This window comes from Musca domestica, unplaced genomic scaffold, assembly GCF_030504385.1.
Source record: "Musca domestica strain aabys unplaced genomic scaffold, Musca_domestica.polishedcontigs.V.1.1 62, whole genome shotgun sequence".
NCBI classification, from domain to species: Eukaryota; Metazoa; Arthropoda; class Insecta; order Diptera; family Muscidae; genus Musca; species Musca domestica.
In genome coordinates, this window is record NW_026712369.1 from 3,393,849 (window position 1) to 3,969,807 (window position 575,959).

The 575,959-nt window shown below is 33.2% G+C and overlaps 14 protein-coding genes and 1 long non-coding RNA gene across 21 annotated transcripts; 6 read left to right on the forward strand and 9 right to left on the reverse strand.

Moving 5' to 3' along the window:
• Positions 1 to 15,557: 15,557 nt before the first annotated feature.
• Positions 15,558 to 19,956, reverse strand: LOC101892102 (angiotensin-converting enzyme). The gene is made up of 6 exons (XM_005183161.4): positions 19,333 to 19,956; positions 18,880 to 19,261; positions 18,471 to 18,819; positions 16,339 to 16,691; positions 16,103 to 16,275; positions 15,558 to 16,000 (listed from the first exon to the last, which is right to left on the reverse strand). Exons 1-6 carry the CDS (start codon positions 19,946 to 19,948, stop codon positions 15,987 to 15,989), a joined length of 1,887 nt encoding a protein of 628 aa, XP_005183218.3. The 5' UTR covers positions 19,949 to 19,956; the 3' UTR covers positions 15,558 to 15,986.
• An 18,828-nt stretch (positions 19,957 to 38,784) lies between these two features.
• Positions 38,785 to 52,385, reverse strand: LOC101891754 (angiotensin-converting enzyme). The gene is made up of 8 exons (XM_005183159.3): positions 52,271 to 52,385; positions 41,039 to 41,093; positions 40,427 to 40,973; positions 40,002 to 40,365; positions 39,586 to 39,937; positions 39,172 to 39,527; positions 38,933 to 39,105; positions 38,785 to 38,854 (listed from the first exon to the last, which is right to left on the reverse strand). Exons 2-8 carry the CDS (start codon positions 41,075 to 41,077, stop codon positions 38,838 to 38,840), a joined length of 1,848 nt encoding a protein of 615 aa, XP_005183216.1. The 5' UTR covers positions 41,078 to 41,093; positions 52,271 to 52,385; the 3' UTR covers positions 38,785 to 38,837.
• A 6,851-nt stretch (positions 52,386 to 59,236) lies between these two features.
• LOC101891581 (angiotensin-converting enzyme-related protein) lies at positions 59,237 to 71,284 on the reverse strand. The gene is made up of 6 exons (XM_005183158.4): positions 71,127 to 71,284; positions 70,485 to 71,058; positions 66,406 to 67,118; positions 65,992 to 66,347; positions 62,630 to 62,802; positions 59,237 to 59,466 (listed from the first exon to the last, which is right to left on the reverse strand). Exons 1-6 carry the CDS (start codon positions 71,193 to 71,195, stop codon positions 59,429 to 59,431), a joined length of 1,923 nt encoding a protein of 640 aa, XP_005183215.1. The 5' UTR covers positions 71,196 to 71,284; the 3' UTR covers positions 59,237 to 59,428.
• A 5,433-nt stretch (positions 71,285 to 76,717) lies between these two features.
• LOC101891402 (uncharacterized) lies at positions 76,718 to 86,882 on the reverse strand. Its single transcript, XM_005183157.4, has 7 exons — positions 86,585 to 86,882; positions 85,749 to 86,516; positions 83,586 to 85,416; positions 81,309 to 83,326; positions 81,041 to 81,239; positions 78,147 to 78,343; positions 76,718 to 78,090 (listed from the first exon to the last, which is right to left on the reverse strand). Exons 2-7 carry the CDS (start codon positions 86,512 to 86,514, stop codon positions 77,546 to 77,548), a joined length of 5,556 nt encoding a protein of 1,851 aa, XP_005183214.1. The 5' UTR covers positions 86,515 to 86,516; positions 86,585 to 86,882; the 3' UTR covers positions 76,718 to 77,545.
• Positions 86,883 to 87,428: 546 nt separating this feature from the next.
• LOC101891228 (RNA-splicing ligase RtcB homolog) lies at positions 87,429 to 89,199 on the reverse strand. The gene has a single exon (XM_005183156.4). The coding sequence runs from the start codon at positions 89,061 to 89,063 to the stop codon at positions 87,543 to 87,545; it is 1,521 nt and encodes a 506-aa protein (XP_005183213.1). The 5' UTR covers positions 89,064 to 89,199; the 3' UTR covers positions 87,429 to 87,542.
• A 757-nt stretch (positions 89,200 to 89,956) lies between these two features.
• On the reverse strand, positions 89,957 to 91,701 carry LOC101891055 (RNA-splicing ligase RtcB homolog). The gene has a single exon (XM_005183155.4). It carries the CDS (start codon positions 91,603 to 91,605, stop codon positions 90,085 to 90,087), a length of 1,521 nt encoding a protein of 506 aa, XP_005183212.1. The 5' UTR covers positions 91,606 to 91,701; the 3' UTR covers positions 89,957 to 90,084.
• Positions 91,702 to 97,659: 5,958 nt separating this feature from the next.
• LOC101890538 (stathmin) lies at positions 97,660 to 478,216 on the reverse strand. Of its 7 annotated transcripts, none has more exons than XM_005183153.4 (8): positions 251,935 to 252,042; positions 250,580 to 251,312; positions 189,314 to 189,397; positions 104,873 to 105,042; positions 104,619 to 104,804; positions 104,410 to 104,556; positions 100,091 to 100,246; positions 97,660 to 98,056 (listed from the first exon to the last, which is right to left on the reverse strand). In XM_005183153.4, the coding sequence occupies exons 2-8, from the start codon at positions 250,653 to 250,655 to the stop codon at positions 97,964 to 97,966; spliced, it is 912 nt and encodes a 303-aa protein (XP_005183210.1). In that variant the 5' UTR covers positions 250,656 to 251,312; positions 251,935 to 252,042; the 3' UTR covers positions 97,660 to 97,963. The 7 variants fall into 7 exon arrangements, with proteins under 7 accessions (XP_005183210.1, XP_005183209.1, XP_058985505.1 ...); XM_005183152.4 differs by having other exon boundaries at positions 251,911 to 252,009; XM_059129522.1 differs by lacking the exon at positions 251,935 to 252,042 and adding an exon at positions 251,453 to 251,650.
• LOC101890369 (uncharacterized) lies at positions 263,405 to 264,323 on the forward strand. Its single transcript, XM_005183150.3, has 2 exons — positions 263,405 to 263,550; positions 263,620 to 264,323. The coding sequence occupies exons 1-2, from the start codon at positions 263,500 to 263,502 to the stop codon at positions 264,295 to 264,297; spliced, it is 729 nt and encodes a 242-aa protein (XP_005183207.1). The 5' UTR covers positions 263,405 to 263,499; the 3' UTR covers positions 264,298 to 264,323.
• Positions 478,217 to 525,910: 47,694 nt separating the features above from the next.
• On the forward strand, positions 525,911 to 529,373 carry LOC101899554 (prolactin regulatory element-binding protein). The gene is made up of 5 exons (XM_005189710.4): positions 525,911 to 526,471; positions 526,542 to 527,086; positions 527,152 to 527,566; positions 528,249 to 528,411; positions 528,478 to 529,373. Exons 1-5 carry the CDS (start codon positions 526,331 to 526,333, stop codon positions 528,561 to 528,563), a joined length of 1,350 nt encoding a protein of 449 aa, XP_005189767.1. The 5' UTR covers positions 525,911 to 526,330; the 3' UTR covers positions 528,564 to 529,373.
• A 2,059-nt stretch (positions 529,374 to 531,432) lies between these two features.
• On the reverse strand, positions 531,433 to 533,360 carry LOC101899714 (uncharacterized). Its single transcript, XM_005189711.4, has 3 exons — positions 532,878 to 533,360; positions 532,698 to 532,815; positions 531,433 to 532,155 (listed from the first exon to the last, which is right to left on the reverse strand). Exons 1-3 carry the CDS (start codon positions 533,267 to 533,269, stop codon positions 531,652 to 531,654), a joined length of 1,014 nt encoding a protein of 337 aa, XP_005189768.1. The 5' UTR covers positions 533,270 to 533,360; the 3' UTR covers positions 531,433 to 531,651.
• Positions 533,361 to 534,573: 1,213 nt separating this feature from the next.
• LOC101899382 (activating transcription factor 7-interacting protein 1) lies at positions 534,574 to 537,327 on the forward strand. Its single transcript, XM_005189709.4, has 3 exons — positions 534,574 to 535,207; positions 535,274 to 535,550; positions 535,826 to 537,327. Exons 1-3 carry the CDS (start codon positions 534,732 to 534,734, stop codon positions 536,603 to 536,605), a joined length of 1,533 nt encoding a protein of 510 aa, XP_005189766.1. The 5' UTR covers positions 534,574 to 534,731; the 3' UTR covers positions 536,606 to 537,327.
• A 6,747-nt stretch (positions 537,328 to 544,074) lies between these two features.
• On the forward strand, positions 544,075 to 550,918 carry LOC101898391 (uncharacterized). Its single transcript, XM_059129533.1, has 16 exons — positions 544,075 to 544,378; positions 546,847 to 547,021; positions 547,084 to 547,162; positions 547,223 to 547,282; positions 547,354 to 547,413; positions 547,482 to 547,541; positions 547,597 to 547,656; positions 547,737 to 547,796; positions 547,858 to 547,917; positions 547,981 to 548,040; positions 548,113 to 548,175; positions 548,247 to 548,395; positions 550,076 to 550,160; positions 550,225 to 550,263; positions 550,323 to 550,521; positions 550,580 to 550,918. The coding sequence occupies exons 1-16, from the start codon at positions 544,213 to 544,215 to the stop codon at positions 550,669 to 550,671; spliced, it is 1,467 nt and encodes a 488-aa protein (XP_058985516.1). The 5' UTR covers positions 544,075 to 544,212; the 3' UTR covers positions 550,672 to 550,918.
• A 2,776-nt stretch (positions 550,919 to 553,694) lies between these two features.
• On the forward strand, positions 553,695 to 573,154 carry LOC101898217 (venom dipeptidyl peptidase 4). The gene is made up of 6 exons (XM_005189551.4): positions 553,695 to 554,132; positions 568,745 to 568,839; positions 568,912 to 569,042; positions 569,100 to 569,885; positions 571,830 to 572,784; positions 572,846 to 573,154. Exons 1-6 carry the CDS (start codon positions 553,958 to 553,960, stop codon positions 572,960 to 572,962), a joined length of 2,259 nt encoding a protein of 752 aa, XP_005189608.1. The 5' UTR covers positions 553,695 to 553,957; the 3' UTR covers positions 572,963 to 573,154.
• A 255-nt stretch (positions 573,155 to 573,409) lies between these two features.
• On the forward strand, positions 573,410 to 573,705 carry LOC131805844 (uncharacterized). The gene is made up of 2 exons (XR_009343853.1): positions 573,410 to 573,488; positions 573,552 to 573,705. It is a non-coding gene; the product is annotated as an uncharacterized LOC131805844 (long non-coding RNA).
• A 671-nt stretch (positions 573,706 to 574,376) lies between these two features.
• On the reverse strand, positions 574,377 to 574,912 carry LOC131805840 (venom dipeptidyl peptidase 4-like). Its single transcript, XM_059129525.1, has 2 exons — positions 574,567 to 574,912; positions 574,377 to 574,504 (listed from the first exon to the last, which is right to left on the reverse strand). The coding sequence occupies exons 1-2, from the start codon at positions 574,750 to 574,752 to the stop codon at positions 574,421 to 574,423; spliced, it is 270 nt and encodes an 89-aa protein (XP_058985508.1). The 5' UTR covers positions 574,753 to 574,912; the 3' UTR covers positions 574,377 to 574,420.
• Between the last annotated feature and the right edge of the window lie 1,047 nt (positions 574,913 to 575,959).

The following is a 575,959-nucleotide window of genomic DNA, read 5'->3' on the forward strand; positions in this document are numbered from 1 at the left end:
CGAAAAAAAAACTTATATTTAAAAAAATTAAATTTTTTAAAAAACATTATTTTATTTTTAAGAAATATTCAGTCGTTGACATTTGTTCTATAATATTTTTAACAAATTTATTCTTCTTTGAGGAAATATATTAAAAAAAAAACTATTTAAAAAAGCATTCTGATGGATCTACATTTATATAGTAAAAATATATTTCAAAAAATCCACTTTTTAGTCTATGATAAAAAATGATTAAAAACAAAATTATTTAAATATTAATTTACAAATTAACTAATATTTAAATACATATAGAAAATATTTATTTATTAAATATTAATAATTACTTAAATTATTTAAATACATATTTGGTGTTATAAAAAAAAATATTATTTTTATTTATCAACGTTTTCGTCTTCTATGAAATAAATTAAAATCTTTCGGTTAATTTATTTCGGGGTTAAGAAATATTATTTAAAAAAATCCTGATTTTGATGGTCTATAAAAAAATAAATATTTAGAAAAAAAAATCTGAAGCTCTGAGAGGAAATATTAAAAAAATCTGTTGTTTTTAAAAACCATGTTTTAATGGCCTATGATTTTTTTTAATAATATTTCAAAAAAAAATATATTACAAAAAATTCCAACTGTATTATTTAAAAATATATATCATTTCTAATAAAATCCACATTATAAGGGTTTATGATTATTTTTTAGTCTATGAAAAAATTGTTTAAAAAAATATTAAATATTTATTATTAAATGAAATAGAAAAAATAGTAAAAAAAATTATTAATATTCATTAATTAAATATTAATTATTACAATATTAATTAAATTATTTAAATATATATTTGGCGTAAAAAACATTTTTTTTAACATTTCCACGTTTTGTGTCTTTGAAGAAATATTAATTTTAAACCAACCAAATTCTGATGCCTTTTAGAATATATTAAAAGAAATACTGTTGTTCTTATAATCTGCGTTTTAATGGTCTATGCTTTTTTGAAAATATTTAAATAATGTTATTATAAAAAAAAATCCAAGCGTATTTAAAAAAAAAACTATTATTTTTAAAAAGTTCCACATTAGAATGGTTTCAGACTTCTTAAAGAATATATATACTTTGTACTAAATAATTTTCTATGAAGCAACAATCCATTTGTGTTCTAGAAGGATTTTTTTTAAAGTCTTGAAGATTTGGATAAAACTGTAATGTTGTAAAAAAATAAAATAATTTTATATAATACTATTTTTTTAATCCATGCCTTTGATTTTTTTAACAATAATTTTAACAAATCCAGGTTGTGGTGGAACTAAAAAAGAATTGATTGTAAAAAATATGCTGTGATGGAATTTGAAATAAAATACATGTCTAAAAAAATTAAATAAACAATTATATACTATAACAATTATCTTCCAAAGGGTAAAGAACTCAAAATGAACTCCTCGTGCGGATTTTCAAACAATTCCATTGGAAAATGCGACTAAAATCATCAAAATACCACATTTTTTATTTTTTTATTTATTTATTTTTTTTTTTCTTGAGTCCATGTAGGAAGTTTTTAAAAAAAATCCACGTTCTTGAAAATATATTTTTTTAGTAATTTTGACAAAACCCAGTTGTATTGGAACCCAAAAAGAAATATTTTTTAAACAAATTATGTTGTCATGGTACTTGGAAAAAATACATATTTAAAAACTAAACAATATTAAAAAAATATTTTTAAACATTTTAAAATTCACATCTAGCAAAATCATTATTTTTTTTTAAATCCACATCTGCGAAAAAATATTTTTACAAATTTAAAAAAATCCACGTCTACCAAATTTTTTTTGAAATTCACGACAACGAAAAAATAATGTTTAAACCACGTCTACAAAAAAAAAATAATTAACGTTTGCGAAAAAGTTTTTTTTTTAAATCCAAGTCCACCATTTTTTTTAATCCACATCAGCAAAAAAAAATTACAAAGGGAATGACAAACTTAATATACCCTCCATACTATGTATTGTGGAGGGTATAAAAACCATGTCTACCACAATTTTTTGAGCCCACCTCTGCAAAAAGAAGTATTTTTTAAAAAAATACACGTCTTTTGAAATATATATATTTTTATAGTAATATTGACAAATCCACGTTGTAATGGAACTCAAACAAAACAAATTATGTTGCCTGGTACTTGAAAAGAATACATATTTAAAAAATTAAAAAATATTAAAAAAGATTTTTTTAAAAAATTTTTAAAATCCATGTCTAGCAAAACAAGTATTCTCTTTCTAATCCACATCGGCGAAAAAATATTTTTCAAAATTTTTAAAATTCACGTCTAGCAAAACAATTATTTTTTCAAATCCACATCTGCAAAAAAATATTTTTTAATTATTTAAAAAAAATCCACGTCTACCAGTTTTTTTTTTAATTCACATATACCAGATTTTTTTTTAAATTCACGTCAACGAAAAAATATTTTTTAATCCACGTCTACAAAAAAAATTTAACACACGTCTGCGATTTTTTTTATCCAAGTCCACCATTTTTTTAATCCACATCAGCAAAAAAACAATTTTTCTTAAGATCCACACCTGCGAAAAAATATTCTTTTTCTAAATCCACGTCAATGAAGAATTTTTTACAATAATTATGTTCTAATGTTCTCTGAAAAAAATTTCATTAACCTAAAAAAAAATCATTAACTTTTTCCAAAGAACATTAGGACATACATTTTTTTGAAAATATTTTTCCATAGACGTGGATTTAAAAAAAAATATTTTTTTCGTAGACGTGAATTAAAAAAAAATATTTTCTTGCAGATGTCGATTTAAAAAAAAATTGTGAGACGTGAATTTTTTAAATTTTTAAAAATATTTTTTTTTTCAAATACTCAATTTCTTTAACATTTTTTTTTTAAATACCATCACAATATCATTTTTTAATTTATTTTTTCAAATGCCATTGCAATGCGGATTTTTTTAAAATATTTCTTTTAAAATTTCCATAACAAGGGGTGTTACAAAAATTATTATAAATAATTGTTTTTCCAAAGACGTGGATTTAAAAAAAAATGCAAACTTGGGTTTGAAAAAAAATCGTAGACGTCGATTAAAAAAAGTACATTTCCTACGGATTTGAATTAAAAAAATCGTAGATGTGGTTAAAAAATATATGTTTTTGCGGACATGAATTAAAAAAATGGAAGACTTGGATTTTTTATTTTTTTTTTTAAATTATTTTTTGTGAGTGATTAAAAAAATACATTTTCCCGCGGATTTGAATTTAAAAAAATCGTAGATGTGGATTAAAAAAATATATTTTTTTTGCGGACATGAATTAAAAAAAAAATTGAAGACTTGGATTTTTTAATTTTTTTTTTTTTTTCAAATATTTTTTTTTTTTTTTTTTTGTAAGTGATTAAAAAATACATTTTCCCGCGGATTTGAATTTAAAAAAATCGTAGATGTGTATTATAAAAATATATTTTAGCGGACATGAATTAAAAAAATGGAAGACTTGGATTTTTTATTTTTTTTTTTTAAATTATTTTTTTTATTTATTCTTAAATTATTTTTTTTTTTTTAAAAGACATCTAAAGGTCGAAAAATTCCACAATTTTTTTTTTGGTTTTTTTAATATTATTTAATTTTTTAAACATGTATTTTTTATTTATATTTAAGTGATTCATATGTATAAACAATTTTTTGAAGCTAATGAAGTAATCAGGATTTCAATGTAGAACACAACACAAAAAGACTAATTTCTTAAATTACCGTCAAGACAATGATGCAGTACAGATCATGAGACCTTTCGTTGAGAACAACACATCCAGGTGAAACCGTAATTTATCATTTTGGAAATCTTTTGCCAAATGACTGCAACTTGATCTTGTTGATATTGATAATGATCAACAACAAGAGATTTTTTTTCAGAGCAAAATTCTATGAACTTATGTGTCATAATCTTAAACAACAAAAAAAATAAAAATAAAAAAATATTTAAAAAACATATTGACATCAAAAAATTATTTTTCAAGTTCATAACAAAGATTGTCATACAAAACATCATTAGCTTTAATGATAATCAAGTTGTTTCGAAATTATTCCCACAGTTTTGCATTCTTAACGATTTGTAATTTTGCATTCATGTCGTCATCGGAAATCTCAAATATTTCTGAATTAATCCCTTCGTTTTACACATTTACATAGAATATGCAAAAAGACTCTGAAGAGAGGGAGAGAGAGAGAGAGAGAGAGGAGAAAATCAACCTCTATCATTAAATATGCCATATGTCTGTGTTTTAATAGTCATTGTTGTTGTTGTTGCAGTATTTTTATTGCACCTCATTTTGATTTATAATGAAATCACTTGCCCTCATGTGCTCGTTGGCTTCATTATTCTCTCTGCGAAAAAAATGTAATTGTAATTTTTTTCTATAATTATTTGAAAACTGAATCATTAACATCGAGACTTATCGTGATTGCGCATTTTATCAACTGATATCGTCGTGACACACCCCTGTCACAGGCAATCGAAAATATTTTTTTTTAGATGATTTCTAATGATACACCCTATTTAATGGGGGGAGGCAAAATATTTCATGCATCAAAAGACTTAAGACACAAACCTGACAATGATGAGAGTAAAGAGTTAAGTGTTTGTGTCTTAAGTCTTTTGTTTTCTTTTGAGATATTAACAAATTAGGAAGATATAATATATGAAAACAAGTAAGCAAAAGCTATAGTTGTGCGGGGCCGACCATGTGATACCCTATATATACTTTTGGAATATTTCGCTTTTGAAATTATGTCACGGAGCACTGCCCAGATATTACCCTCAGCATTTTGAACAGAGACATTCGCCCAATCCAATGATTAACCAAAATGCTAGAATTATTCTTTGTCCATAACCCTCTTCTCAGGCGTGTCGATTGGCTTCAATTGTGTGATCAGGAATTTTTATACCCTACACCACAAGGTGGTCAGGGTATTATGTCTTTGTGCATTTGTTTGTAACAGGCAGAAGGAAACGAGATAGACCCATAGTTCCTTTTGATGATCTGCATAGAATCACATTCTGAGTCGATTTATGCATGTCCGTCCGTCCGTCCGTCTGTCCATGTATTTTTGTAAACAAAGTACAGGTCGCATTTATTGCCCGATCCAGATGAAATTTTGCAAAGATCTTTTGTTTGGCCCAAGGACGAACCCTATTGAAATTGGAGATAATCGGTCAAAATTTAGATATAGCTCCCATATATATCTTCGTCCGATTTGCCTTTTATTGTGCACCAAACGTGTAATATCAGCCCGAATTGTATGGAATTTTGCACATACACCCAAATTAGGCCTGAAAATATGTGTGCCAAATTTGATCAAAATCGGTTCAGATATAGCTATAGCTCCCATATATATTTTTCATCCGATTTGTTATTTTTGTCCACCGCCGCCGTAATATGCACTCTGTAACAACAATATTTGGGGAAATATATCAAATGCAGCTCAGAAATACCTTTGCTAAATTTTATCGAGATCGGTTCAGATTTGGATATAGCTCCCATATATAACTTCGTCCGATTTACCTTTTATTGTGCACCAAATGTCTAATATTTGTCCAAATGGGATGGAATTTGGCACTTACGACCGAATTGAGTCTAGAAGCTAGTATGTCAAATTTGGTGAAGATCGGTTCAGATATAGCTATAGCCTCCATATATATTATTCATCCGATTTGTTATATTTGTTACCCACAACCGTAATATGCACTCCGTAACAACGATATTCAGGGAAATATATCAAATAAAGCTCAAAAATATCTTTGCCAAATTTTATCGAGATCGGTTCAGATTTGGATATAGCTCCCATATATATCTTCATCCGATTTCAAATTAATTGTGCTCCAAATGGGCAATACAAGTCCGAATTTAAAAGATACAAATGCTTCGGAATATTTAGTCCTTTGAACTTTAAATTATAATTATAATCATAACGTGTATGATTGAATTCTCCCATAAAAACTTTTAATTGTTATGTGGAGCTCTACTTAATTAGCAAAGTGGTGTAGGGTATCATAAAGTCGGCCCCGCCCGACTTGAAGACTTTCTTTACTGGTTTTTTCTGTTTTTGGTCTATTTTAACCCCTAAACATATAGCTGACATCTTTGAAAATAATAGACCTAGCCCTTCTGAGCCTAACCCTACCCTTGTGAAAATATTCATGAGGATCGGACGATAATTGCAGACTGTATATAATAACTAAAATCAGTGTTGTAAGGTGAAAAAATATTACAAAATATATACTTCAATATGAAGTCAAATTGAAAAAAACCGCATGCGATAAAAAAAAAAGAAAAATAAAAATATGTCGCAAAATAGGTACTACAAAATCTATATTAACATCATTATTGGCATCTTTTTAAGCGTTTTTTTTTTAGATTTTATTCTTTTATGCCAGGAGGGCATTCAGAATTGACAAAATTTGTCAAAATCGGTCTAGCCATTCTTGAGATATAAGACTTCTAGCTAAACTTCCTCTTCCTTTGTATATATGTATTGTATATATATCTCGCAATATATATCCGATATATTTACCATCGGCATCTACGTAACGGTCAGGATTGACCTGTTCGTCTATTTGTGATTTCGCCGGGATTAAAAATATTCGCGGTTTAATGGGAAATTTGAAGTTTATTTAGCAGAAATGTTATGGTCTATTTCAACCACTAAATATTACCCGATGGCCACCAAAATTGGAAGGCTTCTGCCCAGCCTGAAGCTCTAGCCCCATGCTAACTTCCGTTATGATTGGTCTATAATTGTGACCTGTAGAGCATCTGTAAAATCAGGAAAATTTTCGGTCTTTGGTCCATTTCAACCCCTAGATATTATGTGATCATCTCCAAAAGAAATAGGGTCCTATTCTGACCCTAGCCCCACCTCCATTCTAAATTTCGTGAAGATCGAGCCATAATTGCGATCTGTAGAGTGATTAAAAATTAACATGGACAGACGGACAGACGGACGGACGGACATACATAGCTAGATCGACTCAGCTCGTCGAGACAGGAGGATCCATATATACTTTCCTATGTGGGAAACCAATATTTCGAGGTGTTACATAATTTTTGCCCCAATCGAACTTATAATACCCCTAACACATAATGTTGTAGGGTATAAATATAGGATATGAACTTTTATAAAATGAAAATATCTTAATTTGTAAAATATATAATAGATACGGCCAAAACTTGCCTCATTGAAATAGCGATTTTAGACTTTAGGTCTCTTTGATCCCAATCCATTTCAGGACATTTGGAGTCGATCTAGCGATGTCCGTCCGTCCTTCCGTCTGTCTTTCTTTTGGTTGGCGCGCACCATAACTCTCGAAGGGAGTATCTGGTTTGATTCAAACTTGGTACATCGTCATATTTCTATCAAACTTAGATCGAGTTGGGAGATGGGCAATATCGGTTCACTCCTTCTAGTATTTTACTGCACAGAACGAGAAAGGATAATCTGATTTTACTCAAACTTTGCAAATCCTAATATTTGCATCAGTGCTAGGTGAGGTGCGAGAGGGTATATATCATTTGAGACGGCCAAAACATGCCTCATCGAAATAGCGGTTTTAGACCCTAGGTCTCTTTGGACCAAATCCGTCTCAATCCGTTGGAGTCGATCTAGCGATGTCCGTCCCTACGTCTGACTGTCCGGCTGGCTGGTGCGCACCATAACACTTGATGGGAGTATCCGAATTGGCCCAAACTTGATACATCGGAATATTATTATCAAAGTTAGTCCAAGTTCGGAGATGGGCAATATCGGTCAACTCCTACTGGTACCTCCCCCACAAAACTTCGAAATTTTCAAAAAAAATATTTATTTAAAGAAGAAGAAAATATGATCCGATTTTGCTCCAACTTTGCAAAGCCTAATATTTGCATCAGTTCTCAGTCAGGTGCGAAAATGGACAATATCGGTCCACTCCATCAAGTACCTCCCCCACAAAGGTCAAAATTTTGAATAATTTAAACTCTCGTAATCTTATAATGTAAAAGTCAGATTGCCTTCAAACTTCACAAATCACAATAATTTTTTTAACCCAAGTTCTGGTGTCAATATGAAATACATCGGCCCACACCTTCTAGTACCTCCCCCACAAAATGTCGGAATTTTCAAAGAAAATATTTTATTGCACAGAAAGAGAAGCACTAATACGATTTTGCTCCAACTTTGCAAATGATAATATTTACATCAGTGTGGGGGAGGTACTAGAAGGATATCGATCCACTCCTTCTAGTACCTCCCCCACAATAGGTCAAAATTTTGAATAATTATAACTCTCATAAAATGTGATGTAAGTGTCCGATTGTCTTCAAATTTCACACCTACCAATATTTTTATTAACCCAAGGTCTGGTATGAAGGTGGAATACATCGGTCCACTCCTTCTGGTACCTCCCCCACAAAAGGTGGAAATTTTCAAAAAAAAAAAAAAAAAAATCTGCACAGACAGAGAAACGATAATACGATAATAAATTTTACTTATCACAATATTTTCATTAACCCAAAGTCTAGTATGAAAATGGGATATATCGGTCTACTCTTTCCGGTACCTCCCCCACAAAAGGTCGAAAATGTTCAAAAAAAAAAAAAAAACAAAAAAATATTTTCTGCACAGAAAGAGAAATGACAATCCGATTTTGCTCCAACTTTGCAAATCCTAATATTTGCATCAGTGCCACCTCAGGTGCGAAAATGGACAATATCGATCCACTCCTTCTAGTACCTCCCCCACAAAGGGTCAAAATGTTGAATAATTATAACTCTCATAAAATGTGATGTAAGTGTCCGATTGTCTTCAAATTTCACACCTACCAATATTTTTATTAACCCAAGGTCGGGAGATAAGGTGGAATAGATCGGTCCACTCCTTCTGGTACCTTGCCCACAAATCGTCGAAATTCTCAAAGAAAATATTTTATTGCACAAAAAGAGAAAGGATAATCAGATTTCGTTCCAACTTTGCAAATCCTAATATTTGCATCAGTGCCACCTCAGGTGCGAAAATGAACAATATCGGTTCACTCCATTCAGTACCTCCCCCACAGAAGGTCAACATTTCTCCGGGTTTCTTCAATTGAACACATCCCATTATTTCTACTAACACAAGATCTGCTGTGAAGATGGAATATATCGGTCTACACCTTCTGGTACCTCCCCCACAAAGTGTTAAATTTTTGAATATTCATGAAGCTCGTAATACGCGAAATTAACATCCGATTCCATTTAGACTTGGAACATTTCAATATTTCTATCAACACAAGATCTGTTATGAAGATGGTAGAGATCGGACGATTCCTTCTGGTACCTCCCCACAAAGGGTCAACATTTTGAATAACCAAAACGTTTATAAAATCCGAAATAAGCATCAGGTTCTCTTTATATTTCACACATCTCATTATTTCTAGTAACACAAGATCTGCTGTGAAGATGGAATATATCGGTCCATTCCAAAGTTTTGAATAACCAATATGAGCATAAAATCTGAAATAAGCATCCGATTCTCTTCATATTTCACACATCCCATTATTTATACTAAAACAATATCTGCTGTGAAGATGGGAGATAACGGTCCATTCCTTCTAGTAGATCCCCCACAAAGGGTCAAAATTTTGAATCAATGAAGCTCCTAAAACACAAAATTAGCATCCGATTCCATTCAGACTTGGCACATCTCAATATTTCTATCAACACAAGATCTGTTATAAATATGGTACAGATCGGACCATTTGTTCTTGTACCTCCCCCACAAAGGGTTAAGGTTTTGAAAAACAAAACGCTCATAGAAAGCGAAATAAGCATTCAGCTCCCTGCAAATTCCACACACACAAACATTTTTGCTAACACAAGACCCCTTGCTATATATCTGAGAAATTTCAGATTTCTAACACTATATATTTTCCCAATACCAAATTGTACCAAATATAGTACGATTTTGTACTTTTGCATGCACTTGTAGTACACATTCCCATACCCAGCTCTTAATCTACAAACCTACCACCAACAGACATTCTAATACAAAATTTCAAAATTCTAGCTTCATCCGTTTACCCATGACCAAATTGTACCAAATTTAGTACCGTTTAGTACACTTAAGAACAATATTTCATAACTACAATACATTATACAGACATGAAGTCTTATTTCAAAATTTCAGGATTCCATCCCTTTCGGTCTACCCAAAAATTTTAATTGTACCAATAGTGTACCATTTAGTACACATAAGCACGAATTTCCAAAAACGGCCTACATTCCTCAGTCCGAGAAGGCAATAGTAATCGTATTTCTCAATTTCAAATTTTCAGCTCTATTGGCTCACCCATATCGAAATTGTACCGCATTTAGTACCATTTGGTACTTTTCGTGCACATAAGTACACATTTTGAATACTCCGTCCACATTCCAACCCTTCACTCTGCCAGAAATGTTAAGTTAAAATTTCAGGATTCCAGCTACCTCCATTCGTTGCTACAAATTCAAATTGTACTAAATTTAGTACCGTTTAGTACATTTAAGTACAATATTTCATAACTACATACATCATACAATCCAATGAAGACTTATTTTCAAATTTCAGAATACCATCTTTTTCGGTCTACCTCAAAATTTAAATTGTACCAAATTGTGTACCATTTAGTACACATAAGTACGAATTTCCAAAAACGGCCTACATTCCTCTGTCCGAGAATGCAATAGTAATCTTATTTCTCAATTTCAAAATGTTAGCTCCATTGGCTCACCCATATCGAAATTGTACCGCATTTAGTACCATTTGGTACTTTTCGTGCACATAAGTACACATTTTGAATACTCCGTCCACATTCCAACCCTTCACTCTGCCAGAAATGTTAAGTTAAAATTTCAGGATTCCAGCTACCTCCATTCGTTGCTACAAATTCAAATCGTACTAAATTTAGTACCGTTTAGTACACTTAAGTACAATATTTCATAACTACAATGCATTATACAGTCTCATGAAGTCTTATTTTCAAATTTCAGGATACCATCTCTTTCGGTCTACCTCAAAATTTAAATTGTACCAAATTTAGTACCATTTAGTACACATAAAACGGACTACATACCTCAGTCCGAGAATACACTAGTAATCGTATTTCGCAATTTCAAAATTTCAGCTCCATTGGGTCACCCAAAACGAAATTGTACCGCATTTAGTACCATTTGGTACTTTTCGTGCACATAAGTACAAATTTCGAAAACTTCCTACATATTCCAATCCTACACTCTGCCTGAAATGTTAAGTTAAAATTTCAGGATTCCAGGTAACTCCATTCGTTGCTACAAATTCAAATTGTACTAAATTTGGTACCGTTTAGTACACTAAAGTACAATATTTCATAACTACATACAACCCAATGAAGTCTTATTTCCAAATTCCAGGACTCCATCTCTTTCGGTCTACCCCAAAATTTAAATTGTACCAAATTGTGTACCATTTAGTACACATAAGTACGAATTTCCAAAAACGGCCTACATACCTCAGTCCAAGAATGCAATACTAATCTCATTTCTCAATTTCAAAATTTCAGCTCTATTGGGTCACCCACATCGAAATTTTGCCACATTTAGTACCATTTGGTACTTTTCGTACACATAAGTACACATTTCGAAAACTTTCTCCATATTCCAACCCTACACTCTGCCTGAAATGTTAAGTTAAAATATCAGGATTCCAGCTACCTCCATTCGTTGCTACAAATTCAAATTGTACCAAATTTAGTACCGTTTAGTACACTTAAGTACAATGTGTATTTCATAACTACATACATCATACAGTCCACTGAAATTTTATTTCCAAATTTCAGAACTCCATCTCTTTCGGTCTACCCCAAATTTTGAATGGTACCAAATTTAGTACCATTTAGTACACATAAGCACGAATTTCAAAAAACGGCCTACATTCCTCAGTCCGAGAAGGCAATAGTAATCGTATTTCTCAATTTCAAATTTTCAGCTCTATTGGCTCACCCATATCGAAATTGTACCGCATTTAGTACCATTTGGTACTTTTCGTGCACATAAGTACACATTTTGAATACTCCGTCCACATTCCAACCCTTCACTCTGCCAGAAATGTTAAGTTAAAATTTCAGGATTCCAGCTACCTCCATTCGTTGCTACAAATTCAAATTGTACTAAATTTAGTACCGTTTAGTACACTTAAGTACAATGTGTATTTCATAACTACATAGATCATACAGTCCCATGAAGTTTTATTTTCAAATTTCACGATTCCATCTCTTTCGGTCTACCCCAAAATTTAAATTGTATCAAATTTAGTACCATTTAGTACACATAAGTACGAATATCCAAAAACGGCCTACATTCCTCTGTCCGAGAATGCAATAGTAATCTTATTTCTCAATTTCAAAATGTTAGCTCCATTGGGTCACCCACATCGAAATTTTGCCACATTTAGTACCATTTGGTACTTTTCGTGTACATAAGTACAAATTTCGAAAACTTCCTTCATATTCCAAACCTACATTCTGCCAGAAATATTAAGTTAAACTTTCAGGATTCCAGCTACCTCCATTCGTTGCTACAAATTCAAATTGTACTAAATTTAGTACCGTATAGTACTTTTCGAATACATGAGAACACAATTCCAAAACTACCTCCTACCTACCTCGACCCTATCCTCAGTTTTGTTTCCCAATCCCAATTTTGAAATGTTTAGTTCTAACCGTTCACATGATACGAAATGGTAGCAAATGTAGTACATTTTAGTACTTTTCGTACACTTATAGTGCGAATTTCCAAAAATCCTTTTGTACACCCATTCTACACTCCATCAGTGACCCTCAATTCAAGTTTATGAGTTCTAGCTCTGCTGCTGTCTTAAATACAAAGGGTACCATATTTAGTAACTTTTAATACTTTTCGTACCATTCTAATACGAATTTCCAAAATCCAAGCCTTATCAGAGCCCTTTGGTCCAAGAGTGACTCTCAGCCAAATTTTCAAGATTCTAGCTTCTGTCGCTTCGTCTGAACGTTGGCTGACCATCATTTAGTCAATTACGGTTGATATGAAAAAACTGCAACCAACTTCAGACTGCTGTCATTTCTAAGCCGCTCGTCCGACAGCTGTTAAAATTATTCCAGTGACAGTTCATTATATTGTTTACAAGCGTACAAAAGCATTTTGGTGAGAATTTTCCAAAAAAAAATTATTCGTGATGGAATTCAGGCGTGATAGAGTGATTTCTTTATATTTGGCTGGAAAACCACAAGTGGCTATCGTTAGAGCCCTCCAGCATTGAAAGTGAATAAATCTTTTGTGTCTCCTGCCATCCGACGTCAAGGAAATGGACGGAAGAAAACAGCAACATCAACAGAAATGGTTCGAAAATTAAAGAAGCGACTTGATCAAAACCCGCTTCGCAGTGGACGAAAAAAAATGGCAAAAATTGAAGAGCATTTGCCTTTCGGCAAATATTGAAAAATCGGGGAGCTCGGGGTAAAGCCATTGAAACTCCAAAAAGTGCAAGAACTTACACCGCAACAGAAAGAAAATAGACTCAAAAGAGCTCAAGAGTTGCTTCGTTTGGCCGAAATGGTGAACTGTCGAATTTGGTTTTCTCTCTCTCTCCGATGAGATAACATTCGTTGTCCAGCAGTTTGTAAACAAACAAAATTATCGTGTTTTACTTGCCAAAGAGGTCTGCTGAAAATGTGCACCTTCGGTTGGCCACCGGAACAGAACTCAAGCACCGGCCATGGTGATGGTGTGGGTCGCCATAACAGTCGATGGTCGCTCTCCGCTTGTATTAATCGTCGACCGTGGCATCAGAATAAATGCCGAATATTATGGCGAAAATATATTCTGGAGGGTGTATTAAAGCCTTGCAGACCTTGGACATTGGAAAACAGGACCCAGCACCATCGCACTCAGCACGCGCCACCCAAGCATGGTTACAAAATGAGGCACCTCGCTTCATTTCCAGCGCACAATGGCCACCGGATACCAATCTGTTGGACTATTGTGTCTGGAGTATTTCGGAAAGCAAGGTTGGCACTAAAAAATACCAAAGTGTCGATCACCTCAAGCAAACGCTTCGCCGATAATTTGCCAAAATACCGCTGAGCAATATTCGGGCAGCGGTGGTTTCGTTGGCCGTTTGAAGGCCATAATTCATGCCAAAGGTGACCATTTCGAACAAATCTAAACTTATTCTAAAATTTTATGCTATTTCCGACATTATTTGCTTTCATTCAATAAAATTTAAAAAAAAAAAAATGTAAAAATTATGGCGTTTGACTTATATCTCGCCCTGTATCTTCAACCGATTTAGGTTAATTGTGCACCAAATGGACAATATCAGTCCGAAAGACCTGAATTTTGGGAAATCCGACCGAATTCAGTCTAGGAAGAAGTACATCAAATTTGGTGAAAATCGGTTCAGATATGGCTATAGCTCCCACATATATGTTTCATCCGATTTGGGGTTTCAAGTCCCTCACATTCGTAATATGCACTCCATAGGAATGACAGTTGCTACCAGATGTCAGATACAGCCCAGAAATACCTCTGTCAAATTTTATCAAGGTTCAAATATGGATATAGCTCCCATATATAACTTTATCCGACTTCAGGTTTATTGTGCACCAAATGGCTAATATCAGCTCAAATGACCTGAATTTTGGCACATCAGTCCGAATTCAGTCTGGACAGCTATAGCTCTCATGTATATATTTCATCAACAATGAAGTTTGGTACCAGATACCTTATAGAGCTCGGAAGTACCTCTACCAATTTTAATACAGGTCGATTGAGATTTGGATATAGGTCCCATATATACCTTCCGATTTCGTGTTAATTGTGCACCAAATGGCCAATATCTGTCAAGAAGTCCTGAATTTTGGCACATCCGACCGAATTCAGTCTAGAAGCAAGTACATCAAATTTGGAGAAAAACGGTTCAGATATAGCTATAGCTCCCATATATATGTTTCATCCGATTTGGGGGTTTAAGTCACTCACATGCGTAATATGCTCTCCACAACAATGATATTTGATAGCGGACATCAGATACTGCTCGAAAATACCTCTACCAAATTTTATCAATATCGGTTCAAATTTTTATATACCTTCGATATACCTCTTTATCTGATTTTACGGTTACTGTTCACCATTTATGTAATATCCGCCCAAATTGAAAATATTTTTTTATATTCACCTGAATTTTAGCATTTGGTGAAACTCGGTCCGGTATATATCCTTATCGAAGTCGTATCATGCTTCAAATATTCAAATTGTGAATATTTCTGAAGCCATGATATGCATTCAAATAAGGTTCATGGGTGGTAAGATCTACCTCACATAAATTTCCAAAATATTTTTTTTTTTTTTGTTACGGGAGCTCAACTTAATACGCAAAGTGGTATAGGCTATCATTTAGTCCTCCCCGCCCGACTTTAGACCTTTCCTTACTGGTTTAGTTCTACTTTCATAACCTTTTTAAAGAAAAAATTGAATTTTGACGCACTCTGCAATTTACTTGGATCCCAGGAACACCGTTCTAAGACCTTCAGAAAGTTCTCTACAAAATATTCGGAACTTAACAGGAGATTGCATTTCGACTCCTAATGAAAAGATATAGAGTTGATAAAGGAATTGGCATTGCCTTTAATATTTTCCCAAAAATTGCCTTAACCAATTTTATATTTTTAATTTATTTTAAATTCTATTATTTTATATGGAATTTATTTTCAATATTTATTTTTTATTTATTTTGAATTTTTTATTTAATTTAATTACCTACATTTTTAATTACAACTATGAAAACAACAAGCAACTATACATTTTTTGCTAACGACTGAAACACCCAGTGTTTAATAATACCCATTGCAGCCTAAAACTATGCTACACATTTAATAAATTACATCACTAGTGTGCTATTGTGAATTATCTTCTGTTATGTCTTCAACACACATTAGGGTTGGCATTCTAAAAAGAAAAAAGAAACAAAAACAAAATATTAATCATAAAAACAACAACAACAACTACCACAAATAAATGGCAGAGAATAAAATGAATGAGAAAACTTACTCTCCGACTTCTCCCAGCCAATTTCATTGCTCTCCAAACGATTTTGTTCCACCAGCCAATCGTACAACGGGCGATAATACTCCAAGAGGCCAGATAAACTTAGCTCATCCGTATCGAGAATGGTTTTCAAAACCTGCTTGAAGGGAACTGAGGAGCCCAGGGCCATGGCTTGACTGCAAAACAATTTTAGAGGTATTTTAAAAAAATCAAAAAAAGAAATAACTTTTAAAGATTACCTTATTTTCTCTCCCACAATCCTCTGGCCCGTCAAATCACACAAATCCAAGGCCTTGTTGGGATCTCCTTGTTTATATTGCTTGGTGGCGGAACAAAAATGTTCTAGCAGCTGATATTGCAGGACAATACTTAATATTTGTGTGGTATATTGGTCATCGACTTCCATGAGGAGTTTGGCTGGCGCATCGAAGTCTTCATTGGTACGAACTACCGGAGGCTCTGCTCCCGTATAGTCTTCCGTTAAACGCCAATAGGCACAGTTGTCGTTGATGTTCATGCTTTTGTCCAACACGTCCAAGCGATAACGTTCCAAAATGTAGAAGACGGGTATCAAGAAGATAGTGCGAAGGCCCTGAAAAGAAAAAAGAGGATTTTTAAATAGAAATTTGAGGGACCCATACAGAGGCTTAAACGTGGATTTTTAAATAAAACTTTGAGGGACCCATAGAGAGGCTTAGACGTGGATTTTTAAATAGAAATTTGAGGAAGCCATAGAAAGGTTCAAACGTGGATTTTAAAAAGAATTTTGAGGGACCCATAGAGAGGCTTAAACGTGGATTTTTAAACAAAATTTTGGGGGACCCATTGCCAGGCTTAAACCTAGATTTTTAAATAAAATTTTGAGGGACCCATAGAGAGGTTTAAACGTGGATTTTTAAATAAAAATTTGAAGGACCCATAGCCAGACTTAAACGTGGATTTTTAAATAAAATTTTGAGGGACCCATCGCCAGGCTTAAACGAGGATTTTTAAATAGAATTTTGAAGAACCCATGTCAAACCTTAAACGTGGATTTTTAAATAAAATTTTGAGCGACCTATAGAGAGGCTTAAACGTAGATTTTTAAATAGAATTTTGAAGAACCCATGTCAAACCTTAAACGTGGATTTTTAAATAAAATTTTGAGCGACCTATAGAGAGGCTTAAACGTAGATTTTTAAATAGAATTTTCAGGGACCCATTTCAAGGCTTAAACGTGGATTTTTAAAAAAGAATTTTGAGGGACCCATTGAAAGGCTTAAACGTGGATTTTTAAATAAAATTTTGAGGGACCCATTGCCAGGTTTAAACGTGAATTTTTAAATAAAATTTTGAGGGACCCATTGCCAGGCTTAAACATGGATTTTTAAATAAAATTTTCAGGGACCCATTGCCAGGCTTAAACGTGGATTTTTAAATAAAATTTTGAGGGACCCATTGCCAGGCTTAAACATGGATTTTTAAATAAAATTTTCAGGGACCCATTGCCAGGCTTAAACGTGGATTTTTAAATAAAATTTTCAGGGACCCATTGCCAGGCTTAAACGTGGATTTTTAAATAAAATTTTGAGGGACCCATTGCCAGGCTTAAACATGGATTTTTAAATAAAATTTCAGGGACCCATTGCCAGGCTTAAACGTGGATTTTTAAATAAAATTTTGAGGGACCCATTGCCAGGTTTAAACGTGGATTTTTAAATAAAATTTTGAGGGACCCATTGCCAGGCTTAAACATGGATTTTTAAATAAAATTTTCAGGGACCCATTGCCAGGCTTAAACGTGGATTTTTAAATAAAATTTTGAGGGATCCATTGCCAGGTTTAAACGTGGATTTTTAAATAAAATTTTGAGGGACCCATTGCCAGGCTTAAACATGGATTTTTAAATAAAATTTTCAGGGACCCATTGCCAGGCTTAAACGTGGATTGTTAAAAAAAATATTTCAGGGACCCATTGCCAGGCTTAAACGTGGATTTTTAAATAAAATTTTCAGGGACCCATTGCCAGGCTTAAACGTGGATTTTTAAAAAAAAAATTTCAGGGACCCATTGCCAGGCTTAAACGTGGATTTTTAAATAAAATTTTCAGGGACCCATTGCCAGGCTTAAACGTGGATTTTTAAATAAAATTTTCAGGGACCCATTGCCAGGCTTAAACGTGGATTTTTAAAAAAAAAATTTCAGGGACCCATTGCCAGGCTTAAACGTGGATTTTTAAATAAAATTTTCAGGGACCCATTGCCAGGCTTAAACGTGGATTTTTAAATAAAATTTTCAGGGACCCATTGCCAGGCTTAAACGTGGATTTTTAAATAAAATTTTCAGGGAACCATTGCCAGGCTTAAACGTGGAATTTTTAAATGAAATTTACCTGAATATATAGCCGATTTATCCTGGCTTCATTACCAGTATACTCCTCACCAACCACCTTCATTTTCTTCAAATACCTAGGCGATGAAGCGGCCAAGGAGAAAAATTTCCCCAAAGTATCGCTGAAATTTGGCAATGGTTCTTCCTGGTACAGCGTTACCAAATTCTCATAGGACTTATAATAGTAAACATCCGATAGGGCCTCGAACATATTGAAGAAAGTCTCCTCGGTAGTCAAGGGACAATAGGAGAAATTCACATGATAGAGGCCATAGAATTTCCAGGCCTTGTGCCAGCAATGGTCATCGTCCAAATCGGCCTTGGGTTGGCAGCTTTCCGACCAAAATTTGCTAAAGGGGAGGAGATGTTTTAAAGGTTATCAGAATGGAGTTATCATTTTCAGTACTCACTCCTCCAGTTGAGGCATTCCCAGCGAACGGAAAAATTCCTTGGCATTCCAGAAATTCACCTGGGTATTTGTCATACCTCGCCGCAGCAAGTTCTCCGTAATATTTGGCATTGCCATTTGATTAAAGGGCAGATGCATTAGACCACTGGTATCACCATAGCGAAAGGCATTTCCAATAAATATTTCGGCCAAATGTTGGGGATAGGGTTTGTGGGGTTGAATTAATTCCGAACCATATTTCCGTCTCAATTGTCCACGAATATAGCCATGGAATTGTTCAAAGAATGGTTTCAATTCCCTCATGAATTTCTCTAAAATTTTCGACATTGAATCGCTGCTTTCCTCTAAATCTTTGTACCAAAAGTCAGAGGGTTTGTTGAAACCTAAGGAGAGAGAGGATAGAAGAGAGAGAGTTAAATTCAAAACCCAGATAGATTTTAAAATTTCAACTCACCATTCAGCTTCGCCGTCTTCCTATACAACTCCACAAACTTGTGGAAATCCTCACGGGCCGCCAGACCCGTTTTCCTCCTCCACTCCAGCCAATAGTATTCAATTTCCTCCACACTCTCGGTGCTGTGCAGAATTCGCTGAACATCTGGTATCAACATCAGATCACATTTCTCCCTATCCTCATAGGAACACAGCTTGGAATGACGATAAATTTCACTCATATTTGCTGTAACGGCATACAGAAGCTCCAAATCCTCCGGAGGCAGCACTTCATAACCCACTTCGGGTATTAGAGAAAGTTGTCGTTTTAAATCCTGATTATCCAATGTCAGACGTTTATATTTCTTCACCTTCACCGCTATGCTCTGAATGTAACGCATTATCTCTTTGGTGGCAATTTCCGATTGCAGCAGGGCTATCAAATCATTGGGTCCTTGGATTTCATTTTGCCAATTCGCCAGGACCTCTTTGTTGTAGAGTATGGCCAGACGATGATTGACTTCGTCCAGGAATTTCATCACCTCTGCTTCATTTTCGGCAATAGAAGAGCAGTGGGAATTCGGGAGCAATGAGATGAGCAGGCATAGTCTGAGTAGGTGAAGGAGAGAACGAGGCATTGTGGTGTAGGTGCTGAAAGAGAAGAGACAAACATTATCAGAGTGAGGGAGGGAGAGAGAGAGAGATGGATAGAGAGCGAGAATTGATAAAGAGCTTCAGGATGGGTTAATTGATGACGCAATCTGAAGCTAGAACCTTGAAATTGAAAATGAAGGTCACTGGTAGCAAGAGGCGAGAAATTGTTGAATTTTTAAAAATAGGACTTAAAATAGTACCAAAAGTACTAAAAGGCACTAAATTCTGTTCCTCTGTATTTAGCGAAAAAATAAATCTAGATTTCTGAAAATTTGGAATGAAGTTCGCTTTTAGGTTTTAAGAGGTGAGATGCGGTTGCAAATTAAAATGGTACCAAAAGTACAAAATGCTGTACCATACTATACAGCGAATAATAAAATTTAGAATTTCGAAAATTGGTATGGGTAACTTTTAGGGTTTTTGAGGCATATTTTTGAAATTCGTACTAAAATGGTTCTAAAAGTACTAAAAGGTACTCAATGTTGTACCATGAGTAGATCGATAATTCTAATAATTTATAATTGATATATTTTGGGTTTTAGAGGAGAGATTTGGTCTTCTTTTTTAGAAAATTCGTACTAAAATGGTACCAAAGTAAAAAAAGGTACTAAATGTTGTTGTACGGTTTTCAGGGATAGACAAAAAATATAAATTAAGAAAATTGAAATGTGGCTCACTTTTGAGGTTAAGAGGTGAAATACTGTCACATTTTTGAATAATTGGACTAAAATGATACCAAAAGTACAAAAAGGTACTAAATACAATTTCATGGAATTTAGAGATTGAATTTATAGAGACTCTTAAATTTGTGAAATATAAGTCATTCTGAGGTTTACAAGTGAAGTACGGCCACAGTTTTTGAAAGTGGTACTAACGGTACCAAAAGTACTAAACTGTACCATGGCATTTAGATTAAATCTAGAATTCTGCAATTGTAAAATCATCACTTTTGGGGTTAAAAGGAGGGATACGGTCGATTTTTTGGAAATCTCTTTATTAGAAATTCGTACTGAATTTGTACCAAAAATAGTAACAGGTACTAAATGCTGATCAATACTATTTAGGGAACGATAAAATCTAGAATTCTCAAATAAAAAATTCGGCAACATTAGGGGGACATAGGTCGATTTTTTTCAAGTTTGAACTAAAATTGTGCAAAACGTACTAAAAGGTACTAAATTCTATATTTACCGAACTAGTAAATGTAAATCCTAAAATTTTAAATGTAGACAACTTTTGGGACTTTAGAGAGGAAACGCTGTCGCATTTATAAAAATTTCAATTAAAATGGTACCAAAAGTACTAAATAGTAACAGAAGTACTAAAAGGTTCTAAATGGCGTTCTTCTGGTTTTGGCGAACGATTAATTCTAGAATTCTGGCTCAATTTTAGGGTTACAGGTAAATTTTCGTTGAATTTTCAGAAAATCGTACCGAAATTGGTACCAAAAGTGGTTAAAAGTACCAAATTCCGTGCTATGGTATTTATAAAAGGAGTAAATCTAGAATTCTACATTTTGGAATGTGGCTCAATTTTGGGTCTTAGAGATGAGATATGGTTATTTTTTTAGAAATTCTAACTAAAATGGTACCAAAAGTACTAAAATGTACTAAATGTGTTTTACAATATTTTTTAAAAAATAAAACAAATGCAGAATTTTGATATTTAGAATGTGAGTACATTTTGAGATTTAAATGTGGTGAGATAACCCTCATTTTTAGATATTCAAACTAAAATAGCACCAAAATGTACCAAATGTACTAAAGCTAGACTTTTGTGTGGGAGTGATGAGATAAGCCCTTTGTTTTCTCAAATTCAAGAAGAAATAGTGCTCATCGACGTGGATTAAGCTCCAATAATTTTTTTGAAATTCGTACTTTTTTACCACTGCCTCGGTAGTGGATTTTTTGAAGTTGGAATTTAAAGTTAACATGACCTACCCCTTGTTATTAAGCAATTCGTAATGGTTATAATGTAGGACTATGCATAAGGATGTAGCTTGATGTGGAGGCGTTAGATAAGCAGCATTTTGGAAAATTCGTATTGAAGGGGTACAAAATGTGCTAAAAGGTAAACAATTGTAAAAGCTTATAATGAAGATATCGATAAGACGTAGAACTTTAATGTTTTTCATACGGGTCGCCCTTGAGGCAGGTTTCTAGGAACTTATTACCTAAAAATATCTTAATACTTATTTTTCGTATTATTTTCATTCGTTCGATGGAATTTGGAAATTTCATACTTTGATGTTAAACCAGTAAGGAAAGCTCAAAAGTCGGGCGGGGCCGACTATATGATATCCTACACCTACACCCTACACTATGCATATTTAGTACAGCTCTCGTAATTTAAAGGTTTATATTGGGCATTTCTGAGCTCTATGAGATATCTGGTACAAAATATGATTATGGTAGAGTGTATATTCCGAAAGTTGGAGATTTAAACACCAAATCGGATGAAACATATATATGGGAGAAAATTTGAAATTATCGCTCATATGCTAAATTCGGTTGAAGTGCGAAAAACTATTTGCACTAATATTAGCCATTTGGTGCACAAGAAACCTAAAATCGGACGAAGATATATAGGGGAGCTATATCCAAATCTGATCCGATTTTGATAAAATTTGAATCAGTTATTGCTAGGCTGAATCTAATGTCTGGTACCAAATATCATTTTTATGGAGTGTATATTACGAATGTGAGAGACATAAACACCAAAATCGGATGAAACATATATATGGGAGCTATACCTATATCTGAACCGATTTCCACCAAATTTAAAGTACTTATTTCTATACTAAATTCGGTCGGATGTGCCAAAATTCACACCATTTGGACTGATATTAGCCATTTGGTACACAAGAAACCTTATATCGGAGTAAGATATATATATATATATCTGGAACGATTTTCACCAATTTCAATTGAGTTCGTCCTTGAGTCAAACAAATGTTATTTAGAAAATTGCATCTTAGTCCAATAATAAATGCGAACTGCATTTTGTTTACAAAAACGACCGACGGACGGACATGCATAATCGACTTTTTATACCCTACACCACAAGGTGGTCAGGGTATTATGTCTTTGTGCATTTGTTTGTAACAGGCAAAAGGAAACGAGATAGACCCATAGTTCCTTTTGATGATCTGCATAGAATCACATTCTGAGTCGATTTATGCATGCCCGTCCGTCCGTCTGTCCATGTATTTTTGTAAACAAAGTACAGGTCGCATTTATTGCCCGATCCAGATGAAACTTTGAACAGATCATTTGTTTGGCCCAAGGACAAACCCTATTGAAATTGGAGATAATCGGTCAAAATTTAGATATAGCTCCCATATATATCTTCGTCCGATTTACCTTTTATTGTGCACCAAACGTGTAATATCAGCCCGAATAGTATGGAATTTTGCATATACAACCAAATTAGGTCTGAAAATAAGTATGCCAGAATTGATCGAAATCGGTTCAGATATAGCCTTAGATAGCTCCCATATATATTGTTCATCCGATTTGTTATTTTTGTTCTCCGCAGCCGTAATATGCACTCTGTAGCAACAATATTTGGGGAAATATATCAAATACAGCTCAGAAATACATTTGCTAAATTTTATCGAGATCGGTTCAGATTTGGATATAGCTCCCATATATAACTTCGTCCGATTTACCTTTTATTGTGCACCAAACGTCTAATATTTGTCTAAATGGGATGGAATTTGGCACATACGACCGAATTTAGTCTAGAAGGTAGTATGCCATATTTGGTGAAGATCGGTTCAGATATAGCTATAGCTTCCATATATATTATTCATCCGATTTGTTATTTTAGTCCTCCGCAGCCGTAATATGCACTCCGTAACAACGATATTCAGGGAGATATTTCAAATACAGCTCAGAAATATCTTTGCCAAATTTTATCGAGATCGGTTCAGATTTGGATATAGCTCCCATATATATCTTTATCTGATTTCAAATTAATGTTGCACCAAATGGGCAATACAATTCCGAATTTAAAAGATACAAATGCTTCGTCATATTTCGTCCTTTGAATTTTAAATTATCGAATCGAATCGAATTCTCCCATAAAAACTTTTAATTGTTATGCGCAGCTCTACTAAATTAGCAAAGTGGTGTAGGGTATCATAAAGTCGGTCCTGCCCGAATTTAAGACTTTCTTTACTGGTTTATAAATAGAGTAGTGAATTTTCACCACTCAACTTATTTCCACAGAACAAAAATCCAGCCCCTGGTGACAATTCGTATTGGCCTCTGACCTACCACAAATATTACCAATACATTATTAGCATAATAATAACCCTCCATTGATACCAATATGTCTTGCATTTGATTTTACTATTTTTTTTTTTTTTGGTCTTTCCTCTTTTTTCGTCTTCTTTGCCTTGTTATGTTCTCTATTGTTTGTCGTTTCGAAACATATTTAATCTGCCATCATCGATTTAACATCTGTGCTGATTTGCATAATCGCATCGTTATAGTTTTGTATAGATTGTTATAGTTTTTTGTTCAACACTAAACAGATTTTGAAAAAATATGAGAAAAAAGATATTAACTAAGGTCAGGTCCATTCCAATAAGAAAATCTGGTTATTTTTGTCGATGTTGCCAGACACTGTGGGTCTAGAGGAAAATAAATTGGTGTCCGGTATTTTTCGTAAATAAAATTATTTTTTTTAAATCCAGGGTGTGAAGGGTGGTCGTGCTCAGGAAAAATACACCTACATAGAGATACAACAAGGGTTTGGTCAGGTCCGATCCAATAAAAAAATATGGTTATTTTTGTCGAAGTTGCCAGGCACTGTGGGTCTAGAGGAAAATAAATTGGTGTCCGGGATTTTTGGTAAATAAAAAAAATTATTTTTTTTTAAATCCACGATTATTTGGCAAAGAAAAAAAATATTTTAAATATTTTGAATAAAATATTTTTTTTCTTTGTCGAATAATCGTGGATTAAAGAAAAATATTTTTTTTATTTACCAAAAATCTCGGAAAAAAAATAAATTTTATTTACCAAAAATCCCGGACACCAATTTATTTTCCTCCAGACCCACAATATTTTATTTTTTCATATTTTATTCAAAATATTTTTTTTCAGAAAAATTCACGATTATGAGGCACTGAAAAAATATTTTTTTAAAAAGTCCACGATTGGTAAACTATGGAAAATATCCATTATTGGATTACGAAAAAGTATTTTTTATTAATTCCCATTTATTGAACCATGAAAAAGAGAAGGGAAGAGGGGTGGAGTGTGGTCGTGCTCAGGAAAAATACACCTACTTAGAGATACAACAAGGGTTTGGTCAGGTCCATTCCAATAAGAAAATCTGGTTATTTTTGTCGATGTTACCAGACACTGTGGGTCTAGAGGAAAAAAATTTGGTGTCCGAAATTTTTGATAAATAAAAAAATTATATTTTTTTAAATCCACGATTATTTGGCAAAAGAAAATATTTTTTTATTCGGAATATTTTTTTTCAGGAAAATTCACGATTATGAGGCACTGAAAATATTTTTTTTAAAAAGTCCACAATTGGTAAAATATGGAAAATATCCATTATTGGATTACGAAAAAATATTTTTCAATATTTCACGGTTATAGAATCCTGAAAAATGAGAAGGGAAGAGGTGTGGAGTGTGGTCGTGCTCAGGAAAAATACACCTACATAGAGATAAAATGACAAAAAACAGTTAGGAGAGGTCAAAAGTCGTGCGGGGTCGTCTATATGATACCCTACGCCCCGTATGCGTATTTAGTAGAGCTCCCATAACAAAGAAGTTTATATGGCGAATTTATGTGAAGTAGATCATACCAACTGTGAGCGAAATCGCAGTATAGTTCATGATATGACTTCGATTAGGATTATATAAGAAAATATTTATTGAAGCCAGACCGAGTTTCACCAAATGGCAAAATTCGGTTGAATATGAAACAAGTAAAAAAACATGAATTTCAGCCGGGCCGAACTTTTAATACCCTCCACTTTAGGGTAAAGGAAACATTAGAACCAATTATGACCCACAAATACCAAATTTTAGACAAATCCGTAAAAAAGTGTGGCAAAAGACATCAAAATACCGAATATCGGAAGGTACCGCTATATGGAGACTATAACAAAACGTGGACCTATACATGCAATGTTTCTTCACCGGAAATAGAACCCATTATGACCTACAACTACCAATTTTCAGAAAAATTCGTGAAAAAATGTGGCAGAAATCATCAAAATATCGAATATCGGGAGGTACCATTAAATGGGGGCTATACCAAAGCGTGGACCTATACATACAACGTTTCGCCAACGGAGCTAGAACCTATTATGACCCACAAATACCAATTTTTAGACAAATCCGTAAAAAAATGTGGCAAAAATCCTGAAAATACCGAATATCGGGAGGTACCATTATATGGGGGCTATACCAAAACGTGAACCTGTACATGCAATGTTTCTTCACCGGAAATAGAACCCATTATGACCTGCAAATACCAATTCTCAGAGAAATCCGTGAAAAAAAAATGTGGCAAAAGCCATCAAAATACCGAATATTGGGAGGTAGCGTTATATGGGGGCTATACCAAAACGTGGACCTATACATGCAATGTTTCGCCACCGGAAAAAGAACCCATTATGACCTACAAATACCAATTTTTAGACAAATCCGTAAAAAAAAATGTGGCAAAAATCATTAAAATACCGAATAGCGGGAGGTAGCGTTATGTGGGGGCTATACCAAAACGTGGACCTACACATACAATGCTTCGCCACACGAACTAGGAGACATTATGACCAACAAATACCAATTTCCAGACAAATCCATGAAAAAATGTGGCAAAAATCATCAAAATACCGAATATCGGGAGGTACCGTTATATGGAGACTATACCAAAACGTGCACCGATAAATCTCATTTTCAATACCAACCATCCTAGCTACAATACAAATTATTCTGCAAAATTTTGACGCTCTACGTCCAATAATGTGGCCTGTATCGTGATTTCAACAAAGAGACAGATAGGCCGGCAGACAGACAGACGGACATCGTTAAATCGACTTAGAATTTTATGCTGATTATGGGGTCTACGACGAATATTTAGGGATGTTACAAACAAAATATACCCTCCTTTCCAAGGTGGAGGGTATAAAGATCCATCCAATTTGACCTGATATTATTTAAATGGTGAGTAATAACCGTAAAATCGGATGAAGATGTATACCGAATCTGATAAAAAAAATCTAAGCCGATCTCCATAAAAATTGGCAGAAGTATTTTCGAGCAGTATCTGATGCCCGATATCAAATATCATTGCAGTGAAGGGCATATTACGCATGTGAGGGACTTTAAACCACAAATCGGACGAAACTTATATATGAGAGATATAGCTATATCTGAACCGATTTTCACCAAATTTGAAGTACTTGCTTCTAGACTGAACTCGGTCGGATGTACCAAAAATTAGGCCAGTTGGACTGATATTGGCCATTTAGTGCACAATTTACCCAAAATCGGCTGAAGATATATATTGGAGCTATATCTAAATTTCAACCGATTCTCATCAATTTTAATAGGGTTCGTCCTTGGTCCAAAAAAATATTGTTTGGAAAATTTCATCTCAATAAGATAATAAATGCGACCTGCATAATAAGAAAATAATTTCCCACACTTCATCTAATCCATAATTTCTTCAACGGAAATCCTTTTTTTCAAATCCGATATTGCAAAATTTGCTTAAATACAAACTAAAGTGGTATTTTATATTTTTTGCCGGTAACCCAAATGTCTTGGTAGCCAGCAAACACCAACAATTCTTTATGACAGATGAATTATCAACATTTGAAAATTTTTTTAAACATAACTTTTATTGGTCATAATTTAAGGGGACCGCATTCGAAAAACACAAAAAAAACTGGCGGCACAACACAACTTTAAAATTTAAAAAAAAAAACTTGTTAAATATTATTAACCATAGCGATTAGGTTAGACAAACCGCTTAAAATAAAAAATAAAAAAAAACAACAACAAACTATAATTAATTAAAATAGACATTCGGTATATTATTTTCTCAGGCGGTCAAATTTTTTTTGAAATGAACTCATAGACCATTAACTAAAAACCCGACTACTCACTGATATTACATACATATGTACACATATGTATGTAGCTGTTAACCTGACACATAAACATGTCTTGCATTATTGGCGTTACAAAGTTCGAGACCATTAACATGGATCATTAAATGTTCAGTTTTGGGGGCCATGCACAGAGCGGTGTGAGGAGATTCAAATTTAAAAAGAAAAAATTATTGGAATTTTCGAGGAGAATATTGAATATTGGATTTTTATAAAAATATTTTTTTTCATTGAACAGCAAACGTGGACTTTTATAAAAATATTTTTTTCATTGTCCAATAAACGTGGACTTTTATAAAAATATTTTTTTCATCAACCAAAAATCATAGATTTTTATAAAAATATTTTTTTCATGGACCATTAAACGTGGATTTTAATAAAAATATTTTTTTCATGGACCAATAAATGTGGATGTTTATAAAAAATATTTTTTTTTCATTGAACAATAAAGGTGGATTTTTATAAAAATATATTTTTTTTCATTAATCTATAAACGTGGATTTTTATCAAAATATTTTTTTCATGGACCAATAACCGTGGATTTTTATAAAAATATTTTTTTCATGGACCAATAAACGTGGATTTTTATAAAACTTATTTTTTATTGGACCAATAAATGTAATTTTTTTAAAAATATTTTTTTATGGAGCGATAAACGTGGATTTTTTTAAAAATATTTTTTTCATGGAGCAATAAACGTGGAGTTTTATAAAAATATTTTTTTTCATAGAACAATAAACGTGGATTTTTATAAAAATTATTTTTTATTGGACCAATAAATGTCAATTTTTATGAAAATAATTCTTTCGTGGACCAATAAATGTCAATTTTTATGAAAATAATTCTTTCGTGGACCAATAAACATGGATTTCTATAAAAATATTTTTTTCATGGACTAATAAACGTGGAATTTTATAAAAATATTTTTTTCATGGACCAATAAACGTGGATTTTTATAAAACTATTTTTTTTTTCATGGACCAATAAACGTGGATTTTTATAAAAATATATTTTTTTCATAGAACAATAAACGTGGATTTTTATAAAAATATTTTTTTCATGGGCCAATAAACGTGGATTTTTAAAAAAATATTTTTTTTTCATAGAACAATGAACATGGATTTTTATAAAAGTATTTTTTTTATTAACCAATAAACGTGAATTTTTATAAAAAAATATTTTTTTCATGGACCAATAAACGTGGATTTTTATGAAAATATCTTTTTCATGGACCAATAAACGTAGATTTTTATAAAAAATATTTTTTATGGACCAATAAACGTGGATTTTTATAAAAATATTTTTTTCACGGACCAAGAAACGTGGATTAATATGAAAATATTTTTTTTTCGTGGACCAATAGACGTGGATTAATATGAAAATATTTTTTTTCGTGGACCAATAGACGTGGATTTCTATAAAAATATTTTTTTCATAGAACAATAAATGTGGATTTTTATAAAAATATTTTTTTCTTGGACCAATAAACGTGGGTTTTTATAAAAATATTTTTTTCATGGAACAATTAACGTAGATTTTTATTAAAAAATTTTTTTCATAGACCAGTAAATGTGGGCTTCTTGAAAAAAATATTTTTTTCATAAACCAATAAATGTGGGCTTTTTTAAAAAAATATTTCTTTCCACGGACCATTAAACGTGGATTTTTATAAAAATATTTTTTTCATAGACCAATAAAAGTGGATTTTTATAAAAAAAAATTTATTGACCAATAAACGTGGATTTTTATATAAATATTTTTTTCATGGACCAATAGACGTGGATTTTTATAAAAATATTTTTTTCATGGACCAATAGACGTGGATTTTTATAAAAATATTTTTTTCATGGACCAATAGACGTGGATTTTTATAAAAATATTTTTTTCATGGACCAATAGACGTGGATTTTTATAAAAAAAAAAATTTCATGGTCTAATAGACGTGGACTTTCATAAAAAAAGGTTCATGGACCAATAAACGTGTATTTTTATAAAAATATTTTTTTCATGGACCAATATAAAAATATTTTTTTTTTTCATGGACCAATATAAAAATTTTTTTTTTTCATGGTCCAATAAACGTGGTTTTTTATAAAAATATTTTTTTCATGGAACAATTAACGTGGATTTTTATAAAAATATTTTTTTCATAGACCAATAAAAGTGGATTTTTATAAAAAAAAATTTATTGACCAATAAACGTGGATTTTTATATAAATATTTTTTTCATGGACCAATAGACGTGGATTTTTATAAAAATATTTTTTTCATGGACCAATAGACGTGGATTTTTATAAAAATATTTTTTTCATGGACCAATAGACGTGGATTTTTATAAAAAAAAAAATTTCATGGTCTAATAGACGTGGACTTTCATAAAAAAAGGTTCATGGACCAATAAACGTGTATTTTTATAAAAATATTTTTTTCATGGACCAATATAAAAATATTTTTTTTTTTCATGGACCAATATAAAAATATTTTTTTTTTCATGGACCAATAAACGTGGTTTTTTATAAAAATATTTTTTTCATGGAACAATTAACGTGGATTTTTATAAAAATATTTTTTTCATAGACCAATAAAAGTGGATTTTTATAAAAAAAAATTTATTGACCAATAAACGTGGATTTTTATATAAATATTTTTTTCATGGACCAATAGACGTGGATTTTTATAAAAATATTTTTTTCATGGACCAATAGACGTGGATTTTTATAAAAATATTTTTTTCATGGACCAATAGACGTGGATTTTTATAAAAATATTTTTTCATGGACCAATAGACGTGGATTTTTATAAAAATATTTTTTTCATGGACCAATAGACGTGGATTTTTATAAAAAAAAAATTTCATGGTCTAATAGACGTGGACTTTCATAAAAAAAGTTTCATGGTCTAATAGACGTGGACTTTCATAAAAAAAGTTTCATGGACCAATAAACGTGTATTTTTACAAAAAAATTTTTTTCATGGACCAATATAAAAATATTTTTTTTTTCATGGACCAATAAACGTGGGTTTTTATAAAAATATTTTTTTCATGGAACAATTAACGTAGATTTTTATTAAAATATTTTTTTCATAGACCAATAAATGTGGGCTTCTTGAAAAAAATATTTTTTTCATAAACCAATAAATGTGGGCTTTTTTAAAAAAATATTTCTTTCCACGGACCATTAAACGTGGATTTTTATAAAAATATTTTTTTCATAGACCAATAAAAGTGGATTTTTATAAAAAAAAATTTATTGACCAATAAACGTGGATTTTTATATAAATATTTTTTTCATGGACCAATAGACGTGGATTTTTATAAAAATATTTTTTCATGGACCAATAGACGTGGATTTTTATAAAAATATTTTTTTCATGGACCAATAGACGTGGATTTTTATAAAAATATTTTTTTCATGGACCAATAGACGTGGATTTTTATAAAAATATTTTTTTCATGGACCAATAGACGTGGATTTTTATAAAAAAAATTTCATGGTCTAATAGACGTGGACTTTCATAAAAAAAGTTTCATGGACCAATAAACGTGGATTTTTATAAAAATATTTTTTTTCAATAAACGTGGATTTTTATAAAAATATGTTTTTCATTGAACAATAAACGTGGATTTTTATAAAAATATTTTTTTCATTGAACAATAAACGTGGATTTTTACAAAAAATATTTTTTCATGGACCTATAAACGTATATTTTTATAAAAATATTTTTTCATGGATCAATAAATGTGGATATTTACAAAAATATTTTTTTCATGGAACAATAAACGTGGATTTTTATAAAAATATCTTTTCTATGGACCAATAAACGTGGAATTTCATAAAAATATTTTTCTCGTGGACCAATAAACGTGGATTTTTATAAAAATATTTTTTTCATGGACCAATAAACGTGGATTTTTATAAAAATATTTTTTTCATGGACCAATAAACGTGGATTTTTATAAAAATATTTTTTTCATGGACCAATAAACGTAGATTTTTATAAAATTATTTTTTTCACGGACCAATAAACGTGGATTTTTATAAAATTATTTTTCTTTTTCATGGTCCAAAAAATTGACATTTTTTAAAAACATATTTTTTATTGAACCAATAAACGTGGATTTTTATAAAAATATTTTTTCAGGGTCCAATAAACGTGGATGTTTTTAAAAATATTTTTTTCATGGACTAATAAACGTGGATTTGTATAAAAATATTTTTTCCATGAACCAATAAACGTGGATTTTTATAAAAATATTTTTTTCATGGACCAATAAATGTGGATTTGTATAAAAATATTTTTTCCATGAACCAATAAACGTGGATTTTTTTAAAAATTATGTATGGACCAATAAATGTCAATTTATATGAAAATATTTTTTTCATGGACCAATAAACGTGGATTTTTATAAAAAATATTTTTTCATGGACCTATAAACGTATATTTTTATAAAAATATTTTTTCATGGATCAATAAATGTGGATATTTACAAAAATATTTTTTCATGGAACAATAAACGTGGATTTTTATAAAAATATCTTTTCCATGGACCAATAAACGTGGAATTTCATAAAAATATTTTTCTCGTGGACCAATAAACGTAGATTTTTATAAAAATATTTTTTTCATGGACCAATAAACGTGGATTTTTATAAAAATACTTTTTTCATGGACCAATAAACGTGGATTTTTATAAAAATATTTTTTTCATGGACCAATAAACGTGGATTTTTATAAAAATATTTTTTTCATGGACCAATAAACGTGGATTTTTATAAAAATATTTTTTTCATGGACCAATAAACGTGGATTTTTATAAATGTGTTTTTTTTTCATGGACCTATAAACGTGGATTTTTTTATAAAAAATATATTTTCTTGGACCTATAAACGTGGATTTTTTTATAAAAATATTTTTTTCATGGACCAATAAACGTGGATTTTTATAAAAATATTTTTTTTCATGGACCAATAAACGTGGGTAATTTTATAAAAATATTTTTTTTTTGGACCAATAAACGTCGATATTATGAATATATTGATTTTTATAATTTTCCCGGTTTTTTTTAGGTTTTTTTTTCACAGATCATCAGACCACTATATTTGAAATTTTAAGACTTTTTTCATTTTCAAATGATTTCAAATAACTCTAATATTTCAATCACTTGCATCGTAATGCAAAACCACAAAGGGTTTCGAAACGCGAAAACACTTTTCCAAATTTCACTTTCAGTTGTCATCAAAGCCAAATTAATTTTTTTTCGCAAACCAATTGTTTTATTTCGCTTATCTAGGCTTAAACGCTTTGTTGACTTTCTAGGCCAATTAGATTCAAATGCTTTGTTGCTGTTGTTATTTTCTGTTTCTGCAAGTTGCTTAGCTTCATTGTCGGCCACTTTTTGTTGAGCCTGAGAATAAATTGTTTCTTTGCCAGGTTTTGTTTTTCCCTCGTTTTCTACACACCAATATACCGACGGCCAGTTAGCAATTACCTCTTCTTTGAAGCGTTTCTAAACCGCAACTGAAGACCATTTGGATGATGGTTTCGCTGTTTGGTCACACCAGCTGGTCTTCTTTGCCATTCAGTTTGGAAGTTGCATTATTTTTTTTTTTTTTGTTTTCAACATAACTCCCCTCTCCTTGGAGCGGAATGGTAGATGAGAGTTTGTATCTCTTTCTTTACAAGCCGGCTTTTTTGTGATATAACAACTTGTTTGGCTAAGAGATTAGTGTGAGTTCGAAAAAATCAGGTTTAAAAATGTCGTTGGCCGAAAGAGAACTCTTAAAATAGCAGTTCGTAAGAAGAGTATATTATAACCCAAAAAGTTTTATAAAATTCCGCGTTAAATGGGAAAAAAAAATATTTCTATAAAATTCCGCGTTTAATGGTAAAAAAATATGTTTAAAAAATATTTTTTATAAAAATCCACGTTTATTGGTTTATGAAAAAATTATATTTTTATAAAAATCCGCATTTGTTGCTTCTCGAAAATAATATTTTTATAAAAATACTCGTTTATTGGTTTATGAAAAAAAAAATATTTTTATAAATATTAAAATATTTTATTTATTGGTTCTCAAAAAAAAATTTATAAAAATCCACGTTTATTGGTCCATGAAAAAAATATTTTCATGTATAGTCACGTTTATTTATATTTTTAAAAAAATCACTTTTTTGGTTAATGAAAAAAATTATTTTTATAAAAATCCACGTTTATTAGTCCATGAAAAAAAATAAAGAAAATATTTTTATAAAAATCCAATTTTGTTGCTCCATAAAAAAATTTTATAAAAATCCACGTTTATTAATTCATAAAAAATAATAAAAAAAAAACAAATTTATTAATTCATAAAAAAAATTATAAGAATCCACCTTCATTAATTTATAAAAAATAATTTTATAAAAATCCACGTTCATTAATTTATAAAAAATAATTTTATAAAAATCCACGTTTATTAATTCATAAAAAAATAATTTAAAAAAAAAACAAATTTATTAATTCATAAAAAATATAAAAATCCACTTTCATTAATTTATAAAAAAAAATTATAAAAATCCACGTTCATTAATTTATAAAAAATAATTTTATAAAAATCCACTTTCATTAATTTATAAAAAATAATTTTATAAAAATCCACGTTTATTAATTCATGAAAAAAATATTTTTAAAAAATCCACGTTTATTAGTCCATGAAAAAAAAAATATTTTTAAAAAATCTACGTTTATTACTCCATGAAAAAAAAATATTTTTAAAAAATCCACGTTTATTTGTCCATGAAGAAATATTTTTATAAAAATCCACGTTTATTAGTCCATGAAAAAATATTTTTATAAAAATCCACGTTTATTGAACTAATAAAAAATATTTTTATGAAATTCTAACATTGTTATTCCTTAAAAAAAATATAAAAATCAACCGTGGTTGACCTATAAAAAAAATATTTTTATAAAAATCCAAAAAAAAATATTGGTCTATGAAAAAATATTTTTATAAAAATCCAAAAAAAAATATTGGTCTATGAAAAAATATTTTTATAAAAATCCACGTTCATTGATTCCTTGAAAAAGAAATATTTTTATAAAAATCCACGTTTATTGGTTCTACAAAAAATATTTTTTATAAAAATCCACATTTATTGGTTCTACAAAAAATATTTTTTATAAAAATCCATGTTTATTGGTTCTACAAAAAATATTTTTTATAAAAATCCATGTTTATTGGTTCTACAAAAAATATTTTTATAAAAATCCACGTTTATTGGTTCTACAAAAAATATTTTTTATAAAAATCCATGTTTATTGGTTCTACAAAAAATATTTTTATAAAAATCCACGTTTATTGGTTCTACAAAAAATATTTTTTATAAAAATCCACGTTTATTGGTTCTACAAAAAATATTTTTATAAAAATCCACGTTTATTGGTTCTACAAAAAATATTTTTATAAAAATCCACGTTTATTGGTTCTACAAAAAATATTTTTATAAAAATCCACGTTTATTGGTTCTACAAAAAATATTTTTATAAAAATCCACGTTTATTGGTTCTACAAAAACTATTTTTATAAAAATCCACGTTTATTGATCCATCAAAAAATATTGTTATAAAAATCCACGTTTATTGATCCATCAAAAAATATTGTTATAAAAATCCACGTTTATTGATCCATCAAAAAATATTTTTATAAAAATCCACGTTTATTGATCCATCAAAAAATATTTTTATAAAAATCCACGTTTATTGGTTCATGAAAAAATGTTTTTATAAAAATCCACGTTTATTGGTTCATAAAAAATATATATTTTTAAAAAATCTACGTTTATTAATTCATAAAAAAAATATTTTTATAAAAATCCACGTTTATTAATTCATAAAAAAAAATATTTTTATAAAAATCCACGTTTATTGATTCAAAAAAAAAATATTTTTATAAAAATCCACGTTTATTGGTCCATGAAAAACATATTTTTTATAAAAACTCAGGCTTATTGGTTCATGAAAAAAATATTTTTATAAAAATTCACGTTCATTGGTTCTTTAAAAAATATTTTTATAAAAATTCACGTTTATTGGTTCTTTAAAAAAATATTTTGATAAAAATCCACGTTTATTGGTTCTTTAAAAAAATATTTTTATAAAAATCCACGTTCATTGATTCTTTAAAACAAATCATTTTATAAAAATCCACGTTTATTGGTTCATGAAAAAAATATTTTTTTAAAAAACCACGTTTTTTGGTTCTTTAAAAAATATTTCTATAAAAATCCACGTTTATTGGTTCTTTAAAACACATATTTTTGTAAAAATCCACGTTTTTTGGTTCTTTAGAAAAAAATATTTTTATAAAAATCCACGTTTATTGGTTCCCGAAAAAAATATTTTTTATAAAAATTGACGTTTATTGGTTCATGAAAAAAATATTTTTAAAAAAATCCACGTTTATTGGTTCATGAAAAAAATATTTTTAAAAAAATCCACGTTTATTGGTCTTTTAAAAATATATTTTTATAGAAATCCACGTTTATTGGTTCTTTAAAAAAATATTTTCATAAAAATCCACGTTTATTAGTTCTTTAAAAAAATATTTTTATAAAAATCCACGTTCATTGGTTCTTTAAAAAAATATTTTTATAAAAATTCACGTTTATTGGTTCATGAAAAAAATATTTTTATAAAAATTCACGTTTATTGTTCAATGAAAACAATATTTTTATAAAAATCCACGTTTTTTGTTCAATGAAAACAATATTTTTATAGAAATCCACGTTTATTGTTCAATGAAAAAAATATTTTTATAAAAATCCACGTTTATTGTTCAATGAAAAAAATGTTTTTAAAAAAATCCACGTTTATTGTTCAATGAAAAAAAATATTTTTATAAAAATCCACGTTTATTGTTCCATGAAAAAAATATTTTTATAAAAATCCACGTTTATTGTTCAATGAAAAAAATATTTTTATAAAATTCCACAGTTATTGGTCCATGAAAAAAATACTTTAATAAAAATCCACGTTTATTTGTCCACGAAAACAAGTATTTTTATAAAAATCCACGTTCATTGATTCTTTGAAAAAAATTATTAAAAATCTACGTTTATTGGTCCACGAAAATAAGTATTTTTATAAAAATCCACGTTTATTATTTCTTTAAAAAATATTTTTATAAAAATCCACGTTTATTGTCTCTTTAAAAAATATTTTTATAAAAATCCACGTTTATTGTTTCTTTAAAAAATATTTTTATAAAATTTTTTTTTTTTGATAAAAATCCACGTTTATTGTCTCTTTAAAAAATATTTTTATAAAAATCCACGTTTATTGTTTCTTTAAAAAATATTTTTATAAAAATCCACGTTTATTGTTTCTTTAAAAAATATTTTTATCAAAATACACGTTTATTGGTTCTTTAAAAAATATTTTTATAAAAATCCACGTTTATTGGTTCTTTAAAAAAAATATTTTTATCAAAATCCACGTTCATTGGTTCTTTAAAAAAATATTTTTATAAAAACTCACGTTTATTGGTTCATGAAAAAAATATTTTTATCAAAATCCACGTTTATTAATTCATGAAGAAAATATTTTTATAAAAATCCACATTTATTGGTTCATGAAAAATTTTTTAATAAAAATCCACGTTTATTGGTCCACGAAAAAAAATATTTTCATAAAAATCCACGTTTATTGGTTTAAGAAAAAAATATTTTTATAAAAATCCACGTTTATTGGTTTAAGAAAAAAATATTTTTATAAAAATCCACGTTTATTGGTTTAAGAAAAAAATATTTTATATAAAAATCCACGTTTATTGGTTTAAGAAAAAATATTTTATATAAAAATCCACGTTTATTGGTTTAAGAAAAAAATATTTTTATAAAAATCCACGTTTATTGGTTTAAGAAAAAAATATTTTTATAAAAATCCACGTTTATTAATTCATAAAAAAAAAATAGTTTTATAAAAATCCACGTTTATTAATTCATGAAAACAAATAGTTGTTTAAAAATCCACATTTATTAATTCATGAAAAAAAATAGTTTTATAAAAATCGACGTTTATTGGTTTATGAAAAAAAATATTTTTATAAAAATCCACGTTTATTGGTCAATGAAAAAAAAATATTTTTATAAAAATCCACATTTATTGGTCAATGAAAAAAAAATATTTTTATAAAAATCCACGTTTATTGGTCAATGAAAAATAATATTTTTATAAAAATCCACGTTTATTGGTCAATGGAAAAAAATATTTTTATAAAAATCCACGTTTATTGGTCAATGAAAAAAAATATTTATTTAAAAATCCAATCTACTTGGTCCGTGAAAAACAATTTTTAAAAAAATCCATTTTTTAGTTAATGAGAAAAAATCTTTTTTTTATAAAAATCCACACTTTTTGGACCATTAAAATTATATATATATTTTAATAAATGTCTAAAATTATTATTTCAATGAGTTACAAATGGAATAACGAACTTGATATACTCTCCATACTATGTATAGTGGAGGGTATAAAAATCCAGAATTATTGGTCGATGAAAAACATATTTTCATAAAAATCCTCATAGGTTCTCCATATCCCTTTTCCTCTTAATTAAAAATCCATTTTATTTTTTTAAAATAAAATTTTTATTTTAATACTGTTTTTTTTTTTTTTCAAATAAAATTAATCAAAATTGGGGATTTGAATATAAAACTTAAGGAACGGAAATTAAGTGCCTGGACTTATGCTGAAACGCATTCTGAAAAACAAAAAGAGAAAAAGAAATAGCGATTAGTAATTCCCAAACTTAAACTCAAATTAGAGCTGGGCGACTTACTGTCCGATTTAGTCCAGCCAATTGGTACATTATTCTTAAGGTTCTCAGCTTCCAACCAGACGCGCAATGGTTCGAAATATTCGGCAATGGCCTTGCCGGTCATGGTGCGTTCACCGTTGAAGGCTTCCAATGCATCGGGCCAGGGTTTGGAGGCACCCAGGGACAACATGTTCCTATAAACGAAAAGTATGGGTTTAGAATAGGTTTTCATTTAAAGAAAATCCTGGAGGAAAACCTACTCGAAAAGTTTGCCAGCTTCCTTGCTGCCATAGATGTCACAGTTGTCCAAAGGATAGGCGGGATTGCCGGGCACATATTCACCAGCTGTAATACAGGCGGACTTGTAGAATTGGAATTGAATGATGAACGAAACCAAATATCTCAAATATTCAACATCGGCAGAGACATGGTATTTGGCGGGGGCATCGAAATCGTGTTCGGTACGAACTACTGGTGGTTCAATACCCGAGTATTCTTCACGCAACTTCCAGAAGGCACAGTTCCAGTCGGATTTTTCAACCTGGCCACGGAACAAGGCCCAACGGTATTTGTCCATGGTGAAGGCGAAGGGCAGGAAGACGATTTTGTCCAAAGCCTAAAGGGAGGAACGATTATTATCTATTCCAAAATTGTTTCCAGTTGCCCCCACTTACAGTCAAGAACAATTGATTGATGCGAGCCTCCTCATCACTGACATAGTTCTTCAAGAGACCAACACGTTCCAAATGCTTGGGTGTGGAGACGGACAAGGAGAGCACATCACCGACAGCTTCATGGAAACCAGGATTGGCACCGGTACGATAGACAAATGGCTGGTGTTGGTATTGCAGGAAATATTGGATGTGACCCAATTCATGGTGGACGGTAAAGAATTGATCCTGGGTGACACGGGTGCACTGCTTGATGCGTACATCATCGACCAAATAGAAATCCCAGGCAGAGGCATGGCACACCAAATCACGGCCATCGCTGGGCTTCTCCAAAATACTCTTGTCCCAGAAATCTCTGAAAAAAATTAAAAAAAAAAGGATAAATTCCGAATCCGAAATTCCTTCTCTTGACAACTTACTGTGGCAACTTCTTCAAACCCATGGACTGGAAGAAACCATCACCCATTTCGAACATTTTCAGGGGGGTATAACCCTGGGCAACCATTTCATCGCTAACATCTACCAATGGCTTGTTGGGGAAGGGCGAAACAATATCGGCAATGCTGGACCATTGTTGGGCCCACATGTTACCCAACAAATGCATGGGCAGGGGACCGGTTTTGGAGACAACCTCATCGCCATAGAATTGATTCAAACGATGGCGCACATAACCATGGATTTGTTCATACAGGGGTTTGATGTCCTCGAAAATGGCTTCCAATTGTTGTTCGAAGGTGTCATCCTCGTATTCATCCAACCACACTTCGGCACCATCAGTGAAATCTAAGAGAGAGAGAGAAATAATGAAAAGAGAGAAATTTCAAAAATCCTATCCCATACTCACTATTCAATTTAGCCGATTTGGTGTTCAATTCAATATATCTCTCAAACGATTTGCGGGTGGGGGTGCCAGCCTTATCATAGAACTGAACCCAATAATGTTTCAACTCCTCAGGATCACGGCTCTTGGTAATGATTTCCTCTACCTCGGGATCCAAAGACAAGTCGCATTTCTCACCATTCTTGTAGTCGCAAACACGGACCTTGGCAAAATTCGATTCCATCGACGAGAGAACATCCAAAAGTTCGGCATAATCTTCTTCGGGCAGGGCAGAGTAACCAGTCTTAGACAAGATTTTGAATTGACGTCTAACATCGGCCGAACCATAGGTACGCCAGTTGAATTTCTGAATATCCTTGGCAACTTCTTTCATGAATTTGGCATTCTCGGCGGAAATCTCATTACGTTTGCGTTCATTCTCATCCGTGATGTTGGAGGCATAGGCCCACGAGGCTTCCGTTTCGACATTGGTGTGCTTGGCCAATTCTTTGTTGATATTCGCCAAATATTCGGTGGCAATAATTTCCTCCTTAACGGCAGCGTGGCAAATCTGAAAACAGGAAAAAAAATGTCAGATTATTTTTTGGACAATAGAGGAGAAAATTCAAAACTTACCGCCAAACCGGCCACAAGGGTGACTAAGAGCAATTTCATTTTTAAACAAGGGGATCTGAAAGGAAATGAAAAAAAAATAAATATTTGAATTTTTTGGATTTCGGATGTAACAAAATTCAGGACTTTTTGACAGATATTGGTCATTTGGTGCACAAATAACTTGAAATCGGTTGAAGATACACTGGTGGCCAAAACTAAAGCAACTGAAATTACAAGGAGAATGAATGCCCTGTAACTTTTTCAAAAATTAAGAAAATGAGAAAGTTTTTCTTGTTTTAAATTAGGTACTTTATTCACTTTTTAAAAACCTAAAACATAAAACCAAAATTCATTTTTATATAAAAAATTATGTTTGGTAAAGTCAATTAACCCGATTTTGGCTTGGACAAAACAAAAGCAACTCTGTTGTACATTCATATAACCGCTGCAATTTCAGTGGTTTTTACTGTGATATTTATCGCTTTTTGCTTCCTTCGACAATTTCGCTTGTCATAAATCCTTTTTGAGAAGTTTTTTACAACAGTATATGTTTTTCTTTTCGTTTTTCAAGTACTGCCAAAAAAAAATTTAAAAATGGCTAGAAACAAATACTGTACCTGAATAAAACAGCAAATTATCAGTGATTATCAAAACAACATATCACAGAAAATGATTTCCGAGAAATATTTCATAAATATTTATGTGATTTCATAATTATGTCTGTGCACTAAGTCGGTTTTTTGAAACTGGATCAGTAGTAACAGTCCATAACGGATGAAGGCCGTGAAGAACTTCAGCCCATACTGATCCACAAATTGTGAGAGAAATAAAAAACAACTATTTAAGAGTTCAACAGGATTGGTGAGAGAGCAATCATTGGATATAAGCTCGAGATCAGTGCGTAGACGAGTAGTGGCAGCTGGTCTGCGTGCCCGTAAGACATCAAAAAACCATTTATATCTGAAAAAATCAAAAAGGCTTTCGGAAACGATAATATTAAGTGGAATCAAGCTCAATGGAAAAAACATTATTTCTGGGATGAGTCTACGTTTAATATTAAAGGCTCAGACGTGAAAAATTTTACGGTGAGAAGACCAAAAAATGAAGGACTCAAGCCGCAGTGTTGCAAAGGTACAGTGAAGCATGGGGGAGGGTCAAAAATGGCGTGGCGCTATTTTTCTTTCTATGGACTTGGGTCTATCCATAAAATAAAGGAAGTTGTGGATCCGTTTGTTTACAAAGATGTGTTGGACATCACGTTGTTCCCTTACGCTGAGTAAAATATTGGGCTGATTTGTGTGTTTCAGCATGACAATGATCCCAAACTTGTATCAAAACTTGTCAAATATTGGTTGCGGGAGTCAAAAATTCATGTTTTGTTATGACCGGCACAATCACCTGACCTAAACTCCTTAGAAAGCCTTTGGAGTATCGTAGATAGGAAGATCAAGAGAGATTCGGAAATAAATAAGCACAACATTTTCTAAAGAACTCGGGGTGCCTGGGAAAGCACACCCAAGGATCAAATTGAGCGTGTTATAGATTCAATGCCTCGTAGGTGTGCAGCTGCTATCAAAAATACTGGTTATGCTATCGACTACTAGCCAAAATTTAATTATTTTAAAATAAAAAATCAAAAGTTGCTTTAGTTTTGACCAAGCAAAAATTGGGTCATTTTAGTTTTCCACATATTATTTTTCGTTCAAACTTATTTTTGTATTTTTATTTTTAGTTTATTGAAAGAGAATTAAACCCCTCATTTAAAACTGGAAAAATAATTACGATTTGTTTATTTTTGTAAAAGTTACAGGACATTTATTGTCTTTGCGATTTAAGTTGCTTTAGTTTTGGCCACCAGTGTATATGTGGGAGCTATATCTAAATCTGAACCAATCTTGATAAAATTTGGTAGAGGTACTTTTGAAGTCCATGAGTTATCTGGTACCAAATATCATAGTTGTCGAATGCATATTACGCATGTGAGGGACTTAAAACACCGAATCGGATGAAACTTATATATGGGAGCTTAAGCTATATCTGAACCGATTTTCCGCAAATTCGATGTACTTCCTTCTAGACTGGATTCGGTTGAATTTAGCAAAATTCAGGTCATTTCGACTTATATTGGCCATTTGGTGTACAATTAACCCGAAATCGGACGAAGATATATATGAGAGCTATATTCAAAACTGAACCCATCTTGATAAAATTTGGCAGAGGTATTTTCGAGCAGTATTTGATGCCTGGTACCAAATATCATAGTTGTTGCCGTATGCATATTACGCAAGTGAGGGACTGAAAACCCCAAATCGGATGAAACTTATATATGGGAGCTATAGCTATATCTGAACCGATTCTCTCCAAATTTGATGTACTTGCTTCTAGACTAAATTCGGTGGGATGTACCAAAATTCAGGTCATTTAGACTGATATTGGCCATTTGGTGCATAATTAACCCGAAATCGGACGAAGATATATATGGGAGGTATATCCAAATTTTAACCGAACTTGATAAAATTTCCCAAATCGGATGAAACTTATATATGGGAGCTATAGCTATATCTTAACCGATTTTCACCAAATTTTATGTACTTGCTTCTAGACAGAATTCGGTTGGATGTACCAAAATTTAGGTCATTCGGACTGATATTGGCCATTTGGTGCACATTTAACTCAAAATCGGACGAAGATATATATGGGAGCTGCATCTAAATTTTAACCGATTTTAATAATTTTGCAGAGGTATTATTGGCCTCTATCTGATATCTGGTGCCAAATATCATTGCTGTCGAATGTGTATTACGCATGTGAGGAACCTAAAACCTCAAATCGGATGAAACTTATAAATGGGAGCTATAGCTATATCTGAACCGATTTTCACCAAATTTGATGTACTTGATTTTAGACTGAATTCGGTAGGATGTACCAAAATTCAGGTCATTTGGACTGATATTGGCCATTTGGTGCACAATTAACCCGAAATCGGACGAAGATATATATGGGAGCTATATCTAATTTTTAACCGATCTTGATAAAATTTGGTAGAGGTATTTTTGAGGTCCATGAGTTATCTGGCACCAAATATCATTATTGTCGAATGTATATTACGCCTGTGAGGAACCTAAACCCCAAATCGGATGAAACATATATATAGGAGCTATAGCTAAATCTGAACCGATTTTCACCAAATTTGATGTACTTGTTTCTAGACCGAATTCGGTCGGATGTGCCAAAATTCAGGCCATTCGGACTGATATTGGCCATTTGGTGCAAAATATACCCAAAATCGGTTGGAGATATATGTGGGAGCTATATCCAAATCTGAACCGATCTTGATAAAATGTGGCAGACGCATTTTCGAGCAGTATCTGATGTCTGGTACCAAATATCATTGTTGTCGAATGCATATTACGTAAATGAGGAACTTACAGACCAAATCGGATGAAACTTATATAAGGGAGCCTAAGCTATATCTGGCCCGATTTTCACCAAATTTGATGTACTTGCTTCTAGACTGAATTCGGTCGGATGTGCCAAAATTCAGGTCATTTCGACTTATATTGGCCATTTGGTGTACAATTAACCCGAAATCGGACAAAGATATATATGGGAGCTATATCTAAATTTTAACCGATCTTGATAAAATTTGGCAGAGGTATTTTCGAGCAGTATCTGATGTTTGGTACCAAATATCATTGTTGTCGAATGCATATTACGCCTTTGAGGGACTTACAGACCCCAAATCGGATGAAACTTATATAAGGGAGCCTGAGCTATATCTGACCCGATTTTTACCAAATTTGATGTACTTGCTTCTAGACCGAATTCAGTTGGGTGTGCCAAAATTCAGGCCATTTGAACGGATATTGGCCATTTGGTGCACAATTAACCCGAAATCTGACGAAGATATGTGTGGGAGCTATATCCAAATCTGAACCGATCTTGACAAAATTTGGCAGAGGTATTTTTGAGGTCCATGAGTTATCTGGTACCAAATATCATTCTTGTGGGGTGCATATTACTTATGTGAAGGACTAAAAACCCCAAATCGGATGAAACTTATATATGGGAGCTATAGCTATATCTGAACCGATTTTCACCAAATTTGATGTACTTGCTTCCAGACCGAATTCGGTTGGATGTGTCAAAATTCAGGCCATTTGAACTGATATTGGGCATTTGGTGCACAAATAACACGAAATCGGTCGATGATATATGTGGGAGCTATATCCAAATTTCAACCGATTCTCACCAATTTCAAAAGGGTTCATCCTTAGGCCAAACAAATATTTTTTGGAAAATTTCATCTCAATCGGATAATAAATGCAACCTGCATTTTGTTTACTGACATGCATGAATCGCCTCAGAAAGTGATTCTCTGAAGATCCTCAAAAGTAACTATGGGCTGTCTCGCTTCCTACTCCATGTTACAAACATGCTCATACACAAAGACATAATACCCTTACCACCATGTGGTGTAGGGTATAAACATTTCAAAACTGGTAGATTCTTACCGGTTCTGGAACTGAGCAAAAGTGGTTGAAAATTTACAACCTGAACTTTGAAATTTCTTAATCGCAACAAGCGTGCCAAACTTTCTCCCTTCCCCCTTTGATTACTAAAAAAAAGGAAAAGTGATCTTTATTGATTTACAAGACCCAAAATGTTCCGTCAATATTTTCTTTTTTTTTTTTCAATTTTCGATTAGATCTGAAATTGATTATTTCTGGTTAATTCCAGAATGCCATAAATCTTGGTAATCTATGACAAAATTACGCTTCCACGCCCCATTTATCGCGATCATTTAATTAAGTAATCTTATCTTAGAAGTGTGGGGAAAACTTGCTACCTACCATAAACAAATAACTACTGCATGGATAATGCTGTCGATTTATGACCATTTTGGAAAAATCACAACAACAATAATAAATATTTTAAATCAATGCCGGTGGGTTTTTATCTATTTTGCAAAAATTTATTGCAATCTTTGCAGAATTGATAACAAATTTCCTGGGAATTAAATTTGGCAAGTAATGGGAGAAATTTACGAAGGTCTTAGGTTCATAAGTCCTCCAAATTGGGGAAACGTGCCCTCTAAATTAATTATTTTTTAAAATTCGCTTTTTTTTAAAGTTCGCCATTAAATTCGAGGTTTATTTTCGAAACACTGTTAAAACTTACTTCCTCCTAAACGCTTTATTTCGTTTCGTCGACTCTTCCGACACCACATTGAAGAAATTTTAATCACGTATGCGACCACAGCAACGTGATTACAATAATTAATTAATGATACCCTCAATCCAAACAAATCGTCTTATGGCGGGTATTTTTAATGAAAATAAGTAGAATGCGTATTGAGGCAAAAAAAAAAATTAAAGTTTATACGAAAAGTTCAAGATCATTTTCAAAATGTCATTGGCCATTAAGGCAAGACTCTAAATGGAGACAAAATGAGGTTTAGAACATTTTAGGTATAGTCGATGAAAATAAAAACGACAATTAAAAAAGCATTTAAGTTCGGCACGGTCCTCTACCATTTGGAAAAAACTTGAAAAATTTCAAAAGATTCCGAAAAGGTGCTATACAAAGACCTGGACCTGTCACAGGCTGTAGTACCCATTAGTGACCCCAAATACGAAATTTGAAACATTTCCGGTGAATATTGTCGTTAAAATCATTAAAATATCGAATATAAGAAGTTACTGATATATGGAGCCTATACGGTGAATATTGCACCTAAAATCAAAAAACCGTCAAAAAAGACCTGGACCCGCGCCAAAAAATTTCTGGCATAGACTGTAGTTCCCATAACGAACTTTAAATACGAAATTTTAAACAACTCCGAGTGAATGATGTTGTTAAAATCATTAAAATACCGAACATAGAGAGGTACTGATATATGGAGGCTATACGAAGACCTGGACCTGCATACGCAATTTTCTGTCACAGGCTGTAGTACCCATTACAAATTTCAAATACGAAATTCGAAACAAATCGGGTGAATAATGACGCTAAAATCATCAAAAAAAAACGAATATCGGAAGGTACCGCTATATGGGGGATATACGAAGACCTGGACCTGCATAGTCAATTTTTTTTGTCACAGGCTGTAGTACGCATTACAAATTTTAAATACGAACTTTGAAACAAGTTCGAGTGAAAGATATGTTAATATCATTAAAATACCGAATAACTGGAGGTACGGTTATATCGGGGATATATGAAGAACTTGATCTGCATACGCAATTTTTTGTCACAGGCTGTAGTACCTATTAGGATCTTCAAATACGAAATTCGAAACAATTCGGGTAAATGATATCGCTTAAATCACCAAAATACCGAAAATCGAGAGGTACCTTTATATGGAGGCTATACGAAGACCTGGACCTGCACAGATAATTTTCTGTCATAGGCTGTAGTTTCCATTTCGAACTTCAAATACCAAATTTCAAACAATTTCTGTGAATATTGTACCTAAAATCGTCACAGATAATTTTGGACCTGCACAGATAATTTTCTGTCATAGGCTGTAGTTCCCATTTCGAACTTCAAATACCAAATTTCAAACAATTTCTGTGAATATTGTACCTAAAATCGTCAGAATACCAAATATCGGAAGGTACCTTTATATGGGGGCTATACGAAGATCTGGACCTGCATACGCAATTTTTTGCCATGGGCTATAGTACCCATTAGGAACTTCAAATACTAAATTTGAAACAATTTCGGCGAATAATGTTGCTAATATCATCAAAATACCGAATATAGGAAGGTAACGGTATATGGGGGCTATACGAAGACGTGGACCTGCATAGACAATTTTCTGTCGCAGGTTGTAGTACCTATTAGGAACTTCAAATACGAAATTTAAAACAATTCCGGTGAATATTGTAGCTAAAATAATCAAAATACCGAGTATCGCGAGATACCTTTATATGAGGCCTATACGAAGACCTAGATCTGCATTGACAATTTTCTGTCACAGGTTGTAGTACCCATTACAAACTCTAAATACGAAATTTCAAACAATTCTGGTGAATAATGTCGCTAAAATCAATACCGAAAATACCGAAAACGGGAGGTACGGTTTTATCTGGGCTATACGAAGACCTGGACCTGCATAGACAATTTTTGGCATAGACTGTATTACCTATTAGGAAGTTCAAATACCAAATTTCAAACAATTTCTGTGAATATTGTCGCTAATATCATCAAAATACCTAATTTCGGGAGGTACCTTTATATGGGGGCTATACGAAGATCTGGACCTGCATAGACAATTTTCTGGCATAGGCTGCACTATCCGTTACGAACTATGAATACGAAATTTGAAACAATTCGGATGAATGATGTCGCCAAAATCACTAAAATACCGAAAATCTTGAGGTACCTTTATATGGGGGCTATACGAAGACGCGGACCTGCATAAACAAATTTCTGGCTGCAGTAGATATAGCCCATCTTCGAACTTGTCCTGCATGCACACAAAAAACTGATCTGTGAAAAATTTTAACTTCATATCTCAATTCGTTTTGGCTCTCTTTGATTACAACAGAAGGACAGGACGGATAGGACTAAATCGTCTTAGAATATTATTCCAATCAAGAATATATATACTTTGTTAGGACTCTAATTAATATTTCGATGAGTTACAAATGGAATAATGAACTTAATATACCCTCCATACTATGTATGGTGGAGGGTATAAAAATAGATAAGGTATTCGTGCTATCCGCGGCATTTTGGATAAAATGGATAATTTATACACGTTATCTGAGTTATTAAGGATAATATTTAATGATAAATGGATAAAATGAGTGAAAAAAACTACGTTCTCCGAGATAGTTCAGGGAAACGGATAATGTATCTTTCTGGTTAAAAAGAATAATGCAACAACCTTTTCTGAAGTAGTTTTGGATAAAATGGATAATTTATCTATGTTATGCAAACGGATTATTTATCTACGTTATCCGAGCCATTTTGAATAAAAAATATTATGAATATACGTTATCCAAAGTATTTTGGATAAATTGGATAATGCATCTACGTTATCCGAGGTCACGGATAATGCATAATGGATAATCTATTCACGTTATCCAATCCATTTAGGATAAAATGGTTAACTTATCTACGTTTTCTGAGGCATTTTGGATAAAACGGATAATCTATCTGTGTTATCCAAGGCATTTTCGGATAAGATGAATTGTGGCAGTATGGATAGAGTGGATAATGTGTATACGTTATCCGAGATATTTTGGATGATATGGATAATGTATATACTTTATCCGAGGTGCTTTGGATAACATTGATAAGGTACATATGTTATCCGAGGCAGTTTGGATAACATGGATAATGTATATACGTTATCCGAGATATTTTGGATAATATGTATAATGAATATACATTATCCAAGGCAGTTTGGCAGTAATGTGAATATTGTTTTTGCATAATATGGATAATGGTTATATGTTATCCGAGTTAATTTGGATGATATGGATAATTTACACTCTTTATTCAAAACACTTTGGATAACATGGATAATGTATATATCTTATCCGAGGAATTTTGGATAAAGTGGATAATGTTTATAAGTTATCCGGCGCATTTTGGATAATGACTCTTTTTATCCGAAGCACTTTGGATAACAGGGATAATGTATTTAAGTTATCCGAGGCATTTTGGATAAAACGGATAATGTATCTAAGTTATCCAGCGCATTCTGAATAAAGTTAATAATATAAGGTATCCGAAGCCGATGGGATAACGTGGATAATGTTTATAAGTTATCCGAGGCACTTTCGATAACATGGATAATGTATATATGTTTTCCGACGCTGTTTGGATAAAGTGGATAATGTTTAAAGTTATTCGGGGATGATGGATAACATGGATAATGTATTTTCGTTATCCGAGACATTTTGGATAAATTGGATAATGTATCTAGATTATCCAGAGCATTCTGAATAAAGTTAATGCTATATATAAGTTATCAGAGGAAGTTGGAATAAAGTGGATAATTTTTATAAGTTATTCAAGGCACTTTGGATAACATGGACAATGTAAAAACCTTATCCGAGGCACTTTGGGTAACATGGATAATGTATTTATATTATCCAAGGCAGTTTGGATAAAGTGGATAATGATTATAGTTTATCCGCGGCATTTTGGATAAAACGGATAATGTATCGGGGATACCCAAGCTATTCTGAATAAAGTTTATAATATATATATACGTTATCCGAAGCAGTTGGATTAACGTGGATAATGTTTATAAGTTATCCAGTTCATTTTGGATAATATGGATAATTTATGCACTTTATCCGAGGCACTTTGGATAACATGGATAATGTTTTTAGGTTATCCGTGGCATTTTGGATAACACGGATAATGTATCTGAGTTATCCAAAGCTGTCAGAATAAATATAAAAATGTGTATAAGTTATACGAGGCCGATTGGATAACACGGATAATGTGTATACGTTATCCGACGTATTTTGAATGATATGGATAAAGTATATACTTTATCCGAGGCAGTTTGAATGAAAAAGATAATGAATACACCTTATCCGTGGCATTTTGGATAAAACGAATAACGCGTCTAGGTTATCCAGAGCATTCCGAATAAAGTTAATAATGTGTATACGTTATCTGAAGCAGTTTGGATAAAGTGGATAATGTTTTTACGTTATCCGAGGCAGTTTGGATAACATGGATAATGTATTTATGTTATCCAAGGCAGTTTGGATAAAGTGGATAATGGTTATAATTTATCCGCGGCATATGAATAATGAACACACTTTATCCGAGACACTTAAGATGACATGGATAATGTATTTATGCTATCCGAGGCAATTTGGATAAAGTGGATAATGTATTTATGCTATCCGAGGCAGTTTGGATAAAGTGGATAATGTTTATAAGTTATCCGGGACATTTTGGATTATATGGATAATGTACAAACTTTATCCGAGGCACTTTGGATAACATGGATAAAGTATATATGTTATCCGGTGGGTTATGCAAAGCATCCTGAATAAATTTGGCAATATAGATGTGTTATCCGTGGCAGTTGGGATAAAGTGGATAATGTTTATCCCTTATCCGAGGCATTTTGGATAAAAAGTGTGATGTATACACTTTATCCGAGGCATTTGGACACGTTTTTCGCAGTAATTTGTATTAAATGGATAATCCAAGGCAATTAGGATAAAACGGATAATGGATTTTTGATAAAATTGACAACTCTTATCAAGATTTTCAGGGTAAAATTGATATTAAAAATATTTGGATAAAATATCCTTGTTATCCGAGACATTTTGGATAATTTAGAATTTTTTACGTTATCCAAATAAATCTTATTTAGGCTTTTTGGATAAAATGGATAATTAAAAATTTTGGATAAAATATCCTCGTTATCCGAAATCCTTTGGATATTTTGGAATTTTTACGTTATCCAAATAATTTTTCTTAAAGTGAATAATGTACTCCTATTATCCGAATTCATTGGATAAGATGATGTATTTATATTATCTATGTATTTTGGGTTGGATAAAATGGACAGTTTTATTGTATCATGTTTTATTTTTTTGATACAACTGATTATCCACAGCAGCATTTTCAATAATAATTAATTTTAAATTTTCCAAAAATTTTCTTTTCATGGAGGTAATTATCCACTTTTCAAAAGCCTCTAACAAAATTTCAAATTTAATAACAAAATGTAATTGGTAATGTGTCATTATCCGTGAACTGTGATCCAATTATACGCTGTGACTTTTATTGGGAATCACCCCTCCCATCTGTAATTATTTTCAAATCGATTTCCATACAAAATCGTACACTGTGTCGCACACGCATGGCGAAATGGACGAATTGAAAAATATAAACAAAATGTACTTGACACCATGCATGCATTCGTTTATTTAGGTTTTGGAATGCTTCAAATGTCATCAACGGCAATGACAACAAAACTCAATTGTCAAGATGTAATTATGTCAAAGATCACAGATAGACAGACCGACACACAAACACACACACACACACACACATCACTCATTCTTTAAATATTTAGAAAAGGTCTCAAGAAGACAATGCAATTTTGTTTATCCACTTTGTTATTTAAACTTGGCACAGAAAGAAATAGGTTTATGAAAATTTATTTTTTTCGCTTTAATTGAATTGTGATTTCTGATTTAGAAATCCGAAATAAATTATCTTAATTAAAAAATTCTATTTGCCAATTATCACACTTACGCTTGACCGACACACACAACGGGACAAACAAACAAATCTACCGACAAAACTAAGTGTGCCCACCAAATGCGACACACAGCAACTGAATCTCTAATCGAAAAACTCAGCTTTATATATCAAACCGGCCCCAAATCCCCACCAGTGTTGCTGGGAGATTAGTACTTGACTCTCGCTCGCAATGCTCATTTGATCAAAAAAAAAAAAACAATAACAAACCGTTGAGATTAAAATGCACAACATCTACTGTTATTTTTTGTTGTTGTCGTTTCTTATTTGAGAGTTAACTCTCATAATTTAAAGAGAGTTATCTTCTCTGGGTTGTGTTCACAAGCCAACCAAGCCAAAGATATGTCTGGCGGGAGATTATTTATTACAGGTAATATAATAATGAATTTATGATCACAGTGGTCAAAATATCGCAAATTCTATGAAAAAAACCTAAAAATCTACGATTATAGAGTCTTTCAAAAACACCAGAATAGCTCGGATATGCACTAAAGTAAAATTATACTCCAAAATTCCACAGTTATAGCTTTCACTGTGAAATTAAAATTTCTTGACCTATTACAATTATTCTTAAAACTTAATTGAATTTAAACCTAATAATATAAAAAATTACACTGTGCGACATAATTATTTTCTCCAAAATTACGAAAAAAATATTAAAAATGATCAGTCGGTTTTTGTCCGCGGATGTATACCCTCAGCTATTGTCCATTTATTTAAACATATTTTGGCATACGTATTTATTACTCATCATGTTGAGATATGGTTCCGAAGGAGTTGGCCAATATTGTACAACTCCTCTCTGATATAAATATTACCACGTGCCATATTTGGACTATATCACTTGAGATATATGATAATTTTAAAAGAATTTTGAAATGTTCCTGAGGTGCCAGATATAGTGGCACGAAGTATTCCACTTCATTGAATACTAATAACAAGTAAAAAAGCTGTAAGTTCGGCCCTCCACCAATTGGTACAAATTTGGAAATTTTCAAAAAAATAAAAATCCATTAAAAATTCTTTTAAAATCTTAAAAATACCGAATATAGCCGTATATTAGAGTCTATACGACGACGTGGACCTGCATACGCAACTTTTGTCATAAGCCTGCGTAGACAATTTTCTGGCATAGGCTGTAGTATTCATTACAAACTTCAAATACAAAATTTGAAATAATTCCGGTAAATAATGTCGCTAAAATCATCAAAATACCGAATATCGGGAGGTACCTTTATATGGGAGCTATACGAAGACGTGGACCTGCACAGACAATTTTCTGTCATAGGTTGTAGTATTCATTACTTCAAATGCGAAATTTGAAACAATTCCGGTAAATAATGTCGCTAAAATGATTAAAATACCGAATATCAGGAGGTACCGTTATATGGGGCCTATACGAAGATGTGGACCTACATGGTCCATTTGCAATACCAAAAGTCCTGCAAACATAATACATATTTGAGTAAATTTTTATCACCATTCTTCATTTCGTTCGGAATCTAGAGTGATTTCCACAGAAGGACAGACGGATAGACGGACGGACATCGCTAAATCGACATAAAATTTTCTGCTGATCAAGAATATATATACTTTGTGGGGTCTAAAATGTATATTTCGAGGTGTTGCAAACGGAATGACAAACTTAATATACCCTTCATACTATGGTGGAGGGTATAAAAATATTGGCTCAGCAAAATATGAAGAAAATCGAACATTTATTTTCAATTTTATGCGAATAATTGTAAATATTTTTTTTGCGGGAGGAGGTATCATGGGGTCTTAGCAGAAAAATGCATTCATATCACATCGCTGACTTGTTTCGCAAGTTATGAGAGATTTATGTATTTAAAATTGTGATCGTTTGTGGGGGAGGTACTACAAGGGGTTAGCCGATATCTATCATCTTTGCACCATATCTTATGTCGGTCGAAATATTGAGATGTGTGAAGCTTGAAAAAAATCGCATTTTTAGGCGTTTTGTTATTAAAAATTTGATCCCTCTGTACAGGGAGAGGTACAAGAAGAAGTAGATGGATATATCTCATCTTCACACCAGATCTTGTGTTGATATAAATATTGGGATGTGTGAAAATTTAAGAGAGTCGAATGCTTTTTCACATTTTAAGAGAGATATAATTATTTAAAATTTTGACCCGTTGTGGGGGAGGTACCAGAAGGGCTCAACTGATATTTGCCATCTTCACAGCAGATCCTGTGTTAATAAAAATAATGACATCTGTGAAATATAAAGAAAAGCGGATGCTTATTTCGGATTTTTAATCGTTTTAGTTATTCAAAACATTGACACTTTGAGGGGAAGGCACCAGAAGAAATGGTGCCATCTCTACCATTTTTGTAACAGATCTCTTGTTGATAGATATTGGAATCGAATGTCAATTTCGTGTTTTTTGATCTTCATGGATATTCCAAATTTTGATCCTTTGTGGAGGGAGGTACCAGAAGGAATGGTCCGAGCTCTACCTTCTTTATAACAGATCTTGTGTTGATAGAAATATTGATATTTGTCAGGACTGAATGGAATCGGATGTCAATTTCGTGTTTTATGAGCTCCAAATTTTGAACCTTTGTGGAGGAGGTACCAGAAGAATTACACCGATACAGCCCATCTTAGTAGTTAGTAGAAATAATGAGATGTGCGAAATATGAAGAGAAACGGATGCTTATTTCCGAATTTTATAATCAATTTGGTTATTCAAAATTTTACACCGTTTTGGGGAAGGTACCAGGAGGAATGGCCCTATCTCTACCATTTTTATAACAGAGCTTGTGCTGATGTTGAATGGGATCGAATTTTAATTTCGCGTTTTGTGAGCTTCATGAATACTCAAAATTTTGACCCTTTGTGGGGGAGTTACTTGATGGTGTGGACCGATATTGTTCTTTTTCGCACCTGATCTAGCATTGATGCAAATATTAGGATTTGCAAAGTTGGGGCAAAATCGGAATATCCTTTCTCTTTCTGTGCAGAGAAGTATTTCGTTGGAAAATCTTGACCTTTTGTGGTGGAGGTAGCAGAAGGAGTGGACCGACATTGCCCATCTCTGAACTCGTTTTAAGTTTGACAAAAATATTACGATGTACCAAGTTTGGAACAAATCGGATAATCCCATCGAAAGTTATCGTGCGCACCAGCCAGACAGACAGACGGACAGACAATGATTTATACTCTTTCTAGCCCTTTGGCTACCAAATGAAAACGTATGTCCCGAAATTCACTCATTATTTGCACAATAAACCTGAGATCGGATTGAGGATATATATATATATATGGTAGCTATATCCAAGTCTTAGCCGATGCCGATAAAGTTTTGAATATGTATTTTCCGAGCTTTATAAGATATCTGATACCAAATTTCATTGTTGTCGAATGCATATTACGAATGTGAGGGACTTAAACACTAAATCGGATGAAACATATATGTGGGAGCTATAGCTATATCTGAACCGATTTTCACCAAAATTTGATGTACTTGCTTCTAGACTGAATTCGGACAAATGTGCCAAAATTCAATATATTTGGGCTGATTTTAGCCAATAAACCTTGAATCGGATTAAGGAGGTATTTCCGAGCTGTATCTGATATCCAGTTTCAAATATCATTGTTGTGGAGTACATATTACGCATGTGAGGGACTTTCAACCCCAAATCGGATGAAGCATATATATGGGAGCTATAGCTATATCGAAACCGATTTTCTCCAAATTTGATTTACTTGCTTCTAGACAGAATTCGGTGGGATGTACCAAAATTCAGGTCATTTGCACTTATATTGACCATTTGGTGCACAATTAACACGAAATCGGTTGAAGATATACATGGGAGCTATGTCTAAATCTGATCCGATCATCACCAATTTCAATAGGGTTCGTCCTTGGGCCTGTAGCTCAATCGGATAATAAATGCGACCTGCATTTTGTTCACAAGAATACATGGACGGAGGGACATATTGACATGCATAAATCGACTCAGAAAGTGATTCTCTGAAGTTCCCCAGAAGTAACTATGGGACTAGCTCGCTTCCTTCTCCATGTTACAAACAAATGCACAACAATATTATACCCTTACTATGGTGTAGAGTATAATAAAAATATCCACTATTTTCGATCCGTTGACCAAGAAGATAATTTCCTTAAAAATCCAACATTACGGTCCGCCAAAAAATATTTTTTCAAGAATATAGCTCTAATAGTCCTTCAAAAAAAAAAAAAAAAATAAAAACAATAAAAATCTGAAAGTATTTCTCTTAAAGTGCATTATAAATATTTCAAATACTAGCCAAAACCACATGTTTCCCTTAAGTTTATCGCAATTCGCTCATTTTGCTTTAAACGAATTCTTATCTCAATGACTTGAAAATCAAAAATTATGACTTTCAATTTGATCATTTCGGGTCATAAATTTCCCAGCTGACATAGTTCTAGAAACGCATTTGAACTTTAAAACTATAATGTGGGGTTTCAGTAACCAAACCAAAATGACCTGCAAGCCAAGTGATAAGAATTTGAAAAGAGGAGATTCCAATTCCACAAAGCTACTGAATACTGCAGATATGCCGATTCTAAATATACACTGTCTATGATCTACAAGGTACAATGACGCCTTTAAATTTATTTCAAAATGCTCCCGAATTTTTAATTAGAAAACCTATTCAGATTAGATTGATTTGCACGTTACACACTCACACACACGCTCAAGGTCGGCCGAAAAAAAGAGAAAAAGAAATCACCACACAGCGGCAAATGATAAACCAATTCAGTTTACTTTTTAAATATTTATTTATTCTGAAAACGATTAGCCCAACAAAAAAATATTCCAATGCATTAGCTTTTGATATTCTATCAGAATTTAAAAAAAAGATAAAACTGGTTTTGAAATTTCAAAATAAGAAGGTCTGTAATCCCGAAGACATCAAAACTCAAAGGCAATTTGTTTGGAAACAGATGAAAGGTGAGGCTGTCTCTTTGCTCAGATTAAAAACATTTGAAATGTAGAGCAGAAAGGTATTTGATTTTCAAATCCATTTGGAGATTGTAAATTGTGTGTGTTGACGTGTTGATAGTGATTCGGAGAAAGTTGTGGGAGATTTAGTGAAATATATGTAGGTATATAAGTCTATTAGCAGTCATTTAAGCTGATTAATAAAACAAATGAAGTATTCAATAAGGTTTCCGCTCAAATGGACAGAGTTGGGTAGATGAAATCGTCAATTATTATTTTTGTGGAACATGGCTCTGATAGTCGATGGAAAATAATGTTTAAAAAATCCACGCCTATGGCTCTGATAGTCGATGGAAAATAATGTTTAAAAAATCCACGCCTATGGCTCTGATAGTCGATGGAAAATAATGTTTAAAAAATCCACGCCTATGGCTCTGATAGTCGATGGAAAATAATGTTTAAAAAATCCACGCCTATGGCTCAGATAGTCGATGGAAAATAATGTTTAAAAAATCCACGCCTATGGCTCTGATAGTCGATGGAAAATAATGTTTAAAAAATCCACGCCTATGGCACTGATAGTCCATGGAAAATAATGTTTAAAAAATCCACGCCTATGGCACTGATAGTCCATGGAAAATAATGTTTAAAAAATCCACGCCTATGGCTCTGATAGTCCATGGAAAATAATGTTTAAAAAATCCACGCCTATGGCTTTGATAGTCCATGGAAAATAATGTTTAAAAAATCCACGCCTATGGCTTTGATAGTCCATGGAAAATAATGTTTAAAAAATCCACGCCTATGGCTTTGATAGTCCATGGAAAATAATGTTTAAAAAATCCACGCCTATGGCTTTGATAGTCCATGGAAAATAATGTTTAAAAAATCCACGCCTATGGCTTTGATAGTCCATGGAAAATAATGTTTAAAAAATCCACGCCTATGGCTTTGATAGTCCATGGAAAATAATGTTTAAAAAATCCACGCCTATGGCTTTGATAGTCCATGGAAAATAATGTTTAAAAAATCCACGCCTATGGCTTTGATAGTCCATGGAAAATAATGTTTAAAAAATCCACGCCTATGACTTTGATAGTCCATGGAAAATAATGTTAAAAAAAATCCACGCCTATGGCTCTGATAGTCCATGGAAAATAATGTTTAAAAAATCCACGCCTATGGCTCTGATAGTCCATGGAAAATAATGTTTAAAAAATCCACGCCTATGGCTCTGATAGTCCATGGAAAATAATGTTTAAAAAATCCACGCCTATGGCTCTGATAGTCCATGGAAAATAATGTTTAAAAAATCCACGCCTATGGCTCTGATAGTCCATGGAAAATAATCTTAAAAAAATCCACGCCTATGGCTCTGATAGTCGATGGAAAATAATGTTTAAAAAATCCACGCCTATGGCACTGATAGTCCATGGAAAATAATGTTTAAAAAATCCACGCCTATGGCATTGATAGTCCATGGAAAATAATGTTTAAAAAATCCACGCCTATGGCACTGATAGTCCATGGAAAATAATGTTTAAATAATCCACGCCTATGGCACTGATAGTCCATGGAAAATAATGTTTAAAAAATCCACGCCTATGGCACTGATAGTCCATGGAAAATAATGTTTAAATAATCCACGCCTATGGCTCTGATAGTCCATGGAAAATAATGTTTAAAAAATCCACGCCTATGGCTCCGATAGTCCATGGAAAATAATGTTGAAAAAATCCGCGCCTATGGCTCTGATAGTCCATGGAAAATAATGTTTAAAAAATCCACGCCTATGGATTTGATAGTCCATGGAATATAATGTTTAAAAAATCCACGACTATGGCTCTGATTATTCCAGCTTCAAAACTCATTTTTCATGGACTCATTGTCTCGATTTAAAATATCTCATCGTCATTACGTTCTTCCTTAGCACGTGGCACAGATGTTAACAAAATGCTACGTCAGTATATATTACCAAGTGAAATATAAACAAATTAATTATTCAGATTTTGTTTTTGATTTTTGTTTTGGATTACATGTAAAAAAATTGAATTGAGTATTGACATTAACACATCTTCACAATTGACATAATTTTTTCGTAAGTACATTTCAATAAATTCGAGTTTTTAAGTTATCCGGAAGTATTATTTATAGATTTTTGAACAGTTTGTCGCCTTGATGAGCAAGTAATTACACCACAGAAGCCTTGGAACAGGAATGAGACACTTCTAAAAATATACAAAGAAACAAAAACATGTGGTTGTATTAATAAATGTGTATCATTCAAAAGTTAATTTTAAAAAATAAATAATAAAAACTTCCACCATTTGGAAGGAGTCTACAAAATTTCTAAAAAAAAAACCCTTTGAAAAATGCTGCTAAAATACCGAATATAGGAATTTGCCATTATATTGGGGCCCATACGAAGACGTGAACCTGTATGTGCAATTTTTGTCATAGGCCATTACGATATTCGATATAGTTCCGGTGAATAATATAGCTCAAATCATTAAAATACCGAATATAGCGAGGCTCCGTTATATGGGGCCTATATGAAGACCTAGACCTGCATGAGCAATTTTCAGTCATAGGTTGTAGTACCCATTTGAAAATTCAAATACGAAATTTGATACAATTCTGGTGAATAATGTCGCTCAAATTATCAAAATACCGAATATAGCAAGATACCGTTATATGGAGGCTATACGAAGACCTAGACTTGCATAGGCAATTTTCTGTCCTTTTGGAAACATCAAACATGAAACCTCATTTCGCTCGGAGGCTAGAGTCCATACTATGGTAGAGGGTATAAAAAACTTATTCAAACTGTTGGAAGTTTTGTGAATTGTTGCCCTGAAGAGGCGTGGCATCTTTTATGGTTCTTTCCAAGATATATCTAATATGTTATATGTTGCAAACAGTTGATTTTCCGGGTTTCTTTTGTAACAGCGGCCATCCAAGATTTTTTAAAAATTGAAAAATTTAATAAAACAAGTAAAATATCCCATCCTTGAGTTATGACTGAAACTGACAAACTGTTGATCCTTTATGGGGGAGATTCCAAAGCAGTTGGCCTATTCGTATCTGACCTAAGATTGATATAAATATTACAATGTGCCAGATTTGGACTATATCGACTACTCCCTATACTTTATATGAGATACGTGCAAATTTTTGAAAAATGTGGAAGTATGCGTGAGGTAGCAGTATAGCGGACCGAAGTATTCCAATTTTATACTATATCTAATACAGATACAAATATTGGTATATGCAAAATTTGAACGAAATCGAAAATTTATATCCAATTTTATGGGAAATCATAAATTCTGATAAATTACATATTCATATCAGATTTTTGAAAATATTTAGATATAACATGTTGTAAGGAATCACCGACTTGTTTCGCAAGTTATAAAAGTACTGCAAATTGTGACCCTTTGTGGGTGAGGTACCCGAAGGAGTTTGCAGATATGTATCATCATCTTCACAACAGATACATATTTGGATGTGTGAAATTTGAAGAGAGTTGGAAGCTTTTTTTAGCGTTTTGTTTTTCAAAAATCTTGAATTCTTGTGGGGGAGGTACCAGAAGAAATGGTGCGATCTCTACCATCCTTATAAGAGATCTTGTATTGATGGAAATATTGAGATGTACCAAGTTTGAATGGATTCGGACCCTATGTGGGGGAGTTACCAGAAAGATTGGGCCAAAGTGTCCCATCTTTACACCAGACCTTGGATGTGTGTAATTTGAAGACAATCGGATGCTTATTTCAGATTTTATGATCCTTTTGGTTATTCAAAAATTTGACCCTTTGTGAGGGAGGTACTAGAAGAAATGATCCTCTCTGTACCATCTTTATAACAGATCTCGCCTTAATGGAAATATTGAGATGCACCAAGAGCTTCATCGATACTTAAAATTTTGACCCTATGTGGGGGAGGTACCAGAAGGATTGGACCAATGTGTCCCATTTTCACAGCAGACCTTGGGTTAATAAAAATATTGTGATGTGCGTAATTTAAAGACAATCGGGTGCTTATATCGGATTTTATGATCCTTTTGGTTACATACAATTTTGACCCTTTGTGAGGGAGGTACCAGAAGAAATGGACCGATCTCTACCATCTTTATAACTGATCTTGTGTTGATGGAAATATTGAGATGTACCAAGTCTGAATAGAATCGGATGTTAATTTCGTAGTTTATGAGCTTCATAAATATTCAAAATGTTGACACTTTGTGGGGACGGTACCAGAAGGAGTGGACCGATATATTCCATCTTCACACCAGACCTTTGGTTGATAAAAATATTATGTTTTGTGTAATTTGAAGAAAATCGGAGTCTTTTTTTTACATTTTATAAGAGTTATAATTATTCAAAATTTTGAGCCGTTGTGGGGGAGGTACTTGATGGAGTGGACCGACATTGTCCATTTTCTCACCTAACCTAGTACTGATGCAAATATTAGGATTTGCAAAGGTGGAGCAAAATCTGATCATCCTTTCTCTTTCTGTGCAGTAAATGATTTTCTTTGAAAATTTTGACATTTTGTGGGGGAGGGGCCAGAAGGAGTGGACCAATATTGCCCCTCTCCGTACTCGATCTAAGTTTGACAATAATATTTCGACGTACGAAGTTTGAATCAAATCAGATACTCCCTTCGAGAGTTATCGTGTGCACCGGCCAGCCAGACAGACGGACCCATGGACATCTCTAGATCGACTCCAAATGCCCTAAAACGAATTTCGTCCAAAGAGACCTAGGGTCTAAGACCGTTATCTCGATGGGACACGTTTTGACCGTATTAAATGATATATACCCTCCCTAGGCATATGGCTGAGGATATAAAATTTATAAAGGTAAAATTATTACTAAAATTATAGTAATTACCGAAATTTCAATTGAGCGACCAAAATAAAGTAGTCATCAAGACCTAATTGAAAAGTCATCATTTTGCGTTTTAATTTTCCCGATATTTGTCGGTAACTCAAAAAATGAGTTGGAGAATCGCACAAAAAATTTTTAGTGTTCGAATCTAATGAAATATCAGAGTAAATTCTCTTGCTATGAGGTATTCCCAATTTGAGCTACATTCCGAAAAAAACGTTTGATAAACCGATACTAGTAACTATAAAACTCTAAAGGTGCACGAGGGTACATAAAAAGCGTTACACCAAGGCTAGACACATTATTGTCAAATTATAAGGGGAAACTACGGATGGATTCGGGTGCGGCTCTGGCATCCCTTTATGATGTGTCATAAAATATACCATGCGAAGACTTCATGCTGCTTATGTACCCATACCTTAAAATGTTTAAAATTATCAATTATTAGACATCATACAAACGAAAAAAAAAATTAAAAATAATCCACATTTTTACTTACTATCGGTAAGACCCCATCCAATTTTGACTTTTTCTTTGCGATTTTCCTCCTTAAGCCACACACGCAGTGGTTCAAAGTATTCGAGCAAAGCGGCTGGATCCATGGTAGTATCACCGGTAAATTCTTTCAGGACCTCAGTCCAATGACGTGATGCACCAGCTGTTAAAAAGTGGCTGAAAAATAAAGCAATACACGATGTTAAATTTATGACTGTGAATTTTTAAAAATATTTTTTGAGGATCAAAATATCAGGATCAAAATTTATATAATTTTTGAAAAAAGAAAAATTAGAGATTTAAGAAATATAATTGTGTATTCGTTAATAATATTTTAATGTCCCACAAAGCTATAATTGTGATTCTTTTAAGAATAAGTTTCTACAGCCTTTAGAGCTATAATCAAGAGTTTGAAAAGATCTATAGAAAAAAATGTATACCCTACACCACATAGTGGTAAGGGTATTATGTATTTGTGCATTGGTTTGTAACATGGAGAAAGAAGCGAGATAAACCCCGTAGTTACATTTGAGAGTCTTCATAGAATCATTTTCTGAATCGATTTATGCATGTCTGTCCGTCCGTCCGTCTGTCCATGTATTTATGAGAACAAAATGCAGGTCGCATTTATTATCTGATTGGGACGAAATTTTCCAAAAAATATTTGTTTGGCCCAAGGACGAACCCCATTGGAACTGATGAGAATCGGTTAAAATTTAGACATAGATCCCATATAAATCTTCAACTGATTGGGAGTTAATTGTGCACCAAATTACCAATATAAGTCCAAAAAACCTGAATTTTGGTACATTCCACCGAATGCAGTGTAGAAGCAAGTACATCAAATTTGGTTCAGATATAGCTATAGCTTCCATATATATGTTTCATCCGATTTGGTGTTTAAGTCCCTCGCATTCGTAATATGCACTCGACAACAATGATATTTGGTACCAAATATCAGATACAGCTCTGAAAGAAGTGTATCAAGTTTTGTCAAGATCAGTTCACATTTGAATATAGCTCCATATATATTTCCTCAACCGATTTCGGGTTAACCAAATAGCCAATATCAGTCCAATTGACCTGCATTTTGTACATCCGACCGAATTCAGTCTAAAAGCAAGTACATTCAATTTGGTGGAAATTGGTTTAGATATAGCTATAACTCTCATATATATGTTTCATTCGATTTGGTGAATAAGTCCTTCACATTCGTAATATACATTCCACAAAAGTGATATTTGGTACCAGATATCTTATAGGGCTCGGAAATAACTTTGCCAAATTTTATCGAGAACGGCTAAGATGTGGATATAGCTCCCATATATATCAATAATCCCATTTCGGCTTATTTCTAAAAAAAAATCCACGTTTATTGGTGGCTCTTGAAAAAATATTTTTAAAAACTCCACATTTATTGGTGGCCCTTGAAAAAATATTTGTAAAAAATCCACGTTTTTGGTGGGCCTTAAAAAAATATTTGTAAAAAATCTACGTTTTTGGTAGCCATTCAAAAAATAATTTTAAAAAAATATTTAAAAAAAATCCACGTTTATTGTTGGAACCTGAATAAATATTTTTTAAAAAATACACGTTTATTGTTGGGCCTTGAATAAATATTTAAAAAAAATCCATGAAGAAATATTTTTAAAAAATTCCCGTTTATTGGTGACCCAAATTTTATCGAGATCGGCTAAGAATTGGATATAGCTCCCATACATATCTCTAATCCGAGTTCAGGTTTTTTGTACAAATAATGGCTAATATCAGCCCAAATTGAGTGAATTTCGGAACGTACGTTTCCATTTTGTGGAACTCGGCTTCGATAGATATTTTTTAATATAATCCTTCTCGAAGTGATATCATTCACTCTATAGCAATGTTATTTGGTATAAAAGATAAAAAAGTCTCCGTCAAATTTTGTGAAAATCGATTCAGAATTGGATATACCTCCCATATATTAGTTCCCTCTGAAACCAAACTAATCTACTCTGAAGTCAAATGTTGATAGGTAGTATCATCTGCTTCAAATAAATTTTTTTGTTACTGGAGCTCTACTAAATATGCATAGTGGTGTAGGGAATCATATAGTGCGCCCCGTCCAATTTTTTTACTTTTCCTTAGTGGTTTTATTTATAATTTCCCAAGTTCCTTCCGAAAAAATCCAAGGCCTACCATTTTATAAATTGAATCTATTAGAGATTTTATTTCTAGAACTATTTTTAAACGAGTCTGCAAATACCATGCTTTAAAAAGCCACTTTGATAGGGGCTTTTAAAAGATGCTATTTGAAGACTCGGTTAAGGATCTTTTTCAAAGTCTTCTAAACTCATACAAAGACATAGAAGTGTAAAGATAGGACAAGACAGGGTCAAGATATGGTAACCCTGTGAAAATAACTCTGTTGTTACGATATCGTGACAACATAGTTACCAATGTTAACTGGTTTAAACCGCTAAGGCAATGTGCAAATTTTCGGAAAGGTCCATGGAATAGAATTTCGAAACCAAAATTTTGGATTTTTCAAATTTTTATTTGTTATCTGTTTCTTTAATTTTGGTTTTTGCATTTTGTCTAGTCTTTACCATTTTAGGTCTTTGACTCATAGTCGTTTTAAAGGCTGGATTTTAAAAAGCTGGCAGCCTTTGGATTTATAAAACTTTAATAAATCTGAAATTATGGATTTTTTTATAGAATATTTGTCAGGGTCTACTACACCTATAATAGCGGATTATTTTAATTATTTTATTTCAATAAATACTGGTCCTTAAGTTTTTTTAAATATTTTTAAAGTCTCACAATTCCTAAAATCTTGGCTATTTTGGGGAACAGCGGACATTAACTAATGAAGTTTTTAAAGAGCAACGGAAAATATTGAAAATTAATTTCAGAGAATGTTTAAGAGCATTTGTAGCTCCATCTTATATATTGAAAATTAATATCAGAGAATTTTTAAGAGCATTTGTAGCTCCATCTGAATTTTTTGTAAAAATATTTTCTAAGGACTATTAGAGATAAAGCGGACATTAAAGGACTATTAGAGATAAAGCGGACATTAAATATTGAATTTAAAAAAAAAAATTTTTCAAGGCCTTCCGGACCTATAATCGTGATTTGTTTTAGGATTTTATTTTAAGGCCATCCAGACCTTTAATCCTTTTAAATTGTATTTTTAAGGAGTATCGGAATATATTGTCGAGTTATATCAGAGGATTTTTTTAAGGGCATTTTTACCTCCATTTTAGCTTCTAACCCTAAAATCTTGGACTATTAAAAAAATCCCCAAGGACTATCAGAAACATAATCCAGAATTTTTAACGAATATTATTTCAAAGATAATCCATCAAGTATTTTTGTTCCTCTTACCTGAAAGCACTTCCGGCTTCCTTGCTCTTATAAATATCACAATTATCCAAAGTTTGGTGGGCATCACCTTTAACATACTGTCCAGCCTTCGAACACATTGCCTTGTGGAACTGGAATTGGAATATGTGGGCGGCAAAGTAACGTAAATATTCAACATCGGCAGATACATGATATTTGGCCGGGGGATCAAAATCACTGTCGTTGCGAGAAATTGGCGGTTCAATACCCGAATACTCGGAACGCATTTGCCAAAAGGCACAATTCCAATTGTGTTCATCGATTTCATTGCGGAACACGGCATAACGATATTTGTCCATGGTATAGGCAAAGGGGAGGAAGACGATTTTCTTGAGAGACTGCAAAAAAAAGGATTTTTTTAAGTAAAATATTGGAAAAAATAGACATTTAACCTACAGTTCTAAACAATTCATTGATGCGACTCTCCTCATCCAATTCAGCTTGCGGAGCTAGGCCAATGGTGTTTAAATGCTTGGCCGATGATACGGACAGGGCAATAACATCACCCACAGCCTCATGAAAACCGGGATTGGGGGCACCTCTAAACACCGTTGGCTGTTTTTCATATTGCAAATAGTACTGGATGTGACCCAATTCATGATGGACCACATACAAATAGTGTGTATCAACTTCGGTGCACATCTTAATACGCACATCATTATCCTGATAGAAATCCCATGCGGATGCGTGACAAACAATTGTACGATCTTTAGGTTTCTCAATGACACTTAAATTCCAAAATGACTCGGGCAAGGCACTCATACCCAACGATTGGAAAAACTCATCACCCAATTCGAATAATTTCCGTACACTGTACTGTTGTTTCTCCATCTCAGCGGTGACATCCACGAATGGTTTATTCGGAAAGGGTTTAATCAAATCAATAATTTCATCCCACTGCTGACCCCACATGTTACCCAACAAATGCATTGGTATATTTCCATTGGGTGATACAATCTCTTCGCCATAATGTCGGGATAATCGCTGACGTACATAACCATGCAATTCGCGATAGAGGGGCAAGATGGCTTGAAAAACGTCGTCGAGATTTTTCTCAAAATCTGGATCCTCATACATGTGCACCCAATACTCAGCGGCGGAGGTGAAATCTGGAAGGGGAGAAAATAGAAAAAAAAACATTAGAAAAGGACTTTAGGAGGTGTGAAGGTCTTTTATTCTTAGCAGTCCTTCTAATTCCCCTTGGACCATTAAAACTATAATCCCCGGGTTTTAAGAATATTTTCTACTTTTTGAGACATAGTCGAGGACTTTTATAATAGACTCTCAGATCCATAATCGAGGATTTTTTAAAAATATTTTTTTATGAATTCTCAGAGCTATACTCGTGGGGTTTCTCTTAATATTTTTCGTGGACAACTAGAGCCATCATCCTGGATTTTTTAAAGTTTTTTATTAGAATATTAAAGCTAACCCGGCGGGGCCGAATATATGATACACCACTTTGCATATTTAGAAGAGCTACCGTAACAAAAGAATATTTTTGAAGTAGATCATACCATCTATCAACATTTGGCTTCAGAGTAGTTATAGTTTGGTTTCAGAGTGAGCTAATATATGGGAGGCATATGCAATTCTGAATCGATTCTCACTAAATTTGACGGGGATATTTTAATCTTTTATACCAAATAACATTGCTATAGAGTGTAGGATATGACTTCAAGAAGGATTATTTTAAAAACAATATATTTCAGATATATCAGTCATTATTTGCACAATATCTCTGAAATCGTGTTAAGGATATAATGGGAGCAATATACAAATCTGAACCGATCTCGATAAAATTTGGCAATAGTATTTCTGGGCTGTATCTGATATCTAGTACCAAATATCATTGTTGTCGAATATATATTACGAATGTTGGCGACTTAAACATTAAATCGGATGAAACATACATATGGTGGCTATAGCTATATCTGAAACGATTTTCTCCAAATTTAATGTACTTGCTTCTAGACTGAATTCGGTCGGATGTGCCAAAATTCAGGTAATTTGGTCTGATATTGGCCATTTGGTGCGCAATTAACCCGAAATCGGTTGAAGATATATATGGAAGCTATATCCAAATCTGAACCGATCTTGATAAAATTTAGCAAAGGTATTTCTGGGCTGTATCGGATATCTGGCAACAAATATCATTCTTGCGGAGTGAATATTACGAATGTGACCGACCTAAACACTAAATCGGATGAAACATATATATGAAAGCTATAGCTATATCTGAACCGATTTTCTCCAAATTTAATGTACTTGCTTCTAGATTGAATTCGGTCGGATGTGCCTAAATTCAGGTCATTTGGACTGATATCGGCCATTTGGTGCACAATTAACCGGAAATCGGTTTAAGATATATACGGGAGCTATATCCTAATTTTAACCGATCTTCATAAAATTTGGCAAAGGTATTTCCGAGCTCTATAAGATATCTGGTATCAAATATCATTGTTGTCGAATGCATATTACGAATGTGAGGGACTTAAACACCAAATCGGAGGAAACATATATATGGAAGCTATAGCTATATCTGAACCGATTTTCTCCAAATTTAATGTACTTGCTTCTAGACCGAATTCGATCGGATGTACCAAAATGCAGGACCTTTGGACTGATATTGGCCATTTGGTGCACAATTAACCGGAAATCGGTTGAAAATATATATGGGAGCTATGTCCAAATCTGAACCGATCTCAATAAAATTTGGCAGAGGCAGAGGTTGTGTCTGATATCTGGTACCAAAAATCATTCTTGTGGAGTGCATATTACGAATGGTACGGACTTAAACACCAAATCGGATGAAAAATATATATGGGAGCTATAGCTATAACTAAACAGATTTTCACCAACTTGTATGTACATGCTTCTAGACTAAATTCGGTCGGATGTACCAAAATTCAGATCATTTGGGCTGATATTGGCCATTTAGTGCACAATTAACCCGAAATTGGTTGAGGAGCTATATCTAAATTTGATCCGATTATCACCAATTTCAATAGAGATCGTTCTTGGGACAAACAAATATTGTTTGGAAAATTTCACAAGGATACATGGACGGGCAGGCGTACAGACTGGCATGCATATATCGACTCAGAAAGTGATTCTATGAAGATCCTCAAAAGTGTCTATGGGTCTATCTCGCTTCTTCTCCATGTTACAAACAAATTCACAAAGACATAATACATGTAGGGTATAAAAATATATGCTCATGGACTCGTAAAGCCATAATCGTCGATTTTTTCAAAGAAAATTTTCAATGGACTCTTAAGGTGAGAATACATAAAATGTTTTTTCAATGGCTTAAGTCATCGACTGGCTTCTCGGGAAAGGAACACAGAGGCTTAGGGCCTAAATTAAACTAAATCAACCTTAAACACCTTTGTTCCTCTGCGAAGAAGCCAGCCGATGACTTAAGTCAGTCAAAAAAGTATTTTATGTACTCTAACCTTTAGAGTTAAAATCGTGGATTTTTTCTAAGAAACTTTTTCATGGTCTTTCAGAGCCATAATCATGTTTTTTTTTTTTTTTTTTTAACAATTTTTCATGGACTCTTAGCTTTAATCGTGAGCGTTTTTTAAAGCATATTTTTAATGGACACTAATCCTCAATTTTGAATTTTACAAAGAATATTTCTTCAAGGATTCATCGAAGCAAAATCCTCTACGAGGAAACCAGTCCATGACTTAAGCCAGTTAAAAAAGCTTTTTATGTACTCTCACCTTTAGTGTTATAATCGTGGATTTTTTTCAAAGAAATTTTTTCAAGGACTTTTAGAGCCACAATCGTGGATTTTTTTGTGAATACTTTTTCATGGACTCTTAGCTTTTATCGTGAACGTTTTTAAAGCATATTTTTAATGGACACTAAATCTCAATCCTGATTTTTACAAAGAATATTTCTTCAGGGATTCTTCGAAGCATTTAAAAGTGTATTATATTCATGGACACTTAGAGCCAAAATCGATAATGGGTTAAAGTGTATTATATTCCTGTACACTTTGAGCCACAATCGTGTATTTTTTTAAAGATTATTTTTTCATGGGATCCTCAAGGCATAATCATGGATGTTAAAGACAAGTTTGTCATAGACACTTAGAGCAAAAAAAGTTGATTTCTTAAGGATATCTTTTCGTGGAATCCCCCTCAATTCATGAGTTAATTATCCTGTAAGATGGTATTATATCAATCCAATCAAACCGTATTAAGAGTGTCACATATATCCCCAAAGCTTCCTAAAGATTATACTACAATTCCGCTTTGAATCCCTTAATTGAATTAATTGAACTCGCGGATGTAATTCCTAGAAATATTGCAATATTTCATATGGCTGATATAACTTATCATTTTCCCTCTATTTTCGTATTGCCCTCTGGGTCAACAAACATCGAAATGTGTCGTATAACATCCATCAATCTAAGAGATAAGTGAATCATTACAATTAGAAAATTGATTAGAACTACTTACTATTCAATTTCGCCGCCTTGTTACTCAGCTCTATATATTTGGCGAAATTATCTCGCATTGGTGTGCCAGCCTTGTCGTACCATTCCTTCCAGTAATGGGCCAACTCTTTGGGATCACGACTATTCGAGAGGCGTTCCTGTACATGTGGCTCCAACGTGAGACTGCAATCCTTGGGATCCTTGTACGAACACACTTTGGTATTGGCATAATTCGATTGCATACTACTGACGGCATTTAACATGGTATTGAAATCTTCGGAACTTAGAATTTCCGCACCAATTTCACCGGCATATTCGGCCAACCGTTTCAGGCATGGATCGGGTAGTTCTTTATATTTTTTCGTTCGTACCAATTGGGATGCCTTGAGATTTTCCACTGCATTGCGGGCACTCACCGCAATCATATTCAGGCGATTTTCCTCGGTGACATTGGTGTTATAATCCCAGGCGGCCAAGAATTCTTCACGACGACGTTGTCTTAATAATTCTCCTTCTCTTTGGAAGAAATCACGTACTTCAGGAAAATCCCCCGAACATGTATCCGTCGAAGTCTCGGCATTGACAAGGTCAAATGGCTAATGGAAAAAACATAAAAATTAACATAATTTTCTCTCACATTTTTATTTAATGCCACCAAACTTACCATTGACCCAATGAGAAGAAGGGCAATAAACCCCAACCATATAGCCGGTACACACTTGCTGGACCTCATTGTTCCAACTGAAACATATGCAGCTGTTGAAGCTTAAATATAAACTGAATTCTATTTTGATTTGGAATCCTGACTGTTGTTAATAAAAACCTGTTCCTTATCGCCGCCGTTTTGCTGATCTGTGCAAAAAAAAAAAACCGGTGTCTTTCTTATCAGGTGGCGGATTGTTCGGCAGACTAAAAAAGAAAATAAAATAAAATCAAATGAAAACAAAACAAAACAAAGGTGACATGAGCATCTTTACCCCCCGCAAATTCCAACCATATGAAATGAGAGCGAGAAAAACGTGCAAAAAAGACTGCATGAAATGCATTTTGTATGTCATGCGCATTGCATATTTTGTGGGATGTGACATTTCAGATGCAGTGTCTATAACATAAGGTGTGTTCCTTAAATCCAATATTCTTTAAAAAAAATATATTCTTTTTAAAATAAAAATTGTGGGTCTATTTGTAAAAATCCAAGCCATTAGAAAATATTTTTATACCCTACAACACTATGTGTTGGGGGTATTATAAGTTTGATTGGGCCAAAAATTATGTAACACCTCGACATATTGATTTCCTACATAGGGAAGTATATATGGATCTTCCTATCTCGCCGAGCAGAGTCGATCTAGCTATGTATGTCCATCCGTCCGTCTGTCCGTCTGTCCATGTTAATTTGTAATCACTCTACAGGTCGCAATTATAGTCCGATCCTCACGAAATTGAAAATGGAGGTGGGGTTATGATCAGAATAGAACCCTATTTGATCGCGAGATAGAGCTTAGGGGTGGCTAGAAGTCTTCCAATTTTAATGGTCATCGGATAATATTTAGTGGGTGAAATAGACCATAACATTTGTGTTAAATAAAAGTAAAATTTTCCATTAAACCGCGAATATTTTTAATCCCGACGAAATCACAAACAGACGAACGGGTAAATTCTGACCGTTTCGTCGATGCCGATAGTTAATATATCGGATATATAGCGAAATATATACAATATGTATATACAAAGGAAGGGGATGTTAGCTATAATGCTTATATCTCAAGAATGGCTAGACCGATTTTGACAAATTATGTCAATTCAGAATGCCCTCTTGGCATAAAAGTATAAAATCTAAAAAAATCGCGCAAAAAGATGTCAGTACTGATGTTAATATAGGTTTTGTAGTATTTTGTGATATTTTTTTATTTTTTCATATTGTTATCGCATGCGATTTTTCCACATTGACTAAAAATATTGAAGTGTATATTTTGTAATATTTTTTTTAACTTACAACACATTTTGGCGTTATTATATACAGATTGCATTTATCGTCAGATCCTCACGAAAATTTTCATAAGGGTAGGGTTAGGCTCAGAAAATACCAACATTACTTACAGGCGATATCCGAAATACACAAAAGGCGAACTTCTGACTTTTTATGCTGATTTCGTTGATGAATATAGCCAAATATCGTAGACAAGCAAATCATATAGATGAGTCTTAATTTGGAGATACAGAGGGCCTCTTCCTTTTGGAGATGATCACAAAATATTTAGAGGTTCAAATGAACCAAAAACAGAAAAAATTTCCTGATCACACAATAGTAGTACAGAGAAGAATACTAGCATTTTGGCTGACCATTGGATTATATATAGCTGTAAAATGGACCACAACAACTAGCAGCACGACGGAGTGCGTAAATATTGGGCAAATGTCCCTGGTCAAAATGCTCTGGGTAATATATGGACAGTGCTCCGTGACATAATTTCAAAAGCGAAATCTTCCAAAATAGGTTTGGACATAAGAAGGCTTCTAACATATTGTTGTGTTGTAGGGTATCACATGGTTGGCCCCGCGCGACTGTAGCCTTTGCTTACTTGTTTATAAATACTGAAGAATGGCCATAGACAAATAGTCTAGGAAAGGTTAAAAAACGACCAAATTGTCTATTAATAAAAATTCTTTTAGACTTTAGAATTGATTATTGCAATATTCAAAAAACACGAATCAATGAATTATATACTTACGCCCTACTTATTTATTTTAGTTCCAAATCTCAAGCCTACGAGTATTTGACGTATTCAACTGCCTCCACAAAGGGTTAAAGTGAAAAACTCCCGATACAATCCCAGTCATCAATTCCGCCAACGCTAAACTCCACTCAAAACATGGAAAATAGTATCAGTCGGTTTTGCCGACAGATATATACCCCAGCCTTGAGCAATTATTTTTAAACTATTAACCCTTTATGGGGGAGTTTCCGAAGCAGTTGGCCAATATTGATAAATTCGTATCTGACCTAAGACTAATAAAAATATTAAAATGTGCAAGATTTGGACTATATCGACTACTTCCTATACTTTTTATGAGATGTGTGCAAATTTTTGGAAAATGTGGAAACATGTGGGAGGTAGCAGATATAGCGGACCAAAGTATTCCATTTTCATAATTCATTCAATATAGATATTGAAATATTTGTATGTGCAAAATTTGAAGGAAATCGAACATTTATATCCAATTTTATGCGAAATCATAAATTTCGATAAATTACATATTCATATCAGATTTCTGGTTAAGAGAAATATTTAGATTATTATCAAGTTGCATAGAATTCCTGATTTGGATCGCAAGTTATCACAGATATAAGTATTGAAAATTGTGACCCTTTGTGGGTTAAGGTACCAGAAGGGGTTTGTTCACAACAGATCTTGCGTTAACACAATATTTTAATGTGTGAAATTTGAAGAGGGTTGCATGCTTATTCCGCTTTCTTTGAGCGTTTTGTTTTTCAAAATCTTGAACCCTATGTGGGGGAGGTACCAGAAGAAATGGTGCGATCTCTACCATATTTGTAACATATCTTGTGTTGATAGAAACATTGAGATATGCCAAGTCTGAATGGAATCGGATGTTAATTTCGCGTTCTATGAGTTCAAAATGTTGACCCTTTGTGGGGGAGGTACAAAAAGGAGTGGACCGATAAATCTCAATTTTACACCAGATCTTGGGTTAATTAAAATATTATGATGTTTGAAATTTGAAGATAGCTGAATGCTTATTTCGGATTTTATGATCGTTTTGGTTATTCAAAATTTTGACCCTTTGTGGGGGAGTCACCAGAAGAAATGGTCCGATCTCTACCATTTTTATAACAGATCTTGTGTTGATAGAAATATTGAGAAGTGCCAAGTCTGAATGGAAACGGATGTAACTTTCGCGTCTTACGAGCTTCATTGATATTCAAAATTTTGACTCAAAAAGGAGTGGACGGATATAATTCATCTTCACAACATACCTTGGGTTAATAAAAATACTCTGAGGTGTAATTAGAAGGCAAACGAACTCTTACATCACATTTTATAAGAGTTAGAATTATTCAAAATTTTGACCCTTTGTGGGGGAAGCACTTGATGGAGTGAACAGAATTTTCGCACCTGATCTAGTACTGATGGAAATATTAGGATTTGCACAGTTAAAGCAAAATCGGATTATCCTTTCTCTTTCTGTGCAGTAAATTTCCACGTTTTGTGGGGGAGATACAAGAGGCAGTGGACCGATATATTCCATCTTAACACCACATTTTGGGTTAATAAAAAATTGGGAAATATTGGGATATTTGAGACAATTGGACTATTGCATCACATTTATAAAATTTATAAATCTCAAAATTTTAACCCTTTGTGGGGGAGGTACTTGATGGAGTGGACCGAGTGGTTCCTTTTTGCACCTGACCTAGAACTGATGCAGATATTAGAATTTGCAAAGTTGGAGCAAAATCTGATTATCCTTTCTCTCTCTCTCTCTCTCTGTGCAATAAAATATTTTCTTTTAAAATTTCGAACTTTTGTGGGGGAGATATCAGTAGAAATGGTCCGATATTGCCCATCTCCGAACTCGATCTAAGTTTGATAATACTCCCTTCGAGAGTTATCGTGCTCACCAACCGGACGGACGGACATAGCTAAATCGACTTCAAATATCCTGAAACGGATTTGGCCCAAAGAGACCTAGGCTCTAAAACCATTATTTCGATGAGGCACGATTTGGCCGTATAAAATTATATATACCTTCTGTAGCCATATTGTATAATTAATTCGTCAAAAATCCAAATTAATTCGTCAGAGGTTGAGAGGCCATTTAAGATTATTGTTTAAAAATCCACGAAGGAAGTCTTAAAAACAATGACAACTATACAGGGTGAGATAAAATAAATGTCATTGAATGAAAGCAAAAAATGTCGGAAAGCAAAAAATGTCGGAATAAGTTTACATTTGTTCGAATTGGTCACATTTGGAAGAATTATGGCCTTCAAACGGCCAATGAAACCATCACACGCTGCCCGAATGTTGCTCTGCGGTATTTTGGCCCAGACACAAGAGTCCAACGGATTGGTATCCGGAGACTTTGGTGGCCATTGTGCGCTGGAAATGAAGCGATTCTTGGGTGGGGCGTGCTGAGTCCTGTTGGAATGTCCAAGGTCTGCGCCAAAATTTTTGCGTGCCCAATGCTTTTATACAACCTCCAGAATATTCTCGCGATAATATTCGGCAATTTTTCTGATGCCACGGTCGATTAATACGAGCGGAGAGCGACCATCGGCCGTTATGGCGGCCCACACCATCACCATGGCCGGCGCTTGAGTTCTGGTGGCCAACCAAAGGTGCATTTTCAGCGGACCTCTTTAGCAAGTAAACACGATCATTTTGTTCGTTTACAAACTGGTGGACAATGAGTGTTTTCTCATCGGAGAGAAAGAAAACCAAATTCGGCAGTTCACCACTCGGCCAAGCGAAGCAACTCTTTAGCTCTTTTGAGTCTGTTTTCTTTCTGTTGCGGTGTAAGTTTTTGCACTTTTTTGAATTTAATGGCCTTACCCCGAGCTCATTTTTGAATATTTGCCGAATGGAATATTGCGATATGTTCACCTCACGAGCCATTTTTCGACCACTGCGACACAGTTTTCGATCAAGTCGCTCCTTTACTTTTCGAACCATTTCTGCTGATGTTGCTGTTTTCTTCGCTACGCTACCGGTAACGAGCGGTGGTACGAGACACAAATTTATTCAGATTTAAATGCTGGAGTGCTCTAATGATAGCCACTTGTTGTATTCCAGCCAAACATAAAGAAATCACACTATCACGCCTGAATTCCATTACGAATAACTTTCTGGAAAATTCACACCAAAATTCTTTTGTACGCTTGTAAACAATATAATGAACTGTCACTGGAATAATTTTAACAGCTGTCGGACGAGTGGCTTAGAAATGACAGCAGTATGAAATTGGTTGCAGTTTTTTCATCTCAGCCTGTATTTTTTAAAAAACTACAATTATGGAAATGAAAGATCATGAAAAATATTCTTTAAAAATTTCACTTCATTTGGAGTAAAAGGACATTAAAATGAATTCGTCAAAAGTCCGCGATGTAAAATATTATTTAAAGATCCACGAAAGTCTTGAAAGCAATGGCAAATATATTTCATAAATATATAATATATTTGAAAGTCCCTTAAAATCCACACTGATACAATCCTCCAAAAAATCCATTAATTTAAATATTTTTAATTTATTTTTCGTAAATTTAAAATATTACAAGAGTTTTATTTCCTTTATAATTTTGTTGTGTTCGTTTAATACTAAAAAAAAGAGAACAAATATTTAAAAATTAAAAACATTAAAGTGTCTCAGACACATATGTATGTATGTATGTAGTAAGTTGTTGGGATTTTGTTTAAAGATTTAAATGTTTTCTTTTTTGTTTTTTTTTCTAAAAATACATATATATTTGATGGGCGTGTGGGTGTAATAATATTTAGAAATATGCGTTTATGTTTTAATATAAAGTTAAAGCGAAACTTGAATTTTTAATATATTACAAAAGTTGAATTCTTAATTTCAAGTTATTGTTGTTGGGTTCTTCATGAAAGCTAAAATATATAAAATGGGTTTCCTAGATTAAAAAACAATATATGCACGTACGTAATCAATTTTGTTTCTTCGCCTTTGCAGTGATTCTAGTGATTCAAAATTAAAACAACTCAAATTCAATACTAATAAATAGCAACTACAAACTATATAGTAATGTAAAATAACAAAGGTTTTTTTTTAAATTAGAAAAAATTTTATAATAATAAAAGAAAAGAAAAAAAAAAAACAAATGTGTTTAACAACTCTTAAAGAAAATGGGGGCTGAAATTGAACGGGGAAGCGTTAATATTTTGTTTTTAAAAAACTAATATAGACTTCAAATAAAACAAAAAAAAAACCTGAATTCATTATAACTTGAAAATAACAAAATTCCTCTCGCTCTATAGAATTTAAAAACTATAAACTAAAATAATTTAATTAAAAATCGAAAACAGCATTACAGTGTGTTTTTTAAAAACGTTGTTGCCAGGCCAAACCAGCAGCTAATTTTAAAACACTATTTGACAAAGTATCCAAGTTGAGGGTATCCCCACTAAGCTCAATTAATTGTGATCGCTCGCGACTAAAGAAACGTTGTTTTGCGCCGCATTGTGGCACCAGTGCCACCAAACGTGGATTATTGCAACATATCCAAATTTCATCATTCCTATCGTTTGTTACAACAATATGTTCTCCGGTATTGATGGCATTTTTCACCTGCCTAAATGTGTTTGGTAATGGTTGTTGTTGCAGAATACGATACGTCGGCTGGCTATGCGATATTGTACAGGCCAGGGTTAATAGTTCAGGTGGCGTTTTTACATTGCCATTTGGATTAAGATCACGAAATTGATAAAAGATAATCATATTATTCTCTTCAATATCCTGACTCGGAAAATGGACAGATCCTAAATGTTTACCCAATGGGATTTCGAGATCATAATTCATTAGAACATCCCCGCTGCGATGATCCCAAATGGTTATTTGACTATCGCCCAAGCCGAGAAGTTTATCATCTGGAAAATAATAGGAAATTTTTTATTTTTTTTAACATTTAAATGATCCCACCCACCTTTCATACACTCCAAATAACGTATTGTGTGACGCATACTTTTAAATTCTCTAATACTAGCCAGGGTATCCAACTGCGGTGTTATGGAGTATTTACACAGGCCGGAACGTGTTTTACCCAAAAGATTTTCCTGAGGCCATGTTATGATGAAATAGCGTGAGTCCACCAAAGTTGTATAGTTGACACTTTTGACATCACTGTAAAAAAAAGAAATTTAGAAAAAAACAATAAGGAAAAGTCGGGTGAAGCCGACTATATGATACCCTACACCACTAGGCATATTTAGTACAGCTCTCGTAAAAAAATAAAGAATTAATTTGAAGTAGATCATACCCCCTATCAACAATTGGCTTTAGAGCAGTTATAGTTTGGTTCCAGAAGGAACTAATGAAGGGTGAGGTGAAAAAACAGCAACCAACTTCAGACTGCTGTCATTTCTTAGCCACTCGTCCGACAGCTGTTAAAATTATTCCAGTGACAGCACATTATATTGTTTATAAGCGTACAAAATAATTTTGGTGAGAATTTTACAGAAAAAAAGCTATTCGTGATGGAATTCAATCGTGATAGTGTGATTTCTTTATATTTAGCTGGAAAACCACAGGTGACTATCGTTAGAGCACTCCAACATTTCGGCAAAATGTGAATACATCTTTTGTGTCTCGTATCATCACTCGTTACCGTGATACTGGTAGCGTAGCTCGACGCCAAGAAAATTGACGGAAGAAAACAGCAACATCAGCAGAAATGGTTCGAAAAGTAAAGAAGCGACTTCATCGAAACCCGCGTCGCAGTGGCCGAAAAATGGATGGTAAGCTGAACATATCGAAATATTCCATTCGGCAAATATTGGAAAATGAGCTCGGGGTAAAACCATTGAAATTCCAAAAAGTGCAAGAACTTACACCATAACAGAAAGAAGATAGACTCAAAAGAGCCAACAAGTTACTTCGCTTGGTCGAAAATGGTAAATTGTCGAATTTGGTTTTCTCTCTCTCCGATGAGAAAACATTCGTTGTCCAGCAGTTTTTAGACAAACAAAATGATCGTCTTTACTTGCCAAAGAGGTCAGCTGAAAATGTGCACCTTCGGTTGGCCACCAGAATTCAGGCGCCGGCCATGGTGTTGGTGTGGGCCGCCATAACAGCCGATGGTCGCTCTCCGCTCGTATTTATCGACCGTGGCATCAGAATAAATGCAGAATATTATCACGAAAATATTCTGGATGTTGTATTAAAGCCTTGGGCACGCAAACTTTTTGGCCGCAGACCTTGGATATTTCAGCAGGACTCAGCACCATTCCACTCAGCACACGCCACTCAAGAATAGTTAAAAAATGAGGTTCCTCGCTTCGTTTCCAGCGCACAATGGCCACCAAAATCTCCGGATACCAATCCGTTGTACTATTATGTCTGGAATACTTTGGAAAGCAAGGTTGGCACTTAAAAATACCAAAGTGTCGATCAACTCAAGCAAGCGCTTCACCGGGAATGGGCCAAAATACCCAAAGCAACATTCGGGCAGCGTGTGGGTCATTGGTCGTTTGAAAGCCATAATGCTATTTCCGACATTTTTTGCCTTCATTCAATAAAATTTAAAAAAAAATGTAAAAATTATGGCGTTTGACTTGTTTGCTGTTATTTTATCTCGCCCTGTATGAGGAAGCTATACCCAAATCTGAATCGATCTCGATAAAATTTCACAGAGGTATTTCAGGGCTATGTCTGATATCTGGTACCAAATATCATTGTTGTCGAATGCATATTACGAATGTAAGGGACTTAAAACCCCAAATCAGATGAAACATATATATGGGAGCTATAACTATATCTGAACCGATTTTCTACAAATTTTATGTACTTGCTTTTAGACTGAATTCGGTCGGATGTACCAAAATTCAGGTAATTTGGACTTATATTGACCATTTGGTGCACAATTTACCCGAAATCGGTTGAAAATATATATGGGAGCTATATCCAAATCTGAACCGATCTTGATAAAATTTCACAGAGGTATTTTCGAGCAGTATCTGATGTTCGGTACCAAATATCATTCTTGTGGAATGCATAGTACGCATGTGAAGGACTTAAACCCCCAAATCGGATGAAACATATATATATAGCTATAGCTTAATCTGAACCGATTTTCTCCAACTTTGATGTACTTGCTTCTAGAGTGAATTCGGTCGGATATGTAAGAATTCAGGTCATTTGGACTGATAATTGCATTTGGTGCACAATTAACCCGAAATCGGTTGAAAATATATATGGGAGATATATCGAAATCTGAGCCGACCTTGATAAAATTTGACAGAGGTATTTTCGAGCAGTATATGTCCGTTACCAAATATCATTCTTGTGGAGTGCATATTACGCATGTGAGGGACTTAAACGCCCAAATCGGATGAAACATATATATGGGAGCTGTAGCAATATCTGAACCGATTTTCATTAAATTTGATGTACTTGCTTCTAGATTGAATTCGGTGGGATGTACCAAAATTCAGGTCATTAGGACTGATATTGGCTATATGGTGCACAATTAACCCGAAATCGGTTGATGATATACATGGAAGGTAAATCTAAATCTTATTCGATTATCACCAATTTCAATAGGGTTCGTCCTTGGGCCAAACAAATATTGTTTGGAAAATTTCATCTCAATCGGATAATAAATGCGACCTGCATTTTTTTCACAAGAATACATGTAGGGACGGACAAACGGACTGACATGCCTAAATCGAATCAGAAAGTGATTCTAGGAAGATCCTCAAAAGTAACTATGGGTCTATCTCGGTTCCTTCTCCATGTTACAAACAAATACACAAAGACATAATACCCCTACTTCCAGGTGGTGTAGGGTATAAAAATGAAATCCTTAATGTCCACTCTTACCTTTGTATGTTATCCAATTGTATGGAATTGCTCTTGGCAATCATTTCCTCATCATGATAGTAGTAGATATTAATGTAAATGGATAATAGATTACATTCACGATGATTTTTGGGTAGGGGGCGGGCCCGCATCTCCACATAAATGGGTGTGGAATTGTGTAGACAAATACGATTGCCAAAGGGTACAACAATTTCAAAATCTAATGAAGAAAAAAAAGAAGGTTTTATTAAATTACTACCAAATATTCCCCATTGTTTGCCAGACCTACCATGTGTCAATCGCTTTAATTCTCCCAACAGCAGCCAGTCACTTTCGCCATTTGAAGTGGGGGAAAATTTGAAATTTTTATAAATTTCTTCAATTTTGGGCGAATTTGACGACATATACGGCGAATTATGGTTGTAAACTGGTGTGGTTAGGGCATTTGCCAGTTTTGGACATTTCCAAAAACTTATTAAACGTTCCTGTACAACAATGAGTACCTCAACTTCATAGTAAATATATAAAACTGCACCGTATTCGTGTTTGATTGGATTACGCATTTGATGGGTAGCTGTTGGAAAGCCATAGAGATAGGTAACACCTCCAGCACCAGTGGTTAGAGGCTCACATTGTGTCCAGTTGTCCTTAGTTTCAACTGGTGTGGTCGATGCCAAGGTAATGGGTGAAGAGGATGGAATGATAATCGCCGTTTGACCAAGTCTTTCATCATACGAATTTGTTGTTGAGGATACAACAACGTTTTCGTTTTCTTGAAAGTTCGAAGAAGAGGGATGGGTGACTGGTGTGGGATGGGCCATCACATTTAAAACTTCACGATCTTCATGGGAAGTTGTGGCCGGGGATAGTGGCTTAACTGCTGAGGGTGGTGGTGTTATAGAAGTTGACGCCGTTTTATATTCCTTTGGTTGTAGATTTTGGGGTTTGGCGATTAATTTAAGACCTAATTTAGATCTCAAGTTTTTACCTCCCGTACCATTTCCACCTCCACGTGCCCGGCCCAGAAAAGACATACGCCGCTTGGAACGTTGCAATAATGCTGTGGCCTTTGCCATAAGACGGGTTCGAGCCGAATTTTGGTTACACAATATTTCCAAATCACTTGTTTCCGTTTGGGCATTGCAAAAACTTTTGGTAACATTTTCACGTTTCTCTTTTTTGTTGGCTTCCTTGGTTTTATTTCCAGAGTGATTGGCAAGAGATTTTTTCAATGACACTTCCTCATCCTTGATTTTCTTGGTGGCGACATGCTTATCTTTTTTCGATGTAGATTTAATGAAGATGATTTTTCTAGCCCTCAGCTCACGTTTTGGTGTGCTACGTAGGCTAAATGTCTTAGATCTACGCATCTTAAGCATACTTCTGTTGTTGTTGTTATTCTTGTTTTTCTTTGTGATATTATTGACGACTTTTAAATTTTCATTTGAATTGTTGTTGACCACCAATTGTGTTTTGATTTCCACCTTTGAAATGCCTTTTTTGAGCGGTGAAGTACTGGGAGTTGTTTCATTTGTTGCATCTTTTTTGTCTGAAGAGTTTGTCCCCTTGTCCTTGGTACTCTCCAATGTTTGTACTATAAAAATACTGGGTTTGGTTTTACGCGACTCCACCAAGGCCGCTTGCAATTTATGTTTCATAAACAGTGAAATGGTGGGTGTTAATGCTCCATCGTGGCCATCATCAATACTGTTATTACTGCAGCTACAGAGGTCAATTGAAGCTTCTGGTTTAAACAGATCTTTGGTTTTGAAACATTCATTGACCATCGATGGACTAGGATTCTCAATTTTAATGGAATTGCTATGCTTCTCCTCGGCAATATTGGGATCACTTGTTGCCTGATTGGAACGCTGAGATCTTAATGCTTTATTGTACTTGTTAAGCCATTTAGGAGATGAAAGTTCTTTAGATCTCCCACCAATATTCAATTCATCTGAAGTTGTTATATTTTCAGTCTTAATATCCTTTGTGTTTATGGAATATTTCTCATTTTTCTTCAAGTCATGAGTATCCGCAAGAGCAAGTATCTTTTTCTTGGCTTGGCGCATTAATGATTCTCGTGGTGGCAAAGAATTGTCCTCAATTGATTTACTTTCCAATTCCGATACTTTTTCTAGGGTATTTGTTGTGTTTGCTATATGACACAGAATTTTTATTTGTGGCTCATTTTGAGTGGTGTTGACTATTGGCGGCATTGATGACTGGGATTTTATGGGGAGTTTTTTACTTAAACCCTTTGTGGAGGCAGTTGAATGCGTCAAAGACTCAGAGGCTTGAGAATTGGAACTGAAATAGAAAGGTGAAGGGTTAGGATTTTATTAATGGATTTTAAGAAAATATTTGGTCTGTTCCAGAATTGCAAGAATGTAAAACTTTTTACTACGATAACCGATTTTTCTTTTATGGAATCGGAAAAATTGCAAAGCTTGCAGATTCTTGCATGCATGTTCTAAAACAATTTTAAAGTGCGAAAAAAAAAAAAGAATTTTTTCAAGCTACCAAATCAAGGATTGTGGGGTTTTTAAAAAAGGTATTTGCAACTTACCATTTCGACTTAAGTGATTCAGCTTCATTACGCTCTGCCTTCTTTTGCTCTTTGACTTGTTGACGTTTATGTTTCAACGACTTTTGTGGGGTTTCTTCTTTGGCATTCTTTTCTTTGCGTTCCTGCTGCTGTTGGCGCAGTACACGCATAGATCGTCTTGCCATATTACATTGGGCCAATTCAGCCACGGCATTGGCCATGGCTGTGGCTGTTGACATTCCCGTTAAACCCAAATAATTACAAAATTCATGCTGTTCATGATATACTCCTTCATCGAGATCATTTTCCTGATCCTGATTATTGGTAGTGGCGGCATGATTCTCCTCCTCATGCAGCTCCAGCTTGGCCTCAATTTTCACTTTGTTTTCAATTTCTTTTTTTGAATTTATTTGAGATTCCAATGATAGTTTAAGAGGCTTAGCAATCGAATTGAATTTATTGTTCAATACATTAAAATCCTCTGTGGGCTGAAGAGGAGGATTGGGAGAATATTTTGATGGCAATGTAGGTGTCTTAAATAATTGCTGACCATTTTTTGGCTCAATTTCTAGGAGTTTTACATCAGCCTCAAATTTATTTTCTTCCTTTATGACATCGTCGGGAAGTTTTGCTATTGGCTTATCGATTTCTCTGTTAAGCCGGTTTAACCGAAAAAACGAATCAATCTTTTCACTTGATGCCAATGAACTTAATTTTTTCATTTCTTTGGGGTTTTGTATGGCCTTCGTTCTCTGGACATTGTTGTGGGGGTTCGGTGGACCTTTCATCAATTGCATATGTGTAGGTACATCTTGGCTATTCGCTTCTTCAGAACTACTGGGGCACAATAGTTTTTCATGTATGTGCACTTGGGGGCCACAACCTCCGCCACCGCCTCCTCCACCACCAATTCCTCCTTTGGGAAAACGTTTATGCGCAGTTGTGGCAATTTTTTTGGAGTTTTGAAAACAATCATTATCCGATGAAGATGTTGCTGGAGGAGAGGTAGAATTCTGATTTCTTTTATTATTGGAATCTTTGACAAAACGTTGAGACTTTTTTATTTCCCCCATCTCTGGATTTGTAACCACATTTGGTTTACAACGCCTTTGTTGAAGTTGTTGTTGGGCCACAGCCGATGTGGATGGTCTCTCATCAGCGTGTTTAAGATTTTTATTAGATTCACTAGTACTACTGCTAGCGCTGGATGCACTTGTGGCTGTTGTTTCATCTTGTTGCTTTAGTGAGGAATGCCCAGCATCCGCACCGCCGGCACCAAGTCTTTTATTCTTCTGGGCCATATTCATATTATCGATTATCATTTGACGAAATATACCAAAGTCATATTGTTTGTTCGGAGCTTGTCGTTTATTTTTCTGTTTGGTCAGCTCAAGCTTTCGTTGTTCCTCTAAACGTTTGAATTCCTCATCGAAGAGAGCAACATCTTCCACATCGCTGTAGTCGTCTTCACAGCACCAACCTTGGATTTTCTCAGCCAATGTCATTTGTGGATTACAGGCGGTTATCATGGCCAGCTGGCGCTCAAATGAGTCGGCCGGTAAGGTATTTTTCAGCAAAGGTGGCCTTGGAGGATATTTACCACCACCGCCACCTCCACGGTTTTGTTGGGGGTTAGATGGTGAGCTAACGGGAAATTCACTTGTCGATTCGGTTGAACATTTGTTGGCCGAGGCATTTGCAGCAACGCATTTGTAATTTTGCCGTTGATTGAAATTCAATTGGAATTTTGTATTGATTTGTTGACGCTTCTGTTTTTGAGATATTGTTGTGGAATCGGAATTGATTTCAACAATTTGATCCGGTGGTGTTTTCAAATGGGAGGGTGATACAGCTGAAATAAAAATTGAGTTTTAGTCAGATTTGCAAATAAAAAATTTAAATTAGAGGGAGTAAAAGAAAAATAGGGAGGAGAAATGGGTTAATTAAAGATGGGGAAAATGGAGTAAAAAAGGAAACGTTAAAAGGAGTACATGCACTCAAGTGTAAAGAGATTAAGTTGAATGTTTTTCTATAGCTTCGAAAATCGCAGAAGCGTGATTGTTATTTGAGAAAATATTGATGCACTTGACTGTTGTCCAAGGTGGTGTAAATGGGCTGGTCTGAACTTTTTTTTCGAAGAAAAGAATGAAATATTTTAATCTTAAAAACCATAATACCACTCACCTTCACCAGATAATCCATCATCCTGCCGCCTCTTACGTTTACTCGGCGTATGTGGATTATAATCTATGGCATTACAATTGTCACCCTTTTTAGGTGTTTCTTCCAAATTTGATTTGAACATTATTTGACCATCAACTTCCTCGACATCTTCATCATCAACTTCAATGGCTTCAACAACACCTTCAGAGTCCTCACGATACTGATGATCAACCTCTGCGGACAAATGACGTTTCAAGTTTTCACGACTAGATACATAAACATCTACTTCATCTTTTGGTTCATTTTCAATGGGATTTTCTAAAGGAACTACTTCTTCTTCGTCGTCGAAACCTTTAAAATCTTCCATGTCATCTGAACTTATGCTGGTGGCTGCCACAACATCACGCTCAGCCTCATTGTGCAATGTTGTGGGATGTGGTGCTTCAACATCATCATTGCAGGAAATTGTGGGTATGTGTTGATGCTGTTGCACCTCCGGGCTAGTGTTGTGACCACCATCTTCACTTGTTTGCATGCAATCCTGTGTGACATTTTGTATGGGACTGTGACTAGTGGTTGCCTCTGGCATTGTTATTGAAGCATTATTGGACGGCAGCTGATGGTGATGATGGCTTTGCTGCAACTCTTGTGTCTGCTGCTGTGGATGCTGATGGTAATGTGATCCAACTGTTGGTGGCGTAGTGGGGGTTATGTAGTCACTGCAATTTTCTTCTATTGGAACTGTGTTGGTGGCGTAGACAAACTCATTTGCCAGCATACGAGGCATTTCTGAAAGAAAATGCCAATATCAAATTGTTTAAATACAATTCGTTACTTCACGACTCTTATCAATTTACCTAAAAATCAGTATCTCTGCCGTCTTCCAGATTGTTGTACTTGGGAATCTCCTTCTATGTTCGTTGGTGGTGGCGCCTTTTTCTTTACAATCCAATAGAATTTCTTAATGCTTTTCTTATTGTACAGTTTTATCTTTTTCGATTTCCAACAACAATTTCAATATTTTCTAATTAATTTTTTGTCTGAAAAACTCCTAATTTTTGTAATTTTTATATGGTTTTTTTAGATTTAGCCACAGAAAAACAGAAAATGTCTTAATATTTTTCTCTTGTTGTTAGTTTAGTTGTTGTAAAATATTACTTGACAACAGGGTGATTCGTATAAAATGAAAATTGCTTGAGTAGTTAATTGAAGTGGAACAGATAAAAAGCGTCGGCGAAAAAGCGACGCTAGAGCATTTTTCTGTAAAAATATCATTGGAGAGAAGGCCATCTGACAAATAATATTTACTATGGTTCAAAAGGCCACAACAAATCACCAAACCTGGATTTAAAAGACAAATTTTTAGACCGAAAGATTTATGTATAATTCGTATTTTTTAAAAATGTTTTATTGCAACCCAACAGTATTATAAGGTCCCAAACGTCCTACAACATAATTTGCTATGCCATAAAAATTATAACCTTGGTCTTTTAAAAAATATTTTGCATATCCCAATATTATTTATCATACACAAGTGGAAGATAGTAAGATGTTCTTATTAGAACCTCAAGTGTACATGAACATCATGATTCAACATTCCAACAATGATTAAGGACAGTAAATCAGAAATCGAATAATCTTAATTAACAATTGAAGCTAGTTTTAGTTTATTTTCAATTCTTTGAATTTTTTTATTTATTTGTGAAATTCCTTAATTTTTTACAATTACAATACAACTTTGTAATTTTCCTCTTGAGTATACAAATATTTGAGAAATAAATTCCTTATTTTTTTGGTCCTCTGGTTCCCCTCCTCTCAACCCTTGATAACAGCAATGGGCCTTAGTTTAATGCATTTTTTACTAATACCAGCAGCATGACATGTATCGACAACATCCGTTACATCTTTGTACGACTCTGGAGCTTCTTCCATAACCAACTTGGGTGAAGCTACACGTATGGCAATACCCAAATCCTCTAGTTTTTCCAAAACATCTTTATAGTCAAGATTTCGCCTTGATTTGGCTCGAGACAAAGCACGACCGGCCCCATGGCATGTAGAACCGAATGTCTCTTGCATACCCTTTTCGGTACCAGTCAAAACATATGAGCACGTACCCATGGTACCACCTACCAAAACTGGCTGACCGGTCAGTTGAAAATCTACAGGAATAAGAGGATGATGGGGAGGGAAGGCGCGAGTAGAACCTTTGCGATGCACCAACAACTTCTTCTCTTTGCCATCAACAATGTGATTTTCAATTTTGGCAATATTGTGCGACACATCATAGATAACGTGCATGTCCAAGTCGTCGGGTGTGGTTTGGAATTGTTTGGCAAATGCTTGGCGCGTCAAAAATGTCATAGAACTTCGGTTGACCCAGGCAAAATTGGCAGCAGCTGCCATGGCTTTGAGATAATCTTGACCCTCGGGAGAGTTGATACGAGCACAGGCCAGCTGGCGATCGTTGGTTTCAATGTTATCTCGTTTCATGGCCTTTTCCATTTGTACCAATGCATCAGTGGCCACTTGATGGCCAAAGCCTCTGGAGCCGGAGTGAATCATAACACATACCTGACCCTTTTCCTCGATGCCCATTTTGGAGGCACTCCACTTGTCATAGATTTCATCGACAATTTGTATTTCAGCATAATGATTACCAGCCCCCAAAGTTCCCAGCTGTGGCAAACCTCGTTTCTTGGCTCTCATGCTTACTTTGGAGGGATCTGCATTCAACATGCGACCATATTCTTCACAATGTTCCTTATCCTCAGCCCAGACATAGCCTTCACGTAAACTCCAGTCCATACCCATCTCCAAAGCTTCTTCCAAATCATGGGCATTCATGGGAATAATACCTTTAGAGCCCACACCCACGGGAATATGATCAAACAGACTTTGGGCCAATTGTTCCTTGACGGGTTGGACATCTTTTTCAAAAAGGTTGGTTCTCAGCAAACGTACACCACAATTGATGTCAAAACCCACACCGCCAGGGCTAACAATTGAATTGGGATCATCCATATCAAAGGCAGCCATATTACCGATGGCAAAACCATAGCCAGAGTGGATGTCAGGCAAACCAATTGAACGCCCCACAATGCCGGGCAGGGCAGCAACATTTGCAATTTGTTTAACACCTGGCAGGAAACCACCCACGGCCCCTGGCCGACAGGCATTCTTCAATTCTTCCAACATCAGCCTTTCCAACTTTGCATTGACATAGAAACATCCTTCCACATTCATGTTGGGTTGGAAGCCCTTCTTGATACGCCAACAGCAGTCGCTGATCTTCTCCAGATATTTCAGCTCTTCTACGTAAGGTCGAACTACCATTTTGTGTGAATTTGTTGCGACTGTTGTAAATCGATTATTAATAGATTTAACAGATATTTTTTGTAAAATCCACAATATTTTTCTAGAATTTCATCCAAATAGTTCGGATGCCGGCGTTCAAGTACAAATACATATATAGAACATGCAAACTATTTGACATTTGCCAATAGGTGGGATTACAGGGTGTTTCATTTCATTGAGCAGAATATCCATTGACAGAGAAACAGTGTTGCCAGTGGAGAGAAAACAGTATCTAGTAAAGGGCATTTGACTACAAATATTCTTTTAAATGAAATAGTGTAATGAGGGGTTTGGACATAAAATTTCTTAGATAATTCGGTTGCCGGCGTTCAATTACAAATACATATATACAACATGCATACTATTTGGCATTTGTCAATAGGTAGGATTACAGGGTGTTTCATTTCATTGAGAGGAATAAGCATTGTCTGAGAGACAGTGTTGCCAGTGGGGAGAAAACAGCATCTGGTAATGGGTATTGCGACGACAAATATTCTTTTAAAGGAAATAGGGTAATGAGGGACTTGGGCATAACATTTCTTATTTCTTTCATTCCAAAGAACATTAAATCATGGATTATTAAGACCATTTCTGTATACACCATTGAAATTTCTAAGCTAAATTTTATTTCATTCGACAAACGAGTCCATAGTGGAAGTGGCAACATTGGGAGTTTGTCAAGTTTGTCAAATTAATATATATAAAATGTTTCCAGCTGCAGATATTTAAAAAAAGTGTTTTATATAGGTGCCTCATAAGTACTATTTATAACCGTGGGTATTAACATCTAACTGGTTAACAATAAATTATTGTCAATTTCACAACAGCAACAAATGCCTTGAAGAATGAATCATAAATAGTTCTATTATCAGTCTAAAACAAATTTTTATTTACTTATTATTTGTAGATTTTGTACAATTGCATTACATATTAGTAATTTACTTAATTAGTATACATACATATATTCCGATAAATACAATACCCTTCCGTCCACTTCCCCTCAACCTTTGATCACAGCAATGGGTCTAAGTTTAATACATTTCTTACTAATACCGGCAGCATGGCATGTATCAACAACATCGTTAACATCTTTGTATGCTTCGGGAGCCTCCTCCATAACAAGCTTGGGAGAAGCCACACGAATAGCAATACCCAAATTTTCTAGTTTCTCCAAAACCTCTTTATAGTCCAAATTGAGTCTTGATTTGGCTCGGGACAAAGCTCTACCGGCACCGTGACAGGTGGAACCGAATGTCTCTTGCATACCCTTTTCGGTACCAGTCAAGACATAAGAACATGTTCCCATAGTGCCGCCCACTAAAACAGGCTGTCCAGTTGATTGATAATCTGCAGGGATGAGGGGGTGATTGGGTGGGAAGGCGCGAGTGGAGCCTTTGCGATGTACCAACAACTTCTTTTCTTTGCCATCAACAATGTGATTTTCAATTTTGGCAATGTTGTGCGATACATCGTAGATAACATGCATATCCAAATCTTCGGGGGTCGTTTCAAATTGTTTGGCAAATGCTTGGCGGGTAAGGTATGTCATGGAACTACGATTTACCCAGGCAAAATTGGCAGCAGCTGCCATGGCCTTGAGATAATCTTGGCCCTCGGGAGAATTGATACGAGCGCAGGCCAGCTGGCGATCGTTAGTTTCAATGTTATCCCGTTTCATGGCCTTTTCCATTTCGACCAATGCATCAGTGGCCACTTGATGGCCAAAACCTCTGGAGCCGGAGTGGATCATGATGCATACCTGACCCTTTTCCTTAATACCCATTTTAGAAGCGGCAAACTTATCATAAATTTCATCCACAATTTGAATTTCCGCATAGTGATTGCCAGCCCCCAATGTTCCCAGCTGTGGCAAACCTCGTTTTTTGGCTCTCAAACTGACTTTAGAGGGATCTGCACCCGACATGCAACCCTGTTCTTCACAATGTTCTTTATCTTCAGTCCAGGCATAGCCTTTACGCAAACTCCAATCCATACCCGTTTTTAAAGCATCTTCCAAATCAGCAGCATTCATGGGTAAAATACCCTTGGACCCAACTCCCACGGGAATGTGATCAAACAGACTTTGGGCCAGTTGTTCCTTTACGGGTTGTACATCTTTTTCAAAAAGATTGGTTCTCAGCAAACGTACACCACAATTAATGTCGAAACCCACACCGCCAGGACTAACCACTGAATTGGGATCATCCATATCAAAGGCTGCCAGATTTCCAATAGCAAAACCATAGCCAGAGTGGATATCAGGCAAACCAATTGAACGTCCAACAATACCAGGCAGGGCAGCAACATTTGCAATTTGTTTAACACCAGGCAGGAAACCACCCACAGCTCCAGGCTGACAGGCGTTCTCCAATTCCTCGAACATCAACTTTTCCAACCTTTCGTTTACATAGAAACATCCTTCGACGTTCATGTTGGGTTGGAAACCTTTCTTGATTCGCCAACAGCAATCGCCGATCTTTTCAAGATATTTTAACTCTTCATCGTAGGTTCGAACAACCATTTTGTACGACTTTTCTTATACTGAAGTTGTAAATCGCCTTTCGATGAATTTATTTTGTAATATTTCACCATGTCTTCTGAAATTTCATTCCAATATCAGGATTTGCCCGTCTAATTGTGAAGTACTAACACACTTACATATATAAGATGCATTTAATTTCACAATTAAACATTTTGATGTTTACAGGGTGTTTCACATAAATTTGTTTTGTTAGCAAAGTAACGGTGTTGCCAGATAATTTCTATAGGGAGGTCAAACGGTAAATTGTACAAGGAAAGGAAAGCAGCTGCTAAATACAATTTCCGGTTTTTTGGAATCAAAATACCCATTGTGCAGGAATGAAGACATATAAAGTTGATGCAAATAAGGATGATGTAACACTTCATTAGTCCTACTTCCATCATATATCCTTATAAAGTCTTAGAATCATGTAGTGCCGATTGATTACATTTAAAAAATGCAATAGCCCTGTTGGGGACTACAATTGGATAATAGTTCCTTGTTGATACCCATGGTACAATAAAAGGGTAGAACGCTTCTTAAAACTATAGAAATACAGTTCTGATGCTATACCCGCTTCCTATCGGAAATATTCGATTGTCAATGAAATTCAAAAAACTATAAAAACTATAATTCTTAGTCCTAAAGCAAGGTAATTTTCCGTATTCGTTGTTATTATATTCAATACAAGTAAGTTAAACATAATTTTTGAAAATGTGTGTTTTCAAGCGCTGATCGATCTTGTATTACTTTCCACCAAAAAATGTCCATATGATTGTCGCTTCAAATTGTTGTACTTTCTGTTACCTTATGTTAATATACCACGTTACTTACCTTTAATTTTTGTTTCCAAAATAAAACAAGAAATTCAAATATATCTTAGCCTTCTTATTACAAATGTTTATTTTCTTTTTTCACTTTTATTTTTTTGGTATATATATTTGTTGTAGATATTTTCATTATATCATTAAATGGGGGTACACATTCATTTAATATATTTTTCACATTTATTTATCATTTTTATTTATTTATTAATTTAATATCAGACGATTGAACTTATAATGTGTTTACATATCTGAATCCTAGTGAGTTTCCACTTTAAAAACATACCTAAACATCATGAAGAATACAGGTAGTCGCATCGACACAGCTGCTGGGACAATTGAATGTCAAACCAAATTTGCAATTAGAAATTTTGAATGAAAAATTATTCAAATTCGTAAAAATTGTTGAAAAAATTATATCATAACAATCTCCGTTTGACGTCGTATAAAAAAACATATAAAAATCTACTTATTTTTGAAATAAAAACATTTTAAAAATGTTGACATATCAATGTCGCCAAGAGTTGATACATCTACCTTTATTCTTCTATCATGCTCCGAATGGTGTTGTGTAAGAAAACTCATAAAAATCTCCTTATTTAAAAAAAAAACATTTAAAAATTTTTGACATATCAATGTTCCTAAGCATTGATACATCTACCTGTGTTCTTCTACCATGGTCATATCTCAAAACCAGTCGATTTCTTTGAATGTACACGCAATAGGATTGATTGGAGAAATCCACTGGAAGTCGTATGTGTAAACATGCTTTAAATGAATTATTGTATAAACACCCAGTAACAGGGTGTTGATATTTGCGAATAAGTCCTGTACGTCGATTGCATTTCATGTGTCTTATATCAAACACTGAAAGTTTTATTGAAATAATATTTCATATTCTATTCCAAAAAAAAAAACAAAAAAAATTATTCTCTCCATCCACAATGTCTGACATAAGAGTTACCATGTTCTTTCTCATGTAACAGGGTGTTTACTATTTGTTTGATTTTACATCATACGTTACTCACGCATTGCATTTGATGTATGCATCTCAAATTGTTTAACAGGGTGTCTCATACAATTTGAAATAATAACTAAAAGTGGCAGCGTTAAAGGACATTATGATTTTATTTTAATGATAGTCTTTTGGAGTTTTTTTTTATCTGTTCAATGGTTATTATTACAGAGTTTTATGTTGAGAGGAGGGAAAGGGGACTTTTTTATTAGAAAATTGTTTCTTTTTGTTATTAATTAATGGAGAAAAGGCAAAGTGATAGCAGGTTTGTTTTGGGTATTTTGTTTTTTTCTGGAGGAGAAGAATAAAGCTTATATTTTGGGTTTGTTCTTTTTTTGGGAATATTATTATATGTGGCGTTTTGTTTTATGTTTGTAGATTTGGTGGAATGCAAAAGCGTTTTTTGAATACATTGTATTTAATTTAACAATTATATTGTATTTTTTCTGCTAGAATTTCTTTGGTAAGTGAGAAAACTTTACGTATGTATTAATTAAGCTAGTTATATTGTTCAAGCAAATTATAACATTGAAAAACAAAAAAAAAAAAAAAATAATTAGGCACAGTAAAAAATAGCTCATAATAAACTCCAATAAGGGCTTATTTCTAAAGGTGAGAATATAAAAAACTCTTTTGTCGACTGGATTAAGACATCGGCTGGTTTCTTCGTAGAGGAATAAGGGAGTTTTAGGTTGACTTAGTTCGATTTTGCTTCTTTGTTCTTTTCCGAAGTAGCCAGCTGATGATTTAAGTCAGTCTGGAAAGCGTTTTATGTATTCTCACCTTTAAGGCCACTTTTTTGTATGGAATTACCATGAAGTAACAATGCGTTAAAAGAAAGTAGCATCAAAGAGTGTCAGTGAAATTGTTTTTAATGTGATTTTTTTTATATGTATAAGTTGAATTTTTATTATATAAAAATGTTTTTTTTTTATTTTTTATATAAATTTCAATTATTATAATATTCAATTCGTTTAAATTTTTTGTATACCTTTTATGTTAAATATCCATGTATATTATTTTTTTTTTTTTATCAATATAAGGTTAAATAGACAAAATACAATTTTTATATATTTATATATTTTTTAATAATAAATCACGTTTAGGTTTGGGCCAGTGCAGCCCTTAGATTTTTTACTTGATATCGGGATATTTTCGCGAAAATCCCAAAACTAATTTCTCGCGTCGCTGCTTTACACATAACGAACTATCATGTAACTACGTTCTTCTCTTAGAAGTTTCCGATCGAATCTTGGAATGTTGTTCGAAATCAAATTCATCCAATATTTATAAAAAGATTTGGAAAGAGTTCATATATGAGAAATTGTCAACCTCTATAACATAGTTTGAATTTCTATATAATTTGATTGACATCCGCTACCATATTGAACACGTCCAATTCCCTTTCGTTGAGGAGTTTTCCATATAAAGAATTCGTGAAAATCTCTCTGGACGGTTGAATATCGCTAATTTTTTCATTGAAATCTGTCCTCACATATTGGGATAATGGGATTTGGGAGAGTGACACACATAAACGACGTTTTTAGCGTTACAATCAAGTCTGTAATTTACACAGCTCTATGAGATTTTCTAAAAATGAAAACATATAAGAAGCTTCGCATTGCTTATTAACATAAAATTATATGGGACAACGACGGCAGAAATAATGTGTGGCACTGAAAATGGTGAAGATCTCTCAGGACTGTTCGAATTCGGCAAATTTTTCAGTAAAATTTGACCTCTAATATTTCAAGTGACTATCAGAGCATCGCTGACATATCATCGGGATTTATAAACGTGACACACATTAAGAGCGTTTTTAGTGTCAGAAGCTACCGTTACCGTTGACCTGCATAGACAATTTTCTGACATAGACTGTAGTTCCCATTACGAACTCTAAAAACTAAATTTGAGACAACTCCGGTGAATAATGTCGTTAAAATCGTCAAAATACCGAATAGGGATGGTGCCCTTGCATGGGGCTATACGATATCGTGGACCGAAACGGAAACTGTGTTCAAATAAAAAAATTGTACAACTGGTACAAAATGGTACCATATTGCAAGTTCTGGAATACAGAAATTAATACCAATAAAACAATATATTTCCCTTAAACACTTGTTGTCCACATTCAGACTAGAGTACCCTTTTCCATGTGAACGCATTATTCTCTTTCATTTGAATATCGTATTTTTCTACGGAAAAATTACAGAAAATGTATTTTAGGTTTATAATATGTTTTGGAAATATATTTAAAAGGTATGTATAAGTGGTACAATACAGTACAATTTTCCAAGTTAATATAGTACCCTATTGCAAGTTCAGGAACACAGCTATTGTTTTATTTCCGTTAAATTCCAAAATCAGACTAGAGTACCCTTATTCATTTGAACGCATTATTCTCTTTCATTTGAATGCCTAATTTTTCTACGGGAAAATTACTAGAACTGTTTTGACGTTTATAATATGTAATGGGAATATATTTAAATATTGGAAGTTAATATACTGCCATATCGCAATACAACTACTGTTTTATTTCCCTTAAACATTTGTTGGCCAAAATCGGACTAGAGAACCCTTTTTTATGTGAACGCATTATTTTCTTTAATTTGAGTACCGTATTTTTCTGAGGAAAATATACTGAAACTCTTTTTTGCGTTTATAATCCGTATTGGGAATATATTTAAAGGTATGAACAAGTGGTACAATACAGTAGAATATTGCAAGTTAATATAGTGCCCTATTGCAAGGAATACAACTATTGTTTTATTTCCGTTAAATATCTGTTGACCAAAATCAGACTAGAGTACCCTTTTTCATTTAAACGCAATATCCTTCTTCTTGAATACAGTATTATCTACTGAAAAATTACTGAAACTGTTTTTTAGTTAAAGGCATTGTTTAATACGAATAATTAACTAAACTAAGGTATTATATTAAAAACAAAATAATAACATTCGTTAGGCCTGGCTACCTTTTCCATCCAGCCCATGTGTTTTTCTCACTGTGTTCTCAAAATGTGTATAAGAAATAAAACCCATTTTTTTTTTGTATTTAAATAATGTTTTTTTTATTGATTTTTTTGAAGCATTTTATAGTTTTATTAAAAAAAGAACTTACATGACACACGACCATACAATATTAATAAATGAAAATTAAAGGGAAAATTATATTCTGTTGTTGTTATTATTTATAGAACTTACACATTTAAGTTGTTGTTGAATACAAAAAAAATAATGTTATTTTTGTTTAATAAAAGAAAAAATACATATGTGAAAATAAGAATAATAATAAAAATGATATATAAATAAATGATCTCTCCTTAAAAAGCAGCCAGGCCAAAGGTTTATATTCAATACAATTTTGTTTCATTTGTTTTTTTTTGGGGGGAAATAATACTTAAAATTCTCATTTTTTATGTAATTATATTAATAAAAAACTGGGAATAACTGAAGTTGAAAAGACGAGAGAAATGAAAAACAACAAACACAAGAATCTGATTAATCGTTTACACAGCTTAACGACGATGGTGGTTTTTTTTTGTTTGTTTATGTTTTTTCTTTGCCTATTACGTTTTTGTTTATCTAAATAAAGCATTGATGTATTCTCTGAATTACCCTGTTGTTGTGGGGACAGTTGTTGAACAATACGTTTTGCATTAACACAGGGTAACTCTATACAAAAATGGTGTTGTGTCAGTGTGTGTGTGTGTGTTGAGGAGTGTTGTGTTTAATGTTCGCTGAATTGCAATCAATTCTTGTTCTCAATAAAATTTTTAATTTTTTGTTAATTTTGCAAAAGAATACTAAGTAATTTTTTTCCGTAAATATGAAATTAAGTGCAAAACTAGTTATTACAAATATTTTGGGGCGAACATTATATGTATTTGTGTTGGAATTTAAATATCAACGCTTTATGTTTTGATATCAAAAGCGTACAATTGTTTTTTTTTTTGTTTGTTTGTTGTTAAATATCAGCTGTTTGTTTACTTATTATTATAATGAGTTGGTTTTTTGTTTTTGTAATAATAATAGGTTAATGAAAAATATAATTAGTATTTGTTTTGTTGTTCATTTTCTTTTGTGTTTTTTGTTGTTGTTTGTAATAATTTAATAGTAAAGAGAGAGAGGGGGATTATATGCGTCTTTCCATTGGTTGTTATGTTTTAAATTTTCTTTGTTGAGTATATAGTTTTATTTGTTGTTATTAAACTGATTTCTTTGTTTTGTTTTTTAGCAGTTAATGATTTTTGAAAACTTATTTTGTTTTTATTGTGTTGTTTTTGCTTTGGAAAATCATTTTGATTTTCCAAAAACTTCTCTAAATTTTGAAGTTGTTGTTGAAGTTGTTATTATTTGAAGCGCAGTTTTTTCTCTTATAGTGCTGTGTTAGTTTTATTGTTTTTTTAATTTATTATTCATTCTTCGTTACTTTCTTCTTCATTTGAGTAGTTTTTTCTTTATTAATTAGTTGCCGTTGTTGTTGCTGATGCTGATGCTGCCGCTGCTATTGTAGTCTTCTAGCCAGATGAGGCAATGGGTGCTGCATTATCTTCGCTCAATGGCTGTTGGGCTGCGGCCTTGTTTTGACGTACCAACTCAGCTCGGCGCTCCTAATATTTTGTGCGTTTGGGGGGATAGAAAAATAATTCAAAAATTTTATTAATTACAAAATAGTTTGAGAAGAGAAATTTATTTGTTTGCAAAAATATGAAATCTGTTGACAGCAGTATGTTCGGACGGGCCCAACTTTGAATACCCTCCACGAATTCGGAAATTTTCAAAAAATAAAATTCGTCAAAAATTCTCTTCAAATCTTAAAAATATCGAATATAGGAAGTCGAAACTTGAAAAAAATACGGCGAAAATGTCGCTAAAATTATTAAAATACCGAATATAGGGAGGTACCGTTATATGGGGGCTACACGAAGACCTGGACCGGCATAGACAATTTTCTGTCACAGGGTGTAGTAACTTTTAGGAACTTCAAATACGAAATTAGAGACAATTCCGTTGAATAATGTTGCTAAAATCATCAAAAAATCGAATATCGGAAGGTACCGTTATATGGGGGCTATGCGATATCGGGAACCTATATAGAAAATACTCTTCCAGGGGGTAAAGTACTCAGAAGGAACTAACTGTGTGGATTTTCAGACAATTCCATTGAAAAATCTGGCTACAATCATCAAAATACGGAATATAGGGAGGTACCGTTGTATGGGGGCTATACGAAAACCTAGGGTAGCACAGACAATTTTCTGTCACAGGCTGTAGTATCCATTACGAACTTCAAATACAAAATTAGAAACAATTCCGTTGAATATTATCGCTAAAATCATCAAAATACTGAATATAGAGAGGTACCGTTGTATGGGGGCTATACGATATCGTGGACCGATATAACCCATCTTCAAACGTGACCTGCCTGCAGACAAAAGGCTGATCTGTGCAAAATTTTAGCTTCTTATATTACTTACTTTCGACTCTAGTGTGATTAAAACAGACGGGAGGATGGACAGGACTAAATCGTCTTAGACGATTACGCTGATCAAGAATATATATACTCTGCAGGGTCTAAAATTATTATTTCGATGAGTTACATACGGAATGACGAACTTAATATACCCTCCATACGATGTATGGTGGAGAGGGTATAAAACAATTAAGATGGCTGATATTGCCAGTCCTCATATACCACTACCCTTTTTATTATGCTTTAAGGACAATATTGGGAGTTCGATAATGGGGAAAAATACGCGACCAGCCTTTTTTGACAATAATCCCAACATATCCATTGCAACTGAATTCTTTGGTTTGAAAGAAACGTAATTCTTTTCCTCCAAACAGGTTTTAAATTGTTTTCCTAACCCGACTCGAAAAGATCGATTATTTTTGTTTTCATGAATCCTTTTTAGTCTAAATACATATTTTTTACGTGTCACCCTGTTTTATGGTTTATCTTTTAGGCCATGGTAGAATTAAGAAAGGATCCTCATTTCAAAACAATACATGTGACATCTCACAAAGACATCAGAGATAGGAACCGGGTTTTATGCAGTTTGGCAAGGTAAATTACAGAAATTGCAGAGCTGGATATGTTTTTTTGAAATGAGGTTACCTTCTTAATTCCTACATGGCCTAGAAGATAAACTATAACAACAGGGTGACATGTAATAATATATAATTAGACCTAAAAACATTTATTAAAAATTTAATAATTTTTATTTAAAATCATTGTTGGAATATTTTTCTCAGGAGACAAAAATGTTACATTATTGTGTCAGCCTGTATTTCATTATCTCTTTTTATTTATATTTTTTTTTTTTAAACTGTCACCCCATGATTTCCAATGGCATTTTTGACAAATTATATAACAAACCCTATCAACAGATTTCATTTACACACACGCATATACACAAAAATAACACAGGCATATGAATGACAAATTGACAGCGCGATGACTTAAGGTTATGATGTTTTTTTCTTCAAATTTTTTTCAATAAATTACAAAAACAAAAATAACAAAAAGCCATGATTTTTTAAATAAATTAAAAAATTCTCAACAAAACTTATAACAAAGCATGTTTTGTATATGACACAACTATTTATAGAAAAATACAAAAAAGAATGAAAATGAAACCTACGAGCTTTTGAACTTTTTCAATTTTCTTTTGTAACTCCTTTTCACGATTTTGTTCAGCGGTAAATAATTTATTTTCAATAATGCGGGCCTTCTCCTCGATTTTTTGTGATTCCAATTGATCAATTTGATTTTTGATTTCGGCAATTTTGACAGTGTTCTATATATAGAAAAAATAAACGAATTTTTGTTTGTTAAATGGAGAAAAAAGTTTTTAGAGAAAAGCAAAAATGAAACATAAAATGAAATATACATATACAAATAAAATGAGAATGTAATGAAATGAATGAATAATTTTATTCAATATATAATTTACACAATAATGTCATGATGAAGAAAAAAAAACTATAAGGTGAATTATGTATATGAAATGGGAATTTTATGGCAATATAGATTGTGTTTCAAGCGTAAGACTGTGCGAGGTAATGGTAAATGTAATTAAAACTAAAACAGAACGAGCATTGAGGACAAAAATACAATTACTGGTCTCATATTGACCATTTCTCGATGATAATTCCAGTGAATCTGAAGTTTATGTCGCCAGAGCTATGTTTTTGAACGTTCAAGAATTTACTTTTATTCATACTATCTTTTTTAAAGTACGAAAACCCATCAAATGCATAGCAATTGAGTTTCTCATCATTTCTAATAACATTATTAATTTATATGAGTCACCCTGTTTTGCTACAATATGTGTCTTCTCACTTTTGGTAACAATTAATACAAGTTTACTATTGCTTTGTCCCAGAACTGTGTGAACATCTTTAGTACGATAGCCGAATTTTGATTTATGATATCGAAAAAATGTAAAACTAAAAGATTATTGCATATTTTGGAACAGAACATATGTCTTCTTACTTTTCTTTCTACTTCGCAAGAAATAGAAATTTCCCTCTCTCAAAAAAATTTACTGAGAAAGACATACAAACAAACTCCTAAAGTAATGGGGTTGCTCAACACCATTATCAAATTAAGTGAGTCACCCTGTTTTAATGCAATGAATGATAGCATATGTTATGTTTACACTGTAAACGTTATACTAAATCAATCGATATCTGTTCTTAATAAAAATGTTATTCAAATTTTATGGAATGAGACCAAGAAACAGTTCATTTCTATAGAAAACTATAAATATTTGGTCAATATTGGCAAGTTTTCGCACAAAACAATGTCTAAAGATAAATAGAAAGGTCTATTAATAATGGAACACAGAATGTTTGTTGCGAGTTTACCCTATTTTCGCATAAATGGAAAATGGTATTCATATCTCTAGATAATACTGAGCAACTATTTACTGAAAAGTTATAAAAGGTATGCAAAAAAACTCCTAATGCAATGGGGTTGATAAATAACATTGTCAAATTATATGAGTCGCCCTGTTGTAATGTAATGAATGATAGCATATGCTATGTTTACACTGTATACGTTATACTAAATCAATAAATATCTGTTCTTAATAAAAAATTTTAATTAGATTTCTTGGAATGAGACCACAAAAAAGGTAATTTCTATAGAAAACTATAAATATTTGGTCAGGATTGACTAGTTTTCGGGCAAAACATTGTCTGAAGATAATTAACAAGGTATATTGACAAGGGGCACAGTAAGGCCAGCTGCAGTTTTCTTTTGTTGTCAGCTGTTTTCCAGAGCTGCGGAGGAAAAAAACATCAAATCCGATGAACAATATATATGGGAGCTATAGCTATATCTAAACCGATTTCGATCAAATTTGACCTACGTATTTCCAGGCTTAATTTGGTCCGATATGCCAAATTCCATACCATTTGGACTAATATTACACGTTTTGTGCAAAATAAAAAGCGAATCGGACGAAGATATATATGGGAGCTATATCTAAATTTTCGAGTGATTTCAATAGGGTTCGTGCTTGGGTTAAATAAATGACTTGTGCAAAATTTCATCTGAATCGGGCAAAAAATACGACCTGCACTTTGTTTACAAAAATACAAGGACAGACGGACATGCATAAGTCGACTCAGAATGTGATTCTATGCAGATCATGTCTCGTTTCCGTTTTGCCTGTTACAAACAAATGCAAAAAGGCATAATACCCTAACCACTTTGTGGTGTGGCCGGGTCGAACTTATAATACCATCCACCATCTGGAAGGACCTTAAAAAAATTAAAAAAAAAACATTCGTCGAAAAATACGAAATCGAGGACGTGCATAATTTTCTGTCATAGGTTGAAGTACCCAATACGAACCTAACATATGAAATTGGAAACAATTCCGGTGAGTAATGTCTCCAAAATCATCAAAATACCGAATATCAGGTGGTATCCATATATGGTGGCTATACGAAGACGAGGGTCTGCAAAGGTATTTTTCTGTCACAGGCTGTACTACCGATTACGAAGTGCAAATGCGCAATTTGAAACAATTCCCGTGTATAATGTCTCTAAAATCATCAAAATAGGGAGGGGTACCCATATATGAGGGCTATACGAAATCGAGGACCTGCATACACAATTTTCTGTCATGGGTTGAAGCATCCAATTCGAATTTCAAATACGAAATTTGAAACGATTCCGTTGAGTAATGTCTCTAAAATAATCGAAATTCCGAATATCGGAAGGTATCGTTATATGGTGGCTATGCAAAGATGTGGGCATGCATTCGCAATTTTTTTGTTATAGGTTGAAGTAGCCATTACGAATTTTAAATACGAAATTTACGGTGAACAATGTCTCGAAAATCATTCCAATACCGAATATCGGAGGGTACCGTAATATGGGATCTATACGATATCGTGGACCGATATAGCCCATTTATGATCTGTGCAAAATTTTAGCTTCCTATCTTTATTCGTCTTGACTTTAGCATGATTACAACAGACGGATGGATGGACAGGGCTAAATCGTCTTAGAATTTAACGCAGATAAAGAATATATGTGCTTTGTTGGGTCTGACATGAGTATTTTAAAGAGTTACAAACGGAGCGACAGTAAATAAAACATCCATAGCATGGTACAATAATGCAGGTAGATGCTTCAACGCTTGGAAACGTTGATATGTCAAAATTTATTCAATTTTTCAAATTTTTTTCTTTTTCAAAAATATCAAGATTGTATATGTTTTCTTATACAAGGACAATCGGAGGTTGTTTTGAGATGTATTATTCCAACAATGTTTACAAATTTTAATAATTTTTCATTCAAAATTTTCAATTCCAAAATAGGTTTGACAGTTCATTGTGCCAGCAGCTATGTCGATGAGACTATCTGCATTCTTGCACCATGGAGAATGGCAGAAGAATACAGGTAGATGCATCAACGCTTGGGAGCATTGATATGTCAAAAATATTTAAATGTTTTTTCAAATATAAGTAGATTTTCATATACTTTCATATACTACGCCATTCGGAGGCTATTATAATTCGCGTTTTTCAACAATTTTTACAAATTTAAATAATTTTTCATTCAACATTTTCAATTCCAAAATTGGTTTGACAGTTCATTGTCCAAGCAGCTGTGTCGACGCGTCTACCTATATTCTTCTACCATGCCATGGAGGGTATAAAAATATCTAATAAATAATCTTGAATAGCATAAATGAGCTCATATGGCAAAGCAAACGTTTGAGTCACCCTGTTCAGCAATAGATCACTGTCAATGAAGGCACTAACAGAGTCACCCTGTTTTACTGGAATAAATGTTAACTTATGTCATGTTCCCACCACATACTTTACACGAAATCAATTAATTTTTGTTTTCAATAAAATTTTATAACATTTTATGTCTTAAAATGAATATCTCAGGCTGGAAATACATAAAGCGCATATTTGGCTGGTTTAAGTCATCGGCTGGCTTCTTCGTAGATGAACAAAGGAGTTTTAGGTTGACCTAGTTCGATTTTGGCCCTAGGTTCTTTTGTTCATTTCCGAAGAAGCCAGCCGATGACTTAAGCCAGCCAAATAAGCGCTTTATGTATTCCCAGCTTCAGGGCCTCTGATGGCAACTTCATATATAATTTTGAATTGTTTTGTTGTCTACTGGAAAATTACATTTACCATGTTCTGCTTGTACTCTATGGGAGGGTGTGCAAAATAAGGTGCCTTGTTTAAATAATAATAATAATAAAAATAAAGAAATAAAATGAAGTATGGTTGGCTTCAAATTAATAAAAATTATGGATATTTACAACGAATATTTTAATTAAAAAAACTCAGATGAGTAATAAATGTTATAAACAATGAAAAAATGGAATGGTGCTATTTTGGTGGTGCCTAACTTAAGTTTCTTCTTCTTCTGTTAATTCAAAAAAATTCTAGGGGAAGTAAAATCAAGTTGTTGCAAACTTACATGTTCCTTTAGGCGTTCCAACATTTTCTTGATATTTTCATCGCGCAAAGTTTGAGCGGTCTTGAGTTTTTCTTCAATGGCAATTTTTTCAATGTATTTTTGTTGTTCCAATTGTTCGCGAGTCTTTTCGATTTCTTGAGAGTGAATCTGAAAAAAAGATACATAAAATATTATAAAAAAATATTTTCAAGTATGAAATTTCAACTAACCTTCAATTTTTCTTTCAAATCACTAATAATGGCTTCACGCTTCTCAACATGCTGTTCCATTTTCGATTCCAATTGTTCCTTGGTTTGATTGATGAACTCATTGGTGATCTCATCCTTTTTGCGTGTGGCTTCTTCAATCTTGGCCAATTTGTAAGTTAAATCGGCCATTTTCTTTTGTTCCAAAGACTAAAAATTTTATAAAAAAAAATAATTTTAGAAATATTTTGTCTAATTTTTTTAAAATTCCAACTTACAATACGTCTTTCTTCAGCGGCCTTCAATTTCTGCTCAATTTCTTCGGCTGAGACATTTTTGCCAGGTGTTACTGGCTTCTTGGGAATGGTTACATTGGGTGCTGGCTCAGCCAGAATTACCTCGTAACTCAAACCGCCGCGTGACTTTTCCTGGCAGCGAATCTCAGTGGCTGGAATAGAAGAAAAGGAACAAAGATTAATTATTAAATAATAATACAGCAAAGAAGGAGCGGCTTTTCAAGGCCTTAAAAAAAGCCGGTATATACTAGATTTTATAAAAAAATGGAAAATTTTATAATTTTTTCACAAACTCGTTATTCCAAATTGCTTTATTTATAAAAAAACAACAATTTTTATTCTCAACAAATATTTAAAACATATTTTTTGTTAATTCAGTTCTGTTTTTGTTTTTTTTTTAGTTGGGCGCCACACAGCAATTTTACGATTCATTTCCACAACATTAATTTAACACAAAAATGGATGTGTGGTACATTTGTTTCAAGAGTCGAAAAGGGCATTTAACAAAAATAAATCATGAATATGTTGTTGAAGGTCTGCTCTTGTAGGGCCATTAATCACTGCTTGACCAAATGTTTTAAACGAAAATGGAGACATGAAAAGTTTGTTTACATAAATAACTTGGAAAGAAATGAATAATTTGGTCAAACACTTGAACATTTTACAAGGAAATTTCGAAGCAGGGAGAAAGAGTAAAAATCCATTGTGGCTTCGGAAAGTACTTGATTTAAAAGATGAGGCAATTTTAAGGTTAGTGTTGCAAATAATGACATTTATATGAAACACACGCGTTTTATTGGGTCTAAGGTTCTCTTAAATGATTTGAAACATTTGAAAATCCGCCTTCACCCTGGGAAGGATGAAGGGGCCCGCAAAATAGTATTGTTAAAAGAAGGCTGGACCATTGTTAAATCACTGAGAAAAAATGACAGCGTAAATAAAAAATCTTGTCACGTCGTACTTTAATTTGCTCTTTTCCAGAACCTGCAAGATTCTACTAATATTGCAAATTTTTGCGATATCAAAAAGGAAAATCGGTTATTCTAGTAAAACATTTACATTTCTGCGTTCCGGAACAGAGTGATTATTCAAATCGACCTTTAACAGTTTATATTTTTAATATAATGTAACACCCTGTTAGTGCTATCAACTTGTAATGGATGACACTTCTCGTATTAGACTTGCATACTTATATAATCAATCCAATCAATTCTCGATCTCAATAAAAATTAATTCAGATGTACGACGAGTTAAAACTATTAATGAAATACCTGTGGTAGAATTAAGAAGGTAAGGTCATTCGATCATATTGTAAAAATTTATATTTATAAATCCATTGTATACACAAAAAACAGCGATGAGAACCTGTTTTTATTCAGTGAAATTTGACAAGGTAATTTACAGAAAATGCAGAGATGTATAGACTTATTTGAAATTACTTTACCTCGTTAATTTTACCATGGAAAATCGGTTATAGTAATAAAACATTTACTTTTTTGCCTTTCCGGAACAGATTTATTATTTAAATCGATCTTTAACAGTTATATTTTTAATATAATGTAACACCCTGTTAGTGCTATCAACTTTTAATGGATGTCACTTCTCGTATTAAACTTAAACTTGTATACTTATATAATCAAACCAATAAATTCTTGTTTTCAATAAAATTAATTTGGTTGTAGGACGAGTTAAAACTATTAATGAAATACCCATGGTAGAATTAAGAAGGTAAGGTCATGCGATCATATGTTCACAATTTTTTAAATTATTAAAAAAAGTGTATGTTTATAAATCCATTGCATACAAAAAAACAGAGATGGGAACCTGTTTTTATTCAGTGAAATTTGACAAGGTAACTTCCAAAAAATGCAGAAATGGATAGACTTATTTGAAATGTCTTTACCTCGTTATTTTTACCATGGAAAATCGGTTATAGTAATAAAAAATTTACATTTTTGCCGTTCCGAAACAGAGTGATTATTTGCATCGACATTTTACAGTTTTTATTTGTAACATAAATTAACACCCTGTTAGAGCTATCAACTTATAATGGATGACACTTCTCGTATTAAACTTGTGTGCCTACATAATCTAAGCAATCAATTCTTGTTCTCAATAAAATTGAATTCAGATGTACGACGCCTTTAAACTATTAATTACTTATCCTATTTTAATCCTCACAAATAATCAACGTCTATATTTTGTTTTTTTATACACTACCCAGTATGGAGGGTATATTAAATAAATGATAATAAAATAAAATTGAATGAAAGCAAAAAATGTAGGAAATAGCATGAAAGTTTGAAATAAGTTTAGATTTGTTCGAATTGGTCACCTTTGACACGAATTATAGCCTTCAAATGGCCAATGAAACCGTCACACGCTGCCCGAATGTTGCTCTGTGGTATTTTGCCACATTCCCGGCGAAGCGCTTGCTTGAGGTGATCGACACTTTGGTATTTTTTAGTGCCAACCTTGCTTTCCAAAATACTCCAGACACAATAGTCCAACGGATTGGTATCCGAAGATTTTGGTGGCCATTGTGCGCTGAAAATGAAGCGAGGAACCTCATTTTGGAACCATTTTGTGGTGAAATGGCACTATCCCGCTTGAATTCCATCACGAACAACTTTTTTTCTCGAAATTTCTCACCAAAATGCTTTTGTACGCTTGTAAACAGTATAATGAACTGTCACTGGAGTAATTTTAAAAGCTGTCGGACGAGTGGCTTAGATATGACAGCAGTCTGAAGTTGGTTGCAGTTTTTTCATCTGTATATTAGAATCATCCTGCTTTTCTGCCATCATAACGATCAACGTCTAACAATTAGCCAATTGTTTAGTGCTGCTTTAGTGCTTACAATTAAAAATGAATGGTATTCCATTTTATTAACGAGCAACTCATAATTATGTACTAATCCTACCAACGGTATGAGACTCTTCATGTATGTGTTATCATCTCAAAGTGAGTTCCGTTTGCGGTATAACTACTATTTTTCATTCAATTATTGTTCCTAATAAATATGTTACTAATACATTGGAAACACACTGTTTTATTTCACTCACAACGACCAACACCTAGTTAGGGTTAACAACTCAAAGTAAATGGCATTCCGTTTTTATTAACGAGTAACCCTTGATTATGAACATACACCACTAACGGCATACGAATATTTGTATAAATGTTATCATTTCAAAGTGAATGTAGTATAACTACATTAACTCAACCATCAACGGCATAAGATGTATGTTATCATTTCAAAGTGAGTGTAGTATTACTAACTTCCTTTTCATAAACTCGACCATCAACGGCATATGATTCGTGGCATAAATGTCATCAGTCCAAAGTGAGTGTAGTATAATTCGCTTCCTTTTCATAAAATCCAATCAATTCTTGTTCTCAATAAATATTTTGGTTAAATATATTAGAATCACCCAGTTTTTCTGTCCTCATAACGGTCAACACCAATTAATCAACAAACCAACTCAAAATGAATGACGTTCCTTCTTATTTACGATCAATACCCAATAACGGCATGAGACTCTTTGTGTAGATGTTACCATCTCAACGTGAGTGCCGTTTGCAATATAACTAGCTTCCTTTTCATAAACATCAATTATTTATTGTTCTCAATAAATATTAAACTTCAATATATTATTAGAATGTTTTTCCATTCTATCACGTATATCATCATTAACACGAAAAAGCTTTTACTAATTGTTTGGGATAAAAAGTTTACGGAATTATAAAATATTTCTCATTTAGAATTTCTTTTTCTTTGTTTCCAAACAACTATATAATGACCTAAAAATTCTACAATAACAGCAAAAAAAAAAAAAAAAAAAAAAAAAAAAACAGAAATAATAAAAAAAACTTGTGAATAGTGAGAATAGAATCATTCAAATGTATATTATGTATAGAAATTATTTAGTTTTATGGTCATGTTTAAAAAGTTTTCTTCTTCTTGCCACGCTCAACAGAGTGTGAAGGTATTTCGTAATACCGAGTATTATGGGAAAAAGTTTTGTATTTATTATAAATGTTAATGAGTTGAAATGTTGTTCATTTTTTATTTCTTTTTTTGCTTTCTCTGCCATAGAATATTAGCGAAGTGCACAAAATTGCAACTAACATTCATATTAAGCCATAAGGACAATGGAGGGAGAAAAAAAAATGTTAGTTGGAGTATAAATAATGCAGGGCTGTGGGACCTGTAATTGTTGGGTTAAGACAAAGTTTGATACTAAATTAAAAGTTAGTTTGACATTATGGGTATTGAGGGTGTAAAATTTGTTAAATCAATGAGATTTTTTTGAGGATTAGAATACTTCTCAAGAAGATTTTTTGCAGGAACCAATAACCCAGCAATCTTGGATTATTTAAATAATTTAGTCTCAGAGACTAAACAAACAATAGTCTAGAAATTTTTAACCATTTTTTTGTGACCAACTAACTAATGCTCGTGTTTTTTTTATAAATTTTCAAAATATTTTTTTCAAGAATCATCCAATTAATCACGGTGAACTTTTTTTATTTTAATTTCATATACCCTAATTGAAACCAGAATCGCCACCTAGAAATGTTTTCTAATTCTGTTCACGTTTGACCTCCGTACCACCACACACACACACTCAATGTCTACTATGCTCTACATAATCTGGCGAATTTTTCCACGAATATAAAAAAGTCATTTTAATTAATGCTGTGCTAGCTGATTTTAATTCTAAGGTAATAAGTCAAAGGCCAGCTGAATTAGTTCAGCTAAAATCCAAGCGCGTGAAGGGAGGGTCATTAACATAATAACATGAAATATGTGGTCCTTCGACCATAAAACATATGTATGTGATTATAATTAGAGTGTTTTACACTTGCCTACACCTCCGGGGAAAAATTCAAAATGCTGGAAAATTTAAAAAATTATAAAACTCAGCATTGGGATGTAAAATCACAAAAAAACAACTATTAAAATTGCTTGCTCATTCGTTTCTTTTTTTCAGTTTTTAAAAATGTTTGAAGAAGTCATCTAGTCATAATTGTTGTTTGTGTGTGGACTAAAATGAAAAAAAAAAAAAAAAAAAAAAAAATGTGAAAAATGCGTATCCTTTTTTGTAAATCCACCCAACCAACAAATAAGAACAACAGCCGGGGTCGTACAAGCGGAAATTGTAATTAAAACGAATTTTACATTGTTGAAGAGTGCACTTGTAAAGGAAAAAACAGCCACTTATGTGGCAGAAAAAGAAGAAGAAAAAACGCATGGTACTTGTGCCTACATATGTGGCACAAAGCAAGTAAGATTTGCAAACTGCAAAAAGAAGAAGCAGGAGGAGTGCAGCAACAATAACAAGGGCAGAAGTAGCGTAGAAAATGCTGACATTCACTTAATAAAAAAATAAGCACACATCATAACCATATATTAAACCAAGCATGCAATCACTCATCAGTCAAACAAAAAAGAAGAAGGAGAAAAGAGTATCAGATCAGTGATGCCAATTTCCCACGTTTTTTGCAAATAAACGATTACCTCAACTAATTATTATGAGAATCGCCCTGTAATTTGTTTTCTTTTTTTAACATTTAAGTAATCTCTGAATCACCCTATTCTACGTTTCATTGAATAATTGCTCTTAAATAAGACAATGCCAGCTGGCTTTTGCAGAGAGGATATGAGAGAGATTTTAATATTTTTAGTTCCCCTCTCACTTTTATAAAACATATCCCTCTTTTAATTAAATCTGCAACGACTAATACCAAAGTCAACAACAAGAGACATTCGTGACATGACATTCATTCTCAGTAACAAACAACACCTAATAATGAACTAACACAAATCAATTCAAACACACTAATCAATTCAAACCAATCCATTCATGTTCTCAATAAATATTTTATTCAATATATAAGAATCACCCAATTTGCAACGAGACGTCTTCATTTTTATTAACGATCAACAAAATTGATGGCATGCAGTTCTTTGTGTAAGTGTTATCATCTCAACGTGAGTGTTGTTTGCAATATAACAAGCATGGTAGAAGAATATAGGGAGACGCGTCGACACAGCTGCTGGAACAATGAACTGTCAAACCAATTTTGTAATTGAAAATGTTGAATGAAAAACTATTTAAATTTGTACAAATTTTTGAAAACATGCATATCATAACAACCTCCGATTGGCGTGGTATAAGAAAACTTATAAAAATCTATTTTTTTTAAAATAGTTAAAAACTGTTAGACATATCAATGTCCCCAATCGTTGATGCATCTAGCAACTCAAAGTAAATGGCGTTCCGTCTTATTTACGATCAACCACTATTATTAACCTATACAACGACATGCAATTCCTTGTGTATATGTTATCATCTCAGAGTGAGTGCCAATGTGAATGGTGTTCTTTCTTATAAAAGATCAACAACTATTAATTAACTAACACTTTCAAGGGCATGTGACTCTGTGTATAAATGTTATCATCTCAAAGTGAGTGCCGTTTACGGTATAACTTGCTTTCTTTTTATTAACACAAATCTATTATTGTTCTCAATAAAAATTTTACTTCAATATATAAGAATCACCCTTTCACCCAAACCAATTTTGGGAATGCCAATTTTTGAATGAAAAATTATTGAAATTTGTAAAAATTGGTGAAAATGGCATATCCTAAAAACCTCTGATTGGCGATTTTTTTTCTCAAAATTACTATATTGGGGAAAATCTACAAACTATGAAATTTTTGAAATATTGGGGGTTTTGCACAAAATTGAATCCATGATACAGGGATAATATTGCTTTTTGGGTTCTATAAGCTTCGTGGATATTTCAAACTTTGACTCTTTGTTGGGGAGGTATCAGAAGGAGTGAACCGATATATTCCATCTTAACACCAGATCTTGGGTTAATAAAAATATTTGGATGTGTGTAATTTGAAAAGAACCGGATGTTTATTTCGGATTTTATGATCGTTTTGGTTATTAAAAATTTTGACCCTTTGTGGGGGAGATACCAGAAAGAATCGTCCGATCTCTACTATCTTTATAACAGATCTTGTGCTGATGGAAACATTGAGATGTACCAAGTCCGAATGAAATTGGACATTAATTTCGCGTTTTATGAACTTCGTGGATATTAAAAATGTTGACCCTTGGTGGGGGAGGTACTTGATGGATTGGAACGATATTTTCCAGCTTCCCACCTGACATAGCACTGATGCAAATATTAAGATTTGCAAAGTTGGAGCAAAATCGGATCGTCCTTTCTATTTCTGTGCGGAAGGATATTTTCTTTGTATATATCGAGTTATTGTGAGGGAGGTACCAGAAGGAAAGGAACCATATTGTACATCTCCGTTCTACACGATCTACGTTTGATAATAATATTACGATGGACCATGTTTTGACCAAATCGGATACTCGCTTTGTTATAATTATAGTTAAAGTTATCGTTCGCACCAGCCAGACGGACGGACGGACATCGCTAGATCGACTCTAAATGTCCTTAAACGGATTTGGTTTAAAGAGACCCAGGGTCTTGACGAAGGAATTCGAAATCCTAGAAAAAAAGTTCTAACACTTCAAGACAATTTATTTTTAATTCGAAAAAATTGAGAATTTCTACCTAAGGTAAGAGATGATGAGACGTGGAAATGAAAATTCCTTAAAAATCCACGAAGGAGTTGACTGATGTCGCCCATTTCTGAACTCAATCTAAGTTTGATAATAATATTACGATGTACCAAGTTTGGATCAAATCCCCAGGCAGCCAGACAGACAGAAAGACATCGGCAGATCGACTCCAAATGTTCTGAAACAGATTTAGTCCAAAGAGACCTAGGGTCCAAAACCGTTATTTCGGCTGAGGGTATAAATAGTTTTAAATACCTTTCATGTCATTAGTAGGGAGTTTTTAAAATCGCCACATTAGCCACACTGAAATAATCGACAATAAAAACATCTTCTGCTTGATTGTCGTTCGTTATGTCTTTAACATATTTCGTACGTCATCGTTAAGAGAATGAATAGCAATGGAATTGGAAAAAATGCTTACAAAAAACAACCTACTAATGGTTTAAGAGGATTTTTTAAAAGAGAAAGCAAAAGGCTCTTGAAGAGTATGACAGGCATGAAGGATAAAGTAAATCGTATAAAGAAAGTAAGTAATAAGATATAAAAAAAATTAAATGAAATGCAAAAGAGAAGAAATTATAAATTGCAGGGTGGAAGAAATAAAATACAGATGCACTTCTCTGTAGAGCACATGGCCTTATAATGATTTATTTTTCCATAAAAAAAAAGGAAAGAAAGTCCAAAGGTCGGGCGGGCCGACTTTATGATACCCTACACCACTTTGCTAATTTAGTAGAATTGTATCTTTTAAATTCGGACTTGTATTGCCCATTTGGTGCAAAAATAATTTGAAATCGGATAAAGATATATATGGGAGCTATATCCCAATCTGAACCGATCTTGATAAAATTTGGAAAAGATATTTCTGAGCTGTATTTGATATATTTCCCTGAATATCGTTGTTACGGCGCGCATATTACGGCTGTGGATAACAAATACAACAAATCGGATGAACAATATATACGGGAGCTATAGCTATATCTGAACCGATCTACACCAAATTTGGCATACTAGCTTCTAGACTCAATTTGGTTGTATGTGCCAAATTTCATCCCATTTGAACAAATATTAGACGTTTGGTGCACAATAAAAGGTAAATCGGACGAAGTTATATATGGGAGCTATATCCAAATCTGAACCGATCTCGATAAAATTTGGCAAAGATATTGCTGAGCTGTATTTGATATATTTCCCCAAATATTGTTGTTACAGAGTGCATATTACGGCTGCGGAGGACAAAAATAACAAATCGGATGAACAATATATATGGGAGCTATAGCTATATATCTGAACCGATTTCGATCAAATTTGGCATACTTATTTTCAGGCCTAATTTGGTCGTATGTGCAAAATTCCACACTATTCGGGCTGATATTACACGTTTGGTGCACAATACAAGGCAAATCGGACGAAGGTATATGTGGGAGCTATATCTAAATTTTTACCGATTATCTCCAATTTCAATAGGCCAAAAAAATGTTGTTTGAAAAATTTCATCTCAATCGGATAATAAATGCGATCTGCATTTTGTTCACAAGAATACATGGACAGACGGACGGACGGACGGGCGGACAGACGGACTGACATGCATAAATCAACTCAGAAAGTGATTCTATGAAGAAAATATTTACCGAAAAATTTGTATTTCTCTACTTCATTTAAAAAGGCATCACAGTATTTACCATAAACGCCTAAATGTATGCAAAAGTTTGGCTAACTTCATTCGTTTCGAAGATGCCACACTAATTGAAAACATTTGAGAAAAGAAGATATTTAATATTCCTAAAAGCTTTCTTAATTTGAAATTTAGTTGAATTAGGAAAGAGAACTTAGCAAAGTATTGCCAGCAGATGATAAAGAGAAGAAGCATTGGAAACTTTGTTGGTATAAAGGTGTTGTCTTTGGCAAAACTCTTTTTGTCTGGATATTTTTGGTTGCTTTCATAGTTTCATAACTGCAACGTGGTTTGATGTAGGTGTAGACGCCAGGTGAGTAACATGGCAAACATGGAAAGAAAGCTCTCAGAATTTTAAAAACTATATCATTTATCATAGCATACTTTGAGGAGCTATGAAATTTCTTTGCAAATTTGTTTCTTTGAAATGTGATAGCTTGTAGGTATCGTCGCAACTTCCAAATATTTTAACATTTCGTGGAATTGATTTCGCTTGGACTTCTAGACTTTCTCGGAAATATTCCACCGGAATCTACATCAAAAAATATATAAAAGCCATTCAAAGTCTCCATTTATTTAATAGCTGTTTGTGGTCTAATTATTACATTTAATTACTGGGAAATTCCATTGAAATTTCAACAAAAATCATAATTCTTTAATGCCAGTTACACTAAACACCACTTTTGAAATTTAAATTAATGAATTCAAATCATGCCACAAATGAAGGTTAATATTTTCATAATATTAAAACAGAGCGACTAAAAGTATGCAATAAATTTTGACGAGTTAAAACGAAATAGCAATAGAATGAAAACTAATATGTAATTATTTTTAATAATGTCTCCATGTGAGCACATTTGGAAAGTTTTCGCATTTCCATGGCAATGACCGCGGAGGTGTTTTTTTTCTAAGAGAAGCAGACATTTTCAGGTAAGCAATGTCAGGTCATTATAATGACATGTTGGCAGACATCATCGTGGTTGAATTTCAGGGACATTGCCGTAGGGTACAAATTGGCCAGCCAGATATTGGGTTGGTAGAGAACATGAAATATGGAAGCGAAGTGTTGCAATATATTATTGAGGAGAGGATTTGTTCTATTAGTGAATATTGAGAGCAAATTTAGAATAAACAAGTAAAAAAGCAACTAAGTTCGGCTCGGCCTTCTACCATTCGTAAGGAACTTAAGGAAAATTTTCAAAAAAAAAAAAAAAAGCAAAAATTCCGTCGAAAAAATTCCGCAATACGAAGACGTGGTGCTCGATAAGTAATTTTTTCCGCCATAGGCTGTAGTACCGATTCCGAACTTCAAATGCGAAATTTGAAATAATTCCGGTGAATAATGTCTCTAATACCATCAAAATGCGGAATAAGAGGAGGTACCGTTGTATGGGGGCTATACTAGGACGTGGAGCTGCCTAGGCAATTTTCCGCCATAGGTTGTTGTACCCATTACAAACTGCAAATTCGAAAAATGACGCAATTCCGGTTAATAATGTTGCGAAAATCCTGGAAATACCGAATATCTCGGGGTAGCGTTATGTGGTTGCTATACTAAAACGTAGACCTATATAGAAAAATTCTCTTCCAGGTGGGTAAAGTACACACAAAGAACTCCTTGTATAGAATTTTAAACAATGCCATTGAAAAATGTGCCTAATATATGCTCCATACTATGTATGGTGGAGGGTATAAAAATCCACTCGATTTCAGATATCAATTCTATAGCGTATACGTCACGTAAATTGTATTCATAATTCCAATGGATATTATTCGACGTATACCATAGACAAATTAGGTATAGACTAAAAAGTTGTCTGTAATCTCTGAAAAAAGTGCTTCAATAGATGTCGTTCATGCTGTGAGAGAGGTTCAGTAGACTCACTCAATTCTCTTATTATACAAAATATTAAATATTTTTATGATTCCTTATTATTTATCAATAAAAAACGAAACAGTGGCTTTGTTTACTTTTACATTATCCAAATATGTCCTGAAATATAAAAATATAGAACTTAAATAGCAGAAAAATGAATATATTGTTTTCGAAGTCGAGTGACTTCACTAGCCCTGAGTGACTTGACTTGTCCAAGATCAATCATAGTGACATCTGCCGGAAGGGGTAATTTTAAAACTTTTTAGTCTATAGCTTTATGCGTGGACATTTGACATTTGAGAAGAGAGAATTTCAACAAGATGTGAAGAGAGGGTAAAATTTACCACCACCACCTTCAGATATATTTGGAATCACTCTGTCTTAATTCATTTATAATGATCAGTACCTTATAATCAGCCAATGAAGAATAGTGCTAACAAATCAATGTGAATGACAAAGCAGCTCCTAATAATAAACTAACACTAATCAACAATCCACCACCAATACATTCTTGTTCTCAATAAATATTTTACTTCAATGTATAAAAATCACTTAATTTTCAACCAATGAACAACACACGACACCTTCCTTTTTATTAACTATCAACAGCTTATTATCTAACGCATTGATGGCATGCAACCCTTTGAGTAAGGGTTATCATCTCAAAGTGAGTGGTGTTTAGAATACAACTAGTTAGTGCTAGCAACACACAATGAATGGCGTTCCTTGTCATTAACGACCAAAAACTAATTATATAACACTTTCAACAGCATGTGACTCTTTTGTTTAAATGTTGTCATCCTAAAATGAGTGCTGCTTGCCGTATAACTAGTTAGTGCTAGCAACTCACAGTAAATGGCGTTCCTTCTTCTAATTTACGAGCAAAAACTAAATATCTAACACTTTCAACTGCATGTGACTCTTTTGTTCAAATGTTGTCATCCTCAAGTGAGTGCTGCTTGCCATATAACTAGTTAGCGCTAGCAACTCACAGTAAATGACGTTTCTTCTTCTAATTTACGACCAAAAACTAATTTTCTAACACTTTCAACGGTATGTGACTCTTTGTATAAATGTCATCATCCCAAAGTGAGTGCAGTTTGCGGTATAGCTACACTTTTCCGTTTACACAAATCAATTACTGTTCTCAAGAAATATTTTGCTAATAGGTTAGAGTCACCCTGTTTTTAGTTCACTTACAACGATCAACACACACACACACCTAATAATCAACCAATGAAACATGCGACGCCCTGAGTAAAGCTATCATCTCAAAGTGAATGATATTCTGCTTTATTTACGAGCAATCCTTAAGAATGAAATGTTTGACACTCTATGGAGTAGGTTCCGAATGAGTGGGCCAATATTGTCCATACCGTATTGGATCTAAATAAATATGATATAAATATTGCGACGTGCCAGGTTTATACTATATTGGTTACTTACTTCACTTTATATAAGACATGTGATACCTTTTAGGAAATGTTAAAAGTGCGTGAGGTAGCAGATGTAGTCGACCGAATCATTCCATTTTCATACTTCATCTAATACAGATAAAAATATTGGTATGGGCAAAATTACAAGAAAATCTAACATTTATATCCAATTTTATGCGAAATCATATATTTCATATTCATCTCGGGTTCCAGGTTGTCAGATTTCTACCATCTTTATAACAAATTTTGTGTTGATGGAAATATTGAGATGTACCAAGTCTGAATGGAATCCGATGTTAATTTCGGGTTTTATGAGCTTCATGGATTCATTCATAAAGAGTGGATCAATATATTCTATCTTCACACCAGACCTTGGTTTAGTAAAAGTATTGTGATGTGTCATCAGAATAAATGTCGAATATTATCGCGAAAATATTCTGGAGAGTGTATTAATGCCTTGGGCACGCAAACATTTTGGCCGCAGACCTTGGACATTCCAACAGGACTCAGCACCATCGCACTCAGCACCCAAGAATGTTTACAAAATGAGGTTCCTTGCTTCATTTCAAGCGCACAATGACCACCAAAATCTACGGATACCAATCCATTGGACTATTGTGTTTGGAGTATTTTGGAAAGCAAGGTTGGCACTAAAAAGTACCAAAGTGTCGGTCACCTCAAGCAAGCGCTTCGCCGGAAATGGGCCAAAATACCACAGAGCAACATTCGGCCAGCGTGTGACGGTTTCATTTCATCCGTCTGAAGGCCATAATTCGTTCAAAAGTTGACCAATTCGAACAAATCTAATTCACTATTTTTTATGATTTTAGCGACATTATTCACCGGAGTTGTTTCAAATTTCGTATTTAGAATTCGTAATGGGTACTACAGCCTATGACAAAAAATTGCGTATGCAGGCCCACGTATCCGTATCGTCTCCATATAACGGTTCCTTCCAATATTCGGTATTTTGATGATTTTTCACCGGATTTTTTTCCAAGTTTCGTATTTGAATATTGTAAAGGTTCACGTCTTCGTAGACCCCAATATAATGGCTCGGTATTTTATAGATTTTTAACGGAATTTTTTCAAGTATTTTACTTTTTTTTAATAAATTCCAAAAGATGGAGGGTATTGAAAGTTCGGCTAGGACGAACATACTGCTTTTATACTTGTTTTTTCTCAATGCGAAATATTTGTAAAAAAATTAAAAATTATTAATTTCGTTGTACGTGGTTCATGGAGAGCCTTAAAAAATAAAAAAAACAAACATATTTGGATAGACATTTTTTATTTAAAGAGTTTCGAAATTGACAACGTATTTGAATGAGTCACAACTTTAGGATCAGGATAATTGGATATATATTAGAAAGATACCAAAACTTCCAGAACAGAACAGGACAAGTCATAAGAATAAGGATTTCATAGCTCCAAAATTATTTAATTTTTTTTTTTGAATTTTAGAAAATCTCACAAAATGGAAAGAAAAATAATGGAAATAATAAACTGTAGTAGAATTCCGATATAGTCAGAAATTTAAACTCACTTTTAATCCAGGACAGTTGAAATTCAAGGGAAAATAAAAGAAATTCAAGCTTCCAAAAAAAAAAAAAAAAATACCAGAGCAAAAATTTATTTTTTTTCCCAATTCGAGAAATTTTTTAAAAAATTGAAAAATTATTAACAAATTATTAATTTTATTATATGTGGTTCCACGTGGTTTCCACGAGCTTACAACTTATATAAGGGCTATAAAAATGTAAAAACAAAAAAAAATGTTTGGATAGACAGTTTTTCAGAGGTTTTGAAATTGACAACGTGCTTGAAGGAGTCGCATTTTTTGGGATCAGGATAATTGGTTATCTACATAATTAGAAAGATATCAAAACTTCCAGAATAGGAGAGCTGAGATGGGTGTGGACATAAAATACGATTAAGGTTTCCAAAGCACAAAAATTATTTTATTTTATTTTTAATTTCAGAAAATCACAAAAATTCTGAAAAATCATCCGGACAACGTATTTAGGTGAGTCATAACAATTCTGCAGTGGAATTCAGACATAATCAGAAATTTGACCTCACTTTCAGTCTAGGACGATAGAAATGGGTTTTGTGACAAGAGAAAAAATTAAATGTTTTTTGGAAAATTTTTTCTACAATTCGAGATAATTTAAAAAAAAAAATTAAAAATTATTAAAAACAATAATTTCATTATAAGTGGTTCCACGTGGTTTCCATGAGCTTCAAACTTATATGAGGGCCATGAAAATTAAAAAAAAAAAAAATTGGATACCCACTTTTTGTTCCTGAAATTTTAAAATTGACAACGTCAATAGAGTCACAACTCTAGGATCAGGATTATAGGATGTATAGATATAGATAAAAATCAAAACTTCCAGAACAGGACAGTAGAGATGGGTGTGAACAAGCCATAGGATTAAGGATTCCATGGCACATTTTTTTGAGATCAATCAATTTCTGAAAATTTCTAAAAAATGTGAAAAAAATAAAATAATCTGTTTAAATGAGTCACAGCAATTCTGTAGTGGGATCCCGACATAATCAGAAATTTAAGCTCACTTCCAATCCAGGACGATAGAAAAGGGGTTTGTAACAAGAGAAGAAACTCAGGCTTCCAAAAAATTCAAAACAAAAAATTAAATGTTTTTTTGGAAAATTTTTTCTTCAATTCGAGATATTTTTAAAAAAGAAAAAATATTAAAAAATTATTAATTTCATTATACGTGGTTCCACGTGGTTTCCATGAGCCTCAAACTTATATAAGGCCATGAAAATTGAAAAAAGAAATGGAGAGGCATTTTTTGTCCCAGTAGCTCGATATTGACAACGTGTTTGAGTGAGTCACAACTTTAGGATCAGGATAATTGGATATAGATATAGATAATTAGAAATATATCAAAACTTCCAAAACAGGACAGTGGGGATGGGTGTGAACAAGCCATAGGATTAAGGATTCCATGGCACATTTTTTTTAGATCAGCCAATTTTAGAACATCTCAAAAATTCTGAGAAAAATAATGTATTTAAGTGAATCAGAATTTTGTAGTGAAATTCAGACAAAATCAGATATTTAAGATAAGGGACTGCATAGCACATTTGTTTTTTTTAGATCAATCAATTTCAGAAAATCTCAAAAATTCTGAAAAAAAAAATGGACAACGTGTTTAAGTGAGTCACAGCAATTCTGTTGTGGAATTTCGACATAATCAGATCTTTAACCTCACTTCCAGTCCAGGACAGGTGAAATGGTTTTTTTGACAAGAGAAGAAACTCAGGCTTCCAAAAAATTCAGAACAAAAAATTGAATGTTTTTTTTAATTTTTTTTTTTCTCAATTCAAAATATTTTCAATTATTTTTAATACGTGGTTCTACGTGTTTTCTATGAGCCTCAAATTTATATAGGGGCTATGGAAATTAAAAAAATATATTTGAGTAGGTATTATTTTTCCCTGAAGTTTCGAAATTGACAACGTGCTTGAGTGAGTCACATTTCTAGGATTAGTATAATTGGATATCTAGATAATTATATAGATATCAAAACTTATATAATATAATCCGAATAAATTAGAAAGTTAACCTCACTTCCAATCCAGGACAGCTGTAATGGGTTTCTGATAACAGAAGAAATTCAAGCTTCCAAGAAATCAATCAATTTCAGAAAATCTCAAAAATTCTGAAAAAAAAAATGGACAACGTGTTTAAGTGAGTCACAGCAATTCTGTTGTGGAATTTCGACATAATCAGATCTTTAACCTCACTTCCAGTCCAGGACAGTAGAAATGGGTTTTCTGACAAGAGAAGAAAAAAATTCAAAACAAAAAACTATATGTTTTTTTTTATTTTTAATTTATTTTCAATTCGAAATATCTTCAATTATTTTCAATACGCGGTTCTACGTGTTTTCCAAGAAAAATTCAAAATAAAAATTAAATGTTGGAAAAAATTAAAAATTATTAAAAAACTATTAATTTCATTATACGTGGGTCCACGTGGCTTCCATGAGATTCAAACCTAATACGTATATGAAAATGTTGAAAAAATGAATAGGCATTTTTTGTTTCAGGACAATCGAAATAGGTTTAGATGAAACCGAAGCTTCCAAGAAAAATTTAGAAAAAAATTTAATTTTTTTTCAATTCGATTTTTTTTTCTGAAAAAAAAATATTGGAAAATAATTTATTTTATTTTAAAACTTACAGTTATTAATGGCAACCATTTTTTTTTGAGTCGAACGGCTGGTTGGTTTTGTTTTAAAAAATCGAAGGCTTGTTTGGTTTTTTTTTTGTTTTACAAAAAAGGCACTGGTTTTGAGTTTTTTTTTTCAGTTTAATTTAAACTGTGGCTTAATTCAAAATAGCAGTAGAACACTTATTTTCTGTAGTTCGGTATTAAAAAAATATATTTTCTTTTATTTATAAAAATTCCCTTAGTTCTGTGTGTGTTTTGTAATAGACAGTTGGCCGGATAATGTTCTTTTATTTTTGCTTCCTCTGCTGTGGTTGATTAGAGACAGAGAGCCGAGCAAAGGCAACAGCGAGCTGGGAGACACGATGACTTGAAGCAGAAAACGGTAACCATGCGACTGTTGCAATCGAACTGAACTGCACGGTAACGGCAAATACGGCAAGAAAACGAATGAAACGTGTCTGGCTGTGTGGCTGGTTTGTCACAACAACAATAAAAGCAACTACAAACACGATCGAACTCTAAACGACGACCTTATGTATAAGTATGTATATATGGCCAATACATTTACTATGTATGTGGAACAACAACAGAATTTACTACAAAAATCCACGACAAACGACGACTTGATGTCTAGCTATCAAAAAAAAAAAAAAAGTAGCCGAGTAATCGAAAAAATTTACAATAACAAGGATTCCGGCACTCAACCACACAGACACTCTTTCGCCGAGCAACCAAACGAAAAAGGCTTACTAATAGCCTCCCCTCTCTCCCCTGCTTCGGGCCAACAACAAACATCAATTTGGCAGCCAAACATACATAATAAAACTCAAATAATAGCAACAGCAGCACCAGCAAATAGACGAAGAAGAAGAAGACCACCCAAAAGTATTGCATATTTTTTGGCTGAGTTCCATATACCATTACTCGAACGAAAAAAGCCACACGACGACGATGCATTGCCAGCAGAAACACGTTTTTGATGGCATCGTTGCAGGGTTGGAAATTGACGAAAACTACCGAAGAGGTATATTTTTTTTGGGGTTAAAAGTGTATTTTTCATCGCACATATAAATATATATACAACTAGCAGGGATGGAAAGACATAATTAACAAACAGTAGTGACATATCACTTAATGTCCCAAAAAAAAAAAGTATTTTTATGTTGCCTACTTTTTGGCCGCGTTCCATGAAGCATTACGTGAGAACAAAAACAATGCAAGGTAATAATGTTATGAGAAAAAAATGCAGGGATGGGAGTGCTTAATTTAATTTTTTTAACAATTTTTAAAAAACTTAATACTTGAAGTGCTTTGAAAAAATTTTTTAAACATCTTCGGCTTGAAGTTCTTTGAAAAAAACATGCTGGAATTAATCTACGATTAAAAGAGCTTTATTAAATATTTCATATTTTATAAAAAAATCCAAAAATAAGTGATATCTGGATTCCATTATCATTCTGGTTGTCCAAAAACTAAGCTTAAAAATTCAATATATACTAAAAAAACACTTTGGAGGTTATGGAAAAATATTTTTTAAATATCTTCGATCCGAAGTTATTTGAAAAAAGAATATATATATATTCTGGAAATAAACTACAATTTGAAAAAAAATTAAAAAATGCTCTTTGACATATTTTTTTGTCAATTTTTCTGTGTGAAATATGAAAAAAAAATGTTTTAAAAAATCCAAAAATAAGGCTACAGTGACGCCACACAGTGTAATGCAGGGATGGAAAGACATAATTACCGAACAGTTGTGACTAATAACTTCATATCCCAAAAAAAAAGTATTTTTATGTTGCATACTTTTTGGCTATGCTCCAAGAAACATTACGCGAGCGCAACAACAATACAATGGCAAGGGATGGGAATGCTGAATTTTAAAATTATTATGAATTTTCGTTATCCTGATGATCTGTAAAAAGCATTCCTCAAGCATCCAATACACACATTTGAAAAAAAATTACGCTAATGAGCTTTGATTAAAATATTATTTAGCTATCTTCGATCCGAAGTTCTTTAAAAAATATTCTGGAAACAATTCACGATTTAAGAAGTTATCAAATTCAATTCAAGATGGAAATACATAATTAAATACATAATGCAGGGATGGAAATACATAATTAAGAAACAGTTGTGGCATATCACTCCAAGGCCAAAAAAGTATTTTTATGTTGCATACCTTTTGGCTACTTTCCAAATCAATAATTTCATGCAAAATATTGAAAGGATGGAAATCCTGAATTTTTATTTTTTATTCATTTAATTATGCTGGTGGTCCTTGAAAAACATTTTTTAAAAATTCTGTATGAAAATAATTGCCACCGGAAGGATTTTGAAGAAAAAAATTGCATATATTCGATCCGAAAATCTTTGAGAAGAATATGCTGGTGGACTCAATCTCCGATTTGAAGAAAATCCAAAAGTAGGCTACAGTGACGCCACACTGTATAATGCAGGGATGGAAAGTCATAATTAACTAACATTTATGCGAAATCACTTAACGTTCCAACAAAAGTATTTTTATGCTGCATACTTTTTGGCTGCCTTCCATGAGGAATTATTCGAACAACAACACCGTCTCAGCAACGTTGCTGAATGTTTGAATTTTTATGGATTTTATTATGCTGATACTCTTCGTAACGCTCTCATGGAAAAAATCGGAACATTAATTAAAAAATACCACATAACAAGTAAAAAAGCTGTAAGTTCCGCCGGGCCAACTTTAAATACCCACCTCCACCTATTTGGAAAGAATCTAGAAATTTTCAAAAAAATAAAATCCCTTAAAAATCTGTCAAATCTTAAAAATACCGAATATAGCCGCTATATGGGGGTACATACGAAGAAGTAGACCTGCGTGGTCAACTTGTCATAAGCCTACAATATTCAAATACGAAACTTGGAAAAAAATCCGGTGATTAATCTAGCTAAAATCATCAAAATACCGAATATCGGGACTACACGATAGACAATTTTCTGTCACAGGCTGTAGTACCTATTAGGAACTTCAAATACGAAATTTCAAAAAATTTCGGTGAATATTGTACCTAAAATCGTGAAAATTCCGAATATAGGGAGGTACTGATATATGAGGCCTATACGAAGGCCTGGACCTTCATAGACAATTTTCTGGCATAGACCTTAGTTCCCAGTACGAACCTTAAATACCAAATACAATTCCGGTGAATAATGTAGCTAAAATCATCAAAATAACGAATATCGGAAGGTGTCATTATATGGGGGCTATACGAAGACGTGGATCTATATAGACATTTCTTTTCCAGGGGGTAAAGTGCTTAGAAAGAACGTCTAGCAAGGATTTTTAATCAATTTCATTCAAAATATAGTTCAAATCAAAAAAATCCTGAATATAGGGAGGGATATACGATATTGAGGGGGTAAAGCACTCAGAAGGAACTCCTTTGCGGATTTTCAGATAATTTGATTAAAAACTTTGGCTGCAATCATCAAAATAGCGAATATCGGGAGGTACCGTCATATAGGGGATATACCATATCGTAGACCTATATAGAAACAACTCTTCCAGGGGGTAAAGAACTCAGAAAGAACTCCTTGTGTAGAGTTTCAGACAATTCCATTGAAATATGTGGCAAAAATCATCATAACACCGAATATCGGAGGATATCGTTATATGCTAGATATACGATATCGTGGACCGATATAGCCCATCTTCGAACTTGCCTGCAGGCAAAATTCTGATCTGTGCAAAATTTTAACTCCGTATCTTTCTTTGGTTTGACTCTAGCGTGGTTACAATAGACGGACGGACGGAAGGAAAAGGCTAAATCGTCTTAGAATTTTACGCTGATCAAGAATATATATACTTTGTTGACTCTAAAATTATTATTTCGATGAGTTACAAACGGAATGACAAACTTAATATACCCTCCATACTATGTATGGCGAAGGGTATAAAAATATTTTAAATATCTAATATCCATAGAAGAATACAGTCTTCTCCATAACAATAAGACATCATGATATTTGTCGATCTATAGAGGACTTCTTGGTCATTTTCGATCTAAGAAGACCCCAAGGCCTGTTATTGAATGATTCGTGTTGACGACTTCATGTACCTTATGGTTTTCTTCTATTTACCGAAGACTCCATGGTATCTTTGTGTTTATTGAAAAACTCATCATCATGGAAAAATTTTAAAAAATTAAAAATTTTTTTTTTAATATTCGAAAGTCATGAAATATTTTTTTTGTTTTTCAAAATTATACATTTGCCAGCAATTCATTGTCAAAATTTTTATTCAAAAATCCTTTCTATGCAGTTACATTTGACAAAGTAAATTACAGGAAAGGCAGAGCTGGGAATTGTTATTTGAAAAGACTTAATCTTCTTGATTCTACTATGAATCCAACATTTTCCATTAAAATAAGACCAGAGGGCCTTTGTCGACCTTTAAAGGACTTCTTGGTCATTTTCGATCTAAGAAGACCTCATGGGCATCTATTGAATGAATCGTGTTCACAGCTCAAAGGTTTCGTATATGTATAATATCTTATGGTCATTCCCTATTTAAAAAGCTTATCTTCTCTATAGAAGACTTCATGCATCTTCTAGTATTCCTCTTCATATTTGATATTTCCAATTACAAATAAAATGATTTGAATTACAAGTAAAATAATTCGAATTTCAAATGAAATAATTTGAATTATAAATGGAATAGTTTGAATTTCAAATGTTATAATTCGAATTTCAAATGGAATTGTACGAATTACAAATGAAATGTTCAAATTACAATTGAAATGCTTCGAATTATAAACGGAATTCTCGAGTTTTTAATGAAATTTCACGAAAAAAAAAACAAAATAATTGTTTCGAATTACAGTTAAAATTTTTCGAATTATACCCAAAAAAGGTATAATTGTTATGTCTTTATGAAAGAAATTATGGTCTTCTCCAGCTTTTTCAGGGTATAAATTATAAATATAAATTACAGAAGACCCTTTATTCTTCTTTGATCTATAGCCTTTTTCTATAAAAGACTTCATGGCATTTTCGATCTATAGAAAATGTTATGTTTTATTATCGATCTATAGAAGACTTGTTAGTCATCTTCGATTTAGAGAGACCTTTCTAGAGAAAACTACAGTTTACCATCTCTGAGTAAAGGCAAAACAAAAAAAAAAAACGTGAGAGCAACTTTGGTCATTCGTTGTTGTAGCAGAGTTCGTTTGCTCATCGCCGCAACAACAACAACAAAGTCATACGAAGTTATGTGGAGTTCGATAGAGTAACATAGTCATCATTGTCCTTCGTCCGTAGAAAAATAAAAACAAAAACAACTACAACAAATGTGTTATAATTTTGATGTTGTTATTTTTTATTGCAAAAGCTGGTCGTAAAACATTTGCACATTCCTACGAACCAAGGGTGGGTAAGTGAGTGTGGTGAAGAGGTGGCTTCATATGGGCTTGTTCTGTTTGTTGTTTTTGTGTCGTCGTCGTATCGAATCCATATAGGTGTGTATGGATCCAACCCTTTTTTTTGGTGTGTTCTTGTCATGGCATGGTCAAGCATGATTGATCATGACTACAAACAGATGTTTTGCCGTTGCAGTTGTTGGAGTTATTGTCCATTTGCCGCTGAAGTCGTTGAATGGTGGTCGGTCATGGCAAGGGTTTCGTGGAGTAGAGAGCTGAATCACACAGCTGGAAGAGCATTTGCAGGGAATTAAAATTGAAGAACGGAAATTGAAATGGAATTTAATAGACTGTTTAGGGGGAAGAGCGGTGAAGGGTGCACCGTCTAAGTGGTCATGACAAAATTATTTACTTATTTATCTGAAGTTAGGATAGTGTGGGTTCACCACACCCTATATACAGGCCTGAGGATGATGAGAATTTTTCTATAGAAAAATCCATCCTCAGTCCTGAGGATGATGAGAATTTTTCTATAGAAAAATCCATCCTCAGTCCTGAGGATGATGAGAATTTTTCTATAGAAAAATCCATCTTCAGGCCAGAGGATGAAAATTTTTCTATAGAAAAATCCATCCTCAGTCCTGAGGATGATGAAAATTTTTCTATAGAAAAATCCATCCTCAGTCCTGAGGATGATGAAAATTTTTCTATAGAAAAATCCATCCTCAGTCCTGAGGATGATGAAAATTTTTCTATAGAAAAATCCATCCTCATGGCTGAGGATGAACATTTTTCTATAGAAAAATCCATCCTCAGGGCTGAGGATGAAAATTTTTCTATGGAAAAATCCATCCTCAGGGCTGAGGATGAAAATTTTTCTATGGAAAAATCCATCCTCAGTCCTGAGGATGATGAAAATTTTTCTATAGAAAAATCCATCCTCAGGGCTGAGGATGAAAATTTTTCTATAGAAAAATCCATCCTCAGGGCTGAGGATGAAAATTTTTCTATAGAAAAATCCATCTTCAGGGCTGAGGATGAAAATTTTTCTATAGAAAAATCCATCCCCAGGGCTGAGGATGAAAATTTTTCTATAGAAAAATCCATCCCCAGGGCTGAGGATGAAAATTTTTCTATAGAAAAATCCATCCCCAGGGCTGAGGATGAAAATTTTTCTATAGAAAAATCCATCCCCAGGGCTGAGGATGAAAATTTTTCTATAGAAAAATCCATCCTCAGGGCTGAGAATGAAAATTTTTCTATAGAAAAATCCATCCTCAGGGCTGAGGATGAAAACTTTTCAATAGGAAAAAATTCATCCCCAGGTTTGAGGATGAAAAATTTTCTATGGAAAAATCCATCCTCAGTCCAGAAGATGAAAAGTTTTCTATAGAAAAATCAATTTTCAGACCTGAGGTTGACAATTTTGCAATGGAAAAATCCATCTTCAGTCCTGAGGATACATTTCTTCCTTAGAGAAAATCTACTTATAAAACACCCTCATGTGTATGAGTTATAACATATGTCATACGCACCATAAACCCCCTCTCTCTTACTCTCTCTCTCGAAACATGTCAATTTTATCACAGATTTCCGAATTTGATTACAATACCCAAATAGCCAGTCTTTGCTTTAACCCAAAATGTCCTGTTTCTTTATCTCTTAATTGCACTTTATTATATTATATTTTCCTTTATGTCCAAGAGTAAAAAAAGTTCTCTTTTCGGCCCTGGACAGGCAGAAAATAAAGCAGCAAAAATTATAATTTCCGTTGTCGAGCAATTTCCGTACATCCGTTAGATAATAAAATATCTGCTATATTCGTTCCATATAAATACTACCACGCAGTGGATTTCTGCACTTACACACATAGACACACTCATATATAAATATTGAAAGAAAAAAACTCTAATATGATTTCCATATGTACATACATACATATGTAGATCCATATTTGCAGACAACGTCCTTCTAGTTTGCTATGCGAACCAACCTTCCAACAAACAAACAAGTCGTCAAACATTGACAGAACATGCTACGGAAATTCATTCATTCATTCAAACACATGCATAAACATTTTGTCTGTAGGCCTGTGAAAATGAATTGGAATTTTTCACACACACATATGTGCATACATATGTATGTGAATATATGTGCATATGTATGTGTAAAATATTTGCAATGCCTTTACTCGCATAAATCTGGTTCACATGGCAAAATATTTTTGATGGTATAGAAAAGAGCAGAGGGAGAGGGGGTTGGCTCTTAAAGGGTTAACAAAAATTGCCATGGCAACATGAAATGAATGAGGGACAAATATAAGTAATATAAAACGATTTAAACTATTGATTAAACAATGAAGAGGGTCAGAGCTATAACCAAAAAAAATGAAAAAATAAAAAAAAAATAAATAAATAAAAAAGTGAAATAAAAATATATATATTAAACGTAAATTAAAACCTTTTTTTTAAATATACCAATATTTGACGTTATTTCTAATATCCATAGAAGAACACAATTCTTCTTCTTTAAAATAAGACCACATGGTTTTTGTCGACCTATAGAAGACTTCTTGGACATCTCATGGCCTTCTTCTAAAGGTGACTTCAAATTCTTCCACGAATTCAGCTTTAAAAAATATGTTTTTTTAATCCGCGATTTGGAAGTCTTCCAGAGCATTAAAATGTGGATCAAAAAAAAAAAAATAATAATAATAATAATAATAATAATAATAATAATAATAATAATAATAATAATAATAATAATAATAATAACAATAATCTTGAAATAAATAAATAAACAAAATAAAAAAAAATAAAATAATAAAAAAATAAATAAAATAAAAAAATAATAATAATAGTAATAGTAATGATATTAATAATCTTGAAATAAATAAATAAATAAATAAATACATAAAATAAAAATATATATATTAAACGTAAATTAAAACAAACTTTTTAATTATTCGAACATTTGATGTTATTTACTAGTATACATAGAAAACTACAGCCTTCTCCATTAAAATAAGACCACATGGCCTTTGTCGATCTATATAAGACTTCTTGGTCATCTTCGATCTAAGAAGACCTTATGGCCTTATTCTCAAAGACATAGAAGTATAAAGATTGGACAAGACAGAGTCAAAATAAATATTCGTAATGGATATTACAGACTAAGGCAGAAAATTGTCTGTGCAGGTCCACGTCTTCGTATAGCCCCCATATAACGGTGCCTTCCGATATTCGACATTTTGATGATTTTAGCGACATTATTCTCCTGAAATGTTTCAAATTTGGTATTTGAAGTTTGTAATAGATGCTAAAGCTCATGACTGAATATTGTCTGTGCAGGTCCACGTTTTGAAATATCCCCCATATAATGGTACCTCCGGATATTCCATATTTTGATGATTTTAGCGACATTATTCGCCGGAAATGTTTCAAATTATAGCCCCCATATACCAGTACCTTCCGATATTTGGTATTTTGATGATTTTAGCTACATTATTCACCGGCATTGTTTCCGATTTGGTATTTGAAGTTTGTAATGGATACTGCAGCCTATGACAGAAAATTGTCTGGGCAGGTCCACATCGTCGTATAGCCCTCATATAACGGTACTTCCCGATATTCGGTATTTTGATGATTTTAGCGACATTATTTACCGGATTTTTATTCAAGTTTCGTATTTGAAAATTGTAATGGCCTATGACAAAAGTTGCCTATGCAGGTCCACGTCGTCGTATAGACACTAATATAACGGCTACATTCGGTATTTTTAAGATTTTAATAGAATTTTTAACGGATTTTATTTAATAAAAAAATTTATTTTTTAAATATTTAATTTTAATTTTTTTGAAAAATATTTTTTTTTATTTTTTTAAATATAATTTAATCTTCTTCTAATGTAATTTAAAATTTTTTAAAAACATAATTTGGAATTTTTTAAAAAATATATAAAAATTGCCAAATTCCTTACAAATAGTGAAGGGTATTCAGAGTTCTGCCCGGCTGAACTTATAGCTTCTTTATTTGTTTAATATAATATTTTTTTAATATTATTTTCATTTAATTTTTTTAAATATTTAATTTTTATTTTTTAAATATTTAATTTTAATTTTTTTGAAAAATAATTTTTTTATTTTTTTAAATAAAATTTAATCTTCTTTTAATGTAATTTAAATTTTTTTAAAAACATAATTTTTAAAAATAAAATTTAATTTTTAATTAATTTATTTTTTTTAATTTAATTTTTTTAAATATGTATTTTTTTTAAATATTTAAATTTTATTGTTTTTTTAATTTTTATTTTTTAAATATAATTTAATCTTTTTTTAATTTATTTTAATTTTTTTAAAAATATAATTTGAAATTTTTAAAAAAAATATCATTTGAAAAGTTTTTAAAAGTAAAATTTCATTTTTAATTAATTTTGTTTTAAATTAATTTTTTTTTAAATATTTAATTTTTATTTTATAAATATTTAATTTTTATTTTTTAAAATATAATTTAATCTTTCTTTAATTTAATTTAATTTTTTTTTTTTAAATATAATATGGAATTTTTTAAAAAAATATAATTAGATTTTTTTTAAATAAAATTTCATTTTTAATTAATTTAATTTTTTTAAATTTAATTTTTTTTAAATTTAATTTTTTTTAAATTTAATTTTTTTTAATTTAATTTTTTTAAATATTAAATTTTTATTTTATAAATATTTAATAATAATAATAATAATAATAATAATAATAATAATAATAATAATAATAATAATAATAATAATAATAATAATAATAATAATAATAATAATAATAATAATAATAATAATAATAATAATAACAATAATCTTGAAATAAATAAATAAACAAAATAAAAATAAATAAAATAATAAAAAAATAAATAAAATAAAAATAAAAAAATAATAATAATAGTAATAGTAATGATATTAATAATCTTGAAATAAATAAATAAATAAATAAATACATAAAATAAAAATATATATATTAAACGTAAATTAAAACAAACTTTTTAATTATTCGAACATTTGATGTTATTTACTAGTATACATAGAAAACCACAGCCTTCTCCATTAAAATAAGACCACATGGCCTTTGTCGATCTATATAAGACTTCTTGGTCATCTTCGATCTAAGAAGACCTTATGGCCTTATTCTCAAAGACATAGAAGTATAAAGATTGGACAAGACAGAGTCAAAATAAATATTCGTAATGGATATTACAGACTAAGGCAGAAAATTGTCTGTGCAGGTCCACGTCTTCGTATAGCCCCCATATAACGGTGCCTTCCGATATTCGACATTTTGATGATTTTAGCGACATTATTCTCCTGAAATGTTTCAAATTTGGTATTTGAAGTTTGTAATAGATGCTAAAGCTCATGACTGAATATTGTCTGTGCAGGTCCACGTTTTGAAATATCCCCCATATAATGGTACCTCCGGATATTCCATATTTTGATGATTTTAGCGACATTATTCGCCGGAAATGTTTCAAATTATAGCCCCCATATACCAGTACCTCCCGATATTTGGTATTTTGATGATTTTAGCTACATTATTCACCGGCATTGTTTCCGATTTGGTATTTGAAGTTTGTAATGGATACTGCAGCCTATGACAGAAAATTGTCTGGGCAGGTCCACATCGTCGTATAGCCCTCATATAACGGTACTTCCCGATATTCGGTATTTTGATGATTTTAGCGACATTATTTACCGGATTTTTATTCAAGTTTCGTATTTGAAAATTGTAATGGCCTATGACAAAAGTTGCCTATGCAGGTCCACGTCGTCGTATAGACCCTAATATAACGGCTACATTCGGTATTTTTAAGATTTTAATAGAATTTTTAACGGATTTTATTTAATAAAAAAATTTATTTTTTAAATATTTAATTTTAATTTTTTTGAAAAATATTTTTTTTTATTTTTTTAAATATAATTTAATCTTCTTCTAATGTAATTTAAAATTTTTTAAAAACATAATTTGGAATTTTTTAAAAAATATATAAAAATTTGCCAAATTCCTTACAAATAGTGAAGGGTATTCAGAGTTCTGCCCGGCTGAACTTATAGCTTCTTTATTTGTTTAATATAATATTTTTTTAATATTATTTTCATTTAATTTTTTAAATATTTAATTTTTATTTTTTAAATATTTAATTTTAATTTTTTTGAAAAATAATTTTTTTATTTTTTTAAATAAAATTTAATCTTCTTTTAATGTAATTTAAAATTTTTTAAAAACATAATTTTTAAAAATAAAATTTAATTTTTAATTAATTTATTTTTTTTAATTTAATTTTTTTAAATATGTATTTTTTTAAATATTTAAATTTTATTTTTTTTTTAATTTTTATTTTTTAAATATAATTTAATCTTTTTTTAATTTATTTTAATTTTTTTAAAAATATAATTTGAAATTTTTAAAAAAAATATCATTTGAAAAGTTTTTAAAAGTAAAATTTCATTTTTAATTAATTTTGTTTTAAATTTATTTTTTTTTAAATATTTAATTTTTATTTTATAAATATTTAATTTTTATTTTTTAAAATATAATTTAATCTTTCTTTAATTTAATTTAATTTTTTTTTTAAAAATATAATATGGAATTTTTTAAAAAAATATAATTTGATTTTTTTTAAATAAAATTTCATTTTTAATTAATTTAATTTTTTTAAATTTAATTTTTTTTAAATTTAATTTTTTTTAATTTAATTTTTTTAAATATTAAATTTTTATTTTATAAATATTTAATTTTTATTTTTTTTTTTTTGAAAAATAAAATTTTTCTTTCTTTAAATATAATTTAATATTTTTTTAATTTAATTTAACATTTTTTAAAAATATAACTTAGAATTTAAAAAAAATATAACTTGAAATTTTTTTAAAAATAAAATTTCATTTTTAATTAATTTATTTTTTTTTAAATATTTATTTTTTTTAAATATTTTTTTTAATATTTAATTTTTATTTTTTTGAAAAATAAAATTTTTAGTTTTTTTAAATATAATTTATTTTTTTTATCTAATTTTAAATTTTGTTTTTAAAATATAATTTGGATTTTTTAGATATATATATAATTTGAAAGTTTTTTAAATATGAAATTTCATTTTTAATTAATTTAATTTTTTTAAATATTTAATTTATATTTTTTTGAAAAATATATTTTTTGTAAATATAATTTGATTTTTTTAATATATATTGGATTTTTTTTAAAATATAATTTGACATTTTCTAAAAATAAAATTTTATTTTTTTAATATAAATTAATTTTTTTTAAATAAAATTTAAATTGAAAAAAAATAATTATTTCATATATATATTTTTTAAATTTCTATTTGAATTTGTTTCAAATACTTCACTTTTCTTTGACGTTTGAGTGATATATTAAGTATACGCATGCATATGAAATGGGTTCTCCATGGCGTATGATTAATGCCCATAATCATACGCCATGGTTCCATTGCCCATTTCAGCTACATAAAATTATGTTTTCTTTCATCTTATCCACACTTTGAACTATTTCATACGAATGCCTCTCATAACCCGCAAGAAAAACGTAGGAAAAAATATCCTTCAGAATTAGCAAATAAAAGTCCTTGCCAACTAAGCGTTGTCGTTACGACCGACGTTGGTACTTGCCAAACATGTCATGAACAATTTGAGTAAATTTATAGTTTCAACGACCAAATCAAATATGGCATGATAACTACTAGACCCCAGGCGGGGCAGGGGTGGGGGTATGGGTACATGGCTGAACTGGGTTGGGCCTTACTAGCCACCACATGAAGAGCTAACCCTACTAGCCTAGCCGACAATCAGTTGTCCCTGACTACCAAAACGGAATGCCACTAAATAATGGGTCGTCGTCGGTCGGCGACATCAATAGAAGAAAATAATAGAAAAAAAGGAAAAAACGATGAAGAACAACTAGAAAATAAACAGGCGAGAAAAATACTATGAAGAAGGCTAGAAACAGTCATAAACGATAATGGCAACAATAAAAGACCAAGACGATGACGAAGAAGGAAGGAAAGGAAGAAAAACGGTGGCAGATTGAGAAAAACACACAGCTGGAAAAATTGTTGCTATTGCAGCTGGTGAATCATAGCCTCCACCGAACGAGAATCAGACACAGACAAACGGGCACACACCCAAAAACCCGGCTTCTAACCATGCCATCATCAAAATCAGCTGTGTATAACGGTATAATGCAGACATTCCGGGCTTCCTTTTTTATTTGTGTTTTCTTTTTTTTGTTTTTGTAGAGTTATTGGCAATTTTGTTTTGAGGCAATTTCTCTGGGTTTGAAAGCTTCTCAAAAACACATAGAAGTAACAAATAATGGATACTTACGGCGAATTTAGTTTTTTTTTGTAAAAAAATTGAAGAGATGTTGAAAAACACTTACCTAAAAAGAGAGAAAGAGAAGAAAAAAAAGTAATGATTAATTATAATAGTTTAAATTTAATAGTGTTTTCTTTTTTAAGATTTTTTTCAAGGAAAAACTTTCTCTGTAGAATTTCGATGAAAAATCGCAAAAGTAATAATCACAGAAAAATTATTCGGAATTGAAAAATGCATTTGTCAGAGTAATGGATAAAAGTTTTTGATAAATGTACGATCTTAAGGACAGCCAACGCAGTGCGGATGATTGTCAAAGGATAAGATATTTAAAGCAAAACCCAAGAAATAAAAAATATGAATTTAAAAAATAAACGTGGATGCAATTTATTTCGAGGACCTTCTGACCAATGAGCTTAAATCTTTTTACAAATATTTTCAAGGACCTTCCAGACAAAAAACCTTTCAAAAACATGGAATGTTTAAATAAAATGTTTAAATGACCTTTCAAACAATAAAATTTGATTAAAAAAAATTAAATATTTTTTGAATACAATTTTTAAAGTACATTTAAAGTAAAATTTGTAAAGGATCTTTCAGAGAGTAAACATGGTTTTTTAAATTTAATGTTTAAAGGATTTTTATATACAATTTTTAAAGGACCTTTCGAACGTGTTTCTTTAAAAAAAATGATAATAATCGAGAATTAATTTAATAAAATTTTTAAGGACCTTTCCCACAATTAATGATAATTTTTTAAATAAAAAATTTAAAGTACATTGCAAGGATAAAAATCGAGGATTTTTTAAAAAAAACGTGGATTTTTTGAATATAATTCTTAAAGGACAATTAATGATAATTTTTTAAATAAAAATTTTACAGGACATTTCAAGGATAATAATAGAGTGTTTTTAAAAAAATATATTCTTAAAGAACCTTTCACAAAATGAGCGTGGATTTTTTGAATATAATTTTTAAAGAACATTTCAAGGATAATAATCGATGATTTATTACATATAATTTTTGAAGGATCTTTCACACAACAAAACTTGATTTTTTAAATAAAATTTTTAAGGGACATTTCAAGGATAATAGCCGAGAATTTTTTTAATAAAGATTTTAAAGGCTATTTCAAGATAATAATTGGGTATTTTTTAAATAAAAATGTTAAAGGACATTTTCGAACAATAATGTAGGATTTTTTTAAATTTTTTTTTTTAAATTTTTTTCAAAGGACCTTTTATAAAATATACCTGGATTTTTTAAATATTTTTTTAGGTCCTTTTATAAAATAAACTTGGATTTTTTAAATAAATTTTTTTCTAGGACCTTTTATAAAATAAACGTGGATTTTCTTAATAATTTTTTTCAAGGATTTTTGATAAAATGCATGTTTTTTTTAATAAAAATTTTTCAAGGACCTTTGATAAAATAAACCTGTATTTTTTAAATATTTTTTTTCAAGGACCATTGATAAAATAAAAGTGGATTTTCTCAATAAAGTGTTTCAAGGATCCCCCCTTCAAATTTTTAAACAAATATTTTCAAGGACTTTTGATAAAATAGACATGGATTATCAAAAAAAAAAAATAGGACCTTCCAGACAATAAACGAGGATTTTTTAAATTATTTTTTTTTTCAAAAACCTTTGATAAAATAGACGTGGATTATTTAAAAATAAAAATTTTCAAGGACATTTACTAAAATACACGTAAATTATTTTAAAAAAATTAAGGACCTTCCAGACAATAAAAGGGGATTTTTTAAACACATATTTTCAAGGATCTTCCTGTTAATGAACTCTGACAATAAGCGGGGATTTTATAAATAAAATATTTTAAAGGACCTATCACACAATAAACGTGATTTTGTTTTTAAATAAAAAATAAAAGCACATTTCAAGGACAATAATTTTAAAGACAATTTTAAAGGACCAAAGGAACTACAAAGCTTGAATTTCTCAGAAAATTGTTTAAGAACCACAAACTTGGATTTCCTAGAAAATTGTTTAAGGACCAAAAGGTCTACAAAATTTGTATTTCTCAGAAAAAGTTGTTAAGGGAAAATAAAATATTGTTTAAGGAATAAAAAGGATTTGGATTTTTAAGAAAAAAAAATCTGCATTTTTAAGAAAATTGTTTTTAAAAAACAAATTGATGATTATTAGGAAAATTTTTCTAAGGACAAAGAGGGAAACTTGTGGGGTTTTGAAATATTTCAGCAATATTTTTAAGGGTAACAGAGATACAGAGAAAAAATTTTCAAGGACTAAGACATTATGAAAACTAGGATTTTTGAAAAAGTTTGTTCAATGACTCATTGTTCCTAAGAAGTGGATTTAAAAGAAATTTTTTTTCAAGGACCAACAGGACTAAAAAAATTTGCTAAAAATAATTTTTCAAAGACCCAACAGGACTACAGAACTTGGGTTTTTAAGAATATAATAAATTCAGGTCTATAAAATTTGGATTTCAAGGAAAATTTCGGCAAGGACCAACAGAGCTACAAATTGTGGATTTAAAAGAATATTTACCAAAATAATTTTTAAATAATGTATTGGGGAATACATGACTTGGATTGTTGGAATATATTTTTCAAATGAACATCCAACCAAAAAACACGGATTTTGAAAGATTTTTGTTCGAAGACAATGTGGCGTATACGTATTGACATGAATCATACGTCATCAAGTACTACTATAGTTATTACTTTAGTACATCGCAGGTTAATTCCGTTCCCTTTAAATAAATTAGGAAGAAACTACAAAACATTTCGTTTTATATTCCTCCCATATGCGCCTTGCGTTATGCTTTGGTTTTGTAATTATGGTTGTCAGAATGAGAAAAAAAAAAAACGGTATTTCCGCTTGGTTCATTATTTCTTTGCTACTGTTAGCTTTGTATTCCGAGTCCTTTCAGTGGGTTTCCGGTTTGAGTCCTTTCAGTGGGATATTTGTATATGTATGTGTTGCACCCCAACGGATGTATGTCAATAATAAGTCGCCACATTAGTGGCTATTCCACAATTGCTGTTGCCACTGCAAAGAGGATGATGAGTGATCCTCTCGGCACGGATGGGGGTTATACGTGTAGAAGTGGTAGTTTTCCATTGGACCTAGATTTTTCTATTAGTTTGCTATTTTTCCTTTGGAGAAATGAAAATGCAACATATTTAAATAAACAACAACAAAAAATGTGGATGATAATTTAAAAAATCGCCGTTGTGTAAATGATTAAAAATAGTAATTTCTTCCCGTAACAAAATGAGTTGGGGGATGTTGTTCAACAATCCTGTCTTATGTTATATTGTGGTTTTTAAAGTTTTCGCCTTTTTCATAAACAACAAACCAGAAATAGCAATCTGTGGTTGCCATCTTTATTAAGCCATCAGAAGGACGAACAACCGTTGTTATCCTTACATTTTAATCACAACTCTAGTTGTTGCCCTGCCTGCCTGCCGGCTTTCCTCATTGCTGATTCTTATCGGACAAATATTTAACCACAAGATTCGCAACACATCCTTCGTCCTCCGTCTCAGCCTCGGCCTCTCATCATCGCCATTGCCATGTGTACAACAATATCCGTGAATTTTAATTCAGCTTAATTACAAATATTTAAAGTGGATTAAGAGACTTGATGCCCGCCGTGTTTGCTTAGCGTGGATACATTCAAGCTGGCAATTTAATGAAGTAATTTTAATATACCAGCATAGCAGGACTAAGAGGAAGGAGATTTTGAAGAAATTCGGGAGACAAGGAGATAGAGAGAGAGAGAGAGAAAGAGAGAGTGAGAGAAATAGGGAGTAGAAGCGAAATAAACATAAGACAAGAGGAAGGATATGCTTCCAAGGACCACTAGGCCAAAGGACATTTTTCAAAATATTTTTTTAGGCCCAACCGATCAATAAATATGGATTTTTTAAGAATATTTTTCAAGGACCAAAAGATTTTTTTCTAGGACAAAGATACCTCTGAATGTGAATTTAATTAAAAACCCTAATTAAAATTGTTGGCTTTTTCAAAAATCATCAGATCGGCAATGAAAGATATATTTAAGAATAATTCACAAGGACCCATCGTCCACTAAATTTGAATTTTTCAGAATAATTTTCATAAGCCAATAGGCCACAAATCGTTTATTTTCAAGAATATTTTTGAAGGAAGAATAGTCCGCTGAACTTGGATTTTTTAAAGAATATTCTTAAGGAACCTCAGACCAACAAACGAGTCTTTAAAAAAACAAATTGTTTAAGGATCCTAAGGAGACAAACAAACGTTTTTAAGAACCCTCGGACCAACAATCTTGGATTTTTTTCATTTTATTGGTCTTAAAGGTGGATTTTTTAAGAATATTTTGTGAGGACCCTTAGACGTGAATTTTAAAGGATATTTTTTGAGCACCCTCAGGCCCATGAACGTCTTTTGTTTAAACATATTTTATCAAGGGCCAATAGGCCCTTAAACGTGGATTTCTAAAAAAATATTCTTTTAAGGACCCATAGACCAGCAAATGATGATATTTTTAAGAATATTTTTTAAAGACCCTCTGACCAATAAACGAAGATTTTTTTTAGAAAATATTCTTTAAATGATCCCCAGAACAATAAACGAGGATTTTTAAAGAATATTGTTTGAGAAGCCATAGGTCCCTGAACGTGGATTTTTCAAATAATGAGACCTGTATATTTTAAAGAATATTCTATAAAGGGCCCTCATACCAACAAACGAGGTTATTTTAATGAATATCTTTTAAAGGACACTCGGGCGTGGATTTTTTAAAGAAAAAAAATTTAAGAAACCTCAGACCAACAAATGAAGGTTTTTTAAATATTTTTTCAGGACCTTTCGCCCAATAAACGTGGATTTTTTAAATAATTTTTTTTTAAGGAAACTCAGACCAACGCGCCTGGATTTTTCAAAGAATATTCCTTTATGGACCCTAAGGAAAGGAATATTCCTTCAAGGACCCTCAGACAAACAAACGAGGATTTTTTAAAGAATATTTTTCAAGGACAATCAGACCAACAAACAATGACTTTTGAGGACTATTGTTTTAGGACCCTGAGACCAACAAATGAGGATTTTTAAAAGAATACCTTTTAAGGACCCTCTGACCGACAAACGAGAATTTTTAAAAGAATATCTTTTAAAGACCCTCAGACCAACAAACATGGGTTTCTCAAAGAATATTTTTTGGGACTTTAAAACCAAAAACGTGAATTATTTTGTGGAATATTTTTTAAGGAATAACAAACGAGGATTTTTTAAAGAACAATTTTTTTAAGGATAAACGAATAAACGAAGATTTTTTAAGCTTTTATAACAACACCCAGACAAATAAACGAGGCTTTTTAAAAATTTTTTTAATGACCCTCAGACTAACAAACGTGGATTCTTTAAAAAACCGTCAGACCAATGAACATGGATTTTTTATAGGATATTTGTAAAGGACCGTCAGACCAATAAACGGGGATGTTTAAGGACTCCTAGACCAAAAGGATATTTTTTAAGGGTCCTCGAATGAACAAGCCAGGATTTTTAACGAATATTTGTTTAATTGGAAGGTCCTTGAGGGACATTTTGTAAAAATCCTTTTTTTAATAATCCCTATTGGTGTTTGAGAAAATCCACGAATATTGATTAGAAGGTCCTTGAAAAAAATCTGTTAAAAAAAATCAAGTTTTCTTGGATAAAGGATCTTTAAAAAAATTGTTTAGAAGACACTTCAAATGGTCGGATGACTGGATATTCCTTAAAATATCATTTCTAAGGGAGGTCCTTGCTAACAATTATTTAAAAGCAATTCTTCAAAATATCTAGGTATTGCGGTAACAATGTCTTTGAAAAAATATCTACGTTTGCTGGTTAAAAGGCTCTTAAGTAACAGCCTAAAACTTTCCACGTAAATATTCACATTTGTTGATTAAAGGTCCTTGAAAAATTATCTACATTTCCATTGGTTGGAAGATCCTTGAGAAAAGTGTCTCTAAAATCCACTTTTTTCCTTTGAAAAAATTATTAAAAATTTCCAGGTATATCGACGTTTGTTAATTGGAATGTCCTTGAGGAATTTTGTTAAATACTCCCATTTTTATGCTCTATTGGACCTAAAAAAATTCATTTCAAATCAACACTTCTTGGTCCTTGAAAATATGGTCTGTTAGTTCTTATATTGGTAGGAAGGTCCTTAAAAAAATCATTAAAATATCGACATTTGTGGATTGGAAGATCCTTGACGACAAATATTTAAATACACAAATTTATGGTCTGTTGGTACTTGAAAAAAAATCTTCAAAACCATATTTGAAAGGCCTTGTAGTCCTTAAAATATAATCTATTAAACCAATTTTTTGTTAGATGCTCTTTGGAAAAAGGCTTCTAAAAATCTAATTTTATTGGTAATTTTTTTCTTAAAAAATAATTTTTAAAAAATCAGATTTATTGCTTTAACGATCCTTGAAAAAATATTTATTTTTTAAAAACGAATGGTCTAAAAAATTTTTTATTAAATTTTTATTTTTTAACTGCAATATTAAGTAAATAATATGCCTAAACTATTGCATACTTTTAGGCAAACTGTATTTTATAGAAAAAATATAACGACATCTGAACGTCATTTTCGCCAACTCAACTGGAAAATTATGTTATTAGCCAACTTAAAAAAAAAATTACCATATTTACCATAAAAATCAATAAAACAGAACATTAACCTTTTCGACACGCATACACACACACAGCCGATGTTACACAACCCCTAAAAGTATGCACTTGCAATGCAATTTACATTTATATAAGCATGCTAGCAAAGCAAATATAAGTAGGCTTTTCTCCGACACACACGTGTGTGATGGAAAAAAAATATAAAGCCGCACCTGATTACCAAGGTGATAACTTTTATAGAGAATGTTCCCCACCGCCCTCCTCCCCATATATAGGCACATTGGTACATGTATGTATGTATGCCCTGGCAGACACATAAAAACCTAAGACCAAGTCCTGTCTTTTTTCCAAGTCTGAAAACTATAAATCTTGAGGTAGCAAAGAAAAAACTTACAACATTATATGCAAATAGCAAATAGAAAAAAAAACACCTGGCGGTAGAACCCAAGACATAACATGGCATATAGAATTATGTGTAAGTACCTAAAAGTATGCTTCATGCCCAAGCAAACTATAACAATTGCAAAGGTAAATTGCAAAAGAAGCCGGAAGAGAAATGAGAGAGAGAGAGAGAGAGGGAGAGGGAGGAAAACCACCAGAGAAGGATGGGAGGGGGCGGGTTGCTTTGATAACATCTTAGTAAAGTTTAAACGAACATGTGCTGTGTAAACTATTCCAATGCAAATATGACTTCTAGACACGACAACGTGGCAAGAAAAATATTTAGATGTGGGAATACTTTAAGAACATTGAAGCTAATGGGAATACGAAACTTTAATCTAGAAAGAAGAGAATATCCTTAAAGAAAATGTTGACAGATCCACTTTGTCTGGCCCCGTTGGTCCTTGTAGAAATAATCCTTAGTAAATCCACATTTATTGGATGGATGGTCCTGGGGAAAAAATCTACATTTATTGTTCTGAAAAAATTTGTTTAAAAAATCTATGTTAGTTTTTTGAAGGGTCATTGAAAAAAAAAAAATTTAAAAAATTAAAAGCCAATCCTCGGAAAAAAAATTGTAAAAAATATTTAAGTATTGGTCCTTGAAAAATCTGTGTAACAAATCCATGTTCGTTGATTTATTTGGCCTTAGAAAAGATTCTTTAAAATACAGGGGTATATTGCTTGTAAGGTCCTTAAAAATATGTCCTTCGAAAAAGTTCTTAAACAACTTTTTCAAAAATATCACGTTCTTTTGTTGGAAGGTCCTTGAATCCTTGAATCAAATGTTAAAAATCGGTGATTGCTGTTCTTTGGAACAGCCAAGCCTGTTGGCCCTGGTAGTCCTTAAATCATTTATTAAATTCAAAAATTATTGGTCCTGGAGGTTTTTTGAAAGTTATTAAGACAATCCAAGAGTGTAGCTCTGGCCCTGGTAGTTCTCGAAAACGTTTTTAAAAATCAAAAACGATTATTCAACCTGGAGGTCTCCTTTATAAAGTTATCAAGATAATCCAAGAGAGTAGGTCATTTGGTCCTTAACACAGTTGTTTCATTGTTGATCCTTTAAAAAATATGTGTATTTTAAAATATCTATTGGTCGATCTTTGAAAAAGGCATTAAAATACAAGACTGTCAGGTCGTTGAAAAATTGGGAAAAATTTGATTTTTGCATTTTGGTCTCTGAAAAAATATGTCCTTAAAAAAATTTATAAAAATTCAAAATAGTTGCTCCAGTGGATCCTTGAATTTAATGTTAAAAATCGAAAACCCCTTGGAAAAAAATTCAAATTTAATAAATTTTTAGGTTTTTGTCTTTTCAAAATTCCTTAAAAAAACTATATTAAAATCCTAGATAGTTGGTCCTGTGGATTCTTGCATCAAATGTTAAAAATCGATTATTGTTGTTTTCAAAAAAAAAAAAAAAAAAAAAAAAAAAAAATTCAAACAATTTTTTTCTGGTGTTCATTTATCAAATATTTTAGAAATTCAAAGAGTGTAGCTCAATGGTCCTTAAAAAAGGTGTTTTTTAAAGTATTCGTGTTTCTTGCTCTCTTGATCCTCTAAAAAATATGTTTTAGAATATATGAACATTTTTTTATTTTTTTTTTTGTTTTAAGATCTATTGGTCCTTCAAAAATATTCTTTAAAAAATCTACAATATCACCGATGTCTATGCTCTTCAAAAATCTATGATGATCCTTTGAAAAGTTATTCTCTAAAAAATCGGCATTTGGTAGTCTATTGGTCCTTGAAATTAAAAATATTCTTTAAAAAATTTACGATATCTATCTTCTTTAAAAAAATACGATGGTCCTTTAAAGAGCTATTCTTCAAAAAATCCACATTTGGTGGTATTTTGGTCCTTGAAAAATTTTAACAAAAAAAAAAAAAAAAAAAATAAATAAATAAATAAATAAATAAATTCTTAAAATTTTTATTCTTAAAAAATAAATAAATTACGTTCAGTTGACGGTTGGTCCTTGTAAAAAAATTATCTAAATTTAGTGTTGACCCTTTAAAAAAACTCAAAACTCTATTGGTCCTTGAAAAATTGTGTTCAAGAATTCCAAATTTATTGCTTGGATGATCATTTTGAAAAATTCACAATAATCGGGCCTATCTTTGGAAAAATTATTTAAAAAATCCACGTCTTGGGGGTCTAAGGTCCTTGGAAAAAAATTATTTAAAAAATCCACGTCTTGGGGGTTTAAGGTCCTTGGAAAAAAAAATTATTTAAAAAATCCACGTCTTGGGGGTTTAAGGTCCTTGGAAAAAAAAATTATTTAAAAAATCCACGTCTTGGGGGTCTAAGGTCCTTGGAAAAAAATTATTTAAAAAATCCACGTCTTGGGGGTCTAAGGTCCTTCGAATAAAAATTATTTAAAAAATCCACGTCTTGGGGGTCTAAGGTCCTTGGAAAAAAAATTATTAAAAAAATCCACGTCTTGGGGATCTAAGGTCCTTGGAAAAAAAAATTATTAAAAAAATCCACGTCTTGGGGGTCAAAGGTCCTGGGAAAAAAAAATTATTTAAAAAATCCACGTCTTGGGGGTCAAAGGTCCTTGGAAAAAAATCCACGTCTTGGGGGTCTAAGGTCCTTCGAATAAAAATTATTTAAAAAATCCACGTCTTGGGGGTCTAAGGTCCTTGGAAAAAAAATTCTTTAAAAAATCCACGTCTTGGGGGTCTAAGGTCCTTCGAATAAAAATTATTTAAAAAATCCACGTCTTGGGGGTCTAAGGTCCTTGGAAAAAAATTATTTAAAAAATCCACGTCTTGAGGGTCTAAGGTCCTTGGAAAAAAATTATTTAAAAAATCCACGTCTTGGGGGTCTAAGGTCCTTGGAAAAAAATTATTTAAAAAATCCACGTCTTGGGGGTCTAAGGTCCTTGGAAAAAAATTATTTAAAAAATCCACGTCTTGGGGGTCTAAGGTCCTTGGAAAAAAATTATTTAAAAAATCCACGTCTTGGGGGTCTAAGGTCCTTGGAAAAAAATTATTTAAAAAATCCACGTCTTGGGGGTCTAAGGTCCTTGGAAAAAAATTATTTAAAAAATCCACGTTTTGGGGGTCTAAGGTCCTTGGAAAAAAAATTATTTAAAAAATCCACGTCTTGGGGGTCTAAGGTCCTTGGAAAAAAAATTATTTAAAAAATCCACGTCTTGGGGATCTAAGGTCCTGGGAAAAAAAAAAATTATTTAAAAAATCCACGTCTTGGGGGTCAAAGGTCCTGGGAAAAAAAAATTATTTAAAAAATCCACGTCTTGGGGGTCAAAGGTCCTTGGAAAAAAATCCACGTCTTGGGGGTCTAAGGTCCTTCGAATAAAAATTATTTAAAAAATCCACGTCTTGGGGGTCTAAGGTCCTTCGAATAAAAATTATTTAAAAAATCCACGTCTTGGGGGTCTAAGGTCCTTGGAAAAAACATTATTTAAAAAATCCACGTCTAGAGGGTCTCTAAGGTCCTTAGAAAAAACCTTAAAAAATTAAGGGTTCTAAAATCCTTATTAAAATTCTTTCACTCAATTTCAAATAAAAAGAATTTTTTGCTCACCAAAGCACAAACTATAAGAAGGCATTTAAAGGCCACAAAGAAGAAAAAAAATGCAATTTTCAAAATAAATGCCTTAACCCCTTTTTCCAATGAACGACAATAATTACCTCTGGGTAGCTTGGAAGGGATGGAGAATGCCATTTTCTTGCCACCCCTCAATATTAATATTAGAAATTATTATTATTCTCCCCCGCATATACATAAGAGACACCAATGCACACACATACAAACTGTAATATAAAAGGTTAATGAGTTTTTCATTGAAAGGACACGAGGCAGGCATCGCAAAAGAAAGGGGACGATTGGAAACGATAGACATGATTCGATTTAATGATATGTCAAGAATATAAGTTAGGGGGTGGGGGTTTTTGGTGGTTTTCTTTGTAGTTATCCTTAAACGAAAGATTGTGTTGGATAACGCTGGCTGTGTGACTTGATGACAACGATGTCCTTTCGCCCCATGACATTTTCCAATAAGATAATTATTAGCTGATCTCGGAGATTTTTTTTTCGTTATTAAGAAGTATGGCTTATTAAGCATGTGGCTGCGGCAAAAATAGCTGACTTTGTATTGATATTTTGGGGGGTGAGGTGGGTGGTAAGGAGCAGTTATGATGGAATTTAATTAGATTGGCGAAGCCGATGAAAGAGATAAGGGACATGCTTGCCGGGCGAATAATAATTTATTCGAAAAGCAAACAAAAAAAAAAAAAAAAAAATGGGCGGGTCCGACTATATGATACCCTACACCAAAGGTATACAAATTTGGCAAAGGTATTTCCCAGCTCTACAAGAAAGCTGGTACCATATATCACTGTCGACGAATGTATATTACGAATGTGAGGGACTTGAAGACCAATTCGGATGAAACATATATGTGGGAGCTATGGCTATATATGGACCGATTTTCACCAAATTTGATGTATTTGCTTCCAGACTGAATGCGGTCGGATGTGCCAAAAATCAATTCATTTGGACAAATATTGGTCATTTGATGCACAATTAATCCGAAATCAGTTGAAGTTATACTATATTGGACCTATATCCAAATCTGAACCGATCTTCATAAAATTTGGCAGAGGTATTTCTGGGCTGTATCTGATATTTGGTACCAAATATCATTGTTGTCGAATGCATATTACGAATCTGAGAGACTCAAAACCCCTAATCGGATAAAACACATAAATGGGAGCTATAGCTATATCTGCACCCTTTTTCACCAAATTTTATGTACTCGCTTCTGGGCTTGCTTCGGTCGGATGTGCCAAAATTTAGGTCATTTCGACTTATATTGGGCATTTGGCGCACAATTAACCCGAAATCGCTTGAAGATATATATGTGAGCTATATCCAAATCTGATCCGATTTCGATAAAATTTGGCGGAGGTATTTCTGGGCTGTATCTGATGTCTGGTACCAAAGATCATTATTGTGGAGTGCATAGTACGAATGTGAGGAACTTAAAATCTTAAATCGGATGAAACATATATATGTCAGCTATATCTGGACCGATTTTCTTCGAATTCGATGTACTTGCTTGTGGGTTGAATTTGGTCGGATGTGCCAAAAATCAGGTCATTTGGACTGATATTGGCTATTTGGTGCACAATTAACCCGAAATCGGTTGAAGAGATATATATATATATATATATATATATATATATATATATATATATATATATATATATATATATATATATATATATATATATATATATATATATATGGGAGCTATATCCAAAGTTGATCCGATTTCGATAAAATTTGGCAGAGTTATTTTCGAGCAACATCTGATGTCCGGTACCAAATATTATTCTTCTGGAGTGTATATTACGCATTTGAGGGACTTAAACCCCCAAATCGGATGAAACATATATATGGGAGCTATAGCTATATCTGAACCGATTTTCTCTAAATTTGATGTACATGCTTCTGGGCTGAATTCGGTTGGGTGTGCCAAAAATCAGGTCATTTGGACTGATAATGGGCATTTGGTGCACAATTAATCTGAAATCGGATAAAGATGTATATGGGAGCTATATCTAAATTTGGACCGATTCTCACCAATTTCGACGGGGTTAGTCCTTGGGTCAAACAAATGATTTGTGGAAAATTTTATCTCAATCGGATAATAAATGCGACCTACATTTTATTCACAAAAATATGTGGACAGGCGGACTGACATGCATAGATCGACTCAAAAAGCGATTCTATGAATATCCACAAAAGTAACTATGGGTCTATGGGTTACAAACAAATGCACAAAGCCATAATACCCTTAACACTATGTGCTGTAGGTTATAAACAAATAATAATTTTTTTCACGAAATTGTGTAATTTTGTGGGGACAACATGGCGTATGAGTGCTGACACCAGTCATACGCCCCAAGGTACCATTTGTATTAAATGCCTTGAATTTCCTTAAATATTTATATTTTAAATTATTTTCTTGAATTGTTTGCCCCCTTCCTCACATTTATTGGGTCTTTGACAAAAAGTTCGCAACATTTCCCCAACATGTTCTTCAAATTAACTCCGAATGGAATGAGCGGAATTGTTTTAATTTATTTTTATTGTGACGTGTTTTTTTTTTGTTTTTTGTTGTTTCTGCAAAGATTCAAAATGAATGTAATTTGAGTTTTTTTAATCAAGTTAAATTCATTGTATTTCCTTGTTTCCATTCCGATTTCAAAGTTTTTTTTTTGAATTTTATTTTGTGCCTCACTTATTTCACGTCTGTCACTAACACAGCCATGGGTGAAAAAAATGTATGTTTGGATGAATGTTTCTCCTGTATTCTGCCGGTTTCTTTTCTGTCCTGAAAAAAATTAAAAAATAAAAACAAAACTTCACAACAAACTGCTAAAGGATGTATGGGCTTCATCTAAAAGCCATGACAATATGATACTCCTTTTTTTCGCCCTCTTCGACTTCACTCTTCTTGTATGGCCATGGAACACCAACTGAGATGGCACAGATGTTATTTCAAACCATTGGAATTTCTATGGCTTTACTCCACCATCCGACCATGATGTTGTTGTTGCTAGAAAATGTTTTGAAGATTAAAAATGAAATATGCAAGCGACCAGGTACTACCAGGTGTTTGGTTACTTTACCATCCATCCAATGGCAGGGTGGCTGGTAGACAGCTGAGCTAAACCCATGCGACTTCATATATTTCCTAGCAGCTTCATGTACTTAGTTTTTAATGTTTGATTTTCAGATGGGAAAATATTGTTGGCAACAGGAACTTAATAATTTCCGCAAGGTAATGGAGAGGAGTTGAAAAAAAAGTAAAAGATTTTTCAGAATTTTAAATTTAAGTGGAATAGTTTGGAATTTTTAAGAATCAAAAGATTAAAAAAATATTTTTTTTTTTATTTTATTAAAAATGTTTCAAGGACTAACAGAGAAAAAAAAACGTAATTTTTATTAAATGTTTTCAAGGACCTTTTAACCGCTCAGAGTGCATTTTTTTCAGCTGACTGAACAAACAGATGGATGTTTCAAATACATTCCTTTCAAAGACCAGGTATTCACATAAAATGGATTTTTTAAGGTGGACCAAAAAACTTTTTTTTTTACTTTTTCCAATGACCCAATATATTTTTTTTAAGAATTTTTTAAGAATTTGTCGATCCAATTTAAAAAAAAAACTTGAATTTTCGTCAATAGATTCTGAAAGAGCAACAAAATTGAATTTTTATGGATTTTAAAGAAACAGAAGAGCTACTTTATTGTGTTGATAAAAATTTCAAGGCTTATCAAGGGTAAAAAATCTCTGATTTTCAAAGTTTTATAATAACACCCACAGGATTTTCCATGGACCAACCATCTTGAATTTTTACTGATTTTTTTTTTTGGGGAACGATAGAGCTTACGAACCCATAATTTTGGGTTTTCTGTCAAGGACTAAAAATAGTTGATTTATTTTATTTATACGTTTATTTTATTTTTTATCCAAATTCTCCAAATCCTGTTTTTTTTTTAAGAATTTGTCGATCCAAAGTTAAAAAAAAACTTGAATTTTTGTCAATAAATTTTCAAGACCAATAATATTGATTTTTTTGAGATTTTTTAGAACCAAGGATAAAAAAATCGTTAATTTTTAAAGTTTTAATATAAAACCCACAGGATTTTTCAAGGACCAACCTTATAGGATTTTTTCAAGGAACGATAGAGCTCACTTCCGTGAATAAAAGAAATTGGGGACCAAAAGCTATTATCAAGGACACATCAAGGATCATCCAATGCTGTTTTCTTAAAGTTTTCTTAACGGACCTATAATTTTGGTTTTTCCAAGCACTAAACATTTTCGATTTCTTGAGTTTTGCCCTGTTAGGGCGAAGATCATATTTTTTATGATTTATGTGTTTGTTTTCTCTTTCGAGACGAGCTTAATGATCTTATTTTTTTCAAAAATTATTTACGGATCAAAAATGCTTATTTTTTAATTTTTCAACGACCGGAAATTTTGATTTTTTTCTTGGTTAAGAATTTGTAATGGCCCAGCAATCAAAATCATCGATTCATTAATTTTTTCCAAGGACTAAAAATCCTTGATTTCTTATTTTTTTAAAAATTCTTCTATTTTTAATTGTTTTTTTATTTCAATGACCCAAAATCTAGATTTTTTCTAAGAATTTGCCAAAATCATCGATTCATTAAATTTTTCCAAGGATCAACATTTTTTAATTTTTTTAAGGACCGATATGACCAACAAATATTATATTTTTAAAGATTTTTTAATAACGAATCCTCGATTTTTTAATGAAATTGAAAAGAGCTCTTCACTCGTTTTTTTTTAAGGCAAAAATATCAGTTTCTGTTGGTCCTTAAATAAAACCGTGATAGTGTTTTATTTAAGTACCATTAAATTTTTGCAAGGATTAAAAATCCTTGATTTCTTATTTATTTAAAAATTCTTTTATTTTTAATTGTTATTTTTTTCAATGACCCAAAGTCTTGATTTTTTTTTTAAATTTGCCATGGGCCAAAAACATTGATTCTTTATTTTTTTTTCAAGAATCGAATTTTTTTAAATTTTTTTAAGGACCGATATAACCAACAAATATTATATTTTTAAAGAATATTTTTTAATAACAGATCCTCCATCTCTTCATGCAATTTAAGAGAAATTGAAAACAGCTACCGTCATGGTTTTAATTAACGACCAACAGAAACTGATATTTTTGTCTTAAAAAAATAGTGAAGTCCGGGTGGTCTTTAAAAAAAAAACATTTTTAAATTAATTAAATTCACTAAAATAATAATAATTCATTAAATCTTTTAATTTATCATTAAATTTTGGATTTTTAGATTTTTTAAGGACCTATATCCAAAAATGTATAAAGAAATTTTATTTAATTTTTTAAGGACATTTAAGGGAAATGGAATACTGGATTTTTTGAGGACCCACAGAAACGCATATTTTTATATATTTTATTTTAAGAAAAAAAAAAAAAAAAAAAACAACAATATAACGGATTTTTGTACAAATGTTTCTCATTGACTCAATGAAAAAATATTCAAACTTTGGCTACAAAGCTTGAGTATTAGTCGTTGGTCACAAAAAAAAAAAACATAAATAAAATAAAAAAATAATAAAAATAAAAAACAAGCAAAAAAAAAATAAGTTCATCCGGGCCGAACTTTGAATACCCTCCACCATAAGGCTCAAAAAACACGAGTTAGTCCTGTTGGTCTTCAAAAAAAGTTAAAAAATTATACAATTTTTTTGGCTTAAAAATATTTATTTTCCTGTCCTCTTTTAAGTTCCTCGATACGCTTGGAAGTAGAGGCGTATAATCTACACCATTACTTATACGCATCGAAGCCCTGCAACATATAAATGGTATTATTCATATGATTTCATTGAATTTTATGCCTTTTTTCGTTGCATACAACACCGTTGACTCAATTTTTAAAAAAAGTATTCAAACTTCGGCCACAAAGGTTGAATTATAGTTGTTGGTCAAAAAATAAAAAAAAAAAAAAAAAAAAAAATCAGGAATGTAAAGTTTTATAAATCACATAATTTTTAAGGACTATCTGCAAAACACGAGTTCGTCCTGTTGGTCCATAAAACAATATTTTTTAAAAAATTCAAAAGTTTTTCTTTGGCTTAAAATATTTTTTATCCTGTCCTCTTTTAAGTTCTTTGATACACCTGGAAGTAGAGGCGTATAATCTTCGTCAGTACTTATACTCATCGAAGCCCTGTAACATATAATTGATATTATTTATAACATTTCCTTAAAGTTTATAACCTTTTGTTGAAAACCGCACAAAAATAAAACTCTATTTTGATTACCTTGCCAAACAAGTGAGGCCAAATAAAACTGTCACAAAAAAATATTTTCATATTTATTTTTAGGTGGCTCTTATGATTATTATCACCATTACGTTTATGACGAAAATATTAACAACAATAATATAACATTAAAATAGAAACTAACTACAAAGCCCACAATTGGGCGCCACTCAGCAAATTTTACTATAGACACCTTAACAATGGCGGCGACGACAACAACCACAAAACGCACACAAAACACACAAAAATAACAATAACAATAAAACCATGGCCAAGGGGCTGCCAGGGGTAGAGGGTGGGGGGGGGGGGGGGGAGGACAACATAAAACGACGGCTACTTTGAGGAAAATGGAGGTGGAAAAACTCACGGTTGGTTGGATGACTGCCGCATAGAAAACTAGACAAAGTATTTGGACAATGGAAATGAAACAATGTTTTTTCTTTCTTTTCTTTTAATTTCCACAAAAAAAGTAAAAAGATATTCTGTTGTTGTTATAGTTTTTTTTTTGAACTGGAGCACAGGAAAAGCCAGCGCGCTTAGTCGTGAGGTTAGTGTGCGATTTGGCAAAAAGCCTTAATCATGTTAAATATATAGTATCACAACAAAAGCAACAACGACGACGAAAACACAGCTGAAAAGACCCTTGGGAGAACTAAGGGCGACAATGTCGGCGAGACGTAGGCTGGGAAGGTTGACGGTGCCGCCATATAATAGGTCTGCACCACTAAAGGTAGCTAAAGATAATTGCTGCTGTTGGGCGGACATAAAACATAGGTATAGCCAGGTAGGCTAGGCAGTTAGAGGCCCGTCGCTACCGGTCGCAAAAAAATACAAAAAAATAAAATGAGTCATGGCATTTTGTCATGTTTTGCCAACATTTTCATTTAGTTGTTGTAACAAAAATGTTGCTTTTGTTGGCGAAAAACAAGAACGAAACTGCCATAAAACGTTTAAAAGCGTCTGGCCGACGCCAACTACTAAATCCTCACATAGAGGACAATTAACTTATTTCATGTTGCCACAGTTTATCAAGGCAAACATGTCAAAAGAGCCGGAGCAAGAGGAGGAGAGAAGAGGTAGGGGAGGAGGAGAACAATGATAGTAACTAAATAAAGTTGAAGGTATTTGTTTGGGTTTTGTTGTCCTTTCTTTTTTTTGCGCCGCCACACACAAAAGATTAATTAAAAAGTAATATTTTTAATAAAATGGAATTTTTGGGGGCTTGTTCAGGATCAATGTGCCCTCTTAGGTTGTCAGACTTTAATTAAAATCGTATTATTAAAGATTATGGAAAAGATATGGAGGGATTTCCAAGAAGGAATTTATTGCAAATTGAGGAAAGTTCTTCATTTATGACAAAGGGCGGGCTAAAGGATAATGGGAATGTCCTTAAAGGCTTTTGGCAAATAAATTTAGTTTTCAAAACCCACGACGGCCAAATAGTAATTTTTTGTTAGACCAAAAAATAAAAATAAATAAATAAAAAATAACATTGCAGAGTGGCGCCCAATTGTTGCCTTGTCTTTGGATCATTTTTTGGTCCTTTTTTTAAATATGCTTAAAAACTTCCATTTAACGGGATTTTTTAAAAAATATTTTTTCACAGACCGTCGAAAGGCGTGGATTTTTAAAAAATATTTTTTCACAGACCGTCGAAAGGCGTGGATTTTTAAAAAAATATTTTTTCATGGATCATCCACAGTCGTGGATTTTTAAAAAATATTTTTTCATGGATCATCCACAGGCGTGGATTTTTAAAAAATATTTTTTCATGGATCATCCACAGGCGTGGATTTTTAAAAAATATTTTTTTATGGATCATCCACAGGCGTGGATTTTTAAAAAATATTTTTTCATGGATCATCCACAGGCGTGGATTTTTAAAAAATATTTTTTCATGGATCATCCACAGGCGTGGATTTTTAAAAAATATTTTTTCATGGATCAACCAAAGGCGTGGATTTCTTAAAAATATTTTTTCATGGATCAACCAAAGGCGTGGATTTTTAAAAAATATTTTTTCATGGATCAACCAAAGGCGTGGATTTTTAAAAAATATTTTTTCATGGATCAACCAAAGGCGTGGATTTTTAAAAAATATTTTTTTATGGATCAACCAAAGGCGTGGATTTTTAAAAAATATTTTTTCATGGATCAACCAAAGGCGTGGATTGTTTAAAAAATATTTTTTCATGGATCAACCAAAGGCGTGGATTGTTTAAAAAATATTTTTTCATGGATCAACCAAAGGCGTGGATTTTTAAAAAATATTTTTTCATGGATCAACCAAAGGCGTGGATTTTTAAAAAATATTTTTTCATGGATCAACCAAAGGCATGGATTTTTAAAAAATATTTTTTCATGGATCATCCACAGGAGTGGATTTTTAAAAAATATTTTTTCATAGATCATCCACAGGCGTGGATTTTTAAAAAATATTTTTTCATGGATCATCCACAGGAGTGGATTTTTAAAAAATATTTTTTCATAGATCATCCACAGGCGTGGATTTTTAAAAAATATTTTTTCATGGATCATCCACAGGCGTGGATTTTTAAAAAATATTTTTTCATCCACCAACCAAAGGCGTGGATTTTTAAAAAATATTTTTTCATCCACCAACCAAAGGCGTGGATTTTTAAAAAATATTTTTTCATCCACCAACTAAAGGCGTGGATTTTTAAAAAATATTTTTTCATCCACCAACCAAAGGCGTGGATTTAAAAAAAAAAAAAACATTTTTTCATCCACCAACCAAAGTCGTGGATTTTTAAAAAATATTTTTTCATCCACCAACCAAAGGCGTGGATTTAAAAAAAAAAAAACATTTTTTCATCCACCAACCAAAGTCGTGGATTTCTTAAAAAATATTTTTTCATGGATCATCCACAGGCGTGGATTTTAAAAAAATATTTTTTCATGGATCATCCACAGGCGTGGATTTTTAAAAAATATTTTTTCATGGATCATCCACAGGCGTGGATTTTTAAAAAAATATTTTTTCTTGTATCATCCACAGGCGTGGATTTTTAAAAAATATTTTTTCATGGATCATCCACAGTCGTGGATTTTTAAAAAATATTTTTTCTTTTTAAAAAATATTTACAGGCGTGGATTTTTAAAAAATATTTTTTCATGGAGCATCTACAGTCGTGGATTTTTAAAAAATATTTTTTCTTTTTAAAAAATATTTACAGGCGTGGATTTTTAAAAAATATTTTTTCTTTTTAAAAAATATTTACAGGCGTGGATTTTTAAAAAAATATTTTTTCATGGGGCATCTACAGTCGTGGATTTTTAAAAAAATATTTTTTTCATGGAGCATCTACAGTCGTGGATTTTTAAAAAAATATTTTTTCATGGAGCATCTACAGTCGTGAATTTTTAAAAATATTTGTTCATGGATCATCCACAGGCGTGGATTTTTAAAAATATTTTTTTATGAACCTCATATAAACGTCAATTTTTTTATGGACAAAGTGCAACATTTTGAATGCGTAGAATTGACACAATTCTATATATACGCCTAGTGGTGCTTATAATTGTTGTCATTAATAATACGCCTCGATTTTAAATAATTGATTCGATTCCAAACACAATTACATTTATTTTTTTCATCTCTTTACCCTCCGCGTTCTTCCCTCCCCGCTTGGTAAATATTTAATATTAATTTAATATTCAAAATTTAATCACGTATTTGTTCACGATGTTTGAACAATATTTTAATTTGATTGTTATAGACCCCCACTCCCCACTTTACCCTCTACCTACCACAATTGCCAAATTGAAAACGTTGTGCCAGGCTCAAATACAAACTCAGCATTTGTTTGGTTAGCAAAGTAGGGAGGAATGAAAACACTTTGCTGCAATTTTGAAATTTTGTAAATAATTCCCCCTCCCCCTTCTCCACTACCACATCATGTTAGAAACTAATATGCCGCATTGTTGGTGAACCTTCAATCACCCATAATATATATGGCATGGAATGATAATGAACGTCCTGGCGGCTGACGGTACTTTGGTATATTTTGTTGTGTTAATTTAGAAGCGAAAAAATAATGCACAGGAAATTCTTCTTTTTGTATAACACAGGGGCGTAGGTAAGAAGATATAGAGTGGTAGGAGGGTTGAGGCACATTTGGAAGATGGTTAGCAAATCCTGGATATGTTGAGAATTTATAACCAAAATTTACTGGGAACTTCCAAACGTCCTGTATTAAATTGTCCCCCTTTTATGTACGCCCCTGCGTTGACCACATATAAAACAGCATTTGAAATGTTGTGGTAAAAATTCATGGATATTTGAATAGGAACAATGTCGATTTGCTGCATGCATGCATTACTCCTTCCTGTCTAACATTTCCGACCAATGCTTGCAACTGCTTCGCCACCTCTATCCCCTTGCCATTGTCCCCCACCCTGAAATATGTTATTTAAAGCAGCTTAAAAATAATGAAATTGTTAAATCCAGTGCTTGGAATTTTGTTTTTAAACGGATTTCCAGATTTTGTTCATGTTATTGTGAAAACACAATCATTATTGACATGCTGTCCGAGAGATAATATTTGTTTATGTAAAAAGGATATGCAGTGTATTTTTTTCTATTGCCAACAATCATGGAATTTGCATTTGGTTATTGTTTGTTTAATAAATCGGTGTTTTATTTGACAAACAATTGAAAAATTATTATTCACACCTGGAGATTTTTTTTCTAGGGATATTTTTTAAAGGATTTTTAAGAATATTTGCCAAGGATTAAGGCGTGGATTTCTCAAGGGATTTTTAAGAATATGTACCAAGGATTTTACAACAAGGCGTGGATTTTTATAAAAATATTTTTTCAAGGACCAACAAGGCGTGGATTTTTATACAAATATTTTTTCAAGGACTTTTAAGGCGTGGATTTTTATACAAATATTTTTTCAAGGACTTTTAAGGCGTGGATTTTTATACAAATATTTTTTCAAGGACTTTTAAGGCGTGGGTTTTTCTAAAAATATTTTTTCAAGGACCAACAAGGCGTGGATTTTTAATATAAAAATATTTTTTCAAGGACCAACAAGGCGTGGATTTTTTAAGAAATATTTTTTCAAGGACCAACAAACAAGGCGTGGATTTTTTAAAAAATATTTTTTCAAGGACCAACAAACAAGGCGTGGATTTTTTAAAAAATATTTTTTCAAGGACCAACAAACAAGGCGTGGATTTTTTAAAAAATATTTTTTCAAGGACCAACAAACAAGGCGTGGATTTTTTAAAAAATATTTTTTCAAGGACCAACAAACAAGGCGTGGATTTTTTAAAAAAAATATTTTTTCAAGGACCAACAAACAAGGCGTGGATTTTTTAAAAAATATTTTTTCAAGGACCAACAAACAAGGCGTGGATTTTTTAAAAAATATTTTTTCAACGACCAACAAACAAGGCGTGGATTTTTTAATAAATATTTTTTCAAGGACCAACAAACAAGGCGTGGATTTTTTAAAAAATATTTTTTCAAGGACCAACAAACAAAGCGTGGATTTTTTAAAAAATATTTTTTCAAGGACCAACAAACAAGGCGTGGATTTTTTAATAAATATTTTTCAAGGACCAACAAACAAGGCGTGGATTTTTTAATAAATATTTTTTCAAGGACCAACAAGGCGTAGATTTTTTAATAAATATTTTTTCAAGGACCAACAAACAAGGCGTGGATTTTTTAAAAAATATTTTTTCAAGGACCAACAAACAAGGCGTGGATTTTTTAAAAAATATTTTTTCAAGGACCAACAAACAAGGCGTGGATTTTTTAAAAAATATTTTTTCAAGGACCAACAAACAAGGCGTGGATTTTTTAAAAAATATTTTTTCAAGGACCAACAAACAAGGCGTGGATTTTTTAAAAAATATTTTTTCAAGGACCAGCAAACAAGCCGTGGATTTTTTAAAAAATATTTTTTCAAGGACCAGCAAACAAGCCGTGGATTTTTTAAAAAATATTTTTTCAAGGACCAACAAACAAGGCGTGGATTTTTTAAAAAATATTTTTTCAAGAACCAACAAACAAGGCGTGGATTTTTTAAAAAATATTTTTTCAAGGACCAACAAACAAGGCGTGGATTTTTTAAAAAATATTTTTTCAAGGACCAACAAACAAGGCGTGGATTTTTTAAAAAAATATTTTTTCAAAGACCAACAAACAAGGCGTGGATTTTTTAAAAAATATTTTTTCAAGGACCAACAAGGCGTGGATTTTTTAAAAAATATTTTTTCAAGGACCAACAAGGCGTGGATTTTTTAAAAAATATTTTTTCAAGGACCAACAAGGCGTGGATTTTTATAAAAATATTTTTTCAAGGACCAACAAGGCGTGGATTTTTATAAAAATATTTCTTCAAGGACCAACAAGGCGTGGATTTTTTAAAAAATATTTTTTCAAGGACCAACAAGGCGTGGATGTTTATAAAAATATTTTTTCAAGGACCAACAAGGCGTGGATTTTTTAAAAAATATTTTTTCAAGGACCAACAAGTCGTGGAGTTTTATAAAAATATTTTTTCAAGGACCAACAAGTCGTGGAGTTTTATAAAAATATTTTTTCAAGTACCAACAAACAAAGCGTGGATTTTTATAAAAATATTTCTTCAAGGACCAACAAGGCGTGGATTTTTTAAAAAATATTTTTTCAAGGACCAACAAGTCGTGGATTTTTATAAAAATATTTTTTCAAGGACCAACAAGTCGTGGAGTTTTATAAAAATATTTTTTCAAGTACCAACAAACAAAGCGTGGATTTTTATAAAAATATTTCTTCAAGGACCAACAAGGCGTGGATTTTTTAAAAAATATTTTTTCAAGGACCAACAAGTCGTGGATTTTTATAAAAATATTTTTTCAAGGACCAACAAGGCGTGGATTTTTTAAAAAATATTTTTTCAAGGACCAACAAGGCGTGGATTTTTTAAAAAATATTTTTTCAAGGACCAACAAGGCGTGGATGTTTATAAAAATATTTTTTCAAGGACCAACAAGGCGTGGATTTTTTAAAAAATATTTTTTCAAGGACCAACAAGTCGTGGAGTTTTATAAAAATATTTTTTCAAGTACCAACAAACAAAGCGTGGATTTTTTAATAAATATTTTTTCAAGTACCAACAAACAAAGCGTGGATTTTTTTAAAAAATATTTTTTCAAGTACCAACAAACAAAGCGTGGATTTTTTAATAAATATTTTTTCAAGTACCAACAAACAAAGCGTGGATTTTTTAATAAATATTTTTTCAAGTACCAACAAACAAAGCGTGGATTTTTTAATAAATATTTTTTCAAGTACCAACAAACAAAGCGTGGATTTTTTTAAAAAATATTTTTTCAAGTACCAACAAACAAAGCGTGGATTTTTTAATAAATATTTTTTCAAGTACCAACAAACAAAGCGTGGATTTTTTAATAAATATTTTTTCAAGTACCAACAAACAAAGCGTGGATTTTTTAATAAATATTTTTTCAAGTACCAACAAACAAAGCGTGGATTTTTTAATAAATATTTTTTCAAGTACCAACAAACAAAGCGTGGATTTTTTAATAAATATTTTTTCAAGTACCAACAAACAAAGCGTGGATTTTTTAATAAATATTTTTTCAAGTACCAACAAACAAAGCGTGGATTTTTTAATAAATATTTTTTCAAGTACCAACAAACAAAGCGTGGATTTTTTTATAAATATTTTTTTAAGGACTATCATTTTTTAATAAATATTTTTTCAAGGACTATTCTTTTTTTAATAAATATTTTTTAAGGAATATCATTTTTTAATAAATATTTTTTAAAGGACCAACAAGGCTTGAATTTTTATAAAAATTTTTTTTTTCAAGGACTATCATTTTTTAATAAATATTTTTTAAAGGACCAACAAGGCTTGAATTTTTATAAAAAATATTTTTTCAAGGACTATCATTTTTTAATAAATATTTTTTGAAGGACCAACAAGGCTTGAATTTTTATAAAAAATATTTTTTCAAGGACTATCATTTTTTAATGAATATTTTTTAAAGGACCAACAAGGCGTGAATTTTTTATGAGAATATATTTTCAAGAATCCAACAAGGCGTGGATTTTTTATGAGAATATATTTTCAAGGATCCAACAAGGCGTGGATTTTTTATGAGAATATATTTTCAAGGATCCAACAAGGCGTGGATTTTTTATGAGAATATATTTTCAAGGATCCAACAAGGCGTGGATTTTTTATGAGAATATATTTTCAAGGACCTTTAAGGCGTGGATTTTTTATAAAAATATTTTTTCAAGGACCAACAAACAAGGCGTGGATTTTTAATAAAAATATTTTTTCAAGGACCAACAAACAAGGCGTGGATTTTTATGAGAATATATTTTCAAGGACCAACAAACAAGGCGTGGATTTTTATGAGAATATATTTTCAAGGACCAACAAACAAGGCGTGAATTTTTATGAGAATATATTTTCAAGGACCAACAAACAAGGCGTGGATTTTTATGAGAATATATTTTCAAGGACCAACAAACAAGGCGTGGATTTCTATGAGAATATATTTTCAAGGACCAACAAACAAGGCGTGGATTTTTATGAGAATATATTTTCAAGGACCAACAAACAAGGCGTGGATTTTTATGAGAATATATTTTCAAGGACCAACAAACATGGCGTGGATTTTTATGAGAATATATTTTCAAGGACCAACAAACAAGGCGTGGATTTTTATGAGAATATATTTTCAAGGACCAACAAACAAGGCGTGGATTTTTATGAGAATATATTTTCAAGGACCAACAAACATGGCGTGGATTTTTATGAGAATATATTTTCAAGGACCAACAAACAAGGCGTGGATTTTTATGAGAATATATTTTCAAGGACCAACAAACAAGGCGTGGATTTTTATGAGAATATATTTTCAAGGACCAACAAACATGGCGTGGATTTTTATGAGAATATATTTTCAAGGACCAACAAACAAGGCGTGGATTTTTATGAGAATATATTTTCAAGGACCAACAAACAAGGCGTGGATTTTTATGAGAATATATTTTCAAGGACCAACAAACATGGCGTGGATTTTTATGAGAATATATTTTCAAGGACCAACAAACAAGGCGTGGATTTTTATGAGAATATATTTTCAAGGACCAACAAACAAGGCGTGGATTTTTATGAGAATATATTTTCAAGGACCAACAAACAAGGCGTGGATTTTTATGAGAATATATTTTCAAGGACCAACAAACAAGGCGTGGATTTTTTAATAAATATTTTTTCAAGGACCAACAAACAAGGCGTGGATTTTTTAATAAATATTTTCTCAAGGACCAACAAACAAGGCGTGGATTTTTTAATAAATATTTTTTCAAGGACCAACAAACAAGGCGTGGATTTTTTAATAAATATTTTTTCAAGGACCAACAAACAAGGCGTGGATTTTTTAATAAATATTTTTTCAAGGACCAACAAACAAGGCGTGGATTTTTTAATAAATATTTTTTCAAGGACCAACAAACAAGGCGTGGATTTTTTAATAAATATTTTTTCAAGGACCAACAAACAAGGCGTGGATTTTTTTATAAATATTTTTTCAAGGACCAACAAACAAGGCGTGGATTTTTTAATAAATATTTTTTCAAGGACCAACAAACAAGGCGTGGATTTTTTAATAAATATTTTTTCAAGGACCAACAAACAAGGCGTGGATTTTTTAATAAATATTTTTTCAAGGACCAACAAACAAGGCGTGGATTTTTTAATAAATATTTTTTCAAGGACCAACAAACAAGGCGTGGATTTTTTAATAAATATTTTTTCAAGGACCAACAAACAAGGCGTGGATTTTTTAATAAATATTTTTTCAAGGACCAACAAACAAGGCGTGGATTTTTTAATAAATATTTTTTCAAGGACCAACAAACAAGGCGTGGATTTTTTAATAAATATTTTTTCAAGGACCAACAAACAAGGCGTGGATTTTTTAATAAACATTTTTTCAAGGACCAACAAACAAGGCGTGGATTTTTTAATAAATATTTTTTCAAGGACCAACAAACAAGGCGTGGATTTTTTAATAAATATTTTTTCAAGGACCAACAAACAAGGCGTGGATTTTTTAATAAACATTTTTTCAAGGACCAACAAACAAGGCGTGGATTTTTTAATAAATATTTTTTCAAGGACCAACAAACAAGGCGTGGATTTTTTAATAAATATTTTTTCAAGGACCAACAAACAAGGCGTGGATTTTTTAATAAATATTTTTTCAAGGACCAACAAACAAGGCGTGGATTTTTTAATAAACATTTTTTCAAGGACCAACAAACAAGGCGTGGATTTTTTAATAAATATTTTTTCAAGGACCAACAAACAAGGCGTGGATTTTTTAATAAATATTTTTTCAAGGACCAACAAACAAGGCGTGGATTTTTTAATAAATATTTTTTCAAGGACCAACAAGGCGTGGATTTTTTAAAAAATATTTTTTCAAGGACCAACAAGTCGTGGATTTTTTAATAAATATTTTTTCAAGTACCAACAAACAAAGCGTGGATTTTTTAATAAATATTTTTTCAAGTACCAACAAACAAAGCGTGGATTTTTTAATAAATATTTTTGCAAGTACCAACAAACAAAGCGTGGATTTTTTAATAAATATTTTTGCAAGTACCAACAAACAAAGCGTGGATTTTTTAATAAATATTTTTGCAAGTACCAACAAACAAAGCGTGGATTTTTTAATAAATATTTTTTCAAGAACTATCATTTTTTAATAAATATTTTTTCAAGGACTATTCTTTTTTTAATAAATATTTTTTAAAGGACCAACAAGGCTTGAATTTTTATAAAAAAAATATTTTTTCAAGGACTATCATTTTTTAATAAATATTTTTTAAAGGACCAACAAGGCTTGAATTTTTATAAAAAATATTTTTTCAAGGACTATCATTTTTTAATAAATATTTTTTGAAGGACCAACAAGGCTTGAATTTTTATAAAAAATATTTTTTCAAGGACTATCATTTTTTAATAAATATTTTTTAAAGGACCAACAAGGCTTGAATTTTTATAAAAAATATTTTTTCAAGGACTATCATTTTTTAATAAATATTTTTTCAAGGACTATCATTAAGGCGTGGATTTTTTAATAAATATTTTTTCAAGGATCCAACAAGGCGTGGATTTTTTATGAGAATATATTTTCAAGGATCCAACAAGGCGTGGATTTTTTATGAGAATATATTTTCAAGGATCCAACAAGGCGTGGATTTTTTATGAGAATATATTTTCAAGGATCCAACAAGGCGTGGATTTTTTATGAGAATATATTTTCAAGGATCCAACAAGGCGTGGATTTTTTATGAGAATATATTTTCAAGGATCCAACAAGGCGTGGATTTTTTATGAGAATATATTTTCAAGGATCCACAAGGCGTGGATTTTTTATGAGAATATATTTTCAAGGATCCAACAAGGCGTGGATTTTTTATGAGAATATATTTTCAAGGACCTTTAAGGCGTGGATTTTTTATAAAAATATTTTTTCAAGGACCAACAAACAAGGCGTGGATTTTTTATAAAAATATTTTTTCAAGGACCAACAAACAAGGCGTGGATTTTTTATAAAAATATTTTTTCAAGGACCAACAAACAAGGCGTGGATTTTTTATAAAAATATTTTTTCAAGGACCAACAAACAAGGCGTGGATTTTTATGAGAATATATTTTCAAGGACCAACAAACAAGGCGGGGATTTTTATGAGAATATATTTTCAAGGACCAACAAACAAGGCGGGGATTTTTATGAGAATATATTTTCAAGGACCTTTAAGGCGTGGATTTTTTTATGAGATAATATTTTCAAGGACCCTTAAGGCGTGGATTTTTTTATAAAAATATTTTTTCAAGGACCAACAAGGCGTATTTTTTCAAGGAATATTTTTCAAGGACTATCATCAAGGCGTGAATTTTTTTAAGAAATATTTTTTCAAGGACTATCATCAAGCCGTGGCTTTTTATAAAAATATTTTTTCAAGGAGTCTAATATCTCCAAATGAACTTTGTAACAAATTTGTCTTTTAAATCTTTCCCATTTCTTGGTCCTTTAATCTATCTATTCCGGTCCTCCTATTTTTCTGCATGTCTCCCAAAAATTGTCATAAAACTAATGTGTCATTACCGCAAAAATAGCGACAATACCAACAATGACAACAAAAACAGCAACAACTAAAACAGTAACATCAACTTTATCACAACACGAACAACAATAGTGTCAACATGAATATTGTCACTATTTGAAATGTCATTTTCAGTACTGCTGCACACACATACATACTGTCATTTTAACAATGACATAAAACAGGAGAGATGGAGAAGGGAAGTGTGGGGGAAATGGGGGTACCCAACAATAACATTTAAATGTTTATGCGATTCTAACACGCATTCTGGCATATTCTCTCACTCGCTTGGATGTGTCTGTGTGTGTGTGAACACGCAATATAATACGAGCAACAGTCACCACATATGGTATGCCACACAGAGGAGGAGGATCCATCTTCCACCCACAAACACACACAAACAATGGAAATTCTACTCGGCAATGGAGCAATAACAAAATCTATTAATCTGTGTGTGTATGTGTGTCTGCTGCATGGCAGAGTGTGTGTATGTGTATGTGTATGCACATATGCATTTGTATTTGTGCCTGATGTTTCCTCTTCCTGTGTTATCATTTGTCATCAACTGTAGTTTACGGTTTGCATAAAGTACTTCCTGTTTTCACAAAAATTCGCCTGTGACCATGTCGTTTGGCCTCCTCTTCTCACTTCCTCCCCCCTCTCTCCCTCTACAACATTTGTGCGCATACACAGTGGGATAACTGACTATATTTCCTCTCGTTATTATTTATGAGAATTATTCATTTATTTGGCGACTATATCCCGGGACTACATGTTGGGCACCAATTCTCAAAATGGAATTTTTCAATGGCTTAGTAAAAATTCAACAGTCTTCCGTTAATACGTCAAATTACCCCTTGGTGTTTTTTGATGAGCACACAACAACATGAGATAAAATATCCAAAAGACCCAACCCACGTTGGGCGCCAAATGAAAAATTATATTTCCATCTAAGGAATTCTAAACTAGAAATGAATTGGGCAAACGATGAGATCAATGATAACACACCTGAACATATCATATTACAACATTTGGAAAAATCCCCACGTTGGGCGCCAATTCATAGCTATCTTCAATAAAAAAAAAAATAGCGATGAAAAACGATATACTTCCATTTAATGAATTCTAAACTAGAAAAGAGGTGGGCAAACGTTGAGATCAATGATAACACACCTGATAGTATCATAGTACAGATAGTATCATATTACAACATTTGGAAAAATCCCCACTTTGGGCGCCAATTTATACCCAACTTCAATAAAAAATAGCTTTGCTAAAGTTTCGTTAAATAAATTCAAAAGGTGTTTTAATTTTTTTTTTTTGGAATAAGCTCAATTATAAGTCTTGTAACAGGACCCACGTTGGGCGCCAAATGACCATATTTAATATAATTAAATACCATTTCAAAATTTTCCTTTGCAAATGTTTCAGAAACGAATAAAGATGACTACAATTTTTGGAATCGACACAATTATAAGATTAAAAAATGGTCCACGTTGGGCGCCAATACAAACATATTTTCAGTAACATTTCTAAAAATAGCTATGCGAACGTGTCATCCAATAAAAAATATCTAACCTTATTTAGAGAAGCATAATTATAAGATTTTTGAAAAAGTATAATTTTAGGATTTCTAACAGGACCCACATTGGGCGCCAAATGGGCATATTAAAAAAATAAATAAATAAATAGCATTTGAAAATTAAGCATTGGAAAATTTTCACAAACTTATAAAGAAGTCCACAATTTTGGGAATGAACACAATTGCATGATTAGAAATGTCCCACGTTGGGCGCCAATTCATCTTCCATCTTCAAACAATTAAAAGAAAGAGCTTTACGAATATTTCATCAAATAAAAAGAATATCTAACATTTACTGGAATAAGCATAATTAGAAGATTTGTAACAGGACCCACGTTGGGCGCCAAATTATGCCAATATATTATGACAATATATCATGACAATATATAATCAAATATAATCAATAACATTTCAAAAAGTAAAAAAGCTGTAATTTCGGCCAGGCCGATCTTTGAATACCCTCCACCATGTTGAACGATTTTGGCAATTTTCAAAAAAATAAAGTCCGACAAAAATTCTCTTAATATCTTAAAAATGCCGAATGTAGCCGTTATACTGGGGTCTATACAATATTCAAATGTGAAACTGGAATAAAAAAATTCGGTGAATAATGTCGCTAAAATCATCAAAATATCGAATATCGGTATATGGAGGTTATACGAAGACGTGGACCTGCATCGACAATTTTCTGCCATAGGCTGTAGTATTCATTACGAACTTCAAACACCAAATTTGAAATAATTCCAGTGAATAATGTCGCTTAAATCTTAAAAATATCGAATATCGGGAAGTACCGTTGCATGGGGGCTATATGAAGACCTTCACACATAATTTTCTGTCTTAGGCTGTAGTATCCATTACGAACTTCAAATACCAAATTTGAAACAATTCCAGTGAATAATGTCGCCAAAATCACCAAAATACCGAAAAGAGGGCGGTGCCATTATATTGGGGCTATACGAAGACTTGGACCTGTACAGACAATTTTCTGTCTTAGGTTGTAGCATCCATGACGAACTTCAAATACCAAATTTGAAACATTTCCAATGAATATAGTCGCTTACATCGCAAAAATACCGAATATCGGGAGGTACCATTCTATGGGGGCTATACCAAAACGTGGACCTACATGGCCCAATTTCAATACCAAAAGTCCGGCAGACATAATCAACAGTGAAGTAAAATTTTATCAACCTACTTCATTTCGTTCGGAAGCTATAGTGATTTCCACAGACGGATAGACGGACCGACAAAGCTAAATCGACCTAAAATTGTATGCTGATTAAGAATATGTATATTTTGTGGGATCTAAAATGTATATTTCGAGGTATTACAAACGGAATGACAAACTTAATATACCTTATATTCTACGGTGAAGGGTATAAAAAAGGTCCCACGTTGGGCGCCATTTCATAGAAATATTCAATTAACTTGAATGCCATTTAGAAAATAGAAAATACTATAGTCTCATGAACTAATAAAGAGTTCTAAAATGTATAGAATGGAGCACTATTATTTAGTAAGGTAACCATATTGGGCGCCAATTCTTGGTATATACTTCTAACCAAAATTTCAATATCACAGAGAGCTTGGAGATATCTTATGATTTCATGTCCCTTTTACTGTTGGGCGCCAACTGAAAAATGTTGGAAATGAACACAATTTTCTGATATAGAAAAGGTTCCACGTTGGACGCCAATTCGTAGAAATATTCAACTAAATTAAATGCCATTTAAAAAAATAGTGTGTTACTTAAGTCTCATCAACTAAAAACGAGTTTTAAAATTTATAGAATGGAGCATCATTAAATTATTTAGTAAGGGAACCACGTTGGGCGCCAAAACTTGGTATCACAGAGAGCTTGAAGATTTCTCATGATTTCTCTTTCTTTTAATGTTGGTCGCCAATCCCAAAATTGTTTAAAAATGGGTTTTTGAAACTCTTCCAATGGTTTTGTTTTCTCTTCCATGTTGGGCGCCAATTGAAACATTATTTGCCCATTTCCTCACACTGTAGCCCTTAACTAACAGCCATTATCATCAAAATTGTTGTGGTTTACATTTTTCAAAATTTCTTTTAAGATTATTTCCTTCTCTTACCACTGTTGCCCTTCCGCCCTGCCCGCCTCCCTACTGCTGGTGTTGAACACCAGTTACACTTACATATGTTGACATTTTTCGTTGGTATTCCCAGCCGTGGAGATATGTAAATGTAAGCCATATGTGCGGTTAACTTCCTGTTGAGTACTTTTAACATTTTCGTGGTCTTTAGCTGTGTTGACGATGGTAGTAGTTTAAATAGCAAGGATTTGTTGGACGTTTGTGAAAATCCTCACAAGCGGAGGGCTAAAGAGGGAGAGTGACAGGGAGCAGGAAAGCGAGAGAGAGAGAGAGAGTGTAAGACAAGTAAGCAGTGTGGAATTAAAATGCAATCGGATTGGAGTCTTGCAACATTAAGTGATGGACTTATGTTAAAATTTCCAACAGATTCGGAACGTTGGGCGCCATTTAATGAATTTTAAATATCTAATGTTATCAAAGGACATTGCATTTAAAATATTAGTATATTAAAAAATAAAATAAAATATCAAGCTGTCATATTGGGCGCCAGTTGAAACAATCTAAAATTAAAATCGGAAGAAAATTTAAAGGCATAAAGGAAATGATGATGTAAACATTTCACATTTAACAATTCATGTTGGGCGCCATTCGATATATTCAAAGTTGTAAATTCACAGTCGATCTGCAAGGAAACGCCAAAAAAAAGGAACGTTACGTTGGGCGCCATTTATGTTGCTCTTTGAATTGACTTAAGTGTCACAATTAAAATATAAATTTTAATATCTCTACTAAATATTTGGCATTTTTAGGACTTGTCTCATGTTGGGCGCCACTTCAGAAACCTGTTTATATGAAAACAAGTTAAAAAACAGTAAGTTCGGCTGGGCCGAACTTTGAATACCCTCAACCATTTGAAACTATTTTGGAAATTTTCAAAAAATAAAATCCTTAAAAAATTTAAAAAAAATACCGAATATATCCGTTATATTGGGGTCTATACGATGTGGATCTACATAGGCTTTGTTTGTCATAAGCCTTTAACATATTCAAATTCGAAACTTGAAATAAACGGTGCCTAATGTAGCTAAAATCATCAAAATATCGTATATAGGGAGGTACCCTTGTATCGGAGCTTTGGGAAGACCTGAACCAGCGTAGACAATTTTCTGTCACAGGCTGTAGCATCCATTACGAACTTCAAATGCGACATATCTCAAACAATTTCGGCGGGTATTGTACCCAAAATCGTAAAAATTCACGAATATAGGGACGTACTGAAATATGGGGCCTCTACGAAGACCTGGACCTGCAGGGACAATTTTCTGTCTTATGCTGTAGTATCCATTACGAACTTCAAATACCAAATTTGAAACGATTCGGGTGAATAATGTCGCTAAAATCATAAAAATACGGAATATCGGGAGGTATCGTTATATAGGGGCTATATGAAGACCTGGACCTGCATAGACAATTTTCCGTCAAAGACTGTAGTATCCATTACGAACTTTTAATGCCAAATTTGAAACAATTTGGGTGAATAATGTTGCTAAAATCATCAAAATACTGAATATCGGGAGGTACCGTTATATAGGGGCTACACGAAGACGTGGACCTGCACAGATAATTTTCTGTCAAAGGCTGTAGTATCCTTTTCGAACTTCAAATACCAAATTTGAAACAATTCCGGTGAATAATTTCTCTTAAATTACCAAAATACCGAAAATAGGGAGGTACAGCTATATGGGGGCTATACGAAGACCTGGACCTGCATAGATAATTTTCTGTCAAAGGCTGAAGTATCTATTTCGAACTTCAAATACCAAATTTTAAGCAATTCCGGTGAATAATGTCGCTAAAATTATCCAAATACCGAAAATCAGGAGGTACCGTTATATGGGGGTTATGCGACAACGTGGACCTGCATAGACAATTTTTTGCCTTAGGCTGTAGTATCCATTTCGAACTTCAAATACCAAATTTGAAACAATTCCGGTAAATAATGTCGCTAAAATCGTCAAAATATCGAATATCGGGAGGTACCGTTATATGGGGGCTATATGAAAACGTGGGCCTACATGGCCCATTTACGAGCTTATCCTGCCTACTGGAAAAATAAACACATGTGCAAAATTTTAGCGTTCTATCTCAATTTGTTCGAAAGATAGCGTGATTACAACAAACAGGCGGACAGAGAGGCGGACAGATAGACAGACGGAAAGACAGACGGACATGGCTAAATCGTCTTAGAATTTTACGCTGATCAAGAATATATATACTTTGTTGGGTCTGACATGAGTAATTCGAGGAGTTACAAACGGAATGACAAAATGAATATACCCTCCATGGTATGGTAGAGGGTATAAAAAAAATCCATCACATCCCACGTTGGGCGCCATTTATGTGGCTCTTTGAATAAACTTTGAATATTACAATAAGTATATCTTTACTAAATATAAGTAGGTCTCTACTAAGTATATGTCTACTAAAAATATGACATTTTTAGGACTAGCCTCATGTTGGGCGTCAATTCAGAAAACTCCCCTAAAATCTCTGAAAATTTCAGCAAAAATTCAATAAATGAAATAAAAATTCCATCACTCCCCACGTTGGGCGCCACTTTAGAAACTTTTTTTCAATAAGGAAAATATTTGCCTGTTTCTTCTGTTATTTCCTCTACACTTTCAGAAAATGTCAGAGAAAAATTTAATACCCGGGAAAATGAAATAAAATTCCATTACTCCCCACGTTGGGCGCCACTTCAGAAACCTGTTTAAATTAAAAAAGTTTTGCCTGTTTCTCCTGTTATTTCCTCTACACTTTCAGAAAATGTTAGCAAACATTTAATACCCGGGAAAATGAAATAAAATTCCATCACTCCCCACGTTGGGCGCCACCTTGGAAACTTTTTTTCAATAAGGAAAAATATTTACCTGTTTCTCCTGTTATTTCCTCCACACTTTCAGAAAATGTTAGCAAAAATTTAAAACCCCGGAAAAATAAAATAAAATTCCATTACTCCCCACGTTGGGCGCCACTTAAGAAACTTTTTTTCAATAAGGAAAAATATTTACCTGTTTCTTTTGTTATTTCCTCTACACTTTCAGAAAATGTTAGCAAACATTTAATACCCGGGAAAATGAAATAAAATTCCATCACTCCCCACGTTGGGCGCCACCTTAGAAACTTTTTTTCAATAAGGAAAAATATTTACCTGTTTCTCCTGTTATTTCCTCTACACTTTCAGAAAATGTTAGCAAAAATTTAAAACCCCGGAAAAATAAAATAAAATTCCATCACTCCCCACGTTGGGCGCCACTTAAGAAACTTTTTTTCAATAAGGAAAAATATTTACCTGTTTCTTTTGTTATTTCCTCTACACTTTCAGAAAATGTTAGCAAACATTTAATACCCGGGAAAATGAAATAAAATTCCATCACTCCCCACGTTGGGCGCCACCTTAGAAACTTTTTTTCAATAAGGAAAAATATTTACCTGTTTCTCCTGTTATTTCCTCTAAACTCTCAGAAAATGTTAGCAAAAATTTAAAACCCCGGAAAATGAAATAAAATTCCATCACTCCCCACGTTGGGCGCCACTTTAGAAACTTTTTTTCAATAAGGAAAAATGTTTACCCGTTTCTTCTGTTATTTCCTCTACACTCTCAGAAAATTTCAGCAAAAAATTTAATACCCGGGAAAATTAAATAAAATTCCATTACTCTCCACGTTGGGCGCCAATCATGATTTCCATCACATACATGTGACACATATGCCATTAAAACCTCGTGTTATTCTTTTATCCTTTCTAAATGACATTTCTGTTGATCTACAATATCTGCACAATGCTCATCAGTGGAACATCCTGTCCTTAATCACAATTGTTTATGAAGCTCTCGCCTTTCTCCCTCTCTCTGCCTTCTCGCCCTCTTTGTCTATTTCCCCAGTAATCCACAAAGTTTATTTGTATTTGACTTAGCGTTGCTGTAGCCTTAAGGAGGAAACGCAGGACGCTAATGTTTTATGACTTTGGTTGTAATTTGTTCTATTGTTGTTGTTACTGTTGCCGTTTCCATTCATGCCATACACAAAAGTTTTATCCTTAAGGAGCAGAGGAATATGCTCGCAACTCACACTACAACCGCAACTATAGCAACCAACCAACTAAGTGGTGATATAGTATTCCGCATATTTTTCGAATGTAAATTTTATGCTAAAATAATGATGACATTGTGTGCGAGCGAGTAGAAGTGAGAGTGTGTGTGTGTGTTTGCATGAATTTTTGAGATCTCGGATGGGAAGGTGAATGTTGCCTGGCTTTCCACCAGGACTAACATCCGTCGTCGTTTTGTCAATTGTTTTCTTTGTAAAGTGGTGGTAGTTTTTGTTGCTGTTGTTCTTGTTCTTTGTAATAACAATAAAATTCAATTTTAATCACTTGTTGATGTTACGCAAGGATGTGTGTGTGTGAGAGAAGTTTTTATGTGTGTGGGTGCGTGAGTTTACATAATAGGAAGTTGCAGTTATAAATCCATGTTTTTTATTATCCGCCCGCCCATCGCACAAAAAAGGGTTTTGTGCGAAAATTAAATAACTCTTATGTTGTAAACATGTTATCCTCCGGAGGATTATCCTTAAATTGTTTTATAACGGGAAATTGGAAGATTATGGGAAGATAATTTTCACAAAACATAACAACATAAAATTAAATTAATATTAAAATGATAGGAGCTTGAGGAAATTTTGTTATGGGAATATCTATCGAAATTTTATGAGGGGAACAAAAGGCCTTCCAGGAGAAGAAGAAATAATTTTCTATGAAAAAGTCAGAAGATGTTCTATAGGAAGACCAGCAGGTCTTCTATGATAAGATCAGCATAACTTTTATGAGAAGACCAGCAGATCTTCTATGAGAAGACCTTCGGGTCTTCTATGGATGAGAAGACCTTCGGGTCTTCTATGGAGGAGAAGACCTTCTGGCCTTCTATGGAGAGAAGACCTTCTGGTCTTCATGGACTATCAGAGCCATAGGCGTGAATTTTTTAAAGATTTTTTTTTCATGGACTATCAGAGCCATAGGCGTGGATTTTTTAAACATTATTTTCCATGGACTATCAGAGCCATAGGCTCTTTATTTTCCATGGACTATCAGAGCCATAGGCGTGGATTTTTTAAACATTATTTTCCATGGACTATCAGAGCCATAGGCGTGGATTTTTTAAACATTATTTTCCATGGACTATCAGAGCCATAGGCGTGGATTTTTTAAACATTATTTTCCATGGACTATCAGAGCCATAGGCGTGGATTTTTTAAACATTATTTTCCATGGACTATCAGAGCCATAGGCGTGGATTTTTTAAACATTATTTTCCATGGACTATCAGAGCCATAGGCGTGGATTTTTTAAACATTATTTTCCATGGACTATCAGAGCCATAGGCGTGGATTTTTTAAACATTATTTTCCATGGACTATCAGAGCCATAGGCGTGGATTTTTTAAACATTATTTTCCATGGACTATCAGAGCCATAGGCGTGGATTTTTTAAACATTATTTTCCATGGACTATCAGAGCCATAGGCGTGGATTTTTTAAACATTATTTTCCATGGACTATCAGAGCCATAGGCGTGGATTTTTTAAACATTATTTTCCATGGACTATCAGAGCCATAGGCGTGGATTTTTTAAACATTATTTTCCATGGACTATCAGAGCCATAGGCGTGGATTTTTTAAACATTATTTTCCATGGACTATCAGAGCCATAGGCGTGGATTTTTTAAACATTATTTTCCATGGACTATCAGAGCCATAGGCGTGGATTTTTTAAACATTATTTTCCATGGACTATCAGAGCCATAGGCGTGGATTTTTTAAACATTATTTTCCATGGACTATCAGAGCCATAGGCGTGGATTTTTTAAACATTATTTTCCATGGACTATCAGAGCCATAGGCGTGGATTTTTTAAACATTATTTTCCATGGACTATCAGAGCCATAGGCGTGGATTTTTTAAACATTATTTTCCATGGACTATCAGAGCCATAGGCGTGGATTTTTTAAACATTATTTTCCATGGACTATCAGAGCCATAGGCGTGGATTTTTTAAACATTATTTTCCATGGACTATCAGAGCCATAGGCGTGGATTTTTTAAACATTATTTTCCATGGACTATCAGAGCCATAGGCGTGGATTTTTTAAACATTATTTTCCATGGACTATCAGAGCCATAGGCGTGGATTTTTTAAACATTATTTTCCATGGACTATCAGAGCCATAGGCGTGGATTTTTTAAACATTATTTTCCATGGACTATCAGAGCCATAGGCGTGGATTTTTTAAACATTATTTTCCATGGACTATCAGAGCCATAGGCGTGGATTTTTTAAACATTATTTTCCATGGACTATCAGAGCCATAGGCGTGGATTTTTTAAACATTATTTTCCATGGACTATCAGAGCCATAGGCGTGGATTTTTAAACATTATTTTCCATGGACTATCAGAGCCATAGGCGTGGATTTTTTAAACATTATTTTCCATGGACTATCAGAGCCATAGGCGTGGATTTTTTAAACATTATTTTCCATGGACTATCAGAGCCATAGGCGTGGATTTTTTAAACATTATTTTCCATGGACTATCAGAGCCATAGGCGTGGATTTTTTAAACATTATTTTCCATGGACTATCAGAGCCATAGGCGTGGATTTTTTAAACATTATTTTCCATGGACTATCAGAGCCATAGGCGTGGATTTTTTAAACATTATTTTCCATGGACTATCAGAGCCATAGGCGTGGATTTTTTAAACATTATTTTCCATGGACTATCAGAGCCATAGGCGTGGATTTTTTAAACATTATTTTCCATGGACTATCAGAGCCATAGGCGTGGATTTTTTAAACATTATTTTCCATGGACTATCAGAGCCATAGGCGTGGATTTTTAAACATTATTTTCCATGGACTATCAGAGCCATAGGCGTGGATTTTTTAAACATTATTTTCCATGGACTATCAGAGCCATAGGCGTGGATTTTTTAAACATTATTTTCCATGGACTATCAGAGCCATAGGCGTGGATTTTTTAAACATTATTTTCCATGGACTATCAGAGCCATAGGCGTGGATTTTTTAAACATTATTTTCCATGGACTATCAGAGCCATAGGCGTGGATTTTTTAAACATTATTTTCCATGGACTATCAGAGCCATAGGCGTGGATTTTTTAAACATTATTTTCCATGGACTATCAGAGCCATAGGCGTGGATTTTTTAAACATTATTTTCCATGGACTATCAGAGCCATAGGCGTGGATTTTTTAAACATTATTTTCCATGGACTATCAGAGCCATAGGCGTGGATTTTTTAAACATTATTTTCCATGGACTATCAGAGCCATAGGCGTGGATTTTTTAAACATTATTTTCCATGGACTATCAGAGCCATAGGCGTGGATTTTTTAAACATTATTTTCCATGGACTATCAGAGCCATAGGCGTGGATTTTTTAAACATTATTTTCCATGGACTATCAGAGCCATAGGCGTGGATTTTTTAAACATTATTTTCCATGGACTATCAGAGCCATAGGCGTGGATTTTTTAAACATTATTTTCCATGGACTATCAGAGCCATAGGCGTGGATTTTTTAAACATTATTTTCCATGGACTATCAGAGCCATAGGCGTGGATTTTTTAAACATTATTTTCCATGGACTATCAGAGCCATAGGCGTGGATTTTTTAAACATTATTTTCCATGGACTATCAGAGCCATAGGCGTGGATTTTTTAAACATTATTTTCCATGGACTATCAGAGCCATAGGCGTGGATTTTTTAAACATTATTTTCCATGGACTATCAGAGCCATAGGCGTGGATTTTTTAAACATTATTTTCCATGGACTATCAGAGCCATAGGCGTGGATTTTTTAAACATTATTTTCCATGGACTATCAGAGCCATAGGCGTGGATTTTTTAAACATTATTTTCCATGGACTATCAGAGCCATAGGCGTGGATTTTTTAAACATTATTTTCCATGGACTATCAGAGCCATAGGCGTGGATTTTTTAAACATTATTTTCCATGGACTATCAGAGCCATAGGCGTGGATTTTTTAAACATTATTTTCCATGGACTATCAGAGCCATAGGCGTGGATTTTTTAAACATTATTTTCCATGGACTATCAGAGCCATAGGCGTGGATTTTTTAAACATTATTTTCCATGGACTATCAGAGCCATAGGCGTGGATTTTTTAAACATTATTTTCCATGGACTATCAGAGCCATAGGCGTGGATTTTTTAAACATTATTTTCCATGGACTATCAGAGCCATAGGCGTGGATTTTTTAAACATTATTTTCCATGGACTATCAGAGCCATAGGCGTGGATTTTTTAAACATTATTTTCCATGGACTATCAGAGCCATAGGCGTGGATTTTTTAAACATTATTTTCCATGGACTATCAGAGCCATAGGCGTGGATTTTTTAAACATTATTTTCCATGGACTATCAGAGCCATAGGCGTGGATTTTTTAAACATTATTTTCCATGGACTATCAGAGCCATAGGCGTGGATTTTTTAAACATTATTTTCCATGGACTATCAGAGCCATAGGCGTGGATTTTTTAAACATTATTTTCCATGGACTATCAGAGCCATAGGCGTGGATTTTTTAAACATTATTTTCCATGGACTATCAGAGCCATAGGCGTGGATTTTTTCAAACATTATTTTCCATGGACTATCAGAGCCATAGGCGTGGATTTTTTCAAACATTATTTTCCATGGACTATCAGAGCCATAAGCGTGGATTTTTTAAACATTATTTTCCATGGACTATCAGAGCCATAGGCGTGGATTTTTCAAACATTATTTTCCATGGACTATCAGAGCCATAGGCGTGGATTTTTTCAAACATTATTTTCCATGGACTATCAGAGCCATAGGCGTGGATTTTTTCAAACATTATTTTCCATGGACTATCAGAGCCATAGGCGTGGATTTTTTAAACATTATTTTCCATGGACTATCAGAGCCATAGGCGTGGATTTTTTAAACATTATTTTCCATGGACTATCAGAGCCATAGGCGTGGATTTTTTAAACATTATTTTCCATGGACTATCAGAGCCATAGGCGTGGATTTTTTAAACATTATTTTCCATGGACTATCAGAGCCATAGGCGTGGATTTTTTAAACATTATTTTCCATGGACTATCAGAGCCATAGGCGTGGATTTTTTAAACATTATTTTCCATGGACTATCAGAGCCATAGGCGTGGATTTTTTCAAACATTATTTTCCATGGACTATCAGAGCCATAGGCGTGGATTTTTTCAAACATTATTTTCCATGGACTATCAGAGCCATAAGCGTGGATTTTTTAAACATTATTTTCCATGGACTATCAGAGCCATAGGCGTGGATTTTTCAAACATTATTTTCCATGGACTATCAGAGCCATAGGCGTGGATTTTTTCAAACATTATTTTCCATGGACTATCAGAGCCATAGGCGTGGATTTTTTCAAACATTATTTTCCATGGACTATCAGAGCCATAGGCGTGGATTTTTTCAAACATTATTTTCCATGGACTATCAGAGCCATAGGCGTGGATTTTTTCAAACATTATTTTCCATGGACTATCAGAGCCATAGGCGTGGATTTTTTCAAACATTATTTTCCATGGACTATCAGAGCCATAGGCGTGGATTTTTTCAAACATTATTTTCCATGGACTATCAGAGCCATAGGCGTGGATTTTTTCAAACATTATTTTCCATGGACTATCAGAGCCATAGGCGTGGATTTTTTCAAACATTATTTTCCATGGACTATCAGAGCCATAGGCGTGGATTTTTTCAAACATTATTTTCCATGGACTATCAGAGCCATAGGCGTGGATTTTTTCAAACATTATTTTCCATGGACTATCAGAGCCATAGGCGTGGATTTTTTCAAACATTATTTTCCATGGACTATCAGAGCCATAGGCGTGGATTTTTTAAACATTATTTTCCATGGACTATCAGAGCCATAGGCGTGGATTTTTTCAAACATTATTTTCCATGGACTATCAGAGCCATAGGCGTGGATTTTTTCAAACATTATTTTCCATGGACTATCAGAGCCATAGGCGTGGATTTTTTCAAACATTATTTTCCATGGACTATCAGAGCCATAGGCGTGGATTTTTTCAAACATTATTTTCCATGGACTATCAGAGCCATAGGCGTGGATTTTTTCAAACATTATTTTCCATGGACTATCAGAGCCATAGGCGTGGATTTTTTCAAACATTATTTTCCATGGACTATCAGAGCCATAGGCGTGGATTTTTTCAAACATTATTTTCCATGGACTATCAGAGCCATAGGCGTGGATTTTTTCAAACATTATTTTCCATGGACTATCAGAGCCATAGGCGTGGATTTTTTCAAACATTATTTTCCATGGACTATCAGAGCCATAGGCGTGGATTTTTTCAAACACTATTTTCCATGGACTATCAGAGCCATAGGCGTGGATTTTTTCAAACATTATTTTCCATGGACTATCAGAGCCATAGGCGTGGATTTTTTCAAACATTATTTTCCATGGACTATCAGAGCCATAGGCGTGGATTTTTTCAAACATTATTTTCCATGGACTATCAGAGCCATAGGCGTGGATTTTTTCAAACATTATTTTCCATGGACTATCAGAGCCATAGGCGTGGATTTTTTCAAACATTATTTTCCATGGACTATCAGAGCCATAGGCGTGGATTTTTTCAAACATTATTTTCCATGGACTATCAGAGCCATAGGCGTGGATTTTTTCAAACATTATTTTCCATGGACTATCAGAGCCATAGGCGTGGATTTTTTCAAACATTATTTTCCATGGACTATCAGAGCCATAGGCGTGGATTTTTTCAAACATTATTTTCCATGGACTATCAGAGCCATAGGCCATAATGAGAGAAGACCTTCTGGTCTTCTATGGAGAAGAAGACCTTTTTCTGGTCTTCTATGGAGAAGACCTTTTTCTGGTCTTCTATGAGAGAAGAAGACCTTGTGGTCTTCTATGAGAGAAGAAGACCTTCTGGCCTTCTATGGAAGGTCTTCTTCTATGGAGAAGAGGCTTTCTGGTCTTCCATGGAGAAGGAGACCTTCTGGTCTTCTATGAGAGAAGAAGACCTTCTGCTCTTCTACGAGAGAAGAAGACCTTCTGCTCTTCTATGAGAGAAGAAGACCTTCTGGTCTTCTATGAGAGAAGAAGACCTTCTGGTCTTCTATGAGAGAAGAAGACCTTCTGGTCTTCTATGGAGAAGAAGACCTTCTGGTTTTCTATGGAGAAGAAGACCTTCTGGTCTTCTATGAGAAAAATACCATCTGCCCTCCTATGAGAAGAAGACCATCTGCCCTTCTATGAGAAGACCATCTGATCTTCTATAAGAAGACCATCTGATCTTCTATAAGAAGACCATCTGCTCTTCTACGAGAGAAGGACATCTGCTCTTCTCAGTGAAGGAGACCACCTTCTCTTCTCCATCTAATAATACCAATTGCTTTTCCAAGAAAAGAAAAATTGTTCTTCTTTGAGAAGACATATTCCTCTTCTATGAGAAGACAAATTGTTCTTCCAGGAGAAGACCTATTGTTCTTTTATGATGATGGCGCCCAACGTATAGTGTGATGACCATTTTTTATTTCCTATTTCCATAAACTATTTATGTATGTGTGTATCAATGAATTTCCATAATTGACAGCTACTCCATTTAATCGGAGATTACAATAACAATGCCAAACTAACTCCATAATACAAATAGAGATTTTTCTGCTCTCTATCCTCCAATATTTATTCAAATTTTATGCAAGCCAATATATCTGGGATATGATGACGCATTAAACGCTGACAATTGCATTTTCTGCTAGAATAGTTATTTCTGCTCAACGTTTTTTTCCATTCCGATTATTTCCAATGTATTTTTGTGATTATTATGGAGTTTTTTTTATTGTCAAATGTTTGTGGAAAATGTACTCATGTTGAAATGATAATTTTGAAATTGCTGGCAATTTCAAAAGAGGAGAAAGGGAGTATATATCTGTAATTATCCTCCAAACTCCTAAACCCTCCCCCCCCAAAATTGTTATCACCCAACTTCGTGGCTCAATTAACAATTGCAAAATTTACATTGTTTCCAATTTCTCTGTATTTTACATTCAATTGTTCAAACAATTGAATCGAATTTGAATTTGAATTATCCTGCAATATTTATGATATGTGTTGCTGTTATAATAATAATAAAATTATGGATAATTTATTATTGTTTCAATTGTATTTTTTCAACATTCCTATCGCATAGTTTCCATGTGACCTATTTTGTGTGGCAGGAAACCGATAGATCGCAAATTCAATGGAGAGGAAATTGAAAATGTAATTCTGAATGAAAAACAAAAAAAAGTACCCTCAGCCAATGCTCGATTATTTAAATATATTTTGACTTATGTGATGATTATTCAAATTTTTGAACCAATATTGTGCATTTCGTATCAACATAACATTTTTTAGACTTGTATTCAAAAAATCTGCAAAAAATGTAGTGCATAGAGAAATTTAGTAAATTATCGCAGCATTTCACGTTGGGCGCCATTTACGCCCATAAACAAAAATCCATTGCTCTTTGAATACATTTAAGTATTACAATTAAAATATATGTTTTAGTATCTCACAACGAAAAAGTCCTTTGAAAAAATCGTTTTTTTTTTTCCATCACCAAAAATTATTTACATATGTATTTATGTATGTGTGTATCTATGAATTTCCATAATTGACAGGCACTCCATTTAATCGGAGATTACAATAACAATGCCATACTAACTTCATAACACATATATAATTTTTTTGCTCTCTATCTCTCAATATTTATTCAAATTGTATGCAAGAAAATATATCTGGGATATGATGACGCATTAAACGCTGACAATTGGATTTTCTGCTAGAATAGTTATTTTTTCCAAAACTTTTTCCATTCCGATTATTTCCAATGTATTTTTGTGATTATTATGGAGTTTTTATTGTCAAATGTTTGTGGAAAATGCACTCATGTTGAAATGATAATTTTGAAATTGCTGGCAATTTCAAAAGAGGAGAAAGGGCGAATATATCTGTAATTATCCTACTAACTCCCAGAACCCCCAAAATTGTTATCACCCAACTTCGTGGCGCAATTAACAATTGCAAAATTTACATTGTTTCCAATTTCTCTGTATTAGGCATTGTATTGTTCAAACAATTGAATCGAATTGGAATTGAATTTGAATTATCCTGCAATATTTATGATATGTGTTGCTGTTATAATAATAATAAAATTATGGATAATTTATTATTGTTTCAGTTTTGATATTATTTATTTATTTATTTTTTTTTTCAACATTCCTATCACATAGTTTCCATGTGACCTATTTTGTGTGGCAGGAAACCGATAGATCGCAAATTCAATGGAGAGGAAATTGAAAATGTAATTCTGAATGAAAAACAAGTCAAAAGGTATCAGTTGGTATTGCCGACTGATGTATACCCTCAGTCAATGGTGGATGTTTTAAATATATTTTGATTTCTGTGATGATTATTCAAATTGTTGACCTAAATTAATATGATACAAATATTGCGACGTGCCAAGTGATACTTAGACTTGTGTTCAAAAAGTCAACAAAAAATGTAGTTCTTAGAGGAATTTTGTAAATTGTCACAACATTTCACGTTGGGCGCCATTTACGCCCACAAACAAAAATCCATTGCTCTTAGAATACATTTAAGTATTACAATTAAAATATATGTTTTAGTATCTCTCTGACATTTTTGGAACTTGTCTCATGTTGGGCGCCACTTCAGAAACCTCTAAATTCGAAATTTAAAACAATTCCGGTAAATAATGTCCCTAAAATCACCAAAATGCTGAATATCGGGGGTACCGTTATATGGGTCCTATACGAAGATCTGGACCTGCGTAGACAATTTTCTGGCATAGCCTGTAGTAACCATTACGAACTCTAAATACGAAATATGAAACAACTCTCGTGAATAATGTACCTAAAATCACTAAAATACCGAATATAGGGAGCTATTGATATATGGAGTCTATACGAAGTCTTGGACCTGCACAGATAATTTTCTATCATAGACTGTAGTATCCATTACGAACTTCAAATACAAAATTTGAAACAATTCCGGCGAATAATGTCGCCAAAATTATCAAAATACCGTATATCGGGAGCTACAGTTACATGAGGGCTATAGGAAGAGACCTGAACCTGCATAGACAATTTTTTGTCACAGGCTGTAGTACCCATTACGAACTTCCAATACAAAATTTGAAACAATTCCGGTAAATAATGTCGCCAAAATTATCAAAATACCGAATATCGGGAGGTACAGTTATATGAGGGCTATACGAAGGCCTGAACCTGCATAGACAATTTTTTGTCACAGGCTGTAGTACCCATTAGGTACTTCAAATACCAAATTTCAAACGATTCCGGTGAATAATGACGCTAAAATCAACAAAATGCCGAATATCGGAAGGTACCGTTGTATGGGGGCTATACGATGACCTGAACCTGCATAGACAATTTTCTGTCATAGGCTGTAGTATCCATTACGAACTCTAAATAAGAAAATTGAAACAACTCCGGTGAATAATGTTCCTAAAATCACCAAAATGCTGAATATCGGGGGTACCGTTATATAAGGACTATACGAAGACCTGAACCTGCATAGAAAATTTTTTGGCATAGGCTGTAGTATCCATTACGAACTGCCAATACAAAATTTGAAACAATTCCGGCGAATAATGTCGCTAAAATCATCAAAATACCGAATATCGGAAGGTACCGTTATATGGGGGCTATAGGAAGACCAGAACCTGCATAGACAATTTTTTGTCACAGGCTGTAGTACCCATTAATAACTTCCAATACAAAATTTGAAACAATTCCGGTGAATAATGTCGCCAAAATCATCAAAATACCGAATATCGGGAGGTACAGTTATATGGGGCCTATTCGAAGACCTGAACCAGCATAGACAATTTACTGTCATAGACTGTAATACCCATTACGAACTTCCAATACAAAATTTGAAACAATTCCGGTGAATAATGTCTCTAAAATTACAAAAATACCATATATCGGTGAGTATCGTTGTATGGGGGCTATACGATATCGTGAACCTAGACAATATTCTTCCAGGGGATAAAGTACAGAAAAGGAACCTGTTGTGTGGATTTTCAGATAATTCCATTGAAAAATGGAATTATCTGAAAATTCAAATCAAATACCGAATATCGTGGAGTACCGTTGGGGGCTATACGATATCTTGGACCGATTTAGCTCATCTTCGAACTTCGAAGGAACAAAAGACTGATCTGTGCAAAATTTTAGCTCTCTGTATTTATTCGACAGGCGGACAGGGCGCTAAAATCGTCTTAGAATTTTACGCTGATCAAGGATATTTATACTTTGTTAGGTCTAAAAATATTATTTCTAAGAGTTGTATGGTGGAGGGTATAAAAAATGTTTACCTTCTTCTTCAGTTATTTCCTCTACACTCTTAGAAAATTTTATCACAAATTTAATACCAAGGAAAATGTAAGTAAAATTTCATCGCACCCCACGTTGGGCGCCAATCATGGTTTCATAAATCACATACATATAACATATTCCTTAAAAATCCTTAAAGAATGACTCTTTTAATATATTTTCTTAAAAATCCACCTCATTTCTAAATGAACCTTTAATATACATTTATTTTCCATAATCAGGAAATATATTTTATTTTCAAAAAGAATGATTTCATTTCATATAATCCTTGAAAAAAAGTCCTTAAACAATAAAAATTATTTAGAAGAGATATTTTTACAAATAGGTCTTCCTGAAAATACAGAGACCCGATAGATGCTGGAATTTCGTCCCTCTTTTTTATGAATTAAATTATTTTATTTGAGGATAAAATCTCAATAAAACAATTTTTTTGTGTTTGTGTTGAGCAAAAAAAAAAAAAAAAAAAAAAAAAAAAAAAAAAAAAAAATGTGTAAATATTAACACAGAGTTTAGCCTCACAAAGAGAAGTAAGTTCTATGTTAATGTAAACACACTTGTATTTGTCTTGTTTCTTTGAAATGAATATGATAATTAGATAAATATATACAACATAGATAGGGTAAGTGTGCCTAAGTTCGGCATGTCCCAGTAGTCGGCACTTTTTATTTTTAAGCCCAAATAAATGAAACTATTATAACTAAATGTATTTTGTTTACTTCAAGTATATTTTCAGCTATCTTTGTGTACAATTTTGCTAAGAAATGATGATTTATTCTAATAAAAATAAAAATTTTGTCTGTGAAGGTCCTCAACAATCCATATTCTTAAGAAAAGTACAATAAAGACGTCGAATCAGTTTAACTAAACAAAAATATTATATTTTAATGAATTAATTTATTATTATTATTAATTATTCTTTCAAAAAAAATCGGTATGCTGACTGTTGGAACATGCCATACCGACAATTGGCAAGTGGTGCCGACTACTGGCAAAAAGGCATTGTTTTAATAAAACTAAAAATTTATGAAATTTAATAAAAAGTTATTAAAACTTTATTTATTATTACAAAAACTATACAAAATTTCGAATCTGAATAAATTAACTTTGCAATAATTGAAAAGTTCCACTCAGAATGTTGAGCGATTAAAAAAGCGAAAATCCTAAAAGTGCCGACTACTGGTACACTTACCCTATTTGTTTAGAATGATATGTAGGAAATTCCTTAAATTGGCAAAAAAATCTTTAGGACTAGATATTTAAATGACAAATATTTAAATATTTGATAGGTTGGACAGCTGGCCAGTAATGGAGGACTAAACTGGAGTCTATACTGGATAAATGGATATGGATTCTTTATTTAAGTGTCATAGTAATTTATGCTCGAACTACCATATTTACTATTTTATTTCTTCCTTGGACACCTAAAAGTATGCACTTTTTAAGAGAATGTTTTTAGAGAACTCTTTTTGTCAGAGGATTTTCAATGAATTTTAGGTTGAACTCCAACAATCTTTATTTGTGCCTTAAAAAGGATTTTTAAACATTTTCAGTTTCGTTTAAAAAAAGATAGTTTAAAGCCCGAACGATGAGCCACATTATGAATAATGAACACTACATAAATTGATATATAGATGGCGTTTGTTTCCATTTTATCAAAATTCTGATCAGAGTTTTTCGTGACTTGTCATATGATAATACTAAATAAACACAGTCACCAAGTTGTTCCACAATATAATGCATAGATGGCGCCCTTTATAATAAAATAATGGAAATATTGAATTCATTTTATTTTTATGAACACAATTTTTTTACTTTACTTTATTTAAATATGTTTCGAAGTATGTACAAGGCTAAACATTTTGTTAGGGAGCAACCTTTTCACCCAAATTTAAAATTTAATTGAAGCACAGATGGCGTTTTTCTTAAGGATGTCAATACTAGATAACCACTGTCCCAAGTTGACTCATAACGTAACGCATAGATGACGTCCCTTACAATAATGTCATGGATACATTGAATTCTTTTTATGAAACAGATGACGCTTCTCTTAAGGTTGCCAAGAAAATATTTAAACCTCATAAGCCACTGATTTTTCTTACCAGGAACATTTGACATTTGGGAATGATAAAATAAGGGTCAAGAAAAGTGCACAGGATAGCCAATAATATATGGAGCGTTCATTCTAATAATGTTATGGAAATTCACGATTCTGTTTATTTTTATGGCCCCTCCAATTTGTAAATAAGAGATTTTGACGTTTTTATTTATCAGTTTCTATTTAAAAAAATATGCTCCGGAGCCATTGTGTGTGCCAAGGTAACAATTCCAGAAAAATTGTTCCAAGTTTCCCAAAAAATATTTAAATTAAATGTAGATGGCGTTGCGTATTACAATGCTATGTAAATATTTTAACCTTCTTGAGGCAGGAATATTTTAATCAAAGAATGCATTTTGCAAGTTCCTACTATTGTCAATTTAATAAGCCAGTTTTATTCTTTACTCAACTCTTTTCATCCGTATAAAAAAATTGTTGGAGATCCAATTTTGAGTAAAATTAAAAAAGATTCGTCGCAACATGCTTAAAAGTCGACTGTTGCTAAGCAAAAGTCTGAAAAGTGAAAATCCATGCTGTTTTTAAATTCAAAATTTTAATTAATTTATAGGTGTTCTTTTACAGATTAAAATAACACAGAAACTGATGTATAGATGACGTTATTCATTAAAAAGCGTGAACTGAATCCAAACGTGATCTTTTTTTAAATTTTAAATATTGAAAGATTAAATTTTATTTCTATTTGAAATGTTTTTTGAAGGAATGTGATATTAATTTTTGGAAATCTGAATCATTTTTGAGGTGTTTTTTAATATTGGATTTTTTTTAGAATATTTCTGAAGAACCATAATCGTTTACTTTAGAAATACTTTTATGGATTAAGTTTTTATAATTGATTTAAAGATAGCATTTCCTTGGCAACTAAAATCACATCAACTGAGGTATAGATGGTGCTATTTATTAAAAAAAAAATAATTTTCAGATTCCAATCGTGATCCTTTTTTTAATATTTTGATACATTTTAATATCTTTCTTTCCAGAATTTTGTGAATTATATTTAGATTTATTTTTCTGACGGATGTTTTAAAAGATTTTTCAAAATATTTAATAGACTAATAAAGGATAATAGTCGCTAATTTTTTAAATATTTTGAAATGATTTCTAAAAATTCTTTGATGGTCTATAATCGTTAATATTAATTTATTTTTTGAAGAATTGTATTCATGGATTTTTAAAAAATTATTAAAAATAGCAAATATCTCGGTTTTTTTCTTTAAATTTCAGATTTGCGATAGTATGAGGGTTACTATGGTGAATCTTTAATATTACCATCAATTATTAAATAAAAGGTCAATTAAAGCTACGAGTATTTCTGTTTCTGTTGCTTTTCTCAATAAAAAATTTTCCCAGTCGAAAACAGTCGAAATATCGGAAAATAAAAATAAAACACTGATTTTTTCAATTGACCTTAAGCCAAATTAAAGTTAATAAGTGTTATCTCCGCAGCAAAGTATTCACATCACTTTCGTATTTTTTTTACTTCTAGAGGGCGTTTGTTATAAAATACAGTACTGTACTGAGGATTGTTTTGAAGGCCTATAATCGAGTTTGTTTTTATATTTTTTTAAAAAAACTTTAATCGTGGTTTTATGAAGAACTATTTAACTAATAATTGTAAATTTTTTGAATAAAATACTGCAAAGGCTTTCAGTTATCTACAGCCAGATGTTCGTTATAAAATACAGAGCTGCACTTTTAATATTGAATGCACTACTTTTTCTTAAACAAATTAAAATTTTTACGCTTTGAAATCATGGTCACTTTTTAAATTACTAACATTTTTCCCGCATCAAAGTATGCACCGTATACCTCAGATAAATACTTGTTCGCGAAATATTTACATCTAGAGGGCGTTCTTTAGAACATGCAATGGTGTGTTGAGAGTAAATTTTTCTTGGATTTGTTTTACAGATTTTTCGTGGATTTTTAAAATCCTATAGACTTCCAAATATCTACATCAAGATGGTTATTCTTATAACCTATAAAACTGTTCTGAGGGTTATTTTTTCGTGTAATTTTATATATACTTTAAAGAAGCTTTTAAATTGTTTTCAAAGGACTTTTCAATCTATATTTGTGTTTTTCTTTTCTTTCTTTTTTTAAGGACTATCACCAATAATTGCAAAGTGTTGTGAAAATAGTGGAATAGATTTTTTAAAGAACGAATCCAATTTTCTGATTTTCATGTTGTTTTTTATTTTTTTTTAAACATTTCATTTTTATTATTTTTTTCTAATTTAATTTTTTTATTTTTTTTATTTTTATTCATTTTATAATGTCATTCAGAGCTGTAACTGCTGTACTGAAGTGTTCTCCCGCCCCAAAGTAATTTTGATAATCAGTATATTTTGATAATTGCAGATAAATACTTTTTCGACATCTAGACGGCGCACCTTTGAACAAAGAGTTTAGCACTGAGGAGTATTTTTTGTAGATGTTTTCAGTAGATTTTTTAAACTTTTTTAAAGAAATATAATTCTTTTTTAAAACTTTTTAAAATATTTTTTAAATGACTATCGATACAATTTTAAATATATTTTTTCTAGGGCTATTATTTATAAGAGTGAGTTTTTTAAATTCAATGGCATATTCCTCCAGCCTCAAACAATGCCCATAAAAATATGCGACACATTAGTTGAACACTCGTTCGACATCTAAATGGAGCTCATTAGAGCAAAAGGTACTGCACGGGGGGATATTTTTATAGATTTTCTTAAATATTTATTCAAGCATTTTATTCGAATATATATATATATATATATTTTTAAATTTTTTGAAGGACAGGTCAATTCAATGATTTTAGATTTTTATTTTATGAAGACTTTTTAAAATATTTTTTAAAGGTTTTTTTTTTTTTAATATTTTTTTGGGGAATGTGATTGAAACTTTTCGATGACTTCGAATGCCAATATAATTGTTGACGCTTTTTTAAATGCTGTTGTTTCTCCCGCCTCAAAGTATGCCCAATAAAATATACGACATCTAATATAACTATCCGTTTGACAAATAGGTGGCGCTCATTTGGAACACAGAGTATTGTTTTCGATGTTATTATTTCGTAGACATATTTTACATATCAAAATATTCGACATCTCAAATAAATTCATGTTCCCCAAAATATCAACAACCAGACGGCGCTCTTCAAAATATACAATAGTGTACTGAGTGTTATTAAAATTTTAATTTTACATCTCTGGCATCATTAGTGATTCATTTTAAGCTTTCGAAGTTTTTTTTTTCGAGGTTAATGATTATTTCCAACTTTTTTTACACAATTTTTTACAATTTTTTTTTATTTCACAAAAAAAAACGAAATTGCTATAATTATCTTGTACTTACTTATGAATTTAACTTTCTTCGATAACCTTGGTTGTTTTGAGCGTATTTTGTTAGCTTTTTTAATTGGTGCTTGTCTCCTTGATACTGTTTGGAGGAGGAGGAGGATTTCATGGTTGGTTGGTTACACATTTTGTGTGTGTGTGCGTGTGGTGTGTTTATAAATATTTTTGTATTTTTTTTATCAAGAAAATAAACACCAAAAAATTTTTTGGACGAAGAGCAAAAAAAAATCACAAATATTAAGAGAAGAAGAACGAGAAAAAAGAGAAGAGAGACAAAAATATGTGTGGTTAGTTAATACATTTATTACATACATATGTAAATGGTTATATACATAATTTACAACGTGTATTTTTTTAAAAGACTTTAAATTGGAATTTATAAAAATTTTTGGGTTAGCAGCAAAAACCATTATTTTCTTCGAGGGAGAAAAAAATTAGAGTTGGACCTTTTTCAAGGCTGGATTAAAAAAAAATGCTTCGTTCAAAGCAAAAACCATTATTTTTTTTAGGAAGAAAATTACAGTTGGACCTTTTCCAAGGCTAGAATTAAAAAAAAGTTCGTTGGAAACAAAACCATTATTTTTTTTCCTGGAGGGAAAATTACAGTGGGACCTTGAAACATGAAAAAAATCGTATTAAGTTGGTTGTTAGATATGAAAAAATTAACATTTTTTTATTTATTTATTATTTTTTATTTATTTATTATTTTTTTTTTTAATTTTATTTTTTTTTTATATTTTTATTTATTTATTTTTTTAAATTATACCCTCAGCAATATGGCAAGAGAGGGTATATATCATTTGATACGGCCGAATAGTGCCTCATCGATATAACGATTTTAGACCCTAGGTCTCTTTGGACCAAATCCGTTTCAGGACATTTGGAGTCGGCCTAGCGATGTCCGTCGTTCCGTCCCTCTGGCTACGATAACTCTCGGAGTATCCGATTTGATCCAAACTTGGAACATCGTAATTTTATTCTCAAACTTGGACGAGTTCCTTTGGAACGATCCGATTCTGCACAAATCCTAGTATTTGCATCCGTCGTCTGTCTGTTTGGCACAGGATAATTCTCGAAGAGAGTATCCGATTTGACCCAAACTTAATACATCGTAGTATTATTCTCAAACTTAGATCGAGTTCGGAGATGGGCAATATCATTCCGCTCCTTCTGATACCTCCCCCAAAAAATGTGGAAATTTTAAAAAAATATATTTTCTGCACCGAAAGAGAAACGATAATTTTATTTTGCTTCAACTTTCCAAATCCTAGTATTCGCATCAGTGCTAGGTCAGGTGAGAAAATGGACAATATCCGTGCACTCCTTTTGGAATCTCCCCCACATAAAGTTGACATTTTCAAATTTTTTACAGCACAGAAAGAGAAAGGATGATCCGAAATTGCTCCAACCTTGCACATCCTAATATTTGCATTAGTGCTATGTCAGATGCGAAAATGGACAATATCGATTCACTCCATCAAGTACCAGTCCCACAAAGGATCAACATTTTGAATAATTATAACTCTTATAAAATATGATGTAAAATTCCGATTGTCTTCGAATTTCACACATCACAATATTTTTATTAAGCCAAGGTCTAGTATTAAGATGGGATATATCGGTTCACTACTTCTGGTACCTGCCCCACAAAATGGTCCACATTTTCAATATCCATAGAGCTCCTAAAAGTGTGAAATTAAAATCCGATTCCATTCAAACTTGGCTCATCTCAATATTTCCATCAACACAAGATCTGTTATAAAGATGGTAGAGATCGAAGCATTCCTTCTGGTACCTCCCACACAAAGGGTCAAAGTTTTGAATAACCAAAAACGATTATAAAATCTCTTCATATTTTGCACATCCCATTATTTCTACTAAAACAAGGTATGCTGTGAAGATGGTAGAGATCTGAGCATTCCTTCTGATACCTCCCCCACAAAGGGTCAAAATTTTGAATATCCATGAAATTCATATCACGATTTTAACATTCGAATCCATTAAGACTTGGCACATCTCAATATTTCCATCAACACAAGATCTGTTAAAAATATAGCAGAGAGCGGACAATTCCTTCTGGTACCTCCCCCTCAAAAGACCAAAGGTTTGAATAACCAAAACGTTTATAAAATCCGAAATAAGCATCAGGTTCTCTTTATATTTAACACATCCTATTATTTCCACTAGCACAAGATCTGCTGTGAAGGTGGGATATTTCGGTCAATTGCTGCTGATACCTCCCCCCACAAATGGTCAAAATTTTTAATATCCTTGAAGCTCATAAAGTGGTACATATCAATATTTCCATGGACACAATATCTGCTGAGAAGAAGGTAGAGATCGGACCATTCCCTCTGGTACTTCCTTCAAAAAGGGTGAAAGTTTTGAATAATCAAAACGATTATAAAATCCGAAATAAGCATCCGGTTCTCCTTATATTTCACACATCCCATAATTTCTACTAGCACAAGGTCTGATGTGAAGATGGCATATTTCGGTCAATTGTTGCTGATACCTCCCCCCACAAAGTGTCACCATTTTTTATAATTTTATCTGGCATAACTTGCGAGACAAGTCAGCGATTCTTTACAACTTCCTATATCTAAATATTTCATTCAACCAGAAACCTGAGACAAATATAGAACTTATCGGAATTTATGATTCCGCATAAAATTCGACATAAATGTTCGATTTTCTTGTAATTTTGCCCTTGCCAATATTTTTACCTCTTTCAGATAAAGTGTGAAAATGGAATACTTTAGTCGAGAGGTGTATGGTACCGCACGCACATTTTAAGATTTTTAAAAAATTATCACACATCTCATATAAGGCGAAGGAAGTAATCGATATAGTCCAAATCTGGCCAGTCACAATATTTATATCATATTTATTTAGGTCCGATACCAAATTGACAATATTGGCCCATTCCATCGGAACCTAATCCAATAGAGGGTTAACAATTTCAATAATCATAACGGAAAGTCAAAATATATTTAAATAATCGAACATTGCCAGAGGGTATACATCTGTCGGCAAACCCGACTGACTGATTTTTTAAAGGTTTTTTTATTTATTTATTTTTTTTTTTTTTTTGAAAAATTTCCGACTTTCTCTCACTCACAGCACATTTTCCATTGAAAGACATGACAACTCCATAATAGAAGATTTTTTTTATACTCTCCACCAAAGTATGGAGGGTATATTAAGTTTGTCATTCCATTTGTAACACCTCGAAGTATACATTTTAGACCCCGCAAAGTAAATATTCTTGATCAGCATAAATTTCTATGTCGATTTAGCGATGTCCGTCCGTCTGTGGAAATCACTCTAGCTTCCGTACGAATTGAAGTAGATTGATAAAATCTTACTTAAATGTATATTATGTCTGCAGGACTTTGGATATTGAAAATGGGCCATGTAGTTCCACGTCTTCGCATAAAACGGTACCTCCCGATATTCGGTATTTTGATGATTTTAGCCACATTATTTACCGGAACTATTTCAAATTTAGTATTTGAAGTTCGTAATGGATGCTACATCCTATGACAGAAAATTGTCTGTGCAGGTCCACGTCTTTGTATAGCCCCCATACAACGGTACCCCCCGATATTCGGTATTTTGAAGATTTTAGCGACATTATTTCACGGAATCGTTCCAAATTTGGTATTTGAAGTTCGTAATAGATACTGAAGCATAAAACTGTAAATCTGCCATGTTGGTCCACGTCTTCATATAGCCCCCATATAACGATACCTCCCGATATCGGTATTTTCATGGTTTTAGCGACATTATTTAACGGAATTGTTTCAAATTTCGCATTTGAAGTTCGTAATGGATACTACACTCTAAGACAGAAAATTGTTTGTGCAGGTCCACGTCTTCGTATAGCCCCCATATAACGGTACCCTCCCAATATTCGGTATTTTGATGATTTTGGCGTCATTATTCACCGGAATTGTTTTAAATTTGGTATTTGAAGTTCGAAATCGATACTACAGCCTAAGACAGAAAATGGTCTATGCAGCTCCACGTCTTCGTATAGCCCCCATATAACGGTACCTCCCGATATTCGGTATTTTGATAATTTTAGCGACATTATTCACCGGAATTGTTTCAAATTTGGTATTTGAAGTTCGTAATAGATACTACATCCTAAGTCAAAAAATGAACCATGTAGGTCCACGTCTTCGTATATCTCCCATAGAACGGTACCCCCGATATTCGTAATTTTCATGATTTTAGCGACATTTTTTACCGGAATTATTTCAAATTTAGTATTTAAAGTTCGTAATGGATACTAGATCCTGAGTCAAAAAATGAGACATGTAGGTCCACGTCTTCGTATAGCCCCCATATAACAGTACCACCCGATATTCGGTATTTTGATGATTTTAGCGACATTATCTAACGGAATCGTTCCAAATTTGGTATTTGAAGTTCGTAATGGATACCACATTCTATGTCAAAAAATGAGCCATGTAGGTCCACGTCTTCGTATAGCCCCCATACAAGGGTACCTCCCGATATTCGGTATTTTGATTATTTGAGCGATATTTTTCACCGGAATTGTTTCAAATTTGGTATTTGAAATTCGTAATGGATACTACAGCCTATGACAGAAAATTGTCTTTGCAGATCCACGTCTTCGTATAGCCCCCCTATAACGGTACCTCCCGATATTCGGTATTTTGATGATTTTAGCGACATTATAAACAGATTTTTCTTCAAGTTTCGCATTTAAATATTGTAATAACTTATGACAAAAGTTGCCTATGCAGGTACACGTCGCCGTAATAGGCATTCGGTATTTTTAAGATTATAACAGGATTTTTTTTTTTTTGAAAATTGCCAAATTTGTACCAAATGGTGGAGGTTATTTAAAGTTCGGCCCGGCCGCACTTAAAGCTTTTTTAATTTTTTTTTTTTTTTTTTTTTTTTTTTTTTTTGTACAATTTCCCACTGTCAGTCACTTTCATTTTCATGGCCCCATTTTCCATTGAAAGACTTGAAAACCCCATATTTGAATAATTTTTTTAATTTCTCATGTACGATTGTTAATTAAAAAAAAATTGGTAATTGTCCCACTGTCCCTCACTTTCATTTTCACAGTCCATTTTTCATCAAAAAACATGAAATTTATTATTTTTAATTTCTCTTTTTATTTTCAAAATAATTTTTTTTTTTTTAAAAATTTTTTGGGAATTTTCCCACTGTCTCTCACTTTTATTTCCATATCTCCTTTTCCATTGGAAGACCTGAAACCCCCATATTTGAATCATTTTTTTATATCTCATTTTTTTTTCAAAATATTTTTTTTTTAAATTTTTGGGAATGGTCTCACTGTCCCTCACTTTCATTTTCATAGCCCTTTTTCCATTGAAAGATCTGAAACCCCCATATTTGAATCGTTTTTTTTTTACTTTTCATTGACGGTTATTTTTTTTTTCAATAATTTTTGGCGATGGTCCCACTGTCTCTGACTTTCATTTTCACAGTCCATTTTTCATTGAAAAACATGAAATTAATTATTTTTAATTTCTTTTTTTATTTTCAAAATATTTTTTTTTTTGCAAAATTTTTTGGGAATGGTCCCACTGTCCCTCACTTTCAATTTTCATAGCCCCTCTTCCATAGAATAGCATGAAACCCCCATACTTTGAATCTTTTTTTTTATTTTTCATTTACGATTGTTATTTTTTTTTTCAAAAAATGTTGGTTATTGGTCCCACTGTCCTTCACTTTCCTTTTCGTTTTTCCATATTTTCCATTGAAAACCATGAAAACCCCATATTTGAATCGTTTTTTTTATTTCTCACTGACGATTGTTAATTTTTTTATTTTTTGGGAATGGTCCCACTGTCTCCCACTTTTATTTTCATAGCCCCATTTTTCATTGAAAAACATGAAATTAATTATTTTTAATTTCTCTTTTTATTTTCAAAATAATTTTTTTTATTTTTTTTTGAAAAATTTTTGGGAATTTTCCCACTGTCTCTCAATTTCATTTTCATAGCCCCTCTTCCCCATAGTTGTTATTTTTATTTTTCATTTACGATTGTTATTTTTTTTTTTTTTTGAAAAAAATTTGGGATTGGTCCCACTGTCCCTCACTTTCCTTTTCATTTTTCCATATTTTCCATTGAAAGCCATGAAAACCCCACATTTAAGCATTTTTGTTTTTTGTTTTTGGTTCGTTCTACTCCACTCTTCATGTCTCCTTGTTTTCATCATCACAAACATATTTTTCTGTTCTTCAGTTTCCTGCTTCATGGCAATGTTTTTGTTTTGCTTAATAACCGCCTAAAGGTAGGCTACAAATTAAACCTTGAGTTGTAGTAACAACTTGGTTACGTTCTTCGAATAAAGAGGAGGGCTTTTTTCGTTTCAGTGATTCGAGGTTGGGTGTCTGTCTGCCTGTCGTTGAAGATTACATTTGCATTTTTCTGAAAGATGATGTTGTTGTTGTTGTTTTTCACAACAACCACAGAGAGGAAAAATATGAAAAATAAAACAATAAAAAAACAAAACCTAAACAAAATGTTTACATTTCACTGGCAACAGCTGAGACAGGCAGTGAACAGCGAATTAAGGCCAAAACATTTAATGACAAAATAAGAAAGAGCCACAGCTGTTGTTGGTCCGACGGCCGACTATCTTGGCTGGCAAAAAACACCACCATATCTAAATTTACATATTTGCCATAATGCTGAACAGCATATTACAACGTTTCCCACAAAAAAAAAAAAAAAAAAAAAAAAAACAACAGCATCTCTGCAAAATATCCTCATCATCAATGGAAATTATGAAACATATTTTTGCAAAAACAAAAAAAAAATGTTTCCCAATTTCCATTTAGACATGTCCAATGACTAGGGCTTGAATCACATCACATCTCAGGCATCATCATTATTTTTGCATATTTTCTTCATGGAATATGGAAAATTACTTTTAGAAAAAAAATTTCCACAACTTTTGCCAGGCAAAGAGAAAGGACAGTAATGGAATATTTTGTTGAAAGGAGATGAGGTTTTGAATTAGAAATTCAAAATCAAAGATGAAATGAAGGAAGAAAAGACAGGGAGATAGGTTCCTGGGGCTCTGTTAACTAGGAAAGCCGGAAAAAGAGACAAAATAAATTATAGATCAAGACATATATCCACAAAGATACGGGTCTAAAAAATCTAGGCCGGAAGTTGGTTAAATTGTGCCAAAAAAAAAAAAAAAAAAAAAAAAAAAAAAAAACTGTAAGTTAGGCCGGGTCGAACTTTGAATATCCTTCACCATTCCACACTAGGTCAAATGACCACTTTTTCTGTGCGAAAGTCGAATTTCGTAAGGGCGATTTTACACTGATCATTGAAGCCACCATGTAGGGAATAGTCCAAAATAACATAAACTTCACTTTGTTTTTGTAAAATGTCAAGCACCGCTTGACAGCAATTAAACAAAGTTACACATGTAACACGTTATTGAAAGACTGTTTGCGCAGCCTATTATTTTCTAAAGTTTCAAATGCTTGTTTTTCATCCAATTGAAATAAATGACGGAAATTTTGAAATGGAAGACAAAATTATTAGTGAGTACTTATGTCCCAGGTATTAAAAAGTGTTGATATCGTTTATTTACAAAAATAAATGCTGACTTATTTACATAACCTCAAATTTGTTTGAGTGATTTTAAATTACGAGTTCATGTAAGCTTTACAAATTTCGGCGAATTTCGGCAGACAAAAAGTAAATAGAAATGATTCAATTAAGATGTAGTTAATTGATTCTACTTTACTATAAACCGCACCTTTTAGCGCTTTTCAAGAAAAATCGTTTTTTCTAGGTTACCATGCTATAACAAAATGAGAGTTGTTTGAAGTTTGACTGCATGAATGTTCACAAAAGGACAAGCTGAGCAAGATGTTGTCAACTTTGTCGTGAACAAAATTGGTGCTGACGATATTTCCGAAGATTCAATGAAAATCGGGAAAGAAAAAACGCGTTTGTTCTGCAAATCTTTAACATCAAAATACGAAAAATATGAAAAAAAATTGGGAAGAATGCTGACAAATTTAGATTGGAAAACTGTGATTGGCTTACGGATAAAATTAATTTCGAAATTAAAAAACAAACTGCAAAAGTCAATTCTTCGGCTGTTGGTCACCCAAAAGCTCAATTTTGCAACAAAAGTGAATATGGAAAAAGAAAAGAAGCATTCAAGCTTTCAAACTCAATAAACAACGAAACAAACTTACTAGTACGTGTAGCAGCAACATTGTTCTAAAAGAAAGTTTAGTATGCCTAACTAGGCCCTCAAAAATAAGAAAGATATGTGCTGAAACAAATACAAAGCCAATTTTATTTTCTGCAGATGAGACATTAGCTTTTTTGGAAAATAATTTTACAAAAGACAAATATAATGTAATACGCCGCGAAAGTAAATTAAGAAACTGAAATTATAGTACTTTTCTCATTACTTTCTCAAGATGGTGATTATGTGACTAATTTTAAGGAGGAGGGGGAGATGACTGCTTGTATTTTAAAATGCAGTTGTGGTAGAAAAAATCGGTTAATAACTTGTGTCAAAAATCAAACTGATTGCACAATGTATTCTAAAACCACTCGAGCACCTACATTTATCACTATGACTATTTAAAAAATTGGCGAAAAAGTCTGGTTTATGTATGCTAAGTCATGTATTTTTTGTAATTTACTGATTTTACACTTTCTTTAACGCTTTCCTTCATTTTAGTTTGAAATAGTACAATATTTTAGTTGTAATTAATTTCGCACAGAAAAAGTGGTCATTTGACCTAGTGTGCATTCGGACGAATTTGGAAATTCTCAAAAAAAAAAAAAAAGAAATAAATAAATAAAATCGGTTAAAAAAATTCTGATGAAATCATAAAAATACCGAAAGAAGCTGCTATATTAGGGTCTATACGACGAAATGGACCAGCATGGGTAACACTTGTCATAAGCCATTCAAATGCGAAATAAAAAAAAATCGGAAACCGAGGGATACCCATATATGGAGGCTATACGAAGACGTGGACCTGCACAGATAATTTTCTGTCATAGGCTGTAGTATTCATTTCAAACTTCAAATACCAAATTTAAAACAATTCCGGTGAATAATGTCGCTAAAATCATCAAAATACCGAATATCGGGAGGTGCCGTTATATGGGGACTATACGAAGACGTGGACCTGCATAGACAATTTTCTGTCATAGACTGTAGTATTCATTTCACACTTCAAATGTTAAATTTGAAACAATTCCGATGAATATTGTCGCTAAAATCCTCAAAATATCGAATATCAGGGGCTACCGTTATATGGGGGCTATACGAAGACGTGGGCCTGCACAGACAATTTTCTGTCTTAGGCTGTAGTATCTATTTCGAACTTTAAATACCAATTTTTAAACAATTCCGGTAAATAATGTCGCTAAAATCATCAAAATACCGAATATCGGGGGGTACCGTTATATGGGGCCTATACGAAGACCTGGACCTGCATAGATAATTTTCTGTCATAGACTGTAGTATTCATTTCAAACTTCAAATGCCAAATTTGAAACAATTCCGGTGAAAAATATCGCTGAAATCATCAAAATACCGAATAACGGGAGGTACCGTTATATGGGGGCTTTACGAAGACGTGGACCTGCACAGACAATTTTCCGTCATAAGCTGTAGTATTTATTTCAAACTTCAAATACCAAATTTGAAACAATTCCGGTGAATAATGAAGCTAAAATCATCAAAATAACGAATATCGGGAGGTACCGTTATATGGTGGCTATACGAAGACGTGGACATGCACAGACAATTTTCTGCCATAGGCTGTAGTATTCATTACGAACTTCAAATACCAAATTTGAAACAATTCCGGTGAAAAATATCGCTCAAAACATCAAATAACCGAATATCAGGAGGCACCGTTATGTGGGGGCTATACCAAAACGTAGAACTACATGGCCCATTTTCAATACCAAAAGTCCTGCAGACATAATATACATTTGAGTAAAATTTTATCAATCTATTTAATTTATCCGTACATTTTAGGTATATAGTTCTTCGGCAATATTGCAGATAAAAATACGAGGAATATATGGGTCCTGCATTTTAACCCTCTAGCGAGTAAAAAAGCGGTCTTTTTGGTCCTTTCTTTAAACAAATGGTTAAAAACTCTATTTGAACGGGATCGTAGCAGCTCAAAATATTCTATAAAATTATTTGTCATAAAATTCTAATTTATGTCTTAGAAGACATCAAAAGTCTAAATCTGAAAGTACCATAAAATTTCCTTTTAATTGAAAGTTGTTAAAAAAAAAGAAATATTCTTCACAAAATTTCGACCTAAATCTCAGAATAAACCATATATCTCGGTGCAATGGTTTTTAAGAAAATTAAATTCGAAATTTTTGTAAACAAGTGAAAAATATGTGTTTGTTTTTTTGTACTGTTAATTTAACACGTATTCAATCCGACTCAAAATCTCCCTTTTTACGTAAATTTTTAGGGAAAGTGTCAGAGACGAAAATATTCTTCATCGAAATTAACTATAAGTCACCAAAGAAAAAAAAAATTATATTTTCATTGTATATCAAAAAAATATTGACGTCAATGTTACGAAAAAAAAAAAAAAAAACGAAAATGCTTTTTAATTTTTTGATAAATTTTTCTCGGCCTTTTTTCGATTTTACGCCTGAAAGTAACATAAAATTTCGTTTTAGGCAGAAGATGTTAAAGGAAGAATTATTCTGGACAAAATTTCACTATAAATCTCAGAGTAAACCATAAATCTAGGTTCAATAGTTTTTATGGGAATTGCATTCGAAATGTATGTACCAAAAGTGAAAAAAATGTGTTTGGTTTTTTTATGATAATTTAACACGTATTCAATCCAAGCCAAAATCTCCCTTTATACGTAATTTTTTGGGGAAAGTGTCAAAGACAAAAATATTCTTCATCAAGTTTCACTATAAGTCACCAAAGAAAAGATATTTCTATTTCCATTGTATAGCAAAAAAATATTGACAACACTGTTCCAAAAAAACCGAAGATATTCCCTAATTTTTTTATCAATTTTTATAGGACTTTGATTTAAGGCCTGAAGCTAACATAATACTTCTTTTAAGGCGGAAGTTGTTCAAGAAAGAATTATTCTACACAAAATTTCACCCAAAATCTCAAAATAAACCATACATCTAGGTACAATAGTTTTTAAGAAAATTGCATTCGAAATGTATGCACCAAAAGTGAAAATTATGTCTTTGCTTTTTGTACTGTTAACTATACACCTATTCAATCTAAGCCAAAATCTCCCTTTATTCTTAATTTTTTGGAAAAAGTTTCAAAGGACGAATTAATCTAGATAAAATTTCATTTTGAGTCTCTGAACAAAAGAAGTTTGTACATTCAATATTTACCATGAAAAAATATCATCAATTTTAGCGGCGAATTTGGAAAAAGTGCTAATTTTTTCAGAAATAAAAAACAAAAATTGAGTATATTTTTTTATGGTACATATTGAATATACGAAGTTCTTTTGTTCAGAGACTCTCAATGAAAGTTGATCTAGAATAATTCTTCCTTTGACACTTCTCTCAAAAAATGAAGCATAATGGAAGATTTTGACTTAGATTGGAAGTGTGTTAAATAAATAGTAAAAAAAGCAAACACATATTTTTCACTTATGGTGCTGACATTTCGAACGTAGTTTTCTTAAAAACTATTGTTCCTAGATATATGGTTTATTCTGATATTTATAGTGAAATGTTGTGTAGATTATTTCTTCAGTTGACACCTTTCGCTTAAAGCGCAGTTTTATGTTACTTTCAGGCATCAACTCGAAAAAAGTCGGAGAAAAAATTTGCCAAAAAATTAGGGAATATTTTCGATTTTTTTTTTGGGAACAGTGGAAATGTTGATTACTTTTCTTTCTTTTCTATTATTCCTAGATATAGGGTTTATTTTGAGATTATTAGTGAAATTTTGTGTAGATTATTTCTTCCGTTGACACCTTTGACCTAAAGCGAAGTTTTATGTTACTTTCAGGCTTAGATTCGAAAAAAGTCCGTGTTTGTGTTTTTTTTTTTTTTTTTTTTTTGGAAACGGTGGAAATGTAGATTACTTTTCATTATTTTCTTTTGTTTCTAGACATAGGGTTTATTCTGAGATTTATAGTGAAATTTTGTGTAGATTATTTCTTCAATTGACACCTTTCGCCTAAAATGAAATTTCATGTCACTTTCAGGTGTCAATTCAAAAAAAGTCTTAGGAAAAATTGATCCGAAAAATTTATCAAAAAATTAGGGAATATTTTCAGTGTTTTTTTGGAAATGTGGAAATAGAGATTTATTTTCTTTCTTTTCTATTTTTCCTAGATATATGCTTTATTCTGAGATTTATAGTAAAATGCTGTGTAGATTATTTCTTCTGTTGACACCTTTCGCCTAAAATGAAATTTAATGTTACTTTCAGGCTTAGATTCGAAAAAAGTCCGAGGAAAAATTGGTAAAAAAAAATTAGGGAATATTTTCGAGTTTTTTTGGGAAGTATGAAAATTGAGATTTATTTTCTATTGTTCCCAGTTATATGCTTTATTCTGAGATTTATAGTGAAATTTTGTGTAGAATATTTCTTCTCTAGACACACTTCGCCTGAAACAAAGTTTTATGTTACTTTCAAGCATGAATTCGAAAAAAAGTGTGAAAATTGTGATTTATTTTCTATTGTTCCTAGACATAGGGTTTATTCTAAGATTTATAGTGAAATGTTGTGTAGATTATTTCTTCAGTTGACACCTTTCGCCTAAAGCGAAATTTAATGTTATTTTCAGGCTTAAATTCGAAAAAGTCTGAGGAAATATTGGTAAAAAAATTAGGGAATATTTTCTGTTTTTTTGGGAAGTATGAAAATTTATATTTATTTTCTTTATTTTTTATTGTTCCCAGATATATGCTTTATTCTGAGATTTATAGTGAAATGTTGTGTAGATTATTTCTTCCGTTGACACCTTTCGCCTAAAGCGAAATTTAATGTTACTTTCAGGTAACAATTCGAAAAAAGTCCGAGGAAAAGTTGATCAAAGAAATTATAAAACAATTTTCGTTTTTTTTAAACCACTTTTCTTTCTTTTCTATTGTTGCTAGACATAGGGTTTATTTTGAGATTATTAGTGAAATTTTGTGTAGAATATTTCTTCAGTTGACAAATTTCGCCTAAAATAAACTTTGAGGCGTCAATTAGAAAAATTGAAAAATTTGAAAATAATTTTCGGTTTTTTTTTTGGAAATATAGATTACTTTTCCTTATTTTCTATTGTTTCTAGACATATGGTTTATTTTGAGATTATTAATGAAATTTTGTGTAGAATATTTCTTCTCTTGACACCTTTCGCCAAAATCGAAGTTTTATGTTACTTTCAGGTGTCGAGTCAAAAAAAGTCCAAAGAAAAATTGATAAAAAAAAATTAGAATATATTTTTTGGGAAATATCGATTACATTACCTTCTTTTCTCTTGTTCCTAGACATATGGTTTATTTTGAGATTATTAGCGAAATTTTGTGTAGAATATTTCTTCTCTTGACACCCTTTGCCTAAAACGAACTTTTATGTCGCTTTCAGGCTTGAACTCCAAATCTTTCATCACCTACCATTTATAATTTCTTCCCATTTGCACTACCTAGCCTAAAAGTATGCCCCACACTCCAATAGCGTTTTAATTCCCTCGAGTACATTTAATTTCCCCCTTGCTTTTCGCAATCTTCTTAATTTGTCTTTAATCGTTTGCAAGACGATAAAATTCCGTAAATAATCTCCAACATAACCCAAATTATGTTTAAGTACGACATAATTTACAGCCATGATCACGATTTAGAAAGACAACAACAAATGATGTTAAGAAGTAGATTTCAGTTTTTATGAGTTCTGCCAACTACTATGTTTTTTGGAATAATATTTATTAAATCATAAATTCTTGAAACTGTTGCTGAAGTCACGCCCTGCTCTCGGCTTCTTAAAAATAAGGAAGAGGGGTGAGGGGGCAAAATAAACAGTTTTTCATTTTCCACCTAAAAGTATACTTTACTAATGTGAGTTTCGGTTTGGCAGCAATGTTTATCGGCTTGGAAATTTTGGGTTTCGAGTTGAAGAGTCTGGAGTGGGGGGGGAGGGGTGTTAGATTCGAAAACCTCAAAAACAAATTACCAAACTGTAAACATTCCAACTACATAAAACATTCCCCCTTTGCTCCTCCTCTTTTGCCATACCTCAACACTCCTTTTTCTTGCTGCTCAAGCTATAGAAGGGTGTGTGTGTGCTTGTCTCTATCTTCTGCATATCCTGGTAACTAAAACGTTTTTATGCTTCAGTAACTGTCAAAACCATAAATTATCATTTTGTTTACAGCCAGCCAGGCAGCCAGCTATGCGGGGGGAAGCAAGAGATGGGCGAGAGAGTATGGTGCGAGATATTCATTTTATGGTTTCTGCCCCCACCCAAGACCACTTTTTTCTCTTTGTTATACCCCCCTTTACAATCCTTTTTAGACATTCAACAGTAGCATCATTCTATCTATTTTTATTTTTTTTTCTATTTTTCATTTTTTTCTCAAGTTATGTCTGACATTTCTATTCTTTGTTTTTTTTTTTATTGGAAACATGACAAATTTTTCTATTTAACACTTGAATTTTTGATTGGCTTTCTTCCTTTGGCGATTATTCTTTCAATAGAAAAATTGGTTTTGAAAGCTTTTTGGCAACCGCATAATCTTGATATTCGTAGAAGTTGATTTTTCTTTTGGCATCAAAAAATTACCCGATTTTCCAATGAAATGCCATAAAAATTCCTTTTAAATTTCTATTCAAACTTCTCCTCTGCCATTTAATGGCAATAAATTGAAATAAAATTATAATTGCATCGTTTTGACCAGTTACTCCTGAAAGTATGCTTTTGATTAATGGCATTCTCATTTATAATCGAGGCAGCATACACAAGCATTTGAGTGTGTGTATGTGTGTGATGTAGAGCCAATCTATTCACTCTCTGTTGCAGTGAAATGTCCATAGAATGGCCTCTCTCTCTCTCCCCCCCCCTTTACGTCACACTGTTCATGCTGTTCATAATGGGGCTAAGATTAATGCATTTATCTGTTGCCCAGAAATATGCAATGATTAGCATAACAACAACATGCCATTTAGATGAACATAAAATGGATTAAATGGAATTTTAGAATTGAGGGTATTTTGTTTTTGGTTACTTTACTCGTCGACAAAAAGTCTCTTGAGATGGGGAAGAAAAGGTAGGGAATTTGGAAGGGAGAAAGAGGGTAGGTAGTATAAATTTTTTCCGAATAATTTATAATCTTAATTATCAAGGAGGAAAAATATCTGAACGACATCTATGGGCGCTTTAAGTTTCAGTTTGGAGGTATAGGTTAGTATGAAGCGTTACGAAGACAATCCGTAATATTTTTAACGAACGCCATTTATACTTCCATTTTGAGGGATATTATCGGAGTAAAAATATGGAAGTGGGTATTGAAAATGGATCTGATATCGACAATTTTCGGTTAAATTTTAGCAAAAAAAAAGTATTTTCTTGTCTTTCCCAAAAAAAAGGCCTCACCTTTACCAAAAAAAGACAAACAAAGAAACAAAAAAAAAAAAAAAAAAAAAAAAAAACAGGCCTTATATTTTTAACGAACGCCATCTATACTTCCATTTTGAGGGATATTATCGGAGTGAAAAAATGGAAGTGGGCATTGAAAATGGATTTTATATCGACAGTTTTCGGTTAAATTGTAGCTAAAAAACGTATTTTCTTGCCTTTCCCAAAAAAAAGCCTCACCTTTACCAAAAAACAAAGACAAAAAAAACAGGCCTTGGGGAAACTCCAAAAATTATTTTAATCAAATTACGGAGGAAGACTGAACAACTAATCCTTTAAAAGACAATGACAGGGCATACTCATTAAAATAGGATATATTTGATATATGGATCTAAAAGTAGGCAATAGAGGCTTGGAGAATCTTCAAAAAATATTTTAATCAAATTACGGAGAAAAACAGAACAACCGATCCTTTAAAAGAAAATGACAGGGTATGTTCAATAAAATAGGATATATTTAATATATGGACCTAAAAGTAGGCAACGATTTCTATAACGAAATGTTGATACGTTATATTTAATAAAATGGATTACATGCGCCTACAAGTATGCAAAAATTTTTATAGTTACCTAAATTTATGCAACATAAATTATAGAGTTTGAAACACAAATAATCGATTTGCAAATATGGCAACACTAATCTCAAAATTTTAAATTGGAGAATATTTTTGGGCGTAGACTGTCATAATTATGTGGATAATTATGTGCTTTGTTCGTAGTTTACCTACAGGACTTGGAGAAACTTCAAAAATTATTTTAACCAAATTACGGAGGAAGACTGAAAAACTGGTCCTTTAAAAGACAATATCAGGATACATTCAAGAAAACAGGCTGTATTTCATATATGGACCTAAAAGTAGGCAATGATTACAGCCAAGCAAAAAATAGTAAGAATTCACCCAAAGACCAGCGATTATAATAAGAAGCCTTGGTACGATATAGTTAATGAAGCGGATTATATGCGACTAAAAATAAACACTACTTTATAGTTGCCTAAAAGTATGCAACATGTTTCATAATTTTTGACATCGATTTGCCAATGTGGCAACACTTTATTGACATTGATATTTTAATATTTTTTCAAGAATTTTTAAAAATATTTTTTAAGGACCTTCCATTAACGAGGATTTTCCAACGAATATATTTTCACGACTTTGCATTAATGTGGATTCTTAAAAAATATTTTTTCAAGGATTATCCATCGACGAACAATTTTTAAAAAACATTATTTCAAGGACCTTCCATCAACGTGGATTTTTAAAAAATATATTTTTTAAGGACCTTCAATCACCCTTAATTTTTAAAGAATATTTTTAAGGACATTTCATCAAAGTGGATTTTCAAAAAATATTTTTTAAAGACCTTCCATCAACGTGAATCTTCGAAGAATATTTTTTCAAGACCTTGCAATTATCTGGAATATGTTTTGTAAGTACTATTCATCGACGAAGATTTTTTAAAAAATATTTTTTCGAGGACTTTCCGTCGACGAAAATTGTTTAAAAAAATATTTTTTCAAGGACTATTCATCAACGTGGATTTTTAAAAAATATTTTTTAAAGGACCTCCAATCAACGTTGATTTTTAAAGAATATATTTTCAAGGACCTTCCATCAAAGTGGATTTTTTAAGAATATTTTTTTCAAATATCTTCGATCAAATTGGATTTTTAAAAAATATTTTTTAAGGATCTTCCATCAACGAGGATTTTTAAAGAATAGTTTTTTTCAAGGACCTTCCATATATCTGGATTTTTAAAGACTATTTTTTAAGGACCCACAATTAATGTTGATTTTTAAAGAATATTTTTATAAGGACCTTCCATCAACGAGGATTTTTTAAAGAAGAGTTTTTTAAGGATTTTCCATCTACCTGGATTTTAAAAGAATATTTTTTCAAGGAACTTCCTCTAAGGTAGATTTCCAACGAATATGTCTTCAAGACTTTGCATTAACGTGGATATTTAAAAAGTATTTTTTCAGGATTTGCATTAAGGTGGTTTAAAAAAAAATTCAGGACTTTGCATTAATATGGATTTTTGAAAAAATATTTTTTAAGGACTATACATCGGCGAAAACTTTTTAAAAAATATTTTTTCAAGGACCTTCCATCAATGTGGATTTTTAAAAAAATATTTTAAAGGACCATCAATATGGATTTTCGAAGAATATTTTTTAAAGGACTATCCATCGACGAAGATTTTTTAAAGAGTATTTTTTCAAGGTCTATTCATCAACGTGGACTGTCCATCGACAAAAAACTTTTTAAAGAATATTTTATCAAGGACCTTCCATCAATGTGGATTTTTAAAAAAATATATTGTTTTAAGGACCTCAACGTAAATATTGAGAAAAATATTTTTCAGGGACTATCTATCGATGAAAACTTTTTAAAGAATATTTTTTCAAGGATCTTCCATAAATGTGGATTTTTAAAATAATAATTTTTCAAGAAGCTTGCGTGGATTTTCGAAGAATATTTTTTCAAGGACTATCCATCGACGAAGATTTTATCATTTTTTTTCAAGGACCTTGCATTTACGTGGATTTTTGAAGAATATTTTTTCCAAGGACATTTCATCAAAGTGGATTTTCGAAAAATATTTTTTCAAGGGCCTTTAATCAAGGTCGATATTTAAAAAATATTTTTCAAGGATCTTAAGAATATTGGATGGATTTTTAGGAATATTTTTTCAAGGAACTTCAATCAACGTTGATTTTCAAAGAATATTTTTCTCAAGGACCTTCCATCAACATGGATTTTCAAAAATATTTTTTATGGACCTTCCGTCAACGTGAATTTTTAAAGAATATTTTTTCAAGGTCCTTCAAACGTTGATTTTTAAAGGTTATTTTTTCAAGGACCTTTTACTAAGGTAGATTTCCAACGAATATATTTTCAGGACTTTGCAATAACGTGGTTTTTTAAAACAATATTTTTTAGGACTTTGCATAAATGTGGATTTTTGAAAAAATATTTTTAGGGACTATTCATCGACAAAAACTTTTTAAAGAATATTTTTTCAAGGACCTTCCATCAATGAGGATTTTTAAAAAAGTATTGTTTAAGGACCTCAAAGTGAATTTCCAAAAAATATTTTTTCGAGGAGCTTACATTAACGTTTTCGAACAATATTTTTTCAAGGACTATCCATCGATGAAGATTTTTTAAAGAATTGTTTTTCAAGGACCTAGCATTTACTTGGTTTTTCGAAGAATATTTTTTCCGAGGACATTTCATCAAAGTGGATTTTCGAAAAATATTTTTTTAAGGACTATCCATCGACGAAGATTTTTTAAAGAATATTTAAGGATCAGAAGAATATTCAAGGATCTTCCATCAACGTGGATTTTAAAAACATATTTTTTTAAGGATCTTCTATCAAAGTGGATTTTTTAAGAATACTTTTTACAAGGACCTTCCGTCAACATCGATTTTCAAAGAATATTTTTTCATGGACCTTGCATTTACCTGGATTGTTTAGGATTATTTTTTCTAGGACCTTCAATCACCGTTGATTTTTATAGAATATATCTTCTAGGACGTTCTATCAAAGTGGATTTAAAAAAATTCAAGGACCTTCCATCTACATGGATTTTTAAAACATATTTTTTCAAGAAGCTTCCATTATCGTGGATTTTAGAAGACTATTTTTTCAAGGACTATCCATCGACGAAGATTTTATAAAGATTTTTTTTCAAGGACCTTGCATTTACGTGGATTTTTGAAGAATATTTTTTCCAAAGACATTTCATCAAAGTGGATTATTAAAAAATATCTTTTTAGGACCATCAATGTGGATTTTCGAAGAATATTTTTTCAAGGACCTTGCAGTTTTGAAGATTTTTGAAGAATATAGTTTCCAAGGACATTCCATCAAAGTGGATTTTCGAAAAATATTTTATCAAGGACCTTAAATCAAGGTGGATTTTAAAAAAATATTTTTAAGGTTCTTCTATCAAAGTGGATTTTTGAGAATATTTTTTACAAGACCTAACATTTACCTGAATTTTTTAGGAATATTTTTTTCAAAGACTATCCATAGACGAATCGTTTTTAAAATTTTTTCAAGGACCTTGCATTTACCCGTATTTTTTAGGAATATTTTTTCAAGGACCTGCCATCAAAGTGGATGTTTAAAAAACATTTTTAAGGACCTCAAAGTGAATTTTAAAAAAAATATTTTTTCAGGGACTATCTATCGATGAAAACTTTTTAAAGAATATTTTTTCAAGGATATTCCATCAATGTGGATTTAAAAAAAAAAAAAAAAAATAAAAAGCTCGCATTAACGTGGTTTTTCGAAAAATATTTTTTCAAGGACTATCCATTGACGAAGATTTTTTAAAGAATATTTTTTAAGGACCTTGCATTTACCTGTTTTGTTAGTAATAATTTTCAAAGATCTTCCGTTTAAGGGGATTTTTAAAGAATATTTTTCCAAGTATCTTAGGAATATTGGATGGATTTTTAGGAATATTTTTTCAAGAACTATGCGTCAACGAAGATTTTTTAAAAACATTATTTTAATTTTTTTCACAAAATTATTTCCTTAAAATTCTACTATAGAAGTTAAAAGTCTGATGAAAAAAGTTTGAAAATATTTTCAAGTTTTTTTTTTTTGAAACATTGATGCAAAATTTAGATATCGAGTGGTAATTGAGATTTGCTTTCTTTGGTGACTTATGGTAAAATTTGATGAGGAACATTTTTGTCTTTGACGTCATTCTTCTAAAATGCTGCGTTGTGGGAGATTTTTGCATAAACTCACATGGAGAACGGCTTTAACCCTAAAATGTGTTTTTGATATATATGCATTTCAGGGCTTTAGGTTAGATTCAGACTTTTGATGTCTTCTAGGACCTATAGTAAAATTTTATGACAAAAATTTTTGTGGAATATTTTGACTTGCTACGATGCCGTTTTAAGGGATTTTTTCAACATATTTTAGAAAAAGGACAAAAAAGATCCTTCTGGTGACTCGCTTGAGGGTTAAAATTGTCGGACAAAATATTCCCCATATGTTGCTCTGCAATATTTCCATTATATAACTTAAAGGCACGAATTAAGAGGAATCTCAATCTGATAATTTTCAAAAATGTGAGAGAGGGGGGATCTTGCGACCCCCCCCCACCCTATTTCGGCTATTTTGCAATGAAAACTTTTAAAACGCCGATATACATGCTTCTTTTTTAGCTCTACTTTCATAATCTACTGAACTTTCTCCCTAATTATTTTTTCTGTTGCAGAGTGTAATTTAAAAGACTATCTGATGATCATCGAAAATCCCCAAACTATCTGTATGGCTTATTATCTTCTTAGTTTATTATTAACGAATGACTGTCAGTCATGTCCTTGGCTAAGGTGTGGTCGAAAAATATGAGGAATACTCCCAGGATTAGCAGCATAGACTTCTTGGTAAGTCCTGCAGATATGATAAATGTTTATATTACACTCGAAGTGAATGTGTGTGTGTGTGTGAGTAAGTCCGTGTTTGATTATGTCGATGGTGATGATGTTACCGGTTATGTTGTTGTTAGACCGACTATTCTCTATCATTCTCTCCGTACATTGTTTGCCTTAAGGACACTATTCGAATAGTACGAACACGTACCATATATCTCTATGAATGTAACTTTATGTGTGTGTGTGTGTGTATGTTCGGACTGTTGGTGAGTACATAAATTGGATTTTTTCGCTATTGTGTTGCAGATTTTTTTCTTTCATCGTTTCTCTATTCTTTGCAACATAACATCATTATCTGTGTGACAATGTCGTCGCCATCGTTGTCGCTAAAGAAGAAAAACAACGCACTACTATCTGTCGGATGAAAGTACATATTGTTCTAGGCGGTTTTTGTTTTGCTTCCTTCCACTATTCTCTCTTGGAATGGCTGTGTTACTTCCTTTTTTTTCGCCAGCACTACCGTGAAAATAAATCTCGTAATTCCAACAACTACTGTCATTCGGTTTGATTCCTTGTGAAGAGAACATTTATCATTGCGGCCTGGGCTATGTGATGACTTTATGGGAGGTTGGAGCAAGGGAAGGGGGGATGGTTTTATTTGAGAACAATAAGAGACAAGTCAATGACCGGCAAAGGGAGTGTTGAAAAATAGATAATTTTGTGGATAAAAATAATTTTTAGGAATTCCAGACATTAATATTTCTTTGAAAAATAATTTTAAAAATATCCAGGGGTTGGTATTTCTTGAAAAAAAAATTAAAAAATCCACGCTTTGTTAATTCTTGAAAAAATAATTTTTAAAAAATTCAGGACTTTATATTTCTGGGAAAATATTTTTTAAAAAATCCAGGCCTCGGTATTTCTTTGAAAAATAATTTTTAAAAATGGAGGCCTTGGTATATCTTTGAAAATTAATTTTTAAAAATGGAGGCCTTGGTATATCTTTGAAAATTAATTTTTAAAAATGGAGGCCTTGGTATTTCTTGAAAAAATAATTTTTAAAAATGGAGGCCTTAGTATTTCTTTCAAAATAATTTTTAAAAAATCCACGCATAGGTATTTCTTTCAAAAATAATTTTTAAAAAATCCACGCATATGCATTTCTTGGAAAAATAATTTTTAAAAAAATCCACGCCTAGGTATTTCTTGGAAAAATAGTTTTTAAAAAAATCCACGCCTGGGTATTTCTTGGAAAAATAGTTTTTAAAAAATCTACGCATAGGTATTTCTTAGAAAAATAATTTTTAAAAAATCCACGCCTAGGTATTTTTTAGAAAAATAATTTTTAAAAAATCCACGCCTAGGTATTTTTTGGAAAAATAATTTTTAAAAAATCCACGCCTAGGTATTTCTTGGAAAAATAATTTTTAAAAAATCCACGCCTTGTTAAGTGTTGGAAAAATAATTTTTAAAAAATCCACGCCTTGTTAAGTGTTGGAAAAATAATTTTTAAAAAATCCACGCCTTGTTAATTCTTGGAAAAATAATTTTTAAAAAATCCACGCCTTGACAAGAGTTGGAAAAATAAGAGTTGGAAAAATAATTTTTAAAAAATCCACGCCTAGGTATTTCTTGGAAAAATAATTTTTAAAAAATCCACGCCTTGTTAAGTGTTGGAAAAATAATTTTTAAAAAATCCACGCCTAGGTATTTCTTGGAAAAATAATTTTTAAAAAATCCACGCCTTGTTAAGTGTTGGAAAAATAATTTTTAAAAAATCCACGCCTTGTTAAGTGTTGGAAAAATAATTTTTAAAAAATCCACGCCTAGGTATTTCTTGGAAAAATAATTTTTAAAAAATCCACGCCTAGGTATTTCTTGGAAAAATAATTTTTAAAAAATCCACGCCTTGTTAAGTGTTGGAAAAATAATTTTTAAAAAATCCACGCCTAGGTATTTCTTGGAAAAATAATTTTTAAAAAATCCACGCCTTGTTAAGTGTTGGAAAAATAATTTTTAAAAAATCCACGCCTAGGTATTTCTTGGAAAAATAATTTTTAAAAAATCCACGCCTTGTTAAGTGTTGGAAAAATAATTTTTAAAAAATCCACGCCTAGGTATTTCTTGGAAAAATAATTTTTAAAAAATCCACGCCTTGTTAAGTGTTGGAAAAATAATTTTTAAAAAATCCACGCCTAGGTATTTCTTGGAAAAATAATTTTTAAAAAATCCACGCCTTGTTAAGTGTTGGAAAAATAATTTTTAAAAAATCCACGCCTAGGTATTTCTTGGAAAAATAATTTTTAAAAAATCCACGCCTAGGTATTTCTTGGAAAAATAATTTTTAAAAAATCCACGCCTAGGTATTTCTTGGAAAAATAATTTTTAAAAAATCCACGCCTTGTTAAGTGTTGGAAAAATAATTTTTAAAAAATCCAAGCCAAGGTATTTCTTGGAAAAATAATTTTTAAAAAATCCACGCCTTGTTAAGTGTTGGAAAAATGATTTTTAAAAAATCCACGCCTAGGTATTTCTTGGAAAAATAATTTTTAAAAAATCCACGCCTTGTTAAGTGTTGGAAAAAAATAATTTTTAAAAAATCCACGCCTAGGTATTTCTTGGAAAAATAATTTTTAAAAAATCCACGCCTTGTTAAGTGTTGGAAAAATAATTTTTAAAAAATCCACGCCTAGGTATTTCTTGGAAAAATAATTTTTAAAAAATCCACGCCTTGTTAAGTGTTGGAAAAATAATTTTTAAAAAATCCACGCCTAGGTATTTCTTGGAAAAATAATTTTTAAAAAATCCACGCCTTGTTAAGTGTTGGAAAAATAATTTTTAAAAAATCCACGCCTAGGTATTTCTTGGAAAAATAATTTTTAAAAAATCCACGCCTTGTTAAGTGTTGGAAAAATAATTTTTAAAAAATCCACGCCTAGGTATTTCTTGGAAAAATAATTTTTAAAAAATCCACGCCTTGTTAAGTGTTGGAAAAATAATTTTTAAAAAATCCACGCCTAGGTATTTCTTGGAAAAATAATTTTTAAAAAATCCACGCCTAGGTATTTCTTGGAAAAATAATTTTAAAAAATCCACGCCTAGGTATTTCTTGGAAAAATAATTTTTAAAAAATCCACGCCTTGTTAAGTGTTGGAAAAATAATTTTTAAAAAATCCAAGCCAAGGTATTTCTTGGAAAAATAATTTTTAAAAAATCCACGCCTTGTTAAGTGTTGGAAAAATGATTTTTAAAAAATCCACGCCTAGGTATTTCTTGGAAAAATAATTTTTAAAAAATCCACGCCTTGTTAAGTGTTGGAAAAATAATTTTTAAAAAATCCACGCCTTGTTAAGTGTTGGAAAAAAAATTTTTAAAAAATCCACGCCTTGTTAAGTGTTGGAAAAATAATTTTTAAAAAATCCACGCCTTGTTAAGTGTTGGAAAAATAATTTTTAAAAAATCCACGCCTTGTTAAGTGTCGGAAAAATAATTTTTAAAAAATCCACGCCTTGTTAAGTGTTGGAAAAATAATTTTTAAAAAATCCACGCCTTGTTAAGTGTTGGAAAAATAATTTATAAAAAATCCACGCCTTGTTAAGTGTTGGAAAAATAATTTTTAAAAAATCCACGCCTTGACAAGAGTTGGAAAAATAATTTATAAAAAATCCACGCCTTGTTAAGTGTTGGAAAAATAATTTATAAAAAATCCACGCCTTGTTAAGTGTTGGAAAAATAATTTTTAAAAAATCCACGCCTTGACAAGAGTTGGAAAAATAATTTATAAAAAATCCACGCCTTGTTAAGTGTTGGAAAAATAATTTATAAAAAATTCACGCCTTGTTAAGTGTTAGAAAAATAATTTTTTAAAAAATCCACGTTTTGTTAATTCTTGGAAAAATAATTTTTAAAAAATCCACGCCCTTGGAAAAATAATTTTCAAAAAAATCCACGCATTGTTAATTCTTGGAAAAATAATTTTTAAAAAATCCACGCCCAGGTATTTCTTGGAAAAATAATTTTAAAAAAAGCCAGGCCTTTGTATTTCTTTGAAAAATAATTTTTAAAAAAATCCACGACATGTTAATTCTTGGAAAAATATTTCTTTAAAAATTCCAGGCCGTAATATTTCTTTGGGAAATAATTTTTAAAAAAATCCACGACATGTTAATTCTTGGAAAAATATTTCTTTTAAAAATTCCAGGCCGTAATATTTCTTTGGGAAATAATTTTTAAAAAATCCACGCCTTGTTAATTCTTGGAAAAATATTTCTTTTAAAAATTCCAGGCCGTAATATTTCTTTGGGAAATAATTTTTAAAAAATCCACGCCTTTTTAATTCTTGGAAAAATGTTTCTTTTAAAAATTCCAGACCGTAATATTTCTTTGAAAAATAATTTTTAAAAAATCCACGCCTAGGTATTTCTTGGAAAAATAATTTTTAAAAAATCCACGCCTAGGTATTTCATGGAAAAATAATTTTTAAAAAATCCACGCCTAGGTATTTCTTGGAAAAATAATTTTTAAAAAATCCACGCCTAGGTATTTCATGGAAAAATAATTTTTAAAAAATCCACGCCTAGGTATTTCTTGGAAAAATAATTTTTAAAAAATCCACGCCTAGGTATTTCATGGAAAAATAATTTTTAAAAAATCCACGCCTAGGTATTTCTTGGAAAAATAATTTTTAAAAAATCCACGCCTAGGTATTTCTCTGAAAAATAATTCTTAAAAAATCCACGCCTAGGTATTTCTCTGAAAAATAATTTTTAAAAAATCCACGCCTAGGTATTTCTTGGAAAATAATTTTTAAAAAATCCACGCCTAGGTATTTCTTGGAAAAATAATTCTTAAAAAATCCAGCCCTTGTTAATTTTTGGAAAAATATTTTTTAAAAAAATCCACGCCTTGTTAATTCTTGGGAAAATAATTTTTAAAAAATCCACGCCTTGGTTTTTTGTTGGAAAAATAATATTTAAAAAATCCATGCCTTGTTGAGGGTTGGAAAAATAATTTTCAAGAAATCCTCGCCTTGGTATTTTTTGGGGAAAATGATTTTTAAAAAATCCACTCCTACCGTGGGAGGGTACCACAGATTATTTTTCATACAAAAAATGCTATATCTTTAAAGAACCTTCCAGTTTCCCCTAATTGAATTTTTCCTCTCCATTTTGTGTGATAGCATTCAATTTACTTTTAAATCATTCTTCTGCCATTCCACCATTCTCCTCTCGATGGTAATGGAAACATAGACCCTTGGCAGCCATCACCACTCGTCTTCTTTTTTTTTTCTTTCCACGTTATTAACTTTAACTTGTTTTTATGGCCGATGGTTGGCTCCCAAAGGTATGCAATGGCTAATAGAATTTTCTACATTTCAGTGCCTTCCAATGACAACAACAACAATCCCCTATTGTCGTTGTCGTGGCTTTTCTAATAAATGCATTTTCTCGAATGTATTCCATAAACAATTTAGTTAGGTGGGGAGGGTATGGCAACGTGATGGCAGTGGTGCTGGTGCTGGTCCGACACCAATCTATCGACCACAACAAAGACAAATAGTTAATAACATTTCAATGAACGTTATTGTTTCTGTCATTCCATTATTTGGAGACTAACGTCTATGTCATAGACGACCAGGTTGTTTTTTGTAAAAATTTTCAATTTTGAGCAGCCATTTGTTTTTGTTTCTTTGTCGTTTTCTTTGTTATTTGTTGTTGTTTGTTATTTTATGAAATGTGAGCTTATTGTTTATATTATTTGGAAATTCATATATACCGACAATTATATACACATGTGATTCATATGACATGTCACTAACACTGACGTATGTATATGTGAAGAAAAATTGGAATATTTTCCCAACGCCTCAAAGTAGACAATGAAAAGTTGACAGCCAGCTAGCTAGCTAATGTATGCAATAGACAATGACGCATATAATAACAATTACTAAAGATGGCCAATATATATGCATATGTATATATGTGTATGTGAGGAGAGGAGAGAGGAGGTGAGGGGAAATATATTTGCGGTGAATGTGACAGGCAACTAAGGGCCAACCTGGCTTTGAGGTTAACTGTGAAGGCCAAAAGGGCTGGACTGGACACATACTTGGCTGACGATGGTTCGTGGAGGACATTTCCATACAAATGTTCGACTAATGGAAAAATACCCGATATTGATTGGAATTGTTGTGGTAAACCAATACAGGAGCAATAAAAATATGGGAAGACAAATACACAGGCGAAGGATAACACCAGGCCTTGTCGAGCAGAAAATAAAAAAAAATATTTCGACAAAAAATCACTGTTGAGTGGGAAATGCGGAGGGCGGTGGAGCCCAACGTAAGGTATCATGTTTAATCTTTGAGAAAAAAAATCTGCAAATTTTTGAATAGAAAACGGTAAAAAAAATTTCCAAGGTTAAAAATGATGTATTACGTTGGGCGCCACCACCGACTGAATGAATTTCATAGCTTCTAGCACTTCAAACAAAAAATTGACAAACATATAAACAAAGGATACATGAAAGAATATCAAAAAAGAAATATTTAGACTGCGACGTAGGGGAATTCAAAAAAAAAATTATAAAATTTATCAAACAAGTTTTACATTGGGCGCCACTGCCCTTTTTCTCTATTGTAAATAAATCTCATAGCAATTACATCTTAAAATTGGAAAATTGACAAAGGAATTCGAAATCCAAAAGTAATTGACAGAATTGATATGACCATATATTTAATTATCAAATTTTGGTATTGTTGGTTGGGAAAAATAATTTTTAAAAAATCGACGGCTTGGTATTTCTGAGAAAAAAAAACAATTTTTAAAAATCCAGGCCTTGGTACTTCTGAGAAAAAAAAACAATTTTTAAAAATCCAGTCCTTGGTACTTCTGAGAAAAAAAAAACAATTTTTAAAAAATCCAGGCCTTGGAACTATTGATAAAAATAATTGTTAAAAAATCCACGCCTTGGTATTTTTGGGAAAATTAATTTTTATAAAATGCACGCCTTGTTAAGAGTTGGAAAAATAATTTTTAAAAAAATCCACGCCTTGTTAAGAGTTGGAAAAATAATTTTTAAAAAAATCCACGCCTTGTTAAGAGTTGGAAAAATAATTTTTAAAAAAATCCACGCCTTGTTAATTCTTGGAAAAATATTTTCTAAAAAATCCACGCCTTGCTAATTCTTGGAAAAACATTTTCTAAAAAATCCACGCCTTGTTAAGAGTTGGAAAAATAATTTTTAAAAAAATCCACGCCTTGTTAATTCTTGGAAAAATATTTTCTAAAAAATCCACGCCTTGCTAATTCTTGGAAAAACATTTTCTAAAAAATCCACGCCTTGTTAAGAGTTGGAAAAATAATTTTAAAAAAATCCACGCCTTGATATTTGTGGGAAAAATAATTTTAAAAAAATCCACGCTTTGGTATTTTTGGGAAAATTATTTGTTTTTTACAAAATTCAAGCCTTGGTATTTTAATGAAAAATAATTTTTAAAAAATTCACGCTTTGGTATTTTTTGGAAAATTATTTTTTTTTACAAAATTCAAGCCTTGGTATTTTAATGAAAAATAATTTTTAAAAAATCCACGCTTTGGTATTTTTGGGAAAATTAATTTTTTTTACAAAATTCACGCCTTGGTATTTTAATGAAAAATAATTTTTAAAAAATCCTCGCTATTTTATTTCTGGGAAAAATAATTTTGAAAAATTCCAAGCATTGGTATTTCTTTGAAAATTAATTTTTAAAAAATCCACGCCTTGGTATTTCTGAGAAAAAACAATTTTTAAAAAATCCACGCTTTGGTATTTCTGAGAAAAAAAAAATTTTTTAAAAAATCCACGCTTTGGTATTTCTGAGAAAAAAAAAACAATTTTTAAAAAATCCAGGCCTTGGTATTTCTTTGAAAATTAATTTTTAAAAAATCCACGCCTTGGTATTTCTGAGAAAAAACAATTTTTAAAAAATCCACGCCTTGGTTTTCTGAGAAAATTAATTGTTAAAAAATCCACGCCTTGGTATTTTTGGAAAAAATAATTGTTAAAAAATCCACGCCTTGGTATTTTTGGAAAAATTAATTTATAAAAAATCCACGCCTTGGTATTTTTTGGAAAAATTGATTTTTAAAAAATCCACGCCTTGGTATTTTTGAGAAAAATAATTTTTAAAAAATCCAAGCCTAGGTATTTTTGGGAAAAATAATTTTTAAAAAATCCACGTATTTATCTGAAAAATTAATTTTTAAAAAATCCAGGCCTTGGTATTTCTTTGAAAAATTATTTTTTTAAAAAATCCAAGCATTGATATTCCAATGAAAAATAATTTTTAAAAAGTCCAGGCCTTGCTATTTCTTTGAAAATTTTTTTTTTTTTTTAAATCCACGCATTGATATTTCAGTGAAAAATAATTTTTAAAAAAATCCACTCTTTTTATTTCTGGGAAAAATGACTTTTAAAACAATCCACGGCTTGGCATTTCTGGGAAAAATATTTTTTAAAAATCCAAGTCCTGGTATTTCTGGGAAAAATAATTATAAAAAATTCCAAACACCGGCATTTTTGGGAAAATTAATTTTTGAAAAATCCAAGTCCTGGTATTTCTGAGAAAAATAAGTTTTAACAAATCCATAGTTGGGTATTTTCTGAAAAATTAATTTTAAAAAAATCCACGCATTGGTATTTCTGGAAAAAATATATATTTTTTTAAATCCACGGTTCTGGTATTTTTAATTTTAAAATTTTGAAAATTTCATTGTAATGTAAAAAAATATTTTGTGTTGGGCGCCAATTTGTATACAAAATAACGGGGCTAAAAGAGGAACTAAAAAAGGAGACACGTGTATAAGCCTTTTTTAAAGTTTATTTCGTAAGGCAATCAAAATAGAAGGGGCAAGTTCCCCCCCTCTTCAACATTTATGTGTAATTATTTGGGGATATTGTCAAAGGAAGAATTATTCTTAATCAAATTTCATTGTAAGTCTCTGAACAAACGAAATTGCTATACCTAATAGGTACCATAAAACATAGCATCAATTGTGGTCAACAAAAAAACTGGGTTTGTTAACAAAAACCCCAATAATTATTAATTATTTTACGTTTTTACGTCCATCACTTAAAGCCCAAGTTAGCTCAGGAAAATGTGTCGATGTTATTCTTCATCCTAAAAATAAAGTACAATTCAGTTTTATTTCGAAAATTTTGGGAATTTCTTTCTAAGAGGAAAATTATTTTACGTTGGGCGCCACTGCTCATAAATAAATTTTACAGCTTTTAATTTAAAATAATAAAAAATCAGGATTATTGGTTTTTGTTACGAAAATGTTGCAGAATTTCTCTCTACGATAAAAAAATAGTTTTACGTTGGGGGCCACTGCCCATAATAAATTACTATGCTCTAGGCATAATTTGACATTGACAGAAAGGTTGTCCCACACCAAAACTCAATGTCTTTGCCATGTGTAAAACATACATGTTCGATTTGGCCTCTCTCTCTGTATGTTTTATGTGTGGGGACGACTTGGGTTAACAGTTTTACACCCAACAACTTCCACAACTGCAACTGGGAAAAAGGGAAACGCAATATATAAATAATTCATGCGACAACATTTTATGGACTAAAAACTGCACACACACACCTATGTCAGACATGAATGCCCTGTATGACAACATAGACTGCAGCACGACCAAAGTATATCATCGTATCACTACTGCTCCTCTCCCTGCCCCTCTTGTCAGATATCAGGCAGACAATAAACAATATGGTAAATTTAGTTTCGACATGATGGAACAACGTCCGGGCCACAATGTAGTGTCACCAATGGTAAAATGGCAGGAAAAAAAATGAGGCAACAACTGACAGGAATATATGAAACAAGTCAGCAAGCAATGTAATATTTTCAAAAACAAAAAAAAAAAAAAACATAGGAAACTGAATGTGTCACATCATTTCTATGCGAGAGAGAGATAGAGGTTGTGTAAGCAGATCAATGTCTGTACTGCAGCAGGAGCTGGGAGCTGGAAGCCAGGAGCCGGCTGGATGGATGGCTATGTGATGACATAGACACTGACATTCGGGTCTTTTTTTCAATATTTGCTTTTTTTTGAACTTATGTATGTACAGTTTTTGGTCCTATCCTGTACATATATGTATATGTGTGTATGTTTATACATAAATCTATATTTGTATATAAATAACATGTGATGACAATGGAATCCTAAAGGGGATTGAACTGCTGCTTGCCAGTCAATCTAAAAAAATAGGAAAAAATACATAAAAGGGCAAATAATGGAAAATAAAAACAGGCATGAACAAGGAAGAGAAATATTGTCATTTATTTAAAATTGAAAACGTTTAAAAATTGTTGATACAAAAATAATATCTTAAAAATATTACACTAGGCAACCCAAAAAAAAAATATATATAATGAAAAACCAGTAGATTATGAAAGTAGTGCTAAAAAAAGAAGACCAATATATAAATATTTTCCAGTGATACCTGGGCGTGGATTTTTTAAAAAAAAATTTTTCAAGGTTTTTTTTTTTAATAAATATTTTTCAAGGATTTTCATTTATTTTAAATGTTTTTCAGTGACTATATTTTCTTATAAATATTTTTTAGGAATATCTGGACGTGGATTTTTTAAGCTTCCAATACAAACGTGGATTTAAAAAAAATATATTTTTTCAAGGACCAAAAGACCAAGAAATGTGGATTTAAAAAAAAATGTTTTTTAAGGGTTCCAATACAAACGTGGATTTTTTTAAAAAATATTTTTAAAGGTTCCAATACAAACGTGGATTTTTTAAAAAAATATTTTAAAAGGTTCCAATACAAACGTGGATTTTTTAAAAAAATATTTTTTAAAGTTCCAATACAAAGGTGGATTTTTTAAAAAAATATTTTTTAAGGTTCCAATACAAACGTGGATTTTTTTTAACTTCGAATACAAATGTGGATTTTTTATTTTTTTTAAAGAATATTTTTTTCAAGGACCAAAAGACCAAGAAACTTGGATTTTTTAAAGAATATTTTTTCAAGGACTAAAAGACCAAGAAAAGTGGATTTTTTAAAGAATATTTTTTCAAGGACCAAAAGACCAAGAAACTTGGATTTTTTAAAGAATATTTTTTCAAGGACTAAAAGACCAAGAAAAGTGGATTTTTTAAAGAATATTTTTTCAAGGACCAAAAGACCAAGAAACGTGGATTTTTTAAAGAATATTTTTTCAAGGACTAAAAGACCAAGAAAAGTGGATTTTTTAAAGAATATTTTTTCAAGGACCAAAAGACCAAGAAACGTAGATTTTTTAAAAATATTTTTCAAGGACCAAAGGACCAAGAAACGTAGATTTTTAAAAAATATTTTTCAAGGACCAAAAGACAGGAAATGTGGGTTTTTTAAATAATATTTTTCAAAGTTGAAGAAACTTTGTTTTTTTTACTAAATATTTTTAACGGACTCAAAGGCCAGAAAATGTGGATTTTTTAAAGAATATTTTTTCTAGGACCATCAGGCCACGAAACGTGAATTTTTTGAAGAATATTTGTTCAAGGACCATCAGTTGAAGAAACTTTTTTTTATCTTCCAATGAACTAAATGTCCACTAAAGATGATTTTTTTCCAAATCTTATTTTCCAAAGGACGAAACGAATTTCCTAAGACTCTGTGGTGGTATAAATATGACATTAACAAAAAAGTTCGATTAATCTCATGTCTAGCCAAATTCACCACAAGACATACATTAGCAAATATTTCTGTAGCATACTTTTTGGGAAAAAATCCTCCCATCCTCAACTTATCATTATTATCATGTCCTTTATGATTATCATTATTAATAGATGCTAAGCGGATGAAAAAGAGAATTAATGAATAATAAATTTCCATTTGACATAATGATAAATATTGAAGTACGCTTAACACCTAAAAGTAGGCAGCACGCAAAAAAGGAAATACAAGAAAAATCGATAATAAATGACATTTTCGCAAAGGAACATTTAATTAAATTGCTATAAGTAATGGATATATTTGGGAGCAGAAAATGAGGGTAAATAGAGAGGAGGGAGAGGAGGGGAGGGGCAGAGAGAGATAGAGGGAGAAAAATAATTAAGGTAAAAAATTATAAAATATACGAATTAAACAATCCCCTCGTAAATAGGACAGACAATAGCACAAAGTGACATCAACAAAAAAAAAGGAAATTTATCCCTTGGCATGACAAAAATTTTCCAAAATTATTGGCAAATTGTTCACTAAATAAAAGCGAAGAAGAATGACAAAAGAAATGAAAAACATATATTTAAATAAAGTTATTTAAGGCCATTACGTGAGCAAAATACTGTCGTCTTTTCTTTTCGCAAGGAATACAAAAGAAATATCCGTCTAAATCAAAAAAAAAAAAAAATACATTTCTTTACTGTTGGGCGGTTGGATGGCTTTTCCGACAGCCAGCCAGCCATGGAATATAAGAAATTTTTTCTTGATCTGAGTTAGTTATTTATTTTCTTTGTCTTGCAAAAGGCATCCTAAGTCCATTACATTATTTTTCTCTATGTCCAAGTCCTTGCGTTGCCATTCCAATGGACTTTATAACAAAAAATTACTTAAGCTTCAAGTCTGCGTGGGAGTAAGTGCTGGAAATGTGAATGCGAAAAAAATAATACAAAAATATGTAATAATATAGAAAAATGCCAATGCTACGTGACATAGCAGGATGATATCCTTTTCTCCTCCGCAGATAAGAATGAAATGTGCAAAGAAAAAAATAAGAAAATTTTTTCAATATATTTCTAAAGTTTAACAACTTAAGTCTATTACAATTCTAAAATGTCTAGCACTGTCTAGTCTGAAGTTTGTATTGGAACCTTTAAAAATATTTTTTAAAAAATCCACGTTTGTATTGGAACCTTTAAAAATATTTTTTAAAAAATCCACGTTTGTATTGGAACCTTTAAAAATATTTTTTAAAAAATCCACGTTTGTATTGGAACCTTTAAAAATATTTTTTAAAAAATCCACGTTTGTATTGGAACCTTTAAAAATATTTTTTAAAAAATCCACGTTTGTATTGGAACCTTTAAAAATATTTTTTAAAAAATCCACGTTTGTATTGGAACCTTTAAAAATATTTTTTAAAAAATCCACGTTTGTATTGGAACCTTTAAAAATATTTTTTAAAAAGTCCACGTTTGTATTGGAACATTTAAAAATATTTTTTAAAAAGTCCACGTTTGTATTGGAACCTTTAAAAATATTTTTTAAAAAATCCACGTTTGTATTGGAACCTTTAAAAATATTTTTTAAAAAATCCACGTTTGTATTGGATCCTTTAAAAATATTTTTTAAAAAATCCACGTTTGTATTGGAACCTTTAAAAATATTTTTTTAAAAAATCCACGTTTGTATTGGAACAATATTTTTTTAAAAAAATCCACGTTTGTATTGGAACCTCTAAAAGCATTTTTTTTCTTTTACCAAAGTGTCAATCACCTCATGCAAGCGTTTCGCCGGGAGTGGGCCAAAATGCCGCAGAGCAACATTCATTGGCCGCTTGAAGGCCATAATTCGTGCCAAAGGTGACCATCTCGCCTCGCCGAACATACAGCTTTGTAGCTTCTTACTCTTAATTTTTTCCCCTTTTTGTCAATCGTCCCAACCTTAAATCCCCAAAAGTATGCTTTCAAAATGATTGATAATGTGCATCTGGTGGTGAACAATCAAATTTTTTCTTCCAAATTTTTAAGGGTTTCCCCCTTTTTGTCAATAGTCCTAACCTTAAATCCCCAAAAGTATGCTTCCAAAATGATAGATAATGTGAACCTCGCGGTGAATTCGCTAGACATATGAACGACTGAATTAGTTTTTTCCCTAATTTTTTCTTAATTTTCCACTTTTTGTCCTTCGTCCTAAACTAAAATACCCTAAAAGTATGCCCCACATTTTTTTTATTTAAAATCGAAAATGTATATATTCTCAGCTCTTCTATCATTAATTAGATATTCCATCGAATTTTATATTTTCTCAGATTTTTTTACGACCCAATATGATAATGACTTTCTTAGGATTTGAATATTGGGGGTTCGCAAATTAATTCTGTCATTTAATTTCAAAATAATAATTTCAAAGGAAGGAGGGGGCGAGAAAAAGAGATTTACAAAAGATTAAACTTCCATGATAGGCTGTTGGTGTAGAGCTGACAAGCGCCGATTGTCAATGTGTTGTCATATCTGGCGAATTTTATTACCTTCATTTTCCACACAAACACACACACACACAATCAAGATAAGGCACCTTAATGACATGATAAATTTCAGGAGGGAGAAAAAAAAACACACGAGGAAGAGAAAAAGGTATTAATGCTACAAATAGACAAATTAAACCACCAGCCAGCCAAAAAAGTATTTAGAATTCTAGGAAAAAGTTGTCCTTTGTGGCAAGCAAAGATTGTTGCCATTTTTGGTTGGCATATTAAAGCATACTTTTGGGAGTTTTTATTTTCGATTTAACAGAGTTAAAAGTCTAATGTTAAAAATTGGCGCTGGAATTTTAATATGGCATACTTTAAGGGATATTTAAAATATTAAAGTATAATTTTAGGCTACGTAGAAATATTTTTTAGGAATTGTGGAATAAATTTGAATTTTTGAAAGCAATTTTCTAGAACTGTCATGATAAGCTTGAAATTGATAAAAAATGTTTACCATGGGCTTTGGGGATTTGGATTTTCATTTTATTTATTACTGTAAGACTGACTATGCGACAATCAGGGGGATAAGGACCAGGGGTTGGATTCTTGATTCTATGAAAATTAGAAATAAAAAATATGTTCCTTGGAATAATTTTTATTTGAAATAATTTCATTCCTTTTGAATAAATTTTCATTTTATATTTTTCCGGAACAGGAATGGAGCCCAGGACATATTTTTTTCTTAAAAAGAAAATATTTTGTCCATTTTTTCTGTCCTAAAGAGAGATATCGTTTTTTGTACCTAAAGTAATTCATTTTAAGATTTTTGTTGTCATGCTGTGGCATACTTTCAGGGTTTCAATTTTGTCAATTTTCACTGAAAACTCTTTAAAGTCGGTTTCTGAAAAGGTCAAATATATGAAAAGTGGTTTGCTTATCCTCCTTGGGATAATAAAAAATAACATTAAAAAATTTGTTGTGGTCTATAGCTTTTCGATGTCTTTGACGGTGATGCTGGTGTCAAATCCATTTGACAATTAGCCGGATAACGGTCAGGATTTTTTTCCCTATTTAATAGGAAAACTTTTTCTTCCTCTGATTTTTTTTTTTGCTGTCATTTTGTCCTGCTGGCTGAGCTTGGTCTTAATTTTTAATGAGTTTTCTTGTAAATTTTTGTCATTAACGCGAAAAGGTATTTCTCAGTTATGTTTCATTTTCTTCTTGGCGTAGCTCTAAGGGGGTGGAATAATGAGACTGTTTCCTAAGCGCGGAAGAGGAAATGAAGGGAAATTGTGTCAACGAATCATGAAAAAAAAAAACAACATGTCATCACCTGCTTTTGTTTCATTGTAGCATACTTTTGATTGTTAAGAAGATTTTTCTGCTGGCGCCTAGAAATATGACACAGATTTTTAAGATTTTTTAAGGGAACAAAAAGGGGAGATGGAGGATATTTAAATAAATTCAAAGAACTTTAAGATGAATATTCAGAATTTATTCATTGACAAAATTTAGAAATTTTGGGACTCTTTTCCAAATCCACGTTTCTTGGTCTTTTGGTCGTTGAAAAAATATTCTTTAAAAAATCCATGATTCTTGGTCTGATGGTCGTTGAAAAAATATTCTTTAAAAAATCCACGTTTCTTGGTCTGATGGTCCTTGAAAAAATATTCTTTGAAAAATCCACGTTTCTTGGTCTTTTGGTCCTTGAAAAAATATTCTTGAAAAAATCCACGTTTCTTGGTCTGGTGGTCGTTGAAAAAATATTCTTCAAAAAATCCACGTTTCTTCAACTGATAGCCCTTGAAAAAATATTTTTTAAAAAATCCACGTTTCTGATAGTCCTTGAAAATATATTCTTTAAAAAATCCACGTTTCTGATAGCCCTTGAAAAAATATTCTTTAAAAAATCCACGTTTCTGATGGTCGTTGAAAAAATATTCTTTAAAAAATCCACGTTTCTGATAGTCCTTGAAAAAATATTCTTTAAAAAATCCACGTTTCTGATAGTCCTTGAAAAAATATTCTTTAAAAAATCCACGTTTCTGATAGTCCTTGAAAAAATATTTTTTAAAAAATCCACGTTTCTTGGTCTTTTGGTCCTTGAAAAAATATTCTTTAAAAAATCCACGTTTCTTGGTGTTTTGGTCCTTGAAAAAATATTCTTTAAAAAATCTACGTTTCTTGGTCTTTTGGTCCTTGAAAAAATATTCTTTAAAAAATCCACGTTTCTTGGTCTTTTGGTCCTTGAAAAAATATTCATTAAAAAATCAACGTTTCTTGGTCTTTTGGTCCTTGAAAAAATATTCTTTAAAAAATCCACGTTTCTTGGACTTTTGATTCTTGAAAAAATATTCATTAAAAAATCAACGTTTCTTGGTGTTTTGGTCCTTGAAAAAATATTCTTTAAAAAATCCACGTTTCTTGGTCTTTTGGTCCTTGAAAAAATATTCTTTAAAAAATCCACGTTTCTTGGTCTTTTGGTCCTTGAAAAAATATTCTTTAAAAAATCCACGTTTCTTGGTCTTTTGGTCCTTGAAAAAATATTCTTTAAAAAATCCACGTTTCTTGGTCTTTTGGTCCTTGAAAAAATATTCTTTAAAAAAACATGTTTTTTGGTCTTTTGGTCCTGGAAAAAATATTCTTTAAAAAATCCACGCTTCTTGATCCTTTGGTCCTTGAAAAAATATTCTTTAAAAAATTCACATTTCTTGGTCTTTTAGTCCTTGAAAAAATATTCTTTAAAAAATCCACGTTTCTTCAATTGATGGTCCTTGAAAAAATATTCTTTAAAAAATCCACGTTTCTTGGTCTTTTGGTCCTTGAAAAAATATTCTTTAAAAAAACCAAGTTTCTTGGTTTTTTGGTCCTTGAAAAATATTCTTTAAAAAATCCACGTTTCTTGGTCTTTTGGTCCTTGAAAAAATATTCTTTAAAAAATCCACGTTTCTTGGTCTTTTGGTCCTTGAAAAAATATTCTTTAAAAAATCCACGTTTCTTGGTCTTTTGGTCCTTGAAAAAATATTCTTTAAAAAATCCACGTTTCTTGGTCTTTTGGTCCTTGAAAAAATATTCTTTAAAAAAACATGTTTTTTGGTCTTTTGGTCCTGGAAAAAATATTCTTTAAAAAATCCACGCTTCTTGATCCTTTGGTCCTTGAAAAAATATTCTTTAAAAAATTCACATTTCTTGGTCTTTTAGTCCTTGAAAAAATATTCTTTAAAAAATCCACGTTTCTTCAATTGATGGTCCTTGAAAAAATATTCTTTAAAAAATCCACGTTTCTTGGTTTTTTGGTCCTTGGAAAAATATTCTTTAAAAAATCCATGTTTCTTGGTCTGATGGTCCTTGAAAAAATATTCTTTAAAAAATCCTCCCCGACGGTCCTTAAAATTTTATTCTTAAAAAAATCGACATTTGTTGATCTGTCTGTCCTTAGAAAAAAATTCTTTGGCCTATTGATCCTTGAAAAAATATTCCATCGAAAATCGAAGTCTCTCCGACTGAAGTTTCTTGAAAAAATATCCTTGAAACTTCAAGTTTGTGAGGTATTAGTCCTGTCCAGTTCTGAAATAACATCTTTATCCTTCGAAGACATTTTCTCCCACCCTTCCATAATTTTCATTGACATAACTTCTCACAGAATATGTTCCAATACAAACGGAAAGTATTAAGAAACTCTAATTTAACTAAAACAGAGTTGAGGAGAAAAGGGGGGAAACTAAAACCATTCACAGCCCCTTCCACCAAAGAACAAGGACTTTTATTGCCGAAATAAAAATACGAATTTTGTGGTTTGGTAGTAGCTAAGCCCCTACCACCTACACCCAATTTTGTATACTTTAGAACTTTCATAACTTCCCTGATTCCCCCACCCCCTCGCTTCCTGGACACATTTCCCGGCCACACAAACTTTTCCCATAGACGTCCTGTAATTTGTTGTAATGAAAATGACATCATTCCGTGCAACACGCACTTGTCTAACAAAATGTTAATGGCATTTTCATGGCAGGACTGGCTTGCCGAGTGTCTCTCTCTCTTTGTGTTCGACAGCCTGTCGACCATTACAGATATTTTGACTTTAATTGTTAGTAAATTAGCCGCAACGAACACCAGAGGAAAAACAAATGCCCCCATCACCCCCTCCCCCACCGCGACCCACATTAACGCGTCATATTTTCATTATTAGTTAATTCAAAGATTAAGAGCAGAGAAGGAACGTATTAATGAATAAGAAATTTCCATTTGACACATTGACAAATATTGAAGTTAGTAAGAACGCCTGAAAGCAGGCAACGAAAAAATAAACGAAAACCAATAATAAATGACATTTTCCAAAGGAAGATTAATTAATTTGTTTGAAAGTAAGGAATATATTAAGAAAAGAGAATAACTAACAAAGCAAAAAAATTAAAGCATACCCTGAGGGGCAAATCTCTTGACGATTTTGAATGAAAATTTTACACCAAGAAATTAGGAGTTTTAAAGAGATTTTTAAAGATTAACAGACCATCAACGATTTTTTCCAGGACCAATGGACGTGGATTTTTAAAGCAGATTTTTTTAAGGACCAACAGACGAATGAACGTGGATTTTTAAAGAAGATTTTTTTTTCAAAAATCAAAAGACCAATAAACATGGATTTGCAAAGATTTTTGGAAGGACCTATATACCAATAATTGTGGATTTTTAAAGAAAATTTCTTCAAGGATCAACAACAGAAACTCGGATTTTTAAGGAAGATTTTTTAAGGACCTACATACCAATAATTGTGGATTTTTAAAGAAGATTTCTTCATAGATCAGCAGACTAAGAAGCTTGGATTTTTAAGGAAGATTTTTACAAGGACCAATAAACGTGGATTTTTTAAATATTTTTTCGAAAATCTTGGGATCTTTTCTGTAGAAAACGTGGAGTTTTTCTCCATAGAAAACCCGGAGTTTTCCCCCATAGTCTTTTCCATAGAAGATCAGGATGTCTTCTCTATAGAGAACTTGGAGGAGGTCTTCCCCACAGAAGACCTGGAGGATGTCTTCCCCACGGAAGACCAGTAAGTCTTTTTCACAGAAGACCTGTGAGGTCTTCTTCATAGAAGCCCTGGAGGAAGATCTTCTTCATAGAAGACCTGGGGGAGGTCTTCTTCATAGAAGACTTGGAGGAGGTCTTCTCCACAAAAGACCTAGAGGAGGTCTTCTCCACAGAAGACCTAGAGATCTTTTTCGTAGAAGACCTGGAGGAGGTCTTTTTCGTAGAAGAACTGGTGGTCTCCTTCATGGGAGATCTGGAGGTCTTCTACATAGAAGACCAGTAAGTCTTTTTCACAGAAGACCTGAATGAGGTCTTCTCCATAGAAGACCTGGAGGAGGTCTTCTCCATAGAAGACCTGGAGGAGGTCTTTCCCAACGGAAGACCTGGAGGAGGTCTTCCCCACGGAAGACCTGGAAGAGGTCTTCTCCATAGAGGACCTGGGGGAGGTCTTCTCCATAGAAGACCTGTAGGTCTTCTCCATAGAAGACCTGTAGGTCTTCTCCATAGAATACCTGAAGGAGGTCTTCTAAAAAAAATACCTGGAGAAGGTCTTCTCCACAGAAGACCTGAAAAAGGTCTTCTCCACAGAAGATCTGAAAAAGGTCTTCTCCACAGAAGATCTGGAGGAGGTTTCCTCCACAGAGGAGGTCTTCTCCATAGAAAACCTGGAGGAGGTCTTCTCCATTGAAGACCAGGGAGGTCTTCTTTATAAAAGAAGAAGGAGGTCTTCTTCATATAAAACCTGGAGGCGGTCTTCTCCATTGAAAACTTCATGGAGGTCTTCTCCATAGAAGTCCTCGTGTAGGTCTTCTCCATAGAAGTCCTCGTGTAGGTCTTCTCCATAGAAGTCCTCGTGAAGGTCTTCTCCATAGAAGTCCTCGTGGAGGTCTTCTCCATAGAAGTCCACGTGGAGGTCTTTTCCATAGAAGTCCACGTGGAGGTCTTCTCCATAGAAGTCCTCGTAGAGGTCTTCTCCATAGAAGTCCTCGTGGAGGTCTTCCCCAGAGAGAAGGTCTTCTCCATAGAGGACCTGCTGAAGGTCTTTTTCTTCGACATAGAACACTAGAGGTCCTCTTTTTGGACATAAAAGTCCCGGAGGTCTTCTTCTTTAAGAAAGAAGATCTGAAGGTCTTCTTCTTCAACATAGAAGATCTGAAGGTCTTCTTTTTCGTCATAAAAGATCTGGAGTTCTTCTTCTTAGACAAAGAAGTCCTGGAGGTCCTGAAAGGTCTTCTTCTTTGCCAAAGAAGACCTCGAGGTCTTCTTCGTTGACATAGAAAATCCGGTGGACTTCTGTGCCACAGAAAAACTTGAGGTCGTCTTTTTCGCCATAGAAGGTCATATTCGTCGCCATAGAAGAACTGGAGGTCTTCTTTTTCATAAAAAATCTGGAGGTCTTCTTTGTCTTAGAAGACCCGAATATCCTCTGTGGCATAGAAAATCTTGATGTCTTCTTCTTCGCCATAGAATACTTTGGGGCGTCTTCTTCGTCACATAAGACATGGAGGTTTTCCTTATGGAAGACCTTTCCCTTTGAATTCCTAGAAGTTAAATCCGTCAACAATTGTTTTTGTTGTTTGTTTTATTTTTATAAAAAAAACGCCAACTTAGCAATCGTTAAGGAAAATCATCAAGTACCCTGAGCTAAAATAAAATCATGCTTGATTGCAAGCTATATTTTTTCATCTTACATTCAAGCAGCTCCCTTCCCTTCATTACCCCCCTTTATCATGGCATTTTCACCCCCTACAAAAATCGAGGCGAAAAAAAAACAAACCTTAATAATCTTCAGTTTTGTTTGCGCATTCAAAACCCTTTGAGCATTTCGTTTTATTCTTCTCCAGCAACTGAACTTTTTGACTACGAATGCGAGCTTCCCCCCTCGCCGGTTTTCTGTTTTCCATTTCAATTCCGTTGTTATTTCATGAATTTGCTGTTTATTTTTTTTTTTTGTTGTTGCTTCAATCTTTTCATGAAAAACAGAAACGGAGGAAGAAAAAAAACTATATTTTCTCCTCCAACATCGCTTCAAGGTTAAAATAAAATAATTTTTCGCTCCCCATGCTCTGAGGATCTTTGGCCCAAATGGGTATTGCAGAACTAGAAGTGCTTGGGTATTGGTTTGGAGTGCCAAATGCGCACTCACACACACACACACTCACTCACACCCATATGTTTGAATGTGTTGATGAGGATGTGGGAAATTCGCATGTTTGCTGCTGGGCTCCTTTTATTTGTCTCCAAAGTCACATACGCTGCGAACGAGGTTTTAGTTTTATATGACCCATCATTTTGCACTATAAACCACCATCCTCCTGCACCCTCCCTCCCCGAGCACATTATCAGCGCTATTTTCTTTACGTATTTCCATTTTTATATAAACTTTGGCGTTTTCTTCTTTTTTTTTGTTCTCTTTGTTTGCAAAGAGGGTAAGAATTCCGCTGCGTTCCATTCTATCAGCGGCAGCGAAGATTCATTCGAAGCGTTCTTTTAATTTATATTATAGCCATGTATGGCAGTCAGTTGCTGGGTACTTTTGGCGAATTCTCCAAAGGATTCCATTTGTTTTTCCATTTCTATTCCATCCTTCACCCCCTATCCTCCCCCATGCAATGGTCCAAAAGAACGACGATGAGTGCCGTGTTTCTGATAAAAAAGCCAACAAAACCAACAAAACTCTGGCAGTCCGTCATGTAATTTAAAATGCAAACATTCTGACAGTTCTCTCGTGTTGCTGCTGCTGCTGGTGCTGCCTGCTAATGGCAATTGCAGAGTAACGAACGCGCTATTAAAATAGAAATGATCTAATCCGCAAAAAAACGAGAAGTAGCGAAAAATATAAATATTTCCACATTATCCTGTGAATGATGTCAGCTATGGAGACCAAAAGTCGCTGCGTCATGCGTTTCCAAATGAATTTGTAATGAATTTTTATTCCCATTTGGAAGAGAGCGAGGAGAAAAAGGGGAAATTAAATTTAAATTAAAAGTAATTTTATACCTAAAAGTATGCTTCAATATTTAACTATAAGAGAGAGAGAGAGAGAGAGAGGGAGAGAGAGAGAGAGTTGAGAATACTAGAAAGACCTCCAGGTCTTCTATGGCGAAGAAGAAGACTACAAGTCTTCTATGGAGAAGACCTACAGGTCTTCTATGACGAAGAAGACCTCCAGGTCTTCTATGACGAAGAAGACCTCCAGGTCTTCTATGACGAAGAAGACCTCCAGGTCTTCTATGACGAAGAAGACCTCCAGGTCTTCTATGACGAAGAAGACCTCCCAGGTCATCTATGAAGAAGACCTAAAGGTCTTCTATGACGAAGAAGACCTCCAGGTCTTCTATGACGAAGAAGACCTCCAGGTCTTCTATGACGAAGAAGACCTCCAGGTCTTCTATGACGAAGAAGACCTCCAGGTCTTCTATGACGAAGAAGACCTCCCAGGTCATCTATGAAGAAGACCTCCAGGTCATCTATAAAGAAGACCTCCAGGTCATATATGAAGAAGACCTCCCAGGTCTTCTATGAAGAAGACCTCCCAGGTCTTCTATGAAGAAGACCTCCCAGGTCTTCTATGAAGAAGACCTCCAGGTCTTCTATGAAGAAAACCTTCAGGTCTTCTATGAAGAAGAAAACCTTCAGGTCTTCTATGGAGGAGACCTAAAGGTCTTCTATGACGAAGAAGACCTCCAGGTCTTCTATGACGAAGAAGACCTCCAGGTCATATATGAAGAAGACCTCCAGGTCTTCTATGACGAAGAAGACCTCCAGGTCTTCTATGACGAAGAAGACCTCCAGGTCTTCTATGACGAAGAAGACCTCCAGGTCTTCTATGACGAAGAAGACCTCCAGGTCTTCTATGACGAAGAAGACCTCCCAGGTCATCTATGAAGAAGACCTCCAGGTCATCTATAAAGAAGACCTCCAGGTCATATATGAAGAAGACCTCCCAGGTCTTCTATGAAGAAGACCTCCCAGGTCTTCTATGGAGAAGACCTAAAGGTCTTCTATGGAGAAGACCTACAGGTCTTCTATGGAGAAGACCTACAGGTCTTCTATGGAGAAGACCTACAGGTCTTCTATGGAGGAGACCTAAAGGTCTTCTATGACGAAGAAGACCTCCAGGTCTTCTATGACGAAGAAGACCTCCAGGTCTTCTATGACGAAGAAGACCTCCAGGTCTTCTATGACGAAGAAGACCTCCAGGTCTTCTATGACGAAGAAGACCTCCCAGGTCATCTATGAAGAAGACCTCCAGGTCATCTATAAAGAAGACCTCCAGGTCATATATGAAGAAGACCTCCCAGGTCTTCTATGAAGAAGACCTCCCAGGTCTTCTATGAAGAAGACCTCCCAGGTCTTCTATGAAGAAGACCTCCCAGGTCTTCTATGAAGAAGACCTCCAGGTCTTCTATGAAGAAAACCTTCAGGTCTTCTATGAAGAAGAAAACCTTCAGGTCTTCTATGAAGAAGAAGACCTTCAGGTCTTCTATGGCGAAGAAGACCTCCAGGTCTTCTTTGATGAAGAAGACCTCCATATCTTCTATATGGAGAAGACCTCCAGGTCTTCTATGACGAAGAAGACCTTCAGGCCTTCTATGACGAAGAAGTACTACAGGTCTTCTATGAGAAAGTCCTCCAGGTCTTCTATGACGAAGAAGACCTTCAGGTCTTCTATGAGGAAGTCCTCCAGGTCTTCTATGAGAAAGTCCTCCAGGTCTTCTATGACGAAGAAGACCTCCAGGTCTTCTATGACGAAGAAAACCTCCAGGTCTTATATGACGAAGAAGACCTTCAGGTCTCCTATGACGAAGAAGACCTCCAGGTCTTCTATGACGAAGAAGACCTCCAGGTCTTCTATGACGAAGAAGACCTCCAGGTCTTCTATGACAAAGAAGACCTCACTCCAGTTTTTCTATAAAGAAAACCACCCTCCAGGTCTTCTATGACGAATAAAACCTCCAGGTCTTCGATGAAGAAGACCTCCAGGTCTACGATGAAGAAGACTTCCAGGTCCTCGATGAAGAAGACCTCCAGGTCCTCGATGAAGAAGACCTCCAGGTCTTCGATGAAGAAGGCCTGCAGGTTTTCTATGAAAGACGACCTTCAGGTCTTCTATGACGAAGAAGACCTCCAGGTCTTCTATGATGAAGAAAATCCCAGGTCTTCCCGTTCACGTCTTCTATGAAGAATACCACCAGGTCTTCTATGACGAAGAAGACCTCGAGGTTTTCTCTGAAGAAGACCTCCAGGTCTTCTATGAAGAAGACCTCCAGATCTTCAATGAAGAAGAACTCAAGGTTATCTATGACAAAAACTTCCAGATTTTTTATGTCGAAGAAGAAGACCTATAGGTCTTCTATGCAAAAAATACCTCCCAAGTTCTTTTTTGACGAAAAGGACCTCCCAAGGTCTGCTATAGCGAATAGAAGACCTGGAGGTCTTCTATAGCGAAAAAAACCCCAGGTCTTCTATAGCGAAGAAGACATGTATGTATTCTCCCAAGGTCTTCTGTGACGAAGAGGACCTCCCAAGGTCATCTATAGTGAAGAGAATATCTCCAGATCTTCCATTAAGAAAACCTCCAGCTCGTCTATGTCTTAGAAGACCTACAGCACTTTTATGGGCCTAGTCAAAAACGACCTCTCGACAGAAATCCAAGAGTATTTTAGGAAGAACTCCAACACGACTTCGTCAGAACCAAAAAACCAAAAATGTGAATTCATAGACCACCTTTGCCGAGTAGTCCTTCGTAGAAATCGAAAAGGTCTCCAATGAGGAATTATTTTTTGAACTTCTATGAAGACGGCATGTTGGACTTCTGCGAAGAAGTCTTAGTGGATTTCTGTATAGAGGTCCTTTGAACTTCTTTGAAAAAGTCCTGCTTGACTTCCATTAAGAAAACCTCTTAGGTTTCTATGAAATGGTCCTCTTGTTACTGTTTTAAAGAGGTCTTTTGGACTTCTATGAGGAAGAAGTCCTTTGAGACTTCATAAATAGTTCTCTTAAACCTTAAGAAAAAGTCTTTTGAAAAGTCCAAAAGTCTTTTGGAAAGTCCAAAAGTCCTCCAGAACTTGCATAAAGTAACCCTATTGAGCTTCCAAAAATAAATCATTTTGAATATCGGCTATGAACTTTTATAGAAAAGTATTATTGGATTTCAGTGAAGAAGTCCTTTTGAACTTTTATATCTGGGATTTTAATAAAGATGTCCTTTGGAATTTCTATGAGGAAGTCCTTTAAAAAAATCTATGAAAAAAATCCTTAAAAATCTACGAAAACATGTTTTCGAACTTCAATGTGGGAGTCCTTCAGGACTTTCATAAAAAAGTTACTTTAGGCTTCTACAAAGGATCCCTTTAGGTAATTTATAAAGAAATCCTTTTGAACTTCATAATGAAGTCCTCTTTCATAAAGAAAACCTTTCCCTTCATCACATTTTGTGTTGCATACCCAAAGGCGTTTATAGTTTTCCGTAAATTAATGCCCACTTATGTTGCATACTTTCAGGTTAATAATAGTGATTTATATGCCGTTTTTTGCCTTCCGTTTCATTAACTTTAAAGGACCGCCACATAACAAAGGCGTTTCTTGTGATAAGGGTTCTCATTCGATTTCGAATTTACATATTTTTCCTTTGCTGCCACCGGATTTTTTTTTTTTGTGAATACAAAAGTCAATGTTGTGGAGGTGGCATACTTTTTGGGGGGATAATTTTAGGTATTTCCTGTTAATTTGAAAAATGTTTGTGAGCCCCTCGGGCGGAAGGCAGAGAACAAAAGATGAGTATCGATTTTAAGTTTGATAGCAATGTTATCAACTTTAAGTTGTCATCACCAAAATGGACTTTTGGTGGAGGAGGAAGGGGCTGATTTGCTGAAAATCATGTGAAGAGACAGAGCGGGGCTGGGATTTTTGGGAGGTCCAAAAAGGGAGGATCTGACTAAGATTTATTTTTTTTATTTTTTTGGTTTGAAGGACTAAATGTTGAGGGTATTTTTTTTGTTTTTTTGTCCTGTTGTCCTTGGGAATATCAGCATGTTTTGCTCTTCGACAAGGCTTCCCTTTTGTTATTGGAGCATTTATTAGCATTTTTTTAGTTAGAAGTAGTTGATTATCATATTTTGTTTTTACCAGGGCCGAAAATAAGACAGAATGGATTTCTACTTTGATTAAAGATGCAAGAGTTATTTATTCGATGGAAGGCCCTGAGATTCACTTTTTTGATGAAGGAGGAAGATATTTTCATTCGATAAAAGTCCTTGAGAGTTACTTTTTATTTACGGAAAATATTTTTTTTTCAGATCTGCTATGGGTAAAATAATTTTTTAAGGACTTCTGTGAACTTAGTGTCTTCTAAGGCGGTTCTTAAGATAGGAAGAACTTCAAGTCCTTCCAGAATTCGTCTATGAATAGAAGTCCCCTTTGGGGCTTTTTCAAAGATCTTCGAAGGCCTTTCGAGTTATTTTTTAATTAGGGGATTTTTTTTTTCAGATCTTCTATGGATAAAATACAGTTTGAAAGACATATACGGCAATAGTACAGGGTGAGATAAAAAAACTGGTATTTTTAATGCCAACCTTGCTTTCAAAAATACTCCAGACACAATAGTCCTACGGATTGGTATCCGGAGATTTTGGTGGCCACTGTGCGCTGGAAATGAAGCGAGGAACCTCATTTTGTAACCAAATGTGTAACCATTCGAGAAACGTGGATTTTTTAAAGAATATTTTTTCAACCACCATCAGACCAAGAAACGTGGATTTTTTAAAGAATATTTTTTCAACGACCATCAGACCAAGAAACGTGGATTTTTTAAAGAATATTTTATCAAGGACCCTTAGACCAAGAAACAAGGATTTTTCAAGGATTCTTAGGCCAAGAAACGAGGATTTTATAAGGAATATTTTTTCCAGGACTTTTAGGCCAAGGAACGTGGATTTTTTAAAGAATATTTTTTCAAGGACCTTTAGGCCAAGGAATGTGGATTTTTTAAAGAATATTTTTCAAGGTCCTTTAGGCCAAGAAACGTGGATTTTTTAAAGAATATTTTTTTCAAGGACCTTTAGGCCAAGAAACGTGGATTTTTTAAAGAATATTTTTTTCAAGGACCTTAGGCCAAGAAACGTGGATTTTTTAAAGAATATTTTTTTCAAGGACCTTTAGGCCAAGAAACGTGGATTTTTTAAAGAATATTTTTTTCAAGGACCTTTAGGCCAAGAAACGTGGATTTTTTAAAGAATATTTTTTTCAAGGACCTTTAGGCCAAGAAACGTGGATTTTTTAAAGAATATTTTTTTTCAAGGACCTTTAGGCCAAGAAACGTGGATTTTTTAAAGAATATTTTTTCAAGGACCTTTAGGCCAAGAAACGTGGATTTTTTAAAGAATATTTTTTTCAAGGACCTTTAGGCCAAGAAACGTGGATTTTTTAAAGAATATTTTTTCAAGGACCTTTAGGCCAAGGAACGTGGATTTTTTAAAGAATATTTTTTTCAAGGACCTTTAGGCCAAGAAACGTGGATTTTTAAAGAATATTTTTTCAAGGACCTTTAGGCCAAGGAACGTGGATTTTTTAAAGAATATTTTTTCAAGGACCCTTAGGCAAAGAAACTAGGATTTTTCAAGGATTCTTAGGCCAAGAAACGAGGATTTTTTAAAGAATATTTTTTCAAGGACCCTTAGGCCAAGAAACAAGGATTTTTTCAAGGATCCTTAGGCAAAAAAAAATGGGGATTTTTTAAAGAATAATTTTTCAAGGACCCTCAGGCCAAGAAACTAGGATTTTTTCAAGGATCCTTTTCGGTGTCAAAGAAGAAGACCTCCACGTCTGCTATAGCAAAGAAGAAGTTGTTTTAAAGATAGAAGTACCTTGAAATTACTCACACTTAATTATTGCATACTTTTAGGTGCAAGTTATAAATATTTCTTAGAAAGTCATCGGAAAATGTGCGTCGAAGAAGAAGTCTTTCTATTTATAGAAATAACTTGAAGTTAATTTATATTTAATTATTGCATACTTTTAGGGGCAAATTGTAAATATTTCTTAGATAGTTATCAAAAATGTGAATGTGTTTTCAATGACTATGAATGTCAAGGTCTAGATGTTATTTTCATAGGCTAATTTAACTAATTTCCACTTCCACCTCCCTTTAATATGACTACTTAATTTGAAACCTTATTGTATTTATGACAATTATAATTATTTATGACAATTCTCCATGGAAATGGCTTAAGCATACGTCATAGGCACCAGAATATGACTGGTAGACATATGAGACCTCTTACAAGTGGAACAAATACAAAACAAACAACAAAATAAATAAAAAAATCGAAATGAATCATTGGCGCCTAAAAGACGGCTACATACCCATATATGCAAAACAAAGAATGAAAAAAAAAAAAAAAACAACAAAAAACATTCTAGAAAGTAATTTACTTGATTTTTTTTTGCTTTGTATAAAGAAAGAAAACACAGAATAATGAGAAAAAAATTGCTGATGGAGTTGAATGTAAGAACAAATGTAATTTTTGATTGCTAAGCAAAGCCGAGGAAAAGATGTGTATAAATTATTCAATGCATATTTTCAGGCCATGTATACTAATAAAGTGTAATTTTTTCTCTTTTTTGGTGTTGTAAGGGCATTTGGGAAGGCGAAGAAAACAATTCATGTTCATAAGAAAAAGTTCGACAGATATTTGAAAAAAAACATATCAAGAAGACATATTTTATGTAAATCATGAACAATTTGTTAAAGTAACCTAAAAGTATGCAATATTTGTGGAAAATGAAATTTTGAGTGGTAAAAGTAAAGCATTAGCTTTCTTGAGGGAAAAAAGGAAGGAAGGAGAATAATATTAGAATGAAAGTCATCCCATTATATTTTTAGATCTCGAAGCTGATTAGGCCCCGGCAGATCCCACTGAAAAAATACTTGAAATCGGGGTTTGCAATTGTATAGGGACTATACATTTTTTAAACAAATGATTCTTGAAATAATCCAAAGTAATTCTCAAAAGGAAAAGATCGACAGATATTTGAAAAGAAAAAAATTAAAATAAAAAAACATAAAATATGTATGCCATGAACAAATTGGTTAAAGTAACCTAAAAGTATGCAATATTTAAGGAGAATGAAATTTTGAGTGGTAAAAGTAAAGGATTAGCTTTCTTGGGGAAAAGGAAGCAAGAGAGGAGAGAATTATGAGAATAAGTGCCATCCCATTATATTTTTAGATCTCGATGCTGACTAACCCCGGTAGATCCCCTTTAAAAAAATACTTAAAATCAGGGTTTACTCATATATAAGGCCTATACAATTTCTTGAAGTAATCCAAAGTAATTTTCCGCAGATATTTGAAAAAGAAAAACATGTCTTAAAAGACATATTTTATGTGTGCCATGAAAAATTTGTTAAAGCTACCTAAAAGTATGCAATATTTGAGGAAATTAAATTTTGAGTGGGGGACTCGCTTTTTTTGGAATGAAAAAAGGAAGGCAGCAGAGAATTATGAGAATAAGTGTGATCCCATTATATTTATAACATCTCGAGGCTGGCTGGGCCCCGGAAGATCGCACAGAGAAAATACTTGAAATCGATTAATGTTTTCAAGCAATCCAAAGAAAAAGTTCGACAGATATTTGAAAAAAAAAAAACAATTAAAAAAGCTGTGAGTTCAGCCGCACTGATCTTTAAATACCCTCCTCCACTATTCGGAACGAATTTGGAAATTCTCAAAAGCATTAAAATCCGTTAAAAGTTCTGTTAAAATCATAAAAATACCAAATATAGCTGTTATATTAGGGTCTATACGAAGACTTGGACATACACCTGTACCTACTTATAAGGGCAAGTTGTAAATATTTTTTCCAATGACAAAGAATGTCAAGGTCTTCATGTTATTTTTAAAGGCTAATTTTACTAATTCTACCTTCTCTCCTTTTGATATTCTTCTTGTAGGTCAAATATGGCGAAGAAGAGGGCATCCAAGTCTTCTATGTCGAAGAAGAAGATGTTCAGGTATGCTATGGCGAAGAAGAAGTCCTTCTATTGATAGAAGTGCCTAGAAATTACTTTACAGTTAATTATTGCATACTTTCAGGGACAAGTTGTAAATATTTCTTTGATAGTAATCTAAAATGTGAGAATTTCCAATGACAATGAATGTCAAGGTCTTCAGGGTATTTTCATAGGCTAATTTAACTAATTTTCCCTTCCCCCTTTATCATTCTTCTTCCAGGTCTTCTATGTGGAAGAAGAAGACCTCCAGGTCTTCTATGCCGAAGAAGAAGAAGTCTGCTATGGCGAAGAAGAAGTCTTTCTATGCCTTGAAATTACTTTACAGTTAATTATTGCATACCGTTATATTATGGACCTGCATAGGTAATTTTTGTCATAAGCCTTTACAATATTTAAATGCAAAACTTAAAAAAATCGGTAAATAATGTCACTAAAATCATCAAAATACCCAATGTCGAGAGCTATCGTTACATGGGGGCTATACGAAGACGTGCACCTGCACAGACAATTTTCTGTCATAGGATGTAGTATTCATTTCGAACTTCAAATGCCAAATTTCAATCATTTACGGTGAATAATGTCGCTAAAATCATCAATATACCGAATTTTGGGAGGTACTCTTATATGGGTGCTATACGAAGACGTGGATCGGCACAGACAATTTTTTGTCTTAGGCTGTAGTATCCATTACGAACTTCAAATACCAAATTTGAAACAATTCCGGTAAATAATGTCGCTAAAATCATCAAAATACCGAATATAGAGGGTAACGTTATATGGGGGCTACACGAAGACGTGGACCTGCACAGACAATTTTCTGCCACAGGCTGTAGCATCCATTACGAACTTTAAATGCGACATCTCAAACAATTCTGGTGAAAAATGCTGCTAAAATTATCAAAATACCGAATATTGGGAGGTAGCGTTATATGGGGGCCATACGAAGACGTGGACCTGCACAGACAATTTTCTGCCACAGGCTGTAGCATCCATTACGAACTTCAAATACCAAATTTGAATCATTTCCGGTAAATAATGTCGCTAAAATCATGAAAATATCGAATATCGGGAGGTACCGCTATATGGGGGCTATACGAAGACGTGAACCTGCACAGACAATTTTCTGCCATAGGCTGTAGTATCTATGCCAAACTTCAGATGCCAAATTTGAAACAATACCGGTGAGTTATGTCGCTAAAATCATCAAAATACCGAATATCGGGAGGTACTCTGATATGGGGGCTATACGACGACGTGGACCTACACAGACAATTTTCAGGCACAGACTGGAGTATCCATTACGAACTTCAAGTACCAAATTTGAAACAATTCCGGCAAATTGTGTCGCTAAAATCATTAAAATACCGAAAATCGGGAGGTATCATTATATGGGGGCTATACCAAAACGTGGACCTACCTGGCCCATTTTCAATACCAAAAGTCCTGCAGACATAATATACATTGGAGTAAAATTTTATCAATCCACTTCAATTCGTTCGGAAGCTAGAAGGATTTCCACAGACGGATGATGGACAGACGGACGGAACTCGCTTAATCGACATAGAATTTTATGCTGATCAAGAATTTGTATATACCTTGTGGGGTCTAAAATGTATATATCGAGCTGTTACAAACGGGCTGGCAAACTTATTATACCCTCCATACCATGGTGGAGGTTGTAAAAATGGACTAAAATGGATTTATTTTATCGTCCTTCTTCCACTATTACTTTTTTATGAAGAAAACCTGTGGAGTTTTGTTGCACTTGAGTGAATTTTTATAAAGAAAATCATCCAGATTTTCTGTAAAGGAAGTCTACAACTATCTTTCTAAAGAGAAGAGCACCTCTGGGTTTTGAAATAAAAAAAAAATAAAATGTGTTTCTAAAAATTAAATGTCCAAAGCCTTAAGGAAAACATTTTGCATTTAACCTTAAAAGTATGCTTCAACTATTCTTTTTAATTTTTTCTGGAAAATTTGAATCTTTTGCAATCGTCTAGAAATTAAAAAAAAATGGAAATAAAAATGAATTACAAAGAATTTTTTATTTTCTATGTGCCTAAAAGTATGCTTCACTTTTTCAAAAAAAATCAATCGTTTCATTGTAGATCCTTTGCAAACCGAAAATAATGTTTATTAAATGTCCAAGGCCTTAAGAAAAGCATTTTTCATTTACCCCTAAAAGTATGCTTCACCTATTCTTTTTATATTTTTTTAAAGAAATTTCAATCGCTTTCTTGTACATCTTTTGCAGTCGTCTAGAAATTAAAAAAAAATGGAAATATTAGTAATTCTTTCTTATTTTTAGGCGATTGTAGGATCTACAAGAAAGCGATTGAAATTTAAAAAAAAAAGGTTAAAAAGAAAATAATTTTTTATTGTACTTTTCCACTTTGATAATGACTTTCTATAAAGAAAGCCTAAAAAAATCTCTTCTGGAAAGAAGAACCCCTCTAGGGTTTAGAAATTATGAAAATATTTTTAAAAAGTGTCAGTTTATTCAATGTCCAAGTCCTTTAGATAATCAGTGTTTCACTTACGCCTAAAAGTATGCCTCATTTTTTTAAATCAATCGTTTCTTTGTAGATCCTTTGCATTTGTTTAAAAACGAAAATAAAAATGTCCTAAAATTAAATTCTTTTATGGTCCTTCTTCTTACACTCCTACAAATTCCTTCTGGAGAGAAGAGCACCTCTGGGTTATGAAATAAATAAATAAAATATATTTCTAAAAATGTAATGTTTATTAATTATCTAAGGCCTTAAAAAAAGAATGTTTCAGTTATCCCTAAAAGTATGCTTTACCTATTCTTTTTAAACTTTTTTCTGGCAAATTTTTATCGCTTTTTTGTAGATCTTTTGCAATCGCCTAGAAATTGTAAAATGGAAATAAACAAGGATTTAAACGAATTTTTTTATTGTCCTTTTTCCAATATTTTCCCAACTTTGATAATGATTTTCTATAAAGAAAGCCTAAAAAAATCTCTTCTGTAAAGAAGAAGACTTCTAGGGTTTTTAAATGAAGAAAATATTTTTAAAAATTGAAGTTTGTTTAGTGTTCAAGGCCTTAGGAGAAGCATTTTTCATTTGCCACTAAAAGTATGCTTCATCTATTCTTTTTAACCTTTTTTTAAGGAAATTTCAATCGCCTTCTTGTAGATCTTTCGCAATCGTCTAGAAGTTGAAAAAAATGGAAATAAAAATGAAATGAAAAGAATTTTTTTATTGTCCTTTTTCCAATATTGGCTTTTTATAAAGAAAACCTCTGGACCTTTGATAATGATTTTCTATAAAGAAAGTCTATAAAATGTCTCCTGGGAGAAGAAGACTTCTAGGGTTTTTAAATTAAAGAAAATATTTTTTAAAATTCATTTTTTTAAAGTCCAAGTGCTTCAGATAAATATTTTTTCACCTAAAAGTATGCTTCACTTTTTCAAACAAAAAAATCATTCGTTTCTTTGTAGAATCCTAGAAATGAAAATAAAAATCTTTTTTTTAAAGTCCAAGTCCTTTAAATAAACAGGTTTTCATTTACGCCTAAAAGTATGCCTCATTTTTTTTTTCTTTAAAAAAAAATCAATCGTTTCTTTGTGAATTCTTTGCAATCGTCTAAAAACGAAAATAAAAATGGCCTAAAATGAAATTCTTTTGTTGTCCTTCTTCGTCTTACACTCCATTTAGTTTTGTATATTATTGCTGTCCTTCTGCCCTCCCTCTCCCATAATACCCCCTACCCTCCTCCACCACTTCAAGGCTGATGATGACTCACCGCGTTTAGCACCCTCCAAATATAAAAATGTCCATTACAAAACCAACAATAGTCCATGCCCGGTTGTTAGTCATACAAAAGAAAAGAATAAAAATAAAACACAAAAATCGAGGCGACTAGTTGGCGGCGGCGACGGCTTGCAGCAGCAACAACAACAACAACAAAGAAAAGTGGAGAACTAACAAATTTGGAGTGATAAAAAATTTAATATTCAATATGACGACGATGGTAGGAAAGCCTGACAAAGTAGTTGTTTCGAAAAGTTACAACTAAAAATATACACTTGGATTTATTGCCTACTTTGAGGGGGGAGGAGGAAAAATCGAAAAAGAATTGGAGAAAACAAAACCCAAACGCAATGCAACCAAGCAATGTTGTAAAAAAGGTTATTTAATGGGGGGTTTGAAAATATTACCTATCCCTCCGGGGGGTAGTTTTTGTGGGCTTACATCACTACTTTAACAACACAAACAAAAAAACTTAGACATGAAAACCTGGCCGTTGAGCAAAAATGTCTGGGCTAAGGCCAGTTCAAGGGCTGGCCACACCTAGCAGCCCGGCCAGGCCACTATTCCCATTGATTAGTCATTAAATATTAATTACCAATTGACGCGCCAGAGGTTTTTAATGTATATCCCCATACCCCGCCTAAAAGTAGGCTATAATTATTTTCAAACAACAATAAATCATTTATGTGTAGTTTACAAAAAACACAAATTAATTTATTATTAAAATTCAATGTAATTAGTATTTTTTCCCATTCGTTCAGAATGCACCGACCGACCGACCGACCCTAAGGGCATTTTTGATTTTTGTGCGCTGTGATTTTTACCACACAACAACAACAAGACATATAAAATTCATGTCCTCCGTAATTTGTAAGCCATAAATATTATTTGCCACGAAAGTGGGGGAAAAAATCATCGAACGCAGTTAAAAGCAACAAAAACCGCTAAAAGTATGCAATGATTTTGGTTGTTTGGTTTTTGATCGCTCTGAACGACAAATGGACAATTATTCTCACTCTCTCTCTCACTTTTCTCTTTTGTGCTATGCTCCTTATGGTATGCTATAAAATTTTAAATACCAAGCAGACACACACACACTTAATAACTCCATATATTCGACCATTGGAAGAGGTCAATAAAAAAATTTGTCGCATTTCGTTAATGTGACCATAAAAGTCCTGTCTGTTTTGTTCTTTTGAACATGCAGGATATCGAATGTTTGTGGTCGAGCGAATGGTGGGTAATAAAGTGTAATGAGGTCATAATAAATATACATACATATACACACACATATGCATACATATAAATATGTGTGGTGCAGACAATAAGAGAAATTATTGAATTCTTTTTTTTTTCAAAAAAATTTCCGATAAAATATAGCTTTTTTCTGGGAAATATATAAGGTCTAGAAAAAAAATTTCTTCTGAGACCCATAGTGAAATTTGGTCTAGAATATTTGCTTCTTTGACAGCATCTTTGATATATGGATATTTTGACCAGAAATGATTTGAGTTCGAAGAAACTTAAAAAAAAAAATCTATATTTTCAAATTGGTGCTGATTTTTTAATAATATGTATTAGAGTTACAGATTTAATTTGTTCCGGAACCCATGATGAAAATCGATGTAGAATATTTCCTTCTTTGACAGTATCCCTGATATATAGATATTTTGACAAGAAATTATATGAATTTGAAAAAACTTAAAAAAATTGTTATTTTGAAATTGGTTCCAAATATAAAATTGGTCCCAAAATATAGCATATTTCTAGGAAAAACATGGGGCCTAGACAAAAATTTTCTTTTGAGACCCATGGTGAAATTTGATGAAGAATATTTCCTTCTTTGACAGCACCTCCCATACATGGATAGATTGACAAGAAACTTCAAAAAAAAAAAAAAAAAAAATAAATAAAAAAAATAAAAAATAAAATAAATAAAAAATAAATGTTTTTTGGTATTTTCAAAATTGAGCGGATTTTTTAATAATATATATTAGAGTTACAGATTTCATTTGTTCCAGGACCCATAGTAAAATTTAGTCTAGAATATTTGCTTCTTTGACAGCATCCGTGATATATGGATACTTTGCCAAGAAATAACAAGGAATTCGAAAAAAATGCAACATTAACGAAAAATGCAAAATTTTCGATATTTTCAAATTGGTGCTGATTTTTTAATAATATGTATTAGAGTTACAGATTTCATTTGTTTGGAGACCCATGGTGAAATTTGGTCTACAATATTTCCTTCTTCGACAGTATCACTGATATATGGATATTTTGCCAAGAAATAACAAGGAATTCGAAAAAATGCAACATTAATGAAAAATGACTATTCTATATTATATATTCAATTTGGTGCTGACTTTTTCATAATACGTATTAAAGTTACAGATTTCATTTGTTCCGGCACCTATGGTAAAATTTGGTGTAGAATATTTCCTCCTTTGACACCATTCTCCTTAGGTCGATATTTGTGCCAAAAATAACAAAAAATTGCAAAATTTAAGAAAAATGAGAATTTTTTGAAACATTAAAATTGGTGCCGATTTTTAGGGAGATACAATGAGTTTACTAATTTTATTTATTCTGGGACTCATAGTAGAATTCGACGTAGAATGAATTTCCCCTTGACTACATTTTCATATAATGAAGTTGAGGGGTAGATATTGGCTAAAACCAGCAATGTGTGAAATTAACGCCAAGTAGTACCCGGTATCTACAAATTAATGTTCAAATTTTCGAAAACATACATCCGTCCTACAAATACAAATTATTTGAAGACCCATGGTGAAATTTGGTGTAGAATATTTCCTCCTTTGACACCACCCCGCTTAGTTCGATATTTGTGCCAAAATTTATACAAAATTCCAAGAAATGGCAAAATTAAAGAAAAATGAAAATTTTTCGATATAATGACTGATTTTTAAGAGAGATATAGTAAATTCACAGATTCCATTTGTTCTGGGACCCATAGTGGAATTCGACGAAGAATCATTTTCTCTTTGACTGCATTTTCATAAAATGAAGTTGGAGGGCAGATATTGACTTAGATATGCAATAAAAAAACAACACTGAAGAAAGTGGTAAGAGAAATATAAAAAATCATATACACATTTTCTTAAAATACATCCATCCTCCATAAACGAATTATTTGGAGACCCTGGGCGAAATTCGATGCGGAATATTCCCTCCTTTGACACCATCGACCCTGCCAGAAATATGCAGAAGGATATGCAAAATTAACAAAAAAGTGAAATTTTTGGATATATTCAAATCGTCATGCAAGTCTTAATGATATACATAAAGTTTACAGTTTTCGTTTTTCTGGAACCCATAGTGAAATTTTACTTAGAATATATTTGTCTTTGGTGCCATGCTCATTAAATTGAGTTATATTACAATTAGCACTTACAAAATCATCATATATCTAATTGACTTCTTATGATTTCTTTAAATCTGCGATATTTATTCTTTTGGTACCAACTTACTTTTGTGTGGTTATTTGAGGGATAATCTGCGATGTAGAATATAGTTGCCTTTAATACCAAACTTATAAAAAAAAGTTTTGATAGAGATTAAAACCCGAATTCGCAAGGCATAAAATTAGCACCATAAAAAGAGTAGAGTAGACATCAATTCTTATCTATATACCAAAATTTCATAGTGAAATTATCTTAAATTTTATATTTTGATCCGCAATTGATCTCTCATTGACACCAATTTTCCAAAGTGGAAATTCGCGGGTAAACTGTATTGGAATGAAAAATAAACATCAACTTAAAATATATTTTTTGGCTATTGGGTCGATGAGCCTAATTCATAAGCCAGAAAAATCCGGTAAATAATAGTTACATTATCAATCATAAAAAATCTACGGAAGAACAGAGCCAAACCGTCTTAGAATTTAACGCTGATCAAGAATATATATACTTCGTTATGTCTGAAATTATTACTTCGATGAGTTACAAACGGAATGACGAACTTAATATTCCCATCATACTATGTATGGTAAAGGGTATACAAATATATCTATAGTATACTTTTAGGCGATGTTAAAATAATAGATGTTTTTATTTTCGATTTTTTTCGTTGCAAGAAATTTATACATTTTGATCATGATTATGTTTGACTCGTACAAATATTGTTTTTATCTTCAGAAAATGGCTATATTTTTTCTTTATGGTAGTAAAAGAAATGTTATATTTTCATAGCATACTCTTAGGCGGCGTTAGAATTATATACGTTTGTTATATAAATAATATATTAAATATTAACCAATTAAGTTTTTATTAACAAACAACCTATTTTTGTTTTCCCAGAAAAGTTTTAAATTGTTCCAGAATAAAATTGGGATATATTTAAAGCATATGTTAAGGCGTTAGTGTACGTTTAGGTCGCGTTAGAATTATGTACATATGACATATCATTAATATCCCAACTATTAAACAAACTATAAATATTGTTGTGCAGTTGTTAGAAAAATGGTAATGTTTTTTTATGGAGCAAAAAATGTCATATTTTCGAAGTATACTTTAAGGTGGCGTTAGAATTATATAAATTTGATATATCATCAGTACCTTAACAATTAACAACTGAAATGTTTTTATGGACAAACATCCTATTTTGCTATCCCAAAAAAAAATTTGGAATGTTCCAGCATAAAATTGGTCAATTTAAAGCATATGTTAAGGGGCTAATATACTTTTAGGAGGAGTTAGAATTTTGACATATCATCAATACCACAACTATTAAAAAATTAAATATTTTTTTGAACAAACAACCTATTTTGTTATACCAGGAAAGTTTTAGAGTGTTCCAGAACAAAATTGCTATGTTTAAAGCATATGTTAAGAGGCTAGAATATTTTGAGGTTTTTAATACCTCAACTATTAACAAGCTACCAATATTGTTTTAGTGCAGTTCTTAGAAAATGGTAAAAATATCATACTTTCATAGTATACCTTTAGGGGCCATTGGAATTATATAATTTTGGCATAGCATTAATAACTCAACTATAAACAAATTAATTTTCTTATCAAAATCTAATTTCTTTATCCCCGGAAAGTTTTAGTGTTATGGAATAAAATTGCTAAATTTAAAGCATATGTTGGGGCGTTAATACACTTTTCGACCGCGTTAGAATTATACAAAATTGGCTTATCATTATTTATATGCAGTAATGTTTTAATGCAGTTCTTAGAAAAATGTTTTTCCTTAAGGTAGTAAAAAAATGTCATACTTTCATAGTCTACTTTTAGGCGCCATTAGAATTATATAAGTTTGACATATGATCAATACCTCGAATTAATAACAAATTAAGTTTTTTTTTTTAAAAAACTTCCTATTTTGTTAACCCAGCAAATATTGTAGAATATTCCCGAACAAAATTGCAATATTTAAAGCATATGTTAAGGGGCCAATATACTTTTAGGAGGCTTTAGAATTATATAAGTTTGGCATATCATTAATACCTCACCTATTAACAAATTAAATTTATTTAAAGCATATGTTAAGGGGCTAATATACTTTCAGACGCCATTAGAATTATATAAGATTGGCATATGATTAATACCTCGAATTACTAACAAATTAAGTTTTTTTTTTTTTTTTATTAAAAAACCTCCTATTTTGTTATCCCAAAAAAATTTTAGAATATTCCCGAAGAAAATTGCAATATTTAAAGCATATGTTAGGGGGCTAATATACTTTTAGGAGGCTTTAGAATTATGTACGTTTGGCATATCAATGATATCTCAAGTTCCCTATTAACTAACGACCTATTTTGTTATCCCAAAAAAATTTTAGAATTTTCTCGAACAAAATTGCTAAATTTGAAGCATACTTATAGGCGTTCATTTTGATATTCCTTCCTTTTTTATAAGTTTTGCATGTCAACGATATCTCAAGTTCCCTATTAAAAAACAACCTATTTTGTTATCCCAGGAAAGTTGTAGAATATTCCCGAACAAAATTGCGATATTTAAAGCATATGTTGAGGGGTTAATTGTGATTCCTTCCTTTTTTCGAAAAAATAATGGTTCTTGCTTGCTTTTTTCATTTAATTATTTACACAAAAAAAGACGTTGTTGTAAATCTGTAATTACAAATTTCAGCTCACCATATGGATGGTGATGGAGAGCTTAAAAAATAAAGGAGATAGATAAATTGTTGCAAAACAAATGCTTACCAGCTGGGAGTATGGGTGCCCGGCATGTATGGCAGAAGCACTGCATAACAGAGTCGCGTACTAATCCAATCAACATGATGACTAAGGATTTCTTTTTTTACTGCTTCACGGGGAGAGAACGAACGAACGCACGCACACAGACAGATAGCTAGGCAGCTAGATTGGTATTTGGAGGATATTGAACGTGATTTACGGGAATCTCACTGCTGGACCAAAAAATGCCAAAGGGGAGATTTGTTGCCACTGATGATGGTTAAATCACACGTTTTTCCAAAGGGAGGGCGGCGGCGAACACTTGTTTGTTATTGTTGTTGTATTGAGATATATTTTTAAACCACAAGTTGCTGTTGTTGACCGAGTGAGAGAGAGAAAGGCAGCCGAAGGGAGATTAAGCAGGAAACGTTACGCTTTGATATATTTTATGATGCAGCTTTAGCCAGGTGTTGTTGGAGGATATATTTTATTTTTGTTTGTTTTTTTTTTTTCTTTTTTTGGTTTGAGTTTCAGAAGATATGCTCGAGGTTTTCTTTTTGTTTAAATTTAGCGCTTGATTTATTTGTGGCTATAAAATTACCAAAGAGGGCGGTGTCTGGCAAATTTTTACACTTGAATTTGTTTTTTTTTTTTTTATTTTTTGGTTTCTCAAAAATTTGTTTCTTTTGCTACAATTATTGTAAACTTTTTGGATGGTTTCTGTGCTACTAGACTCTAGATTTCTATCGCGTAGAAAAAACTGTAAAGAGAGGCAAATATTAAACAGTCCATATTTTTTTGGAGCGGCAGAAGTTTTGATTTTTTTTCTGAAATTTTATTTTTTGAGATTTTAATTTTTAAAATTTTTTGGTTTTTTTTTCTTCACTACAACACACAGACACAAACGAAACGGCGGCACACGTTGCTCGTTGCTGTTGAATCACGTTTTGCGGATTTATGCGTAGTTGTCGCAATGACAGTTCGCTATGGCGTTCAAAAATCTAACTAAAGTGAAGTTGGCTGTAGTTCCTTTTTTTCCGCACACAGCAACTCTATTACACTAAGGCATGCACACACTCTCGCTAACTCATACAACATTCTCTCACACACACACATACAGACTCAAAAACACACATACAAATTGTCATCCAGCAATGTGTATGTGTGTGTCTTTTGTATTAACGGTAATTTTGGTCTCAATAATTTAATAAAGAGAGAGAACGAGTTCTAGCCATCTATTGTGAGCCGTTATATGATGGAGAGGCCGAGAGAGAGAGAGAACAAGAGAGTGTACCACACCAAACACATATATGGTAAACTTAAACGTCAAAATATTTTTTTTTCTTCTTAAATTGAACCTTTTTCTTTCTTTCCTTCCTTACTTCCTTAATTTTGCGAAGAGAAAAAACTATATAAATAACGGTATAAACGCAACGAACGCTGAAGACAAACTGAATTGGATGGCGTTCGTGGATTCAGAGTACAGCCGTGGTTGTAGGGTGAATATGGTCAAAAAGAAGAAAAATGGCAAACAATGCGCAAGGACACTTTGCGGTGGAAATTTTGAAGGAGAGAGAGAAAACGAGCAACACACACAGGAGAACAGTTCTCAAAAAGGAAGACATAATTTTTAAATAAATTATAAAGAACCGGTAAAATACAAAAAAAAAAAAAAACAAAAAATATATATTTCAATTTTATTTTTACAAAATTTTAAAATTTTATTTTTCAGAGACTTCGGAAAATCGAAAATTTAAAAAAAATATTTTTTTAAATATTTATTAGTCAATTTATTTCCTCTCGCAAAATTGTCTCTTTGGGCATGCGCCAAAACTGGTAATCTCACTCCCTTGTACGAAATGAGCAAGCGATGATGGAACGGCAAAAAAGCGGTAATCAAAGCAAATGAACCCCAAGAACAGACACCCCCAAAATCCAAAAACAAAGGACAGTGGTAAGGAAGGGCCCAAATCCAAGCCGTGAATTTTTTCATTTTTTTTTCAAGGACTATCTAGGTTTGCATTAAAAAAAATATATATATATTTTTTAAAGACTATCATTAAAACGTGAATTTTTAATAAATATTTTTTTCAATGATAAAACAAGGCGTGGATTGATTAATAAATATTTTTTCAAGGACTATCTAGGCGTGTATTTTAGCAACTATTTTTTAAAAGGCCAACATTAAGGTTGGCAATTTTTAATAATATTTTTTTAAGGAAAAACCAAGGCGCGGATTTTTGATTTATTGCGTGGATTTTTTAATAAATATTTTTAAGGACCCTTTCGGCGTAGATTTTTTAATAAATATTTTTAAGGACCCCTTCGGCGTAGATTTTTAATAAATATTTTTAAGGACCCCTTCCCCCCCTTAGAGGACTGTATAGGCGTGGATTTTTTTTTAACAAATATTTTTAGAGGGCTATATGGGCGTGGATTTTTTAAAAATATTTTTAGAGGGCTATATGGGCGTGGATTTTTTAACAAATATTGTTAGAGAACTATTAAATATTTTTAGAGGACTAAATGGGCGTGAATTTTTTTAACAAATATTTTTAGAGACCCAGTAAACAATTTTTTCCGACTGCTCTGATTTTAGATTTTTTTCCGAAATTTCTGACGTTTTTTTCAGAAATTTCTGATAGAAATTGGTCCGATTTTCTAAACGTTTTTTTTTAGAATTTCTGCACATTTTCCTGTGTTTTTAAGCGAAAAAAACTCGAAAAATGTACAAACGGAGAGAGTAGATTGTCTATTGCTCTGGCATATTCTCTCCCACATGTAAACGGATGGTGGTGGTTTGACACATTCTCTCCCATAGTAGTTGTTGTTGTGATCATTCATTTCAAGATCTCAACAACAACAAAGCGCAAAGCAAAAATGCTATTTGTTATTGTTATTGTGAACTGTTAGATTTTCGGTTGTAAAAATGTGCGTTTTGTTGTTGTTGTGAATCAGCCTCTTTCTCTTTCGTTCCCAAAAAAATATGATGGAAAAAAATTGCAAAAACAACTACATACCGGTTTTCTGTGTGCACTGCTTTTTATTTTTAGTTCTTGCTACTGTATGTTATGTTCCTAATAAAAATAATATTTATAATGTAAATGTATTATAGATGTAATATTTAAACTACATTTTTACGAAACCCGAAATAAATTGTTTGTTTTTTAAATAAATATGTGTCTTTTTTTTTTCATTTTTAAGTGGAGTGACGATTTTTTCGATATTTCTTCCGAATTCTGAACGATTTCTTTCAGAAAATCGGAACTTTCTCCCGAATTCTGACCGATTTCTTTCAGAAAATCTGAATATTCCGCCGAATTTCCAGACGAATTCTGCCCGATTTCTTTCAGAAATTCGGAGTTGTCCTCCGAATCTTTTCCGAAAATCTAATTTTTTCTCCTATTTTTTCAAGAATTTTAACCGAATTCGGACCGAATTCGTCCAGAAAATCTAATATTTTTTCAGATTTTTTTCAGAAAATCTTTCCGAATTCGGTGACCACGTCCATACAACTTTCGTACCGAAATCGGAAGGAATTCGGAATCAGAATCGGACATTTTTTCAGAGATTCTGACAGAAATCGGACCGAATTCGGCAAAAATTGTTTACTGGGGAAATATTAAATACAACTATTAAATATTTTTAGAGGACTATATGGACGTGGATTTTTTTAACAAATATTTTAGAGGACTATAAGGCGTGGATTTTTTTAACAAATATTTTTAGAGGACTATATAGGTGTGGATTTTTTTGACAAATATTTTTAGAGGACTACTTGGGCGTGTATTTTTTTAAAAAATATTTTTAGAGAATTCTATAGGCGTGGATTTTTAAAAAAAAAATATTTTTAGAGGACTATACAGGCGTGGATTTTTTAAAAAAATATTTTTAAAGGACTATATGGGCGTGGATTTTTAAAAAAAATATTTTTAGAGGACTATATGGGCGTGGATTTTTTTAAAAAAAATATTTTTAGAGGACTATATTGGCGTGGAGTTTTTTAACAAATATTTTTAGAGGTCTATATGGGCGTGGAGTTTTTAAAAAAATATTTTTAGAGAACTATAAGGCGTGGATTTTCTTAAAAAATATTTTTAGAGGACTATAAGGCGTGGACTTTTTTAACAAATATTTTTAGAGGACTATAAGGCGTGGATTTTTTTAACAAATATTTTTAGAGGACTATAAGGCGTGAATTTTTTTTTTTTTAACAAATATTTTTAGAGGACTATAAGGCGTGATTTTTTTTTTTAACAAATATTTTTAGAGGACTATATAGGCGTGGATTTTTTTAACAAATATTTTTAGAGGACTATATGGGCGTGGATTTTTTAAAAAAAAAATATTTTTAGAGGACTATATTGGCGTGGATTTTTTTAACAAATATTTTTAGAGGACTATATGGACGTGGATTTTTTTAACTAATATTTTTAGAGGTCTATATAGGCGTGGATTTTTTAAAAAATATATATTTAGAGGACTATTTGGGCGTGGATTTAAAAAAAAATACTTTTAGAGGACTATATGGGCGTTGATTTTTTAAAAAATATATATTTAGAGGACTATTTGGGCGTGGATTTAAAAAAAAAGTACTTTTAGAGGACTATATAGGCGTGGATTTTAAAAAAAAAAATATTTTTAGAGAATTATATAGGCGTGGATTTTTTTAAAAAATATTTTTAGAGGACTATATGGGCGTGGATTTTTTTAACAAATATTTTTAGAAAACTATTAAATAGAACTATTAAATATTTTTAGAGGACTAAATGGGCGTGAATTTTTTTAACAAATATATTTAGAGAAATATTAAATACCACTATTAAATATTTTTAGAGGACTATAAGGGCGTGGATTTTTTTTAACACATATTTTTAGAGGACTATATAAAATCCACACCTATATAGTGGATTTTTTTGACAAATATTTTTAGAGGACTACATGGGCGTGTATTTTTTTAAAAAATATTTTTAGAGAATTCTATAGGCGTGGATTTTTTAAAAAAAATATTTTTAGAGAATTATATAGGCGTGGATTTTTTTAAAAAAATATTTTTAGAGGACTATATGGGCGTGGATTTTTTAAAAAAAATATTTTTAAAGGACTATATGGGCGTGGATTTTTAAAAAAATATTTTTAGAGGACTATATGGGCGTGGATTTTTTAAAAAAAATATTTTTAGAGGACTATATGGGCGTGGATATTTTAACAAATATTTTTAGAGGACTATATGGGCGTGGATTTTTTTAACAAATATTTTTAGAGGTCTATATAGGCGTGGATTTTTTTTAACAAATATTTTTAGAGGTCTATATAGGCTTGGGTTTTTTTTAACAAATATTTTTAGAGGTCTATATAGGCGTGGATTTAAAAAAAAAATTAGGAGTAATAAATGGGCGTGGATTTTTTCTAAAAAAAATATTTTTAGAGGACTATATGGGCGTGGATATTTTAAAAAAAAATTTAAGAGGAATATATGGGCGAGGATTTTTTAAAAAAAATGTAAGAGGAATATATGGGCGAGGATTTTTTAAAAAAAATGTAAGAGGAATATATGGGCGTGGATATTTAAAAAAAAAATATATATATAACCTAAACCTAATCTAAAATGGAAGTGGACCCAATAGTCAATCCATTTTATAAAAGAGTCAAGTAATTGACTGACTGACTAATTCATCAACGCCCAGACGAAACGGCTAGAATCATGAAATGAATCATGCATGAGGTTCCCTCTTGATGTGTCAGATAAGGCAGGGTTTTCGTAATAGAATGGTACGAAAAGTATTAAAATGTACTAAATATGGTACCCTTTGTATTTGAGGGAGCAGTAAAGCCAGAACTTTGGAATGAGGGTCACGGATGGCGTATATGATAGATGTACCAAAGGGTTCTTGGATATTCACACTATAAGTTCTAAAATATACTACATTCGGTAACATTTTCGTATCATGTGAACAGTTATAGCTAAAAACTTCAAATTCAAAATGGGAATCAAGGTTGAGGAGTAGGGTCGATGTAATGAGGTAAATTTGGAAGTGTGTACTCATGTATAGGGAAAGTACTAAACGTTACTGGATTTAGTACAATTTGGATTTGGAGGAACAGATGGAGCTGGAATCCTGAAATTTGAAATTAACATTACTGGCGGATATGGATGTGCACGAATTATTTAATACATGGGCGATTTGAGTGAGCCGATAGAGCTGGTATTTTGAAATTTTGTAATAGGATTACTTTTGCATTGCGGGTCCTTTTAAAAACATATTACAAAAATACATGATTACAAGGTCCTTGCATTACAACAAATCAAAGCATTTTCAGGTCCTTTAAAAATAATAAAATTAAAAAAAAATCTCGCCTTGGTTACCCTTAAAAAAATTATTATGAAAAAATCTACACGGTCTTGAAATTGGGGATTTCTGAATAAAAATTATTTTAAGGACCATCATCACACATGGATTTTAAAGAATTTTTTTTTCGAGGACTTTGAAAGAGCTTGGATTTTTAATAATTTTAAAGGACCAACAATAAACGACGATATTTGAATATTTTCTTACACACTATCCTGGCGTGATTTTTTCAATAAATATTTTTTTAAGGTATTTCGAGACAGGTGGTTTTAATAGATATTTTCCAATGACTATGAGTAAGTGCATCTTTTAATTATTCAAAAGTGGACCGAATGACCCATTTACTGAATGTAATCTAAAGACCTCTATAAAATTTCAAAACTCAAACCCAAATATTCAATTCGGCAAATATTGAAAAATGAGCTCGGGGTAAAGCCATTGAAATTCCAAAAAAATGCAAGAACTTACACCGCAACAGAAGAAAAATAGACTCAAAAAAGTCAAAGAGTTACTTCGCTTGGTCGAAAGTGGTGAACTGACGAATTTGATTTTCTCTCTCTCCGATGAGAAAATATTCATTGTCCAGCAGTTTGTAAATGAACAAAAATGATCGTGTTTACTTGCCAAAGAGGTCAGCTGAAAATATGCACCTTCGGTTGGCCACCAGAACTCAAGCGCCGGCCATGGTTATGGAGTGGGCCGCCATAACAGCCGATGGTCGTTCTCCGCTCGTATTAATTGAACGTGGCATAAGAATAAATGCCGAATATTATCGCGAAAATATTCTGGAGGGTGTATTAAAGCCTTGGGAATGCAAACATTCCATCAGAACTCAGCACCACGCACTCAGCACGCGCCACCCAAGAATGGTTACAAAATGCCGTTCCTCGCTTCATTTCCAGCACATAGTGGCCACCAAAATCTCCGGATGGAGAGTTGTGTCTGGAGTTTTTTGGAAAGCAAGGTTGGCACTAAAAAATACCAGTGTCGATCACCTCAAGCAAGCGCTTCGCCGGGAATGGCCCAAAATACCGCAGAGCAACATTTGGGCAGCGTGTGACGGTTTTTTTGGCCATTTGAAGGCCATAATTCGTGCCAAAGGTGACCTTATTCTAAAATTTGATGCCATTTCCGACTTTCTTTGCTTTCATTCAAAAAATGTAAAAAAAATAAAAATTAATGCGTTTGACTTTGTTGCAGTTTTTTTTATCAAATGTGAAAAGTAGTCTTCTTGTCCGACCCTATATAGGCCTTGGTCTAGTAGTGCTGTTCTGAAGGTACACTGCATAAAAAAAAATAAATAAATATTTTTACTCCTTACTAAATTTGATAGAAAATTGAAAATCTTTGTGTATTTCGCTAAAAAAAAATAATAATAATTTTGATAAGAAAGAGATAGAACAAACTTTATTCCCAAGAGGAGTAGCTGAGCGTAGAATTTTTTAAAATATTTTTTGGAGAACTTATTTAAATCTGGATTTTGAAATGAGTATTTTAGAATGGAGTATCTAGGACTTGGATTTTTATTTGTATCGAAAATATTTTTTCAATGGATATCAGAGTGGCTATATTTTCTAAAATTTTTGTTCAAAGTCCTTCAGTGATCATGGATTTTGTGCAAAATATTTTTGCAAGGACTATCTAAGGGTAGATTTTTTCCATAATATTTTTTCAAGGAGTCTCTTGGCGTGGGGATGTCCTCAATTATTTTTCCAAGGACTACCAGGAGCTAACTAAATTTTATTTCATGTCGAGGCAGACCACTGTCTATACCACCAACCAATGGTGTTGAAAAAAAGCCACCCTCCCTGCACACGATGTTGGGTGAAAAGTTGTCTTTTTGTGGTGGGGTTTCGGCATTGTTGTTGTTCTTCTTCTTCTGCTTCTATCAAGCAATACTCTTTGCGTGAAATTCAATATTTTGTTCTTCTTCTCCCTTTTTCTGTTGTTTGCTTGGCAAAAGGGAAACGGAGAATGCCGGTTATTTCGTAACTTGTGTTTTTTTGCACAAAAAAACTTTAAGCGGACGTCTTGTTGTTGTCATGGCTGAGAAAGCTAACAAAGGGAGAGAGAAGGCGGCATGCAGGCAGGGAATTCATAAGGGGAGGGCAAGAGGGTGAGGGAGGTGGGAGTTAGAAATAAAAGCACACACCAATTTACAGCATGCACGTGATGACACAACAGGAGAGCCAAATAAGAAGAAGAAGAAGAACAACAAAAACAACAACACGATGAAAATCTTCAAGAACAAAAGATTCCGGAAAAACGATTTCAGATATATATTCGATAAATATGGGGATGTGTATGTGTGCCTGTGGAACAGCTGATCATGTAAATTTAGTGCGAATGAATCATCGGAGCAATGGTCCAAAAAAAGAGCAAAATTTTTATTATCGGGGGAAATTGGGTGTTGGAGGGCCCTCCCGGTGGCCCCGGATGGCTGGCCGACTAATAACAATTATAAACGCTGAGGTAATAATATTTGTTTGTTACCAAGTTACCAATTGAGCCATAGAGCCGAACAATGCAAACTGGTGTTGACAACGTCAACAAACACCAGTCAGTCAGTCGAACACATGGCATCAATGCTGGCCGTAGATGGTGACGATGATGAATGTGTCATGTCAACCTATGGGTCAACAATCACAACATGGGAAAAACATCACTCAAATTGAGGGGATGATGTCCTTTGTGTGATATCGAAGGAACTATTTTTATTTTTGCAAACAATAACAACAACAGTGGAACCTTACCCGCGATTTTCACGGCCTGGAACATCGACTTACCTAAAAAGAAAAGAAAAAGATTCTATTAAAAAAATTGATTTTTTAATAAATTTTTTTTTCAAGGACCAACAAACAAGGCGTGGATTTTTTAAAAAATATTTTTTCAAGGACCAAAAAACAAGGCGTGGATTTTTTAAGAAATATTTTTTCAAGGACCAACAAACAAGGCGTGGATTTTTTAATAATTATTTTTTCAAGGACCAACAAACAAGGCGTGGATTTTTTAAGAAATATTTTTTCAAGGACCAACAAACAATGCGTGGATTTTTTAAAAAATATTTTTTCAAGGACCAACAAACAAGGCGTGGATTTTTTAAAAAATATTTTTTCAAGGACCAACAAACAAGGCGTGGATTTTTTAAAAAATATTTTTTCAAGGACCAACAAACAAGGCGTGGATTTTTTAAAAAATATTTTTTCAAGGACCAACAAACAAGGCGTGGATTTTTTAAGAAATATTTTTTCAAGGACCAACAAACAAGGCGTGGATTTTTTTAAGAAATATTTTTTCAAGGACCAACAAACAGGCGTGGATTTTTTTAAGAAATATTTTTTCAAGGACCAACAAACAAGGCGTGGATTTTTTTAAGAAATATTTTTTCAAGGACCAACAAACAAGGTGTGGATTTTTTTAAGAAATATTTTTTCAAGGACCAACAAACAAGGCGTGGATTTTTTTAAGAAATATTTTTTCAAGGACCAACAAACAAGGCGTGGATTTTTTTAAGAAATATTTTTTCAAGGACCAACAAACAAGGCGTGGATTTTTTTAAGAAATATTTTTTCAAGGACCAACAAACAAGGCGTGGATTTTTTTAAGAAATATTTTTTCAAGGACCAACAAACAAGGCGTGGATTTTTTTAAGAAATATTTTTTCAAGGACCAACAAACAAGGCGTGGATTTTTTTAAGAAATATTTTTTCAAGGACCAACAAACAAGGCGTGGATTTTTTTAAGAAATATTTTTTCAAGGACCAACAAACAAGGCGTGGATTTTTTTAAGAAATATTTTTTCAAGGACCAACAAACAAGGCGTGGATTTTTTTAAGAAATATTTTTTCAAGGACCAACAAACAAGGCGTGGATTTTTTTAAGAAATATTTTTTCAAGGACCAACAAACAAGGCGTGGATTTTTTTAAGAAATATTTTTTCAAGGACCAACAAACAAGGCGTGGATTTTTTTAAGAAATATTTTTTCAAGGACCAACAAACAAGGCGTGGATTTTTTAAGAAATATTTTTTCAAGGACCAACAAACAAGGCGTGGATTTTTTTAAGAAATATTTTTTCAAGGACCAACAAACAAGGCGTGGATTTTTTAAGAAATATTTTTTCAAGGACCAACAAACAAGGCGTGGATTTTTTTAAGAAATATTTTTTCAAGGACCAACAAACAAGGCGTGGATTTTTTTAAGAAATATTTTTTCAAGGACCAACAAACAAGGCGTGGATTTTTTTAAGAAATATTTTTTCAAGGACCAACAAACAAGGCGTGGATTTTTTTAAGAAATATTTTTTCAAGGACCAACAAACAAGGCGTGGATTTTTTTAAGAAATATTTTTTCAAGGACCAACAAACAAGGCGTGGATTTTTTTAAGAAATATTTTTTCAAGGACCAACAAACAAGGCGTGGATTTTTTTAAGAAATATTTTTTCAAGGACCAACAAACAAGGCGTGGATTTTTTTAAGAAATATTTTTTCAAGGACCAACAAACAAGGCGTGGATTTTTTTAAGAAATATTTTTCAAGGACCAACAAACAAGGCGTGGATTTTTTTAAGAAATATTTTTTCAAGGACCAACAAACAAGGCGTGGATTTTTTTAAGAAATATTTTTTCAAGGACCAACAAACAAGGCGTGGATTTTTTTAAGAAATATTTTTTCAAGGACCAACAAACAAGGCGTGGATTTTTTTAAGAAATATTTTTTCAAGGACCAACAAACAAGGCGTGGATTTTTTTAAGAAATATTTTTTCAAGGACCAACAAACAAGGCGTGGATTTTTTTAAGAAATATTTTTTCAAGGACCAACAAACAAGGCGTGGATTTTTTTAAGAAATATTTTTTCAAGGACCAACAAACAAGGCGTGGATTTTTTTAATAAATATTTTTTCAAGGACCAACAAACAAGGCGTGGATTTTTTTAATAAATATTAAAATGGAATTTCCTTGCAAATAATAATAAATAATAAAATCAATTCTCTGAAGTGTTACCGGAACTTAATATTGAAAAATACAGGGCGAGATGAAAAAACTGCAACCAACTTTTAGACTGCTGTCATTTCTAAACCACTTGTCCGACAGCTGTTAAAATTATTCAGTGTCTGGAGTATTTTGGAAAGCAAGGTTGCCACTAAAAAATATCACCTCAAGCAAGCGCTTTGCCGGGAATGGGCCTAAATACCGCAGACCAACATTCGGGCAGCGTGTGACGGTTTCATTGGCCGTTTAAAGGCCATAATTCGTGCCAAAGGTGACCAATTCCAACAAATCTAAAGTTATTCTAAAATTTGATGGTATTTCCGATATTTATTGCTCTCATTCAATAAAATTAAAAAAAAAAATAAAATTATGGTGTTTGACTTTTTTCCAGATTTTTTTTTAACCCACCCTGTACAAATCATCAACCTTCGGTGATAACAGCATAGAAATCAATTCTGTGAAAAACGATTAAAAAAAAATAAAAATTACAATAACAATGATAAGAGTATATCAGGGATGGTAAAAGTTCACGATTTTGGGCCTTTTTGGGGGTTTAATAAAATTCTTTAAAAAATCCACGTTTCTGGGCCTTTTTGGGGGTTAAATAAAATTCTTTAAAAATCCAAGTTTCTGGGCCTTTTTCAGGGTTAAATAAAATTCTTTAAAAATCCACGTTTCTGGGCCTTTTTCAGGGTTAAATAAAATTCTTTAAAAATCCACGTTTCTGGGCCTTTTTCAGGGTTAAATAAAATTCTTTAAAAATCCACGTTTCTGGGCCTTTTTCAGGGTCAAATAAAACTCTTTAAAAATCCACGTTTCTGGGCCTTTTGGGGTTTAAATAAAATTCTTTAAAAAATTCACGTTTCTGGGCCTTTTTGGGGGTTAAATCAAACTCTTTAAAAAATTCACGTTTCTGGGACTTTTTGGGGTTTAAATAAAATTCTTTAAAAAAACCACGTTTCTGGGCCTTTTTGGGGTTTAAATAAAATTCTTTAAAAAATCCACATTTCTGGGCCTTTTTGGGGGTTAAATAAAATTCTTTAAAAAATCCACGTTTCTGGGCCTTTTTGGGGGTTAAATAAAATTCTTTAAAAAATTCACGTTTCTGGGCCTTTTTGGGGGTTAAATAAAATTCTTTAAAAAATCCACGTTTCTGGGCCTTTTTGGGGGTTAAATACAATTCTTTAAAAAATCCACGTTTCTGGGCCTTTTTGGGGGTTAAATAAAATTCTTTAAAAAATCCACGTTTCTGGGACTTTTTGGGGGTTAAATAAAATTCTTTAAAAAATCCAAGTTCCTGGGCCTTTTTGGGGGTTAAATAAAATTCTTTAAAAAATCCACGTTTCTGGGCCTTTTTGGGGGTTAAATAAAATTCTTTAAAAAATCCAAGTATCTGGGACCTTTTGGGGTTAAAAAAATTCTTTAGAAATATTTTCAAAACGTACATATTCAAATAAGTGCCATCCCTGATAAGAAAAGCACAACTGCTACTCAGAAATGCTGATAAGAGATTCCCATAATTATAATCAATTGAATATAAATTAAATTAATTCACAACAACTGTAAGTCAGTCAAAGTCACAAGATCAGCGGCAAGAATTCGAATCATGAAATATTTCAATTTTTTATTAATTTTAATTGTATCTGTCGCAGTCAAGGTAAGATTCTGAAGATTTGAAAAATTTCAAATCCTAAAAAAAATATAAACAAACCCCAATTTTTTGTAGGTCAACAATGCAGTGCCCCTGGAATCCTTTGAGGTGGACAGTAGGGATCACTCCCTTACGACGGATGAAAAATTAAAGGAAACCAAACGTTTCAAGCTGCTGGAATTTGCCTATGAAAATTTGCGGAGAACCATTTGGCCCGAGGAAGTTTACACCAAAATGTCCGAATATGTAGAGGCCCTCAAGAAGTGGTCCCAAGAGGATGACCATTTACGAAACGCCCATTTCTATGGAGAATTTGAAGAGGCCTTAGAAAATTGTGCAATTTTACTGAAAGGCCTCAGAAACGATCCTGGCAATTGTCAAAAACAGAAAAGTTTGAAATTTAATAACGACAAAATTCGTTCAATATTTCAATCGGTGACCAATGATGATCACCTGCAATATGGCTGGACTTCGAAATATTCCGATATGGTATTGCAGTTGCGTGACGTCATGCGTAACTCTTTCGAAAAGTTCTTTGTGAAATTGGAGGAGAGGGTGAAGGATTTCATTGGCAAGTTAAATGAGGCCGAGGAACATGAAAATGCCGATATTGTCCAGTGGCAGGAAAAGTTCTCACAGGAAACGAACTATATTCGCAAGGAGATATTGGTAATTGAGTTTATGGGGCTATTTCCAGATGAGCGACCCCTGGTGGAGAGTAAATGTAAGATACGCTATACAAATGGTTTGTAAAAAATACTCAATAAACAATACCTCTGTAGGCCTTCTTAGGGTTTAATAAAATCCTATAAAAATGCCTCTCTGAAGGCCTTTTTGGGGTTAAATAAAATTCTTTACAACATTCACATTTGAAGGCCTTTTGAGGGTTAAATAAAATCCTATAAAAAATGCTTCTCTGAAAACCTTCTTAGGGTTAAATAAAATCCTATAAAGAATGCTTCCCTGAAAGCCTTCATAGGGTTAAATAAAATTCTATAACAAATGTCTCTCTGAAGGCCTTTTGGGGGTTAAATAAAATTCTTTAAAAAATCCACGATTGAAGGCCTTTTGGGGGTTAAATAAAATTCTTTTAAAAATCCACGTTTGAAGGCCTTTTGGGGTTTAAATAAAATTCTTTTAAAAATCCACGTTTGAAGGCCTTTTGGGGTTTAAATAAAATTCTTTTAAAAATCCACGTTTGAAGGCCTTTTGGGGTTTAAATAAAATTCGTTTAAAAATCCACGTTTGAAGGCGTTTTGGGGGTTAAATAATGTTTTTTTAAAAAATCCACATATCTGGGCCTATTGGGGGTTAAATAAAATTCTTTAAAAAATCCACGTTAGAAGGCCTTTTGGGGGTTAAATAAAATTCTTTAATAAAACCACGTTTGAAGGCCTTTAGGGGGTTAAATAAAATTCTTAAAAAAATCCACGTTAGAAGGCCTTTTGGGGGTTAAATAAAATTCTTTAATAAAACCACGTTTGAAGGCCTTTAGGGGGTTAAATAAAATTCTTTAAAAAATCCACGTTAGAAGGCCTTTTGGGGGTTAAATAAAATTCTTTGGAAAATCCACGTTTGTGGGTCTTTTGGGGGTTAAATAAAAATCTTTAAAAAATCCACGTTTCTGGGCCTCTTTGGGGGTTAAATAAAAATCTTTAAAAAATCCACGTTTCTGGGCCTCTTTGGGGGTTAAATAAAATTCTTTAAAAAATCCACGTTTATGGGCCTTTTTGGGGGTTAAATAAAAATCTCTAAAAAATCAACGTTTCTGGGACTTTTGGGGCTTAAATAAAATTCTTTAAAAAATTCACGTTTCTGGGACTTTTTGGGGGGTTAATAAAATTATTTAAAAAATTTACGTTTGTGGGCCTTTTGGGGGTTAAAAAATCCACGTTTATGGGCCTTTTGGGGGTTAAATAAAATTCTTTAAAAAATCCACGTTTCTGGGCCTTTTGGGTTTCCATGTTAGAGGTTTTGTGTGAATAACCCCTTAACTGCCAATTTCAGGATGCCATGGCAATTGTTTTGCCATTCTGCGGGTATGAGGTGTTAATAACCGGTAGCTATGGTGACGAATACGTAATGTTATGGTAGGTAATAGAAAATTATTCCGGGTTAAATTATAACTGTTACACAATGGGTTTTCTGGGAGACGGAGAGAGAGAGAAAGAGAGGTTTTAAGGACCCCAACAATTTGTATTCACCGTCGATATGTTATCCTTGTTTATGTTGTTAAAAGCATGCATAAATTTCGAAAAAGGACAAAGTATGAGTAACACAACACAAGCTCCAAAAACCACCGACAACCGGTCAGTGAGGCGTCAGACCAACAACAAAATAAAAAAAAACAATCAATTGCAAAGAGGAGGAGGGGGGGGGGGAATTCACATAACACAAAGAAAACTATGATAAAAATAGATGAAAAGGAAAAATAAAACACAGATGGGAAAACGGCCACCTGAATGTATGAGTAATATTATTTTTCGACAACCGTAATTTAAAGGGCAAAAACTGCATTGAAATGTGGCTCAAGCTCTCTACATTACCTAAAGAGAGGAAGAGGGAGAGAGAGAGAGAATTGGTAAAAAAATAATGAGAGAGAAAAATTGAAACAATTATCCTGTCATTAAATATAACACTAAGGAGTCTTATACCTCACAATTAAAATACCCATGGAGAGAATACATTTCCAAGAGAGCTTAAAACAAGAGAGAGTGGACGAGAGACCATAATACGATGAGTCGTAGAAACCGAATGACGTTACATGTTTGCCTCAACACGACAATAGAATAGCGGCGCCATCGTTTATAAGACCTCTGGCTGACAAATGTGGAGAAAACTATTCTCTCTCTCCCAGCCTTTTCTAAATGAACTCCACTCTCTCTCTCTCTTTCTCTTCTCTTGATTTTCCTTTTGTATTTCATGAATTTTTGCTGAAAATGCACACCGATGAATCACTGTTTGTTTGCTTGCCATGTATTGGTGTAGCTGTGTGAAAACTTGCCTTGGTATTGGTGTGCGTGTGTGTTAACTGTTATATTACTTTGATGGCTGGATGGCGGCGGCTGGTTGCTTGGTCGGTTGGTTAACAATTTTCTAGGTTTAGTATACTTAAGTTTTGTAGTATTTTTAGCTATATTTTTTATGACCATAGTTTGTTGTCTATAGTATTTGAGCAGGAATTATGCCGACAAGGATATCACAAAAAAGGGTGTTACATTTACTGGGGTGATATGAAAAGGAAATTTAAATTTACGGATAAAAATATTGTGGAGGGATTTCAGAGGTCATAAAACAAATTAGGAGCCCTTTATGATGGGAATAAAAATTTTTAACAAATCCATGCCTGAGGACCTTCTTAGGGTTAATTAAAATTCTTTAAAAAATCCACGTTTCTGGGATTTTTTGGGGTTAAATAAAATTCTTTAAAAAATCCACGTTTCTGGGATTTTTTGGGGTTAAATAAAATTCTTTAAAAAATCCACGTTTCTGGGATTTTTGGGGTTAAATAAAATTCTTTAAAAAATCCACGTTTCTGGGATTTTTTGGGGTTAAATAAAATTCTTTAAAAAATCCACGTTTCTGGGATTTTTTGGGGTTAAATAAAATTCTTTAAAAAATCCACGTTTCTGGGATTTTTTGGGGTTAAATAAAATTCTTTAAAAAATCCACGTTTCTGGGATTTTTTGGGGTTAAATAAAATTCTTTAAAAAATCCACGTTTCTGGGATTTTTTGGGGTTAAATAAAATTCTTTAAAAAATCCACGTTTCTGGGATTTTTTGGGGTTAAATAAAATTCTTTAAAAAATCCACGTTTCTGGGATTTTTTGGGGTTAAATAAAATTCTTTAAAAAATCCACGTTTCTGGGATTTTTTGGGGTTAAATAAAATTCTTTAAAAAATCCACGTTTCTGGGATTTTTTGGGGTTAAATAAAATTCTTTAAAAAATCCACGTTTCTGGGATTTTTTGGGGTTAAATAAAATTCTTTAAAAAATCCACGTTTCTGGGATTTTTTGGGGTTAAATAAAATTCTTTAAAAAATCCACGTTTCTAGGACTCTTAGGGGTTAAATAAAATTCTTTAAAAAAATCACGTTTCTGTGACTTTTTGGGGTTAAATAAAATTCTTTAAAAACTCCATGTTTCTTGGTCTGATTTGGTTGAAAAAATATTCTTTAAAAAATCCACGTTTCTTGGTCTTTTGGTCCTTGAAAAAATATTCTTTAAAAACTCCACGTTTCTTGGTCTTTTGGTCCTTGAAAAAATATTCTTTAAAAAATCCACGTTTCTTGGTCTTTTGGTCCTTGAAAAAATATTCTTTAAAAACTCCACGTTTCTTGGTCTTTTGGTCCTTGAAAAAATATTCTTTAAAAAATCGACGTTTCTTGGTCTTTTGGTCCTTGAAAAAATATTCTTTAAAAAATCCACGTTTCTTGGCCTTTTGGTCCTTGAAAAAATATTCTTTAAAAAATCGACGTTTCTTGGTCTTTTGGTCCTTGAAAAAATATTCTTTAAAAAATCCACGTTTCTTGGTCTTTTGGTCCTTGAAAAAATATTCTTTAAAAAAATTCACATTTCTTGGTTTGATGGCCCTTGAAAAAATATTCTTTAAAAAAATCCACGTTTCTTGGTCTTTTGGTCCTTGAAAAAATATTCTTTAAAAAACCCACGTTTCTTGGTCTTTTGGCCCTTGAAAAAATATTCTTTAAAAAATCCAAGTTTCTTGGTCTTTTGGTCCTTGAAAAAATATTCTTTAAAAAATCCACGTTTCTTGGTCTTTTGGTCCTTGAAAAAATATTCTTTAAAAAATCCACGTTTCTTGGTCTTTTGGTCCTTGAAAAAATATTCTTTAAAAAATCCACGTTTCTTGGTCTGATGGTCCTTGAAAAAATATTCTTTAAAAAAATTCACATTTCTTGGTTTGATGGACCTTGAAAAAATATTCTTTAAAAAAAATCCACGTTTCTTGGTCTTTTGGTCCTTGAAAAAATATTCTTTAAAAAATCCACGTTTCTTGGTCTTTGGGTCCTTGAAAAAATATTCTTTAAAAAGTTAAAGTTTCTTGGTCTTTTGGTCCTTGAAAAAGTATTCTTTAAAAAACCCACGATTCTTGGTCTGATGGTCCTTGAAAAAATATTCTTTAAAAAATCCACGTTTCTTGGTCTGATGGTCCTTGAAAAAATATTCTTTAAAAAATCCACGTTTCTTGGTCTGATGGTCCTTGAAAAAATATTCTTTAAAAAATCCACGTTTCTTGGTCTGATGGTCCTTGAAAAAATATTCTTTAAAAAATCCACGTTTCTTGGTCTTTTGGTCCTTGAAAAAATATTCTTTAAAAAATCCACGTTTCTTGGTCTGATGGTCCTTGAAAAAATATTCTTTAAAAAATCCACGTTTCTTGGTCTTTTGGTCCTTGAAAAAATATTCTTTAAAAAATCCACGTTTCTTGGTCTGATGGTCCTTGAAAAAATATTCTTTAAAAAATCCACGTTTCTTGGTCTTTTGGTCCTTGAAAAAATATTCTTTAAAAAATCCACGTTTCTTGGTCTTTTGGTCCTTGAAAAAATATTCTTTAAAAAATCCACGTTTCTTGGTCTGATGGTCCTTGAAAAAATATTCTTTAAAAAATCCACGTTTGTTGGTTTTTTGGTCCTTGAAAAAATATTCTTTAAAAAATTCACGTTTCTTGGTCTGATGGTCCTTGAAAAAATATTCTTTAAAAATCCACGTTTCTTGGTCTTTTGGTCCTTGAAAAAACATTCTTTAAATAATCCAAATTTCTTGGTCTTTTGGTCCTTGAAAAAAATATTCTTTAAAAAATCCACGTTTCTTGGTCTTTTGGTCCTTGGAAAAAATATTCTTTAAAAAATCCAAGTTTCTTGGTCTCTTTGGTCCTTGAAAAAATATTCTTTAAAAAATCCTGAGGGTTTCATTCTCATCACTCCAATAATGTTGGACCCTTTATTCCAAATAATTATCAAAATTCACCGTATCGAGTGAAAACAAGGAAACACACATTTGCCGACCAGTACCGTGGTGCCAGGCAGCCAACCAACCAACGAAGCCAGTTCGTCAGTCACAGGGCAATTTGCCTGCCAGTCACCTAACCTAGCTAGACTCCACCACTTTTTCCCTTATCCTTCCTTCTTCTTCCTTTGTTTCATTTTTGTTATCATTCTAGATTTTTATGCCACAAATTTCCTTAACGCCGTCGCCACTAAGGCAACAACAACAGCGACAACAGTGGCTAAAATTCGCTACAACAAAGTAGAGTATTGGCGTCAGGAGTTTGGTTGGTGGTCTTGGAGGCAAGGGAAATATGGGTAGTTGGTTTGGCGTCAGCGAGGAGGAAAGGAGGGAAGGCGCCACTACTCATTCAAAGTTACCTTTAATGAGAGCTTCCTTTCGGAAAAAAATAAAAAAGAAGTTGAAACTATGTTTCCCGAACAAACATCAGACCAGTGTGACTGCCTGCCTGCCTGGCTTTGGCTATGACGAATACCCCGATCCTATATGAGGATATGGGGCAGCTTGTCAGAGTGTACCGGCATTGTTTGTATCCTTCCATATTATGATGATATTTACATGCACTACTACAAATACAATGTGGTCGGGCGGTCGGACCGGTTGCAAAATTTATGTTGGGTAATAAGATATTTAGGAAGAACAACAAAAACAACAATGCCGACATCAAAGGATAACAATAAAGGTGGAAACTAACACCTGAAATGAGCTGCTTCGTGTTTTGGGGTATCAAATTTCAGGACCTCTCCCCCACCCCACACCTCATTTGCTTCTAAGGCTCATATTTTGCCAAACATACAGACATGTGTGTGTGAATCAGGCAAACCCTCTCCCACCCCTTCTCATTTTCTCCTGAAAACAATAGGTGTTATTTCCTAACATATCCTGTATCCAGAGGACAACTTCCCGCTTCACCACTGGGCCAATTTATGTTTAACATTCTCCGACAGAGAGAGAGAGATTTAATGTTAATGGGTGATATTTTATAATTTATTATGAATTTCATAAACTTGGTCCATTCGGCCAAATTCGGAGAGGCCAGGAAACGCATACTCACCCCAAAAACCCAAGACAAACCACAAAACAATGAAAACGACAAAAAAAAGAACTCATTATTGTGGCCATCAGATGTGTTCATAACCAGGTGGAATTGTGGGTGTTCTTCTCTTTTTTTTCTTCGTCCTCTGTGGCTTGTTAGCTGGACTTATAGTTGAAAATAATTGCACTTACCTGCAAGAGAAAAGAGAAGAGAGGTAATAAATTAAAATATAAATTATTTATGTTAATGTGTTTCTGACAATGGTTTTGAATTAATCACAGGGGAAGAAATATGTGTGTTTTCTGGAAGGCTCTAGGGGAGGAGGAAAAGAAAAGGAGACGAGAGATTGGTCAAAGGAAACAAATTAAAAATAATCCTTAAAATAGATTTTAGCAAGGATATTTAAGAAAAAATATTTTTTCAAGGATCAAACAAGGCGTGGATTTTTTATGAAATATTTTTGCAAGGACCTCCAAGGTGGGGATTTTTTAATAAATATTTTTTTTAAGGACCTCCAAGGTGGGGATTTTTTAATAAATATTTTTCAAGGACCAACAAACAAGGCGTGGTTTTTTTAATAAATATTTTTTCAAGGACCAACAAACAAGGCGTGGATTTTTTAATAAATATTTTTTCAAGGACCAACAAACAAGGCGTGGATTTTTAATAAATATTTTTTCAAGGATCCAACAAACAAGGCGTGGATTTTTTAACAAATATTTTTTCAAGGACTAACAAACAAGGCGTGGATTTTTTAATAAATATTTTTTCAAGGACCAACAAACAAGGCGTGGATTTTTTAATAAATATTTTTTCAAGGACCAACAAACAAGGCGTGGATTTTTTAATAAATATTTTTTCAAGGACCAACAAACAAGGCGTGGATTTTTTAATAAATATTTTTTCAAGGACCAACAAACAAGGCGTGGATTTTTTAATAATTATTTTTTCAAGGACCAACAAACAAGGCGTGGATTTTTTAATAAATATTTTTTCAAGGACCAACAAACAAGGCGTGGATTTTTTAATAATTATTTTTTCAAGGACCAACAAACAAGGCGTGGATTTTTTAATAAATATTTTTTCAAGGACCAACAAACAAGGCGTGGATTTTTTAATAAATATTTTTTCAAGGACCTCCAAGGTGGGGATTTTCTAATAAATATTTTTTCAAGGACCTCCAAGGTGGGGATTTTTTAATAAATATTTTTTCAAGGACCAACAAACAAGGCGTGGATTTTTTAATAAATATTTTTTCCAGGACCAACAAACAAGGCGTGGATTTCTTAATAAATATTTTTTCAAGGACCAACAAACAAGGCGTGGATTTTTTAATAAATATTTTTTCAAGGACCAACAAACAAGGCGTGGATTTTTTAATAAATATTTTTCAAGGACCAACAAACAAGGCGTGGATTTTTTAATAAATATTTTTTCAAGGACCAACAAACAAGGCGTGGATTTTTTAAGAAATATTTTTTTCAAGGACCAACAAACAAGGCGTGGATTTTTTAATAAATATTTTTTCAAGGACCAACAAACAACGCGTGGATTTTTTAATAAATATTTTTTCAAGGACCAACAAACAAGGCGTGGATTTTTAATAAATATTTTTTCAAGGACCAACAAACAAGGCGTGGATTTTTTAATAAATATTTTTTCAAGGACCTCCAAGGTGGGGATTTTTTAATAAATATTTTTTCAAGGACCTCCAAGGTGGGGATTTTTTAATAAATATTTTTTCAAGGACCTCCAAGGTGGGGATTTTTTAATAAATATTTTTTCAAGGACCAACAAACAAGGCGTGGATTTTTTAATAAATATTTTTTCAAGGACCAACAAACAAGGCGTGGATTTTTTAATAAATATTTTTTCAAGGACCAACAAACAAGGCGTGGATTTTTTAATAAATATTTTTTCAAGGACCAACAAACAAGGCGTGGATTTTTTAATAAATATTTTTTCAAGGGCCAACAAACAAGGCGTGGATTTTTTAATAAATATTTTTTCAAGGACCAACAAACAAGGCGTGGATTTTTTAATAAATATTTTTTCAAGGACCAACAAACAAGGCGTGGATTTTTTAATAAATATTTTTTCAAGGACCAACAAACAAGGCGTGGATTTTTTAATAAATATTTTTTCAAGGACCAACAAACAAGGCGTGGATTTTTTAATAAATATTTTTTCAAGGACCAACAAACAAGGCGTGGATTTTTTAATAAATATTTTTTCAAGGACCAACAAACAAGGCGTGGATTTTTTAATAAATATTTTTTCAAGGACCAACAAACAAGGCGTGGATTTTTTAATAAATATTTTTTCAAGGACCAACAAACAAGGCGTGGATTTTTTAATAAATATTTTTTCAAGGACCAACAAACAAGGCGTGGATTTTTTAATAAATATTTTTTCAAGGACCTCCAAGGTGGGGATTTTTTAAGAAATATTTTTTCAAGCACCTCCATGGTGGGGATTTTTTAATAAATATTTTTTCAAGGACCAACAAACAAGGCGTGGATTTTTTAATAAATATTTTTTCAAGGACCAACAAGGCGTGGATTTTTTAATAAATATTTTTTCAAGGACTAACAAACAAGGCGTGGATTTTTTAATAAATATTTTTTCAAGGACTAACAAACAAGGCGTGGATTTTTTAATAAATATTTTTTCAAGGACTAACAAACAAGGCGTGGATTTTTTAATAAATATTTTTTCAAGGACTAACAAACAAGGCTTGGATTTTTTAATAAATATTTTTTCAAGGACTAACAAACAAGGCGTGGATTTTTTAATAAATATTTTTTCAAGGACTAACAAACAAGGCGTGGATTTTTTAATAAATATTTTTTCAAGGACTAACAAACAAGGCGTGGATTTTTTAATAAATATTTTTTCAAGGACTAACAAACAAGGCGTGGATTTTTTAATAAATATTTTTTCAAGGACTAACAAACAAGGCGTGGATTTTTTAATAAATATTTTTTCAAGGACCTTCAAGGTGGAGATTTTTTAATAAATATTTTTTCAAGGACCAACAAACAAGGCGTGGATTTTTTAATAAATATTTTTTCAAGGACTAACAAACAAGGCGTGGATTTTTTAATAAATATTTTTTCAAGGACTAACAAACAAGGCGTGGATTTTTTAATAAATATTTTTTCAAGGACTAACAAACAAGGCGTGGATTTTTTAATAAATATTTTTTCAAGGACTAACAAACAAGGCTTGGATTTTTTAATAAATATTTTTTCAAGGACTAACAAACAAGGCGTGGATTTTTTAATAAATATTTTTTCAAGGACTAACAAACAAGGCGTGGATTTTTTAATAAATATTTTTTCAAGGACTAACAAACAAGGCGTGGATTTTTTAATAAATATTTTTTCAAGGACTAACAAACAAGGCTTGGATTTTTTAATAAATATTTTTTCAAGGACTAACAAACAAGGCTTGGATTTTTTAATAAATATTTTTTCAAGGACTAACAAACAAGGCGTGGATTTTTTAATAAATATTTTTTCAAGGACTAACAAACAAGGCGTGGATTTTTTAATAAATATTTTTTCAAGGACCTTCAAGGTGGAGATTTTTTAATAAATATTTTTTCAAGGACCAACAAACAAGGCGTGGATTTTTTAATAAATATTTTTTCAAGGACCAACAAACAAGGCGTGGATTTTTTAATAAATATTTTTTCAAGGACCAACAAACAAGGCGTGGATTTTTTAATAAATATTTTTTCAGGACCAACAAACAAGGCGTGGATTTTTTAATAAATATTTTTTCAAGGACCAACAAACAAGGCGTGGATTTTTTAAGAAATATTTTTTCAAGGACCAACAAACAAGGCGTGGATTTTTTAATAAATATTTTTTCAAGGACCAACAAACAAGGCGTGGATTTTTTAATAAATATTTTTTCAGGACCAACAAACAAGGCGTGGATTTTTTAATAAATATTTTTTCAAGGACCTTCAAGGTGGAGATTTTTTAATAAATATTTTTTCAAGGACCAACAAACAAGGCGTGGATTTTTTAATAAATATTTTTCAAGGACCAACAAACAAGGCGTGGATTTTTTAAGAAATATTTTTTCAAGGTCTAACAAACAAGGCGTGGATTTTTTAATAAATATTTTTTCAAGGACCTTCAAGGTGGAGATTTTTTAATAAATATTTTTTCAAGGACCAACAAGGCGTGGATTTTTTAATAAATATTTTTTCAAGGACCAACAAACAAGGCGCGGATTTTTTAATAAATATTTATCAAGGACCAACAAACAAGGCGTGGATTTTTTAATAAATAAAAATTTTTAAGGACCAACAAACAAGGCGTGGATTTTTTAAGAAATATTTTTTCAAGGACCTCCAAGGTGGGGATGTTTTAATAAATATTTTTTCAAGGACCAACAAACAAGGCGTGGACTTTTCAAGAAATATTTTTTCAAGGACCAACAAACAAGGCTTGGATTTTTTAATAAATATTTTTTCAAGGACCAACAAACAAGGCTTGGATTTTTTAATAAATATTTTTTCAAGGACCAACAAACAAGGCGTGGATTTTTTAATAAATATTTTTTCAAGGACCAACAAACAAGGCGTGGATTTTTTAATAAATATTTTTTCAAGGACCAACAAACAAGGCGTGGATTTTTTAAGAAATATTTTTTCAACGACCAACAAACAAGGCGTAGATTTTTTAATAAATATTTTTTCAACAACCAACAAACAAGGCGTAGATTTTTTAATAAATATTTTTTCAAGGACTAAAAATCTAAGCGTTGATTTTTTAATAAATATTTTTTCAAGGACCAACAAACAAGGCGTGGATTTTTTAATAAATATTTTTCAAGGACCAACAAACAAGGCGTGGATTTTTTAATAAATATTTTTTCAAGGACCAACAAACAAGGCTTGGATTTTTTAATAAATATTTTTTCAAGGACCAACAAACAAGGCGTGGATTTTTTAATAAATATTTTTTCAAGGACCAACAAACAAGGCGTGGATTTTTTAATAAATATTTTTTCAAGGACCAACAAACAAGGCTTGGATTTTTTAATAAATATTTTTTCAAGGACCAACAAACAAGGCTTGGATTTTTTAATAAATATTTTTTCAAGGACCAACAAACAAGGCGTGGATTTTTTAATAAATATTTTTTCAAGGACCAACAAACAAGGCGTGGATTTTTTAATAAATATTTTTTCAAGGACCAACAAACAAGGCGTGGATTTTTTAAGAAATATTTTTTCAACGACCAACAAACAAGGCGTAGATTTTTTAATAAATATTTTTTCAACGACCAACAAACAAGGCGTAGATTTTTTAATAAATATTTCTTCAAGGACCAACAAACAAGGCGTGGATTTTTTTAATAAATATTTTTTCAAGGACCAACAAACAAGGCGTGGATTTTTTTAATAAATATTTTTTTCAAGGACCAACAAACAAGGCGTGGATTTTTTAACAAATATTTTTTCAAGGACCAACAAACAAGGCTTGTATTTTTTAACAAATATTTTTTCAAGGACCAACAAACAAGGCGTGGATTTTTTAAGAAATATTTTTTCAAGGACCAACAAACAAGGCGTGGATTTTTTAACAAATATTTTTTCAAGGACCAACAAACAAGGCGTGGATTTTTTAAGAAATATTTTTTCAAGGACCAACAAACAAGGCGTGGATTTTTTAAGAAATATTTTTTCAAGGACCAACAAACAAGGCGTGGATTTTTTAAGAAATATTTTTTCAAGGACCAACAAACAAGGCGTGGATTTTTTAAGAAATATTTTTTCAAGGACCAATAAACAAGGCGTGGATTTTTTAATAAATATTTTTTCAAGGACCAATAAACAAGGCGTGGATTTTTTAATAAATATTTTTTCAAGGACCAACAAACAAGGCGTGGATTTTTTAAGAAATATTTTTTCAAGGACCAACAAACAAGGCGTGGATTTTTTAATAAATATTTTTTCAAGGACCAATAAACAAGGCGTGGATTTTTTAATAAATATTTTTTCAAGGACCAATAAACAAGGTGTGGATTTTTTAATAAATATTTTTTCAAGGACCAACAAACAAGGCGTGGATTTTTTAATAAATATTTTTTCAAGGACCAACAAACAAGGCGTGGATTTTTTAATAAATATTTTTTCAAGGACCAACAAACAAGGCGTGGATTTTTTAATAAATATTTTTTCAAGGACCAACAAACAAGGCGTGGATTTTTTAATAAATATTTTTTCAAGGACCAACAAACAAGGCGTGGATTTTTTAAGAAATATTTTTTCAAGGACCTTTTTTAAGAAATATTTTTTCAAGGACTAACAAACAAGGCGTGGATTTTTTAATAAATATTTTTTCAAGGACCTCCAAAAGGTAGGGATTTTTTAATAAATGTAATATAAGGCGTGGATTTTTTAATAAATATTTTTTCAAGTACCTTCAAGGTGGGGATTTTTTAATAAATTTTTTTTTAAGGACCTCCAAAAGGTAGGGATTTTTTAATAAATATTTTTTCAAGTACCTTCAAGGTGGGGATTTTTTAATAAATATTTTTTTAAGGACCTCCAAAAGGTAGGGATTTTTTAATAAATGTAATATAAGGCGTGGATTTTTAAAAAAATATTTTTTCAAGGATCCAACAAGGCGTGGATTTTTAAAAAAATATTTTTTCAAGGATCCAACAAGGCGTGGATTTTTAATAAATATTTTTTCAAGGATCCAACAAGGCGCGGATTTTTTAATAATTATTTTTTCAAAGACTAAAAATCAAGGTGTGGATTTTTTAATAAATATTTTTTCAAAGATAAAAATACCTTTTTTTATTTAAAATAACTTCCGTTTTTATTTAATATTTTAAAATTAAATATCCATTTAAAGGCTCCAGTTGAATGAACTCTGCGTATGCCTGTGTGTTGGTGTTCTGCAAAATGTTGCCTCGAATAAAACAATACTGGAGTAATCATTTTCATGGACGTGGGCGATATACTGATAAATGGACTTCTATAAATGCATTCGTCTTCTTCATATGCCCATGGACAAATGGCCGCAGCAAATTGCAGTAACATACATTAGGGTGGGTGGAAAATCAACATTTTTCAAAATCGAAATTAAATTAGAAGAAAGAGAAAATTTGGAGAAAATAGTTGGTCGATGTTTTTATTCAGTTCTGTTAGTTTTTCCGAGGCCCATTTTTTTAAATTCAATTTTTTACTTCCAAGTTTTCCGAATTTTGAATTTTTGTTCCCAATTTTTAGGATTCATGACCCATCCATTGTTGGGAAAGAAAAATTCATAAAATGTTTTTTTTTTTCACCACTGCTTTGTTTGCCCCATCAAAGGAAGACCACTTATTACATGTGGTTGGCTATGAGCATTTCATTGCAAGTTCTTCTTTTAATTTCATTTCAATTGCGTCGGATTTTTTTTTAGTTTTATTTTGTTTTTGCACCAGACATTGAAACGATTTACAATGGGAAAAAAATAAAGAAAAAATTGGAAAATGAAAAATAAAATAAAACCAAATGCTGATCATATGTTTCATTTCACACACACACTAGAGCCGTCCCAACAAGGGGTAAAGGCATGACGACGCTGTGAATGATGATGAGGACGATGATGATTGCAGGCGAAACAATTCCAACTGCCTCCGTAGTCAATGGAGGTACATTGGAGGGCAAAAAAATTGGTAGGAGAACGAAAGAAAATGTATTGAAACAAATGCAGTTGGAATGTCTTCAGAATGGCAAGAGGAAAAAAACAAAGATTTTTTAAAATTGCATTAAGGAAAGAGGGTGGATAAAAGACAGGGGGTAGGCATAAAAATTTGGGGAAAAATTAAAAAAATACAAAAAGAATAATTTTTAAGAAATTATATGGGCTAAGTATGTAATTTTTCAAATGAAGCCTGTACTCGCCTAAAAGTATGCATCATTCTTGAAAAATAATAAAATGTAATGCTGCATGGACAGCTGGAGAGCATATCATTCTGTTATTACACATGAATGGTGTATACTTTTAGGCGAATACGGATATGGTAAACTTTTATGTTTTTTTTTTTTGTCAATTTTTCCAAATATTATAACTCAAAATGCCAAAATTAAATAGAAAATATGACCAAAATGTTAAAAAAAATATTAAATTTGAGTTTTCCTTACAAGTGCATAACTATTCCATAAAGAGAACCCATATAACCCATTTGCTGTACCAATGATTCTGGGGATGTATTCCAAAAATCTTTATCAAATTACAAATCCCCATTCAAAAATTTTTTTCAAGAACTATCTTCAAGGCGTGGACTTTTTAATAAATATTTTTTAAAGGATCAAGCAATGCGTGGAATTTTTAAAAAATATATTTTCAAGGATCAAACAAGGCGTGGAATTTTTAAAAAAAATATTTTTTCAAGGATCAATCAAGGCGTGGATTTTTTAAAAAATATTTTTTCAAGGATCAATCAAGGCGTGGATTTTTTAAAAAATATTTTTTCAAGGACTATCGCATGGCGAGGATTTTAAAAAATATTTTTTCAAGGACTATCGCATGGCAAGGATTTTAAAAAATATGTTTTCAAGGACTATCGCATGGCGAGGATTTTAAAAAACATTTTTTTGAGGGTCAAACAAGGCGTGGATTTTTAAAAAATATGTTTTCAAGGACTATCGCATGGCGAGGATTTTAAAAAAACATTTTTTTGAGGGTCAAACAAGGCGTGGATTGTTAATAAATAATTCTTCAAAGATCAAGCAAGGCGTGGAATTTAAAAAAAAATATTTTTTTGAAGATCAAACAAGGCGTGGATTGTTAATAAATATTTTTTTAACGATCAAGGAGGGCGTTAAATTTTTGAAAAATATTTTTTAAGGATTAAGGAGGGCTTGGAATTTTTGAAAAATATTGTTTCAAGGATCAAGGAGGGCGTGGAATTTTCAATAAATATTTTCTCAAGGATTAAACAAGGCGTGGAATTTTTAAAAAATATTTTTTCAAGGATCAAGCAAGGCGTGGAATTTTAATTTTTTTTTTTTAGAGGATCAAGCAAGGCGTGGAATTTTATTTTTTTTTTTTAGAGGATCAAGCAAGGCGTGGAATTTTATTTTTTTTTTTTTTAGAGGATCAAGCAAGGCGTGGAATTTTTAAAAAATATTGTTTCAAGGTTCAAGCAATATGTGGAATTTTTTAAAAATATTTTTTGAGGATATAAAAAAATATAATAAAAAATATTTTTTCAAGTGGAGTTTTTAAAAAAATATTTTTTCAAGGATCAAACAAGGCGTGGAATTTGTAAAAAATATTTTTTTCAAGGAGCAAGCAAATCGTGTAAGTTTTAAAAAATATATTTTTAAATATATTTTTTCAATCAAATTGTGGAATTTTAAAAAAAAATATTTTTTCAAGCATCAGGCGAGGCGTGTAATTTTTAAAAAATTCAACTTTTATTCAACTGTTGGTCCTTGAGAAAAATTATTTAAAAAATCCACGTTTATTCAACTGATGGTCCTTGAGAAAATTTTTTTAAAAAATCCACGTTTATTCAACTGTTGGTCCTTGAGAAAAATTATTTAAAAAATACACGTTTATTCAACTGTTGGTCCTTGAGAAAAATTATTTAAAAAATCCACGTTTATTCAACTGTTGGTCCTTGAGAAAAATTATTTAAAAAATCCACGTTTATTCAACTGATGGTCCTTGAGAAAAATTATTTAAAAAATCCACGTTTATTCAACTGCTGGTCCTTGAGAAAAATTATTTAAAAAATCCACGTTTATTCAACTTCTGGTCCTTGAGAAAAATTATTTAAAAAATCCAAGTTTTATTGTGTTGCACAGTGTAATTTTTAAAAATTTCCCAAGCTCATGGTACCCTACCACGGTGACTAAAATATTTTTTTCCAATCTTTTCTCATTCAAACTATGCACTTTAATGGCAAACTAAACAAAATCGAAATAAAAAAAAAATAGAGGAGTTCAAAGTTCCAGACTTCAACACCACTACCGTGAGGGCGCACTTCGTCCTCTTGTTCAGCAAGCAAGCCATGAACTATTTATGCGATGAGTTGGAAACATGTTGGCGTTACATTTCAAATGGATCTTTCCTCTGTGGTCCTAGAGGCCAAACACATGGAGAACAAAAACTTCGCTGCCAACCAGGCGAGAGATTGAAATCACTTGTAGCGGGGAAAGAAAAAATAGGAGAAGAAAAAAATGATGGCAAAAAACGGAAAATTTTTGGTGGCACTTATTGCTAAATGCTTGCCATATTTTTCGCATATGGAAAAAGAAACGGCAGAAGCAAAACCAACTGACTGTTAGTGGTATCGATAAAACATGACAATCATTATTGGCGAACAAAAACAAAAATAGAAAGACAGACAACAGCGAACAAATGTTCTCCTACAAATGTGTGCCCGATATCAACTCAACTCAACTCCTTCCGACCTCAAGGCCTGAACACAAATATGGAAATTTGTTATTCATCGATGTGTTCTTCGTTCACTTCCTGTTGTTGTCGTTGTTTTTGTTCTTTTTCGTTTTTGTTGTAGTAGTTCGTTTGTCCTTTGGTGTTGAACTAAATTAACATTACTGGCATGATTCGTTTTGTCATTGCCTTTTTTTCCAATTTTTTTTTTTCGTTTTACAAATTTTCAAACAATTGTCTGTTGTCACTGCTGTGCTGTGCATCAGAGTCAAAGGATTTGAGGGCATAACAGGCCAATTTTTATTTTCTAGTCTTGTCTTTTGGAACAACTTAAAGTGGTTTACAAATCAATGAACTGATATTGAGAACTGAGAGAGAGAGAGAGAGGAGGGAGGGAGAGACATGAATAAATTTTGTACATGATTCCAGTTACAAGACAATTGTTTGAAATTATTCATTCTTGTGCTTTTTGTCGATCGATATAATTCATGTAATAAATTGACATTTGATATGGCAGAGGAATAAAACAAAATGTCAATTTTGGGAGAAAAGAGATTCAAGAAAAAAATATAAAAAAATGTATTCTTCTAAAATCCCCACGTTTGTGGTTTTTGGAAAGGTATTTATTAAGAAGTCCTTTGAAAAAATCCTTGAAAAAATATTTATTAAAAAATCAACGCTTTGTTTGATCCTTAAAAAAATATTCATTAAAAAATTCACGCTTTGATGATAGTCATTAAAAAGATATAGGTTCTAAATCCACGCTCAGATATTTTTAAAAAATAAAATTTGAATGTACACCTAGATATTCAGTGAAAAATATTTTGCTGAAAAAATACAGCCCCTCAAACACATTTTAAAAAAAAAAAATAACGTCCAGGTAATCTTAAAAAATACACGCCAAAATATTCCTTAAAAAGTATATTTAGAAAAATCCACGCCGGATACTCTTTAAAAAATTCACGACCAGTTATTATTTAAAAATCCACGCCCAGACATTCCTTAAAAATATTTAAAAAAATATAGTCATTGCAAAATATTGAAAAATAAAATCCTTGAAAAATATTTTTTAAAAAAATCCATAACCAAATATTCCTGGAAAAATTTTTTTTAAAAAATATAGTCATTGAAAAATCTTTAAAAAACTAAAGTCATTGAAAATTATTTAAAAAGAAAGTCCTTGAAAAATAATTTTAAAATAGATATTCCTGGAAGATTATTTTTTCAAAAGAAGATACTCCATTATAAATAATATTTTAAAAAAGCCACATCCCGATAATCTTTCAAAATTCACACCCAAATAAACCTTAATTTTTTTAAATCAACGCCCAATAAACCTGGTATTCCTGGAAAATTCTTAATTTTTTTTAAAAAACAAGATAGTCCTTTAAATGTATTTTTTAAACAATCCACGCTCAAATAAAATCCACGTCTAGATATTCCTTAAAAATATTTTTTAAAAAAATACACACCTAGATGTTCTTTTAATTTTTTTTAAAATAAAATGGTAATTGAAAAATATTTTTTAAAAAAGATTGAAAATATATTTTTTAAAAACCATGCCCAGATATTCCTTCAAACATATTAAAAAATATAGGTAGTCCTTGAAAAATAATTAAAAAATAAAATAAAACCCTTGAAAAATAGGTTTTAAAAAGAATATCTAGTCTTGGAAAAAAATATTTTTAAAAAAGATAGTCCTTGAAAAATGTTGTTTTAAAAAGCGACGTCCAGATAATCTTTAAAAATGCAGACCCAAATATTCCTGGAGAAATATTTAAAAAAATATAGTCATTGAAAATATAAAAAAATAAAGACCTTGAAAAATATTTTTTTAAAAAAAGCCAGACCCAGATATTCCTTGAGGAATATTTTTTTAAAAGAAGATAGTCCTTTAAGAATATTATTTTAAAAAATCCACGTCCCGATAATCTTTAAAAAATCCACGCTCAGATATACCTTCATTTTTTAAATCCACGCTCAGATATACCTTATTTTTTTTTAAATCCACGCCCAAATAAACCTTAATTTTTTTAAATCCACGCTCGATATACCTTAATTTTTTTTAAATCCACGCCCAGATAAACCTTAACAAACACTTAAAAAAAATCCACGCCCGGATACACCTTAAAAAATATCTATTTTTTAAAATCCATATATATATTTTTTAAATTCCATTCATAGATATTCTTTAAAAAATAATAATAAAAAAGGTAGTCCTTAATTCTTTTTATTATAGATTATAGATATCACTTAAAAATATTTTTGTTTAAATCCACGCCTATATATTCCTAAAAAAAAAAAATATATATATATGTATATATATATATATATATATATATATATATATATTTTTTTTTTTAAATCCAATCCAAGATATTCCTTAAAAATATATTTTTTTAAATCCACGCCTATATATCCCAAAAAAAAATATATATATTTTAAATCCAATCCTAGATATTCCTTAAAAATATGTTTTTTTAAATCCACGCCTATATATCCCCCAAAAAAAATATATATTTTAAATCCAATATATATATATATATATATATATATATATACATATATATATATATATATATATATATATATATATATATATATATATATATATATATATATATATATATATATATATATATATTTTTTTTTTTTTTTTTTTTTTTTTTTTTAAAGCCAATCCCAGATATTCCTTAAAAATATTTTTTTTTTAAAAAGACACGCCTAGATATTCTTTAAAATTAAAAAAAAGTCCTTGAAAAATATTTCTTAAAAAATCCACTTCTAGATAACCCTTTAAAAATGTTTTATAAAAATCCACGCCCAGATATTCCTTTAAAAATATTAAAAAATATATATACTCTTTAAAAGAATATTTTTTTTAAATCCACGCCAAAATATTCTTCATAAAAATATTTAAAAAAAATCCACGCCCCGATTTTTTATAAAAATATTATTTAAAAAAATCCACGTCTATATCTTTTTTAAAAAAAAATATCTTTTTCTTTAAATCCACGCTCATATTTTTTTTAAAAAATATATTTTAGAAGATCACGCCCAGGTATTCTTTATAAAACTATATTTTTTAAAAAAAATTCACATAAGAAATTCACATTCTTTAAAAAATATATTTTTTGAGCAAATCCAGGCCCAGGTATTCTTTAAAAAAATATTTTTAAAAAAATCCACGCCCAGATATTCTTTATAAAAATATTTTTTTTAACAAATCCACGCCAAGATATTCTTTATAAAAATATTTTTTTAAAAAAACCAACGATTATATTTTCCTTAAAAAAATATATATTTTTCTTTAAATCCACGCTCATATATTTTTAAAAAAATATATTTTAGAAGATCAGGTATTCTTTATAAAATTATATTTTTTTAAAAAAATCATACAAGGTCTGGATCTTCTTTAAAAAATATATTTTTTTAAAAAAATCATACAAGGTCTGGATCTTCTTTAAAAAATATATTTTTTTAGAAAATCCACGCCCAGGCATTTTTTATAAAAATATTTTAAAAAATCCACGCCCATATTTTCTTTAAAAATATTAGTTTTTTAAAAAAATATAGGCCTATATCATTTAAAAAAAATACATTTAGAAAATTCACACCCGGGTATTCTTTATAAAATATTTTTTTTTTTTTAAACTCACACAACTGGAACTGGATCTTCTTTAAAAAATATATATTTTTTTTAGAAAATCCACGCCCAGGTATTCTTTGTTAAAATATTAAAAATTTTTTTTAAATTAAATAAATTTTTTAAATCCGCGCCCTGATAATCCCATAAAAATATAAAAAATAGGTAGTCTATGAAAAATAATTAAAAAAGAAAATAAAGTCCTTGAAAAAACTTTTTTAAAAAATCTACGCCTAGATATCCTTGGAAGAATATTTTTTTTAAAAAAGAAGATAGTCCTTGAAAAATATTATTTTAAAAAAAGCCACGCCCAGATAATCTTTAAAAATTCAACCTAGATATTCTTTAAAAAATCCATACCTCCTTAAAAATATTTTTAGAAAAATATTTTTTTAAAAACAGGATAGTATCTGAAAAATATATTTTTAAAAATCCCTAGCCTAGATTTTCCTGGAAGAATATTTTTTTTTTTTTTGAAGATAGCCCTTCAAAAATATTTCCTTAAGAAATCCATGCCTAGATATTCCTATAAAACATTGTTTTTTTTACAAGATAGTCCTTCAAAAGTATTTTTTAAACAATCTACGCTTAAATGGTCCTTAAAAATATATATTTTTTTAAAATCAACGCTTTATTCCTTAAATTTTTTTTTTTAAATACAAGCCTAAATGTTCCTCAAAAAATATTTTTTTAAACAATCCACGCTCAGATGCCCCTTAAAAAAATATATATATATATATATATTTTTTAAATCAATGCTTTATTTCTTAAAAAATATTTTTTAAAAAATACACCCCTAAATATTCCTCAAAAAATATTTTTTATAGAATCCACGCTCAGAGTCCTCAGTCCGCCCTTTTTCCTTATTTTCTTCTTTTTTTTTAAATACACAATTACTCAAAAAATATTTTTTTAAGAATCCACGCCTAGATATTCCTTTGAAAATATTTTTTTTTTCAAAAGTCCAAGCCAAGATAGTCCTTGAAAACTATTCATAAAAATTCCTCTCCTTGATTGTTCTTGAAAATACATTTATAATCCTCGTAAAATATATTTTTTGTAAAAAAATCACGCCTAGATAGTCCTTGGAAAATATTTATTAAAAAAGCCTTGCTTAGTTGGTCCTCAAAAAAAAAAAAAAAAATTGGAAAAAAAGATTCTGAAAAAAAAAATATTTTAAAAATCCACGCCTGTCTTATCTTTGATAAAAAAAATGATTGTTTGCATGTATGAGTGTCGTTGAGTATAGTTCCTTGTTCCTGCGATTTGCCCTGGGGGTCACACAAGACTTTTGTCGTCATCGTCGCCGCTATCGCCCCAAGGCGGGCGTCTTTCTTTTTTGTCTTTGCCAGTTGGTTGGCCTTTTTGTTTTAGGTTTATTTCAGTTTTTTTTTGTTTCAGCTCCTTCGGTGGTTGTTGTTGTTCGGTTTTTTGCTTTCTTGATTCAATTCTGGATTTGATGAGAAACATGACAACCAACCACTACAGATGGTGGTTTCTTTTGCATTGCTTTGCATTAAATATTGGATTCCATGATGGCACTGCTGCACTGCACTTTCCTTAACCCCCCTCTCTCTGGTGTTTGGGCGTTGTGGTGACTAGCTACACTCCTCTATAGCAAACGGTGGTCCTTGGGAGAATAGATTTTGCATTGGCTGGCAATGTGTTAAAGGGCCAAGCTCGTTTGGTGTTACAACAGCAACTGAAGTTGCGTTGTTTGTTGCCAGGCGTTGCTGTTTTGTTTGCTGCCATTATTGTTGTTTGTACAGCAGCAAGTTCGTTCGTGATACAATTTCAACGCCATCCTCGGAGGTATGGGATTACTGGGCGACACACACAAACACGAACCGGGCCACTAGGCTGCCAGGCAGCCAGTCGGCCTCCAATGTTTGCCTTTGCGTGGGTCTCTTACATCGACTTGGATTCCAATGACATTTCTTGCTTGATTTCATTTCCCGTTCCAGTTCTAGTGGGGTTTTTCTTTTCTTCTTTTTTTCGAAATCCAAAGAGTCAAGAACCTCCCTACTGTTTGCTCCAATAACCAGTTGTGTGGAGAGGTTGTGAGACATCCAAGCCATGTCAAACAAAGCGGGTATCGCCACAATCACTCCTCCCGACCGAGTACACATAGTTTATAATTGAGTTATTTTGCAAAAGAATAAAACGAAATTGTTTGTCCTGCTCGATTTGTACTCCACCCGAGAGAGTAGTCAAAGGAGAAGAGGACGAGATGTGGTTTTCCTGGAAGCTTGAATTTCAATTTCATTCGAATTGCTAACGAATCTAGTTATTGCTTGGCTTCTAATCAATGCAATTGATTTCCATTCATGTTGTGTGATTGATGGTCTTAATGTTGTTGTTTTTCTATTGAGAAGATAACAGGATCAAGGGCATAACAACATTCTTTTATGAAGAGATTTCAAACAAGGCGTGGATTTTTTAATAAATATTTTTTCAAGGACCAACAAACAAGGCGTGGATTTTTTTAATAAATATTTTTTCAAGGATCCAAAAAGGCGTGGATTTTTAATAAATATTTTTTCAAGAATCCAAAAAGGCGTGGAATTTATAATAAATATTTTTTCAAGGACCAACAAACAAGGCGTGGATTTTTTAATAAATATTTTTTCAAGGACCAACAAACAAGGCGTGGATTTTTTAATAAATATTTTTTCAAGAACCAACAAACATGGCGTGGATTTTTTAATAAATATTTTTTCAAGGACCAACAAACAAGGCGTGGATTTTTTAATAAATATTTTTTCAAGGACCAACAAACAAGGCGTGGATATTTTAATAAATATTTTTTCAAGGACCAACAAACAAGGCGTGGATATTTTAATAAATATTTTTTCAAGGACCACGCGTACTTGGATGGGCTTGGATTAAAATAAAAAAAATATTTTTCCAAGGATTATCCTTTTTTAAAAAAATATTTTTCAATGATGAATGAAAATGAAAATATTTTTCAATTTAATGAATGTGAGTTTAAAAAAATATTTGTCAAGGACTATTTTTCGAGGCGTCGATTTAAAAAAAAAACACATATTTTTGAAGGATTATCTTTTAAAAAAAATATTTTTTTTTGATAAATATCTAGGCGAGGATTTTTTTAAAAATATATATATATATTTTAAGGATTATATTTTTTAATGAATATCTAGGCCTGGATTTTTATGAAAAAAAGTTGTTCAATAATATCCGAGCGTGGATTTTTTTTAAATATTTTTCAAAAAAAAAAATATAGGCTTAGTTTTTTTAAATAAATATTTTTAAGGGCTATCATTCTTTAAAACAAATATTTTCCAGAAAAATCTAGGCTAGGACTTTTACAAAAATATTTTTCAGGGATTATGGTTTAATATACCTCTAGGCGTGGATTTTTTAAACATTATTTTTTTAAGAATATCTGGGAGTGGATTTTTTAAAAAAAAATATTTTTAAAGAATATCTGGGCGTGGATTTAAAAAAATATTTTTAAAGAATATCTGGGCGTGGATTTAAAAAAAAAGATTTTTAAAAAATATCTGGGCGTGGATTTTTTAAAAGAAACATATTTTTATAAAATATCTGGGCGTGGATTTAAAAAAATATTTTTAAAGAATAAAAAATATTTTCAAAGGAATATCTGGGCGTGGATTAAAAAAAAGTTAAATAAAAAAATATTTTTAAAAGAATATGTGGGCGTGGATTTAAAGAAAAAATTAAATAAAAAATATTTTTAAAAGAATATCTGGGCGTAGATTTAAAGAAAAAATTAAATAAAAAATATTTTTAAAATAATATCTGGGCGTGGATTTAAAGAAAAAATTAAATAAAAAATATTTTTAAAAGAATATCTGGGCGTGGACCTTTCAAAAAATATTTCTATACCAAAACGTGGACCTACATGACACATTTTCAATACAAAAGTCCTGCAGACATAATATACATTTGAGTAAAATTTTATCAATCTACTTCAATTCGTTCGGAAGCTACAGTGATTTCCACAGAAGGACAGAAGGATAGTCGGACGGACATCGCTAAATTGACATAGAATTTTTTGGAGGACATCAAGAATATATATACTTTGTGGGGTCTAAAATGTATATTTCGAGGTGTTACGAACGGAATGACAAACTTAATACATATAAAAATATATATTTTTCAAGAAAAATCTAGGTGTGGATTAAAAAAAAATTTTTTTTAAAGGATATCTGGGAGTTTTTCATGGACTGTTTAGGTGTAGATTTTTTAAATATTTTTTAATTTTTAATTAAGGAGTGGATCATCTAAAACTATTATCAAAGCGTGAATTATTTAAAAAATGTATTTAATGACTATCATCCAGGCCGTGGATTATTTAAAAAATATTTTTCAAAAACTGTCTAGGCGTGGATTTAAAAAAAATATATTTTTCAAAAACTATCTAGGCTTGGATTTTTTTAAAAAAATATATATATTTTTCAAAAACTGTCTAGGTGTGGATTTAAAAAAAAATATATTTTTCAAAAACTGTCTAGGCGTGGATTTAAAAAAAATATTTTTCAAAAACTGTCTAGGCGTGAATTAAAAAAAAAATATTTTTCATGAAAATATATTTTTTTAAGGGCGTGGATTTAAAACAAAAAATATTTTAAAAGGGCGTGAATTTAAAAAAAAAAATTAAGGGCCTGGATTTAAAAAAAAAAAATATTTTAAAAGGACGTGGATTTAAAAAAAAATATTTAAAAGGGCGTGAATTTAAAAAAAAAATATTTAAAAACGGCGTGGATTTAGAAAAAAATATTTAAAAGGGCGTGGATTTAAAAAAATATTTAATAAGGGCGTGGATTTAAAAAAAAAATATTTAAAAGGGCGTAGATTAAAAAAAAAATTTAAAAGGGCGTGGATTTAAAAAAAATATTTTAAAAGGGCGTGGATTTAAAAAAAAAAAAATTTAAAAGGCGTGGATTAAAAAAAAATATTTAAAAGGGCGTGGATTAAAAAAAAATTTAAAAGGGCGTGGATTTAAAAAAAATATTTTAAAAGGGCGTGGATTTTAAAAAAAAAAAATTAAAAGGCGTGGATTAAAAAAAAATATTTAAAAGGGCGTGGATTAAAAAAAATATTTTGAAACTTTTTTAAAAAATATATTCTAAAGAATATCTAAGCTTACATTTAAAAAAATATGTTTGTAAAAAATATATGGCCGGGGACTTTTCAAAATAATATATTTTAAAGAATATCTGGGCCAGGACTTTTTAAAAAATATATATTTAATAATATCTGGTCTTGGATTAAAAAAAATCAATGACTATCTTTTATTAAAAAATATTCTTTTGATGAATATCTAGGCGTCGGTTTAAATATTTTTCAAAAACTGTCTAGGCGTGAATTAAAAAAAAAATATTTTTCAAGGGCTATCATCTGGGCGTGGGTTTTTTTTTTTAATATTTTTTTAAGCGCTATATAGGCGTGGATTTGTTAATAAATATTTTTGCAAGGACTAAAAATCAAGGTGTGGTTTTAAAAAATACTAAAAAAAATCCCCGTTCAGTTGAACAAAGGTATAAAAAAATTCCAGTTCTCAAATCACAACCCCGTTTTGCATATTTCAGTTCCTATCACACATATCGCTGCCATTAATCCTCCCATCAAGGATTATCCTATCAAAAACCACTGTCAACAACTCCATGAATGGTAATAAAGTATTAGGCGATTCATGATTCGGAAACGAACTGAAAACTGAAAACAAATATGGAAATCTAGAACACAAGAGAGAGCTGGGCTGAGGATTATGCGATTGTTAAACATTTTTGGATTGTTTCAATCGTTGGAGCCTTGTCATGTGTGAGTGTATGAGCGGCGGGCAGGCTGGCAGGCGACTGTCACGACACAAGGCACCCAGACGACGATGTTCCATTTCATGATTCGAAAAAAAAAAATATTCGAAATTTAGTTGATGGTGGCATTCGGCTGTTGTTGGCGTCGTCGTTGTAATATGAATTTTATATGATTTGAAGAGGGCAATTTGGCGTTTTTAGTTTTTGGCAGCCAGTAAAACAAAAAAAAAAAAGCAAAAAACAAGGCTTCGATGGAGAACAAAGACACTCACGCACACACAGTGGCAAACTATGAGTCATAGTGTAACAAACAGAATGACGAAATCAAAGGACACAACAAAGGCACACACACAAAAGGATACCAAATTTGGGTGTTTGTCGCCATCAGCCACGTTGGGGTGGAAATTTTTAGTTTTTTGACGGACGGGGGGGACACCACCAACAACGAATTGAATTTGTTATGCGAGAAACTTACAAAACTAAAATGTCCTATCATGTTCGGTAGGAAAGGCGAAATTGCAACAAAAAGGGGATCAAACAGGACTCAATGGATTCCACCATGTTTTGTGGGGGGTGGTTGTTGTTGCTGTTGCATCAGAAACAAGTGCTTTAGTTTTATTCTTCTTTCCTTTTGGTTTAATGCATTAAGTGGAATTCGTTTGTGTGTGTGAGTGTTTGTTTGTCAATGGTATTACCCGAACGAATCTTTAGATTGGTTGCAGGAAATAAAGAAGGAGGGCTGGGGGTTTGAATAATAAAATGTGTGACACATGGTCTATTTGTTTTTCCAATATATAAATTTTGAAATTTGCAAAAGATTGGGAAACTTGGAAAACTAAGGAGATGAAATTAAATTGATAAGAAAAATATGAGAAGAAAATTACAAGACAAAATCGGGGAGGAGAGGATAAATTTATTAAAAAAAAAAAAATTAACGCCTAGATAGTCCTGGACATTTTTTTTTCAAATCCATGGCTAGGAAGTCCCTGAATAAGTATTAAAAAACACATCCCCTCCTAGATAGTCCTTGAAAACTTTTTTGAATCCTATGTAATTCTTTAAAATTATTTAAAAAAATCCCCGCCCAGTTAGTCCTTAAAAACTTAACAAATATTTATTTTAAATCCATGCCTAGATAGTCCTTGAAAAATATATATTTTTTTTAAATTCCATGCCTAGCTAGTCTTTGAAAAAAACACATGTTTAAAACCACGACCAGATATTCTTTAAAAAAATATTTTTTTTTTAAATCCACTCCTAGATATTACTACAAAACATATTTTTTATAAGTCCAAACCTAGACATTCCTCGAAGTATAATGTTTTATAAAGCCCAAGTTTATAAGTATAGCCCTTGAGAAATATATGTTTTTTAAATCTACGCCTAGACATTCCTCGAAAAATATTTTTTTATTCAGTCTAAGCCCAGATTTTCGTGGAATTTTTTTTTAAAGGTATAGTCCTTTAGAAATATTTTTTTTTAAATAAACGACTAGATATTCCTGGAAAAAAACTGCCTTTGAAAAATATTGTTTAAAAAATATAGTCCTTGAAAATCATTTTTTAAAAAATCCATGGAAGAATATTTTTTAAAAGAAGATAGTCCTTGAAAAATATTATTTAAAAAAAAAACCACGTCTAGATAACCTTTAAAAATGCACGCGCATTAATTCCTCAAAAAAAAAATTTTAAAAATAATTTTTAAAAAAGCCACGTCTAAATAATCTTTAAAAATCCACGCCCAGATATTCCTCAAAAAAAAAAAAATAAATAAGTAAATCCAGGAAAACATATTCTTTAAAAAAATCCACGCTCAGATATTATTTAGAAAATATAGCTTTTAAAAAATCCACAATCTGGATCATCTTCAAAAAACAACAAACAGATATTCCTAAAAAAATATATTTTTTTTATAATCCACGCCCAGATACGTTTTAAAAAAAAATTTAAATCCACCCCAAGATTTTATATAAAAAATATTTCTTTTAAATCCACCCCCAGATATTCCTTAAAAAATATTTTTTTTAATCCACAACCAGATTTTCTTTAAAAATTTTTTTTTTTTTTAAATCCACGCCCAGATATTTTTTAAAAAATAATTTTTAAAAATTCCACGACCAGATATTATCTATAAAAATAAGTTTTTAAAAAATCCACCCAAGATATTCTCTAGAAGCATTAGTTTTTAAAAAATCCACGCCCACATATTCATTTAAAAAATATATTTTTATAAATCCACACCCAGATATTCTTTAAAAAATAATTTTTAAAAAATTCCAAGCCCAGATATTCTTTAAAAAAATATATTTTTTTTTAATTCCACACCCAGATATTCTTTAAAAAATATGTTTTTTTTTTAATTCCACGCCCAGATATTCTTTAAAAAAATATTTGTTTTTAAATCCACGCCCAGATATTCTTTAAAAAAATATTTGTTTTTAAATCGACCAGATATTCTTTAAGAAATAATTTTAAAGATTCCACGCCCAGATATTCTTTAAAAAAATACTTTTTTTTAAATCCACGTCCAGATATTCTTTAAAAAATAGTTGTTTTTTAAATCCACGCCCAGATATTCTTTAAAAAAATATGTTTTTTGAAATCCACGCACAGATATTCTTTAAAAAAATATTTTTTTTAAATCCACGCCCAGATATTATTCAAACAATAATTTTTAAAATTCCACGCCCAGATATTCTTTAAAAAAATACTTTTTTTTTAATCCACGTCCAGATATTCTTTAAAAAATAGTTGTTTTTTTAAATCCACGCCCAGATATTCTTTAAAAAATATGTTTTTTGAAATCCACGCCCTGATATTCTTTAAAAATATATTTTTTTTAAATCCACGCCCAGATATTCTTTTAAAAATATTTTTTTTTTTAAATCCACGTCCAGGTATTCTATAAAAACTAATTTTTAAAAAATCCACGCCCAGATATTCTTTAAAAAAAATATATTTTTTTTAAATCCACGCGCAGATATTCTTAAAAAAATAGTTCTTTTTTTAAATCCACGCCCAGATATTCTTTAAAAAAAATATTTGTTTTTAAATCCAAGCCCAGATATTCTTAAAGAAAAAATTTTAAAAAATTCACGCCCAGATATTCTTTAAAAAATATGTTCTTTTAATTCAACGCCAAGATATTCTTAAAAAAAATATTTTTTTTTAAATCCACGCCCAGATATTCTTTAAAAAATATATGTTTTTTTTTAATTCCACGCCCAGATATTCTTTAAAAAAAATATGTTTTTTTTTAATTCTACGCCCAGATATTCTTTAAAAAAATATTTTTTTAAATCCACGCCCAGATATTCTTTAAAAAATATTTTTTTTTAAATCCACGCCCAGATATTCTTTAAAAAAATATTTTTTTTTTTAAATCCACGTCCAGATATTCTATAAAAACTAATTTTTAAAAAATCCACGCCCAGATATTCTTTAAAAAATAATTTTTAAAAAATCCTCGCCCTTAAAAAATTTGTTTTTAAAAAATCCACGCCCAGATTTCCCTTAAAAAATTTGTTTTTAAAAAATCCACGCCCAGATTTCCCTTAAAAAATTTGTTTTTAAAAAATCCACGCCCAGATTTCCCTTAAAAAATTTGTTTTTAAAAAATCCACGCCCAGATTTCCCTTAAAAAATTTGTTTTTAAAAAATCCACGCCCAGATTTCCCTTAAAAAATTTGTTTTTAAAAAATCCACGCCCAGATTTCCCTTAAAAAATTTGTTTTTAAAAAATCCACGCCCAGATTTCCCTTAAAAAATTTGTTTTTAAAAAATCCACGCCCAGATTTCCCTTCAAAAATTTGTTTTTAAAAAATCCACGCCCAGATTTCCCTTAAAAAATTTGTTTTTAAAAAATCCACGCCTTGTTTAATGGTCTTTGAAAAAATATTTATTAAAAAATCCACGCCTATATTTTTAGTTCTTGAAAAAATATTTATTAAAAATCCACGCCAATATTTTTAGTTCTTGAAAAAATATTTATTAAAAAATCCACGCCTATATTTTTAGTTCTTGAAAAAATATTTATTAAAAATCCACGCCAATATTTTTAGTTCTTGAAAAAATATTTATTAAAAAATCCACGCCTTGTTTGTTGGTCCTTGAAAAAATATTTTTTTAGTCCTTAAAAAATATGATATCTGAAAAAAAATATTAAAAATTTCGATTTGGATTTTTTCCTTGCTCCTCCGCCACCACCAGTGAGATCTTAAAATCAAATCTTCCTTCACATTACAACAATAACAATCGAATTGAAAATTTATGACCCCATTTTGTGATTGTTTGATGGAGGAGATAATGTAAAAGTTTTTTTTTCGCACGAACAAATGGCATTGTTTTCCGTCTTCTTTTGCAGTTTTGTTTTCGAATGGAAATTATCAACGCCTTTCTGAACTCAAGTTTTGGGATGGTGTTTTCCACTTAACAAGGATAAGAAGAACCACAACTCCAAAGAACATAAAAGACAAGTCGTTGTGGATGTGAAAGGAAAACTTTTCTGCATTTGCTATTTTTTTCGGCGATGGTGAAGTCATCGGAGGAATATGTAAGCGGAAGTGGTAGGAGGGTAAGGGGAGTAGTTTTAGAGATCGCCTATATGGATTGTTCTCCAAAAGAAACCAAAATGTTATGCATTTTTATGTTATTCGTCTTCATCAACCACCGGCATTATTGTCACCCTCTTTATTTTAATTGGTGGCAGCAACAACAAAAACAACACCACAGCTGAAGTCCTTTGTCGACCCCATACCCACGATTTTGAAACAGACAATCACCCATCCAACTAACCCACCCACCACCAACCAAATCGTTTCACAGTCACAGGGTGACTCAAGTTCATTGACGTCATCATGTAACCAACTTGTGCTTTGTGGTCGGTCATGTGCGTGCGTGTGTGTGTTCTGCTCTAAGGGTGAACAGAATTCGTTTGTTTGTTTGTCTGTCGCTCTATGCCTGTGAGCCAGCCGAGAGTAACTAACTCAAAATGTTTCCAAGGCAATATTACACAAGTAAGGCTTTATAAAATGCTGAGGGGGCGAGTTCGCTGAACAAATTTTTGGGTGCTCGCACACACCCTCTTACATGGTAAACTTACAAGTGTCCCCAAGTAAATATGTTTATATGTCTAAGTCTATGAAAATATTATTTGTCTTTTAACTACCATTCGACCCTCATCTCTCCCAGCTGGGGTCCTTCTATGCAAATAGTCGGTGTTAAAATCTGGACATAATTATTACAGGATTATTATAGATTATCTCTTAGACTACAGCATCAGCAGTGAGTGGTAGCTGGCAAAGTGGTCGAGCAGTAAATTGCATAATTGTTATAGGAGTGTGTGTGTGAGAGAATGCCTTTGTAAGTCCTCTTCTGCTGCTGTTTTCGGATGATGAATGAAGTTTTCGAATTAAGTAAGATTTTTAGTTTTATCAAATTATGAGACATAATCTTCTAAAAGTTTTGAGGGATCTTTGGCATTGCTATTATCACAGAATGGGAGAGAGAATTTGTCACTATTTTAGGGGAAAGGTTGAAAGATGGATTTGAAAACAAAATAGATTTGAAAAAAAAAATAGATTTGAAAAATTAAAAAATAGATTTAAGGACTATTTTTTCATTAGGACAGGCTTGGATTTTTTAATAAATATTTTTTCGAAGACTAAAAATCAAGGCGTGGATTTTTTAGTAAATATTTTTTCAAGGACTAAAAATCAAGGCGTGGATTTTTTAATGAATATTTTAAGGACCTAATAATCAACGTTGACTTTTTAAAAATATTTTTTCAAGGACATAATAATCAACTAGGATTTTTTTTTTAATATTTTTAAGAACTTACTGATCAACGTGAATTTTTCTAAGAATATTTTGAAGGACCTACTGAACAAAGTGGAATTTTTTAAAAATATTGTTAAGGACCTAATAATCAACGTGGTTTTTTTAAAAATATTTTTATATTTTATTAAACATATTTTTAAGGACCTACTTATCAACGTGGATTTTTATTAAAAATATGTTTAAGGACCTAATGATCAACATGGATTTTTTGAGAAATATTTTTAAGGACATACTTATCAACGTGGATTTTTATTAAAATATTTTTAAGGACCCGATGATTTTTTGAGAAAAAATTTGAAGGACTTACTGACCAATGTGGATTTTTTGAGAAATGTTTTTAAGGACCTACTTATCAACGTGGATTTTTTTTAAATATTTTGAAGGACCTAATAATCAACGTGGATTTTTCAAAAAATATTTTTAGGACCTAATAATTAACGTGGATTTTTTAAAAAAAAATTTTAACGACCTAATAATTAACGTGGATTTTTTTAAAAATATTTTTAAGGACCTACTTATCAACGTGGATTTTTATTAAAAATATTTTTAAGGACCTAATGATCAACGTGGATTTTTTAAGAAATATTTTAAGGACCTACTTATCAACGTGAATTTTTTTTAAATATTTTAAAGGACCTAATAATCAACGTGGATTTTTCAAAAAATATTTTTAGGACCTAATAATTAACGTGGATTTTTATTAAAAATATTTTTAAAGACCTAATGATCAACGTGGATTTTTATTAAAAATATTTTTAAAGACCTACTTATCAACGGGGATTTTTATTTAAAATATTTTTAAAGACCTAATGATCAACGTGGATTTGTATTAAAAATATTTTTAAAGACCTACTTATCAACGGGGATTTTTATGAAAAATATTTTTAAGGACCTAATGATCAACGTGGATTTTTTGAGAAATATTTTTAAGGTCCTGCTTATCAACATGGATTTTTAAAAAAATATTTTTAAGGACCTAATGATCAACGTGGATTTTTTGAGAAATATATTTAAGGACATACCTATCAACGTGGATTTTTATTAAAAATATTTTTAAGGACCTAATGATCAACGTGGATTTTTTAAAAAATATTTTTAAGGACCTACTTATCAGCGTGGATTTTTATTAAAAATAGTTTTAAGGGCCTACTTATCAACGTGGATTTTTTAAAAAATATTTTAAAGGACCTACTTATCAAGGTGGATTTTTTTTTAAATATTTTAAAAGACCTACCTTTCAACATGGATTTTTATTAACAATATTTTTAAGGACCTAATGATCAACGTGGATTTTTTGAGAAATATTTTTAAGGACCTACTTATCAATGTGGATTTTTTTAAAAATACTTTTAAGGACCTACTTATCAACGTGGATTTTTTGAAAAATATTTTTAAGGACCTAATGATCAACGTGGATTTTTTAAAAATGTTTTTAAGGACCTAATTATCAACGTGGATATTTTGAGAAATATTTTTAAGGACCTACTAATCAAAGTGTTTTTTTTTTTTTTTTGAGAAATATTTTTAAGGACCTACATATCAACGTGGATTTTATTAAAAATATTTTTAAGGACCTACTTATCAACATGGATTTTTATTAAAAATATTTTTAAGGGCCTACTTATAAACGGGGATTTTTTTAAAATATTTTTAAGGACCTAATAATCAAACAAAAAACTTGAAATATAATTTTTAAAGACCAAATGATTAACGTGGATTTTTTGAGAAATATTTTAAGGATCTAATAATCAACATGGATTTTTTAAAAATATTTTTAAGAACCTAATAAACAACGTGGATTTCTATTAAAAATATTTTAAGTACCTAATAATCAACGAGGATTTTTCAAAAAATATTTTTAAGGACCTACTTATCAACGTGGATTTTTATTAAAAACATTTTTTAAGATCTACTTATAAACGGGGATTTTTATTAAAAATATTTTTAAGGATCCTATGATCAACGTGAATTTTTATAAAAATATTTTTAAGGACTCAATGATCAACTTGGATTTTGTGAGACATAGTTTTAAGGACCTACTTATCAACGTGGATTTTTATTAAAAATATTTTTAAGGACTACTGATCAACGAGGATTTTTCAAAAAATATTTTTAAGGACCTACTTAACAAAGGGGAATTTTTGAAAAATATTTTTAAGGACCTAATAAACAACGTGGATTTTTTAAAAATATTTTTTAGGACCTAATAATCAACGTGGATTCTTTAACAAATATTTTTAAGGACATAATAATCAACGTGGATTTTTTTAAAAAAATATTTTAAAGGACCTACCATTAAAGGTGGATTTTTTAAAAAATATTTTTAAAGGCCTAATAATCAAACAAAAAATTTGAAATATAATTGTTAAAGACCAACTGATCAATGTGGATTTTTAAGAAATATTTTTAAGGACCTACTATTTAATGTGAATTTTTTAAGAAATATTTTAAAGGACCTACTATTTAAGGTGGATTTTTTGAACAATATTTTTAAGGTCCTAATAATCAAACAAAAAATTTGAAATATAATTTTTAAAGAACAAATGATCAGCGTGGATTTTTAAGAAATATTTTTAAGGACCTACTATTTAATGTGGATTTTTTAAGAAATATTTTTAAGGACCTACTGATCATCATCATGAATTTTTCAAAAATATTACTAATCAACGTGGATTTTTCAATAGTTATTTTTCCAAGGACTATAATTAAGGTGTGGATTTAAAAAAAAAGATATTTCCAGGGACCAGCTAATTAATGTGAATTTGCTAAAAATATTTTTGAGAACCTGCTAATCAACGTGGATTTTTTAAAATATTTTTACGGGCCAACTGATCAATTTAGATTTTTAAAAATATTTTTTTAAGGATCTGATGATCAATGTGGCATTTTTAACTTTTTTTAGGACCTACTGATCAACGTGTATCAAAAAATATTTTTAAGAGCCTTCCGACCAATGTGCGTTTTAAAAAAAAAAATTAAGGAACAGCCGATCAAGGTATATTGATAACGTGGATTTTTCAATAGTTATTTTTCCAAGGACTATAATTAAGGTATGGATTTTTAAAAAAAAATTTTCCAGTGACCAGCTAATTAACGTGGATTGGCTAAAAATATTTCTGAGAACCTGCTAATTAAAGTGGATTTTTTAAAAAAATTTTAAGGGCCAACTGACCAATTAAGATTTTTAAAAATATTTTATTAAGGATCTACTGATCAATGTGGCATTTTTAAAATTTTTTAGGGCCCACAGATCAACGTGTATTAATATTATTGTAAAATATTTTTAAGAGCTTTCCGATCAATGTGGATTTAAAAAAATAAAGGAAGTACCGATCAAGGTATGTTAATATCATAATTTCATTTCGGTGAAATGGTCACTTTGCTTTTTTTCTTGCCTTCCACAAAAATCGTCATAATTTGTTTTTTTATTTTATTTTTTTTTTTATTTTTTATTTTTATTTATTTATTTATTTATTTATTATTATTATTATTTTTTTTTTTTTTTTTTTTGAAAAATACACTATTTTGTTTTGAAGAAGACCCTGAAAAAATCTTTTACAAGTTTTTTCTAGAAATACCTTTCGAAAATATTAAAAAAAAACTCAATTTTCATTTAGAAGATCCAGGTGAAAAAACAAACGTTTAAAAAAATCAATCAATAAGTCCTGGAACATATCTCAAAAAAGTCCGAGATTTTATGCCAGGAAGACCCTGGGGAAAATTGCAAAAAAAAAATTATGAGGACCTTTTAGATTTTCGTTAAAAAAACACAATTTTTGATCCGTAGGTCCCTAAAAACGAAATACTAAAATATCGATGTCTTGTCTTGATATGAAATCCAGTAAAACAAAACCTTGATATGTCAAAGTTTTCAATATTTCTTTACACAATAATTAAAAAAACCTATTTTGGTCAAATAAGACCTCTACACAAATTTGAAAATCCACCATGTCAAAATGTTCTTAATTTTTTTTTTTCTATAAAATACATGAGTTTGGCTCAGAATGACCTTTTTAATATATTTTCTAAAAAAAGAGAAAAAAAAAAACAAATATATCTGGTAAAGGTCCTTGAAAGAAAAAACCTTAAAAATCCTAACAATCCAAGATTTAAAAAAAGTTATATATTAAAAATCCGCCAGTTTGAAGAAATCTACAAATCAGGTTGAAAAAATTCTTGAAAATTCCACGATTTTTTATCAGAAGTCCATTAAATAAAAATCCACGATTCTTGGTCTGGAAGTCATAAAAAAATACAGATTTACAAAACTACGATTTTCGGTGAAGATATCCTTGAATAAAATTCTAAGACTTTTCACGATTCTTGTCCTGGAAATCCTCATAAAAATATTCTTAAAAAATTCATTCCTGGCAAATATTTCGAAAAATCCACAATTCTCTGGATGTTTTCAAAACAGATATTTTTAGAAATTTTTAGAAAGCTATTTTTGGCCTTGAAAAATATTTGGAAAAAACACGATTTTTTTTTAAATATTTTTAAGGAACCGATCTCGATAAAATTTCGCAAAGGTATTTCTGAGCTGTATTTGATATATTTCCCCAAATATTGTTGTTACACAGTGCATATTACGGCTGCGGAGGACAAAAATAACAGATCGGATGAACAATATATATGGGAGCTATAGCTATATCTGAACCGATCTTCACCAAATTTGACCTACTACCTTCCAGACTCAATTCGGTCGTATGTGCCAAATTCCATCCCATTTGGGCAAATATTAGAAGTTTGGTGCACAATAAAAGGCAAATCGGACGAAGTTATATATGGGAGCTATATCCAAATCTGTACCGATCTCGACAAAATTTGGCAAAGATATTTCTGAGCTGTATTTGATATATTTCCCTGAATATCGTTGTTACGGAGTGCATATTACGGCTGTGGGTAACAAATATAACAAATCGGATGAACAGTATATATGGGAGCTATAGCTATATCTGAACCGATCTTCACCAAATTTGACCTACTACCTTCCAGACTCAATTCGGTCGTATGTGCCAAATTCCATCCCATTTGGGCAAATATTAGAAGTTTGGTGCACAATAAAAGGCAAATCGGACGAAGTTATATATGGGAGCTATATCCAAATCTGTACCGATCTCGACAAAATTTGGCAAAGATATTTCTGAGCTGTATTTGATATATTTCCCTGAATATCGTTGTTACGGAGTGCATATTACGGCTGTGGGTAACAAATATAACAAATCGGATGAACAGTATATATGGGAGCTATAGCTATATCTGAACCGATCTTCACCAAATTTGACCTACTACCTTCCAGACTCAATTCGGTCGTATGTGCCAAATTCCATCCCATTTGGGCAAATATTAGAAGTTTGGTGCACAATAAAAGGCAAATCGGACGAAGATATATATGGGAGCTATATCCAAATCTGAACCGATCTCGATAAAATTTAGCAAATGTATTTCTGAGCTATATTTGATATACTTCCCCAAAAATTGTTGTTACAGAGTGCATATTACGACTACGGACGACAATAATAGCAATATGGGAGCTATAGCTATATCTGAACCGATCTTCCCCAAATTTGGCATACTACCTTATACACTCAATTCGTATGTGCCAAATTTCATCTTATTTGGGCAAATATTAGACGTTTGGTGCACAATAAAAGGCAAATCGGACGAAAATATATATGGGAGCTATATCTAAATTTTTACCGATTATCTCCAATTTCAATAGGGTTCGTCCTTGGGCCGAACAAATGTTGTTTGGAAAATTTCATCTCAATCGGATAGTAAATGCGATCTGCATTTTGTTCACAAGAATACGTGGACAGACGGACGGACGGACGGACGATCATTGCTAAAGCGACATAGAATCTTATGGTGATCAAGAATATATCAACGTTGTGGGGTCAAAAATTCCTATAACGAGGAGTTATAAATGGAATGACAAACTTAATACACCCTCCATACTCCGTATGATTATAAAGAAGCACGATTATAAATCAGTGGAAAATAGGATTATAAAGCTGTTGTTCTATTCAAAAAAAATATTTTTTTTTCAGAATATCTCCAAAAAAAGATTTTTCGAAAAATCTACGATTTCTCTACCGTTTCTTATTCCATACCTATATAGGTTCCCCTTAGATTTCTATAGCTTTTCTCTGCTTTAATTTCTTTAGTTTCACCAAAAAAAAAATAAATAAATAAGACTAAGTGTCTTTGTACTTGTACCTACCTACTTGTACCTACTCCGCCAAGGCAAAAAAAACATCGTTTCATTCTTATCAAATCTCAACACTTACCTCAAAACACACGTTGAACACAATAGTAAGAAGTGCTGGCAGCACTACAGTTTTAAATCCCCATTTCCAAAGAAATTCAAAAAAAAAAAAAAAAAAAAAAAAAAAAAACAAAAACGAAGACCTAGAACTTGTCACTTGGGTTGTGCTCTGGAACAAATTTCAGTTCAATAGCCGCCACAATGGTGTCTATCTTCAACCTGCCTACCTAACTACTACCTACTTCCACACAGAAGAATAGAAATCCCTCTCTCCAATTTCTTCATTTTTCAATTCCAGCCAACAAACATGGCCACAACAACAATGGAGAGAAACAGTAAACAAACGAAGAGAAACGACGATGACAGAAAAAAGTAGAAAAATCAATAGATTCATTTAACATTCAATAGCTTGTTTATACTCTACCACTACCTCTACTTCCTTCATTCGTTCTCTCCAGCTCTCCTCTATTGGCGTTTGCTTTAAATGATATTTAAATATAGGTATGGCCTGGTACATGGTGTTTCTTGAGTTGCATGTCAGCGTTGATCTGTCAAATACATCAACATCAAGAACTTGAACTTTAGACCACACACACACATACAAACAATGCCACTTATATTTGGAGCTGCATGGCCAAAAAATGTCAAAAATCATGAAGAACATCGGGGTTTTAACGAGAACGAAAAAGACTTCTGATAGACTCGACTTCTATGAGAAGAGCAACAGGTATCCCTTAAAAAAACCACCTGGTCTTCTATTGGAAGATCAAAGAATAGTGAATTTTTAAAAAATTATGTCTTAAAAATATTGAGGTCCAGAATCGAATCATGAACCTCATGGCCGAAAATTTAGTTTGTTGGAGAATATTTTTAAAAATATAATTATATTTTATTTTATATAACTAATGTAAGGACATTTTGGATTTATATTTTTTTTTAAATTCTGAAATATGTTTTTTTAATTATTTATTTATTTTTATTATTATTATAATTATTATTGTTATAATAATTAAAATTATTATTATTATTATTATTGTTATTATTATTATTATTATTATTATTATTATTATTATTATTATTATTATTATTATTATTATTATATTATTATTATTATTATTATTATTATTATTATTATTATTATTATTATTATTATTATTATTATTATTATTATTATTATTATTATTATTATTATTATTATTATTATTATTATTATTATTATTATTATTATTATTATTATTATTATTATTATTATTATTATTATTATTATTATTATTATTATTACCATTATTATTATTATTATTATTATTATTATTATTATTATTATTATTTTCGTTACTCCCTGGCAAAAAAATTTTGGATATTGAAGGTGATGTTTCCAGGATTTCATATTACGAAATAGTGGATATTTAATGGGTTTTTTTAGGAACCTCAGGGACCTATAATTATGTAAACTTAATTTTTAAAAGATCTGCCCTGACCAAACTTTTTTTTTTTTTTTTTTTTTTTTTTTTTGAAAGGTCCTTCTGGACCAAAGTGGTAATTTTTTTAGAAAATTATTTTAGTTACCCCTTTGGCAAAAAATTTTGGATGTTGTAGATAATGTTTCCAGGATTTCATATCACGAAATAGTGGATATTTTATGGGTTTTTCAGGAACCTCTGGGACCTATAATTATGTAAATTTAGTTTTTAAAAGATCTGCCTTCAGCGAGCTTCTGAATTTGAACATTTTTCCAACATTAGTTTTTTATGCCACGAAATTATGAATACCTTAATATTTTTTCTCTGGGGTATCCTGACTCCTGGTCAAAAAAAAATTGGACTTCTTAAGGTCTTACTTTCAAGATTATATCATGAAATAGTTTTTTGTTTTTTTTTTCAGGGGCCTCCGGACCGATTATTATGTAAATTAAGGAATATTTTAAAAAAAAATTCTGCCTTGACAGAACTTCCGAACTTTTTAATAATTTTTCCGGAAATTCTTGGGGAAAATTATAATTTTCAGAACTTGTTCTAGCATGGGATTTGTCGCCACGAAATTGTGAATACCTTAAAATTTCTTTTTTTCTGAGGTGTCCCGATTCCTTGCCAAAAATTTTGGATTTTTTAAGGTTTATGATTTTTATTTCAGAACCTCCAGACCGATAATTGTTTATATTTAGGAATATGTTTAAAAGATCTGACTTGATCGAACTTCTGCATTTTTTAGTAATTTTTTTTTTTCGGAGAATTCTTAGGAAAAATCATGAATATTTAGAACTTTTGGAATGGGATTTTTTTGCTAGGAAATCGTGAATGCCTTAAAATTTCTTCTTTCGGGGATATCCCAACTCCGGGGGCAAAAAAAATGTTGGATTTGTTAAGATCTTTCTTCCAGGATTTCATATCATGAAATAGTGAATATTTTGATTTTTATTTTCAGGAACTCCGGATCTATGATTATATAAATTTAGGAATATTTTTTAAAGGTCTGCCTTAACCGAATTTCTGCAGTTTTTAGTATTTTTTCGGGGAATTATTTTTTTTCTGGGATATCGTGACAAAAAAATCATGGTTCTTAAAAATATAAGGGACCTCTTTTTGGAATATCCTGACCAAAAATCATGATTCTTAAAATATCAAAAAATATTCTTAAAAATATAAGGGATCTCTTTGGCAAACATTTGGATTTTCAAAGCTATTTTGCAATATTTTATACCCAAAAATTTGGATTTCCTAATGACTTTTTTTAAGCACCTCTCAACAGGAAATTATGTATATTTAGAAATATTTTTCAAAGACCTTCCCCCTGGCTAAACTCGTAAATTTTTATCAATATTTTGGGGGACTCATTGGCAAACAATCATGGATTTTTGAAGTCATATCGTACGTTTTTTTTTTTTTTTTTTTTGCTAAGAAATCCTAGTTTCTTTAAGTTTTTTTCCAAAAAAAATCCGATCGAAAATAGCGCATTTTAAGGATATTTCCGAATGGTATTTCTGAACAAAATATATAAATAATTTTTTTTATAGATCCGTTGGAAAAAATCATGGTTTTTTTTAAGATATATTCCAGGTATATTCATATCTGTGATAAATATCCATCTCGAGATTGATATTTTAAAAAAATTCCTAAAAAACACCCGATGTCAGAATGGGTGTTTTTTAGGAAATTTTTTAAAATATCAAACTCGAGATGGGAATTTAGCACAGATATGAAAAAAAATAATATTTAAAAGATTTCCTGGTCACAACGTGATTTTAAACAAAATTTTTTGTGGGACTTCGTTGATTTATCAAGATTTTTTTTTTGAAGAACTTCGTCGATTTTTGTGGGTGTTTTTTAAAAGATCTTCCTTGACCAAGAGGTATAGTATGGAGGTTTCTCATATAAAAATCACAATTTCCTGGTATGAAGTCCTGGATTTTTTTTTTTTTTTTTTTAAACATCCATAATTATTTGCCAAGGAGTCTCTAAAAAAATTGTGTTACCAAGTATTTTTTTTTTCAGAGACACCTTAGCAACTTATTATGGATTTTGGAATTTTTTCTCCAGGACTTCATGCCAAGAAATAGCGATTGCTTATGAATAAGACAATTTTAACAAACATTATTTTAAAAAATACTACTTGCCTAAAGTGATGGACTTAAAAAAAAAAATCCTTAATATCTTTATCGAAAATTCATTAATTTTTCCATGGACTTCAGACCTAAAATCTAGTTTTTTAATATTTTTCAATGACTTCCTATTTAAATATAAAATGTGGACTTTTAGGCATATTTTTAGATGGTCATCCTTGACCAAATTCGAAGATCAGGATAATAAAAAATACTCCTAGCATAAAATGTTGGGTTTAAAAAAGTAAATTCTTAGTATATTTGTCGAAAAATCATTGATTTTTCAAAGCATTCAGACAAAAAATCTTTTTTTTTTTAATATTTTTCAATGACATCCTGTTTAAATATAAAATGTGGACTCTGAGGAATATTTTTAGATGGTAAACCTTCACCAAATTCGAAGATTTTTTAGGATTTCCTTTCCGGAATTCTTTTCGAAGATTGATGTTATGGTGGATTTTTTAAGGAGTTCTTTTCATGAACTTTGCGACAAAAAATTGTGATTTTCCATGATTTTATGCCAAGAAATCAGGGATTTTTAAAGAATTTTTTAAAAGACCTCCTAATCGATAGTGGATGTGGCGAGCAGCTGCAAATTAAATTGCACACTTAATATACCCTCCATACTATGGTGACCTTAAATTAATATTCGTAATTTTTGACAAAGCAGTTGATAAAAATTACTTAGACAATCTGTATATTTTTCAAAAGATATTTAAATTACAAAAAAAAAAAATAAATAAATAAAAAACCAAAAAATTAACAGAAATATATAAATAAAAATATAAAAAAATTATATAAAGTAAAAACATAAAAATAAAAAATAAATTCATTTTCATAAAAACCAAAAATAGTTAGCATTGAAAAAAAAAATCAAAATTCAGACTTCAGAATGTCCTCCTCAGATTGTCATTGTCTGATTGAATTTCTTGTTTATGGTTTTTGTTTAAGTTTTTTTTTTTTCGAAAAGAAAATATAGGTACTAACGATAGGACCATCCAATGCTTGCCAACTCCGTTTTTGGGCCTTCTCATTTTGGGACTTTCTTAGGTCTTGCATGTGCGGAACAATTGGATGATATTTAATGAGAAGACCTATTGGAAGTCATTCGGCCGACCATCTAGGCTTCTATTTTAAGACCTACAATTTTGTGATATTTTCCATTTTTTTTTTTTTTTTTTGAAAAGAGTCGCGAAATGTTCAAACCATTTCAATGTAAGCCTCATATTTTCCACGGAAATCATTACCACCAGCACCAATGCTCTGTTTATTTTCGAATATTTTCCATTGCTTTCTATTGTCGAACTGACAATAGAAAAACCACCTAAAGATAAGGTACACACAGGCAGGCAGGCAGACAACCAATAAGCCCCAATATTTGCTGGGAACACGTACCAGGACTCTACATCAAAAAAAAAAAACTACACGTGCGATTTTTTGTTAGCTACTACAAGCATGTGCAAATGTTCGGTAATTGTGTGCGTGTTAGTGTTAGCTTTTTTTAAAGACAATTTCAAGACAACATTGAAGCTAACCAAAAAACAGCTTTCAAATGAAAACAGAATACTTGGAATCTACGTGCTGCCTGAAATGTCTAAACCGAATGCCGAATAAAAAAAAACTTTGACAATAAGCTTTTAAAAGTGTAGAATTTAAGTGCAACCAGGACACCTAATAATAATGTCCTTTAAGGTTGTAGATGGGGAACAGCAGGGACGTGGGGTGTTTGGGAGTTTCCAGGGAAATGTGTAAATTTGTGATGGTTGAAAATTGAGTAGAAAATCTGGAGAAATTCGGTTTGGATTGCATTATGGCAGGGAAATGTGTAAATTTGTGATGGTTGAAAATTGAGTAGAAAATCTGGAGAAATTCGGTTTGGATTGCATTATGGCTCGTCGAGGATTTTTGAGGTCTTCTAATGCCTATAGAACCCCTTGATGTCTTTTAATGCCTATAGAAGACCTTGAGGTCTTCTAATGCCTATAGAAGACCTTGAGGCCTTTTAACACCCATAGAAGACATTGAGGACTTCTTATGCCAATAGAAGACCTTAAGGTCTTCTTATGCCTATAGAAGACCTTGAGGTCTTCTAATGCCTATAGAAGACTTTGAGGTCTTCTAGTGCCTATAGAAGACTTTGAGGTCTTCTAATGCCTTTAGAAGACCTTGGGGTCTTCTAATACCTATAGAAGACCTTGAGGTCTACTCATGCCTCTGAAAGACCTTGAGGTCTCCCAATGGCTATAGAAGACCTCGAGGTCTTCTAATGCCTATAGAAGGCCTTGAGGTCTTCTAATGCCTATAGAAGACCTTGAGGTCTTCTAATGCCTATAGAAGACCTTGAGGTCTTCTAATGCCTATAGAAGACCTTGAGGTCTTCTTATGCCTATAGAAGACCTTGAGGTCTTCTTATGCCTATAGAAGACCTTGAGGTCTCCCAATGGCTATAGAAGACCTCGAGGTCTTCTAATGGCTATAGAAGACCTCGAGGTCTTCTAATGCCTATAGAAGGCCTTGAGGTCTTCTAATGCCTATAGAAGACCTTGGGGTCTTCTAATGCCTATAGAAGACCTTGAGGTCTTCTAATGCCTATAGAAGACCTTGAGGTCTTCTTATGCCTATAGAAGACCTTGAGGTCTTCTTATGCCTATAGAAGACCTTGAGGTCTTCTTATGCCTATAGAAGACCTTGAGGTCTTCTTATGCCTATAGAAGACCTTGAGGTCTTCTTATGCCTATAGAAGACCTTGAGGTCTTCTAATGCCTATAGAAGGCCTTGAGGTCTTCTAATGCCTATAGAAGGCCTTGAGGTCTTCTAATGCCTATAGAAGACCTTGAGGTCTTCTAATACCTATAGAAGACCTTGAGGTCTTCTAATGCATATAGAAGACCTTGAGGTCTTCTAATGCCTGTAAAAGACCTTGAGGCCTTTTAGTGCCCATAGAAGACATTGAGGTCTTCTAATACCCATAGAACACCTTGAGGTCTTCTAATGCCTCTAGAAGACCTTGAGGTCTTCTAATGCCTATAGACGACCTTGAAGCCTTCTAATGCCCATAGAAGACCTTGAGGTCTTCAAATGCCTATAGAAGACCTTGAGGTCTTCTTATGGCTATAGAAGACCTTGAGGTCTTCTAATGCCTATAGAAGGCCTTGAGGTCTTCTAGTGCTTAATAGAAGACCTTGCGGTCCTATGGAAGACCTTGAGGTCTTCTAATTCCTATAGAAGACCTTGAGGTCTTCTAATGCCTATAGAAGATCTTGAGGTCTTCTAATGCCTATAGAAGACCTTGAGGTCTTCTAATGCCTATAGAAGACCTTGAGGTCTTCTAATGCCTATAGAAGAAGACCTTGAGATCTTCTAATGCCTATAGAAGACCTTCAGGTCTTCTAATGCCTATAGAAGATCTCAAGGTCTTCTAATGCCTGTATAGAGCTCCTAACTGTCCCCAGGGGCCTCTTTCTATGTCGTTATATTTCGAGAGGTTCTGCCTCCTGAACAAAAACCTACCACTACCTTTTTTATGGTTGCCCCTTCCCAAACGCCTATAAAACAAACCCATTTAAACTAAATTCCTTTTGCAACTTAGTTGTAGCAGCCGCAGTAGTTCCACAAAAAGGATACACGTTGCATTAGTTGCTGCTGTTGTTGTTGTTGTTGTTATTTCTTTATTTTTTACCGTTATGCCGTGCATATAAATTCGTTTTCTTTTGTAGTATTTGAAATTTTATCCTTTTTTGAAGGAAAAAACGAAAAAAAAAAGAGAGGCCAACAAAACCAACCTCGAACCGAAGAAGTTAGCATGACAGTCACAGAAATAGTTTGCCATGCCATTCGATTTTTTTTTTTTTTTTTTGTTATTGCTGTACTTAGTGTACAAATGTATTTGGCTTCGTTTTATGTCATTTTATTTTTTCGGAAATTTTAGACCTGTTACCTTCCGTTTTTTTATTTTTCGGGGGGATCTATTTTCACCGTTGCAATTTTGTTATCCTGGAAATTGCAGTGGCAGTTTCGGGTTTTTTTTCGATAATCTGCAATAACTGGTGGTGGATTGTGTTAACCACAGCTGAGACAGCCTAAGATTTTGAGGAGGTTGTTTTATTTTTTCAGTATTATGGGATATTTTGCCATTGAGGGGGAAATGGAGAAAAAATGCTCCACGTAGCAATAAAATCTCTTAAAATTTAAATGAAACTGAGGGCAAAATATGGCATGTCATATTTTGGTGATAGGAAAATTGGGAAATATGGAATTGATTGGCTTCTCCTGCTCTAGAGTTCGGAGTGGAGAATTATACTTCGATATCATCTAGATATGAAACTTTAAATCTTGCCGCTTATCCAAGGAAGAAAAAAAAAAAAAATAGAGAAAAGTCGAAACAAGGAATTTTCGATTCAAAATCAATTCATCTCGTAAACAGTTTAAAAAAAAATATTCACGATTTTTTTAACAAGTAACAGCGGACCTTTCTCACCTTTTTTCAGTTATGCCAGGGTGTTCTTAAGACATATTTTTACGAAATACTCGATCTAAAAGGTCTTCAGGACCTAATTTTTTACTCAGTCTTATATCTCAAGAAATTATGGATATTTTAAGAATTCTTTTCAAGGACCTCTTTATCGAAAATCTTGTTTTTTTTTAGGAAAATGTTTTTAACGGTTTTCCTTAAATTTGAAAAAATTTTGTTGAAATCCAAGGACTAAGTTTCGGATTTTTTAAACCCTTGATTTTGTACAGGGAAAAAATTAAAAAAAAATATTTTTTAAAATCCATATATCCTGAAACCTTTTTTAAGAAAAAAAATCGCTTGGTCTGAACAGAAGTCCTTTAAAAGTATTTAAAAAATCACGATATTCAATCAGTAGGCCCTTGAAAAAAATTTACTCAAAACGTCCGCAAATTCTTGGCATAAAATTTTGGAAAATCTAATAATTTTTTCAGGGTTTAGGCCCTTAAAAATATTGTAATAAAACCACGATTGTCCTGCAAAAAAACTTAAGAAAGATCTGTTAAAAAAATGGTAAAAAAATCCAAGATTTTCAAAAAATTCTCAAATCATCCGGAATTTTCATTTAATTCTGAAAACTTTTTATTTAAGAAAATCCCCTAGTTTGAGTTTTGAAAGTCATTTAAAAATTATAAAAAAAACGATATTCATTCAGTAGGCCCTTGAGACAATTTACACAAAACATCCGCAATTTCTTGGCATAAAATTTTGGAAAATCCACAAATAAGACCCACGGTTAAGACCCTTAAAAAATATTTTAATAAAACCAAGATTGTCCTGGAAAACCTTAAGAAATCCACGACGTTAAAAAAAAAATAGTCGGAAAAGTCAAGAATTATCGGTCTGGATGTCCTTAAAAATGGTAAAAACCCTCTATTTATGTCCTGAAACACTTGTTAAAAAATGAAAAAAAAGAAACCTAGATGTTCAAAAAATTCTCAAAACATCCCCGATTTTCATTTAACCCTAAATCCTTTCGATTGAGCAGAAAATTATTTTAAGAATATTTTTTAAAAACATGAGGCCCTTGAGAAAATGCACATAAAATATTAGAAAAAAACACAAAGTCCTTGAAAAAAAAAACTCTCAAAAACATAAATAATTGCTTGGCCTATAGTCCTAGTAGGACCAAGGAAAACATTCATGACCTTTATTAAGAAAGACTCTTATTAACAAAATTCTTAATTATGTATTACATTCGCTAAAGATCCTCAAAAAAATTGGCAATACCCCATTTGTAAATAGGAAAAAATTTGAAAAATGGTCTAAAAAAATCCGTGATTTCTAATCGGAAAGTCTTTGAAAAAATCATAAAATATTACATGCTTTCTTGGCATAAAGTCCTGGAAAATATTCATAAATATATACTACATTTGCGTTGGAGATCCTTGAAATTCGAAACAATATCACAATATATTTGTGGCAAGGAAGAACTTTTGCAAAATATTCTAAAAAATGTAAGATTTTTATCGGGAGGTCCTTGAAATAAAAACTCTCAAAAACATGCATGATTGCATGGCATATAGTCCTGGAAGGACCAAGAAAAATATTTGAAGGAGAGAGACTTTAAAAATAATATTTTTGTTTCGTTGATATTTTAAAAAATTTTCTTAAATGTCCCTAATTTTTAATCAGGAGTTCTTTGAAAAAAATCACAAAATGTTACATACTTTCTTGGCAGAAAGTCCTGGAAGGACCAAGGAAAAAAATTCACGAAATTGATTAAGAAAGATTAAAAACATAAAAAAAATCTTCAATATATATTACATTCGCTCTGGAGATCCTTGAAATTTGAAATAATACCCCACTTGTGACCAGGAAGAAAATTTGAAAAATTTTCTAAAAAAAAATCCAGAACTTTTAATTAGGTTATGTCTTTGAAAAAAAATTGACATAAAGTCCTGGAAGGACTAAGGAAAGAAATTGTAGACATTGATTAAGATTTAAAAAAAAAAATAGTTTTAAATATATATCACATTCGCTCTGGAGATCCTTGAAAAAATTGAGGCAATATCCCATTTGTGACCAGGAGGAATTTTTGAAAAATATTCTAAAAAAGAACAATTTAAAAAAAATATTCTAAAAAACCGTGATTTTTAATCAGGTGGTCTTTGAAGGAAATCTTAAATTATTACATGCCTTCTTGGCATAAAGTCCTAAGAAAAATATTCCTAAATATATATCACATTCACGTTGGAGATCCTTGCAACAATGTGAGATAATACCAGGAAGAACTTTTGAAAAATATTCTAAAAAAAAAATAGAAAAATATTCTAAAAAAGTCCAAGACTTTTAATCAGGAGTTCTTTGACATTAGTGACCAGAAAGAAATTTTGAAAAATATTCTAAAAAAACTGGAGAATTTTTAATCAGAATGTCTTTGAAAAAAAAAATTAAAATATTACATGTCTTGGTCATGTCTTGTCTTGGCATTAAGTCCTGAAAGGACCAAGGAAAAAAATTCACGATGATTAAGAAAGATAAAAAAATATATGTTCTTAGGTATATATTATATAAGCTCTGGCGATCCTTGAAAAAAATTTTGAGAAAATTCTCCATTTATTTTAACATTTTCCTGATTTAAAACCAGGTGGCCCTTAAAAAACACTCTAAAAAAGTTGAGGGTTTTGAGGAAGACTTAAAAAAAATCTTAAAAACACCGATCTTTAGCACAGGTGGTCCTTCAAAAAAATTAGAGAAAATATCCTATTTGTTTTGTTTTGAAGATTTTTTTTAAATATTTAAAAATATCCAAGATATTTAATCAATGGGTCCTTGGGAAAAGATCCTGGAGATCCTTAAAAAAATTTGAGAAAATTCTCCATTTTTTAGCATTTTCCTGATTCTTAACCAGGTGGTCCTTAAAGAAAACTCTTAAAAATTTGAGGATTTTGAGGAAGGCTTAAAAAAATCTTAAAAATACCGATATTTAGTACAGGTGGTTCTTCAAAAAAAAAAATTAGAGAAAATATCCTATTTGTTTTGTTTTGAAGATTTTTTTTTTTTTTAATATTCTAAAATATCCAAGATATTTAATCAAGGGGTCCTTGGGAAAAAATCTCAAAACATCCTAGATTTCTTGGCAAAACATACTAGACAATATCGTAAACAAAAAATTCCAAAAAAATATTGAAGTTCAGGTTCCAGTTTGGCTAAGAAAACCCTTTAAAAATATATTCCTAAAAACCCAAGATTTCCATCAAGAGGTCTATGAAAACTTCTTGGCATAAAATCTAGAAATTCCATAATTTTTTGCCAAGCTGTCCTTGAAGGGTTTGGTCCTGAAGACCTTTTAAAAATTCCTCCAAAAAACCAAATTATTGTCAGAAGCTTTTCGAACATATGTTCCTAAAATGTCATGTATACATCGTATCTTGGCATAAAGTTGTAAAAAATCTTAGAAACTCCACGAGTTTAGTGAAGTAAATCCTTCTAAAAATATTCATAAAAATTGCCTTTTTAGTATATGAGGTCTTTGAGATTTTTTTTTTTTTTTTTTTTTTTTGCTTAAGACCTTTTTAAATCGGTTATTTTCGGATAGGAGGTCTCTGTAAAAATTTCTCATACAACCCAACAACCGTCCTTAAAAAAAATATAACTCAACATTTTAATAAAAAAAAACTATTCCTAAAAAATCCAGTAGTTTTGTCAAATCATAGTTTTTTTTTCAAACATTCGAGATTTTCCGTCAAAATGTCCTTTAAAATTTTTTTTTGAAATATTAAAGATGTCCTAGAAAAAATGAGGATAGAAGGTACTTAAAAAAATCTTAAGAAACCAATAATTTTCTGCCAGAGAATCACTCGAAAAAAAATCTTTAAAAAATCAGGATGACGACAATTTCATTACAGAGGTCTTATTTTTTGGCATGTAACTCCTTGAAAATAATACTCAAAAAATCCCAACTACTGGTCAAATATTCGAAACTCGGAGCTTTGGCCTTCTCATTCTTACAAAGAGTACGTTTTTTGTACATTTAGAACTTTTCGTACCCCATTAATATTAGGTTTAACAAACATGTTTGAAACCTCTGCCCAAACCAAACACAAAAATCTGATTTCTAGTTTCTCCAAATATTAATATGTGGTACTTTTTAGAAATTTTCGTACACTTTTAGTACGACTTTCAAAAAAATCTTTTTGAACAATTTAATTCGTATCAAAGTCACTACCTCATACTCAAAAAGTCAGTAATTCATTTCAATTATAAATGCATTGTTCATTTTTTCTCTCTTGGAATTCGAAATCGTATTCTTGTTCTTCTTCTCAATTTTGATTTGATATGGTAATTCATTTCAAATCCAACATAACATACTTCCATGTCATTCATCATCCATCAATTAATATTAATTTGTATGTTTATGACACATAACATTGTGTTGCACAACTCTTGTCTTCTTCCTCCCCTCCCTCTACATCACTCTACCTCCCTCTCCCATGCTCTCTATGACAATGCGATTTTTTTGTGATTCAAATATCTTATGGCTCCATTGTGAATTCCATGGATAATGGAGCAGGAGTTCACTGATGGGAGCATACATACATGGACATGCACAAATAACAGAGGCTTAGCTGCCCAAGAGGGGCTTCTCCAGGAGGAAAAGAAGACCTCCATCATTGGAAAAATTATTCTGGCGCAGAAAATTATTACAAGTGACGCCGCATTTCTTTTATTATTGGTCTACGAAATTTCTGATGTCCTTACATACATATAAACATATTTACATAAATATTTATGCACAAATACAGCTGTAACTTCTACAATCTACTGTTTAATTGCTTGTGACAAAAGGCATGATAATTGCAAGCTCGTAATTAAATTAAAAATCACACTACAATGTGTGGGAGTTGTAAAAGTTCCAGACGACAGCGTCTACATTTACATTTTCATGACGATACAGTGGAGCCACCTATGACTGAGTATTAGCTAAAATTAAATATTAAAATTGAACTGCAGATGGCCTTTGAAAATTGAAAAAAAAAATTATGTTTAGATGGCCTTTGAAAAATGTTTAAAAAATCCACGCCTTGTGAACTACAGATGGCCTTTGAAAAATGTTTAAAAAATTCACGCCTTGTGAACTACAGATGGCCTTTGAAAAATGTTTAAAAAATCCACGCCTTGTGAACTACAGATGGCCTTTGAAAAATGTTTAAAAAATTCACGCCTTGTGAACTACAGATGGCCTTTGAAAAATGTTTAAAAAATCCACGCCTTGTGAACTACAGATGGCCTTTGAAAAATGTTTAAAAAATTCACGCCTTGTGAACTACAGATGGCCTTTGAAAAATGTTTAAAAAATCCACGCCTTGTGAACTACAGATGGCCTTTGAAAAATGTTTAAAAAATCCACGCCTTGTGAACTACAGATGGCCTTTGAAAAATGTTTAAAAAATCCACGCCTTGTGAACTACAGATGGCCTTTGAAAAATGTTTAAAAAATCCACGCCTTGTGAACTACAGATGGCCTTTGAAAAATGTTTAAAAAATCCACGCCTTGTGAACTACAGATGGCCTTTGAAAAATGTTTAAAAAATCCACGCCTTGAGGGCTACAGATGGCCTTTGAAAAATGTTTAAAAAATCCACGCCTTGTGAACTACAGATGGCCTTTGAAAAATGTTTAAAAAATCCACGCCTTGTGAACTACAGATGGCCTTTGAAAAATGTTTAAAAAATCCACGCCTTGTGAACTACAGATGGCCTTTGAAAAATGTTTAAAAAATCCACGCCTTGTGAACTACAGATGGCCTTTGAAAAATGTTTAAAAAATCCACGCCTTGTGAACTACAGATGGCCTTTGAAAAATGTTTAAAAAATCCACGCCTTGTGAACTACAGATGGCCTTTGAAAAATGTTTAAAAAATCCACGCCTTGTGAACTACAGATGGCCTTTGAAAAATGTTTAAAAAATCCACGCCTTGTGAACTACAGATGGCCTTTGAAAAATGTTTAAAAAATCCACGCCTTGTGAACTACAGATGGCCTTTGAAAAATGTTTAAAAAATCCACGCCTTGTGAACTACAGATGGCCTTTGAAAAATGTTTAAAAAATCCACGCCTTGTGAACTACAGATGGCCTTTGAAAAATGTTTAAAAAATCCACGCCTTGTGAACTACAGATGGCCTTTGAAAAATGTTTAAAAAATCCACGCCTTGTGAACTACAGATGGCCTTTGAAAAATGTTTAAAAAATCCACGCCTTGTGAACTACAGATGGCCTTTGAAAATTTAAAAAAATCAACTACAGATGGCCTTTGAAAAATGTTTAAAAAATCCACGCCTTGTGAACTACAGATGGCCTTTGAAAAATGTTTAAAAAATCCACGCCTTGTGAACTACAGATGGCCTTTGAAAAATGTTTAAAAAATCCACGCCTTGTGAACTACAGATGGCCTTTGAAAAATGTTTAAAAAATCCACGCCTTGTGAACTACAGATGGCCTTTGAAAAATGTTTAAAAAATCCACGCCTTGTGAACTACAGATGGCCTTTGAAAAATGTTTAAAAAATCCACGCCTTGTGAACTACAGATGGCCTTTGAAAAATGTTTAAAAAATCCACGCCTTGTGAACTACAGATGGCCTTTGAAAAATGTTTAAAAAATCCACGCCTTGTGAACTACAGATGGCCTTTGAAAAATGTTTAAAAAATCCACGCCTTGTGAACTACAGATGGCCTTTGAAAAATGTTTAAAAAATCCACGCCTTGTGAACTACAGATGGCCTTTGAAAAATGTTTAAAAAATCCACGCCTTGTGAACTACAGATGGCCTTTGAAAAATGTTTAAAAAATCCACGCCTTGTGAACTACAGATGGCCTTTGAAAAATGTTTAAAAAATCCACGCCTTGTGAACTACAGATGGCCTTTGAAAAATGTTTAAAAAATCCACGCCTTGTGAACTACAGATGGCCTTTGAAAAATGTTTAAAAAATCCACGCCTTGTGAACTACAGATGGCCTTTGAAAAATGTTTAAAAAATCCACGCCTTGTGAACTACAGATGGCCTTTGAAAAATGTTTAAAAAATCCACGCCTTGTGAACTACAGATGGCCTTTGAAAAATGTTTAAAAAATCCACGCCTTGTGAACTACAGATGGCCTTTGAAAAATGTTTAAAAAATCCACGCCTTGTGAACTACAGATGGCCTTTGAAAAATGTTTAAAAAATCCACGCCTTGTGAACTACAGATGGCCTTTGAAAAATGTTTAAAAAATCCACGCCTTGTGAACTACAGATGGCCTTTGAAAAATGTTTAAAAAATCCACGCCTTGTGAACTACAGATGGCCTTTGAAAAATGTTTAAAAAATCCACGCCTTGTGAACTACAGATGGCCTTTGAAAAATGTTTAAAAAATCCACGCCTTGTGAACTACAGATGGCCTTTGAAAAATGTTTAAAAAATCCACGCCTTGTGAACTACAGATGGCCTTTGAAAAATGTTTAAAAAATCCACGCCTTGTGAACTACAGATGGCCTTTGAAAAATGTTTAAAAAATCCACGCCTTGTGAACTACAGATGGCCTTTGAAAAATGTTTAAAAAATCCACGCCTTGTGAACTACAGATGGCCTTTGAAAAATGTTTAAAAAATCCACGCCTTGTGAACTACAGATGGCCTTTGAAAAATGTTTAAAAAATCCACTTCTATTAACCTATAGATGATGGCCTTTGAAAAATGTTTAAAAAATCCACGCCTTGTGAACTACAGATGGCCTTTGAAAAATGTTTAAAAAATCCACGCCTTGTGAACTACAGATGGCCTTTGAAAAATGTTTAAAAAATCCACGCCTTGTGAACTACAGATGGCCTTTGAAAAATGTTTAAAAAATCCACGCCTTGTGAACTACAGATGGCCTTTGAAAAATGTTTAAAAAATCCACGCCTTGTGAACTACAGATGGCCTTTGAAAAATGTTTAAAAAATCCACGCCTTGTGAACTACAGATGGCCTTTGAAAAATGTTTAAAAAATCCACGCCTTGTGAACTACAGATGGCCTTTGAAAAATGTTTAAAAAATCCACGCCTTGTGAACTACAGATGGCCTTTGAAAAATGTTTAAAAAATCCACGCCTTGTGAACTACAGATGGCCTTTGAAAAATGTTTAAAAAATCCACGCCTTGTGAACTACAGATGGCCTTTGAAAAATGTTTAAAAAATCCACGCCTTGTGAACTACAGATGGCCTTTGAAAAATGTTTAAAAAATCCACGCCTTGTGAACTACAGATGGCCTTTGAAAAATGTTTAAAAAATCCACTTCTATTAACCTATAGATGATGGCCTTTGAAAAATGTTTAAAAAATCCACGCCTTGTGAACTACAGATGGCCTTTGAAAAATGTTTAAAAAATCCACGCCTTGTGAACTACAGATGGCCTTTGAAAAATGTTTAAAAAATCCACGCCTTGTGAACTACAGATGGCCTTTGAAAAATGTTTAAAAAATCCACGCCTTGTGAACTACAGATGGCCTTTGAAAAATGTTTAAAAAATCCACGCCTTGTGAACTACAGATGGCCTTTGAAAAATGTTTAAAAAATCCACGCCTTGTGAACTACAGATGGCCTTTGAAAAATGTTTAAAAAATCCACGCCTTGTGAACTACAGATGGCCTTTGAAAAATGTTTAAAAAATCCACGCCTTGTGAACTACAGATGGCCTTTGAAAAATGTTTAAAAAATCCACGCCTTGTGAACTACAGATGGCCTTTGAAAAATGTTTAAAAAATCCACTTCTATTAACCTATAGATGATGGCCTTTGAAAAATGTTTAAAAAATCCACGCCTTGTGAACTACAGATGGCCTTTGAAAAATGTTTAAAAAATCCACGCCTTGTGAACTACAGATGGCCTTTGAAAAATGTTTAAAAAATCCACGCCTTGTGAACTACAGATGGCCTTTGAAAAATGTTTAAAAAATCCACGCCTTGTGAACTACAGATGGCCTTTGAAAATGTTTAAAAAATCCACGCCTTGTGAACTACAGATGGCCTTTGAAAAATGTTTAAAAAATCCACTTCTATTAACCTATAGATGATGGCCTTTGAAAAATGTTTAAAAAATCCACGCCTTGTGAACTACAGATGGCCTTTGAAAAATGTTTAAAAAATCCACGCCTTGTGAACTACAGATGGCCTTTGAAAAATGTTTAAAAAATCCACGCCTTGTGAACTACAGATGGCCTTTGAAAAATGTTTAAAAAATCCACGCCTTGTGAACTACAGATGGCCTTTGAAAAATGTTTAAAAAATCCACGCCTTGTGAACTACAGATGGCCTTTGAAAAATGTTTAAAAAATCCACTTCTATTAACCTATAGATGATGGCCTTTGAAAAATGTTTAAAAAATCCACGCCTTGTGAACTACAGATGGCCTTTGAAAAATGTTTAAAAAATCCACGCCTTGTGAACTACAGATGGCCTTTGAAAAATGTTTAAAAAATCCACGCCTTGTGAACTACAGATGGCCTTTGAAAAATGTTTAAAAAATCCACGCCTTGTGAACTACAGATGGCCTTTGAAAAATGTTTAAAAAATCCACGCCTTGTGAACTACAGATGGCCTTTGAAAAATGTTTAAAAAATCCACGCCTTGTGAACTACAGATGGCCTTTGAAAAATGTTTAAAAAATCCACGCCTTGTGAACTACAGATGGCCTTTGAAAAATGTTTAAAAAATCCACGCCTTGTGAACTACAGATGGCCTTTGAAAAATGTTTAAAAAATCCACGCCTTGTGAACTACAGATGGCCTTTGAAAAATGTTTAAAAAATCCACGCCTTGTGAACTACAGATGGCCTTTGAAAAATGTTTAAAAAATCCACGCCTTGTGAACTACAGATGGCCTTTGAAAAATGTTTAAAAAATCCACGCCTTGTGAACTACAGATGGCCTTTGAAAAATGTTTAAAAAATCCACGCCTTGTGAACTACAGATGGCCTTTGAAAAATGTTTAAAAAATCCACGCCTTGTGAACTACAGATGGCCTTTGAAAAATGTTTAAAAAATCCACGCCTTGTGAACTACAGATGGCCTTTGAAAAATGTTTAAAAAATCCACGCCTTGTGAACTACAGATGGCCTTTGAAAAATGTTTAAAAAATCCACGCCTTGTGAACTACAGATGGCCTTTGAAAAATGTTTAAAAAATCCACGCCTTGTGAACTACAGATGGCCTTTGAAAAATGTTTAAAAAATCCACGCCTTGTGAACTACAGATGGCCTTTGAAAAATGTTTAAAAAATCCACGCCTTGTGAACTACAGATGGCCTTTGAAAAATGTTTAAAAAATCCACGCCTTGTGAACTACAGATGGCCTTTGAAAAATGTTTAAAAAATCCACGCCTTGTGAACTACAGATGGCCTTTGAAAAATGTTTAAAAAATCCACGCCTTGTGAACTACAGATGGCCTTTGAAAAATGTTTAAAAAATCCACGCCTTGTGAACTACAGATGGCCTTTGAAAAATGTTTAAAAAATCCACGCCTTGTGAACTACAGATGGCCTTTGAAAAATGTTTAAAAAATCCACGCCTTGTGAACTACAGATGGCCTTTGAAAAATGTTTAAAAAATCCACGCCTTGTGAACTACAGATGGCCTTTGAAAAATGTTTAAAAAATCCACGCCTTGTGAACTACAGATGGCCTTTGAAAAATGTTTAAAAAATCCACGCCTTGTGAACTACAGATGGCCTTTGAAAAATGTTTAAAAAATCCACGCCTTGTGAACTACAGATGGCCTTTGAAAAATGTTTAAAAAATCCACGCCTTGTGAACTACAGATGGCCTTTGAAAAATGTTTAAAAAATCCACGCCTTGTGAACTACAGATGGCCTTTGAAAAATGTTTAAAAAATCCACGCCTTGTGAACTACAGATGGCCTTTGAAAAATGTTTAAAAAATCCACGCCTTGTGAACTACAGATGGCCTTTGAAAAATGTTTAAAAAATCCACGCCTTGTGAACTACAGATGGCCTTTGAAAAATGTTTAAAAAATCCACGCCTTGTGAACTACAGATGGCCTTTGAAAAATGTTTAAAAAATCCACGCCTTGTGAACTACAGATGGCCTTTGAAAAATGTTTAAAAAATCCACGCCTTGTGAACTACAGATGGCCTTTGAAAAATGTTTAAAAAATCCACGCCTTGTGAACTACAGATGGCCTTTGAAAAATGTTTAAAAAATCCACGCCTTGTGAACTACAGATGGCCTTTGAAAAATGTTTAAAAAATCCACGCCTTGTGAACTACAGATGGCCTTTGAAAAATGTTTAAAAAATCCACGCCTTGTGAACTACAGATGGCCTTTGAAAAATGTTTAAAAAATCCACGCCTTGTGAACTACAGAAGGCCTTTGAAAAATGTTTAAAAAATCCACGCCTAGAGGTCTTCAAATGGCCTTTGAAAAATTTTTAAAAAATCCACGCCCAGAGGGCTACATATGGCCTTTGAAAAATGTTTAAAAAATCCACGCCTAGAGGTCTTCAAATGGCCTTTGAAAAATTTTTAAAAAATCCACGCCCAGAGGGCTACATATGGCCTTTGAAAAATGTTTAACAAATCCACTCCTAGAGGGCTTTTTATGGCATTTGAAAAATGTTTAAGAAATCCACGCCTAAAGGACTACATATGGCCATTGAAAAATGTTTAGAAAATCCACGCCTAAAGGGCTACATATGGCCTTTGAAAAATGTTTAAAAAATCAACGCCTAGAGGGCTACATATGGCCTTTGAAAAATGTTTAGAAAATCCACGCCTTGTGAACTACAGATGGCCTTTGAAAAATGTTTAAAAAATCCACGCCTTGTGAACTACAGATGGCCTTTGAAAAATGTTTAAAAAATCCACGCCTTGTGAACTACAGATGGCCTTTGAAAAATGTTTAAAAAATCCACGCCTTGTGAACTACAGATGGCCTTTGAAAAATGTTTAAAAAATCCACGCCTTGTGAACTACAGATGGCCTTTGAAAAATGTTTAAAAAATCCACGCCTTGTGAACTACAGATGGCCTTTGAAAAATGTTTAAAAAATCCACGCCTTGTGAACTACAGATGGCCTTTGAAAATTAAAAAAAACGAACTACAGATGGCCTTTGAAAAATGTTTAAAAAATCCACTCCTAGAGGGCTTTATATGGCCTTTGAAAAATGTTTAAAAAATCCACGTCTATTGACCTATAGATGGCCTTTGAAAATTAAAAAAAAATGAACTACAGATGGCCTTTGAAAAATGTTTAAAAAATCCACGCCTTGTGAACTACAGATGGCCTTTGAAAATTAAAAAAAACGAACTACAGATGGCCTTTGAAAAATGTTTAAAAAATCCACTCCTAGAGGGCTTTATATGGCCTTTGAAAAATGTTTAAAAAATCCACGTCTATTGACCTATAGATGGCCTTTGAAAATTAAAAAAAAATGAACTACAGATGGCCTTTGAAAAATGTTTAAAAAATCCACGCCTATTGACCTATAGATGGCCTTTGAAAATTAAAAAAATGAACTACAGATGGCCTTTAAAAAATGTTTAAAAAATCCACGCCTATTGACCTATAGATGGCCTTTGAAAATTAAAAAAAAATGAACTACAGATGTCCTTTGAAAAATGTTTAAAAAATCCACGCCTATTGGCCTACGGATGGCTTTTGAAAATTGAAAAAAAATGAACTACAGATGGCCTTTGAAAAATGTTTAAAAAAGACACGCCTATTGGCCAACGGATGGCTTTTGAAAATTTAAAAACATGAACTACAGATGGCCTTTGAAAAATGTTTAAAAAACCACGCCTATTGAACAATAGATGGCCTTTTAAAATTGACAAAAAAATAAACTACAGATGGCCTTTGAAAAATGTTTAAAAAATCCACACCTATTAACCTACAGATGGCTGTTGAAAATTTAAAAAAATGAACTACAGATGGCCTTTAAAAAATGTTTAAAAAATCCACGTCTACTGACCTACAGATGTCCTTTGAAAATTGAAAAAAATGAACTACAGAGGCCTTTGAAAATTTTTTAAAAAATCCACGCCTATTGAACAATAGATGGCCTTTGAAAATTGACAAAAAAAAATAAACTACAGATGGCCTTTGAAAAATGTTTAAAAAATCCACGCATATTAACCTACAGATGGCTGTTGAAAATTTACAAACATGAACTACAGATGGCCTGTGAAAAATGTTTTATAAATACACGTCTATTGGCCTACTGATGGCCTTTGAAAATTTAAAAATGTGAACTACAGATGGCCTTTGAAAAATGTTTAAAAAATCCACGCCTATTGACCTATAGATGGCTGTTGAAAATTTAAAAAAAATGAACTACAGATGGCCTTAGAAAAATGCTTAAAAAATCCACGCCTTGAGGGATTTATATGGCCTTTGAAAATTTAAAAAAATGAAGTACAGATGGCCTTTGAAAAATATTTAAAAATCCACGTCTTGAGGGCTTTATATGGCCTTTCAAAAATGTTTAAAAAATTCACGCCTATTGACCTTCAGATGACTCTCAAAATGACATACAGATGGCATTGGAAAATTTTAAGAAAACAGAGAATTCTGAGCTATAGATGGCGTTTGAAATTCTTTAAAAATTCATTAAAAACGACTTAAGTTTTATCGTCTTTAATGCCGAAATATGCAACTAATGACATCAAAAGCCTCATATCCATTTACAATCCAAGCGTTTCCCCCTTGTAATTGCCGTTGAATATTAAATTTATATTGAAAATTCTGTTCGGAACAGCACAAGAGCATGTAATATTTTATGATTTCAAATGAATGAGTGAACAACCGACCAGTAATGTCATATCAGCCAGCAATCACATCATCATTGCATTCCTCCTCATCCTCAGGATGCAAACAACATGAAGCCTTAAACATATCACAAGTATAGCATACACTTGGGCGTATCAAAAGTGAAGAGGCAACTGGGGAGAGGCTAAAACTTTGAGGAAGAGATCTTTTTTTAATCTCTGGAAGAACAAATTATATTTTTTTACAGGGATTGCTAAGGTCCACTCTAGGTACCAGGAAATGCAGTTACTACGCTCATGATTATCAACGTTAAGGGGCCTGGGAAAAGGGAGTCAAATTGTGGTAAAGTCGTACAAAGCAGCACAGTTCTGAAATTAATGTATGGGAAAATTAAATGCTTTTGTCGAGTATGTGTGTGAGTGTGCTGTTTCTGTGTTGCGTTGTGCATGTTCGCTCGAACGCATTGATGCTTACACAATGCGATTAATAATTCTGACAAATGTGTTGAAATTATTAAGAAGCTATAATTTAAAAATTCAACATTTTTTTCATTCGCCATTTTACTATTTCATGACATCTGAAGCTTGAAGATAAATAATGAATAATGATGTGTGTTCTGTGAAAGATAAGAAATGAAATATTTATGTAGCCTATTTTAAGGCAGCAATCAGAGAGACAACTGAGCAGTAGAGGAAATTAAATAAGGTTGGAGATGTAAAAGGATTTTTTTATTTTAAAGACAAATTGGAGGCAATAAATTGAATTTCATAAATATTTTAAGGCGCCATCTGAAGTTGAAAAGGCGAGGATTTTAAACGGCCATCTGGAGTTGAAAAGGCAAGGATTTTTTAAACATTTTTAATACACCATCTGGAGTTCAAAACGCTATATAAAAAGGCCATATAAATTCCTCAAGCCGTGGATTTTTTTAACATTTTTCAAATTCCATATAAAGCACTCTAGGCGTGGATTTTTTAAATATTTTTCAAAGGCCATATAAAGCCCTCTAGTCGTGGATTTTTTAAATATTTTTTAAGGCCATATAAAGCCCTCAAGGCTTGGGTTTTTTAAATATTTTTTAAAGGCCATTGTTAGCCCTCTACTCGTGGATTTTTTTAAATAGTTTTAAAGACCATTTGTGGCCCTCTAGGTGTCAATTTTTTAAAGGCCATTGGTAACCCTCTAGGCGTGGATTTTTTTAAATAGTTTTAAAGACCATTTGTGGACCTCTATGTGCCAATTTTTTAAAGGCCATTTGTAGCCCTCTAGGCGGGGATTTTTTTAAATAGTTTTAAACATTTTAAACATTTTTCAAAGGTTATATAAAGCCCTCAAGGCGTGAATTTTTTAAATATTTTTCAAAAACCATATGTAGCCCTTTAGGCGTGGATTTTTTAAACATTTTTCAAAGGCCATATGTAGCCCTTTAGGCGTGGATTTTTTAAACATTTTTCAAAGGCCATATGTAGCCCTTTAGGCATGGATTTTTTAAACATTTTTCAAAGGCCATATAAAGCCCTCTAGGCTTGGATTTTTTAAACATTTTTCAAATGCCATATAAAGCCCTCTAGGCTTGGATTTTTTAAACATTTTTCAAAGGCCATCTGTAGTTCATTTTTCTAAATTTTCAAAAGCCATCTGCAGGTCAATAGGCGTGGATTTTCTAAACTTTTTCAAAGGCCATCTGTACTTAATTTTTCTAAATTTTCAAAAGCCATCTGCAGGTCAATAGGCGTGGATTTTTTAAACACTTTTCAAATGCCATATAAAGTCCTCTAGGCTTGGATTTTTTAAACATTTTTCAAAGGCCATATAAAGCCCTCTAGGCTTGGATTTTTTAAACATTTTTCAAAGGCCATCTGTATTTCATTTTTCTAAATTTTCAAAAGCCATCTGCAGGTGAATAGGCGTGGATTTTTTAAACATTTTTCAAAGGCCACCTGCACTTCAATTTATTAAATTTTCAAAAGCCATCTGTAGGTCAATAGGCATGGATTTTTTAAACATTTTTCAAAGGCCATCTGCACTTCAATTTATTAAATTTTCAAAAGCCATCTGTAGGTCAATAGGCGTGGATTTTTTAAACATTTTTCAAAGGCCATCTGCACTTCAATTTTTTTAAATTTTCAAAAGCCATCTGTAGGTCAATAGGCGTGGATTTTTTAAACATTTTTCAAAGGCCATCTGCACTTCAATTTTTTTAAATTTTCAAAAGCCATCTGTAGGTCAATAGGCGTGGATTTTTTAAACATTTTTCAAAGGCCATCTGCACTTCAATTTTTTTAAATTTTCAAAAGCCATCTGTAGGTCAATAGGCGTGGATTTTTTAAACATTTTTCAAAGGCCATCTGTAGTTCATTTTTCTAAATTTTCAAAAGCCATCTGCAGGTCAATAGGCGTGGATTTTTTAAACACTTTTCAAATGCCATATAAAGTCCTCTAGGCTTGGATTTTTTAAACATTTTTCAAAGGCCATATAAAGCCCTCTAGGCTTGGATTTTTTAAACATTTTTCAAAGGCCATCTGCACTTCAATTTTTTAAATTTTCAAAAGCCATCTGTAGGTCAATAGGCATGGATTTTTTAAACATTTTTCAAAGGCCATCTGCACTTCAATTTATTAAATTTTCAAAAGCCATCTGCAGGTCAATAGGCGTGGATTTTCTAAACTTTTTCAAAGGCCATCTGTACTTAATTTTTCTAAATTTTCAAAAGCCATCTGCAGGTCAATAGGCGTGGATTTTTTAAACACTTTTCAAATGCCATATAAAGTCCTCTAGGCTTGGATTTTTTAAACATTTTTCAAAGGCCATATAAAGCCCTCTAGGCGTGGATTTTTTAAACATTTTTCAAAGGCCATCTGCACTTCAATTTTTTTAAATTTTCAAAAGCCATCTGTAGGTCAATAGGCGTGGATTTTTTAAACATTTTTCAAAGGCCATCTGTAGTTCATTTTTCTAAATTTTCAAAGGCCATCTGTAGTTCATTTTTCTGAATTTTCAAAAGCCATCTCTAGGTCAAACATTTTTCAAAGGCCATCTTTAGGTCAATAGGCGAGGATTTTTTTAAACATTTTTCAAAGGCCATATAAAGCCCTCTAGGAGTGGATTTTTTAAACATTTTTCAAAGGCCATATAAAGCCCTCTAGGTGTGGATTTTTTAAAGGCCATGTAAAGCCCTCTAGGCGTGGATTTTTTTTAACATTTTTCAAAGGCCATGTAAAGCCCTCTGTATGCCAATTTTTTAAAAATTGTGAATCTTATACTTACTTTGTTATAATATATTTTATATTGTGTCTTACCTGCAAAGAAAAAAAAAGAAAATTAAATTAAAAATTCTGTGCAAAACCATCCCAAATTTCAATAAAGGAAATTCCTTCCACACATTCAATTAAGATTTTACATCCTAACAAAACTTCATTAGTGGCAGTTTAGGAGTTGTTTAGATGTCAAATAACTGTAGCATACTTTTAGTCTAATAAATTTTGCGTCTGTGTTTCGTTAAACATTTTAACTTTTCACACCAATAACAATAAAGAGAAGCTGTAGGAAAACAACAACCGAACATAAAACAATGCCGTAAACTTCATTTTTCATGCTCCGACATTCTACGACGTCGTGAAAAAGAATTTACCAACTCTGTCTTTGGGAGCAGTAATAAATTTTAACTCTTCGGAGGAGAAACTTAAATTTCCAAAAGAATCTGTCTTCCGTTGATACTTTTTTGTTGTTCTTGGCACGAGATGTAGGAAAAAGGATGATAAATATGTTTTTCTTGGAGGAAAAAGAAACTTTCTCGCTACAACAGCAGCATTCACTACCATGTCTGTCGGCCTGGCTTGTAAAAACGGATTGACAGTCGAATCGATCGATCAATGCAAATGCAAAATCGATGGCGAGAAAAAAAGGGTTATACAATCTCTGGAAAGCAGAAAATAAGTCCTTTTTCCACGAATATTTTAAAAACTGTCTGTGTTGACGTTTGAGATTAACGTCAGAAGAAATGCCAATAACAAGGAGTATTGCAGACAATTTAACGTATACCTTATTTCTGTCAATGTGTGTGTATATACTGTTGGTCCGCAGACATATTGGAAATATTTTCACACTTTCATTGACATGTAAATGGCAGTTCGAGAGAAAAAAATGGCAAAGGTTGAGGTCTTGTACAATTTTTTCCCAGGCCTACCACAAGGTGGGTTTTTAAACATTTATTCAGACACAGGTCACTTGAAGCCATTTAAAGCCCTCAAGGCGTGGATTTTTTAAATATTTTTCAAAGGCCATCAATAGCCCTCAAGGCGTGGATTTTTTAAATATTTTTCAAAGGCCATCAATAGCCTTCAAGGCGTGGATTTTTTAAATATTTTTCAAAGGCCATCAATAGCCCTCAAGGCGTGGATTTTTTAAATATTTTTCAAAGGCCATCAATAGCCCTCAAGGCGTGGATTTTTTAAATATTTTTCAAAGGCCATCAATAGCCTTCAAGGCGTGGATTTTTTAAATATTTTTCGAAGGCCATCAATAGCCTTCAAGGCGTGGATTTTTTAAATATTTTTCAAAGGCCATCAATAGCCCTCAAGGCGTGGATTTTTTAAATATTTTTCAAAGGCCATCAATAGCCTTCAAGGCGTGGATTTTTTAAATATTTTTCAAAGGCCATCAATAGCCCTCAAGGCGTGGATTTTTTAAATATTTTTCAAAGGCCATCAATAGCCCTCAAGGCGTGGATTTTTTAAATATTTTTCAAAGGCCATCAATAGCCCTCAAGGCGTGGATTTTTTAAATATTTTTCAAAGGCCATCAATAGCCCTCAAGGCGTGGATTTTTTAAATATTTTTCAAAGGCCATCAATAGCCCTCAAGGCGTGGATTTTTTAAATATTTTTCAAAGGCCATCAATAGCCCTCAAGGCGTGGATTTTTTAAATATTTTTCAAAGGCCATCAATAGCCCTCAAGGCGTGGATTTTTTAAATATTTTTCAAAGGCCATCAATAGCCCTCAAGGCGTGGATTTTTTAAATATTTTTCAAAGGCCATCAATAGCCCTCAAGGCGTGGATTTTTTAAATATTTTTCAAAGGCCATCAGTAGCCCTCAAGGCGTGGATTTTTTAAATATTTTTCAAAGGCCATCAATAGCCCTCAAGGCGTGGATTTTTTAAATATTTTTCAAAGGCCATCAATAGCCCTCAAGGCGTGGATTTTTTAAATATTTTTCAAAGGCCATCAATAGCCCTCAAGGCGTGGATTTTTTAAATATTTTTCAAAGGCCATCAATAGCCCTCAAGGCGTGGATTTTTTAAATATTTTTCAAAGGCCATCAATAGCCCTCAAGGCGTGGATTTTTTAAATATTTTTCAAAGGCCATCAATAGCCCTCAAGGCGTGGATTTTTTAAATATTTTTCAAAGGCCATCAATAGCCCTCAAGGCGTGGATTTTTTAAATATTTTTCAAAGGCCATCAATAGCCCTCAAGGCGTGGATTTTTTAAATATTTTTAAAAGGCCATCAATAGCCCTCAAGGCGTGGATTTTTTAAATATTTTTCAAAGGCCATCAATAGCCCTCAAGGCGTGGATTTTTTAAATATTTTTCAAAGGCCATCAATAGCCCTCAAGGCGTGGATTTTTTAAATATTTTTCAAAGGCCATCAATAGCCCTCAAGGCGTGGATTTTTTAAATATTTTTCAAAGGCCATCAATAGCCCTCAAGGCGTGGATTTTTTAAATATTTTTCAAAGGCCATCAATAGCCCTCAAGGCTTGGATTTTTTAAATATTTTCTAAAGGCGATTTGAAGACCACAAGGCGTGGATTTTTTATATATTTTTCAAAGGCCATTTGAAGCCCTCAAGGCGTGGATTTTTTAAATATTTTTCAAAGGCCATTTGAAGCCCTCAAGGCGTGGATTTTTTAAATATTTTTCAAAGGCCATTTGAAGCCCTCAAGGCGTGGATTTTTTTAATTATTTTTAAAGGCCATTTGAAGATCTCAAGGCGTGGATTTTTTAAATATTTTTAAAGGCCATTTGAAGACCTCAAGGCTTGGATTTTTTTAATTATTTTAAAAGGCCATTTGAAGACCTCACGGCGTGGATTTTTTAAATATTTTTCAAAGGCCATTTGAAAACCTTAAGGCGTGGATTTTTTAAATATTTTTTAAAGGCCATTTTTCACACTTTCATTGACATGTAAATGGCAGTTCGAGAGAAAAAAATGGCAAAGGTTGAGGTCTTGTACAATTTTTTCCCAGGCCTACCACAAGGTGGGTTTTTAAACATTTATTCAGACACAGGTCACTTGAAGCCATTTAAAGCCCTCAAGGCGTGGATTTTTTAAATATTTTTCAAAGGCCATTAATAGCCCTCAAGGCGTGGATTTTTTAAATATTTTTCAAAGGCCATCAATAGCCTTCAAGGCGTGGATTTTTTAAATATTTTTCAAAGGCCATCAATAGCCTTCAAGGCGTGGATTTTTTAAATATTTTTCGAAGGCCATCAATAGCCTTCAAGGCGTGGATTTTTTAAATATTTTTCAAAGGCCATCAATAGCCTTCAAGGCGTGGATTTTTTAAATATTTTTCAAAGGCCATCAATAGCCTTCAAGGCGTGGATTTTTTAAATATTTTTCAAAGGCCATCAATAGCCTTCAAGGCGTGGATTTTTTAAATATTTTTCAAAGGCCATCAATAGCCCTCAAGGCGTGGATTTTTTAAATATTTTTCAAAGGCCATCAATAGCCCTCAAGGCGTGGATTTTTTAAATATTTTTCAAAGGCCATCAATAGCCCTCAAGGCGTGGATTTTTTAAATATTTTTCAAAGGCCATCAATAGCCCTCAAGGCGTGGATTTTTTAAATATTTTTCAAAGGCCATCAATAGCCCTCAAGGCGTGGATTTTTTAAATATTTTTCAAAGGCCATCAATAGCCCTCAAGGCGTGGATTTTTTAAATATTTTTCAAAGGCCATCAATAGCCCTCAAGGCGTGGATTTTTTAAATATTTTTCAAAGGCCATCAATAGCCCTCAAGGCGTGGATTTTTTAAATATTTTTCAAAGGCCATCAATAGCCCTCAAGGCGTGGATTTTTTAAATATTTTTCAAAGGCCATCAATAGCCCTCAAGGCGTGGATTTTTTAAATATTTTTCAAAGGCCATCAATAGCCCTCAAGGCGTGGATTTTTTAAATATTTTTCAAAGGCCATCAATAGCCCTCAAGCGTGGATTTTTTAAATATTTTTCAAAGGCCATCAATAGCCCTCAAGGCGTGGATTTTTTAAATATTTTTCAAAGGCCATCAATAGCCCTCAAGGCGTGGATTTTTTAAATATTTTTCAAAGGCCATCAATAGCCCTCAAGGCGTGGATTTTTTAAATATTTTTCAAAGGCCATCAATAGCCCTCAAGGCGTGGATTTTTTAAATATTTTTCAAAGGCCATCAATAGCCCTCAAGGCGTGGATTTTTTAAATATTTTTCAAAGGCCATCAATAGCCCTCAAGGCGTGGATTTTTTAAATATTTTTGAAAGGCCATATATAGCCCTCAAGGCGTGGATTTTTTAAATATTTTTCAAAGACCATTAAAAGACCTCAAGGCGTGGATTTTTTAAATATTTTTCAAAGGCCATATGTAGCCTTTAAGGCGTGGATTTTTTAAATATTTTTCAAAGGCCATATAAAGCCCTCTAGGCCTGAATTTTTTAGCCATTTCTCAAAAGCCCTCGGTATGGTAATTTTTTAAAAATTATGAATCGTATACTTACTTTGTTATAGTATATTTGGTATTGTGTCTTACCTGCAAAGAAAAAAAAAGAAGAAAACTAAATTAAAAATTCTGTGTAAAACCATCTCAAATTTCAATAAAGAAAATTCCTTCCACACATTCAATTAAGATTTTACATCCTAACAAAACTTCATTAGTGGCAGTTTAGGAGTTGTTTAGATGTCAAATAACTGTAGCATACTTTTAGTCTAATAAATTTTGCGTCTGTGTTTCGTTAAACATTTTAACTTTTCACACCAATAACAATGAAACGATGCTGTAGGAACACAACAACCGAACATAAAACAATGCCGTAAACTTCATTTTTCATGCTCCGACATTCTACGACGTCGTGAAAAAGAATTTACCAACTCTGTCTTTGGGAGCAGTAATAAATTTTAACTCGTCGGAGGAGAAACTTAAATTTCCAAAAGAATCTGTCTTCCGTTGATACTTCCTTGGGAGGTTTTTTGTTGTTCTTGGCACGAGATGAAGGAAAAAGGGTGACAAATATCCTTTTCTTGGAGGAAAAAAATTTTCTCGCTACAACAGCAGCCTTTACTGCCATGTCGGTCGGGCTGGCTTGTAAAAGCGGATTAGCAGTCGAATCGATCGATCAATGCAAATGCAAAAGCGATGGCGAGAAAAAAAGGGTTATACAATCTCTGGAAAGCAGAAAATAAGTCCTTTTTTCCACGAACTTTTTAAGAAGTGTCTGTGTTGACGTTTGAGATTAACGTTAGAAGAAATGCCAATAACAAGGAGTATTGCAGACAATTTAACGTATACCTTATTTCTGTCAATGTGTGTGTATGTACTGTTGGTCCGCAGACATATTGGAAAATATTTTCACACTTTCATTGACATGTAAATGGCATTTCGGAAGAAAAAAAGGCAAAAGTTGAGGTCTTGTACAATTTTTTTCCCAGACCTACCACAAGGTGGGTTTTTTAAATATTCATTCAGACATAGCGCCATCTGTAATTCATTTCAAAGGCCATTTGAAGCCCTCATGGCGTGGATTTTTTAAATATTTTTCAAAGGCCATCAATAGCCCTCAAGGCGTGGATTTTTTAAATATTTTTTAAGGCCATTTGAAGCCCTCAAGGCGTGGATTTTTTAAATATTTTTTAAGGCCATTTGAAGCCCTCAAGGCGTGGATTTTTTAAATATTTTTTTAAGGCCATTTGAAGCCCTCAAGGCGTGGATTTTTTAAATATTTTTTTAAGGGCATTTGAAGCCCTCAATGCGTGGATTTTTTAAATATTTTTTAAGGCCATTTGAAGCCCTCAAGGCGTGGATTTTTTAAATATTTTTTAAGGCCATTTGAAGCCCTCAAGGCGTGGATTTTTTAAATATTTTTTAAGGCCATTTGAAGCCCTCAAGGCGTGGATTTTTTAAACATTTTTCAAAGGCCATATAAAACTCTCAAGGCGTGGATTTCTTAAATATTTTTTAAGGCCATATAAAACCCTCAAGGCGTGGATTTTTTAAACATTTTTCAAAGGCCATTTGTAAGTCAATAGGTGTGGATTTTTTAAACATTTTTCAAAGGCCATTTGTAAGTCAATAGGTGTGGATTTTTTAAACATTTTTCAAAGGCCATCTGTAGTCCTCAAGGCGTCCTTTAACTACTCAATCCCTTGGCAATTAATTGTGTGTGTGCATATTGCGTATGTTACAATCTTCCAGCCTGATCACATTCTGGTGGATGTTTTACTGGACATTAGTGGTTAAAATCAAATTAATTCCGCTCCATGATGAATTACCGGCTGCATTATCGTAATAGGATTGTAAATTATTTAAAACCTAGACGTAATAGGCTTTCTTGCTACGGACGAATGTCAGTGGACAAGGGTTGAATGGCTGGGCAAATGAGTAATTGTTGGATGGCTACCCCAACCTCCATATGTGACCTAAAAGGGAAGGGGGCGGAGGGGTGGCAAAGGACTAAGGTCGTGGTCGTTAAACTCTTTGGATATTTTATGCACTATTGACTTTTATAGATATTTTATTGTCCGGAAGAATGAGGTCAGTGGTGGGTGGGGGAGTGCTTTTAAAAAAACAATGCTGGAAATGGTTTTAGAAAAAATCTTCAAATTAAAGGAAGGTCGTTTTCATGCAAATAATTCAATCATGGAATAGACAATTATTTATAGAATTAACTTTCACATGTCCTGGGCAAGGACACATGTTTCTTTAATCTCCGAAATATTCCTTTGTTTCCGAAGAGCATTTTTTTGGGTGAAGCGGTTTATTTAATGCTTTGCCAAAAAATAAAATTAACAGTCACATTCCCATTTGCCCGTTTTCTTACTGGCGCCAAAAAGTAGGCAATATAAAAATACACCAAAATCAACATTGCCCATCCACGTGCTGCCGCTTCAGCTTTCATCAAGCAAATAGATTATTTTATTTCTTGCGATATGATAACAGCAAATTGGTACCGTCTACAATTCGCTTTTCTGCTTTGTCTTCTCCGGCGGATTTTTAATCCAGCTGATGGTTGTTATAGCGGCAATTCAACGCCATATGAGTCACTTTTCCGCCAGCGTCTCTCACTTAGCGAGAGAGATGAAACAGCAACAAATTTGTGTTGTGTGCGCCACAAAGTATGCCATTTGAAAATGTGAAATTTAATTAAACGCAAAGAATGGGAATGAATTTGTCAGAAGCAGAGCAAGAGCTGCCATGACTCATACAATTTATGACTAACAATGCTGTGGTTATATTTTAAATTGAGCATGGAATGGCAATTTTTAAAAACGATTTTATACTGGTCCTGGAAGTATGCAATTATTTTTGAGCAACAATTAAAGAGTGGAGGGGAAAGGATGAGCAAAATTAAAATTATAGAAATCAATCAGGGCTATAGAGCTTTAAAAAATATTTTAAAAATCCACGCCTTGAGGACTTTAAAAAATATTTTAAAAAACCAGGCCTTGAGGGCTTTAAAAATATGTAAAAAATCCAGGCCTTGAGGGCTTTAAAAAATATTTTAAAAATCCAGGCCTTGAGGGCTTCAAAACTTATTTTAAAAATCCAGGCCTTGAGGGCTTTAAAAAATATTTAAAAAATCCACGCCTATTGACCTAGAGATGACCTTTGAAAAATATTTAAAAAATCCACGCCTATTGACCTAGAGATGGCCTTTGAAAAATATTTAAAAAATCCACGCCTATTGACCTAAAGATGGCCTTTGAAAAATATTTAAAAAATCCACGCCTATTGACCTAGAGATGGCCTTTGAAAAATATTTAAAAAATCCACGCCTATTGACCTAGAGATGGCCTTTGAAAAATATTTAAAAAATCCACGCCTATTGACCTAGAGATGGCCTTTGAAAAATATTTAAAAAAATCCACGCCTATTGACCTAGAGATGGCCTTTGAAAAATATTTAAAAAATCCACGCCTATTGACCTAGAGATGGCCTTTGAAAAATATTTAAAAAATCCACGCCTATTGACCTAGAGATGGCCTTTGAAAAATATTTAAAAAATCCACGCCTATTGACCTAGAGATGGCCTTTGAAAAATATTTAAAAAATCCACGCCTATTGACCTAGAGATGGCCTTTGAAAAATATTTAAAAAATCCACGCCTATTGACCTAGAGATAGCCTTTGATAAATATTTAAAAAATCCACGCCTATTGACCTAGAGATGGCCTTTGAAAAATATTTAAAAAATCCACGCCTATTGACCTAGAGATGGCCTTTGAAAAATATTTAAAAAATCCACGCCTATTGACCTAGAGATGGCCTTTGAAAAATATTTAAAAAATCCACGCCTATTGACCTAGAGATGGCCTTTAAAAAATATTTAAAAAATCCACGCCTATTGACCTAGAGATGGCCTTTGAAAAATATTTAAAAAATCCACGCCTATTGACCTAGAGATGGCCTTTGAAAAATGTTTAAAAAATCCACGCCTATTGACCTAGAGATGGCCTTTAAAAAATATTTAAAAAATCCACGCCTATTGACCTAGAGATGGCCTTTGAAAAATATTTAAAAAATCCACGCCTATTGACCTAAAGATGGCCTTTGAAAAATATTTAAAAAATCCACGCCTATTGACCTAGAGATGGCCTTTGAAAAATATTTAAAAAATCCACGCCTATTGACCTAGAGATGGCCTTTGAAAAATATTTAAAAAATCCATGCCTATTGACTTAGAGATGGCCTTTGAAAAATATTTAAAAAATCCACGCCTATTGACCTAGAGATGGCCTTTGAAAAATATTTAAAAAATCCACGCCTATTGACCTAGAGATGGCCTTTGAAAAATATTTAAAAATCTACGCCTAGAGGGCTTTATATGGCCTTTAAAAAATATTTAAAAAATCCATGCCCTGAGGTCTCCAAATGGCCTTTAAAAAATATTTAAAAAATCCATGCCCTGAGGTCTTCACATGGCCTTTAAAAAATATTTAAAAAATCCAGGCCTTGAAGTCTTCAAATGTCCTTTAAAAAATATTTAAAAAATCCTCGCCTTGAGGTCTTTAAATGGGCTTTAAAAAATATTTAAAAAATTCACGCCTTGAGGTCTTCAAATGGCCTTTGAAAAATATTTAAAAAAATCCACGCCTTGAGGGCTTTATATGGCCTTTAAAAATATTTAAAAAATCCACGCCTTGAGGGCTTTATATGGCCTTTAAAAATATTTAAAAAATCCACGCCTTGAGGGCTTTATATGGGCTTTGAAAAATATTTAAAAAATCCACGCCTTGAGGTCTTTATATGGCCTTTGAAAAATGTTTAAAAAATCCACGCCTTGAGGTCTTTATATGGCCTTTGAAAAATGTTTAAAAAATCCACGCCTTGAGGTCTTTATATGGCCTTTGAAAAATGTTTAAAAAATCCACGCCTTGAGGTCTTTATATGGCCTTTGAAAAATGTTTAAAAAATCCACGCCTTGAGGTCTTTATATGGCCTTTGAAAAATGTTTAAAAAATCCACGCCTTGAGGTCTTTATATGGCCTTTGAAAAATGTTTAAAAAATCCACGCCTTGAGGTCTTTATATGGCCTTTGAAAAATGTTTAAAAAATCCACGCCTTGAGGTCTTTATATGGCCTTTGAAAAATGTTTAAAAAATCCACGCCTTGAGGTCTTTATATGGCCTTTGAAAAATGTTTAAAAAATCCACGCCTTGAGGTCTTTATATGGCCTTTGAAAAATGTTTAAAAAATCCACGCCTTGAGGGCTTTATATGGCCTTTGAAAAATATTTAAAAAATCCACGCCTAGAGGGCTTTATATGGCCTTTGAAAAATATTTAAAAAATCCACGCCTAGAGGGCTTTATATGGCCTTTGAAAAATATTTAAAAAATCCACGCCTAGAGGGCTTTATATGGCCTTTGAAAAATATTTAAAAAATCCACGCCTAGAGGGCTTTATATGGCCTTTGAAAAATATTTAAAAAATCCACGCCTAGAGGGCTTTATATGGCCTTTGAAAAATATTTAAAAAATCCACGCCTAGAGGGCTTTATATGGCCTTTGAAAAATATTTAAAAAATCCACGCCTAGAGGGCTTTATATGGCCTTTGAAAAATATTTAAAAAATCCACGCCTAGAGGGCTTTATATGGCCTTTGAAAAATATTTAAAAAATCCACGCCTAGAGGGCTTTATATGGCCTTTGAAAAATATTTAAAAAATCCACGCCTAGAGGGCTTTATATGGCCTTTGAAAAATATTTAAAAAATCCACGCCTAGAGGGCTTTGTATGGCCTTTGAAAAATATTTAAAAAATCCACGCCTAGAGGGCTTTATATGGCCTTTGAAAAATATTTAAAAAATCCACGCCTAGAGGGCTTTATATGGCCTTTGAAAAATATTTAAAAAATCCACGCCTAGAGGGCTTTATATGGCCTTTGAAAAATATTTAAAAAATCCACGCCTAGAGGGCTTTATATGGCCTTTGAAAAATATTTAAAAAATCCACGCCTAGAGGGCTTTATATGGCCTTTGAAAAATATTTAAAAAATCCACGCCTAGAGGGCTTTATATGGCCTTTGAAAAATATTTAAAAAATCCACGCCTAGAGGGCTTTATATGGCCTTTGAAAAATATTTAAAAAATCCACGCCTAGAGGGCTTTATATGGCCTTTGAAAAATATTTAAAAAATCCACGCCTAGAGGGCTTTATATGGCCTTTGAAAAATATTTAAAAATCCACGCCTAGAGGGCTTTATATGGCCTTTGAAAAATATTTAAAAAATCCACGCCTAGAGGGCTTTATATGGCCTTTGAAAAATATTTAAAAAATCCACGCCTAGAGGGCTTTATATGGCCTTTGAAAAATATTTAAAAAATCCACGCCTAGAGGGCTTTATATGGCCTTTGAAAAATATTTAAAAAATCCACGCCTAGAGGGCTTTATATGGCCTTTGAAAAATATTTATAAAATCCACGCCTAGAGGGCTTTATATGGCCTTTGAAAAATATTTAAAAAATCCACGCCTAGAGGGTTTTATATGGCCTTTGAGAAATATTTAAAAAATCCACGCCTAGAGGGTTTTATATGGCCTTTGAAAAATATTTAAAAAATCCACGCATAGAGGGTTTTATATGGCCTTTGAAAAATATTTAAAAAATCCACGCCTAGAGGGCTTTATATGGCCTTTGAAAAATGTTTAAAATATCCAAAATGTTTAAAAATCCAATACCTTGAAAAATGTTCAAAAATCTTCGTTTAAGAAAGAAATTTGCTTTAAATTTTGAAATTTTAAAGCATACTTCTAGGGATTTAATATTAAATTGGGAAAAATACCTTTGTTTCAATTTTCTTTTTAAATTTATTTCAATTGCTTTTAAATCCCCTGGCATATAACAACAGAACATATGCACGCATATGGTGGTATAGAGCCCCCTCTCCTCACCACTCTCTCTCTCTCTCTCCCTGAGGAGGTTGAGTTTAACCTATTGCCAGATTTCAAAGAATTACATTAATTGTTTAGCTTTAAGCTTCTTTTTTAGACGATTTCCTTTGTTCCTTGATATCCTGTTTTCATATCCTTGTTGTTGTTGTTGGTGGTGGTGGTGCCACTCAACTCTATTATCGCCATTATTTGTTTTCCAATACAAATTTATGTTAATGTCAGCATTTAATTGTTTATTATGTTTGACTTTCGGTAAAAGGGAGGGGAAATGAAGCAAAACGAAATTGCTTTTGAAGGTGTTTTCTTTTGAAAAAAAGGATACTTTGTGTTCTTAGGAATCTCTTGACTATCCAAAAGGTGGAGTTGTGAAAAGAATATTGTTTTTCTATTAAAGATTGAAGGCAGGGTCAATGGGGCGGAAATGCTACAAATAAATGATGACCATAGAGGGGAGGATGGGTGGAGGGAGGAAGAGAGAGAGGAGATCAAAAGAACATCAACAACTACAAATTCGTTTGAAAAGAAAATAAAGTTGGCTACTTTTTTTGCAAAGGTAAAACCGGACTAACAAATCGCCAGAACAATAACCTGGAGTATAAATTTTGACCCCTGTCAGTTGCAATCCCCCTCACACAATATGGTCATATTACACATGCCTCCCCCTCACTCCCGCTAAGCAAGTAGCAAGAAATTTCCCCCTTTATTTCCAATCCTGCCATTGTTTCAAGTTGCCCCTTGGCGTGCGTTTTTTATGTCGAACGAATGAATGAAAGACGACGCCAACATTACCTGTTCTCGGTAGCTCTGTTTCTCCTCCCTCCCCTTTCTCTTTTTTGAAATCCTTGGGGGAATTTATTTATTTGCTACTGGTTATGGTGGTGGTGGCATTAACTGAGTCATACCCTTAACTCACATGACAGGGAGCAAAAGGAACACAAAATGTTCCACAAAAATTTCTACAAGTGGCAAAGGGGAATTGTTTTCCCGCAAATACACACATAAAGTTAAGGCAAAAAGGTCCTGATCCGGCCATAAACTATGTTTAGTGGAAAATGTCAGTCAGTAAGTCCGTTCGACATATGTAAGTACCCCTTCAATGATTTGCGATTTGATTCGAAAAAATAAGTAAAATAGCCATGACGAATTGTGACATGTTGATTATAGATAATTGGGCAGGATGACAGCATAACCAGTGCATACTTTTAGGCGAGAGTTAAATATTGGCGAATAATAATTTTGAAATAAAAATAAAACCCTAGAAAAATTTTTTTCAATACCTTGAGGAGGACAATAAAGGACATTTTTCAAAGCCTATCTAAAGCCCTCAAGGCGTGGATTTTTTAAACATTTTTCAAAGGCCATATAAAGCCTCAAGGCGTGGATTTTTTAAACATTTTTCAAAGGCCATATAAAGCCCTCAAGGCGTGGATTTTTTAAACATTTTTCAAAGGCCATATAAAGCCCTCAAGGCGTGGATTTTTTAAACATTTTTCAAAGGCCATATAAACCCCTCAAGGCGTGGATTTTTTAAATAATTTTCAAAGGCCATATAAACCCCTCAAGGCGTGGATTTTTTAAATAATTTTCAAAGGCCATATAAACCCCTCAAGGCGTGGATTTTTTAAATAATTTTCAAAGGCCATATAAACCCCTCAAGGCGTGGATTTTTTAAATAATTTTCAAAGGCCATATAAACCCCTCAAGGCGTGGATTTTTTAAATAATTTTCAAAGGCCATATAAACCCCTCAAGGCGTGGATTTTTTAAATAATTTTCAAAGGCCATATAAACCCCTCAAGGCGTGGATTTTTTAAATAATTTTCAAAGGCCATATAAACCCCTCAAGGCGTGGATTTTTTAAATAATTTTCAAAGGCCATATAAACCCCTCAAGGCGTGGATTTTTTAAATAATTTTCAAAGGCCATATAAACCCCTCAAGGCGTGGATTTTTTAAATAATTTTCAAAGGCCATATAAACCCCTCAAGGCGTGGATTTTTTAAATAATTTTCAAAGGCCATATAAACCCCTCAAGGCGTGGATTTTTTAAATAATTTTCAAAGGCCATATAAACCCCTCAAGGCGTGGATTTTTTAAATAATTTTCAAAGGCCATATAAACCCCTCAAGGCGTGGATTTTTTAAATAATTTTCAAAGGCCATATAAACCCCTCAAGGCGTGGATTTTTTAAATAATTTTCAAAGGCCATATAAACCCCTCAAGGCGTGGATTTTTTAAATAATTTTCAAAGGCCATATAAACCCCTCAAGGCGTGGATTTTTTAAATAATTTTCAAAGGCCATATAAACCCCTCAAGGCGTGGATTTTTTAAATAATTTTCAAAGGCCATATAAACCCCTCAAGGCGTGGATTTTTTAAACATTTTTCAAAGGCCATATGTAGCCCTTTAGGCGTGGATTTTTTAAATATTTTTCAAAGGCCATATAAAGCCCTCAAGGCGTGGATTTTTTAAATATTTTTCAAAGGCCATATAAAGCCCTCTAGGCGTGGATTTTTAAACATTTTTCAAAGGTCATATGTAGCCCTCTAGGCGTGGATTTTTTAAACATTTTTCAAAGGCCATATAAACCCCTCAAGGCGTGGATTTTTTAAATATTTTTCAAAGGCCATATAAAGCCCTCTAAGCGTGGATTTTTTAAACATTTTTCAAAGGCCATATGTAGCCCTCAAGGCGTGGATTTTTTAAACATTTTTCAAAGGCCATATAAACCCCTCAAGGCGTGGATTTTTTAAATATTTTTCAAAGGCCATATAAAGCCCTCTAGGCGTGGATTTTTTAAACATTTTTCAAAGGCCATATAAACCCCTCAAGGCGTGGATTTTTTAAACATTTTTCAAAGGCCATATAAACCCCTCAAGGCGTGGATTTTTTAAACATTTTTCAAAGGCCATATAAACCCCTCAAGGCGTGGATTTTTTAAACATTTTTCAAAGGCCATATAAACCCCTCAAGGCGTGGATTTTTTAAACATTTTTCAAAGGCCATATGTAGCCCTTTAGGCGTGGATTTATTAAATATTTTTCAAAAGCCATATAAAGCCCTCACGGCGTGGATTATTTAAATATCTTTCAAAGGGCGTATAAAGCCCTCTAGGCGTGGATTTTTAAAATATTTTTCAAAGGCCATAAAGAGCCCTCTAGGCGTGGATTTATTAAATATTTTTCAAAGGCCATAAAGAGCCCTCTAGGCGTGGATTTTTTAAATATTTACAAAGGCCATAAAGAGCCCTCTAGGCGTGGGTTTTTTTAAACATTTTTCAAAGGCCGTATAAAGCCCTCTAGGGGTGGATTTTTTAAATATTTTCAAAGGCCATAAAGAGCCCTCTGGGCTTGAATTTTTAAATATTTTTCAAAGGCCATAAAGAACCCTCTGGGCTTGAATTTTTAAACATTTGTCAAAAGCCATCTGTTAGTCAATATTGGCGGATTTTTTAAAGGCCATCTGTTGGTCAATATTGGCGGATTTTTTAAATATTTTTTAAAGGCCTCAAGGCCTCTCAAGGTCAATAGACGTGGAATTTAAAAAAAAAAAAAGCAAAGGCCATATAAAGCCCTCAAGACGTGAATTGTTTAAACGTTTTTCAAAAGCCATCTGTTGGTCAATATTGGCGCATTTTTTAAAGGCCATCTCTAGGTCAATAGGCGTGGTTTCACGTAATTCAAGATTCCCTTCAACTATCACATTTTTCTTCAAAATATTTTTTCCAAGGACTTCCAGGCCTGTACTTTTGCCATTATATCTCCCATGGACTAAATGCAAGGATATATTACAATGAACACCTAAACTGCAATTTTCGTGTACATCTTTTTTTGTATCTATCCCCATACGCCCTTTACCACCCTCCTCCCTTTTCTGCTGCCTAAAAGTAAAAAGCTTTTAATATTACCGCACGCATACCTAAAACTATGGAATGCATTAATAATGATGATGTCCTTATTGCCCCTGCATTTGTTTGCCGAACAAAATTATCCTCACGCACACACATCGATACACACTCTCTTTGGCTGAGTTATTACCTGGTGCTGCTGCTGCCAACTGCATGCCGTGTTATTTGGATAGAGACGAACGCAAACAACTCGCCTTTACTGCTACGCACGTTTGGCGACATTATTGGTTGCACGTAGTAAATTTGTCTACGACACAACGTTGTTGGGCTTGTAATAATTCATTTCGAAAATTCTAAAGGTGTCTACGCTGCATATGCCTTGGGGTTGGGGTGGGGTAGGTTATATGGTTTAAAATGTCATTCTGGCAGACTGCAGGTTGCTTCATGCATAGCCTATATGGAGAGGGGCATGTAAAGCCACACTGGTTTGGAATTTTGGGGAGGAAAATGGGAATTGTTATTGTTGGCTCTTGAAAAATATTTTTAAAAAATCCATGTCAACAATGGCCTTGGAAAAGAATTTATAAAAAATCCACGTCAACCATGGCTATTGAAAAAATTTTTAAAAAATCCACGAAAACAATGCCTCTTTTAAAATATTTTTAAAAAAGTCCAAGTCAACCATTGCTCTGAAAATTTTTTTTTAATCATCGGAACCTGTAAAATTATTTTTAAAAAATCCAGGTCAACCATGGCTCTTGAAAAAAAAAATAATAAAAAAAAATAAAAAAATAATAGATTTTTAAAAATATTTTTAAAAATGTCCACGGCAACCATAGCTCTGAAAAAAATATTTTTTAAAATGTCCACGTCAACCATAGCTCTGATTTTTTTTTTTTTTTAAGTCAACGCCATTCATGGCTCTGGAGAAATATTTGTAAAAAAATCCACGTCTTTTCGGCTGGAAAAAATATTTAAAAAATCCATGTTAACCATGGCCCGGAAAAATATTTTTAAAATAAATCCACATCCACAATGGCTTTGGAAAAATATTAAAAAAAATCCACATCCATAATGGCTTTAGAAAAATATAAAAAAAAAAAATCACGTCAACCGTGGCTCAGGAAAAATATTAAAAAAAAACTAAGTAAAATGTTCTGGAAAAATATTAAAAAAATCCACGTCAAACATGTCTTTGGAAAAATATTAAAAAAATCCACGACATGTCTTTGGAAAAATATTTTTAAAAAAATCCACGTCAACCAACCAATCAACAATCGCTCTTGGAAAAAATTAAAAAAAAGCCCACTCAACTATAGCGCTGGAAAAATAGTTAAAACCACGTCAACAATGGCACGGGAAAAATTTTATTACAATAATCCACATCAACCATGGCTCTGGAAAAATAATTCTAAAAATTCCACGCCAACCATGGCTTTGGAAAAATATTTAAAAAAAAAATCCAAAAAATATTTAAAAAAAATCCATGGCGCTGGACAAAAAAAAAACTAAGTAAAATGTCTCTGGAAAAATATTAAAAAAATCCACGTCAAACGGGGCTCTGGAAAAATTATTAAAAAAAATTAATTAAAATGCCTCTGCTAATATATTAAAAAAATCCACGTCATCGGTGGCTCAGGAAAAATATTAAAAAAAAATAAGTAAAATGCTTCGGGAAAATTATTAAAACATACGTGAGTTTTGTCCGGAAAAATATTATTAAAAAAAATCCACGTCAACCATGGCTCTGGTAAATATATTCCTCGTAAACAATCTTGGATAATATTAAAAAAAAAGCCAAATCAACTATAGCGCTGGAAAAATAGTTAAAAACCACGTCAACAATGGCACGGAAAAATTATTTTTACAAAAATCCACATCAACCATGGCTCTGGAAAAATACTCGTAAAAAATCCACGCCAACCATGGCTTTGAAAAAATATTTAAAAAAAAAATTAAAAAATGGATGGCACTGGACAAATATTTACAAAAATCTACATTAATTTCGACTGCTGAAAAATATTTTTAGAAAATCTACGTTAATGTTGGCTTGAAAATATTTAAAAAATCCACGTCAACCCGGCTGGAAAAAATATATAAAAAAAATCCACGTTAATAATGGCTCGGAAAAAATATTTAAAAAAAAAACCACATCAAAAATGGCTTTGGAAAAATAGTTTTTAAAATATCCACGTCAACCGTGGCTCTGGAAAAATATTTTTAAAACAATCCACAACAACCATGGCCCTGGAAAATATTCTTTAAAAATCCACACCAACCATGGATTTGGAAAAATATTTTAATTAATCCAAACAAATATTTTTAAAAAACTCCATGGCTCTGGACAAATATTTAAAAAAAATCCACATTAATTTTGACTGCTGAAAAAATATTTTTGTAAAATCCACTTTAGTGTTGGCTCTTGAAAATATTAAAGAAAAAATCCACGTCAACCCGGCTGGAAAAAAATATTTTAAAAAAATCCACGTTAACAATGGCACGGAAAAATATAAAAAAAAATTCCACATCAAAAATGGCTTTGGAAAAATAGTTTTTAAAATATCCACGGCTCTGGAAAAAAATATTTTTAAAAAAATCTACACAAACCATGGTTCATGAAAAACGGTAAAAAATATTTTAAAAAAATCCCCGTTAATGATCGTTCTTTAAAAATATTAAAAAAAATCCAAGTCAACCATGGCTTTGGAAATTTATTTTTAAAACAATATACGTTAAAGCTGGCTCTGGAAAAATATTTTTAAAAAAAAATCACAACTATGCTCTGGAAATTTTTTTTGAAAACATGCATGTCAACTAGGCTCTGGAAATATATTAAAAAAAAACATCCACATCATCCATGGCTCTTGATAATGTTTTTAAAAGAATCCATGTTTATGTTGGCTCTTGACAATTTTTTTTTTTTTAAATCCAAAAATTCTTTAAAAATCCACGTTTGGAGAGATCTTAAGATGGTTGAAAACTTCTTTAAAAAACCCTTGTTTGGAGAGTTCTTAAACATTTTTTAACAAGTCCGTTCTAAGTGGGTTAATAAATTCTTTAACAAATCCACTCTAAGTGGGTTAATAAATTCTTTCAAAAATCTACGTTGGGAGGGCTCTTTGAATTGCTAAAAAATTCTTTTAAAAAATCCACTTCTGGAGGGCTTTTCGAATTGTTCGTAAATTCTTAAAAAATACGTTTAGAGGGCTTTTCGAATTGTTCATAAATTCTTAAAAAAATACGTTTAGAGGGCTCTTTGAATTGTTAAAAAAATCTTTAAAATATCCACGTTTAGTGGATTAAAAATTTCTTTAAAAAAACCACGTTTAGTGTGTTAAAAGTTTCCAAATCCACGTTTGAAGGGCCCTATGGGTTGTCACAAAAATTCTTTAGAAAATCCAGGTTTAGAGAGCTCGTTGGGTTGCCACAAAAATTCTTTACAAATTCCAGGTTTAGAGAGCTGTTTGGGTTGTTAAAAAATCTTTAAAAAATCTACGCTTGGGGAACTCTTTGGATCTTTAAAAAATTTTTAGATTGTTAAAAAGTTCTTTGAAAACACAGGCTTTAGGAGCTCTTTAGATTAGTAAAAAATTAACTACAAAAAAACACGTTGTGGGTTGTTAAAAAATTTGTTAACAAAATCGAAGTTTGAAAGGTTGTTTGTTTGTTGGAGAGCTCTTTGAATTTCGAAAAATACTTTCAAAATCCAAGTTGGATAGCTTGAAAAATTCTTTAAAATATCTACATTTGGAAAACTTTTCGATTTGTTGAGAAAATCATTAAAAAATCCACGTTTGGAGGCATTTTTGGATTCTTGAAAAAATCTTTAAAAATCCAATTTTGGAAAGTTGTTTGAATTGTTGAAGAATTTCTAATTTAAAAAACAATATTGGAGACAACCACAAAACGGGGATTTTTTAAAAAATATTTTTGGAGACTTGTTTTCTTTTTTTTTTTAAGTACCTGTAAGCTTGGATTTTTTTAATATTTTTTTGGAAAAATAATTTTTGAAGACTATCTCATAGATGCTTTTGTTTAATATTTGTTAGGAGGCAAGCACAAAACGTGGTCGTTTAAAAATATTTTTCAGAGACTATTCTTAAAAAATTTTATTTGGAGACTAACACAAAACGTCTATTTTTTTAAATATATATTGGAGACTACCACAAAAATTTGATTTTTAAAAATCATTTTTTATTGAGACTACCACTTTCAAAAATGTATACATTTATTTTTCTTTCTTTTTTTTGAAATTTTGGATTTTTTAAAAATAGTTTTATTTTTATTTTTTAGAGACTACCACAAAACTTGGTTTTTTTCGAAAATATTTTTAGGAGGCTACTTCAAAACGAGGATTTTTTTACATATTTTGGAGGCTACTTCAAAACGTGGATTTTTTAAATAATATTCTTTTTAGGAGACTACTAAAAAATATACTGCCTCCAAAAATATTCTTTTTTGGAGACTACAAAAAACGTGGATTGCCAAAAAAAAAAAAACAAATAGGTAACTACAACAAAACATGGATTTTTTAAAAAAATATTTTTTGAATATTGCCTCAAAACATGGATTTTTAATTTTTTTTTTTTTTGTTTTGAGACCACCTCTTTGAAAAAGTTTTTTTCTTTTTGAAAAGTTTTTACAATTTTTTAGAATATTTTTTTAAAGACTAACTCAAAACGTAGATTAAAAAAAATATATATATTTTTAAGTGACTACCACAAAATTTTTAAAAAATATATATTTTTGGAGACTCTCACAAGGCGTGGATTTTAGAATATTTTTTGGAAACTGTAACAAAAAATATTTTCGGAGACTACCGCATTATTTGGGCTTTTTAAAAATAATTTTTCGAAGCCTACAACAAAATGTGTTTTTTATATTTTTTTATTGAGACTACCTAAAAACAAAGATTTTTAAAAAATGGTTTTTGTGGAGACTTTCTCTAAACGTGGAAATTAAAAATATATATTTTTTGTGGAGACTATGTCAAAAAGTGGAAATTAATTTTTTTTTTTTGTAGAGACTACCAAGAACGTGATTTTTTTTAATTTTTTTATGGAGACTTTCTCAAATCGTGGATTTTCAAAAATATTTTTTGGGCGTGGAACATAAATATTTTTATATATATTTTCCATTTTTTGGAGAGTAACAGAAATCGTGGATTTTTTAAAAATATTTTTTGGAGACTACCTCCATATGTGAATTTTTAAAAATACTTTTTTGGAAACTACATGAAAACGTGTATTTTTAAAAAGTTTTTTAAATTTTTTTACTTCAAAATAGAGACGTGGATTTTTAAAAAAAAATATTTTTTGAATATTACTTTTTTTTGGAGACTACGTCAAAACGTGGATTTTAAAAACATATTTTTTTTGTGGAGACTACCTCAAAACTGCGATTTTTAAAAAAATATTTTTTGTGGAGACTATGTCAAAACGATGAAATTAAAAAAACTATTTTTGTTTTTGTGGAGACTACTAAAAACGTAATTTTTTTTAAATATTTTTTGCAGACTTCCTGAAATCGTGGATTTTCACAAATATTTTTTGGACGTGGAACATAAATATTTTATTTTTATTTTTTGGAGAGTAACAGAATACGTGGATTTTTTTAGAGACTATTTTTTGGAGACTACCTCCATATGTGAATTTTTTAAAATACTTTTTTGGAAACTACATGAAAACGTGTATTTTTAGCAAGTTTTTTAAAATTTTTTTACTTTAAAATAGAGACGTAGATTTTTTAAAAAAAAAATTTTTGGATATTAATTTTTTTGTGGAGACTACGTCAAAACGTGGATTTTAAAAACATATTTTTTTGTGGAGACTACCTCAAACCTGCGATTTTAAAAAAAAAAAAAATATTTTTTGTGGAGACTGCTGAAAACGTGATTTTTTTTAAATATTTTTTTGGAAACTTCCTCAAATCGTGTATTTTCGACAATATTTTTTGGACAAGGAACATATATATTTTTATATATTTTTTTTTTATTTTTTGGAGACCAACAGAAAACGTGGATTTTTTAAAAACATTTTTTGTAGACTACCTCCAAAAGTCGAATTTTTAAAAAAATATTTTTTTTTAAACTACATGAAAACGTGTATTTTTAAAAAGTTTTGTTTCCAATTTTTTTTACTTTAGAATAGAGACGTGGATTTTTTAAAAAAATATTTTTGGGATATTAATTTTTTTTTTTTTTTGTGGTGACTACGTCAAAACGTGGATTTTAAAAACATATTTTTTTGTGGAGACTACCTCAAAACTAGGATTTTTAAAAATATATTTTTTGTGGAGACTATCTCAAAACGATGAAATTAAAAAAAAACTATATATTTTTTTGTGGAGACTACTAAAAACGTTATTTTTTTTAAATATTTTTTGGAGACTTCCTTAAATCGTAGATTTTCACAAATATTTTTTGGACGTGGAACATAAATATTTATATATATTTTTTTTATTTTTTTGGAGAGTAACATAATACGTGGATTTTTTAAAAATATTTTTTGGGGACTACCTCCAAATGTGAATTTTTAAAAAATGCTTTTTTGGCAACTATATGAAAACGTGTATTTTTAAAAAGTTTTAAAATTTTTTTTTAACTTCAAAATAGAGACGTGGATTTTTTAAAAAAATATTTTTTTGGAGACTACCTCCATATGTGAATTTTTAAAAATACTTTTTTGGAAACTACATGAAAACGTGTATTTTTAAAAAGTTTTTTTTCAAATTTTTTTACTTTAAAATAGAGACGTGGATTTTTTAAAAAAACGTCAAAACGTGGATTTTAAAAACATATTTTTTTGTGGAGACTACCTCAAAACTAGGATTTTTAAAAATATATTTTTTTGTGGAGACTACTAAAAACGTAATTTTTTTTAAATATTTTTTGGAGACTTCCTCAAATCGTGGATTTTCGACAATATTTTTTGGACGTGGAACATATATATTTTTTATTTTTTGGAGACCAACAGAAAACGTGGAAACTACATGAAAACAAGTATTTTTAAAAACTTTTTTTCAATTTTTTTATTTATTATTTTTTTTTCGTTAATATTTTTTACCTTCTAATAACTCCTTTTTCTGTTCCCTCTCTCCCTCTCCCTCTCTCTCTCTCTCTCTCTCTCTCTCTCTCTTCCTCTCTGCCTTACAAATTCTGAAAATCCTTTGCCATTAAATAATAGCCTGCTAATTGGTCTCATTTGCATTTTAAGTGTTGTGCGGTAGTGGTTGGGGACTTGATGCTTCACATCAACACTCAGGACCTGGATATCATGTCCCCCCGCCCTTCCGGTGACAGATATGACATTTCCAAAGACGTTGACACAAAAAAAAACACCAACAAATGTCTGTAGTTGTCTTGTAATTTGTCATTGGAATGTATTTCCCAGTCGTGTATTTTTTTTGTCCTATGCCACGGAAATAATTTTCTTTTCATTGGAGAAGAAAAAAAAATTATCTCTTTAAGCCTTCATTGTGTTTTTCCAGAATTTTTCACTTTTCCTTCAATTTGTCGTTTTTTTGGATTTGTTCATCAGTCATGTTCATTTGTTCTGAGTTTTCCTGTTGGTTTGTCTTTTTTTTTTGCGCTACCCTGAGACTTCTTCTCATTTCTTTTCCATAATAACTTTATTTATTGTCAGAAATTTGTTGAAGCATAACGCAGGGCGTGTGGCCATGGAAAACGATGGATGATGATGATGCCGACGACCAAGTCATCATTTATGGCTTTTGTTCTTAACACATTTAGCGGAGAATTTTAATAAGACACCCACCAAACACGCGCACACACACACAACTTTTGGCGTTTGCCTGAGTAAATATTGATGTTGCGCCTTAAAGTATGCAGCAAGAATGTTAAATGATTGCAAAGCGGCATAAGGCATACCGGTTTATGGGCTTTTGGTATTTGTTTTTGGTAGGAAAAAAAGTTATTAAACAAAAAAAAAATTTCAATTTTCTTTCCTGGAGATATCCTTGTATTTCTTCCTTGACAAGACAACCTGTAATCCCCAAAATCATGTAGAGACATATCCGTGTTCTTTTTTATTTTTGTTTGTATTTGTATTTTGCGTCGTAATTCCCGGCGGACTTTACAGCTTCCTATAACCAGATAAATATCTTCACATTAACACTGCAAAAAAAAAAAAAATGCCTTCAGTCTCTGTCGTTTCACTTCGTTAAAGGCCTTACAATCATCCATCCGACCAGCCAACCATCCAAATGGCAGGCAGCCGTCTAGACATTTTTTGTTTGGGAAATTTTGATTTCACCTCTTCAAATGCAGTTTGAACTTTGTTCTCCACGTTATTCCGGTGTTTCCTGGGTTTTGCTTTAACAACAATTTTCATTCAATGTTACCTTTGCATTTTTCTGTTTGTATCCATCCTCCAACTGAGATTGAAGCTGTGTTCAGTCGAGAGCTGTTTGTTTCAGAAGTTCTGTTCTGTTCTGTTCTGTTTCGTTTGCTGTTTTCTGTTATTTATTTTAATTTATAACCCTCAAGGTCTCTGAGGTTTCGGCTCTGGCTCTTCGGCAGAGCATGTTTTCATTTTTATTTTTATTATTTTGAAATTGAAGCAAAAAATCTTTGTTTGCCATAAAATTCGAACATAACATGTCTGTGCTGTGAAATGAGATTTAAATCTTTCTCTTATTTTCAGGGGAAATTTAATAAATCAATTAAAATGGAATAGCTTTGATATTGAATCTCGGTACATAGGGGAGGGGAGGAAGTGAAACACCTTCAGAAAACATGGAAATGAAAATTGGATAGGGGAATTTAAAAAATAAAAAATGGCAATTGATTTTCATTAATTCAGCTCCTAAATGTAGGCAATGGATTTTGAACATTGAAATAAAAAAAAATAAAAATAAGATCTTATTTTCAAAAAATCCATGAGCATTTGTGTCATTGAAAATATTTTTAAAAAATCCACAAGACTTTGTTAGTCCTTGAAATTATTTTTAAAAAAATCCACGAGGCTTTGAAAGTTTTTGGAAATATTTTTAAAAAATCCACGAGCCTTTCCAAAGATTTATAAAAATTCCCCCGGGCCTTTGAAAGTCTTTGAAAATATTTTTAAGAACTCCACGAGCCCTTGAAAGTCCTTGAAAATTTATTTAAAAAATTCACGAGCCTTGGATAATCCTTGAAAATATTTTTAAAAAATCCACGAGCATTAAATAATCCTTGAAAATAATTTAAAAAAATCCACGAGCCTTTGTTAGTCCTTGAAAATATTTTTAAAAAATCCACGAGCCTTGGAAATTCTCTCGAAATATATTTTTAAAAAATTCACGAGCCTTTGAAAGTCTTTGTAAATATTTTTTTAAAAAAATCCACGAGCCTTGGATAAGCCTTGAAAATATTTTTTAAAAAATTCACGAGCCTATGAAAGTCTTTGTAAATATTTTTTTAAAAAAATCCACGAGCCTTGGATAATCCTTGAAAATATTTTTTAAAAAATCCACGAGCCTTGGATAATCCTTGAAAATATTTTTAAAAAATCCACGAGCCTTAGATAATCTTTGAAAATATTTTTAAAAAATCTACGAGCCTTAGATTATCCTTGAAAATATTTTTAAAAAATCCACGAGCCTTGGATAATCCTTGAAAATATTTTTAAAAAATCCACGAGCTTTGGATAATCCTTGAAAATATTTTTAAAAAATCCACGAGCCTAGGATAATCCTTGAAAATATTTTTAAAAAAATCACGAACCTTGGATAATCCTTGAAAATATTTTTAAAAAATCCACGAGCCTCTGAAAGTCCTTGAAAATATTTTTAAAAAATCCACGAGCCTCTGAAAGTCCTTGAAAATATTTTTAAAAAATCCACGAGCCTTGGATAATCCTTGAAAATATTTTTAAAAAATCCACGAGCCTTGGATAATCCTTGAAAATATTTTTAAAAAATCCACGAGCCTTGGATAATCCTTGAAAATATTTTTAAAAAATCCACGAGCCTTGGATAATCCTTGAAAATATTTTTAAAAAATCCACGAGCCTTTGTTAGTCCTTGAAAATATTTTTAAAAAATCCACGAGCCTTGAATAATCCTTGAAAATATTTTTAAAAAAATCCACGAGCCTTGAAAATATTTTTAAAAAATCCACGAGCCTTGGATAAACTTTGAAAATATTTTTAAAAAAATAAAAAATCCACGAGCCTTTGAAAATATTTTTAAAAAAATAAAAAATCCACGAGCCTTTGAAAATATTTTTAAAAAGTCCACGAGCCTTGGATAATCCTTGAAAATATTTTTAAAAAATCCACGAGCCTTTGAAAATATTTTTAAAAAGTCTACGAGCCTTGGATAATCCTTGAAAATATTTTTAAAAAGTCCACGAGCCTTGGATAATCCTTGAAAATATTTTTAAAAAATCCACGAGCCTTGGATAATCCTTGAAAATATTTTTAAAAAATCCACGAGCCTTGGATAATCCTTGAAAAAATTTTTAAAAAATCCACGAGCCTTTGAAAATATTTTTAAAAAATCCACGAGCCTTTGAAAATATTTTTAAAAAATCCACGAGCCTTTGAAAATATTTTTAAAAAATCCACGAGCCTTTGAAAATATTTTTAAAAAATCCACGAGCCTTTGAAAATATTTTTAAAAAATCCACGAGCCTTTGAAAATATTTTTAAAAAATCCACGAACCTTTGAAAATATTTTTAAAAAATCCACGAGCCTTTGAAAATATTTTTAAAAAATCCACGAGCCTTTGAAAATATTTTTAAAAAATCCACGAGCCTTTGAAAATATTTTTAAAAAATCCACGAGCCTTTGAAAATATTTTTAAAATATCCACGAACCTTTGAAAATCCTTGAAAATATTTTTAAAAAATCCACGAGCCTTGGATAATCCTTGAAAATATTTTTAAAAAATCCACGAGCCTTTGAAAATATTTTTAAAATATCCACGAACCTTTGAAAATCCTTGAAAATATTTTTAAAAAATCCACGAGCCTTGGATAATCCTTGAAAATATTTTTAAAAAATCCACGAGCCTTTGAAAGTCCTTGAAAATATTTTTAAAAAATCTACGAGCCTTGAATAAACATTGAAAATATTTTTAAAAAAATCCACGAGCCTTTGAAAATCCTTGAAAATATTTTTAAAAAATCCACGAGCCTTTGAAAATATTTTTAAAATATCCACGAACCTTTGAAAATCCTTGAAAATATTTTAAAAAAATCTACGAGCCTGGGATAATCCTTGAAAATATTTTTAAAAAATCCACGAGCCTTTGAAAGTCCTTGAAAATATTTTTAAAAATCCACGAGCCTTTGAAAATATTTTTAAAATATTCACAAACCTTTGTTAGTCCTTGAAAATATTTTTAAAATATTCACAAACCTTTGTTAGTCCTTGAAAATATTTTTTAAATATTCACAAACCTTTGTTAGTCCTTGAAAATATTTTTAAAAAATCCACGAGCCTTTGAAAGTCCTAGAAAATATTTAAAAAAAAATCCACAAGCCGTTGAAAATATTTTTAAAAAATCCACGAGCCTTTGAAAGTCCTAGAAAATATTTTTAAAAAATCCACGAGCCTTGGATAATCCTTGAAAATATTTTTAAAAAATCTACGAGCCTTTGAAAATATTTTTAAAAAATCTACGAGCCCTTGAAAGTCCTTGAAAATATTTTTAAAAAATCCACGAGCCCTTGAAAGTCCTTGAAAATATTTTTAAAAAAATTCACGTGCCTCTGAAAGTAATTGAAAATATTTTTAATAAATCCACAAGCCTTTGTTAGTCTTGAAAATATTTTTAAAAAAATCCACGAGGTTTTAAAAGTCCTTGAAAATATTTTTAAAAAAATCCACGAGGTTTTGAAAGTCCTTGAAAATATTTTTAAAAAATCCACGAGCCTTTGAAAGTCCTTGAAAATATTTTTTTAAAAAATCTACGAGCCTTTGAAAATCCTTGAAAATATTTTTAAAAAATCCACGAGCCTTTGAAACTCCTTGAAATTATTTTTAAAAAGTCCACGAACATTTGAAAGACCTTCAAAATACTTAAAAAAAAACCACGAAAGTCTGTGAAAATATTTGAAAGTCCTTAAAAATATTTTAAAAAGATTATCAAGCCCCTGAAAATATTTAAAAAAAATCCACGAGCCTTTGTTAGTCCTTGAACACTTTTTCAAAAATCCACGAGCCTTTGTTAGGCCTTGAAAGTAATTTAAAAACAATCCTAGAGCCTCTGAAATTCATTAAACATATTTTTAAAAAATCCACTAACCTTTAAAAGTCCTAAAGAAATTCAAGAACTTTTGTAAGCCCTTGAAAATATTTTTAAAAAATCGAAGAGCCTTTGAAAGTCCTTCAAAATATTTTTAAGAAATCCGCGAGACTTTGAAAGTCCTTGAAAATATCTTTAAAACACCCACGAGGTGGACTCAAAGATTCTCCAATTTTTATTAACTTATAGTTAATTTCACAAAAAATGTTGCATACTTTTAGGCTACACATACAAAGTCGAGAATTAAACTCACCATATCCTCCCCATCAATTGAGAAAAACAATTTGGTCCCAATTTCCATAAAATGTTGATAATTTGCAAAAAAATATTGCATACTTTCAGGATGAATATACAGAACCTAAAATTAAACTCTTAGCATATTATGACCTTTGTGTCCCTCACAAAAAAGGAGGGACAAACCTACACTTCATTGTCACAACATTAAAGTAGTCAACTTTATGGCTTCAGTTTCATTATTAAGGATTATTGCATACTTTCGGGGATGTTAAGTTGGAAAAATGACACAAAAATACATTTATTTTACTTGGAGATACTTTGGGACTTTTAACCTTTTTCTTTTTGATATTCAGCTAAATTTCTCCGGAAAACACACACACAAAGCCACCGACAACTGAGAAGAATTTCAATTTTCCAAAATACGCCGAAATATGTTGTTAAAAGTGGCCTAATATCAACATGTCTTAAGTTTTTTTCCCCAAACCAATTTTTTTCTTTTCTATTTGCACAACACAAGTAACATAACTGTCAAAGAAAAATAAAAAAAAAAAACTCATTCATCCACCCCTTCTCGAAAACGGAGGGGAGAAAATACAAATACCCCTGCGCGTCAAGTGGGAATTCAAATAATGACATGCCGGATTTGAAGAAGCCTTAGAAGACAAACAAATATCGTCAGAACCACTTGCCGGAGCAGTTTTTTCTTCTTCGTTTTTGAAAGGATAATTCATGCTTTTGAATTGTATGTGACTTTGTGACTGACTGATGGAATGACGAATTGAGTGAATAAAATGAATAATGATGTTCCAAGTCCCAGGCAACATCATCAACACACCAGACATCATCATAATCACCTCTTAAGCTGTTCGGGATACAAGGAGGAGGAGGAGACAAAAAAATTCAGGACTTTTTTTCGTATGAAGACAAATAAATTGAAATAATGGAAGAATATTCGAAAACCAATTGGTGTTTCAATTGAAAGTTATCAAAAATATTTTCAAGGACTTTCAAAGTCTCGTGGATTTTTTAAAAATATTTTCAAGGATTTTCAAACTTTCGTGGATTTTTGAAAAATATTTTCCAGGACTTTCGAGGGCTCGTGGATGTTTTAAAAATATTTTCAAGGGCATTCAAAGGCTCGTGGATTTTTTTAAAAATATTTTCAAGGAAATTTCAAATACTCAAATACAAGGCTCGAGAATTTTAAATAATATTTTCAAGGTCTTTCAAAGGCTCGAGGGTTTAAAAACACATTTTCAGACCTCCAAAGTCTTGTGGATTTTTAAAAAATATTTTTAAGGACTTTCAAAGGCTCGTGGATGTTTTAAAATTATTTTTAAGGACTTTCAAAGGCTCGTGGATTTTTAAAACTATTTTCAAGGTCTTTCAATAACTCGGGAAATTTTTAAAAATATTTTCGAGGATTTTCAAACGCACGTGGATTTATCAAAAATATTTCCAGGGACTTTCAAAGGCTTGTGGATGTTTAAAAAAAAATTGAAGTAATTTCAAAGGCTCGTGGATTTTTCAAAAATATTTCCAGGGACTTTCAAAGGCTTGTGGATGTTTAAAAAAAAATTGAAGTAATTTCAAAGGCTCGTGGATTTTTTAAAAATATTTCCAGGGACTTTCAAAGGCTTGTGGATGTTTAAAAAAAAATTGAAGTAATATCAAAGGCTCGTGGATTTTAAAAAAAAAAAATTTTCAAAGACTTTCAAAGGCTCGTGGATTTTTTTAACAATATTTTTAAGGACTTTCAACGGTTAGTGGGTTATTTAAATCATTTTCAAGGACTTTTAAAGGCTACCGATTTTTTTAAAAATACTTTCAAGGACATTCAATAGCTCGTGGATTTTTTAAAAATATTTTAAAGGACATTCAAAGTCTGGTGGATTTTTAACAAATATTTTAAAGGACATTCAAAGGCTCGTGGATTTTTAAAAAATATTTTAAAGGACTTTCAAAGGCAATTGTTTTTCAACAACTTTCAAAAGTTCGAGGATTTTTTTAAATTATTGTTAACGACTTTCAAAGGCTCGTGGATTTTGTAAAATTACTTTTAAGGACATTCAAAGGCTCGTGGATTTTTTAAAATTATATTTAAGGACTTTCAAAGGCTCGTGGATTTTTTTTAAATTATTTTTAAGGACTTTCAAAGACTCGTGGATTTTTTAAAATTATTTTTAAGGACTTTCAAAGGCTCATGGAATTTTTAAAATTATATTTAAGGAATTTCAAAGGCTCGTGGATTTTTTAAAATTATTTTTAAGGACTTTCAAAGGCTCATGGAATTTTTAAAATTATGTTTAAGGACTTTCAAAGGCTCGTGGATTTTTTAAAATTATTTTTAAGGACTTTCAAAGGCTCGTGGAATTTTTAAATATATTTTCAAGGTCTTTCAAAGGCTCGTGGAATTTTTAAAAATATTTTAAAGATTCGTCGATTTTTTAATAATATTTTGAAAAGACTTTCAAGGGCTGGTGGATTTTTTAAACATATTATCAAGGGCTTTTAAAGGCTCGTGTATTTTTAAAATATTTTCAAGGTCTTTCAAAGGTATGTGGATTTTGTTTAATATTTTCAAAGAACTCTTAAAGGCTCGTGGATTTTTTAAAAATATTTTCAAGGTTTTTAAAAGGCTCGTGGATTTTTTAAAAATATTTTCAAGGTCTTTCAAAGGCTCGTGGATTTTTTTAAATATTTTCAAGGACTTTCAAAAGCTAAGAACTTTTTAAAAAATATTTTCAAGGACTTTCAAGGGCTCGAGTATTTTCAAAGACTTTTAAAGGCTTTTATAGTTTTTAAAAAATATTTTCAAGGACCTAAAAAGTTCCTAGAATTAAAAAAATATTAAAATGTATCTATGCAATTTTTTAAATCTAAATTGTTTGTGAAAAATTACTGCATACTTTAGGGCTAAAGGTGTTTCACATCTGCTACCTGCCTATAACGATTCCAGGAAAGGAACGATTCTTTCCACTCCCTCCACTATTTTTTTTACTTTAGTTTAAGAAAAATATTTCCACCTCAAATATCCTTCCCATCTTCCAATTCGATAACTTGTTCCAAAATTCCTTATATCCACCCCCCCTATCCTTTCATTAAATATCTTGCAAAATTCGAAAAAGCATGAATAACATGACATAAATTCGAATGAACAAAACCATGAATCCTTTATCCTTTTTCGCAGTCATGTTTTCATTTGATGCCACCGCATCGCATCGGATCACATCATGCAAGTACGTATGTATGTCTGTGTGTAGTGGTATTTGTTGCCATACTCATCTAGTCCTGGCCACAAGATGAATGTAGTTTTTCACACTTGATATCCTTTGCATTGCGCTCCCAATCTGCTGCTGCTGTCGCTACTGCTGGTCCCAGTGTTAGTGAATACTCATCTTCAGCTCTCATCCGTGATGTTCACGTTCTATTTCCGTTTAAAATGTGTTTGCATTTCATTCTGTTTTTTTTTTTTTTTCGTTTCTATTTGTCTTCGTTTTCTTCTTCTGTGTAGTTCGTTCAGCTCGATGTTAGAATTGCAAAAAAACACGCCACATGTGTTTTGTTACCATAAACTAGTGATAGTGTCAGGATAAGAGCAGGAGGGCATTCCCTTGGCTTTTAACTTTTCGAAGTAGTTGGCCGGTTGGATGCAGTACCCCACATATGGTGTCGGGGAACAGGGGGATGCAGGGAAGGGGTGATGAGGATTATACCCTCAGCCATATGGCCAGAGGGGATATATATCATTTAATACGGCCAAAATGCGCCTCCACGGTTTTAGACCTTAGGTCTCTTTGGGCCAAATCCGTTTCAGGACATTTGGAGTCGATCTAGCGATGTCCGTCCGTCTGTCTGACTGGTGTACACGATAATTCTCGAAAGGAGTATCCGAACTTGGTACATCGTAATATTATTGTCGAGTTTGGAGATGGGCAATATCGGCACACTCCTTCAGATACCTTCCCCACAAAAGTTCGAAATTTTCAAAGAAAATATTTTACTGCACAGATAGAGGACAGATAATCCGATTTTGCTCCAACCTTGGAAATCCTAATATTTTCATCAGTGCTAGGGTCAGGTGAGAAAATCAACAACATCGATCTACTTCATCAAGTACCTCCCCCACAAAGGGTAAAAATTTTGAATATTTATATCTCTTATAAAATGTGATGTAAGCGTTCGATTGTCTTCAAATTACACACATCAGAATATTCTCACTAAATCCAGGTCTGGTGTGAAGATGGGACATATCGGTCCACTCCTTATATATTTTTTAAAAACATTTTCAAGGACTTCAAAAGGCTCGTTGATTTTTTAAAATTATTTTTAAGGACTTTCAAAGGCTCGTGGATTTTTTTAAAATATTTTTAATGACTTTCAAAGGCTCGTAGATTTTTAAAATTATTTTTAAGGACTTTCAAAGGTTCGTGGATTTTTTAAAAATATTTTTAGGGACTTTCAAAGGCTCCTGGATTTTTTAAAAATATTTTTAAGGACTTTCAAATGCTCGTGGATTTTTTTTTTAAATATTTTTAAGGACTTTCAAAGGCTCGTGGATTTTTTAAAAAGGTTCGGTAATTTTTTTTAAATATTTTTAAAAGAATTTCAATATCTCCTGAATTGTTTAAAAATTTTTTCAAGGAGTTTCGAGGCTCGTAGATTTCTTAAAAATATTTTTAAGGACTTCCAAAGGCTCGTGGATTTATGAAAAAATATTTTTAAGGCTCGTGGATTTATTAAAAAATATTTTCAAGGACTTCTAAAGGCTCGTGGATTTTTTTAAAAATATTTTCAAGGACTTCTAAGGGCTCGTGAATTTCTTAAAAATATTTTAAAGGACTTTCAAGGGCTCTTTAATTTTTTAAATATTTTTAAAGGAATTTCAATGTCTCCCGGATTTTTTAAAAATTTTTTCAAGGACTTTCAAGGCTCGTGGATTTTTTAAAAATAATTTCAAGGTAATACAAAGGTTCGTGGATTTATTAAAACATATTTTCAAGGACTTCTAAAGGCTTGTGGATTTATTAAAAATATTTGCAAGGACTTCTAAGGGCTCGTGAATTTCTTTAAAATATTTTCAAGGACTTCTAAAGGCTCGTGGATTTTTTAAAATTATTTTTAAGGACTTCAAAAGGCTCGTGGATTTTTTAAAATTATTTTTAAGGACTTTCAAAAGTTCGTGGGTTTTTAAAATTATTTTCAAGGACTTTCAAAGGCTCATGGATTCTTTAATATTATTTTTAAGGACTTTCAAAGGCTTGTGAATTTTTTTAAAAATATTTCCAAGGTATTTCAAAGGCTCGTGGATTTATTAAAAAATATTTTCAAGGACTTCTAAAGGCTTGTAAATTTTTTTTTAAATATTTTCAATAATTTCCAAAGGCTGGTTACATTTTTAAAAAGGTTTTCAAGGACTTTCAAGGGCTCCTTAATTTTTTTTAAATTAATTTTTAAACGAATTTCAATATCTCCTGGATTTTTTAAAATTTTTTTTCAAGGACTTCTAAAGGCTCGTGGATTTTTTAAAAATATTTTCAAGGTATTTCAAAGGCTCGTGGATTTATTAAAAAATATTTTCAAGGACTTTCAAAGGCTTGTGGATTTATTAAAAATATTTTCAAGGACTTCGAAAGGCTCGAGGAGATTTTAAATTTATTTTCAAAGACTTTCAAAGGCTCATGGATTTCTTAAAAATATTTTCAAGGACATCGAAAGGCTCGAGGAGATTTTAAATTTATTTTCAAAGACTCTCAAAGGCTCGTGGATTTCTTAAAAATATTTTCAAGGACTTCTAAAGACTCGTGGATTTTCTAAAAATATTTTCAAGGTAATACAAAGGCTCGTGGATTTATTAAAAAATATTTTCAAGGACTTTCAAAGGCTCGTGGATTTATTAAAAATTATTTTCAAGGACTTCCAAAGACTCGTGGATTTCTTCAAAATATTTTCAAGGACTTCTAAAAGCTCGTGGATTTCTTCAAAATATTTTCAAGGACTTCGAAAGGCTCGAGGAGATTTTGAAATTATTTTCAAAGACTTTCAAAGGCTCGTGGATTTTTTAAAAATATTCGATTGTCTTCAAATTACACACATCAGAATATTTTTTTAATTAAATCCAGATCTGGTGTGAAGATGGGACATATCGGTCCACTCCTTCTGGTGCCTTCCCCACAAAGGGTTAAAATTTTGAATATCCCTGATGCTCATAAAACCCGAAATTAACATCCGATTCTTTTCAAACTTGGTACATCTCAATATTTCAATCAAAACAAGATATGTTATAAAGATAAAGAGGTCGGACCATTCCTTGTGGTACCTCCCCCACAAAGGGTCAAAATTTTGAATACTCAAAATGATCATAAAATCCGAAATAAGCATCCGGTTATCTTCATATTTCACATATTCCGTTATTTTTACTAACACAAGATATGCTGCCAAGATGGGATAAATCGGTCCACTCCTTCTGGTACCTCCCCCGCAGAGGGTTAAAATTTTGAATATCCATGAAGGTCATAAAACGCGAAATTTACATCCGATTCCGATTCAAACTTGGCCCATCTCCATATTTCCATCAACACAAGACCGGTTATAAAGATGGTAGAGATCGGACCATTTCTTCCGGTACCTACCACACATGAAAAAAATACCATATTTCGATTATATCACCCCAATTTCCAACCTCCTCCAAACTTTGCTACTGTCATTATTACTTCCACCACAGAACGCGCGTAGCCTTTTGTGCTCCATATGCCCCAACTTAATTCATGTGTGTGTGTATGTGTATGTGTGTGTGTGAGTTTGATTGTGTAAGGTATTGATATTTTATCATAGATCCACTGTATGTATGTTACAACTCAAACTCAATAAGAATAAAGTAAACATAGAGACAGCAAAATAACTCAATTAACTGTAATATATTTTTGTGATCTCCCACCTCAGCTTATTTAACTTATCTTGAATCATATATTTTTAGTTCTAATAAAGAATTCAATAAACATTAACGTGTCCGTGTTTCATTGCGCTAACAAAGGTTATGGGCCCAGAGCCATAAGAAAATAACATAACCTCGCGTTGAACAAATTGTATGTTTCTGTGTGTCAAAACTCTAATTGTTCAGTTGAAAGTATTTGTTCGTCAAAAATTCTGTTTTTCGTTTGTCGAAAATTAAAGCGCCACGGGTTGAATTTAATGAACAGGACTAAGTGTTGTTCGTCGACAGGTCGAAATTTTCGTTCGTCGAAAGTTTTATTTTTCGGACCACGTTGTTAATATTAAGCATCAAAAATGTTGGGTTCCATGCCAATTGATAAATTGAGCGGAGATAACTACTCAAGCTGGAGTATACAGATGAAGAGTCTCCTGGTAACGTTGGATTACTGGTCGGTATGTGAAAGTGTATGTCCGACAACAGCATCGCAGGAAGACAAGGCACGTTTTAAGGCCGTAGATGAAAAAGCCCTTGCTACAATTACATTGAGCGTTAAACCATCAGAATTAATACATATCAAGCATTGCAAAACCGCAATGGGAGCTTGGGAGAAATTAAGCAATATTTACATGGCGAAAACACCAGCTCGGAAAGTACATTTATTTAAAAAATTGGTTCGCTTCAAAATACAAGATGGTACACCCTACTCTCAACAAATTAATGAATTTAGCAATTATGTTGAATCCCTAAAAGAAATTGACAACTCTATGTCGGATGATTTCATAAGCCTAATTCTCCTATGCAGCCTGCCTGATAGTTTTGAGAGCTTCGTCGTGGCTATGGAAAGCAGAGATAAATTGCCGACATCAGAACAATTGAAGGTCAAAATTTTAGAGGAGTATAATCGGAAAGGGGAGATGCAGAATTCTACTGAAGAGCACGTGTTGGTGATAAAGAATAGAGGAGAGGTAAAAAACAAAAGACAAAATCAAAGATATGGTGAGCGTAAAAGAGATAGAAACATAAAATGTTACGCATGTGGAAGACGTGGCCATATAAAATCTGAATGCAGAAATTCCACTCAAAATCCCGTTGTTTTATGTGCGAATCAAGCTGAAAATGAAATGAATGATAAAATGTGGATTTTGGATAGCGGAGCATCCTCTCATATTTGTCGAAACAAGGAGTGTTTTACTTCACTGAGAGAACACCAACAACAAATATATTTAGCTTCAGGAGAGAGTGTGAAAACGAAAGGCATAGGTAATGTGACTGTAAAATCAGAGTATGCTGACATTACGCTATGTGACGTCTTTTTTGTGCCGGGATTAAAATCGAATTTTTTGTCCGTGAGCAAAATAATTAAGAATGGTAATTCAGTTCGGTTTACTAAAGATAAAGCAATCGTTAAAAGGCCATCGAATGAAGTGATTTTTGTAGCAAAACTGGAAAGCGGAATTTTTAAGACCCTTCTGGAAAGAAAAACTGATTTCGCGATGCTTAATGTTGACGACTCGGAATTGGAAATATGGCATAAACGGTACGGACACCTAAATTATAGAGATATTGAGAAACTGGTAAATAATGAAATGGTTCGTGGTATAAAGGTGAATAAAAACTATTCCAAAACGGAAAATATGTGTGTGATTTGTAGTCGATGTAAAATAAAAACTGTTCCGTTCCGACCAATAAATGAAATATGCACGAAGAGACAATTAGAAATGGTACATAGTGACGTGTGCGGTCCTATGCGTGTTGCATCTCAAAGCGGTTCGGTATATTTCGTAACATTTATTGATGACTTTTCGCGTTTTATATACGTTTATTTTTTGAGACAAAAGTCTGACGTGTTTAAAGTTTTTAAAGACTTCTTGAATATGGCAGAAAATCAGACTGGTAAAAAGTTGAAAATATTGAGGAGTGACAACGGTTCCGAATATCTATCAAAAGAGTTTGATAATTATTTAAAGAGACGTGGCATCATACATCAGACTACGAACATATATACACCTCAACAAAACGGCATATCGGAAAGAGCAAACCGAACATTAATGGAAATGGCGAGATGTATGATGACCGAATCAAATTCTCCGAAAATAATCTGGACAGAAGCTGTCAATACAGCAGTTTACATAAGGAACCGTTCCCCGACAAAGCTGTTGCAAAATATTACGCCATATGAAAAATGGTACAATCATAAGCCTTCGGTTTCCCATTTCAAGGTATTTGGGTGTAATGCAGTTGTTTTGAACAAAAAACCTGGCAAAAATAAATTGGAGCCAAAAGGTGATATTTTGACATTTGTCGGCTATTCAACAACAACAAAAGGTTATCGGTTGTACAACAAATTTAAGAGAACGATTGTGATTTCAAGAGACGTTGTATTTTTCGAGAATATGTTCTCCAACGTTAATGCTGAGAGTAGTGCTGAAGAGAATAGTGTTGATTGGTTTATCACTCAAAGAGAACAAAAGAGCAACGGAGAATTGCAGGCAACAACACCTACTGCACAAGAAAGTGATAATGAAATGTATGAAAGAGAGAACATGTTACCACCACCTGATACACCATCGCAAATACCAAGTAACCCTAATTTATCGATTTATGAATCTGATGTGCAAATATTTGAAGATGAGAGTGATAATGATGGAGTGGCAGGAGAGAAAAGGAAGAGGGGAAGACCACGTTTATTAAGAACAGGCAATGTAGGAAGACCTCGTATATTGAGAAGTGCAGATGACAATGTGCAAAGAGCAAGCAAATATTATTTGAGAGAGTCTTCAACAGAAGTTCTTAATAAAGTGAGTGAAGTGGAGTGTGATCCAAAAACATTGAACGAAGCAATGGAGAGCCCAGAGGCGGACAAATGGAAAATGGCAATGAAAGCAGAATATGAAATATTAATGAAGAATGGTACATGGGACTTGGTGGAGAAGCCAAAAAACAAACGAATTATTGGAAATAAATGGGTTTTTACAACCAAGAGAAACACCGATGGATCAATAAATAAATATAAAGCGAGATTGGTTGCCCTTGGTTATTTTCAGAAGCCTCATGAAGATTACTCTGATACGTTTGCGCCAGTAGTAAGACACAGCACAATTCGTTTGATTTTGGCACTGGCATCAAAATTTGAGTTTTTGGTAAACCACATAGACGTGAAGTCAGCCTACCTAAATGGACATTTAAAAGAAGAAATTTATATGTATCAACCTAGAATGTTTGTGGATCCCGATAATGAAGGAAAAGTATGTAAGTTGAAAAAATCCTTGTACGGGCTTAAACAAGCAGGAAAAGATTGGAATTCTAAAATTAATGAGGTTCTCAACAGTATTGGATTCCAACAATGCTTAACTGATATGTGTGTCTATATCAGCAGAAAGAAAGATGAGTTAAGCATTATAGCCATCTACGTAGATGATATGTTGATCGTTTGTAATAAGAAAGTTATAATGGACAACATTATAAAAATGTTAAATAAACACATTGAAGCAATTGACAGAGGTCCAGTCAGCAACTTTCTTGGAATTGAAGTGGAAAGAGATGGTGAGAGCGGTGTTATAAGCATACATCAACATTTGTTTGTGAAGGAACTTTTGGAAGAATGGAATATGCAGAATTGTAAGCCATCAGCAACGCCTTTGCCATCCGGTACTGTGCTAACAAATTGTGAGGACATAAATTGTAAAGGAGAAGATATGAAATTGTATCAATCACTAATTGGGAGCATGATGTATTTAGCTACAATTTCTCGTCCGGATATTGCACATACTGTTTCCAGATTATCTCAGTTCCTTGTCCATCCACATAGGGAGCATCACAAAGCTGCAAGACATGTACTGCGATACTTAAATAGTTATCCCAAATTGGTAATATCGTTCAAAAAGGAAGAAAACTTATTATGTTTCACCGATGCTGATTGGGGATCTAATCCAATTGATCGGAAATCTTTTAGTGGATTTTTTCTATTTTTCGCAGGAGGTCCTATTAGTTGGGAATCAAAGAAGCAGAATGTGGTGGCTCTGAGTTCTATGGAGGCTGAATACATTGCGTTATGTCAAGGTGCCAAAGACATTGTATTCCACAGAAGCCTATTGACAGAAATGGGGTTTGGTCACCTTGTTGAAATGCCTACCGAAATTAGATGCGACAATATTGGAGCGCAAATCTTATCGAACAATCAAATGACTCTGAAGCGTAGCAAGCATATTGATATTCGGTTTCATTTTATTAAAGAAAAAATTAAATTGAATGAAATATTTATAACATATGTTTCCACAAACAAAAATGTGGCAGACCTTTTGACTAAATGTTTGCCAAAAGTTAGACATCTTTATCTATGCGATTTACTTAATTTTTGTTTTTGTAAATAATTTTCTGGTTATATGAATTTTCGTTGAGGGGGAGTATGTAAGGTATTGATATTTTATCATAGATCCACTGTATGTATGTTACAACTCAAACTCAATAAGAATAAAGTAAACATAGAGACAGCAAAATAACTCAATTAACTGTAATATATTTTTGTGATCTCCCACCTCAGCTTATTTAACTTATCTTGAATCATATATTTTTAGTTCTAATAAAGAATTCAATAAACATTAACGTGTCCGTGTTTCATTGCGCTAACAGATTGTCGGTTCGCTTAGATGGTCGTTGTTACACTTTTGGGTCATGTTATCGATAATTGTCACAAGACTCTTTGTCAGCCAATTTTCCTCTCGGTCGTTCGTCTTTTTTCAGATCATAAATTTTACTTGTTTTTCCGCTCTCTCTCTAAACTCATTTCTATGCCACCTTCGGTGCAGGGAAATGAAGATGGGGACAAAGGATGAAGCAGTGCATTAGTGGCATGCAGTCTGGGAGTACTCCAAAAAAACTTAACCCGCGACCTGGGTTAGAGTCAAATTGTCTAACGTCGTGTGTTCGTGGCAAATTTCCAGGATGTAATGGCTCAAAGGTTGTTCAAAGGTGTTACTCGAACGTGGCTCGGAGAGTCAATTCGGTTCAGTCCACCCGATTGGTGAGGTGAGATGATGTCGGTGTGAGCATGATAATTTATGTTGTTTTCTTCCTCCGAGTGCTCCATGTGGGTGTGTTTGTGTGTGGAAAACGAAAGTGTTGTTGAAAACAATTAATTTTTATTATTTTTCGAAAAAAGGAGGAAATAAATTAATTCATTGCAGAAGGTTGGCTAATTGTCTGTTTGGAGAAGGATATGGGTGGAAGGGAGAGAAGGGACTTTCAAGGGCTCATTATTTTTTTTTTAAATATTTTTAAACGAATTTCAATATCTCCTGGATTTTTTAAAAATTTTTTCAAGGACTTTCAAGGCTCGTGAATTTCTTAAAAATATTTTCAAGGACTTCTAAGGGCTCGTGAATTTCTTAAAAATATTTTCAAGGACTTCTAAAGGCTCGTGAATTTCTTAAAAATATTTGCAAGGACTTCTAAGGGCTCGTGAATTTCTTATAAATATTTTCAAGGACTTTTAAGGGCGGAAATAAATTAATTGATTGCAGAAGGTTGGCTAATTGTCTGTTTGGAGAAGGATATGGGTGGATGGGAGAGAAGGGAGAAGAAGAAGGGAAAGTTTTATGGAAGCCATGGAATAGATGAAGGCATCTTGAAATAAATAAGAATTAGAAGAATAATGCGGCCACCAGAATCTGGATATTGGTGGTCGAGAGGAAAAAAGAACCGACTCATCTCCCGACTCCCCCACAACAGGTCAAAGTTTCGAATAACCAAAACGATCATAAAATCCGAAATAGGCATCCGATTCTCTTCATATTTCACACATGCCATTATTTCTATTAAAACAAGATCTGCAGTGAAGATGTGATATTTCGGACCACAGCTTCTGGTACTTCTCCTACATTTTTTCTGGTACCTCCCCCACAAAAGGTTAAAATTTTGAATAACCAAAACGATCACAAAATCCGAAATAAGCATCTGGCTTACTAACACAAGATCTGCTCAACGCTCAGAAATTTTGGGCGAAGGTTACTCTTGGTCCGAAGGTGTCCGATAAGGCTGGGATTTTGGAAATTCGTACGGGAAAGGAACGAAAAGTAGCAAAAGGTACTAAATATTGTACCCCTTTGAATTTGTGGAAGCAGTAGAGCTAGAGCTAAACTTAGTACGAAGGTCACTGATGGAGTGTATGATAAATGTACCGAAGGATTTTCGGAAATTCGTACGAAAAGTACCAAAATGTACTAAACTTTGTACTATTTCGTATCAGGTGTACGGTTAGAGCTAAAAACTTGAAATTTTCGATTCCGATTGAGCTGTAATTTTGAAATTTACAAATAAGTTTTCTATTGAATTCTAGAACTGAGGATGTAGATACATTTGGAAATTCGTACTTATGTGTACTAAATGGTACGGAATTTGGTACAAAATAAATTTTGGGAGAACAAAAAGAGTTGGAATCCTTCGCTTATTGTGCGCTTACTTCGTAGATGCATTGAGATCTCTTTATTTCGATTTTAAGACTTCTTTGCAGTAACATTTTACTGCTTCCCAACCCTTTTCAGACCCCACAGACCCCACAAAGTATATATATTCTTGATCAGAATAAAATTCTATGTCAACTTAGCGATGTTCGTCCATCTATCGCGGAAATCGCTCTAGCTTTCGAACCAATTAAAGTAGAACCAATTAATGTCTGTGCAGGTTCACGTCTTCATATAGCCCCCATATAATGGTACCTCCAGATAACAGCTACATTCCGTATTTTTTAGGTTTTTAAAAAAAGAAAAAATCATTTCATAACGAATTTTATTGTTTTTGGGAATTGCCAAATTCGTTCCAAATGGTGGAGGGCATTCAAAGTTCGACCCGACCGAACTTACAGCTTTTTTACTTGTTTCAACTTTATTGCTTCTCCCCATATCTCGCACCCTTACAGGAGGATACAATTTGTACTCTGTTCATGACTTGTCTCAGTTTGCGTTCTGCTTCTTCCTTGTTTCAAGCACTGATAATAGCAGCTATATCGTCCGCGTAGCCCACGAGGAAAGTGTCTTGAGGCATTTCCATCCTTAGGATATCGTCATAGCTATGTCGTCTGCGTAGCCCCTGAGGAAAGTGTCTTGAGGCATTTCCATCCTTAGGATTTCGTCGTAGCTTAGATTCCATAGGTCTGGGCCTAGAATGGAGCCTTGAGTTGCTCCTGGCGTGAATTTTATTTTCCCTTCGCCTTCGGTTGTGCTGTAGATCAATTCCCTGTTGTTTAAAAATAGTCGGCTATTATGCGTCTCAAATAAGGCGGGACTTCGAATTGAGCTTCTAATACTTGGAGGACGTTCTTCCACCTGAGGCTGTTAAAAGCGTTTTTAACATCGATAGGCGCTAGGAGACATACCGGACCTGAAACCATGCAGCCTGCTTAATAGCCGTCCTTTTTCCTCAATGGCTTTTACCAATCTCGGTTTCATAAGCCTTTCTAGTCTCGCCCAGGTCTTTGACCGTAGACCCACCAGCCCTGAAACCATGCAACTTGCTTAATAGCCCTCCTCTTTCCTCAATGGCCTTTTCCAATCTCGGTTTCACAAGCCTTTCTAGTAACCGCTAGTTACCCGCTGAATCGAGCATACATTGACGCCGGTAAGCAGAGGGTGTAACGGGATCTCCATTCCCTTTGATTATAAGTACAAATTTCTGTGTCTTCAAGATTTCAGGAAATCTCCCTTGGAGTATAAACATGCGTTGTACGTATCAAGAAGTAGTTCTGGACGTCTGAGCGCAATCTCCTTCATTACTTCGGTTGGTATGCCGTGTGGGGCTGGTGTCTTTGAAAAAATGTATTTAAAAAATCCACGTTTATTGGTCTGGAGGTCCTTGAAAAAATATTCTTTAAAAAATCCACGTTTATTGCTGTGATTGTTCTTGAAAAAATATTATTTAAAAAATCCACGTTTATTGCTGTGATTGTTCTTGAAAAAATATTATTTAAAAAATCCACGTTTATTGGTCTGAGGGTCATTGAAAAAATATTCTTTAAAAAATCAACGTTTATTGGCCTGGAGGTCCTTGAAAAAATATTATTTAAAAATCTACGTTTATTTGTCTATGGGTCCTTGGAAAAAATTCTTTAAAAAATCCACGTTTATTGGTCTAAGGGTCCTTGACAAAAAATTCTTTAAAAAATCCACGTTTATTGCTGTGATTGTTCTTGAAAAAATATTCTTTAAAAAATCCTCGTTTATTGGTCTGGAGTTCCTTGAAAAATATTCTTTAAAAAATCCTCGTTTATTGGTCTGGAGTTCCTTGAAAAACATTCTTTAAAAAATCCTCGTTTATTGGTCAGGAGTTCCTTGAAAAAATATTTTTTTTAAAAAATCCTCGTTTCTTGGTCCGGAGTTCCTTGAAAAAATATTTTTTAAAAAATCCTCGTTTATTGGTCTGGGGTTCCTTGAAAAAATTTTCTTTAAATAATCCACGTTTATTGCTGTGATTGTCCTTGAAAGAATATTCTTTAAAAATCCACGTTTATTGCTGTGATTGACCTTGAAAAAATATTCTTTAAAAAATCCACGTTTATTGCTGTGATTGTACTTGAAAATATTTCTTTAAAAAATCGACGTTTATTGCTCTATGTGTCCTTGGAAAAATGTATTTAAAAAATCGACGTTTATTGGTCAAAGGGTCTTTTGAAAAATGTATTTAAAAAATCCACGTTTATTGGTCTGGAGGTCCTTGAAAAAATATTCTTTAAAAAATCCACGTTTATTGGTCTTTTGGTCCTTGAAAAAATATTCTTTAAAAAATCCTCGTTTATTGGTCTTTTGGTCCTTGAAAAAATATTCTTTAAAAAATCCACGTTTATTGGCCTGGAGGTCCTTGAAAAAATATTATTTAAAAATCTACGTTTATTTGTCTATGGGTCCTTGGAAAAAATTCTTTAAAAAATCCACGTTTATTGGTCTAAGGGTCCTTGACAAAAAATTCTTTAAAAAATCCACGTTTATTGCTGTGATTGTTCTTGAAAAAATATTCTTTAAAAAATCCTCGTTTATTGGTCTGGAGTTCCTTGAAAAATATTCTTTAAAAAATCCTCGTTTATTGGTCTGGAGTTCCTTGAAAAACATTCTTTAAAAAATCCTCGTTTATTGGTCTGGAGTTCCTTGAAAAAATATTTTTTTAAAAAATCCTCGTTTCTTGGTCCGGAGTTCCTTGAAAAAATATTTTTTAAAAAATCCTCGTTTATTGGTCTGGGGTTCCTTGAAAAAATTTTCTTTAAATAATCCACGTTTATTGCTGTGATTGTCCTTGAAAGAATATTCTTTAAAAATCCACGTTTATTGCTGTGATTGACCTTGAAAAAATATTCTTTAAAAAATCCACGTTTATTGCTGTGATTGTACTTGAAAATATTTCTTTAAAAAATCGACGTTTATTGCTCTATGTGTCCTTGGAAAAATGTATTTAAAAAATCGACGTTTATTGGTCAAAGGGTCTTTTGAAAAATGTATTTAAAAAATCCACGTTTATTGGTCTGGAGGTCCTTGAAAAAATATTCTTTAAAAAATCCACGTTTATTGGTCTTTTGGTCCTTGAAAAAATATTCTTTAAAAAATCCTCGTTTATTGGTCTTTTGGTCCTTGAAAAAATATTCTTTAAAAAATCCTCGTTTATTGGTCTTTTGGTACTTGAAAAAATATTCTTTAAAAAATCCTCGTTTATTGGTCTTTTGGTCCTTGAAAAAATATTCTTTAAAAAATCCACGTTTATTGGCCTGGAGGTCCTTGAAAAAATATTATTTAAAAATCTACGTTTATTTGTCTATGGGTCCTTGGAAAAAATTCTTTAAAAAATCCACGTTTATTGGTCTAAGGGTCCTTGACAAAAAATTCTTTAAAAATCCACGTTTATTGCTGTGATTGTTCTTGAAAAAATATTCTTTAAAAAATCCTCGTTTATTGGTCTGGAGTTCCTTGAAAAATATTCTTTAAAAAATCCTCGTTTATTGGTCTGGAGTTCCTTGAAAAACATTCTTTAAAAAATCCTCGTTTATTGGTCTGGAGTTCCTTGAAAAAATATTTTTTTAAAAAATCCTTGTTTCTTGGTCCGGAGTTCCTTGAAAAAATATTTTTTAAAAAATCCTCGTTTATTGGTCTGGGGTTCCTTGAAAAAATTTTCTTTAAATAATCCACGTTTATTGCTGTGATTGTCCTTGAAAGAATATTCTTTAAAAATCCACGTTTATTGCTGTGATTGACCTTGAAAAAATATTCTTTAAAAAATCCACGTTTATTGCTGTGATTGTACTTGAAAATATTTCTTTAAAAAATCGACGTTTATTGCTCTATGTGTCCTTGGAAAAATGTATTTAAAAAATCGACGTTTATTGGTCAAAGGGTCTTTTGAAAAATGTATTTAAAAAATCCACGTTTATTGGTCTGGAGGTCCTTGAAAAAATATTCTTTAAAAAATCCACGTTTATTGGTCTTTTGGTCCTTGAAAAAATATTCTTTAAAAAATCCTCGTTTATTGGTCTTTTGGTCCTTGAAAAAATATTCTTTAAAAAATCCTCGTTTATTGGTCTTTTGGTACTTGAAAAAATATTCTTTAAAAAATCCTCGTTTATTGGTCTTTTGGTCCTTGAAAAAATATTCTTTAAAAAATCCACGTTTATTGGCCTGGAGGTCCTTGAAAAAATATTATTTAAAAATCTACGTTTATTTGTCTATGGGTCCTTGGAAAAAATTCTTTAAAAAATCCACGTTTATTGGTCTAAGGGTCCTTGACAAAAAATTCTTTAAAAAATCCACGTTTATTGCTGTGATTGTTCTTGAAAAAATATTCTTTAAAAAATCCTCGTTTATTGGTCTGGAGTTCCTTGAAAAATATTCTTTAAAAAATCCTCGTTTATTGGTCTGGAGTTCCTTGAAAAACATTCTTTAAAAAATCCTCGTTTATTGGTCTGGAGTTCCTTGAAAAAATATTTTTTTAAAAAATCCTTGTTTCTTGGTCCGGAGTTCCTTGAAAAAATATTTTTTAAAAAATCCTCGTTTATTGGTCTGGGGTTCCTTGAAAAAATTTTCTTTAAATAATCCACGTTTATTGCTGTGATTGTCCTTGAAAGAATATTCTTTAAAAATCCACGTTTATTGCTGTGATTGACCTTGAAAAAATATTCTTTAAAAAATCCACGTTTATTGCTGTGATTGTACTTGAAAATATTTCTTTAAAAAATCGACATTTATTGCTCTATGTGTCCTTGGAAAAATGTATTTAAAAAATCGACGTTTATTGGTCAAAGGGTCTTTTGAAAAATGTATTTAAAAAATCCACGTTTATTGGTCTGGAGGTCCTTGAAAAAATATTCTTTAAAAAATCGACGTTTATTGCTCTATGTGTCCTTGGAAAAATGTATTTAAAAAATCGACGTTTATTGGTCAAAGGGTCTTTTGAAAAATGTATTTAAAAAATCCACGTTTATTGGTCTGGAGGTCCTTGAAAAAATATTCTTTAAAAAATCCACGTTTATTGGTCTTTTGGTCCTTGAAAAAATATTCTTTAAAAAATCCTCGTTTATTGGTCTTTTGGTCCTTGAAAAAATATTCTTTAAAAAATCCACGTTTATTGGTCTTTTGGTCCTTGAAAAAATATTCTTTAAAAAATCCTCGTTTATTGGTCTTTTGGTCCTTGAAAAAATATTCTTTAAAAAATCCTCGTTTATTGGTCTTTTGGTCCTTGAAAAAATATTCTTTAAAAAATCCACGTTTATTGGTCTAAGGGTCCTTGAAAAAATTTCTTTAAAAAATCCTCGTTTATTGGCCTGGAGGTCCTTGAAAAAATATTCTTTAAAAAATCCTCGTTTATTGGTCTTTTGGTCCTTGAAAAAATATTCTTTAAAAAATCATCGTTTATTGGCCTGGAGGTCCTTGAAAAAATATTCTTTAAAAAATCCTCGTTTATTGGTCTTTTGGTCCTTGAAAAAATATTCTTTAAAAAATCATCGTTTATTGGTCTTTTGGTCCTTGAAAAAATATTCTTTAAAAAATCCAGGTTTATTGGTCTTTTGGTCCTTGAAAAAATATTCTTTAAAAAATCCTCGTTTATTGGTCTTTTGGTCCTTGAAAAAATATTCTTTAAAAAATCCAGGTTTATTGGTCTAAGGGTCCTTGAAAAAATTTCTTTAAAAAATCCACGTTTATTGGTCTAATGGTCCTTGAAAAAATATTCTTTAAAAAATCGTCGTTTATTGGTCTGGAGGTCCTTGAAAAAATATTTTTTAAAAAATCCACGTTTATTGGTCTAAGGGTCATTTAAAAAAATTTCTTTAAAAAATCCACGTTTATTGGTCTAAGGGTCATTTAAAAAAATTTCTTTAAAAAATCCACGTTTATTGGTCTAAAGGCCTTGAAAAAATTTCTTTAAAAAATCCACCTTTATTGGTCTAAGGTTCCTTGAAAAAATATTCTTTAAAAAATCCACGTTTATTCGTCTGGAGGTCCTTGAAAAAATATTCTTTAAAAAATACACGTTTATTGTTGTGATTGTCCACGTCCATCGGTGGTGTTGGGTTCTTGGGGCTTAGTTTACCCATGGCAATGTTATATCCCCTACCCCATGGGTTCGTGTTGATGTCCTCTCGTAGCGCTTCCGACATTCGCCTTTTGCTTTCGTTTTCTTGGATAATAATAATAATAAAAATAATATTAAAATACAGCGCCATCTACATGTGATAGTCATTATTGCCTTCAATGGATTTGCTTTTTATCCAGACGTGTAGGATTCTATATTCTCTGTATGGATGGCCTTCGTATTGTGGGACTTTTCATAAAAATATAAATTTAAATAAATCCTACATCCTGCGAACATTTTTCCTAAATTTACGATTTTTCCTTTAATTCTGATTTTTTTTGATATCAGATTTTCTTCACCAATACCTAACCTATACCCCAAATGTCCTGGCAACCTTGAAGCCACTAAATGCCATCCATTATGTGGTCATGTGGCAAGAGAAAAAATACACGTGCGTTTTTCTTTTCTTTTCGCTATTTAATTTATTTGTTTTACCCACATCCATGATGCCTACTTTTAGGTGTTGCGATTTTTACTATTTCCATTGCGTATGTTTAAGCGCCGCATTATTTTCTTATTTTTTTCGCTTTTCTTGTATTTATATTGTTTAGTTTTACTTTTGTCTGAAAGTAAATATTTGTTTCGTATCGTGGTTACATAAATCCGATTCGTCATTTATTAAAGTTCTGATATAATGGAGGAGGTGGGAGGGAAATGGTTGACCTTGAGATTCGTCAGAAGGAGAGAAAACAAAGAGAAAAAATTAGATTTTATTTGAAATGTTTTGTGGAGTCGGCACGCGAATAACTAATCAAGTGTGTCCATGAAGGGGGAGGAGGAAATGGGAGGTAGTTAACTTAGTAATTCGGAATTGTAGTCAACTCTTTTGGCAAAATTTTTATTTCGAATTAGGAATATCCATAAAGAGGGTCCAGTGGATATTTTTTCTGGGCCTTTTAAGATCTTCTGGAGACCGAATACCCTCATAGAAGAGACATCAGTGCGTAAAAATACTCTTGGAGATTTTCATATCCCTAGAAGACATTTTAAAAGTCCTGCGTCTTTAGAAGACCGTTTAAAGGGCTTCCATTTATGGACTACCTTCTGAGGGCTTTTGGCAAAATTCTTGTTTCGAATTAGGAATATTCATAAAATGGGTCCAGTGGATTTTTTTTCTGTGGAGCATAAGGTCTTTAAAAATCTTCTGGAGACAGAATACCCTCATAGAAGAGACATATGTGCGTAAAAGACCTTTGGTATATCTTTATATCCCTAAAGGAAATTTAAAAGTCCTTCGTCTGCAGAAGACCATTTGAATGACTTCTATTTATAGAGTTGGTCTTCAGTTCATTAAAGACCCGCTTGAGGGGTTTCTATCTCTTGAAGACCTTTCTAAGACCTTCTGAAAGCCCTAAAAGAGCCTTCGAAGGTATTAAATCTCTAGAAGCATGTAGAAAGTTTTCCGGCTCTAGACTCTTTTGTAGGACTTCTTTCCATTGATCCTCTCTAGAAGACCCTTTGAGTGTCTTTAGCCCCTAAAAGAGCCTTTGAAGGTATTTCATCTCTAGAAAGTCTTCTGGCTCTAGAAGACGCTTTTGTAGGACTTCTCTCCATTTAGGTCCCTCAGCATGTTCTCTGTCCCAAAAATACCTTTGAAAGACTTTTGTCCATGGAAGATTTTTTTAAAGTCCTCTGACTCTCAAGACCAGTGGATCTTTTTCATAAAACGGAAATGAGAATACTTTGGTGATAATTCTAGTCAAGAACATTTAAAGATCTTCTGGAGACACAATACCCACATAGAAGCGACATTTGGGCGTAAAAGGCCCTTTGGAGAATTTTATATTCCCCCTCATTTGAATGTCGTGCATATATAGAAGTAGACCCTTTAAAGTTCTTCCATTTATGGACAAACTTCTGAGGATCGGTCCGTCTTCAGTACATTAAATGGTCCGCTAGAGGATTTTCTATCTCTGGAAGACCTTTTCAAGATCGCATGTCCTTTAAGGACCTTCTGAAGGTGTTCTTTCAATGAAGGGCCCCCGGTAGATGTTCCTCCCTAAAAGAGACTTCAAACGCTAAAAGATCCACTGCAGTCTTCTGGCTCTAGAAGATCCTTTTGTAGGACTTGTTTCCATTAATCCTAGATGACCCTCTGAGTGTCTTCAACCCCTAAAAGATCCATTGAATTTCTAGAAAGTCATCTAGCTCAAGAAAACCTTTTTGCCGCACTTATTTCCATTGATTCTCCCTAGATGACCTTCTGAGTGTCTTCAACCCCTAAAAGATCCATAGAAGGCATTCCATCTCTGGAAGCTTCTCGAAAGTCTTCTGACTCTAGAAGACTCTTTGGATGACTTTTCCTTTCCTTTAAGGACTCTCAGCAGGTCCTTTGTCATAGAAAGACCATGGAAGACCTTTTGTAGTTCCTCTGTCTCTAGAAGATCCTTTACCTCTCAAGACCAGTACACCTTTTTCATAAAACGGAAATGAGAATACTTTGGTTATAATTCTGCCTTTAAAGATCTTCTGGAGACAAAATCCCCTTATAGAAGAGCCATCAGTGCATAAAAGACCCTTTCGAGATTTTTTGTATACCCAGAAGACATTTCAAAGGTCGTACATATACTTCTAGGAGGTCTTTTGGCTGTAGAAGATCATTTTGTAGGACTTCTTTCCAATGATATACCCAGGACTTCTACCATAGAAGAGTCTTCACTCCCTTAAAATATTCTTTGAAGGTATTCTATTGTTAGAAGCTTCTAGAAAATCTTCCAAAAAGTCTCTACATGTCTTTTGTCCTTGAAAGGTCTTTGAATGACTTCTGTCCATGGAAGACCTCAAGACACAAAAAGGGGAAGCAAGGATGTGATATTATATTATCCTTAGAACAAGGATTAATGGAGATAGAATTGCATCTCTACGCAACAAATCCTTGTACTTTAGTTTCAAGTTTCTTGTTTGTATTTTTCTTTCTCTCCAACATCCTGCATCCTTCCTCAAATCCTTGCTGCAATGGCATCATCGGTTTGTTAGAAAGTTTTCCCGGCAAATTTTCCGATTTCTAATTGCATGTTCATCTTGGAAATGTCTTGAATCTAATCTTGTTGATATTTGAAATAATTAAGGATATGTTAAGGCATGTTGCAAGGATGAAAGATGGAAAAATGAGAAATTGCAATTGAAGTTTGAAAACTAAGAGCAAAAGGTCAGATATTTACGAAGAAAATATTTTTTCTTAAAATAATCCTCTGAGAACAGGTTTTTCTATAGGAAAAAAATAAGATCGACAAAAAATAATTTTTAAAAAATCCACGTTTAATCGGATCCTTAAAAAAATAATTTTTAAAAAATCCACGTTTAATCGGATCCTTAAAAAAATAATTTTTAAAAAATCCATGTTTAATCGGATCCTTATGAAAATAATTTTTAAAAAATCCACGTTTAATCGAATCCTTAAAAAAATAATTTTCAAAAAATCCACGTTTAATCGGATCCTTAAAAAAATAATTTTTAAAAAATCCATGTTTAATCGGATCCTTATGAAAATAATTTTTAAAAAATCCACGTTTAATTGGATCCTTAAAAAATAAGTTTTACAAAATCCACGTTTTATTGGATCCTTAAAAAAATAAGTTTTAAAATGTCTACGTTTAATAGGATCCTTAAACATAATTTTTAAAAAATTCACGTTTAATCGGATTCTTAAAAAATAATTTTTAAAAAACCCACGTTTAATCGGATCCTTAAAAAAATAATTTTTAAAAAATCCACGTTTAATTGGATCCTTAAAATTTTTTTTGAAAAAATAATTTTTAAAAAATCCACGTTTAATTGGATCCTTAAAATTTTTTTTGAAAAAATAATTTTTAAAAAATCCACGTTTAATCGGATCCTTAAAAAAATAATTTTTAAAAAATCCACGTTTAATCGGATCCTTAAAAAAATAATTTTTAAAAAATCCACGTTCGATTGAATCTTCAAAAAATATGTTTTACAAAATCCACGTTTAATTGGATCCTTAAAAAATAAGTTTTACAAAATCCACGTTTAATTTGATCCTTAAGAAAATAAATTTTACAAAATCCACGTTTAATTGGATCCTTAAAAAATAAGTTTTACAAAATCCACGTTTAATTGGATCCTTAAAAAATAAGTTTTACAAAATCGACGTTTAATTGTATCCTTAAAAAATAAGTTTTACAAAATCCACGTTTAATTGGATCTTGAAAAAATAATTTTTAAAAATCCACGTTTAATCGGATCCTTCAAAAAATAATTTTTAAAAATCCAAGTTTAATCGGATCCTTAAAAAATAATTTTTAAAAAATCCACGTTTAATCGGATCCTAAAAAAATAATTTTTAAAAATCCACGTTTAATCGGATCCTTAAAAAATAATTTTTAAAAAAATCCACGTTTAATCGGATCCTTAAAAAAATAATTTTTAAAAAATCCACGTTTAATCGGACCCTTAAAAAAATAATTTTTAAAAAATCCACGTTTAATCGGATCCTTAAAAAAATAATTTTTAAAAATCCACGTTTAATCGGATCCTTAAAAAATAATTTTTAAAAAAATCCACGTTTAATCGGATCCTTAAAAAAATAATTTTTAAAAAATCCACGTTTAATCGGATCCTTAAAAAATAATTTTTAAAAATCCAAGTTTAATCGGATCCTTAAAAAATAATTTATAAAAAATCCACGTTTAATCGGATCCTTCAAAAAATAATTTTTAAAAATCCAAGTTTAATCGGATCCTTAAAAAATAATTTTTAAAAAATCCACGTTTAATCGGATCCTTAAAAAATAATTTTTAAAAATCCACGTTCAATCGGATCCTTAAAAAATAATTTTTAAAAAATCCACGTTTAATCGGATCCTTAAAAAATAATTTTTAAAAAATCCACGTTTAATCGGATCCTTCAAAAAATAATTTTTAAAAATCCAAGTTTAATCGGATCCTTAAAAAATAATTTTTAAAAAATCCACGTTTAATCGGATCCTTAAAAAATAATTTTTAAAAAATCCACGTTTAATCGGATCCTTAAAAAATAATTTTTAAAAATCCACGTTCAATCGGATCCTTAAAAAATAATTTTTAAAAAATCCACGTTTAATCGGACCCTTAAAAAAATATTTTTTAAAAAATCCACGTTTAATCGGATCCTTAAAAAAATAATTTTTAAAAATCCACGTTTAATCGGATCCTTAAAAAATAATTTTTAAAAAAATCCACGTTTAATCGGATCCTTAAAAAAATAATTTTTAAAAAATCCACGTTTAATCGGATCCTTAAAAAAATAATTTTTAAAAAATCCGCGTTTAATCGGATCCTTAAAAAAATAATTTTTTAAAAATCCACGTTTAATCGGCTCCTTAAAAAATAAGTTTTAAAAAATCCACGTATAATTGGATCTTGAAAAAATAATTTTTAAAAAATCAACGTTTTAATGGATCTTAAAATAAATTTTTTTTAAAGAATCCACATTTAAACGGATCTTCAAAAAATAGTTTTTAAAAAATCCACGTTTAATTGGATCTTAAAAAAATAATTTTTAAAAAACCCACGTTTAATTGGATCCTTAGATATACATATACAAATTTTAGGAAATATATTTAGAACTTCGAATAATTATAACTACCAATTTAGACAGTGGGGTTTTTGGCAATTCCTGAGAAATTCTCCTCTTTAAAAGGACTTGGTGGGTCATAATTTAATTTAATATCCCATAAAGGTGGTTAAGTATTCCCCACCTCTTAGTCAAAGAAAGGGGTGGTTGATATTGGATAGCCATAAAAATGGAAACACTGGTGGAGGGTAGTTTTCAGAAGCCAAGGTTATTGTCTGAAAGCCAGTTTCAAATGGCATTATATGAGCCTTGCTGGAAGGTATCAAAAAAAAGTGAGGATGGGGGTTCCTTTTTTGGATGGTGGTGTTTTTATAATTACATATCCCTTTCCCTTTTCTTTTGGTTACATTTTGATCCAGAAACGTGTCATTTATTTGATGTTATGCTACCCTTGAAGTACCTCTATATGGCCAGTTGATTGCCATTATGTGAAGAAAGGAAAAAGAAACAAGTATAACCTTCAATCAATTTTATTTCCGAAAACATAATATGGCCAATGAAGGGGAGTGGTGAAGAGGGGGATGTGGGGGCTCTATCGGTAATACAAAGGTTTCGAAATAATATTCTTTTGTTTCCCCCTTTGTTTAATTTTTTATTTGCATGTTAAGATCTCATATAGTTATGCCTTGAAGTTAAGTTTCTCCCTTCCCCCCCCCCCCCTAAGGTATGCTTTACTTTTAGTTGTTTTCTTTGTTTATTTTCGGAAAATATCCTTTATGACTTTTGTTGACAATGTAAGTCATCATGAGGATAATATATTATCGTCCCCTTTATAATACAACCCAAATCGTTTTAATGTAGTTGTGTTGGTGTATTAGTTGTTAAACGATTATTCAACACCTGAAAGTATGCATTGTTTTCTGTTTTATTTTATTTAATTTTTTTTCTTTTTTTTTGGAAAGAAAAATGAATTTGATAAGAAAAAAAACAAGAAAGAAGAGGGAGGGTTTGGAGGGAGGGTGGGTTTGAGAACACGTTCCAAACAGCTTTTAGAAGACAAAAATCTCTAAAGGTCTTCAAATGGTCTTTCGGGGTACAGACGATTTCCACAAGGTTTTTCTGGGGCCGAAGACCCGTAAACTATTATTTATGGACAGAAGACTTTCAAAAGGTCTCTTAGGGGCAGAAAAAATTCAAAATGTCTATCAGGAACATAAGACCTTCAAAAAGTCTATCAAGAACAGAAGACCCCTTTTCTTTTTAGGAAAGTTGTTTTCCAGGGTCAGAAGACCTTTAAAAATCTTTTAAATCTTTAAAATTAATATCACAAGGACTCCAGAAGGTCTACTAGGTACTGGAAATCTTTAAAATGTCTGCAAAAAAACCTTCAAACCGTGAATTTTAGGAACAGAAGTCTTAAAAATGTCCTCAATAGGGCTCAAATTGGTCTTCTAGGGGCCAGTTTTCGGTCCAAAATGTCTCCTAAAGACAAGAAGACCTGTAAAAGAGGTTTCTAAGAAGGGAAGATCTCCAAAAGGTTTTTTTAGGAAATTTGTATTCCAGGGTCAGAAGACCTTTAAAATGCTTCAATAGGCCTCAAAAAAGTCTTCTAGGGACCAGTTTTTCGGTTCAAAATGTCTCAAAACAGTCTTCTAGGGGCCAGTTTTCGGTCCAAAATGTCTCCTAAAGACAAGAAGACCTGTAAAAGAGGTTTCTAAGAAGAGAAGACCTCCAAAAGGTATTTTAGGAAAGTTGTATTCCAGGGTCAGAAGACCTTTAAAAGGCCTCAATTGGACTCAAATTGATCTTCTAGGGGTCAGTTTTTCGGTCCAAAATGTCTCCTAAACACAAAAAGACCTGTAAAAGGGGGTTTCTAATAAGAGAAGACCTCACAAAAATTTTTTAAGGAAAGTTGTATTCTAGGGTCTAAGAAGAGAAGACCTCCAAAAGATATTTTTAGGAAAGTTGTATTCCAGAGTCAGAAAAAAATTAAAAGGCCTAAATAGGGCTCAAAAAAGTCTTCTAGGGCCAGTTTTCCGGTCCAGAATGTCTCTTAAAGACAAGAAGACCTGTAAAAGAGGTTTCTAAGAAGAGAAGACCTTACAAAATCCTTACAAAATCCTTTTAAGGAAAGTTGTATTCCAGGGTCTAAGAAGAGAAGACCTCCAAAAGGTATTTTTAGGAAAGTTGTATTCCAAGGTCAGAAGACCTTTAAAATGCCTCAATAGGGCTCAAAAAAGCCTTCTAGGGGCCAGTTTTTCGGTACAAAATGTCTCCTAAAGACAAGAAGACCTGTAAAGGAGGTTTCTAAGAAGAGAAGACCTCACAAAATTCTTTTAAGGAAAGTTGTATTCTAGGGTCAGAAGACCTTTAAAAGGCTTCAATTGGACTCAAAAAAGTCTTCTAAGGTATTCTTAGGAAAGTTGTATTCCAGGGTCAGAAGACCTTTAAAAGACCTCAATAGGGCTCAAAAAAAAGTCTTCTAGGGGCCAGTTTTTAGGTCCAAAATGTCTCCTAAAGACAAGAAGACCTGTAAAAGGGGATTTCTAATAAGAGAAGACCTCACAAAATTCTTTTAAGGAAAGTTGTATTCCAGGGTCTTAGAAGAGAAGACCTCCAAAAGGTATTTTTAGGAAAGTTGTAGCCCAGGGTCAAAAAAATGTTAAAAGGTCTCAAATAGGGCTCAAAAAAGTCTTCTAGGTGCCAGTTTTTCGATCCAAAATGTCTACTAAAGACAAGAAGACCTGTAAAAGAGGTTTCTTAGAAGAGAAGACCTTACAAAATTCTTTGAAGGAAAGCTGTATTTTAGGGTCTAAGAAGAGAAGACCTTCAAAAGGTATTTTTAGGAATGTTGTATTTCAGGGTCAAAAAACTTTTAAAAGGCCTCAATATGGCTCAAAAAATCTTCTAGGGGCCAGTTTTTCGGTCCAAAATGTCTCCTAAAGACAAGAAGACCTTTAAAAGGTGTCTCTAAGAAGAGAAGATCTCACAAAATTCTTTCCGGTAATAAAGACTTAAAGAGGTCTTCCAGGGGAAGAAGACCTTTAAAAATCTTTGTGAAGATAAGAGAAGAATACCTTGCAAAGACATTTCTAGGAACAGAATATCTTAAACAGTTCCTTTCAGGAATGAAGGCCTCTTAAAGGAAAAGAAAACCGTTAAAAATCCTTGTAGAGATAAGTTATCTCCAGTGGGCCCCAGAGGGTCCACTAGGTACCGAAGATCTTCAAAAAGGGTTTCTAGGAAGAGGAGTCCTTAAAAGTTCTTTCAGCGAATAAAGATATCAAGAGGTCTTCCAGGAAAAGAAGACTTTTAAAAATCCTTGTAAAGATAAGTTATCTTCAAAGGGCTCCAGAGGATCCACTAGGGACCGAAGAACGTCAAAATATCTGCTAAAGACAAGAAAACCTTAAAAAAGGGTTTCTAGGAACAAAAGACCCTAAAATGTCCTTTCAGAAATTAAGACTCCAGGAGGTCTTCCAGAGAATGAAGACCTTTGAAAATCCTTTCGAAGATAAATTATCCTAAAATGGCTGCAGAAAGTCTACTAGGGATCGAAAAAAAACTTCAAAATTCTGTTGAAGACAGAAGACTTTCAAAAAAGGTTTCTATGAACAAAAGACAATAAAACTTTCTTTTCCGCAATGAAGACTTCAAGAGGTTTTCTATGGAAAGGAGATCTTTAAAAATCCTTGAGAAGATAAATTATCTCAAAAGGGCTTCAAAAGGCCTTTTAGAGATCGAAAAACTTTAAAATGTCTGATAAAGACAGAAGACCTTCAAATGGGGTTTCTACGAACAGAAAACCTTAAAAAATGTCCTTTCAGAAATAAAAACTTCAAGAGGTCTTCCAGGGAAAGAAAACCTTTAAAGAGCCCTGTTAAGACAAAATATTTCCAAAGTTCTCCAAAAGAAACAAAACAACTCCAAAATGTCCACTAAAGACTGAATATCTTAAAATAGGGCCTTTCAAAAGAGAAAGAAGACTTCAAGAGGTCTTCCAGAGGAAAAAGTCCTTCAAAAAGTGTTGCATGGACATGAGAACTACCACAAGGGCCCTATAGAGACCAAAGATCTTCAAAAGGTTTTTATATACAAAAGAATTTTTAAAGGATCTCGTAGTCATGAAAACCTGCAAAAGATCTTCTAGAGACACAATACCTGTCCGTAAATAACCGTTTCAAAAGGATTCCTAGGGGCTGAAAAAGCCTTAGATGGACACAAGATCTTCATGGAGTAGATATTTTCGAGGACTTCTATCTTCTGGTTTTAGAAGATATTTGTAAGGTACTCTGACTTTCTTAGAAATTCTTGTGAAAATAAGCTATCTTAAAAGGGCTCCAGAAGGTCTACTAGGGACCATAGAACTTCAAAATGTCCTCTAAAGAGAGAAGACCCTCAAAAGGTGTTTCTAGAAACAGAAGACCTTAAAAAAGTATTTTAAGGAAAGATGACTTTAAAAGGTATTCTTCAAAAATGACAAGGATACTCCTAAGCTCATGAAAAGCTTCAAAAGATCTTCTGTAGACATTAGACATTCACAAAAAATTCTTGGGGCAGAATGTGTTTTTGAAGATCTTTTAGAGACACAATAACCTCATAGGTGAGATATCTGTTCGTAAAAAAACCGATTAGAGGTATCTTCAGTATGTATAAAAAGTCCTCTAGATAGAGAAAACTTTCAAGGGGTCTCCTAGGGTCAAGAAATCTTTCAAAAGATCTTCTGTAGACAAAAGACCTTATCAAAGTATTGTTGGGTCAGAAGGCTTTAAAAGATCTTGGGAAATGTTGTGTCCATAGAAGGCATTTCGAAGGTTCTCGGCCTGTTCAAGACCTATTAAAGGCCTTCTATTTAGGAGTTTTGAAGACACTTTTAAGATCTTTTCTCTCTCTCTCTCTCTCTCTCTCTCTCTCTCTCTCTCAAGACCCTTTGAAAGTACCTCCATCCTTGAAGACCGTTTAACTGTCTTTTGTTAAGAGAAGACCCTTTGGAGTTCTGCTATCCTGTCTCTCAGAACCTTCTAGACGATCGTCCGAACTCGGAAAGACCCTTTTGAAGGTGCTCTGTCTATAGAAGACATTTTGAAGGACTTCTATCCACAAATATATCTGGGGAAGAGCCTTCCGTCCCTAAAAGACCCTTTTCCTGTTCACAAAAGACTTTTGAAGGTCTTCCTACTTTGGAATACCCTTAAGAGTGCCTCTCCTCTTACTAGAAGACCTTTCAGAGTTTCTCGTCAATTAAAAGCACTTTAGAAGCTCCGTCGTCCCTAGACAACATCTTTAACGACTTCTGTCTCTTTGGACGGTCATCCGACCCTGAAAGACCCGTTTAAAGGTGCTCTGCCTTTAGAAGACTTTTGAAAGACTCCTGTCCATGAAAACCGCTTAGAGTGGTCCTTTGGAACACCTCTCCAGAACCTTCTGTCATCTAGTGACAAAAGAGTTTCTCTGTTCATAAAAGTCTTGCGTCCCTGGAAAACCCTCGTCAATAAAACACCCTTTAGAAGGTCATCCGCCCCTGGAACACATTTTGAAGGACTTCTCTCTCTCTCTCTCTCAGGACCCTTTGAAAGGTCATGCGTTCCTGGAAGAGCTTCTCAAGGACTTCTATCTTCCAGGACCCTTTGGAAGGTCATCCGTCCCTGGAAGGTCTTAATTAGAACTCCTGTCTTTCAAAATCCTTCAGAGGCTTCGGCGTCGCTGGAAAATCTTTTGAGGGCCTTTTGTAAAGGGTTTTGGGAGACAGAAGAGGTCTAATGTTGCAAAAAACAAAAAAAAAACCTTTCGATTAATTTGTAGTCCTTCGGTTTGGCGGATATGCAGATCTCCAAAGAATGCAGAAGGCCAAGACTTGTGTACCTTTCTTCTCATTGGGCACCACATTTAAAAATTTTTAGCTTTCATATCTACAATTGGGGGTTGTTTTCCTAAATTCTAGTTCATATATTTGGTTGGGCGCCATATTTAAGTCATTTTTAAATTCCTTAATTGGGCGCCATATTTAATTCCACTTCTTTCTTTAACATCCTGGTTAAGAGGATTGCATATTGTCCTAAAAACGAATTCCTACACCTGCAGCTCGAGTATTTTACGACCAAGGTTGAAGCTTTCCAGGAAGGGCAGATGGTCCAAAGCAATGAAATCGTTTAGTTTTTCGGAAAAAAATCGTCTGATCAATTTGCTCAAAGATACCCCTAAGTTAGCCGATTTGTCGAGGGTCTACAAAAAGTATTCGAAGAACAAAATGCCTTTAATAAGTCTTCCATTTTCAAAATTCCAAATTATTTGTTCTTCACCTTTTAAATCATATAACATTGCATACTTTTAGGTATGCGAATTTAGTTTATCTCCACAATTTTTGCAAAACTTCAAAATATTGAACATCACCGCCAGTAACAACATCAACAACAATGACATGTTGTCTGGTATCATGACACAGCACATGAGACCACTCCCCCCTCTTCATCCCTTTCCTGCCATGTCTGCATAACTTTTGTAAGCTCATTATCGTTACAAACGTAACATACGCTGATGGTACTGCCACCAAACGCTGTAATTAAACTTGTCGTCAGCGTTTGTCGTCAGCAACAACACGAAAAGTCACAACAGCAACAACAACATTTATCTTCTTCTTCTTCGTGCATGTCGCGCAAAACGACATAAGAATTTCATTTAAGTTGAACATGTTTTGCAACAATTCACCGAGGCATACTTTTTGGGGAGTTTGAAAATTCGGGAGGGACAGAGAGAGATGGGAAGAGAGGGATAGCGGTATAGCGGGAAAGAGAAAGAAATTCACGGAAGCAGATAATGAAAATGACATTGAAAAATAATGACAATGAGATGGTGTCATTAGTAGGAGAAGGGGTAGTGGAGTAGTTGTTGATCTTAATAATGATTCCCGATTTGTGTGCGGAAATAAATTTGGAAATTTTAACATGTTCACAAACTCAAAGCATATTTTGAGGAGAATTTAATTTTAAAATTGTTGCTCTCAACAAGGTGCTCAGAGGGAGCTCTTATAAAAAATTACCAATTTGTATCAGCTTCAAAACATACCTACAGACTTTGCATAATTCGTATCATAGCATAATTTTAGGCGTCAATTTACCTGAAAAGAAAAAGGAAATAAAAAAATTATTTAAAAATTAAAAAAAAAAAATAATGAGGAAATATTCAAGGGGAAGGCGCATACGAAAATTGACACAAAAAAAATATCCGAATAATTTTTTTCGTCAGGAAAATTTTATTCGGATAATGTTTTCGTATAGAAAATGTTATCCGGATAATGTTTTCGTATAGAAAATGTTATCCAGGTAATTTTTCGCAACAGAAAATGTTATCCGGATAATGTTTTCGAATAGAAAATGTTATCCGGATAAAATTTTCTATACGAAACCGTTATTAGGACACAATTTCCTAAACGAAACCGTTATCCGGATAAAATTTTTCTATGCGAAACCGTTATCCGGATAACATTTTCTATGCGAAACCGTTAACAGGATAACATTTTCTATAGGAAACCGTTATCCGGATAAAATTTTTTATAAGAAAAAATTATCCGGTTTTTTTATAGAAAATGTTACCTGAATAAGGGTTTCATAAAAAAATTAATTCGGATAACGGTTTCGTATAGAAAATTTAATCCGGATAACGGCTTCGTATAGAAAATGTTATCCGGATGACGGTTTTGTATAGAAAATGTTATCCGGATAATGTTTCGTATAGAAAATGTTATCCGGATAATGTTTCGTATAGAAAATGTTATCCGCAAAATGTTTTCGTATAGAAAATGTTATCCGAATAATGGTTTCGCGTAGAAAATGTTATCCGAATAATGGTTTCGCGTATAAAATTTTATCCGGATAATGTTTTCGTATAGAAAATTTTATCCGGATAACGAGTTCGTGTAGAAAATTTTATCCGGATAACGGTTTCCGTATAGTAAATGTTATCCGGATAATGTTTTCCGTATAGAAAATGTTATCCGGATAATGTTTTCCGTATAGAAAATGTTATCCGGATAATGTTTTCCGTATAGAAAATGTTATCCGGATAATGTTTGCCGTATAGAAAATGTTATCCGGATAATGTTTTCGTATAGAAAATGTTATCCGGATAATGTTTTCGTATAAAAAATGTTATCCGGATAACGGTTTCGTATAGAAAATGTTATCCGGATAACGGTTTCGTATAGAAAATGTTATCCGGATAACGGTTTCGTATAGAAAATGTTATCCGGATAACGGTTTCGTATAGAAAATGTTATCCGGATAATGTTTTCGTATAGAAAATGTTATCCGGATAATGTTTTTGTACAGAAAATTTCATCCGGATAACGGTTTCGTATAGAAAATTTAATCCGGATAATGTTTTCGAATAGAAAATTTTATTCGTATAACGGTTTCGTATAGAAAATGTTATCCGGATAATGTTTTCGTATAGAAAATGTTATCCGGATAATGTTTTCGTATAGAAAATGTTATCCGGATAATGTTTTCGTATAGAAAATGTTATCCAGGTAATTTTTCGCAACAGAAAATGTTATCCGGATAATGTTTTCGAATAGAAAATGTTATCCGGATAAAATTTTCTATACGAAACCGTTATTAGGACACAATTTCCTAAACGAAACCGTTATCCGGATAAAATTTTTCTATGCGAATCCGTTATCCGGATAACATTTTCTATGCGAAACCGTTAACAGGATAACATTTTCTATAGGAAACCGTTATCCGGATAAAATTTTTTATAAGAAAAAATTATCCGGTTTTTTTATAGAAAATGTTACCTGAATAAGGGTTTCATAAAAAAATTAATTCGGATAACGGTTTCGTATAGAAAATTTAATCCGGATAACGGCTTCGTATAGAAAATGTTATCCGGATAACGGCTTCGCATTGAAAATGTTATCCGGATGACGGTTTTGTATAGAAAATGTTATCCGGATAATGTTTCGTATAGAAAATGTTATCCGGATAACGGTTTCGTATAGAAAATGTTATCCGGATAATGTTTCGTATAGAAAATGTTATCCGCAAAATGTTTTCGTATAGAAAATGTTATCCGAATAATGGTTTCGCGTAGAAAATGTTATCCGAATAATGGTTTCGCGTATAAAATTTTATCCGGATAACGGGTTCGCATAGAAAATGTTATCCGCATGATTTTTTCGAATAGAAAATTTTATCCAGATAATTTTTTCGTATAGAAAATGTTATCCGGATAATGTTTTCATATAGAAAATGTTATCCGGATAACGGTTTCATATAGAAAATGTTATCCGGATGATGTTTTCGTACAGAAAATGTTATCCGGATAATGTTTTCGTATAGAAAATGTTATCCGGATAATGTTTTCGTATAGAAAATGTTATCCGGATAATGTTTTCGTATAGAAAATGTTATCCGGATAATGTTTTCGTATAGAAAATGTTATCCGGATAATATTTTCGTATAGAAAATGTTATCCGGATAACGGTTTCGAATAGAAAATGTTATCCGGATAACGGCTTCGTATAGAAATTGTTATCCGGATAATGTTCTCGCATAGAAAATGTTATCCGGATAACGGCTACCGTATAATTTTTTCGGATAACATTTTCTATACGAAAACATTATCCGGATAACATTTTCTATGCGAAACCATTATCCGGATAACATTTTCTATACGAAACCATTATCCGGATAATGTTTTCGTATAGAAAATGTTATCCTGATAATGTTTTCGTATAGAAAATGTTATCCGGATAACGGCTTCATATAGAAAATGTTATCCGGATAACGGTTTCGTATAGGAAATTTTATTCGGATAACGGTTTCGTATAGGAAATTTTATTCGGATAACGGTTTCGTATAGAAAATGTTATCCGGATAATGTTTTCGTATAGAAAATGTTATCCGGATAATGTTTTCGTATAGAAAATGTTATCCTGATAATGTTTTCGTATAGAAAATGTTATCCGGATAACGGCTTCGTATAGAAAATGTTATCCGGATAACGGTTTCGTATAGGAAATTTTATTCGGATAACGGTTTCGTATAGAAAATTTTATCCGGATAATTTTTTCGTATAGAAAATTTTATCGGGATAACGGTTTCCCATAGAAAATGTTATCCGTGTAATGTTTTCGTATAGAAAATGTTATCCGGATAATGTTTTCGTATAGAAAATGTTATCCGGATAATGTTTTCGCATAGAAAATTTTATCCGGATAATTTTTTCGTATAGAAAATTTTATCCGGATAATTTTTTCGTATAGAAAATGTTATCCGGATAATGTTTTCGTATAGATAATGTTATCCGGATAATGGTTTCGTATAGAAAATGTTATCCGGATAATGGTTTTGTATAGAAAATGTTATCCGGATAATGGTTTCGTATAGAAAATGTTATCCGGATAATGGTTTCGTATAGAAAATTTTAGCCGTATAATGTTTACGTATAGAAAATGTTACCCGGATAATGTTTTCGTATAGAAAATGTTATCCGGATAATGTTTTCGCATAGAAAATTTTATCCGGATAATTTTTTCGTATAGAAAATTTTATCCGGATAATTTTTTCGTATAGAAAATGTTATCCTGATAATGTTTTCGTATAGAAAATGTTATCCGGATAACGGCTTCGTATAGAAAATGTTATCCGGATAACGGTTTCGTATAGGAAATTTTATTCGGATAACGGTTTCGTATAGAAAATTTTATCCGGATAATTTTTTCGTATAGAAAATTTTATCGGGATAACGGTTTCCCATAGAAAATGTTATCCGTGTAATGTTTTCGTATAGAAAATGTTATCCGGATAATGTTTTCGTATAGAAAATGTTATCCGGATAATGTTTTCGCATAGAAAATTTTATCCGGATAATTTTTTCGAATAGAAAATTTTATCCGGATAATTTTTTCGTATAGATAATGTTATCCGGATAATGGTTTCGTATAGAAAATGTTATCCGGATAATGGTTTTGTATAGAAAATGTTATCCGGATAATGGTTTCGTATAGAAAATGTTATCCGGATAATGGTTTCGTATAGAAAATTTTAGCCGTATAATGTTTACGTATAGAAAATGTTACCCGGATAATGTTTTTGTATAGAAAATGTTATCCGGATAATGTTTTCCGTATAGAAAATGTTATCCGGGTAATGTTTTCGAATAGAAAATGTTATCTGGATAACGGATAAAATTGTATCCGTATAACGATTTCGTACAGAAAATATTATCCGGATAACGATTTCGTACAGAAAATATTATCCGGGTAATGTTTTCGAATAGAAAATGTTATCCGGATAATGTTTTCGTATAGATAATGTTATCCGGATAATTTTTTTATATAGAACATTGTATCCGGATAACGGTTTCGCATAGAAAATGTTATCCGGATAACGGTTTCGTATAAAAATTTTATCCGTATAACTGTTTCGAATAAAAAATGTTATCCAGATAACGGTTTCGTATAGAAAATGTTAACCGGATAACGGGTTCGCATAGAAGATTTTATCCGGAAAACGGTATCGTATAGAAAGATTTATCCGGATAATTTTTTCATGTTTAAAAATTGTCCGGATAACGGATTCTAAAGAAAATATTATCCGTATAACGGTTTTGTATAGAAAATGCTTTCCGGTCAACGGTTTCGGTTTCGGTTTCGGTTTAGCATAAAAATATCAAAACAGTTGCATACTTTTAGGATTTAATAGCTTCAATTTAATTTCCCATTTCTTGCTCACACACATAGAACCCCCCGCCCCCAAGCATATTATCACTCATTAAACAGTAACTAAATCATTGGCCTACTTTTAGGCACTGGCATAGAACTATGAACAAATAATGATGAAAAATAAAAAAACCGGGTACATAGAAAGCACTTAAAACTTATGTTCACCACTTGATAATGTGAAAATAAAATTCAGTGGAGAACAATGGATAATCCACAGTACAAGAAAAACACTTACTTATGAGCCATGGGAGAGTAACTACTACTTAAAGTAAAAATAAGGCTTTAAGGCTTATGGGTTGAACACAAAAAAAAAATCATAAATTATATTGCCTAGTTTTAGGATACACAAGTGGCTTGTGTTTAACCTCCCCTCATTTTTGTTATTTTTTTTTTTTTTTGCTTTGAAAATTGCCTGTTTTTCTTTCTCTCTCTCGAACAAATATTACGTGAGCTGTCATAAATTTGATGTTTTGCCTTATGTTTCCAATTATTGTTCTCTCGGCTGAACGGAGAATTGCAGAGGAAAGGATAGGACGTGCGGGAAGGGAAATTACGTGTCTGAATGACTACATCATTTAAAGATAAAATCCAGATGATACACAGACCACAAGCCTTTGTAAGGTATGGGAGGAACCTATCCTGGAAGATATTGAAGGAGGACCATTTGACATCCAAAAATGTAACAAAAGGCTGACTTTTTTTGAAATGGAAGGGATGGATATCCGTTTTTTTTTTTTGTCTAAAATTTCTCCAGACACATTAGCGTCCTGCGGAGGAGATAAGACACATAGTCAGTCACAGCAGCAGACACAATCAAATCAATTGTTCTCCTCTGCTGTCAAGCAGAAAGCGTGAATTATCTCCTGGAACATTGCACAAAGCCCTCTAGCCCTTTTCCCAACTGAACGTATGTTTCGGGGATAATTCTACTCCTACCTAGATTTGAGCAAAATCCCTCCCAAAATCGTAGGAGGAAGAGAGCGTGATTTATTTTACGAACCTACCTGCCCACTTCGAATATCTTTGCAACAACCTCCCAACACATTTACTACCAAATCATGTCGTTGGCTAAGTAGTTCTGACGGTTTTGGTTAAGCCCCAGTGGCGTTATGGAATGAAGGCCATAAGATACTGCTGCTGATGATGAGGATGATGATTGTGTGGTATAGATTGATGACAACAATACCTCTTAGAGTTGATGCCAAGTACATTAAGAGAGGGTGGTAGAGGTTAGGAAAACACACAAACCTACAAAACCAACCAAGTCACTTGTCCTAAAGATCTTGGAAATGGCACAAATGTTCAATACATACTTATGGATGGCCACAGTTAAGTATGTGAATTGAAACTTAAACCACATCAACATGGATGTGGTGTTGGGGCCACTTAGGCCTAAGGATACACTGAGAGAAACAAGGGGGGAATTACATTTCAAAGAGAAACAATTGACCGGATAAGTTTTTCATACGAATACATCATTCGGATAACATTTTCAATACGAAACCGTTATCCGAATAACATTTTTTATACGAAAAAATTATCCGGAAATAATTTTCTATACAAAAAAATTATTCGAATAAAATCATCTTTACGAAACCATAATCCGGATAAAATTTTCTGTACGAAAAAATTATGCGGATTATATTTTCTATTCGTTATCCGGGTAAAACTTTTTATTCGAAAAAAAAAAATATCCGAAAAAATTTTCTATACAAAACCGTTATCCGGATAAAATTTTCTATACGAAACCCTTTTTCGGTTAAAATTTTGTATACGAACATTTTCTATTCGAAAACATTATCCGGTTAACATTTTCTATTCGAAAACATTATCCGGATAACATTTACTATTCGAAAACCCGTTATCCTGGTTAAAATTTTCCACATTAAAGCGTTACACGGATAATATTTGTTAATTGTAACCGTTATCCGGATAAAATTTTCTATACAAAACCGTTAACATTTTCTATGCGAAAATTGCATCCCCATTTTTTTAAACGAAACGACAAATTCCTCATTTTTTTTCTTCTCCAAAACCTCTCCCCTCCCCCTATAACTCTCTGAAGTGTGCCAGTACCAGTAATTTTCAATTTAAAGTACCTTCTCTCTCTCTCTCTGTCTTGAAGACTGTTCTTTATTTATTTTGAATTTTAATGAGCAATTAATGCCTGTCTTCCGTCATTGCTTTAAAATGTCGTTGCTAGCCCTTCTCCCTTTCCACCGGCTTTACGAAATACAAAAACAAATATTTGCAATTATCTGACATTCCCATTGAGTTGTTGTTGTTATTGTTGCTGCTGAGGATGATGACAACTGCTGCAGAAAGTCCCATTCGTCATTTACCACCATCGCCAACATTCTAGCACTCCCATCCTCTGCCCGCATTCCTGGGAGGGAACATTGGAAATGGAGTTGTTGAGCGCTGACGAGCAATGATGGGTGTAGCAGACCAAGTGGTGCGTAGCATTTCTGCCAGCCAGCATGCCATTGTTATTATTCTGGTTCAATGTTTTTAACGCTCATTTGCATCAGTTAAACAACAATTACAGGCCCTCAAGGGTTCAGACGACGGAATCTGCCACTTTGGCCATTACAAAATACTTGGGCACTCCGCGTTTTTGAGGAGGACAAGAAGGGAAGGGGAGGAATTGGGAAGTAACTGATGTCTTTTTTCTCATGTTTGCATTTTCTTTTTATCAGTATTTCTTTAATGCGATTCATTGATTTTCTGGGGGGTAGCTCGAAGGTCTTCGAAAGGCCTCTGAGTCATAGAAGCATTGTTCCAATTTCGAAGAGAAAACATTATGTGGATGTTACCCGCCTAACGGGTTAGTATAGAAATGTTTTCGTATAGAAAATGTTATCCGGATAATGTTTTCGAATAGAAAATGTTATCCGGATAATGTTTTCGAATAGAAAATATTATCCGAACAACGGTTTCGGTATAGAAAATATTATCCGGATATTGTTTTCGTACAGAAAATATTATCCCGATAGCGGTTTCGTACAGAAAATATTATCCGGATAACGGTTTCGTATAGAAAATATTATCCGGGTAACAATTTCCGTATAGAATATGTTATCCGGATAACGGTTTCCGTATAGAAAATATAATGCGGATATTGTTTTCGTACAGAATACATTATCCGGATAACGGTTTCCGTTTAGAAAATGTTATCCGGATAACGGCTTCCGTATAGAAAATGTAATCCGGATAATGTATGGAATAAAAAATTGTATCCGAATAATTTTTTTGTAAAGAGAATGTTATTCGGATAATATTTTCCGCAAAGAAAATGTTATCCGCACAACGGTTTGTACAGAAAATGTTATCCGGATAATGCTTTGATAGAGAAAATGTTATCCACATTATCCGATATTGTTTTCGTACAGAAAATATTATCCGGATATTGTTGTCGTACAGAAAATAATATCCGGATATTGTTTTCGTACAGAAAATATTATCCGGATACCAGTTTCGTATAGAAAATATTATCCGGATGAAGGTTGCGTGTAGAAAATGTTATCGGAATAACGGATTCGTATAAGAAATGTTATCCGGGAGAGAGTTTCGAATATAAAATCTTATTCAGATGAGGTTTTGGAAAGAAAATATTATCCGAATACCAGTTTCGTATAGAAAATGTTATCCGGATTACGGTTTTCGAATAGAAAATGTTATCCGGATAACGGTTTGGTGTAGAAAATTTTATCCGGATAATGTGTTCTGTATAGAAAATGTTATCCGATATTGGTTTCGTATAGAAAATATTATCCGAATACCAGTTTCGTACAGAAAATATTATCCGTATAACAGTTTCGTATTGAAAATGTTTTCCGGATATTTTTTTTCGTATTGAAAATGTTATCCAGATAACGGTTTCGTATATTTTTTTTCTTTTTTTTTCTGGAAAAAATTTCATTTAAATATTTGCTTTGAAAAAAAATATTGCCGGCCAGAATGATTGACAGACCCTTGGCATAATCTTTTTTTTTTCAGAGTGGGTGGGAAATTAAATAGTTTTCGCAGCGGAGTTAGAATATAAAGTGCACATTCAAGCTCATCAACATTCAGACCCTCCGACAGTCAAACAGACATTCAAAGAACATTTAATACTCAACTATTGCCGTCGTTCGGTTTTTTTCAGTTCTTTTTCAATTTGTTTGCTAATGCCTGGTATTATTATAATGTACAACTACACTTTGTTGTAGTTGTTGATGTTGTAGTCGCTTGCTCGATGTTCGTTCACACACAGCAGTAGTCGTAGGTTGTATGTTAGCTGCTGATATGCCAAGGGAAGGCAAGCGAGCGAGCGCAGATAGTTGCTGTTGTAGGTTTTTTGTTGCATTTCCGGTTCAATAAACTCATTTTAGCCAAGTGCAGAGGCACTACAGCAGTCGCAGACGAACTGGAGGTGGTGGTGGCACTGCTTGGGAGTCACTTCAGCTCCAAACAGCACCACGAGACTACGACTTGACTCCACTACTACTACTACTAGCATAGTTTGCAGGCATTATAACAACTTTGCCAGATAACATTTTGCCGGCATTATAGCCGGGCAGATAAGCAGGCGGTGGAAGGATGAACAGCGACAAGTAAACCAGGCAGCTAGTCATAGTCATTCAGAGCAGCCAGGCACAATTATGTGTGGCCATAGTGTGCCACTTGCAAGTGGAGTAGCTACATCAGCAGCGTTACTTCTTCTGGAGGTGGTGGCCAGGCGTTGGTAGTTGAGAAAACTATGTTCCATGAAATGAGCGCCGCTAAGTATGTGTTCTCCACTTGAGAGTCCAAGTATTATTACTTGGGGGGGGGGGGGGTGTTTGTGTCGTGTCGACTTCTTTTTTTTTTTTTGCTTTCTCAAGTGAAGTAAGCAGTTCGTTCGGTTTTTTTCTCCCTTTTTTTGCTTACCCAGGTTTGTCCCACAAACAATCCAACAACATTTCATTTTAGTTGGTTGTAATTTTCTAGGTTTTTTTTCTGCTGCTGTTGTTATTTTCCGCAAACTTTTTTAAAATTTCTAGAAAAATATTTAAGAACTAAAGTAAATTTTTGCCGTATTGCAGCATTGTAACAGTGGCAATTGGAGCTGGGGATTATGGCCAGGCATGGAGAATTGGAATAAAGTTTGAAAAATTTTAATGTTTGAGCGGATAATTTTTTCCATACAAAAACATTACCCGGATAGAATTTTCTATAGGAAACCTGTGTCCGGATAAGATATTCTATACGAACTCGTTATACGGATAACATTTTCTATACGAAACCGATATCCTGATAACATTTTCTATACGAAAACCGTTATCCGGATAATATTTTCTATACGAAAACCGTTATCCGGATAATATTTTCTATACGAAAACCGTTATCCGTATAATATTTTCTATACGGAAAACCGTTATCCGGATAATATTTTCTATACGAAAACCGTTATCCGTATAATATTTTCTATACGGAAAACCGTTATCCGGATAACATTTTCTATACGGAAAACCGTTATCCGTATATTTTCTATACGGAAAACCGTTATCCGGATAACATTTTCTATACGGAAAACCGTTATCCGGATAACATTTTCCATACGGAAAACCGTTATCCGGATAACATTTTCTATACGGAAAACCGTTATCCGGATAACATTTTCTATACGGAAACCGTTATCCGGATAATATTTTCTATACGGAAACCGTTATCCGGATAACATTTTCTATACGGAAACCGTTATCCGGATAACATTTTCTACACGGAAAACCGTAATCCGGATAACATTTTCTATACGAAACCGTTATCCGGATAACATTTTCTACACGGAAAACCGTAATCCGGATAACATTTTCTATACGGAAAACCGTTATCCGGATAACATTTTCTATACGGAAACCGTTATCCGGATAACATTTTCCACGCGAAACCGTTATCCGGATAGCTTTTTCTAAACGAAACCGATGGTCGGATAACACTTTCCATATGAAACCGTTATCCGGATAACATTTTCTATACGAAACCGTTATCCGGATAATATTTTCTATAGGGAAACCGGTATCCGGATAACATTTTCGATACGGAAACCGGTATCCGGATAACATTTTCTATACGGAAACAGTTATCCGGAAAACATTTGCTATACGGAAACCGTTATCCGGATAATATTTTCTATACGGAAAACCGTTATCCGGATAACATTTTCTATACGGAAAACGTTATCCGGATAATATTTCCTATACGGAAACCGTTATCCGGATAATATTTCCTATACGGAAACCGTTATCCGGATAGCATTTTCTATACGGAAACCCGTTATCCGGATAACATTTTCTATACGGAAAACCGTTATCCGGATAGCATTTTCTATACGGAAACCCGTTATCCGGATAACATTTTCTATACGGAAAACCGTTATCCGAATAAAATTTCCTATACTAAAGCATTATCCGGATAACATTTTCAATACGGAAAACCGTTATCCGGATAACATTTTCTATACGAAAAACCGTTATCCGGATAATATTATCTATACGGAAAACCGTTATCCGGATAACATTTTCTATACGGAAAACCGTTATTCGGATAACATTTTCTATGCGGAAAGGTAGGTTAATGATAAAGAGGTGGTGTTTTGGAAATGTGTACTAAAAGTGCACGAAAAGTACTAAAATGTACTACATTTGGTACAATTTGGTATTGGGTGAACAGATAGTGCTTTCAGTTCAAAATTTTGTATTAGGGTCGTCCTTCATGTATATAGCCTAGACATATGGAGGTCAAATCGGAAATGTGTACCAAATTTGTACGAAAAGTACTGAATGGTACTAAATTTGGTATTGGGTGAAGGGATAAAGATAAAATTCTGAAATTTGATATTGGAGTCTTTGTTGGTATCTGAAATTGAGATGTGGAAGTGGTTTCTGGAAATGTGTACTCTATTTGTACGAAAAGTACTAAATGGTACCAAACTTGGTTATGGATGAAAGGATAGAGCTGGAAACCTCAAATTTGATATTGAGATCTCTGTTGGTATTTGAAATAGAGAAACCGAGGTGGTTTCAGAAATGCGTCCTTTATTTGTACGAAAATTAAAAAATGGTACTAAATTTTGTACAATTTTGTATTGGGTGAACAGATAGTACATAAAATCTGAAATTTGGTATAAGGTTGCTGCTCATGCGTACCCTGAACATATGGAGGTCAAATCGGAAATGTGCACCAAATTTGTACGAAAAGTACTATATGGTACTATATTTGGTTTCGGGTGAAGGGATAAAGATAAAATTCTAAAATTTGATATTGGTATCTGAAATTGGTATTCTGAAATTCTGTTGATATCTGAAATTGAGATGTGGACGTTGGGTTTGGAAATGTGTACTTTATTTGTACGAAAAGTACTAAATGGTACCAAAGTTGGTTATGAGTGAAGGGATAGAGCTGGAAACCTCAAATTTGATATTGAGCTCTATTGAGATAAATGGTATTAAGAAATGGCGGTCTTTTCGAAAATGTGTACTAAAATTGTACGAAAAGTACTAAATGGTACGGAATCCTCAAATTTGAAATTGAGATCCCTGTTGGTATTTGAAATTGAGAAACGGAGGTGGTTTTTGGAAATGTGTACTAAAATTGTACGAAAAGTACTGAATGGTACTATATTTGGTACAATTTGGTATTGGGTGGAGGGATATAGAGATAAAATTCTGAAAATTTGTATTTAGATTATTGATGAAATCTGTGCTTGAGATTAGGTGGTGGTTTGGAAATGCGTCATATATTTGTACGAAAAGTACTAAATTGTACTAAATTTTGGTACTGGGTGAAGAGATAGAGCTGGAATCCTCAAATTTGATATTGAGGTCTTTGTTGGTATATGGAATTGAGATATGGATGTTGTTTCGGAAATATGTACTGTATTGTACGAAAAGTACAAAACTTGGTATTAAGTGAAGGGATAGAGATAAAATTCTGAAATTTGATACTGAGATTGGTTCCTAGGGTTTACATTTGAGAAAAATGAGTTTTGACAGGAAAATTGGATGTGGGCCCATTGTGCAAGGGTTTTTTGGTCAAAATGAACAAATTTGGCACTCTGAACAGTAAAATCCCCTAACAGGAACTGTTGGAACAAATCTAAAAATTTAAGGTGGAGTTTTCCCCGCAGAAGTAGCGGGCACTTGTTGGAGTTTTATTTTTATCAAAGATAACGTCCCGTCCCGTTACATAACTTTCTTAGATTTTTGGTCCTAGAGTCTATAAAAATTAGAAAATCATAAATATCCCTCCTCATTTTTCTTCAAACTTCGAAGTTGCCTTTTTTCATCGCAATAGAGTTTTTACCATACCTCCATTGGGTTAGTGTTTTCCAGACTCTTTGATGGACTTCTATTTCTTAGATATATAGCAGTAGCAAGCATTTCGGCCCAAAAACTTTGATCGGGTCCAGATTCAATCAGATGACAAGGTCCCTTTTTAACCACAAGGTCCCGCTACACCATTTTTTTTTTCTTCTAATACCATTAGTCTGAAGTTAATTTCTAAATTCGTTGCTGAAATATGCTTCACCACCATTATGGCTTCTCAAAGCTTTAACATTGTAACCAGTTTGCAACTCCATTATGACCTCGAATGCCCTAAAAACTTTTCGAAATACGCTGATTATCACAAATAGTTTGGGAGGAATCAAAAAATCATTTGATTTGGATTTTGAAATAAAATATTGAAGGGTCGAATAGGATCCTTTAATTAGGACTATTAATTGAACTTTTGGAGGATTTATTGAGCTCTGTTAGCTATCCACGTTTCTTGGCATCTTTGACTTTTTCATTTTTTTTTTTAAATCCACGTTCATTGGCCTCCTTGACTACCTCAAAAATGCTTTCCTTTGGTTTTTTTAATTTTTTTTTAAATCCACGTTTCTCGGCCTCTTTGCCGTTTTTAATTTTTTTTAAATTCATGTTTCTTGGCCTCTTTGACTACCTCAAAAATTCTTTAAAAATCAAGGTTTCTTGTCCTCTTTGACTATCTCAAAAATTCTTTAAAAAATCCACGTTTCTTGGCCTCTTTGGCCTTACCAAAAATTCTTTATAAAAATTCTTTGTCCTCTTTGGCTTTTCAAAAATTCTTAAAAAAAATCATTCTCCTTGGGGTCCTTGGCTTTCTTAAAAATTCTTTAAAAAAATCCAAGTTTCTTGGGGTCTTTGGCTTTTTCAAAAATTCTTTAAAAAGTTCACGTTTCTTGGCCTCTTTGACTACCTCAAAATTTCTTTAAGAAATCCTTGATCTCTTTGGCTTTTTCCAACATTCTTCCTTCCTTGAAAAAATATTTTTTTAAAAAATCCATCCTTGAAAAAATATTCTTAAAAAATCCATCATTGAAAAAATATTCTTAAAAAAATATACGTTTCTTCAACTGATGGTCCTTGAAAAAATATTCCTCAAACAATCCACACCTCTAAAGGTCCTTGAAAAAATATTCCTCAAACAATCCACACCTCTAAAGGTCCTTGAAAAAATATTCTTCAAACAATCCACACCTCTGAAGGTCCTTGAAAAAATATTCTTTAAACAATCCACATTTCTTCCTCCTGTTTTTGAAACCTCCAGGCTCTGCCAATTGATCTGATAAGCTGGACAATTTTTTCAAATATTTAGACATATTTTGCTGTCCTTCATTTGGAAATTTAACAGCTTCTTATACAGTGACATATTTTGCACAGGACCTCTTGGCTTATGTTTCAATTTCCTCCAAAGCTTCATTTGCAATTCCATATTACAGCAAACTTTCTCTCTCCCCTCTTTGTTCCGATTAATGGATTTTTGATAATCCCGAAAATTTACACCCTGACCACCACGAAAAGCCAATTCCAAATTACCTGCCAATATTTGTAGCAATTGCCATGGTGGAGGTGCCGCCGCCATATCGCCTTCAGTCGTCATTGACAATTAAAAAGTCATAGCAAACATTTGTGTTAATGCCACCATTCAGCCGCCTGCTAAGCATCCAAGCAATGGCCCAATAATGACCAGCGTCTGCCACCAAACAATGTAGCCACAAAAGCTTCATTGGTCCGCAAAACAAAAACATGAAAATAAGTCCAGGTCATAGGAGGAGAAATGACACGAAACCCAAACAGACCGAAAACCAAATCAATGAACATTAATGGACAGTACCTAACAAATTTGATGATGGCTAGGTGGGAGGAGGGTGAAGAAAATGGGTAGCAATGAAAATTTTCGGGGTCACCACAACAGGGGAAGCCTTTGGAGTCCAGGCAGGCAGCCAGGCGTGTGGCATACAATTTTCGGCGAAAATCACGTTTTGGGTATTAAAATTGTTTCCGGACAAAATTACTTTGATGGTTTTGCATTCGGCATTTATATTTCGATTTCCTTTCAACGCCAGCCGGAATTCGTTACAAGGTTACTTCAATTTTCATTTATTGAGGTTTTGAGGTTAATTTTTGTTGCGTAGCCGCCCCGACTCACACCTGATTGAAGTTGATAATTAAAGCAGTAGAGTGGAGTGGGGTAGAGGGAGGAGGAGGTCATGATAAGAAAGGGATTTTTAATGGCCTTAAGTTTGAAAAAAAATCGTTTAAAAAATTAATTAGCAAAGTTATGTAGCATTTGCTTGTGATTACCTCAGGCTAAGAGTCAGTCAAGTGTTTCCAAAAGGTAATAAGTTGGTTCAAATTTCTTCTACTGTTTTATTAGGTCCTTGCGAATATTAAATAATTTCACGTTCGGAGAAGGAACCCCCTTTAGACATCATAAAAACGTTTGAAATGAACTGAATATTTAATTAAAAAGATGAAAAAGGAGTGATTTCAAAGAACACGAGCTGGCGCCTGAAAATAGGCAACATATTTATGAATACTTCATGAAGAAATACAAACGTGGATTTTTTAAAAATTATTTTCTGCAACAAAATACAAACGTGGATTTTTTAAAAATTATTTTCTGCCAAAAAATACAAACGTGGATTTTTTAAAAATTATTTTCTGCCAAAAAAAAAACAAACGTGGATTTTTTAAAAATTATTTTCTGCCAAAAGAAACAAACGTGGATTTTTTAAAAATTATTTTCTGCCAAAAAAAAACAAACGTGGATTTTTTAAAAATTATTTTCTGCCAAAAAAAAACAAACGTGGATTTTTTAAAAATTATTTTTGATGAAGAAATACAAACGTGGATTTTTTAAAAATTATTTCTGATGAAGAAATACAAATGTGGATTTTTTAAAAATTATTTTTGATCAACAAATACAAACGTGGACTTTTTTAAAAATTATTTTTGATCAACAAATACAAACGTGGATTTTTTAAAAATTATTTTTGATGAAGAAATACAAACGTGGATTTTTTAAAAATTATTTCTGATGAAGAAATACAAATGTGGATTTTTTAAAAATTATTTTTGATCAACAAATACAAACGTGGACTTTTTTAAAAATTATTTTTGATCAACAAATACAAACGTGGACTTTTTTAAAAATTATTTTTGATCAACAAATACAAACGTGGATTTTTTTAAAAATTACTTTCTGTCAAACAATACAAACGTGGATTTTTTAAAAATTATTTTCTGCCAAAAAATACAAACGCGGATTTTTTAAAAATTATTTTCTGCCAAAAAATACCAACAAGGATTTTTTAAAAATTATTTTCTGCCAAAAAATACCAACGTGGATTTTTTAAAAATTATTTTCTGCCAAAAAATACCAACGTGGATTTTTTAAAAATTATTTTCTGCCAAAAAATACCAACGTGGATTTTTTAAAAATTATTTTCTGCCAAAAAATACCAACGTGGATTTTTTAAAAATTATTTTCTGCCAAAAAATACCAACGTGGATTTTTTAAAAATTATTTTCTGCCAAAAAATACCAACGTGGATTTTTTAAAAATTATTTTCTGCCAAAAAATACAAAAATTATTTTAAGCCTAAAATACAAACGTGGATTTTTTAAAAATTATTCTCTGCCAAAAAATACAAACGTGGATTTTTTAAAAATTATTTTCCATGTCTAAATACAAACGTGGATTTTTTAAAAATTATTTTCCATGTCTAAATACAAACGTGGATTTTTTAAAAATTATTTTCCATGTCTAAATACAAACGTGGATTTTTTAAAAATTATTTTCCATGTCTAAATACAAACGTGGATTTTTTAAAAATTATTTTCCATGTCTAAATACAAACGTGGATTTTTTAAAAATTATTTTCCATGTCTAAATACAAACGTGGATTTTTTTAAAAATATTTTTTATGAAAATTTACAAAAGTGGATGTTTTAAAAAAATATTTTTTATGAAGAAATACAAACGTGGATTTTTAAAAATTATTTTTTTATGAAGAAATACAAACGTGGATTTTTAAAAATTATTTTCCATGCCTAAATACAAACGTGGATTTTTTAAAAATTATTTTTGAAGAAGAAATACAAACGTGGATTTTTTAAAAATTATTTTTAAAGAAGAAATACAAACGTGGATTTTTTAAAAATTATTTTTAAAGAAGAAATACAAACGTGGATTTTTTAAAAATTATTTTTAAAGAAGAAATACAAACGTGGATTTTTTAAAAATTATTTTTAAAGAAGAAATACAAACGTGGATTTTTTAAAAATTATTTTTAATATATATGAAAATATACAAACATGGATTTAAAAAAAAATATTTTTTATGAAAAAATACAAACGTGGATTTAAAAAAAAATATTTTTTATGAAAAAATACAAACGTGGATTTTTTTTTTAAATTATTTTTTATGAAAAAATACAAACGTGGAATTTTTTAATATCATATTTTTTATGAAAAAATACCAACATGATTTTTTTTAAAATAATATTTTTTATGAAAAAATACAAACGTGGATTTTTTTAAAATAATATTTTTTATGAAAAAATACAAACGTGGATTTAAAAAAAATTTTTTTTTATGAAAAAATACAAACGTGGATTTAAAAAAAAATATTTTTTATGAAAAAATACAAACGTGGATATTTTTAAAATAATATTTTTTTATGAAAAAATACAAAGGTGTATCTTTTTAAAATAATATTTTTTATGAAAAAATACAAACGTGGATTTAAAAAAAAATATTTTTTATGAAAAAATACAAACGTGGATATTTTTAAAATAATATTTTTTATGAAAAAATACAAAGGTGTATCTTTTTAAAATAATATTTTTTATGAAAAAATACAAACGTGGATTTAAAAAAAAATTTATGAAAAAATACAAACGTGGATTTAAAAAAAAAAATTATGAAAAAATACAAACGTGGATTTAAAAAAAAAATGATGAAAAAATACAAACGTGGATATTTTTAAAATAATATTTTTATGGAAAAATACAAACGTGGATTTAAAAAAAATATTTAAAAAAAAAATGGAGAAAAAAAGTTATGAAAAAATACAAACGTGTATTTTTTTAAAAAATATTTTTCCAGGATTTTCAAAATCGAGGCTTTCTAGATTCTAGATGTTTTTAAAAAGCATTTTTTCCAGGCTCTCCGGAATTTTGATTTTTTTTAATTGTTTTCCTGGCCTTCTAGAATCTTGGAATTTTTAAAAATTATTTTTCTGGCTTTCTAGAATATTGGATTTTTATTTTTAAATTATTTCTCCCGGTCTTCTAGAATCTTGGAGGTTTTAAAAATTTTTTTTCTAGATTTTCTGAACTTTGGATTTTTTTAAAAATTATTTTCCCTGGCCTTTGAGAATCTTGTATTTTTTAAAAAATAATTTTTGCTGGCTTCCAGATTCCTGGATTTTTTTGAAAAATATTTTTCCTAGCCTTACAAAGTCTTGGATTTAAAAAAAATAATAATTTCTTGGCCTTTAAGAATCATGGATTTTTTTTTAAATTATTTTTCTTGGCCTTCCAGAATTTTGGATTTTTAAAAGTTATTTTTCCTGGCTTTCGAGAATCTTGATTTTTGTTAAAAAAATATTTTTCTTGGCCTTCCAAGAATACTGAATTTTTTTTTTTTTAAATTATTTTTGCTGGCTCCCCAGTATCTTGGATTTTTTAAAGAATAATTTTTTAGGTTTCCAGACTCTTGGATTTTTAAAAAAATATTTTTCATAGCCTTAATTTAAAAAAAAAAAATTCTTGGCTTTTAAGAAACTTGAATTTATTTTAAATTACTATTTTTTTTTTTTTTTTGGCATTCCATCTTGGATTTTTACAGAATAATTTTTTAGGCCTTCCAGACTCTTGGAATTCTTTAAAATATTTTTCCTAACCTTACAAAAACTTGGATTTAAAAAAAATAATCATGGCCTTTAAGAATCCTGGATTTTTTTAAATATTATTTTTCCTGGCCTTCCAAAAATATTGGGTTTTTTAAAAATTATTTTTCCTGGCTTTCCCGAATCTTGAATTTTTTAAAAATTATTTTTTGGCCTTCAAGAATATTTGATTTTTTAAAAATTATTTTTCCTGACCTTCCAGAATCCTGTATTTTTAAAATTTTTTTTTTTCCAGAATCTTGGATTTTAAAAATTATTTTTCCCGACCTTCCAGAATGTTGGATTTTTAAAAATTATTTTTCTTAGCCTTCCAGAATCATAGATTTTTATTTACCATGGCCTTCCAGAGTCTTGGATTTTTTAAATTATTTTTCATGATCTTCCAGGCCTTTAAATTTCTTGGATTTTTTTAAAAATATTTTTTTTTTGGCCTTCTAGAATTTTGGATTTTTTAAAAGTTATTTTTCCTGGCTTTCCAGAATCTTGAATTTTTTAGAAAATATTTTTCTTGGCCTTCCAAGAATATTGGATTTTTTAAAAATTATTTTTTGTTGCCCTCCAAAATCTTGGAATTTTAAAAAATTATTTTTCAAGGCTTTTCAGAATCTTGGATTTTTTAAAATTATTTTTCTAAGTCTTCGAGAATCATAGATTTTTTTAAAAATGATTAGCCCCGGACTTACAGTATCTTGGATTTTTTAAGAGGTATTTTTCCTAGCCTTCCAGAATATTGTATTTTTAAAATTCATTTTTCCGGCCTTCCAGAATTTTGGATTTAAAAAAAAATATTTTTCCTAATCTTTCAGGATCTTAGATTTTTAAAAATTATTTTTCTTAGCGTTCCAAAATCGTGTATTTTTTAAAAATTATTTTCCCTGGCCTTCCAAAATTTTGGATTTTTTTCCTAAGATTTTTGCCTCATCCTATCACCACCCTCTTTTAAGTCATTAGCAGTCTTACAAAAAAATAAATAAAAAGCAATTAGCCAACAAAAAAAATTACTTTCATTGTTCCACTTTTTCTTTACCCTGACAAGGCGTTTCTTATCATTTCTATTTTTTCTATCCTCCCTCCTTCCCACTCTTCCACCACTTCAAGTGCTGGCAACAGCAAAAAAATTGACAATCAAAAAGGGTTTCTGTGTTTCGTTTAATTCATTTAATTTAATTAATACGTTCACTCATCTCAATTTCATGGTTTATTCCAGGGTCAGCAACAGCAGCATCAGCGCCATCGTCAAACCAACAGACAAAAAGCTCTAATGTCAGCCAGTTACTGAAAAGAGGAGGAGGAGGGTTGAGTTTTGAAAAGTAGTACCACGACCAACTCCATAGCTGAAATGTCTATGCATTTACGGCTGCCCGAGGCAAAAGTCCATTAGATTTAACAACATCAAGTTTCGAAGAAGAACAGCAGCAGCACAGCAGATGCTTGAATGGCTGGTTGGATCGGCCTACGCTGAGGCTGAAGAAGATGACGACGACGAGGAATGATGGCCAGCTAAATGTGTCTGAGTCTAGCCAACGGTGTTGTTATCGTAACAGGCTGGCTGGCTGGCTATACGACGAAGTAACTGAAAGCTTCCACAGCTAAATATAGTGTAATGCGATATTGCCGAGCATAGCGAGATTGAAAGTCATATGAATAAATGAAAGAATTGAATGAATTTAGTAGATAACAAAGTTAGAAGGCAGCAGCAGCATTAGGGTATGACATGGCTATGGCCGACCCACCGAACACCGCCTCTGTAAGTTGAGACCATATTTTTGGCATTCACAATTAGATTGGGCCAGACAGCGGACAGATTTCCGTCAAAAATCAATGGCAGTCAGTCAAAGTGGCAGAGGATGATTTGTATTTTGTATTTTTTTGCAGAAAATAATTTTTAAAAAATCCACGTTTGTATTTTTTGGCAGAAAATAATTTTTAAAAAATCCCCGTTTGTATTTTTTTGCAGAAAATAATTTTTAAAAAATCCGCGTTTGTATTTTTTGGCAGAAAATAATTCTTAAAAAATCCCCGTTTGTATTTTTTTGCAGAAAATAATTTTTAAAAAATCCACGTTTGTATTTTTTGGCAGAAAATAATTTTTAAAAATTCCACGTTTGTATTTCTTGATAAAAATTAATTTTTAAAAAATCCACATTTTTTTATTTCTTTATAAAAAATAATTTTTAAAAATTCCACGTTTGTATTTCTTCATAAAAAATAATTTTTAAAAATTCCACGTTTGTATTTCTTCATAAAAAATAATTTTTAAAAAATCCGCGTCTGTATTTCTTCATAAAAAATAATTTTTTAAAAATCCACGTTTGTATTTCTTCATAAAAAATAATTTTTAAAAAATCCACGTTTGTATTTCTTCATAAAAAATAATTTTTAAAAAATCCACGTTTGTATTTCTTCGTAAAAAATAATTTGTAAAAAATCCACGTTTGTATTTCTTCGTAAAAAATAATTTGTAAAAAATCCACGTTTGTATTTAATGACTGAAAATAATTTTTAAAAAATCCACGTTTGTATTTAGGCATGGAAAATAATTTTTAAAAAATCCACGTTTGTATTTAGGCATGGAAAATAATTTTTAAAAAATCCACGTTTGTATTTAGGCATGGAAAATAATTTTTAAAAAATCCACGTTTGTATTTAGGCATGGAAAATAATTTTTAAAAAATCCACGTTTGTATTTCTTCATAAAAAATAATTTTTAAAAAATCCGCGTTTGTATTTAGGTATGGAAAATAATTTTTAAAAAATCCACGTTTGTATTTAGGCATGGAAAATAATTTTTAAAAAATCCACGTTTGTATTTAGGCATGGAAAATAATTTTTAAAAAATCTACGTTTGTATTTAGGCACGGAAAATAATTATTAAAAAATCCACGTTTGTATTTGGGCATGGAAAATAATTTTTAAAAAATCTACGTTTGTATTTAGGCACGGAAAATAATTTTTAAAAAATCCACGTTTGTATTTGGGCATGGAAAATAATTTTTAAAAAATCCACGTTTGCATTTCTTCATAAAAAATAATTTTTAAAAAATCCACGTTTGTATTTAGGCATGGAAAATAATTTTTAAAAAATCTACGTTTGTATTTAGGCATGGAAAATAATTTTTAAAAAATCCACGTTTGTATTTGGGCATGGAAAATAATTTTTAAAAAATCCACGTTTGTATTTCTTTATAAAAAATAATTTTTAAAAAATCCACGTTTGTATTTCTTTATAAAAAATAATTTTTAAAAAATCCACGTTTGTATTTCTTTATAAAAAATAATTTTTAAAAAATCCACGTTTGTATTTCTTTATAAAAAATAATTTTTAAAAAATCCACGTTTGTATTTCTTCATAAAAAATAATTTTTAAAAAATCCACGTTTGTATTTCTTCATTAAAAATAATTTTTAAAAAATTCACGTTTGTATTTCTTCATAAAAAATAATTTTTAAAAACTCCACGTTTGTATTTCTTCATAAAAAATAATTTTAAAAAAATCCACGTTTGCATTTCTTCATAAAAAATAATTTTAAAAAAATCCACGTTTGTATTGCTTCATAAAAAATAATTTTAAAAAAAATCCACGTTTGTATTTCTTCATAAAAAATAATTTAAAAAAAATCCACGTTTGTATTTCTTCATAAAAAAAAATTTAAAAATCCACGTTTGTATTTCTTCATAAAAAAAAATTTTAAAAAATCCACGTTTGTATTTTTTTCCAAAAAATAATTTTTAAAAAGTCCACGTTTGTATTTAATGAGAGAAAATAATTTTTAAAAAATCCACGTTTGTTTTTAGGCATGGAAAATAATTTTTAAAAAATCCACGTTTGTTTTTAGGCATGGAAAATAATTTTTAAAAAATCCACGTTTGTTTTTAGGCATGGAAAATAATTTTTAAAAAATCCACGTTTGTTTTTAGGCATGGAAAATAATTTTTAAAAAATCCACGTTTGTTTTTAGGCATGGAAAATAATTTTTAAAAAATCCACGTTTGTTTTTAGGCATGGAAAATAATTTTTAAAAAATCCACGTTTGTTTTTAGGCATGGAAAATAATTTTTAAAAAATCCACGTTTGTTTTTAGGCATGGAAAATAATTTTTAAAAAATCCACGTTTGTTTTTAGGCATGGAAAATAATTTTTAAAAAATCCACGTTTGTTTTTAGGCATGGAAAATAATTTTTAAAAAATCCACGTTTGTTTTTAGGCATGGAAAATAATTTTTAAAAAATCCACGTTTGTTTTTAGGCATGGAAAATAATTTTTAAAAAATCCACGTTTGTTTTTAGGCATGGAAAATAATTTTTAAAAAATCCACGTTTGTTTTTAGGTATGGAAAATAATTTTTAAAAAATCCACGTTTGTTTTTAGGCATGGAAAATAATTTTTAAAAAATCCACGTTTGTTTTTAGGCATGGAAAATAATTTTTAAAAAATCCACGTTGGCATTTAATGAGGGAAAATAATTGTTAAAAAATCCACGTTTGCATTTAATGAGGGAAAATAATTTTTAAAAAATCCACGTTTGCATTTAGGCATGGAAAATAATTTTTAAAAAATCCACGTTTGCATTTAGGCATGGAAAATAATTTTTAAAAAATCCACGTTTGTATTTTTTGGGAGAAAATAATTTTTAAAAAATCCACGTTCGGATTTAGGCATGGAAAATAATTTTTAAAAAATTCAGGTTTGTATTTTTTTACGAAAAATAATTTTTAAAAAATCTAGGTTTGTATTTTTTTACGAAAAATAATTTTTAAAAAAATCCACATTTGTATTTCTTCATAAAAAATATTTTTTTAAAAAATCCACGTTTGTATTTCTTCATCAAAAATTATTTTTAAAAAATCCACGTTTGTATTTCTTCATCAAAAATTATTTTTAAAAAATCCACGTTTGTGTTTATTCTTTGATTTTTTTTTTAATTTTCCTTTACCCACTTAACCTTTACCCCGTCCCCTTCTGACCATGTGTCTGACAGTCAGTTCATTTGCCATGGACTTTAACATAAATTAAAAAGCATTTGTTAATACGGCATCAGCATTGTGTTGTGTGTGTGCCTGTCAAAGTTTGTGTCTGACAACATTTTGTAACATTTTCTTTTACAAGGAAAATGATGACCATAAAAGGGGGAAGGACGACGAAAGGAGAGCAAAGTTGTCTATCTCTTCGAGCGCTATCCATTTGTCGTTGTCAAAGTAAATCTTAAGTTCATTCGAAATTGCTGGCCATTAAAAAGTGGTTTTTTGGGCTTTTATCGTTTCGTTGTTAATGTTGTAACAAAAGAATTTTGAATTGAACAAATTTGTTGCTGTTGTGGTTGTGAGAGTGACTCTCCCTCTCTCTCTTTGGCTTTCTTAATTAATTAAACGCACATGATATAGACGACGACATGACACGCCGCAGCAGACTGTTGCATTTCATTGTTGCTGAATTTAATCTGATTAAGTGGTTGTGACTAATGCGAATATAAAAAGGGGTGATAGGGTGGAGGGGAGTGAGTGAGAGGTAATCGTTGCAGCATTTGCAGTCAACAGACAATGGGATTTGAGCATAGATTTGAAAGAGACAATCACGGTATGAGATGGGATGGTAAATATTTTGATTGACTTGGGGAAATTATTAAAAAATTCTTATGGGTCAGGGAATTTTCAACTTACGGCTTCAAAATTTTGAATCTTCAGTTCCCGAAGTCTTACCTAAAATAGAAAAAAAAAATACATTTTAAGTCAAGGTTAAAATAAAAAATATTGAAAATATTTTAACAAAGATTTCTAAAAAAATAAAAACAATTTAAAAACTATCAATGTTCGATTATTTGAATATTCAAAACTTTGACCCTTTGTGGGGGAGGTGCCAGAAGAAATAGTCCGATCTCTACCATCTTCATAACAGATTTTGTGTTGATGGAAATATTGAGGTGTGCCAAGTCTGAATGGAATCGGATGTTAATTTCGCGTTTTATGAGATTCATGGATATTCAAAAAAATTGACTCCTTGTGGGGGATGTACCAAAAGGAGTGGATCAATATATTCCATCTTCACAGCAGATCTTATGTTAGTAGAAATAATGGGATAAGTGAAACTTGAAGGGAATCGGATGCTTACTTCGCAAACTTATAAGCGTTTTGGGTATTAAAAATTAAGACCCTTTGTGGGGAAGGTACCAGAAGAAATGGTCCGATCTCTACGATCTGTATAACAGACCTTGTGTTGGTAGAAATAGTGGGATGTGTGCAATTTGAAGAGAACCGGATGCTTACTTCGGATTTTATGATCGCTTTGGTTATTCAGACCTTTGACTCTTTGTGGGGGAGGTACCAGAAGGAGTGGACCGATATCTTCCATCTTTACAGCAGATCTTGTGCTAGTAGAAATAATGGGATAAGAGAAATTTGAAGGGAATCGGATGCTTACTTCGCCAACTTATAAGCGTTTTGGGTATTAAAAATTAAGACCCTTTGTGGGGAAGGTACCAGAAGGAGTGGGCCGATCTCTACCATTTTTATAGCAGATCTTTTCTTAGTAGAAATAATGCGATTTGTGAAATATGAAGAGAACCGGATGCTAATTTCGGATTTTATAATCGTTTTGTTTATTCCGAACTTTTACTCTTTGTGGGGGGAGTACCAGAAGGAGTAGGCCGATCTCTACCATTTTTATAACCGATCTTGTGTTGATGGAAATATTGAGTTGTGCCAAGTATGAAAGGAATCAGATGTTAATTTCGCGCTTTATGAGCTTCATAGATATTCAAAACTTTAAGCCCTTTGTGGGGGAGGTACCAGAAGGAGTGTACCGATATGTCCCAACTTCACAAAATATTGTGCAAAATATTGGGATGTGTGAAAATTGAAGACAATCGGACTCTTACATCACATTTTATAAGAGCTATAATTATTCAAAATTTTGACCCTCTGTGGGGGAGGTACTTGATGAAGTGGATAGATATTGTCCATTTACACACCTGACCTAGCACTGATGCAAATATTAGGATTTGCAAAGTTGGAGCAAAATCGGATTATCCTTTCTCTTTCTGTGCAGTAAAATATTTTCTTTGAAAAAATCGACTTTTTGTGGGGGAGGTACCAGAAAGAGTGGATCGAAAGTACCCATCTCCGAACTCGATCTAAGTTTGATAATAATATTACGATGTACCAAGTTTGCATCAAATCGGATACTCCCTTCCAGAGTTATCATGCTAGCCAGATAGACGACGGACGGACATCGCTAGATCGACTCACAATGTCCTGAAAAGGATTTGGTTCAAAGAGACCTAGGGTCTAAAGCCGTTATTTCGTTGAGGCACGTTTTGGCCGTATCAAATGATATATACCCTCCCTCTCTAGCCATTGACTGAGGGTATAAAAAATTATTTTCAAATCTTCTCTTTTTCTCCTCCTTCCTCACCCAGGATCTATGTTATCCATGTTCACCTTCTTTCCAGGATGTGCTAGAATGTATAGTTTCTAAAAGGGTTAAGTATGCTTAAGAAAAATTCCTCCCAGCACCCTATTCTCTCCCACCATTCGAACCTTCCCCTTTGATTACAAAAAATTTCTCCTCGGAGGAGGACACATCCTTCTAAAGGGCTTCCTTTGGCAAGGATAAATATATCATCTACCGAAGATATGTATGACTTCCCAAGAAATCATTTCGTATTCCTGGGAAGCCAAGAGCGGCGGTAATGATAATATTATTGTAAAAGGAGGACGCAAGGATGTGATATTATATTATCCTTAGAGCAAGGATTAACAGGGAAAGAAATAAAGAATTGCTTCTCTACACTACATGTAGTTGTACTTTAGTTTTAAGTTTGATGTTTGTATTTTCTTTCTTTCTCTCCATCATCCTGCATCCTTCCTCATATCCTTACGTGGCATTATAGGTTTGTTAGAAAGTTTTCCCAGCTAAATTTTCTAATTTCTAATTGCATGTTCATCTTGGAAATGTCATGAATCTAATCTTGTTGATATTTGAAATAATTAAGGATATGTTAGGGCATGTTGCAAGGATGAAAGATGGAAACATGAGAAATTGCTATTGAACTTTTAAAAGCAAGAGCAACAGTCAAATATTTACAAATTAAAGGACATTTGAAAAAAAATTTTATTAAAATACTACTCCGAGAACAAAATCCACGTTTAATTGGATCCTTAAAAAAATAGTTTTTAAAAAATCCACGTTTAATTGGATCCTTAAAAAACTAATTTTTAAAAAATCCACGTTTAATTGGATCCTTAATAAAATAATTTTTAAAAAATCCACGTTTAATTGGATCCTTAAAAAACTAATTTTTAAAAAATCCACGTTTAATTGGATCCTTAAAAAAATAATTTTTAAAAAATCCACGTTTAATTGGATCCTTAAAAAAATAATTTTTAAAAAATCCACGTTTAATTGGATCCTTAAAAAAATAATTTTTAAAAAATCCACGTTTAATTGGATCCTTAAAAAAATAATTTTTAAAAAATCCACGTTTAATTGGATCCTTAAAAAAATAATTTTTAAAAAATCCACGCTTAATTGGATCCTTAAAAAAATAATTTTTAAAAAATCCACGTTTAATTGGATCCTTAAAAAAATAATTTTTAAAAAATCCACGTTTAATTGGATCCTTAAAAAAATAATTTTTAAAAAATCCACGTTTAATTGGATCCTTAAAAAAATAATTTTTAAAAAATCCACGTTTAATTGGATCCTTAAAAAATAATTTTTAAAAAATCCACGTTTAATTGGATCCTTAAAAAAATAATTTTTAAGAAATCCACGTTTAATTGGATCCTTAAAAAAATAATTTTTAAAAAATCCACGTTTAATTGGATCCTTAAAAAAATAATTTTAAAAAATCCACGTTTAATTGGATCCTTAAAAAAATAATTTTTAAAAAATCCACGTTTAATTGGATCCTTAAAAAATAATTTTTAAAAAATCCACGTTTAATTGGATCCATAAAAAAATTAATTTTTAAAAATCCACGTTTAATTGGATTTTCAAAAAATATTTTTTTAAAAAATCCACGTTTAATTGGATTTTCAAAAACTATTTTTTTAAAAAATCCACGTTTAATTGGATTTTCAAAAAATAATTTTTAAAAAATCCACGTTTAATCGGATCCTTAAAAAATAATTTTTAAAAAATCCACGTTTAATTGGATCCTTAAAAAAATAATTTTTAAAAAATCCACGTTTAATTGGATCCTTAAAAAATTAATTTTTAAAAATCCACGTTTAATTGGATTTTCAAAAAAATATTTTTTTAAAAAATCCATGTTTAATTGGATTTTCAAAAAATATTTTTTTTAAAAAATCCAAGTTTAATTGGATTTTCAAAAAATAATTTTTTAAAAAATCCACGTTTAATTCGATTTTCAAAAAATATTTTTTTAAAAAATCCATGTTTAATTGGATTTTCAAAAAATATTTTTTTAAAAAATCCACGTTTAATTGGATCCTTAAAAAAATAATTTTAAAAAAATCCATGTTTAATCGGATCCTTAAAAAAATAATTTTTAAAAAATCCACGTTTAATTGGATCCTTAAAAAAATATTTTTTATAAAATCCACGTTTAATTGGATCCTTAAAAAATTAATTGGATCCTTAAAAAATTAATTGGATCCTTAAAAAAATAATTTTTAAAAAATCCACGTTTAATTGGATCCTTAAAAAAATAATTTTTAAAAAATCCACGTTTAATTGGATCCTTAAAAAAATAATTTTTAAAAAATCCACGTTTTATTGGATTCTTAAAAAAATAATTTTTAAAAAATCCACGTTTAATTGGATCCTTAAAAAAATAATTTCTAAAAAATCCACGTTTAATTGGATCCTTAAAAAATAATTTTTAAAAAATCCACGTTAATTGGATCCTTAAAAAAATAATTTTTGAAAAATCCACTTTTAATTTGATCCTTAAAAAAATAATTTTTAAAAAATCCACGTTTAATTGGATTCTTCAAAAAATAATTTTTAAAAAATCCATGTTTAATTGAATCCTTAAAAAAATAATTTTTAAAAAATCCACGTTTCTTAAATTCTTTTTTTCCACGTTTTTTGGGTTCATCTTCAAGTCCTATAATAATAGGATTCCGCTTAGTGTCATATATTCCAAGGAATCCCACCTATTTTTCCCATACGCTGCGAAGCCGACTGTTGCGCTTGGCCCAACAAAAAAAGCAACACATGCATGGAATTCTCAGTGTAAAGGAATGTTTTTCATTTTCTGCTTCGGCCACGAGAGGCAAGGCAGACGACACATACTTAAGAGGCAAAAAACATTCCAGCATCCAGCAAGACGTGCAAAGATGCTTGGGGCGCGGTTAAACTTAAAATTCTAACCTAAAGCGGGGAGTAGGGAGTGCGCCTGGGATGGAAGGCAGGGCAGAACCCACCACACACACAAATATAATGCTGATGATGACATCTTTGCAAAATGTTAAAGACATGACCGGAATAGATAATTATAGAATAAGAATTTATTTTGGATGAGGGAAAGGAGGAGAGAGGGAGGAAGGCGATGGGCTGCAGGAGATGTGGATCTGTTTTCAACATTGCTTTGTAATAATGTCATTGCAACTGCTGCTGTCGACGTTTGTTGGTTGTTCTTGTTGTTTTGGTTTCTTTCGTCGTTTCAGCAGACTTGTCCTCGTTCGTTGGCATGTGTCCTACAAGTCCTGTTTGTCTTCTTTGCAAAAGCAATATAACTTCGAAAAGAGGAAGACGGAATAAATATGGCTTAAGTTTAGAGTTATGTACTACACGTCTCGTCCCGGACAGACACAAAACTTCACGAAGAAAAATGTTAAAGGAAATAAATTAAAATTAGGGACTGAATATAGAAACAAATTATTTAAAAATAAAAATAATAAATGGTAATTTTTTTTCAAAATAATAATACAAAAACTTTTCTCAGTTCTATAGAAAAAATATTTAGATTTAGATTTATTTAAAAAATCCACGTTACGTTGGTCCTTGAAAAAAATATTCTTTAAAAAATTCATGTTTAATTGGATCTTCGAAAAATTACTTTTAAAAAATCCACGCTCCGGTTACTCCATGAAAAAATATTCTTTAAAAAATTCACGCTTCCGTTAGTCCTTGAAAAAATATTCTTTAAAAAATCCAAGCTTCGTTGGTCCTTGAAAAAATAATCTTTAAGAAAACCACGTTTAATTGAATCTGCGAAAAAATAAATTTTAAAAAATCCACGTTAAATTGGATCTTCGAAAAATAATTTTTAAAAAATCCACGCTTCGTTGGTCCTTAAAAAAATATTCTTTAAGAAAACCAAGTTTTTATTGAATCTTCGACAAATAATTTTCAAAAATTTCACGTGTAATTGGATCTTCGAAAAATATTTTTTTAAAAATCCAAGTTTAATTGGATCTTCGAAAAACAATTTTTAAAAAATCCAAGTTTAATTGAATCTTCGAAAAATATTCTTTAAAAAATCCAAGTTTAATTGAATCTTCGAAAAATAAGTTTTAAAAAATCCACGTTTAATTGCATCTTCGAAAAATAGTTTTTAATAAAACCACGTTTAATTGGATCTTCCAAAAAAAAAAAAAAAATCATGTTTAATTGGATCATCCAAAAAAATTTTTAAAAAATCCACGTTTAATTGAATCATCCAAAAAATTTTTAAAAATCCACGTTTAATTGGATCTTCCAAAAAAAAAAAAAAAATAAAAATCCACGTTTAATTGGATCATCCAAAAAAAAAAAATTAAAGAATCCACATTTAATTGGATCTTCGAAAAATATTTTTTTAAAAAATCAACGTCTAATTAAATTTTAAAAAAATAAAATTTTTCTTCGAAAAATATTTTTTTAAAAAATCCACATTTAATTGGATCTTCGCAAAATATTTTTTTAAAAAATCAACGTCTAATTAAATTTTAAAAAAATAAAATTTTTCTTCGAAAAATATTTTTTTAAAAAATCCACATTTAGTTGGATCTTCGAAAAATATTTTATTTAAAAATCCACATTTAATTGGATCTTCGAAAAATATTTTTTTTAAAAAATCCACATTTAATTGGATCTTCGAAAAATATTTTTTTTAAAAAATCCACGTATAATAAAAATAATTTTTAATAAATCCACGTCTAATTAAATTTAAAAAAAAAAAATAATTTTTAATAAATCCGCGTCTAATTAAATTTTAAAAAAATAATTTTTAATAAATCCGCGTCTAATTAAATTTTAAAAAAATAATTTTTAATAAATCCACGTCTAATTAAATTTAAAAAAAAAATAATTTTTAATAAATCCGCGTCTAATTAAATTTTAAAAAAATAATTTTTAATAAATCCACGTCTAATTAAATTTTAAAAAAATAATTTTTAATAAATCCACGTCTAATTAAATTTTAAAAAAATAATTGTTAATAAATCCACATTTAATTGGATCCTCGAAAAATATTTTTTAAAAACTTCACGTTTAATTGGATCTTCGAAAAGTATTTTTTAAAAAATTCACGTTTAATTGGATCCTCGAAAAATATTTTTTAAAAACTCCACGTTTAATTGGATCTTCGAAAAGTATTTTTTAAAAAATCCACGTTTAATTGGATCTTCGAAAAATATTTTTTTAAAATCCAAGTTTAATTGGATCTTCGAAAAACAATTTTTAAAAAATCCAAGTTTAATTGAATCTTCGAAAAATATTCTTTAAAAAATCCAAGTTTTTATTGAATCTTCGACAAATAATTTTCAAAAATTTCACGTGTAATTGGATCTTCGAAAAATATTTTTTTAAAAATCCAAGTTTAATTGGATCTTCGAAAAACAATTTTTAAAAAATGCAAGTTTAATTGAATCTTCGAAAAATATTCTTTAAAAAATCTAAGTTTAATTGAATCTTCGAAAAATAAGTTTTAAAAAATCCACGTTTAATTGCATCTTCGAAAAATAGTTTTTAATAAAACCACGTTTAATTGGATCTTCCAAAAAAAAAAAATCATGTTTAATTGGATCATCCAAAAAAATTTTTAAAAAATCCACGTTTAATTGAATCATCCAAAAAAATTTTTAAAAAATCCACGTTTAATTTGATCATCCAAAAAAAAATGTAAAAAACCCAAGTTTAATTGGATCTTCCAAAAAAAAAAAAAAAAATTAAAGAATCCACATTTAATTGGATCTTCGAAAAATATTTTTTTAAAAAATCAACGTCTAATTAAATTTAAAAAAAATAAAATTTTTCTTCGAAAAATATTTTTTTAAAAAATCCACATTTAATTGGATCTTCGAAAAATATTTTTTTAAAAAATCAACGTCTAATTAAATTTTAAAAAAATAAAATTTTTCTTCGAAAAATATTTTTTTAAAAAATCCACATTTAATTGGATCTTCGAAAAATATTTTTTTTAAAAATCCACATTTAATTGGATCTTCGAAAAATATTTTTTAAAAAATCCACATTTAATTGGATCTTCGAAAAATATTTTTTTAAAAAATCCACGTATAATAAAAATAATTTTTAATAAATCCACGTCTAATTAAATTTTAAAAAAAATAATTTTTAATAAATCCGCGTCTAATTAAATTTAAAAAAAATAATTTTTAATAAATCCACATCTAATTAAATTTAAAAAAAAAAATAATTTTTAATAAATCCGCGTCTAATTAAATTTTAAAAAAATAATTTTTAATAAATCCACATCTAATTAAATTTTAAAAAAATAATTTTTAATAAATCCACGTCTAATTAAATTTTAAAAAAATAATTGTTAATAAATCCACATTTAATTGGATCCTCGAAAAATATTTTTTAAAAACTCCACGTTTAATTGGATCTTCGAAAAGTATTTTTTAAAAAATTCACGTTTAATTGGATCCTCGAAAAATATTTTTTAAAAACTCCACGTTTAATTGGATCTTCGAAAAGTATTTTTTAAAAAATCCACGTTTAATTGGATCTTCGAAAAATATTTTTTTAAAATCCAAGTTTAATTGGATCTTCGAAAAACAATTTTTAAAAAATCCAAGTTTAATTGAATCTTCGAAAAATATTCTTTAAAAAATCCAAGTTTTTATTGAATCTTCGACAAATAATTTTCAAAAATTTCACGTGTAATTGGATCTTCGAAAAATATTTTTTTAAAAATCCAAGTTTAATTGGATCTTCGAAAAACAATTTTTAAAAAATCCAAGTTTAATTGAATCTTCGAAAAATATTCTTTAAAAAATCCAAGTTTAATTGAATCTTCGAAAAATAAGTTTTAAAAAATCCACGTTTAATTGCATCTTCGAAAAATAGTTTTTAATAAAACCACGTTTAATTGGATCTTCCAAAAAAAAAAATCATGTTTAATTGGATCATCCAAAAAAATTTTTAAAAAATCCACGTTTAATTGAATCATCCAAAAAAATTTTTAAAAAATCCACGTTTAATTTGATCATCCAAAAAAAAATGTAAAAAACCCAAGTTTAATTGGATCTTCCAAAAAAAAAATTAAAGAATCCACATTTAATTGGATCTTCGAAAAATATTTTTTTAAAAAATCAACGTCTAATTAAATTTAAAAAAAATAAAATTTTTCTTCGAAAAATATTTTTTTAAAAAATCCACATTTAATTGGATCTTCGAAAAATATTTTTTTAAAAAATCAACGTCTAATTAAATTTTAAAAAAATAAAATTTTTCTTCGAAAAATATTTTTTTAAAAAATCCACATTTAATTGGATCTTCGAAAAATATTTTTTTTAAAAATCCACATTTAATTGGATCTTCGAAAAATATTTTTTAAAAAATCCACATTTAATTGGATCTTCGAAAAATATTTTTTTAAAAAATCCACGTATAATAAAAATAATTTTTAATAAATCCACGTCTAATTAAATTTAAAAAAAAAATAATTTTTAATAAATCCGCGTCTAATTAAATTTAAAAAAAATAATTTTTAATAAATCCACGTCTAATTAAATTTAAAAAAAAAAAATAATTTTTAATAAATCCGCGTCTAATTAAATTTTAAAAAAATAATTTTTAATAAATCCACGTCTAATTAAATTTTAAAAAAATAATTTTTAATAAATCCACGTCTAATTAAATTTTAAAAAAATAATTGTTAATAAATCCACATTTAATTGGATCCTCGAAAAATATTTTTTAAAAACTCCACGTTTAATTGGATCTTCGAAAAGTATTTTTTAAAAATCCACGTTTAATTGGATCCTCGAAAAATATTTTTTAAAAAATCCACGTTTAATTGGATCCTCGAAAAATATTTTTTAAAAACTCCACGTTTAATTGGATCTTCGAAAAGTATTTTTTAAAAAATCCACGTTTAATTGGATCTTCGAAAAATATTTTTTTAAAATCCAAGTTTAATTGGATCTTCGAAAAATAAGTTTTAAAAAATCCACGTTTAATTGCATCTTCGAAAAATAGTTTTTAATAAAACCAAGTTTAATTGGATCTTCCAAAAAAAAAAAAAAAAATCATGTTTAATTGGATCATCCAAAAAAATTTTTTAAAAAATCCACGTTTAATTGAATCATCCAAAAAAAATTTAAAAAATCCACGTTTAATTGGATCTTCCAAAAAAAAAAAATAAATAAAAATCCACGTTTAATTGGATCATCCAAAAAAAAAAAAATAAAGAATCCACATTTAATTGGATTTTCGAAAAATATTTTTTTAAAAAATCAACGTCTAATTAAATTTTAAAAAAATAAAATTTTTCTTCGAAAAATATTTTTTTAAAAAATCCACATTTAATTGGATCTTCGAAAAATATTTTTTTAAAAAATCAACGTCTAATTAAATTTTAAAAAAATAAAATTTTTCTTCGAAAAATATTTTTTTAAAAAATCCACATTTAATTGGATCTTCGAAAAATATTTTTTTTAAAAATCCACATTTAATTGGATCTTCGAAAAATATTTTTTTTAAAAATCCACATTTAATTGGATCTTTGAAAAATATTTTTTTTAAAAAATCCACGTATAATAAAAATAATTTTTAATAAATCCACGTCTAATTAAATTTAAAAAAAAAAAATTTTTAATAAATCCGCGTCTAATTAAATTTTAAAAAAATTATTTTTAATAAATCCACGTCTAATTAAATTTAAAAAAAAAATTTTTAATAAATCCGCGTCTAATTAAATTTTAAAAAAATAATTTTTAATAAATCCACGTCTAATTAAATTTTAAAAAAATAATTTTTAATAAATCCACGTCTAATTAAATTTTAAAAAAATAATTGTTAATAAATCCACATTTAATTGGATCCTCGAAAAATATTTTTTAAAAACTCCACGTTTAATTGGATCTTCGAAAAGTGTTTTTTAAAAAATCCACGTTTAATTGGATCCTCGAAAAATATTTTTTAAAAAATCCACGTTTAATTGGATCTTCGAAAAGTATTTTTTAAAAAATCCACGTTTAATTGGATCTTCGAAAAGTATTTTTTAAAAAATCCACGTTTAATTGGATCTTCGAAAAATATTTTTTTAAAATCCAAGTTTAATTGAATCTTCGAAAAATATTATTTAAAAAATCCACGTTTAATTGGATCTTCGAAATATATTATTTAAAAAATCCACGTTTAATTGGATCTCCGAAAAATAATTTTTAAAAAACCCACGAGTAATTGAATCTTCGAAAAATAATTTTTAAAAAATCCACGCTTAATTGGATCCTCGAAAAATATTTTTTAAAAAACCCACGTTTAATTGGATCTTCGAAAAATTATTTTTAAAAAGTCCACGCTAATTGGATCTTGAAAAAAATAATTTTTAAAAAATCCACGTTTAATTGGATCCTCGAAAAATATTTTTAAAAATCCACGTTTAATTGGATCTTCGAAAAATTATTTTTAAAAAGTCCACGTTTAATTGGATCTTGAAAAAATAATTTTTAAAAAATCCACGTTTAATTGGATTTTCGAAAAATATTTTGTAAAAAATCCACGTTTAATTGGATCTTCGAACAATATTTTTTTAAAAATCCACGCTTCCGTTGGTCCTTGAAAAAATATTCTTTAAAAAATCTAATTTTAATTGGATCTTCTTTTTTTAAAGACCCAATGAAACGTGGATTTATTTAAAATTGAAACGTTGAATTATAAAAAATATTTTTTAAAGTCCCAATGAAATATGGATTTTTAAAAATAAGTTTTAAATACCCAAAGAAACGTGGATTTTGTTTGAATATCTTCCCATGTCGAAAAAAGTCATTAATAATCAAAACATTTATAAATATTTACGCTACATATTTACACGAAACAGGCCAGGAAATTACTTCAGCAAAAAAAAACCTTCACATGCACAGCCCAAGTTGAAATACCAAAATTCGTTCGCGTATTTCCTGTTGACAGAATCATGACAGCGAACAAACAAGGCCAACTATGAAAACAGTGCCTACTCCTCCTCCTACTCACACCACATGAAGCATCCCGCCATCCGATGATGATGATGACGACGATGAAAGAAAAAAATACTGTCAATGACATAATCAATATTAATCAGAACAACAAAATCCGTATCGAAGCCAAGGGAATTATGTCCTCCGAAAAAAAACTGTGATTAAAACTTATTCCCACCACCTCTACCTCCCCCCACCCTGCACATAAGTTGTCCTGACACATGGAGGAAAAAAACCTGAAAAAATGCGAGCCGTTAACATGAAGTAGGCGTGGTCGTACAGAGCCATTAACAAACATGGGTGTTGTAAAATTGGTTAATAACAACAAAATTGACATTTTAAAGAGGCGTCAGAAAGGACGGACTCTGGTGGACATGATGTAAAAATAAAGGTGCAACATGAAAAATTAAAATGAAGAAGAGAACTCATCTCAGAGGGGTGAGGATTTTTTTTCTATAGAAAAAACTCACCTCGGTGAGGTGAGGAATTTTTTTCTATAGAAAAAACTCACCTCGGTGAGGTGAGGAATTTTTTTCTATAGAAAAAACTCACCTCGGTGAGGTGAGGAATTTTTTTCTATAGATAAAACTCACCTCGGTGAGGTGAGGAATTTTTTTCTATAGAAAAAACTCACCTCGGTGAGGTGAGGAATTTTTTTCTATAGAAAAAACTCACCTCGGTGAGGTGAGGATTTTTTTCTATAGAAAAAACTCACCTCAGTGATGTGAGGATTTTTTTTCCATAGAAAAAATCACCACAGTGAGGTGAGGAATTTTTTTCTATAGAAAAAAACTGACCTCAGTGAGGAGGGGAATTTTTTTCTATAGAAAAAAACTGACCCCAGTGAGGAGGGGAATTTTTTTCTATAGAAAAAACTCACCTTAGTGAGGAGGGGAATTTTTTTCTATAGAAAAAACTCACCTCAGTGATAAAAAAAGCTCACATCAGTGAGGTGAGGATTTTTTTTCTATAGAAAAAACTCACCTAATTGAGGTGAGGAATTTTTTTCTATAGAAAAAACTCACCTCAGTGATAAAAAAGCTCAGTAAGGTGAGTTTTTTTCTATAGAAAAAAAATTCCTCAACTCACTGAGGTAAGTTTTTTCTATAGAAAAAAATTCCTCACCTCATTGAGGTAAGTTTTTTCTATAGAAAAAAATTCCTCACCTCACTGAGGTAAGTTTTTTCTAAGGAAAAAAATTCCTCACCTCACTGAGGTAAGTTTTTTCTATAGAAAAAATTCCTCAACTCACTGAGGTAAGTTTTTTCTATAGAAAAAATTCCTCAACTCACTGAGGTAAGTTTTTTCTATAGAAAAAAATTCCTCACCTCACTGAGGTAAGTTTTTTCTATAGAAAAAAATTCCTCACATCACTGAGGTAAGTTTTTTCTATAGAAAAAAATTCCTCACCTCAATGAGGTGATTTTTTTCCATGGAAAAAAGATTCCTCACCTCACCGAGGTGAGTTTTTTCTATAGAAAAAAATTCCTCACCTCACCGAGGTTTTTTCTATAGAAAAAAATTCCTCACCTCACTGAGGTGAGCTTTTTCTATAGAAAAAAATTCCTCACGTCACTGAGGTTAGTTTTTTCTATAGAAAAAATTCCTCACCTCACTGAGGTAAGTTTTTTCTATAGAAAAAAATTCCTCACCTCACTGAGGTAAGTTTTTTCTATAGAAAAAAATTCCTCACCTCACTGAGGTAAGTTTTTTCTATAGAAAAAAATTCCTCACATCACTGAGGTAAGTTTTTTCTATAGAAAAAAATTTCTCACCTCAATGAGGTAAGTTTTTTCTATAGAAAAAAATTCCTCACCTCAATGAGGTAAGTTTTTTCTATAGAAAAAAATTCCTCACCTCAATGAGGTGATTTTTTTTCCATGGAAAAAAGATTCCTCACCTCACTGAGGTGAGTTTTTTCTGTAGAAAAAAATTTCTCACCTCACCGAGGTGAGTTTTTTCTATAGAAAAAAATTCCTCACCTCACTGAGGTGAGCTTTTTCTATAGAAAAAAATTCCTCACCTCACTGAGGTAAGCTTTTTTTTATCACTGAGGTGAGTTTTTTCTATAGAAAAAAATTCCTCACCTCAATGAGGTGATTTTTTTTCCATGGAAAAAAGATTCCTCACCTCACTGAGGTGAGTTTTTTCTTTAGAAAAAAGATTCCTCGCCTCACTGAGGTGAGTTTTTTCTGTAGAAAAAAATTCCTCACCTCACTGAGGTGAGCTTTTTCTATAGAAAAAAATTCCTTACCTCACTGAGGTGAGCTTTTTTATCACTGAGGTGAGTTTTTTCTATAGAAAAAAATTCCTCACCTCAATTAGGTGAGTTTTTTCTATAGAAAAAAAATCCTCACCTCACTGATGTGAGCTTTTTTTATCACTGAGGTGAGTTTTTTCTATAGAAAAAAATTCCCCTCCTCACTAAGGTGAGTTTTTTCTATAGAAAAAAATTCCTCACATCACTGAGGTAAGTTTTTTCTATAGAAAAAAATTTCTCACCTCAATGAGGTAAGTTTTTTCTATAGAAAAAAATTCCTCACCTCAATGAGGTAAGTTTTTTCTATAGAAAAAAATTCCTCACCTCAATGAGGTGATTTTTTTTCCATGGAAAAAAGATTCCTCACCTCACTGAGGTGAGTTTTTTCTGTAGAAAAAAATTTCTCACCTCACCGAGGTGAGTTTTTTCTATAGAAAAAAATTCCTCACCTCACTGAGGTGAGCTTTTTCTATAGAAAAAAATTCCTCACCTCACTGAGGTAAGCTTTTTTTTATCACTGAGGTGAGTTTTTTCTATAGAAAAAAATTCCTCACCTCAATGAGGTGATTTTTTTTCCATGGAAAAAAGATTCCTCACCTCACTGAGGTGAGTTTTTTCTTTAGAAAAAAGATTCCTCGCCTCACTGAGGTGAGTTTTTTCTGTAGAAAAAAATTCCTCACCTCACTGAGGTGAGCTTTTTCTATAGAAAAAAATTCCTTACCTCACTGAGGTGAGCTTTTTTATCACTGAGGTGAGTTTTTTCTATAGAAAAAAATTCCTCACCTCAATTAGGTGAGTTTTTTCTATAGAAAAAAAATCCTCACCTCACTGATGTGAGCTTTTTTTATCACTGAGGTGAGTTTTTTCTATAGAAAAAAATTCCCCTCCTCACTAAGGTGAGTTTTTTCTATAGAAAAAAATTCCCCTCCTCACTGGGGTCAGTTTTTTTCTATAGAAAAAAATTCCCCTCCTCACTGAGGTCAGTTTTTTTCTATAGAAAAAAATTCCTCACCTCACTGTGGTGATTTTTTCTATGGAAAAAAAATCCTCACATCACTGAGGTGAGTTTTTTCTATAGAAAAAAATCCTCACCTCACCGAGGTGAGTTTATAGAAAAAACTCACCTCGGTGAGGTGAGGAATTTTTTTCTATAGAAAAAACTCACCTCGGTGAGGTGAGGAATTTTTTTCTATAGATAAAACTCACCTCGGTGAGGTGAGGAATTTTTTTCTATAGAAAAAACTCACCTCGGTGAGGTGAGGAATTTTTTTCTATAGAAAAAACTCACCTCGGTGAGGTGAGGAATTTTTTTCTATAGAAAAAACTCACCTCGGTGAGGTGAGGATTTTTTTCTATAGAAAAAACTCACCTCAGTGATGTGAGGATTTTTTTTCCATAGAAAAAATCACCACAGTGAGGTGAGGAATTTTTTTCTATAGAAAAAAACTGACCTCAGTGAGGAGGGGAATTTTTTTCTATAGAAAAAAACTGACCCCAGTGAGGAGGGGAATTTTTTTCTATAGAAAAAACTCACCTTAGTGAGGAGGGGAATTTTTTTCTATAGAAAAAACTCACCTCAGTGATAAAAAAAGCTCACATCAGTGAGGTGAGGATTTTTTTTCTATAGAAAAAACTCACCTAATTGAGGTGAGGAATTTTTTTCTATAGAAAAAACTCACCTCAGTGATAAAAAAGCTCACCTCAGTGAGGTAAGGAATTTTTTTCTATAGAAAAAGCTCACCTCAGTGAGGTGAGGAATTTTTTTCTACAGAAAAAACTCACCTCAGTGAGGCGAGGAATCTTTTTTCTAAAGAAAAAACTCACCTCAGTGAGGTGAGGAATCTTTTTTCCATGGAAAAAAAATCACCTCATTGAGGTGAGGAATTTTTTTCTATAGAAAAAACTCACCTCAGTGATAAAAAAAAGCTTACCTCAGTGAGGTGAGGAATTTTTTTCTATAGAAAAAGCTCACCTCAGTGAGGTGAGGAATTTTTTTCTATAGAAAAAACTCACCTCGGTGAGGTGAGAAATTTTTTTCTACAGAAAAAACTCACCTCAGTGAGGTGAGGAATCTTTTTTCCATGGAAAAAAAATCACCTCATTGAGGTGAGGAATTTTTTTCTATAGAAAAAACTTACCTCATTGAGGTGAGGAATTTTTTTCTATAGAAAAAACTTACCTCATTGAGGTGAGAAATTTTTTTCTATAGAAAAAACTTACCTCAGTGATGTGAGGAATTTTTTTCTATAGAAAAAACTCACCTTAGTGAGGAGGGGAATTTTTTTCTATAGAAAAAACTCACCTCAGTGATAAAAAAAGCTCACATCAGTGAGGTGAGGATTTTTTTTCTATAGAAAAAACTCACCTAATTGAGGTGAGGAATTTTTTTCTATAGAAAAAACTCACCTCAGTGATAAAAAAGCTCACCTCAGTGAGGTAAGGAATTTTTTTCTATAGAAAAAGCTCACCTCAGTGAGGTGAGGAATTTTTTTCTACAGAAAAAACTCACCTCAGTGAGGCGAGGAATCTTTTTTCTAAAGAAAAAACTCACCTCAGTGAGGTGAGGAATCTTTTTTCCATGGAAAAAAATCACCTCATTGAGGTGAGGAATTTTTTTCTATAGAAAAAACTCACCTCAGTGATAAAAAAAAGCTTACCTCAGTGAGGTGAGGAATTTTTTTCTATAGAAAAAGCTCACCTCAGTGAGGTGAGGAATTTTTTTCTATAGAAAAAACTCACCTCGGTGAGGTGAGAAATTTTTTTCTACAGAAAAAACTCACCTCAGTGAGGTGAGGAATCTTTTTTCCATGGAAAAAAAATCACCTCATTGAGGTGAGGAATTTTTTTCTATAGAAAAAACTTACCTCATTGAGGTGAGGAATTTTTTTCTATAGAAAAAACTTACCTCATTGAGGTGAGAAATTTTTTTCTATAGAAAAAACTTACCTCAGTGATGTGAGGAATTTTTTTCTATAGAAAAAACTTACCTCAGTGAGGTGAGGAATTTTTTTCTATAGAAAAAACTTACCTCAGTGAGGTGAGGAATTTTTTTCTATAGAAAAAACTTACCTCAGTGAGGTGAGGAATTTTTTCTATAGAAAAAACTAACCTCAGTGACGTGAGGAATTTTTTTCTATAGAAAAAGCTCACCTCAGTGAGGTGAGGAATTTTTTTCTATAGAAAAAACCTCGGTGAGGTGAGGAATTTTTTTCTATAGAAAAAACTCACCTCGGTGAGGTGAGGAATCTTTTTTCCATGGAAAAAAATCACCTCATTGAGGTGAGGAATTTTTTTCTATAGAAAAAACTTACCTCAGTGATGTGAGGAATTTTTTTCTATAGAAAAAACTTACCTCAGTGAGGTGAGGAATTTTTTTCTATAGAAAAAACTTACCTCAGTGAGTTGAGGAATTTTTTCTATAGAAAAAACTTACCTCAGTGAGTTGAGGAATTTTTTCTATAGAAAAAACTTACCTCAGTGAGGTGAGGAATTTTTTTCCTTAGAAAAAACTTACCTCAGTGAGGTGAGGAATTTTTTTCTATAGAAAAAACTTACCTCAATGAGGTGAGGAATTTTTTTCTATAGAAAAAACTTACCTCAGTGAGTTGAGGAATTTTTTTTCTATAGAAAAAAACTCACCTTACTGATGTGAGGAATTTTTTTCTATAGAAAAAACTTACCTCACTGAGGTGAGGAATGTTTTTCTATAGAAAAAACTTACCTCACTGAGGTGAGGAATTTTTTTCTATAGAAAAAATCTACTACGTGAGGTAAGGCAATTTTTCTAAAGAAAAAACTCACCTCAGTGAGGTTAGGAAGTTTTTTCTACAGAAAAAACTCACCTCAGTGAGGTGAGGATTATTTTTCTGTAGAAATACTCACCTCAGTCAGGTGAGGAATTTTTTTCTATAGAAAAAAATTATTCTCCCCTCAACTTTTCCTCATTATTCTAACATTACTTTAATTTGTTCCTCTCCTACCTCTCCCGCCTCTCCTCCCCCTCCTTCTGTCTGTCACACAAACTTGCAGCTGAAAAACAAACGAAAAAAAGAAGCGCGACGAAAAAGCGCAATAAAAAACCGCAGACTATATAAATGTTTATTACACTCTGCGGTTCAGTTGTTCTCAACCTCAACCATGTGGCCACGGTAATGTGGTGCTTTGGTGCAAGTTTATATATCAGGGAGAGCAAAGTTTTTATCAGATTTTTTTTCACTCTTCCTCCTCCATGTTATAGTTTCCCCATTGTGTCCCCACCCCCTACTCCACACCACCTGAATGCGGCTGCGACACAGTTAATTTTTATGAAACATTAAATTTAAAAAGGTGATAAGTTAACATTACTGGAATGCCTGTCGTTTCGTCCTTTTTGTTGCGTTTAGGGTCCCCACTGGTCGTGATGTCCTTTTTTCCGAAAAACCAATAAATGCTAATGGTTATCGATTTGGATGTTTGATGCAGTAGACGGTGTCCCTTTTGTCCGCCGGACATCAAACACCAAATAATGGCCATAAAATGAAGAGAACAAATCGTTAGCATCGTTTCGAGTTGATACCTTGTTTGTTAATGGGATATTTAGAGGGAAGGAGAATAACAACAAACAACAACGAGAAAATCTACCAATTTTAAATAAGACGAATACCAACTTCTGGTCTTCTATGGGAAGAAGACCTCTTCAGGTCTTCTAAGACAAAAAGACCTCTTCAGGTCTTCTAGGACAAGAAGACCTCCTCTGGGAAGGAGAATAACAACAAACAACAACGAGAAAATCTACCAATTTTAAATAAGACGAATACCAACTTCTGGTCTTCTATGGGAAGAAGACCTCTTCAGGTCTTCTAAGACAAAAAGACCTCTTCAGGTCTTCTAGGACAAGAAGACCTCCTCTGGTCTTCTATGACAAGAAGACCTCATTCAGTCTTCTATGACAAGAAGACCTCTTCTGGTCTTCTATGACACGAAGTCCAACTTCTGGTCTTCTATGACACGAAGTCCAACTTCTGGTCTTCTTTGGAAAGAAGTCCAACTTCTGGCCTTCCATTGGAAGAAGACCTACTGGTCTTCTATGAGTAGAAGACCTTCTGGTCTTCTATGAGTAGAAAACCTTCTGGTCTTCAATGAGAAGAAGATCAACTTCAATGAGAAGAAGACCAACTTCTGGACTTCTATGAGAAGACCACCCTTCTGGTCTTCTATGAGAAGACCAACCTTCTGGTCTTCTATGAGAAGGACCAGCCTTCTGGTCTTCTATGAGAAGACCAGCCTTCTGGTCTTCTATGAGAAGACCAGCCTTCTGGTCTTCTATGAGAAGACCAGCCTTCTGGTCTTCTATGAGAAGACCAGCCTTCTGGTCTTCTATGAGAAGACCAGCCTTCTGGTCTTCTATGAGAAGACCAGCCTTCTGGTCTTCTATGAGAAGACCAGCCTTCTGGTCTTCTATGAGAAGACCAGCCTTCTGGTCTTCTATGAGCAGACCAGCCTTCTGGTCTTCTATGAGAAGACAGCCTTCTGGTCTTCTATGAGAAGACCAGCCTTCTGGTCTTCTATGAGAAGACCAGCTTCTGGTCTTCTATGAGAAGACAGCCTTCTGGTCTTCTATGAGAAGACCAGCCTTCTGGTCTTCTATGAGAAGATCAGCCTTCTGGTCTTCTATGAGAAGACCAGCCTTCTGGTCTTCTATGAGAAGACCAGCCTTCTGGTCTTCTATGAGAAGACCAGCCTTCTGGTCTTCTATGAGAAGACCAGCCTTCTGGTCTTCTATGAGAAGACCAGCCTTCTGGTCTTCTATGAGAAGACCAGCCTTCTGGTCTTCTATGAGAAGACCAGCCTTCTGGTCTTCTATGAGAAGACCAGCCTTCTGGTCTTCTATGAGAAGACCAGCCTTCTGGTCTTCTATGAGAAGACCAGCCTTCTGGTCTTCTATGAGAAGACCAGCCTTCTGGTCTTCTATGAGAAGACAGCCTTCTGGTCTTCTATGAGAAGACCAGCCTTCTGGTCTTCTATGAGAAGACCAGCCTTCTGGTCTTCTATGAGAAGACCAGCCTTCTGGTCTTCTATGAGAAGACCAGCCTTCTGGTCTTCTATGAGAAGACCAGCCTTCTGGTCTTCTATGAGAAGACCAGCCTTCTGGTCTTCTATGAGAAGACCAGCCTTCTGGTCTTCTATGAGAAGACCAGCCTTCTGGTCTTCTATGAGAAGACCAGCCTTCTGGTCTTCTATGAGAAGACCAGCCTTCTGGTCTTCTATGAGAAGACCAGCCTTCTGGTCTTCTATGAGAAGACCAGCCTTCTGGTCTTCTATGAAGTAAGACCAGCCTTCTGGTTTCTATGAGAAGACCAGCCTTCTGGTCTTCTATGAGAAGACCAGCCTTCTGGTCCTTCTATGAGAAGACCAGCCTTCTGGTCTTCTATGAGAAGACCAGCCTTCTGGTCTTCTATGAGAAGACCAAGCCTTCTGGTCTTCTATGAGAAGGACCAGCCTTCTGGTCTTCTATGAGAAGACCAGCCTTCTGGCCTTCTGGTCTTCTATGAGAAGACCAGCCTTCTGGTCTTCTATGAGAAGACCAGCCTTCTGGTCTTCTATGAGAAGACCAGCCTTCTGGTCTTCTATGAGAAGACCAGCCTTCTGGTCTTCTATGAGAAGACCAGCCTTCTGGTCTTCTATGAGAAGACCAGCCTTCTGGTCTTCTATGAGAAGACCAGCCTTCTGGTCTTCTATGAGAAGACCAGCCTTCTGGTCTTCTATGAGAAGACCAGCCTTCTGGTCTTCTATGAGAAGACCAGCCTTCTGGTCTTCTATGAGAAGACCAGCCTTCTGGTCTTCTATGAGAAGACCAGCCTTCTGGTCTTCTATGAGAAGACCAGCCTTCTGGTCTTCTATGACAGGAAGACCAGCCTTCTGGTCTTCTATGAGAAGACCAGCCTTCTGGTCTTCTATGACAGGAAGACCAGCCTTCTGGTCTTCTATGACAGGAAGACCAGCCTTCTGGTCTTCTATGACAGGAAGACCAGCCTTCTGGTCTTCTATGACAGGAAGACCTCTTCTGGTCTTCTATGACACGAAGTCTAACTTCTGGTCTTCTATGGGAAGAAGTCCACCTTCTGGTCTTCTATGAGAAGACCAACCTTCTGGTCTTCTATGAGAAGACCAACTTCTGGTCTTCTATGAGAGGACCACCCTTCTGGTCTTCTATGAGAAGACCACCCTTATGGTCTTTTATGAGAAGACCACCCTTCTGGTCTTCTATGAGAAGACCACCCTTCTGGTCTTCTATGAGAAGACCACCCTTCTGGTCTTCTATGAGAAGACCACCCTTCTGATCTTCTATGAGAAGACCACGCTTCTGGTCTTCTATGAGAAAACCACCCTTCTGGTCTCCTATGGGAAGACCAACCTTCTGGTCTTCTATGGGAAGACCACCTGCTGGTCTTCTACGAGAAGACCACCCTTCTGGTCTTCTATGAGAAGAAGACCACCCTTCTGGTCTTCTATGAGAAGCCCACCCTTCGGTCTTCTACGAGAAGACCACCCCTCTGGTCTTCTACGAGAAGACCACCCCTCTGGTCTTCTACGAGAAGACCACCCCTCTGGTCTTCTACGAGAAGACCACCCCTCTGGTCTTCTACGAGAAGACCACCCCTCTGGTCTTCTACGAGAAGACCACCCCTCTGGTCTTTTACGAGAAGACCACCCCTCTGGTCTTCTACGAGAAGACCACCCCTCTGGTCTTCTACGAGAAGACCACCCCTCTGGTCTTCTACGAGAAGACCACCCCTCTGGTCTTCTACGAGAAGACCACCCCTCTGGTCTTTTACGAGAAGACCACCCCTCTGGTCTTCTACGAGAAGACCACCCCTCTGGTCTTCTACGAGAAGACCACCCCTCTGGTCTTTTACGAGAAGACCACCCCTCTGGTCTTCTACGAGAAGACCACCCCTCTGGTCTTCTACGAGAAGACCACCCCTCTGGTCTTCTACGAGAAGACCACCCCTCTGGTCTTTTACGAGAAGACCACCCCTCTGGTCTTCTACGAGAAGACCACCCCTCTGGTCTTCTACGAGAAGACCACCCCTCTGGTCTTCTACGAGAAGACCACCCCTCTGGTCTTCTACGAGAAGACCACCCCTCTGGTCTTCTACGAGAAGACCACCCCTCTGGTCTTCTACGAGAAGACCACCCTTCTGGTCTTCTACGAGAAGACCACCCTTCTGGTCTTCTACGAGAAGACTACCCCTCTGGTCTTCTACGAGAAGACCACCCCTCTGGTCTTCTACGAGAAGACCACCCCTCTGGTCTTCTACGAGAAGACCACCCCTCTGGTCTTCTATGAGAAGACCAACCTTCTGGTCTTCCATGAGAAGACCAACCTTCTGGTCTTCTACGAGAAGACCAACCTTCTGGTCTTCTACGAGAAGACCAACCTTCTGGTCTTCCATGAGAAGACCAACCTTCTGGTCTTCTATGAGAAGACCAACCTTCTGGTCTTCTATGGGAAGAAGACCACCCTTTGGTCTTCTATGGGAAGAAGACCACCCTTTTGGTCTTCTATGGGAAGAAGACCACCCTTTTGGTCTTCTATGGGAAGAAGACCACCCTTTTGGTCTTCTATGGGAAGAAGACCACCCTTTTGGTCTTCTATGGGAAGAAGACCACCCTTTTGGTCTTCTCTGGGAAGAAGACCACCCTTTTGGTCTTCTCTGGGAAGAAGACCACCCTTTTGGTCTTCTCTGGGAAGAAGACCACCCTTTTGGTCTTCTATGGGAAGAAGGCCACCCTTTTGGTCTTCTATGGGAAGAAGACCACCCTTTTGGTCTTCTATGGGAAGAAGACCACCCTTTTGGTCTTCTATGGGAAGACAGGAAGACCAGCCTTCTGGTCTTCTATGACAGGAAGACCTCTTCTGGTCTTCTATGACACGAAGTCTAACTTCTGGTCTTCTATGGGAAGAAGTCCACCTTCTGGTCTTCTATGAGAAGACCAACCTTCTGGTCTTCTATGAGAAGACCAACTTCTGGTCTTCTATGAGAGGACCACCCTTCTGGTCTTCTATGAGAAGACCACCCTTATGGTCTTTTATGAGAAGACCACCCTTCTGGTCTTCTATGAGAAGACCACTCTTCTGGTCTTCTATGAGAAGACCACCCTTCTGGTCTTCTATGAGAAGACCACCCTTCTGATCTTCTATGAGAAGACCACGCTTCTGGTCTTCTATGAGAAGACCACCCTTCTGGTCTCCTATGGGAAGACCAACCTTCTGGTCTTCTATGGGAAGACCACCTGCTGGTCTTCTATGAGAAGCCCACCCTTCGGTCTTCTACGAGAAGACCACCCCTCTGGTCTTCTACGAGAAGACCACCCCTCTGGTCTTCTACGAGAAGACCACCCCTCTGGTCTTCTACGAGAAGACCACCCCTCTGGTCTTCTACGAGAAGACCACCCCTCTGGTCTTTTACGAGAAGACCACCCCTCTGGTCTTCTACGAGAAGACCACCCCTCTGGTCTTCTACGAGAAGACCACCCCTCTGGTCTTCTACGAGAAACCACCCTCTGGTCTTCTACGAGAAGACCACCCCTCTGGTCTTTACGAGAAGACCACCCCTCTGGTCTTCTACGAGAAGACCACCCCTCTGGTCTTCTACGAGAAGACCACCCCTCTGGTCTTCTACGAGAAGACCACCCCTCTGGTCTTTTACGAGAAGACCACCCCTCTGGTCTTCTACGAGAAGACCACCCCTCTGGTCTTCTACGAGAAGACCACCCCTCTGGTCTTCTACGAGAAGACCACCCCTCTGGTCTTTTACGAGAAGACCACCCCTCTGGTCTTCTACGAGAAGACCACCCCTCTGGTCCTTCTACGAGAAGACCACCCCTCTGGTCTTCTACGAGAAGACCACCCTCTGGTCTTCTACGAGAAGACCACCCCTCTGGTCTTCTACGAGAAGACCACCCCTCTGGTCTTCTACGAGAAGACCACCCTTCTGGTCTTCTACGAGAAGACCACCCTTCTGGTCTTCTACGAGAGACCACCCCTCTGGTCTTCTACGAGAAGACCACCCCTCTGGTCTTCTACGAGAAGACCACCCCTCTGGTCTTCTATGAGAAGACCAACCTTCTGGTCTTCCATGAGAAGACCAACCTTCTGGTCTTCTACGAGAAGACCAACCTTCTGGTCTTCTACGAGAAGACCAACCTTCTGGTCTTCCATGAGAAGACCAACCTTCTGGTCTTCTATGAGAAGACCAACCTTCTGGTCTTCTATGGGAAGAAGACCACCCTTTTGGTCTTCTATGGGAAGAATACCACCCTTTTGGTCTTCTATGGGAAGAAGACCACCCTTTTGGTCTTCTATGGAAGAAGACCACCCTTTTGGTCTTCTATGGGAAGAAGACCACCCTTTTGGTCTTCTATGGGAAGAAGACCACCCTTTTGGTCTTCTCTGGGAAGAAGACCACCCTTTTGGTCTTCTCTGGGAAGAAGACCACCCTTTTGGTCTTCTCTGGGAAGAAGACCACCCTTTTGGTCTTCTATGGGAAGAAGGCCACCCTTTTGGTCTTCTATGGGAAGAAGACCACCCTTTTGGTCTTCTATGGGAAGAAGACCACTCTTTTGGTCTTCTATGGAAAGAAGACCAACCTTCTGGTCCTCTATGGGAAGAAGACCACCCTTTTGGTCTTCTATGGGAAGAAGACCACCCTTTTGGTCTTCTATGGGAAGAAGACCACCCATTTGGTCTTCTATGGGAAGAAGACCAACCTTCTGGTCCTCTATGGGAAGAAGACCACCCTCCTGGTCTTCTATGAGAAGAAGACCACCCTTCCGGTCTTCTATGAGAAGAAGACCACCCTTCCGGTCTTCTATGAGAAGAAGACCACCCTTCCGGTCTTCTATGAGAAGACCACCCTTCTGGTCTTCTATGAGAAGACCACCCTGCTGGTCTTCTATGAGAAGACCACCCTGCTGGTCTTCTATGAGAAGACCACCCTGCTGGTCTTCTATGAGAAGAAGACCACCATTCCGGTCTTCTATGAGAAGAAGACCACCCTTCCGGTCTTCTATGAGAAGAAGACCACGCTGCTGGTCTTCTATGAGAAGACCAACCTTCTGGTCTTCTATGGGAAGAAGACCAACCTTCTGGTCTTCTATGGGAAGAAGACCAACCTTCTGGTCTTCTATGGGAAGAAGACCAACCTTCTGGTCTTCTATGGGAAGAGGACCAACCTTCTGGTCTTCTATGGGAAGAAGACCAACCTTCTGGTCTTCTATGAGAAGACCTTCTGGTCTTCTATGAGAAGACCTTCTGGTCTTCTATGAAAGACGTTCTGGTCTTCCATATAAAGACCTCATGGTCTTCTATGAGGAGACCTCATGGTCTTCTATGAGAAGACCTTCTGGTCTTCTATGAGAAGACCTTTTGGTCTTCTATGAGAAGACCACGCTTCTGGTCTTCAATGAGAAGACCAACATTCTGGTCTTTAATGAGAAGACCAACCTTCTGGTCTTCTATGAGAAGAAGACCATCCTTCTGGTCTTCTATGAGAAGAAGACCACCCTTCTGGTCTTCTATGAGAAGAAGACCACCCTTCTGGTCTTCTATGAGAAGAAGACCACCCTTCTGGTCTTCTATGAGAAGAAGACCACCCTTCTGGTCTTCTATAGGAGAAGACCACCCTTCTGGTCTTCTATGAGAAGACCTTCTGCTCTTCTATGAGAAGACCTTCTGCTCTTCTATGGGAAGACCATCTCCTGGTCTTCTATTAGAAGACCATCTCCTGGTCTTCTATTAGAAGACCATCTCCTGGTCTTCTATTAGAAGACCATCTCCTGGTCTTCTATGAGAAGACCAACTTCAGGTCTTCTATGAGAAGACCTTCTGGCTTCTATGAGAAGACCTTCTTTGGGCGTCTATGAGAAGGTCTTCATCTCTTCTCGGGTAAGACCTCCTCTGGTCTTCTAGGAGACCCTTCTGGTCTTCTATGAGAAGACCACCCTTCTGGTCTTCTATGAGAAGACCACCCTTCTGGTCTTCTATGAGAAGACCACCCTTCTGATCTTCTATGAGAAGACCACGCTTCTGGTCTTCTATGAGAAGACCACCCTTCTGGTCTCCTATGGGAAGACCAACCTTCTGGTCTTCTATGGGAAGACCACCTGCTGGTCTTCTATGAGAAGCCCACCCTTCGGTCTTCTACGAGAAGACCACCCCTCTGGTCTTCTACGAGAAGACCACCCCTCTGGTCTTCTACGAGAAGACCACCCCTCTGGTCTTCTACGAGAAGACCACCCCTCTGGTCTTCTACGAGAAGACCACCCCTCTGGTCTTTACGAGAAGACCACCCCTCTGGTCTTCTACGAGAAGACCACCCCTCTGGTCTTCTACGAGAAGACCACCCCCCTGGTCTTCTACGAGAAGACCACCCCTCTGGTCTTTTACGAGAAGACCACCCCTCTGGTCTTCTACGAGAAGACCACCCCTCTGGTCTTCTACGAGAAGACCACCCCTCTGGTCTTCTACGAGAAGACCACCCCTCTGGTCTTTACGAGAAGACCACCCCTCTGGTCTTCTACGAGAAGACCACCCCTCTGGTCTTCTACGAGAAGACCACCCCTCTGGTCTTCTACGAGAAGACCACCCCTCTGGTCTTTTACGAGAAGACCACCCTCTGGTCTTCTACGAGAAGACCACCCCTCTGGTCTTCTACGAGAAGACCACCCCTCTGGTCTTCTACGAGAAGACCACCCCTCTGGTCTTCTACGAGAAGACCACCCCTCTGGTCTTCTACGAGAAGACCACCCATCTGGTCTTCTACGAGAAGACCACCCTTCTGGTCTTCTACGAGAAGACCACCCTTCTGGTCTTCTACGAGAAGACTACCCCTCTGGTCTTCTACGAGAAGACCACCCCTCTGGTCTTCTACGAGAAGACACCCCTCTGGTCTTCTACGAGAAGACCACCCCTCTGGTCTTCTATGAGAAGACCAACCTTCTGGTCTTCCATGAGAAGACCAACCTTCTGGTCTTCTACGAGAAGACCAACCTTCTGGTCTTCTACGAGAAGACCAACCTTCTGGTCTTCCATGAGAAGACCAACCTTCTGGTCTTCTATGAGAAGACCAACCTTCTGGTCTTCTATGGGAAGAAGACCACCCTTTTGGTCTTCTATGGGAAGAATACCACCCTTTTGGTCTTCTATGGGAAGAAGACCACCCTTTTGGTCTTCTATGGGAAGAAGACCACCCTTTTGGTCTTCTATGGGAAGAAGACCACCCTTTTGGTCTTCTATGGGAAGAAGACCACCCTTTTGGTCTTCTCTGGGAAGAAGACCACCCTTTTGGTCTTCTCTGGGAAGAAGACCACCCTTTTGGTCTTCTCTGGGAAGAAGACCACCCTTTTGGTCTTCTATGGGAAGAAGGCCACCCTTTTGGTCTTCTATGGGAAGAAGACCACCCTTTTGGTCTTCTATGGGAAGAAGACCACTCTTTTGGTCTTCTATGGAAAGAAGACCAACCTTCTGGTCCTCTATGGGAAGAAGACCACCCTTTTGGTCTTCTATGGGAAGAAGACCACCCTTTTGGTCTTCTATGGGAAGAAGACCACCCATTTGGTCTTCTATGGGAAGAAGACCAACCTTCTGGTCCTCTATGGGAAGAAGACCACCCTCCTGGTCTTCTATGAGAAGAAGACCACCCTTCCGGTCTTCTATGAGAAGAAGACCACCCTTCCGGTCTTCTATGAGAAGAAGACCACCCTTCCGGTCTTCTATGAGAAGAAGACCACCCTTCCGGTCTTCTATGAGAAGACCACCCTTCTGGTCTTCTATGAGAAGACCACCCTGCTGGTCTTCTATGAGAAGACCACCCTGCTGGTCTTCTATGAGAAGACCACCCTGCTGGTCTTCTATGAGAAGAAGACCACCATTCCGGTCTTCTATGAGAAGAAGACCACCCTTCCGGTCTTCTATGAGAAGAAGACCACGCTGCTGGTCTTCTATGAGAAGACCAACCTTCTGGTCTTCTATGAGAAGACCAACCTTCTGGTCTTCTATGGGAAGAAGACCACCCTTTTGGTCTTCTATGGGAAGAATACCACCCTTTTGGTCTTCTATGGGAAGAAGACCACCCTTTTGGTCTTCTATGGGAAGAAGACCACCCTTCCGGTCTTCTATGAGAAGAAGACCACCCTTCCGGTCTTCTATGAGAAGAAGACCACCCTTCCGGTCTTCTATGAGAAGACCACCCTTCTGGTCTTCTATGAGAAGACCACCCTGCTGGTCTTCTATGAGAAGACCACCCTGCTGGTCTTCTATGAGAAGACCACCCTGCTGGTCTTCTATGAGAAGAAGACCACCATTCCGGTCTTCTATGAGAAGAAGACCACCCTTCCGGTCTTCTATGAGAAGAAGACCACGCTGCTGGTCTTCTATGAGAAGACCAACCTTCTGGTCTTCTATGAGAAGACCAACCTTCTGGTCTTCTATGGGAAGAAGACCACCCTTTTGGTCTTCTATGGGAAGAATACCACCCTTTTGGTCTTCTATGGGAAGAAGACCACCCTTTTGGTCTTCTATGGGAAGAAGACCACCCTTTTGGTCTTCTATGGGAAGAAGACCACCCTTTTGGTCTTCTATGGGAAGAAGACCACCCTTTTGGTCTTCTCTGGGAAGAAGACCACCCTTTTGGTCTTCTCTGGGAAGAAGACCACCCTTTTGGTCTTCTCTGGGAAGAAGACCACCCTTTTGGTCTTCTATGGGAAGAAGGCCACCCTTTTGGTCTTCTATGGGAAGAAGACCACCCTTTTGGTCTTCTATGGGAAGAAGACCACTCTTTTGGTCTTCTATGGAAAGAAGACCAACCTTCTGGTCCTCTATGGGAAGAAGACCACCCTTTTGGTCTTCTATGGGAAGAAGACCACCCTTTTGGTCTTCTATGGGAAGAAGACCACCCATTTGGTCTTCTATGGGAAGAAGACCAACCTTCTGGTCCTCTATGGGAAGAAGACCACCCTCCTGGTCTTCTATGAGAAGAAGACCACCCTTCCGGTCTTCTATGAGAAGAAGACCACCCTTCCGGTCTTCTATGAGAAGAAGACCACCCTTCCGGTCTTCTATGAGAAGAAGACCACCCTTCCGGTCTTCTATGAGAAGACCACCCTTCTGGTCTTCTATGAGAAGACCACCCTGCTGGTCTTCTATGAGAAGACCACCCTGCTGGTCTTCTATGAGAAGACCACCCTGCTGGTCTTCTATGAGAAGAAGACCACCATTCCGGTCTTCTATGAGAAGAAGACCACCCTTCCGGTCTTCTATGAGAAGAAGACCACGCTGCTGGTCTTCTATGAGAAGACCAACCTTCTGGTCTTCTATGGGAAGAAGACCAACCTTCTGGTCTTCTATGGGAAGAAGACCAACCTTCTGGTCTTCTATGGGAAGAAGACCAACCTTCTGGTCTTCTATGGGAAGAGGACCAACCTTCTGGTCTTCTATGGGAAGAAGACCAACCTTCTGGTCTTCTATGAGAAGACCTTCTGGTCTTCTATGAGAAGACCTTCTGGTCTTCTATGAAAAGACGTTCTGGTCTTCCATATAAAGACCTCATGGTCTTCTATGAGGAGACCTCATGGTCTTCTATGAGAAGACCTTCTGGTCTTCTATGAGAAGACCTTTTGGTCTTCTATGAGAAGACCACGCTTCTGGTCTTCAATGAGAAGACCAACATTCTGGTCTTTAATGAGAAGACCAACCTTCTGGTCTTCTATGAGAAGAAGACCATCCTTCTGGTATTCTATGAGAAGAAGACCACCCTTCTGGTCTTCTATGAGAAGAAGACCACCCTTCTGGTCTTCTATGAGAAGAAGACCACCCTTCTGGTCTTCTATGAGAAGAAGACCACCCTTCTGGTCTTCTATGAGGAGAAGACCACCCTTCTGGTCTTCTATGAGAAGACCTTCTGCTCTTCTATGAGAAGACCTTCTGCTCTTCTATGGGAAGACCATCTCCTGGTCTTCTATTAGAAGACCATCTCCTGGTCTTCTATTAGAAGACCATCTCCTGGTCTTCTATTAGAAGACCATCTCCTGGTCTTCTATGAGAAGACCAACTTCAGGTCTTCTATGAGAAGACCTTCTGGCTTCTATGAGAAGACCTTCTTTGGGCGTCTATGAGAAGGTCTTCATCTCTTCTCGGGTAAGACCTCCTCTGGTCTTCTAGGAGAAGGTCTTCTACTCTTCTCTGAGAAGGCCTTCTACATTTTCTCTCAGAAGAACTTCTTCTCTATCAAGACCTTTTGGAAAATAACATTTTATCCTCTGGGATAAGACCTTCTGGTCTTTTTCTATAACAAGATATCTTTAACAAGTCCTCCTTAGAGACCTATGAAGACTTTTTCAAAGGATTTTTTCTTGGATCCTTAGATCCTTCAACTTGGACCTCTTAAGAAACTTCCCTGGATCCTGGAAGTCTGTAAAACGCGGAATTTTAAAAGAATTTGCCATGAATCCTCTGAGTCCTTTAAACGTAAAGTTTTAAAGGAATTTTTGAGACATCCTTTGGGGTCCTTAAATGTGGATTTTTTATGTTTTTTTTTTTCGTGGAGCCTTAAAATATTTTAAACGTGGATATTTCCATAGACGTTTGGCACGGATCCTTAGTGTTCTTTTAACGTGGATTTTAGGTGATTTTTGATCCGTAATGTCCTTTAATACAGGATTTTAAAGGTATATCCTCTTAGTCCTTTAAACGTGGATTTTTTAAAGTATCTCTGAGACGTCCTTAGAGTTCCTGAAACCTGGAATTTATAAGGAATTTTTCGTGGATCTTTTGAGTTCCCTTGACGTGCATTCTTTTAAGGGTATCCGGAGCGTACTTAGAACACATAAATGTGTATTTTTAAGGAATTTTGGAGAGTTTCTCGGAAGCGTGGATTTTGGCGATATCCTTAAGACCCTGTAATCGTGGATTTTCGAATGAAGTTTTTGAGACCTCCTTGGAAGGCCCATGTAACTTATTGTCTGAAAATCATTCATTTGTCTAACTTCCTCATTGAAATCCTTACATCCTTGCATTTTTTTGCGAACGTCTTTGAAGAAATGTTCAGCTGCCTCAATTTCGTTTTGTCATAGAACTTCAAGTTAGTCCTTTGCAGGAAACATTGGAAACTTTCCGCATATATATGTGTGGGCGGAAATTTTTACTTTTTTTTCTTTTTCTCCGCTGGCAATCATGCAGGCAGAAAGCCGGCCTGCAGTCAGTCAATCTGTTACAGCACCCCCAGAAAAAAAGTGTTTGTAAAGATGGTGTTTGCCAAATAATTTATTGCCTTTGAACTTAAATTGATTTGAAAACGTAGGATACGAATAAAAAAGACAAAAAAAAGAAAAAAACTTAAAGGATATTGCTACAGATTTATAAATTCTTTTTTTAAGATTTGCCAGATCCCAAGTTTAAAAACTTCCATTAAAATTAAGAACCAGACAGAAAAACCAGAACCTGCAAGTCCTTAATTTTATTACAAAATAAATGACGACATTGTTGCTGTCGCTGGTTGCTGGTGTCACAAAAATTGTCCTTAACACACAATCTTTGGCCGGCTGCGGCTCTTCTTACTGTGCGTGTGTGTGTAAGAAGCGGGCGGGAGTATAACCTCAGGCAGGATGTTATATGTTGCATTGTTACATGGAAATTACATGGACGGAGGACGATTCGAGATAGAGTGAAACAAAAACAAAAAACACTTACATCTGAGGTTTCAACCTCATGGCGAGTGTCAAGCAACAGTGTCCTACGACGGGGACCCTCTATGAAATGTAAATTCAAGTATTTATGTATATTCGTATGTATGTGTGTGTGGGTGGAGTTCATGTAATCTTCTTGGTTTGGAACAACACAGCAACTGGTTACAAGTTTTTCTAGCATTTGTAAATGCCACAAACCGGCTGAATGGCAAAGTTGCTTGTTGCATGCAACATTTGCTACACAAAATATTTTAAGTAGAAAAAGCATCCCACGTTCAGAGGAGTTTCAGAATCAATGAAAAAATAGCTAAAAATCTACATTCACAGGACATGAATGAACAATTTCTAAAATATCCCCTTCTAAGTAACTAAAAGGGTCAATGAAAAAATTCCTAACAAATCCACTTTTAAAAAACTCTAAGGATCAAGAAAAAATCCTAAAAAAATCAACGTTTAAAGGAGTCAAAGGGTCAATGAAGAAATCTCTAGATCCAGGATCCATGAAAAAATCCAAAATATTCCAAGTTTAAAGTTATCTGACTATAAATGAAAAAATAACACGTTTACAGTACTCTAAGGATGGAAAATTCCATAAAAAAATGCACGTTTAAAGGAGTCAAAGGATCAATGAAGGTCCGTTTTAAGAACCACGTTTTAAGAACTCTGAGAATCCATGAAAAATTCTCTAAAAAATCGACGTTCAAAGAGTTCTGAGGATCCATTAAAGATTCCTTAAAAATTCACATTTAATGGGCTCTAAGGACCAATGAAACAATCCCTAAAACAAACATATTTAAAGGACTACAAGGATTCATGATAAATTCTCTAAAAATCCACATTCAAAAGATTCTAAGGATTTATGAAAATTTGTTTAAAGAACTTTAAGGGCCCATGAGAAATTTCTTTAAAAAGTCTACGGTAAAAGGACTAAAAGGATCCATAAAAAAATTCATAAAAATTTACATTCGTAATACTCTTCATGGGTTCATGAAAAATTCATTTAAAAAAATCCAAATTGACAGGACTCTTAGGAACCATTACACCCATTACCTTCCAAATACTCTAAGGATTCATGAAAAATTCCTTAAAAAGTTCACGTTTAAAGAAGCCAAATAATCAATGGAGAAATCGCTAAAATATCACGTTTAAAGGACTCTGAGATTCCATGAAAATTTCTCTTAAAATCTACGTTTAAAAGGATCTAAGGATCCATGAAAGATTTCTTAAAAAAACTAATTTTAATTGGCTCTATCGATAAATGAAAAACTGCTTAAAACCCCATGTTACGAGGATTTTAAAGATCGACGAAAAATCCCCAAATCATCCACGTTCAAAGGACTCTTAAGGATCCATAAACAATTCCTTAAGAATCCACCTCTAATAATCCGTAAAAAATCCTTAAAAAATCGCCTTTAAATAACTCCAAGGATTCATGAAAAATTCCATAAGAATCAACGTTTAAAGGATCCTAAGGATCAGTGAAAAAAACGTTAAAACACCCACGTTCAAAGGACTAGAAGTTTCCATGCAAAGATTCTTAAAAATCTATGTTTAGAGGGCTTTAAGAATCCATGGAAAATTCCTTAAAACATCAACGTTCAAGTAACTCTAAACATCCTTATGAATCTATGTTCAAGGACTCTAAGTATCAACGTAAAAATCCCTAAAAAAATTATGTTTAAAGGACTCTAAGGATTCATGAAATTTTCTCTAAAAAATCACATTCCAAAGGATTCATAAAAATAAATAAAAACCAGCGTTCGAAGGACAATGAAAAAATCCACGATTAAAAGACTCTAACGACCAATGAAAAATTTCCTAAAAATTAACATTTGAAGGAGTCGAAAGGATCATTCAAGAAATACCTTTAAAAAATCAGGATTAAAAGATTTAAGGATCCATGAAAAAATTCATAAGAATCTACGTGCAAACGTGCACTCTAAGGATCAAAGGAAAAATAGCTAAAAACAATTCACGTCTAGTTGTGTCCAAGGATGTTTCAAAAATTGCTTAAAAAATCCCCTTTAATAGGAGTCTAAGGATATCACCGAAATTCCTTAAAAATCTCCGTCTTATGGTATCTCAAAAATTCTATAAAAATCCACGTTTATAGGACTCTATGGATGTCTAAAAGACTTCTTAAAAATCCTCTTATGACGATCTAAAGATCTCTCAAAAATCCTTAAAAAATCCATGCTTATGAACCTCTAAGGATCTATGGAAAATTTCTTATGAATCGATGTTTATTGGCTTCTAAGGATCTATGGAAAATATCTCAAAAATTCTGGTTTCAAGGACGTTTTAAATTTTCTTCATAAGATCCTTTTTGATTGGGCTAAAAAAACGAAAAAACCTTAAAAAATCCAAGTTCGTGCGCCTCCAATGCTTATGGGCATAGAAGGATTTATGGACAACTCTTTAAAAAAAATCCACATTAATGGGACTCTAAGGATCTATTGGGAATTCCTTAAAAATTCACGTTAATAGGACTCTAAGGATCAATTTAAAAAACCTAAAAATGTACAAGGGTGTTTCCAAAATTCCGTAAAATATCCAACTTAATAGGACTCTATGGATATCTCCAAAATTCCTTAAAAATTCCAGTTAACAGATCTCTAAAATTCCTTAAAAAAATCCTATTTACAGGTGTCTAAGAATATTATAAAAATTCTATAAAAATCTAAGTTTATAGGACTCCAAGCTAGTCACAAAAATTTTTTTTTTGAAAATTCACCTTTATAGGACTCTAAAGATGTCTAAAAAAACTTTATAATTTAAAATCCATGTTTACAAAACTCTAAAGATGGGATTCTTAGGATGTCTTAAAAATTCCTAAAAATCCACGTGTATAGGACTCTAAGACTGTCTCAAAAGTCCCTACAAATTCACGTTTATGGGCCTCTAAGGATTTATGCAAAACTCTTTAAACAAAATCCACCCTTAAAGGACTCTACAGGTGTTCCGAAAATTCCTTAAAAATTAAAGTTTTTAGCACTCTAAAAATGTTTCAAAAATTCTTTAAAAAATCTAAGTTTAAAGCACTCTAATGATGTTCCAAAAATTCCTTAAAAATCCACGTTTATGGGCACCTAAGGATTAATAAAAAATTCCTTAAAAATCCACGTTTAAATGACACTAATCATGACTCAGAAATCCTTAAAAATCCTCTTTTATGTAACTCCAAGAACGCTTTAAAAATTCCTTAAAAATTCTGCATTTATGGACCTCTAGGAATACATTGGCAGTTCCTTAAAAGTCCACTTTTATGGACCTCGAAGGAGCTATGAGGAAACTCTAAAAAATTCACGTTTATGGGCCTCTAAGGATCTATGGAAAATTCCCAAAAAAATCAATGTTTATGAAGTCAAAGGATTAAAATCTTAAATCCTTAAAAAATCTACGTTTATAGAATTTTAAGGATGTTCGAAAAATTTCTTAAAAAATCCACGTTTATAGAACTCTAAGAATGTTCCAAAAACTCTTTAAAAAATCCACGTTTGAGGGACATTAAAGCTGCTCCAAAAATTTCCTAAAAAATCCACGTTTAATGGACTCTAAAAGTATTCCAAAAATTCCTTAAAAACTCCACGTTTAAAGGACTCCAAAAATGTTCCAAAATTTCTTTAATAAATCCACGTTTGGAGGCCTCTAAGAAATTATGGAAAACCCCTCAAAAATGCACGTTTATTGGGATCTAAGGTTACATCGAAATTTCCTTATGGGCCTCTACGGTTTTGTGCAAAATTTTCCAAAAATTAGCGTTTATGATCCTCCCAGGATATATGGAAAATTCCTTAAAATTTTTGGTTTAAAGGACTCTAAAGATGTTCCAAAAAATCTTTAATAAATCCACGTTTAAAGGACTCCAAAGATGTTCCAAAAATTCTTTAATAAATCCACTTTAAAGTACTCCAAAGGTGTTCCAAAAATTCCTTAAAAAATCCACGTTTCTGGGTCTCTAAGAATTTATGAAAAACCCCTTAAAAATGCAGGTTTATTGGGATCTAAGAATACTTCAAAAATTCCTTAAAAATCCATGTTTTTGAGCCTCAAAGGATCTGTGGAAATGTTCCCAAAATGTATAATCCTTCAAGGATATAAGGAAACTTCCTTACAAATTCTGGTTTAAGGGACTCTAAGGATGTTTCAGAATTTCCTTTAAAAAAACTCGTTTATTGGGTTCGAAGAATATTCTAAAAAAATCTTAAAAATGTCTCTTAGGAATGTCTCGAAAATTTCTTAGGAAATCCATGGTTAAACGACTCAAAGGATGTCTTGAAAATTCCATAGAAAACCACCTGTTATGGCCCCTAAGGATGAATAAAAATTGTTCTCGAATATTCCAAAAATTCCACTTTCTTTGCTGGGTGATGCCTTATATTCTCCCTTTACTCCCCTCCCTCCCTCTCCAAGGACTTGCTCTGCGGTTAATAGTCAAAAATGAAAAATACACTCACACATGCACATATGCTCAGCCATTGCCCAGGCTGGTAACTTAATTTGCTACACTTTAACCTCGGCTGAGATTAAAAGTTCACAACTTGCTAAAACATATTAGTCCTTACAAATGGCAAACATCACATCCTTCGTGTTCTTCGTCTTCTTCGTTTGGTCCGAGAGCAAATCTCCAAAGGTTAAAGATGGAAAATATAAAGTTTTTTCCTTATGACATTTGCCAGATTTAATGCACGAAGCTATTAGTCATCTTCCTCACATCACCTCCGCCTCCACCTCTCCCATCTCTCTCAAGGATGTGTGTGTGTGTGACGTTGTCACACAAAGACAAAGTTCGTCTTCCACAAATCGACTAATGTCCTCGGAGTATTGAGTTTTGTTTTTAGTTTTTGATTAGATTTTATGCTTCTCCGTTTCGGATTTTTTGACACAGATTTTCTTGATTTGTTTGGAGTTAATATGGCGTGGGGTCTTTGGGGAGGGGAAGAGAGATAGATGGATGCATGTAAAGATTATTGTTTCTTCTTTTAAGGATTAAGCAAGGAGTGGAAATAGAATGACGTAACTGTTTATAAAATCAGTATGCGCCTTTACCACCCCCCCCCCACCCACTTTTCTCATATTCTGAAGACTCTAATAAAAACTAATGATGCTGTGAATTTGTGGCTCTGCATGTGTGGGAGGGAGAGGAAAGGAAAGTCTGAGGACCTGAATGTTGCTTGGTGATAGGGTTGCCAATATCCTCTAAAAATCCAAAGTAACGTGGATATTTAAGGGAATTTTCGGGATAACCTGAGAGCTCGAAAAACATAGATTTTTCGAGACATCCCTTCAACTCCAAAAATGCGGATTTTTAAGGAATTTTGGAACATTGTTGGAGTTCTATTCGCGTGGATTTTTTTAAGGAATTTTTGAGACATCCCTGGAGTGGGTTTTTAAGGAATTTTTGAGACATACCCGGAGGCCTATAAATGTGCATTTTTTAAGGAATTTTTTAAAACATCCCTAGAGGCCTATAAACTTGGCTTTTTTAAGGAATTTTTGAGACATCCCTAGAGTCCTTTTAACGTGGATTTTTTAAAGAATTCTTGAGACATCCCTAGAGTCCTTTAAAATTGGATTTTTAAGGAATTTTTGAGACATCCCTGGAGGCCTATAAACGTGGATTTTTTGGGAATTTTTGAGACATCCCTAGAGGCCTATAAACGTGGATTTTTTAAGGAATTTTTGAGACATCCCTGGAGGCCTATAAACGTGGAATTTTTAAGGAATTTTTGAGACACCCCTGAAGTGGATTTTTTTAAGGAATTTTTGGGGCATCCTTAGAGCCCCAAGCAAGTGACTTTTTCAAGGAGTTTTTAAGGTATCCCTGGAGTCCTTTAAACGTGGATTTTTTATGGAATTTTTGAGACCTTCCTGGAGGCCTAAAAACGTGGATTTTTTAAGGAATATTTGAGACATCCCTCTAGGCCTATAAACGTGGATTTTAAGGAATTTTTGACACATCCCTTGATTTTTCAAGGAATTTTTGAGACATCCTTGGAGACCTATAAACCTGGATTTTTAAGGAATTTTTTAAAAATCCCTGGAGGCCTTTAAACGTGGACTTTTTAAGGAATTTTTGAGACCCCTGGCGGTTTATAAACGTGGAGTTTTTAAGGAATTTTTTAGACATCCCTGGAGTTCTATAAACGTGGATTTTTTAAGGAATTTTTGAGACACCTCTGGAGTCCTTTAAACGTGGATTTTTTAAAGCAATTTTTCGAAGATCCCTGGAGGCCTATAAACGTGGATTTTTTAAAGATTTTTTGAGACATCCCTCGAGTCCTATAAATGTGGATTTTCAAGGAATTTTTGAGACATCCCCGAAGTCCTATAAACGTGGATTTTTTAAGGAATTTTTGAGACATCCCTAAAGTCCCTGAAGGCCTATAAATGCGGATTTTAAAGGAATTTTTGAGACATCCCTAAAGTCCCTGAAGGCCTATAAATGTGAGATTTTTGTGAGACATCCCTGGAGTCCTATAGACGTGGATTTTTTAAGGAATTTTCGGGACATCACTGGAGTCCTATAAACGTGGAGTTTTTAAGGAATTTTCGGGACATCCCTGGAGTCCTATAAACGTGGATTTTTTAAGGAATTTTTGAGAACCCCTGGAGTCCCATAAACGTGGATTTCTTGGGGAATTTTTGAGACATCCTTGGAGGGGTATAAACGTGAATTATTAATAGAATTTTTGAGACATCCCTGGAGGACTATAAAAGTGGCTTTTTTGAAGAATTTTGGTGACATCCCTGGAGGTCTATAAAAGTGGCTTTTTTAAGGAATTTTTGAGACATCCCTGGAGGCCTATAAACGTGGGTTTTTTAAGGAAGACATCTCTGGAGTCCTATAAACATGGATTTTTTAAAGATTTTGTGAGACATCCCTGGAGGACTATAAACGTGGATTTTTAAAGCATTTTTGAGACATCCCTGGAGGCCTATAAACGTGGATTTTTTAAGGAATTTTTGAGACATCCCTGGAGGCCTATAAACGTGGATTTTTTAAGGAATTTTTGAGACATCCCTGGAGGCCTATAAACGTGGATTTTTTAAGGAATTTTTGAGACATCCCTGGAGGCCTATAAACGTGGATTTTTTAAGGAATTTTTGAGACATCCCTGGAGGCCTATAAACGTGGATTTTTTAAGGAATTTTTGAGACATCCCTGGAGGCCTATAAACGTGGATTTTTTAAGGAATTTTTGAGACATCCCTGGAGGCCTATAAACGTGGATTTTTTAAGGAATTTTTGAGACATCCCTGGAGGCCTATAAACGTGGATTTTTTAAGGAATTTTTGAGACATCCCTGGAGGCCTATAAACGTGGATTTTTTAAGGAATTTTTGGGACATCCCTGGAGGCCTATAAACGTGGATTTTTTAAGGAATTTTTGAGACATCCCTGGAGGCCTATAAACGTGGATTTTTTAAGGAATTTTTGGGACATCCCTGGAGGACTATAAACGTGGATTTTTAAAGCATTTTTGAGACATCCCTGGAGGCCTATAAACGTGGATTTTTTAAGGAATTTTTGAGACATCCCTGGAGGCCTATAAACGTGGATTTTTTAAGGAATTTTTGAGACATCCCTGGAGACCTATAAACGTGGATTTTTTAAGGAATTTTTGAGACATCCCTGGAGGCCTATAAACGTGGATTTTTTAAGGAATTTTTGAGACATCCCTGGAGGCCTATAAACGTGGATTTTTTAAGGAATTTTTGAGACATGCCTGGAGGCCTATAAACGTGGATTTTTTAAGGAATTTTTGAGACATCCCTGGAGGCCTATAAACGTGGATTTTTTAAGGAATTTTTGAGACATCCCTGGAGGCCTATAAACGTGGATTTTTTAAGGAATTTTTGAGACATCCCTGGAGGCCTATAAACGTGGATTTTTTAAGGAATTTTTGAGACATCCCTGGAGGCCTATAAACGTGGATTTTTTAAGGAATTTTTGAGACATCCCTGGAGGCCTATAAACGTGGATTTTTTAAGGAATTTTTGAGACATCCCTGGAGGCCTATAAACGTGGATTTTTTAAGGAATTTTTGAGACATCCCTGGAGGCCTATAAACGTGGATTTTTTAAGGAATTTTTGAGACATCCCTGGAGGCCTATAAACGTGGATTTTTTAAGGAATTTTTGAGACATCCCTGGAGGCCTATAAACGTGGATTTTTTAAGGAATTTTTGAGACATCCCTGGAGGCCTATAAACGTGGATTTTTTAAGGAATTTTTGAGACATCCCTGGAGGCCTATAAACGTGGATTTTTTAAGGAATTTTTGAGACATCTCTGGAGTAGTATAAACATGGATTTTTTAAGGAAGTTTTGAGACATACCTGGAGGCCTATAAACGTGGATTTTTTAAGGAATTTTTGAGACATCCCTGGTGGCCTATAAACGTGGATTTTTTAAGGAATTTTTGAGTCATCCCTGATGTCCTTTAAACGTGGATTTTTAAGGAATTTTTGAGACATCCCTGGAGTGGATTTTTCTAGGAATTTTTGAGACATCCCTGGTGGCCTATAAACGTGGATTTTTTAAGGAATTTTTGAGTCATCCCTGATGTCCTTTAAACGTGGATTTTTAAGGAATTTTTGAGACATCCCTGGAGTGGATTTTTCTAGGAATTTTTGAGACATCCCTGGAGTGGATTTTTCTAGGAATTTTTGAGACATTTCTGAAATGGATTTTTTAGGAATTTTTGAGACATTCTGGAGTGTATTTTTTAGGATTTTTTGAGACATCCTAGGAGGCCTATAAACGTGGATTTTTTAAGGAATTTCGAGACATTCCTGGACGCCTATAAATGTGGAATTTTTAAGGAATTTTTGAGAATCACTGGAGTCCTATAAACGTGGATTTCGGGGACATCCCTGGAGGCCTATAAATGTGGATTTTTTAAGGAATTTTTGAGACATCCTTGGAGGCCTATAAACGTGGATTTTTTAAGGAATTTTTGAGACATCCCTGGAAGCCTATAAACGAGGATTTTTTAGGGAATTTTTGAGACATCCCTGGAGGCCAATTAACATGGATTTTTAAGGTATTTTTGAGACATCCCTGGAGGCCTATAAACGTGGATTTTTTAAGGAATACATCGCTGAAGTCCTATAAACGTGGATTTTTTAAGAAATTTCTGAGACATCCCTGGAGACCTATAAGTAATTTTTGACATATCCCTGGAGGCCTATAAACGTGGCTTTTTTAAGGAATTTTTGACACATCCCTAGAGGCCTATAAGCGTGGATTATTTAAGGAATTTTTGAGACATCCCTGGAGGCCTATAAACGTGTTTTTTTAGGAAATTGTTGAGACATCCCTCTAGTCCTTTAAACATGGATTTTTTTAAGGAATTTTTGAGACATCCCTCTAGTCCTTTAAACGTGGATTTTTTAGGGATTTTTGAGACATCCCTGGAGGCCCATAAACTTGGATTTTTTAGGGAAGGCCTATAAACGTGATTTTTTAAGGAATTTTTGAAACATCCCTGGAATGGTCTTTATGGACGTGAGCTTTTTTTTCGTTGGCAACCCCTCCCGTTGCTTCCGCATCCAGATGAGATATGCCCAGGATGGCATATCATACACACACCCGAATAACTTCTTCATATTCCTCGCGTGGAATTTGCTTAATTTGTATGCCACATGTTGTTGTGATTAGACAGAAAAGATGTCGTTTTGAAATTGAATCGTGTGTGACAGGATGTTGGTTTGGTTTCTTCGTCTTCCATTGCCCTCCACTCTCTGAGGATGGCAAGGAAGAAGTCTTACGGTTAACAAGTGTTAATAAGATTTGTGTTAAGAAATTATGATGATTTTTTTCTCTGGGGGGAGGGAAGACAGGGAAGCGGGAATGGAACATATGTGTCATCCTGCCGTCTAGGATTATGTGAAACGTGAACGCAAGCTATTATGAAGTTGGTAACATCCATTCTCATCTATATGAGGCTCATTTATTTCGTACGTGTTTAGCGTTTTTCGAAAATGTGTGGCTATATGGAGGCTGGCTTCTTAAAGATTCAGGATGTTCCTATGATTTTTTTTTTTTTTTTTTTTTTGGTTGGGAAAATTATGAATCCAATTAGTTGATAAACCAAAATTAGGTCAGCTTAAATGTGGCAAGAGAAAATAAATTTTAAGGAGATAAAAATAAGGTTGGATGCCTCCAGCGAAGAATTCCAGCTACATTACCTGGGAGCTATTGATTATCCAAAAGCAGAACCTTTAAAGGAAAAAACATTCCTGTCCTTTCCAATTTTATTTTCGGCCGCTCAGCGGTGATGATCCATGGCCCATTTCAAAATTTCCCTTTGAATTCGAATAAAATCGATTGCATTCTAAACGATTTTCCCTCTACCATGACTAAATCGCATTTCATGGCTTCTCAAACAAATGATGTCCTTTTTCCACGAGAGGTTGAATGACTCAGACGTTTTTTCTTCTCTTACCAATGAGATATCTATTTCCATTCAATCCATTAAAGAAACTACCTCTTCACAACACCCACCCACCCGCGTGCCATCGTCTACGTAGTTTACACGTGATTATCGTAAATGCTTAGGATAATATAACTTTATTACCACGTCATAATGAAGGACAAAGGGAATGGATGACAGGATAACTGTGGTGATGAATATTAAGCAATGGAACAAATTGAGACAATTTCCTTTAAAAATCCACGTTTATTTATCTGTGGGTCCTTGAGAAAAATCCCTTTAAAAATCCACGTTTATTTATCTGTGGGTCCTTGAGAAAAATCCCTTTAAAAATCCACGTTTATTAGTCGGTGGGTCCTTGAGAAAAAAATGTATTTAAAAATACACGTTTATTAGTCAGTGGGTCCTTGAAAAAAATTCCCTTAAAAATCCACGTTTATTTATCTGTGGGTCCTTGAGAAAAATTCCTTTAAAAATCCACGTTTATTTATCTGTGGGTCCTTGAGAAAAATTCCTTTAAAAATCCACGTTTATTTATCTGTGGGTCCTTGAGAAAATTTCCTTTAAAAATCCACGTTTATTTATCTGTGGGTCCTTGAGAAAAATTCCTTTAAAAATCCACGTTTATTTATCTGTGGGTCCTTGAGAAAATTTCCTTTAAAAATCCACGTTTATTAGTCAGTGGGTCCTTGAGAAAAATTCCTTTAAAAATCCACGTTTATTAGTCAGTGGGTCCTTGAGAAAAAAATCTTAAAAATCCACGTTCAATAGTCAGTGGGTCCTTGAGAAAAATTCCTTTAAAAATCCACGTTTATTAGACACTGGGTCCTTGAGAAAAATTCCTTTAAAAATCCACGTTTATTAGACACTGGGTCCTTGAGAAAAATTCCTTTAAAAATCCACGTTTATTAGTCAGTGGGTCCTTGAGAAAAATTCCTTTAAAAATCCACGTTTATTAGTCAGTGGGTCCTTGAGAAAAAAATCTTAAAAATCCACGTTCAATAGTCAGTGGGTCCTTGAGAAAAATTCCTTTAAAAATCCACGTTTATTAGACACTGGGTCCTTGAGAAAAATTCCTTTAAAAATCCACGTTTATTAGACACTGGGTCCTTGAGAAAAATTCCTTTAAAAATCCACGTTTATTAGTCAGTGGGTCCTTGAGAAAAATTCCTTTAAAAATCCACGTTTATTAGTCAGTGGGTCCTTGAGAAAAATTCCTTTAAAAATCCACGTTTATTAGTCAGTGGGTCCTTGAGAAAAATTCCTTTAAAAATCCACGTTTATTAGTCAGTGGGTCCTTGAGAAAAATTCCTTTAAAAATCCACGTTTATTAGTCAGTGGGTCCTTGAGAATAAATTCTTTAAAAATCCACGTTTATTAGTCAGTGGGTCCTTAAGAAAAAAATTCATTAAGAATCCACGTTTATTAGTCAGTGGATCCTTGAGAAAAATTTGTTTAAAAATCCACGTTAATGGTCTGAGGGTCCTTGAGAAAAAATTTAAAAAATTATATCAAAGGTCCTTGTGAAAAAATTCTTTAAAAATCCACGTTTATTGATCTGAGGGTCCTTAAGAAAAAAATTCTTTAAGAATCCACGTTTATTGATCTGAGGGTCCTTAAGAAAAATTCCTTTAAAAATCCACGTTTACTGCTCTGTGGGTTCTCTGTGGGTCCTTGAGAAAAATTCCTTTAAAAATCCACGTTTATTGATCTGTGGGTCCTTGAGAAAAATTCCTTTAAAAATCCACGTTTATTAAACTGTGGGTCATTGAGAAAAATTCCTTTAAAAATCCACGTTTATTAGACTGTGGATCTTTGAGAAAAATTCCTTTAAAAATCCACGTTTATTGGCCTATTCGTCCTTGAGAAAAAATTCTTTAAAAATCCACGATTATTGGCCTATTCGTCCTTGAGGAAAACTTCTTAAGAAATCCTCGTTTATTAATCTATGGGTCCTTAAGAAAAATTCCTTTAAAAATTCACGTTTATTGATCTGTGGGTCCTTGAGAAAAAATTCTTTAAAAATCCACGTTTATTGATCTGTGAATCCTTGAGAGTCCTGTAGAGATTGTCTATTTAAATGTTGATTTGAATCAGAAAGGATGTGGCTGCAAAAATCTGCCTCCTAGATGATGAAATGTCCTTTGAATGGTAATATCCTTGTGGGTGTTGGTGTTAATGAAAATGGGCGTTCCAGGATGATTTTTGTCTTATCATCAAACTTCATCAAACTTTGGAATTTTTTAAGGGATTTTTTTCTGTCGATGTTATCCTTGTTCCCAAACACATTCACACAATCACTCATTATGCCATGTAAATGATATGCGACACCCACAGGCGCACACACACATACAAAGAAGTGTGTCTAGTTGATAATGTATTCAAATCGCGTAACGGCCAGGCAAGGGTTTGCAGTCAGCCGATGTCGAAGACCAAAAATAGTTGCTTATATTTGCCTCCGGCTTACATCACTCCCCACCGTGGCTCCTGCCAAGATTTCTTCAGCTTTTCGGAGTTGTTCCTTTGTCTTAAAGAGGTGGACGGGGTGCTGGCACACATCATTGGCGACAATTGTTATTACTTATGTTCCACTGTTGTGTTTCTTGTTAGCTCCCTGGTGATTTGCTACGTAACACACCCCTCCCCTAGCCTTGTATCTCCAACACAACCCCCCCTTCTTTCGATATTCTCGATTTTGTCACAACATTAGGTTTTATATGCCATGACTACTGTTGACTGGTTTTTATGCTTTTTTCTGCCCCCGCTTTTATTTTCTTATCCTTGTTTTCCATCTTATTTGATTATGTCCTTTTCCCATTATATTGTCGTTGTTGTTTTTGGTGTTATTTTCTTTTTTCTTTGATACCATGCATAATTTAACCTTTTTTTGGGTATGGGACGCAGGACATTGCCATGGTGTCACTCTTTATCTCTCTTTATCCTGACAACATCATCTCTCTTAGTTCAATGTTATTTTGTTTGTATTGCTGTTGCTATTAAATTTGATGTCCTTTTTGAGGTTAACGATGAGGGATAATATTGTCGGAAGGATTTGACCTGGAATTACCAGGTGAAAAGCCTGTTAATTAAGTGGATTTTTCGGGGGAGAAAAAAAAGGATATTTCATTGACTTTTTAAAGAATTTTTTTCTCAAGGACCATCAGATCAATAAACGTGCATTTTTAAAGGAATTTTTCTCAAGGACCCACAGACTAATAAACGTGGATTTTTAAAGGAATTTTTCTCAAGGACCCACAGACTAATAAACGTGGATTTTTAAAGGAATTTTTCTCAAGGACCCACAGACTAATAAACGTGGATTTTTAAAGGAATTTTTCTCAAGGACCCACAGACTAATAAACGTGGATTTTTAAAGGATTTTTTCTCAAGGACCCACAGACTAATAAACGTGGATTTTTAAAGGAATTTTTCTAAAGGACCCACAGACTAATAAACGTGGATTTTTAAAGAATTTTTTCTCAAGGACCCTCAAAACAATAAACGTGGATTTTTAAAGAATTTTTTCTCAAGGACCCTCAAAACAATAAACGTGGATTTTTAAAGAATTTTTTCTCAAGGACAAATAAGCCAATAAACGTGGATTTTTAAAGGAATTTTTTCTCAAGGACCCACAGATAAAAACACGTGGATTTTTAAAGGAATTTTTCTCAAGGACCCACAGACTAATAAACGTGGATTTTTAAAGGAATTTTTCTCAAGGACCCACAGACTAATAAACGTGGATTTTTAAAGGAATTTTTCTCAAGGACCCACAGACTAATAAACGTGGATTTTTAAAGGAATTTTTCTCAAGGACCCACAGACTAATAAACGTGGATTTTTAAAGGATTTTTTCTCAAGGACCCACAGACTAATAAACGTGGATTTTTAAAGAATTTTTCTCAGAGACCCACAGACCAATAAACGTGGATTTTTAAAGGAATTTTTCTCAAGGACCCACTGACTAATAAACGTGGATTTTTAAAGGAATTTTTCTCAGAGACCCACAGACCAATAAACGTGGATTTTTAAAGGAATTTTTCTCAAGGACCCACTGACTAATAAACGTGGATTTTTAAAGGAATTTTTCTCAAGGACCCACAGACCAATAAACGTGGATTTTTAAAGAATTTTTTCTCAAGGACCCACTGACTAATAAACGTGGATTTTTAAAGAATTTTTTCTCAAGGACCCACTGACTAATAAACGTGGATTTTTAAAGAATTTTTTCTCAAGGACCCACTGACTAATAAACGTGGATTTTTAAAGAATTTTTTCTCAAGGACCCACTGACTAATAAACGTGGATTTTTAAAGAATTTTTTCTCAAGGACCCACTGACTAATAAACGTGGATTTTTAAAGAATTTTTTCTCAAGGACCCACTGACTAATAAACGTGGATTTTTAAAGAATTTTTTCTCAAGGACCCACTGACTAATAAACGTGGATTTTTAAAGGAATTTTTCTCAAGGACCCACAGACCACGAAACGTGGATTTTTAAAGGTATTTTTTCTTAAGGACCCACTGACTAATAAACATGGATTTTTAAAGGAATTTTTCTCAAGGACCCACTGACTAATAAACGTGGATTTTTAAAGGAATTTTTCTCAAGGACCCACTGACTAATAAACGTGGATATTTAAAGGTATTTTTTCTTAAGGACCCACTGACTAATAAACATGGATTTTTAAAGGAATTTTTCTCAAGGACCCACTGACTAATAAACGTGGATTTTTAAAGGAATTTTTCTCAAGGACCCACTGACTAATAAACGTGGATTTTTAAAGAATTTTCAGAGGACCCGAAGACCTTAATCAACGTGGATTTTTAAAAAATTTTCAGATTTTTAAAAATTTTTTTCTAAAGGACCCTCAGACCCATAAACGTGGATTTTTAAAATTTTTTTTTTCTCAAGGACCCACTGACTAATAAACCTGGATTTTTAAAGGAATTTTTCTCAAGGACCCACTGACTAATAAACGTGGATTTTTAAAGGAATTTTTCTCAAGGACCCACTGACTAATAAACGAGGAGTTTTAAAGGAATTTTTCTCAAGGACCCAATGACTAATAAACGTGAATTTTTAAAGGAATTTTTCTCAAGGACCCACTGACTAATAAACATGGATTTTTAAAGGAATTTTTCTCAAGGACCCACTGACTAATAAACGTGGATTTTTAAAGGAATTTTTCTCAAGGACCCACTGACTAATAAACGTGGATTTTTAAAGGAATTTTTCTCAAGGACCCACTGACTAATAAACGTGGATTTTTAAAGAATTTTTTTTTTCTTATGGACCCACTGGCCAATAAAAGTGGATTATTAAAGGAATTTTTCTCAAGGACCCACTGACTAATAAAAGTGGATTATTAAAGGAATTTTTTCTCAAGGACCCACAGATAAAAACACGTGGATTTTTAAAGGAATTTTTTCTCAAGGACCCACAGATAAAAACACGTGGATTTTTAAAGGAATTTTTCTCAAGGACCCACAGACTAATAAACGTGGATTTTTAAAGGAATTTTTCTCAAGGACCCACAGACTAATAAACGTGGATTTTTAAAGGAATTTTTCTCAAGGACCCACAGACTAATAAACGTGGATTTTTAAAGGATTTTTTCTCAAGGACCCACAGACTAACAAACGTGGATTTTTAAAGGAATTTTTCTCAAAGACCCACAGACTAATAAACGTGGATTTTTAAAGAATTTTTTCTCAAGGACCCTCAAAACAATAAACGTGGATTTTTAAAGAATTTTTTCTCAAGGACCCTCAAAACAATAAACGTGGATTTTTAAAGAATTTTTTCTCAAGGACCCTCAAAACAATAAACGTGGATTTTTAAAGGAATTTTTCTCAAGGACCCACAGACTAATAAACGTGGATTTTAAAGAATTTTTTCTCAAGGACCCTCAAAACAATAAACGTGGATTTTTAAAGAATTTTTTCTCAAGGACAAATAAGCCAATAAACGTGGATTTTTAAAGAATTTTTTCTCAAGGACCCACAGTTCAATAAACGTGGATTTTTAAAGAATTTTTTCTCAAGGACCCACAGTTCAATAAACGTGGATTTTTAAAGAATTTTTTCTCAAGGACCCACAGTTCAATAAACGTGGATTTTTAAAGAATTTTTTCTCAAGGACCCTCAGTTCAATAAACGTGGATTTTTAAAGAATTTTTTCTCAAGGACCCACAGTTCAATAAACGTGGATTTTTAAAGAATTTTTTCTCAAGGACCCACAGTTCAATAAACGTGGATTTTTAAAGAATTTTTTCTCAAGGACCCACAGTTCAATAAACGTGGATTTTTAAAGAATTTTTTCTCAAGGACCCACAGTTCAATAAACGTGGATTTTTAAAGAATTTTTTCTCAAGGACCCACAGTTCAATAAACGTGGATTTTTAAAGAATTTTTTCTCAAGGACCCACAGTTCAATAAACGTGGATTTTTAAAGAATTTTTTCTCAAGGACCCACAGTTCAATAAACGTGGATTTTTAAAGAATTTTTTCTCAAGGACCCACAGTTCAATAAACGTGGATTTTTAAAGAATTTTTTCTCAAGGACCCACAGTTCAATAAACGTGGATTTTTAAAGAATTTTTCTCAAGGACCCACAGTTCAATAAACGTGGATTTTTAAAGAATTTTTTCTCAAGGACCCACAGTTCAATAAACGTGGATTTTTAAAGAATTTTTTCTCAAGGACCCACAGTTCAATAAACGTGGATTTTTAAAGAATTTTTTCTCAAGGACCCACAGTTCAATAAACGTGGATTTTTAAAGAATTTTTTCTCAAGGACCCACAGTTCAATAAACGTGGATTTTTAAAGAATTTTTTCTCAAGGACCCACAGTTCAATAAACGTGGATTTTTAAAGAATTTTTTCTCAAGGACCCACAGTTCAATAAACGTGGATTTTTAAAGAATTTTTTCTCAAGGACCCACAGTTCAATAAACGTGGATTTTTAAAGAATTTTTTCTCAAGGACCCACAGTTCAATAAACGTGGATTTTTAAAGAATTTTTTCTCAAGGACCCACAGTTCAATAAACGTGGATTTTTAAAGAATTTTTTCTCAAGGACCCACAGTTCAATAAACGTGGATTTTTAAAGAATTTTTTCTCAAGGACCCACAGACCACGAAACGTGGATTTTTAAAGGAATTTTTCTCAAGGACCCACTGACTAATAAGCGTGGATTTTTAAAGGAATTTTTCTCAAGGACCCACTGACCACGAAACGTGGATTTTTAAAGGAATTTTTCTCAAGGACCCACTGACAAATAAACGTGGACTTTTAAAGAATTTTTTCAAGGACCCACTGACAAATAAACGTGGATTTTTAAAGAATTTTTTCAAGGACCCACTGACAAATAAACGTGGATTTTTAAAGGAATTTTTCTCAAGAACCCACTGACAAATAAACGTGGATTTTTAAAGGAATTTTTCTCAAGAACCCACTGACAAATAAACGTGGATTTTTAAAGAATTTTTTCAAGGACCCACTGACAAATAAACGTGGATTTTTAAAGAATTTTATCAAGGACCCACAGATCAATAAACGTGGATTTTTAAAGGAATTTTTCTCAAGGATCCACTGACCAATAAACGTGGATTTTTAAAGGAATTTTTCTCAAGAACCCACTGACAAATAAACGTGGACTTTTAAAGAATTTTTTCAAGGACCCACTGACAAATAAACGTGGATTTTTAAAGAATTTTTTCAAGGACCCACTGACAAATAAACGTGGATTTTTAAAGGAATTTTTCTCAAGAACCCACTGACAAATAAACGTGGATTTTTAAAGAATTTTTTCAAGGACCCACTGACAAATAAACGTGGATTTTTAAAGAATTTTTTCAAGGACCCACTGACAAATAAACGTGGATTTTTAAAGAATTTTTTCAAGGACCCACTGACAAATAAACGTGGATTTTTAAAGGAATTTTTCTCAAGAACCCACTGACAAATAAACGTGGATTTTTAAAGAATTTTTTCAAGGACCCACTGACAAATAAACGTGGATTCTTAAAGAATTTTTTCAAGGACCCACTGACAAATAAACGTGGATTTTTAAAGGAATTTTTCTCAAGGATCCACTGACCAATAAACGTGGATTTTTAAAGGAATTTTTTCTCAAGGACCCACAGCTCAATAAACGTGGATTTTTAAAGGAATTTTTATCAAGGACCCACAGATCAATAAACGTGGATTTTTAAAGGAATTTTTATCGAGGACGCACTGACTAATAAACGTGGTTTTTTAAAGAATTTTTTTCTCAAGGACCCACTGACTAATAAACGTGGATTTTTAAAGATTTTTTTCTCAAGGACCCACTGATTAATAAACGTGGATTTTTAAAGAAATGTTTCCCAAGGACCCACTGACTAATAAACGTGGATTTTTCAGGAATTTCTTCTCAAGGGCCCACTGATTAATAAACGTTGTTTTTTTAAAGAATTTTTTTTCTCAAGGACCTACTGATTAATAAACGTGGATTTTGAAGGAATTTTTTCTCAATGACCCACAGATCAATAAACGTGGATTTTTAAAGAATTTTTTCTCAAGGACCCACAGACCACGAAACGTGGATTTTTAAAGGAATTTTTCTCAAGGACCCACAGACCACGAAACGTGGATTTTTAAAGGAATTTTTCTCAAGGACCCACTGACTAATAAACGTGGATTTTTAAAGGAATTTTTCTCAAGGACCCACTTACTAATAAACGTGGATTTTTAAAGGAATTTTTCTCAAGGACCCACAGACCACGAAACGTGGATTTTTAAAGGAATTTTTCTCAAGGACCCACAGACCACGAAACGTGGATTTTTAAAGGAATTTTTCTCAAGGACCCACTTACTAATAAACGTGGATTTTTAAAGGAATTTTTCTCAGAGACCCACAGGCCAATAAACGTGGATTTTTAAAGGAATTTTTCTCAAGAAACCACTGACTAATAAACGTGGATTTTTAAAGGAATTTTTCTCAAGGACCCACTGACTAATAAACGTGGATTTTTAAAGGAATTTTTCTTAAGGACCCACTGACTTTTTTTATGTAGTTTTCTTTCTTTGTTTTTCCTTCCACCTCACCCCAATACACACCTATCCCATTAAAGGACATATGTAAGCTTTAACAATTTATATCCTGTACTTTTGTTTTAAATACCATCACCATCATTCCAGCATCCGCAACTTATTTGAGTGCATAGAATTTGCATAGATTCCTGAGCAGTAACAAAGCTTAGCATAGAATGGAACATCTGCATCACCTCCCCGCTGGTGGAGCAATTCTCCAGTGAGTTGAGCAGCTTTCCCACTAAGCCTAGTTGAAAGTAGCACACAATCCTCTATCCCCTGCTGTGTGCGAATGGAAGCCCATAAAATTCATTCATTCATCATCGCAGTGGTAGTAGTAGTTGGCCAGGAATGGTTGCAGCCGACAAACAATGGTTGCAAACTAGTAGTTGTAAAAAATGGACGGACGGACGGACGGAAGAGGGATTATCTTGAGGTTTTTGTTTTTACATTTTTTGGTGCTATAAAATTTATTTAAATACTTCAACACCAATAAGGACACAGCAACAGAATTTTAGACAAAACAACAACAGCAAAAAAACCCTGGAAAACTGCAGAACCATAAAAACCTCCAGAATAGTAGAATACAACATGAAAATGTTTAGGTTTTTGTGTTTTTGCGAGGATATCTTGTCGTCACTCTCTGCCAAAACTGGTGCAAACTACTGCTGTGCAGCCAGCCAGCCAGCCATCCAGTCAGCCAGCTGTATAAAAAAAGGACTTGGAACAAGAGCAACAAATAATGGAAAAATTCGAAATGGGAATTATTTGTGGTGAAAACAAAACAAGAAATGGGAAAACCCCAAAAAAAAAAAACAAAAAGAAAAAAACGACAACCCATTGTACGAATTTTCATTACGCCGAACGAACGTGCTGAAAACAATGTTTTACGTTTTTCGTTTCTGCATTCAGGCGAATAGTTTTTCAAATTGCAATTTAATTGTTAAAGAGTAGGTTTTTTGTCGCTGAATTGTAGAAAATTTAGAGTTTGTATCTCAAATAATACAATAGTTGAGTGACTGGATTTTTTCGAAGGACCCACAATCCAAAATCATGAATTTTTTTAAATAATTTTTTTAAGGGCCCACAGACCAATAAACGTGAATTTTAATATTGATATTTAATAATTTTAAGACAGAAGAAACAATTCTTTTAAAAAATCCACGTTTATTTGTCAGTGGGTCCTTGAGAAAAATTCCTTTAAAAATCCACGTTTATTAGTCAGTGGGTCCTTGAGAAAAATTCCTTTAAAAATCCACGTTTATTAGTCAGTGGGTCCTTGAGAAAAATTCCTTTAAAAATCCACGTTTATTAGTCAGTGGGTCCTTGAGAATTTTTTTTTTTTTTTTTGAAAATCCACGTTTATTAGTCAGTGGGTCCTTGAGAAAAATTCCTTTAAAAATCCACGTTTATTAGTCAGTGGGTCCTTGAGAATTTTTTTTTTTTTTTGAAAATCCACGTTTATTAGTCAGTGGGTCCTTGAGAAACATTCCTTTAAAAATCCACGTTTATTAGTCCTTGAAAAAAATTCCTTTAAAAATCCACGTTTATTAGTCCTTGAAAAAAATTCCTTTAAAAATCCAAGTTTATTAGTCCTTGAAAAAAATTCCTTTAAAAATCCAAGTTTATTAGTCAGTGGGTCCTTGAAAAAACTTCCTTTAAAAATCCAAGTTTATTAGTCAGTGGGTCCTTGAAAAAAAATTCCTTTAAAAATCCAAGTTTATTAGTCAGTGGGTCTTGAAAAAAATTCCTTTAAAAATCCACGTTTATTAGTCCTTGAAAAGAATTCCTTTAAAAATCCACGTTTATAAATCTGTGGGTCCTTGAGAAAAAATTCCTTAAAAATCCACGTTTATTGTTTTGAGGGTCCTTGAGAAAAAATTCTTTAAAAATCCACGTTTATTGTTTTGAGGGTCCTTGAGAAAAAATTATTTAAAAATCCACGTTTATTGGCCTATTTGTCCTTGAGAAAAAATTCTTTAAAAATCCACGTTTATTAGTCAGTGGGTCCTTGAGAAAAAAATTCTTTAAAAATCCACGTTTATTAGTCAGTGGGTCCTTGAGAAAAAAATTCTTTAAAAATCCACGTTTATTAGTCAGTGGGTCCTTGAGAAAAAAATTCTTTAAAAATCCACGTTTATTAGTCAGTGGGTCCTTGAGAAAAAAATTCTTTAAAAATCCACGTTTATTAGTCAGTGGGTCCTTGAGAAAAAAATTCTTTAAAAATCCACGTTTATTAGTCAGTGGGTCCTTGAGTAAAAAATTCTTTAAAAATGAAAAGAATTCCTTTAAAAATCCACGTTTAATAGTCCTTGAAAAAAATTCCTTTAAAAATCCACGTTTAATAGTCCTTGAAAAAAATTCCTTTAAAAATCCACGTTTATAAATCTGTGGGTCCTTGAGAAAAAATTCCTTTAAAAATCCACGTTTATTAGTCTGTGGGTACTTGTGAAAAATTCCTTTAAAAAGCCACGTTTATTAGTCAGTGGGTCCTTGAGAAAAATTCCTTAAAAAAGCCACGTTTATTAGTCAGTGGGTCCTTGAGAAAAATTCCTTTAAAAATCCACGTTTATTGATCTGTGGGGTCCTTGAGAAAAATTCCTTTAAAAATCCACGTTTATTGATCTGTGGGGTCCTTGAGAAAAAATTCTTTAAAAATCCACGTTTATTAGTCAGTGGGTCCTTGAGAAAAATTCCTTTAAAAATCCACGTTTATTAGTCAGTGGGTCCTTGAGAAAAAAATTCTTTAATATCCACGTTAATTGACCTATGAGTCCTTGAGAAAAAATTCTTTAAAAAATCCACGTTTGTTGATCTGTGGGTCCTTGAGAAAAAAAAAGTTCACATTTAAATATCATTCCCACAAATTCCGGGATTTTTTTTACTATTTTTCCAAGGGGCATCAGAGCACCAGATCTAAGATATTCATAAAAATTATTTAAATTCAGCCTACCTTCTTTTGATTCCATATCGACTTGTTCGACGACCTCAGCAGCAACGGTGTTTTCAGCTGGATGAACCATTTTTGGAGATTTCTGTTTTAAGTAATTAGTTCGGAGATATCAAAAACAAAACCTGAAATGAAAGGAAAAATGTAATTAGAAAAGGAATCTGTAACGACTCCTCTAAAGGAGTCTGCAACGACTTCTCTAAAGGATTCTCAATAACGACTCCTCTAAAGGAGTCTCAATAACGACTCCTCTAAAGGAGTCTCAATAACGACTCCTCTAAAGGAGTCTCAATAACGACTCCTCTAAAGAAGTCTCAGTAACGACTCCTCCAAAGGAGTCTCAGTAACGACTCCTCTAAAGGAGTCTCAGTAACGACTCCTCTAAAGGAGTCTTAGTAACGACTCCTCTAAAGGAGTCTGTAACGACTCCACTCTAAAGGAGTCTCAGTAACGACTCCACTAAAGGAGTCTCAGTAACGACTCCTCTAAAGGAGTCTGTAACGAATCATCGAAAGAAGTCTGTAACGACTTCTCTAAAGGGGTCTCAGTAACGACTCCTCTAAAGGAGTCTCAGTAACGACTCTTCTAAAGGGGTATGTCACGACTCCTCTAAAGGAGCCTGTATCGTCTTCTGCAGCTACATTTATTATCTTTGTTTCGAAAACCACCCCCTCTCCTCTCTCTCCCCCTTCGTAATAGGATTAAAATTTACGATTGTTAAGAGAGCATGTATTTTAAGTGTTGTCCTTAATTTAATTGGCTTTTAAATGGCGTGACTGTCTTTTGTTAACATCAACATCAAAAAACATTGACGAAACAAAAAACTATAAAAAAAGGAAGTAACCACAAGAAACTCCATGTCTTTGTGGCTACTAAACGGGACTGAAGGTTACAAAAATGGGGTTGGGGGAAGTAGGAAATTTTCACCGCCCCCCAAATTGCAACACGAAAAAGTAGCAACCAACTCCATTCCAACTACCAACAATTCATTTACTGCCACTGCAGCCATTGTCCATCATCCTGCCCCATTCTGTCCAGCTAACGCATTTCCATTGTCCATTAACTGATATTTTCAGACACCAGCAGCAGTGCCGTCGCCGCCACAAAACAAAAAGTTTATGGTCAAGGTATGCGTGTCACGTCAACATTTTTATTACAAGCGAGTACGGAGGACGGCTTGCAGCCACAAAAAAGAGAAGGAGAACACGTCGACGACGACAACGACTTGCAATATTCCTTCAACCAGTCATAAAAATGACTGGCTGGTGGGCAATTTGTAGCTAGTCCAACCTTGGTCATAGTTGAAACACGTGCTATCGAAGTAATACGTGTCCTTCAAAGGGGGGCAGGAGGGGTGGGTGCTCAGGATTTTGAAGCAAAACTATAGATCAAATTAATCCGCAGTTTTTTTTTTTCTTTTTGGTACAACATTGGAAGTAGGATTTTTGTGAGCTAATAAAAAATAGTTAAAAAAGGATAACATTGTAACGTCTCCTTAAGAGGAGTGTGAAAAAATACTCCTCTTTAGAAGGAGTCGCTACAGAGACTCCTTTAGAGGAGTCGTTACAGAGACTCCTTTAGAGGAGTCGCTACAGAGACTCCTTTAGAGGAGTCGCTACAGAGACTCCTTTAGAGGAGTCGCTACAGAGACTCCTTTGGAGGAGTCGCTACAGAGACTCATTTAGAAGAGTCGCTACAGAGACTCCTTTAGAGGAGTCGCTACAGAGACTCCTTTAGAGGAGTCGCTACAGAGACTCCTTTAGATGAGTCGTTACAGAGAATCCTTCAGAGGGGTCGCTATCGGGACTCCTTTAGAGGGGTCGCCACAGAGACTCCTTTAGAGGAGTCGCTACAGAGACTCCTTTAGAGGAGTCGCCACAGAGACTCCTTTAGAGGAGTCGCTACAGAGACTCCTTTAGAGGAGTCGCTATAGAGACTCCTTTTGGAGGAGTCGCTACAGAGACTCCTTTTGGAGGAGTCGCTACAGAGACTCCTTTTGGAGGAGTCGCTACAGAGACTCCTTTAGAGGAGTCGCTACAGAGACTCCTTTAGAGGAGTCGCTACAGAGACTCCATTAGAGGAGTCGCTACAGAGACTCCATTAGAGGAGTCGTTACCGAGACTCCTTTAGAGGAGTCGTTACAGAGACTCCTTTAGAGGAGTCGTTACAGAGACTCCTTTAGAGGAGTCGTTACAGAGACCCCTTTAGAGGAGTCGTTACAGAGACTCCTTTAGAGGAGTCGTTACCGAGACTCCTTTAGAGGAGTCGTTACAGAGACTTCTTTAGAGGAGTCGTCACAGAGACTCCTATAGAGGAGTCGTCACAGAGACTCCTATAGAGGAGTCGTCACAGAGACTCCTATAGAGGAGTCGTTGCCGAGACTTCTATAGAGGAGTCCTCACAGAGACTCCTTTAGAGGAGTCGTCACAGATACTCCTTTAGAGGAGTCGTCACAGATACTCCTTTAGAGGAGTCGTCACAGAGGCTCCTTTAGAGGAGTCGTCACAGAGACTCCTTTAGAGGAGTCGTCACGGAGACTCCTTTAAAGGAGTCGTTGCAGAGACTCCTATAGAGGAGTCGTTACAGAGACTCATTTAGAGGAGTCGTTACCGAGACTCCTATAGAGGAGTCAATACAGAGACTCCTTTAGAGGAGTCGTTACATATACTCCTTTAGAGGAGTCGTTACAGAGACTCATTTAGAGGAGTCGTCACAGAGACTCCTTTAGAGGAGTCGCTACAGAGACTCCTTTAGAGGAGTCGTTGCAGAGTCTGAAGGAAGCCTATAACGTCTCCTTTGAAGGAGTCTATAACGACTCCTTTGAAGGAGTCTATAACGACTCCTTTGAAGGAGTCTATAACGACTCCTCTGAAGGAGTCTGTAACGACTCCTTTGAAGGAGTCTATAATGACTCCTCTGAAGGAGTCTATAACGACTCCTTTGAAGGAATCTATAACGACTCCTTTGAAGGAGTCTATAACGACTCCTTGGAAGGAGTCTATAACGACTCCTTGGAAGGAGTCTATGACGTCTCCTTTGAGGTAGTCTATAACGACTCCTTTGAAGGAGTCTCCTCCTTTGAAGGAGTCTATAACGACTCTAAAATATAGTCTGAATCCGACTTCTCAAAATATTCATATTTTTTATCTTTTCTCCCAGCTTTTATTTTCCTTTCCATTTTTTACAAAAAAAGAGGAAATGAATACCCATTTTCTTGGCAGCTATCATTTCTTTTGTGTGCCTTAATTGTACCGCGCACAAAGGAAACACCACAAAGCTTGAATGGTGGTGTTGTTGTGGAATTTGAAACTTTTGCAACATTCACCTGTTCATCAGCGTCAGAGAGAGAAAAAACTTAAAAACATCTGCTTTACTTTGCTTTAACTTATTTCAGTTTATTTGTTTTGCTTTGTCTTTAATCCGCTAACCGCAAAGCATTTCCTGTAAATTAAGTCCACAACGCTCGTAAGTAATTCGTGTCTGCGTGTGCCCGAGAGTTGTAAAATCTGCATTAATTTAACGATAATGAAAAGCTCGCTTTGTAGGAAAATTTATTGTGGAAATCATGTAATTTAATGCAGGTCGGTCGTTAATTGAAAGTCTTTGAGGGGGTTTGAATTACAAAATGACATTTGTTTTGACATTTGAAGACGTTTGGTGGTATTTTTAAATGGGTCATGGACCAACAAGCAACCATCCTCTCTATAATGAATTAATTACGAAAATCAAGGCTTGTTCCGGCCTTCATTTAAAGGAAAAAATCTCGGATTTTTTCCCTCTCTACAACGAAATAATTTTGAAAATGAAAGAAAACAACTCCACTTCAGTAAAATCTTTCGTTTTTTTAATATTTTCCAGAGTTAGTATTTGTATCCGGATTTCATTTTTTTTTTTTTTTTTTTTTTGGAAGGACAGATTTGGCTCTACTAAAGCGATATGGACGACGGATCCAAAAAATCAATAATTTAGATATAACTCCCCATTCATTTTAAATAACCCCATTATGTGACCTCTTGTTAGATATTTAATACCATTCGGTCTTACATATCAGGACATCCGAGTCTGTTCACCAAGAAAAAAAACCTTTCCCGAAATCAGGGTACGAATTGAAGAGAGTTGGAAGCTTATTTCGCTTTCTTTGAGCGGTTTGTTTTTCAAAATCTTGAACCCTATGTGGGGCAGGTACCAGAAGGAATGGTCCGATCTCTACTCTACGCGTTTTATGAGCTTCATGGATATTCAATATGTTGACCCTTTGTGGGGGAGGTACCAGAAGGAGTGGATCGATATATCCTATCTTCACAGCAGATCTTGTGTTAGTAGAAATGATGGGATGTTTGAAATATGAAGAGAATCGTATGCTTATTTCGGATTTTATAATCGTTTTGGTTTTTCCAAACTTTGATCCTCTGTGGGGGAGGAACCAGTAGGAATGGTCCGATCTCTATCATTTTTATAACAGATCTTATGCTGATGAAAATATTGAGATGTGGAAAATTTGAATGGAATCGGATGTTAATTTTGCGTTTTATGGCCATCATGAATATTCAAAATTTCGACCCTTTGTGGGGCAGGTACCAGAAGAAGTGGACCAATATAATCCATCTTCACAACAGATCTTGTGTTAGTAGAAATAATAGGATGTGTGAAATATGAAGAGACCTGTACGCTTATTTCGAATTTTATGCTCGTTTTGGTTATTCAAAATTTTGACCCTTTGTGGGAGAGGTACCAGAAGGAATGGTCCGATCTCTACCATCTTTATAACAGATATTGTGTTGGTATAAATATTGAGATGTGCCAAGTCTGAAAGGAATCAAATATTAATTCCGCGTTTTATGAGCTTCGTGGATATTCAAAATTTTGACCCTTTGTGGGAGAGGTACCAGTAGCAGTGGACCGATATATTCCATCTTATCACCAGGCTTTGGGTTAATAAAATTATTGGGATGGGTGAAATTTGAAGACAATCGGACTTTTACATCACAATTTATAAGAGTTGTAATTATTCAAAATTTTGACCCTTTGTGGGGGAGGTACTTGATGGAGTGGACCCATATTGTCCATTTTCGCACGTGACGTAGCACTGATGTAAATATTAGGATTTGGAAAGTTCGAGCAAAATCGGAGTATCCTTTTGCTCTCCGTGCAGTAAAATATTTTTGTTGACAATTTCGAACTTTTGTGGAGCAGGTACCAGAAGGAGTGGACAGATATTTTCCATTTTCGAACTCGATCAAAGGCTGTTAATAATATTACGATGTACCAAGTTTGGACCAAATCGGATACTTTCTTCGAGAGTTATTTCACATTTTATAAGAGTTGTAATTATTCAAAATGGACCCTTTGTGGCGGAGGTACTTGATGGAGTGGACCGATATTGTCCATTTTCGCACGTGACCTAGCACTGACGCCATTATTAGGATTTGCAAAGTTGAAGCAAAATCGAATTATCCTTTCTCTTTCTGTGCAGAAAATATATTTTTTGAAAATTTCGATCTTTTGTGGGGGAGGTACCAGAAGAAGGGGACCCATATTACCCATCCCCGAGCTCGATGGAAGTTTGACAATAACTTTACGATGTACCAAGTTTGAATCAAATCCGATACTCCCTTCAAGAGTTATCGTGTGCACTAGGAAGACAGATGGACGAACGGACGGACACCCCTAGATTGACTCCAAATGTCCTGAAATGGCTTTGGTCCAAATAGACCTAGGGTCTAAAATCGTTATTTGAAACAACTCTAGTTTAGAAACAATTTCAGATCTTTTTTTTTTTTGAAACTATTTCCTGGGATATTTATTTTTACCCTGATTCCGGGAAAGTATTTTTTCTTTGGGGACGGACCCGGATGTTTGACCCGAAAGTCCGGGTCCAAGACCCGGGTAAGACACTGACGTATAGGTATTATTGAAAAGCTAATGAAACTGCCTGTTTAACAAGTGGTCATTTGATGGAGTTATTTATTTTAACGGTTCCGGAGTTGTATCAAATTTAGTTATTTTTTGGACCCGGAGTTTTTTAAACATCCCCAAAAAGTCCAAAAAGGACCCATTCTGGGAGACCACAAATTTAATGCCAAATTATTGTTGACACTATAAGCTTTCCAAAAAGCTGCGATATATGCTGTGATCCAGAGATATGGGTCTTTGGACCCGGACGATCCGATTATGTTCAGTGTTGCAAAATTGTGTGCCGTTTTGGGTAGCTGGCTTTCGACTTGCTTTTTTCTCCTCAGGATATGTCCAACATCGGTTAAGCGATCTAAATTTTCCTAAATTTGATAGTTTTTTCTAAGCAGACGACCTTGGAACGGGGCTTGAGATTTTCTCCTGAGGTTATGTCCAACACGGACTTGGGGAAGTCAAGTTTTTATACCCTACACCACAAGGTGGTCAGGGTATTATGTCTTTGTGCATTTGTTTGTAACAGGCAAAAGGAAACGAGGTAGACCCGTAATTCCTTTTGATGATCGGCATAGAATCACATTCTGAGTCGATTTAAGCATGACCGCCCGTCCGTCTGTACGACCGTCTATGTATTTTTTCTAAACAAAGTACAGGTCGCATTTATTGCCCGATCCAAATGAAATTTTGCACAAGTCATTTGTTTGAACTATGGACGAACCCTATTGAAATTGGAGATAATCGGTAAAAATTTAGATATAGCTCCCACCTATATCTTCGTCCTATTTGCCATTTATTGTGCACCAGACGCGTAATATCAGCCCAATAGTATGGAATTTTGCACATACAACCAAATTAGGCCTGCAGATAAGTATGCCAAATTTGATCGAAATCGGTTTGGATATAGCTATAGCTCCCATATATATTGTTCATCCGATTAGTTATTTTAGTCCTCCGCAGCCGTAATATGCACTCTGTAACAACAATATTTAGGGAAATATATCAAATACAGCTCAGAAATACCTTTCCTAAAATTTATCAAGATCGGTTCAGATTTGGATTTATCTCCCATATATAACTTCGTCCGATTTACCTTTAATTGTGCACCAAACGTCTAATATTTGCCCAAATGGGATGAAATTTGGCATTTACAACCAAATTGAGCCTAGAAACTAGTACGTCAAATTTGGTGAAGATCGGTTCAGATATAGCTATAGCTCTTGTATATAGTGTTCATCCGATTTTTTATATTTTTTACTTGTGATATGAAGCTCTACTGCAAAGGGGTGTAGGGTATCATAAAGTCGGGCGAAGCTTTCTTTCTTTACTGGTATATACTGAAAATATCAAATATCAATATACTGAAGATAATTGGCTCGTTCGGGTTCAAAGACCCATATTATTGGACCCCTGAAAGATAATAACACATCCTTCTGGCATTTTGGAAAAGTTAAAGTGTCAACTATAATTTGGCACAATTTTGTGGGCTCTCGAAATGGGGATCTTTTTCAATAATGGGGGATTTTTTGAAAAAAAAAGTCCGGTTCCAAAAAATCAATAATTTTTCCACAACTCCGGAATCGTTTTAAATAAATCATATGACCACTTGTTGGATAGGTATTAGCATTTAAATGATACCCACATTGTCCATGTCTCGAAACCGGTCTTTCAGGTCAAATATCCCGATCCGTCACCCAAAGAAAAAATACTTTCCGGAAAAAGGGTGCAAATACCTACTTCTGAAAAAAAAAATTTTCGCTTACCAGTGGTAGGTATTTTAATACTGATTCCGGGAAGTTGAACCGAAACTAGTCTTCCCCAAAAAAAAAATTGTTTCCCTGAATCTATAAAAAATGTTCAAAAAAAAAAATCCTTAGGTATATTCCCATTCCCTCAAATACCAAATTGTCAAAATTAATGCCTCTGTCATCCCTAACGTATGTTGGTCCCATCAAAACAAATAGGCCGAACTTTGAATACCATCCACCATTGGAAACGAATTTGGCATTTTCAAAAAATTAAATCCGTTAAAAATTCTGTTATAATCTTAAAAATACCGAATATCAGGAGTGCTGCCCTCTTATGGGGGCTATACGAAGAGGTGAACCTGTACAAACAATTTTCTCTCATAGGCTGTAGTATCCATTACGAACTTCTAATACCAAATTTGAAACAATTCCGGCGAATAATGTCGCTAAAATCATCAAAATACCGAATATCGGGAGGTACCGTTATATGGGGGCTTTACGAAGAGGTGGACCTGCACAGACAATTTTCTGTCATTGGCTAAAATATCCATTGCGAATCTCAAATACCAAATTTGAAACAATTCCGGCGAATAATGTCGCTAAAATCATAAAAATACCGAATATCAAGAGGTACCATTATATGGGGGCTATACGAAAACGTGGACCTGCACAGACAGTTTTTAGGCTGTAGTATCCATTACGAACTTCTAATACCAAATTTGAAACAATTCCGGCGAATAATGTCGCTAAAATCATCAAAATACCGAATATCGGGAGGTACCGTTATATAGGAGCTTTACGAAGATGTGGACCTGCACAGACAATTTTCTGTCATAGGCTTCAGTATCCATTACGAACTTCAAATACCAAATTTGAAACTATTCCGGTGAAAAATGTCGCAAAAATCATCAAAATACCGAATATCGGGAGGTGCCGTTTTATGGGGGTTATACCAAACGTGGGGGCTATACCATACTATGGTGGAGGGTATAAAAATCAATCATATGACCACATGTCGGATAGGTATTTTTATTAGTTTTCAGATGATACCTATATTGATACATGGCTTGAACCCGGTTTTTCGGGTCAATTATCCGGGTATCCAGATATGTCCCCCAAGAAAAAAATCCTTTCCGGAATCAGGGTGCAAATGCCTACTTCTACTTGATAAAGTTATAGTTTCAACTATAATTTGGCATAACTTTGTAGACTCTCAAAATGGGGCTCTTTTTCGATATCGAAGGATTTTTAAAAAAAATCCGGGTCAAGAAATTCAATTATTTTTTTACAACATCGGATTCGTTTTAAATAACCCGTCATGTGACCACAAGTTGAATAGGTATTTTTATTAGTTTTCAAATGATACCCATATTGATACATGGCTTGAACCCGGTTTTTCGGGTCAATTATCCGGGTATCCAAGTATGTCCCCCAAGAAAAAATCCTTTCCGGTATCAGGGTGCAAATACCGAAACAACTCTAGTTTAATTAAACCTCTTCGATTTTTTCGAAATTTTTTCCAGAGGTAGGCATTTTTACCCTGATTCCCAGAAACTACTTTTTTTCTTGGGGGGCAGACCCAGGACGCCAGATTTTTCACCCAAAAATCCGGGTTCAAGATTTAAGCCCAAATACCTACTTCTGCTTGATAAAGTTATAGTGTCAACTATAATTTGGCATAAATTTGTAGACTCCCAAAATGGGGCTATTTTTCGAAATTGGGGGGTTTAAAAAAATCTGGGTCAAAAAAAATCAATTATTTTTTTTTTTACAACACCGGATTCGTTTTAAAAAACCCATCATATGACCACTTTTTGGAGAGCTATTTTTATTAGCTTTCAATTGATACCCATATTGCCCATATCTCGAAACCGGACTTTCGGGTCAATTATCCGGATATCCAAGTATGTCCCCCACGAAAAAAAATCCTTTCCGCAATCAGGGTGCAAATGCCTACTTCTACTTGATAGAGTTATAGTGTCAACTATAATTTGGCATAACTTTGTAGACTCCCAAAATGAGGCTCTTTTTAGAGATTGGGGGATTAAAAAAAACCTCCGGGTCAAAAAAATATATAAACAAAAAAATTAAATAAAAAAAATAAAAAAATAAAATAAAAAAATAAAATAAAAAAAAATAAAATAAAAAAATAAAATAAAAAAATTATATAAAAAAATAAAATAACAAAAAAATAAATAAAATAATAAAATAAAAAAAAATAAAATAATAAAAAAATAAAATAAAAAAAAAATAAAATAAAATAAAAAGAAATAAAAAATAAAATAAAAAATAAAATAAAAAAAATAAATAAAAAATAAAAGAAAAAAAAAAGAAAAAAATTAAAATAAAAACAATAAAAAAAAATAAAATAAAAAAAATAAAAAATAAAATAATAAAAAAATTAAATAAAAAAATAAAATAAAAAAATATAATAAAAAAATAAAATAAAAAGAAATAAAAAAAATAAAATAAAAAAATAAAATAAAAAAAAAATAAATAAAAAAATAAAATAAAATAAATAAAAAAATAAAATAAAATAAATAAAATAAAATAAAAAATAAAATAAAAAGAAATAAAAAGAAATAAAAAAAAATAAAAAAATAAATAAATAAAAAAATAAAATAAAAAATTAAAGAAAAAATTAAAGAAAAAAAAACTAAATAAAAAAATAAAAATAAAAAAATTAAATAAAAAAAAATAAAATAAAAAAAATAAAATATAAAAATAAAATAAAATAAAAAAATAAATAAAAAGTAACATAAAAAAAATAAAATAAAAAAAATAAAAAAAATAAAATAAAATATAAAAATAAAATAAATTAAAAATAAAGTAATGAAAAAATACTCCGGAACCGTTTTAAATAACCCATCATATGACCACTTTTTGGATAGGTATTTTTATTAGCTTCAAATGATACCCATATTGTCCATGTCTCGAAACCGGACTTTCGGGTCAAATATCCGGTTATACGGGTGCGACACCCAAGAAAAAGATGTTCCAGCAATCAATAATAACATAAAAAAATTAAATAAAAAATATAAAATAAAAAAAAATAAAAAATAAAATAAAAAAATAAAAAAATAAAATAAAAAAAAAATAAAATAATAAAATAAAAAAATAAAATAAAAAAAAATAAAAAAATTGAATAAAAAAAATAAAATAAAAAAAAAACTAAAATATAAAACTAAAATAAAAAAAATAAAATATAAAAATAAAATAAAAAAATAAAATAAAACAATTAAATAAAAAAATAAACTAAAAAAATAAAATAATAAAAAAATACTCCGGAACCGTTTTAAATAACCCATCATATGACCACTTTTTAGATAGGCATTTTTATTAGCTTTCAAATGATATCCATATTGCCCATGTCTCCAAACCGGACTTTTGGGTCAAATATCCGGTTATATGGGTGCGCCACCCAAGAAAAAAATGTGTTCCCGCAATCAGAGAGTTTTTACTATACTAGAGTTAGCGTGGGTCTCAATTCATTCAAAATTCAAATGTAAATCTCAAGGCCTTTTTCCCATTCCCCCAAATCCCCAATTGTCCAAATTAATGCCTCTATGGCATCCCTAAACGTATGTTGATCCCTATCAAAACAATAGACAGCAACAATATTACAAGAACAATGAAAAAAAAACAGCAACAAAACAGCAATATGAATACCAAAGAAGGGGTAAAAGCCAACAACAAGAAACAAGACCCTGATGAACTCTTCAGCAATAAAGGGCAAGAGATAAGGGGAAATGAGCAAAACAAAAGCAAATGGTTGATGAGATGCGCCGAGTCGATGGTAAATGATCTATTTCTTGTAATAACAATAAAACTTAAAAAAAAAACAACAACAAAAAAATGGAAAACTTACCGGGATTGGGCTACACAAAGACCAAATGTAATCCACAAACAAATCAAAGGGGCGATGTTAAAGACAACAAAATGGCACAGGGAATGAACAATTTTTTTTCACTTGAAGTTACAAAAGAAAACTATTCGAGTTTTTTGTGACACAGTGATTTACACGAAGCGATTTAAAACACGAACACACAAAACGTTTAAAAAGCGATCAACGCCTACGAACAAAAAACAGCACAAATTTAACACAAAAACTTCAATTTATTTCAATTTCAAATTGAAATGACTTTTTTTCCTTTATTTGTTTACTGTGTTCACTATATTTTTTTTCTTTTCTCTTCAATTCTATAGTTTTCTTTGTTAAATCCTTGTTTCCTTTATTTGTTGAAATGAACGGTTATTTGGTAAGGCTATCAAACTTCACAACTCCGTTTAGAAACGATTTGAAGGGAGACACAGCGTCCGACAACGTTGACTTTGACTTTCGTTATGATCTGTGAAATTTAAATTTTGCTTCAATTTGCACAAATCTGCACAGTTGTTATCTCTCTCTCCCTCTCTGTCATCAGTTATCTCTCAATAAAACAGTTGCCCACAAAACACAACAGAGATCACTTGGATTCCATTTCATCTTCCACAACAACAGCAACAACAACAAAAATAGTTGTTATTCCTTATTTTGTTGTTGCTCTTGTGATCCCACGACCAAAAGCAAAAGAACAGAAACAAAACATCAACAACAGTTCCATCCACTGAGTTCAACGCCAAAAAAAAAAATAAACAAAACTTTTTTTGCCCACAAAGAATAAACACTCACCCATACACACATATCTCTGTGTGTGTGTTTGCCGATGATGATGATGGTGATGTGAGAACATTGTCAACGAACGAAGCACGCATCAGTTGTGCAGAACTTTTGTTGATCGGTTTTTTTGATTTGGTATGCTTGACCAGGCACAGTGGGGGAAGGTTGAAAAGAGAATGGAAACAAGTGGTTAAGTGGTGGAACGGATAGAGATATTTTCATAACTTTTGCTTTGTCGGGCTGGTAAAATCTTATACCATGTTCTCACTAGACCATGCTTCTCGCTCAAAATTACGTACACGCCATGGTAGGAGAATATGGGTAGACGCGTCGACACAGCTGCTGGGACAATGAACTGTCAAACCAATTTTGAAATTGAAAATGTTGAATGAAAATTTATTTAAATTTGTAAAAAATGTTGAAAAACGCGAATTATAATAGCCTCCGAATGACGTAGTATAAGAAAATATATAAAAATCTACTTAGGTATATTTGAAAAAAACATTTAAATTTTTTTGACATATCAATGCCTCTACCTCTACCTATCTACCTGTTGATGCATCTACGTGTATTCTTCTGCCATGGTACACGCTTTCGTACGACACTATTCGTAATATATAATTAATTATACCCTCCACCATAGTATGGAGGTTATTCCGTACACATCACCTCGAAATATTCTTCGGAGACCCCAAAAAGTATATGAACAGGGTGAGATGAAAAAACTGCAACCAACTTCAGACTGCTGTCATTTTTAAGACACTCGTCCGACAGCTGTTAAAATTATTCCAGTGACAGCTGATTATGTTGTTTACAAACGGACAGAAGCATTTTGGTGAGAATTTTCCAGAAAAAATGCTATTCCTAATGGAATTCAAGCGTGATAGTTTGATTTCTTTATATTCGGCTGGATAATCACAAGTGGCTATCGTTAGAGCACCGCAGCATTTAAATGTGAATAAATCTTTTGTGTCTCGTACCATCGCTCGTTACGGTGATACTGGTAGCGTAGCCCGGTCCGTCCGTCAAGTAGACGGAAGAAAACAGCAACATCAGCAGAAATCGTTCGAAAACTAAAGAAGCAACTTGATCGAAACCCGCATGGCAGTGGCCGAAAAATGGCTTGTGAGCTGAAGATATTGCAATATTCCATTCGGCAAATATTGAAAAATGAACTCAAGTGCAAGAACTTAAACCGCACCAGAAAGAAAATAGACTCAAAACAGCTAAAGAGTTGCTTCGCTCGGCCGAAAGTGGTGAACTGCCGAAATTGGTGTCCTCCGCCTCCGATGAGGAAACATACGTTGTCCAGCAGTTTGTAAACAAACAAAATGATCGTGTTTACCTGCCAAGGAGGTCAGCTGAAAATGTGCCACCAGAATCAAGCGCCGGCCATGGTGATGGTGTGGGCCGCCATAACAGCCGATGGTCGCTCTCCGCTCGTATTTATCGACCGTAGCATCAGAATAAATGTCGAATATTATCGCGAAAATATTCTGGAGGGTGTATTAAAGCATTGGTTTCGTAAACATTTTGGTAGACCTTGGACATTCCAACAGGACTCAGCACCATCGCATTCAGGACGCGCCACCCAAGAATGGTTACGAAATCAGGTTCCTCGCTTCATTTCCACAATGGCCACCAAAATCTTGGTTGGCACAAAAAAATACCAAAGTGTCGATCACCACAAGTAAGCGCCTCGCCGAGAATGGGCCACAATACCGCAGAGCAAAATTCGGTCCGCGTGTGATGGTTTCATTGGCCCGTTGAGGGCCATAATTCGTGCCAACGGTGACCAATTCGAACAAATCTAAACTTATTCTAAAAATTGATGCTATTTCCGACATTTTTTGCTTTCATTCAATAAAATTAAAAAAATATATAAAAATTATGGCGTTTGACTTTCTTGCAGTTTTTTTATCTCACCCTGTATATCCACATTTTCCAAAAATTTGCACATGTTTCATGTCAAGAACAGGAAGTAGTCGATATAGTCTAAATCTGTCACGTTGTAATATTTATATCAGCCTGAGGTCAGATACGAATTGGTCAGATCAGATACCAATATTGGCCAACTGCGTTGCATCTACCTATATTCTTCTAGAACGAACGAATGTTATTGTAGAAGTTACGCCAATGTTGGGGGGGAAATATTTTAGGTTTTCCTGCTCAACATCCCTGGATTGAGGGAGGTCCAATAATATTCCGGATAGGGGTTGAGGTCATAGAAATAACCCTCTTCCTGGCTTCTTGGATTGACTGCAGAGTAGCCAAAACTCAGCAACACATTGGACATATTGTGGCCTTTGCAGGATGCCAATAGCTCTCCTCTGAATACCCTCTGGTCCCACACAGCCGCAGCCACAATCACAATCACAATTCTTGCCTCACGTAGAAAATTTAAGGCATCCGCCAAATTTTTCATCACCTCCTTCTGCATTTTCTGGGTCAACAAAAGAACAGCCATTACTTCTCGGTTGTGGTGCATCCGGTAGAGGGAACTCTCCTTGAGATTTTGTTAGCAACGTAATGGGCCGGGATAATTCATTAAGGTCGTGGACTATGGGTTCCCAGGGATTTTTGGTTCTCCTCCCGAACCACCAGCAAAGACTGGAATTCTCTTTCCAAATAAATATCCATTAGATGTTTTTGATTGACGTTTTGGGGCATATCCTTCTCCTTTTGTGGAATTTCCACCAGGGCCTTCCACACTTCCATGGGAGAACAGGCCAGGCTCCAAAGGGTGGCCACGAAAAAGATGATTTGGAACAACAAATTTTTTTAAATTCTTTTGGTTGCCGATTTAAATAAGATTTTTTGAATTATCCTTTCCTTTCCAAGACGAAGTGGTAGAAATCCAAGTGAGCTTATGTCCTATAATCGTATTTACACAGACAATGGAACATAAATTAAATAATTACTAGGCCAGGCCAGACTGTAATGAAGTGCCAATTAGGGGGTTTGAACATTTTTTTATTAGGAGTCCAAATATAAAAATTAATTAGTTCAATAAAAAAAAAAAATAAAAAAGGAGATATCAATATTTAAGGAGGTTATGTTCATTTTAAAATATTTAATAATTCAATCTCCAAATAGTGATCACAAATAATAGCTAAAAACGCCGAAAAGTCAATAGCTAGCTTTCGTTCGCGCAAATTTCCCTTTGATATCGTGGAACAGGCTGTGTATATTATTAGGTTGGTTCTACTTAATACTTAATAACAATAATTGATAATTTCATACCTATGTACCCACATAAATTTAATAATTTACCTACCAATTTTACAGTGCATTATATTATATTTTTTTTTTGTATGCATTCCATATCCATTTATTTGTTATGTTATATATATAACCCCCAATAAATTTAAATTCCTGCAAAATCACAATGTGAACCCACTGTGTGCCCTGGAATATTCCTTTTTTGCCAACTCTAGCAATTGTCATATATTTTATTGCTTTGATTTCATGTTCTTTGTGCTACAATGATCGTACTTAGCATTGAAATCGAACAAAGAAGAGCAACAACCCAAAAAAGGAATGAAGAAAGAAAACAAAACAAAAAGACATTGAGCAGGAATTAAAACACAAACAAAGCAAGGCAAGCCAAGACAATTGGTAAAAAGTAAACAAAAACATCAACCAGTTAAAGCTCTCACTTACTCTCGGCTCATGTGTGGATGGTAAGTTGAAAGCAGCGTGACCGTTGTGCCACTAAAGTATCAATTTTGCCACTTTTTTTGGGCTTTGATACCGTTGTGCCACTTTTTTATTTTGATCCTAAATGAGCCACTTTTTTGAATTTTTGTGCCACTTTTTTGTACATTGTGCCACGTTTTTTAAACTACATATATTTTAGTCTAAACGCTGTATTTAAAATACTGAAAAGCGTCGTACGCTGCCATTTCCAATCAGCGATAGCAAATTTTAGAGCGAACGCTTTTATATTAGGTGTTTGTAAGTGGTTTTCGCATGCTCAAAGTTGTCAACATTGTTGTGTTTGTTTATTCCTGGAACAGATGTTAAGAGACATTTTTATACCCTCCACGTATATAAGTTCGTCATTCCGTTTGTAACTCATCGAAATAATCATTTTAGTCCCAACAAAGTATATATATTTTTGGAACAACTCTAGTTTAGTAAAAACTCTTAGATTTTTTCGAAATTTTTTCCAGAGGTAGGTATTTTTACCCTGATCCCGGGAAACTATTTTTTTCTTGGGGGACGGACCCGGGACCCCAGATTTTTGACCCGAAAGTCCGGGATCATGGGTATCGATTGAAAGCTTATGGAAATACCTATCCAACAAATGGTCACATGAAGGGGTAAGTTGTCATGGTTCGGAAGTTATAGTCAAATTATCGATTTTTTGGACCCGGATTTTTTATGAAACCCCCAAAAAGTCAAAAAAGGGCCCATTATGGGGGTCAACAAAATTGTTTCCAAATTATAGCTGACACTCTTACCTTTCAAAAATGCTACAATTTGTGCTAATACCTTTTTCAGGTCCAGAGATATGGGTCTTTCCATCCGCATAACCCGATTCTAACCAGTTCATTAAAATGATGTTTTTAATAAAAAAAGTGTTTATTTCGCGTAGCAGTCGTCGGAATAACAAAAGTTTTCTAAATTTGGCTCTTTTTGTAAATAGCCGGCCTTCGGCCGGGGCTTGAGATTTTCTCCTCTGGGTATGTCCTACACCGGCTAACGCGAACCAAAGTTTTCTAAATTGGATACCTTTTGTAAGTAGCCGGCCTTCGGCCGGGGCTTGTGATTTTCTCCTCTGGGTATGTCCTAAACCGGCTAACGCGAACCAAAGTTTTCTAAATTTGACACTTTTTGTATATAGCCGGCCTTCGGCCGGGGCTTGTGATTTTCTCCTCTGGGTATTTCCCACACCGGCTAACGCAAACCAAAGTTTTCTAAATTTGACACTTTTTGTAAATAGCCGGCCTTCGGCCGGGGCTTGAGATTTTCTCCTCTGGGTATGTCCCACACCGGCTAACGCGAACCAAAGTTTTCTAAATCGGATACTTTTTGTAAGTAGCCGGCCTTCGGCCGGGGCTTGAGATTTTCTCCTCTGGGTATGTCCTACACCGGCTAACGCGGACCAAAGATTTCTGAACTTCATTCTTACGCAAAATATACCATTTTTTATTGAAAACATAGTTTTAATGAACTGGTTAGAATCGGGTTATGCGGATGGAAAGACCCATATCTCTGGACTCAGTGAAGGTATTAGCACAAATTGTAGCATTTTGGAAAGGTAAAAGTGTCAGCTATAATTTGGCATCAATTTTGTTGTCCCCCATAATGGACCCTTTTTTCACTTTTTGGGGGTTTTATAAAAAATCCGGGTCCAAAAATTCGATAATTTGACTATAACTTCCGAACCGTAACATCTTACCCCATCATGTGACCACTTGTTGGATAGGTATTTTCATAAGCTTTCCAACGATACCCATATTGTCTATATCGGGTAAGTGGATCCGGGTCTAGTCGGGGTCTTGAACCCGGACTTTCGGGTCAAAAATCTGGGGTCCCAGGTCCGTCCCGCAAGAAAAAAATAGTTTCCCGGGATCATGGTTAAAATACCTACCACTGAAAAAATTTTCGAAAAAATTGAAGAGTTTTTACTAATCTAGAGTTAAGCCATATTTTTGATCAGCGTAAAATTCTAAGACGATTTAGCCACGTCCATCCCTCTGTCCGTCTGTTGTAATCACGCTACAGTCAACACGAATTAAGACAGCAAGCTAAAATTTTGTAGAGATCCCTCTTTTGTCTGCAGGCAGGTTAAGTCCGTAGATGGGCTATATCGGTCCACGATATCATATAGCCCCATATAAAGGTACCCCCCGATATCCGGTATTTTTATGACTTTAGCCACATTTTCCAATGGAATAGTCTGAAAATCCACACGAGGAGTTATCTGTGAGCACTTTACTCCCTGAAAGAGAATTGTCTATATAGGTCCACATCTTCGTATAGCCTCCATATAACGGTACCCCCGATTTTCGGTATTTTGATGATTTTAGCGACATTATTCACCGGAATAGTTTCAAATTTTGTATTTGAAGTTTGTAATGGATACTACATCCAATGCTAGAATATTGCCTGCGCAGGCTTATGACAAAAGTTGCGTATGCAGGTTCACGTCGTCGTATTGACCCTAATATACGGCTACATTTGGTATTTTTAAGATTGAAAATTGCCAAATTTGTTCCATATGGTGGAGGGTATTCGAAGTTCGGCCCGGCCGAAATTACAGCTTTTTTACTTGTTAAATATGCAATATGTACATATTATTATTATTACTATATAATATTACATATAGATGAATTTGTTGTTTTGTTCTAAACTGTTATTTTTTAAAATAAATGTGAAATAAATTGTGCCACTTTCTGTGCCACCATTTAAAATTATATGTGCCACTTTTTTCAAGAAATGATACTTTTTGTGACACTTTTTGAAAATTTCCAGCGGTCACACTGGTTGAAAGTCGTGAGTGAGAGAGAGCGGGAATTTACTTATTTGACAGAGATGGAAAGTTTGATGTGAGAAGAGAGTTGTTTAACATAGAGCTTGTGTTACATTTCCCTGGGCGTTGATTTGATAATTAAGGGTCGGTTTTTAATTTAGTTTTGCTGTCATAACTCAAAAGTAAAACACGTAACATTTCTCACACGCACTATCTGTGGCACGATCGACTAATTATTGTTATAAATAAATATATATTTATTAGTTAGTTGGTCTAGTGGAAATATGGTTTGAGGGTATGACCGATAGCCTAATTGAATATGATCCAATTAAATGATATAATGACATAAGGTCTGGCCAAAGGGAAAATTGCATGTTTTTTGCAAGAGAGGGGAATTATGGGTAATTGAAATGGAAATTAGGGAGAGAGAGAGTGGGTATTTGAAGGTGAATCATGTGGTATTAGTGATTAAGAAATAAGGGTATAGGGGTCTGAGCCTCCTTCGAAATAAAAATTCTGAATTTTTTGTTGTCGTTATAAACCGTTATAAAATATTTAAATTTAATTTCAAACTCTCTCAATCCACAAAAGACGTTTGCTCTCCAACAATAAAATTCTAATTTATTTCTAATGATCTAACAAAGAAGTAGTTGTTTTTTTGTTTTTGCAAATGGTCGATATATAATAGGGAGCCTCACATAAAAGTCTTACATTGGAAATTTTGAATTAAAATAGAATATGAGGCAGATGAACTAGAAAATCATGATCCCCATGGAAAAATGTTGGTTTTCTATGAAAAAAATACCCTTTTCTTTCTCTCACTCTCTCTCTCTCATGGAAAGCTATTCAAGGTCTTTTATTTTCTTTGAGGGATGTTTGAACCTGTGAGGCACCCTAATGTTAATTGCAAATGTGAATAACATAGTTAGGTACCCACATAATTTGTGTTAATATGCATTTCTTGACCATGGTATGACACAGTTTTTTATTATGAAGTCATCGAACATTCAGGGAATACTTAATGGGATTGACTTTAAATAGGATTTTTGTTTTCAAAACTGGTCTGTCAATAAAAAAAAAAAAAAAATAAATAAAACAAACGCCGGCAAAATGTTTGAAATCTTTTCGGTGTTTCATGGGAACGCATTTTTGTTCCGGAAGTCTAGAAGAGAAAAAAATTATAGGTCATCTACGAAAAAAAAAAATCATTTTTCAAAAAATTAGGGACTAGGTCAAATGGAATCTCAGAAAATCAGTTTGTTTTTAATTAAAATTGTGGAAGAGGAGACTTTCTGTATACCATCGGAACCTTCTATAATACCACCTTCTAAACATTCTATGAGATAACCCATCGTACATTTTAATTCTATGAGAAGACCTACACCTTGTATGAAATAACGTTCTGAAAACTCTATCAAAAGAACTTCTGAACATTTTATGAGACGAACTTCTGAACATTCTATGAGAAGACCCTCTAACTATTTTGTGAGAAAACCTTCTAACACACGATGAGAAGACCTTCTGAACATTCCTTCAAAGTACCTACTTAACATTCTATAAGACGACCTTCGGAACATTCTATAAGACGACCTTCGGAACATTCTATAAGACAACCTTCGGAATAGGTTACGAGGAGAACATGAGAAGCACTTCTGAACATTCTATCAAAAGATCTTCTGAACTTTCTCTGAGATGATAGTCTGAACATTTCGACTGACCTTCGGAACATTCTATGAGAGAACCCTTAAACATTATATGAGGTAACCTATGAAAAATATAAGAGATCACTTATTGAACGTTCAATATGACTAACTTCGACTGACCTTCGGAACACTCTATGAGACGATCTACCGAACATTCGATGAAGCGACCTTCTAAACATACCATGAGACGAAGACATCTTCTACATTCTTCTGAACATTCTATTAGTCGACCTTATGAACATTTTATCACAAGACCTAAAAAAATTATTAGCGGACCTTCAGAACATAGAACATTCTATCACAAGACCTTCTAAAAATTTTATGAGCGGACCTTCAGAACATTTTATGAGACGACCTTCGGAATATGTTGTGAGAAGAACATCATTTGAGAAGCTCTTCTGAACATTCTATCAAAAGACATTCTGAAAATTCTATGTGACGACCTTCTAAACACTCTATGAGAAAATCCTCTGAACATTCTTTGAGAAGACGTTATGAAAATACCCTAGAACGAATGTCTGAAAATTCTATAAGACGATCATTTCTCCAAAGCACCTACCGAACATTTTATAAAAGGACCTTCTGAACATTACATTAGGCGACCTTATGAATATTCTATCAGAAGACTTTCTGAACATTCTATGAGAAAATTTTCTGGTCTTCCATTAAAATTGTATAAGAGAACTTTTTGAACTTATATAAGACGAACTTCTGAACATTCTATAAGGGGAAATTCTATGCATTCTACGAGACGTCCTTCTGAATACAATTTTCTGAATTTTCTAAAGAATATCGTCCGAATTTACTAAGAGACGACTTTCTGAACATTCTATAAAACACCTTCTGAACATTATGTGATGAAACCTTATAAACATTCTGCAAGACGACCTTCAGAACATTGTATAAGACGACCTTCTGAACATTGTATAAAACGACCATCAGAACATTCTATGGAAGCACTTTCTGAACATTTTATGAAAAGACCTTCCGAACATTCTTTTAAACCACATACTGAACATTCTATTAAACGACCTTCTGAACATTTTATAAGAAGTTCCTATGGACATTCTTTATGAAAACGATCAGAACATTCTATAAGGCGACCTTCTGAATAATCCATGAAATGACCTTCTGAACATTCTATAATTCGACTTTTTGAAATTTTTATACAAGGTCTTCGGAAAATTCCCTGAAACGACCTTTTAAACATTTTGCAATTGTGAACATGTGAGAATTGTGAGATGTCCTTCTGAACTTTATTTGAGAATGCCTTCTGAACATTCTATGATATGACCATCCGAACATTCTATGAGACCATCTTCTATAAGATAACCTTATGAACTTTCTGAAATTTTCTTTATGATACGGCCTTCGGAACATTCTATGAGGCAAGCTTCTAAACATTCTATGAGACGACATTCTGAACATTTTATGAGAAGACCTTCCGTTCTGAACATTTTATGAGAAGAATTGCTGGTCTTCTATTTCCTGACCCATTTGTCTTCAATGAAAATACCCTTGGGGCACCTCTATAAGTTTTTCTATGAAAAAAATCAATAGCAGACCCTTTTAGTCTCTTTCTCCCTCTCTCTCTCTCTCTCTCTCTCTCTCTATCTCTCTTATTTGTGAGTTTTTTAATTTCTTGATTTCCATTTTAAATTAATTTTTAATTGCAGTCATATTTTTTGCTTCAGATTTTTCAAATTGAATTGAAAGTGAAATTTGTTCGCAATAATAAAATTGCGTGCGTTATGAGGCTGATGGCATCCTTTCCCAGCTTCAAATTGAACTGGATTTTTTACGCACTTGGATGCTGCGTGCGTACGGAGATGGCTCTTATCGCCAATCCATTTAACCAAATTGGGTGTTAGCCAAAACGGCGGCATATCAATATTTGCAATTATTGCAGAAAACTTGATTTCCAAAGATCGCAACGATATGACATGAAAGATCCGAAGGCTACTGCTATCCACGGAGATGCACTGAAAATTCAGAGGGTCTGGGCCAGGGGCGTGGTCGATGAAGTTATTTTCAATACCGATTTTTCCAATGCCTTTGGATACTTAGAAGAAAGTTTTTGAACTGAAACTTGGCATATTCCAAGGTAAATGTGAGAATTCATTAAACGCTTTTTTGAATGGCAAGGTAGAGAAACAAGGGAGTTTTAGGTCGATTTTGACCCTAGGCTCCTTTGTTCTTTTACTGAAGCCCAAGGTAGATTTAAGCCAGACAAAAAGGCTCTTTATGTACTTCCACCATGAAAAGTCCCTCAACTCCTTTCCCCAAACGATTTGGCCACGCCCCAGCTTATCCCAATAATTACACCGCCTAAATGAAATCGAACTGAAAACGGCAACTGTTTCAGGCCACGCAACAACAGCTAAATTGAGGCGCCTAAAGTTATTTGATCTACAACTGATGCTACTGACTGACTGACTGCTGGCCTGCCTGCCAGCCAGCTAGCCTGTCCGGCTGCTACACCCAAAAAGGGGCCACAAATATGTCATGCCTTGCATTCGATATGGAAAAGAGATTAATGCGTAAATTCCAGTTTCTACAACGATGCTCATCAAAGATACAAGCATGGATAGCCGTCTATGGCCTAGGCGACGCACTTAAATATGGTCACGTAAACGATATTTAACCGCTTTTCATTCAATTCGATTTGATTTGTTCGCATGAATGTTAGGACATCGGTTTATGGTTTGAAATTTTAATTTGTTTTTCTGTGAAAACATTTTGAAAATTTTGCAAAACAAGAGAAATTATTTGGACAAGGACAGGGGGTATTGGGAACAAAAAAAAAATATTGAGAAGAAAAAGAAGATTTATAAGACCAGAATATCTTCTCATGGCATAAAGAATCATAGAAAGATCAGAAGGTCTTCTCATAGAATGTTCAGATCGCATCGACACAGCTGCTGGGATAACCATTTTTGGAATTGAAATGTTGAAGGAAAATTATTTAAATTTGTAAAAATTTTTGAAAAACACGAATTACAATTACCTCCGAATGACGTCGTATAAGAAAACATATAAAAATCTACTTATATTTAAAAACCTTTAAATTTTTTGACATATCAATGCTCCCAAGCTTTGATGCATCTACCTGTATTTTTCTACCATGGAAGGCCGTCTAAAATAATGTTCAAAAGATTGTCTCATACACTGTTCAGAAGGACGACTTAGGGTATAAAGAGAAGGCCGTCTCATAGAATGTTCTGAAGGTGCTTTATAAAATGTTCAGATGATCTTCTCATGGAAGACAAAAAAGTTGTTATGTATAATGTTCAGAAGGTTATGTCAAAGAATGTTCAGAAGGTCCATAAACATGGATTTTATAAAGAATATTTGGAGGTCCTTTAGAGCTCCATAAACGTGGATTTTACAAAGAATATTTAGAGGTCCTTTGGAGCTCCATAAACGTGGATTTTACAAAGAATCTTTGGAGGTCCTTTAGAGGTCTATAAACGTGGATTTTATAAAGAATGTTTAGAGGTCCTTTGCAGCTCCATAAACGAGGATGTTATAAAGAATCCTTAGAAACACAATAAACGTGGATTTTATAAAGAATCTTTGGAGATCCTTGGACGTGGATTTTATAAGGAATCGTTGGAGGTCCTTTGGAGCTCAATAAACGTGCATTTTATAAGGAATCTTTGGAGGTCCTATGGAGCTCCATAAACGTGGATTTTATATGGAATCTTTGGAGGTCCTTTGGAGCCCAATAAACCTGGATTTCATAAGGAATCTTTGGAGGTCCTGTGGAGCTCAATAAACGTGGATTTTATAGGGAATGTTTAGAGGTCCTTTAGAGCACCCTTAACGTGGATTTTATATAGAATCTATGGAGGTCCTTTGGAGCTCCATAAACGTGGATTTTATAAAGAATCTATGGAGGTCCTTTGGAGCTCCATAAACGTGGATTTTATAAAGAATCTATGGAGGTCCTTTGGAGCTCCATAAACGTGGATTTTATAAAGAATCTATGGAGGTCCTTTGGAGCTCCATAAACGTGGATTTTATAAAGAATCTATGGAGGTCCTTTGGAGCTCAATAAACGTGGATTTTATAAAGAATCTATGGAGGTCCTTCGGAGCTCAATAAACGTGGATTTTATGAGAAATCCTTGGAGGTCCTTTGGAGCTCCATAAACGTGAATTTTATGAGAAATCTTTGGAGATCCTTGGACGTGGATTTTATAAGGAATCGTTGGAGGTCCTTTGGAGCTCAATAAACGTGCATTTTATAAGGAATCTTTGAAGGTCCTTTGGAGCTCAATAAACGTGGATTTTATAAGGAATCTTTGGAGGTCCTTTGGAGCTCAATAAATGTGGATTTTATAAGGAATCGTTGGAGGCCTATTGGAGCTCAATAAACGAGAATTTTATAAGGAATCTTTGGAGGTGCTTTGGAGCTCAATAAACGTGGATTTTATAAGGAACCTTTGAAAGTCCTATGGAGCGCAATAAACGTGGATTTTATAAGGAATCTTTGGAGGTCCTATGGAGCTCCATAAACGTGGATTTTTTTAAGAATGTTTAGAGGTCCTATGGAGCTCCATAAACGTGGATTTTTTAAGAATGTTTAGAGGTCCTATGGAGCTCCATAAACGTGGATTTTTTTAAGAATGTTTAGAGGTCCTATGGCGCTCCATAAACGTGGATTTTTTAAGAATGTTTAGAGGTCCTATGGAGCTCCATAAACGTGGATTTTTTAAAGAATGTTTAGAGGTCCTTTGGAAATGCATAAACCTCTTTGGAGGTCCTTTGGAGCTCCATATGCGTGGATTTTTTAAAGAATATTTGCAGGTCCTTTGGACCTGAATGTTGAGAAGATCGTATCATAGAATATTCAGAAGGTTTTTTATAAAATGTTGAGAAAGTCGCCATACAGAATGTTTTGAAGGTTATCTCATAGAATATTCAGACGGCCGTCTCATAGCAGGGTTAGATGATCGTATCATAGAATATTTAGAAGGTTGGCTCACGGTATTCTCTTAGAATGTCCATAATGTAATATATAATGTCCGTAAGGTTCAGAAGGCTGTCTCATAGAATTTTCTGATGGTCATGATACAGAATATCCAGAGGTCGTCTTATAGAATGTTCGGAAGGTCGTCTTATAGAATGTTCAAAAGGTTATCCCATCAAATGTTGAGAAGGTCTTCTCAAACAATGTTCAGAAGGACGCCTCATAAAATGTAGGGAGTTCGTCTTATAGAATGTTCAGATGGACGTCTCATAGAATGTTCAGAAGGTCATCTCATGGATTCTTTAAAAGGTCGTCTCATAAAATGTTTAGACGGTTGTCTCATAGAATATTCAGATGGTCCTCTCATAGAATGATCAGAAGGTCTTCCATAGAATGTTCATAGGTCTTCTCAAATAATATTCAGAAGGTGGTCTCATATAATGTCCAGGAGGACGTCTCATAGAATGTTGAGAAGGTCTTCTGATAGAATGTTCCGAAGATTTTCTCATAGAGTGTTCAGAAGGATACTATTATAGTTTTTTCCAACAACCGAGAGCGACGTAGTCCTTATCCACGATTTCAAGACTCACATCTTTCCCGTCTCTTCATGCGGCAGAAAAAGTACGTCCACATTTTTCCCGTTGCCGGAATTTATAGAATTATACTGACATGTTCTCTCTTTGTTAACAAGAATAGAGTCCAATCTCCCTCTTCGATTGTCAACTATATTTTCTATTCGGGGATGAGAAAAGAAACACGACCGAATGGTTGGGCTGTTGAATCAATTCTCGATCCGGCTTGAAGGATCAATATTAATGAGAATCAAGTCCAATCTCCCTCTTCGATTGTCAACTCTATTCTCTATTTCTCGATCCAGCTTGAAGGATCAATGTTAATGAGAATAGAGTCCAATCTCCCTCTTCGATTGTCAACTCTATTCTTTATTTGGTGATGAGAAAGGAAAGAACCACCCTATTATTTGGATGTAGTTTCCATTCTGGTTTTTATTTGAAAATATGTTTCTTAAGTTCTACAAAAACTAGACTAACTTAACCTAATCGCTGCCACACAATTATTCTTATATATTCTAATATTGAATGGAGAATATTGCAGGGCTGCTTGACATTTCATTCAAGTGGTCTTGTACATTTACTGAGCGCATCGATATCTGTGCGTGTGGGTCATAACCTTTATTATCTCACACATTATCTTATGAGACGGCGCTCGAGATCACCGAATTGTCCAGATGTGATATTTTATGGTGGCTTGGAAATATGAAGTTTTAGATTATTTATTGTTTATTGCTAGATTTTTCCAGTGCCTTAACCGAACTCAAAAGCACCAAATAATGTTTTCTCCCATAGCTCCAAGGAAATCAGTCGTAACATATTTGCTAACTTTATTTCGACGTGTTACATTCACACCTCGTCTCTATCCGGGTAGAAGATTTATTGGTAATTGTTTTGGGGCCACTGATTAAAGCAAAATAACCAAAAAAACAACGTTGCCTGTTTTTCTGTTGTTTCTTTGCCAAGAAGACCTCTTGTTTTGCCGGTCTATCCTCCCCGAAGGGAAAAACTTACGCCTTACCGCCTCACCAATAACCATGTCCGAAGAAGATTGTTAGTTCACTCGCCGTCCACGGATTAACAACTTTTAGCCCACACGAGAGCTTTGAACCTGAAATAAAAATTAATACCAGTTTGCAAAATGTTTTTTTTTTCATTTATTCTGTATTCCTACGAATTTGTTGGTTATGTAGAAAATAAGCTATCGACAAATCTGCGGGGTATTATAGCAAAAAAGCGAAGTACAACCATAGCTTATTCACGATTTCATTAGAGACGAAATCCATAGAAAAAAAAGAAAACTCATCAACACACGAGACACTGTAGGCAAGATTAGAAGTGACGGAGTTTATGGCAAATTAGATGGCAATGAACGGTGGTGTCACACAAAAATCCAATGGAGAGGGTGTCAATGAAGGGGTGATAAGAAATTAAATACCTAGTTGTGATGATCCCTGAAGGAATATTCCGCAAAAAATTCTAGGGTTTGGAAATGAGCAAACAAGGGAACTTGGTGCTAATGTTTCTGTACGAGGAATAATATACACACCGTTTGACAATTTTTACTAGACTAGTTAGCCCCTCCTATTCTCTTTTATTATAAAAACGTGTTCAGCTATACTTGGCAGGGCCAAAAAAATACATCCGAAATATGAAATTTACAAAAATAAAGAATCAGAAAATATTTTTATTAAAAAATATAACAGAAGTTAGCCAAGTGAGCTAAGCACCTGGGAAACTCCTCCATCTTTCCAGCCGATCTCTCTTGAACATCCCACCACCTTTGTCTGCCGGCCTCAATTTCCAGGCTGAATCCTTTTTATATGTCGTCTTCACTCTACGGCCAAAGTTGTCAGCTTTCCCTGGCAGCGCAATCTTACAGACCTTGGACAGTTTATCGCTCCAGCGTTCATAATTTCCTCTCACTCCCCGGCCTGTCTTTTTCTCGTTGCACCACTTCCACTAGGTATCTTCATCACAACTTGAGCTTCCTTCAACATCTTATTACTCCAGCGACGCAATTCCAAGCTAAACCCAATTCGTATGTCGTCTTCGTTCTATGGCCAAATTTTCATCCTTCTCTGGCAGCGTTATCTTACAGACCTTGGACAGTTTGTCGTTCTAGCGTTCATAATTTCCTGTCACTCCCCGGCCTGCCTTTTTCTAGCTGCACCACTTCCACTAGGTATCTTCATCACAACTTAAGCTTCCTTCCAAATCTTATTACTCCAGCGACGCAATTCCAAGCTGAACCCTATTCATATGTCGTCTTCGTTCTGTGCCAACGATGTCATCCTTCTCTGGCAGCGCCATCTTACAGACCTTGGATAGTTTATCGTTCGAGCGTACATAATATTCTGTCTCTCTTTTTCTCGTTGCACCACTTCCAGTGAGCATCTTCATCACAACTTGAGCTTTCTTCAGCATCTTATTATTCCAGCGACGCAATTCCAAGCTGAACCTTATTCATATGTCGTCTTCTTTATATGGCCAAAGCGGTCATCCTTCTCTGGCAGCGCTATCTTACAGACCTTGGGCAGATTATCGTTCCAGCGTTAATTGTCACAGTTCTGTCACTCCCCGACCTGTCTTTTTCTAGCTGCACCACTTTCACAAGGTATCTTCATCACAACTTGAGCTTCCTTCAACATCTTATTACTCCAGCGTCGCAATTCCAAGCTGAACCCTATTCACATGCCGTCTTCGTTCTGTGCCAACGATGTCAGCCTTCCCTGGCAGCGCCATCTTACAGACCTTGGGACAGTTTATCGTTCCAGCGTTCATAATTTCCTCTCACTCCCCGACCTGTCTTTTTCTAGCTGCACCACTTTCACAAGGTATCTTCATCACAACTTGAGCTTCCTTCAACATCTCATTACTCCAGTAACGCAATTCCAAGATGAACCCTATTCACATGTCGTCTTCGTTCTATGACCAAAGCTGTCATCCTTCTCTGGCAGCGCCATCTTACAGACCTTGGATAGTTTATCATTCCCGCGTTCACTGTTCTGTCACTCCCCGGCCTGTCTCTTTCTAGCTGCACCACTTCCACTAGGCATCTTCATCACAACTTGAGCTTCCTTCCACATCTTATTACTCCAGCGAAGCAATTCCAAGCTGAACCCAATTCATATGTCGTCTTCGTTCTATGACCAAATTTGTCATCCTTCTCTGGCAGCGCAATCTTACAGACGTTGGACAGTTTATCGTTCCAGCGTTCATAATTTCCTGTCACTCTCCGAGCTGTCTTTTTCTAGCTGCACCACTTTCACAAGGTATCTTCATCACAACTTGAGCTTCCTTCAACATCTCATTACTCCAGTAACGCAATTCCAAGATGAACCCTATTCATATGTCGTCTTCGTTCTGTGCCAACGATGTCATCCTTCTCTGGCAGCGCCATCTTACAGACCTTGGATAGTTTATCATTCCCGCGTTCACTGTTCTGTCACTCCCCGGCCTGTCTTTTTCTCGTTGCACTACTTCCACTGTAATGAAGATCACAACTTGAGCTTTCTTTAGCATCTTATTACTCCAGCGACGCAATTCCAAGCTGAACCGTATTCATATGTCGTCCTCTTTCTATGGCCAAAGTGGTCATCCTTCTCTGGCAGCGCCATCTTACCTTGGACCCCGGCCTGTCTTTTTCTCACTTCAGTATCTTATTATTCCAGCGACGCAGATTGCTTTCCTTCTTAGTCTTCATGCCGCTGGCAAACTGCTTATCTTTGATTTCTTCCAATCTCCCTGTTTCCAGTTTTCCACGGAGCTGTTCATCTACCTTTTTAAAGCATGCTTCTTTTTCGGCAAGAGGAGCTTTTGTATGAACCCCTTCAACCATCATAACTTTTTGTTCGACTTTTATTTAATTTTGTGTCGAAAAAGATTCGACTGCTACATCCAACGTTCCAAAAACTGAATAACGTCAGTTAATTTTTGTATTTCTCTTGGCTTTCTTGTTTGCTGTTCGTACAGCCTTTATCCATTTCTGTCGAATTTTCTTAAAATGACTCTTGCGAAAAATTGTTCAGTTTTTTCCAACCGTATATTGAAAGATTTAAGCCATTGAATGCTATTCTTTGTTGACGACCAGCATTTGCCTCACGCTGGTCGTGAACGCACTATCCATTTTTGGCTGATTCAAAATAGCGACCACCATCTTTTTTAATGGCACCCTCCGATTTTCGTATCTTTCTTTCAACGCATCTTTATAAGTGTTATCCTGCGTCCTTAGGTGTTGTAGTATGTGACTCGCATCCTCTTTTTGCCGCTGCCTTTAGCCTATGCATTTTTTCCACGTTGGTGTAGTACGGTGCATCGTGCACTAGGCCCTTTGAAAAGATCGTGAAACGATTCCATTCACTTATATCATCACTGAATGTGACAACTTCAATTTTCCTTTTATTGATGATGCTGTATGGCTGCTCCACTCTCTCTGTTTTTTTTTTGACGAGCTTCTCTGATAGCTGCTAACCTTTTGGACTTCTTCATTAACAGTCGTCTCCAATGTTACTGAATTTCTGGATCACTTATATCACCACTGAATGTGGGAACTTCTATTTCCGTTTTATTGATGATGCTGTACGGCTGCTCCACCCTCTCTGCTATTTTTGGCTGAGCTTCTCGGATCTCAGCTAACATTTTGGACTTCTTCATTAACAGTTGTCTCCGATGTTCCTGAATTTCTGGATCTGTTTTTGTCTCCCCTTTCACGGTCTTTACAATTTTTTCAATATCAATGTCAAATGCGCTCTCTATTTCCTTTTCCCTCCATAGGCTATCCATCGTTACCATGGTATATTTCATATCTCGTATGATCCCTCTAGCCTCTAACTCGTCCTTGGCCGATGCCGAACTTTCAAACGAATCGAATGACCCCACAGCCGCTTTTTTTGTCTGACGCCTATTTGTCCAGATTTGAAGCCCCATCGACGTTTTTGCTCGCCGTAACCGCCGTTTCTCTTGCCGCAATCTCATTTTGACTCCGCATACTAGGGAAATTCCATTGAATTCTCCTTTGCACCCAATTTTTCCTTTCCTCTGTTTCCTGCCTTAGGTTTTGAGTCCCCATTCCTTTATCATCCTTGTTGTCTGCCGCCACAAATTTATTCTCCGCTCCAGTTTCTTCAGCTTCTGTTGAGTTTTCCGAAAGCAATTTTTGGGGTCTTAATTCAGGGGTTTTAATTTCAATAATTGATTTTTAAATTCTCCGCATCACTCCTCGGGTCTAGCCATATATACTTCGTCGTAATAGTCACCATATTTAAAAGGTTTCGACATTAATATCTCGTGTTTTTTAAGGAGAATGTCCCATTTTCCTCTAGCAGTTTTTTTACATTACGGACACTCTTCAGCTTCTGTTGGGTCTTCCGACAGCAATTTTTGGGATCCTCTTTCAACGGTTTTTATTTCATTAATTGATTTTTCGATTTCCCGCTCCACTTCTCGGATGTAGCCCTATATATCCTTTTCGTAATAGTCACCATATTTAAAAGCTTTCGACATTAGTGTCTCGTGGTTTTTTAGGAAAATGTCCCGTTTTCCTCTAGCAGTTTGTTTCATTACGGTCACTCCACAAGCGTGCATTGGATCTTCCAGCTTCTGCTTAATTTCCAGCAGACTGTCGACAATGTCTCTTTGGTTCTCAATCATGGTTTCAGTTTTGCCCATTTTATTATGTGTTTTATTTACTTAGCTGGTTCTTTTATTATTTTTATTTTTTTTTTTATGTTAAGGCTCGATGGACCAGACGTACATGGAATAATATAGGCACCGTTTTCTCTTTTATTATAAAAACGTTTTCACTCATCCGTGAACAGTTGCCACACTTTGCCCACCCATTCTTGACCCTTTAATTCTAATAAGAACAAATTTTGAAGGACCTCAAAATCCACAACAGTTGCGCACAGTCTAGGTTCCTTAAAAATTTTATTTCATAGAATGTTCAGAGAGTATTCTCATAGGATATTTAGAAAGTCTACTGTAAAATGTCCATAATGTCTTCTCATAGAATGTTCAGATGGTCGTCTCATAGAATGTTCTGAAGGTCGTTTCAAAGAATGTTCAGATGGTCGTTTAATAGAATATTCGGAAGGTCGGTTCTAAAAATGTTTACAGGTCGTCTCATATATAGTTTAGAAGGCCTTCTCATATAATGTAGGGAAAGTCCTCTATACAATGTTCACACGATCTTATCAAAGAATATTTAAATGGTTGTCTCATAGAATGTTCAGAAGCTTGTCTCATAGAACATACTGTTGAGAAGGTCATCTCACAGAGGGTTCAGAAGGCCTTCTTATAGGTTGCCTTCTCATAGAATTATCATAAGGTCTTATCAGATAATTTTCAGAAGTTTGTCTTATAGAATGTTCAGAAGGGCGTTTCATAGAATGCTCAAATGCCTTCTCGTAGAATATTCAGAAAGTTTTCTGTAGAATGTCCAAAATGTCTTCTCATGTAATTTTCAGGAAGTGCTCTCAAAGAATGTTTAAAGTGTTCCCTCAAAGTATGTTCACAAAGGTCGATTTATAAAGTGATCAGAAGGGTGTCTCAAAGAATGTTCAGAAGGTCGCCTCATAGAATGTCCAGAAGGCCGTCTTATAGAATGTTCACAACGTCTTCATGGAATTCCAAGAAGGTTGTCCCATAGAATTTTAAAAGGACGTCTCATAGAATGTTCCCATGGTTATCGCATAGAAGGTTCAAAAGGTCTTCTCAGAGATTGTACAGACGATTGTCTCATAGAATGTTCGGAAGATTGTCTCATAGAATGTTCAGAAGGTCTTCTCATAGAATGTGCGCAAGGTCTTTTCATAAGTTTTGGTTGCTATTTTTATCACTGAATATTGGGATATTTCCATAAAACAGCTGCCGACAGTCTCCAGGCAGAATATTGGAGGAACCAAATGTTTTCGCGTTCGGTAGCTATAGTTGGCGGGGTCTTAAACACAAAACAAATATTGGAATATAAAAGTAAGAAAGCGTAAAAAAGATCCTCTGTTTTCCATTGTTGATTCGATTCTCTCTCCGGCTCGATTGGACCAAATGTAGAGTACAACCGCTTCGTTTGAGTGTAGATTCAATTCTGATTTTTTTATTTAAAAATATGTTCCTTAAGTGCTACTAAAACTTAACCAAATCGCAGCAACACAATTATTATTATTTATTCTAATATTGAATGGAGAACATTGCAGGACTGATTGTTGCTTCATTTGAGTGGTCTTGGATATCTAATGAATGTTTAGAAGATCGATTCATAGTATGTCCAGAAGGCCGCCTTATAGAATGTTCACAATGTCTTCATACAATTCCAAGAAGGCTGTCCCTTAGAATTTTAAAAGGACGTCTCATAGAATGTTCCCAAGGTTATCTCATAGAAGGTTCAAAAGGACTTCTCAGAGATTATACAGAAGATTGTCTCATAGAATTTTCAGAAGGTCTTCTCATAGAATGTTCAGAAGGTCGCCTCTTAGAATGATCAGAAGGTCTTATCATGAATTTTTGTTGCTATTTTTATTACAGCTGCTGACAGTCTCTAGGCAGAATAGTGGAGGAGCCAATATTTTCGCGTTTGTTGGCTATAGTTGGCGAGATCTTAAACACAAAACTAATATCGGAATATAAAATTAAGAAAGCGAAAAAAGATCCTCTATTTTCCATTGTTGATTCGATTCTCTCTCCGGCTCGATTGGACCAAATGTAGAGAACAACCGCTTCGTTTGGATGTAGATTCAATTCTGATTTTTATTTAAAAAATATGTTCTTTAAGTACTACTATATATATTATACGTATTTATTCTAATATTGAATGGAGAACATTGCAGGGCTGATTGTTCCTTCATTTAAGTGACCTTGGCTATCCACTGAACGCATCGATACTGTATGTGGGTCATGAGCTTTATTATCTTTCACAGCCCATAAGATCACTGAATTGTACACATTTATTTAATCGCGGCTGGGAAATAGATATTTTACGAATATATATTTTTTATTGCTAGATTTTCCCAGCGCCTCACCCGCTCTCAAAATTTGGTACCAAGTATTTTTTTCAATAGATCTTCTAATTTAAACACACAACTTAAGATGAGAAAATATAAAAGGCTTTTTTTACTGGCATAAGTCATCAGCTGGCGTCTTCAAAATAGAACAAAGGAGCGTTGGGCCAAAATCGATCTAAGCCAACATAAATCTTCTTTTTTCCTCTAAGCAGTCAGCCAAAAAACGTTGTATGTATTCTATTTTTTTCGCTTTGACACATAAAACTAACCTATATTTGGAATCAAATTTAAAAAATAATGTTCCATTGTCTTCTTTTTTTTTTTTTGTTTGTGAGTTTTTTACAGAAAAATGGCACTTTCACTAATTAAGAAGACTTTTTTGTGGCTACGCTTCTTTATCAATATTTTTACCGATTTTCCCTCTTTTTTATTATTACCTGTATGCACCTATAGATCCCTATATACACCAATTTTCACTCTTCTTATATTTTCACAAGTTATCCCATTGCTATTTCTTGTTACCTTGTTCAAACCTACAGATCCCTACATTTTCAACAGAGTTGCATTGTCGCTCAAATTAAATTCATAGCTGGTAACCCTAGTGTTTAGCTTATGAGACTCTCTAACGTTTCATCCTTAAAATCCATTTGATATTCGCCAATAATTTACAGTTTTGCAATTTTTGGCAATGATGCCTTAATTTCCATCACACCTTTTAGAAACACCCTTTTATTTAAAGAAGAAAAAAATGCTGTCAATATAATGGTTTATTACTGGAAATCGCTTGGCAAATAAGTTCAGTAACATAGTAAATGCATAATGACATATTGCTTATATCTATGTGTGTATCTCTCTCGCTCTCTCTCTGTCCCTGTGTCTAGGTTTAGACAAAAACCCAGGGATCTAGACGTACAAAAAATACTAGTTGGCTTCGAGCATAATTTGTGTGCCATCAACAACAAAAAAACGCCAAATCATTTCAGTCAGCCATTCATTACAGCCACCATATGATGTCGCTCATTGCTTGCTAGCTGGCTGACTGGCTGACTCTGATGATGACGATGATGGCTTTTAAGGTTCAGAGACTTTTTAACCCAGTTTTTTTGCCTTTTTTTGTTTCGATATTGCCGCCACGACATCGACATTAGCACCAACAGCGACTGCAGTAGTTTCTGTTATTTGAGATGGCTTAAAGGTGTGAAAAATGATCTAACGCGTGCATTAGAGACACACCGATGGTGGTGGTGCTGCTGCACATGGGTGCAGACAGATAGACTATACTGCCAACACAATATTGAAGCATCAACCACACATCCCAAATCCCAAAGTTTTGCATAGCATTTATCATGGAGTGAATAAAATTGTCTTACTTCTCGTTACTTTTTTTGCAGGCATTGAATTTTGTGAACAAACTGCATTTTCTTCTTGTAATTTACGATGCTGAACAAAATTGCGGAAAATTTAATTTTCCTCTTTTTTTGAGAAGTAAATACATAATTACGCCGTATTAAAATGAAGGTGGGTGGAGAAAATCGCTGAAGAAATTTGCGGAGGTAATAGAGCGAAAATGGAAGATGTGAAGGCAGGGAGATGAAATAGATCGATTTTGAACGATTTTTACACGGCAGTACCAGGACAACCGTAGAGTATAAATATAGATCCTGCGTTGAAAATCGTGGCGAATTACGATCGGGTAACCAGGAAGAAGAACGCAAGACCAAGGCTTTGAAGGCTGTAATAAGATAACTTATTGATGATTTGTATTCTACACGACGTGCAGCTGAAACCGAGCGTGACGGGTTGGCTGCAAAGCTACAAGCGGGTGAAGAAAAATATAGAAGGATATCTTTGTTGGAGACTGATATATTGAAACTAAAAGAAAATTTGCTCGTATCGCAGAAGGCATTCATAGCATCCGAAATCAAAGCTGATGAAGTGGCTGCAAAACTAGCGGTTGTTGGTTGGAAGACCCAATTGCCTAAAAAGAAGCAAACTTTAAAAAAGAAGATGAAGAGTTCCCTAGAAAACTGGAAACGGGAAGATCACAAGAAGTAAAAGAAGATTTGCTCATGTGGCAGAAGACATTCATAACATCCGAATTCGAGGCTGATAAATTTAATACAAAATTAATGGCCAATATCAACAAAGGTATGATGGTATGGAAGACCCAATGACCGAAAAAGAAGCTCCCAGAAAACCGAGAGATTAGAAGAAGTGAATGCTTTTTGGGAACCAGAAAACATAATAAAGAGGATTGAAATATGCAGAATGCGGTTATTGTAAGACATGCATAGAACACCAGCAAAAAGGAAAGAATTGGAGTAGAAGATCCCATTACTGAAGTTGGAGTACTTGGGGAAGAACAAGAATCAAGTCCCGAAGACATGAAATGGCAGGCATCAATCAGTGCAGAATTCAAGTGGAAACATATAGGTATTCGATAGTGAGATAAAGTCGAAGAAGGATGACCACCTGCGCCGCTGGAGTAATGAGATGTTGAAGCAAGCTCAAGTTGTGATGAAGATGCCTAGTGAAAGTAGTGCAGCGAGAAAACGAAAGAATTGGAGTAGAAGACCTCATTACTGAAGTTGGAGTACTTGGGGAAGAACAAGAATTAAGTCCAGAAGACTTGAAATGGCAGGTGTCAATCAGTGCAAAATTCAAGTGGAAAAGATAGGTATTCGCCAATGAGTTAAAGACGAAGAAGAATGGCCATCTGCGTAATAAAATGTTGAAGGAAGCTCAAGTTGTGATGAAGAATTGGAGCAGAAGATCCCATTACTGAAATTTGAGTACTTGGGTAAGAACTAGAATCAAGTCCCGAAGACTTGAAATGGCATTTATCAACCGCTACAGAATTCAAATGGAAAAAACCTGAAGTCGAAGATAAGGTATTCGCCAGTGAGATAAAGATGAAGGATGATGCAGAATTCAAGTGGAAAAAAACAGAAGTCGAAGATAAGGTATTCGCCAGTGTCATTAGGTCGCTGGTATAACCATGTTGAAGCAAGCTCAAGTTGTGATGAAGATGCCTAGTGGAAGTGGTGCAGCGAGAAAAAGACAGACCGGGGAGTGACAGGAAATTATGAATGCTGGAACGATAAACTGTCTAAGGTCTGTAAGAGGGCGCTTCCAGAGTAGGATGATATCTTTGGCCAAAGAACGAAGACGATATACATATGAATAGGGTTCAGCTTGGAATTGCGTCGCTGGAGTAATAAGATGTTGAAGGAAGTTCAAGTTATGATAAAGATGCCTAGTGGAAGTGGTGCAGCGAGAAAACTAAAGAGTTGGAGTAGAAGACCCCATTAATAAAGTTGGAGAACTTGGGGAAGAATAAGAATCAAGTCCCGAAGACTTGAAATGGCAGGTATCAATCAGTGCATAATTAAAGTGGAAAAATATTTATTCGCCAATGAGTTAAAGACGAAGAAGAATGACCATTTGCGACGCAGAAGTAATAAGATTTTGAAGGAAGCTCAAGTTATGATGAAGATGCCTAGTGGAAGTGGTGCAATGAGAAAAAGACAGGCCGGGAAGTGACAGAAAATTATGTCAGAGAAGAATGAAATCTTTGGCCAAAGAACGAAGACCCCATATAAGCATGGTTCGGCTTGCGATTGTGTCGCTGGAGTAATAAGATGTTGAAAGAAGCTCAAGTTGTGATGAAGGTGCCTAGTGGAATAAGTGCAGCGAGAAAATGAAAGAGTTGGAGTAGAAGACCCCATTACTGAAGTTGGAGTACTTAGGGAAGAATAAGAATCAAGTCCCGAAGACTTGAATGGCAGTTATCAACCACTGTAGAATTCAAGTGGAAAAAAGCTGAAGTCGAAGATAGGGTATTCGCCAGTGAGATAAAGTCGATGGGGTAACAAGATGTTGTAGGAAGCTCAAGTTGTGATGAAGATGCCCAGTGGAAATGATGTGATTTCCAGTGGAAGTGGTGCAGCGAGAAAAAGACAGGCCGGGGAGTGAAAGGAAATTATGAACGCTGCAACGAAAAACTGTTTAAGGTCTGTAAGAGGAAGCTTCCAGAGTAGAATCTTTGGCTACAGAACGAAGACAACATACATATGAATAGGGTTCAGCTTGGAATTGCATAGCTGGAGTAATAAGATGTTGAAGGAAGCTGAAGTTGTGATGAATATGCCTAGTGGAAGTGGTGCAGCGAGAAAAAGACAGGCCGGGAAATTATGAACAAGGTCTGTAAGATGACATTGCCTGAAATGGATGACACTTTGGCCAAAAAACGAAGACGACATATGAGGAGAGTTCTGCTTGGAAATTGAAGCGGGCAGACAAAGAAGGTGGGGCAACTGACTGGAAGGATTTAGGAGCTTCCTAGGTGCTATAACTTAACTTATTTTCTCTTAAAGTCAATTTTTTTTATTATATGTACTTTTGGCCCTGCCAAGAATATTCCTGCATAAGTGACCATGTTTATACCCTACAACACTATGTGTTGGGGGTATTATAAGTTTGATTGGGCCAGAATTTATGTAACACCTCGAAATATTGGTTTCCCATATAGGAAAGTACATGTGGATCTTCCTAGCTCGCCGAGCTGAGTCGATCTAGCTATGTATGTCCGTCCGTCCGTCTGTCCGTCTGTCCATGTTAATTTGTAATCACGCTACAAGTCGCAATTATGGTCCGATCCTTACGAAATTTTGGACGAAGGTGGGGTTAGGGTCAGAATAGAAGCCTATTTCTTTTGGAGATGATCGCCAAATGTTTAGGGGTTGAAATGGACCAAATACTGAAAAAATGTCGGATTTTGCAGTAGCTATACAGGTCGCAATTATAGACCAATCGACGCGGAATTTCGCATGTAGCTAGAGTTTAGGGCGGGAAAGAAGCCTACCAATTTGGGTGGTCATCGGATAATATTTAGCGGGTAAAATAGACCATATCTTTTGTGTTGAAAAAATTCAAAATTTTTCATTAAACCGTGAATATTTTAAATCCCGGCGAAATCACAAAACCATGTTAAGGTTACTTCTGACCTTTACATTGATGTTAACATCCAACAAATTGGATATATAGCAAAATATGTGCGATATATATGTCTATCAAAGAAGATATGCTTGAAAAATCTCTTATATGTCGAGAACGGCTGAACTGATTTCGACAGTTCTCATTAATTCAGAATGGCCCTTGACAGAAAAAAAACGTCTAAAAAATCGCATAAAAATATCTCTCTAAAGATGAAAATATTGATTTTCTAACATTTTCTCATATTTTTTCAATTTTGTCATATTTTTGGCATATTTTCATTTTGAATTAAACATTTGGTAATATTTCTACAGCTAACAAAACTAAGTAGTTAGGATATCAGGATATCATATACAGATCGCCTTTATGGCCCGATCCTTATGAAATTTTGCATGGGGATAAGATGAGGGTCAGAATAGAAGTCTACCCTTGTTGGAGATGATCGCCATATATTTAGGGGTTGAAATGGACCAAAAAAACTGCAAAATTTTCAGCAGGTCGTAATTATCGCCCGATCCTCACGCATATTTGAATGGGGGTTACCGGACATTGCAAAAGCCAAGCAGTTTTAGATGGCCATCCAAAAATATTCAATGTGTGAAATAGTTTGCCAACTTTTGTAGACAAAATACGAAAATGTCCATTCCAGAGACTTTTTGGAGAATTCACAAATACAGGAAAGACGCACTTCTGACTATTTCGTTAACGCTGATTTCGATTTGAAGAATATAGTCAAATGTCTGTATCTCATATAGATGCGTTTCAGTCAAAAACCAATAATAAATGTTAGTCTTTTGCCACTTCTGAGAGATTATAGGTCTTTGGGAAATATTGGTTCCAGATCTAGGAAGACCATTTATGTGCAACATCTACCAATAAATTGGAAATGAGCAAATTAGTTTAAGTTGCTATTATTCGAAAATTAGAGAACGAAACCCACAATATCTTGTGGAATTCTTTCGAGTATCTCGCCTATGTAAACTGTATCGTTTATTATAGTGTTGTAGGGTATTCAACGGTCGGCCCCGCTCGACTGTAGCCTTTGTTTACTTGTTTTATAATAAAAGAGAAAAGTGGAGCCTAATGGTGTAGATGAGAGAGATTTGTTAAACAGGGACCACACTGAATATGATAAGTATATGTGGTGAGCAGACCTTCGAGTCATTAGAAATAAAAAAATACAGGATTTTCAATTACCGAATGTGGTATATTGGAGTTAGGCTGCGGAATGTAATATTTACTCAGACTGATAAAAAAAGTGCAGCCTTGTTTGCTTGCCACATGTCAGATAGCTATGAATGTTTATGTCCTCCTCCTCTAAGATTTAGGGTGGCATGATGCCAGGGTGACATGTGCACAGTTGGTATCGATCTCACTTCCTCTCTGTCACTCTCTCTTTTACACTCAATGCTAAGTTAGGTTAAGTCATCTTATCATAAGTGCATATTCGATATTTCTGCCAGAGCCATCAGAGTCTTCTCATCACCTCATTACACCTAACCTCAAACAAACAAAAAATAATCAAAAAATTGATTTTAGAAAGTGATTTTTAAACTATGTATTTTTGCCTATCGCCAAGACGAAAATAGAAAACAAATGAAAATGGATTTTTTGTCTTTTAATCAAATCAAATGACGTTGGCAATTCGTTAAGAGTCGCAATTCGCAATTTTCTCCTACTATCTGGTGTCCGCTTCAATACATATCTCTTGATTCGCACAATTTCCTCTATTTTTTCAATGGTCAATAATTTTTTGTAATAAAACAAAACAAAAAAAACGGCAAAACTTTGCAAAGGAAACTTTAATTTGACGTTTTTTTTTTTGGTGGAAGGAAATCGGGGCAAAAACGAATTGGAGCGAAAAAAAAGCAGGCAGCAAATGTCAATGTCTTTGCGAGCCATGTTTGGGTTGTTGGGTTAGATGATGGTGGCAACAAATGGACAAAATGAAAAAAAATATATGGCATCAACAACAAAATGCGTCATTTCCAACTGGCTATCGGGATGTGAGTGACTCTTGCCGATTCATTTTGTCCACTTCGACCATTTCTCTTGGCACATCGGTGGGGGAAAGAAAAGAAACACGAAAGCATGGCCGGAAAATCGCCAACGCATTTCATGTCAAATTTTGTTTGCCATGCCATGCCATACCAATTTACGATTGATTCAATTGAAAGGAATCGAAATTGATTTCGATTTAATTTGGCTCTGATGGTGCTGGATTTTTTTCAAATTCACAAATATATAACTCTGGCGAAATATTTAAAAAAATCAGAAATACTCTCGGCCATATGTCTAGTTGTTGACGGATAAATGAACATGTTTTTATAATAAAAGAGAATATCGGGGCTACCTAGTGCAGATGAGAGGGATTTGTTCAGCAGGGATCTTCTTAATATAGTCCACATTAAATAAGATAAGAAAATGTGGTGAGCAGACCTTCGAGTTAGAAATAAATAATATGGAATGTTCAATTGCGCGCATGTGTTATGGTGGAGTTAGATTGCGGGATGTAATCTTTAAGGTGAGAATGCATAAATCACTGTTTTGACTGGCTTAAGTCATCGACTGATTTCTTCGTAGAGGAATAAAGGAGTTTTAGGTTGTTTTAGTTCGATTTTGGCCTTAGGCTGCAAATACATAAAGCGCATATTTGGCTGGCTTAAGTCATCGGCTGGCTTCTTCGTAGAGAAACAAAGGAATTTTAGGTTGTCTAAGTTCGATCTTGGCCTTAGGCTCCTTTGTTAATTTCCGAAGAAGCCAGCCGATGGCTTAAGCCAGTCAGAAAAGCGTTTTATGTATTCCCACCTTTACTCAGACTGATAAGCAAGTACAGCATCTTTACTTGCCACTTGTGAGATAGCTATGCGTGTTTATGACCTCCTCCTTAGATTTATGATTCTAACCTCACACATATGGCTAGAGAGGACATATATCATTTGATACGGTCAAAATGAGCCTAGTCGCAAATAACGGTTGTAGACCCTAGGTCTCTTTGGACCACATGCGTTTCAGGACATTTGGAGTCGATCTAGCGATGTCCGTCCGTCCTACCTTCTGGCTGGTGCACAAGATAATTCTCGAAGGGAGTATCCGATTTGGTCCAAACTTGGTACATCGTAATATTACTTTCCAACTTAGATCGATTTCGGAGATAGGCCATTTCGGTCCACTCCTTCTGGTACCTCCCCCACAAAATATCAATATTTTGAAAGAAAATAATTTACTGCACAGAAATAGAAAGGATATTCCGATTTTATTCCAACTTTGCAAATGCTAATATTTGCATCTCTGCTAGGTCAGGTGCACTCCATCAAGTACCTCCCCCACAGAGGGTCAACATTTTGAATAATTATAACTTATAAAATGTAATGTAAGAGTCCGATTGTCTTCAAATTACACACATCCCAATATTTTTAATAACCCATAGTCTGGTGTGAAAATGGACAATATCGGTCAATTCCATCAAGTACCTCCACCACAAAGGGTTAAAATTTTGAATATTCATGGAGCTCCTAAAACACGAAATTAGCATCCAATTTCATTCAGACTTGGCACATCTCAATATTTCGATCAACACAAGATCTGTTATAAAGATGAAAGAGATCGGACTATTTCTTCTGGTACCTCCCCCACAAAGGGCCAAAGTTTGGAATAACCAAAACGATCATAAAATCCGAAATAAGCATCCGGTTCTCTTCATATTTCACACATCCCATTATTTCTACTAACGCAAAATCTGCTGTGATGATGGAATATATCGGTCTACACCTTCTGGTACCTCCCTAACAAAGGGTCAACATTTGGAATATCTATAAAGCTCATAAGACGCGAAATTAACATCGGATTCCATTCAGACTTGTTACATCTCAATATTTCTATCAACGCAAGATCTGTTATAAAGATGGTAGAGATCGGACCATTCCTTCTGGTACCTACCCCACAAAGGGTCAAAGTTTTGAATAACCAAAACAATCATAAAACACGAAATAAGCATCCGATTCTCTTCAAATTACACACATCACAATATTTTTATTAATCCAGGGTCTAGTGTTAAGATCGAATATGTCGGTCCACTACTTCTGGTATCTACCCCACAAAGGGTCAAATTTTTGAATATTCATGAAGCTCATAAAACACGAGATTGACATCCGATTCTATTTAGACTTGGTACAACTCAATATTTCCGTTAACACAAGATCTTCTATAAAGATAGAAGAGATCGGAAAACTTCTTCTGGTACCTCCCCCACAAAGGGTCAACAATTATGAATATTCATGAAGCTCTTAAAACGTAAAATTAACATCCGATTCCATTCAGACTTGTTACATCTCAATATTTCCATCACCACAAGATCTTCTATAAAGATGGTAGAGATCGGACCATTCCTTGTGGTACCTCCCCCACATAGGGTCAAAGTTTTGAATATTCAAAACGTTTATAAAATCCGAAATAAGCCTCCGGTTCTCCTCAAATTTCACACATCACAATATTTTTATTAATCCAAGGTCTGGTGTGAAGATGATATGTATCTGCGAACAACTTCTGGTACCTCACCCACAACAAGGGTCACAATTTTCAATACTTGTATCCGTCATAATTTGCGACAGGACCCTTAAGTACACTCCAATGTGAATTTTACAAAGAATTCAAGAGCATTCCATAAGTGGAACCTAAGGATTGCAATGGTTTCAGAAGGATTTTAAGGCCTACCAAACGTGGATTTTTTGAAAGGATTCTAAGGCCTACCAAGCATGGATTTTTTAAAAGGATTCAAAGGCTTACCACCAGTGTTTTTTTTTTCAGGATTCGAAGGCTTTATAAATGTTGATTTTTAAAAGGATTCTAAGGCCTACCTATTAATTTTTGGAGAAGGTCTTTGGAAGGATTTTTTAATGGATTCTAAGGCCTACTAAAAGAGGACTTTTTAAAGGATTCTAAGGCCTACCAAAAATTAATTTTTGGAGAAGGTCTTCGGAAGGATTATAAGGCCTACCAAACATGGATTTTTTTCAAGGATTCTAAGGTTTTATAAACATGAATTTTGGAAAGGATTCTAAGGCCTACCAAACATTAACTTTGGGAGAAGGTCTTCGAAACGTGGATTTTTCGAATAATTCTAATCTCGCAGGATTTCTAAGGATTCTAAAGTCACCAAACATGATTTTTTCAAAGACTTTCCATAGGAATATTCTTGAGGATGCTCTTTAAAGGATTCTTAGGCCTTTGTTTTGTAATCGGTGGTCTTCCATGCGAGGATTTACATCCTTAAAGTCCTTTCAAACGTTGATTTTTAGAGGATCCGAAGTTCATCCTTAAAGTCCTTTCAAACGTGCATTTTTAGAGGATCCGAATTACATCCTTCAAGTCCTTTCAAACATGGAATTTTAAGGATTTCCAAAGGTGGATTTTTTATCGCCACATATTAGGCTTCCGAATCAGGGATTTTTAAAAGATGCTAAGACCATTTGCACAGCCTTACGAAGGTGGATTTTCAAAGGACTCTAAGACCACTTCCCATGGCGTCAAACCACGGATTCTAAGATCCTTCACAAATTCTTGAAAACGTGGAGTTTTAACAGACTTTAAGGCCACTTTTAAGGGGTTCTAAAAGCAAGGACTAAGAGACCATTAAAAAAATTTTTATATTTGGATTTTCAAAGGACTGCAAGGCCATTTATGAATCAGATTTTTTTCAAAGGACTAAAAGGTCACTTATTAAGTCTTCTAATCAAAGACTTACAAACGTGGATTTTTCAAAGGACTTCAAGGCCACTTAATGAGCTCTCTAATCAAGGATTTTTAAGGGATTCTAAGTCCATGTATACAGGGTGAGATAAAAAAAAACTGCAACCATTTCTAGACTGCTGTCATTTCTAAGCCACTCGTCCGACAGCTATTAAAATTATTCCAGTGACAGCTCATTATATTGTTTACAAGCGAGTAAAAGCATTTTCGTGAGAACTTTCCCGGAAAAAAAAATTATTCGTGATGGAATTCAAGCGTGATAATGTGATTTCTTTATATTTGGCTGGAAAACAACAGGTGGCTATCGTCAGAGCACTGCAGCATTTAAATGTGAATAAATCTTCTGTGTCTCCTACCATCGCTGGTTACCATGATACTGGTAGCGTATCCCGATGTCAAGGAAGTGAACAAAAGAAAACAGCAACATCAGCAGAAATGGTTCGAAAAGTAAAGAAGCGACTTCGAATCGAAACCCGAGTCGCAGTGGTCGAAAAATGGCTCGTGACCTGAACATATTGCAATATTCCATTCGGCAAATATTGAAAAATGAGTTCGGAGTAAAGCCATTGAAATTCAAAAAAGTGCAAGAACTTACACCGCAGCAGAAAGAAATTAGACTCAAAAGAGCTAAAGAGTTGCTTAGCTTGGTCACCACCGAAAGTGGTGAACTGTCGAATTTTGTTTTCACCGATCGTGTTTACTTGCCAAAGAGGTCAGCTGAAAATATGCACCTTCGGTTGGCCACCAGAAATCAAGCGCCGGCCATGGTGTAGGTGTGAACCGCCATAACAGCCGATGGTCGCTCTCCGCTCGTATTATTTGACCGTGACATCAGAATTAATTCCGAATATTATCTCGAAAATATTCTGGAGGGTGTATTGGCTCTCCGTTCGTATTAATCTACCGTGGCATAAAAATAAATGTCGAATATTATCGCGAAAATATTCTGGAGGGTGTATTGAAGCCGCCTTGGGCACGCAAACAATTTGGCCGCAGACATTGGACATTCCAACAGGACTCAGCATCATCGCCCTCAACACGCGCCACCCAAGAATGGTTACATAATGAGGTTTCTCGCTTCATTTCCAGCTCACAATGGCCACCAAAATCTCCCGATACCAATCCGTTGGAACATTGCGTCTGGTGTATTTTGGAAAGCAAGGTTGGCACTAAAAAATACCCAAGTGTCGATCACCTCAAGCAAGCGCTTCGCCGGGAATGGCCCAAAATACCACAGAGCAACATTCTGGCTGCTTTTGACGGTTTCATTGACCGTTTGAAGGCCATAATTCGTGCCAAAATGGCCAATTCGAACAAATTCGAATTTATTCTAAAATTTGATGCAATTTTCAACATTTTTATACCCTCCATATGGAGGGTATATTAAGTTTGTCATTCCGTTTGTAACACCTCGAAATACACATTTTAGACCCCATAAAGTATATATATTCTTGATCAGCATAAAATTCTATGATTTAGCGATGTCCGTCCGTCTGTGGAAATCACTCTAGCTTCCGCAAGAATTGACGTAGATTGATAAAATTTTGCTCAAATTTATGTTATATCTGCAGGACTTTTGGTATTGAAAATTTGTAGGTCCACGTTTTGGTATAGCCCCCATATAACGGTACTTTCCTATTTTCGGTATTTTGATGATTTTAGCGACTTTTTTCACCGGAATAGCTTCAAATTTGGTATTTGAAGTTCATAATGGATTCTACAGCCTATGACACAAAATTGTCTGTGCAGACCAACGTCTTCCTATAGCCCCCATATAACGTTACCTCCTGATATTCGGTATTTTGATGATTTTAGCGACATTATTTACCGGAATTGTTTCAAATTTAGTATTTGAAGTTCGTAAAGTATACTACAGTCTAAGACAGAAAATCGGTCATGTAGGTCCACGTCTTCGTATAGCCCCCATATAGCGGTACCCTCCGATATTCGATATTTTGATGATTTTAGCGACATTATTTACCGGAATTGATTCAAATTTCGCATTTGAAGTTCGTAATGGATACTACAGCCTATGCCTAAAAATTGTCTGTGCAGGTTCACGTCTTCATAGTGCCTCCATATAACGGTACCTCCCGATATTCGGTATTTTGACGATTTTAGCGAATTTATTCACCGGAATTGTTTCAAATTTGGTATTTAAATTTCGTAATGGATACTACAGCCGGAGACAGAGAATTGTCTGTTCAGGCCCACCTCTTCGTAAAGCCCCCATATAACGGTACCTCCCGATATTCGATATTTTAATGATTTTATCGACATTATAGAATTGCCAAATTCGTTCCAAATGGTAGAGGGTATTCAAAGTTCGGCACGGCCGAACTTACAGCTTTTTTACTTGTTTCAATTCAATTTGGCTCCGATGGTGCTGGATTTTTTCATAAAAATTACATCTACGAAAATACTTTTAAAATTTAGCTCGAATATCAGCAGCTTGGTTTTTTTATAAAAATCTGGAATTGAAAAAAATCCCCATATTTTTCAGGTCTTCTAAATGTAAAAAATCTCGTAACTTTTAAAATTTGGAAATTTGTTTTTAAAATTTTACGTATTTGCCAACTAAGTGGATCTGCTGCTGCATTCTCTTTTTTCCATATTCCCCAAAGTAACATTGTAATTCAGTTATGTCGACATAATGTAAATTTAAATCAATAATAACATATTATTACACACACATTTACAACCATATCCCCACCATCCATCCACGCCAGATATGGGAGGTTGTTTATTTTAGCCGAATAAGAATACAGAACAAAGAAAGCTCTCTATATGGAGGCTGGTGGTTGCGTCAGGATGTTCCTTAATAATTTACAACAAAACAGATCCTAAGAAAACAAGGCCATGACTCAGTTTTACATTTTTATACCCCTTGGGTCTAAGGCTGAAGAGAGGTGGGGAGGGGTGCTGTTACAGTTCATTTTAGTTGTTTTCTTAAGTGGTGGATTTTTGTGTGTGTTTTTTTTTTTCAATTTGAAGAACAGGGAGTAAGTATCAAATACGACCCCATACATATTTATGGCCTGTTCCTCCACGGAACTGGAAAAAAAAAAAACATTAATCATTTAACTCCTTTTTGGGGAAGTTCGGAAATATTATGAAGTCATTTATGGCACGATTACATTTCAATTGTGATTTATTGAGAAATGAAGTGTGTCATCAATGGAAACTATATAATACATTTAAAAATGAGACAAATAACCTTAAAAAAGCACCAGATATTATTGCCGTCCTAGGAACTTGGTTCAGCAGCCAATTTTTTATATTCTCCGTCTTTTCGTTTGTCGAAATCACTCTAGCTTCCGAACGAAATAAAGTAGGTTTATAAAATTATACTCAAATGTATGTTATATATGCAGGACTTTTGGTATTGAAAATGGGCCATGTAGGTCCACGTTTTGGTATAGCCCCCATATAACGGTACCTCCCGATATTCGGTATTTTGATGATTTTAGCGACATTATTCACCAGAATTGTTTCAAATTTGGTATTTGAAGTTCGTAATGGCTACTACAGCCTATGACAGAAAATTGTCCGTGCATGTCCATGCCTTCCTATAGCCCTAATATAATGGTACCTCCCAATATTCGGTATTTTGATGATTTTTAGCGACATTATTCACCGGAATTGTTTCAAATTTGGTATTTGAAGTTCGTAATGGATGCTAAAACCTATGACAGAAAATTGTCCGTGCAAGTCCATGCCTTCCTATAGCCCTAATATAATCGTACCTCCCGATATTCGGTATTTTGATGGTTTTAGCGACATTATTCACCGGAATTGTTTCAAATTTGGTATTTAAAGTTCGTAATGGATACTACAGCCTATGATAAAAAATTGTCTGTGCAGGTCCACGCCTTCGTATTGCCCCCATATAACGCAACCTTCCGATATTCGGTATTTTGATGATTTTAGCGACATTTAAAAAAAATATAAATATTTTTTTTTTGAAAAAAAAATGTATGACTCGTAACAAATCTTCCCCCCTGCATACTGATGCAACAGGTCCATACATATCTGATTACTCACTTTTGGCACCCCAATTTGGCACACATGGACACCTACTCCTCATCTCCTTATGGAGCAACAAAGACAATGCACATTTTAAGAGAAAAAATCTCATAAAAACAAATAATCAAAAAACAAAATTAAAATTAAACAGAAGCTCTTGCCGGAATAAAACATTGATTATGCCAGAAAGCCAATAACCAACCGGTACGGCGGACAAATACAACGGCGAGACAAACAAGAACGCGGCAGCCAAACACCAAATATGGAGCAACAAGTCAAAAGCAATGAACTTTGTTTGCCGCTTTGGCCGCGCAGCTTGTTTGGCAGTTTGTTGTCAGACAATTTATTCCGACCCCTATTATATTGGCGATCGTTGTCTTGTCTGTCTGATCTTGCTGGCTGTGTTTGTCATTGTGTTCATATCTTCGTGTTTTTTTTTTTCGATGACATCTTGACAAGATGACAAACATACACACACGCACAGAAACGATGAAGTGCAACTTAAAGAAATGATTTAAAATGCGGGTAAGATGCTGGGAAGTAACGAAATGCATGAGGGCGCTACTTGACTTCATTTCTAAATAACAATACAATACAGAAATAAAATTTAAATAAATATTTAAAATTTATAAAATAAAGTATAAAATATTTGATAATTATAATTATTTGTAAATCTTTATTTTTTGGAAAATAGCAATAAAAGCTGAGGAGTTTGCAACAATTACAGAGAAAAAATACAGAGAGAGAGAGAGAGAGAGAATGACAAATGAGAAGCTGAATGATGTCAGACAGAGATGCCAATTTGGTGGTTTTCCCGCTACTTGTGGTGATTTTTGACGCATAAAAACCGCTGTTTAAGAGTTATAGCGATTTTCTAATTTAAATCGCTACAATAGCGATTTTGGCTGTTAAAAGTAATGGTTGTAACGATTTTTACGCAAAATTGTTTATTGTTATCACTTCTAAGGCAATTTAAGCCTGTATAAGGTTGGACAAGAAGACTACTTGTAACAACAATTAAAAAAAATTGTAAGTTTTCCACTATTGTGATTTGACTTTGTTTAAATTTCAAGCTGCTCAATCTCAGAGATTGACTTACTAGCCGACTTTTTATAAGCCTTGTAAAGAACATTTCTATGTAGATGTTGATGAGTTTAGAAATAAACTAAGACCGGTTATCACATCTTTCCGATAGATAAAAAAGTGATGCTGTCGGACACATAAATCGTTTTTCGTTATTACAAGTCTCATTTAAATAAAAACTGTCCTATAAGCCATAGGCCAGACCATCTTCCCTTTATCTTTTAACGTAAAGTTTACTGAATTCATTTTGCCATATTTTATATTGATAATATGACAATAACAGCAAAATATATTTAAATAAAGAAATGGATAACGCAAATCATTTATTTTATATTAAAGAGCTGAATTATAAATTTAATTCACGAAATTAATTACAAATTCGTTTTGTTTATTATTTTCAACCTAAAATGAAGATGCCATTGTGAAAAAAATGCTGTGACTACCAGTTACTTTTACAAAAAGGTTGCCATATCTCTGTAAGAAATGCATATGTACTTTAAAGGAAAGATGTAATGATGAGAATCCGATAATGTGAACTCTATCCTTCACTTTTCCTAAAGTAAGGGATAACAAAAGTGGACTATAAAGGGAAGATATAAGAACGGGCCTAAGAAACATTTGTGTATATGTGGGTGAGATCTGTTCTTCTTTTTGATTAGATCTTGTTGATGTGAAGCATATTTCCCTACGTCTTTTTTTTTTTTTTTTTTTTTTTGATTTATGTTCAAGTCAGATTAAAAAAAACTTTTTTTAAAATAAATTAATTGAATTATTTAAAACTAATTGAGTATATGTAAAATTTTTCCCCTCTTTTTCGGCGTAATGAATGATTATTTCTGCCGTTTTTATACATTTTCTTAGTGTTTGTTAGTCTAAGTCAGTTGAGATTTGTGGTGGTATTTTATAGTGTTATTTAATCTTAGTCAGTAGCGATTTGTGGTGGTTTTTAGATTAGTAAACCAATTATTTTTTCAAGGAATCATAAACATGGATTCTTTTAAAAATATTTTTTTTTCAAGGAGGTCTGGAATGACAAAAGTTTTCCAGAACTAAACATATCTCCTCAATAATTGTACACCTCCACATTAAATAAAGAATTTATAATTAAACTGATTCCAGACATACAGGGGACAAGCAACAAAAAAACAATTACAGAATTCATATATTGATTGTCTCTCATTTCTTTGGTTTTTATTTAACCAAAAAAAAAATTGTGTTGTCTTCAGCTTCCGACCAATGTCAAAACAACATAAAGCAATGTCCCCACGTTAAGTGATTCAGTTTGAGAGGAAATGTTTATTTATGCACTCTTGCCATATTCGGCTATTTGGAGGATATCCAGACCGGTTTGAGCGATGAGCTCATAAAGCTCACAAAATATTGACTAAATATTGAAGTTTTTTGTATTACTACAACAATTTAATTTACAACAATTTCCGGCTTTACTCAAAACCACCTTGCCATGACAAAAATTCTGCCATCCACCTAACTTTAAGAAGATAATCTTGTTTGACCCAATTTCAAAAAAAAGACAGCTACCTTTTTTGTTGTTTTATTTTATTAGTCTTAGAGGCTAGACAAAATAACACAAAATTGTGTATTCCACCCTGATAGCATCCTCATCGTGTTTTGTGAAAACGTGGGGACATCAATTTATGTTCCAAAACGCTATCATATCCTCATAGATAGTCTAGACACGCTAAATACACAGATAGCTGGTCATAAAAAGGTGAAACAAGACTCCTGTCATCTCGTTTTTGGCTGCCTCCCTCAAAGCCATCAAATATATCTACCCCCTCCTCATCCCCAAAAAATTGGATAAACAGCCAAAAAACACGTATTCCAGCCTGTTCCTATAAAGCAACATGTGAGGTACAAACAAGCATACCTCACAACATATATAAATACACACATGTTTACACGTAGACATTTCTAAGATGTAATCTCCTGCAACACCATCCTTGTTTTTACACAAAACTCATCCTGTTGCCAAATAAAAATGTTCCTCAGATATTACAAATTTTGGGTACGGGAGGATAAGGAGGAGATTGGTTGCAGACGAAGAAGAACTATAACACGTCTGGGCTACTAAATGGGATTACTTTTGCTAAGATATTGTTTTTTTCACATTTCTTTTGTTGGCACATAAAAACGGCATCTAAATTGCAATGGAATTGTCGAACAAAATTTCAATGTCTTCAAAGAGGGTGGTGTGACAAGGAGGAGAACTAAAAGAAGTATAAAAAGTAAAAGTATTTTTATACCCAAATTCTGTAGAGTTTAAGTCCCACATAGCTTATCCCAGTATTGCCAACATTTTGAGAGCTAGAAACGTAATTAAAAACCAGAAAAGCGTAAATGGCGTAAAAATTTTCCTTAAAAAAGCGTAAAAAGCGCTATGTACTTTTTTCTAATCAAAATTGTCAATAAAACACTTTTTTCTAAACTAAAAACAGTTTTTTCATTTATTTTTCATTTATTTATTTATATGTTGCAATGAAAAAGCCATTAGGCCAATAAGTATCACAACTATCAGAAAACTACAAAAGTGTACTCCAAAATAAAATAAAAACATCTTAAAAATATTACATAGTGTATCTTAAAGTAACCTAAGAAATCATATGTAAAATATGGACAAAAAGGCTCCCCAGCCAATGAAAATAAATTTAAGTCTATTGCTGGTAATAAAAAAAAACAATATTGAATCGAATGATACAGTGTCGTCAATATCATTAAAACAAACAAATTGTTAACCTCCATTTGCCTCTACAAAGTTTTCAAACATGCGGCGAAAAACACCGCGGGAAAACGAGAATTGTCGTAGCTCAGCTGGAAGCTGATTCCAGATTCGTGCGGAACGAACTATGAAAGATCTTTCATATAGAGACGTAGAAAAATGAGGGAAAATTATTTGCGTATTCCTAGTAGACCGAGAAAACACTAGCCGATCTCGCTGAAAACCGGGAAGATTTAAACAGATACATTTATATAGAAATGAAACCACGCGTTGTTTAACAAAAGTAGAGAATGACACTCCTAGAAAGAGGACTGCATGCGCAGAAATATGGTCAAAACGACGCAAATTATAAACATATCTTACAATGATGTTAAAAAGTTTTTCTAATTTCATTAAATACTCATGTGTTGTACCAGAAATCACTTCAATACAGTAGGAAATTACCGAAAATAACATAGAATGAGCAAGATTTCTCTTTACAAATAAGGGCAAATAGAAATCAGTTGAGTGTAATTTTCGGAGCATATTTATAACTTTGGGGTACAGTGCATCAATATGCAAAGAAAAATCATGCTTGGCATCAAGGACAACACCTAAACAATTTATGCGGTCAACAAAATCCACCGCTACACCATTAACCTGTATATTAATACCGCTATTCAGTCGGCAAGGCGAACCAAATGTCATTGCTTTTGTCTTAGAAACATTTACTACTAGATTATTATTTCTCAACCAACGTGAAATATTACCTAATGTTGTATTTATGGTATTCTCTAGTTGAAAGTCTGATTGACCTTTAAAAAATAAATGAATGTCGTCCGCATACATAAACGGATGACAGTCGCAATTAGTTAGAATGCTACTAATGTCATTGACATATAAAACAAAAAGAAGCGGACCTAAAATTGAACCTTGAGGTACCCCGCTGTAAATATTACGTAAGCTGGATGCCTCGCCATTATATGAAACATATTGAGAACGTCCAGATAAATATGAAGTTTTAGGGTGGAAACACATAAAGCGCATATTTGGCTGGCTTAAGTCATCGGCTGGCTTCTTCGTACATGAACAAAGGAGTTTTAGGTTGACTTAGTTCGATTTTGGCTCTAGGCTCCTTTGTTCATTTCCGAAGAAGCCAGCCGATGACTTAAGCCAGCCAAATACGCGCTTTATGTATTTTCAGCTTTATTCAAAAATTTAGATCGTATCTTAATGATATATTAGGAACATTTTACGTGTGGTTAAAACTTACAGACGTATACATTTTTACAAACAAGTATATTCACCTATAAAACCCATAGCTTAAAATGCAGTTAAAAGGTCTGCATCAGTTTCTTCATTTTCCCATAAGATAGCTTGTATAATTTTTTGGCTTTTTGTAAACTTCCTGTGTAGATTTATAATTTTAAAAATCAAAAAATAATTTCTTTACAGACATTTGACGGCAGGTCATATTTGTCACAGCACGTATTCTCTTCTCGACGCAGGCCATATTTAATATGTAGAATAGAATTTACAGAATTTAAGGATAATCTGTTTCTGATTTTCGATTTATATAAATTCATAGCACTGAATGCTCTTTCCACTTCTGCATTTGAGTATGGGAAGCTTAACAGTCTTATAACGAATTCTGATAAATCTTGAAAGGGATTTTGCCCTGTGGAATCTTTGAACTCATTTACTTCTTTCCAGATCTATCTATTATCAATACTTCTTTCCATATTAGAAATGACATCCGCGTTTTTTTTTTCTTGTTCATTTTACTTTTCCTTCAATTGGTTTATAATACACAAAATGCTTTGTTTTATTTTAGTTTATTAAAAAAGAGTTACATGTAAACAAAAGAACTTCAATGGCAGGAATGAAAGACACGTAAAGAATTAGCAGTAAAGAACTTGCCATACTATCAAAATATTCGAATGTATAAACATTGCAACATTTTAAAATCTAAAACCCGCTAAAAGCACTAACAGAAAAGATGAAAAGTGTACGTACAGTGCTTTTTTCGTTTCGCGCTATGCCCACTATTTTGGCGTTTTGGGGGGGTCTAAAAAGCACCATAAATCGCGCGAAAAGCACTAAGTTGGCATCGATGGCTTCACCCATGGCCAAATTCAAAAGGTAATCTCATTTGTTAAACCGGTAATGGCAACCATTTTCATTTTGAGATCCGTCCATGGTAGAATAATACAGACAAGAGCAAGTGCCTGCTGATTACACAATATTGTAATACGAGTGTCAATATCAAGGTGACAGTGTTGGCATGTTTGTTTGGGATACCGTAGTATTTTGTTGTTGCAAAAATCGTCAGGCTTAATCCCATTATTGTTGTTTTTATAAAACAACATTTGTTTAATAGTGGAGAAAGTGAAAAATGAGTGAATGATGACAATTAAAAATATTAAATCTAATTTCAAATTTGAGGAGATAATTACAACAAAATTTTAGTTTGTTCCAGGGGCTGCAAGAATGTAAAACTTTTAACTGCGATAACGGATTTTCCCTTTATGATAACGAAAAAATTGCAAAAAAAAGTAGGTTCTGGAACTGATAATTCAAATAATTTTTATTCACCCCCATCGGGTAAATCTTGGGGAAGTTTTGTTCCCCTGGAATCTGAAGTCCCCTCAAAAGAAGTTTTGCAATCGTAAAATTCCCGCGAAATGTTTGTTTCCTTATTTAAACAGCTGTTAAAAGTCTTTAAGGCTATCAGTGAATAGTGAATGACAACAAAATATTAAAATTGTAATAATTGAATTCAAAAAAGAAAATGCTAAGAATCGGAGCACCATTATTGATTCAGGAGGAAGAATCTGTGTAGCATCTAATGTTCAGCAGACGTGTTCGAGATGTACCTAACCCCTTGGAGTTACCTCCTACGTTGTAAGTAATTTAAATGTATTAAAAAATGTTTGGTTATCAAAAACGTTTGTTATAGATTCATCCTGGATTATAGATAAAATAAGGATGCTTTTCGGTATATTCTGGATGATCTCAATGGAAATATGCCGCCAACAAAAATATCGTCCGGAATTCCACCAATTTGGAAATTATGTGCCTGTCTGCGTTTTTTGCAGAGAGTGGGTACCAGAAAGGTGTAACCAGAGATTATGAAGTTGGCATGGCTCAATCAACGCTTAGCAAAGTATTGGCTCAAGTTTTAAATGTTCTGGAGCGGACACTGTGCCGTAAGTGGATAACGTTTCCGATTGAAGAAGAGAGTCGAGGGACAACTTAAGATTTTTACCACTAATTTGGAATACCAGGCGTTAGGGTATGTATTCCAATGCAAAATAAACTTCAACCGGAAAGAAGCCTTTAAGGTGCAAACACATAAAGGGCTTTTCTGACAGGCTTAAGTCATCGGCTTGCTTCTTCGGAAAATAACAAAGGAGCCTAGGGCCAAAATCGAATTATGTCAACCTAAACCTCCTTTGTTCATCTACGAAGAAGCCAGCCGATGACTTAAGCCAGCCAAAAATGCTCTTTATGTATTTCCAGCCTTAGCCTTAATACCACACTTGTAGGTCTTATTTTAATATAATTTGTGTGTCTAATAAAAATATAAATGAATATAACATTTGTTGATGCTACACACCCTGGAGCCTGTTATGATTCCTTTACAATACGTCTAGAGCAAGACATAGTACAAACTTTTTATTTTTATTTAGCAACATTTCAAATTTACCATTCATGCCAAAGACGGTTTGAACTACCATCCAACACCAAAACAGCTCGTCTACTGGCTAGTGTAGTACATTTTAGGCACACAGGGTCAGATGAAAAAACTTCAGACTGCTGTCATTTCCAAGCCACTCGTCCGACAGCTGTTAAAATTATTCCAGTGACAGCTCATTATATTGTTTACAAGCGTACAAAAGCATTTTGGTGAGTATTTTCCAGAAAAAAGTTATTCGTGATGGAATTCAAGCGTGATAGTGTGATTTCTTTATATTTGGCTGGAAAACCACAAGTGGCTATCTTTAGAGCACACCAGCATTTAAATGTGAATAAATCTTTTGTTTCTCCTACCATCACTCGTTACTCGTTGTAGCGTAGCCCGACGTCAAGGAAGTGAAATAAAACAGAAACATCAGCAGAAATGGCTCGAAAGAAGCGACTTCATCGAAACCCTCGTCGCAGTGGCCAAAAATGCCTCGTGAGCTGAACACATCGCAATATTCCATTCGGCAAATATTAAAAAAATTAGCTTGGGGGAAAGCCATTGAAATTCCAAAAAGGGCAAGAACTTACACCGCAACAGAAAGAAAATAGACTCAAAAGAGCTAAAGGGTTGCTTCGCTTGGCCGAAAGTGGTGAACTGCCAAATTTGGTTTTCTCCGTCTCCGATTAGAAAACATTCGTTGTCCAGTAGTTTGTAAACAAACAAAATGATCATGTTTACTTGCCAAAAGGGTCAGCTGGAAATATGCATCTTCAGTTGGCCACCAGAACTCAAGCGCCGGCCATGGTGATGATGTGGGCCGCCACAACAGCGAACAATCGCTCTTCGCTCGTATTAATCAACCATGGTATTAGAATAAGTGACGAATATTGCCGCGAAAATATTCTGAAGGGTGTGTTGAAGCCTTGGGCACGCAAACATTTTGGCCGGAGACCTTGGACATTCCAACAGGACTCAGCACGCGCCACCCAAGAATGGTTACAAAATGAGGTTCCTTGCTCCATTTCCAGCTCACAATGGCCACCAAAATCTCCGGATACCAATCCGTTGGACTATTGTGTCTGGAGTATTTTGGAAAGCAAGGTTGGCACTAAAAAATACCAAAGTGTCGATCACAAGCGCTTCGACAGGAATGAGCCAAAAATTCCGCAGAGCTACATTCGGGCGGCCTGTGACGGCTTCATTGGCCATTTGAATGCCAGGAATATTGAATTGATGAATAACACCGGCAAAGTTGACGAAATACAGTGGATAAGTCCGAGCAAAGTATGTTGAGGTATAACCGCATCCCCCCGTCAAATTATACCAATGAGTGAAGTATATGACGATATATTTAGCGAAAAAGACAATAACTAATCAGATTTAGAATAATTGACCGATTTTTAATATGAGTACCTAACCTGCATTGATGACTTCGAAGAGGATGTTCTGGAATGTGTTGCTGGCTATATTATTCGAGAGCTAAATGTAAATATATTTACGTGGGTTGACCAATTTTCCAAAGGCTCTTCAAAAAACACATCCTAAATATTCTTGGTGATTGATGACTTAAGTCAATCAAAAAAGCGTTTTATGTATTCTCACCTTAAAACTCAAGTCATCAAAAAAGCGTTTTATGTATTCTCACCTTAAAACTCCTCATTTACGAAGAAGCCATCCAAAAACGCGTTAATAAATTCTAACCTTTAAGCCATCGGCTGACTTCATCGTAAAAAATACAATAGTTTTAGGTTGACTTAGTTCGATTTTGGCCCATTATTTATACTTGTTCACCCTTCATTTTATGTGTTCTCTTCTTTGCCTTATCATTATCAGTCCCCCCTTCGTATTCATAGACGTTTTCTTAAGAATATAATTCTGTTATTTCCTGGAAAACATGTTTTTTCAATGTCGAAGTTGTATTGAAGTGTTGGTAGACATATGTTGGTGGGTTTTGTAGAAAAAAATCGCCACATCAATACATCAAACGAGTGGGAGTGAGGAAAACAACAACACATCCCCCATCCCACCACACACACATTCACATACAACTACCACCCATAAAAAAAAACAACTTTACACCCACAAAACTGCATAACAGACATGCGACATTCATTTTTATTACAGTCGGGCTTTTCCTTTACCGTTATATGGACCTCAATTGTGACGATATCCTGGCTCAGCCTGGAGTTTTATGACTTTTACCAATGATGACGACATCATTTGGGTTTCCTTCCCTTTTTTCTCTCTCTCCCTCTCTCTCTCATGCATAATTGAACGAAACACATCAAAATCTTGTTATCAAAAACGACAAAAGGAAATCCATCTATAGTCTTTTAAATCAACTCACCCCCCATAAAGAAGCTGAAGCATGGAAACGCAATTGAGTTAAGATCCCCAGCACATAAGGTCATAAAATGTGGCTTAAGTTTGCCATAATATCCACGGCTAACGCACGCATGCCACCGCATGTCGTAGCATTGAATTTTTTGGTAGAAAAAACTGGTAGACATAGCTTGCTCCTGTTATGCTTGCTGCAGCAAGTTCAAGGTGTCGCCATGGACGTTTTCCGTATTTTCCTTTAGTCGGCATTGAAGAAAAAAGAAGTCATCACTTTTTGCTGAACGTGTCCAAAAGTCTTCGAGTCGACATTTATGCAGCCATAAATTAAGGTTATCTTTTTTCTTCACCTTTGAGGCATTGCCTTAAGAAGCTTTGAAATGCATTTGAAAAAAAATGAAGTGAATTATTTAAATGTTTACTTACAACCTGCTAGGAAAGCAATGATACGAAAGATTTTTGATAAGAATACCTGAAGAAGAAGAATTTCTAATAAGAATGTAATGTCTTGCATTTATATGTCGCCAATTGCATAAATCCTCATAGATGAGGTTAATCTGGCAAAAAGTTCTAATGTAAACATACTATAAAGGTGATAATATATAAACAGCTTGGCTTCAAGGTGACATATCATGAAGGAATATCAGATCCGCAATTGAATACTGACGACGATTCCCACTATAATTTTAGTATTGTCCTTCTTAAGTCACCAGCTTGGTTTTTTCCTAAAAGACCAATGGAACATAAGCCGAATAACTGTAAATGAAGGGCGAAATTGAACTAAGTGAACCTAAAACTGTTTTGTTCTTTTACGAAGAAGCCAAGACATTCTCTTTGCCTCTCTATAATGCGCCCTTTTAATATAACGGGAACTCATCAATTGATTTGTATTGCTTTGGCAACCCCAATATGCAAACAAATGATACAGCTGGGCCAATCGCCTCAATAACGATAACAAATAATCGATTAGTCGATTTTCTCACAAATCAGTTGATTTTCATTTTTCGATTTTCAGCCAAAGTCTGATTTACGTTTACGTATCCCTAACACAAATATTAGACGTATCATACGTGGAACTTAATAAATTGTTTAATAAACATGAAATATAAATAAATATAAAATTAGAATAAATTCCTAATAAATTAATAAACAACAATAGAAATAAATAAATTTAGTGAAGCTCAAAGCAATTAGGAAAGAAAAACAAACAAAGCAAGAACAAACAGGCTGGCCGACAAAAGAAAGCAAACTCGAAACAATCTCAAACGCCGTACATGACTAGTATTTTGTGGTGGAAAGAAGAGCAGCTGCTGATAAACTAAAAAAATAGACCAAAGTCAAACCCATAATTAATTTACAAAATTTTTGTTTCAAACAAATCGAAAGGGGGTTAAGGTTAACAACTATATAACCGCAACAACAACAATAAACGTGAATATACACAGATAAGAGCAAATGGCCCCGACAAGAAGACCCAGCGATGGGCTATTGGCCCGAGTAAATTTTCCTCTCTATGCCGTTGATATGCTGACCAGCCGTCATGTTTTGGTGGCTGGTGGTGGTGGGGCCAGTAAAACTGGTGTGGCCAATGGATTTGTAAGTAAAAAATAAGTTAAACAACCCAAAAACCTCTTCTAAAATTACCGCTATTCCTTCTTTCCTCCAGGAAATCTATGAAATTTATCACAATGGGCAACACTTTTGCGCCCAAGAGGTAATACGTCACGAGACTGGCTCAAATGTTGTCATGAATTTTGCCGTACGTAATGATGGACGTCGTTCGTATTTATGTGCCGGCCAAGAGGCCCATTGTCAAATGTATTTTGTTAATCCCCGTGTTGTAAGCGAAGATGGCAAAGAAGAAATCTCAGTCACACAAGAATCAACAAAAAATAATCCAGATTCGCATATTAATGAAAATGGCATACGGCAGAGAAGGCCAGCCACATCGGGCGTTGAAGATGTGGCTAATGGTCATGTACCGGCAGGGGAAAAGTCCCCGCCTAAACAAGATCAAAATGCCAATATCAAGAGGATATTGAAATTTGATATTAAAGCAGCAGATTCAGTACAAACAGACTTTTTGGGCAATGATCCACTGCAAAGGGTGGTGCGTATATCTCCCAATGGACACATTATGGCTACCGGTGGTACGGATGGCCATTTAAGGGTATGGTCATTTCCACAAATGCTGAAAACAGCCGATATTGTGTAAGAAATTTTATCAGAGTATAAAAACATGTTTCTCAATATTTGTTTCAATTTTTCTTTTACAGAGCTCACTCTAAAGAAATCGATGACATTGACATTAGTCCCGATTCCAAATACATCATAACAATATCCAAAGATGGCCAGGGTCTGATGTGGGATATTGCAACGTCGAAAAAAGTTTTCGACTTGAAATGGGCAACACCAGAAGGTGCAAAATATTTGTTTAAACGCTGTCGTTATGGCACAATTGAGGCCCAGCGTGATAAATATCGCCTCTTTACCATAACCAATCCTTTGGGAAAAGTTGGCAAACAACGTGGTTTCTTGCAACAATGGGACTGTACCAATGGCAAGTTACGTTTGGCTGTTGGCATCGATGAAAGCTTAGCCTCGTTGGCGGTGCGTGATGATGGTCGATTTGTGGCAGTCGGCACAATGTTTTCGGGCAGTATTTCGATGTACATTGCTTTTAGTTTACAGGTAAGGTAAAATGATTTCTTTGGTGGTAAAGTTAAATTTTTTTGAAGGTGTTGACAGAAGGATTTTGTGAGCTTCTTACAAAAGCAAGGGATTCTATATCAAGCACTTCTTTTTGGAGGTCGTATAGAGCATTTTTAAGGAATCATAAAGAAAAGAATATGTTGGTGATTTTAGCGACTATTTTTTACCGGAATTGTTTCAATTTTGGTATTTGAAGTTTGTAATGCATACTACAGCCTACGACAGGAAATTGTGTGTGCAGGTCCACGTCTTTGTATAGCCCCATATAACAGTACCTCCCGATATTCGGCATTTTGATGATTTTAGCGACATTATTTACCGAAAATGTTTCAAATTTGATATTTGAAGTTCGTAATGAATACTACAGCCTAACACAGAAAATTGTCTGTGCAGGTCCACGTCTTTGTTTAGCCCCATATAACAGTACCTCCCGATATTCGGTATTTTGATGATTTTAGCGACATTATTCACCGGAATTATTTCAAATTTGAAGTTCGTAATGGATACCACAGCGTATGACAGACGTTTTAAGTTACTTTTTTTAGGGGATTATTATGAAAAGCCTTGAAGGGCTATGTATTGGCGCCTTTTAGAACATTTTGTTTTTTTATGGTGTTCTAAAATTTTTCAAAAATCTCACCAATGATTCTTCTTTTTTTAGCGTGTCCTACACATACCCAATGCTCACTCAATGTTTGTGACTGGCTTGCAATTCTTGCCTGTGACCAATGAAGAAGGGCCACCCATCTCAAGTGATACGGAAGCGGCCGTACTCTCTATATCTGTCGACAATAAAGTTTGCATACATAGTTTACAGCATAGACGTAAGTATCCACTTTGAAAAATATTTAAAATTCGTATTGCTAATTATTGTCTGCTTTCCCTTACAGGTACAATGCCAGCTTGGCTAGCTATAATACTTATTGTATTGGTATTATTTGGCGCATTTACATTATGCTCATTTTTAGGACTATAGAAAATAAATAGATTGAATAGAAACACGAACGATCCATGTATGTAGAAAGACAGGAAAACGAAAATCTAAAGGACGTCAAGTAAGGTGATGGGAGCGAGAGTGTGTGAAGGGGTACTATACTTGGCGTCCGCAAATAAGATCAATACTGAACCCACATTAATACAGGTGATCCTCCTAAGAAAGAAAAAAAATCAATAACCACAACAAAGCCATTACACATAAATCATATAAATATATAAATTAAGGCATTTATACTATAAACCAACATCAACAACAACATTCTTATGTGAAAGCATGAAAGAAAACCTAACGAAAATCATAAATATATTGCAATAACTTCTTTGTTTTTGGAAGCAGCGGAAAGAAGCAACCACTATATAACGACTAAAATAACAATAACAAAATAGTTAAATTGAAATATTTACATATATAAAAAAAACGAAAGCAGTAACTCAACGCAAACTAAATTAATATAATTTATTAACAATAATTGTTTAAAAAATTTAATAATACTTGCATATTACAAGTCAATTGTTTATTATATACAACACTCTTACTTGTATTACCTTTATTTTAAATGTTTAATTTTTGATTCTCCCAATAGCTATCCATTTGTGTAAACATTCTATTATATATTTTTTAAAACAAATATACCACCTTTCGAAAACTAAGTTTTAGTGCTTTAATAATATATATAATGTATACAATATCTTAAGTTAATTATATACTGTAATAATGGTTTCACTTTTTGTTTACTTTTTGTGTTCTATTCCGTCAATCATGAAAATATAAATTTACTCTTTCTCCTAACTCTCTCTCTCTCGATTTATCTATATATGTCCTCTCTTAGATTATAGTGAACTATTACAATTGCAAATATAATAGACTTTTAAAAATAATTAAGAATAAAAACAAACAATTAAGGATTTAATTGTTTAAAATATAAATGAAAAATTAAATTTTAATTTTTTTTAAAGATGTTATCACTTGGAGAAGGATTATATAAAAAAAAGTACGTATCGGAGTCTAGTTGCACAAAATGGAAACGTACGTCCCGAAATTCTCTCCATTTGGGCTGCTATTAGCCATTATTTGCACCACAAAAATCTGATTCGATCTTGATAAAATTTAGCAGAGGAATTTTCGACCTCTAAAAGATGTCGAGTATCAAATATCATTGCTGTCGAATTAATATAACGAATGTGAGGGACTTCAACACCAAGTCTGATGGAACATATATATATAGGAGCTATAGCTATATCTGAACCGATTTTCAAATTAAAAGCACTTCTAAACTGAATTCGGTAGGTCGTGCCAAAATTCAGGTAATTTGGATTGATATTGGCCATTTGGTGCACAATTAACCCGAAATCGGTTGAAGATATATATGGGAGATATATCCAAATCAGAACCGATCTTAATACAGTTTGCCAGAGGTATTTCTGGGCTGTATCTGATACCAAACATCATTATTGTGGGGTGCATATTACGAATCTGAGGGAATTTAACACCAAATCGGATGAAAAAAAATATATATAGGAGCTATAGATATATCTGAACCGATTTTCTCCGAATTCGATGTACTTGCTTCTAGACTAAATTCGGTCGGATGTACCAAAATTCAGGACTTTTGGACAGGTATTGGCCATTTGGTGCACAATTAACCCGAAATCGGTTGAAGATATATATCGAACCTATATCCATATCTGAACCGATTTTGATAAAAATTTGGCAAAGGTGTTGGCCATTTGGTACACAATTAACCCGAAATGGGTTGAAGATATATATGGGAGGTATATTCAAATCTGAACCGATCTTCATAAAATTTGGTAGAGATATTTCCGAGCTCTATAAGATATCTGGTAGCAAATATAATTCTGCTGGAGTGCATATTACGAATTTGAGGGACTTAAATACCAAATCGGATGAAACATATATACGGGAGCTAAAGCTATATCTGAGGCGATTTTCTACGAATTCGATGTACTTGCTTCTAGACTGAATTCGGTCGGATGTACCAAAATTCAGGACTTTTTGACAGATATTGGCCATTTGGTGCACAATTAATCTGAAATCGGAAGAAGATATGCATCGGACCTATATCCATATCTGAACCGATTTTGATAAAATTTGGCAGAGGTATTTCCGAGCTCTATAAGATATCTGGTAGCAAATATAATTCTGCTGGAGTGCATATTAAGGGGCCTAAAACTCCAAATCGGATGAAACATATATATGGGAGCTATAGCTATATCTGAACCGATTTTGCTTCTAAATATAATAATTGCTTCTAAACTCAATTCGGTGGGATCTACGAAAATATAGGTCATTTAGACCATTGGATTAGCCATTTGGTGCACAATTAACGCGAAATCGGTTGAATATATGTATGGGAGCTATATCTAAATCTGATACGGTTCTCACCAATTTCAATAGGGTTCGTCCTTGGGCCAAACAAATATTGACTGTAAAATTTCATCTCAATCGGATAATAAATGCGATCTGCACAAGAATATATGAACGGACAGAGCGACAGACGTACTGACATGCATAAATCGTTTCAAAAAGTGATTCTATGAAGATCCTTAAAAGTAATTATGTGTATATCTCGCCTCCTTCTCCATGTTACAAACAAATGCACAAAGACATAATACCCTTACCAGTATGCGGTGTAGGGTGTAACAAGGTATTTTGTATGGGAGACCTCCATAGGCTTCTGAATTGACCAAAAAGGGTTCAGCAAGTCTTTACGTGCACATAATATCTCTGAAAGTTATTCTATTTATTACAGGCTTCCAAATGGTTTTCAAACTTTGGAAGGTGTCCTATTTTAAAACGAGGCTGTGTAAAATAAAAGTAAAGGTAAGAATTAGTCATTAAAATATTTTATTTGATGCCACATATTATGGTCAGATTTCCAAAATATATATGTACGCACATACATATGTAATTAGGCCAATAAAAAATAAAAAGTTCTCAAAAAGATACATAAGGAACATGGCATAAAGCATACCACCTGCTTTACCAAAAGTTAAACAAATAAAAACCTAAAATATAATCCGAGATGCTTGTGAGAGCAACAAAGACCTTAACATTTAGTCAGTAGTTTTTCCAAATTCTCCCCGTGAATACCCTTTTCGGCTTGTACAAATAAACTGTGTAGAATCGCTTCAAACATGCGTTGCTTTCGCTCAGCCATACGTAAACTTTTCAAAGCATCATCACGTTGCTGGGCCAGCAGGACATTTTCCAATTTCAATTGTTCCAATTTCTTTTTGGTAATACTGCGAATGGCTGGTATCGAATATTTGAGTACATTTTTTCTATGTGCCGGATTGTGGTTTGCCGATCGGGCAGGTGGTAATGGCGCTGGGGGGTTGTAAGTGTCCATGGCTATTAAAGAACCGACACCACTTGCTAGAGATTTAAGAGGTATAGATGCTACCAACTGACTGGGGGCTGTGTTGGGGGTCATTGGATTTTGTCGGTTTGTTGGCGTGTGTGTGGCATTTGAAGTCTGGCGTAGTACTGCTGGTGCAGGTTGTTTCTGTTCGGGAACTTTAGGTATTTTTTCCAGTAGTTTTCGAGTAACCTGAAAGTGTAAGAAGAGAAGTTGAATTAAGATTCTACGTCTATGAGACATCAATGATATTTAGTCACTTTTCACAGGTCTTTATGTGGAACATAGAAACGCTGTCTGGATGTATTTTATGGACGGAAGAGCTAATTCTTCCATGGAAGAGAAACTGTAGTGGGTTTCTGTTCTTTTCTTTCTTTTTTGGTAAATACCGATTTTAAATCTACTTCGTCAATTTGATATTCTATATAAAAAGCCTTTTTCAAGTCTCCCAAAGACAGAATGGTTTTTAAAGGCATTTTATGGATAAAATCCCTTTAGATATTTTCTCTTGATGGAACCCCTCTAAGACCTCTTCTAAATTCAAAAGGGCTTCAAAGAAAAGTAATTCTCAAAAAGGTATCCTACCAATGGAAGATACATTAAATGATGAGAACAAGGATAATAGATTCCTATAATGATCTTCTATGGATATATTGACCTTCTATTCACAGACCTTCCATGAGCGTTCCATATCGATATCCATTTTAACACCTACAATCCCAACAAAATCTTACCAAAGTCTCATGCCAGGGATCGAATTGTTTAAATTTCGGCGATTTGATGCAGTGTATCAGAGGAAATAAGCGCCATTCTGACTTAGCTCCTGTTAATTTTTGGCTCTCCAATTCAGCCCTGCAAGAAGTGGAACAAAATTAAACATGATTCGCCCCCATTTCACAATCCGGACAACTTACTTGTATCTATTATTCAGTGTATTAAGCTTCCTGCGACAGTCCTGCCCAGTAACTATCATACCCTTTTGACGCATACCAACCATAATTTTACGATGCACCGGAAGAGCTTTGTTGAATTCGGTCACCTCATCTTTGTAGCGACGCCACAGTTCAATGATATGCATTTCCTCAAACGAGTTCCAATAACGTTGTTTCTTATGATTGGTAATGTTCTCCTCTTCATCCGTATTATCGGGTGGCGGCGGACGACGTCTTGGCGGTGGTATTAGGACACAATCGGGTTGGCCTTTATTTTCCTTTGATCTAGAGGAGGCCGGCTTTTCTTCGGGTTTATTTTCAACCGGTTTATTAAGGTATATTTTTTTGGGTTCTCCATTTGGTTGCACGTCCATTTTTCTGCGGGGAAAATTGTTTCCAAAACGTACTGTAAACAAACGGGAAGATGCCAAATAACGTCAAAGCCGACAATTACAGCTAACGCCGTCATAATCTTGGCTCGGAGCGTAAGACGCTTCATTAAAATGTTAGCGATTTTCAGCCAATATTGTGTATTGGCAACTCTGTTACTGGGAAAAATTGAACCCTATTATTCTTCTTCTTATCTACAATTCCAAATTAAGAGCCTACCGAATATCTGATGCAGGCTTTCTAAATTTTTATCCAAAAAAGGGCGAACTTTCAAATTTTCAAGATGAAGGAATTTTAACTTTAATCAAACTTATTTTTTGTTGTTTTTTTTTTGTATATGTGAATGTATCGAACTGAAAAAGGCTACATTTAGGAGAATTTAATGTATGTACAGGTGACGCAAAAGTAATCTTCCGATGTTTTCCGGCTGTATTTAAAAAAATGAAAAACGTTGATTCTTCTTGAGGATTATTTTTATTCGGTCTTTTAGTTTTTTTTTACATCATGTTGCCTATACGATGTCATGTAAATGGCCGCCGCCACAGTTTATTGTCATTTGAGCCTTTTTAATGGCATTTTTCTATCACTTTGTCCAAAACATCCGGCGATAGGTTCTAACATTCTTAAAGGATATTGTCTGAAAGAGTCTAAGGCTTGTTAACATAAACCCACGATTCTAAAAGCTCCAGAAGTCTGGAGAAATCAAACGATCTTGCTGGTCTTCAATCCATATTCCAAAATTTAAATATATTTCAATGTTCAAATGCTGTCAAGCCTATTGTATTAGTGGGAAGCCAAACCTGCATTTACATAATACAGGGCAGCAGAGTTCATGTATCAAAATAGTAAAATGCGTGGCGTCTCGACACGACATTTGCTCTGTTCCAGTAGCTGCAAGAATCTACTATTTTTGCAAGTTTCTTCGATATCATAAAAGAAAAATCTGAAACAGACCAATTATAATATTGTCAGTAAAGAAGCACTTATTTTTCTGAATTCTCCGCTTTTTCATATGTTTGTTTATCCTGTTCTATCGGTTTTCAGTAATATTGAATTGTTCTTCTTTTTCTTTTGTTCGTATATTTTAAAAACTTATATATTCACTGTAGCCGAAAGAAAACACTTGACAATACCAAAAATACTTGACCAATGTAAATGGCTGTAAAATACAAATCTGATTATAGAGGATTTTGTCTTATTTAAATAAATGACTGGCCGAAGAAAAAAGAAACGCCGCTCCGAAATTTAGCGTCTTGGCAACTCTGTTATCAACCCAATGTGTATTTTTGCACGAAAAGAAGAAGAAGAAGAGGTCTACGTGATTGGATTAGATTGCATACAAAGTCGGCGCTTTTATTGCAAAATAAAAATTTATCTATACACAAACTTTTAAATAATATCTTGGAAAAACGTTCAACAAATAGCAAATTTTACAAAAATTATAAAATGACTGAAGTTAAGGCCGATGAAACTGAGGTAAATGCTGATAATGCTAAGGCAGAAAAAGAGATGTCAAAGGAGGACACAGCGCCGCCAGCATCAAATGAAAAAACCACACAAGAAGAGGAAAAGGAAGAAGAATTGTCGCAGCAGGCTCAACAAACATCGCCACCGCCTCCATCATCTTCATCGGAAAATGACAAAGAAGCCAAAGACGATGGTCTAACACTAAATCCATTGAACAATGACAACGAACACCAGTCCGAGACAGAAATCAAGGGAAAAAATCGTCGCTATTGGACACCCAAAGAAGAAGACCGCTTTTTTCTCATATGGGGTAGAGAGAATTGGCGTCTCACCAAACATGGCAAAAACACCATATTCTTTGCCCAATGGGCTGAGGAGATGAAAGAGAGATTCGACATCGATGTCAAGCCCGAGGAGGTACAGTGCAAAGTAAATCAAACGAGGGCAAAATATAGGTATGTAGCATTTTGTTTTGAAATTGAAATGGATTTGAAAATATAGTTGAATGTTTTTTCATGCAGGCAAGTGAAGCGTCTACTGGAAACCGATAGAAATGCTGTAAAGTGGAAGAAATATGATTTGGTGGAGAAGATATTAAAGAACCAATATCGTTCCAAAGATGATGAACCCGTACCCCAGGAGGCTTTGGAAAATAATCGTGATATGTCACCCACAGAGTTGTTAAACAGTAACAGTGATACCCGACCGCCCTCTCCAAATGTCAGCAATATCTCCAACTCGGAACAGAGTATTAATTTAAATCAGACACCTGGAGATAATCAACAAATTACTGAAGATGTAAGTAGACTATTACTTTATTACACAAATGGTGGCAAAAACGTAAAGGACTTGGAGGAAAATGTATATAAAAAAGTTATAACCTAGATTGATACTTGCTCTGTTCCAGAATCTGCAAGAATCTACTATTTTTGCAAGTTTTTCGATATCAAAAGGGAAAAACAGTTATAATAGTAAAATCTGTTAGATTTTCGCAGTCCTGGAAAGACCAAATATTTGTATAACAGACATTCATTTCCGGCAAACAATTGTTTAATTCATATTTTCCTTTTCAGGTTTCATTGACCGAACAAAATCTCTCCTCAAATGTCTTCAGCAACAATTCAAATACAAGCTTTAGCACTGAGCTGTTTGGACTGGATCAAATGGAAATTAAAAAGGAAATTGAAGGCGATATAAAAATGGAAGGTTTTTCCGAGTTTTTACCAATAGACCCTCAAGAAACCACCAATTCATCTGCTGATGGTCAGAAAACATCACAAAGTGTAACAGTAGTCACACCCCAAGCTATGCCCCCAGAATTAGAAGCCGTAATTAATGGCAATATGGGTCTAGCTGCAGTTAACAACAGCCGAGGAGCATTGCCAAATCACACAAACTTACCATTGGTGAGCACAAATGCTAACAGTGGGGTAGACGGTAACGTTACAAATCATACAAATAGCAATCATACCACAATGGAACCACCCAGAAGGTCTTCAGTATCTTCCACAACAACACCACGTAAACGTAATCGCTCTGCTTCATCCTCGACGGCAGCAGCAACGGCGGGAGGTGCTACATCCACTGCTCTTACAACAGCCGCATCGGCGGCGGCTGCTATGGCTCAAGATTCCCTAGAGCATTTATATTTGGAAGAAATCAAGAAAAAGAATATCATACTAGTTGAACAGGGAGAAATTAATCGCAAGCGTTTAAGATTGGAAGAAAGAAAGGTGAAGTTAATGGAAGATTTCTTCCCAAAATATTTATCCTTACAACAGGATATCTTAAAGAAATTAGATAATCTAAACAACAGTACACCAGAATCAATTAATATACGAATAGAGGATTAAGCAGCCACAAGCATGTGGAACAAATTTTGTTCTTGAATAACACTTTTCTTGTTAAGTTTATAAAATACTAAGTTTAGGTAATAACAAGAACACGGAGACAGCGGTCTTGTCATCAATATTGTGGGAAAAAAACAAGAATGATTCTAAACAGATTACTATTCAAATTAGTAAGTGAGAATCTATAAAGATGGTTCCAAGGAAAAGCATACTTTGCGAGTAAGCTCGGTCATTTCATTCTTTAGTGAACAAACCTATCAACATGATGTATAAAAAGTATTCAATTTCCTTTCAGAGACCGCTATTTACTTCGAATCGATATTTTATATTTTCTTAATTGTAGTAATTTATATTTTTATGTCAATTTAGGGTAAGGTGTGCCCGAGAAACCACATTTTCATATATTTTATCCAAAGTCATTTTTCTGTAGGAAGCATGTTAACTGTCCCATAACAAGAAGTCTTCAATGTTTTGTAATGCATTCATTTAATTTTTCAAACAAAACACACACACAGTTTCTATGTACTTTAATTAAGTCAGTCCATATATTTGTATATTTTAAAAAAATCGATTTTTTTAATTTAGAAATTATTTCAGTATGTCCTTAGCAGGTTTGTAGATGTTATATTAATATATCTTCACTCCATAGAAATAGTTTTAAGTTATAGCAATTAAAAATTAAAAATGTTTCTTCTATGTAAAAACAATAAACACTAAATATACATAAATAATAAAAAAAATAACCTTTGTGAGTAATATTTTTGAATAATTTGATGTTCTTCTAGAATGAATTCAAAGTCCAGGTCATTTGGACTGATATTGGTAATTTGGTGCACAATTAATCCGAAATCGGTTGAAGATATATATGGTAGCTATATCTAAATCTGAACCGATCTTGACAAAATTTGGCATTTGGTGCCAAATATCATTCTTGTGGAGTGCATATTACGCATGTGAGGGACTTAAAACCTCAAGTCAAACGAAGCATATATATGGAAGCTATATCTATTTCTGAACCGATTTTCTCCAAATTTGATGTACTTGCTTCTAGACTGAATTCGGTGGCATGTTGCAATATTCAGGTCATTTGGATTAATATTGGTCCATAATTAATCCGAAATCAGTTGAAGATATGTATGGGACCTATATCTAAATCTGATCCGATTCTCACCAATTTAAACAGGCTTCGTCCTTGGGCCAAACAAATATTGTTTGGAAATTTTCACCTCAATCGGATCATAAATGCGATCTTCATTTTGTTGACAAGAATACATGGAGAGATGGACGGATGGACTGACATGCATAAATCGACTCAGAAAGTGATTCTATAAAGATGCTCAAAAGTAACTATGGGTCTATCTCGCTTCCTTCACAATGTTACAAATAAATGCACAAAGACAAAATACCCTTACCACTATGTGCTGTAGGGTATAAACATATTTTTTTTTTTTTTGATTCTAAATTTTGCATCTCCTTTTTCAAAACCAGAAAAGAATTGGGGAGGTATATTCATTTGCAAAATCCGTAATAGTAAATATATTATTATTATTTATTATATATATTATATCATATATATATATATATATATATATATATATATATATATATATATATATATATATACATATATATATATATATATTATTATATATATTATTATTATATTTGGAACTTATCACTCATTTTCAAATAATTTTATTTAAACTATTTACACAAGACGAAAGGCATATGTTGGGCACGTTTTCGAAATCATCGCAAAAAGGGTAAAATTCTTCGTTTTTTACATACGCATGTGTCCATAATTTTTAATTTTGAATGTTTTGAAAGTTAAATATTTGCAATTAAAATTTATGAACAAATTGCGAGACCTCGTATAATATTGCCGAGTTTAACCGTTTAGATCTCTAATGTCAGCTGACGATCTATGGAACTCTTGTTCATCTCAGAGATGCCATATTGCGTTATCCGCTATTCGTTATTTTATTCTTAATTTTTTTGAAGTGTTTTTATTAAATTATTAATGTAAATTAATTATATTTTTTCATATTTTATTTATGTATATAAAAAAAATGCCAGATAATAATAGTGGATTCTTTTAACTATCTTCATAGACTTTCATATAATAATTGCATTTGTAAGGTATATTTTAAAGGACTACTAACAAATTTTGGTTTTTAAAATATTTTTGCTGAAATTTGAAACAGTTCTGTTGACTAATGTCGCTAATATCATCAAAATACCGAATAAAAGGAGGTACCATCGTATGGGTGTTGTAGAAAGATCTGCACAGATAATTTTCTGTCACAGACTGCAGTATCCATTACGAACTTTCGTCCAAGCGAAGCAACTCTTTAGCTCTTTTGAGTCTATTTTCTTTCTGTTACGGTGTAAGTTCTTGCACTTTTTGGAATTTCAATGGCTTTACCCTGAACTCATTTTTTAATATTTTCCGAATGGAATATTGAGATATGTTCATCTCATGAGCCATTTTTCGGCCACTTCGACGCTGGTTTCGATCAAGTCGCTTCTTAACTTTTCGAACCATTTCTGATGATGTTGCTGTTATCTTCCGTCCACTTCCTTGACGTCGGGATACGCTACCAGTATCACGGTAACGAGCGATGGTACGAGACACAAAAGACTTATTCACACTTTTTTTCCAACCAAATATAAAGAAATTATACTACCACGCTTGAATTCCATCACGAATAACTTTTTTTTCTGAAAAATGCTAACCAAAATGCTTTTGTACGCTTGTAAACGATATGATGAGCTGTCACTGGAATAATTTTAACAGCTGCCAGACGAGTGGCTTAGAAATTACAGCAGTCTGAAGTTTGTTGCAGTTTTTTCATCTCACCCTGTAGGTATCAAACGTTATATGCAGTTTTCTATAAGGAACATTTCAACTAATAAACCATGGTATAACTATAGCAAAATCCCTATTTTAGGCCTTAACAGGTTGAAAACTTTTACCCATTCAAATTTAAACGTTCTACATTACATTCCCCAAAAAAAAACAAACACATTTAATTCCTTGCAGGATAAATCTATATCACTTACAGAAATTCTTCTATCTATAGATATTTGTAAAAACTCTTTCTTTAAGGTTTATAGGGTATATTGTGTATGGAAGACATAAGGAAGATATTTTACTTATATATGAAAGATGTCCTTCCCTCCCCAAAACGCCTACAGATGTCCTTTTACATGTAAATGTTCTCTTTAAGGACTTATGTTCACGAAAACCTATAGAAGGCTGTGTACGTATTTACTACTTTGCCAAACAAGCACTTGTAAGTGTGTTTGTACACATACACACATTTCAACGATTTAGACGCAACATCTTCACAACAGACAATCTTGGCTTAACTGGGAATTTATTTGCAATCCCAAAAAGGAACTCCCCCAAAAGTTCATCCAACACTTACTTACCATTTTCATTCATTTCTTTGGCAACATTTTGCCAAGCCAACTTTAAATCGTTTCGAAATCTATTTGGATGTTTTTTATTCCAAATTATTGGATATTTCCTAATAATATCAACGAAACGTCTCTTCTCATAGTCATTTAAACGATTCTTTTTCATACACAATTCCATATTGGGCGTTGGGAAATAAATAAATTGTCTATTTTATATTTGTTGTTATATTCTCCAATATATGTTTTTTCCAATGAAAAGTATCAGTTTTGAGTTTTGTATAAATAATTTTCACGTAAACAAAAGATTGTTGTGAAAATTTGACGTTTAACACCAAGCTGTGAAATTTATGAAAGAACAGGGTTGCCATGTCATTTAGAGAAAAAAAGTAGTTTATGAAGAATATTTATGAAATTATTCCACGACTTCCAGGGATTGAATTTTAGTATGCCTTGGAAAGCTTAATGTTTTTATTTATTTTTTAAGAATTTAAAAATATATAATAATTAATAATAAATCTACCAAACAATAATTTTCTTCATTTACGAACGTTTTTCTTTTAATTCACGAAAATATTTTTTTTTATCTACGAATAAGGTTTAAATGAAGCAAAAAAATTTAAAAAATTACGGAAATAATTTAATAATCATTGATCACATTTTTTCTAATTGACTCATTGAAAAAACAATTTTTGAAAAAAAATGTTTTAAAAAATCACGGAAATAATTTGATAGTCATTGGACACATTTTTTCTATTTGACTCGTTGAAAAAAACAATTTCTGAAAAAATCGTTATTTAATTTTAGTCTTTTTTAAATTCGTGATTAAAATTCAAGTAATATATGAAAAAATAATATTTTTAATTCATTAATAATTCATGATTTTAAGAAATATTTTTTGGGAGTAAATAAAAAAAAAACAAAAATCAGAACTTTTAATTTTGCAATTATTATTTTATTATTATTTGTATACCCTCCGCCATAGTATGGAGGGTATATTAAGTTTGTCATTCCGTTTGTAACACCTCGAAATATACATTTTAGACCCCACAAAGTATATATATTCTTGATCAGCATAAAATTCTATGTCGATTTAGCAATGTCCGTTCGTATGTGGAAATCACTCTAGCTTCCGAACTAAATGAAGTAGGTTGATAAAATTTTACTGAAATGTATATAATGTCTGCAGGACTTGAAAATGGGTCATGTAGGTCTACGTCTTCGTATAGCCCCCATATAACGGCATCTCCCGATATTCGGTATTCGCCGGAATTGTTTCAAATTTGATATTTGAAGTTCGCAATGGATACTACAGCCTATGACAGAAAATCGTCCGTGCAGGTTCACGTCTTCGCATTGCCCTTATATAACGCCACCTCTCGATATTCGGTATTTTGATGATTTTAGCGACATTATTCAGCGGAATTGTTTCAAATTTGGTATTTGAAGTTCGTAATGGATACTGCAGTCTGTGACAGAAAATTATCTGTGCAGATCTTTCTACAACACCCATACGATGGTACCTCCTTTTATTCGGTATTTTGATGATATTAGCGACATTAGTCAACAGAACTGTTTCAAATTTCAGCAAAAATATTTTAAAAACCAAAATTTGTTAGTAGTCCTTTAAAATATACCTTACAAATGCAATTATTATATGAAAGTCTATGAAGATAGTTAAAAGAATCCACTTTTATTATCTGGCATTTTTTTTATATACATAAATAAAATATGAAAAAATATAATTAATTTACATTAATAATTTAATAAAAACACTTCAAAAAAATTAAGAATAAAATAACGAATAGCGGATAACGCAATATGGCATCTCTGAGATGAACAAGAGTTCCATAGATCGTCAGCTGACATTAGAGATCTAAACGGTTAAACTCGGCAATATTATACGAGGTCTCGCAATTTGTTCATAAATTTTAATTGCAAATATTTAACTTTCAAAACATTCAAAATTAAAAATTATGGACACATGCGTATGTAAAAAACGAAGAATTTTACCCATTTTGCGATGATTTCGAAAACGTGCCCAACATATGCCTTTCGTCTTGTGTAAATAGTTTAAATAAAATTATTTGAAAATGAGTGATAAGTTCCAAATATAATAATAATATATAATAATATATATAATATATATATATATATATATATATATATATATATATATATATATATATATATATATATATATATATATATATATATATATATATTATATATATTATTATATATATTATTATTATATTTGGAACTTATCACTCATTTTCAAATAATTTTATTTAAACTATTTACACAAGACGAAAGGCATATGTTGGGCACGTTTTCGAAATCATCGCAAAATGGGTAAAATTCTTCGTTTTTTACATACGCATGTGTCCATAATTTTTAATTTTGAATGTTTTGAAAGTTAAATATTTGCAATTAAAATTTATGAACAAATTGCGAGACCTCGTATAATATTGCCGAGTTTAACCGTTTAGATCTCTAATGTCAGCTGACGATCTATGGAACTCTTGTTCATCTCAGAGATGCCATATTGCGTTATCCGCTATTCGTTATTTTATTCTTAATTTTTTTGAAGTGTTTTTATTAAATTATTAATGTAAATTAATTATATTTTTTCATATTTTATTTATGTATATAAAAAAAAATGCCAGATAATAATAGTGGATTCTTTTAACTATCTTCATAGACTTTCATATAATAATTGCATTTGTAAGGTATATTTTAAAGGACTACTAACAAATTTTGGTTTTTAAAATATTTTTGCTGAAATTTGAAACAGTTCTGTTGACTAATGTCGCTAATATCATCAAAATACCGAATAAAAGGAGGTACCATCGTATGGGTGTTGTAGAAAGATCTGCACAGATAATTTTCTGTCACAGACTGCAGTATCCATTACGAACTTCAAATACCAAATTTGAAACAATTCCGCTGAATAATGTCGCTAAAATCATCAAAATACCGAATATCGAGAGGTGGCGTTATATAAGGGCAATGCGAAGACGTGAACCTGCACGGACGATTTTCTGTCATAGGCTGTAGTATCCATTGCGAACTTCAAATATCAAATTTGAAACAATTCCGGCGAATACCGAATATCGGGAGATGCCGTTATATGGGGGCTATACGAAGACGTAGACCTACATGACCCATTTTCAAGTCCTGCAGACATTATATACATTTCAGTAAAATTTTATCAACCTACTTCATTTAGTTCGGAAGCTAGAGTGATTTCCACATACGAACGGACATTGCTAAATCGACATAGAATTTTATGCTGATCAAGAATATATATACTTTGTGGGGTCTAAAATGTATATTTCGAGGTGTTACAAACGGAATGACAAACTTAATATACCCTCCATACTATGGCGGAGGGTATACAAATAATAATAAAATAATAATTGCAAAATTAAAAGTTCTGATTTTTGTTTTTTTTTTTATTTACTCCCAAAAAATATTTCTTAAAATCATGAATTATTAATGAATTAAAAATATTATTTTTTCATATATTACTTGAATTTTAATCACGAATTTAAAAAAGACTAAAATTAAATAACGATTTTTTCAGAAATTGTTTTTTTCAACGAGTCAAATAGAAAAAATGTGTCCAATGACTATCAAATTATTTCCGTGATTTTTTAAAACATTTTTTTTCAAAAATTGTTTTTTCAATGAGTCAATTAGAAAAAATGTGATCAATGACTATTAAATTATTTCCGTAATTTTTTAAATTTTTTTTGCTTCATTTAAACCTTATTCGTAGATAAAAAAAAATATTTTCGTGAATTAAAAGAAAAACGTTCGTAAATGAAGAAAATTATTGTTTGGTAGATTTATTATTAATTATTATATATTTTTAAATTCTTAAAAAATAAATAAAAACATTAAGCTTTCCAAGGCATACTAAAATTCAATCCCTGGAAGTCGTGGAATAATTTCATAAATATTCTTCATAAACTACTTTTTTTCTCTAAATGACATGGCAACCCTGTTCTTTCATAAATTTCACAGCTTGGTGTTAAACGTCAAATTTTCACAACAATCTTTTGTTTACGTGAAAATTATTTATACAAAACTCAAAACTGATACTTTTCATTGGAAAAAACATATATTGGAGAATATAACAACAAATATAAAATAGACAATTTATTTATTTCCCAACGCCCAATATGGAATTGTGTATGAAAAAGAATCGTTTAAATGACTATGAGAAGAGACGTTTCGTTGATATTATTAGGAAATATCCAATAATTTGGAATAAAAAACATCCAAATAGATTTCGAAACGATTTAAAGTTGGCTTGGCAAAATGTTGCCAAAGAAATGAATGAAAATGGTAAGTAAGTGTTGGATGAACTTTTGGGGGAGTTCCTTTTTGGGATTGCAAATAAATTCCCAGTTAAGCCAAGATTGTCTGTTGTGAAGATGTTGCGTCTAAATCGTTGAAATGTGTGTATGTGTACAAACACACTTACAAGTGCTTGTTTGGCAAAGTAGTAAATACGTACACAGCCTTCTATAGGTTTTCGTGAACATAAGTCCTTAAAGAGAACATTTACATGTAAAAGGACATCTGTAGGCGTTTTGGGGAGGGAAGGACATCTTTCATATATAAGTAAAATATCTTCCTTATGTCTTCCATACACAATATACCCTATAAACCTTAAAGAAAGAGTTTTTACAAATATCTATAGATAGAAGAATTTCTGTAAGTGATATAGATTTATCCTGCAAGGAATTAAATGTGTTTGTTTTTTTTTGGGGAATGTAATGTAGAACGTTTAAATTTGAATGGGTAAAAGTTTTCAACCTGTTAAGGCCTAAAATAGGGATTTTGCTATAGTTATACCATGGTTTATTAGTTGAAATGTTCCTTATAGAAAACTGCATATAACGTTTGATACCTACAGGGTGAGATGAAAAAACTGCAACAAACTTCAGACTGCTGTAATTTCTAAGCCACTCGTCTGGCAGCTGTTAAAATTATTCCAGTGACAGCTCATCATATCGTTTACAAGCGTACAAAAGCATTTTGGTTAGCATTTTTCAGAAAAAAAAGTTATTCGTGATGGAATTCAAGCGTGGTAGTATAATTTCTTTATATTTGGTTGGAAAAAAAGTGTGAATAAGTCTTTTGTGTCTCGTACCATCGCTCGTTACCGTGATACTGGTAGCGTATCCCGACGTCAAGGAAGTGGACGGAAGATAACAGCAACATCATCAGAAATGGTTCGAAAAGTTAAGAAGCGACTTGATCGAAACCAGCGTCGAAGTGGCCGAAAAATGGCTCATGAGATGAACATATCTCAATATTCCATTCGGAAAATATTAAAAAATGAGTTCAGGGTAAAGCCATTGAAATTCCAAAAAGTGCAAGAACTTACACCGTAACAGAAAGAAAATAGACTCAAAAGAGCTAAAGAGTTGCTTCGCTTGGACGAAAGTGGTGAACTGCCGAATTTGGTTTTCTCCGTCTCCGATGAGAAAACATTCATTGTCCAGCAGTTTGTAAACAAACAAAATGATCATGTTTACTTGCCAAAGAGGTCAGTTGAAAATGTGCACCTTCGGCTGGCCACCAGATCTCAAGCGCCAGCCATGGTGATGGTGTGGGCCGTCATAACAGCCGATGGTCGCTCTCCACTCGTATTAATCGATCGTGGCATCAGAATATATGCCGAATATTATCGCGAAAATATTCTGGAGGGTGTATTAAAGCCTTGGGCACGCAAACAATTTTGCCGCAGACCTTTCTTTTAAATTCGGACTTGGATTGTCCATTTGATATATATGGGAGCTATATCTAAATCTGAACCGATTTTAATAAAACTTGGCAAAGATATTTCTGAGCTGCATTTCATATATTTCCCTGAATATCGTTGTTACGGAGTGCATATTACGGCTGTGGGTAACAAATCGGATGAACAATATATATGGGAGCTATAGCTATATCTGAACTGATATTCACCAAATTTGGCATATAAGCTCCTACACTCAATTCGGTCGCCCCATTGGGCAAATATTAGACGTTTGGTGCACAATAAAAGGTAAATCGGACGAGGTTTTATATGGGAGATATATCTAAATCCGAACCGATCTCGATACAATTTAGCAAAGGTATTTCTGATCTGTATTTCATATATTTCCCCAAATATTGTTGTTACAGAGTGCATATTTCGGCAGCGGGGGACTAAAATAACAAATCGGATGAACAATATATATTGGAGCTATAGCTATATCTGAACCGATTTCGATCAAATTTGGCATACTTATTTTCAGGCCTAAGTTGGTTGTATGTGCAAAATTCCATACTATTCTGGCTGATATTACACGTTTGGTGCACAATAAAAGGCAAATCGGACGAAGATATATATGGGAGCTATATCTAAATTTTTACCGATTATCTCCAATTTCAATAGGGTTTGTCCTTGGGCCAAACAAATGATTTGTGCAAAATTTCATCTGGATCGGGTAATAAATGCGAACTGTAGTTTGTTCACAAAAATATATGGACAGACGGACGGACATGTATAAATCGACTCAGAATGTGATTCTATGCAGATTATCAAAAGGAACTAGCGGCCTATCTCGTTTCCTTTTGCCTGTTACAAACAAATGCACAAAGACATTATCCCCTGACCACCTTGTGGTGTAGGGTATAAATATGTAAAAATTATGGCTTTTGACTTTGTTGCAGTTTTTTGTATCTCACCCTGTATATGTGGGTCCTTTTTGAGAGCTTTACGGAATCCTTATTTACAAAATTTAATTGTCTTTCCCTAACCCTGTTTATTTTCTCTCCAGAGGAAGTATGCCGACTTGGTTGGAAAAGCATTTGCGATAGTCATCGCTATTTGAAAAGGAAATATGGTCGTAAAGTTGAAAATGGTACAACGGAACAAGGTTATTCCACTGATGATTGTACCAGTCCAAAAACGAAATATAATGATGATATGGATTTTATGATAGATCCGTCTGGGTAAGTATTTGTAGTTTAGTTTTGCTTACAGTCAGACGTAAATTACGTTTCAAAAATTGTAGTTCCAGCGATTACAATGATGATAACAAACTATTACTTGAAGACAATCTATCGGCGGCAATGGAAGATGTGTCATCATATGTAAGTTTCCATTTTTAGTAAATATGTTCCAGGTTGTTGATTTTTTGCTTCTCTTTTCAGCAAAGTAATAGCTCCTTTAAAAGAGCTGAAAGTAGCCAAGAAAGTGTGCCGTCTTCCCATGTAAGTTATTTTGTAGTTTATATATTTAATATAATGGAGTATATGTTGATTTTTATGACCCTCTATTATAGCAAAGCAACAGCTATTTGAGAAAAGCAGAAAGTAGTCAAGATGGGATACCCTCTATTTATGTAAGCTAAGATGTAAAAAATATGTTTTATACCATAAAATATTTTGTATTTTTTTCCTTCCATTTCAGCAAGGCAATAGCTCATTTAAAGGAGTTGAAAATAGCCAGCATGGAACGCCCTCTATATATGTATGTATTTAAACAATTTCTATGTGTCGATTATTTGTTCCGTTTTGAATTTCAGCAAAGTATTAGCACTTTTAATGGACTTGAAAGTGGACACCTTCGGATGCAATCTATATATGTAAGAAAAAAAATCAAAATTAAGACATTTTATGGTTAGAAATATAATTTAATTTTTATTTCCGGTTCTATTTCATTTAGCCAAATAATAACTCAATTAAAAGAGGTGCCAGTAGTCTGGATGCAACACCATCGACATATGTAAGTTAAGTTGTCTTTAGAGCATTCTATGTAAAATTTGTTGATTACTCCATATTTTTAGCAAAGTAATCACACCTTTAAAAGAGCTGCAAGTAGTCAGGATGCAACATCGTCCATATATGTAAGTAACATTTGTAGTAAACACTTTCTATAAATATTTGATGATTATTCCATATTTTTTTAGCAAAGTAATAACTCCTTCAAAATAACTGCAAGTAGCCGGGATGGAACGCCGCCTATATATGTAAGTCAATTAGAAGCTCACAGTATCACAATATGAATATATTATGCTTTTTATTGTCTCCATTTATTTTAGCAAACTAATAACTATCTTAAAAGAGTTGAAGCTAGCCATGATGGTGGGTCGCCGTTTTCCCAAGTGAGTAAATTTGAACCCAATATTTATTTTATGATGGATTTTTTTTTATTTTTGTTTCAAATGCCTTTTAGCAAAGTTCTGGTTTCTTTGACAAAGTTGAAAGCAGCCAAGATGAAACGCCGCCCACCCACGATGTTGTGGATGTTATGGAATTTAAACAAGAAAATCTAGACGATGACACTCCAATCATTTCCAACGTTACGGAAACGTCACAGAAAGGGTATGGAAAAGCAATTTTTTTCTAAATTTTTCAATAAAAGAACACACAAATGGAAAACAAGAAAGGTCGAAGGAAAACCCACCCTGTAGGCCATTGATTTTATTTTTTATACCCTCCACCAAAGTATGGAGGGTGTATAAAGTTTGTCATTTCGTTTGTAACACCCTCGAAATATACATTTTAGACCCCCACAAAGTATATATATTCTTGATCAGCATAACATTCTATGTCGATTTAGCGATGTCCTTCCGTCCGTCCGTCTATGGAAATCACTCTAGCTTCCAAACGAAATGAGGTAGATTGATAAAATTTTACTCATGTATATATTATGTCTGCAGGATTTTTTGGTATTGAAAATATACCATGTAGGTCCACGTTTTGGTAAGCCCCCATATAACAGCACCTTCCGATATTCGGTATTTTGGTGATTTAAGCGACATTATTTACCGGAAATGTTTCAAATTTGGTATTTGAAGTTCGTAATGGATAGTGCAGCCTATGACAGAAAATTGTCCGTGTAGGTCCACGCCATTGTATATCCTCCATATAACGGCACATCCCGATATTAGGTACTTTGATAATTTTAGCGACATTATTCATCGGAATTGTTTCAAATTTGGTATTTAGAGTTCGTAATGGATATTACAGCCTATGACAGAAAATTATATGTGCAGGTTCACTTCTTCGTATAGCCCCCATACAATGGTATCTCTCTTTATTCGGTATTTTGATGATTTTAGTGACATTATTTATCGGAATTGTTTCAAATTTGGTATTTAAAGTTCGTAATGGATACTACAGCCTAACACAGAAAATTGTCTGTGCAGGTCCACGCCATCGTATAGCCTCCGTATAACGGCACCTCTCGATATTCGGTATTTTGATGATTTTAGCGACATTATTCACCGGAATTATTTCCAATTTAGTATTTGAAGTTGGTAATGGATATCACGGCCTAGGACAGAAAATTGTCAATGCAGATCCACGTCTTCGTATAGCCCCCATATAACTGCAGCTCCCTATTTTCGGTATTTTGGTGATGTAAGCGACATTATTCACCGGAAATGTTTCAAATTTGGTATTTGAAGTTCGTAACGGATACTAAAGCCTAGGACAGAAAATTGTCTGTGCAGGTCCACTTCTTCGTATAGCCCCCATATAACTGCAGCTCCCTATTTTCGGTATTTTGATGATTTTAACGACATTATTCACTGGAATTGTTTCAAATTTGGTATTTGAAGTTCGTAATGGATACTACAATCGTCTTTGTATAGCTTCCATATAAAGGTTTTCATTTGAGCGGTATTATTTGGCGATTTTTTTGAAAATTTTCAAGTTCCTTCTGTATAAAAAGTTCTGCCCGGCCGAGCATAGCTGGGTCTTTTACTTGTTATGATTTCGAAATCCATATTTTATTCGACAAAATTTCACGGAAAGAAAGGTAAATCCTTTAACTCCCATACTTTCTATTGACTCACTTTTTTTTAGACTAATTGGTCACTACGTAGAAATCTCTGGCCAAGGTATATAGACTTGCTAGAGATATGCCATTGAGACAGTGTTTGCAGTTAATTGTTTATACGTGCCTTGTTTTCTGTCTGAAATTGATAGGTCCCTTGAGATTGCTGTCATAATTACATTTCTTCAAAATTAAATATTTATTGATTTTTTTTATTTCAGAGAACTAATGGAGGATGCAGAATTACATAACCTTGGGGGATCAACCACAAAGATCTTGACCAATAAACTCTTGACACATTCCGATGTAAGGGTTTGACTAATTGTATTATTAAAATTGCATTTATTTTTAAATATAATTTCTCTTTTAGAAATCTTATAATCATACAAGAGAAGAATATCATTTTGATGTAAGTTTTCGACATCCAACTAATTTTTATTTATTTATTTTACACTTTTCATATTTTAGAAATCCAATAACCAAATAAGAGCAGAGGACGATCCCAAACCACACTTTAATGCAAATTCACACTTTTTAAATCATTTAGATTCCATATTGAACAAACTGCCGCTACACATTTCGGAAAACTTACAAGGCAAAATAATGGGAATGGCCTATGCTGAATTGGCCAAGCATAGGTCAAAGGCAACAAATAACAAATGCGATAGTAATTCATAAAATTTCACGCTTAAACTTATTTTCAATTGATTTCATCTCGTATTCAGGTTATGTTAAGGTAAAAGAAAATGTGCATATCTTAAGAAAACATTCAAGGACAAATGATTCAAATAGCAGTCTTGATTTTGGATTTCAATGACATTTAAAATTAATAATTTTTATTTGGCAATAATTTGTGTTTTCTTTTAATACTTTATTTGTGTTGCATTTGGTGTACATTGTCTTCTTTTTTTATTAATGTAATCAAATACGAATTTTGTTTTACTGTTTTATAAAATTAATAAAATCAATATTACTTAGTAAATATTTATGGACAAAAAATTAATTACTAATTATGAGACGATTTGAAAGAATAAAGAAGAATTTTTTTTCAGTATTGATTGCGACTCACATGTATTTTTTGATGATTGTCAGGAGTACCCAATATTAAATAACAATTAAATAATTATAAAATTAATTTTTTCCATTGGGTTTATTACGGACACAAGAACCAATGAAAGTAGGGGTTGTCAAAGGTTTTTTAGAGTACCCGAAAAAAATAAAACATACTAAATCAGATACAAAAAAGTCAATACTACTACATTTTTTTTAATCAACACAAAAAAGTTACCAAATGACCAATGAACTAATTTTTTAGGAGGACTCTAATGCTAATAAATCTGTCTTTTTTTAATTGAGCGATTTTAATGAGACCCAAATAAAAAAAAAAAATAATTTAAATGTTTTCAATGATCTTGAGGAATATTGACAAAGGTCAATAAAATGCCGTCAAACTTAGATTTTCAATGATTTTTAAGAAGACCCCAAAGAGGGGAATGCGCGGTATTTTTAATTAGTTTTAGGACAACAGATTTCTAGATCGTTTCTGTTTTTTTAATCATCTTCTCATCACAGCATGCAATAGTCTGGATATGTGGGGACAAAATCGACCCTGCCCAGTACCAGGAATCTTTCGAACAAATTTGCTTTGTTCCAGAACCTGCAAGATACTACTAAGCTGGTTTTTTCGATAGGATAAAGGAAAAATTTGTTACTTTTGCATACTTGCGGTTCTGGTAATAGTGGTAAGGGTATTATGTCTTTGTGCATTTGTTTGTAACATGGAGAAGGAAGCGAGATAGACCCATATTTACTTTTGAGGATAATTTTCTGAGTCGATTTATGCATGCCAGGCCGTCCGTCTGTCCATGTATTCTTTGTGAACAGAATGCAAGTTGCATTTATTATCCGATTGAGTTAAAATTTTGAAAACAATTTTTGTTTGGCCCAAGGACGAACCCTATTGAAATTGGTGATAATCGGATCAGATTTAGATATACCTCCCATATATCTTCAACCGATTTCGGGTTAATTGTGTTCCCAATGGCCAACATAATTCCAAATGACCAGAGTTTTGGCACATCCAACCGAATTCAGTCTAGAAGCAAGTAGATGAAATTTGGTAAAAATCGGTTCAGATATAGCTATAGCTCTCATATATATGTTTCATCCAATTGGGTGTTTAAGTCCACCACATTCGTAATATGCATTCGACAACAATGATATTTGGTACCAGATATCAGATAGAGCTCAGCCCAATACCTCTGTCAAATTTGATCAAGATCGGTCCAGATTTGGACCAGTGTGTGACATATACGTGTTTGTGAGTCTATCGATGTATTTTTGGAAGCAAATTTCACCCGATTTCCCTTTATTGTAATATATGACCAAATCAAATATATTTTAGCATACATCGCCAGTTATATAAGCATCGGGGGCTTGTCCTGTCACAAATATTGGATTTTTTTTGTGACAACGCTTTTCCAAGGACCTCCAAATTAAAAAGTTTCCTGAAACTCTTGGACAATCTGGGCATGCAATCGCCATAGCAATACTCTCTCTTTCCCATGTTATATTGCCCAGTATATTTAAATTGTTTTATGCGAAAGTCATCCATTGTTTAAATTGTTCGTATTTGAAACATGATAAAATTGTTTGCACTTATATTTAAAATTCTGTTTACAAAGTTTAAGCCAAGGATTTTTAAGAGTTGATGTAAATCGAAAGCATGTTACCCTGTGTAATTATAATCACATTCAAATACAGTAGTGAGTAATTTTCTTCCATTTGGTGGATAAATCATCGCTGGATGAATTATTCAATACATTCAATTCGTTAAAATCATTTACACCTTATTTGACAAGGTTTGGCGCGTTTTTTTTTTGCAACAGGGTGCACTGTAACAACAGGCTGACATTTGTATTCTTGTTTTTGCAAAGAGAACAGTGGAGACATAGACAAATGAAGATATAGACCATAGACATAGACAAATTAAAGTATAGACTAAAAAGTTGTCTCATCTGTTATCTTCGAAAAAAGTGCTTCAATAGATGTCGTTCATGCTGTGAGAGAGCAAAAGTCTATTCACTCAATTCTCTCAAAATACAAAATATTGAATATTTTTATGATTCTTTATTATTTATCAATTAAAAACGAAACAGTGACTTTGTTTATTTTTACATTATCCAAATATGACGTGAAATATAAAAATATAGAACTTAAATAGCAGAAAAATGAATAAATTGTTTTCGAAGTCGAGTGACTTCACTAGCCCTGAGTGACTTGACTGGCCCAAGATCAACAATAGTGACATCTGCCAGAAGGGGTAAATTTAAAAACTTTTTAGTCTATACCTTAATTTGTCTATGCCATAGACAAATGAAAATATAGACAACGAAATGCTCTCACCGTTTATCTTCGAAAAAAATCGGATCAGCAGATGTCGTGCATATCGTTTCAGGGGTTTGAGTGGGAATTTTGAATTCAATTCAAAAATGTTAAAAATAACAAAAACTGTAGGATATTTGTCAGCTGAAAATTATTTCATAATAAAAGAAATGTGAAAAGTACGTGATGACATCGAAAAATATGGGAATATTCCAGTGAAATTCTTGAAAAACGATAAAATGTTTTTTCGAAGTCGAGTGGCTTGAACGCGTAAATCAGCATGTTGACTATGCAAAAGATGATGAGAGCCACCTGGATAAAAAGACAAAACTAACTTTTCGTTGTCTATAACTTCATTTGTCTATGCTATGTCTGTCTATGATACACTTCCAATTGGAGAGATAACGGAAAGTCGTCAAACGCACCTAGTGAACCCTACACAATCATTTGCCAGCAGTTTGCCGCTATTCCATCCACCAGTTCAATTGTCATTGTTTCATTGTGCGCATCACACTTTGTCGCGCTTTGTCTGTTGTTGTTGTCGTCGGCTTACGATTTGAATATCGTATTTATGTGCGTGTTTTTTTGTGGTTTTAAAAAGCCGGTCGGTGTAATTTATTCCCGTTTCGTTGAAATAAATAATTGTAGTGATTAAACAATCTTAGAATTTGGCACCCAATTAGACAATTACATTAAAAGAACAACAACAACGGCAAACCATGCATTTTCCAAAAGTGCTGGTGGCATTTTGTGCAATTATTTGCTGTTATCATCTTGTGCCGGTTGGCGGTATTCCTGTGCATGGCCGCCAAAATACGAAAAAACCATGGAGTCTTACTGAGGCATTATCAGCTTCGGGTGCAATACGTTCCTCTAATGTAACATGGATAACAGGTAAGGAGGTTATTAAGATTGCAACAACGACGAAGACGATGTCGACGACGACGACGTGATTAACATGAGTAGGCAAATGTATACATATGCCCGTGTGTATGTTTGAACCTTTATTAATTCGTAGTTCACTAATAATTGTGTACGCAAAGACAAATGAGAACCACTTGTCATCGCCATCGACATGTGTAGGTGCGAAAACCATAGCAGCTACTTTTTCTTTTGTTTCGCCTTAATGACCCAGTATTAGTGTTTGCTTAAAAAGGAAAAAGAAACATACCTATTTGGTGAATATTATTTTTCCTATAGGTATTTTGTAGCAAATATGGTTAACAATTTAATTGGGTCATCCGTATTGAAGACAAGCTGAACAAAATCACTTGATATATATATTTTCTAAAGAATTAATCGGCGAATCTCGTCAAGTTTGTTTTGTGAAATCTTCAATTGTCAATGACCTGTTTGTTTACAGTTTGTTTATGAGACAAAAAGCAACAACAATGAAATGTTATTACTGTAAATTAATAAATTAATTAATAATTTTGTGGATGAAGTGCAATGCGAAATAGATTTTGTCTAATAAGACAATCTTGAAAATTTTCAATATTCAAAAAAGTCTTCTATCTAACGAGGCTCAGATTGTCTTTGGAAAGATATTCTTTACAAAAAAGTTATATATTTGTCACTGGGAAGGTACGGTTGGCATGATTCTTAAGAAATTCAAAAATATTAATATTATTTTATCAAAAATATATTAATATTATTTTATTATACCCTCAGCCATATGGCTAGAGAGGGTATATATCATTTGATACGTACAAAACGTGCCTCATCGAAATAACGGTTTTAGACCCTAGGTCTCAATGGACCAATTCCATTTCAGAATATTTGGAGTCGATCTAGCGATGTCCGTCCGTCTGTCTGTCTGTCTGGCTGGTGCACACCATAACTGTCGAAGGGAGTATTCAATTTGATACAAATTTGGTACATCGTAATATTATTGTCAAACTTAGATCGAGTTCGGAGATGGGCAATATCGGTCCATTCCTTTTGGTACCTCCACAAAAGGTCGACATTTTCAAAAAATTTATTTTCTGCACAAAATGAGAAGTAATAATCCGATCGACATTTTGGTATGTTTTAGTGCCAACCTTGCTTTCCGAAATACTCCAGGCACAATAGTCCAACGGATTGGTATCCGGTGATTTTGCTGGCCATTGTGCGCTGGAAATGAAACGACGATCCCCATTTGGTAACCATTCTTGGGTGGCGCGTGCTGAGTGCGATAATGCTTGGTCCTGTTGGATTGTCCAAGGTCTGCGGCCAAATTGTTTGCGTGGCCAAGGTGAAAATTTCCAAATTCATTCCAAATGGTGGAGGTTTTCTAACTTGTTTTTATCTCACCCTGCAGAGATAGGGTTCCAGTATTTTAGGTCCTCCTAAAATAATTAAAATATCCACAATTTTTGATAATTTTAAGACTCTTTAGCAATCATTGAAAAAAACTCTCCTCTAATGAATCATTGAATACTTTATAAAATATTTTTCTTCTTTCAATCTTTCAACAAATTTACGATTTTTTTTTTCAAAATTATATAATTCGATATGTTTCCTTTTTTTTCAATTTTTATTAAAATCTATTTTTATCCACCTCGCAGCTCAACTCTCTATAATTCCATGGCGAATTCATAAAAAAATTCCTGATACAAAATTTGTTCCTCTTCCTTATCTCAAATAAATGAAAAATCTAATCAAATTGAGTTATAAATGACATAAATCGTATTATGCGATTACTATATCGACTTTGCGCACAGACTATTTGTAAATAATACAATTTAAAATCTTATCGTTTTTGTTTTTTTTTTCCATACCTACTTCTTCTTTAGCATTTGGTGCAGCTGTAGCTGTTGTTGTTTTTTATTTTTCCTCACTCTCGGGCATTGTATAAACGCCAATAAGTACGTTTGTTTGTTTGAATGTTTTTTTTTTGTGTTTTTAAAAATCCAACAAAATAATTTATTGCTATTTTGTTGTATTTTATTTCACGGTTATTGCTCGCCTGCCGACTCTGTACGCTTAGAGGTTTAAAAAAAAAAAAAAACAATAGAATTAACGTTAAGAAGTGTTATGTTAGCAGCCCCCCTTTTTCATGCACTAATTGTAGGCTTTCAAAATGTTTGTTGCTATGTTCGGAAGAGATGTGTATCACCATCCAATGCCAATGGTGGTGCTGTACTGGTAGGTGTACTCACATCACATCATGATCATTAAAACCTCGTTTGTTATTTGATTCCTTGTCGCGTCTTTGGCAAAGAAAGTTTAGACAATGAGATGATGATAAAAGAAAGGCCAACTGAAATGACTAGCTCAAAATGTAATGCTATTTCGGTATAGATGTCAACGTAATTGGTTCCAATTACACACCTAGTTGAACACAGTTTCGAAAAAAGTTGTGGGGGATTTTGTTACCAATATCTTAGGTGTCGTGTCAGGAAAAAAAATGAAGAAAATAAGGAAATTTTTTCACATTTTTTTTGAGATGGCCTTAATTTGAAAAAAAAAAAAAATTAAATGGAGACCACAGAAAAATGATTTGAAAACTTTATTTTTATACCCTGCACCATAGTATGCAGGGTATATTAAGTTTGTCATTCCGTTTCTTGATCAGCATAAAATTCTATGTCGATTTAGCGATGTCCGTCCGTCCATCCGTCTGTAGAAATCACTCTAGCTTCCGAACGAAAGGAAGTGGGTTGATAAAATTTTACTCAAATGTATATTATATCTGTAGGACTTTTGGTATTGAAAATGGCTGATGTAGCTCCACGTTTTGGTATAGCTCCCATCTAACGTACCTCCCGATATTCGGTATTTTGATGATTTTAGCGACATTATTCACCGGAAATGTTTCAAATTTGATATTTTAAGTTCTTAATGGATGCTACAGCCTAAGACAGAAAATTGTCTGTGCAGGGCCATGTCTTCGTATTGCTCCCATCTAGCGGTACCTCCCTATATTCGGTATTTTGATGATTTTAGCGACATTATTCACCGGAATTGTTTCAAATTTGGTATTTGAAGTTCGTAATGGGTACTACATGCTATGACAGAAAATTGTCTGTGCATGCCCACGTCTTCGTGTAGCTCCCATATAATGGTACCTCCCGATATTCGGTATATTGATGATTTTAGTGACATTATTCACCGGAAATGTTTCAAATTTGGTAATTGAAGTTCGCAATGGGTACTACAGCCTAAGACAGAAAATTGTCTATGCAAGTTCACGCCTTCATATAGCCCCCATATAACGATACCTCCCGATATTCGGTATTTTGATGATTTTAGTGACATTATTCACCGAAAATGTTTAAAATTTGATATTTGAAGTTCGTAATGAATACTACAGCCTAAGACAGAAAATTGTCTATGCAGGTCCACGTTTTCGTATTGCTCCCATCTAACGGTACCTCCCGTTATTCGGTATTTTGATGATTTTAGTGACATTATTCACCGGAATTGTTTCAAATTTGGTAATTGAAGTTCGTAATGGGTACTACAGGCTATGACAGAAAATTGTCTGATGAGGTCCACGTCTTCGTATATCCCCCATATAATGGCACCTCCCTTTTTTGCAGTACTTTGGTGATTTTAGCGACATTATTCACCGGAATTGTTTCAAATTTAGTATTTGAAGTTCGTAATGGGAACTACAGCCTAAGACAGAAAATTGATAATCGGACTCTTACATCACATTTTATAAGAGTTATAATTTTTCAAAATGTTGACCCTTTGTAGGAAAGTTACATGATGGAGTTGACCGAAATTGTCTATTTTCGCACCTGACCAAGCACTAATGCAAATATTAGGATTTGCAAAATTGGAGCCAAATCGGATTATCCTTTCTCTTTCTGTGCAAAAAAAATATATTTTTTGAAATTTTCGACCTTTTGTGGGGGAGGTACCAGAAGGAGTGGACCGATATTGTCCATCTACGAACTCGTTTTAAGTTTGATTATAATATTACAATGTAGCAAGTTTGGGCCACATCGGATACTTCCTTTGAGGGTTATCATGCGCAGCAGCCAGGTAGACAGACGGACGGATGGACATCGCTAGATCGACTCCAAATGTCCTGAAACGGATTTGATCCATAGAGAACTAGGGTCTAAAACCGTTATTTCGATGTGGCACGTTTTGGCCGTATCAAATTAAATATACCCTCTCTAGCCATATGGCTGCAGGTATAGAAATACAAGATTTAGATTAGGCCCTAAAAATAATTTTTTTTCTTTAATAGATCCTAGAAAAATTATTTTTAAAAAATCCCCGTCTTGTGCTGAAAGTCCTGACAGATTATTTTTTAAAAACACTCTTGACCTAATAAGACCAGATTGACTATGAACCGATAAAAAGCTAAAGCATGTTAAGTTAAACTCAATGTTTGCCCCCAACCACCAAAAAAAACCCCAGAGACCTTCAGACTCACTGAAGATCAAACAACACGTTGTTCAACACTTCTTCGTGATGCATGTTTGTTCAGACATGTTAAGTGTAAATATATATTTAACATGGAATCTGAATCTGTGAAATCCCATTAAAAAAAGTTCGTAAATCGTATCAAATGTTTATCGTGTTATTGGAAGCGAGCAACAAAGTCATCTTAACGTCAACATAATTTTAATTATGTTAATAAGTTTTAATGGGACATTAAGCCAGCCAGTCATCCAGTCAGTCAGCAGAGACATACAAAATGATTAATACAGCATTTAAAAGCATATTGACGGTACACACACACACATAACAACAAATGTTAAGTTAAACAGACAGTATTATTAATGTACGTCACTGATAATAAAATACGGTTAAAAATAAATGTTTTATTGTTTTCACTAAGCGAAGATTAATGGAAGTGTGGGAGATGGCCTTCACTTTGGATGTTTTGTGCTAGAAAGCGAGGGGGGCTCTAAAATACCATTTATGGTTTTAAATACTTTTGTCATTTTATGGAACATCTGCTGAAGTTTTTTTTTAAATAAATATTTTAGTACCCTCAGCCATATGGCTAGAGGACGGTATATAACATTTGATATGGTAAAAATTTGCCTCTTGGAAATAACGATTTTAGACCCCAAGTCTCTTTGCACCAAATCCGTTTCAGGACATTTGGAGTCGATCTAGCGATGTCAGTCTGTTGTTGTGTTGTTGTAGCAGCTCATACATTTGTGTTCGTCCTGTTTCCAGTCCAGTCTCAACAAGTAAAAAAGCTGTAAGTTCGGCCGGGCCGAACTTTTAATACCCTCCACCATTTGGTACAAATTTGGCAATTTCCAAAAAAAAAAAAAAAAAAAAAAAACAAGTAAGCAAAGGCTACAGTCGAGCGGGCCCGACCGCTGAATACCCTACAACACTATAATAAACCATACAGTTTATATAGGCGAGATACTCGAAAGAACTCCACAAGATATTGTGACAAATAATAAAAGAAAACCATCATGTTTCGTTCTCTAATTTTCGGATAATAGCAACTTAAACGAATTTGCTCATTTCCAATTTATTGGTAGATGTCGCTGGAATGGACATTTTCGTATTTAGTCTACAAAAGTTGGCAAACTATTTCACACATTGAATATTTTTGGATGGCCATCCGAAACTGCTTGGCTTTTGCAATGTGCTGCTGACAATTTGGCAGTTTTTTGGCCCATTTCAACCCCTAAAAATATAGCGATCACCTCCAAAAAGAGTAGGCATCTATTCTGACCCTCATCTTATCCCCATACAAAATTTTCGTAAGGATCGGGCCATAAATGCGATCTGTATATGATATCCTGATATCCTAACTACTTAGTTTTGTTAGCTGTAGAAATATTACCAAATGTTTAATTCAAAATGAAAATATGCCAAAAATATGACAAAATTGAAAAAATATGAGAAAATTTTACAAAATCAATATTTTTATGTTTAGAGAGATATTTTTATGCGATTTTTTAGACGTTTTTTCTTTCCTGCCAAGAGGCCATTCTAAATTAATGAGAACTGTCGAAATCAGTTCAGCCGTTATCGACATATAAGAGATCTTTCAAGCATATCTTCTTTGATAGACATATATATGGCACATATTTTTCTCTATATCCGATTTGTTGGATGTTAACATCAATGTAAAGGTCAGAAGTAACCTTGTCATGGCTTTGTGATTTCTCCGGGATTTAAAATATTCGCGGTTTAATGAAAAATTTTGAATTTTTTCAACACAAAAGATATGGTCTATTTTACCCGCTAAATATTATCCGATGACCACCCAAATTGGTAGGCTTCTTCCCCGCCCGCCTAAACTCTAGCTACATGCGAAATTCCGCGTGGATTGGTCTATAATTGCGACCTGTATAGCTACTGCAAAATCCGACATTTTTTCAGTATTTGGTCCATTTCAACCCCTAAACATTTGGCGATCATCTCCAAAAGAAATAGGCTTCTATTCTGACCCTAACCCCACCTTCGTGCAAAATTTCGTAAGGATCGGGCTATAATTGCGACCTGTAGAGTGATTACAAATTAACATGGACAGACGGACAGACGGACGGACGCACATACATAGCTAGATAGACTCAGCTCGGCGAGCTAGGAAGATCCATATATACTTTCCTATATGGGAAACCAATATTTCAAGGTGTTACATAAATTCTGGCCCAATCAAACTTATAATACCCCCAACACATAGTGTTAAGGTATAATAAAATCCGTCTAAAATTCTGTTAAAATCTTAAAAATACCGAATGCTTATACGACGACGTGAACCTGCTAGGGAAACTATTGTCATAAGTTATTCAATATTTAAATGCGAAACTTGAAGAAAAATCTGTTTATAATGTAGCTAAAATCATCAAAATACCGAATATTTGAAGGTACATTTATATGGGGGTTATACGAAGACGTGGACCTGCGCAGACAATTTTCTGTCTTAGGCTGTTGAATCCATTACGAACTTCAAATGCGAAATTTGAAACAATTCCGGTGAATAATGTCGCTAAAATCATAAAAATACCGAATATTGGGAGGTACCGTTATATGGGGGCTATATGAAGACGTGGACCTACATGGCTCATTTTTTGACTTAGGATGTAGTATCCATTACGAACTTCAAATATCAAATTTGAAACAATCCCGTTAAATAATGTCGCTAAAATCATCAAAATACCGAATATCGGAGGGTGGCGTTATATGGGGGGCTATATGAAGGCGTGGACCTACATGGCTCATTTTTTGACTTAGGATGTAGTATCCATTACCAACTTCAAATACCAAATTTGAAACAATTCCGGTGAATAATGTTGATAAAATCATAAAAATACCGAATATTGGGAGGTACCGTTATATGGGGGCTATACGAAGACGTGGACCTGCACAGACAATTTTCTGTCTTAGGCTGTTGTATCCATTAGGAACTCCAAATACCAAATTTTAAACATTTTCGGTGAATAATGTCGCTAAAATCATCAAAATACCGAATATCGGGGGGTACCGTTATATGGGGGCTATATGAAGACGTGGACCTACATGGCTCATTTTTTGACTTAGGCTGTAGTATCCATTTCGAATCTCAAATATCAAATTTGAAACAATTCCGGTGAATAATGTCGCTAAAATCATCAAAATACCGAATATCGGGAGGTACCGATATATGGAGGCTACACGAAGACGTGGGCCTGCACAGATAATTTTCTGTCTTAGGCTATAGTATCCATTACGAACTTGAAATGCCAAATTTGAAACAATTCCGGTGAATAATGTCGCTAAAATCATCAAAATACCGAATATCGGGAGGTATCGTTATATGGGGGCTATACAAAGACGTGGACCTGCACAGACAATTTTCTGTCTTAGGCTGTTGTATCCATTAGGAACTCCAAATACCAAATTTTAAACATTTTCGGTGAATAATGTCGCTAAAATCATCAAAATACCGAATATCGGGGGGTACCGTTATATGGGGGCTATATGAAGACGTGGACCTACATGGCTCATTTTTTGACTTAGGCTGTAGTATCCATTTCGAATCTCAAATATCAAATTTGAAACAATTCCGGTGAATAATGTCGCTAAAATCATCAAAATACCGAATATCGGGAGGTACCGATATATGGAGGCTACACGAAGACGTGGGCCTGCACAGATAATTTTCTGTCTTAGGCTATAGTATCCATTACGAACTTGAAATGCCAAATTTGAAACAATTCCGGTGAATAATGTCGCTAAAATCATCAAAATACCGAATATCGGGAGGTATCGTTATATGGGGGCTATACAAAGACGTGGACCTGCACAGACAATTTTCTGTCTTAGGCTGTAGTATCCATTACGAACTTCAAATATCAAATTTGAAACAATTCCGATGAATAATGTCGCTAAAATCATCAAAATACTGAATATTGGGAGGTACCGTTATATGGGGGCTATATGATTACTTGAACCTACCTGGCCCATTTACGAATTTACCCTGCCTACTTGCAAAATATACATGTGTGCAAAATTTGAGCCTTCTATCTCAATTTGTTTGAAAGATAGCGTGATTACAACGGACAGACAGACAGATAGACACACAGACAGACGGACATTGCTAAATCGTCTTAGAATTTTACGCTGATCTAGAATATATATACTTTATTGGGTATTTCGATGAGTTACAAACGGAATGACAAAATTAATATACCCTTTATAGTATGGTGGAGGGTATAAAGAGGATGGAACCTGTATGGGTTGTGTCCCTAAGGAGACTGGAGTTAGGTGTTAGCGTGTCATGTGGCCTTTGCCACATGCTGGGCAGATGTTCTGCACATCGCTGTTGATCCGGGCCCAGTAGGAATTTAGGCAGCTGTACCATCCGGATTCTAATTGACCCAAAACTACTCGGGTTTGTCGGGGCAGCTCTCGTTCTTCAGCTGCGACGGGAGGGGCATGGTCTTCTAATACAGTATTCACTCTATATCCTTCTATGACTTCTGAGACCGCATTAGAGTGAATACTATTCAGTCCCGCTTGATAGGTCTGTCGATCTAGAAGCTTTTCTCATATCTCTGCACCTCTCTCTAGATCATGAAGGTATTTTCTTACGTGCCTGGGTGGAGGTTGTCTATCCACAAGATGGTGATTCGGATGGCTTTGTCTATAACACCCAAGCAGGTATTGCATTGACAGCATTTTATTATGCTGTTGTTGTTGTAGCAGCTCATACATCCGTGTTCGTTCTTTTCCATTTTCTGACTCAGTTTTCCATTTTCTGGCTCAGTAATCAGGTTCTGCCTCTAAGTCCAGTCTCAAAAAGGATGCAACCTGTATGGGTTGTGTCCATAACGAGACTGGAGTTAGGTGAGTAGGCTTGGCTGGGCAGCGAAATAGGTGCAGCGTGTCTTGTGGGTCTGTGCCACATGCTGGGCAGATGTTCCGGATCGTAATTGGGCCAAGACTACTCGGGTTTGTCGGGGCAGCTCTCGTTCTTCAGCTGCGACGGGAGGGGGATGGTCTCCTAGCACAGTATTCACTCTATATCCTTCAATGGCTTCTGAGACCGCATTAGAGTGAATGCTATTCAGTCCCGTTTGATAGGCCTGTTGATCTAGAGGCTCTCTCTTATACCTCTGTACCTCTCTCTCTAGATCATTGAGGTCTTTCCTTACGTGTCTGGGCGGAGGTTGCCCATCCACAAGATGATGATTCGGATGGCTTTGTCTATAACACTCAAGCAGGTATTGCATTGACAGCATTTTGTTATGCTGTCGCACCGTTAAGACCTTCGCCACCTCATGTAGGTGATCGACAGGTGTCATGAGGAGGCACCCTGTTGCGGTTCTAAGGGCGGCATTCTGGCAGGACTGAACATTTTTCCACTGAGTAGCACTGACGTTGGCGGACCACACCGGAGCCGCATAGTTTACCACATACCGGCCTATCACGTTGTAAGAGGTCAACAAGGTTTCCTTATCAGCTCCCCAAGTTCTGCCGGCCAGCGACCTGAGGACCTTGTTCCTACTTCTAATCTTGTCGCAGATAGCTGTGGTATGCGCGGACGACTTAAAGAGGCTATGGAATGTGACCCCTAATACCTTGGGGTAGTTGGTGTTCGGAATAATAGCACCATCGACCTGCACATTCAAGGATAGCCCCGTCTCCGTAGTCCATGTGGTGAAAAGTGTGGCCGTCGACTTAGTGGCGGATATCTTCATATTCCTAGCAGTAAAAAAGGCGGTAAGATCAACAAGGTAAGCGTTTAACCGATCGCAAATGTCATCAATAATGGATCCGAACGCCACGAACGTACATCATCATCTGCGTACGTTATTATCTCTATGCCGTCTGGAGGGTGAGGAATTCCAGAAAGGTAGAGGTTAAACAGTTCCGGAGATATCACCCCACCTTGAGGAACTCCCTGTTTAAGTCTACGGATGCTCGACTTCTTGTTTCTCAATTCCACGTTTACTATCCAACGTTTCACAATTGGCCGGAGGGCCGTGCGCTCAATATCCTCGAACAGTGTGGCATGATTGACTGTATCAAAAGGGTTTTGATAAATCAAGTGCCACCATAACTGTTCTATCACACGGCCTGTTCTGGTTGAGACTTGTGCTCATATGTGTGGTAAAGGCGTATAAAGCTGTTGTTGTGCTATGTAATTTCCGGAACCCATATTGATGATCAGCTACTGGGAAACACTCTCTTATGCTGGGGAGGAGTAAAGCCTCGAGCGTATGTCCGTGTGGCTGGTGCGCACGATAACTCTCGAAGGGAGTTTCCGATTTGATCCAAACTTGGTACATCGTAATATTATTGTCAAACTTAGATCGAGTTGGGGGATGGACAATATCGGTCCACTCCTTCTGGTACCTCCCCCACAAAATGTAAACATTTTCAAAGAAAATAATTTACTGCACATAAAAAACAAGTTGAAAAGTATCAGTCGGTATTGCCGCCAGAGATATACCCTCAGCCTATGTTCGATTATCTAAATATATTTTGACTAGTGTTAAGGTTATTCAAACGTTTGACCCTCTATGGAGCAGATCCCGAAGGAATGGGTCAATATTGCCCATTTCCTATCGGACCTAAAAATATGATATAAATATTTCGACAGAAGTGCCAAGTCTAAATGAAATCGGATGTTAATTTGGCGATTTATGAGCTTCATGGGCACTCAAAATTTCAATATTTTGTGGGGGAGGTACCAGAAGGAGTGGACCGATGTATTCCCCCTTCACACCAGACCATGGGTTAATACATATATTAGGATGTGTGAAATTTAAAGACAATCGGACGCTTACATCACATTTTATGAGAGTTGTTATTATTCAAAATTTTGACCATTTGTGGGGGAGGTACTTGGTGGAGTGGACCGCTATTGTCCATTTTCACTCCTGTCCTAGTACTGACGCAAATATTAGGATTTGCAAAGTAGGAGCAAATTCGGATTAGCCTTTCTCTTTCTGTGCAAAAAATATGTTTTTTTTTTTTTGAAAATTTCGACCTTTTATGGGGGAGGTACCAGAAGGAGTGGACCGATATTGTTCATCTTAACACCAGACCTTGGGTTAATATAAATATTGGGATGTGTGAAATTTGAAGACAATCGGACTCTAAATCAGATTTTATGAGAGTTGTAATTATTCAAAATTTTGACCATTTGTGGGGGAGGTACTTGATGGAGTGGACCGATATTGTCCATTTCCACACCTGACTTAGTACTGACGCAAATTTTAGGATATGCAAAGTTGGATCAGAATCGGATTATCCTTTCTCTTTCTGTGCAAAAAATATATTTTTTGAACATTTCGACCTTTTGTGGGGGAGGTACCAGAAGGAGTGGACCGATATTGTTCATCTTAACACCAGGCCTTGGGTTAATACAAATATTGGGATGTTTGAAATTTGAAGACAATCGGACTCTTACATAACATTTTATGAGAGTTGTAATTATTCAAAATTTTGACCATTTGTGGGGGAGGTACTTGATGGAGTGGACCGATATTGTCTATTTTCTCACCTGACCTAGCACTGACGCAAATATTAAGATTTGCAAAGTTGGAGCAAATTCGGATTATCCTTTCTCTTTCTGTGCAAAAAATATATCTTTTGAAAATTTCGGCCTTTTGTGGGGGAGGTACCAGAAGGAGTGGACCGATGTTGCCCATCTTCGAACTCGATCTAAGTTTGACAAAAATATTATGATGTAGCCAATTTGGACCAAATCGGATACTCCCTTCGAGAGTTATCGTGCGCACCAGCCAGCCAGACAGACAGACGGACGGACGGACGGACGGACGGACGGACGGACGGACGGACGGACATCGCTAGATCGACTCCAAATGTTCTGAAACGGATTTGGTCCAAAGAGACCTAGGGTGTAAAACCGTTATTTCGACTAGGCACGTTTTGACCGTATCAAATGATATATACCCTCTGTAGCCATATGGCTGAGGGTATAATAAAGGATAGTCCGATTTTGCTCCAACTTTGCAAATCCTAAAATTTGCATCAGTGCTAGGTCAGGTACGAAAATCGAGAATATCATTCCACCCCATCAAGTACCTCCCCCACAAAGGGCCAATTTTTTGAATAAGTATAACTCTTATAATATATGATATCAGAGTCCTATTGTCTTCAAATTTCACAAATCACAATATTTTTATTAGCCCAAAATCTGGTGTTAAGATGTCATATATCGGTCCCCTTCTTCTGGTACCTCCCCCACAAAAGGTCGAAATTTTGAATATCCATAAAGCTCATAAAACGCGAAATTAACATCCGATTCCATTCAAACGTGGCGCATCACAATATTTCCATCAACTCAAGATCTGTTATAAAGATGGTAAAGATCGGACCATTCCTTCTGGTACCTCCCCCACAAAGGGTCAAAGTTTTGAATAACCAAAACGTTTATAAAATCCAAAATAAGCATCCGATTCTCTTTATATTTCACACATTTCATTATTTCTACTAACGCAAAATCTGCTGTGATGTTGGGATATATTGGTCCACTCCTTCTGTTACCTTCTCCACAAAGGGTCCAAATTTTGAATATCCGTGAAGCTCATAAAATGCGATATTAACATCCACTTCCATTTAGACTTGCGAAACAAATCAGCGATTCTTTACAAGTTGCTATATCTAAATATTTCTCCCAACCAGAAACCTGAGATGAATATTGAATTTTTGATTTCGGATACCGTGATACTGGTAGCGTATCCCGACGTCAAGGAAGTGGAAGTGGACGGAAGAAAACAGCAACATCACCAGAAATGGTTCGAAAAGTAAATAAGCGACTTGATCGAAACCCGCTTCGCAGTGGCTGAAAAATGTCTCGTGAGCTGAACATATCGCAACATTCCATTCGGCAAATATTGAAAAAATGAGCTCGGGCTAAAGCCATTGAAATTCCAAAAAGTGCAAGAACTTACACCGCAACAGAAAGAAAGTAGACTCAAAAGAGCTAAAGAGTTGCTTCGCTTTACCGAAAGTGGTGAAGTGCCGAATTTGGTTTTTTCCGTCTCCGATGAGAAAACATTTGTTGTCCAGCAGTTTTTAAAAAGCCAAGCAGTTGCCAAAGAGGTCCCCTTTAAACGTGCACCTACGGTTGGCCACCAGAACTCAAGCGCCGGCCATGGTGGCGGTGGGGGCCGCCATAACAGCCGATGGTCCGTTCGTATTAATCGACCCTGGCATAAGAATAAATGTCGAATATTATCGCGAAAATATTCTGGAGGGTGTATTAATGCCTTGGACACGCAAACATTTTGGCCCCAGACCTTGGACATTCCAACAGAACTCGGGACACCATCGCACTCAGCAAGCGGCGCCACCCAAGAATGGTTACAAAATGAAGTTCCTCGCTTCATTTCCAGTGCACAATGGCCACCAAAATCTCCGGATACTAATCCGTTGGAATATTGTGTCGGGATTATTTTGGAAAGCGAGGTTGCCACTAAAAATACCAAAGTGTCGATCACGTCAAGCAAGCGGTTCGCCGAGAATTGGCCAAAATACCGCAGAGCAACATTCGGGTAGCGTGTGTCGGTTTCATTGGCCGTTTGGAGGCCATAATTCGTACCAACGGAGACCATTTCGAACAAATCTAAACTTATTCTAAAATTTGATGCTATTTCCGACATTTTTTTACTTTCATTCAAAAAAATTAAAAAAGGGTAAAAATTATGGCGTTTGACTTTGTTGCGATTTGTTTTTATCTCACCCTGTATCTGGTACCTCAGGCACATTTCTCATATAAAGTGAAGGATGTAACCAATATAATTCAAACGTGGCATGTCGTGGCATATTTATATCATATTTATTTAGGTCCGATACGAAATGGAAAATATTGGCCACTTTTTCGGAATCTAATCCATAGAGGGTCGACAATTTGAATACTCATAACACAGTTAAAATATAGTTAAATAATGGTACTTTGGCTGAGGAGGATATACATCTGTCGGCTAAACCGTCTGATACTTTTTAACTTTGTTTTTTAGCTAAATCCACAACAGCTCTCTTCTCTGCTTGAGCTTCAGTTCATATTTCGATGGCTTTAAATTATTAGAAAATTTATTAATTTATTTTTCGTTTGTTTTTTTTTTCAGATAATGAACTCTATTACACCAGCACTGATCGTTCGATACACAAATTCAATGCAGCCACTGGCGAAGATAGTATTTTTGTAACATCCGATTTTTTGGTAAGTGTGAATCCAATCTAAAATCTCTTAGCTGAAATTAGAATTCATTCACATTTTCTTCCTATTTTTCAGGAAATTTACAAAACCGGTAGTTCATTTACGTTGTCGCCTGATAATACCAAAATTTTGGTACGCTATGGCGTTGAAGAAATTTTCCGGCATTCCTACATTGCCAAGTATGATGTCTTCGATATAGCAACAAGGTAAGCAATGCCATGTCGTGGAATATCTCAAACTAATCTCAAACTTTTGCTTTTCAGAACTTCCATAAGCATTCACAATGGTGAAAAGCTGCAATATTGTGCCTGGTCACCCATCAAGGATCGTCTGGGTTATGTCTACAACAACAATGTCTTTATACATTACGATGATTCGATTGAATTGCAAATCACATCGGATGGTGTGAATGGTGTCATATATAACGGCATACCCGATTGGGTATATGAAGAAGAAGTTTTGGCCAGTGGTAGTGCTATGTGGTGGTCCCCGGATGGCAATCATTTGGCTGTGGGCATATTCAATGACACCGAAGTGGAAACATTTAAATATTTCCTCTATGGCGAGGCTGAAGATCCCGAATATCAATATCCCAAAGAGGTGGACTTGAAATATCCCAAACCCGGGACCAACAATCCCGTTGTTGCCCTCAGAATATTCGATTTGAACGTAAATCCTACATATGTAACCATAAAAGCTCCCGTCAATGTTGTGAGCAATGATCATATTCTACAAAATGTTGCCTGGACGCATGATGGAAAAGTTTTAATTACCTGGTTGAATCGTCGTCAAAATATCGCCTCCCTGCAGTTGTGTAACACAACGGGAGAGTGTGAGGAAGTTAAGCAATTGCAAGAGCCCAAGGGATGGGTGACAATGGGTAACCCCATGTGTTTGCAGGAAAGCAATAGCTGTTTGTTTGCCTATTGGATTGATAATTGGTATCAAGTGTGGAATTTGGATTTGCAAAGCGGACAAAATCTATGGACCAAACGAGGCAATTTTACGGTCTTGAGAGTCTATGGTTATGATGAAACCAATAAGAAACTGTGAGTGCATGGTAGAAATTTATAAATTTTCAATATTCTTTAAAAAATATTTCGAAAATCCCTATTTGTTGCCACCTAAGAGTCTCAAAAAATTGAAATTGGTCGTAGACAAATTCTTTAGTAATTTCAGAGCCCTTGAAGAATTCTGTAGCATCCAATACGAACTTCAAATATCAAATTTGAAACAATTCCTGTAAATAATGTCGCTAAAATCACCGAAATACCGAATATCCGGAGGTACTGTAATATGGGGTCTATACGAAGACGTGAACCTGCACAGACAATTTTCTGTATTAGGCTGTAGTATCCATTTCGAACTTCAAATACCAAATTTGAAACAATTCCGGTAAATAATGTCACTAAAATCATCAAAATACCGAATATCGGGAGGTGCTGTTTATGGGGGCTATACGAAGATGTTGACCTGCACGGACAGTTTTATGTCATAGATTGAAGTATCCATTACGAACTTCAAATACCAAATTTGAAGCAATTCCGCTGAATAATGTAGCTAAAATCATCAAAATATCGAATATCGGGAGGTGCCGTTATATGGGGGCTATACGAAGACGTGAACCTGCATAGACAGTTTTCTGTCTTAGGCTGTAGTATCCATTGCGAACTTCAAATACCAATTTTGAAACAATACCGGTAAATAATGTCACTAAAATCACAAAATTCGCATATCGGGAGGTACCGGTATATGGGGGCTATACGAAGGCTTGGACCTGCACGGACAATTTTCTGTCATAGGCTGTAGTATCCATTACGAACTTCAAATACCAAATTGGAAACAATTCCGGTGAATAATGTCGCTAAAATCATTAAAATACCGAATATCGGGAGGTGCTGTTTATGAGGGCTATACGAAGATGTTGACCTGCACGGACAGTTTTCTGTCATAGGCTGTAGTATTCATTACGAACTTCAAATACCAATTTTGAAACAATTCCGGTGAATAATGCCGTTAAAACCATCAAAATACCGAATATCGGGAGGTGTCGTTATATGGGGGCTATACCAAGACGTAGACATGTACGGACAATTTTCTGTTATAGACTGTAGTATCCATTACGAACTTTAAATACCTAATTTGAAACAATTCCGTTGAACAATGTCGCTAAAATCATTAAAATACCGAATATCGGGAGGTGCCGTTATATGAGAGCTATATGAAGACTTGGACCTGCACGGACAATTTTCTGTCATAGGCTGTAGTATCCATTACGAACTTCAAATACCAAATTTGAAACAATTCCGGTAAATAATGCCATTAAAATCCTCAAAATATCGAATATCGGGAGGTGCCGCTATATGGGTGCTATACGAAGACGTGGACCTGCACAGACAATTTTCTGTCTTATGCTGTAGTATCCATTACGAACTTCAAATACCAAATTTGAAGCAATTCCTGTGAATAATGTAGCTAAAATCACCGAAATACCGAAAACAGGGAGGTGCTTTTATATGGGGGCTATACGAAGATGTGGACCTACAGTTCCCATTTTCAATATCAAAAGTCCTGCAGACATAATATACATTTGAGTAAAATTTTAGCAACCTACTTCATTTCGTTCGGAAGCTAGAGAGATTTCCGCAGACGGACGTACGGACATCACTAAATCGACATAGAATTTTATGCTGATCAAGAATGTATATACTTTGTGGGTGTCTAAAATGTATATTTCGAGGTGTTACAAACGGAATGGCAAAACTTAATATACCCTCCATACTATGGTGGAGGGTATAATAAATTCTTACTAAATTATCTTTTCTAGCCTTTGAGGATTCATAGAAAATCCTTTGAAAAACACCCATTTTATTCGTTTACATTTTTTTCTATTACTTGAAATATATGCTCTGGTCCAGAACCTGCAAAAAATATAAAAAAATGATAAAAAATTCCATTTAATAATAATAATAATATTTCATATATCTTTGCAGTTACTACCAAGCCACCATGGCCCACAACCCCTCCATCTATCATGTCTTCAGCAATGACGATTGTTTGTCGTGTGACCTAAAGGATACCGAGAGAGAACTGTGTAAATCGGCATTTGCTTCATTCAGCAAAGGTTTCTCGTATTACACGGTAACCTGTAGCGGTCCCAATCCCAGCTATACCAAAGTCATTGAAACCAAAACCAACAGGGTAGTAAAGGATTGGGAATTGAATTTGCCATTTCGAGAATTTTTGGCCACAAAACTAAGGCCCAAAGTACGTTTTATGAATGTTACCCTGGCCGATGGTTCTGAGGGTATTGTCAAGTTACAATTACCTCCCGGTTTGGATGAAAATTCCAACAAAAAATATCCCATGATTGTCTATGTCTATGGTGGCCCGAATTCGGTGCGTGTTACCAATGGTTTTACGGTGGGCTTTGAGGGCTATATGACCACAAATCGTGATGTAATCTATGCCCAAATTGATGGTCGTGGTACCGGTAACAAGGGCCAGGATTTACTCTTCTCCGTCAACAATCATTTGGGTGAATTCGAGGTGGAAGATCAAATTTTTGTAACGAAATTTTTGCAACACAATCTAACCTATGTGGATGAGGAACGTACCGGTATATGGGGTTGGAGTTATGGTGGTTATATGACGGCACGCACCCTGGCCCATGACAATGAGAATGTTTTCCAATGTGGTGTATCAGTGGCACCGGTAACCTCATGGCTGTACTATGACACCATTTATACGGAACGTTATATGGGTCTGCCCACGGAGGGGGATAATTTGAAAAAGTATTTGGAGACAAGTGTTCTGGAGGAAATCAGTAACTTCCGCACCCACAACTATATGCTTATCCACGGGTCGGGTGATGACAATGTCCATTATCAGCAATCGCTGATGCTGGCCAAGGTTTTGCAGGCCAATGACATTTTGTTTGAAGAAATGGTGAGTGAGAATGTTTAAATAAATGGGGGTTTCTTTTTCTGATCTCTATATTTCGTTCCAGACTTACACTGATGAAAACCATTCCATTGGCAATTTCCTGCCTCATCTGTATCACACCATGGATAATTTCTGGATTAATTGCCTCAACTTGGACGTGGATGAAAATGAAATCTTTTAAATCAGGGACAAATTAGTCACCGAGAGTTGACTATAATAAAACTACATACCTTGCCGTAGGAAAAAAACAAATTTTAAACGAAGATTTTTGTAAAGTATTGTTATTATTTTTTTATAATAACCATAAACTGTATTAAAAAAAACATTGTATTTTTTATAATTAAAATATATAATAAATTATTTTGCATTTAAATTTTTTATTAATTTTTTTATTTAAAATATTTATTTGTTCGTTAAGCATATGCTTTGAGTGGCAATATCATTAGTGGTCGCATTGCCAACCACATGAGGGTTGTTTCAACGGTAATCGTGGTTGTTGCCTAGGAAATATGTTGTAGAGTTGCCATTCATTTACATATTATAAAATACTGCTTTAATTGATGCAAGTGGGCAATAATGCCAAATCCATGGTATAAAAAGGAAGGTGTGTGGATTCTATAATAAATGATGATGGCAATGTCCATTATCAGCAATCGCTGATGCTGGCCAAGGTTTTGCAGGCCAATGACATTTTGTTTGAAGAAATGGTGAGTGATAATGTTTTAATAAATAGGGGTTTCTTTTACTGATCTGTCTCTCTATCTTTCCAGACTTACACTGATGAGAACCATTCCATTGGCAATTTCCTGCCTCATCTGTATCACACCATGGATAATTTCTGGATTAATTGCCTCAACTTGGACGTGGATGAAAATGAAATCTTTTAAATCAGGGACAAATTAGTCATCGAGATTTGACTATATATAATAAAACTACATACCTTGCCGTAGGAAAAAAAAAAACAATTTTTTAACGAAGATTTTTGTAAAGTATTGTTATTATTTTTTATAATAACCATAAACTGTATTAAAAAAACATTGTATTTTTTATAATTAAAATATATAATAAATTATTTTGCATTTAAATTTTTTATTAATTTTTTTATTTAAAATATTTATTTTTCGTTAAGCATATGCTTTGAGTGGCAATATCATTACCAACCGCATTGCCAACCACATGAGGGTTGTTTCAACGGTAATCGTGGTTTTTGCCTAGGACAAAATGTTGTAGAGTTGCCATTCATTCATATATATTTGAAGTTACTGCTTTAATTGATGCAAGTGGGCAATAATGCCAAATCCATGGTATAAAAAGGGAGGTGTATGGATTCTATTCTACGCAAACAATAATGAATGATGAGAGCATGGTTAGTATTTTTTTTGTTCGATTTATTTTTTAATCTTCTTTTTTATTGCAGATTTAAGACTTTAATTTTTGACATAATAAAAAAAGGTGACAGTACATATGACACTAACATGAGATGTAAACTAGCCTTGAGGCCAATAATTATATTTGTTTAATTATCAATAAAATATATAATTTATTTATGGGTGTATAATAAATATGTATATAAATCAAAATACAATTCCTTCGCGTTCGTGCATTTCATCATCTTCTTAATTCGATAATTTTATATCCCCTACAAATTAAAACAATTTATCCAGAAGTTATCCATGGTCTCATACAGCTCAAGCTGCATGAAGGGACCTTCTCCGGCAAGGACCTAAAAAGCAGAGAAAAACATTTATTTTTTTTTTCACAAAATTAATTTTCCAATTGACTTACCCATTCATCAAATAATACGCCATTGCCATTTAAAATCTGCTGCATGCGTAAGGAGTATTGATAATTTAGATCATCATCGGCCGGATCATGGATCAGCAATAGGCTGTTATTGGCAATATTCTTGAGATCATCGAAAGATCCTGTATCCAATTCTGTGTCACCCAGCCATGTGACTCCCGGAGCCATAGATATACCACATTTGAAAATATCAACACCATCGAGACTGGCCAAAGTGTGGACGGCAATATGACCACCATAGCCCCAGCCCCACACTCCCGTACGTCCAATATCCACATGTCGTAAATTATTTTGTAAATATCTTGTGACATAAATTTGATCCTCTAACTCAACTTCATGTAATTGATTTAAAAAAAAGCCAAAACAGGATGTGTCAATTATTTTTTGGGGTGATTACCAATTTTAATTTTTGCTAGAAAATCATCAAAAACTTACTTCTCAAGAAAACGATCAGGCACTAAGGGATTTGGGGATGGACGCACAATGATCTCTTCATCTGGATGGTTAGGCAATCGCTCAACAAAGTACTAAAAAAAAAAAAAAAAAAAAAAAAAATAAAAAAAAAATAATAATAATAATAATAATAATAATAATAATAATAATAATAATAATAATAATAATAATAATAATAATAATAATAATAATAATAATAATAATAATAATAATAATAATAATAATAATAATAATAATAATAATAATAATAATAATAATAATAATAATACTAATAATAATAATAATAATAATAATAATAATAATAATAATAATAATAATAATAATAATAATAATAATATAATAATAATAATAATAATAATAATAATAATAATAATAATAATAATAATAATAATAATAATAATAATAATAATAATAATAATAATAATAATAATAATAATAATAATAATAATAATAATAATAATAATAATAATATAATAATAATAATAATAATAATAATAATAATAATAATAATAATAATAATAATAATAATAATATAATAATAATAATAATAATAATAATAATAATAATAATAATAATAATAATAATATAATAATAATACTAATAATAATAATAATAATAATAATAATAATAATAATAATAATAATAATAATAATAATAATAATAATAATAATAATAATAATAATAATAATAATAATAATAATAATATAATAATAATAATAATAATAATAATAATAATAATAATAATAATAATAATAATAATAATAATAATAATAATAATAATAATAATAATAATAATAATAATAATAATAATAATAATAATAATAATAATAATAATAATATAATAATAATAATAATAATAATAATAATAATACTAATAATAATCATAATAATAATAATAATAATAATAATAATAATAATACTA

Excerpts from the sequence above, each read along its gene's own strand:
- LOC101892102 (XM_005183161.4), bottom strand. The coding sequence starts at position 19,948 with ATGCCTCGTTCTCTCCTTCACCTACTCAGACTATGCCTGCTCATCTCA. Across the intron at positions 18,820-18,879 it reads GGAATGCCTCAACTGGAGGA|CAAATTTTGGTCGGAAAGCT; the intron begins GTGAGTACTGAA and ends CCTCCCCTTTAG. Across the intron at positions 16,276-16,338 it reads ATTGTGGGAGAGAAAATAAG|TCAAGCCATGGCCCTGGGCT; the intron begins GTAATCTTTAAA and ends ATTGTTTTGCAG.
- LOC101891754 (XM_005183159.3), bottom strand. The coding sequence starts at position 41,077 with ATGAAATTGCTCTTAGTCACCCTTGTGGCCGGTTTGGCG. Across the intron at positions 39,938-40,001 it reads GGTTTGAAGAAGTTGCCACA|AGATTTCTGGGACAAGAGTA; the intron begins GTAAGTTGTCAA and ends AATTTTTTTCAG. Across the intron at positions 39,106-39,171 it reads GAAGCTGGCAAACTTTTCGA|GAACATGTTGTCCCTGGGTG; the intron begins GTAGGTTTTCCT and ends TTTCGTTTATAG.
- LOC101891581 (XM_005183158.4), bottom strand. The coding sequence starts at position 71,195 with ATGAGGTCCAGCAAGTGTGTACCGGCTATATGGTTGGGGTTTATTGCC. Across the intron at positions 67,119-70,484 it reads CAAGGCGGCGAAATTGAATA|ATTTCACCTCCGCCGCTGAG; the intron begins GTAAGTAGTTCT and ends CTCCCCTTCCAG. Across the intron at positions 62,803-65,991 it reads GAAGCCGGAAGTGCTTTCAG|CCACTTTTTAACAGCTGGTG; the intron begins GTAAGAGGAACA and ends TTTATTTTTCAG.
- LOC101891402 (XM_005183157.4), bottom strand. The coding sequence starts at position 86,514 with ATGCCTCGTATGCTGGCAAATGAGTTTGTCTACGCCACCAACACAGTT. Across the intron at positions 83,327-83,585 it reads GAATCACTTAAGTCGAAATG|TTCCAATTCTCAAGCCTCTG; the intron begins GTAAGTTGCAAA and ends TTTCTATTTCAG. Across the intron at positions 78,344-81,040 it reads CAATTGGATAACATACAAAG|TGATGTCAAAAGTGTCAACT; the intron begins GTAAGAGTGGAC and ends TTTTTTTTACAG.
- LOC101891228 (XM_005183156.4), bottom strand. The coding sequence starts at position 89,063 with ATGGTAGTTCGACCTTACGTAGAAGAGCTGAAATATCTGGAGAAGATC.
- LOC101891055 (XM_005183155.4), bottom strand. The coding sequence starts at position 91,605 with ATGGTTGTTCGAACCTACGATGAAGAGTTAAAATATCTTGAAAAGATC.
- LOC101890538 (XM_005183153.4), bottom strand. The coding sequence starts at position 250,655 with ATGTTGATTGGATTAGTACGCGACTCTGTTATGCAGTGCTTCTGCCAT. Across the intron at positions 104,557-104,618 it reads ATTTGAAAGAAAAATTGAAG|ATTCACTCTCAAGAAATCGA; the intron begins GTTAGTTGAAAT and ends TCTTTTTTTCAG. Across the intron at positions 98,057-100,090 it reads TTGAAAAAGTTCAAAAGCTC|GAGCGCCGAGCTGAGTTGGT; the intron begins GTAGGTTTCATT and ends ACAAAATATTAG.
- LOC101890369 (XM_005183150.3), top strand. The coding sequence starts at position 263,500 with ATGAAATATTTCAATTTTTTATTAATTTTAATTGTATCTGTCGCAGTC. Across the intron at positions 263,551-263,619 it reads TTGTATCTGTCGCAGTCAAG|GTCAACAATGCAGTGCCCCT; the intron begins GTAAGATTCTGA and ends AATTTTTTGTAG.
- LOC101899554 (XM_005189710.4), top strand. The coding sequence starts at position 526,331 with ATGGCCCCGACAAGAAGACCCAGCGATGGGCTATTGGCCCGAGTAAAT. Across the intron at positions 526,472-526,541 it reads CTGGTGTGGCCAATGGATTT|GAAATCTATGAAATTTATCA; the intron begins GTAAGTAAAAAA and ends TCTTTCCTCCAG. Across the intron at positions 528,412-528,477 it reads ACATAGTTTACAGCATAGAC|GTACAATGCCAGCTTGGCTA; the intron begins GTAAGTATCCAC and ends TTTCCCTTACAG.
- LOC101899714 (XM_005189711.4), bottom strand. The coding sequence starts at position 533,269 with ATGGACGTGCAACCAAATGGAGAACCCAAAAAAATATACCTTAATAAA. Across the intron at positions 532,816-532,877 it reads ACACTGAATAATAGATACAA|GGCTGAATTGGAGAGCCAAA; the intron begins GTAAGTTGTCCG and ends CACTTCTTGCAG. Across the intron at positions 532,156-532,697 it reads ATCCCTGGCATGAGACTTTG|GTTACTCGAAAACTACTGGA; the intron begins GTAAGATTTTGT and ends TTACACTTTCAG.
- LOC101899382 (XM_005189709.4), top strand. The coding sequence starts at position 534,732 with ATGACTGAAGTTAAGGCCGATGAAACTGAGGTAAATGCTGATAATGCT. Across the intron at positions 535,208-535,273 it reads CAAACGAGGGCAAAATATAG|GCAAGTGAAGCGTCTACTGG; the intron begins GTATGTAGCATT and ends TTTTTCATGCAG. Across the intron at positions 535,551-535,825 it reads ATCAACAAATTACTGAAGAT|GTTTCATTGACCGAACAAAA; the intron begins GTAAGTAGACTA and ends TTTCCTTTTCAG.
- LOC101898391 (XM_059129533.1), top strand. The coding sequence starts at position 544,213 with ATGGAATTGTGTATGAAAAAGAATCGTTTAAATGACTATGAGAAGAGA. Across the intron at positions 547,657-547,736 it reads TTCGGATGCAATCTATATAT|CCAAATAATAACTCAATTAA; the intron begins GTAAGAAAAAAA and ends TATTTCATTTAG. Across the intron at positions 548,396-550,075 it reads ACGGAAACGTCACAGAAAGG|AGAACTAATGGAGGATGCAG; the intron begins GTATGGAAAAGC and ends TTTTTATTTCAG.
- LOC101898217 (XM_005189551.4), top strand. The coding sequence starts at position 553,958 with ATGCATTTTCCAAAAGTGCTGGTGGCATTTTGTGCAATTATTTGCTGT. Across the intron at positions 554,133-568,744 it reads TAATGTAACATGGATAACAG|ATAATGAACTCTATTACACC; the intron begins GTAAGGAGGTTA and ends TTTTTTTTTCAG. Across the intron at positions 568,840-568,911 it reads TTGTAACATCCGATTTTTTG|GAAATTTACAAAACCGGTAG; the intron begins GTAAGTGTGAAT and ends CCTATTTTTCAG.
- LOC131805840 (XM_059129525.1), bottom strand. The coding sequence starts at position 574,752 with ATGGCTCCGGGAGTCACATGGCTGGGTGACACAGAATTGGATACAGGA. Across the intron at positions 574,505-574,566 it reads GCGTATTATTTGATGAATGG|GTCCTTGCCGGAGAAGGTCC; the intron begins GTAAGTCAATTG and ends TCTGCTTTTTAG.